Source organism: Sinohyriopsis cumingii, chromosome 9 (assembly GCF_028554795.1).
Source record: "Sinohyriopsis cumingii isolate HCF-2022 chromosome 9, ASM2855479v2, whole genome shotgun sequence".
In the NCBI taxonomy this organism is placed as follows: domain Eukaryota; kingdom Metazoa; phylum Mollusca; class Bivalvia; order Unionida; family Unionidae; genus Sinohyriopsis; species Sinohyriopsis cumingii.
The window spans coordinates 18,762,708-19,339,423 of record NC_142969.1 but is presented as its reverse complement, the minus strand read 5'-3'; the positions used below and the strand labels follow the sequence as shown (position 1 = coordinate 19,339,423).

The 576,716-nt window shown below is 36.8% G+C and overlaps 4 protein-coding genes, 2 long non-coding RNA genes and 2 pseudogenes across 14 annotated transcripts in view; 3 read left to right on the top strand and 5 right to left on the bottom strand.

Moving 5' to 3' along the window:
- LOC149791342 (uncharacterized) overlaps window positions 1-1,030 on the bottom strand; it is a 1,560-nt gene extending 530 nt beyond the window's left edge. Inside the window, exons 1-3 of the long non-coding RNA XR_016423596.1 lie at window positions 780-1,030; window positions 479-611; window positions 77-246 (exon numbers count right to left, since the gene is read on the bottom strand). This is a non-coding gene — a long non-coding RNA (uncharacterized LOC149791342). The remainder of the gene's footprint in view (window positions 1-76; window positions 247-478; window positions 612-779) is intronic.
- A 1,159-nt stretch (window positions 1,031-2,189) lies between these two features.
- LOC149791341 (KRAB domain-containing protein 2-like) lies at window positions 2,190-4,006 on the bottom strand. Its single transcript, XM_089969175.1, has 3 exons — window positions 3,945-4,006; window positions 3,235-3,625; window positions 2,190-2,818 (listed from the first exon to the last, which is right to left on the bottom strand). Exons 2-3 carry the CDS (start codon window positions 3,608-3,610, stop codon window positions 2,550-2,552), a joined length of 645 nt encoding a protein of 214 aa, XP_089825301.1. The 5' UTR covers window positions 3,611-3,625; window positions 3,945-4,006; the 3' UTR covers window positions 2,190-2,549.
- Window positions 4,007-79,897: 75,891 nt separating this feature from the next.
- On the top strand, window positions 79,898-82,068 carry LOC149791340 (uncharacterized; annotated as a pseudogene).
- Window positions 82,069-82,206: 138 nt separating this feature from the next.
- Window positions 82,207-99,978, bottom strand: LOC149791339 (single-strand selective monofunctional uracil DNA glycosylase-like). Of its 3 annotated transcripts, none has more exons than XM_089969887.1 (4): window positions 99,893-99,978; window positions 92,829-94,259; window positions 90,837-90,956; window positions 82,207-84,533 (listed from the first exon to the last, which is right to left on the bottom strand). In XM_089969887.1, the coding sequence occupies exons 2-4, from the start codon at window positions 93,747-93,749 to the stop codon at window positions 84,120-84,122; spliced, it is 1,455 nt and encodes a 484-aa protein (XP_089826013.1). In that variant the 5' UTR covers window positions 93,750-94,259; window positions 99,893-99,978; the 3' UTR covers window positions 82,207-84,119. The 3 variants fall into 3 exon arrangements, with proteins under 3 accessions (XP_089826013.1, XP_089826012.1, XP_089826011.1); XM_089969886.1 differs by lacking the exon at window positions 99,893-99,978 and adding an exon at window positions 99,602-99,774; XM_089969885.1 differs by lacking the exon at window positions 99,893-99,978 and adding an exon at window positions 99,609-99,774.
- Window positions 99,979-243,763: 143,785 nt separating this feature from the next.
- LOC149791338 (uncharacterized) lies at window positions 243,764-478,517 on the bottom strand. 7 transcript variants are annotated; one of them, XM_089969879.1, is made up of 18 exons: window positions 478,474-478,517; window positions 477,931-477,992; window positions 416,119-416,207; window positions 394,764-394,847; window positions 393,012-393,209; window positions 387,371-387,520; window positions 376,808-376,957; window positions 366,199-366,333; window positions 360,013-360,272; window positions 355,864-356,137; window positions 328,182-328,322; window positions 314,219-314,335; window positions 311,584-311,870; window positions 310,221-310,379; window positions 305,474-305,608; window positions 293,275-293,326; window positions 283,053-283,088; window positions 243,764-255,549 (listed from the first exon to the last, which is right to left on the bottom strand). In XM_089969879.1, the coding sequence occupies exons 5-18, from the start codon at window positions 393,202-393,204 to the stop codon at window positions 252,293-252,295; spliced, it is 5,346 nt and encodes a 1,781-aa protein (XP_089826005.1). In that variant the 5' UTR covers window positions 393,205-393,209; window positions 394,764-394,847; window positions 416,119-416,207; window positions 477,931-477,992; window positions 478,474-478,517; the 3' UTR covers window positions 243,764-252,292. The 7 variants fall into 7 exon arrangements, with proteins under 7 accessions (XP_089826005.1, XP_089826009.1, XP_089826003.1 ...); XM_089969883.1 differs by lacking the exon at window positions 394,764-394,847; XM_089969877.1 differs by lacking the exons at window positions 477,931-477,992; window positions 478,474-478,517 and adding an exon at window positions 469,648-469,699.
- Window positions 478,518-519,340: 40,823 nt separating this feature from the next.
- On the top strand, window positions 519,341-523,128 carry LOC149791337 (uncharacterized; annotated as a pseudogene).
- A 1,447-nt stretch (window positions 523,129-524,575) lies between these two features.
- On the top strand, window positions 524,576-525,852 carry LOC149791336 (uncharacterized). Its single transcript, XM_089969174.1, has 2 exons — window positions 524,576-525,156; window positions 525,800-525,852. The coding sequence occupies exons 1-2, from the start codon at window positions 524,591-524,593 to the stop codon at window positions 525,816-525,818; spliced, it is 585 nt and encodes a 194-aa protein (XP_089825300.1). The 5' UTR covers window positions 524,576-524,590; the 3' UTR covers window positions 525,819-525,852.
- Window positions 525,853-530,906: 5,054 nt separating this feature from the next.
- LOC149791335 (uncharacterized) lies at window positions 530,907-536,770 on the bottom strand. The gene is made up of 3 exons (XR_016423343.1): window positions 536,710-536,770; window positions 535,779-535,933; window positions 530,907-531,211 (listed from the first exon to the last, which is right to left on the bottom strand). It is a non-coding gene; the product is annotated as an uncharacterized LOC149791335 (long non-coding RNA).
- Window positions 536,771-576,716: the final 39,946 nt, after the last annotated feature.

The following is a 576,716-nucleotide window of genomic DNA, read 5'->3' as shown; positions in this document are numbered from 1 at the left end:
TTATCACAAATCTGATATATCTATGCTACAGTGAAGCATTCTTTATATCACTTTGTAAGTTTTAAACAATACGAACCCATCACCATAGATTTCCAATTTCTTAGCACGGATAATGGGAATGGGTTCCTCTGTTTGCAGGTCAGGCAGTCTCTCAACAATGTACCTTGCAGTAGAACTTAGTGCCTCCCATGATCCTGCATGTGAAATAGCACTCAAGCAGGACTGACATTCAGTTTCTTGAAAACCCTGTAATGATATTAATTCTCTTTTTTTTTTTGGTTCATAAGGCAATATTAGCAGTGGGTCAAAAGTGCATAATTCACTCAAATTTGAGAAGAAGAATGTCTGCTTTTGTGACCATCTTGCTGTATGATATAGTCAATAATTATTGTCTTAAATCCAACACAAACAACCAAAAACAAAAAACAAGAAAAGTAAATCTATATAAATTAATTGCTAAAATTTCTGAATAACTTACTGACTCAATTAATTGCTGGACAAAGACCTTGAAGGTGACTGGAATATCACACCGATGGTCTTCTGTCCTACTGTCAAGTTCTTCTGATCCCACGTTTTATAAGTCCTCTGACCTCGCATTATCATGTTCCGTTCTGAAAATTTCACATACAAGAGATAACATTATAATAAAAGCATTACATACACATACAATCTCAATACAACTGATATCCATAATTTCTATTGGCGTAGAATATGTTTTCAAACTTATCTGTATCAGATTCAAATTCGTTAAGTGAAAAAAATGTTTGATGAATACAAACCCATTTTGGCAGCATCTACCAGCATGGCAGGCAGCCTGGCACTGAATCTTGTTCCGGAAACAGATGCAACGCCTGCTCTGGCATCCTACTCTGCAATTGCAAACATTTGCAGGGCATGCAGCTTTGGAGAAGCACATGGAAGCAGTCCTTAAGGAGATGACTTTCTCATCCTTCCAGCCATCCACACTTAGTTCAGGAATAACTCCTTGGAATGGTAGAAGGGAATCGCCTCTGTATCTGCCTGCAAGCATTCCATAGATGTATCTAAGAAGAAATATAAGAAATATTTACTTTACTTTGCTATGATAGCTAGAAAAAGTCATAACTGATGGCAATCGGATATAATTTCATGTTTTTAGCACAACAAGCAATCTATACCGAATACGAAAACTTGGATCCTTCTCTCCATGTTGGTTCACTACTAGTCCAAGGATCCTTTTGCAGTCCGTCTTATGGCGATCAGACCTGGGAACTTGATGGACACCAATTCACCAACTTTGAAACGGACAACATCTGGTGCTGGGGCATTCATTCTTCTGGATGCCTCTTGAAGATATACCTGATTAGCTAATACTCTTCTAGATCGGTGTCTTTCTGTTGTAGCCAGCTCCTCTGGCTTCCATATCCTGTGTGTGGCATTCTGACATATAATAAGAACAAGCATAAATTATTGAATATCATTTATATTGAATGTTAATGTCTTGAATCTTTACAGCAATGAAAGAAGCAAGATTAAAAGTACATTAGTGTCTGTTTCTTAAGTAATCAGGAATCCTATGACTCTCTAGCTGTACCTAATTAATATCTAATATCATTCACGAAATCTGGTGTCTTTATAATAAGAAATTGGTCTCAAAAAGGAGCAGGAGAACATGTACATCAGCGTTTGTTTCTTAAAAAATCAGGAATCTTATGACTCTCTAGCTGTACCTATCATTACACCAGGGGAGATGTGAATGATATCCCCATTCCTTTCCATACACAGTTCGATAGAAAGATGTTGTAAGCAGTTTGACTTTTAATGCTTGTACCAACGATCAACCTGCATCTTACCTCAACTTGGGCTTCATGGCTGGCATTCTCATTCTCATCCTCTGGTGCACTGGCAGTCTGTCAAAAAGTACGTAAATAATTAATATCTAATATCATTCATGAAAGCTGGTGTCTTTATAATAAGAAATTGGTCTCAAAAAGGAGCAGGATAACATGTACATCAGAGTTTGTTTCTTAAATAATCAGGAATCTTATGACTCTCTAGCTGTACCTATCATTTCACCAGAGGAGATGTGAATGATATCCTCATTCCTTTCCAACACCATTAGATAGAAAGAAGCTGAAATCAGTGAATGTTAACGCTATTACTAACGATCAACAACGTGCATCTAACTTCTACTTGGGCTTCATGGCTGACATTCTCATCTTCTGCTTCTGGTCCATTTGTAGTCTGTCAAAAAAGTACACAGAGCATAAATGTCTCATTGACAACAGCAAGATGAGTTAATGGATGTCATTTTATAGTTTCCATCATCTTAAGAATATGATATACTGCTCATGGTTTTAAGTAAGTAATGAATGTTATGAATACTTTTTTTTTAAAATCTTTCTTCCCAGAAATATATGTGATGGAAGTTATATTTTTTCTGCATAGTTTGCCTAGAGTGAAAAAAAAAATCCTTGGGCCAGCCCTATTTAAAGTGAAACTTTGGTGCCAAATCATTAATGCTGTACCAAGCATTTCAAGCAAATACTTAGTAGTTGGAGAAAATGGCTTTACAAAGAAAAATGATTACTCTTTAAGTGAGGGAATAATAATAATAATAATAATAATAATAATAAAGTTTTTCTTACTCCAGTATAGCTGTGGTCAAGCAACGGGTCACATTCTTGGCTATCCTCTTGTGACTCTTCCACATCCACCTCTTCTTGGGCAATCACTCTGGCAGGCCGTCCAAGTGGTGGTGGGGATGGTGGTTTTTTCCCAAATACACACTCATATGGTGTCATCTTTATCACCCTGCTCACTATGGTGTTGAGTTGATCTGAAAGTGTTTACCGACATTTGAAAGAGAGTACCATATACTAACACTTTTCTTTGAAATGGCCTTTAAAAAAGTACAACCTGGCAACATAATGTGCAGAGAAAGGCTACGGTCTTGAACACCAGTTTTAAGTGCACATCATTGCTTCATGGTGTCTTGTTAACATTTAATTTGGTTGGTTACATCAGTGCCAGAAATGGATATGATATGTGCTTTATTCGGTATGACCATTTTACTAATTGAAGCTGTTGATGGTCAATCAACATTGTACCTATAACATGAGCTCTTTGAGAACATGTGGAGGATGTAACTAAATGAAGCATAAACTTATCAATGGATAAATACAGCACACATTAGACATTGATGTCATGCAATCAAACTGTCAACTGAATCACTTAACCTAAACAGAAACTAACATTGTATGAGAGGAAGCCACATATGCCAGGGAGCTGGGCCATCACCATAATAGGTGGCCTCCATTGCTGTAATTTTCTCCTCCAGTACCCGATTCCCTCTCTCCACCAATCCTTGAGACTGAGGATGACGGGGACGTCCATGAACAACATCACTTGACCCTGGCCACTGCTGCAGGAGTCTATCAAGAGCTCCAAACTCTGATCCATTATCTGTATGCAGAATGGCTGGTATTCCAATGATGCTAAACATATGGGACAAAGCGAGATTAACCTCTGCTTGAGTCTTCTGGACCAGTGGTGCCAGTAAGTGGAACTTACTGAAGTGATCCATCCGGTGGAGTATATACTTATAACCACCTGATGGCTTCCTCGTCATGTCGACAAGGTCAACCTGCAAATATTAATGTAAAATTATTAATGATTTTTATCAACCATGTTTTTCTGCTGTTTTCATAAATTGCCAAATAGCAAATGTATATTTCGTTTGTATTTTTTTTACAACAATATGAAATAAAAATAATGATCCATAGTGATTAGGAAGAATGTTGACAAGTATGAATTTCCTATAATTTTGGTATGGAACAGGAGATAATAGAACTATCTTTGTACGTGATATATACAGATAAAGGTATTTATCAATTAGTGATATTACTGTTACACATATATAGACTCACAAATGCAGCAAGGTTATTAACCATTGTTGAACACACCTGACAACGAGAGAACAAGCCCTGGCTGATTATAACTCTGGGTGGGGCTTGTATAACTTGTGCCTTATTCCTGCTGCATGTAGAAGAAGAAAAAAACAAAAAATGGATACCTAAGAACTTTATTACCTTTTGAACCACAGTTGGTACACTGCTTCTGGAATCCTGTCGTCTGTGCTAAAGATGAACTCCCTCATTGCACACCTCAAAACCATCAAGCTTATGTGATCAACACGGACGACAGTCATCTCCCAGGAACCCACTGGGTAGCCGTCTACTTTCCTCAAGAAGGATGTGTGGAATATTTTGATTCCTATGGACTGTCCCCTTTGGAAGACGATATCATTGACTTTATGAGAAGAAATGCTCAGACCACACGATTCAATAATGTGAAATAACAAGGCACATATTCCTTGGTGTGTGGACAGTACTGTGTGTATTTTCTACATCATTGCAGCCTGGGCTATTCTTTAGAACATTTAGTGACTCATTTTGATCCTCGTCATTCTTCTAGAAACGATGTGAAAGTACAGCGATGGTTTTGTGACCAGTATGCTTATCTTTTGTCTCTAACTAGGAAACGTAGTGTCCATCAATGGCCTAATGACTTCCAACAGTGGAAATCACAATTTCATTCACAACGTTGTCAGCCCTGTCCAAAATAATGTGTTAGTTGAAAAAAATGTTTGGTATTTGAAAACAAATGTTTGATGTTATATTGTTGGATTATTGTTAAAAATGTTAGAGTTGTTTGTTAGTATGAATAAAAAAATGTTGTGTTTTGAAGAAAAAAATGCCTTTGTGGTTTGTTTGGCTATAGGAATCTTGATTCATATTCTTTGACTTCTCTCTATCCCTCCTATAACACTATTTGAACGTTCCGGCTCGAAAACCGTGTAGTAATGTTTTCCTTCACGTCCGCGCTTGGACAATAAAAACGGGGTAGTCTCCAGTCTGCCCATCCATTGTTAACTTATCTTCCTACGAAGATGTGTTTGACCCTCTACCATCATTGTCCCTAGACAGTCCCACCATGTTCAAATCCCCTTGACGCTATACAGACTCACCATGTTCAATTTCCATATGTTAAATTCCCTTGTCCCCAGAGTGACCCAGGGTTTTTTGCCCATGTTAAATTTCCATTGCCCATGTTAAAATTCCCTTGTCGCTAATCTTACCCAGGGTTTTTTGCCCATGTTAAATTTCCATTGTCGCTAATCGTACCCAGGGTGGTTAATGTTAAATTTCCATTGTCGCTAATCTTACCCAGGGGTGTTTTTAATGCTAATTCCCATTGTCGCTAATCTCACCCCATTCACTACTTATGTTGAATATTTCTTACACTGTAAAACTCTTTAAAACATGGTTCCATCTGTGCTAAATGAACTTGAAGGCTGTGATTAATTTATTCATGAGAGCAGATTGTATATCAGACAACATATTAAAATGATTTAATTAAAAAGAATAAGATATAAATGGTACTATTATAGATAAAAATGAATTTTTAATACATCATTATGAAGATGATAAAACATTAATTTTGGATGGATCGGAAAAAGCTCTTACAAATACAATGCACGCAAAGATATCAGGCCTTAATGTAAACAGAGAGAAAACAAGACTATTATAGGAAGCATGAAAAACAGCTACATCCATTTGTGTATAGAGAATCATTTATGCTGTTTAGTTTATAGTTTCACAATATGAAGCATTATCTTCTCTACAGATTTAAGTCACATAAAAAATATTAATTATGATCGCAAATTAGATGACATCAATAGACTAATGACTCTGTGGTTGTAGATAGTTCTTATCCCCTATGGGAAAAAGATTGTGATAAAATCAATTTCTTTTTTTCAAATTAAATCAGATATTAATAAGTTTACCAATTCCTCCAGATTGGTTCATTATAAAAATTAAATAGTTTAATCTACAAGAACTTGTGGAAAGAATCAGTTGACAAGATAAAATGAAAAATAAATAAAAGTTATGAAGAAGGGGGGCTTGCAATGATTGACTTTAAAAAATGTCATTTGTTCAATCAAAATTACAGAAGACAAGACTTATGTAGAAAAGGAATTGTAAGGTAGTCGTTGGGATGGCTACCAATGTACAGGGAATATGAAATTAAAATATAAAAAAATGATTTGCATTATGACCGTGTCTTCGGTGGATGCTACAGCTACCATCAGTAGTCAATACACTATTACAATTCAACTTCTGCCACAATTTCGCTGGGTCTTTACTATTCTCTTCAACTGTGTTACAACAATAGTTAGATTTGCCGCAGAATTCCTCTGCACTTGATTTCTAACTTAAAAATGTACTTTTTAAAACGCAGCATAATTCTTACGGTATGTTCACTGCAAGCCAAATACAATGTATTTATTAGATAAATAGATTGATGTTATGTAAACATATTTATTAATATTCATTTGCGTAAATCAAAATGAATTTGTTAGGCCTATAAATGTTGATTCCAAATATAAACAAGACAACAAGTTTCAAAGTTTTAAATCATTGCTCAGCAATAGCTGTTGAGTTTAGGAAATAAGGAAACTTCATTTTAATAGTCATTAATACAGTTTATAATCTACTTGAACAAGTGAATGTCACAACCTATCTTTAAATTTAACTTTAAACCGATGAAAGCGATGGGAAAATATACTTACTTTATGCTTTATCTTCGCCAGTTTCGCTGACGAATTGTTGCAGAAACCTACAACATCTTGAACTTTCCCATCCAGAAGATTGAATACATTATTGACAAACACCTTCGTCACAGATTTATTTGTGGTCTTGTTGCTTACGTATTTTTCCGTGCAGAACGATTCAAAAATATCTCTGTCAACATCCTCCATTCTTAACACTCTAATGAAACTGATGCTCAGCCAGCAACTCGGGTCTATTTATATCGGTTAGCAAGGTCACGCAATTTCTCGAGAAAAAGCGCAACAACTCGGGATTCCGAATTGTTGCGTTATTCCAAGTTGGAGCCCAACATCCCGAAGCCATATCAACATATCAAATTTGTTCTTTCCGCTGACTCGGAACAAAACACGAATGTAGTTTTGTTTATTTACCTGTCTATAGGATTACTAGCGCAGATCCTTAAGCCTAAATTAAGAACACGCTCACGTACATACAGACACACGTGTAAGTATGTATGTATGTATGTATGTATGTATGTATGTATGTATTAACTATTTACGGCACATTAGCGCAATAATGGCTATATCATGATGTAAAACATATATCAGTGATCTAATTCTGGCATTGAATATCGAGTCACACAATCATCTGTCTATTTCTAGCTTTAATCCTTAATTGCCTAAATTTAAAAAGAATATACAAAAAATAATTTGCCTATTCCTTGCTATATTAAACAAACATATACACTCGTCTGTTAAGTACACGCTTCGCACATTTGTTCTTTCTGATTATGAATAGCTGAACCAATGTACAATACCTAATTTGAATACCGCCATTACTGTCCCATCTCCCAAATCTAATGTATATATTATGTATGTTTTAATCTAATGTGTTTATCTATTTATGAATATATATTTAAGGATAACATATTCGTGTGTCAGAAACTGTAACAAGAGTTTTTATTGTACATAAATGCTGTTTTTATTGTTTTATTTCTCTATTATTTAAGATATATATATATATATATATATATATATATATATATATATATATATATATATATATATATATATATATATATATATAGTTTAGTAATGGTTAATCTCTCTGACTCTCTCTCTCTCTCTCTCTCTCTCTCTGCTGAACTTGCAACTGTTTTAGCATCTCTTGGCCTATGACCTGAAACCGATTTGAAATTAAAGCGTATGCGGAGTGCTCTTCCCATGAAATCGCTTATTACTAGCACATAAAAATAAATCGTTCCACGATATAGCTCACACTACCTATGTCGACTGCAGAACTTAATGGTATAAGGAAAGTTTAGTTATTACTATATTAACTCAATCGTCAATTCGGTCTCACCAAAACAAGAACGAACAGCACTTTGTTCGATTTATATTGATTTTCAGTGATCATTTATATATATAGTAGATTTAGAATCGAATGTATTTATTTTTTGAGAAAATAAAATTATTAATATTATCATTTTACTTCTTCTTCTTCATCTTCTTCTTCTTATTATTATTATTATTATTATTATTATTAAATATCATCATCATTTTATGGTGTTTTTAAATTAATAATTTTTTTCTCTTACTGTGCTGGATAATTTACTAGATTTTATCATGTTTTGGCATGTCGTGCGTTTTTTATCACCATACAGTTCAAAGGAGACATTCGCAATTTGATAGTGAAACCTTCCTTCTGAATATTTTATAAAATAATAAGCAGTTTGCTTTATGGCGTATCCTCTCCAATGCTTTCTTGTTTTCTTTTTTCTTCCCTCCTTCTTTCGGCTTTACAACGAATGGTCAGACACTGGCAAGGGGCCACGGATTACCGATTGATCTAAGGTGCCGTGTTGCCAAGTGGTCTAAGGCCCCAGATTGCCGAATGATATAAGGCCCCAGATTGGCGAATGGTCTAAGGCCCCAGATTGTCAAATGGTCTAAGGTGCTCACTCTCATTCATCGCACCTCTGTCCGCTTGAGTTCAAGTCTCAGGCTCGACCAACATGCGGATGCGAGAAAGCTTGTCAGTAGAATTCCGCGGGTCGCTGGTTCTTATCGGGATCTTCTCGGGTTCTTCATCAAATAACACACTGTACTAGTCCACATGTACAGCCGTTGTGTGTTGAAAAATTGCGTTTAACCCCACAAAGTCAAACCAAACCAATCAAATACTGGCACCGTCACAAGACATGACATACTGGCTTCAGATCATCTATAGACATGCTATGTATTTAACGAACGTTTTGTACAATAAGGTATGGTAACGAGGAGGACACGAAGGAACATTTTTCAGAATGCACACCCGAAACCTTTAAAATAATTTGCCCCTAAACTGGGACAGCTTATCGAAAGTTGTCGGGAAATCTGGACCCTGTCAACCTCCGAAACAATCTGGCATCGTATTATTAGAAAGGTCTTAAGAAAAAGAGGCATATATTTTAGTAGGTAAATATACATGATGCAATTAAGAACCTAACCGGTATGAATGCAGCTACTTATCGTTTCAAACACGTGTTTCTTTACAATTCATTATTTTCAATTTAATATGAAGCATAAAAAATGTGCCGGTTAAAACCGATTGAACTTTGTCGACTTAGTACTTCAGGACGTAAAGGTCTCGCTTAAGCTTTGACTGCTCACTCATGCGTAGATTGTTGTGTATGCCAGACTGATATATATGTATGCCAGACTGATATATTGGGTGGGGGCGTTGTTTAGATTAAGAAGCAACAAGCTTTGAAAATCCAACAAAGACTCTATTTCCCTAGAATACAAAGTGAAAATGTAAAAGGAAATTACGGTGTAGCGAATTAAATCCAAAATACTCCAAGAATCACTAACACAAGTACTAATGAATAAAGTTCTGAATAATCTTTAGTGGTATTCCAGATAATTTCCATGATGTGTGTGTGTGTGTGCATCTATGTGTGTGTCTGATATGTGTGTATAAGTTATATGTGTATATAAGATATATGTGTAAATAAATTTGTATACGATATATGTGTATATATAAGATATGTGTGTATACACAATATATCTCTCTCTCTCTCTCCAAGACGCCAGGGAATGCATATAAACTATACTCATGTTATTCGTGCCTTATAGAAATTCTTGATTTTTTGTCACGATATTATTTTTAGTATGCAGGTCCATTTTGCAGACAATTTTCGTTAAATAAAAAAAAATGGCAAAATGATGTTATCTTTATAAATTTTTTATCTTGTTACCAAAATTTTGAAACTCAAGTCCATTGCTGGCAGAGCTTTCGTGAATTATACTCGTGTAAACTAGTGCATTGCTTTAGAAACATTCTCGTCCTCTAATCATAGGCAGCAAGTAACACACTGCGCACTTTTCTTCGCAGCTCACCATAAATAGTAAAGATAGCTTCATCTTCCACGATGATTGTCATACAGAGTCAAGACAACTTCATCTTCCACGACGATTGTCATACAAAGTCAAGACAACGTTATCTTCCACGACGATTGTCATACAAAGTCAAGAAAACTTTATCTTCCACGACGATTGTCATACAAAGTCAAGAAAACTTTATCTTCCACGACGATTGTCATACAGAGTCAAGACAACGTTATCTTCCACGACGATTGTCATACAAAGTCAAGACAACTTCATCTTCCACGACGATTGTCATACAAAGTCAAGACAACTTCATCTTCCACGACGATTGTCATACAGAGTCAAGACAACGTTATCTTCCACGACGATTGTCATACAAAGCCAAGACAACGTTATCTTCCACGACGATTGTCATACAAAGCCAATACAGCTTTATCTTCCACGACGATTGTCATACCAAGTCAAGACAACTTCATCTTCCACGACGATTGTCATACAAAGTCAAGACAACGTTATCTTCCACGACGATTGTCATACAAAGCCAAGACAACGTTATCTTCCACGACGATTGTCATACAAAGTCAATACAAGTTTATCTTCCACGACGATTGTCATACAAAGCCAAGACAACGTTATCTTCCACGACGATTGTCATACAAAGTCAAGACAACGTTATCTTCCACGACGATTGTCATACAAAGCCAAGACAACGTTATCTTCCACGACGATTGTCATACAAAGTCAAGACAACGTTATCTTCCACGACGATTGTCATACAAAGCCAAGACAACGTTATCTTCCACGACGATTGTCATACAAAGTCAATACAACTTTATCTTCCATGACGATTGTCATACAAAGTCAAGACAACTTTATCTTCCATGATAATTTTCAAGTAAAGTCAAAAGAGCATTAATATCCATTGAAATTGTCATACAAAGTCAAGACAACTTTATCTTCCATGATGAGCGTCCGCTTCGGATGCGGGAGGTCGTGGGTTCGATACTGAGCCGAATCATACCAAAGACTTACAAAAATTATACTAACAGCTACCTCGCTTGGCGCTCAGCATTAAGAGGTTAGTGTTAGGACTGGTTGTCCTGGTGTCAGGATAATGTGACTGGGTGAGACATCATGCTATATGTCTGCGGCATGATGCCCCAGTGCTAGACATCACTATAAACTGTCACATGCAGACATCGCAGCGATATGACTGACTAATTTTTAAAGCTACGTTACAAATCCAAAACACACACTCTTCCATGATGAGTGTCAAGTAAAGTCAAAAGAGCTTTAATTTCCATTGGGATTATCATACAAAGTCAAGACATCTTTGTCTTGCATGACAATTAGCATGAAAAGTCAGGACAGCTTTATATTCCTTTTAAATACTCAAACGTAGTTATCAAAACGCAATGCAGTCATGATTCACGTTGACTATGCATTGTATTATTTTACAATTAAAAAGCAATCAACCTAATTATGATTATTTAATTCGTTTCGTAAAAAATGTATTTATTATTCATCTTTTTCTGTTTATTATTCGAAAACTTATGTACAAATATGTTCTCTTTATCCTCCCGTAGTAATTAATATTTGTTTACAACTGGAATGAGATCGTCTTAATGAATACATTTTCCATATTTCAGTGAAAACTAACAAGATTTTATGTGATACAAACTGAATTGGTAGAATCATTCTTTTAAAATCAGCATTCCTTTGTACTTATCAAAAAAAAAAAATATGGTTGAAATAATTAATATTTACACCGACAATGGCCGTTGCACTGCTAAACATGTATTCCTTCCTACACGTTAATATGAAAGGTACTGTATACATCTTGATTTGTGCTTTGTTTGCCTTGTATTTAAAACGTCAGATGCAATATAGAGAGGGATCCTTTTATTGAATGGAGACAGAGAAAATAAAATAAAGTCCTATATCAAACTAAAGTCAGTAGAAAATGTTTCTTTTACAGTCGATGTAGGTCAGTTATTTACTTCGTGAAAATATTCAAAACGTAGAACACTAAGCACTAATGTTTTAATGTGACGGACTTATAGTTATGTCTCCCATTGTCCGATTCCAGTCCTAGGCAGTCCGTGTTGTCAAAATAAAACAGCATTTCGATGGATATTTGGACTGCAAATTACTTAGGTGAATTGCAGATTATGCATGTGTCACAAATGACAACCGCGTGCGGCGTGGGTGTTTACTAAAAATATTCGGTGATCTCTGAGAGCAGTTCTATTGTAAATGGAAAATTAATAGAAAATCATTATAGGACATAATAACTTGATTTATTTCATTCATTCTTGGTCGCTAACGAAATTGAAAGACACCTTTCATTTCAATCGTACCAGTATGCTTTAAATTTAATGCGGCACAGTTCCCATTTAGTGCTTCAAGTGATGGCATCCAATTCCAAAAAAAAACTTATAGCTTTATTGGGGTGCGGAGAAAATATTAAAAGTTGAATTTACTCGCGTTCGACGGAATGCTATTATTATGTGAATTAAAGCTTCAGTGTGAACAAGTGATCTTTGGTATACAGTAATGTGTTCATCAATCTCCTCTTGGTCACCAAATTTAACTCAAGTACACTAATGATGCGTTTTGTCAGATAATACAAACAAACTTACATAAATTAATACGTAGTTCGGAGCGCCTATTGCATGCATTTATTTAGAATTGTGAATAGTGTGTATTCAAGTCGTGAACTGCTTTTCAATTTTCAAGCATAATACTCCACAACTAACCTATTTGGCAAACACTGGATCTTCAGGCCTCGTTTTCAAATTTGAGATCATAATCAGAATTAGAATTAATTATATAAGCAATTCTTACGCAACATTTGCACTAAGAAACATAATTTTTGACTGCACTTGTTTTGCTTGATCGGAAACGTGATACATTGTGTTGCCAACGTTGTTCCGTTTGTGACAGTGAATGTTTTTGTCAGAATCCAAAGCTGACTTTCCAGTAACTGATGGTTGGAGGAGACGGAAAAAGTGAGATAGAGTGTACCGATGAACTCTTGCCAGGAATAACACCACACCGTCCCATTTAAGGCATAAACGTCAACTATTCGTATCGTCCCAATTGCCACAAATTGTGATGAAAAATCTCAAATAGCGTTTTTATGACATAATGAAGGGTAACCGGTTCTGTCTCTAAAAATGCATATCTGCAAACTTCGTGAAAATGACCATAGAGAGTTCGATTTACATTTGTTTCAATAATGCTATCATGTTCACAAGGTATATATTCGCCATCTAAAGTATAATGATTTTGTAATATAACGTTTCGATACCCGAGGAGAGTTGGCAGAAACGGGTATAACCCTGCAGGAGTGACCATTCTTTAATAACAACTTGTATAACAACTTGTTGCTGTCGTCTTTGTTGTTCATATTTTTTCTTACATTTATAATAAATAAACTATAATTCAAGAGAAAATGACAAGAGAACGTTTTATACATCTGAAGAAAAATGTAAAGGAAATAGGTGGTGATGGGATATAAGATGGGAGGTTGAAGCCAACGTACCACTGCATGGAGAGCCCATTTGACAAAATGGCGGCCGTTTTATCATTATGTGGGTCATGACCCTTTGGGGTGGATTGACTGACTGCATAACATGGCCGTTACACGAGAAAAGAACGTTATAAACTATTACAGTTCGTGTAAAAGAAATATTTTGTCCGTCAGTGAAGTCATTTGTATTTTTACACCTTTAGATGCAACACTAAGTAACATTCGGTGTGCCGTTTTTAAATATAGTTTTTCGACTGTACTTGCCTTGCCTTTTATGATAAAAGAGGACAAGAGTGACATTTATGTTATATTGTGTTTGCATGTGCATAGGTCTAACTAAACTGAATGAATTTGATGAAGCATTTTGTTTAAGTAATATAAAATGTTTTCACTCTCAAAGTGAAAACATCCCACTGCACTAATCGGAAGATGAGAACACGAATTAAATTGGTGAGGCCCAAATAAATCACGAATTTCAAACGTTTTTGATAGAATTCAATCATTTGCATTGAAGTACGTTTATCTCTCCAAAATGTTGCATAAGTAGTGATTTAGCTGTCGTTTTAATTATGCATTGTCCATTGGTTATATCCTTGTATTTGTCTTTATCTCTGGGTACAATCTCCTGATCATAACTTGAAAACGTTTGAGATCCCGGCCTTTTAACCGGACATACATAGATCGACACAGACACAGACAAACAGACACACACACACTTTCTCTAGATGGAGAGGCCGATTCATTCATACAACCGGCATCGATCCACGATTTTCCTTTTAACCACTCATGACCGAACCTATGTCATAACTTAAAATATATTGATTAATAAATAATTCTTGTTCGCATGATTGTGATTCTGTCAGTGCGATCGTACAGTCAACGTGCCCAAAACCTCCAGTGCGATTAAATATAAGGTACTGTTTTAAAAAAAAATGGCTTGATATATACTTCCAATAAAATACTCTTAATTGTAGATGGGATGAATTTATTTGAAGAAACTGATGCAAGTTTCTGGATTGACAGACAAAGGGGGTGGGAGAGAAGTTTGTTCTTGTCTAATCACATTATGGCAAACGGGGACTCTCGTACATGGACAACATAATTATTAAAACTCTATTTAGCCACAATTCTACTATGCACCAATGTGTTTTAATGTTTCTATATGTATAGTACATATTATGGGGATTGTTAATTTATTTCGCCGCAAGGAGAGTGAGATATACGTGTATATCTGACATAAGCCTTTTATTTTTACTATCATCCTATTTTGGTATCGCAATCAGCAATAAGAGGAACATGAAGGTCGCATAAACACCAGCCCTCTTTAATTAAATCGCCTAACAATGTTTAACTTGTGTCATCACAGTAAATTACATGGTGATGAGATTGATGTTCAATGACGTTTTAAATGCTAAGTATATCAACGTTGATACCATTTTCTAGTGTAAACTTTTCCTTGTTGTCAAAAAAGAAAGCAAGCCAATAGACGGTTACGGTTTCAATGTGGTGTTTTTATTTTATGGAAAACCAGCAATTCCGTGCATTATTAGCGCCACGTTGCGGAAGGTAAAGCTAGAATTTATTCCAACTCGCATTTAATAACTGCAGATAACCGCCAACAATTTTACTTATCACCTGTGTTGAGACAAAACATACACACATATATGAAAATACACATACGCCCATATACACATACACACATATATAAAAATACACATACGCAGACATTCACATACAAACATATATGAAAATACACATACACATACACACATATATGAAAATACACATACGCAGACGTTCACTTACACACATATGAAAATACACATACGCAGACATACACATACACACATTTAGTTTAATTGCATTTATTCTTTCATTTTTTGCAAACACCACTCTCTTTTGTATTATGGTTATTGGCTAATTAAAAAAATAAACAGTATGCATGACTAAAGCAACTTCCATAACGATTATCATGCAAAGTCAAGACAGCTTTATCTGCCATGACAAATATCATCTATAATCAGTACAGAGTTATCTTACATGTCGATTATCATGCAAGGTCAATACAGAGTTATCTTCCACGACGTATTTCATGTAAAATTAAGACAGTTTTAGCTTCCATGAAGATATAGTGCAAAGTCCAAACAGAGTTCGTTTCCATGAAAACGCTTCAAGTTCATTAATATAAGGATAGATTGCAGTAATTTTATACAAATAACTAATTTTTATAACTTAATTCATTTCAGAATAAGTAAGTTATTAATCTTTTTCCTGTTGTATTATTATGATGTATGAACACGTCTATTAGCATTTCACCACCTGTAATTCACAGCAGGAATAAATATTTTTTAAGTCTGAAACGAGATAACTACCTTTAACCTTTAAGTCTGTTTCCCTTTTCATCAATTTGAATAAAACTAACAATGCTTTTGTCGTATAGACCGAACGGGGAGAATCATTATTTTAAGACTATCATACCTGTAATTAGCTATAAAAAAAAATCTAAGCAAATGCGATTGCAATCAATTAACATTCTGAACTGAAAAGTTTCTCTTGGATACTAAATATACACGATATACATTGTTTATAAAACGTTAGTGCAAACCGTGATTTTTGTTTTTGTTTTATCTCTTATTTAAACCGTTGTTCAGACTACCAGTTCCTAGTACGGAGAGCGAAATCTACTTCATTCTCCACCCAAAGTAAATATTTAACGTTTGTTTTTATAATAGCTATACATCATCCTTGTGTCTTGTGAAAATACTATATACAAACGTAGAGTACTATTTACTGCTGTTTTAATGTTATATTCATCTTCTTGTATCTCCCATTTTGCCCTCCATGGTAATCAGTGTCGTCAAGATTAAAACGTATTTACTTCATTTGGGGAAGAACGTTATGTAAATGCATCGCAGATGCATTGAATACGTATATCAGATATAAAACGTCGAGCCTTAATTGAGATCGGCACTTATACTATAGATGCATAAATAGTATAAAAACAACAAGACAGATGTGATATATTTAGATTTTATGTACCATCTTGCCACAAACAGGTATCTCAAGCCCTTAATTGCAAAGCGACAGCAAATTATATTCTTTGAATATATTGCATTGCTTTTAAAACAGTGTCATCCATTTTGTATAGGCAATACATTCATATCACACACGTTTCTTCGACGATACCCATGCATAAATTAAATAAAAACTTTTGCCTCCATGGGAAGAACCATACAACGTCATGAAAGCTTTGTATTCCGTCACGATTATTATACAAAGTCAAGACAGCTTGATTTCTCATGACCATTATCATGCAAATGCAAGGCGATTTTATCTTCCATCATGATTATCATGCAAAGTCATCACAGCTTGATCTCCCATGACGATTGTCATACAAAGTCATCACAGCTTGATCTCACATAACGATTATCATGCAAAGTCATCACAGCTTGATCTCACATAACGGTTATCATGCAAAGTCATTACAGCTTGATCTCCCATAAAGATTATCATGTAAAGTCATCACAGCTTGATTTCCCATAACGATTATCATGCAAAGTCAATATAGTTGTTTCATCCCTCATAATGGTTATGAAGCAAAGTCAGAATAGCTTTATCTTCTATGAGGGTTATCATGCAAAGTAAACATAGATATATAGTCCATGAGAATTTTCATGCAAAATCAAGACAGCTTTACAATCGATGAGGACCTTCATGCAAAGTCAAGACGGCTTTTCATTCCATGAGGACTGTCATGCAATTTCAAGACGGCTTTTTCTTCCATGTGGACTTTCATGCAAAGTCAAGAAAGATTTACGTGACATGAGGACTTTCATGCAAAGTCAATACGGCTTTTTCTTTTATGAGGACTTTCATGCAAATTCAAGACAGCTTTATATTACATGAGGACTTTCATGCACAGTCAAGACGGGGTTTTCTTCCATAATGATTTCCATGCAAAGTCATCACAGCTTTATTTCCCCGAGGACTTTCATGCAAAGTCAAGACAGCTTTACATTCCATGAGGACTTCCATGCAAAGTCAAGACGAATTTTTCTTCCATTAGGACTTTCAAGCAAAGTTAATAAGGCTTTACATTCCATGAGGACTTTCGTGCAAAGTCAAGACGACTTTACATTCCTTAAGAACTTTCATGCAAAGTCAAGACGGCCTTATATTCCATGAGGACTTTCATGCAAAGGAAAGACAGCTTTACATTCCATGAGGTCTTTCATGCGAAGGCAAGACAGCTTTACATTCCATGAGGACTTTCATGCAGAGTCAAGACAGCTTTACATTCCATGAGGACTTTCATGCAAAGGCAAGACAGCTTTACATTCCATGAGGACTTTCATGCAGAGTCAAGACAGCTTTACATTCCATGAGGACTTTCATGCAAAGGCAAGACAGTTTTACATTCCATGAGGTCTTTCATGCAGAGTCAAGACAGCTTTACATTCCATGAGGACCTTCATGCAAATTCAAGAAAGCTTTAAATTCTATTAAAATGCATCGGAATAGTAGTCAACACGCATGAAGTTCAGATTCACTTTACAGTATTCATTGTGTTATTTATTAATTAAGATAAACAACCATCCTCAGTATGATTAATTATTTTATTTCGTAAAAACTAATTGTTATTCATCTTACGTCTCTTTGCTTTATTCGAGAACGTATGAACGAATGTATTCCCCTTTACGACCTGTAATTTACAGTAGGAATTGATATATGCTTACAGGGGCCCCGAGTGGCCGAGTGATCTAACGCGCTCTCCGTTACGGATCACTGCTATCTCACCTCTGTCTGCGTGGGTTCGAGTCTCAGATTCGGCCAATGTGGGTATGTGAGAAATCCTGTCAGTAGTTTCTCGCGGGGCAGTGGTTCTTTCCGGGTTTTTTCTCGGGTTCTTCCTCCACCATTAATACTGGCCGTCATGTATAGCCTATCGTGTGCTGAAAAATGGCGTTAAACCCCACAATAACAACAATATATGCTTACAACTAGAACGAGATCATTTTTAACGAATATTCCTTTTTGAATATTTCAGAGAAAAGTAGCAAGATTTTGTGTCATAAGAAACGAATTAGCAAATTAGAATTTCTTTGCGAATAGCTAAAAACCAGACGATGATTGAAATCATTTAACATTTTACACCGACAATTGCCGTTGTACTGCTAAATAAACATGTATTGCCACACGCTCCTATTACAAAAGATACTGCACACTTTGTCCTTGTTTTGTTCTTCTTGTATGTGCATCTTTGCATTCACTCTCAAATCAAAGTCAAAAGAGAATGACTGTGTTTATAGACGGTGTAGGTCAGTTATTTATATAGTGAAAGTACTAAAAAATAAACCTAGTGTACTAATTAGTAATGTTTCACTGTTATAAATGTGACTTATATCTCCCATTGAATGGTCCAAGGCAGTCCATGTTGTCAAAATAAAACAGCGTTTAGATGTTTCTGGATTGCAAATTACGTAGGTGGATTGAAGATGTATGCACTAGTCATAACTACCACGTGCGGCAGGGATATTTACAGAAAACATATGATGATCATTGAGGTGAGGGGAATGATGTTGTAAATGGAAAATTAATAGGCAAACAGCACAGGATATACAAACTTGATCTATGTAGAAAGAGACCATTCTAGGTTGCTAATGAAATTGATTGCCGACAAAAGACACCTTGCATTCCAATCACACACACACACACACACACACACACACACACATATATATATATATATATATATATATATATATATATATATATATATATATATATATATATAAAGTTGATATGGGATTTTGTTACTTCATTTATTGTTTTCTCAAAAGGTGTTTCAATTACAAAAGTTTTATCTGCAATATGGTGCGGAGAAAATATTAAACTATGTCAAAGTTACTCACTTTCGTTGAAATGCCATTATTAAATGAATTGCAGCATAATAAATTGCTTACAGTTAATCAATAATCAATATCCTTCATGTCTTCAAGTTCAACTAAAGTGCACTAATAATGATGTCTATCATTAATATCTATGTATGAAACTTACGTAAAATTGAAACATTGTTCCGAGCAATTATTGCCGATATTTAGCATTGAAAATATTGTGTATTTAAGTCAAGAACTGTTTTTTTAATCTTCAAGCGTAATACTCTACAACAAACCCATTTTAGCAAACACCATGTATTCTTGCCGCGTGTTGAGATGTGAAGTCATACTAGGAATTCAGAACTAATTATATAATCTAAGTTGGCACAAAGATCCCACTGAAAAGAAGTTTCCACTGAAAGTTTTTTGATCGATTCGAAAATTGTGAGTTACCGTAAAGGTGTTTGGATGAAAGACAAAAAGATGAGCTGTACTCTTTTTGGAGGCATTACAGCTTAAAGCATAAACTCCAACTCATATTATCCTAATTGCTACAAATTGTAATGAACTATTAATAGCGATTGTTTGAAACAAAATTCTAAATGACATTGCGAATGGTAACCGGTGCTGCTTTCAAATAGGCATTTCTACAAATGTCATGACAATGGGTATAGAGAGCTCGGTTTACACTGCTGTTTTCATCACTATTCGCCCTCAGATTTTTCATCCTTTTGTAATAAAACATTTCGGTACTCGAGAAGAGTTGCCAGAATCTGGCATAACTATAAAGTAGTGACCATTCTTTAAAAAAGACGCGGTGCTGTCATCTAATAAATGAATTCAAGAGAAAAGTATGTGTGTGCACGTATTTGGACTTTTAACGTAGCTTTAAACAATTTTGCATCATATATCTGCAGTGTGGCAGTTTATAGTGATGTGTAGCACTGGGGCATCATGCTGCAGACATGTAGCATGATGCCCCACCCAGTAACATTATCCTGACACCACGCTGACCAGTCCTAAACTCCTTATGATGAGAGCCAAGCGAGTCAACTGTTAGTACCAATGTTGTATGCGTATCTGATCTGACTCGGCCGGTGTTCGAACCCGCGACCTCACGTATCAGAGACAGACGCTCTAACCACTAGGCCACCGGAGCGGTCCAAGACAAAAGAAAAGTTTTTATAAATCTAAGGAAATATGAGCCACCTTACAGAAGAAAAGAACGTTACGACAAAATTAAAGTTCGTATAGAAAGAACTATCCTTGTCCTTTGGTGGATCATTTTCATTATTATTCATTTAGATGCAACACTTCCTACCATTCACAATTCTACTTGAAACCAATTACAGCTAATCGACTGCCCAAGCCGCCCCAAATTTCAATACATTTTGATGGAAATCAATCAATGCTCTAAGATATGTCTTTCTCTTTGAAATTTTGGATAAACAGGCATTTTACTTTATTAAATATGCATCAATTATAATGGTACAAATTGTTGTGTGTGTGTGTGTGTGTGTGTGTGTGTGTGTCCGTTCACTATGGGAACCATCTCAAGGTCAAAACGTTAAAACTGAGATATATATATATATATATATATATATATATATATATATATATATATATATATATATATACAGTTTGCTACAATGGGTTTGTTGTAGAGTATTATGCTTGAAGATTAAAAAGCAGTTCTTGACTTAAATACACAATATTTTGAATGCTAAATATCGGCAATAATTGCTCGGAACAATGTTTCAATTTTTCGTTAAGTGTCATACATTGATATTAATGATAGACATTATATATATATATATATATATATATATATATATATATATATATATATATATATATATATATATATATATATATATATATATATATATATACACTTTCTCTGGATGAAATGGCCCATTCATTTATGCACCCCGCAGTGGTACAGTATTTCCTCTTTAACAACTGGGGACTGACCCACTAAATCATATTTTAAAAGATACTGTTAAATAAATATTTATTGTTCGCATGATTGTAATTTTATGAATCGGACTGTGGACTGAATGTGTTCAAAACCACCAGTACAATAATGCAAGATCAGGTTTTAAAAAATGAATAAAATAGCTCCATTGATTTCCTTTTTCAGTACTGTACAGCGCAGATGGGGTGGTTTTATATGAAGAAATGTATAGGACTTGCTGGAGTTACAGACGAGGGAGCGAGAAGTGCAGTTTGCTTATATATATACTGTACCACTGCGGGGTGCATAAATGAATGGGCCATTTCATCCAGAGAAAGTGTATATATATATATATATATATATATATATATATATATATATATATATATATATATATATATATATATATATATGGCCAAAGTTTTTAATATCTTTCTCATCCTATGGTAATAATGCAATCCAAAAAAAAAGAGACACACAAATGAAGCATAAGCAAAAGTTCTCTTTAATGAAATCGCCTGAGAATGTTTGACTTATTCCACTCAATAACTTACACGATGAAGAAATTATGTTCAGTTACGTTTAAAGTACTAAATATATCAACGTTTATCCCATTTTCCCCATTCATCAGTGCTGAGGCAATATTTTTTATTTGAGGATTGAGAGTTTACTTTTTCTAAGTTACTGATGTATGAACAGAAAGAAAATGTGCTTTGCAAGGTCTAATCTGTACACGATATACACTGAACCCACCATCTGAAAGTGTGTTTAGTTTCAAACAGAAAGTCACTCTGAGGTTTACAAAAGATGTCCATTCGGCTTGTTATCCACACATAGAACCATAAATTTACCCTTCTAGTAACGTTAATGCAAATCAGTATGTGGAATCACTGCAGGACTGTTGTTCTCTATATGACTCACGGTACTAATTCAGCAGCCGTAGTAAACGAATCCAAACGCCATGACATCAAAAACTCAATGACTTTAATTTGCTGATTGATCATGATCAAACCTATATTTATCAGTATTGATAAGTACTTTGTGATAGTTTCTGTCTGGAGAAAACCATACGAGCGGCAGAATGTTCTGGATCTACATGTGTTTGAAATATGTGCTTTCAGTTTCGCTCCTAAGAGTCAGATACTAATTTCAGTAATGAGTGTTCCAAACTCAAGTCTGTAAAAGGACTGAAATTCCATCAATAAAACAATGTCCCTGTTTATTTTCAGTTGGAAATAGGATTTGCTCTTAAAACTTTTATTTTATTTAATTACTCTCATATATATATATATATATATATATATATATATATATATATATATATATATATATATATATATATATATATATATATATATATATATATATATATATTGTTACGTATATTTGATTTAATTTGTATTTGATTTGATTTGATTGTTTGTGATTTTGGAATCTTGTTAGTTACTTTACATGTCAATGTAATGTAATTTTGTTTACTAGGAATTTGATAATTTCCAGAAAATTTACTTTGACCTAAATCTTTCCATAAATACCAAATAATAGAAACACTGTTTCTATTTTTGACTTAGTTGCTGGCCTTGATAGAGGCTCAAGTAAACAACCTTTATTCTCGGAGTAAAATAATTGGTTATTATTAAGGATATACAGGGGTACGTGATTTTTATATGTAAACATGATCACGTGATCCTCTATTTCGCAATTAGGTATTTCAAAAATTGCGCATTACTTAGTATTATTAGTGATGTTTAGAGAGAGACCGGAGAGTTTGGGGTTTTAAACGCTTGATGTCAAGTTGTTTTCTTCTGTTGTGACCAGTTTTGCGTTTTTTAGTTGTTTTTAATTGCTTTAATTTTTGGGGTTTTTAAAGATTTATTCTTCTTTTTTGGAAATGTATGTGTGCTCATACAGAATTCTTGAACAAAGACATTTCTCAAAAATTTTATTTGGATTTCCAAAACCGGAGGATTATTTATTTTGTTTCTACAAGGAACTGTAGACAACAACATTGAACAGGATATAACATATGTCATTGTTGTCCATCGTGGATTCTTCGTTGGGACCTTAACTTGAATTCATTCGAACATTATATTATTAGGACTTCTAAAATATTATTCGTGGATTATTCTTGGATTTGATTCTTGCTACCGTAATTTCTTTTTTCTTTTTTTACAATATTTTTCCAGGGAATTAAATTATTATATTTTTCAAAGCTTGTTGTTTTCACTCTTTCTTTTGTTACTGTTTATTCGAGCCTAAACACGTAACATAAGAATTGGGTGCTCGTCCGGCATTGTTTTGAATTTTCGCAAGAAAGACACAGAACAAATGTTATAATTAAAAGAACAAATAAAGTTACACTTTGAAAAATAATAGAGAGAGAGAGAGAGGAATGAGAGAAAGAAAAACAAATGTATTTAGAACAGGAAGAAAAAGAGAAAGAAAGACAAATGCATATACAAGAAAAACAAATGCAAAAATGCAAATGCAAATACAAAGAGAGAAGGAAGATAGGGAATATCAAATATCAATTTAGAATAAAAGAAATGGAGCTGGGAAGTGAAAAGCATATTCGCACTTCAAATCCAAATTTAAGTTTTGATCTTGCAAAGAATATTAGATTAGTGCCCCTTTTAGAGATAAAGAAGTAGACAAATATTTTACTCGTTTTGAAAAAATTGCTGAAAATTTGAAATGGCCAAGGGAGCATTGGACTCAGTTATTACAATGTGTACTCACTGGTAAGGCTAGTGATATTTACAATTCACTGTCAGTTCACCAAAGTGGTAACTATGATGTGCTTAAATAGTACATCATAGGGGTTATGAATTAGTCCTTGAAGCTTATCGGCGAAAATTCAGAAACTGTAGAAAAGAAGCTGAACAAACTCATGTGAATTTGCTGAAGGAAAAGAGCAGTTCTTTGATAGATGGTGCTTGGCAAAAAAGTTGAACAAGATTATGAAAGTCTTAAACAACTTGTATTACTTAAAGAGTTCACGAACTGTGCCCATAGTGACATTAAGATTTATCTTGACAAGCATCAGATTGAAACCTTGGAAAATGCTGCTCAAGCTGCTGATGAGTATTTTTTTTAACTCTTACAGTTCCTTTTGTAAATAAGACATGAAATTATAAATTCCAAACCTGTGAAACAACACTCTTGCAGGATAAACCTCTCAAACAGGAATACTTGAAAAAAGAAATTCAATATTTACAGGAAAATGATTTTATAAAGCCCAGTAAAAGTGATCAGAGTTCACCATGCGTACTTGTTCCAAAACCAGATAAAACTTTCCGTATGTGTACTGCTGATAGGAAGGTGAATAGTGTGACACAAACAGATTCATCCCCATTATCAAGACTCGATGACTGTATTGATAAGATCGGGAATACCAAGTATGTCACCAAATTTAACTTCTGAAAGAATTTTGGCAAACTCCACAAACAAGAACAGCAAATGAAATTTCGGCACTCGTGACTCTAGATGGACATTACCAATATAAAGTAATGCTGTTTGGGATGAAATGGTCGCCAAGTACATTTCAGCGTCTAATTAATACAATTACCTCTGGTCTAGACAATTGTGATGCTTACATCGATGATGTCATCATCTACAACGACACCTGGAAAGAACATTTGGCAACGATTCGGAACGTCTTTGACAGACTCACAGATGCATGTTTGACAATTAATTTATCTGAATGTGAGTTCTGCCGTGCTAGTGTATCTTTTCTAGGACATATCGTGGCATATGGACAAGTTAAACCAATAGATGCTAAGGTCAAGGCTATCTCTGAATTCCCTGAGCCTGTAACTAAAAAGGAAATGATGCGATGTTTAGGTATGATAGGATACTATCGAAAATTTTGTTCCAAATTTTCTATAATTGCTGAACCCCTGACAAATGTATTGAGTAAGAAAACCAAGTTCCTTTGGACTGAAAAATGTCAGGAGGTTTTAACATGGTGAAAGCCATACTTAAAAGCGCGTCAGTTCTCATAGCTCCAAATTTCATCCAATCATTTAAAATGTCTGTTGATGCAAGTGATGTTGGAGTGGCAGCAGTTTTGATTCAAGTAGATGAAAACGGTATTGATCATCTAGTGTGCTATTTTTCTAAGAAATTAAATAAGCACCAAAGAAATTATTTAACAGTCGATAAGGAATGTTTGGCTTAGATATTGGCATTACAACATTTTGAAGTTTGCCATAATTCAACTCTTTCTTCGATTATTGTATTTAGTGACCACAACAACCTTAACTTCATCGGCAAGATGAAAAATAAAAATCAAAGACAGGTAAGGTGGAGTTTGTTGTTGAAGGAATATAACCTTGACATCAGGCACATCAAAGGAAAAGATAATTTAATAGCAGACGCACTATCCCGTGTATAACAATGTACAATGTCTCTAATTAAATAGTACTTTTTAAACTTGTGTATAATTAGTCTGTGGTAAAAATAAAGCTTTATCATATAAATCTTTCTTTTTCTGTATCGGGGTAAGTGTTACGCATATTTTATTTAATTTATGTTTGATTTAATTTGTGTTTTATTTGATTTGATTGTTTGTGAGTTTTGGAATCATTTTATTTTCTTTCCATGTCAACATAATGTAATTTTATTTACTAGGATTTTGATATTTTCCAAAAAGTCAGTTTGACCCGAATCTTTCCATAAATACCTAATAATAGAAAAACTGTTTCTATTTTTTTCAGTTCCTGGCCTTGGTTGACGGCTAAGTCAACAACTTTTGTTGCCGGAGTAAAATGATTGGTTCTTACCAATGACTTACGGGGGCTACGTGATTTTGATAAGTAAACATAATCATGCGATCCTTTATTTCGCAATTAGGCAATTCCAAAATTGCGCATTACATAGTATTTTTAATGATGTTTAGAGAGAGATCGGAGAGTTTGGGTTTTTAAACACTTGATGTCCAGTTGTTTTCTTTGTTTATGTTGTGACCATTTTTGAATTTTGAATGCTTTTTTAATTTTTCGGATTCTAAAAGATTAATTCTTTTCTCTGGAAATATTTTGTGCTCATACAGAATTCTTGATCAAAGACATTTCTTAAAAAGTATTATTTGCATTTCCAAAAACGGAGGATTATTTTTTGTTTATCTGTAAGGAACTGTAGACAACAACATTGAACAGGATATAGCATACGTCATCGTCTTCCATCTTGGATTCTTCATCGAGACTCGAACATTTTATTATTAGGATTTCTAAAATATTATTCGTGGATTATTCTTGGATTTGATTCTTGCTACCGTAATTTTTTTTTTAATTTTTACAATATTTTTCCAGGGAATCAAATTATTATATTTTTCAAAGCTTGTTGTTTTCTTTTCACTCTTTCTTGTGTTCCTGTTTATTCAAGCCTAAACCTGTAACATAAGAACACACACACACACACACACACACACACACACACACACACACACATATATATATATATATATATATATATATATATATATATATATATATATATATATATATATATATATATGCGTGTGTGTGTGTGATTTGGATTTTTTAACGAAGCTTTAAAAAAATTTCAGTCATATTGCTACGACGTCTGCAGTGTGGCAGTTTATAGTGATGTCTAGCACTGGGGCATCATGCCGCAGACATGTAGCATGATGTCCCACCCAGTCGCATTATCCTGACACCAGACCGACCAGTCCTAACACTAATCTCTTCATGCTGAGCGCCAAGCGAGGCATCTGTAAGTACCATTTTTGTAAGTCTTTGGTATGACTCGGCCGGGGATCGAATCCACGACCTCCAGCATCCGAGGCAGACACTCGAACCACTTGGCCACCGCAGCTTACATGTCGATTATAATGTAAAAATGGAGATCATTTTATCGTCTATAAAGATATCCTGCAATGTCAGAACAGTTTTATCTTCCAGGAAAACTCTTCAAGTGCTGGCAAGTAAAAGTCAGATAGTGGAAAGTTAGATTCGTTTTTAATTGTTGTAATTTTATATATAGGTAAATATGTATTTATGATAACTTAATTCAAGTCATACACAATAATAGTTATTAACCTTCTGTCTATTGTACTATTTCATTTTATGAACACTTTATATTTCATTTCACCACCTGTCATTAAAAACAGAAATTAATATTAGTTTACAACTAGAACGGGTGAAACAAATCTAGATATACCACTTTCAGCCGGTCAACTGTGGTCCCTGTTGTTAACATAAAATAATATTTACCTGGCAGAAAGCTAACTAGGTGCTTTGAAGATATGTGTATTTGTCATAAAATACAAAACTGCGAGTAGAGTCAATATTTACGGAAAACATGCGGTAATCTAGAATGGCACTTATATTATACATAGATCTATAGGATACAATCCACATAAGACAAACTTGGCATGCTTACAGACAGTTCATCCATTAAAGCATGCTAATGTACTTGAAAAACAATGAAATGATATATCTCAGTCGCATCAGTTTCAAAATGTGTGTCCCATTATAATGCTAGGAGTAAAAGCTTGACGACAAAGAAGCTGCTTACTTCTCAGACTAATGCTTTTGTCAGCTTAATTGTAATAAATATTGTGTTTGAAACAACTTGGACATGAACAAGTAACCTTTGACAAGAACATTACCTAAAGTACTCTGACGAATCTGATAAATATCAATTAAAGCCACACAAATTACGTAAACTGAAACATGGCGCAAAGGACTACAACCGACTTATGACTTTAAATAAGGAGAAGTAAATTCAACAACAGATTGTATGATTTGAAGCACTTAAGTCCACATCTAATTCAGTTGGCGAATTCAACGCTTTAATTCCACATCTAATTCAGTTGGCGAATTCAACGCTTTAATTCCACATCTAATTCAGTTGGCAAATTCAACGCTTTAAGACCATATCTAATTCAGTTGGCAAATTCCACGCTTTAATTCCACATCTAATTCAGTTGGTGAATTCAACGCTTTAATTCCACATCTAATTCAGTTGGCGAATTCAACGCTTTAAGTCCATATCTAATTCAACTGAAAAATTCAACACTTTGAGTCCACATCTAATTCAGTTAGCACATTCCATGCTTCAATTCAACATCTAATTTAGTTGACAAATTTTACGCTTTAAATCGACATCTGATTCATTTGACAATTTAAACGCTTTAAGTCCACATCTAATTTACTTGGCAAATTCAACTCGTTCAGTCCACATCTAATTCAGCTGGCAAATGCGATGCTTTAAGTCCACATCAAAGTCATTTGAAAAATTCAACACTTTAAGTCCACATCTAAGTCATTTGACAAATTCAACGCGCTCAGTCTACATCTAATTCAGTTGGCAAATGCAACGTTTTAAGTCGACATCTAATTCAGTTGGCAAATTTAAAGGCTTAAGACCACATCTAATTCAGTTGGCAAATGCAACGCTTTAAATCCACATCTAATTCAGTTGGCAAATGCAACGCTTCAAGTCCACATCTAATGCATTTGGCAAATTCAACTCGCTCAGTCCACATCTAATTCATTTGACAAATTCAACGCTTCAAGTCCACATCTAAATTCATTTGACAAATTCAACGCTTTAAGTCCACAACCAAGTCATTTGACAAATTCAACGCGTTCAGTCCACATCTAATTCAGTTGGCAAATGCAACGCTTTAAGTCTACATCTAATTCAGTTGACAAATTCAACGCTTTTAGTCTACATCTAATTTAGTTGACAAATTCAACGCTTCAAGTCCACATCTAATTCATTTGACAAATTCAACACTTTAAGTCCACATCCAAGTCATTTGACAAATTCAACGAGTTCAGTCCACATCTAATTCAGTTGGCAAATGCAACGCTTTAAGTCCACATCTATTTTACTTGGCAAATTCAACTCGTTCAGTCCACATCTAATTCATTTGACAAATTAAACACTTTAAGTCCACATCTAATTTACTTGGCAAATTCAACGCTTTCAGTCCACATCTAATTCAGTTGGCAAAATGCAACGTTTTAAGTCGACAACTAATTCAGTTGGCAAATTTAAAGGCTTAAGTCCACATCTAATTCATTTGGCACATTCAACATTTTCAGTCCACATCTAATTCAGTTGGCAAATTCCACGCTTAAATTCCACATCTAATTCAGTTGGCGAATTCAACGCTTTAATTCCACATCTAATTCAGTTGGCGAATTCAACGCTTTAATTCCACATCTAATTCAGTTGGCGAATTCAACGCTTAAAGTCCACATCTAATTGAACTGAAAAATTCAACGCTTTAAGTCCACATCTAATTCAGTTAGCAAATTCCATGCTTAAATTCCGCATCTAATTTAGTTGACAAATTGTACGCTTTAAGTCCACATCTAATTCATTTGACAAATTCAACGTTTCAAGTCCACATCTAATTCATTTGACAAATTCAACGCTTTAAGTCCACATCTAATTTACTTGGCAAATTCAACTCGTTCAGTCCACATCTAATTCAGTTGGCAAATGCAATGCTTTAAGTCCACATCAAAGTCATTTGAAAAATTCAACACTTTAAGTCCACATCTAAGTCATTTGCCAAATTCAACGCGTTCAGTCTACATCTAATTCAGTTGGCAAATGCAACGCTTTAAGTTCACATCTAATTCAGTTGGCAAATTCAACGTTTTAAGTCAACATCTAATTCAGTTGGCAAATTTAAAGGCTTAAGACCACATCTAATTCAGTTGGCAAATGCAACGCTTTAAGTCCACATCTAATTCAGTTGGCAAATTCAACGTTTTAAGTCGACATCTAATTCAGTTGACAAATTCAACGCTTTTAGTCCACATCTAATTCAGTTGACAAATTCAACGCTTCAAGTCCACATCTAATTCATTTGACAAATTCAACGCTTTAAGTCCACATCCAAGTCATTTGACAAATTCAACGTGTTCAGTCCACGTCTAATTCAGTTGGCAAATTCACCGCTTTTAGTCCACATCTAATTCATTTGACAAATTCAACGCTTTAAGTCCACATCCAAGTCATTTGACAAATTCAACGCGTTCTGTCCACATCTAATTCAGTTGGCAAATTCAACGCATTTAGTCCACATCTAATTCAGTTGGCAAATTCAACGTTTTAAGTCGACATCTAATTCAGTTGGCAAATATAAAGACTTAAGTCCACATCTAATTCGGTTGGCAAATGCAACGCGTCAAGTCCACATCTAATGTATTTGGCAAATTCAACTCTTTCAGTACACATCTAATTCAGTTGGCAAATTCAACGCTTTCAGTCCGCATCTAATTCATTTGACAAATTCAACGCTTTAAGTCCACAACCAAGTCATTTGACAAATTCAACGCGTTCAGTCCACATCTAATTCAGTTGGCAAATGCAACGCTTTAAGTCTACATCTAATTCAGTTGACAAATTCAACGCTTTTAGTCTACATCTAATTTAGTTGACAAATTCAACCCTTCAAGTCCACATCTAATTCATTTGACAAATTCAACACTTTAAGTCCACATCCAAGTCATTTGACAAATTCAACTCGTTCAGTCCACATCTAATTCATTTGACAAATTAAACGCTTCAAGTCCACATCTAATTTACTTGGCAAATTCAACTCGTTCAGTCCACATCTAATTCATTTGACAAATTAAACGCTTCAAGTCCACATCTAATTTACTTGGCAAATTCAACGCTTTTAGTCCACATCTAATTCAGTTGACAAATTCAACGCTTCAAGTCCACATCCAAGTCATTTGACAAATTCAACGTGTTCAGTCCACATCTAATTCAGTTGGCAAATTCAACGCTTTTAGTCCACATCTAATTCAGTTGACAAATCCAACGCTTCAAGTAAACATCTAATTCATTTGACAAATTCAACGCTTTAAGTCCACATCCAAGTCATTTGACAAATTCAACGCGTTCTGTCCACATCTAATTCAGTTGGCAAATTCAACGCATTTAGTCCACATCTAATTCAGTTGGCAAATTCAACGTTTTAAGTCGACATCTAATTCAGTTGGCAAATATAAAGACTTAAGTCCACATCTAATTCGGTTGGCAAATGCAACGCGTCAAGTCCACATCTAATGTATTTGGCAAATTCAACTCGTTCAGTTCACATCTAATTCAGTTGGCAAATTCAACGCTTTCAGTCCGCATCTAATTCATTTGACAAATTCTACGCTTTAAGTCCACAACCAAGTCGTTTGACAAAATTCAACGCGTTCAGTCCATATCTAATTCAGCTGGCAAATTCAACGTTTTAAGTCGACATCTAATTCAGTTGGTAAATTCAACGCTTTTAATCCACATCTAATTCAGTTGACAAATTCAACGCTTCAAGTCCACATCTAATTCATTTGACATATTCAACGCTTCAAGTCCACATCTAATTCATTTGACAAATTCAACGCTTTAAGTCCACAACCAAGTCATTTGACAAATTCAACGCGTTCAGTCCACATCTAATTCAGTTAGCAAATTCAACGTTTTAAGTCGACATCTAATTCAGTTGGCAAATATAAAGACTTAAGTCCACATCTAATTCGGTTGGCAAATTCAACGCTTTCAGTCCACATATAATTCAGTAGGCGAAGTCAACGCTTTAATCCCACATCTAATTCAACTGGAAAATTGAACGCTTTGAGTCCACATCTAATTCAGTTAACAAATTCCATGCTTAAATTCCACATCTAATTTAGTTGACAAATTTTACGCTTTAAGTCTACATCTAATTCAGTTGGCAAGTGCAAGGCTTTAAGTCCACATCTAATTTACTTGGCAAATTCAGCGAGTTAAGTCCACATCTAATTCATTTGACAAATTCAACGCTTTAAGTCCACATCTAAGTCATTTGACAAATTAAACGCGTTCAGTCCACATCTAATTCAGTTGGCAAATGCAAGGCTTTAAGTCCACATCTAATTCAGTTGGCAAATTCAACGTTTTAAGTCGACATCTAATTCAGTTGGCAAATTTAAAGGCTTAAGTCCACATCTAATTCAGTTGGCAAATGCAACGCTTTAAGTCCACATCTAATTAAATTGGCAAATTCAATGCTTTCAGTCCACATCTAATTCAGTTGGAAAATTCAACGTTTTAAGTCGACATCTAATTCAGTTGGCAAATTTAAAGGCTTAAGTCCACATCTAATTCAGTTGGCAAATGCAACGCTTTAAGTCCACATCTAATTAAATTGGCAAATTCAATGCTTTCAGTCCACATCTAATTCAGTTGGAAAATTCAACGTTTGAAGTCCACATCTAATTCAGTTGGCAAATGCAAGGCTTAAGTCCACATCTAATTCAGTTGGGAAATTCAACGTTTTAAGTCCACATCTAATTCAGTTGGAAAATTCAACGTTTTAAGTCCACATCTAATTCAGTTGGAAAATTCAACGTTTGAAGTCCACATCTAATTCAGTTGGCAAGTGCAATGCTTAAGTCCACATCTAATTCAGTTGACAAATTCAACGCTTTTAGTCCACATCTAATTCGTTTGGCAAATTCAACGCGTTCAATCCACATCTAATTCAGTTGGCAAATTCAACGCTTGTTGCCATATATTTGAGGTGATATCATAAACAAACCCAAAACACAGCGTTGCGAATTTTGTCTTCGATGGCAACACAATGTTGACTATAGTAACAGCCAGTTTTAAAGTTTTATAGAAAGTCAATACTGATAACCGGCTATTTGTAACTGAAAGATAGGTTGTGCGGCAGAAAAAGGATTGATACGGTCTTCAGATGAAACCTTGTCAACCCTTACATCGCTCTTTCCGGCTCATAGCTTAACTGGACATATAACTGTTTAATCAATATTGCCACAAAGTCTAAAAGAAAACGACTATAGTTCTTTACAAAACATAACTTGTGCTGTATCTAAAAATGTATTTCTGAAAGAATCATGAAAGAAAAATAGATTGCTTCTTTTACATGATCTTCATCAAGGTAATATCGTTCCTATCCCCTCTAATATGGACGCAACACATAATATTCGCCCTCGAAAGCCCAAAATTTGGCACAGTAAATTTTCGACACAAGAGAAGAGTAGCCAGAAGTTGTATAACCCTGCAGCTGCAACATTGTTACCTTGTTTCCTAAGAAATTGGACTAGATCTCAGTTTCAGGGTAAAGGTTTTGCGAATTATGCTTATTAAAATAATGTCATGCATTAGAAACATTTTCATCTGAATAGCACCAACTGTGGACTTTTCTTTGATGAATATCATGTAAAGTCAAGACAGCTTTATCCATTCAATGACAATGAGCCATTGTAATATGAAAAAATAATGTAGTCCGAATTAACATTAACTTATATGTTTTGTTTTTTATATGCACAAAAAGCAAAGTATTATAATTATGTGATAATTTAATTCGTAAACATTTTAAAATATAATTCCTCTTTTGTCAATTGTACCAGTTTAATTTTCGAACACGTGTATTTCATTTTGCCACCTGTGATTTACAACAGGAGCGAAATAATTAACTTTAAGTCTTTTTTGTGCTGATAAATGAAAAATAAAGGATTTTATTCTAAACTATCTGAATAAAGAGGATAATTATTTTCTGAATTTTTTGAATGAATGTTTAAAACAAATAATAATGAAATCAATTATAATTTTACACTGAAAATGGCATTTCTGCTATTACATGTACACGATTACCTTCAAGCTCATACACAAAGGTTTTTCACAAATTCTTTTGTTTTATTTGATCTCAGTCAAGGACCACGCTTCCCTTTGAGTGGAGGGGGTAGAAAATCTCAGGCACTCTACCACCAAAGTCAATGGAGAATGTTTGTTTTTATGATCGAGAGTGTTTGTTTTCTTTTATAATCGATGTGCATGGCTCTTTATATTGTTAAATTAACAACTATTAGGGTAGAGTAGTAAGTACTGGGTACTATGTTATACTGTTCGAGATATGACTTTCATTTTCCTGTCTATGTTAGTTGGCGTTGTCAAAATAAACCAGTATTTACATGGTTTTGGACAGCACATTATGTAGGTTAATTGCGGATGTATGTACTTGTAGACATGCCCGCTCGATTGCCGAATGTTATCAGTAAATACTGACTCCACTCACTGAAAATGAATGACGCCAGTATTTACTGAAAACAATCGGTAATCCAGCGGGCATTTCTACAAGTACATACATCCGCAATTTACCTACATAATTTGCTGTCCAAGACCACGTAAAAACTGGTTTATTTTGACAACGCCAACAAACATAGACAGGAAAATGACACGTGAAGACATCATAAAGAGTTTATTGATCAAAATAGCTTAATAATATGTGATTTACGTCAGCACTGTAGATTGCATGAGGAAGAGACAAAAATCAAGGAAGAGCTAGGTGCTACATAGTTAAATGTTTATCTCTTTCTCAAGGAAACGTTGCACTTGTTGTAAAAATTAAAGGGTATTTACCAGCTCTAGTGGTGTTAACGAATATGTATTCGATGTATAGTAATATTACGAATGAACATAGGAAGGTTGTGTCTAAGTAGGAATAAGCTGTGGGAGATAAAACAGGTACCTCTGCTCAGGGCCGTAGAGAGAGATCACGGGCCCTGGGGAAAGAAACACATGGGCCTCTCCTAGTTCTTGTTTAAACCAAATTTGTCTTTTATAAAATTAAAAGGTGTTGTTCTGCCCAGGCCCCGGGGATATATCCCCGGTTGTTGCCCCCACCCCCCCACCCCCACCCCTTGTCGGCCCTGCCTCTACTCTCCCGCGCCTCCCTTGTGTGCAGATTCCAGCTAACATTTTTACTTTTCATCAATGCGGAAACAACAGTTTTTAAAAGATTGACCTTATCATTTAATTTCAAAAGCTAACGAAGATCCAATGAAAAAATGTTCATTCTACAAGTCGCAATTTAAAGCAAACATTCCTGGACGTTTCCAGTTCTATTTTGTCAAATCTGATTCGTCCAATGTGTCCTTGGAAATTGAGATCAAGATGAGGTCCGGGGTATTCAGTGCTGCAGACTCCTAAACGACAGTAATTCTTACCATAGCAATTAGATGAAAAGGAAATATTCTGTACAAGAAAATTTTCTACAAAAAGTAAATAAATAAAATCATTTCACATGCATGCTTCAACAGAAACAGAGAAGCTTAATTACCGTATATTATTTATTTTTGTATCTACACGCACATGCAGGCACAAACTTTGACAATCTCTATTAACGAATGTGACAATTATTGCGTTTAAACTTTTATTTATTTGGCACACCACCTTTCTGTATTAGTGGCAACTAATGAATTGAAAACACATAAATATATTTTTTTTAATGTGCACAATCAAAGCAATTTAAAGATTTAAAATAAAGTGTGCTTTAATGAGGGTCTTGAATATATTTGTTCTGTTATTATTATATACTCCTGAGTTTGCTCATATAGACAGTGTGTGTTGTTGCATACACTATTGTTTAGTGTGTGGTGTCTAGTACTTATATTACCGCTACATGGTCTGTGTATCTACTCCATGGTTTCAATTTTTAACGCAGCTTTAACAATTTTAGTCATATCGTTACGATGTCTGCAGTGTGACAGTTTACAATGATGTCTAGAATAGGGGCATCATGCCGCGGACACGTAGCATCATGTCCCCCATCCAGTCATATTATCCTGACATAAGGCCGACCAGTCCAAACACTAACCTCTTAATGCTGAGGGCAAAAAGACGCAGCTGCTTGACCATTTTTTATATAAATCTTTGGTATGATTCGGCTGGGTTTTGAACCCACGACCTCCAGCGTCCGAGGCGGACACTTTAACACTAGGCCACCGAAGCTGTATATTGTGAAAGTCTTCACTTGTAGAATGAAAGTTAACTTATTGACGAACAAAATACTGTCTTCTTTAATTTCTTTGTCTCCACTCCACATGTATGTATGTATGTATGTGTGTGTGTGTGTGTGTGTGTGTGTGTGATTGTGATGAAGGCTAGAGTTATTCTCTTTCAAACAAGCGAATCTAAGGAGTCCGCTATGTATGTATGTATGTATGTATGTATGTATGGGGGGGGGGGATGAAGGCTAGAGTATTCTCTTTCAAACAAGCGAATTCAAGGAGTACGCTACTTTTCTTAGTATGGAGATTTACTTCGACGTTTAAATCATAGTACAAGGTACATGTAAGGTTACTAGACCCATAATCAAATTAAGTTTAAGTTCATATTTTTTTAAAAGGTAAAGTATGCAGTAGAACTACATATATTTTGAGTTTTTAAAAACGAGACTGTAACGTACTAAGTCAACTATGACGAACCATCCTTAAAATTAAACCCATCTTTAGTCCTGTTAATTTTTAAAATGCACACCAAAATGTCCTAAATTAAACAGTGTCTCTAAGGGAGACAAATTGGGTACATTGATCAGAATCCATAATTTCACGTAACAATGACAGAACGCTGAAAGTAACACTTCAATTTGCGAACTTATCCAAGTAAAAGTGCAGAATAAAACTAGTGATAATAATAAATATCGATATCATGCAGAAATGAAATTGATTTATTGGAATTATCACAGGATACGATGCCACCATAAAATGCAAAATAAATCAACTTCTTCAGAATTCTTATAAATTTAAAGCTGCGTACCGTTTTTGAAAATCCAGTTTTAATTAAGAAGAGTGTTTGTACAGAAGCGAAAGTTAGGCAGACGCACGGACAGAATGATGGATGGTCACATGGAGTATGGAAAAGGAAAGGATGGAATAAAAGTCTTAATTTTATTACATTTCGTTTTTCCCCCACAGAAAGCAGGAAATAAAAAGGCATGATATTGGCATTTGCAATGGAGACATCAAAGTAGCTTTTTTTTCTTCAGTTTTGTAAAAGAATATACCGCTGAATACAATGTATAGTCAAAGAAAATCAAGTTTATGTTGTATATGTTACATTTCCTTCAAGTACTTGCCTGCCAAACTTTAACATTGGTTATAATTATATTTCGCTCTTTTCGAACTTAGAATTAAACTCTGCCATTGTTTAAAAAAACACAACAACAACACACACACACACACCATAAAAATACTCCCTGAAAGGCAAAACAATACAAGTAAACAACAGCATGAAACATTTAATTTGTATTAATAAAAATACATATTAGATAACTTTCTTAGATTTCAAGGTGATTGATTCAGCTCACCCCGTGATCTCTCCAAGCTCACCCTACGATTACTTCAGATCATCCTACCATTGTTCCAGTTAACCCTACGATTACTTCAGTTCACCCTACGATCTGGCCTAACTCGCCCTACGATTGCTCCAGCTCACCGTACGATTGCTCCAGTTCACCCTACGATCTCTCCAAGCTCACCCTACGATTGCTCCAAGCTCATCCTACAATTGCTCTAGTTCACCCTACGATCTCTCCTCCTACGATTGCTCCAGCTCACCATACAATTACTTCAGTTCACCCTACGATCTCTCCAAGCTCACCTTACGATTGCTCCAGCTCGCCGTACGATATCTTCAAGTTCACCCTAAGGTTGCTCCATTTCACCCTACAATCTCTCTAAGCTCACCCTACGATTGTTCCAGCTCACCCTACGATTACTCCAGCTCATCCATTTTCAACGATTCTGTTAGTTACGCAAGTGCTGTAGTAGGTTTCTCACGAGACAAAGGCCTGTAAATACCATAAGGACAGGCAAGGTTAAAACAATAACTAAAACGCGCGCCGACGCACAATATGGCTGAAAATAGACTACTATGAAGAGTTTACTCCATAAAACAGACAGATTTTAAGGCGAATTTTTCATAATTAAATACTTGTCGGTAAGCCAATTAAGAAAGATTAGGTTGATGAAATCATCATCTGATTGTGACTGATGCTATTGTTTTGTATGCACGATGATGATTGATGCTACTGCTTTGTATGCACGATGATGATTGATGCACGATGAATACAATATTTGTGGGGGGTTTTAAATTAAAAATCAGGATTTTGTTAACCAGGCTTGTGCCATTAGTTTTGATGCGTTGCAGAGGGAGACCGACAAAACAGTATTCTAAATCCCAGATTCATTCAATGGAAAGGAGTCATTGCATACGTGTATTTAAATATATATGACTGCCTTCTGATTCCATTCACATGCAAAGTTGTCAGAAAAACAAACAACTAAGAGTCTTATGATGAAACTATCAATTCCGGATACAATTATTCTAATCAGTGAGGATGAATCATTCGGGAAACATTCGGCAGAGGAACATCTGCTGTTTCAGATATTGTAAAGAAAATAGAATTCTGCAAGAATGAATTTGAAAGCAATAGCGATGCAAACAAGCGATGTTTCAACAATGAATACAGATTTGACAAACTTGATGATTTTTTCATGCAATGGTGTGATGTGATGTGATTTGAATTTTTTACGTAGCTTTAACAATTTTTCAGTCATATAGCTACAATGTCTGCAATGTGGCAGTTTATAGTGATGTCTAGCACTTGGGCATCATGCCGCAGACATGTAGCATGATGTCCCACCCAGTCACATTATCCTGACACCGGGCCGACCAGTCCTAACACTAAACTCTTAATGCTGAGCGCCAAGCGAGGCATCTGTTAGTACCATTTTTGTAAGTCTTTGGTATGACTCGGCCGGGGATCGAACCCACGACTTCCCGCATCCGAGGCGGACGCTCTAACCACTTGGCCACCGGAGCGGGTTTCATGCAATGGTGTTACCAGGATAGAATCAAAACATACCAAAGTTGTTCTCTCAAAACATACCAAAGTTGTTCTCTCTCTCTCTCTCTCTCTCTCTCTCTCTCTCTCAAACACTTACACGCGCAAACGCTTATAAAATGACATATGGCATATTCGAATACCGGAAACCTCTCGAAACCGGATATAGTTTGGAGTCTACATTGTTTTCTGTTTTGATCGGTTTTGCTATAGATCTTCAAAAATTATTCTTTCATATATCTATGAAATTTCTACATTTAACCATAAGTACCAGTTAATTAAAAATGTGTGTCAGTTTCTTTCTAGGCATATTGTTATTAGCCAATCAAATAAATTAATCATGAATAATAAATTTTATAACGTTTATTATGAAGAGAACGAGACTGTCGTCATTATATGAATTATATCCTTTCATCAATTGATGTGTTCCTTAATGACTAAAAACTTTCAGCAAACAGGCTTTTCATCGTCATGTGTGGATATCTGTTTACGATTAGAAGATCTGTGTAGTCGATTGGACACGGTGATGATAGCAGTACCTGAATTGGCCTCCTTATGAATGGAGATTATCGCCATAATTGTATGCATGGGTTTTCTATTCTTCCTTGATTGGAAAAGTATTGCCGTCATACTTACAAGTACTACTTTCATAAATCTGTCCACCTATTGTCTATTCTTCATAGATGCTAACTGTCCATGACAGTTTGCAAGTACTACTTTCCATTTGCATTATTATGGATCGCAGCTTGAGTTGACTGAACTGTCCGTGTTATATGAGAGTCCAATATAATAGTTTCCTCACACCAATATGCCCCTATGGATCGGGTAACATTTCAAACATTTTACTTGAAACTTTCATATATGGATGAAATTAACTGCTTTTTCTTGGGGGGGGGGGGGTCTTTTTGGAAAGGTGGGTAAGACTAAGCAACTGGCGAAATGATTGGTCTCTTTCTATCTGTTCTCATAAATATGAGAAATTACTGTATTGCAACTAGTTAATTAAAATATCTCTCGGTGAAAATAACCATACCCCCCTCATCGTTTATATCACTTACTATTTCATATTTAGTTAATTTTACGATACAACAAGGAGCGTTCTAACGTGTGTTAACTAACAAAGCACCCACACCTAATTAAGAGTATGTACTCCTTATAGAAAACACACAAGAAAGCCAAACCAAAACAGTTGGATGGGGTTCTTTTCATTCCCGGCTTTTTATATCAATAAATAAAAAGCGTAAACTAGATCGATGTAATCCGAAAGATTTTAACCTTGAATACTAACTGATTTGATTAGACAAGTTTTGCCAATTAATTCTTTTTTTCTGCCGTCAGAGGTATGACATATGAATGGCATATTATGTGTTTTCCAGAGCGGTATCCTAGCAGAATTATAAATTATATATTTCCTCGCTTGAAAGGGAGACGGTTAATCTTTGTATAATACAAATAAGTGTACAGAGTGTAAAGAGTGCTCACTAGTTTTTGACTTATTTTGTCCGCTCCATTGCACAAACAGGACAATAACAGAGATTGTTCAACATTTCATCAACACTCCAACCTTGAACAAACAGGTATTCGATTACATTCTGCTTTCCGTGCAGTTATATTGTACCCTTTATCCTGGATTGTGTTAATATTATTAATAGTAGTACTAGTAGTAGTAATGGTAGTAGTAGTAGTAGCATTAGTAGTAGTAGCAGTAGTATTGCTCATATTGTTACCCGTTCAGTTATGGTTCACGTGATTATGTTGCAAAAAGTTTTTATGTTCTAATTTAGAAAAAATATGCATTTACTTCTTTATGTTGATCTACAAGAGGAAAATTAACCGTTAAGAAGTTTCGTACCCTCCTATAAATCCATTCACTTTAATCCCTCAGTCGTGTTCTTACTCTGTAATTTTCAAAGTTGCAATTAACATAATCATTCTAATCCTCATCGTCTTTTTCGTCAGTTTCCTTCGTTGTCGTACCACCACTATCCCTAGCTTTGTCTGTGAAATACTCATTTTCATCATCGTTATATTAGCATTATGAACAATACAACCACTGCCACCGTAACCACTAAAATCTGATTTTGGTAATGAAGAAGTGCCCCTCCTCCCTCCTTCTTCCCCCAGCTGTGTTTATGACTCCATTTCTTACATGAGGGCATCCTGATTGAGCTGTCTGTCTGACCACCTGTACGTCCGTCCGTCCCGATAAGCTTGTTAGAATGATTGAGTAGAAACTGCTCAGTGCAGACAAGAACATGTACATATGTATGACCTGGTTAGAGTTAGATTTATGTAATGGTAAGCATACACTATTTGAGGCTGACGCAGGAAGTTTTCATGGCATTTTTGTTTTCATATTATCACGATCCATTTACATTTTCAGGCCATTACCTATTAAACGTTAAACTGTTATGGGATCTAAGGATCGTTTGTATCTTGTTAACACAATTAACCATAAAGTACTTGAGGTAGACAAATATAATTTGATAGACATATTGTCATTTGTATGTATGTAATATGTGAAGATTTTCACGTTATTTCATCATTTTGTCAAATTTATAGCAAACATGTCTACACGTTTTGGACCTAGTTATTTTGATTTTTAAAAAATTTGTACGATTAAAGAAGAATCAACGGGGATGATCAACTTAAAACATCGTGTTATTACTGAAATATTTCTTATTTCGTTATAATTTGCTTTTGTTTTTTATTTTATTTAGAACTTAGACTTTTTGTATATGACTTCACAGATGTAAACGTGTTGTTGGGTGAGGGCGTCACACCTATTTTTGTTTATTGATGAAATCTTAAAGTATACCAAACATTCTTAAATAAAATTAACTTACACTTTTCTTCTTTTTGTTGTAGATTGAGATTGGGATTTTTAAAAGTCTTTTAAGATTATTGCATCATAATCAATCTCTATTGTCAATCGTAGGATTAAAAAGAAAAATGGTAAACGCGAAAGTTTTACTTTTTTAACGAATCGTTGCCATAGAGATAAGACTGTCTTCATGGTTTATTAAAGTTTATTTCTCACCAGAAAAGTAAGTATATCAACAATGCAATGATTGTTGTATTCCAATGAAAGGCATCTGAAAATGTTCCTGTGAATAGAAACTAGTAAGATCAGAATTATTAATTATGTTTCTCTTAAACATTATATGCCTAATAAGAAGTATAAATGCAGAAGATATATTTAATTAACTTGAAATAATGCCTATTATTCACAAAAATATACTACTACTAATAATAATAATAATAATAATAATAATGGTGGCCCAGTGGTTAGAGCGTCCGCTTCGATTGCGGGAGGTCGTGGGTTCGATCCCCGGCCGAGTCATACAAAAGACTTACAAAAATGTACTAACAGCTGCCTCGCTTGGCGCTTAGCATTAAGAAGGTAGTGTTAGGACTGGTCTGCCTGGTGTCAGGATAATGTGACTGGGTGGGACATCATGCTACATGTCTGCGGCATGATGCCCCAGTGCTATACATCACTTTAAACTGCCACACTGCAGACATCGTAGCGATATGACTGAAGCTACGTTAAAAATCACACACACACACACACACACACGCATAATAATAATAATAATAATAAACATGCCAAGGCTGGTCTTAGTCAATGCGCCAATATCCAATCATCTAATACGTAAACATCCTCATTTGTCTTTCTGTGTGTCACGGGTGCCACACAAAGAGGTCGCGGTTCGAAACTCGCGGCGACATCACACTTTTGTTTTTCCTTTTTCTTTGGGGGGGGGGCCGAGTGGCCGAGTGGTCTAAAGCGCTCTCCGTTACAGATCACTGCCATCTCACCTCTGTCTGCGTGGGTTCGAGTCTAGGATTCGGCCAATGTGGGTATGTGAGAAAGCTTGCCAGTAGCTTCTCGTGGGTCGGTGGTTCTTCCCGGGTTTTCCCGGATTCTTCCTCCACCATTAATACCGGCCGCCATACATAGCCTATCATGTGCTGAAAATGGCGTTAAACCCCACAACAACAACAACAACTTTGGGAGGGGATATTTTTATGTTCAATCTTTCTTCTTGTGTCTCTCAGGGCAAATTTATTTTAACTATTTGTAATTATAAGAATTGAATGTCATATTTTATAGGAATTGTGTAATCAGTAAGTTTTCAAATTAATTTACACACCATGGCTTGATACGGCCATTCGTGCAGCTTGTAATTGATTTCCAATTTTCGTCACTTCATAAAATCTATAAAGTACAAGCTCAGCTGCTACAACAAAATCTTACACTTCAGGGGTAGGGCCTATTAAAATAAATAAGAGGAACACAGTCTTACACTTTGGGGGTAGGGCCTATTAAAATAAATAAGACGAGACACAAGCTTACACTTCAGGGGTTCGGCCTATTAAAATAAATAAGAGGAACAGTCTTACACTTCAGGGGTAGGGCCTATTAAAATAAATAAGAGGAACACAGTCTTACATTTCAGGGGTAGGGCCTATTAAAAAAAGGTAAGAGGAAGTTCACAAAATGAATGCATTGAAACATTAAATTTTAGTGAACACTCGATAATATGGGAATATTGCCTTGCTATCCAAATTCCCATTTCCATTCAATATTTAAACTTAATTTTAATAAATACAGAGATAACGAATTCCATAGAACATAATTACCTAGTATTTTTTTTAAAAAAGGTTTTAAGTATGACTCGGCGGTTATTTACACATTACATTATTGGAATACGGAGCTTGCCAAAGAGAATTCTCATTTCCTCTCGTAAAGAAACGAATTACCTGCTGTGTAGACTAACAGGTGGGGGACTAATTGATTTTTATATTTGCCATTGCTGTTTTGACAAATGCATCCATTCATCCTTGAATAATAAGTACAAGAGGAAAAGAATAAAAAAGGCTGTCCATAAACTACAAAGTAGCAATAATGTAATACCAAATTTTTTTACGCCATATATTTGAAAAATCTACACATGTAGTTGACAAAACATACACTAATTAAAAAATTTACGGGCCCCTGAGTTTGTATTTAGTTCCTACCTGGAGGGATTTCGTTGATCACCTAAGTTAACAACGAGAAACGAAAAATATATATCGCGCAGATTAATAAACAAGAAATTGTCGTATTCCTTTTGTTTATTTATTTATTTATGTATTTATCTATTTATTTATTTTTTGGAAGGATGTACACAATTGAAATTCGTAGGTAACGGCGAAAGTTTGTTGCAAACATAATTCCAAGATTTTACAAACACCATATAATTACTATATAAACACCATACAAAAACTAGTATCAGCATTAGTCAATAAGTTTGAAGCAATTTTAATAGTGTTAACCAACGAAAGAGAAATAAATTTGCTTTAAAGTTGAATCGAACAAAAATAATGTCCATAATTCATACTCAACAAAACGAAACCATTAAGTAGGACATTCCAAACCCTCCACAGACACAATTTTAACCGTCAAACATCGAATCAGGTATGGTACATACGTTTCTTTTAATTATTTTTATTTTTATTTTCTAATTTCCTCCGAGAAAATAAAACTACTGAAATAAATTTTATCTCTTCAATTAAATGGATTGCAATTTGCAGGCAGGATTCAGTGTTTATATACATGTACTTATTTGATATACTTCTGTATTAAGACGAGATTATAAAGTATTCATATATTCTACCTAAGCCTGTATCCCCGTAAGATCCAAATCATAACAAAAACGCATGCAGTACTTTCTTTATCCTTGCTGTACTGTACAAGATTATTTATTCAAACAACGAAAATCTGAAGAAAATATTATTCTTTTTGTTGTACTTATGAAACGCTTGTATTTTGTACTGAGTATAACATCGAATGTTTACTTCTTAACAGCCATTAAACTAAAGGACTGGGAGGCGTTCGTCACTCCCTTGGATTATGTACGTGTAAACATTGTCGATAGCGATTCAATGTAAGTAGGTTTTGGTGAACGACTGTTCAAATTCAGAAACCTAACTAAAGGAATTTTTTCAAAATATTTTCAAAATCTGTAAAGTTAGTTTATTGGACAATTCAACAGGTAACTTTCTAAAAGTTGTTTTTATGTAGATCAGACGATTTACATATATCACGTATTTGTTTACGTTTATTAAATAATATAGTATGAAACAATGGATCAAAGAACATCGTTTAAGGTACAACAGATTCAACTGCAAGCATCAATGTTTATGTGAATTAGATTCATTTAATTTGAATTTGTATGTGACTCAATGGTTCAATAATATATTCCTTTTCTATAAACATAGCCTACCTAAACTGAAGTGCACGACGTATTGGATAGATAGTAGGATGGCATAGTTAACTTCTAGCGTCATTTTAATGTATGTTTTTGTCTCCTAATTACTTTGGTGCACGATTCTTAAAGACTTTGACTTCCATGGACCTTAGGATACTTTTAAATGAAAATTCCTAAGAATAATATATAATAATCGCTGAGAAAAGAAACCCATAAAAATCACTGTGAATCGTACAACATAGTCGCTAAAAAAGAGCCCATACAAATTACCAATAATTGTACAGCATAGTGCTAAAAATCATTCAAGTCACAAAGAATTGTACAGCATTGTCGCTAAAAAAAACCATAAAAATCACCAAGAATCGTAAAGCATAGTCGCTACAAATATCATTCAAATCACAAAGAATCGTACATCATAGTCGCTAAAAACATCATAGTCGCTCCAGATCTAATAAAAATCACTAAGAATGGTACATCACAGTCGCTAAAAGAAACCAATAAAAGCATGAACGACTTTTGGGGGTGGCAAGTGGGGCGACCGCCCCAGACCCCGCTCTTGAGGGGGCCCCGCACTTCAGTCCTAAGATCGTCCTTATGAGTTTGTCAAGCTATATTCTCCGGAAAATTGGAAACGCTGATACAGGCCGCACGTAATCCACGCAGAGTTTCGAAGTCAACTTATTATTCGTGCTCCAAATCGCGAAAGTTGATCTAGTCTAGACATAATCAGTGTTTGCAGTAGCATACCAATCGAGATACCGATACTCTGGCCCTGCGAGGTCATGGTCGGCCCTAGGCCCCGCGTACTCCTATCGCCGCCTCTGAACAAAAGTCACTAAAATCGTACGCCAGAGCAGCCAAAACATATACAAAATTCTACATCGTATCGCTAGAAAACCATAAAAGTTACTAAAAATCGTACACCAGAGTAGCTAAAACATAATACAGAGTCGTACACCGTTAAAAGTTACTAAATATCGTACAGCAGAGTAGCTCAAACATATACAGAATCGTGCACCATAGTCGCTAGAAACAAAAAAAAAAAAAAAAGACGCTAGAAAGAAGTTTTATCTTTTGAAGGGGTTTATGTTGTTTATTTTTATAGCTCTCTACCAAGTTATACCAATATCAACACCTGAACGTGTACACCTTCCAAGAGGATGTATATTTGATTAAAAAGACAAACACAAAAAAAAACATTCGTTACATCAGACACGAAGTGCTGAATAGCTAACGGACATGCAGTTAAGTTATACAATAAAGATATTCTACCTACTTCGAAATTAAAACCCGTCGTCATTGAAAGACCACTTGCATGGCGGCAGAACGTAGCAATCGAAAGTCCATTAGTAAATGTTTAGTCATATACGAACATTATATAAGCTTTATACTCTATTCCCATAACTCATGTAATACGATCAACATGATATTAAATACGTTATCCACAAAACGTACGAGTCTAAGCACACAACACATGTTTCAAATACTTGTTCTTTTATATATCGTATTCCTTCAATAATTTTTAATAGTCGCATAGCAATCGGCACAAGTCATGCGTGGAATATCATATGTGACATGCGATGATGTCGCTTAGCCTGAACTTTAGTAAGGGTCAGTATCATTCTAAAGACCTCATGATTGTTCAGTTTTTGACCACGACTGGTCACACACACTCATACACACACAGATACACACACGCACTTACACACGCACGATCGCGCGGACAAATATACACACTGAAATTACGAAAAAACAGTTTTGTTTCAAATACCGCCTAAAACATCTTGAAGTGCTTTTATAAATGCTCAGAGGCAACACTATATTCCTGTAACGTGTTTAGGCTCGAATAAACAGTAACACAAGAAAGAATCAAAACAACAAGCTTTGAAGCTTGGAAAAATACAGTAAAAATTATTAAAAAATAAGAACTTGCTGTTTCAAGAATCAAATCCAAAAATAATCCAAGAATAATCCCCTAATAAAATTTTAGAAGTCCTAATAATAAAATGTTCTAATGAATTCAAGTTCGAATCCCGACGTAGAATCCAAGATGGAAGGCGATGACGTAGGCTGTATTCTATTCCATTTTGTTGTCAACAAGAAATAATCCGGTGTTTGAAATCCGAATAAAAATTTTAGGAAATGTTTTTGTTCAAGAATTATGTATGACAATCAAAAATATTTCCAGAAAACGAATTAATCCTTTTGAATCCAAATAATTTGAATAAACATTAAAATGTATATCACTAAATTAAAAAACAAAAGAAACACCTTTATGTCCCAGTGTTCAGAAGCCCAACTATGATTATTTCTCTAAAACGATGGTTTAAAATTTGAATTTTACACAAAACAGATGTCCGGAAAAGGGTCCCGTGATCATGTTTATATATAAAAAGTCACGTATGTCCTTGATAAGAACCAATCATTTTACTCGGAGAATGAAAGTTGTTTACTTCACTAAAAAATATTTACAAGTCGAGGGTCACGTATCCAACACAGGCTCAATCTCAGCCTTATTATTCCCACACAAAAAATACATTTTAAAAATCTTGTTGATGTGACTGTTGCTAAATTTAAATTAAGGTTGGGAACAAGGCCAGCCTTATGTGTTTACAGAAATGAACAGTCAAGGTAAAACTATTTTCTGGAAAAGTATGAGTTCCTAGTAAACAGAACTTCATTATTTTGACATATAATGAAATTACAAAATAGAAAGATTTTAAAACTTACTAACAATTAATTCAGGTATCGATTAAATCAAATATAAATAACACTTGCACCATAAAGAAAAAGAATTATTTATATGATAAAGCTTTCTTTTTACCTCAGACTAACTATACATGAGATTAAAAAGAACTCAGGTAAATTACACACAGTGTATATGAAATAATACATTGTTTTAAACGGGAATGTGCGTCTGCTATTAAAATATGTTTTCCCTTCATGCGCCTGATGTCAAGATCCTACTCCTGTAACAAACTCAACCCTAGTAGTCTTTGAAGTTTTTTTTTCTTCATCTTGATAATGAAAGTAAGGGATTTGTGGTCACTAAGCACTATAATCGAAGAAGGAACTGAACTAAGTAAACTTCAAACTGATGTAATGCCAATATCTAAGCCAAACATTCCTTCTCGATTGGTGAATAATTTCTTTGGCGCTTATTTAATTTCTTAGAAAAAAGCACAATGGATGATCAATACCATTTTCATCTTTTTGAATCAAAACTGCTCCAAACCCAACATCACTTGCACTAGCAGACAATTTAAGTGACTGGCTGCAATTTGGAGCTGTAAGACCTGGCGCAGTTTTAAATATGGCTTTTAACTTGTCACAAGGCTCATGATATTTTTCAGTGCAAAGGAACTTGTTTTTCTTACGCAATACATTTGTCAGGGGTTCAGCTATTATAGATACAATTGGAACAAAATTTTCGATATTATCCGGCCATACCTAAAATTCGCATCAGTTGCTTTGTACTAACAGGCACGGGACATTCAGAGATAGCCTTGACCTTAGTATATATAGGTTTAACTTATCCGTGTCCCGTGATGTGTCCTAGAAAAGTTATACTAGCATGACAGAACTAACGTTTAGATAAATACATTATCAAACATGCATCTGTGAGTCTGTCAAAGAATTTCCGAATTGTTACTAAATGTTCTTTCCAGGTGTTGTTATAGATGATGGCATCATCTATGTAAGCATCACAATTATCAAGACCAGAGGTAATCATATTCATGAGACGTTGAAATGTACTTGGCGATCTTTTCATCCCAAACGGCATTACTTTATATTGGTAAAGTCCATCTAGAGTTACGAATGCCGAAATTCCCTTTGCTCTTTCTGTTAGTGGAATTTGCCAATATCTTTTCAGATGTTTAAATTTGGTGACATACTTGGCATTATCGATCTTATCAATACAGTCATCGATTCTTGGTAACGGGAATGAATCTGTTTTTGTCACACTATTCACCTTCCTATAATCAGTACATATACGGAAAGTTTTATCTGGTTTTGGAATAAATATGCATGGTGAACCCAAGTCACTTTTACTGGGCTCTATAAAATCAGTCTCCAGCAAATTCTGAATTTCTTTTATCAAGTATTCCTGTTTGGCTGGGTTCACCCTGTACATTTGTTGTTTCACAGGTTTGGAATTTACAATTTCAGCGTCATGGAAAATTGTATTCGTTCTTGTATGAACATCTGGAAAAAGTGCTCATATTCAAATAATAAATGTTTAAGTTCATTTCTTTCTTGCTCTTGCAAATATGAAAGTTTCTGGTCCAGATCTTTCATAATTTCTGAATTCCGAAGATTTGTTACTCTAATACCAGTATAATCCGATGATATTCCTTCACTTAAATCTTCACTGAGCGGGATAGGTACAACTAAATTAATTGCATATTTAACCTGGCTATATCTTTCAATATACTGGTACTCCTATAATTTTGTTAGATCCCAGGAGCACTAATACTATTTAACTCATTCATTTTCTTCTTAACTTTGTTAGGTCCGTAATATTTAATCTGAAAAACTATTTGAAGAATGAGCAAGAGAGACGGAACTCCATTATTACCAGACTTAAAAGTTCTCTCCATTATAGTTTTGTCAAACATTAATTTCACTTTTGACTTGAATTGCGGAATGCCAAATTCAAGCATAATATGCTGGCATGTTCCAGACCTACAATGTGACCCTTGACCCAATTGGTTAGATTTGGGAAGACCATATTGAGTAAACAATCTTTATCAAAGTTTTAATATTTCTCAAGAGAATTGCCTCTGGAAACCTTGTTGACGCACACATAATGGTCAACAGGTATTGGTTACTTGACTTGGTCTCAGGTAAGGGACCAACACAATCTATTATAATTCTACTAAATGGTTCGTCAAAGGCAGGAATAGGATGTGGATGAGCCTTGTGTATTTTATGATTGGGTTTTCCTACCATTTGACCGGTATGACGAGATTTGCAGTATTATCAACATCACTGTTGAGTTTTGGCCAGTAGAAGTGAGTCAAGATCTTGTGATAAGTGTTTTTAATCCCTACATGGCCAGCCAATGGACTGTTATGGGCCAGAATAAGTATTTCGTGTCTGTAAGGTTTTAGAACTACAATCTGATAGTTACTGACCACTCATCACCAGCAGGTACATCGGTAGGTTTCCATTTTCTCCTAAAAATTCCATTTTTAATGAAATAATAGACAGGAACGTCAGTAGCTTTTGTTTCACTAATGGCCCTCTGAAACTAACAGGAGATCTCATGATCTTTTTCCTGTTCGACGACAAGTGATTGTCTTTCATCACCCTGATTAAAATAAAGAAAAGGAGCCGTTAAAAGAGGATCACCGTGATCAATACCTTCTGATTGATCCAAACAAGGAGTGAAAATGACCTCATAAAATGCCTGACTAATACATGTGTCAGCTAAAGGAATACTTTCCTTATCAACATCATTCTCAATAGCTTTCTTTTCCATTGCTCTGGTAATTGCACAAGCTGGAAATAAATCAGGGAATTCTTTTTCAATTGGATCTACTTCCTGATCCAAGCAATGCTTGACAGTTACAAGTGGATTAACCACAACCTTGTCTCCAGCTAGGTCATTGCCTAGTAATAAATCATTGCCCTCAACGGATAAAATAAACACTGTGCCGACTTAACGACTCCTGAGACTAAGTCTGATGATAAATTTGCACAGTGGAGATGAACATTAACAAAGCCACACTCTACTCCCTGAATAAGAACACTCTCATAGCAAATTCGACATGAGTTTGTCCAGCTTCTTTTCTATAGTTTCTGCATATTTGCATTCCTTAACCCTGTCATAGTCACCACTTTGTCGAAATGACAGTGAATGGTAAATATAACTAGCTTTACCAGTGAGTACACATTGTAATAATTGAGTCCACAGTGAGTACACATTGTAATAATTGAGTCCACAGTGAGTACACATTGTAATAATTGAGTCCAATGCTCCCTTGGCCATTTCAAATTTTCAGCAACTTTTTCAAAATAAGGAAAATATTTGTCTACATCGATTTTCCTTAAAAAAAAAGGGGTACTAATCTAATATTCTTTGCAAGATGAAGACTTCAATTAGGATTTGAAGTGTGAATACGCTTTTCACTTGCCAGCTCCATTTCTTTTATTCTAAATTGATATTCCCTCTTTATCTCGTCCTTCTTTATCTAATTGCATTTGCATTTGTTCTTTTTGTAACTTCATTTGTCTTTCTTCCTCTCTTTCTTCCTTATCTAACTGCATTTACGTCTTTTGTTCTTTTTTTCCTCTCTCTCTCTCTCTCTCTCTCTCTCTCTCTCTCTCTCAAATTGTAACTTTTGTGTTCTTTCTGTAATAACATGTGTTCTTTTTCTTTCTCCAATTTCATTTGTTCTTTTTCTTTTTCTAATTGCAACTGCATTTACATTTGTTTTTCTTCTTTATTTTTCTGAAGTTCCAGGTTCCTCAACTCTAAATCCTTTTAATTCGATTCCTTTTAATTCGAATTCCTTCACTTTGATGTCAGAGTCTGATACAGATTTACTGATCGAAGCCAAAGCACATTTATCCAAACCATTCTTTTCTACCAAATACTGAACCAAAATATTTCTTATTTCTTGTCTCGTTAAGGAAGCATTTACCTCAGAAAGATCATATTGTCTGGCAATTTGAATCAGTTAATCTTTTTTCAAAAGATCTAATTGTTCCTGGGTAGGATTTGAAAGAAAGATTTCCACTTTTGATGCCATTTTAGAAAATCCTTGCCGATTTCACTGAAGATTTCAAAAGCTATGGGTATTCAAATTTCAAGAAAGAAAAGGTTTTCTGAAATATTCTAGCCAAAATTCAAAATCCCAGACTAGCCCCAATTCTTATATTACGTGTTTAGGCTCGAACAGTAAGACAAGAACGAGTGAAAACAACAAGCTTTGAAAAATGTAACAAATTATGTACTTCCCTGGAAAATACTGTGTGTGTTTGTGTGTGTGTGTGTGTGTGTGTGTGTGTGTGTGTGTGTGCAGGTAGGTAGGTAGGTAGGTATATATGTATGACTACATATGAATTGGCATGTCTGTGTAATTTTTATGTATGTATATCTCTGTACGTTTAGAAAATGTTTGCAATAAATAACTTCTTCTTTCCTTCTGCACTCTCTCTCTCTCTCTCTCTCTCTCTCTCTCTCTCTCTCATAGCCAATATTAAATTCTGTATTGGGTTTATCATAAGAATATAACACTATGTACTAATGTTAACCATTATTCCCTGTAAAGTAATGTGCGCTTATGCTGAATTGTGAGTTAGTCATTGGGATGGTTCCCCACTCTACTGCTACTTATATCCGAGGAAAACAAACAAACACAAACTAGTTATTTGAATTAGTTCCTACTTTGAGCACTGACATCCATATTTGATAAATATAACAAAATCATTTGTAGAAATCTGAAAGGCGTTCAAGCCACGATACTTAGGTGATGTCATTTTAAACGTTTTACTGATTTGTATTTTTTGTGTGCAACGTCGGCCTTATTTAATGACTAAACAGTATAATTAGTTTGAATGGTTTTCAGCCCAGGATGCTCTCTGTCAAGTTTGGCATATTCTTTCTCAGCGGTTTTGCAGAAGCCGTTTAAACATTTTTTCTTCTATTTTTCGCAAAGTCAGCAATATTTGATTGTGTATCTGCTTTATGTATATAAACTTGGAAGGAATTTATGCTCTGTGCCAAATCTGGTTGACCGATGCCGGACGATGCCGGACGATGTAGCATGCCATAACTACCATATTACCTTCTGGCCAATAACAAGAGGAATCGAAAGAACTTACGCTCTCCTAATCGAATAAAAATTCAGGAATTCAAGGTAAGATATTCCACTTGAACGGCTGAGTGTTGAAACCATCTCTTACATTTTGAGCACTGACAAGATTTTCACATTTACTGCTAAGACGGTCATATTGAATTCAAGATGGACCACCTCCAGCAGGTTGTACCCCAACCGATTTTAAACACAAAAATCATTAAGAAACACTATCGCCTTTTTCGCGTTTCAAACCAGTGGAACTCCACCACTAACACTGCGTCCATATTTGCGTAGGCGAGTATGTGTTATTCACATAACAAAAGTGATATAGTTCGTAGTGTTCCGTCAGCGCCAGATAATTTCCGTACCGATGAGATGTAACGGCATAGCTCTTCCCCTTTGTTTTTATTGTGGGTTTCTCTTTATGTGGAAATATTTAACATTGGTTACAACGTATATCTACCCTCACCGTATTTGTAGATTTTGAAACCACCTCTTCACCGAAAATAGCCTCTTCCAGCACTCGGAAAATGACATTGAACAGACTCTTCGTCAACTTTGAAAACTTCCGTTTGGTTTGAAACGCGAAGAAGATGACAATATTAGAAACCGTTTGGAGACAATCGAGTTGCAAATTATAAATCATTTATTCAAATGAGTAAGTTTTGAATATTCTTTTTAACCTTGATGGTTTTCTTTTCGGAAATCAGTGATGTTGGTACAGGATACAAGCAGCACATGTGATGAAGGTTGAAACTATCGACATCATTGTAAGTATCTGATGAAAATCAATGTGAATAGGACACGATTACAAAGATCTTCAAATGGATGCCATAGCGACCATGCTGGACACCATGTATCTGATGAAAATCAATGTGAATAGGACACGATTACAAAGATCTTCAAATGGATGCCATAGCGACCATGCTGGACACCATATCTGCATTTTGTTTTCTTCATACAAGACCAACTGGACATCGTAATAAGACTGTTACTGAAATTACCATGCTGATATGACCATCCTATCAGGAGGAGTAGGAATAACGCAGATCTGTAAATGGCCGTTGTAACGGACATATTGCGTATAACACTGGCATTATTATTATTTAGGATCAAATAAACATCATAAGAAATCTTCTGTTGATAACTCCAGCTTGATTACTAGCAATAACAAAATTGTTAAGATGTGCTCTATGACGGCTATATTTGATGTCTGTATGGTAAGATTTTCACTTAGGAACAAGAAAATATCATAAGAAGTCTTCTGGTAAAACCCCATGTCGACATGAATTTCAGTTCAAGAAAATTTGTAAGATTTTCAAGAAGGCTGTCATGGCGGCCATATTTGATGTCACCTCGGAAACATTTACATTTAGGACTAACTTGACATCATAAGAAGTATTTTAATGCAAACCCCAAATCGATATCGGCATTCATTCAGGTCGATTATCGATAATATGACTTGCATAATGGTCAATGTTGCGGTCATACTGGATGTTTGAGCGACAGCATTTTCATTTAGCAACAAGTAAACGAAGGCATAAACGTGGGTAAAAATTCTAAGAGAAAATAGCAACAACAATAACAACTTTCGCTAATGGCTGAACAGTTGACAGACGACGTTCTTCAGGCTTTCATATATGTTCCTTTAGTCTATAACAGGCAGAGCTAAAAATGTACAAGATGTCCATCATACGTCACCATTTGGGCACGATACACGAAGATCTATGGTAGACGCTGAGGACGGGGCTCACACTCACTAACTGTAAAACATTTATATTTGCTAATAATGCATTAGGGATACTATCACCCGTACATCTGAAAATGTGATAATGTATCGTATACGATAACGTCGGGTAATTCTGCGCCTCGGGTAATTTTACTCAACACTACGACATTCCTGTAATCATTGGATCACGTGGTTTTTTTGGTCCAATTTGTATCAAGAAGAATGAACGTCCTTTTATTAAGAAGGCGATATTCATAAAGTGTACAAAAATATCCACATTTATACCCTAATTGCATATGATCATGTGATTTCTAAAAGACTTGTCTGCAAATATTAACATTAAAGTTGTTAACGTTTAACCGAGTTTTCGGTATTGTACAAATGATATAAAGGACCTTATTAAAAACAAATATGTAGAATATAAGGATTAAGGGTAAATAATTAAACTTGTATTAGTTTGAAAAGAAACAACATTAAATGAAAGAGGATAAGTATAAAAGATAATACTGGTAAATAATTAGTAATGACTAAAATTGAAAAGGAACCAGAACCAAAAAAATATTCATTTGTACATTCCTTTCCTATTTTTCTGCTATACATGATAACTGTGCATATAAAGTGTTTTTCTGAGCAAAGCTTCGGCAACTACTTGAGAAAAGAGAGGGTGGGAGTTAGAATTAAGCTAACTGTGGTTTGGCAAACCACTTATACAAGGCTTTTAATACTTGTACTAGGTTGTTAACACTGTTTTCAAAACGAGAAAACAACAGTATTCGATCCCTACAATAACGCTGATGCTATCAAATACAGTTGTGTACAAGTCATATTATTTGTGGAAAGATTTTTTTTTTATAAAAAAAAAAACACGCATATTTAGTAATAGTATGAGATTATGAAATTTATGTATAAACTATTTTATTTTTCAAAGTGTACTTCTTTTAGTGTCTATTATTTTTAACTGACCTTGATAATAAAATGGAAAATTAGGCGCAAAATGGTAAAGGGTCATAACTCCTTCAAAATTTATTCTCATAGGGTTTTCCACTGAGAAATGTACTTCAGAGGTACACCAGTACTTCACCCATCCTTAACAATAATAAGCCCAACTAAATGAGGGTGTGGTATGGTGCTTTTGCCCAAAGTAGTGATTGGCTTCTGATATGATAAAGACGCCATTAATATATGTATATACTTGCCAAACGTCTGGACAAAGGCGGGGGGAGAGGGGGAATGCAGCCTTATAAGAAAGTAAAGTATAATCACTGTAATTTTATCGTGCTGAAATTAGATGATAAATAGTTATGTGAATGAGCATGTACAGGAGAATATCAATGTGCTATTGGAACCTGACAATGATAGATCATAGGCATACGGATATACTTGTATAGGAAAATATCAATGTGTTATTGGAACCTGACAATGATAAGTCATATGCATATTGATGTACATATATAGGAGAATATCAATGTGCTATTGGAACCTGACTGACAAATCATAGACATACGGATGTACAAGTCTAGGAGAATCAATGTGCTATTGGAACCTGACAATGATAAATCATAGGCATACGGATGTACTTGTATAGGAAAATGTCAATGTGCTATTGGAACCTGACTATGATAAGTCATAGGCATATTGATGTTCATGTATAGGAGAATGTCAATGTGCTATTGGAACCTGACTGAAAAATCATAGGCATACGGATGTACAAGTCTAGGAGAATGTCAATATGTTATTGGAACCTGACAATGATCAGTCATAAGCATATGGATGTACATGTATAGGAGAATGTCAATGTGCTATTGGAACCTGACAATGATAAATCATACGCATATGGATGTACATGTATAGGAGAATGTCAACGTGCTATTGGAACCTGACAATGATAAATCATACGCATATGGATGTATATGTATAAAAGAATGTCAATGTGCTATTGGAACCTGACAATGATAAATCATAGGCATCCGGATGTACAAGAATAGGAGAATGTCAATGTGTTATTGGAACCCGACAATTATAAGTCAGAGACATACGGCTGTACATGTATTGGAGAATGTCAATGTGCTATTGGAATCTGAGAATTATAAGTCAGAGACATACGGTTGTACATGTATAGGAAAATCTCAATATGCCATTGGAAGCTGACAATATTAAATCATAGGCATATATATGTACATGTTGGAACAAACTAGACGCGTCTCTAATTTAAGATTAAGTCATCTGGGTTACTCTCAATGATTACTGAACACCTACTAAAATGAATTCAGTGAATGAATTTTAAAGACGTATGGGACTGGATGATGGATGTTGAGTATGTTCTACAAAAGATAGAGAACAATTGGAGGTACGGTACCAAGCCGGTATAGTTTTCTTGACAAGGCATGTGGAAGCCTTAAAATTGCCAGGGAACTTGTCAAAGAGGTAATGGAAAAGAAAGAGATGAAGACGAAAGAATTGATGGCCTGTTGGACACTGTAGAGTGGGTAAATTGATGGACACCGTGGATTGGATGCAGTGGCTGAGTATTTTTTTAAAAGAGATAGAGACATGCATAGATTGGTGTTACCCACCGATAAGACACGTGAAAATGGGAACATGTGCTTTCAAGATAGACGAGAGTTTTGTGAGGAAGGTGATGGAAGATGAGGTGGTAAAGAAGATAATGTGTACATTGACAAAAGGAAACAAAAAGAAAGGAAAATAACAAGAACAAGGAAGATTTCAACAGGTTGGATAAAAATTGGATGAAGTGCAGGAATAGTTTAGAGCTATGAGTCATCCTGCCTGGATCCCTAAAAAGGAAAAAGGAAGGAACGTTACTAGACAAACTGACGAGATGGTGGAAGAACTGAATGGAAAGAGAATAAACCACACGGCCCTTTCGGGGCCACTCGTATGCCTCTAAATTATATACTCTGACTAATGCCTACCAAATATTTTCTGTGTTTGTGTTTTATATGTGTTTGTTTATGCTGACACCATACATTCTTTTCATCCTATACATACTTTTGACTTCATAAACCCTTTTGACCCTATAAACATTTAACATAGTTTACTATACTTACCTAACTTGTCCATGGACAAGGTACTCTACATCAGTGGTATGTACACTAATAACCAGCATGTGCTGCTGTACCGTAAAACACCAAAACAGATAAAGCAGTGTATCTTTTTCACCAATATACACGTTCTCTTGTGCCCTTTTTCGTCAAGAATGAGTGGTCAGATCTAATATAGTACACACCATCTCTAGATAGAACTAATAAAAACTATTGTTATATCCAGGTTGTCGTACTTTATTAAGCTGATATCTTTGGCATGATTATAACTATACGTTCCCATGATTTCGAATTATAGTTAAAGGTAGCAGCAGTGTCTATATAAGTGGTATATTAGTCATAGTATAAGAGCAGTTTAGTAGGTAGTATAAGTTTAGTATTAGTGATAGTAACAGTCAAGTATTAGTAGCTAGTATAAATGCAGTATTGGTGGTAGTACAAGTACAGTATTAGTAGGTAGTATAAGTGCAGTATAAGTGATAATATTAGTGCAGTATTAACTGTAGCATAGTGCAGTATGAATTGTAGTAGACCTGCAGTACTAACGGTATTAAAATTAAAATATTGAGTGTAGTATAAGTGCAGTATTAACTATATAATAAGTGCAGTATTAATTATATTGTAAGTGCAGTCACGAGGGTTAAAAAGAAATGCTTAGAATTATAAGGGAACAAGATTGCTTACCCACAGAATTCTATGTTCGTTCTTGTTTCATATTTGTCCTACTAGTACAAACTTCACATGATGTTACACGTTTTCATTTTATTAATACATTCCCCATTGTGAAAAATACATATATATTCAGGTGAAGTGAAGTAGTCAAGTTTAAAGTTATAAGGTCCTTCTTTGGAAAGGCGTTATTTTACTAAAATCTGAAAGTAGTCCAGCATTAAAAGTACTCCGGCGGAAATGGAAAGCACTCCTCCACACAGAGACAAGGCGAAGGCAAAACCGAGCGATCCAGGCATGGTTCTCAAAATACCATAAATAATGGCGCCAAGAATGCAGAGAAGACCTGTAAATAACTAAATAAACAAATTCATGCAAAAGTAAATTACAGTAGCCCTTCGACAGTAATTATAAATAAAAGATTTTAATTTCTGACTGCTTTTATACTTTAAACAGAAAAGCATGATTCCAGTCGGACAATATTATGAAACTGTCACGACATGGTGATATGAAGGAAGTTTCTTATATGATGGCCACAAATCGTTTGCTTGTGTTTGGTTTGGAGGATTTTTGGCGGGGTATGTTTTGTTGCTGTTGTTGATTTTCATTGCTAAATTATTTATTGTATTGGTATGCCGGAGTTATCAGATAAGTAATGCATATGAAATATTTAAAACAAATTGTCATAAAAAGCCACTTTTGAGAAAGAAAATGGTTTTCTGTTGAATTATTGGCCCACTGTCATGTTGATTCTGTGTTTATTATTAACATCTGAAAGATCATTTGCTAATAATCGGATATAAAGAGTAATTCGTAATATTTTGTATTAGATCAATGCACTCTTCCAAATGATTGGCTGGTAACAGGACGAGTCCTTGGATGAAACCATAGTCTCCAAGAATATTATAATTCTATCCTTTCACCAAATATAGAAAGTATTATTTTTCTGCACCCATCCACACCATATTTTTTATTCAATAATCAGCTTCCTTTCAGGAACAAATGCACGTCAGAAGTGGGGGGACATTCATTTTATTAAAAATTCAGTAGAACAAACATCTTTACATTTACGGTAAATTACATCGCTTTGTATGCAATCTGTAATTGACAACGGTTCACACTTAACTTTATTACATATCAAATTAATCTGACATGTTCGATCTAGTATTCAATACAGCTGTTCAATTCGTATTTCGTTATCACTTATCCAGATCTTAGCTACTTACTTGCTATTTTATTGTCCGCACCTAGATATTTTTAGATGCAGCGAGTCGAACTCATAAATTCCAGTTCGTTTTGAATTTCATTCAAAGAGAAAAGTTAAAAGTATTTGCAAGCGTAAAATAGGGGTATTTATTCAATTTTAAAAAAATCAGTCGTGTTTTGTTCCGAGCAAAAGACAAGATCTCGCTTGATTGGCGTTTGAATGCTTATCGACCTGACGGCCTCGCCATATCCCTAAGCCATATCCAAATGGTTTTGTTGTTGTTGTTGTTTTTTTTCCCGCTGGCTCAGAACAAATGAAAATGCAGCTTTATACAGTTATTGGTCTATGTAATTACTAGTGCGAAACCCAGATTACCCTTAATAGTAACTCTAAGTAGGACGAAGACGGAATAAAGGGTGGGGGATATCTTACCTGAGGCGAAGCAACAAGACAAAAGATTGTCAGCAGATTTACTGGAATTCAGCGTTGTCGGCTTTAGTTAAGTTTTCTACAGGCAGACAAGAATATATATAAAATGATAGTTATTAAAAAAGCAGCCTATATTGTTCGCACTCTGGCCTATCTCTAGTGGGTCGAATCGTACAATCCAATCTTTTTACATCAGTTCTAAACCAAGAAAATACATTATTTCAAGCGGAATCATTGAGATATAATCCTTATTTGTATTAGAGAACATCATTGTAATTCACAGCATCACGTATTTACAAGATAGTACATCATTGTCACACACATCATCACGCATTTACATTCGATTACATCCTTATAATTAACGGCATCACGCATTTACATTTGATTACATCCTTATAATTAACGGCATCACGCATTTACATTCGATTACATCCTTATAATTAACGGCATCACGCATTTACATTCGATTACATCCTTATAATTAACGGCATCACGCATTTACATTCGATTACATCTTTATAATTAACGGCATCACGCATTTACATTCGATTACATCTTTATAATTAACGGCATCACGCATTTACATTCGATTACATCTTTATAATTAACGGCATCACGCATTTACATTCGATTACATCCTTATAATTAACGGCATCACGCATTTACATTCGATTACATCTTTATAATTAACGGCATCACGCATTTACATTCGATTACATCTTTATAATTAACGGCATCACGCATTTACATTCGATTACATCCTTATAATTAACGGCATCACGCATTTACATTCGATTACATCTTTATAATTAACGGCATCACGCATTTACATTCGATTACATCTTTATAATTAACGGCATCACGCATTTACATTCGATTACATCTTTATAATTAACGGCATCACGCAGTAATTAAATTACATCAGCATAACCAAGGGCATCACACATTTACATTAGACTACATCATTATAATCAAGGGCATCACGCATTTACATTAGACTACATCCTTATAATTAACGGCATCACGCATTTACATTCGATTACATCTTTATAATTAACGGCATCACGCATTTACATTCGATTACATCCTTATAATTAACGGCATCACGCATTTACATTCGATTACATCCTTATAATTAACGGCATCACGCATTTACATTCGATTACATCCTTATAATTAACGGCATCACGCATTTACATTCGATTACATCTTTATAATTAACGGCATCACGCATTTACATTCGATTACATCCTTATAATTAACGGCATCACGCATTTACATTCGATTACATCCTTATAATTAACGGCATCACGCATTTACATTCGATTACATCCTTATAATTAACGGCATCACGCATTTACATTCGATTACATCTTTATAATTAACGGCATCACGCATTTACATTCGATTACATCTTTATAATTAACGGCATCACGCAGTAATTAAATTACATCAGCATAACCAAGGGCATCACACATTTACATTAGACTACATCATTATAATCAAGGGCATCACGCATTTACATTAGACTACATCCTTATAATTAACGGCATCACGCATTTACATTCGATTACATCTTTATAATTAACGGCATCACGCATTTACATTCGATTACATCTTTATAATTAACGGCATCACGCATTTACATTCGATTACATCTTTATAATTAACGGCATCACGCATTTACATTCGATTACATCCTTATAATTAACGGCATCACGCATTTACATTCGATTACATCCTTATAATTAACGGCATCACGCATTTACATTCGATTACATCTTTATAATTAACGGCATCACGCATTTACATTCGATTACATCCTTATAATTAACGGCATCACGCATTTACATTCGATTACATCCTTATAATTAACGGCATCACGCATTTACATTCGATTACATCCTTATAATTAACGGCATCACGCATTTACATTCGATTACATCTTTATAATTAACGGAGTCACGCATTTACATTCGATTACATCCTTATAATTAACGGCATCACGCATTTACATTCGATTACATCTTTATAATTAACGGCATCACGCATTTACATTCGATTACATCTTTATAATTAACGGCATCACGCAGTAATTAAATTACATCAGCATAACCAAGGGCATCACACATTTACATTAGACTACATCATTATAATCAAGGGCATCACGCATTTACATTAGACTACATCCTTATAATTAACGGCATCACGCATTTACATTCGATTACATCCTTATAATTAACGGCATCACGCATTTACATTCGATTACATCCTTATAATTAACGGCATCACGCATTTACATTCGATTACATCCTTATAATTAACGGCATCACGCATTTACATTCGATTACATCCTTATAATTAACGGCATCACGCATTTACATTCGATTACATCTTTATAATTAACGGCATCACGCATTTACATTCGATTACATCTTTATAATTAACGGCATCACGCATTTACATTCGATTACATCTTTATAATTAACGGCATCACGCATTTACATTCGATTACATCCTTATAATTAACGGCATCACGCATTTACATTCGATTACATCTTTATAATTAACGGCATCACGCAGTAATTAAATTACATCAGCATAACCAAGGGCATCACACATTTACATTAGACTACATCATTATAATCAAGGGCATCACGCATTTACATTCGATTACATCCTTATAATTAACGGCATCACACATTTACATTAGATTACATCTTTATAATTAACGGCATCACGCAGTTACATTAAACTACATCAGTATAACCAAGGACATCACGCATTTACATTAGACTACATCATTATAATGAAGGGCATCACACATTTACATTAGATTACATCATTATAATCAAGGGCATCACGCATTTACATTCGATTACATCTTTATAATTAACGGCATCACGCAGTAATTAAATTACATCAGCATAACCAAGGGCATCACACATTTACATTAGACTACATCATTATAATCAAGGGCATCACACATTTACATTAGACTACATCATTATAATCAAGGGCAACACACATTTACATTAGATTACATCATTATAATCAAGGGAATCACACATTTTCATTAGATTACATCATTATAATGAAGGGCATCACACATTTTCATTAGATTACATCCTTATAATTAACGGCATCACGCAGTTACATTAAATTACATCAGTATAACCAAGGGCATCACACATTTACATTAGACGACATCATTATAATCAAGGGCATCACACATTTACATTAGACTACATCATTATAATCAAGGGCATCACACATTTTCATTAGATTACATCATTATGATCAAGGGCATCACACATTTACATTAGATTACATCATTATAATGAAGGGCATCACACATTTTCATTAGATTACATCATAATAATCAATGGCATCACACATTTTCATTAGATTACATCATTATAATCAATGGCATCACACATTTACATTAGATTACATCATCACAATCAAGGGCATCACACATTTTCATTAGATTACATCATTACAATCAAGGGCATCACGCATTTACATTAGATTACATCATTATAATCAAGGGCAGCACACATTTTCATTAGATTACATCATTTTAATCAAGGGCATCACGCATTTACATTAGATTACATCATTATGATAACATTTTCTAATAAACATTTTTCGCTTTCAATCTTGCATATTCACAAATACACGTGCTTTTCTTATATCCTCATGCCACACCAATGATGAATTTAATAAAAAAATTTTTGATAAAAGTCATAGTTTCATTGTTTTTATTACATTTGTCTTAAGTATTTCCAAATTAGTCGAGGTTAAATTATTGAGCAAGTTACATAATCTCTTGTAAATTCTATTTATATCTCATTAAAAGTGTATCAACCCCCTACTACAACCAAAGCACTTATTTCAGTTGGTAATTGTGCATAATTGGATATAGGCGAACATTTGGAAGTCTGGTAGATTTTTACAGCACAGTTTCCTTGACCATAGATTTATGGAGAGAGTTACTTTTTAAAGTCGGGACAATAATGATCCTTAAGATCAAACGCATTTAAGGAAAAACCCTCGCTAAATCGTCTCCTCTATAATGATACATTCTCTACATACCACCACTGTCTTTGGTCCTAATTATTATAGTACTAATTCAACCTGTCTAAACTAACCACCCTTACAATATGAGCCATTTTTGAGGTGCAATCAGTATCTGATTTAGGAAAGATTTACTCCAGCATGGCAGATTCATGTCATCGTACGATGCTGTACCTCGTCATATTTTCAGGACAACTGTGAAAATAAAGAATCCAGTTTAAAAACGAATGAACTGATATTGTTAAATGATAAAACACGTTTTAAAGAGTGTAACGATTTCGGCAAATAGTTATGGAGCAATGCCCTAAGATGTTACAAGAAATGATATTTCTTTATCATTTTCGTCTCTTAGTTCAAGTGCCTCAAACTCTGAAAAGAAACCATTACTAGAGAGTAGTTTGTGACAATCCATTACACAATATTTTAATTAATCTATAGCGAACTAGAACGTTAGGAAATTGCCAGTCAATTAACAGTTAAGCTTCGATCACATCTTGTATGTTGAAAAATAAAACTATACGGAAAAATATGAAATAAAGAAACTAGTAAATAATGGGCGTAAGTTTATTTCATATCCGCTGCTTACACGATAGACGGATAGATAGATGGACAAATATTAAATGGCAAGTTACCACATTAAAGGTTATATCGTGCCCAAGCAATTGGAATAAAGAGTATTGACCAAACACACATAAACCACGACATAAGATTCTGTTAGATTTCGCAAGGATTACTTCACGAATCCAGTAGAAGAAAGAACCCCTGATGTTCCCTTTGCACTACTTGCGTGGTACACTTGACACAGTTACTGGCAACTGAAGTGGGAATAGGATCGGTGACTAAGGGCATATCTGAAGGCAAACACTTACCAATTTTGCCGGTATAGAAGATATGTTTTCCATTTTCAGATAACTTAATAATATGTCCTGTTTTATATTGTAATGTGCGGCAGTGATCGGATGATTCTATTCCGGATGAGAATCCCAAATGTGAAGTAGATAAGTAATGTGTGGCCTTTGTAATACCTTTTCTATTTTTGAAAGAGAATTTAAAAATTATGGAGATGATGTGGTTTTTAATCTTCTGATGAGGCAAATCTTAATCGTTGGGTAAACGTCTTCTTCCGATCATGGAAAGGAATAACTAATCTGTTGAAGATTATATCTCTTTTCTCAGCACAGACTGATACACCTCAAGCGCAAACTTATTCTCAGGCGTCCAATCTCTAGGTTCTATCTTTTTAAATTTATCCTGGACCTTCATCCGGTTAACATTCAGGCATTCAAAGTCTTGCTGTTTCTTTCTGTTATCTTCTTTTCTTTTCTTAGTCCATGTAGCCTTATATATCTGTGTGTGTGTGTGTGTCAATTTTCAGCCTAATGACGAGTATCTCTTTTATTAAAAAAAGGGCCAGGGTTTTATTTTCTCTAGTGCAGCTGGTTAACACCCGCACCTCCCAGATCGACCAGAGCACAAACACTGTCGACTCCATGTATCTCCGACTCAGGGATTGATAGAGACAGGGAGTGCAGAGGTGAGTTGTGTGGCTTCAGAGCCCCAATCCTTCGTTTGAGAGACACTGAAGGTTGTTGTGTTCCTCACTCGTCAATGATGGGTGATCAGACTGACTGACTGACTGATCTTTGATTACAGTCGTTTTCAGTCATAATGGCATGTACAACTAGTTGCTGTCCACGCCGATGTCTACTTAAATTTAGCTTTAGTCTCGTACGCGTTTATAGGTGTACCGCACACTTATTAGTTATCATACCCGACTGAGGCAAGGAGGAACAGGGAGAAAGAGAGCAGAATCGACGACACCTTAAGGTACGCTTGATCCCTGGGCATAATTTGGATCCCGTATGTTCCAAAACTTTAATTTATCCCCTTGCCTGAATTTAGAAGATATGTATCTCTGTGCTAGTGATGACATAGTTAGAAACAAAGAGATACATTAAATGGGTAAGAAAGTTTGGTAATTTCTCGACTATGGCTCTTAGTTGTGAGATGTTGAGTTTTGATTTGATTCTAGATTGTGTCACCTTGTGCACGGGGCCTGGTGGTTTTGGGCTTGTAGCCACCTTATATGTTATATAGTCATGGGGTTATTTCCGATCGTAGTGTGCATTTGGAACCATATTTGCTTAACTGGATCTAAACTGAAATTTGACTTTTTTCCGCCTTATGCGGATATGGGGAGGGGTGCTGATGGTACTGGGAATAACCACCTAATAACTAAAAAAAAAATTGGGAGCTAAATGTCCCAGGATTAATTAAGTCGAGTCACTGCCTTGTGCGGTCGGGCCTAATCGTCCTGGGTTATCTTTCTAAATTTTGGAGATTCATATAACGGCACTAAAAGTGATTTAGTTATTAATATACATCACTGCCATTTTGGATGGCAGGACATGATTGTTATAATAATCACCTTATGCGCAACTTATACCTTGGTAGGTCAAGTTGTTCTAGTTGAGTATTATGGTGTATATGTATATACTATATAGTTGAGTATAGTATATATTCTTAGCGTTATTTTTTTAATGTTTTTGCTACGTTTATCTGATTTCGTTTATATTTATTTTAATTTTATTGTTTGTTAGCTTTTTTTTTTTAAAAAAAAAATTATATTACATGATATTATACTATAATCTTGTTTAGTGATTCTAAATTTTTTTCCCAGAAAAGAGTTTGACCTTGACTGTTCATTTGTAAGCACTTAAGGCTGACCTAGTTCCTGACCTAAATCAAACTTAGTAACAGCCACGTGAACAAGTTCTTTTTTTTTTTTCGATTATCGTAGAATCGAGGCTGTACTGGTTTAGGTGGGCTCTACAGTTTCGTATTTTCCATAGGTTAGGATTTTAAAGAAAACGAATTTCCTCGGCTTTCCTCACTGGTTATACTGGCTATTTAAAAAAGACCTTGCATATCTTAGGTATAATGCAAAGAACCTTTAATTCCCTTTATGTTGGTGTATGATTGATGGGTGTAATATGGATTATAGAGTATACAGCTTGACCTTACTCCAGATGTGCACCATTCAAAAAAGTGCTAGCTCTACTTGGTCATTTTCACTTCCTGAACTTCAGAGGTAAATTGTATAAAAAAAGAGCCGATAACGTTTTTTTACATTAATATATTTGGTAATTCATTCATTGCACTTTCAGAAGCTGGTATTGTCTAGTCTGGCAAAATTCATTTTCCCTATTTTAATATTTGCTATGTATAGTGTGCTTTAGACTAATTCAGGCTGATTTTTTAACACAAGGAAGCAGTCAATTTAGTTAGCAGTGTGCTTAAATCATGTAAAATTTCCAAAAGTACAATATCCAAAAGAAATATCATCCACATTACATTAATGTAGCATAGAGGTATGCCGACGTTCTCTCCATTGTGCATGTTTTAAATGCGAACTACTTCACCTTACATACGTCACTCTTTCAAAAGTACATATTATCTGGTGAGCGCCCCCTCCCCTAACAGATGCCTAATCCCGGCATCTGTTTTGCACAGTATTCAGGTTTTATACCGATATCTATAGAGAATTTAAAATGTCTGGGCTTAAAACATTTTATGTCAAGTCGTTTTCTTCTGTTGTAGCAAGTTTTCGAGTTATATGTTATTTTTTCTTCAGATTATTTGGACTCTAAAAGATTAATTCGTCTCTCTGGAAATATTCTGAGTGCTCATACAGAATTCTTGAACAAAAATATTTCTTAAAATTTCATTCGGATTTCCAACACCGGCGTGTTATTGTTTGTGTTTCTACAAGGAACTCTATACAACATTGGCTAACGTCTGACAATGTACAAAACTTCTTGTATCCTTGTCATTTATTTTTTTCTCAGAAACAAATATGTGAATCGTATTTAATAACATGATTTAAATAAATCAATGCATGTTCGTCTTGTAAAATATATATTTAGTTGAAAATGTTGTCAACGAGAAATGGTTATCAACTTTATAACTTTGTAGGATGTTTTTTCTTTAGTAAAGGATTTTAGACATATTGTATTCTTCAAAACTTCATACAAACACTAGTTTCATCATTAGTCACTAAGTGAACCAATTTTAATAGTGTTCGCCCATGACAATAAATAAATTTTCTTTAACATTTAATTGAAAAAGTGATAGTTTTCGTCGTTACATTAACTTTTCAATATATAGCCATATGCAACATGTCGTTCAACTCGTTGTTAAGGGAAATATTTGCGATAAAAGACTGGTTTCATTGGTTAATTCGTTCGAGTGCGTGGTTGTCGATAGGCTAAATGCTAGAAATGTCATTGACCCATTCAAAGAAACGCGAATCTGTAAGGTAGGGTATACTACACCCTCTATATACACCAATTTAACCATCTAACATTTCGAAACATATACAGAATATAAGCGTCCTTTTGTTTTCTTTTTTCCTCCCAGATGAATAAAACTAACGAATTACCATCACATGTTCAGTTCGATAGACCACAATGTGTGGACATGGTTCAATTTATATACTTTTGTATTTTAAATGGGATTATATATTATTCGTATCTTCTACCCCAGCCTCGATCCTGATAAGATCTGTTTTAACTAACATAGGCCTGCTGTGTTGTTGTTTTTATCCTTACCTCATTGTACAAGATTATTTATTCGCACAGCGAAAATCTAAAGAAAAGAAAAAATCTTTTCTAGTTGGTGATAGGAAAGGTTTATTAAGTAGGAAGCATTTTTACTCCCTTGGATTGTGTACGAATAAACAGCGATTTCAGTGTAAGTAGGTTTTGGTAAATGAAGACTCAAAATCAAAAATATAGCCAAGGATTTTTTTGTCAATATTCTCAAAATTTGTAAAGATAGGAAATGAAATAATTCAATAGATAAAAAATTATAAAAACATTATTTTTAATTAGACCAGACGATTTACATATTTCATTTACTTCTTTACGTTTATTTAACAAAATAGTATGGAATAATGTGTGTGTGTGTGTGATTTGGATTTTTAACGTAGCTTTATCACTTTTTGATTCATATCGCTACGATATCTGCAGAGTGGCAATTTATAGTAATGACAAGGACTGGAACATCAAAAGAAGCATGTAGCGTGATGTCCCACCCAGCCATATTATCCTGACACCAGACGACCAGCCCTAACACTAACCTCTTAATGCTGAGCTTCAAGCGAGGCATCTTTTAGTACCATTTGTTTTATAAGTCTTTGGTATGACTCGGCCTGGGTTCGAACCAGCGAGCTTCCGCATCCGAGGCGGACGCTCTAACCAGTAGGCCACGGAGCAGTCATCTGGAATAATGGATCAAAGAAAGTCGTTTAAGGGTACAACTTCATTTAACTGCAAGCATAAAGATTTATGTGAATTAAATTCATTTATTTTCAATTTGGCTATAACTAATCAAAGGTTCAATAACGTATTTATTCTATATAGATAACGTTACTAACATCAAAGGTTCAATAACGTATTTATTCTATATAGATAACGTAACTAACATCAAAGGTTCAATAACGTATTTATTCTATATAGATAACGTTACTAACATCAAAGGTTCAATAACGTATTTATTCTATATAGATAACGTTACTAACATCAAAGGTTCAATAACGTATTTTTTCTATATAGATAACGTTACTAACATCAAAGCGCACGACACATATTAATAGCAGCAGCCTGATGAAGTTAACTTCTAGCTACATTTTCTTTGTTGTTTTTTCTAGTCACTTTGGTGTACGATTCTTAAAGACTTTGACTTTCAAGGGCCTTAGATTACAAGGTTTTCTTACCATCTAACAAATGTACAAAATCTTTTAATTGAAAAATCGCTAAGAATTTTACACTATAGTGGCTAAAATATATACAAAGTACCTTAATAATCGTACACCTAAGTCGCTAGAGAATATACAAAAGTTACAGAAAATGTACTAAAGTTGCTAGAAAGGAGTTTTATCTTTCGAAGGAGTTTATTTTGTATATTTGTTTAAGTTACTTACCATTGCCAATATCTGAACGCGTACACCTTCCGAGGGAGTGTATATTTGATTTTTAAACAAAAGAACATTTATTGCATCAGACACGAATTGCTGAATTGTTTAAAATGACATTTTTAATATCTGATTGCCAGGCAATAAAACTATACAATAAAGTTACGCTACGTGCTTTGAAATTAAATCTCATCGTCATGTGAACACGTGCATGACTGCAATGGGGAGGCAATCGTAAGTGCATTCACGAAAGGGTTAGTGATATACAAAAATTGTATATACGCTTTAAAATCCATCTGCAAGAGGCGTGCAATAAGATCATCTTGAAATTAAGTGTTTTTTCCATAAAAAATAATAGTCTACGAACATGTCATGGCTAGCATAATTATCGTTCTGTTTCTCTATCTTATTCCGTCCATAATATTTTCTTTTAATTATCGCTTGGCAATCATCACGAGCTACTGGTGGCCGATGTCGCTAGACAAAACTTTTGCAAAAGTCAAGACCCAATGATTGTTCAACTAGTGCACACACACACACACACACACACACACACACACACTGGGATATGTCAATTAAAACAAAATTGAGAAGCGATATTATTACTGGCAAATTTCTCAATACACGCTCTTTAAAAAAAATACAACCAAAATATCTAGAAGTGCGCTCACTGACGCCACACCAGAGCACCTGAAAAGGAAAGATTACCCAAGGTGTGACGTACGTACGGATGAACAAATGTAACACTTATATGCCTACAAATACAACAAGAGGCCAAAGTGACCCCGAGACAGCTCACGTGACTAACATCTGCCTAACAGCAAGATCACTTGGCCAAGAAATCTGTATCTGTATTATACGTATTGTTGAAATGTCTTCCAATGTTTTGCAAATGCATGAAAATAATTATTTCACTTTTTCAGTCTTACATCTTAATCCACATCGGACCGCACATTGTCATCGTCATTCTAATATTGAAATGCCCCTTTGCCAGGGTACTTTGTGTCGAAGTTGGTCAAATTATGCTGATATTCGTTTTCTCTTTTCATTTATTTGTGTGGCTGGGAGGCGTAAAGATTTTTCAATGTTTTTCTATTTTAAGCAATTACAGCCATATTTGATAAGGGAACAATATCATTTGTAGAAATCTGAAATGCGTTCAAACTAAGATGCTTGCATGCCGTCGTTTTAAATGTTTTACCTATTTTTTTTTATCGTAACGTTTGACATATTAGATGATAAATCGACAACATCTGAATCACTTTGAAATGTCGTCATACTAAGATGTTTTCTGTCAAGTTTGGCATATTCTTTTCAGCGGTTTTGATAAAGCGGTTTTTAAAAATTTTAAACTTTTGGTAATGTCGACCATATTGTTGGCGGAGCAGCATTATTTATATAAACCTGGAACTTCTTTATCCCAGGATGCTCTGTGCTAAAGTTGGTTGACGAACGCGGGGCGACTTTTTCCAGGATGTTCTGTGCCAAAGTTGGTTGATGAACGCGGGGCAACTTATCCCAGGATGCTCTATGCCAAAGATGGTTGACGAACGCGCTGCGACGCACGATGGACCGTACTATGATCTCATTGCCCCTTCTGTCCATGTGAGATAACAAGAGTCCCTCGAAGGAACCCTCTCTTGATCGAAAAGAATTTCCATGAATTCAAGATAATACCAATTCATTTTGATGGCCGAGTGCTGAAATCAACTGACATTTTGAGTAATAACAAGATTTTCAAATCTGCTGCATATTGAATGCAAGATTGGCATCGTGTATGCTTTTGAACAAGTACAGTTGCAACCTACACCCCCAGCAGCTTGTATCCCATTGTCACGATGGAATATTTTAGGAATTTTTATAAAGTGCAATTTTTGGGATTGTAATATAAATTTTTTATAATTTTAATAAAGATCATGATTGTTAAATTTTGTATCGTGTTATTCAAAATTGTATACTTTTAATAAAGTCTATCATTGTTAGAATCTGTGTATTGTGTGATTCTAAATTGTATGCCTTTAATAAAGTCTATCATTGTTAGAATTGTATTATATTAACCCAAATTATATATCTTTAGTAGAGATTACCGTTGTTCTTATGTTCTACAGCATTTGTACATTATATTAAAATATATTACTGTGTATCTTGTATATTCCAATTAAAAAGGTAGCAATACAGTACATACATTAAAAAAATATTTACGTCATATACGTTACAGGCATAATGAGAGAAAGTATAGTCATATCTAAGTTTTGCACTGTAGGCAATTTTTGACGGGGCAAATTATTCTTTGAAGCGGAATCCAAAGTGGTTTTTCTTAGGCACAGACAGCTCCCCGAGCTCGAAAGTTGAAGCTAAGTGTTGTTAGCCATGACCTGTTGAGGACAAAGCAAAAGTCTGTTTGTATAGGAATAAATGTGTATACACTCCGTTCTCAATTACTACGTTGCATACTTTAGGTTCTGACTTCATTTTTACAGGTAAGAGAAATGTACCTGGTCTTAGTGATTGTATTTCTTAAGTGCCTTACTTCATTGACAATTGAGAAGAAATATATTTAGGGAGTATTTCACTCACTTCAAAGCGTTTGCAATCTTTTATTATTATATAATATTAAATTTTAAATATAGTGTGTGTAATGTGTGAATTTGTAATTATGAGATTGACTATTGTTTAAATGGTTTGCTTACTGATAAGTGATTTAGAAACAAAATACCTTTTAATGACAGAAAGTAATATTTTCGTTTTTTAGAACAATCAATAAAAAAAATTGCAATTAATTTTGGTAATAGTAAAATTTAATTCTTTAACATTTTGGTTTGTTTTTAACTGATTCGGTATATAATTTCAAAATACAGAAATTACATAAATGTGTGAAGTTGGTTAGCTTTAAACAAATATGACAATTTTATTTTATATCTTAAAAGTATAATTTGATTTTTATGTATAATTTGTCTTTATTGAGTGATGTTTGATTTCAATAAAGAATTGCTGAGTTGCAGATTCAGGTTCTGACTTCCTTTTTACAGTTCGAACCCAGTACCTCTTCGCACTAGCGATGTAACACCCACATCGCAGGAGTGACACAGCCTGCAATGAAGGTCGCAATGATCTCTCTCTCTCTCTCTCTCTGAAAGTTGTCCCATCAATAAACTGGGCATGATGAAAAGAATTTTGCTCAAATATACTGACCACAACAATGTGTACAAGCCCTAATGACAATTCCTTTGGTAAAACCACTATCGATTTTAAAACTAAAAGCATCGGGGATATAAAAAAAATACATAAAACGTACTCATTTCATTCACTGATTTGCAATATCTAACTCGATTGCAACAGTCGGCTCCTAACACTATCGCTTTATTCGTGTTTCAAACATAACGGAACTTCAGCACAAACAAGGATTCCACATTTACATAGGCAAGTATGTGTTCTTCATAAAACAGGAGTGATGTAGTTCAGTGTTTCCTCAGCTCCGGATAATTCCGTAAGTGTCGTACCGTTGAGATGTAATGGCATATTTTCCCCATTGTTTTCTTTTTATGGAAATATTAAACACTGCATACACTGGACGCAGACGAGAAAATGTTTGGCCTTGAATGCACCCCTTCACCGAAAATAGACTCTTCCGGCAATCGGAAAATGACTTCGAGCAGATGCAACATTGAAAAATTCTGTTTGGCTTGAACGCGAAGATGATGACAGTATTAGAAACCTCTTGGAGACAATCGAGTTAGCAATTATAGATTATCTTTGAAATGAGTAAGTTCTGAACATTATTTTAATATCCTTCATGTTTGCGTTTATAAACTCGGTGGTGGTGCAGTAGGTGTAGGCTGAAACTATGGACACCATTAGACGTATTTATGGAAAACCCATGTGAATAAGATACGATAAAAAAGATTTTCAAAATGGATGTCATAGCGGCCATATTGGAAATCATATCGGTTTTTTGTTTCTTCGTTTAAGTCCAACCAGACATCATAAGAAGGCTCTGAGTGAAAACCCCATGCTGATATTACCATCCAGTCAGGAGGAGTAGGAGTCAAAAATATTTGTAAATGGCCGTTGTAATGGTCATATTCAATATCCAAGCGGCATTATTTTTATGTAGGATCAAAAAATTCTTTTGTTAATAATGCCAGCTTAAGGGCTAGATTTTCAAGTTTTCTACTAAGACGGCCATATTTGATGTCCGAGTGGTACAACTATACCTTAGGAGAAGCTCGACATTATAAAAAGTCTTCTGGCGATATCTCTATATAGATACGACTTTCCATTCATGAAGATTAATACGATTTTTAAGATGGCAGAGGTAGTGGCCATATTTTGATGTCACATCGCAAACATTTTTATTTAGGACTAACTTGTCATCATAGGACGTCTTTTGGTGCTAACCCTAAATCGATATGATCATTCATTCAAGAAGATTAGCGATAATAAGATTTTCAAGATGGTCACCATTGCGGCCATACTGGATATTTGAACGTCACCATTTCATTTAGCACCAACTAAACCATGGGATAAATGTGTGTGTAAATGTGTGTGTGTGTATAAAAGATTCGAAGAGAAGCTGCAGCAACATACAAAAAAAACACAACAACTTTACGAATGGAAGAACGGCTGACAGACGACAACATGCCGTCACATACGTTCTTATGGTCTATAAGAAGAAATGATAAAAGTACACAAGACTAACATCATTCTACACAATTTGAGGAAGATACGCGAAGGTAGACGTTGAGGAGGGGCTCACACTGAATAACTGAAATTCATATTTGCTAATAATGCATTACTTACAATATCACCCATACATCTTGATACAAGGTAATGCTCCGTATATGGATAACGATTATAACTATATGTGTGTGTGTGTGTGTGTGCGTGATTGGATTTTTAACGTAGCTTTTAACAATTTTTTAGTCATATCGCTACGATGTGTGCAGTGTGGCAGATGAAATCCACGACCTCCCGCATCCGAGGCGGACGCTCTAACCACTAGGCCACCGAAGCGGTCAAATTAGAACTAGGTAATTAATAACGTACCATGGATGTATTGTGTGTAGAACCAGGAAAATAACGAATGCACCAGGCCTAGAACGAAGAAAAATAATATTTAACGTTTATATATCATACTAGATTTGAGTACATAATTATGTAATGTATTATGGTTTCATCTCACTAGAGCTGTGTACATGATAGTATACCGTTGAATGTATAACATTAAAACTTGATCATGTGGGTATATTAAATAAGGTGTCATTACATATATAACACTGTAACGGGTGTATATAATAATTGATAATTTGATATATAAAACCTAGTACATTATATGAATACGAGCTCTGGTTTGTCTATTTTTGTCTTAGGTTGTGTGGTCTATTGCCTTACTGACTACCAGAAAGTCAATAAAAAGATTTTACTGCCTTTCTAAGGAAAGTATGACAAAACGTGCAATAAAATTAGTCACAATAACCCACGTGTACTTATTAAAGAATGACAAGACCGCGCAACACTTTGCTGTCATCTTGTGCCATCACTGGATTTCGGCCAAGATCATGGTTTTATTGCTTTTGGTATAGCAAGCATGCACTACGCATGCCCCTATTATTAGTTGATCTCCACCCAAACTAATTCAAAAATAAGTCAGGACTATTACTGATCTGTTAATTGTTGCCAGTATTATACAACTAGTGAACAACAAAATATTAAAATCTGAATCCCGTTAAGTCTCCAATGAACAAGAAGCCGTGGTAGCTCAAACTGGTAGAGTGTCTGACTCTTAATACATAGATCGCAGGCTCGATAACTGTGACGAGTACAGCTTAGGTTGTATAATCTGGTGTATCAGTCAAAAAAGCGCTTAGCTTACATTTCTTTGGTTTTATAAAGTCATACAAAGAGCTTAAAGTTTTGTTAAAAATGTTATCAAGTTCTTAACGAGTTCCACTTTAGGTCAGACCTATACATGCTTTTAAAAAAAATTGTGTGCAGCTAAAATATATTCATAGTATCAATTCATAATATGACTTTTGAAAGAAAGAAGTGGCTCATAAATGAATTAACTGTCCAGAGAGAGAGAGAAAGAGAGAGAGAGAGAGAGAGAGAGAGAGAGAGAGAGAGAGAAAGAGAGAGGCAGGATGGGAGCTCATACAGTGATTGTAGAATTCATTTAATCACTCTTGTCGCGCTGTTAGGCCTATTTCACTAAATTCTTTTTAAATTTTCACTTTGTATTTTAGGGAAATAAATTATTGGTTGAATTTACAAAACTTGTTGCTTTTCGCTCTTTTCTGTTAGTTTAAGACCATAGGAATAATATATTACTGCTTTCCAAGTGACCAAATTTTCAGTTTTTTGTGTGATTTGCACATTTACTGTTAACATCTCTGCTTACTGCTATAATCACATATGGACTTATCATTTATGGGGTTCTCATCAATGAGAAGCCCATACATGAAGAGAAGTCCATATGTGATGATAAGTGCTTACCAGATAATAAGTCCATACCTGATGATACATTCATACTGAATGATATATCCATACGTGATGATAAGTCCTTACCTGATGATAAGCCGATACCAGGTAAGTCCATACTTGATGATATGACCATAATTGATTTTAAGTCCATACCTTTTAACAAATCCACACTTGATAAGTCTATACTAGATGATAAGTCAATACCTGATGATATATCCCTAATGAATGATATATCCATACGTGATAAGTCCTTACCTGATGATAAGCCGATACCAGGTAAGTCCATACTTGATTTTAAGTCCATACCTTTTAATAATTCCACACTTGATAAGTCTATGCTAGATGATAAGTCAATTCCTGATGATAACATTTTGAGTGATTTGCACACTAGTATGCCCAGCCAGGGTGTCTGCATACTTAATGATAAGCCCATACTTGGTAAGTCTTGTTGTTGTTGTTGTTCTAGGGTTTAACGTCATTTTTCAGCACACGATAGGCTGGTTATACATGGCGGCCAGTATAACTGGTGGAGGAAGAACCCTGGAAAACCCAAAGAAGAACCACCGACCCATGAGAAGCTACTGGCAGGCTTTCCCATGTACCTACATAGCAAGCCGAGCCTTGGACTCGAACACACGCAGACAGAGGTGAGATGGCAGTGATCCGGAACGGTGAGCGCTTTAGACCACTCGGCCATTCGGGGCCCCTCTTGGTTAATTCTATATTTGATGTTATGTCCATACTTAATAATAAGCCCATACTTGGTAAGTCCATATTTGATGATACATCCATACTTAATGATAAGCCCATACTTGGTAAGTCCATATTTGATGTTATGTCCATACTTAATAATAAGCCCATACTTTGGAAGTCCATATTTGATGATATATCCATACTTAATTATAAGCACAAACTTGGTAAGTCCATATTGGATGATATGTCCATGTAGAAGGGACCAAAAGATTAACAAGTGTTTTAATCAAAAAATTGTATTAGATAATCTTATAATCACATATTTGTGAGAATCTTAATCAACAGACTTACATTGCACCTTAAGGGCTTAAAAACCAAGCTTCAAACACTGACCAATCAAGTAGAAAAGATATAGTATCTTATGTTAAGATATAACTATGACTTGCCAAAACAGGAAGAGCTTCTACTGATATCAAACAAGGAAATAACAATGAAATCTGTACTGGCTGACCATGGTGCACGGTGTTTTAGGCTAATAGCAGGGCAATATTAAATGTTATAATTTAAGGGTTTTTTAAAGTTTTTTTTTAAAGCTTTTGAACTTTTGTTGAGGTTCAAGACACAAAGAAGTTACAAGATTATCTCTATGGTGACCATAACATTTATTGAAAATCTGATAAAGTATGCATTATCTTTGAAGCAAACAGACTTTGAAATGTGCATTTATTGAAGTGAACACAATGCTAACATTACTGATGATCTCACAATGATATGCAGTTATGGGTCTATCATATACTAGAATAAAATGACAAAATGTATTTAATATGCACAATTTTGATACTCTCTCGAATGCTAGGCAAGTCAAACAAAAAACTTTATGCAAAAAAAGCTTTTATGGGGGATGGGGTCAGGTTAGAGCCATTCATGATTGTTTTCAAATTTTAGGGGTTTTTTTAAAATGTAGGTTTCCATCAGTTTTTTACGGTTTTTATAGGTTTCTAAGACAAAAATGAAATTTTAAGTTGTTCAAGTGTTTGAGGTCCACATTTAACCCTGTAATTAGTGTTTTTCCAAAGCCAAGAAGAATTATTAGATGTTTAATCACATGTCAAGGATGACCTGCCAATCAAAGCAATGGGCATTATCCTAAAGGTTGAAAATTATCCCCAAAAGAAGCAATTTTCATCCCTCATAAAAAAAGCTGAGACTCCTTGGCTGATCATATTGTTTTCATCCGTTTGTCCAAGGCAATTAGTTTTAGAAAATTCACTTGTTGCAAATACATTTTCACATGTCCCAAATTTTCAGTCACTTGCTATGATTCAATCATATGCATGCACTTTAATCCATAGAAATAACAAAATAAATACATGTACAACATTTATTTCCTCAAAGGACTTAATTTTTCATAAACATAGGTTGATATTACATGTATTGTTAATTTAGTCATAGCTATAGAAACTGGACTATAGAGAATGCTCTTGTACGTTTGCCACCTGGACAAGCACTAAGCCAGCAGTTCATAGCTGTCTGACCCAACATATCTTCTTGTTCATTTAACCATATGGGTTCAAGGACTGGGGTCCTCAGTGGTGTAAATAAATCACAAAGTCATACTCGATAATTGCTGTTTATATATGCATACTAATTTTTCTAGACTACAAGTTTAGCTACATGGTTTTCTAATATATATCTCTCCACTCCACCAAGTTTTTCTTGTTCCACCTCTCCCATGTCTCTCCCCCTCTTTCTTTCTTAATCTATATATACATACTACTGGTTAGAGACCAATTCTCGCCGCATATCAATTGTTGCCATAGTAATAATAACTCTTGACTGGACACAAAGTTTCGGTTCCTGTGTAGAAAATAAGAAGATGGATTTAAGCTGACAAGTCTAAGTGAAGATAAGCATTTGGTAAGTACATTAAGTAAAGAAAATAACCAAAATCCCCACTTTAGCCCCTTACACCTACATTTACTGATGTGGGGAGTCACATGGTACAATTAGCATACATAGGTCAACAAGAACTATGTCATAAAACAATGCCTTGATGTAGGCTCCGGCTTTTATAGCAGACGCTGTAAAGGAGAATTAAAACATTTCCACAATAAAGCATCCTCAATTAAGCGTTTTTCTTTTTCCACACATATGCAAAAACACAACACATAGCATGGCCACAGCATTCATATCTAATTTATTATAAGATCTTGTTAACACAATTCCACTAGCATTCATGGTGTCTTTGACTCCATATTTTACTTGCAAAGAAAGGTCATGGGGCAATAGCCAGGGATCATTGATTATTATATTTCTCCCAATATGAGGGAAACAACTCTTTTAGAAAATATTACACTGAAAAACAATTGTTACCCTTCTATAGAACTATGTGCACCATTACTATCAACACGAAAGCAACTATCAAATATTCCAGACCATATCAATTAATTTCTAAACTAGTAAAATTAAATTCTTACCATTTTGAGACAATTAAAAAATAACCAACCTCCTAATTGGAATTTAATATGTTTTATTTACCTTTCTTTTGGTTATCAAAAATCTATATGAAACAGCTATGAAAAAAACAACTAGTCAGCTGACAAATATTCTTTAGTCCACAGATTAAAGGATCTAAAAGGTGTTTTCCACTGCACATTATTTTAATGGATTTTACTCTAAGATTGATTACTTTTTTGTGCATCATTATACTTCACTGTCACAATTTTAATAATTCATGAGAAAGAGAAATGATTTTTTCCTTAAATAAATCAACACTAGCAATTTGAAAACTGTTAAGAAAAATAGCATCTTTCTGGTGAATGTTACCTACAGCAGTAAAGACAAGATATAAATTACTTAATTTTATTTTTAGCAATGCCCAATAGGTATAGAACTGAAGAACTTCAATCGGCTGTATCATCTGTAAAGCAGAAAAGGCTCACAATTTCACAAGCATCCAGGGAATTCCAAGTCCCTGGAAAAACTGTAGAAGACCATGTCAAGGGGAAGGTACAAGAAAAGGCCCCTGGAAGATGTCTAATGTTAACAACAAACGAAGATCTGTCTATGGTCAATTATATGAAGTATTTGGCACAACAAGGTTTTCTGCTGACCAGAAAAATTACCAGGCAATATGTAATTACCATCAGAAGAAAAACGGGTGCCATTCTCTTTTTAACATGAACAAAGGTCCCAGCGACAAATGGTTCCAAATTTTTTTTAAGAGACATCCTGAACTATCAAAAAAACATGCTGAGCCATAGGAGCGAGGCAGGAACAGGATGTCAAACATGCATGTGATGACTCAATACTTCACTTTTCTTGAAGACACACTACACAGATTAGGATTAGACAACAAACCAGATCAGATTTTCAACTGCGATGAAACAGGATTTAGTGGAAAAGAAAAAAGTATGTGTAGTCAGAAAGTTATTGGTAACAAAGGCCAACACAGTTACCAATAATGTCACAACATCCGGTCACACCAGTACACATTTATGTGTATCTGCAAGTGGAAAAATTCTTCCATATTTTTGATTTTTGAAAGATGTTTAACCCATTTGGCTTATAAGGAAGGTGTTCCAGGTTCATGGTTATTTGGATACTCTGCTAATGGGTATATGGATGGAACAATCTTCACTCATTGGATTAAGGAATTTTTTTACGTCATTGTGGATCAGCAAGACCAGTGCTACTTATCATGGACAACTATGACAGCCACATAAGCCTAGATGTCATCAAGCTTGCACGAGATAATCAAACTGAATTATTGGGGTTGCCACCACACACAACCTACATTCTACAACCATTGGATGTGCAAATCATTGGTCCACTAAAGCAAACTTCACATCAATTGCAGTTAACCTTGGCTACATCAACAAGAATCAAATATTAAATAAAGCCAAGTTTCCAACAGTGCTGTCCTATGCCCTTGATCAGTTTACCATTTGTCAGGTCAAAGAAGCCTTTAGAAAAACTGGTATACACCCATGGAATCCTGATGCTATTAACAAGACAGCTTGTCAATAGCCATTTGAAAATGGTGATTTGTCAGCCCGTTCCATCAGCTGAACCATCCACATCAGCAAAACCATCACTTGATCAAGAATTACAGGCATCAAAATTAGTCTGTCCAAACTGGGTAGTTACATTGGAGTAAATCCTTTGGTGGCATAAGGCCTTATACCTCATCACTTACCTAACATCTTCCCAGCAGTGCCAGTTAAACCTCAAGTTAGAAGAGCAAAACTGGTACTACATTCAAGAGTGCAAACCAGTGATGATTTTTACAAGAAGTTAGAGGAAAAGGCAACAGAGGATAAGAAAAAGCAAGAACTGAAAGAAGGATGTAAGAAGGACAGATTAGAGAAGAAAGCACAGCTGAAAGAGAATAAAGAGATGATTAAATCAAAAAAAATTTTGGAAGGAAAGAAAACGAAATCTAGCTGTGAATTTGATATATGTGGTGTGTATAAGTCTTCTGATTCACCAGTGGAAGAGTCTGATGATGAGAATGTTGAAGACAAAGCTATGGATATATTCTGGTTTCAGTGTGGCAAGTGTCCACAGTGGTATCATCAGTTCTGTGATGGAATACATGCCCATGAAGAGGGTAACCTTGGCAAAGATGACACAGAATTCATCTGCAGTCTCTGCCTGAACAATGAAGAATAGTTATATTAGTGTTAGTAAATAAATCATTAATACAAATTTGTATGCTACAATAATGACAATTTATAATAATTTCTTAAATGTTGTGCTTTTTTTTCTTTTTTTCTTCTCCTAAATAATATAAAACAAAATTCATCTGCATCCTGTGCATGAACAATTAAAAATAGTTTTATTAGTGACATCAACAGAATAAGTAATAAATTATTTATGATACAATAATGATAATTATAATAATTGTTTTACTGGTGTTTTGTTATTATACATTTTTTCCAAAATATTATGAAAATAATAAAATAATTTTATTTGACTCATGTTTTAATTGTGTATTTACTTTATGGTTTCCTTGTCAATATATTTTATTATTACACACCAGCTAATTGCACAAAACTGGTGTCAAAAATGATGCAACTACTTACCTCATTCACCATGAAATGATATCAAATGAATTCTAGGCAGAAAAAAACACTCATGTTACATATTTAATTATACGTGAAATTAAATACCTTTTATCTTTAATCGTCATTATTTTCGAGATATTTAGTAAAAGTGCTGAGAAGAAGACATTATTGTAACCTTTACATGTCACACAATGTTAAAAAAAAATCCTGTTTTTTTCAACTGGTGAATAAGTAAAATTACATGCATTCCTATCATAATTCATAACTGGTAAAGAATATTAATTTGAATTACAAAGCAACACAAATTAAAAAACTAAATTAATCAGAAATAACTATATTTTCTTTTAATGAAAGAGAAAATATAATCTAATAACGACATGTGAGTAGATCATTAATTTTCAGCATGTGGTGACAATTGGTACCAACTCTCCTCTAAAGTACAACACCAACACCGTTTTAATTAATGGTCCCCACGTAACCGTTCATGTTACTGATTTCACATTTAACAGAAGGAAAAATATTGTTAAAGACCCTGCTTTTATGTATTCTACTGCCAAGGAGCAAGTTCAAGTTGGTAGTAGATGATTAAAAAAAAATCAGGGAAAAGTGGCGAGAATTGGTCTCCAACCTGGATATCACACACAAACACCCACTTCCCTTGCATACTGAATATGATTGGCTACCTTACTATTGAAGGACAGACCATACAAACCACATAGTAACTACATGATGCTAAACCAAAGTTTAAAAGAATATGACCAGTTATACCCAGACTTGTCATTCATTTCATGACTCCGATAACTTTATATTTTCAACTTGCCTTGATGTTGATGTTTTCCAAATTCCTCCTCTCCACATGCTAAATTTAAACCTGATACTGGAAACTATAGATTCCGTTATTTCCATTCATCTTGCCTATTTCACCTTACACATTCAGGTGAAACTTCCTTCTCTGAATCTTCCATATCACATTCAATGTGAAAATCATTCTGTAAACTCATTTTATCCAAAAAGTAAGGATCACCTCAATTGACAGATACTTTTAAAGTGATCATAACGTACATTTTGTCATTTAATGTAAACAAAGACAGCAATATAATTACATGTAGTGTAATTGTTTTGTTTCAAATTGAATATCAGGAATGAGAGTTGATCCACTGTGTAATCATTAACAAATTTATAGAATCATAAATGGCTGCTCACTTTTGACCTGGTAATATAGATTACTTTTGACCTGGTAATATAGATTACTTTTGACCTGGTAATATAGAATACTTTTGGCAATGTAGATCTAAGCATTCAGTAATGGAGTGAATGAATGACCAGATCAAGGTAAATAAAGCATCAAAACTAGCATTTCTCTGACCTGTTTTTAAATATTAAAAAAAAAACAAGTACCATAGAAAATATTAAAATATTACTTGACAATGTCCAACGTAAAAAATGAATAGCTTGGAATTCTGGGCTACTGAATTTGATCAGCCCTGGACAGATCTTTTAAAAATTTGTCCCATTTTATAGTGGCATTTCTGCTTTTTTGGCAAGTGTACATGTATGATGTCAATAATTTTCTCCATTTGCAGAGATTACTACTGGTAATATAAAGGTCAAACTAAAATGTCACCATGACAACGGCATGTTGCCAGGCAACAAATGTTAAGTGTCCAGCAGATACTGCATAATTTTCATTTCATTCAATTGCTTTTCGACAATTGCCTCCCAATCTTTATTTGCTGCTGGATTGGCTGGACTGGGATGCATGATCATCTCAATACGAACGCCATCAACTCCTGCTGAAGACAGCACTTTTTGAGCTTTCTGTTCTGTAAATCTCCCAACACACACCAAAATCTTTACACGCAGCAGTTGGATAGTTTCAACAAGGACAGAACCACAGTAGTCATTCAGCAAATTTCTCTCAGTGACAGGCAATTCAGGTGGTGTGATATTTTTTCCAGACTCTGACATAAAAGTCAGTGGACAGATGTTGTGTACAAAACAGTGTTTGAAGAAATTTTCTGGAATTCCACATTTCTTCTTGAAGTATTCCCAGAATCTGGACCCACTGACCTGAAAAATATATCATTCACTCTTAAGTTCAAAGATTATACCAAAAATACATCACACTGCAACAGGCTTCTAATTTTCCAAGACAGTTAGGCGAACAGTAATTAAATTACGCAATACATACCCTGTGATACTACAGTAAGTGGTTACTGATAATTGTTGTATGTGTGTAAGTTCTACTGGGTGTGTAATAAAGATAATACATACTTCTGTGAGTGTGACAGGGGTAAGGTGAAGTTGTTTGCATTTGCAACATGCACAATGGAGGACATTTTGGCATATCTCTGAGTTACTTTCATGTACTGTTGCTGAAATTTGGATATTACACTTGTGGAGACTTTACATGATCTAAGCATATAGTCAACCAAATTATTGCTCTCATGTGCTCAAAAACTCCATCTCAATTATAAAGTAGACTATCTTCGTCAGTTATTATAAAAAGGAAAGGAAATTTAGCCACACTAGACAATACCAGTTTCTGAAAGTGCAATGTATGAATTTTTTTGGTTACAATATAGCTTTGAAATCCAGTAACCCAAATTACACCCATCAATCATCCACCAAAATAAAAGGAGTTAAAAGTCCTTTAAGCAATGCCTAAGATATACAAAATATATATAAACTATATTCTGAAGGAAAGCTGTTTTTCAGTTCTTGCAAACTGGCATGGGTTGGAAATACAACCAGTGTGTTTGTCAATGGCACTGACAAATTCAGTATTTAATCAAGCATGTCTCATGACGGTTTTGGACCTCATAAAGCATGCACAGCACAGTATATGCATGACACTAACCATCATCTGCAGAAAATCCATGAATTTGGAGTTGCCAACATTTCACTAGGAAAAGCCATTTTGAAACAAATTGGGAATTTTTTTTATCAATAAATGAAACACAGCTAAAACCTTAGCCCATTATGGGAATTTTTTTAATATGGAAATGATGTGTGCACTTCAGAAGAAAGGTCTAATTATAAGAACAGATTTAGGGCAAGAGACCTTGTCAGAGATCTCAGAAACGCTTAATTACACATATTTGGATGCCATTTTTCATCTGGGATGCAGAAAATCACTGAGGCAGGAGTCCTACGTATGCATGTAATAGGTGTGCAAAAAATTCAAAGACTTGCTAGTCCCGCTTCAGCCACCTGGTTTGTGGGAAAATGTGTTGATCAATTAGCTGTGCTGATATTTGCAATGACAGAATTCAGTGACTGAAAGACCCCTTGATACATACATGTTGCCATTTTATAAGAGTACATAAAAAGAACATGATGCAATAGCTGAGCGGCAAGTTCAAAGGCTTTGACTGGCGGCCGGGTGGGAAAATGTACTGATATATACTGTGATTCAATTCAGAGGCAGAAAGACCCAGAAATGTACATGTGGTCATTTATAAAAGTAATAATCAACTTAAGTTTTTGTTATTGTGTTCATTTCTGAATGTAGTGGAATAAGCAGTGCATGTGACCTCATAATCAAGACATGTTGAGACTTAGACAAAATCCCGTTCGTAAGTGGGTGACAAGTTGCCTAAAAATGTAAACTTCGCCTTCTTCTGTTGGGAAAGTGAAAATTACTTTGCCCTGTGATTATTAAGATACACTGACTGACCATAATATATTTTTTTTAAATGCCCCTCGTCTTAGCCCAGTTAGTTTGAGTGTTGTAGTGAAATGTATTCATCTAGGCATCAGTAGCTAGGCCTAGTTTTTCTATCAATTACATTGACATACAAACTCTTGCCCATTCACAAGCATTATGTTTTGATAGCTGATTGACCATTAACCCTTTTCCGAGTAAGGTAGCAATATCAATTTCCTGCGTGCTATCCTTTGATGATAAAACATACAAACTTGTGTTTTAAGATCATAATCGGTGATCTGAATATATATTAACTGCCTCTTATACACTATTTTGTCATAAAATTAGTTTGAAACTGTATGTGAACCAGTAGGCCTAACGGGAAATGATGGCAGACTTCGCTAAGTCTGGGATGTACCAGTTTATTAGATTGTCTGTTTTCTTAATCATCGGACAAATATATTCAGAAAAAATATACAAATCATTGAAACCAAAGCCTAGACATTATTTTATTAAAGATTTAACTTTAAAATGTCAGTTATATAGGTCAGACACGTATGGGACAATGCTATGTTGTGTAATTCACGAGATGCACTTTAAGGTCTAAGCTGTTTTCTGACTTGACACGTATTTGCAAAAATACGAGATAAAAACAGCAAATCAGATACTATTTATTTGCCTACAATTACTACAAGTACGTATACAAATACATAAACCATAAATCTGTAACCCTGTCAATGGACTGTTGTAATGAAGCTGTATTATAGTGAGCGATTACATTACGAAAACCTCTCCATCTAAAAATAGATGCACTCACATTTGTGTTGATTCTTTAGGAAAGAAGGGACTGCAACTTTTGATGGTGGGACTCTTATTTTTACCAAAATGGGAGTCCTGGACTCCTAGTATTAAAATCCTAGCAAGACCTCTGCTTGTTCTGTCAAATGATTAAGTCTTGAGAGAAAAGTTAGGGTAGGGCTCAATTCCAGCAAATTCCTTTCCATTCTTGCTGATGTATTTTATTCTTTCACTGACCAATACAATGACTGTACAGTGGCAATGACACTATCGTATCTTGTCAAGAAATACATTATGTATGTTACATGGACAGTAACAAAACTAAAACGTTAAACCCTGACATATTCTGTACATTCTTTTGCTTCAAATACTGATTAAAATACATCTCATTTAACCTAGGCAAGAGACAGAAATTTTGGGACAAGTGACATTGCAGTTGGGGTGGGATGAGTGATTTTCTCAAACCAATTGTCTTGGACCAGTACTTGAAATATACATTTTATCAGCCCTGTACATACTTATTATTACTTCTTCTAATGCTTTTCCTGGCACTAGCCACCAGTCCAAGGAGAGTATTCCCACTGCCAATTATTAATCAGATGTCTAAAATCAAAACAACACAGCATGATCACAGTCTAATCTCTTGGTTATCTTCTATCATACAAAATATTGTCCTTCATGATTTGGCCTAAGGCAAAAGACAACATCAAAGCAGGGTGGAGTAAGGAAATTGGCGTCAGCAGCAGCAAGTAAGAATTATATAATTAAAATTAGCTATATCCCCCATTTTAATAATACTAATACATTAACAGCTACTATTTGCATTGCTGAATTTGCCAGCTCTGATGGAAGCTGATGGCTCAAGATCACTTATCAAAGTGAACTTACAACTGCTGTCAGTTTGATGCTGTACAACTGATTAGAAGAAGACTAGACAACTTGTTCGGCTGACATAACTGAACAGAACAAACACTGAGACCAACAGAATGTGACTTTCTTGACATTGTTCAAATAAACATGATTAAGAAAGTCCAAAGGTGTGGAAAAAGAGCACTAACCTCAGGGGCTTTGATGCTCATGAAAGAAAGGTCACTCTAGGTGGTAAGAGATTTAAGTTACTGTAGCAGGCCAATACACCTCTAGCTGGTAGCTGCCAAAATATAAAAACAAGTCTACCACTGGGGTTTTCTACTGATGAAAAAAATGTTTTTGCTACCAACTGGTAAAGAGACAATTCTGTTTGGTCTACTTGTCCTGCTCTAGACAAACTGTCTGCATAAATTGTCCTGGTCTGAACATGCCATACAGTTTCTATTGCATGCAATGTAGTGGACTCTCAGAGGAATCTCCCCCAAGACTACCAACAAAGGATAAGAGGGGCATAAGTACCCCCTTGATGTCTGATGAACACTATAACTGATGCACTGTCCACTTTGACAGACTTCCTTCCCAGCAACTCTGATAATGATATCATATGAAAGACAGGCAGGGCAAAAGTTTTAAATTGGATCTGAATGTTCTGCCCCTGTATAAAAAATTTAGGAGAAAAAACATAAACCTTTCAGGACATGGGCATTTCTTCTTTGGTTTAGCAGAACCAGGTTCAGAAACTGATGCTGATTGAACCCTTGAATCTTTCAAGAACACTATAGAGATTATTCATCTGGACACAGTCTATGATGTCCTCCAGTAAAACTGCTGGTATCTCCACAGCAATATCCCTGTGGTGGTAGGTAGGTAAGCTCTCCTAAGATTGTGATGGACACTGGCAACACCTTTTGTTGTCTTGGCAAAAGCCTTTAAAAATCTCTATAAAGTGGCCACCACAAAAAATTGATAGGAACAGCAAACAAAGGGGGCAGGGGTATAACCTCAAGGAATTTAACATATAGATGGGTCCAAGTCCCTGCCAATAACCCCACCTGAGTCCAAATATTGGGGAGGGGGATTAAGGGGGGCACATGGACAAATGGACACTATAACCCAAGATAAAAGCAAAAATGATTGGACAGACCACCCTCTCTGCTGTCTTTCTTCTCATGGCTTCTTGCCAATGTCTGTGTTAATTCCCTAACCACTGCAGAGCAAGACAGCAACTGAAGGTCAGTTTTAGAGGGTGCGAGGGTGTGGCCCTCCATGATGAAGAGTATTCTAATACAAGATCCTGTGGGACTCAGACATAGACATGTAGGAAGGAGATGGATGCATTGTCAAAAGTCCAAACATCTTTCGTTTCTATCAACTTGCATGTAGAGTGTAAGAAAGATGAAGACCCCCAAGGAAAGTGAGAGCCTAATGCAACCCACTGCCCAGTACTCACTACCCTGGACCTGATGGCCAATGACTGACACCAGGTGACCAGTTCTAAATGAATTACCTGCTGACCAGTGCCAAGTGACCAGACAGGATGCCAAGGTCAATCAGGTGATTTAGATCTCATTGAGAAATTCCTAACCAGAGATCTTGAATATGATGAATATCTCCAAATGGTCTGTAGCCAGACCTACTGATACAGGAAGAAATCCATGTTTTCCTTGTGCCAGCAGGGCAAGACTTGCCACTGGGTGTTGGCAATTTCCTTGTGCCAGCAGGGCAAGACTTGCCACTAGGTGTTGGCAATTTCCTTCCAGCAGAATGTGTCAAGGATTCTGCTCTCATGGGAGCTGGCAACTTCCTTCTGCCAGGAAGTGCCAATGATCCAATATTAGTTCACTAGGTGATTTCTGTATTATGTGAGATGACAACTTCCTTTAGAAAGCGCATTAAACCCCTAATGGGAACAGAATGGGTCTTCCATTCATAAAGTGGTGAATATGCTGTTAACTGACTACCTTACTTTGTAATCTTTGGAGCTGAAGGCTAAATGTGAGATGTTTTATGAGGGTCTTATAAGTAATAAAAGGAAAAATGGTGGTAAAGGCTTTCTTAAAGATCAGATGACTTTTGAAAAATGTGAGACAGAAATAAGAGATTGACCAAAAACTGATTTTTTCTGAAACAATGTAGTTGGCAAATTTATATTTTGCATTATTCAATTGTTTAATTTATTGTTTTATTGTTTAATTGTTATTGTGTTGTTCAAGATGTTTAGGGGAATATTTAATGGCAGTTATTTCAATTTATGTCAAAATGCAGAAACATAAGCTTTGTCCTATTGTTTAAAAAAATAAACCCACATAAATGTGAAACTCTGGATTATATCTGATGCCCAGTTCTGAAACTAACTCCATAAGATGAACTCAGACTGAAGGAGTAATGGAAAGCAGTAAGCAACCAAACAAACCCAGCAACAAGAAAACTTAAGTTTGAGGTTTCTTGCAGGCTGAGCATGGTTGTTTTGTCCCTGTCATATTCCAATCATAAAGAGAAAACATTCTTTGTGAAATAAAGTGATTCAAGGGGAAATCTAGACCAGAAAACTATTAACGGCCTGTTTGATGTGAAAATTAATAATCACAATGAATGACATCAAAGGTCAGTGATCTCGTGAAGGAAACTAAAAGGCTTATGGCTTTAATGAAACAAAAAAACTTGTCAGTGAACTGCAAGATATACAGCTCTTCGATTTTCATTCAATTGTCATACACTGACTCAAACAATATGGCTCAAAGAAGTACATTTTTTCTGTTTCAGGCTCAGTAATGAACTGCCAGTGATAATCATCATTCAGGCTGCAAGAAATAGAAAATTAGTAACAATTCTGATGAGAACATATCTCCTGAAGTTGTAAGAAATCTTTAGCATCAGTTTTCTCCATGAATAAGGAAGCTACAATCTCAAAACAAAAACAAATGGTTCCTGAGATTTTCATTTTGAATCTTTATATTTTGGTGTCAAGGGTCAAATGACTCCAATTCTGAAATTTTTTTAAAACCCTGTCCTTACGTTAAAGTATGCAGATTACAAGCAGTGAAGCAGCAATTTACCTCACGACGTGAACAATGCAAACCCAGTATTGGTCTTTTAGGGTGTTCTTTGTAGGGTTTGTAGATGTCACCTTCAATCTTTAACCAGTCCCTCACTATTGTTGCATCTCCAAATGGAACCTGGGAATTGAAAATAATGATATCACTGGATATTGGCCAATTTATTTATTACCATATTAGAGCTAACATGTGCAATATCCACTTAGAAAATATTATCTAGATAATTTATCAAGGGTAAAGTTCATCATAAGTGTATGCCAATGATGCCACAAACAAAGTTATAGTCAAGTGTCTTTACAAACGTGCAGAGTTACCTCCCTTTGTCTATGTTGAAAGCTCTACACCATGAGAGTGCATTCTCTCTTCTAATTTGGTTGTACAAAAACAAAAACATGTAAAGTTCAGACAATTCTGTGGCTGATTTAAACCCTATAGTTGAGTAGTAATGAGACGCTATTACTGGACAGTGGTCAGTTTTAAGAAAACTACTTCAGCATCATGCAAGTATTAGAAGCCAAAGGATGCATGCATCAGGTATATTTCAAACTGAGTATTCACCACACAGTATGAGTTTGCACTTATCAAGTGCATGTACTCTGTGCTATTTATCATACTCGGGTCATTTCATTTCTGACTTTTGTAAAAAAGCATATTCAAAATTATATAATTTTCCTTCCTCAAAATACATACAACCTCTGTTGAAAAGACAACACTTCTTGCAGTAATTTTAAGTTTTAGTTGGCCTGTCATTCCTTCCTGATCCCTAAGCCCCCACCTAGTAAGACGCAAGCTAAAAAATACAATAATAACTGTCATTTAGAAAATATACACAAGAAATTAAACTCAGTGAACTCCGATTAGTTAATCATACGTACTTGCCAGTTGTCCAGTCAAGCTGCAAAATGTGCCGACTCAGATCTGCCATTACATACTGCACCAGCAGATCAGGGTCTATGCAGTTTGTTAGGAGTAATCAATAGTACAACATACACCCTGATCTATCAGTACATTTTGGAAGATCAGGATCTGTGCTGTTTGCTGTTGAACTTATTAACATGTGTATGTGGTAAGTTTCAACCCAATCATAACAGCAAATAATATATTTTTTAGTGTCAATAAAATTTTGAAAGGCCTGTATATTGTCTGCTCTAAGAGATGCGGAAGTAGTTGTTGAACAAGGTTTGCTTTGTCTTGGTTCTGTGAATTACTTTTGTTGCTAACAAAGAAGAAAATACTGAAATAATTATATATGTAATATATTTGCTCGGAACAATCATAAATACTTTACTGGATCAAGACGAAGTAACCATCATGTGACAACTGATGCACATGCTCTAAATAAAACATACTCCCTAAATTAAAATATACACATCATAGAACTATTGGGTGGTATGGATAGTTACCAACATTTGACAGCTGGTTCAGACCTCCTAAATTAATCATATCAGTAAATTAAACTGTTATATTTATATATCACAGAACTGCCAGGCAGTATGGGTGGTGCATCATAAATTTTGTTGCATTGTACTCTTGACAAGAATTTTATTTTGATAAGTTATGTTTTCTCAATAAATAATAAAATAACTTTTCTGCTCATTATAATTACCTACCCCCATTTTGTACCATTCCAAATGAATCTGTGCCATTTCCAGTGAATTACAAACCCCATTTTGTTAAGTTCCAATTGAAATACCAGTACCTATTCCATTACATGCCATAGTTCACCTACCCCATTTTATGCCATTCCAAATAAATTATCAACCCTATTATGTGCCATTTAAAATTAATTACCTATTCCATTTTGTGTATTTACAAAACGAATTACCTACCCCATTCTATGCCATTCCAAATGAATTACCTACCTCATTCTGCCATTCCAAATGAATTACCAATCCCATTTTGTACCACTGCAAATAAATTACCTACCCCATTCTGTGTCATTCCAAATGAATTACCAATCCCATTTTGTACCACTGCAAACAAATTACCTACCCCATTCTGTGCCATTCCAAATGGACCTGGATTCATTCCCAAGAACAAGACCACTTTCTCTGAGTTACAAAATCTGGACACATAGTTTAGGTGTGTATTGAATGCATACTCAAGTGGGTTGTAAACGCAATACACTTTTGAGCCAAACTGTAATGACTTCAGCTTTTCACACAGTCTCTGTTCTACTGATAAAAACTCAAATGCTAATGGAGATGTTCGTATTTCATTACATACAGGAGATAACTCCTCATTATTTCTAACTGATACAAAGTTGTGGAAGTTAAAAATTGTCCTCTGTTGTTCCAAATTTATTTCTTGCTTCACTTGTAACAAATTATCGTGGCTTGGAGTAAAACTGTCTGCACCTGAAGATGAAATGAAATCATACTTTTCTTCTTTCACTGGTGAAGATGGCCCAGAATGGGAGTTGTCTACCTTTTGCCTCTTAAATTTTAAAGACTCTGCAAATTGTAAACTTGATTCAGCAATATTTGGTAACTTTAAACCTCTCTTTTGATCTGGATTCTTTGTGATTTTCATAAAATCTGTCAATTTTCTAGTGACCAACTTGTCTCCCCTGGAGCAATATTGATAATCCACTGCATTACTGACAGCTTTTGGCATCCGAATTCCATCAAAATTTGACGACACAATCTCAGGTTGACAATGTACTCTTGGTAATTCAGGGTCACAGTGAAGAATACCTCTGTCTGCACACCACCATTTATTACCTCTAACTGTACCATCGAGATTCCAGTCCTGCTGGTCTTGGCATGATTGCATGGAGTGTAGCATGGATATTTCTGGTTCCTCTAGTTTAATATCAACACCATCTTGGGATGTTCCTGCATTCTTTTGCTTATCACTTGTACCATACCGTTGGCATGGTAACGAAGGTGACATTGACCAGCTTAGATCCATGACCCAATGACTTGATAAAGATACCGTCAGTAAAGCAATATTTTATTTCAGTACTTTGATGAACACTGCACCTAATGTGTAAAATTGTAAATTAGATTCAAAACAATTTTAAATGCAGAGATATTTTGTATGGAATCTTTTTTCAATTTTAAATATCAAATTCCCTCTGGAAGTAGATGCACAACCTATATCAATTATTTTTGACTGGACATATTCATCATAATGGTCCTGAAGAAACTGGTTAACATAAGATTGCATACGACCAAGCAGTTGGTTTATGGCATGAAATCTAAGGTCATAGAGTCTGTTCAGGTAGAAGCTGGTTCATGCACCAATCAAGTTTACTAAGTAAAGATCCTTTCTGTATGTTCAGAGCAGTGACTAATACATGAAGCTCTTGATTGCAAAATAATGGTATACTGCATTAAATTCCGACTAGTTGGATGTAAATTCTCTTCAAATGTTCTTTTATATCCAAGCATTCACTGGTTGGTAAGAGATATAAATCACCTGTAAAAAAAAAAAATTTAAAAATTCATTAGGAACAAATATATGACTAATCAAGTCATAAAAAAATATACCAAGATATTTTAAGATGTGCAGTGAGTAGATGAAGAGTACAGCAGCACTGTACAAGCCACTAACTCAACAAAGTCTGGTGTACCTCGCATGTACCGAGTCTACAAACTTCTAACCAGAATAAGAAGAAAACAATTATCAACAAAAACAAACTTGAAAATAATGACTATCATACATGGCTGACAGAATCATTCCGATCTATAATGCAATAAAGGGATTTTTTTTAATAAACTTTAAAATTTGTAATAGGGTTGGATAAAATGGATCCATGAAAAGTATCTGGTTGCAAAACTGAGAATGAACTATATTTAAACAATTAATATCACCAATATTATGCCAGTTTTGCTTAAAAGTGCAAACATTAGAAAAATACCACTTGTTGATTATTGTCATGAATATTTCCAGTATTAATTTAAGCCTGTTTTGTTAGAAAAAAAATTGTTTGCCAGTATTTTCAACATTGGTTTGTCAGTAGTACATGTATTATAACAGATTCTAGTCTCTACATCCACTTCCAATATGGAATCCTCCTTGACTTCTAATTTAAAAGATATGTGTTGTCATTCATTGGGCCATAGTAAGGGGTGGGCGATATTGGCAACTACCCAGGGCACCATTTTGGTGTGTTGTGGGGTTTTATTTCTCCAAGTGGTGGGCACCAATGGCATTCACCCAGGGCATCATATCATCCAGAACAAAACTTGCCCTGTGAGTGAGTGTGTGTGTGTGTATATATATATATATATATATATATATATATATATATATATATATATATATATGTATATATCTTAAATGAAATAAACTGACAACGAACAGTGCAAAACTAGTATCTAACTAGTCTGAGTGCTTTTGACTCTTGAATGAGTCTTTTTCAAAGGCAAATACAAAACATAGACAAGACAAATAAATAAAACAGCAAAACAGTTATGTTTGCAAAACTTTACATGGCTGTTTCTACAGGAATTAAACCTTTTAACTTTATTTTGTTTCAATTAGTTTATTTCAACTTGTTGCTGATAGTGGAAAATATTTTTATTGACATAGAAATCGATGAGCCATAATGACAACTGTTATTTTATGTAAATTTATGAAAGTGCAAATTATATCCCAGATATTTCATTGTTATAGTAGTCATTACAGGCTATTAAGCAAATATAGAGAATTATTTTTAAAAAATGTGTCGGCTGCAAAAGATAATTTTTATTGTGCAAGGCTGTCTTTTTCTAGTCTTCTTGGTTTAAACCACTTGGTTTCAATGTTCAAAGGCGGCGTATCCAGTTAGATTCCTTTTCTTTCCTGGTTTGGGAACTCCAGTGTGGAGTTGTGAGCAATTGCAGTACATGTTATATCACTGAAAGTGTGGCCAAGGTAGGAGAAGTGTTCTGCAACCAGGCTTCTGTGCAGTTTGTCATCCAATCAGATATATGAAAGTTGATCCAATTGTGAAGCTTTTCAGTTTCTCCCACATACTGAAGGCTACAGATCTTACATGTGATGAGATAAATTACATTGATTTCTCTGTTTTGCACATTTTGTTTGGACCATGTATGTTTAGTTTTTCTCTAGTCACTGTGCTAGAAAATGTCCTGGTCTCTATCATATGTTGACAGGTTTTGCACCTTTTATTGCCACAGGGGAAAGATTGACTAGGGTGGTCTATGTTAGTGATTGGCATTAGCTTCGCCCTGACTAGGATGTCTTTGATGTGTTTTGGTCTCCGGTAGACTACTAAAGGTTTGTTAGGGAGGATTAACTTTTGTGCATCCAACAATTCTACAATAGGTCAGTGTTTCCCAATGATTTTGCCTACTTTGGGGTTGTCTAGATGGTAGGTCAGCAAAAATGGTATCATATCCATTTTTTCCTTCTTTCCATATTTTGGTAGGTCACCATGGTTTATTTGTTTAGCCATTTGGGTTGCCTCTATAGTCACGTCTCTGTTGTAGCCTCGGTAAATTAAATGTTTAGATAGCTCTTCAGACCTTTTTAGGAATATTTCATCATCTGAGCAAATTCTGCCCATCCTCAGTGCCTGGCTATATGGGATGTTCCTAATGCAGTGTTTTGGATGACAGCTGCTTGGGAGGAGATACTGGTGTTTGTCAGTTGGTTTGGAGTTGATATCTGTATGGAGTTTGTTTTCTACCAGTCTTGTTGTTGTGTCCAGGAAGATGTGGTTTGAGTTGGAGACTTCTGCCATGAATTTTATTGAGGGATGAATGTTGTTAGTCCTTGATATGAAATCATCCAGACTTTCTCTTTCATGTTGCCACTTCATTTCTATATTATTGATAAAGCATACCTGCTGGTATGGTGTAAGTTCAACCGATACAAAAAGATGACCCTCCAGTTTTCCCATAAAAATATTAGCATACAAAGGGGCCATTTTTGTACCCATTGTGGTTCCACTGATTTGGAGGTAGTTTTCTTTATTAAATTCAAAGTTATTGAGTTCTAGGACAAGCTCCAGGAGTTGGACTAGGAAGTGAGTGGATTGACTGTCTGCAGTTCTTGTTTCCCATGCTTCTCTGCATGCCTGTATCCCTTCGATGTGCGGAATGTTAGTAGACAAATATGTGACGTCTAAGGAAACAAGCAATGTATCTGGCAGTAATTGTTCGTATGCTTGGTTTTTATGAGGTAATCTCTTGTGTCCTGAATATATTATAGAAATTAGTGGACACTTGGTCTCATAAAATGATCCAAATATTCTGATACCCTTTCTGTGGGATGCCTGTTACCGGAGATTATAGGTCTGCCTGGGAGAAGTGTTCTGTGACCGGACCTCTGTACAGCTTGTTTGTCATCCAATCAGATCTATGAAGGTTGATCCTTTTGTGTAACTTACTGGATATGCCACCTTAGAACATTGAAACCAAGCGCTTTAAACCAAGAAGACTAGAAAAAGACAGCCTTGCACAAATAAAATTATCTTTTGCATATATATATATATATATATATATATATATATATATATATATATATATATATATGCTAAAAGCTCTAATACTGTTAGACTACTAAATAATAAAAAAATACTGTTACAATTAGTGTTTAAAACTCTGTTAAAAATGCTGTAGACTCCACCATAAAAGCTAGAAAATAAAGATTTCAATTGTAAACAATGAGTTTATTTATTGTCAATGTTTATAAACAGACATGAAAGGAACATCAATTTGACTGTGCAATATTTAATGTACCCTTCTGATGACTTAAAGTATATATGTTTTAGTATGGACATTTCAACTTATACTGTTGACAGGATCTGCAAATTTAAGATGTCCTCATGGTCCAACACTAAAAACAAAATAACAAGAAAGAAAAAAAAAATCAATTTATTTCTGATACAATATTAGACTTCTGCTACATACATGATGTGTTAGTTTTGTCCTGTGTCACTGGGATGACTGTTTGGCCCAAACTATAGGCACTGGGGATGTAATGTTTACTTGAATCAAGTCCTTTTGTGAATTCTAATTTTGGTGTTTAATGTTGTGCATAAAATGACCAGAATATTTACATGCACTGCTGTGGAAAAACAACTGTATTTACCTTCAAGAAGAGTTTGTGTGCCAAATGTGTGCCAGAACTGTACCACTTTTGCTAGCACTCTTTTCTCTCTGGCACACAATTCCATCACAGATTTGTGTACTACCACCTTGCAAAACTCTTCATTTCGGGGGGGGGGGGGGGCATTGTCAAGGAGTATCAGTATTAAATCTATGATATATAACATGTGTTTTCTCTCCCTGCTATGACTGTATAAAGTCTGACAGAAATATCTCATTTATTTTATGGTGTACTTTTTACCCCCTGCCTGGTACCCCCAAAGGGCAAGAGCCAAGGATAAATCCACCTTATTTTGCAGATCATTACTTCAAGGGGAAAAAATAGCCACAATGTTCCATGAATATTTACCAAGTGATTTACAAAATGCTGTAACAGGCAGACACATGCATAAAATAATAGGGACCCCTAGATTGCAGTATATACAACTAGGAAACCTTAAGCATCCTGGATGTTAAGATAACTGCTTAAAGAAAGCTTAGAGTGTGTGATGGGTACAGAATGCTCATAGTGTGTGATGGGTACAAAATGCTCAGAGTGTGTGATGGGTACAGAAGGCTCAGAGTGTGTGATGAGTACAGATAGTCCTACATGAAAGACATAGCACATGTTGATTTTGTTTAGGTGTCCAAAACATAAATATCAGCACCAGGTTTTACATGTAGGACTAGGGTACAGAAGGCTCAGAGTGTGTGATGGGTACACAAGGCTCAGAGTGTGTGACGCGTATAAGAATGCTCTGAGTGTGTAATGGGTACAAAAGGCTCAGAGTGTGTGATGGGTACAGAAGGCTCTGATTGTGTAATGGGTACAAAAGGCTCTGAGTGTGTAATGGGTGCAAAGGGCTGAGAGTGTGTGATAGGTACAGAATGCTCAGAGTGTGTGATGGGTACAGAAGGCTCAGAGGGTGTGATGGGTACAGAATGCTCAGAGTGTATGATTGGTACAGAATGCTCAGAGTGTGATGGGTACAGAAGGCTCAGAGTGTGTGATGGGTACAGAAGGCTCAGAGTGTGTGATGGGTACAGAAGGCTTAGAGGTGTGACGGGTATAAGAATGCTCAGAGTGTGTGATAGTGTGAGATGGGTTCAGAAGGCTCAGAGTGTGTGATGGGTACAGAAGGCTCAGAGTGTGTGATGGGTACAGAAGGCTTAGAGGTGTGACGGGTATAAGAATGCTCAGAGTATGTGATAGTGTGAGATGGGTTCAGAAGTCTCTGTTTGTGTGATGGGTACAGAAGACTCAGAGTGTGTGACGGGAAAGAGATCTAACAACTCAACTGCAACGATGAAAATATCTTATCACAAAGAGGAAAAGGGCAAATTTATCTAAGGCAGATTGGTTCTCAAACAGATGTGAATAACTGAATGAACAACAAACTCAGTTGTGTACATCCAAAAGTAAAAAACAATGTTTGAAGTGTGCTACCTTCCGTGCATAAAAATTACAAATGGTTTCATTTATAATAAAATTTGAACAAACAACCTGAGTGATCTTTATAAGCACATTGCTTAATATAATTATCAATTTCAGTCATAAGCTTCAAAACAGGTTACACTTGAATATCTTGAACGAATGTGTCGTGCGAGTAAATACTTAGCTACGATGTCGTAGCCTCAACTTGATTTCCACGAGGTACGAGTAAGGGTACTAATATTAGTACTAGTAAATACTATGCGCAACCTGATAAAAGAAATATTTACATCAAACCTGATTCTATCATCTTTTTGCCACCCTACATCGTATGATCTCTTTGCCACAATGCATCTTCAATCAGATAACCATATAACTTAAGTGATTTAATTTTTGACAATAATGTACATGTATCGGAGGTGGGTGGGTACCATCCGAACCGGTGTCCAAGCTCAATATGCCTTGTTTGTTTTATCCAGACAGAAACGTTATTGTGGTAGCAAGCTGAAACAATATTTATCACGGTATCAGTTGTTTTTCGATAGACCTCAAAATGCTAATGTTTGGTGAAATAAACATACTTTCTATCCTACTTCAGAATGCGTGTCACACACTGACCAGAAAACAATGATTGTCAATTTGCAAAGGACGAAACCAGACCCAGAACTGCATTTAAGAGAGATAACTCTGCTGAAACTAAACAGATGTAAGAGTTATCCAGTCACAACAGATGCATTTTCAAAGGTGTGTCACATTATTAAAACTCAGAAAAGATACAAAATATGACCTAGATATGAATTGACATAACCTGACATGTTGTCAAGAGATTCAAATTTATTTTAAGCTTGTCAGAAACTACAACTCTTACATAATGCACCAGTCACAGCTAGTTTTGTTGTTTGTTTCTGAATACAATGTTCACATATTAAGTTCCGCCATTTCGACAAACAATAGTGTGCTGAGCACACAAGTTTAAGCCCCGAAATGCGTGCATGGATGGAAATTGAGGTAAAATCTCCAAGACTGATGGCTTCTGTTTCTCGAGTAGTCGACGTATATGGCCGAGTGGCCAATCACGGGTGGTGGTGGTGGTGGTGGTGGATAACATTCTTTACTTAGATATCTTACAAAATAGAAAGTCTTGCTCTGATTTGTACACAGAATGAGATAATATTATCCATTATATTAGCTGAAAAAAATTCGCAAGGTAAAACAACCAACAAAATATATTCCAGTTCAACAAGAAAATATGAGCCTTCTAACCCCCACCCCAATAAAAATAATTAGTTGGTCAGTTTATAATGAGATTAATTAGTAATGCCTCTGTATATAACAACACACAATGAATGTCAATTCTCCAATTTTAAGTTATACACATCCAAATTTGTTTGTTTGCTTTGTGTTATTTTATTTTAGTCAAGACATGTGGGCATAAGGAGGTGGTCATATTCATTCAATACATGGAATGTGTAAAGAGCCCTTAGTAGTTAAGTGGGATACTATACGTACAATGGGAATTAGCATTACGGAGACCCCTGGGACAATATACGTACAATGGAAATTTAACATGGCGAAAAATCGTGGGTCAATATACGTACAAGGGGATTTAACATGGAGAAAAATCGTGGGACAATATACGTACAATGGAAATTTAACATGGAGAAAAACGCTGGGCCACTTTACGGACAATGGGAATTTAACATAGAGTTTGGGTCTGTCTAGCGACAAGGGAAATTAACATGGGAATAGAGTTTGGGCTTGTCTAGGGACAAGGGGAATTTAACATGGGAATAAATCGTGGGACTGTCTAGCGTCAAGGGGAATTGAATATGGAGAAAAATCGTGGGACTGTCTAGCGTCAAGGGAAATTGAACATGGTGGGATTGTCTAGGGACAATGATGGTAGAGGGTCAAACACAACAGAGATAGAGACATACATATACTAGTACAAGCGTGAGATTTATATATAAAGCATTACCAAGACCTGAAATCTTGCTGGGGTGTTCAAAAATTTGCATAATTGTAATGATGCTATAAATAGCTATAATCAAGGAAATGCTCAACGACAAAATGGATGTGACTAAAAGTAACGCTAAAATGACGAAATTGTCCCAGAATTTAAAGGAAAATAAACATATCCCCGAAAATTAAGTTACAATGGTTTAGACTAAAATGGATAAAATTAGTAACTACTTACAATATCAACTTCTGTGACGATCGTGAACAAATACCTATGTATCTATAATCAGCTGAAATTCCTATGAAATCCCACTATCTATTTATAGCTCCAACTTGTGGGTTTTTTCCTTTGGAAAATCCCACTATCTTTTTATAGCCTCAGCTTGAGTGACGTTCCTGTTTATGAATTCTAGTATATATGTATAGCTACAAAATGTGGAAATCCCCAAGTCGATATTTATAGTCTCAAAATTTCCAGCGTCAGTGACGTCACTGTACTGAACACTAGGGGATAAATGTCAACAGTGTTGCAAGTGGCTGACCTGAATACACGCTACTGCAGGTAGGTAGGTAGAGTGTATCTGATAGGGATAAAGTGAGTTTTTATAGGGACAAACAGAGACCAATACACACACACACACACACACACACACACACACACACAACGTACGCGCGCAGACATACGCACACACACACACACACACACACACACAGAGGGGAGATAACACAAACCCCAAATAAACTATCAACACAAACGTACGCGAACGCATACAAACCCCAAATATACTATTCACACAACGTCGCTAACACATACAAACCCCAAATATGCTATCCACACTCGGGAGGAAGAAGAAAAAACAACCAAATATACGATCTACACAACGTACGCGAACACACACACACACACACACACACACACACACACACACACACACACACTCACACACAGAGGGAAGAGGAAAAAACAAACCCCAAATATACTATCAACACAGAAGGGAGATAATACAAACCCCAAATAAACTATCCACACAAACGTACGCGAACGCATACAAACCACAAATATACTATCAACACAGAAGGGAGATAATACAAACCCCAAATAAACTATCCACACAAACGTACGCGAACGCATACAAACCCCAAATATACTATCAACACAGAAGGGAGATAATACAAACCCCAAATAAACTATCCACACAAACGTACGCGAACGCATACAAACCCCAAATATGCTATCCACACTCGGTAGGAAGAAGAAAAAAACAACCAAATATACGATTTACACAACGTACGCGAACAAACACACACACACACACATACACACACACACAGAGGGAAGAGTCAAAAACAAACCCCAAATATACTATCAACACAGAAGGGAGATAATACAAAATTCCCCCCAAAAATTTGGGGAACTTGAAGCTATGGCGATCGCTTCAAGTTCCCCCCAAAAATTTCAGGGCTACCCCATACTCTCGAAAAGAAATAACATTCCATTGCCTATGATATGTTAGTCAGTTAGAAGAAAAAATACAGAAGTGAGTCTATCAGCACATGATTTCTTTATCTTGGTTAGAAAGTGTGACTCTAAGTTGTTCGTTTCCGTCGCTTATCAAAATTTTAAAAATAGTAATGTTCTGAAAAAGTGAGTGAGTGTTTCTTTTAGGTCTGTGCTTTTTTTTTTTTGTTTTTTTTGTTGGTGATAATATGGATAATGTAAGTTCGGGTACAACGAAATTTAAAGAATTAGGCCCAGAACTCGGTGTGGAGGGAAGAAATATACGCAACAGCAGCGGGAGCAAGAAATGCAGACCTAGCCAGTTAGCACTGAGGCATTCTGCGTTTGACAATGCCTTTGATGTCGTACACGTCGTCTTTTTTGGTGACACGACTTGATTTGAAATAAGTACGGGCTAGCGTTTTGGTGAGTACTTAACATCCATGGCTGTCTTGCTGAGCACCTTTTTCCTCCTTTACCACGCTCGGACAGAAAAATGAGTGTGTGGTGAGACAATTCCCACTCATGTTTAAAGCCTTTCAGTCAGGTTGTTAAGGACTAGTTAGTCCTACACCTGATTGGCTAAATTTAAAAGTAGTCTGTGAGTACATAAAAGCCTGGGGGGATGAGGCTCTCTTTCCTTCCCAGGAGTAATTAAAAATCACGCGGTGCGTTATTAAACCAGTGATACATGCTCCATTAGAGCGAAAATCACTTTAATTCAAGTAAGCAAGCAAGCAAGTTCGGGTACCGTCTCTAGCACTCTTGATGACACCAACTGTCTGGGTTATTTTCTTTCTTGCAAGCCCCTATGTTCCACTTCTGTTTGTGATAATAACTTGTGATACTTCACATTTTCTAAAGTGGAAATCTTTACAAGCCGTACAAAATACAAAACTTATATGACTTTGGCTTTTGACACTTGCACAGACTCTTCACTTTATAAGTGTCACGAGAAAAATGTATATCCCATTTTTACCATTTTCAAAAACACGCACACACTTGCAGCTTGACCAGAAATATGTACATCTTGTTTTGTGGATAAGTCACAGACAAGTCCAAGCATATATAGGTGGTTATGAACGTTAGGAATATCCCCTCATTTTTTCAGAAATATCAAAGCTTGTATGTGCATTTTCCCTTTTCCACTCTATATTAGTGCTTAGATTTGTTCCAAAAAAAAAAAGAAAAAAGAAACGAAACAATTTTGAAAAAAAAGAAACAACTGAATTTTGAATTCAGGTTTCCCTCTGTTTATAATTTTTTTCAAGTTGATGGTGCATGACAGAGTACATTCGCCTACCTTTCCAAAGTGAGAGGCATTTCTTCACATGTCATTGCCTTTGTTAAATTCGGTTTCATTGGTTAGTTATCGTTAATCTTTAATTTTTTTCATGCATTTCTTTTTGATAGAAGATTTAAGGCTTTCTATTGTTGTAACGGTATTTATGTTGTTTAGTCTGTTGATGAAATTATCTATAGCAAAGTGCTTAAGATTTTTCAGTTTCTTTTATTATTTCAAGCCCTACAAAAGGAGACCAAGTTTGTCTTCAAAGACGATTGAAACTCTAAATTACACGGGCGTGAAGGAAAACATCGTTGTGTTTGATCTAATCATGCTTGCCGTATCTCTTTGTGTTTTAGAGGTCATATTTCTTCTTAAGTAAATACACGCATCAATAGACAGACAGATTGGGTCATCATCCTTGAGTTTCACTGTACTTTCGGTTCTTTACTTCATACAAGCCCCAAATGTATTAGTTTGAAAACAAAAAGATAACATGCCCCTCAATACTGTAATACGTCTGTTCTGACTCCACCGATGTGAGTGTGAGTGTTTATGTCGAAATGTTTAAGTGAGATATAAAAAAAAATGGTCAGTTTGAAAACGCGAAGCAATACTGTGACGCTCAGTATTTTGATGTGGTAAGAGGAAATGGTACAACACACACAAAGAGGGCTTGTAAGTTCACATTTCAGTCTGTCTGCACTGTAATGGTAACAACGCAAGAACATAGGGATTATTATGCCACACAGTCCTAGAACAAAACAATGCATCACCCGTTGTAAGCCATTTCATTGGCTATACTTATTTTCTTACCGCGTTCGCTTCGAATTGACTTGAGTAGCTATTCAGACAGTGACGAGAATGGCCATGCTTTACTGGGTCTATCCTATAGGCGATTTATATAAAAAAAATATTTTTAAAAATTAAACTAATGCACGAACATTCGTACCATGGGCGATTCCATGGAAATTGTGTCCGTCTTATTGCAAAATACATCAACATTTAATTTAACCGTGCAGATCGCTAGAACAAACCTCTGATAATATACATTTTGAAAAGTGTTGTGTGACACGGATCGCCATTGTCGCTTGGTGTCTGCTTTCTTCTTCGAAAAGAGATCGTTTCGTCTTGACTATAAAAATTTAATTTGACTAAGTTTTACGCACTACTTGAACTCATACATTTACGTTGTAGGTGTAAGCCGTCTTTCTCAGTTTTCTGGAAGTTCCTTTTTGCGTTTCTCAGATATGATACTATTTTTTATGGACCGAACGAAATTTCTTTTGGCGTGAATCAGGACTCGTGGTTTTGTGGCATAATTGGAGAGCATTGATTAAAGCTCAGTTATGTCGTCTTCGAAATCGCTGACACGGATTCGAACTAACACTTCAGGTTTTGTGTGAGGCGATACGGTACATCATTGCTTTTTACTTCCTCAATGAAATCGTTTCATCTTATTGCAAAATTACATTTGACTAGGTTTCATACGCAGCAGGTCTCTGTATATAAGGAGAGTGTCTTAGCGTCAGAGTATTCATTCCGCTCTCAAACGATCAAGAAGATGGAAGAGTCAGCACAGATCGACCTGCTGGTCAAATATTTGCTAAAAGTCATACGAAAGCATAATTCACATGCGAAAGTGGCAACAAAACTTACTCTTTTGATCGTTGATTTGATGAGAGTCATACGAAAGTGTGTAAGTGCTAATGAAGTTTGCTATATCTGCAAAGGTAAATGGGTATTTGTCTCCAGAATACCTGCTTCGTCTAAGAAAGAGAGACAAAAGTCAAGATACCTAATATCGTTGTCAGGAGAAAGGACACTGGAATTCAGAGTGCCCTACGAGAAAAGAGAAGAAACAAAAACAAGACGAAGCAGAGAAGAGGGATTCAGAAGAAGAAGAAATTGAAGATGATGAAGAACTTGTGCCAGTAAAGACATGGAAATGGAAAAATTGACAATGTGAGCCGATGCGTTGGCCCTGATGTGAAATTTCATACTACCTTCTAAAAGAGAATAGACCAGAAAGAAAACGTAAGTGTCTTTTGGTCTTGACATTGTATAATAAGGATGGCGTGTTTTGTTTTTACTCACACTTTATGAAATTGTGCTCTTTCACCTCTCTCTATCCCTCTGGATCATGTTTCAGTTAGAATTGAAATGGAAGGATGTTTTCCTTCACGCACGCTCTTTAGGCATGCAAGTCGGTAAACAATAGTCAGTCTATTCATCCATCATTTTGTGTCTTGATGTTTCCTAAATCACACGCTGATGCCATAAAATAACGGGTTAAATGGGTTTTGTAGTGTTGGGAGTGGGGGTGGGGTGTAGGTGTTTGACAGAGTTGGTCATTGCAGGTGAGGGCTTAGGTGCTTTCAAAAAACTTTTTCTTCTTCACTCTGTGTTGATAGTATATTTGGGGTTTGTATGCGTTCGCGTACGTTTGTGTGGATAGTTTATTTGGGGTTTGTATTATCTCCCTTCTGTGTTGATAGTATATTTGGGGTTTGTTTTTGCCTCTTCCCTCTGTGTGTGTGTATGTGTGTGTGTGTGTTTGTTCGCGTACGTTGTGTAGATCGTATATTTGGTTGTTTTTTTTCTTCTTCCTCCCGAGTGTGGATAGCATATTTGGGGTTTGTATGCGTTCGCGTACGTTTGTGTGGATAGTTTATTTGGGGTTTGTATTATCTCCCTTCTGTGTTGATAGTATATTTGGGGTTTGTTTTTGACTCTTCCCTCTGTGTGTGTGTGTATGTGTGTGTGTGTGTTTGTTCGCGTACGTTGTGTAGATCGTATATTTGGTTGTTTTTTTTCTTCTTCCTCCCGAGTGTGGATAGCATATTTGGGGTTTGTATGCGTTAGCGACGTTGTGTGAATAGTATATTTGGGGTTTGTATGCGTTCGCGTACGTTTGTGTGGATAGTTTATTTGGGGTTTGTATTATCTCCCTTCTGTGTTGATAGTATATTTGGGGTTTGTTTTTGACTCTTCCCTCTGTGTGTGTGTGTATGTGTGTGTGTGTGTGTGTTTGTTCGCGTACGTTGTGTAAATCGTATATTTGGTTGTTTTTTTCTTCTTCCTCCCGAGTGTGGATAGCATATTTGGGGTTTGTATGCGTTCGCGTACGTTTGTGTGGATAGTTTATTTGGGGTTTGTATTATCTCCCTTCTGTGTTGATAGTATATTTGGGGTTTGTTTTTTCCTCTTCCCTCTGTGTGTGAGTGTGTGTGTGTGTGTGTGTGTGTGTGTGTGTGTTCGCGTACGTTGTGTAGATCGTATATTTGGTTGTTTTTTCTTCTTCCTCCCGAGTGTGGATAGCATATTTGGGGCTTGTATGCGTTAGCGACGTTGTGTGAATAGTATATTTGGGGTTTGTATGCGTTCGCGTACGTTTGTGTGGATAGTTTATTTGGGGTTTGTATTATCTCCCTTCTGTGTTGATAGTATATTTGGGGTTTGTTTTTGACTCTTCCCTCTGTGTGTGTGTGTGTATGTGTGTGTGTGTGTGTTTGTTCGCGTACGTTGTGTAGATCGTATATTTGGTTGTTTTTTTTCTTCTTCCTCCCGAGTGTGGATAGCATATTTGGGGTTTGTATTCGTTCGCGTACGTTTGTGTGGATAGTTTATTTGGGGTTTGTATTATCTCCCTTCTGTGTTGATAGTATATTTGGGGTTTGTATGCGTTCGCGTACGTTTGTGTGGATAGTTTATTTGGGGTTTGTATTATCTCCCTTCTGTGTTGATAGTATATTTGTGGTTTGTATGCGTTCGCGTACGTTTGTGTGGATAGTTTATTTGGGGTTTGTATTATCTCCCTTCTGTGTTGATAGTATATTTGGGGTTTGTATGCGTTCGCGTACGTTTGTGTGGATAGTTTATTTGGGGTTTGTATTATCTCCTTTCTGTGTTGATAGTATATTTGTGGTTTGTATGCGTTCGCGTACGTTTGTGTGGATAGTTTATTTGGGGTTTGTATTATCTCCCTTCTGTGTTGATAGTATATTTGGGGTTTGCTTTTCCTCTTCCCTCTGTGTGTGAGTGTGTGTGTGTGTGTGTGTGTGTGTGTGTGTGTGTGTGTGTGTGTGTGTGTGTGTGTGTGTTCGCGTACGTTGTGTAGATCGTATATTTGGTTGTTTTTTCTTCTTCCTCCCGAGTGTGGATAGCATATTTGGGGTTTGTATGCGTTAGCGACGTTGTGTGAATAGTATATTTGGGGTTTGTATGCGTTCGCATACGTTTGTGTTGATAGTTTATTTGGGGTTTGTATTATCTCCCTTCTGTGTTGATAGTATATTTGGGGTTTGTTTTTGACTCTTCCCTCTGTGTGTGTGTGTATGTGTGTGTGTGTTTGTTCGCGTACGTTGTGTAGATCGTATATTTGGTTGTATTTTTCTTCTTCCTCCCGAGTGTGGATAGCATATTTGGGGTTTGTATGCGTTCGCGTACGTTTGTGTGGATAGTTTATTTGGGGTTTGTATTATCTCCCTTCTGTGTTGATAGTATATTTGGGGTTTGTATGCGTTCGCGTACGTTTGTGTGGATAGTTTATTTGGGGTTTGTATTATCTCCTTTCTGTGTTGATAGTATATTTGTGGTTTGTATGCGTTCGCGTACGTTTGTGTGGATAGTTTATTTGGGGTTTGTATTATCTCCCTTCTGTGTTGATAGTATATTTGGGGTTTGTTTTTTCCTCTTCCCTCTGTGTGTGAGTGTGTGTGTGTGTGTGTGTGTGTGTGTGTTCACGTACGTTGTGTAGATCGTATATTTGGTTGTTTTTTCTTCTTCCTCCCGAGTGTGGATAGCATATTTGGGGTTTGTATGTGTTAGCGACGTTGTGTGAATAGTATATTTGGGGTTTGTATGCGTTCGCGTACGTTTGTGTTGATAGTTTATTTGGGGTTTGTGTTATCTCCCTTCTGTATTGATAGTATATTTGGGGTTTGTTTTTTCCTCTTCCCTCTGTGTGTTTGTGTGTGTGTGTGTGCGTATGTCTGCGCGCGTACGTTGTGTGTGTGTGTGTGTGTGTATTGGTCTCTGTTTGTCCCTATAAAAACTCACTTTATCCCTATCAGATACACTCTACCTACCTACCTGCAGTAGCGTGTATTCAGGTCAGCCACTTGCAACACTGTTGACATTTATCCCCTAGTGTTCAGTACAGTGACGTCACTGACGCTGGAAATTTTGAGACTATAAATATCGACTTGGGGATTTCCACATTTTGTAGCTATACATATATACTAGAATTCATAAACAGGAACGTCACTCAAGCTGAGGCTATAAAAAGATAGTGGGATTTTCCAAAGGAAAAACCCACAAGTTGGAGCTATAAATAGATAGTGGGATTTCATAGGAATTTCAGCTGATTATAGATACATAGGTATTTGTTCACGATCGTCACAGAAGTTGATATTGTAAGTAGTTACTAATTTTATCCATTTTAGTCTAAACCATTGTAACTTAATTTTCGGGGATATGTTTATTTTCCTTTAAATTCTGGGACAATTTCGTCATTTTAGCGTTACTTTTAGTCACATCCATTTTGTCGTTGAGCATTTCCTTGATTATAGCTATTTATAGCATCATTACAATTATGCAAATTTTTGAACACCCCAGCAAGATTTCAGGTCTTGGTAATGCTTTATATATAAATCTCACGCTTGTACTAGTATATGTATGTCTCTGTCTCTGTTGTGTTTGACCCTCTACCATCATTGTCCCTAGACAATCCCACCATGTTCAATTTCCCTTGACGCTAGACAGTCCCACGACTTTTCTCCATATTCAATTCCCCTTGACGCTAGACAGTCCCACGATTTATTCCCATGTTAAATTCCCTTTGTCCCTAGACAAGCCCAAACTCTATTCCCATGTTAATTTCCCTTGTCGCTAGACAGACCCAAACTCTATGTTAAATTCCCATTGTCCCTAAAGTGGCCCAGCGTTTTTCTCCATGTTAAATTTCCATTGTACGTATATTGTCCCACGATTTTTCTCCATGTTAAATCCCCTTGTACGTATATTGACCCACGATTTTTCGCCATGTTAAATTTCCATTGTACGTATATTGTCCCAGGGGTCTCCGTAATGCTAATTCCCATTGTACGTATAGTATCCCACTTAACTACTGCCCTTTAATGGTCAACTTATTTTGCTTGTTAATTAATTTAACTGTTTCATCCTCGACTCCTAATCACATCACGGTTTTTGGTTAACTGCACATGCCAAGGATCGACGTAGAACGAAGTGGACCAATGATATTTGGCGAGTGAATACGTGGGAAAGGATGATGACATTCAGGGTTGAATCGTTAGGGTGTTTAACAGCCAGCTGTCTAGGTGGTACAGTTGTTATTATAGCACATCTTTGTGTCAGTATACCAAATTTAGAACTATTCTAACTGACACCACGTCATCAAATTTAAAGAACATGACTTTTTAATATTTAGTTTATTTTAATTTTAGTTTGTTTGGGTACAAACAACTTCATTATTTGTACTAAAACCCCAACTTTTATGTATCTTTGTTATTATTATTATTATTATTATTATAAACATCAATATAACATAGAAGTACACCTGAAAAACTTAACCCTTCCCACAATTCAGTTGCTACTCAGATGATGATCTATTTTATTTTTAAACTGGATTTTACTTGGTGCAGAGTTTTAAGGTGCTCATCAACAAAACTAAATAATTTTGTCTTTATACTGGGAACATTTTATTTTCTCATTCACGGAATTTTAAGCAAAAAGTATAGAACAAACATAAACAAAAGGTTTTGTGATAAAAAGAAAAGAAAATTGGTTTGCGCCATTCATTTAACGTCTGCACTCAAAATTGAACCTAAAGGCAATTTCCTCTTATAATAAATATATGCATCTTTCCACGAATAATACAAGATGCTAAATATTAAGTTTTTGTTTGTCCTGACTATAAAATCACGTGTCATTATTTTTTCAGTGTCATTCTAAAGACAAAGTTGACTGTAGACGAAGGAAATTATGCGTGTACAAAATACAGAATAGACGAAGGAAATTATGCGTGTACAAAATACAGAATACTGTAGACGAAGGAAATTATGCGTGTACAAAATACAGAATAGACGAAGGAAATTATGCGTGTACAAAATATGGAGTAGTCTTTCTCATCAGATTGATTATGTAATAAATGATTGGTCAATACTGTTGGGCATCAAATAAATATTCCACTCAAATATAATTTATATATTTGGCAATCTCGTCATACCAATTGCCAGCTGGTGAACAAATCATATTAGAAAAAGATGTACATCTATAACTGTTGATAAACATGTTAATTATATGTTATTGGTATATAAACATGTTTTGATGCCTAAAATTAAATTTGTTCGTCATAGCAGTGTTGCTAGAGGTTTATTGACATTTTTGGAATACTTTTTTAATGTACAAAATCGTTTAGTTTGCTTTTTCTGCTCAACAGACAGACTATTCCTTGGGCTCACAATACACTGCAAACGTCACATAATTTCATCCCTACTAGCTACAACCTTAAGGAAATATATTTTCTTCTCCACCTGTTTACAAACAAGGTTTTGTACGGCATGTGGAACATCCGTCTAATTAGTGTGCACGGCCTAACGCTGTCAGAAGAGTATGCAGAGGTCTTATCGTAAAACATTAAGAGAAGGCAAATATTTGTGAACATTCGATGTAATCAATACAGGAAGACTTACTGTGACTATGAGGAAGTTAAAGAATGGCTGTGCGAAACCTGGTATGAAGAATTATGTACGATAATTATCACTAAGCGAGATTCACATGATTTTTAAAAATGGCAGGACTACATATGAAAATTTCAGATTAGAAGCATCCAAAGTTATCGTGTAATGTAACAATCGAAGAATCAAACTTGTTAAAAACTGGTCAAGTACCAGATTACCATTATAGTATCAACGATGAAATTCTTAATTAAAGCACCAACATCCTTTCATATCACAAATGCTTCTGGTCTTGTTTAACTATGGCATCGTTACATGTTGTATCGACATGCCATAATGATTTGAAGTGACAACAACGAGATCAACCAAACGATTAAACTACTTTCTAAGTCAGTTCCAAAGGTCAGTTCACGTAGACTTCTACGATTTTGCATGTTTGCTGAATATTTACGTGTCATTTTGGCACATTTACGCAGAAGTACGCAGTTGTTGCAGACGGAGAAAAAAAAAATCAGTCGGTGCAAATTACATTATAATTATTTTAAACAAAAATTGTTTTCGACTGGTTCAACCAGTACATTGATTAGTTGCCACGTTTTGATATAATGTCTTTATTCTTTCCTTGTGAGTCACTCTTATAAATTGGAGACACTGTGTGTGTGTGTGTGTGTATATATATATATATATATATATATACTACTTCATGTATTAGGTCATTAACCTATGTAGCCCTAAGCCACAAAGATGATAACTAACCTAGATTTTTAGTTTTTATGTGTTCTTTTAAGTTCTTTGCTTAAGGATTTTTCACATCGATCTTGCTCGTTTAGATATCACCGGACGAAGTCGTAATTTCGTTCTTTATTATTTTCTTACTACATTGAAACATTTACATCTGGGATTTTAACATTAATCGTGTTGGTTTCTCTTTTCAAGGTTGAATTTGCACTTTTATTAATTATTTACGTGAATAATTTAAATGCAGAATAACCTGAATAATTTATGTGCATGTATATTAATCGGAGTAATTTTAGAGCATCTATATTAGCCTGAATAAGTTAAGTACACGTGTGTTAATCTGAGTAACTAGGGAATCTGAACAATTTAAATACATGTACATTAATCTGAATAATTGATATACATGTTACGACACTGCATTCTAAACATAATTACTATGTTTATAAAGGGATGTTTGCAGTATGAAAACATTCGGGGTTATTACACCTTTGACAAATTATTAAAGAAAAAGTCTAATCAAGCGTTTTTAAATTGCAAACTATTTGTGATACTGTGGTTATAATATAATTTAACATACATACATACATACATACATACATACATAGTCAGTATCGAATAATGCAATCATAATATGCCATTATTAAATGTCCACTACCGAGTATCCATCATATTTGCACAAACTGTTAATATGCCATTATTAAATATCCACTACCGAGTATCCATCATATTTGCACAAACTGTTAATATGCCATTATTAAATATCCACTACCGAGTATCCATCATATTTGCACAAACTGTTAATATGCCATTATTAAATATCCACTAGTGAGTATCCATCATACTTACACAAACTGTTAATATGCCATTATTAAATATCTACTACTGAGTATCCATCATACTTACACAAACTGTTAATATGCCATTATTAAATATCCACTAGTGAGTATCAATCATACTTACACAAACTGTTAATATGCCATTATTAAATATCTACTACTGAGTATCCATCATACTTACACAAACTGTTAATATGCCATTATTAAATATCCACTAGTGAGTATCAATCATACTTACACAAACTGTTAATATGCCATTATTAAATATCCACTAATGAGTATCCATCATACTTACACAAACTGTTAATATGCCATTATTAAATATCTACTACTGAGTATCCATCATACTTACACAAACTGTTAATATTCCATTATTAAATATCCACTACTGAGTATCCATCATACTTACACAAACTGTTAATATGCCATAATTAAATATCCACTACTTACACAAACTGTTAATATGCCATTATTAAATATCTACTACTGAGTATCCATCATGCTTACACAAACTGTTAATATGCCATTATTAAATATCCACTAGTAAGTATCAATCATACTTACACAAACTGTTAATATGCCATTATTAAATATCTACTACTGAGTATCCATCATATTTGCACAAAATATTAATCTGACCGCTATTACGTATCGCCTTCTCTCCTGAATATTTAAAAGTCTTGAAACTTGAAAGTTTAACTGTTTAGATGACACATAAAAGGTATAGAAGTTCTGTGACAGTGTAATCAACGAATCCTCAAACGCTTTATGTAATAATCAGCTATATATATATATATATATATATATATATATATATATATATATATATATATATATATCGCGTTATGGATCTGGTTTTCATATCCCAATCTGCTCCAGACGAATAAGGATACATATAATTTCTCGCGTTTGTTTCGTCGGACAAGTAAGGATTTGTAGTTTTCACGATTTCTTCAGGAGAGTAAGACTACTTATAGCTTTCCGTGTATATTTATTCAGACAATCAAGGAAGCATTGTTTCTCGTGTATATTTTCAGGGAGCTGCTCTTTCTATGCTTGGCAACGATTGCAACATCTAAGACCAAAGCTATTTGTGGCGATCCTCGTGATCTCAATTGTGACTCCTGTTTTGCTGTATGGTTATCTACAAGGCTATTTACAAATGGATGCACGGTATATACAAGCACCGAATATATTACGTTTCCAATACCGTGAAATAGAAAAAATGAATTCCAGGATATCTCTTGATTCTGAGTTTCAGTCAAACGTTGTTAGCGTTCAAATAAATATGAAAGAAAATAATTTAAAATGGAACAACGATACGTTCCAGCGACGTAAGCTGGCCACATCAATTTACTCAGATTTTGAGAGAATATCGGGCATGATTCACGATATAATAGCGACATATCCCCAAAAAGCACCCGACGACCTTAGAATGGTAGCGGAAAGTGATGTTTCCTGCAATAACAACGATACGGAGGACATTCTCTGTGTGGTAGGTACCATTTATTGCTCTTTGCTCAATAATATCGTTCCGTTTCACGATACACTTTTTATCCGCAATTGATAACAAGCTGAAACTTATTATCGCCATCTCATATACATGTACGTCTAGAAAATGGAACCAATTACGTTGTCAAGCTGTGGTCAGAAGGACTTTATACTAAAGAGACTTCAAAGATGGTAATTTACCCAAACAATTCGAAATGGCGTCTTGAGAATAAACCATCCTTGTTTGATAATAGTAACCGTTCGAAAGTAAGTCAGCGTAGAAAAAAAAAGCTGTCTAATCATTTTAGCTACTATTTTGTATGCAAAAATAGAGTGATGACTTAGGTCCTCATGGTTTGATGCCGATTATCTGCAATAATGCCGAAGCATTCAATTAAACAATTTTTATATTAATTAAATTAACGATAAATTAACATATTCTTCGTCTATGCTAAAAAGAACCAACCTTCATATTGTGAAATCCTTTTAAGTTGTTTTAATACAAGTTACTTAACCTAGACACACATACATGATTTTCTTCTTGAAACTCTACCTATATTATTACTGATAGATATATCTCCTTATTGTATTGCTGTAAGAGACATCTACCTATATTATAACAGCGAGACACAACTACCTATGTTATTATTGTGAGATACTGTACATCTACTCTGTATTATTTCTGTGAGAAACAACTACCTATATTATAACTGTGAGATACATCTACCTTTATTATTTCTGTGAGATACAACAACCTATAATATTACTTTGAGATACAACTACCTACATTATTACTTTAAGAGACATATATCTATATTATGTCTGTGTGATACATCTACCTATATTATTACTGTAAGAGACATCTACCTATATTATTAATGTGGGATACATCTGCCTGTATTATTCTGTGAGATACAACTACCTATGTTATAACTATGAGATACAACTACCTATATTATTACCTATATTATTACTGTAAGAGACATCTACCTATATTGTTAATGTGAGATACAACTTCCTATATTATTACTGTAAGATACAACTACCTATATTATTACTTTAAGAGACATATATCTATATTATTTCTGTGAGATACATCTACCTATATTATTACTGTAAGAGACATCTACCTAAATTATTGTGAGATACAACTACCTATATTATTACTGTAAGATACATCTACCTTTAATATTACTTTAAGAGACATATATCTATATTATTTCTGTGAGATATATCTGCCTGTATTATTTCTGTGAGATACAATATCATATATTATTTCTGTGTGATACAACTACCTATATTATTATGTAAGAAACATCTACCTATATTATTACAGTGAGATACATATACCTATATCATTAATGTGGGATACATCTACCTATATTATTAATGTGAGAAACATATACCTATATTATTAATGTGAGATACAACTACCTATATTATTACAGTGAGATACATATACCTATATCATTAATGTGGGATACATCTACCTATATTATTAATCTGAGAAACATATACCTATATTATTACTGTGAGATACATATACATGTATTATTACTGTGTGACACATCTAGCTATATTATTAATGTGCGATACATCTACCTATACTATTACCGTGAGATACATCTACTTATATTATTAATGGGGGATACATCTTTAATGTAAGATACATCAACCTCGAAAGTAAGTAGTCCTCAAACATAAGCCGTAAACAAAAAGGTACATTATCCACATACACAAGTCTTGATTTTGAACAAAAGGAATCTGTGATCAAAAAAAAGCCACACACGAAAGTAAATTGTCCTCAGACACAAGTCTTGCACAAAAGTAATTTGTCCCCAAAATACACGCCTAAAACAAAAATAAGATGTCCTCAAATACACGCCTCAAACAAAAATAAGATGTCCTCAAATACACACCTCAAACAAAAATAAGATGTCCTCAAATACACACCTCAAACAAAAATAAGATGTTCTCAAATACACACTTCAAATAAAAAAAGATGTCCTCAAATACACTTCTCAAACAAAAATAATATGTCCCTCAAATACACACCTCAAACAAAAATAAGATGTCCTCAAATACACGCCTCGAACAAAAATAAGATGTCCTCAAATACACGCCTCAAACAAAAATAAGATGTCCTCGAATACACGCCTCAAACAAAAATAAGATGTCCTCAAACATACGCTTTAGATAAACGCAAGCTGTCATCAAACTTAAGCCTCAAAAACAAAATTTTTATCAAACACAAACATTAAACAACGTAAGCTGTCCACCAAAGTAGACTTCATTTAAAAGTCAACTGCCGTCAAACAAGCATCAAACAAAAGTAAGTCGTCCTTACAAAGAAAAATAAGTAATCCTCGAAAACACATGCTTCAAACAAAAAATTAAGCTGTCCTCAAATGTAAAACCTCAAGCAAAAGTATGATGGTTTGAAACATCAGCTGAAGATATCTCACCGATAATTATTATGCAATGCTGTTTAGTTTATATTTTAGGGCATGGCTGAACAAATTTTCAAATTTATATTTTTCTTGCGATGTCAAGGTAGATCATTAGAGGAAATCTTTCAAACATAAAAATGTGTATTGGATACATTTTGTCAAATAATGGTGTATAATTATTCTAATATAGCAGGCCTTGATAAAAGTTTTCATTTTTTAAATGAAATTTCTTGGAAAAGTTCTGCAAATAACAGTCAGACATTTGATTGTTTCAATTTTCATGCGATAAGTATCAACTTACTATCATTTGAACGGAGATCCCATGTTAAACATTGTGTCTCTATAATTTCTTTACATAGAAAAGAAATCTTAAAAAACTTAATAAATTAAAGTTTGAGTTTGCTATAGATTGTGAGAATTACGTGACCAGTTTTTCCTCACTTGTAACTCATTAATACAATTAAACTCTCCATAACCAATTTATTAGTAACCTAGTTCTCTATACAGACTGGCCAAATATGTTGGTCCCAATTGGACTGTTTCTAAATCAACTAGACAGTAACTTGGTTTTCTATGTAGACAGGCCAAATATATAGATCCCAGTAAGCGTGTTCTAACAGTAATAAAATATTTGTATGCTGACCACCATTACAAAACGTTCAAAACGTTTTATCCCAACCTTATCCATTTAATTGACTTTTCTTTCTTTATAACTTTTTTTTGCAGACACCTCCAAAACCTATTGAGAATGTGAAAAATCCATGTTGGTTTGACACCTTCGGGAGATTTAGGTGTCTCCCATACTTTCAACTCATCGGATTCAGCAAATGTGCATCATCTGACCTATTTGCTAGGATCTGCGCTCACCCACAAGTCCTTGCGAACAAAGGAGGAAATAGCAAGGAGACAAAATGGTGGCCAAGGTTTAGATATGGGATTTATAGTAAGATACCAAAAATTTGTGTAAATTTGCCATTATAAACCCTTTGCTAAAACCTAACTTTTTATCGTTCAGAATCTGATGAACTTCTGTTACCCAAGTAGCTATTACTGGAAAGAAAAAGTGTGCGGTTGTGCTTTACTTTAATTACACTTAGAAATATATTTTTTTTTCTTTTCTGATGCCGTGTGTTCCTTAATTAGAAACTTCCGATGCATACTATTTTAGATCTTAGAGCTTAATATTGCAAGGCTGACAGAGTAAGATTATCAGATTTAATCTAAGTAATGGTCTTTGTATTTGAACTAATTAATGCAAGTAATGGTCTTTGTATTTGACCTAATTAATGTAAGTAATGGTCTTTGTATTTGAACTAATTAATGCAAGTAATGGTCTTTGTATTTGAACTAATTAATGTAAGTAATGGTCTTTGTATTTGAACTAATTAATCTAAGTAATGGTCTTTGTATTTGAACTAATTAATATAAGCAATGGTCTTTGTATTTGAACTAATTAATATAAGTAATGGTTCCTTTATTTGGACTACTTAATCCAAGTAATGGTCAACGTATTTCTCTAATTATCTAAGCAGTGGTCGGAGTATTTGAATTACAGAATCGAAGTAATGGTTAATGTATTTAGAATATTTAATCCCTTTATTTGGACAACATAACCTAAGTAATGGTAAATATATTTGGACGACTTAATCTAAGCAATGTCTCTGTATTCGGACTACCTAATCTAAATAATGGTAAACGTTACACTTAATATAAGTAACGGTGTCTGTGATTGGACTACTTAACCAAAGTAATGGCCTCTTTGTTTGGATTATCTAATATATGTAATGTTCACTGTATTTGAACTACTTAATCTAAGTAACGATCTCTATGTTTGGACGACTTAATCTAAGCGATAGTCTCTGTGTTTGGACGACTTGATCTAAGTTATGGTCTTTCTGATTGGACTATCTAATTTAAGTAATGATCTATGTGCTTGGACTACTTAATCTAAGACGGTTTGTCAAAAACAAATAAATTTTATTTGATATCTTGATGTTTTGTCAAGTTTTAACTTGAGATTATTTTTCAGAGTATAAAGGTCAGTCAGACAGCAGAAAGCAGACTTTTGAGGACTATCTAAATTATTTTTCTGAAGCTGCCGCAAACATATCTCATAATTACAGTCTGATAACGGGTGAGTGATGATTATGTGTAGATATCTTTAAAACGTATTGTATCAAAAAGAGTTTGCTACAAATGTCTTGCTGGCACCATGTTTCATGTTAAAATAAACCCCTTAGAAAGACTATACTGAAAATCTTTCATATAGTCTTTCCATGCATAGCTTTCCAATTAAATGAAACGCATTGTTATATCATGCTGCATGGTTGATAATTATGTTTAGACTTGATCTAATGTGTTATTGTTTAGGCTTGAGCTTACTTACCTTATGTTTAGGCTTGATCCAGTGCATCTCTTTTTAGGCTTGATTCAAAGTATCATTTGTTCATACTTGATACAGTATATATTATATATAAACTTGATCCAGCGTGCCTTATTTTTAGACTTAATCCAGCGTGCCTTTTTTTAGACTTGATCCAGCGTGCCTTATTTTTAGACTTGATCCAGCATGCCTTATATTTAGGATTGATCCAGTGTAGCTTTACCTTTAACTTGCTTCGTTTATTACTTAATGTGCATGACGTTTTGAGTGGTGTCTCCTTCATATTTATTTATTTATTTATTTATTTATTTATTTATGCTTGTTTGTTATTACTAGTTAATAGCTTTACTTTTCATTTTCGCCATATAGCCAGTATCTTGCCGACTTCCTGATAAACCATACTACTACTATTACTTGAACCAATACGTCACAAAAATTGGAATGAACTACTCATATCAAAGTTAACACTTATTCTCTTTTATTTTGCACTAGTGTTGAGAATATTAGACGTTAACTTTTCTCCATGCCTTCCTTGTGTCTTTTACTTCCTGGTAATTCCTTTGTAATTTTCTTAAGGTGATGGAACTCCTTCAGACGTCTGGGACTTCGATGGCTGGCCCATGATCCCACAAAACAAAGGTCTTTCCGAACCCATTGTCTTGACGCCACATCTAGTCCGGCATATTAATCCACGAGTCAAAATGATCGTTATACTACGGGATCCAGTTGAAAGGTAATACTGACTAATAGACTGGTTTAGACGGTATTTATTTATCATCGTGAAAAGTGTATAATATTGAACTAGAAATATAGGGGATTGAGCAACAAGCATAAGCTTATTTCAAACTTTCTAGGTAATATCCCAAATCTTTTTAACCACATGTCCAGTTCAGGCCTTGTTATACTCACATAGACTGTACACCATATATATCGTATCTGCAGTTTACTATTTATGATAATACGACATGTTAACATATCACTTTATGTGATTCTGATTGGTCCAAACAAGCCCATGATTTTCTTGCGTAGTATTCTCTTTACCTTTGGTTAATTTTTTTACCCGCCTTATGGAACTTTTTCTTTTTGCTAATGCTATGAAATAAATGGCAGCCATTTTTCAAATCAATTGCCCAAAGGAAATTGAGATAAAAGGTCACGTCTTTCTGAACATGGCGAATATATCCCTTCAGGGGCTTGATACACCATGTATAGCATATCAATGGTCGCAAAAGCTATACATATTGAACGAGTTTCCTAAATTCAATATTAAATAATTACCCATTTGAGATCCTATATTTCTGATATGGACGAAAGAGTTGTTCACACATTAAGAACTATTATTATGGCTATTCAGAATGATTTCAGAACGAATGGATGGTTAAAATGTTGTCCGCCTTGGTTAGCAATATGGGTGTAAAGTACAAAATTAAGGTTTATCGATATTGTAAAGAAACTTTGAGACCATATATACCTGTTCTCCTGATTTGTAGATGTTTTTCTGAGCTTATTCATGAAGGGGGTTACCAAACCATATCTGGTCTTGATCGAAGAATTATGATAGTTCGCTGTTACATTATTGGTCTCCCCATATTGTAACCCCGCGACTGGTATACCTTTTCTCCGTGCAAACCTCAACACAGATTCTCTTTATATACTTTGGGGATTTTATCTTGAATTTGAATTTCGTGAGATACCAATACATTAGTGACCATGCATTTCCAGATACCAGTACATTAATGAGAATGCAGTGCCGTACAATATACTAGCGAGAATGTAGGCAGGGTTGCCAATACACTAGTGAGAATTACTGGGCACATACTGATACACTAGTGAGAATTACTGGGCACATACAGATACATTAGTGAGAATTACTGGGCACATACTGATACACTAGTGAGAATTACTGGGCACATACTGATACACTAGTGAGAATTACTGGGCCATATAGGACTCACGATACTAATTCAGTTCCCATAGTAAACCTATGCAAACACCATGATATTACAAATTCAATAACTTAAAATTTCTGAGTGCTCATAATCAAACCTATATTTATCAGTATAGATGAAACCTGGATGTCATCATATGTGTAGAGGAAAGGATATGAGTCGCGGCATTTTCGGGACCTGTATGTGTTTGAAACGTGTGCTATCAATTCCGCACCAAAGAGTAGTCGCGGCATTTTCGGGACCTACATGTGTTTGAAACGTGTGCTATCAATTCCGCACCAAAGTGTTAGGTGCTAATTTTAGTAATGAGTGTTTCAAACTCAAGACTGTTAAAGGACTGAAAATTCTATCAACAAAACAATGTCTCAATTTTTTTCACTTACAACTAGGATAAGCTCTCAATAGATTCTTTTTCCTAAAACACAGCTTACATTATTAACCAATCCTGGCCAGCCAAGCCCACATATACTCTATTTTATGTTCACCCATTACAGGATGGTTCCCATTTTTCCACATAATTAGTACCGTATGCCCTATACCGATACACTAGTGAGAATTACTGGGCCAATATCGAGACAGTAGTCAGAATACGGGGGCAGAGTAAGAAAACGTACCCGGGAAACCGCCAGTAATAATCCTGCAAATCAAATGGGTTAGCGCTAGTCAGGGCATATATTTATAGGATCATGTATTAAAATCAGGAAACGTTAAAAAACATTAAATTACACGATACACGTGAAGTTGATCTAATCTAAACTATTACACTTTACAAGCTTCGCATAAAACATATCAATTCTAAGTCCTGTTCCAGAAAGACCATATTTGATTTTAGTGTAATATCGAAGCAATCAAAGCATCACACTCATATATTTTCATTGGAACAAATAAAATTGAAACATTAATGGATGCATATATATATATATATATATATATATATATATATATATATATATATATATATATATATATATAATTCCTCATTTCATTTTTCCCGTAACCTAGCTGGTTGTAAAGGCGCAACTGATGACTTTGCGACAATCTCTCTCCATTCGGCACTGTTCTTCTCAGCTCTTTAGGACTTTTCAAAGTCCATGCCTGTCAACTCTTTGGTGTTATCTTCCCATCTCTTCTTCTGCCTGCCTCATTTTCTCTTTCCTCTAACTTTGCCATGTAGGATTGTCTTTGACAGGCCACATGAGCGAGAGACGTGACCATACCATCTTAGTTTGATTTTCCTTACGTTGGTGAGCAGATCTTCATATGGTCTGAATGCGCATTGGATTCTAAAGCGCACCTCCGCATTAGCAACGTGGTCTAAGTATGAGATTTTCACGATCCCTCGATAACATCTTATCTCAAGGCATTTATTGTTCTCTCTAGTTCTGCTGTTCGGGTCCATGTATCACATGCATGCAGGAATATTGACATGACGAGGGAGCGCATAAGCTTGATCTTGGATCCATGTGTGATGTTGATGTCCTTCCAAATATGTTTCAGTCTAGCCGTTCAGTTGTTGTCTGCGCATTCATGGAGAGATCCTCAGTTTTCGAACCTTCATCAGAGGTGATGGAACCTAGGTACTTTGATACTTGCCATTGTGCTCAGCTTTTGTCAACTCAGTCTTATTGCCTGTTGGATGCCATTTATTCTGTTGGTCATTAGCCTGGCTTTTCTGCACTGATCTCCATACCATACCATAGTGATGCTTGGTTGAGACGGTTTACTAAGGTTTCCAACTCTTGTTCCTCTCCTGCTAAGTAATCAATATCATCAGCAAAGAAAGGAGCGGATGAGAGGAGGCACATCTGTCTGACTGTGACTGTGGTTCTGAACCAATCTAAGTTGCCATTGACGAGAACTGTGCTTGTCTCCTAGTCATACATGTTTTCTCTGGTGCTGATTACTTTTGCGTTTATGTTGTATATCCGCATAGTAGCCCAAATGGCTGCATGCCATATCTTGTCGAAAGCCTTCTTGAAGCCAATGAAAAAATAAAAGAGTTCCTGTTTATGCTGCAGATACTTTTCAGATAGGATTCTAAGACTTAAGATATGTTCTATAGTGTTATATACGAAACCTTCTTTTCTTCAGCAATCATGTGCTCTACATGGGGTTTCAATATTTTGAGGATGGTCTTAAGCATAACCTTGCTTGCGTGACTGGTGATGCTAATTGTTTGGTAGTTTTGGCACAGCTGCAGGTTCCATTTTTATGGAGAGTAATGACCAGAAATTGGGTCCAAAGCGTGAGTCATTCTCATGTTTGTCAGATGTTGTTGACGATTATTGTGAAGCATCTATCATGGATTTTCCTTCTGCTTGAACAAGTTCTACTGGTATACTGTATACCCCAGCTGACTTCCCTTTTTTTTGCACCTTTACTGCAGCCTCTTTTTCTTCCCTGAGGATCTTGTAATCAACCTCTGTTGTGGTCAGTGGGAAGATTAGGACAGTTTGGTCTCCAGAAGTCTCGTGGCTGTTAATTTCTAAACAGTATTCCGTCCATCTGTTAAGAATCTTGATCTTCTGTGAAACTTTTATCAGTCTTGTCCTGAATCATTGTAGATCTCTCATGTTTCTCTGTTGTCAGGTCTTTCACCAACTGGTATGCCTTTTTACTGCTATTTTGGTTCAGGATTTTCTCGCCTTCCTTACATAGGTCCTCTAATATATATATATATATATATATATATATATATATATATATATATATATATATATATATATATATATATATATATATCGGTATTTTCCGGCCTGTAAGTAGCTACACTTTACAAAAGAAAATTCTGGCTTCGTCTTATACTATGAATCGACTTATGTATGGATTACGCCATTCAAATCGCTTTTTCGTATGTGATTTTTTCCCCATGCAAAATTAAATATGTTTTTGCAAAGTATGAAAATGTTGTGTAGAAAAGTAATTATCATTTCAGGGGACAAGATCGTGTGTGAAAACATACAGGACCCGACATTAAGAAGGATTTACAAATATTTATATGATCATCTTTAATAAATTCACATGCTTAAAGCAGCATGTACTAGTAATATATGTTGTTTAAATTTGATTACATAAATGTGTGTTAGAATAGACAAGTTAGAAAACAAATAATCATGACAAAGACATCGGTATTCCTTAGCATTTTTCTTCTTCCACCTATTGATCAAAATAAAATATGTCCTATATGAGAGAGAGAGAGAGAGAGAGAGAGAGAGAGAGGTTTCAGGACAGTTGTAATCTCAATTGTTCAGTTACCTGACGATTGTGCCCTTACTCATGCATAAGAAATGTACTATATTCCATTATCAATAAATACCTTTTAATAAACAACTCTTTCTAGTTTTAATTACTTTAGCCATTGTCCCAATATCCACATGGCTTTGCAATGTTATTTATATGCTAATTAAATATGCGACAGCTCTGGAGATGTCATTCCAGCTGACAGCTGTTTGAGGGCACAATTCGGCAGACCAGATCAAAATAGTGGGGCTACCAATAGGGAAATGACGTTACCTATAGTGTATTATTATGTTATTCTCAAGTAAGTAAAAATCCCAGTGAACAAGAATGTTCATTACTGTGGTGATGGTAGTTCGTATACAAACTTAGTTTTGATATTAAAATTATCCCCATCATGTTTAAATACATAGGTACTGTTGAGGCCTCGATTTCAACAAAATTCTCATAATCTCTATTTAGTTTGAGATTTTGCATTGTCAAGCTTCCGATAATTCAGAATATATCAATATTTTGTCATGGATACATATTGCTGAAAGGATTCAAATGAAATTTTAGTTTTCATATAATTTAATAAAGGGAAACTTTATTACTCTCGATAATATGAATGGGGTAATTCCTCGATATTTCAGAAAACATTTATTCCGAGACAAGTCGCGACTACTTTAAGCAAAAATCAAGATTTTAGTACTGTATTTTAAAGCCAAGCAACAAGAAGACATTTTAAAATCCCAGTTTGAGTTAGACATTATAGTGAAACTGTTGCCTGGTTTGGAACTTCTAATCGATATTTCGTTGTCAGCTACTGATTAAACAGTTATCACAAGAAGTGGAGATGTCCAAGCAGTTCTCTTTTAAAACACCCAAATGCATTTAGCTTTTCATGGGTATTCAAGTTATTCATTATAGAATAATTATCAACAAAGTCTTTCTTTGATTATATCTTGCACATCATCATTAAATTTTCTCTGTGTGTATCTTACACGTCATTAATTTTTCTCTGTGTGTATCTTACACATCATTAATTTTTCTCGACGTGTATCTTGCAAATCATTAATATATCTCTGTGTGTATCCTGCAAATCATTAATATATCTCTCTGTGCATCTTGAGGATCATAAATCTTTCCCTGTGTGTACCTAGAAGATCGATAATCTTTCTATGCGTGTATCTTGAAGATCAATAATCTATCTCTGTGTGTATCTTGAAGATAAATAATCTTTCTCTGTGTGTATCTTGAAGATCAGTAATCTTTCTCTGTGTATACCTTGAAGATCAATAATCTATCTCTGTGTGTATCTTGAAGATCAATAATCTTTCTCTGTGTGTATCTTGAAGATCAATAATCTTTCTCTGTGTGTATTTAGAAGATCAATAATCTTTCTATGCGTGTATCTTGAAGATCAATAATCTTTCTCTGTGTATATCTAGAAGATCAATAATCTTTCTCTGTGTGTATCTTGAAGATAAATAATCTTTCTCTGTGTGTATCTTGAAGATCAATAATCTTTCTCTGTGTGTATCTTGAAGATCAATAATCCTATCCTGTGTGTATCTTGAAGATCAATAATCTTTCTCTGCATGTATCTTGAAGATCATTAATCTTTCTCTGTGTGTATCTTGCAAATCTTTAATCCGTATCTGCTTGTATTTACAAAGCAAAGTTTTGATATAAGTATATGCACAACTCGAATCCTGTTTAGACACAGAGTTGAAATAAGGTTGAATTTTTTTTAACATAGAAAGCATATGGAATAAAAAATTCACCGACAATACTTCCTATATTCCGTTCTTCCGTTTCCTCCCTATTCCAGACTCTACTCTGATTTCTTCTCGCGAGGCGGAATTAGCCCCAGGGGCTTCCACCAACGAGTAGTGGACACAATTGTCAGGCTACACACCTGTGTTCGGAATGCAACTTTTCGTAGCTGTGCATTTTCCTGGGAATACAGATTAGCAGAGAAGGTGATTTTATACAAAAGGAATTAAAAACATGCTCATATTTAATGCCGTTCATGTTCATTCGGAGTCTCCTGTGAAATTATTTTTCTTTACAAATATCTGTTACAAATTTTTCATTGAAAAGATTCAGTTAATAAATAAAGATATTTTTTTTACACCTGGTACTTTGTCACGAGGAGCTTTACAGGCTGACTTACCTAAGGTGAACACAAATAATGAATCTTGGCTGATACGTAGATTTATATGTATTTTTCATATGTGACCAGGATGCACTTACTACAACCATACTTAGGGAGTAATTAGGGTGAAATGCTTTGCATATATTAGGGTGTGATTTGGTGTATACATTAGGGCGTGATTTCGTTTATACATTAGGGTGTAATTTGGTGTAATTTGACTTTGGATTTACATTTATCACTAAACATTCTGACTTGTTTTACTTATCTCTTTCCAGGTCCGGATTCATATCGGATTCTACTCCCTGTACTTGAAAGAATGGTTTCGTGTCTTCTCCAGGGAACGGTTCCTGTTTCTTACAACAGAAGAGTATTCACAGAACATGACCCAGAATATAAGAAGGATTTTCAGATTTTTAGAAATAGGTAACTCTGGTTGTGTAGAATAAGAATTCATAATTATCTTTTTTTTTTTTTTTTGGTAGGGAATATATCAATTACAGGTTTTCCAGGCTGTAAAAATATTGTGCGTGGAAAGTGAAGTAAAGTATGAGCAGTGTGTGTGAAACAAATTAATGAGATATGCAGTGTACGTGAAGTAGTGTAATGAGATATGCAGCATACGTGAAGCAGTGTAATGAGATATGCAGCGTACGTGAAGCAGTGTAATGAGATATGCAGCGTACGTGGTTGAGGAAACAAACACTGTTTGACATTTGAACTTTCCACTGCTAACTCGTTGATATATTCATTTTTTTTATTAAAGATTTTTATTTTGTTTTCAAACCTCATAGAATCGCTTATAAGACCAGTCCAACTGCAAGTGCACAAACCCAGATCTGCATTCGCATAATGCGCTGACAGATATGGGTCTGTGCAGTTTGTAAGGAGTAATCAGTAGAACAAACCACATAGATCAGGATAATTGTTGTTTCAGTCTGACTCGACTTAGCCAGAGTATATGGTAAAATTTCAAGGTGTATTTCAATAACACTGATGTGTATAAGCTGAACATTTCACTCAAATTGGGCACATTTTTTAAAATGATATAGGCGGATGAACGTGTATCTGTTGTATACTTTAAAACATGCTCAGACTGTATTGGTGTTAATTAGACGTTATTTGTGTGGACCTTTCTCCGCTCTCCACCTATGATAGAAGTGAATAACTTTGAAGGAACCCCCTTGGTCCAAAAGTTTCAAAGGATTGTATGTCTTTGTGTTTCCACCATAGTCTCTTTGTGGTGTGTTTATTGAAAAAATCAAAAGGACGTGAACAAGCTAACCGTACAGAGAGATGGTTGAATAATGGCTCGCAATTTAATTGGTTAGCATTGACAAGGAGGTATTTATAGAAAATTTTCAAAAGGTCAGATGGAAACGAATGCTGGAGGGATCTTATATTTGGCGTGTTTTGAATTTTGACCACATTAACTGATATATATATATATATATATATATATATATATATATATATATATATATATATATATATATATATATATATATATATATCGCTGAACACTGGGTTAGGAAAGCGTACAATAATGAGGTAAAATTCTACTGATAGAATAAAACACACTTAAAATAACTTCCATATTTATTTCCTCGAAGTTGTGTTCTTAGATCGCAAATGATCACACAATGCACATCCAGGAAAGTGTATTACCGTATATAATCGCTTATACATCAAGTCCAACTGCAAACTGCACAGACTCATATCTGCCGGTGCATAATGCGCCGGCAGATACTGGGACTATGCAGTTTGTCACGAGTAATCAGTAAATCGATTCTGCAGTCGACTAATATACACGTGAATAGTTATCGAGTCAGTTACACAGCGTTTATCTACGCACAGTGGACACTGCTGCGATGACACATTTATCACCAGTGCATGTCATGAAACGCGCCTCGGGTGGCCGAGTGGTCTAAAGCGCTTGTTTTTTTTTACCGATCACTGCCATCTCATATCTTTCTGTGTGGGTTCGAGTCCTCAGCTGCGCCGATGTGGTTATAGGACTCACGGTACTAATTCAGTTCCCATAGTGAATCTATGCAAACATCATGATATTACAAATTCAATAACTTAAAATTTCTGAATAATTATGATCAAACTTATATTTATCAGTATAGATGAAACATGAATGACAACTTCTGTGTAGGGAAAAGGATATGAGCCGCTTCATTTTCTGGACCTACATGTGTTTGAAACATGTGTTTTCAATTCCGCACCAAAGAGTCAAGTACTAATTTAAGTAATGAGTGTTCCAAATTCAAGACTGTTAAAGGACTGAAATATAACAATATCTCTGTAGTTTACAGTTACAACTATAAACCCTCAAAAGATTAAAATATATCTTTCATTATCTGCCAATCCTGGCTAGCAAAACCCATATATATTCTATTTTATCTTCATCCATTTCCAGACTGGCTCCCATTTTTCCATACAATTAGTACCGTGTGTCCTATATAAGAAAGCCGTCAGTAGCTTCCCGTGGGTCGGTGGTTCTTCCCATTGTTTCCCCGGTTTCTTCCTCCACTAGTTATACTGACCGCCATGTATATCATATCATGCACTGCAAAATGGTGTTAAACTAATATAACAACATCATGAAACTGTTTTTCATCACAGAACTGGTTACAAACAACTAGGTCAAATATCCTTTGGATGCATATTGTAAAATGTCAGTAGTTACAAGAAAATTGTAAATACAGGTTGAGTACTGGTTCCAATTGCATTTGAGCTTTATACATATTTTTTCCATTATTACCTCCACTAAGGCTTTTAAGCACTGTAAGCCTTGATTATTAATGATCCCAGTTAGAGACACGTTGATTATTTATCATTATTAATAATTAACATAATCACGCTGAATCAGCATTATCCGCGAAGGCATATTAGACTGACAAAGCACTGCAAGTGTGAAGCTCCATCGCGTCAAATAAATACTGACATCAAATTACCTGGCATTACCTCTAAATGTATTTTCAGATGCACTGTCGGACGCAATGCTAAACCAGATAGCAAAGAATGACAGAAGAAATGTGTCACTGAAGAAAAAGAAAGTAGACCCTATGCTTCAATCTACAAGAAAAATTCTAAGGGAACTTTACTATCCGTTTAACGTTGATCTTTCCTTACTCTTGCACGATAAGAAATACTTGTGGGACGTAGACATCGGGGTATAATGAAAATGTGTGCTTATGTTTGAGAAATAAATCTGACTGACTATCTATCTATCTATCTATCTATCTATCTCTACGTTACAGTTTCAATTTCAATAACTAAAGTCAAATGATGAGCTAAAAGTTTATATGTCTTTTTATTTGAGATGTTAGTGTTTGACTATTTGAATATTATGAAAAGACGTGTATGACATCTTTGTCACTGTAGAAACAGTTATGAATCAAAGACTCAATAACACTGGTCAACAGTGAAATCATTACTGACTTGAAAAGGCCCTAATCTGTAGTATTTTGGTGTGCCGAACACGAATATAACCGTGAAAAATTTGTATTGGCTCTCGTTTTGAAGATATTCATATACCTCATTTTCTATGTTTCACTGTGTAAATTTCTCCAGTAGGACTGCAGCAACATCCGGAATAATGATGTAACATTGCATAATACCATCATGCTCACATCATCCACAGTTGATTGCATCATTTTCTGATGCAATGCAATACTAATGCCATGCGGCTGCTGAAGTAAGTTGACGTCAGCAGTGTACTATACATGTGTAGGCCTATTATACTAATGCCAGGCGGCTGCTGAAGCTGACGTAAGCAGTGTACTATATAAAGCCCAATCAGATAGGTTCAGCATTTAAAATATTTTAGACGTTGTGCGAGACAGTTCAAGCTACTGTTACATAAAACTTATTATTTTATCCATTTACGTACAATAAAGAACAGTAATGCCTCGAAAGTGTGTTAATACCGCGGACAATTTTTGCTATATTTGTGGGGAAGTGACATTTGCCAACCAGAAGAAAAGTATCAATTCTCAAGTGAAGAAGGCATATCATCTTTACTTCGGATGCAAAGTTGGTGACCAAGACAAGCCTTGGGCTCCGCATATATGCTGTGCTACATGTACAACACAGCTTTCACAGTGGTTGAATTGCAAAAGGTCATCAATGCCGTTTGCAGTCCCAATGGTGTGGAGAGAGCCAAGCAACCACCTAAATGACTGTTACTTCTGCTTGGTTCCTCCTCTTTCCGGCGGAATAACGAAGCGAAAGAAGTCGAGAATAGTCTACCCAAACATTCCGTCTGCATTGAGACCAGTTCCACATGGTGAGGGACTTCCTATTCCAGAACCTCCAGCAGAATATTCTCTTGATTCATCTGACGAAGACAAAGGTGAGTCGACCTGTTCTTCTCCTGGTCCATCAGCATGCAGTGATCCAGATTTTCACTGTGGTGCATCATCAACCCCACACAGAATAACACAGGAAGAACTAAATGACCTGATTCGTGATTTGGACTTATCAAAGAACAAGGCAGAATTGCTAGGATCAAGACTCCAACAATGGAATCTTCTAGAAGAAGATGTCACAATTACTGCATATCGAAAGCGCCACCAGCAATTGGAGCCTTTCTTCAGAAAGGAAAGTAATCTGATATTCTGTTCCGATATTGAGGGCCTCATGAATGCTTTAAAAATCACTCATGACCCACAAGAATGGAGACTATTTGTGGACTCTTCGAAACTGAGTCTCAAGGCTGTGCTTTTACACAATGGAAACATTCTTCCATCTATTCCAGTAGCGTATGCTGTCCACATGAAAGAGACATACGATAACTTAAGGCAGCTACTGAATTCCATTGAGTATAACAAGTACAGCTGGCACCTCTGTGGTGATTTGAAGGTAGTTGCCCTTTTAATGGGACTGCAGCAAGGATATACAAAATACATGTGTTTCTTATGCGAGTGGGATAGCCGAGCAAGGGAAATGCACTACATGAGGAAGGAATGGACTCACAGGCAGAATGTAGCCATTGGAGAGAAGAATATCCAACACCCAGCTCTGGTTGAGGCTCAGAAAATCTTGCTACCACCCCTTCACATCAAACTAGGTTTGATGAAGAACTTCGTGAAAGCCATTGACCGGACTTTGCCAGCATTCTGATACCTGCATGAAAAATTCCCTCGACTCAGCGAAGCAAAGATTAAAGAGGGAGTTTTTGTGGGTCCTCAGATTCGAGAGCTTTTCAAAGATGACCGGTTCAACAACTTGCTGGAAGGTGACGCGAAACAAGCATGGAATGCTTTTCGCCTAGTTTCTACAAACTTCCTCGGAAATGTTAGGGCAGAAAACTATAAGGAACTAGTAGAAGACATGTTGATGAAGTATAAGAAACTTGGCTGCAATATGTCTCTAAAGATTCACTTCCTTCATTCCCATTTGGATTTCTTTCCTAGCAACTGTGGTATTGTTAGTGATGAACACGGCGAACGTTTTCATCAAGATATCGCAACAATGGAACAAAGATACCAGGGAAAATGGTCCACTACAATGCTGGCTGACTACTGCTGGACACTCCTCAGAGATGCTCCCGAACAGCTGTACAAGAGACAGGCGAAGAAATCTAAGATGTAGTCAATGACTTGATTTTTTATAGGTAGGCTATTACAGTTGACCTTTTACTATTGGAATGCATTTCGTTATGTAAACATTAATTTCTTGCAGATTACAAAAAAACTAGAGCCAATTTTGCAATTTGACTGTCATATTCGTGTTCAGCACATAAAAATTGATAAGAATCGACTAATTTTATTTCAGTAACAAGACTTTTGTAAAAATTTGTTGTCCAGTGTAATCTGAGTTGTTACCATCAACGTATCTTTAATTAATTTTAGAGTCTGATCTTACCATCAGCGCATCTTTATCTAATGTTTGAGATTGGTCTTCCTTCAAGATATTTTATACAATGTTAGAGTTTGGTCTGCCTAACTTGCTGTATCCAATGCAATAATCCAGTTTCCTTCTGGCCTAGTTAAGCTTCTTGACCTCTTCTTTCTATTGCGCGCTTCTTTGGTTAATTTTATTGAATAAACAGAACCTGGTCACTTTTTACTTTAAAGAATTTTAACTACTATATTAGATTTATACTGGCATAATGTGGCGGATTATTTGCTGTCGCTCAGGAGCAAATGTCACTGGTTAATTATTTCAGTGCAAACTGTTTAATCGTTATAAGATATATTTAATTTTGACAGGCCAACATCATTGTCAAAAATGAGACATAAAGATTTTTCTCTTCGAAGGATTCTGCTATGGTTATGGTCCTTGAAATGATCACGTGATATACAGTGCTTTTAGTGCAGCGTTGTGGTGAACACATTGTTTCAATGCAGATATTGATCAACGATGTGAGTGACAAATACAGCAAAATATGATGTTTAAAAAATAGCATTGTGCCTGCTGGATAACTGTATCATCATATGCAAGTAAGAGAAAACTGTATATCTACTGCGTATTGCACTGTACATATATTGTGTATTGCACTGTACATATATTGTGTGTTGTATTATACATATATTACACTGAAAAATGTCCATCTATTCTTAACTACTGGTCAAAATTCTATATAGAATATAATCCTCCAGAGTGAATATTAAATTATAGAATTCTCATTCCACTAGTAGAAAAGGCATCCCCTGTAGAAAAAAAAGTACCGATTATTACTACTACAACTGCTATCACTACTGCTACTACTATTACTGCTGCTACTACAAGTATATCTATGACAAAAGTAAAGAGGTCGGGGATAATATTTTATGCACTGATTTTATGCACTGAAACAATTTCGCCTCCAGGGGTAATCTTAGTATATATATATATATATATATATATATATATATATATATATATATATATATATATATATATATATATATATAGTATAAATGCATGAATTAATGAAGAGCACGGAAACTTCTCAATATGATCAGATTGGCAATGGGTTATTCTTTTAGTATGAATGTGCTATTATTTTAGTGTTAATCTGTTATTCTTTAAGTGCCATTGTGGTATTCTTTTCTAATTTATAAAAAATAAATAATGAGGCATAAAGGTTGCATCATATCCATACATCTTGGTTAAGTATTGCGATTCCCACGATATGAGAAAGATTACTCGATCTAAAAACAAAAACAACTATTAAGACAAAACTGTCAGTCAGTAACAATACTATAAACCGTTGATGCTATCAATAATATACACTTATTTAGATGGAACGTGACTCCTATTTACTCAGCTTATACAGAACGACTATTTTCAATAAAGATAAATCAAAACGGCCCAAATTATGAAATGTTTGAACAGAAGTCAAAGCAATGCAGTGCACAGAAATATTTTGAAACTCTCCTGATATCAACGATTAGGATAGCCATAGAAAATCTAAATAATAACAGCAAAGCTGCAAACTACGTTGGATTCGTCGCACGCCTCAACTTAGGAGGCCAAACAGCCCTCAGATGAATCACAAACATACTCAATAACATCTTTTGGGCGGAAGGGCTGTCAGACATGCTGAAAGTCGACATTGTTACTCGAGTCGCAAAGAAGGGCAAAAACCAAACCATTGCGGGAAATTAAAACGGTATTACTGTTACTCCAATTGCAAGCAATGTGCTACTACAAAGATCCTACAGGAAAACAGTGAAAGAACCTTTAGCCACACCCAATATTACAACTCGAATTCGTCAAGAATACTTCACCTAATATTGCAGGTCTCCTTGTCATAGAAGCTAAAAGCAGCGCAGGATTGCGGAGAGCCATTTTGGAAGCTGAAAAGGTGTTACATATAGTGTGGTATGATCGAGGAAGCTACATGATTCAGGTATAATCCGAACACTAAGACTTCTGATAAAAGACATGCAAAGACAATGCATATCGAAAATCTCATATAAGAAACTGATCAACTGTCCCACAACATTACCACAAGGATTAAACAAGAAGCCAAACTCTTTCCGATGGTTTTGGTATTGACCTCCTCGACACCATACATAATTACATTCCAGGAACTCAAAGAGGTATTGACCTCCTCCACACCATACAGAATTACATTCCAGGAACTGAAAGAGGTATTGGCCTCCTCCACGCCACACATAATTACATTCCAGGAACTCAAAGAGGTATTAACCTCCTCGACACCATACATAATTACATTCCAGGAATTCAAAGAGGTATTGACCTCCTCGACACCATACAGAATTACATTCCAGGAACTCAAAGAGGTATTGACCTCCTCGACACCATACAGAATTACATTCCAGGAACTCAAAGAGGTGTTGACCTCCTCCACACCATACAGAATTACATTCCAGGAACTCAAAGAGGTATTGACCTCCTCGACATCATACAGAATTACAATCCAGGAACTCAAAGAAGCTTTGACCTCATCGACATCATACGAAGTACAATCCAGACCCTCAGAGGGGCACAATTTTCATAGAAGCACTTACTGTGGCCGATGATATAGCATTTTGTGTCTTAAATCCCATGGAACTTCATATAACCCTTCATCTATTCCGCAGCTTAAACTTCAAAGACCCATCGACTACTAACAACATAGAAAAGTGAAATAATAGTTTATAATAACAACAACAACAAACAACAGTCATTAATGGGAAATAGATTCAAACAAATAACAAGAATCATCATCTGCCATTCCATTGACCTTGTCATCCATTGGAATAAGGGATAATCACAGGACAGGTCGACATCTATTGGAATTACACACCATCACAGGACGTGTTGACATCCATATGATTTATAGACTATCACAAGACGCGTTGACATCCATTAGAATAACAGATCATAAAAGGACGTGTTGACATCCATACGAATTACAGATATCACGAGACACAGGAGCTCAAATGCAGATAGGACACTAAGTATTTAATGCCATATTGGTGCATGTCTGTATGTACAAAACGGAGTCAACCCAATTGACTCCCACTAAATGTAGACCAAGGGGTGTTTATGACTTGGATCATCTGATATTAAAGAAAAATATGTTGCTGCACTTGTTACATATGGAGCAAAAGTCTCGCTTCTGATTTAGCTTAGCTTATGCCAGTTAGATACATTTTAATTCCTGTATCCACTCTAATCGGAACTATTCCAATGTTAGCACATAACGAGATGAAAAGTTTAACAGTTTTGGATAGTATTGTGCACTAGAAAGACAAAGTACAAGATTGATTACGACAATTAGCCTTAAAGAAATATATCAAGTCACTGCAGGTTAACACATGTCCTCAGCATACTTTCCATATACTTGTTCCATTCAGCATATGACCTTACGACAAATCAAACATTTAAAGACTCTTGTAACAACCGATCTCCAGCATCTTCAATGGAGTCTGGTTAGATAAACAGAAACACAGAATAAGCCAACTCTCAGGTTCCTTCAGATTCAGGAAAACCCACTTGGAAATATAAACCAACTATGGACTTCAGTGGCAAACGATCCAGAGAAGTGGCCTTGGCAGCAATAAAGGCGAGAGTCCTCACATACAAATATACCCTACAAACAAACCGCCATAAATTCAACTAACACTCTGTATCTCCCAAAGAAGCAAATGAGTGATTATTTATACACGAGAAACGTTTACAATGTCATGTTTTTGAGTGCGCTGTATAACAAAGTTCTTCATTAGTGAACATTACATCACCGCACCCTTATCAAAGTCCCCCCTTGCACCACAACACCCAGTCTGAGTTTTCAATTATTAAATGCCATCTTTTATTCACCTTTTGATATGCTGTTGACATACAATATAACTGCACCTCCAGCCACGTAGCGACTTTCAAATCGTCTATCCATCAATGAATCTTGAATAACGAGAATCAGCCAAAATTCACTGGATAATAAACCTCTCCTTAATGGGTGATGTGGCAGAGTTGGGATATTGTGGTAATTCAGGAAGTCTGTCAGGACTGCAGACTGTTGTCATGGTGCATTGACATTTAGAACATTGGTACCGAGGGTACCGGTGCGGTTTTGGATGGTTTGGGTGGTTTAGAGGCATATAAATATCCAAAGACCCTACCAGAATCAGACATATATACATGGGCGACGATGCTAGTTGCATTAATCATAAATCTCCGTTCACAGCCCGAATACTTTGTGATCTCTGCTCAGATCCAAACTTTGTTTCTTCTCTTGAGTCGGGTTCGAATAAGTAAATGCATGATTAATCACCTGTGACATCTCATTCAAATGTCTCATTATTTTCATATTTGCAAGTATGCGCTTGGCGTGTTGAACTGAAGCCTGTATTTGATCAGCCGTCAACAAATGCGGAACCAATCTTGTCCAAGTTTTCTTAGTTTCAACTGATTACCCACTGTATTAAAACAGCTGACGAAATATACCCATAAGAATCTTCCACTGTGTATCAAGCATCTTCCCGTTCACCAATTACAAACAACGGTCTTCCAGAAGGTGGGGCACGAGTGGCCAAGTGGTCTAAAGCGCTCACTTTTACGGATCACTGACCTCTGTCTGTGTGGGTCAGAGTCTCGGGCTCGGCCAGTGTGGGTACGTGAGAATGCTTACTAGTATCTTCCCGTGGGTCGGCAGTTCTTTTTGTGGTTTTCCCGGGTTCTTCCTTCACCAGTTATACCGGCCGCCATGTATATATCATATGTTTTACTGAAAATGACGTTAAAACCCATAACAAAACTAACCAACCAACCAGACCATGTATTATCTTCCATGGGTTGGAAATCATCTTTAAAATAATGGTAGGATATGACAGAGAATTACATTCGTGCAATCTATCCAAGTCTACCTTGATATCAGTCAGAGATTAAATTAACAGCATTCGGTTCTTACATTATACTCTTTGCTCAATAGCAGAAGTGCTTTCCTCCGATATTTTTAGGTCACTGTACTTAGCCAATGTTGAATCAGACACGTATATCTGCAGGTATCTGGCGTACTGCAAGTGTAACTTCAACAGCAGTAGGGATGGTGAACCGACCAAACATTCGAGACCTCATTTCGTGAAAAAAAGGATTTAAAAAAAAAATTGGCTTTGAAAGAGGAGGGGAGGCCGAAGGCGGGAGGGTGTATAGACCCCTTTGAGGAAGGTTCCATTTGTGAAACCAACGCGTCAACCAAATTGACGTATAAGGTCAGAAAGGTAAACCGAGGCCCCTAACGTGTCATTTGCCACCACTCTATCCCACCCCACCCCCGATTAATGTGTCAAATTCCCATGGACGTGAAATTTCACGACCCTAGACATTCGTGTTTTCGTTCACCCTGGTGGTAAAATAGTAGAACTGTCGCGTGACTAATTGAATCACTGATAAAACGTTAATAATGAGTGATTCTGCGCTAACTATCGAATCTCGTATAGCTAAACTAGCTCGACAATAACTAGAGGCACATTAAGTCAGTGATTCTGTCAGGCAACAACCACAAGCGCGTCAGGAGTCTCAGGTGGAATTCACAGAAGGTACAGAACAGTCATTTAAACCAATTGTCGAACCGACCAAGAAAATTGTTAAAGCAACTGAGGCAGCAAAAAAAGGTCTTTAGACATTGCCTGTTGATATTGTTGGTCGTTTTAACGCTCAAACACCACCCCGACAACCTCCTCAACCACAACCTGAAGTTCAACCACAACCTGAAAATCGGCCATCGCCGCCACCAAAAGTTTAAGTCGATATGATAGATACATTTACCATGGAAGGTACTACAGCTAACACTTAGCTGAAATTGCTGAGTTTGCGTGGGATAAAAAAGAAAAATAGGTGAAATCAGAGTACGTTAAAGATCTAAAAAAATACGTATCACATAGCTTCCGGTGGTAAGCAAATCAGAAGTGAAGATGAAGATTTTAAACTTTTTAGCCAGAGAGTAGATGAGTATAATGAGCAAGCAAGACAACAAAGGGAACGAAAGCAGGAAGAAATGAAGCGGCAACTTGAAAAGCAAAAGCAGAAAGGAAACCAACCTTAAAATCTAGATCTGAAACGAGAAAGAAAAATGCAGACGAAACAGCTGCAAGTGGTCTGGTAATCTGATCGATAACAATCGGGTCACTCGAGGAATTGGTCTTGATTAACTTTGTCTCAATAACGTCCTTGCTGATGTTGAAAGACTAGAAATTCTGATTGGTGGAAGACGAGCCGGCAATGACTCCCCAGAAATCACTAATGAAGCAGCTGACTTTTGTCAGCGATTATTCATAGGTGACATCATGGACATTAATATGTATTGGGCACTTGTCGCTGAAATTACCAATGATTAATATAGTGACTACTCTCGAAAGAGACAGTCACTTCAATGGCTAGGTATGTAATTAGATCAGTGGTAAGAAAATATTATGATCATACACAATGCTCAACGTGGACCTGAAATGGTCAGAATGATAATTCACGACTGCCAACATATAAAGCTATCGACGGAGATGGACTTGGCGATGTTGTTCAGGGTCTATTCAGAACGGTAGCCCCAAACGTAATTCCGATTGCAACGCAATTAGGAATGAAAGCCATTGATGTTGTTCGTGACAAAGCAATTGGCACCACTGGTGATGTAACTGATAAAGCATCCTCCGCAATCAAAGACTTGCACAGTTAATACGTAGACAACCAGCGGTCCCACTGCAGCCAGTAAAACTGCTCAGTACCGACGTGATAGCAGCAGGTATCAATAAAATAATAAATCAATCTGCAACTGAAAGATTGATGGAACTGGCAGGCGTGCCACTGACAAAACATCAAACTTCCGAAAGAGAAAAAGTATGCAGGAAGTTATCTGACTCAAATGCGTCGTTAATCCACCAGTGATCGTGAGGATTTCGAGACATTCTTGGTAAATCATTTTAAATTACAATAAATATAATAAGATCTTCAAGCGTGTATCTGATCACACATTTGACATTGACGCGCCAGTCCTCAAGGATGAATCGCTGAGTATTATTCTTATGATGCGCGTGTCCCTGAAGCACGTGGAAGAATCGAACTACAAGTACAGGACACAAGCAGGTATTATTTGCCCGCTGAGGCATTTATTGAGATCGAAGGTCAACTTCTGAAGGCAGACAACATAGCGTATGGACTCGCACATAGAGTTGGTTTTGTTAATAATGGTGTTATGACGTTGTTTAACAGTGTAACATACATGATTGACGGAAAGAATATTGAATCATGTCTCCAAAACGTCGACGTTGCTGTTTACTAAGGATACCAACGATCACCCCGAGAACCGTAACATACCAATGAACGCCGCTGGAACTGAAGTCGATTCGATGAATTAAAATTCAAACAAGGATTCGCAGCACGTCGATCGATGTTAAATGGCGATGCAGAAGTTTCGTGCGCAATTCCGCTATCACACATCTTTCGATTTTCCAGATATGCTAGAAAAGTTATTTTCGGTGCAAAACACATAGTTGTACTAGTTCGAAAAACCACCGACAAGGATGCAATCTGGCGTCCAGGTACTGTTGATGCTGGTAAAGTAAGACTTACAAAATGTTCGTTGTGGATGCCAATAATGACATCATCGTTGACTGAATAACAATGGCTGCTCTCTTTCATGGATAGCGGTAGAAAATCAACATTGTCATGGTTGACGATGACCACAGACAGTATTCCCATGGCAGATAGCATCACAACAGGGAGTTTTAGCACCCCGACATATATTCATAGCGTCTCACGATAACACCCAAGTTGATTCACAGGAGCGAAATCTAATAGCGTTTGACACTCTGGGGTTTAGTCAAGTTTCTCTGAGAATAAAGAACCATCTTTAGAAGGTTTACTGAATTTTGATACAATCATGTTGCACGTGCATATAATCGTTTGATGACATTCATGGCGAGTGATAAGAATGTTTACTCTGGTTTGCAGATATTTTAGCGGGATTTCACATTGTTATATCCGATCTATTATTTCTCACTAAAACACTTGGATTTGTTCAGACAATCAGTCGTTGACATACATTTTCTAGATCGTGTAGCAGAACTGCCCGTTGGTGGTTATAGAGCAATCGCTGTCATATTATAGGACAAAACAATGCAGCTAGAATGTGTTAGTGGACGAATGAGAATAGTTGATACACCTGTCGAAAATATGTAATTAAATCATTCATATTGTTGTATAAATATCATATCAACACATCAATGTTACTCTGACACCTGGTCAGATTAAAAAGCTACAGTCAGCATCAAAAAAAAACTCTGGATTGAAAATATTACTGAAATCAGCAGCGTTGCAAGGCCCAAATAAATTATTGCTGACAGAACATCAGATCAGGCACTTTAATGACCCCAATAAATCAAAGACCAGTATCATAGTTGACCTTTCTGCGGCTGCCGGTAATGATATAGCAAAGACTGGTGTATATTTCCACTTCTTGCAGCTATATCAGCATTGATTACCATTGTAGCTTCAGCCGTTGCAATAGCAGCTGCGCTTGGTGCTGTTGGAACTGCTGCCGGGATGGCACTGAAGAAAGCGACAGAACATGGTCTAAAGACCTCAAACAAAGAAAGAGTGGACGAGGTCTAAGACTAGCAAGAACTCCCCATTCGTGGCAAAGTCGGGGTCTAAGCCTACCAGGAACATTTATCTAAAGCTTGATATGTCCAATTTAGATTCACTTGAAGCTGTTCGTCGATTAAACATAAAAATCTTTAGAGTTTTCATGCGTGATCAGTTACCTCACAAACCAAATCGCATCGAAAATGGTATCATTAATATCGATCGAAATTCCGGTCCAGGTGCTCACTGGGTTGCATATGCTATTGATCCACGTAGTGTTGATTATATTGATTCGTATGGACGAGCACCACCAAAATAATTTTTATAGTATATCAGTGGATTTTTGCTAGTAGATCAATCTGGCATTTAATGTTACCAGCACAAACATTAACAGATCCACTTATATGCGGTCCAGAAGTACTTTCTATACTCATTGCTATATCAAGGTCATCATCGACACCACATAAAGTCGTACACAAATACACCAGTGGACGGTATACCCGTTCGTAAGTATACTGCCCAGGCATAACCATAAGTCGTTTCAAACATCTCTAAGTTTATAATGGTAGATATATAAGAAACTTGGTCCCGGTGGCGTTGATTTATCAAAATATTCGACACGAGATGAGCTTGCTGAACTTATGAACCTCGCTAGAATTGACAAGGATGAAGTTGTTCTTTTTCAGCATCAATATGGAAGACTAAAGACAAGTAATATTAGGTGGACTGATATTATCCGGCGAGTTTTAGGTGCTACCGTCTATAATATTCCAGTATTTACTGAATCTGGGAAAATCAGAGACTCAAGTGTATCAACCACAACGATAAGAAACGAGATCAATAAACATGTTGCTAAAACCGGTTATACAATGACCGGTGAACTCAACATGAACGGAAATAAAATTATTGTTTTGAGAGAACCAGTGTCTGACGATGACACCGTAACTAAGAAATACGTGGACGACAGAGACACTGCAGTTAATGATAAATTAACCACGTCGTGATCTCAGAATGATAACCACGTTGTAGCGTTTAAAGACTTCCGTATAACCAACTTTCGGAGCCTCAAGAAAGCCACCGAAGATTTGTTTTTGGAGATCCATTAGGCGTTAACGATAAACTCGATGAAATTCACATTCGGATCACCGAGCTGGCCTACAGTAAAACGTCAATAGCCGCGATCAACAAAACTCTTGCAGATATACCCAGTGGAATCCCTGGCATTTTAAAAAAATCAGATAGATGCGGGTGTAATTCATACAACCCCAATCATCAACACGGTGTACACAGTAAATTCTGGATCAGCAACATGGTCAAAACGAAATAACACAATCAAACGTACCGCTGAGGTCACAGACGTGTACTGGATTTCGGTGTCAGCTCTGCGAAATTTAGGATATTTACGACATGTCGATGGTGTCATTCAACCGATAGATTTTCTGGAATCGTGTCGATCGTGTTAAATCAAAATACCGAGAAAATATTCATATTGGATCCGGAAGACAAATAATTAACCTCAACGACGTTAATTACTTAGCATTCACACAATCCTATAGATATTAACAAATTTGTACGTGGTAGGCATCTTTAAAACATGTCATCAACACGCACATGGCAAAACAAACAAAACAATACCGCAGACTCATCATGAGTATCGACGTTGTTGCTGATATTCTTAACATTATCACGAAGAAGCTATCAACATGCGCGACTGAGAAATTAAAAGAACATACAACACTGTTGTCGAACGCGACACGTGCACATGCGCGGTTATCATGGATGATATCTTCGGGGCTGAATGACGGTATAATATCAGATGAAGAATTTATGGAAATGTTTAATATTTATTTTGACACATGTGCGTCATCGAGCTCTTGCATGAGGGATAAACGGTCGTTAACACGACATGTAGAATCTGTATAAAATAATAATGATAATAAGCCGGAGTTTGACGTTAGCATCCCCACTTCCATCCCAGCCAGAGAAATCGCACTGGAACAATTGCGAAAACATTACAGCTGAGCAAATATCAGAGCAAAGTCGTTTGGTGGTTTATCCGCAATAATTCACTGATGTTTGCATGGAAAACAAAGGCGGACGGAACACCAGACTGGAATGATTTTAGCATTCCAATTGGGAGTCTTCAAATCGAGGAAATCAACGATGAATTAAATCTATAACTGTACAGGAGCCAACGCTGAGTGCCGTCATTGAAATATCAATGTCAGATTATCCAGTTGATATATGTCAATCATTGATCAGAAACGTGGTAGGATAGCCACTGGTACCATCACCACCGACATCACCTGACCCTAAAGGATCTGACTTTATAAGAGTCTCATCTCAAGCATCAAAAACTTCTAGCGTGGGGACTAAAAATGGTTTTGTGGTTTATTGTTATTACCACTAGGGCCAGATGAAGAACCCTATGAAACTGGTTATTCCAACAAAAGACTCATAGATGATATAACACAACAGCATACAAATATTAACAAAAACAAAAACTACAAAATATATTTGAGCAGTATATTTGAATATCCAAATGATGATCTTGAACAACATATCATCATGATTACAAAGAATCGTAACAGTATAAAATCTGATGCAGAATTATTTCAGATATCTATTATATAAACCAGTGCAGTCCAACCTTTTTCGACACTATGGGCCACTGAAAATTGTTTTTCTTGAAACCGAGGGCCGCAGCAGAAAACTGAAAAGCATTGAATATATAGCTGCTCGAGCTCTAGCGGGCCGCAGGTTGGACAGCACTGATATAAACGGTAACTGAGTCTGCTAAGAATTATTATATGGATCATATTCTCGTAAAAGATGGAGTATATATAATGGGCACAACATACTTGAATAATTTTCTGAATCAATTTAAGTTCACCAGAGATCAATTACTGACAATTAAACTGTCCGGACTGGACATCGATAAAATGCAAATAGTTGTCAATGATATATCATCGACGAAGATTAACTCCTGGTTACCACCGAATGGGAAAAAGATAAAATCCACCGTAAACACATCAACGATTCTGAAACAAAACAATAGCTCAATCTCTAGCGATGGTAGTAGTGGTCGTCATATATCACCGATTGTTGGCAACATCACATCGACGATAACTGTGGATCTCAAATGTGACGCCGTAGATCGTAGCTATCAAGTAGATCTCGAAAAATCTAAACAGGAGCAAGAAGGATATCTTCTTTACTCATTTACTCCCGAGGTTCCCCCTGGTGATTTGGTTGTATCAGTACCTATTAATCCTGTTTATTTATGATGTCATAATCCGTTGTTGTCAATGATACATTTCAGACTTACTGACCAGAACAGATATCTACTTGATTTATATAGAGAAGAATTAACATTAAGCCTGTATGTGAGGCACTAGTGCCTCGAAACTCGCTTCTTCGGAGAGAGACCCGCGAGACGTATTCCTGGATCTAGTTCCATACGTACAGCCAAAAAATACTTTATTTGAGTGTCAACAAGCAAAAAAAGTGGCTAGAACGCTGGAACGCTAGCATTCTGCGTTCCACCAAACGATATACTTTTTTAGTGCTCAGAACGCTCCATAAATTTCCTTAGCTGTCTTACACGCGCACCCACAATCTTTTTGTTTCCTATTCTTGAGACAACTCTGATCTAATTTTGTATATTATTGTTGTGAGTAGAACGAATTGCTAAATTTATTTATCATCACTGAGCCTAGCTATTGAAATTGTCATTGACTGCTGCAGTACTTTTAAAAACCTGCATTCTGTTGGAAGTGTATATCATGCTTGGGAATTTCGTTTTTGTAATATTTCAAAATCATATGTGACTTTTTCAGGATCAAGTTAATCCGTAAGTTGTATATCATTGTCATGTAATTTTTTAATCGCAAAAAAATCGCATTAATATTTTTTGTGATTCTTTATATAATAAAAATATTTATTTAAGTAAAGCACATTCACAGTAGCAAAACTAGACAATAAGCGCGATCCCCTTCTTTTTAACAGTGCTTTACTGTACTTTCGTGGTGGGTACCCCTTCTCCTCCTCTCAAATTTGTAAATGTTCTACTGTACTTTGATGAGGTATCCCTTTCTCAAACTGTTATTTTTTCATGGTGGGTACCCTTCTCATTTTTTGAACAGTGCTACTGTTCTTTCCCAAATTCTGGTCACAAACATAGACCAAACAAACCACAAACCAGCCAACATAACTATCACACCCCCACCCCACCAACAGAAACTACTAGAAATACAAAACTACACTCCAGGGAACAATATAAATACAATGCCAATACTATCGCCAATCCTCTTCAAAGAAGCGGAAAAACCAAACACAAATGAAGATATAGACACCACTATTCCAAACCTAACAAATGAATTTGACAGTAACTTACATACCTTAAACTCCCCACAATTAGACCGCATAACCATAACCAGCACCCCAAAATTCACCCAAAATGAAATAACCAATTCTAGAAACATGCAAACAAACCAACAACAGGAAATCAAGCAAACAACAATAAATCAAAACATTAGGAAAGAAACTATACACTCAAGCCAAACTCCTGGACCATCTGGGATAATAACAGCAAGGGAACCACCAATCTATGGGAAAAAATCCAATGACTTAGACACTACAAAACTACCCAGCAGCATCGCTAATATGGGAACCCAAAGACCCCAAACAACCCAAAACACCCAAAACAAGTACCTAGGTAATGGCAAGGGCCCGCTAAAACCCCAAAACAACCACAAAAAACCACAAATAGGTTAACTCAAAACAGGAAATAAAACAACAACATAACCCTCAAAACAAAATTTACAATTATCATTCCATCGAATACCCCATATACATAAGCAGCAAGTGCAACATAATTACTAGTCTAAGTACCAATAGTATTGTAACAGCACTAGCCAAAATTCACACTGGACAATTCAAACTGATAAGACCAAGGCGAAACTACCTGATTGTCCAATGCAGCACAATTCAATAGGTGGAAAAATTCATCCAAATTGAAACTGTAGGCCCAATAAAGATCAAAGTAGAGAGACACCATAGCACTCAGAGGAAAACACGAGTCACTTCGAACTCCAAACACAGTGAAACCACAATTAATCTGGCTGAACCCACTAAAACCACTATCTTTAAAAAAGTAATAGCACTAAACGGATACAACAAGGACATAAGCAATGAACTCTTACTTCATAAACTCACAGCAAATGGAACACAGACCATCAAAGTATATCGTCTTAAAAATCACAAGGGACAAGGAACAAACAAAGCAGTTATAGAGGCTACCGAGCCAATACCCTCAATAATAAAACTAGGACAGTCAGGAGTGTGCCATAAGCTGGAAAACTACATAAATAGGCCAAGATTTTGCACCAAATGCCTGCACTGGGGACACTATGCCCTCGAATGTAGATTCAAACCAAGATGTAAGTACTTCGGAGGTCAACACAAAGGAGAATGCCACACAATTAAACAAAAATGTGCTAACTGTAAAGAAAACCATTATCCTAGATCGCAGAATGCAGATTTGCAATAAAAGAGAAACAAATAGTGGACTTAATGAACGAAAAACACCTCACCTACCATTCTGCCAGAAACATTATTTGTAAAAACGACCCCAACACACCAAATCTACATCTGAAGCAATCAATAAACACCAAAAACTCTCCACGCAGAATCAGAAGGGAAAACATTGCACGACAAAATATACCCTCGAATCAGGAAACAAAAGAACCAAAAACTACAACCCACATTGTAACAAACCATGACCACCTTGATAACACTCCAGATACAAACAAAACTGTCACCCGAAACCTAACGCACACCCCAACACAGAATTAGTACACGACGTAATGAACCTAACAACAGGAACCCTAATGCAAGATCTCAGTAGCATAATGATAACCTTCAAAACCATTTTCACCATACTAGCTGATTGGACCACAAGACTAACAGATAAGGACAGCGTCAAAAATGAATAGCAAAAAAATAATAAAATCACCATCTAGCAATGGAACTGCAGAGGAATCTTTAAAAACCTATCAGAACTGCAGAATAAACTGAATAATACGGCCGTAAAACCAGACGTAATCTGCCTACAGGAAACCCTCATACCACAAGAACACAAACGCCTGCATAATCTACAAGGCTATACCCAGAGAATCTTTAAAAACAGACCCATGGGGCAGAAACGGGGTGGACTAGCAATTTTTTTAATAGATACACTAATCTACTTTGAAGTAATAGAAGTACACCCTAACCTAAACATCAATAATAGCATCGAAATAATGTCAGTAATGATAAATATAGGAACCACAAACATTTAAATAATAAATGCATACGACCCAGGGGGAACTTCTGCCCTACCAAACTAATCTCACTAAAGGCAATCACTAATAACAACAACAATAATCTAATGATCTGTGGCGACTTCAACGCACACAGTGAATTATGGGGAGGTAAAAAGAAAGATCAAAGAGGGAAAATGGTTGAAAAATTGATAACTGAGAACAATCTGGTCATCTTAAATGACGGTTCGAACACTAGATTAAACTCTGAGGATGGCACTCTCTCAGTCATAGACCTAACGATCACGACCCCAAAATTGGCTCAAATCACAAATTGGTGGGTGAAACAGGAAGATACGTTAGGAAGTGACCATTTTTCCCATCACAATCAATATTCAAACAAAAGCTCAACACATTCCAAACGAAACCCCACCTAAACGGAGGTACCAACAGGCAGACTGGGACCAATTCCAATTCTTACTAGCTAGGGTAAATCCAGATAACTTAGAAAGCCCAAGTATTGACATGTATTATGATAACATAACAGACACAATTATAGAAGCAGCTAACCGATGCATACCAAAGACAACTAATATCCAAAATAAAAACCCTGTACCATGGTGGACTAAACAGTTATAATAATAATAATAATAAAAATAATGATAATAATAATAATAATAATAATAATAATAATAATAATAATAATAATAATAGTAATAATAATAATAATAATAATAATGAGAACTTTGTACAACACCTATAAGATAAGAAACATAATAATATTATTACAAAAACAAACAACATGAAATTAGAAAAAACATTATAAAAAAATAAAAACATGCTGAGAATATTTCAGGTAGGAAACATTATTAGGTCTTTAAGTTTGTTCTTGCTGTCGAAATAAGTGAGTTTTGAGAGCCCTCTTGAATGTGATCACTGTGTCTTTGTGTTTAAGTTCAGTGGGCAATTCATTCCACGTTGCTGGCCCTTGGTATGCAAAAGAACGCTGTCCATATGTCTTTGTTTTCATACTTGGAACAATGAGTATACGATTATCAGAAGAGGAGCGTAAGTATCTTGCTGGTGTGTACACATGAGTGAGGTCAGATAGGTATGTTGGACTAGACTCTGACAGTGAAATGTAGCACAGAGAACACATTTTGTGTTTGATTCTGGATCGAATGGATAGCCAGTGTAGAGTACAGAGCAGTGGGGAGGTGTGGTCTGATCGTGCTACTCTAAGTGTGATCCGAGCAGCTGTATTTTGAACTTTTTGAAGTTTCTGGAGTAGATATTGAGATGAACTAGACAGAATATAATTACAATAGTCCAGTCTTGAAAGTACTAATGAACACACAAGTGTTTTAGTGGCATCAAATGAAAGATATTTGCGAATTGAGCTGATGCGTCTCAGCTCAAGATATGCAGCCTTGCATATGTTCATGACATGTTGGTGCAATGTGAGAGTACTGTCCAGACTAACACCTAGGTTTCGTACTGATTGTGTGAATTTAATGTTGGCGTTGCTGATATTTATTGTTTTAGGTAAAGGATGTGAATGAGAAAGTCTTTGTGTTGTGATCAGAATGGCAACAGTTTTATCATCATTCTTCTGCAGCTTGTTACAAGTCATCATTGATTTCACATCAGAAATGCACCTCTCTACACCTTGGATGGATGCATCAATTTCATTTGGGTGGCTACTTTTGTAGATTTGCGTGTCATCAGCGTACAATTGATGAGACACTGGTTGATGATCTATGACACTGGAGAGCGACTGAGTATACAGAATGAAGAGAACAGGTCCAAGAACAGACCCCATTTGGAACAACACAACATAGATCAACTAGGTAGGAGTGTATTCCATTTACAGATACAATTTGTGTCCTGTTGACCAAGTAGGATTTGAACCACAGAAAGGCTGTATCATGAATGCCAAATACTTGCTGGAGACGGTGAAGTAATATATCATGGTCTATTGTGTCAAATGCTGCATACAAATCAAGGAGGGTGAGGACTGTAATCTTTCCGCTATCCAATGCAGAGAGAATGTCATTAACTACTTTTAAAAGAGTAGTTTCAGTACTGTGGCAAGGGCGATATGCAGATTGTACATTGCTAAAAAGACTGTTTGAATTTAGATGAGATACAAGCTGGGCTAGAACAACCTTTCTAAATTTTTAAATGAACGGGAGATTAGAAACTGGGCGGTAGTTCTTTAAATCGTTATGGTCTAGTGTTGGTTTCTTCAGCAGAAGCTTTACAATGGCGGTTTTGAAAAATGATGGGAATTCCCCAGATGAGAGAGAGGTATTAATAACATCAGTCAGAGAAGGCAATACTGGATCTAAGCACTCAAGCAGCAGTAATGTTGAAATTGGATCAATTTCACGTGACTTTCGTGCACTCTTCATCACGATTGTACGTACGAAATCCATAGAGACAGGTTCAAATGCTGCTAATGGTTGCCGCTCAAATTCTGTATCCCAACTGTATGGAGACGACGAGTCAATTGAAATTGTGGTGTCAAGCTTATCTCTAATGTTGTGTTCTTTGTCACGTAAAAAATTTGCAAACATGTCCGGAAGGTCGACTGGAGAGAAGGTAGTTGGAAGTGGTGTTGATTTGTTCCTTGACATTAGCTTGTTAATAGTCTCGAAGAGCTCTTTGCAGCTGGAACTTTCCATGATCTTAGTAGTGTAGTGGGCTGATTTCGCTGCATGGACTATATTTGTGACTTTCTTCTTTAGCGACTTCATAGATTTGCTTATGAATAGTGAGTCTGGTGGAAAGCCAGAGCCTCTCAGCTTTACGGCGGTCTCTTATTGCAGTGCGAAGCTGGTCCCTAACACTGTTATACCACGGAGAACACTTTTGAATTGATACTCTGCACTTGGTAGCTGGGGCATGTTTGTCAAGTAATGAACGCAGACAGTAATAGAGTTGTTCTGTGGTAGGACGTAAGCAAGTTGTTAGGTTAGCTTGGATGTCGTGCATTAATTTGGTTCTATTTATCATACGGAGGTTTCTCTTAGTAGCAGATAAAGGTGGAGGGTTATGGACTGATACGTCAAGATGGCATAAAATGCAGAGGTGATCTGATGCAAGGTCATGGGATACCAGGGAGGACCGTAGAATGTTATCATCAGGTCTGTGAAGAATCTAGTAAAAAATGTGACCATGTTTATGGGTGGGTTGGTTAACTGACTGTTTGATGTTGAAAACATTAATGGAATCTAAGAGTTTTGATGTATTTGAGTTTCAGGGACAGTCAAAGTGAAAGTTGAAATCTCCAAGAACAATTAGGTTGCCACCTATCGAATTTCCATAGTCCAGGAGATTCGGAAACTGCTCCAAAAAGAGTGAGTCAGCCAGCTTGTTGTTTCTACTAGGAGGAGGGCGGTATAGGCAGAACAAATGTACTGACCTTTGCTCCAGTGTGAGTGTGGTTTGGACTATTTCAAACGATGCGTGGTCGAAATTGAATGTTGTGGTGTAGTTAAGACGTTTTATCATGGAGTTCTTTGTGATGACAGCAATTCCACCTCCGCGAGAATTACGGGGGAACGACTTGATGGAGTAACCTGTGGGTGTTAGATCCGCACACTTGGGCTCATCGCCTGATGTTTTTAGCCATGTTTCTGTCAAGAATAATATGTCAACATTTTCGTCGTTGATAAAACTAACTATTTCTGTGCGTTTTTCCGGTGGTCCTACTGACTGGGCATTGAATAATGCAATGCGCAGATGTATTTCTTGGATAGTTGACACAAATGTTGACGAATGAACTGGGATTTGAATTAGGTTATCTAAATTAAAGGTCGAGTTTATTTTAAATGGTTGTGTTGAAATAAGGGAGATAACTGGAATTCTTCTTCCTGTTCTACGCCGGCCAACTTTGAAACAACGTTTCTTTTTTCGCTTCTGTTTACATTTACGTAATGATGAATGTAGTCCCAGTTCGTTTAGTCTAGAGCACAATGTAGTGTGGAGAGCCAAGGAGTGAAAATTTAAAGCAATGAATGAGGGTCCATCATAGTATAAACGGGTTAACAGGAGAGTATCACGTGATGGCGGTTTGTTCAAAAACAGTGGAGCAAGACAGCTGCGAAAAAGTCTAATTATTCTCGTTTCCAAAACAAGCAAATAAAAAAACACATACGAATTTAACAGCGAATACATAATGAAGACAATAAGATAGATGAAAACAGGCAACAAGCACAAATATCGTGAAAACGGCTCTAAAATACAGAACAGCTGCTTCAAGCTGGTTAAGCGATAGCGGCCATCTTGTTCAATCAAGGGTCTTAAATAAATATAAACGCACCAAATATTATATCTACTTCCAGCAATATAAAGATAAAGAAAAACCACTAAAACAAACTATAAAAACTACTAATATTAATATATGGCAAACCTTTTGCTCTAAACTGAGTCTAAAATCAAACTCAAAACAAATATGGGACAAGATAAAAGCCAAAAAAGGAACAGCAACTACCTCAGCCCCAAAAATTAAAAATGCCATAACAAATAAAAATAAGGCAGACCTCCTACGAAGCATTTTTCGAACATGAGTAGCAACAATAATCACATCAGAAACTTTCAAGAACACAAAAAACTACTGGAGTGAACCCAACTTCAAATGTTTCAAGACCAAGGAAGAAAAGAATCTCACCTAAATAGCGACATCACAGTACATGAATGGAAGATAGCCCTACGATCCAAAAATGAAACATCCCCTGGTAAGGATCAGTTAGGTTACATTATCTACAAAAAACTACCTATCAATATAACAATAGCCATAATCAAACTCTTTAATAGGATATGGGATAAAGGCCAACTACCCACCAAATGGAAACAGGCCATAGAAATACCAATCCCCAATCTAGGGAAAGATCCCAACAACATAAATTCGTACCGACCCATCTCCCTTGCAAACAATATTTGCAAAATAATGGAGACAATAATCGCAAATAGGTTAAAACACCACCTAGAAAATAATAACCTACTCTCCATAAATCAATGTGGCTTTCGGAACAAACGGTCCACCACTGACCAACTTCTCAGATTGGAAACAGACATCAAACTCGCTTTTAACGCACATAGGAAAACCGATCGCAACCTCATACCGGTTTTTTTAGACCTAGAAAAAGCATTCGACCTAGTATGGACCAATAAACTAATGGCCAAATTAAACCAATTTGGAATAACTGGACGCTTGTTCAACTGGATTGGCGATTTCCTCACAGGCCGGAAAATTACCACAAGAATAGGCAACACCCATTCGGAAGAATTTTCACTTGAAAATGGAACACCGCAAGGCAGTGTAATAAGTCCCTTACTATTTAACCTAATGGGAACTCAATTCAGCCTCCGCAAAAATAAACTTGTCACAATTTTCAGATGATAGTGGCATATGGAGGAATGGAAATCCTGCCAATAACACAGTAGTTAAAGAAATCCAGCAGAGCGTTGACAACAAAGGAGGTGGGTGGACAAGTGGGGTTTGAAAATATCTCATGAAAAAACTGTGGCAATCATATTCACCCCCAAACGAAATAACAACCTAGTCTATCCAAACTTCTATATACAAAATCAATTAATCAAATACGTAACAGTAGTAAAATTCCTAGGAATGTTCTTTGACAACCACCTCACATGGAAACAGCACATTGAACAATTCATCCACAATTGTAACAAAGATCTCAATTTACTCAGGAACATCACAGGGACTGACTGTGGATCCAACCAGGAAACCCTCCTCACGACATATAAAACCCTAATTAGATCAAAACTGGATTACGGTTGCCAAACATATAACTCGGCTAAGCAACCTGTACTACAAAAACTTGACACTATCCAGAGAAAGGTCTTACTATTATGGACAGGAACACTCCCCTCAACATCATTAGAAGAACTACAAACACTAACAGGAGAACTACCCTTAAAATTACATAGGCAAGAACTGCTCCGACGATACTCCATTCGATTAGATACCCACACAGACAACCATCCCACCAAAATAGCTATAAATAAGTGTAAAGTTGTCTTCAAACCCAAAATCATACCTATCACACCAAGTGACAAAGTAATCCTTGAACTAAGAGAAAAGATACCTCTACTAAAAAAACAGGTAACAAACAATACAGACCAGAACAAATCACCATGGTTACAAAAACCACCAAGGATTAACATTGAAGCTACCAAATTAGGCAATAAAGAAGGACAAGAAAACTTACTAAAACCTGTACTGGTAAACGAAATCAGCCAAAAATATCCGGACTATGTTAAGATATATACCGATGGATCAAAAACAAACAACCCATCAAGAACAGCAGCAGCAGTAGTCATCCCTGAATTCAATATACAAACGGGATCCAGATTACCTGACTATTGCTCCATTTACACCACTGAATTCTGGGCTATACTTGAATCACTACAATAGATCAAAGACAACCAAATACCTAAATCAGTCATTATAAGCGATTCCCTAAGCGTTATCAAATCGATCCAAAATCGCAACACACACTCTAGGGAACAATTCCTCGACAGAGCATGCCAATTAATCGACGATATCACCACATCACATCAATTAGTCGAGCTTATGTGGATACCGTCGCACATTGGAATCTCTGGCAACGAAGCAGCAGACAAAGTTGCAAAAACCAAACTAGGAGATCAAAACTCCATCAAGCTTAACAATAGCTTTCAGGAGCAATAAGCTTCGCACAAACATATATAGACCAAACATGGCATGATTTTTGGAACTCCTCCGCGAAAGGTAAAAAGCACCATGAAACCCCCAAAAACGTAGATAGGAACATACAGCTACCTAAGGGTACCTATTTAGAACAGAAAACAATAAACAGGATAATAACTGGAAAAACTAAACTAGCAAGCCGTTTGTAAGGTTTATAGGACCCAAACTAGCAACCATTAACTGCTTTAACTGCCACACCACCGAAGATCTACAACACGTATTCAATATATGAGCAAACTATCAACCCGCTAGGAAAATATTTATCAAAAACCAAAAAGAGATTGGATCACCACACACATACCCAGAGTTACTTATGGACTGTAATAAAAATAAACAATCAGCATATACAAATATAAATCAATTCATAGACTCAGCAGGACTTAGGAACACAATATAATTACTATCCCCACAAAACCAAAAGACCAAGTAACTGGCTAAATAAATTTAGAAGCCACCACATAAAAACCCATAACATATATTCAATTTTATAAAAGTATTAATAAATAATTCACTTACGAAGCACCTATAAAAAAACTAAGGAAACCGCAAAATCGGATGTCCTAGATGTCCTTAACGAACCGAGTAATCAGCTAGGATTCTGGTCCTAGATGTCCTTAACGAACCGTGTAATCAGCTAGGACTCTGGTCTCTTACTAAATAAAGTATAAATAACATTTAATCTCTAGAAACATTAATTAATTAATAACTTAAAGAGGTAATATCTAAAAACTTATAAATAACATAACGTAGGAAACACACCCTAAACACCTCGACTAGTAATACCATAATAACCTTGAAAATCTCTCTTCATACATGATTTCTACTAAGAACGTTTATAAACAGCATAGAACCTCCCCCTCCTTTTAGAACATTTTGAAGAAAGAAAAATAAAAAAGAAAAGAAAAAAAATCGCAAGAAACACCAGGCAAATGTAACAAGAAACCAACGATGTAAAGCAAGCAGGACCGTTTCCGAGCTCTCCTTCCCACTAATGACAACCAACCATTCAGCTGTACGGGACCTTTATGGAGCCACAGATTGAGGCCAAACTATCCGGGTTCCTTGAATCCCCAGGAATAACTAGCAGGGTGCGGTGCAGTCTGAAAAAAGTGGCACATGCACAATGAGATCGTGTTCAGGTCGAAGTATTAATCAAGAACTTTGCTGCTCTTTTTTTTAGACTGATGCAATCTGTTCCCATGCTGAGGTGATTCTATCTGTGTTACTGGTAGATGCCTCTTCTAATTCTTGTTGGGCTTGGAATCTATTTCTCACTTAATGGTGAAAGCAGTCTTCATGGTGACATCTTGTAGCTTCACAACATTGAAACATCTTTGTATGGATGCATGTCTTTCTCAACTCGAGCTTCACGTGTGCTGTCATGAGGTGGTGATCACTACTGATGTCTGCCCTTCGCCTCACTTTTATGTCTTGCAGGCAGCATCTCCATGTACCATTTACCATCAGATGGTCAATCTGATTCTTGTCATTGCCAGCTTGTGTATCTCATGGTGTGGAATGAGTATCTCCAATGACCAGATTGGTCATGTTGCAAAACTCTACAAGTCTCTCACATTGCCATTTATACTGTTTCACCCATGTCTCTTTGATGTCTATTTGGTCCTGAACCATAATGGTACTAAGTAATCTTTTAAATGTCACCAGCATGGTAGTCACTTTTGTTATTGAGTTTAACCTTCAAACTTTACATCACACCAATGACATATAAACACGAGCTTTCATTTAAAGCCTTGTGATATCGTGGTCTTGAATGCAAATGGTGCTGTTAAAAATCTTATTATCATCGCTTCTTTTGAAGCATTTGTTTTATCGACAATGGGTTTTCACTTGTGACCTCGGTGGCCAAACTTTGTACTTGGTTACATTCCTGTGGATATCGTTATAGTACTCTGATATTCATTTTAGGGTAAAAAATCTTGAATGGGTGGGTGTGGGGAGAACTTAGCAACCATGCCAAAATTGTGAGCCTAATAACACAAGCAATTATACGTGGATTTTTAAGTTTTTTATATCAGTTATGTGGATATATCAGTTGACGACCTTGAATTATTCCTGTAACACCTGAACAGGTTTGTTATTTTCCTCGAAAAAATCTGAATCATAATTTATTCATATACAGCTAAACTAGCATGTGGATATACCTCAACAATGAAACAAGTCCAATGATTTTGTATCTAAATTGGCTTCAAGATACAAATCTGTGACAAAGAATTTTGTACTTCACTAAAGGTATTTAGTGAACATACAGTAAAACTTATTTATTACCAAATTTGGTAAGTTACAGTTTCTCAAGAATCAGAGATGGTTTCAGTACACAGGAGTTGAAATAATATAAGAAGAGAAGAAACGAATTTGGATTGTAGAAGTCTTGTTGCAGTTGTTTTCACTGAATCACACATGATCTTCATATGCTGTGGCAGTTAAGATTTTCAGACCTGTTCATTGGCTAAAATTTGATGACCAGTAGATGAAAGATATAAATCAGAAAATTGCTGCACATAACTTAGAGTTTTTGAAGTGTGTGGATTTAAAGCCTGAGACCTTATTTTTTTAACCCACCATCCCACCCGTGATCACAATTTATTAATAATAATTATTTGCAATATGCTTATATATGTGAAAACTGGTGGTAATATTTTTTCTTCCATTTTTATGTTTACATTATGCAGATGACAAGTTTTATGAACTAAAATGTTGATATTTTTCATTGATGAGAAATAAAATGTCTGTTTGACCTTGTTTGTCAAACGTTGAGGGCATCAGAGGTCATTCATGTTCATCATTATTGAGCCATGTACAGTTGTATATGCTGATACATTTCCAGATGTATGTATTGAGGTATGTACGGTTTGTATTAAGACATTTACAGATGTATGTATAGAGTCATGTACAGTATGTATTGAGACATTTACAGATGTATGCTTTGAGACATTAACATATATAAGTATTGAGACATTTACAGATGTATGTATTGAGAAATGTACAGATGCCTGTATTGAGACATGTACAGATGTATGTATTGAGTCATGTACAGTACATATTGAGACATCTACAGATTATGTACATGTATTGAGACATATACAGATATATGCCTTGAGACATTTACAAATGTATGTATTGAGACATTTGCAGATGTATGCCTTGAGACATTTGCAGATGTATGTATTGAGGCATGTACACTATGTATTGAGACGTTTACAGATATATGTATTGAGGCACATACACTATGTATTGAGACGTTTACAGATGTATGTATTGAGGCATGTACACTATGTATTGAGGCATATACACTATGTATTGAGGCATTTACAGATATATGTATTGAGGCATGTACAGATATATGTATTGAGGCATGTACACTATGTATTGAGACCTTTACAGATGTATGTATTGAGGCATGTACACTATGTATTGAGGCATATACACTATGTGTTGAGGCATTTACAGATGTATGTATTGAGGCATGTACAGATATATGTATTGAGGCATATACACTATGTATTGAGGCATGTACAGATATATGTATTGAGGCATGTACAGATATATGTATTGAGGCATATACACTATGTATTGAGACGTTTACATATGTATGTATTGAGGCATGTACAGATGTATGTATTGAGGCATGTACACTATGTATTGAGACGTTTACAGATATATGTATTGAGACATGTACACTATGTATTGAGACCTTTACAGATGTATGTATTGAGGCATGTACACTATGTATTGAGGCATATACACTATGTATTGAGGCATTTACAGATATATGTATTGAGGCATGTACAGATATATGTATTGAGGCATGTACACTATGTATTGAGACCTTTACAGATGTATGAATTGAGGCATGTACACTATGTATTGAGGCATATACACTATGTGTTGAGGCATTTACAGATGTATGTATTGAGGCATGTACAGATATATGTATTGAGGTATGTACACTGTATTGAGACGTTTACAGATATACGTATTGAGGCATGTACAGATATCTGTATTGAGGCATGTACAGATATATGTATTGAGGCATGTACAGATATATGTATTGAGGTATATACACTATGCATTGAGGCATGTACAGATATATGTATTGAGGCATATACACTATGTATTGAGGCATGTACAGATATATGTATTGAGGCATGTACAGATATATGTATTGAGGTATGTACAGATATATGTATTGAGGCATATACACTATGTATTGAGACGTTTACAGATATATGTATTGAGGCATGTACAGATATATGTATTGAGGTATATACACTATGCATTGAGGCATGTACAGATATATGTATTGAGGCATATACACTATGTATTGAGGCATGTACAGATATATGTATTGAGGCATGTACAGATATATGTATTGAGGTATGTACAGATATATGTATTGAGGCATATACACTATGTATTGAGACGTTTACAGATATATGTATTGAGGCATGTACAGATATATGTATTGAAGTATATACACTATGTATTGAGACGTTTACAGATATATGTATTGAGAAATTTACAGATATATGTATTGAGAAATTAACAGATATATGTATTGACATGTACAGTATGTATTGAGATATGTACAGATGTATGCCTCGTGGAATGTACAAGTTTAAGCATTGAGGTATGGAAATTGCTTCAAGGCCAATATCAAACTTTGTTCAGCAATTGCTAGTCTTTTATTGGTGTGTGCATGTACCTTATATATATTATAGTTAAATATAAGATTTCAGCATTTTCAGAATGAACACCAATAAAGTCTAAAACATAATGTCCTTCTTTGTGTTTTTATGTACTTTTTTTTAAAATTGTTACTTTTCTGCAATGAAACTGATTTTCTGTACTTCTAAACTTATTCTTGCTTTCTTCCTCACTAATTAAATTAATTAGGATATCAATTTATGAAATTAATTAGGATATCAATTTATGAAATTAATTAGGATATCAATTTATGAAATTAATTAGGATATCAATTTATGAAATTAATTAGGATATCAATTTATGAAATTAATTAGGATACCAATTTATGAAATTAATTAGGATATCAATTTATGAAATTAATTAGGATATCAATTTATGCTTGACAACTAGCTGAAGAATCTGAAACAGCCGAAACTTGGGCATCATCACCTGTCATAGATATAAATGGATTGTCAGTAATATATGGGTGCTTGGTAATATTAGGACTCAATGGTCTTAAATTAAGTAACAGAAAAGAGTGAAAACCAGCAAGTTTTGTAAAATTCAACAAATAATTTATTTCTAGAATAAAAAGTGAAAATTAAAAAGTTCTTACAGTATTGCAAATTAAATCCCAAATAGTCCAAAAAGTTGTATCACAAGTCCTAATGAATAAAGTTATAATTAAATTCCAGTTGCATTGCAATTAAATCAAAATATTTAATGTGTTGATGTTAATGTAGTCTCGAATATGCTTTTATGTCATTAACTATAGCGTGGCAATCTGCTAACAGTTTTTTGTTGTATCACAATAATATTATTCCAAAATGTTCTTGTCTGAAATCACCATGATTCCAAATTAATGTTCCAGTCTAAGAATATTATTTGATGAACACCTTGTATTTCCAGTGAATAATAATTTAAATAAGTCAACCCAAATGAAATACTGAATATAACAATAAGACTGATTCTGCCTCAGATGTTAAATACAAGAATGAGGAATTTCTGAAGTAAACAAGATTACATATGAAAAAAAGAGCACATAAATAGAACCAGGATGAGGGTCAAAAGTTTATTTCTAGAACAATCTAAGTTGACAAGACAAAACCTGTCACTAAAATTATAATAAAGGTCATGGTAAACATCATGTACAACAAATCTGTCAATGAAGAATACCAATGTCCTAGGCTCAGATTAAGAAAACGATCTGAATATTTAACCCACACTCTTAGAAAAATATTCACTATGTATTATGTTGCTTAATAAATAAGTGAACTTGATTTTGGACAAGGGCAAGCCCAAAATGCAATTATACATAACATAATCATGGAGAAAAACGAACAAATAAATACAAATTAAATAGACATAACAGTAAGGTGTACATTTGTATACGCCCACCATTATATGTAATGATACCTGGCACCATTTTTAGTTAGGACTAACAAGACATCACAAGAAATCCTCTGATGAAAACCCCATGTTGATATGACATTAAATTTTGGAGGAGTAATGAAAACAAGACATCACAAGAAATCCTCTGATGAAAACACCATGTTGATATGACTTTCCATTATGGAGGAGTAAAGAAAATAAGACATCACAAGAAATCCTCTGATGAAAACACCATGTTGATATGACATTAAATTTTGGAGGAGTAATGAAAACAAGATAAATGGCTACCCTGGAGTCAATATCCAGCTGGCACCATATCTATTAAGAACCAACTGAGCAATATATTTGTATATATTTTTTGGTCAGAACATAATGTCGATATGACCAGCCGTCTAGGATAAGTAGTGATAACACGATTTTCAACATAGCCATTAGGCAGTCATATTAGAGGTTGGAGTGGCTCCGTTTTCATTTACGACTAACTAGACATCATTAGAAGTATTTCAGTGAAAAATCCCATCATTCATTCACAAGGACTAGAGCAAATAAGATGTTGACTGTAACAGGAATAATGAATGCCTGAGTAGCACCATTTTCATTTAGGACCAAGTAGATATCATAATAAAGCTGTTCAGTAAGAACTCCATGTTGGTATAACCATCCGTTCAGAAGGAGCAAGTGATAATATTTTTAAAATGGCCACTGTGGTGGCCATATTGGAAATAAGATCGACATCATTTTCATTTTGGACCAGCTAGGCATTATAAGAAGTCTTCTGCTGAAAACATTCAAGACTATTACTTTTCATTTAGGAGGAGTAGTGATGGCAAGATTTTCAAATTGGTCACTGTGACGGTCGTATTTGACACCTGATCAGTGCCACTTTTGTCTAGGACCAACTCCATGTTGATATGACTATTCCATTAAGGAAGGGTATCGATAACAATATTTTCAAGACAGCCACCGTAGCTGCCATAGAGGCCATCTGATCAGCACACTTTTCTTTTAGAACTAGCTAGGCATCATGAAAAGTTGTTTGGTGAAAAACCCATGTCAACAAGAATTTCATTTCAGAAGTAATGATAATAGATTTTCAACATGGTCACTGTGGTGCCATTTTTGATATCAGATCGACCCAGTTTTCATTTAAAACTAACTAGACATGATAACAAGTCTTTCTGTGAAAACCCTATGCTGATATGTCAATCCATCCGAGAGGCCTAGTGATAACAAGAATTTCAAGATGCCCAACTATGTTGGCCATTTTTGATGTCTATATGGCATGTCTTTCATCTATAATCAACTGGAGATCATTATAAGTCTTCTGACGAGAACCCTTTTCAATATGATTTTCTGTGCAGGGGGATTTCACGATGGCCACCGTGGACATTAGAGAGACCCCATTTTCATTTAGGATCAACTAGACATCACAAGAAGACTTACAGTGAAAACCCCATGTTGACATAGCAATCCATTCATATATAGCGATAAGACTTTGGAGATGGCCACTGTGACAGCTATATTGGATGTCAGAGCAGCAGCATTTTCATTTAGGACCATGCAGTCTATGGGATGAATGTGTGTGTTAAGTTTCATGTCGATCCTCCTTGTAGTTTTGAAGTAACAAAAACGAAAGTGTACTATTGGATGGCAGACCACGGACAGATGTAGGATGATGGACAACAGACCATCCCACAAGTTCTTTTGGTCTATAACCAGTAGAGCTGAAAATAATATACAATACATGAGGTACATATATATGAAAAATGTTTCAGGCAATTTAACATGGCAATACTTGCAATTGTCCAACTATACAAATTATTCTGCAAAACGAATTTTTCTCAGAGCAATGATAGCCTTGGCCTTTGACTTTATAACCCTTAAGCCAGTAAGTCTCTTCCAATTCCAAGTAATAGGCTTCCTAATTATCCATTTTGTGATTTATCTAGGAGCTTTTGTGAAGGACATTTGTTTGCAGAAAATTGTCCAACCTATTGACCACAAAATGAGTAGGCACTATAGCCGTCTTACGAAAGGTACTCATTAGATTGGGGGCAGCAACAGCTTGACAAGTTCGTACTTGGTCATGCCCAGTCATTTGACTCCCAACTTCAAAATGTATTAATTTGTGACATTCGGTATACAAAGAAGTCTTGAAGGGGCAAAACATTTCAATGTCCGGTGGTTGCAACAAAACAAAATACAAATATTATTAATATAGCAATCCTTCTCAATCAGATCTAAAGCCTCAATGCTACCGTCACGTGCAAAAAGTCGAAAATGCCAAATAACCTAAATGATACTGAATCTTAAAAGATATTGTTCCTAAACATCGTTACATGCATTTAAACATAAATAATATCGATAATTCTTCATATTAGGAGCCACGTAATTTCTGCGAACACTGCCATTTTCACATGCATACGACTTAATCCAATGTTGATCGGCGTCATCCGTGTGTCAACCGATATCAGTTCAAATCTGGAACACAATATTTGACAGGTCACTGTTGTAAACAGAAAAATCAAATACCACTCTGTTGAGACAAACCTGATACTCTGACTCTTTCAACTTTACAACACTTGGTTTGAGACAAATCTGACAATCGTACACTGATACTCTGACTCTTTCAACTTTACAACACTTGGTTTGAGACAAATCTGACAATCGTACACTGATACTCTGACTCTTTCAACTTTACAACACTTAGTTTGAGACAAATCTGACAATCGTACACTTTTCGCCTTGCTAATGTTTTATTTTATAGCAATCATAAATTACGTACCCTATTTTATTCCAAAATGTGCACGTTGGAAGAGATACGGATTTCTCATTATTCTTATCAGAAGTTTGATTCCTATTAAGTCATGCAAGATTGAAATGTTTAAGTACTGGTATGAGACTGAGATTGTTTCTTACTAAAAAACTGTCAGAGAGGAAGACTAATTGGCAAATGAAGGCTTGTGAGTCAAGAATGATCGTCAGCTGTATGAGTAGCATCTTCCAACGTTTCTAACTTTTACTAGATTTTGACCTCACCATCGATGAAATTCTTGAACTCTTCTTCGACTAATATGATGTGTCTGAGATTGTCATAATCTTTAGCAACCTTTTTAAATGCACAAGAAGCAAGACTTGCTCTTTTACTCAAGGAAACTCGACATTGGCTTGGATAATTATTGTTCTTACAATTCCTAAACCTCTGTCGATATGCCTTTGGTACCAACTCAGACCCCTTGAAGATAAATTCCTTGACCACATCATAATCAGCACTTGCTTCTATCGACAATGAAGTATAAACTACACGAACGTCGCCAGTAAGTACACTAGGTAATAGTAAATTCCTGTTCCCTCATGGTCATTTAATGTTTTCAGCTGTTTTGTTTCAAAATGATGAAAATAATGATCTACTTCTTTTCCTTTAAAAGGAGGAACTAACCTTATATTTTTGGTAACATCAAACATTGAACATTGAGGAGACTGCCTTCTGCCAGCCAGTTCATTTATTTTATTTTCAATTACATATCCATTTCTTTTTCACTTTGTATCTCTCTTCTTTTTTCATTTGCATCTCTCTTCTTTTGCATTTAGATTTTTTTTGCACTTCTTCTCTTTCACTTTCTTCTTTCTTAATTTTAATTTTTCTTTTCTTGCTTTTTTCTTAATTTGAATTTGCATTTGTCTCGCTAATTGCCAATTTCTCTCCAAATGTACATCTCCACGTGTCTTTTATTACTAAATGTTGCAATATACCCTACGTGACAGACTTTGCTGCTTAGGCTAATAGTTTACAATACTAACTCGCGTGCACAACCACTTGACTTTAACTAGCGAACCATAAATAACTCTGAACTTGTAAATATGTTTATTATTAGAAACTTGAAAACAACTGTTTATTATATCCTATGCATTCTACGTGCCAAAATTAAAACATACAAAGTAGATGCAGTCATTGCCAAAAGATACAAAAATCTGGAAAAAGTAACACTTCCCACATACGAATTCCGGCGAACTAAAAATCAGACCCAGAAGCGAGAAATAATCTCAATCAACACACGATTAAACATGTCGCTTAAAGAGTTACTAAAATAAATTGAATCATGCTGAATAATATAAACGCAATATAACAATGGGATAAGTCGACCATAAGTAAACAAATGCACAACAGCGAAAACATGCAATTAGAAACAAAGTACCCGACTTTCAAACATCCAAACGATGCAAGTGAAATAAATAGGATTAGGACAGGTAGAACCGTATTGGCAGGATGTGCAGGAAAATACATAAAGGGACTCACAAATACAAACTGCTCCCACTGCCCAACTCCAGAAACACTCGAACATGTTCTAAACACCTGCCCTCATTAAACTTACAAAGAACAGAGCTACATACCAAGCAAAATAGCACTGGGGAATGTAGCACATACCCGGCTGTACTAGAGGCCGGAAACAAATACCTAGGGAGGATATGCAATATCCTGGAATTTATAAATAACATAAGAAAACGATATATATATATATATATATATATATATATATATATATATATATATATATATATATATATATATATATATATATTCATAATAAAAATTAATAATAATGCACCCTAACCACGACAAAAAATGGTCGGAGTGGTTGAAAGATACGACCTGATCAAAGACTGGCGGGGAACAATAAACAATGCAAAGTCAAAAGCTAAAAAATTGAGTGGCCAGAAGACACAGCTGTGTTGCGAGAACTCGGAAAAGTAGCTGGGTTAATCAAGCTTAAATGCCTAAATAACCGGAAAAAACCCTTGTAATAACATCAACATTAGGTAACAATAGGTATTAAATCAGGGCCAGTGATAACTGAAAATATCACTCTTCCAGATAAGGAAAGTCCGGGGGAAAAAAATACCACACAATCTAAACATAACAAACTAGGGATATAAATAAGCACAATAGACGTCGAAAAGCATTTAATAAAATAATCAGGTAATGGGTACCATGGCAACCACGGCACACGATCAAATAACCAGCAGGGCGAGAAAGAGTGGTGATGAAGAAGATCAGGCACATATAGAATTCAAGGGCAATACAGGACAAGAAATAGTACGTAAAAAAACAAAGAGGTAATAAAGATGAAGAAAAAAGGAAACATCGCAGCAGGCAAAGGAAGATGACAAGTAGCTACAGAAACAGAAGCAGCAGCAATAAAGAATAAGAAAAAAGCAGGAAACGAGACACCACAGCTGGACAAAGGACAAGTTAGTATCAGCATATATAAAGAAGACCAGGAGCGGGAAGGCAACGGAAATGCAGTAATAAAGAACACAGAAGAGAAAGAAAACAACGAAAAGCAGTATAGAATAAGGAAAGTAGCGGACACTGTGGGGAAAGCAGATAATCAGAAAAGCAACTGTCAAACCCGAAACAATTAAAAATACCTCCCCAAAGCTCTCACATAGAAAAGAAATTGCCATCCCCAACTACAAAAAGAAAATCAACGCTAAAACCTGAATACCCATCCCTCAGACCACAACAGAACACACGCAGTCTTACACCACACTTCCAGTATTGCACACACACAGAAGAAAAAGAAGCATTAAGTTTAAGTAAACTAGTTAAAACATGACATATCAAGCTTTTATTCCTATAAAAATAGCCATGTAGAGTTTCGTAACCTCAACGATTTTTCTGTTTGTTTGTCTTATCTGTTTTGTATTTGCCTTTGAAAAAGAAGTGTTTTGAATCAAAAGTGTTCAGGCTAGTTAAAAACTAGTTTTGCACTGTTCGTTTTCAGTTTTTTGCATATCGAGAGAGAGAGAGAGTGTGTGTGTGTGTGTGTGTGTGATGTGATATGGATTTTTAACGTAGCTTTAACACTTTTTCAGTCATATCGCTACCATGTCTGCAAGAGAATTACTCTTGAGAGATAATATTTGGAGGTCAGTTGGTTTCGAACCCGGGACGCCTCATGCTAAGATATGACATCTTAATCGCCAGCCCACACGTTCCAGCGCTCATACTACCACGGCCACCTCCACATCACCAAAAAATGATGTTTTGGCAGCCATACATATAGGCTCTAGAACGGGCAGACCCTCTTAGTTAATTAGATATTTCGTCTCAAGAAACCTTGGCACTGGCATGGTTATGTATTTATTTATTTATGTGTTTATATCAGAGTAATCTGAATTACTCCGTACATATAGTCTCTTTGGCAGTTTATAGTGATGTCTAGCATGGGGGCATCATGCCGCAGACATGTTGCATGTTACTCCCAATCACATTATCCTGACACCAGGCCGACCAGTCCCAACACTAACCTCTTAATGCTGAGAGCCAAGCAAGGCAGCTGTTAGTATCATTTTTGTATGTCTCTGTTATGATTCGGCCGGGGATCGAACCCGCGACCTCCCGCATCCGAGGCGGACGCTATAACCACTAGAGAGAGAGAGGTAAAATTATAGCAGAAAATTCTCTTAAAGAACTCTGCTGAATACCATCAAACTCTGGTTCTGCAAATTTGGTACAGTTTATAATAAAAGCCAACATGGCTCTAAAATCAGTCTGAGGCTGAATATCTATCCTTTTGAGGCATTGTAATAAAGCACCTAGCCACTGACCAAACTATTGTTAGCCATGTGTCACTGTGTTCTATACTCACTGAATTTCAAATTTGTGGAGCACGAAAACGTTTGATATTTTTCCCACTTGTCTTAACATCTTTGCATCCATCTTTCATTTTGTGCATAGTTTCTGTTGTTCACAGCATAAACCAAAAGTGTGAGATTTCAGTTCTTCATGGAAGTCTTTGCACACGTTCCCAATAAAAGGTTCAAGTAATTTCTTTAAAAATAAATACATTCCCTTTATATAGTTATCAGATTCTTTTGCTGATGATCTCATGTTACTATGGTTACCGTTTGCTTTAACGTGCCCCATCTGATGTCCTACAAAGAAAGAAATACCATTTACTGATATTACAAAGATCCAACATTATGATCTTTTGAATCATGTGCAACATTGTACTTGAAGGTTTATCATTACATGGTTTTATTTATAAGATACTAGAAAAAATATTCATTTCAAGAGATTCATTTGTTCAGACCAGCTTTGTTATGCTTCCCTGTATTTGACAAATTAAAAGTACCTCTGATGAAAAAAAGAACTGTTCACACCTTAACGTTCATTTATGCTTCATCAGTTGCATTATTTGGTAACTTTTGTTGAATTAGTATACATACATATGGTTCAATGGTTTGTGGTTTTGTGGCTATGTCCATTTAAAGCCATTTTCCAGTACATGATAGGCTATCCAAGAATACCCTGCGAAGAACCAGTGACCCACTGGTAGCTATTGTCAAGTTTTTTCACATACCCAGGCTGGCTGAGCCTGAGACTCAACCCATGCAAACAGAAGGGAGAAGCCAGTGATCAGTTGTTGTTTGTTGTTATGAGTTTAATGCCATTTTCAGCACATGATAACTATACATAGCGCCCAGCATATTTGGTAAAAGGACTTGCGAAAACCCTGGAAAGAATCACCGACCCAAGGGAAGCTACTAGCCAGCTTTCTCCCATAACGATGTTGGCCGGGCCAGAGACTCCAATCCACATGGACAGAGGTGAGATAGCAGTGATATGTAAAGGCGAGTGCCTTAGACCACTTGGCCAAATGAGGCCTCTTCATACTATTTAGCTTCATATATAGAGAGGAGTAAACTGTACTCCAGCTACTCTTTACTTTGAGATCTGAACATCCATATACTACTACCTATACTTGTATATTTTTAAGTCTAAAATAGAAAAGTAGCTTGTATTCTAGAGTAGATTTGTACATTTGGCAGTGCAGTACATCTCAGAAATGTTTAATTTCTCCACCGATTGTGGTGGGGCACTTAATCTGTTCCATGCTTCCTCGGCATTGAAGGTATTTTGGTGGAGGAAGAGGTTCTCAGTAAATCACCACTGCAACTATAACGGAACATACCGTGTACCTCCATCATGGAGGTGGATGATGGATATTGTTGATTGCCACCTGAATGACCATGCAAGAATACCACACAGCGAAAGACTAAGATGTTCAATAGATTTAAAAATATACATCAACTCAAACATCAATCATCTTTAGTCAGTTATATATTTGTATTATAAAACATAACAATTTAAACTAGTCTTTTATATTTAATATATTTGTGTTTAGAAAAAGAATTGTTTTTATCAAAGAATTATATTTGCAGTTATTGCCATGTCAACAATTTATATGCAGTCCTGATTTGGTTTAAACAAAGTAGAATTACAATTTTAGATCATGATGGTGGAAGTAATAAGTCATCAATGCTTCCAGCAATTTAATGTTTTTATTTTATTCAAAACAATTTGAATCAACTTACAGACTTGACCTGAGGTTTCTTATGAATGACATAATTTTTTACCGTTCTTACAAAGGAAAAGATGAGATGTGGACTACTAAATTCCAAAATATCAATCACTGCTAATTAACATAAAGACTGGGGAGAAGAAGAAAAAGAAAACAGAAAATACCAACAACAAAAAGAAAACCAAATTGTAGAATATCCTGTCATCAACATCATGTGTTCAAGAGGTTGTGTCATACACATATTTTAGCCAATAATGAAGAAGAAACACTTCACCCTATCAATTAAAGCCTGCCAGCTTGCATTTTCTTGTTTTATTTTCTAACTCTATAGCGATTGAGATTTCCAGATTGATTGTATCCATATTTAGAATCGGGGCCCCAGGTGGCTGAGTGGCTCGTGAAATTACCTTAACAGATCACTGACATCCCACCTCTGTGTGGGTTTCAGTCTCGGCTCGGCCAATGTGGGTATACAAGAAAGCATGCCAGTAGCTTCCCATGGGTCGACGGTGCTGCCTAGGTCATGTATAATCTATCATTTGCTGAAAATTGGCATTAAACCCAGAGAAAAAAAAAACAAATCAGATTCAGTCTCTCTCTCTCTCTCTCTCTCTCTCTCTCCCTCTCTCTCTCTTTAGTGTTAATTCAAGATATATTTTATTTAGTTTATTGATATACAGGAAAGATGTACAGCTACATAGTTTAATATGCTTCGAGTTATTGTTGACATTAAAGTTTTATTTTTTTTTTCATGTTTCTGATGCATCAAAGTTGCAAAGTACATTGTGCAAGGACACGCCATGTTAGCTGATCCTGTCTGCAAACTCCAAGTGCCTCTGCACCATTAACTTTCAGCAATTTGTGGGTGGGGTTACCTAGGCCAACAGTCCAACCATGCCATAAATCCTTGTGTCACTATGCCGTAAGACCCCAAACCAAGCGTACATCAATAATAACCAGTTCATCATATTTAATATATTTTAATTAATTGTGATATTAAGAGTCATCGCTACAAGGTTTTCAGTATGGCCACCTTGTTGTAAAATTTTCATTTAGGATCAAACAGGCACCATAAGAAATTTTTTAGCGAAAATCAAAATGTCAGTCAGAGTTTTGAGATGGTTACCATGGTGGACATCTTGGATGTAAGATTGGTACCATTTACATATTTAATAAACTTGATATCATGAGTATTGTATCCAAACACCTGTGCAAATATTACCATCTTGTATCCTGACATTGTTCTAAACAAGAGTTCAAATTAACTACCATGACAAATGTTTTGGATGTCATATTAGCACTATTTTGATTTAGAACTAACTAGATATTAATACATCTTTTGGTGAAACATCTACAACTATATGGCCATCCACTCCGGAAGAGAAGTGATGACACGACTTTCAAGATGGCAGCAGGGTCTGCCCTTTGGATCTAAGACGGACACTATTTTCATTTCGAACCAATCAGATATAATGAAATTCATTCGGAACACTATAATGTTCGATTTGTGAAAGAACATAGGATCATTTGGGATTAATTTCATGATAAGTTATGTTCCTTTTTAATTTTCACTTTGTGTTCAAGGGAAAATTGTATTTGTTAAATTTTGAAATCCTTGTTGATCTTGCTTTTTTTTATTACTTAGATTCACCACAGAGTTGTAACACCCCTGCTGATAAAGTCTCCATTTTGGAAAGGAGTTGCTATAACATTTTCAAGATCTAATTTGTCATTCTTGAGAAGTAGCCATAACTAGATTTTTAATACGGCTGCTTATACGACCATAGTGGATGTCAGATTGACATCATTTTCATTAAAAATCAATTAATTATCATAAGAAGACTACTGGTGAAAACCCCATGTCAGTATAACATTCCGTTGAGGCACAGTTGTGATATCAAGATTTTCCAGATGGTTGCCATTGTAACAGAATTGTAACCGAATGGAGTTTTGGACCTAGTGTAAAGACTACAATGTAAGTAGACTCAAAACCCCACCACTACACAAGACTACCATGCTAAACATGTTATGAAAAGAAAACAGATTCACATATAAAAATATGAATATGGTTCATATAACTATACTATAGAAAAAAGCATGGTTCACAAATCCACTAATATATATATATATATATATATATATATATATATATATATATATATATATATATATATATATATATATATATATATATATATATATAAGAAATAAGCACAAGTATTAAAATTACATTATACAAATAACAAGGGAGTAAAGCATGGTTCATGCAACCACATGTCCTTGTAAACGCAGAGTAGTTTATACTGCCCTTGTTCTGAGTTCGGAACTGATATCAACATTCTTTGTCTTTTTCCGGATTCATACAACCATATGCCCTGGAGAAATAAACATCATTCATACAATCATATGCCTTATAAATGTAACATAGTGTATACTGCCCTTATTCAGAGCTCGGAATTCATATCACTTTCCGTTGTCCTTCTCCAGATTCATACAACCATATCTCCCAGAGAAATAAACATGATTCGTACAACCATATGCCCGAGAGAAATAAACATGATTCATACAACCATATGCCCGAGAGAAATAAACATGATTCACACAACCATATGTCCTTGAAAACGTGATACGGTATATACTGTCCTTATTCAGAGTTCGGAATTCATATTGTTATTTTTCCTTCTCCAGAATCCTGAATTCCCATCCTACATACCCAGTCATGTAGTAACAGATACACTGTCGGTTGAATCGGGTTCAATAGCTTCGCTGCCATACTGCAGGTCATGCTGTCACCATTCTGGTTCTTCCAGCCCATCCATCCAGCTACAAACATACCAAGCTGGTCATAATAAGTATTAAACTAAATGCAGAGAGGAAATCTATAAATACATGTTACCCTATTATTTTGCGTCAGAAAAAGTCCTCAGCAATGAATTATAACAGACCAATAAGTTTTTAGGTTTTTAAATCCGAACGACGAAAAGTAAAGACGGTATATGGATGGAAGGCATTTAAAATAAATATATACGCTTACAAATTTGACGTGTATATTATTTTTCACTTACCCCTATGGATGTAGTAAGTTGTAAGAGTATTGACATCCTTGACATGCTCTAAGCGATCATTATGTTGCATAAGGCAATATGTTTCCTATAAATAGAAAACAAAAATGTACACAACCAGGGGTAAAGTACCCGTGCTATATGGGCATCTTGCCCAGTCACTAAATAAAACATATGAACTACCCTAGGTAACGTCGTGTGCATCTAAAAAGACATCTAAGGCATTATCAAATTATTTTCTTGCCTTATTCCATGACAGTCATGTTGGCCATATTGGATACCATATTGGCAGCATTTAAATTTCGGACCAGCTAGATACCATATGTAATCATTTAGTGAAACCCCATATTGTTATGACCATCCATTCAGGAGTAGCAATACCACGATTTTAAGGATAACTGCAGTGATGACCATACTGGACATCAGATCTGCACCATTTTCATTTAGGACCAACTTGATGTCATAATAAATCTTCTGGTGAAAACGCCATGTTAATATGGCAAATCATTGAGAAAGTGTAGGGATAAGATTTGAAGATGTCTGTAGTGAGGATGATATTGGACATATGATCACTATGACTTTCACTTTAGGACCAAGTAGACTTCATAACAATTGCTTCAGCAAAAACCCCACGATGATATGATCATCCATTCTGGAAGGTTAATCATAAGATAACTTTCAAGCTTGCAACTGTTGTGGCCATATTGCGCACAAACTGGAACCATTTTAATTTGGGACCAACTAGACATCATAGAAATTCATTCTGTCAACATCCCTTGTTCACAAGACCACTGATTAAAGAGAAGTAGTGATACAATTTTCCAGATGGATGCCATGGTGGCCATATTGGAAGTCCAAACAGTAGCAAACCAACTATACATCATTAGAAGTGCTGTGGTGGAAACCCCACGTTGATAAAAAAATACATTGAGAAAGACTAGCAATAATAACATTTTGAGGATTGTAGCTGTGATGGCAATATTAACACCAAAAGATTAAACATTATGGGTTGCTAAAATGGAATAATGTGAATGATTAAGTGAAGCAAGAGTTTAAATCCTCTAAAACATTTTGATCAACTGGACTTCAAAAGAAGTCTTTAACTAAAACACCCCATGTTAATATCAGCATCGATTCTGGAAGAGTAGTGATACTATTTTCAAGATGGCAGCTATGGCGGTCACATTGGACACCATTTTTATTTAGTACCAATTAAATAGGAATCATGAAAAGTGTTTTGGTGAAAACCCCATGCTGGTATAACAATCCATTCAGGAGGAGTACTGATAACAATATTTTCAAGATGGCTGCTGTGGTACTGGATGTCTGAGCAGCAGCATTTTTATAAAGGACCAAATAGTCAACAGGATGAATGTTTCAGGACAAATCTTGAATGAAGATTTCATGAGAAGAAATGTTGGTTCGTTGCAATGTGAGACCATACTTTAATATAAATGTTCTAATTTCTCAACGTGTAGTTTCATTGCAATTTTCTAAGTAGTTTAGGAGAAGCAGTGAAAACAAACTTGTGCTAACAAATGGGCAGACAGGGAACAGACGATAGACAATCACATAAGATCTTTTGGTCTACGATTTTTACGATGATATGGTCTTAACGTAAGTAATAGAAAGTAGCAAAACCAACAAGTTATTAAAACCAACAAAAAATTTAATTCTCTAAGTTGCATAGTGAAAATTTAAGAGGAACTTATAGTTATGTGAATAAAATCCCAAATAATCATACATGTTCTATCACAAGTCCAAAGGTACAGAATACTCTGAATGAATTGCAAGTCTTGAATGTGCTGATGTATCGTAACACAGTTTAAACAATTTCACAAACTGAATTTAACGTAGGAATGCATACTTTTTGTTTACCTCATCCTTATATAAAAAACTAGGATGCAATAAAATGACCAGTATGTGTGAATAAAATTCTCTTCTAGAACATTCTAAGTTTTGTATCTCTGGCTAGAACTTGCACTCATTTATTAGTAAACAAATTATTTATTACTTACAAACAAGACATTAATTAAGCACACACAGAAACTCCTTAATCTCACAAGCATACAATACAAATTAAATATACATAACAATGACCAAAACAAAATATGAAAGACATTCACACCAGGAAGCTATATGTTTTCATTCAATTTCTACTCAGCAGTTTATGGGATGTGTTTGGGTTTTTCTTCTTCAAGTAATAGTGACGATGTTGGATGATGAACCCACCGTTTGTATTGATCAAATGTAGCCTAAAACAAAAACTAAACTTTGCTCTATCAGGTGTAATGTACTGACTTTGAATAAATGCTCAAAATAAACATGACTTTTGACACTTTTGCAATCTTCATAAATTTATTTGCAAAATAATATATAAATATTCCATCGACTAAAGCAGCTCAGTCAAATGAAATGTAAGCATGACAATATATTAGCAGAAGATATGTGAAAATGAATATAACACCAAAAGTAAGAACAGTCTTCAATCCTTCCTAATGGGTTTCTGAACGTCACATGTCCCTGCTTCTCCTTCTAGTTCAATACACATCAGCATGTTAACCATGTTCTCTTTGCATTACTCTTATTTTTCATCTGTTAATATTGGTTCATTAGTACGAACATGTTTATTTCCGCTTTTTCAGACCTGTAATACAAGTCGTACGGAGATGTATGTGTTGAAATCTAGAATACTGTTTCCAGTCTTAAACAAGTTAAAAGCAAAATACAATTATCGTAGTCATTACATTTATCAGAACCAGTATGAAATTTCATAATGATGGAATATCAACTCATGATTAAGAGGAATGAAAATAATGCTTATGTACCTATAACACACACGGTAATTATGAGAAATGTGCTAGCTGTTATAAAGTTGTACCCCTGCATTATAATATATCGTAAACAAAACTATTTACTTCGGTAGTATTAATAGTTCTCAATGTATGATATGAAAGCTGAAAAACAACATTTATAACCTGTGTAGCTTTTCAGTTGCTCCTAAACACTAAAGGCTACAGATCTTACATGTGATGAGAAAAATTACAATCCCTGATTTGCAAGTTTTGTTTGTACCATGTGTGTTCAGGTTTATGCTAGCAAGTGTGCTAGAAAATGTATTGGTCTCTATCACATGTTGCCAGATGTTGCACCTTTTATCGCCACAGGGGCCATATTTACTAAGCAACATAAATCTGATTGGATGGCAATGAAGCTGTAGAGAAGTCCAGTCGCAGAACACTTCTCCTCACGTGGCCACACTTTCAGTGATATAACACTTATTGTGATTACTCACAACCCCAAATGTAGTTCCGAAACCAGGAAAGAAATATATTACTGGATAGGCCGTCCAAGAACACTGAAGCCTAGCGGTGTGAACCAGGAAGACTGGAAAATGAAAGCCAAGCAGAAATAATATCATTTTCTTGCAGCTGGCACATTTTCCTCTTAATAATTGTCAAAAGTTTAACTTTGCGAATTAGTCACCCAAAATACTATAATTACAAATATTACAATGAAATATATGGGATATAAATTGCGCTAAACATACCATCACCTAAAATAACAGATGGTGATATGGCTCATCCAATCAAGTCAACTGGATTTTTATTCCAATAAGAATAGGCATGTTACGTTTGGTACCTTTAAAGAGTTTGCTGTTTGTTTGTTTGTCTAGTCTCTAATTTGGTTTTGCCTTTGGGAAAGACTCATTTAAATTCAAAAGTGCCGAGACTAGTTAGAAACTAGTTTTGCACAGCTGGTTGCAAAGAGAGAGAGAGAGAGAGAGAGAGAGAGAGAGAGAGAGAGAGAGAGAGGTAAAACACAGGAACTTGATTCTGTGGAAACTAATGTGTACACTCACCATATATAACACATAATAATGAAAATATTTCCAAAGGTGAAGAAGTTTTCTGTGAGAGTTAACGTGATAAAGATCAGGAGCATACATGGTATAACTATAGATTCATCAAGCGGTAAAAGTCAGCCTGTTCCATTTGAAGCGATGCATACCATGAAGCCACCAGAATGGTTTCTGCGTGACAAAGCTGAAAGTGTTTGAAAGCTTTGTTGTAGGTCAAATAAGACTTTTAATGGTAACCCAATGATGATAGAAATCAGCATCATTAATGATGGTATCTACAATTGTCTGCAGCTGGAAAATTTATAGACCTTTCTCAGTTCTACATCAGTTCAAAGCTGGTATTCAATGCAAACTCAATACATGTTTTGTTTCTTTGTCGCAAAATTATTTATGTATGTCATGGATACCATGACAAGAATACGGAACAGCCATTTACATTTTTCAAAAATAAATATGTGAAAGCGGTATGCATTGTGCAGAAGGATACTGAACCAAGAAGTGTAATCAGGCATATCAATTGCTATAAAGTAGTTCCTATAGGCAATGTTCCTCGTATATGTCAGAGGTGAATTATGTGTAAAAGCCGAAGTATTGAAAGAATGAAACAGAAACAATCGGAACATCACCAACATTTGTATCAGGATAAAGAAAATGAAAATCCGTTGCCTGAATGCAATCATATTGAAGATATAATATCAGTTTTCAGAAACATTGCACCAAATCTGACTGAAAATCGGCTTACACTCGTGTGTTCACAAATCATGGCTTCTAATCTACAAAATAGTAAAGGTATGAGATGGCCAAGGGAAGTGATCAGCATGGCAATTACTATCGTACAGGAATACATTCCGTAGTACTAGGACAAGCAACAATTTCACACAAATCAAATTCTGGTGGAATGCGTGCTGAACCTTATGCAGCTGCACGGTCAGCTAAACTTTCCAAAAAATGTTGACTCATTGCTATGATTTCTGTAATTGGATCACTGAATAAATAGTCAAATGATTTACTGAAGTGAGATTTACTGAAGCGAGACAATGATGTAGATACAGGCATGAAATACCCTAAAGTCAAAGATACCAAGGAATGCTAAAATTTAAATCCGTCATGAAAATTATTAAAAGGAACATAAGACCAAACAAAATGCTTTTTTAGAGGTCATGCAAATAATTAACAATTAGTATGTTACTTGAAAAGGGAACATTAGTCTAATTTGATTAAAAGGAAACACATGGCAGCTACTTTTCAGTTTAAAGGCCAATCATGTATGTGATACCTTGGAAACATGGAAAAATACTTTTTTCTACTACATGAGGCAACAAGTGCCTAAAAAGAATACTTTCTTATTATATTACTGCTAATACAAGCTTGGTAAAGGAAAGCTGTGTTACAGAAGTTATTACTTAGCATAGGAAAGGTTATTACAGAAACATTGTAATCGCGAGAAGTCACTATTGACAATAAGAATATTCAGGTTATATCTATAAAGATAAATAGTTTTGGTGATCTACTAACTGTTGGCTTGGAAACATGTAATATGTTTCCTACTGAATTCAACTTTGATGCTGAAGCTACTTTACTCACCTGGCAGAATATGTCCAAGTGGTGGAAAATAGTGAGGATTGATTTTGGATTGTTTCAGTCAATAATTATAACATTATAGTTATGTTATAAAAAAGAAACAAACATATAAGCCTTCATTACCTATAAAACAACCTTAATTTAATGGCATATTAATCTCCGACTTGTGTGTGCTGTTATAATATGCAATAGCGTTTTTTTTAAGTTTTAAAAGTAAATATTTTTTTCTGTTTATTTTGTTTTTCATAAAGTAAAGTAAATGTTTCAATATTCAGCCCATTCCATATTAATTTGTGATTTTTAATAATTGTTCTTTATAATATTTGATACTTATTTAGAAATTGTATAAATAATCTGGATTGTGCATTAACAGTAACATTTATTGCATACAAATATAAACATTAATACTAAAATTCACTTTATTAACTTTTGCTTGATAATTAATAGGTGTATTTTGTGGGTTCTGTATCACTATATCATCCCCAATATAATAAAAATTAAATATACCAACTTACCATAAGTGGTTGGATTCCATTTCAATGTCCTATCATCATAGCATTGGTCCATCATCACACCAATGGCTAACTCAATATAGGTAGAGTGTCCTATTGAACTCCATGTTTACAATATTTAGTTTTTCATCATACTAATGGTTTGAATACAGGTATTTTGTCATCTTAAACTTAATATTCCCAATCTGTAGTCCTCCATCATACCACTGGCTTACTGAATACAGGTAGATTGTCATCTTAAAATCTACGTTCGCAATAAGTAGTCTTTGATCACACTACTGGCTTACTGAATACAGGTAGTTTGTCATCATAAACTCTATGTTCACAATAAGTCTTTGATCACACTACTTGCTAACTTAATACAGCTAGATTTGTACCTAAACTTCACATTTGTAATTAGTAGTTCTTCAGGTTGTCATTTAAATATGCCACATACATAGGAATATATTCATAGAAAGTATATCATGTCATTGTTATTTCCTTGTTAAGGCAATGCAGGGAGTGGAAGCATTTATAACTTGTGACAGAGACAGTGACCTGTTCCACCAAGAGGAGATATTTGCCCATCTGCTTCTATTCCAAAGGTTACACCCTGTTTCTATCCCAATAGCATACAAGCTTGGTCACAAATACCATACATTTCTGGATTGTTACATTCAAAAGGTAATGTAATTGCTTTGATCACCTGTCCATGTACAGTTGATAATATTCATCAAAATTCATAGCCGACACAGGCAGGAATCACAAGAATGTCTTTACATAAAACAGTTGAATCATTATGTAACGATTAAGCATAAATGTCTTAGTAATATTTAAGATCACTAGTTAATATTTGTAAAACATCACTAGATTATATGCATTACCCAAACAATAACGAATTGAATTATATATATATATATATATATATATATATATATATATATATATATATATATATATATTCTCGCAATACAATATTGTCAAATTAAAAATAAATGTATGGGTCATACATCTCTTGCTCTGGTTAATACTGAATACAGGAGTGAGGTTCTGATGGTGGTAAGGATACCAAAAGTAACTGTCTTGGTCCAACAATATAAAATTAATCAATTAAAAAAATTGACAAGAGGCTAAATTTTTTGATACCATCCTTTTAGTTATTTACAAAGAATAAAAAAATAACGCACTGAGCTATATTCTACAAAATACTAATGTGGGAGGTTAATGTAGAATATCATTAATTTTACAAATATATTTGGCTTGGGAAAACTGATTTTAAACTTAATATTCACAATATGCAGTCATTCATCATACTACTGTCTTAATGAATACAGATAGACTGTTATCTTAAACTTCATGTTCACAAGATGTAGTTTTCATCATACTAGTAGCTACTAATTTGTCTTTTAAAAATGTAATATCCCAATAAGAAAAATTAATTGGAAAATATGTCGTTTTGTTAGTGCAGTATCTGTTTGGTACCACTTCTGTACTCTTTCTCAATCTCATTTAATCTTTGTCATATACCATGCATTTCTACATTGTTACTTTTGAAAAGAAATGTCATTCTTTTATCTTTTGTCCATGTATAATTCTTAATGTTTGTAAAAGATCACTAGAGTATTTGCATTAAACATAAACTAAAACAACTTAATATATTAATACACTTAAGTCAATTCACAATCTCATCTTGTAAAATACATGAGAAGATACTATACAGAAATGTAATAGCCAGGCAACCATACTTTATTCAATACGGAATAGAGGAGTGCGGCAATAATGGTGGTAAGGACAGCAAAATTAATTAGCATGCACAAATAATGTAGAAGGAATAAAGATACAAATTTAGGACAATATTACCAAAATCTATGGTTAGGGCAAAATAAGAAGCACAACAAATGATTTTCCTCTGACGAATTATAGCTAACACGGATTCAGCCAGTATCAATTAGGATTTTGTTATGAGGTGTTGTATTCAAATAAATTAGTGAGCTGAGAAAGGCTGAATTGTGCACTTGGAACAAAACAAATGCCATATTTGATTTGTTCATTACAGGGCTAATTTCAAAATTGGTAACAGTATACATAACAGTTAGCTTTCAAAATCCACATAGATAATACATCTATGTTTTGTCACTATACCATATATACTCGCTTAGATGTCGAGCCAAACTGCAAATAACAAAGATCCTGATCTACTGTAGCATAATATGCCTGCAGATCAGGGTCGATGTGGTTCTACTTACTATTCCTAACAAACTGCAAAGACCCAGATATGCCTGTATATTATGTGAAGGCATATCTAGGGTCAGTGAAGATAGCTTTTGGGCTCATCTTGTAAACATATATATGCAGTAATTTTCATAAATATTCCAAAACGGTTACAAACAGCTGTATAATCGTCTTAACTGATGTTATCATTGTTGATGCGAGGAAATCCTTACCATCACTGATTTAGATGCTCCTAGTGAAATCTGAATAATTAGAACATATGATGTAATAATTTAAACACAAATTTACCTATGAACTGTGTTCATTGCTGATAATGTTGTGTTATATATTGGAAACATAAATATAGAAGTAATGTGAAAACTAAATTTGCCTTATATTTTGTTCCATTATTATGCTATCATGATAAGATAACCTGGTATTATCCCGGATCAGTTTTATAGGTGTGAGATAAGAGAATCCTTACAATAGCCATTATATACTATGATGTAGGATTTTAAATCAAAAGTTGACTAATCTACAATGAATTAAAATGGGTACAAAATATAAGAAACTTAAGTAAAAAGCAATTTTTAAGGCATACAACATTGTGTCTCATTCTAAAGAAAAGAGGTCTGAATCAAGAAGGTATGACGTATAAAGAATAATATGACAATAGCCAAGCAACTTTAGAAATAGGAATGGCAAAATCCTTGTAAAATCAATCATTGTAAAGGCATTCCAAAATCATACGTAACCAATATCTTGCCACTATTGGATTTGGATGTATGTCATCCAAAAGTAGATAAAAACTGAATGAATACAGACACAATACAGTTTCATCTAAGATTTTGGACAATCTTTTCCTTTTCCAGATTCCCACTAAGTCCAGTAAATAAATGTTTTAAACATAGGAGGAATTTCAGTGAGTCCAAATTTAATTTGGGGATACTTTCCAAAAAGCTTTATTAGCAAATACTTTTAATCACTTTGATAAAAAATATTAAATGGTTATGTGCAAAAGAAGAATGAGTTGCCATCTATCTACTTGCTATATCCCATGTTCTAAGCCAAACTAATACAATTCCATTACATTACTGTATATTTTGGCAAGATCCTCAAGACTCTGAGAGGAAATCGGTGCCGTGTTGTCAAGTTCTCCAGCTTTGGTCAACCTACGATATTTTATTGGAATTGATGCCTACAATGTGTAATTGAGACCTCAGGTGTCTTCCTTTACTATCTGAGACTACAACCAAACGGGCATCATTGTTAACTGTACATCACCCTTTTTAACAATGAACTATTTTATATTCTTTTGATTTCTTAAAACACTATTCATATGTGCTTAATATACAAGTTCTTTGCAAAAGCAGATCCAGCTGTAACACATGACTGCAAGATGTCTGAAGAGTGAAAGAAATGCAATCCAAAAATAATCCATGAACAACACATACAGTAACTTGAATATTTATGATACACATACTGAACATGTAAAATAATAAAAATGATTTAGGGTGATGCAAACTAAAGACAGAACATTTTAGTTAAATGGGAAAAAACTAATGATAACACCATCACTTACTCAGACTTAACGTGTCAACGGAGAGCGGAGTATCAAATTGTCATTCGTTTTCCCATTTTACAGATACAAACAAGTGCATGTGAGTTAAGTGTATGTAACCAAAGTCCAAAAGTACAATGACAAAATATGACAATATTGCCATATTTATATATGTGAAGTCTTATGTAGAATTAACTCTTTCTCTAAGAGCATTTGGTACAGAACCATTTTTCATTTTCTCTGCTACTCAACGTCTCTTCATCTATGTCCTGACAAAACCAATCAAACCATTCATCACACTGGATCCACAACTCACCCTCTGCATAATGACGTTTGCATACATAGCAGATTGAATTATCAGTGTTACTTTTGTCGTATTTATCCATTTTCTTCTTTCCTTTACCCTTCCCTTTCCCACTATAGTTCTTTTTCTAGTACATGGCTGACTTTTGCTACAGCTGGAAGTCTTGATTACTGCTAGCTTTCGAAGAACTGGCAACATTATTATTCTTTACTAAACATATGGCACTGGCATTTCGTTCGAAGTATGTATTACTGTACATAGTTTATTAATTAGGCCACTCTTCTGTACATTTCCTGCTTATACGCCATAGGCTTTACATAGCAAAATCAGATCCGATTTCAATAAGCTAGTAAATACTTCAGCCTTCAGATCATATTACATTGGAAGACCTTGCGTCCTCTTTTCCGGTTATACGGCCGGTATCGTGTGTCTCCTGTCCATGGTCAATCTACATATCACTAATACTGGCAATAGGCCAAGGCGGGTCGGCATTGATGAAAGAAGCCCTCTCAGCAACGGCCAGGGCTGTTTGTAGCATCATCCGGATCTCATATAATTACAGGGCACATTATTGAGAGCCAGATAGATCTAACAGAGTCTTTGTGTGTTGTCGTCATTCTTTGTGTAACTATTGGTGAGTCCACATGGGTCTCAAACCAATGTTATGTGAGCGGCCAGTGGTTGTCTTTGTTTGTCTACGCTTGATGTTAGGGGGAAACTGCCTAAACTTAGCTGAGCAAGCGTCACTAAGCTCTTAGTCACAGGCAAGTTTTCCCCCTAGCGTTATGTGACTGTGGTCCGACCCGACATATCGGCCAGACCGATGACCCCTTCGAGCATGTCTGTTTGTTCTTGATCATCTGGAGTGTCTGGTACCTGATCGAATTGGCTTAGACCTGCAAAGGCTCTCATTGTTTTAATGGAGTGGCGGAGTACCCCCTCGCATAGCTCAGCCATGAAAGAGCTACTACTGAGCGACAATGAATCAAGGAACTTCACGGTCTGCGGACAACACCAAACACCAAGGATAACACCAAAGGCTCCTTCACAATGGATGTCCGTCTGTTCTTCGATCAGGGGTATCAAACAGTCATATTTTTGGGAGTTCTCCCTCATTGCCTGTTCGGTCATGTCTACCATTGAGTTATCCTCCCAGATGATCGTGGGGTCAACGATCCAGGAGCGACCTCCCTTCGTTATTACCAAGTCTGACTTGAGGAAAGCACCGTTGACACGATAATGTGGTTCCTCAAAGACGGTATGGCCGTTGTTCCTCAACTTTATTGTTATACGTTCAACAACTTTGTAGTGTCTACGGATGCGCAGTTGTAATGTCCATGGGCAGTTGTAATGTCCATGGGCAGATAAACATTACATGGCATACGGTCTCCCCCGGTGCTTTGCCGTGGCGGCATTTGACATCCGATGTTCGCCTGCGAATGCCCTTATTCGCGGTTACTCTCGTTGGAAAGGTATTTGTCCGTATCCTAATTGCATCGGAATACTCCCGTTCCGTTAGGATACCAGGCCGGTTTAACGATCTGTTTGGTGTCGGTACCTTTCTCACATTGCCAATTGCCTTGTACTCTTTGACTCCACTGCCTTGCGTTTCCTGGTTTGACCATGTACTCTGTTCCTCCCCATGCCACCTTGGTACAGTGAGACCGAAATCGTTGATGCGTTTGTTCATCAACTCGTCCTGTCCCGCTGAGATCGCAATATTCCTTATACTATTTTCCGAACTCGGGATCTTAACGCCAGCTTTTGGTCACCATCCTAGGGACAATTTCCTCTAGCTTTGGTAGATTTAGCCCACCGTCACAGGTCGCTGTATAGAAGAAGTGGTTATTTGTTGACTCCGGGAGGTGGAGCCATTTCTTAACCCCCATTCTTGCCACCATATCCAGCTTCATCAGTGAGCCTTTGGCCGGGCTGCTCAAACTAAGTTCATAAAGTAGCTTAGGGATCAGATTTTCCGATAGGATCTTGGTTTTCTCTCTAGGCTTTAAGGCCGCCTTGCAAACTTTCTTACATCAGCCCTCTAAAATTGCTACTGGTGAAGATTTATGTAGACCTGTCCATGGGTCTATTCTACCACCCAAGTATATGGTGTTTTTCCCTGGTTGTATCCATGGGATAGGTATACCATCACATTTAAACAGTGCTACAGTATTTGTGGTATATGTTTTCTTTCCTCTCGGACTAATGGAAAATGCACTTGATTTCTTGGAGTTTATTCTCAGACCCGTGTCTTTGCTAAAGTTTGTGAACAAGTCCAGATTGTTCTGTAATTCTTTGGTGCCTTCGTTCAGCAGAGTCGAGTCGTCTGCATAGGCCATCGAGCCTATGCTAACTCCTCCTGCGTATGTAAAGCCATTTTGTTGTTCTGCGATTAAATAGATAATCGGATCCAGAGCAATGTTGAACAGGAGGGGCGATAGCGGATCTCCCTGTTCCACTCCTCTAGTGATGACAATTCAGTTTTAAGTGAGAATACAGTTTATTTTCTGACTGATCTTCCAAAATATATTTCATGTCCAATGCTAATGCATCTCTACTGTGTTTGTGCTTTGATTTCACGACCACCCTTTTCTCAAACTGTCTGATTTCAATTTTCCAAGACTGGAAATGGTGTATTTTCTGAATTGTATGTCACATATTCTACTGTAACGACCTATCAAATCTTCATATATCTCTAATACATGAAGCAATGACGGTGTCGTCCACTTGTGTGTGACTTATACTGGGATCAAACTTTATGTACAGCAACTTCCAATTTTCAAACAGTGTCTCATCCTTAAGTATTGTAGTCTTACAATACTGTAAACTCCCTGCACCATGCCAATGTAATGATCTACATGTTGATACTGCCTCCTTTTATCGTCAACTTGCAAGAAAAAGTCAAATAGAGTCCTTGATATTAGTAAGACCATTGTTTATATACTGTCTTCTTTGTGTCTCGTGCAAGATCTGTTTTTACTTGCTATTGTTTTCCAAATCAACAGCTGAAGTTGTAAGGTGGTCTAATATTTTTGCTTGTAAGAAACATTGACCAAGTTAATTTCGTCCTTTGTGTGCAGGCTGTTCTTTCTTTACTTCATATACTGGTACCTACTCTTTGCAATACATCTGCCTGCTATCTCTTGCCCTCTTGGCATCCGTCCGTCTACGAGAGACGATGACATAGCTCCAAAGTACGCTTTTGCTTATCCTTCTTTTTAGCTCTCTTTTCAGCTTGCTTTATTCTTCTCTTTTCCTCTGCGTTTTGAACTCCCTGCCTGACAGCTAGACGCCAGCTGGAACGGTTGTTTGCACAGCTCTCCCAGTCGTTGACATTGATGTTTGCTGTCTTCATATCCTTCTTGCAAACATCTTTGTAGCGCAGATGTGGTCGTCCAGTTGGTCGTGCACCTTCTGCTAACTCCCCATATAACAGGTCCTTGGGAATGTGACCTGGGTCCATTCTCTTGACATGGCCGAGCCAGCGAAGGCGCCTCTCGCTGAGTATGGAGAACATACTGTTCATGTTGGCGCGTTCTAGAACCTCTGTGTTGGGTACTTTGTCCTGCCACTGGATGTGCAGAATGCGCCGCAGACATCTCAGGTGGAAGCTGTTGAGTTTCCTCTCATGTCTTGCATAGGTGGTCCATGTTTTGCTGCTGTAGAGAAGTGAGCTGAGCACGCACGCTTGGTAGACACGCAGTTTGGTCTTCTCTGTGAGGTTGGGGTTGTTCCAGACCCTCTGGTTAAGTCTGGCCATCACTGCTGCTGCCTTGGCAATCCTGCCGCCCACCTCAGAATCAATGGAGAGTGAGCTGGAGATGTTAGACCCGAGGTATGTGAAGTTCTCGACAACTTCCAAATTGTACCCATCGATGGAGACAGAGGGAGGGGAGTCTGTGTCCTGTGCCATGACATTTGTTTTCTTCAAACTGATGGTCAGTCCAAATTCCTTACATGCATGGGAGAGGCAGCATACCAGCTGCTGAAGTCCATCTTCCGTGTGTGATGTCAAGGCTGCATCGTCGGCAAAGAGCAATTCACGGATGAGTACCTCTGTGACTTTAGTCTTAGCACGGAGACGGGCGATGTTGAACAGCTTGCCGTCAGCCCTGGTATGGATGTACACTCCCTCGCTGCAGTCCTTGAATGCGTACTGGAGAAGCATGGAGAAGAAGATGGCAAAGAGCGTCGGTGCAAGGACACAGCCTTGTTTAACTCCGCTAATGACTGGGAATGCTTCAGATGTTGCGCCATTGAAGCACACTGTGCTGTGCATGTTCTCATGGAACGACATGATGACAGCAAGCAGACGTGGGGGGCAGCCGATCTTCTGCAGGAGTCTGAAGAGTCCACTCCGACTAACCATGTCAAACGCCTTCGTCAGGTCTATGAAGGCAATGTAGAGGGGCATCCGCTGCTCGCGACACTTCTCCTGCAGCTGACGTAGTGAGAAGATCATGTCTACAGTTGACCTGCCGGCTCGAAATCCACAGTGGGATTCTGGGTAGACGCGTGAGGCCAGGATCTGCAAGCGTGCCAAGGCAACACGGGCGAAGGCCTTTCCGACGATGCTGAGGAGAGAGATGCCCCGATAGTTGTTGCAGTCGCTACGGTCTCCTTTGTTTTTGTACAAAGTGACGATGTTGGCGTCACGCATGTCCTGTGGGATGTATCCCTGTTCCCAGCAAAGGCAGAGGAGTGTGTGTAGGGGCTGGAGCAGTGCTGGTTTTCCGCTCTTGAGGACTTCAGGCGGAATGCCGTCGCTTCCAGGAGCCTTCCCACAGGCAAGGCAATCGATGGCTTTTCCGAGCTCTTCCAGGGTGGGCTGTGTGTCTAGCTCCTCCATGACAGGCAGGTCTGGAATGGCGTCCAGGGCAGTTCCAGTGACATTGTTTTGGGTTGCATATAGCTCGAGATAGTGCTCAACCCATCGCTGCAGTTGTTTCCCCTGGTCTGTGATGACTTCGCCCGTCTTGGACTTGAGGGGGGCGGTCTTGTAGCTGGGGGTGCCTGTTGCCTTTTTGATACCCTCATACATTCCTCTTGTATCCCCGGTGTTAGCAGCTGTCTGTATACTGTTGCAAAGGTTCAGGCAGTAGGTGTTGGCACAGCGGCGGGCGGTCTTCTGGGCGTTATTCCTTGCAATCCTGAGGGCTTGTAGTGTTCTGGGCCTAGGTGCAGCCTTGTATGCCAGGATGGCTTTCCTCTTTGCCTCAGTCACGGGCTCCATCTCCTCCCAGTTTGCCTCTTACCAGTCGACATTCTTTCGCTCCCTCTTCCCGTTAGCTGTGATGGCTGAATTGTACACAGAGTCACGGATATGGGACCACTTGGAATCAATGGTGTCCTCAGGTGTCACTTTGGTGAGGGCTTCCTTCAGTTTGCTGATGAACTGCTGTGTTTTCTCTGGGTTGCTTGCACAGCAGGTGTTGATACGTGGGTGACCCTTCTTCTTGGCGTGGTGCAGCTTCTTGGGTAATATTAGAACCTTGCTGGCCACGAGGGAATGGTCCGTGTCACAATCGGCACTGTGGTAGCTGCGGGTAAGGAGGACACTGGCCAGTTCTGCACGCCTGGTGATGACGAGGTCTAGCTGGTGCCAGTGGCGTGAACGTGGGTGTCTCCACGACACCTGGTGGATCTCCTTGCATTTGAAGAAAGTGTTTGTCACACATAGGCTGTGGGAGCAGCACATCTGCAGCAGTCGCTGACCATTCTCGTTGATCTTGCCCCTTCCGTAAAAGCCGAGACAGGTGGACCAGGCCTCATGGTCAGCTCCCACTCTAGCATTGAAGTCTCCTAGTAAGTAAAGGCTTTCATTGTTGGGGATACTGGATATTGCCTGATCCAGAGCCTCATAAAACTTGTCTTTCTCCTCGTAGGTGGAGTAGAGGGTTGGGGCGTACACACTGAAGATGTTGACCGGGCCGAACGATGTTGACAGCCGGAGGGCAAGGATTCTCTCAGTACCTGATGATGGAAGTTCAATGAAGGCGATTAGCGTGTTCTTGACGGCAAAGCCTACACCATGCTGCCTAGGTTCATCCAAGAGCTTCCCTGCCAAAAGAATGTGTAATTGGCTTCCCTGATGGTGCCGCTGTCAGCCAGTCGGGTCTCCTGGAGGCAGGCAATGTCGATGTTCAGTCGGGAGAGTTCTCTGTCAATGACGGCAGTCTTCCGTGCATCGTCGATCTGCTGTAGGTCAGTGGTCAATCCAGGACACATGGTCCTGATGTTCCAGGTTGCAAAACGAAGAGTTGGAGTCTTTTTATTTCTTCTTTTAGTCTTTCCTGGTGCAGAGTTTTGTGGCCCAGTTGTTGAGATGGTTCTCTAAGCTCCACGCACCCAATGAAGCAGGCAGGCCATAGCGGGCAGCACCTTACTGACTGGGGGCTGCCCAGCTTGAGGCGGGAGGTAGTTGTCCAGTGAGACCTGATGATCTCTCCCACCGTCAGAAGTAACCCCTGGCGCCAAGCTCTACGCCAATCGAGCTTTGACTTAGAACCGGTAAACTGCTACTTCTCGTGTTGTGCCGACGCCGTACGACGACGCTGGAGTGTCCTCTCCAGTGGAGCTATGAAGCCTGGGAAGGGTGGTATGGAGAATCAGCTGTTGCCCATGCAGCAGATCCCCCCTCTCCACGCAGCTGCCTGCTATATACCTTAATTTTCCTTGTCCTGGCTCTGATACAAGTATAGAAGGTGCACGTGTAACTTGTGTGGTACTGAAAATGTCAGTAGTATTTTTGTCCAAAACAATTTCACAAATTCGGTCAAAAATCTTTCCAAGTGCATAAAAAGTATCATTTGGCACAGAATTCAAGAAATTCTCAAGAATTTGGATGCATTCTTGAGACACTGAAAACTGGTAAACTTCAGAATAATATTCAGTCCATGTCTTTGAATCTGGTTTTCTGACCTCTATATTACCACATACTTTATTAAAGATGCTTTGAATTTTTTGGTACAATATCCCCAAAAAAATGTATTCAACTCTTCCAGTGGCTTTTTGAAGATTTCTTGTAGTGTTACTTTTAATCTCCGTTGCTCTGGTGTTATTGCATTATCTGGGATAAGGTGTTTCATTTTTTGTATGGTCAACATGATGCTCAAAAATGTCAGAGTCAACTGTGGTTAACCTACATTCTTGTTCACTAGATGTCTTCCCCAGTGGACAACATTTCATCAAGTTCTAAAATTTCACCATCAGAAAAGTCAGAGTTATCAGAATCAGAACCTGTTTCATAATCAAAGTCAACACTGAGGTTCTCTAATAAATAAACAGAATGTCTACAGCATTCTAAACTTGAATCAAACTGTACAAAACTTGTTTTGTAAAATTCATATATGCAAGAGTTGGAATTGAAAATGATAACGCTTAGTCCTTTTTATTTCTGGTTCTCCCCATTGCCACACCTAACTGACCTGGTACAAAAAATATTTGAGGCATCAGCTTCACCTCTATCTAAAGTCAATCCTTGTGCCTTGTGAATGGTAATGCTGAAAGACAGAATGAGTGGAATTTGATGCCTTGCTACAGTCTTTATATCAATGGTACTGTAAACAGTAAAATGTTCTCTTCCCAACTGAACTAAATTATTTTCAAAATCGACTGTCTCAGAGTCTTCTTTCATTGCCACAACATTTTCCTGTAAACCATTTACTAGGGCTGAGTTTCAGTTTTTGACCAGCATAACTGGACAGCCAATTTTCAAGTGTAACACTTTTGGAACACGCATCTTATTGCACCGATTATTGTCACCCTCATCTATTGACTGATAACACTTTGATACACCATCCATTTCTATAAGTTTGTATGCATTTTATATTTCACAATCACAGTTCCGTCCTCAAAGTCTTATTGGGTCATCTGGGGGGGGGGGGGGGAGAGGTCTCTGCAGCCTCAAGATCAAGTTTTCGGTATCTTCAGGGATTTCTCCCTTTGAAACATCATTGATAGACTTTATGAAATCTTAATTCATCTTGTCTTATGACCTCATCAAGGACAATTTTATGCCCAAATATCACTGTTAAAATGGTAGATCTGAAGCAATATTCACCCGAATCAGACGACAATGGGTCAGGTGCAGGCGGAAGCTGAAAAAGGTCCCCACTTGCAATAACCTGCATACCTACAAAATATAAATCTGTATGTTTAATCATTCTACATACATATTCAATTTGTTCAAAAAGTTTCAGTGGACGCATAAAAATTTCACCAATTATCAGACAGTCTGCTTTCAAAATATTTTGTATATAGGAATCAAAATGTTCATCAGTGAGAAGTTTTCTACATAGTTCATCACTGTCATATCTATCATCACCAATCCCAGACCAGGAATGTACTGTGTGTGCATCCTTTCACATTCAGTGCTGCAATGCCTGTTACACTGACACTTTTACCTGCTGCTAACAATTTCTTTTGTATTTCCTTAACCATAAAACTTTTGCCTGTCCCACCTAACAAAATGATAATGTGGCCCTCAACAACGTTTTCAACAGCAGCTAATTGTGCTTTATTCATTTTACATTCAAAACACACATCCAGTGCTTAAAAAAGTGTAGTTTACCAAAATAAAATATCTTTCATTTACAAAGAGTAAATTGTTACAGCACAGATCCATAATAAAAGTTTGATGAGGACACTCAAAATCCATTTTCTGTACCTATGAAAATCCAGAGAAGTGAAACTCAACATTCATTGTCTGTACCTTTGAAAATCCAGAGACGTGAAACTCAACTTTAATTGTCTGTACATTTGATAAACCAGAGAAGTGACTGTCACATGGTACTCTATATGATCATGCGATGTTACATAAGATTATCTAATTTGGTTGGCTCTTTGGATTCTACTGCCAATGCCAACCAACAAGAATAGTTCTGCTATTGCCCCCCCCCCCCAATCCTCCAACAAGCCCCATGAAGACACCAAGTAAGAGGCTAATAACAGTCTCTTGCATAATTCCCTGTCTGCCTCTCAATTCCAGGGTACACATATACAACAATCCCATCCAAGTGTTAGCCACTGACTAAGCCTTATAATTTCGCATTATATCGTCTTACCACACCAGGACTTCCTCCCTCAATGGTCATTAACAGACAAACCCCACTGGAACACTGGCAATGTGCATCTACAATAACTCAAGATCATCAAGTTTTGCATAAACTAAAATTTAATAAATTAGCATTTAATACACAACAAAACAAATTCTGAATTGTACGAGAAATGATTTAATACATGCATGCATAACCAAATCCAATCAACTACCTCACAAGGTTAAGTGCTGTTAGCTCTACGGGTGGTAACATGTATACATTTTGAATAAAATTTCGTGTATGGATATGTAAACTAGCGACGTATAATTACACAAGAATTAACCAAGTTAATCCACAGACACTTGATTCTGGGGAAACTAATGAGTACACTCACCATATAACATGGTGAGTGTACACATTAGTTTCCCCAAAATCAAGTGCCTGTGAGATAATTCTTTTTTTTCTGTCTTGACAATGTAAATCCTATATGAGATTCAATTTTGTGTTTGGGTATGCAAATTAGTGACAAATAACTACACAAGAACTAACCAAGTTACTCCATGTCAGTTGAAATTCGGGTAATTACTTAACTATTCACTAAATAAGTCTACAATTATATATATTAAAAAAAATCTTTCTTCACGCACAACCAGGGATCACCTATATAGCTATTCAGAAATCGCTTAGAAACTATTCAAAATGTCAAGAAATGTTAAATATTTTTCCGGAAAATGTCACATAGTCTTGAGCACATGTAACGATCGGAACAGTGAAACGACTTAACAGAAAATACCGTGGATATTCCGATTACATATTTGCCGGGTTAAGCCAAGATGTAGCGATTGAAAGCGATGTTTGAAAAGACTCGTTCAATGAAAGAACCAATCACTGAAGCAATCACGATCAAATCGCATTCACTCCGAAGTAGACAGGAAGTTGAGCCACGGAAGTAAAATCTGTGTGTGGAATACACGAAGCAACGGTAAAACTTTTCGCAAAATTGGCCCTTCAAAATCAGTAAGGTTGCTTAAATAGTAATGGGTGAAAGGTGTGGATTGTCTTCTTTACAGTGGTGTACGTTATGAGTGACTGAATGCGTAGATAGTATCGGAAAATTAGATCGAGGATTCTGACCGGCGAGAGTTAGGTACCTTGTGTTATATGGTGAGGGTACACATTAGTTTCCACAGAACCAAGTGCCTGTGAGGTAAAAGTATGACAGAAAATACCTTAAAATCACTCTCTTGAATACCACGCAACTCCGGTTCTGCAAATTTGGTTTAGTTTATTATAAAAGCTGTGTGTGCAAAACAATGGAACGAATGATCAATTCTCGGCTTGTCTGGTATTTGGAAACTAACAATTTAATATCTCCTTTCCAAAGTGGCTTTCGATATGCCCGGAGCACCAATGATCATCTGGTTAGACTAGAAACATTCATTCGCGATGCATTTATTAAGAAAGAACATTTAGTAGCGGTTTTCTTTGATTTAGAAAAGGCCCATGACACAATATGGAAGTACGGGATACTAAATGACCTGAACGATCTAGGTCTAAAAGGCCGTCTGCCCTCTTTCATATCCAACTTTCTCTCCGACAGAGAATTCAAAGTACGAGTGGGCTCTACTCTCTCAGATCTGCACGAGCAAGAGATGAGTGTGCCCCAGGGCAGTATTTTATCTGTGACGCTCTTTAACATCAAAATGAATAGCATCACCAAGTGTTTGACTCCTGGTGTGGATTGTTCGTTATACGTTGAGGATTTTCTAATATGTTATCGGTCAAAGCACATGCATACAATTGAAAGACAACTGCAGCAAAATATAAACAAAATTCAAAATTGGGCCAATGCAAACGGTTTCAAATTCTCGAAATCAAAAACGGTATGCATGCATTTCTGTCAGTTACGAAAACATCACGATGAACCGAACCTCACACTGGATGGAACACCTATTCCAGTTGTTGAGGAAACCAAATTTTTAGGTATAATCTTTGACAGAAAACTGACCTTTATTCCACACCTAAAGAACTTAAAAGCTAAATGCTTAAAAGCACTTAACCTACTTAAAGTAGTAGCGCACACTGACTGGGGTGCTGATAGAAAAGTCATCCTAAATTTATACAGAACGTTTATTCGCTCCAAACTAGACTATGGTTGCGTTGTGTATGGTTCAGCCAGAAAATCGTATCTTAAAATGCTTGATCCAATTCATCATCAGGGAGTAAGACTGGCTCTGGGAGCATTTAAAACATCCCCGTGTGAAAGCCTTCTAGCTGAGGCGAATGAACCACCGTTATCGCATCGTAGAGAAATGCTTTCCGCACAGTATTGCTCTCAAATTAAAATCAAACCCTCTGAATCCTGCTTTTTCGGCTGTTTTTCAACCCAAATACAAAACTTTATACGAAAATAAACCAAAAGCCATACCTTCCTTTGGCATTAGAATATCATCCAGCCTTGACACTACAAATATAGATCTTTCAAAAATTCAGAAAACATCCATCTCGGAAACACTACCCTGGCTAATTAAACAACCAAAAGTACGTTTTACGCTACACGATGGAAAAAAATCCGAAACAAACCCTTCTATCTTCCACAACTCTTACCATGAACTCCTCACCGAATTTAAAAACTACACCAGAATTTACACTGATGGATCAAAGGATGAGGAAAAGGCTGCTGCAGCCTTTGTTTGTGGAAATCACACAACGCAAGTTCGCTTACCAAATGGAGCATCAATTTTTACAGCCGAAATCAGAGCAATAGACCTTGCTCTGCAACATATAGAAAAGAACCGTATTTCAAACTGTATCATCTTCTCCGACTCGCTATCAGTACTCCAGTCACTACACAATAGAAAACTGGAGAACCCATTATTGAAAAACATACTTGTAAAAAATACCGAGCTGAGTGTCTCCCACAATATAATATACTGTTGGTTACCTAGCCACATTGGTATTAAAGGTAACGAAAAAGCAGATCGCGCTGCTAAAATGGCCCTTTCTCAAGAACCATCTGATTTTAAAATACCATATACTGATTTTAAACCTTGTATCAGAAAGTTCTTTCGTCAGAAGTGGCAGGCATCATGGAATGATGCTGTAAATAACAAACTTCATGCAATCAAACCAACTCTAGGAGAATGGACTCCTTCCTACAGAACCATTCGTAGGGAGGAGGTAGTCGTTGCAAGAATCCGAATTGGTCATACTTGTATCACCCACACCCACATACTAAAAGGTGAAGACCCACCAGAGTGCGTTTCTTGCAATGAACCATTCACTGTCAAGCACTTTATGATAGAGTGCTTTGACCTACAACCTACGCGCGATCGTTATTACATTGTGCATGACATGAAAGAACTTTTTGATAATATAAACATCACTCGTATTATAGAGTTCTTGAAAGCCGTAAATATTTACTCTAAACTCTGACTTTTATGCTATCACCTTGTGCAGTTTTATGCAATATATATACCGTCCCATTTTAATACCTATTCATCATTTTTACATCTCCCGTTGATCGGGAAGCTTTATTTTGCACCGTTATCATCTTACCGTTTTTTAATTTCAACCATTTGTTCTTTTATATCGCTGGTCGATATAGGACCTTTTATAAGTTTTAAAAGATTATAGAAATAACACTTTGTTTGGAGCTATATAGCCTAACAGTGCCGATGCGCCGTTAAAAATAAATCAATCAGTCAATCAGTTCTTCCTGGAAGTCTTTACACACATTTTTAATTTTCTATATTCTATTGAATTTCAAATTTTGCAGTACAAAAACTTTGATTTTTTTCCTATTGGTTTTCAGTTGTGAGTTCTCTAATTCATCCGCCCTTCAATTTGTGCATGCTTCCTGTTGTTCCCAGCATAAATCACAAATTTGACATTTCAGTTCTTCATGGAATTCTTTACACACGTTCCCAACAGAAGGTTTAAATAATTTATTAGATTAAAAACGATAGCAATGCAATTATATAGTTATTACATTCACGTGCTGATTATCTCATGTTATTATTATTATTAGCTTTTGTTCTCACCTGCATAGACATGAAAAAAATACTCTCCTGAATACCATCTAATTCTGGTTCTGCGTACTCGGTTTATTATAAAAGCCAGTATGGCACTAAGATCAGATTCTGAGACTGAATATCAATGATTTTTGGATATTGTAGTAAAACGTCGCCAGTGACCAAAGCTGTTATTCCTGTGTTACTTTTTGTATACTCCATTGAATTTCAAATTTTACAGTACAAAAGCTTTCGATTTTTCTCCATTTGGGTTCCGAGTTCTTTTTGTGCATTATCTTTACTTTTGTCTATAGTTTATGTTGTCACCAGCATTATCACAAGCTTTAGATTTCAGTTCATCATGGATGTCTTTACACACTTTCTCAACTGAAGGTTCAAGTAATTTCCTTGATTTAAAATGGAAAGAATTGCCTTTCTAAAGCTATTAGATTCAGTTGCTAATGATTTCCTGTTACTATGGTTACCCATTGCTTTCACTTGCACACACAAGTAAAAGTGTGACAGAAAATACTTCCAAAGCACTCTCCTGAATACCACCTAACTCTGGTTCTGCAAATTTGGTAGTTTATTATAAAAGCCAATATGCCAATAAGATAAGATTATGAGGCTGAGTGTCTTCCTTTTGGGATACTGAAATAAAGCACGTCGCCACTGACCAAAATCGTGTTAGCCATTTGTTATTATTTTGCAAGCTAGATTGAACTTCAAAATTTGCAGTACAAAAACATTCGATTTTTTTTATTTGTCTTCACTTGTGAGTTATCTATTTCATCCGCCTTTCATTTTTTGCATACGTTCCCAGCATAAATCACGATGACCTTCACAGCAAAGTCCACAATGCAATCTCTCTTAAGAACACCAAGGTTACAGGTGACGAAGCAATTCCACAATGGTATTTAAAGAAGGCCGACAGGGCCAAATTTGAAACATTTTGCACAGCAAGGCTTACCAGGGATACCTTTTTAAGCGACAATAACCCTTTTCAAAATTTTACTTCTGTTTTAATCGAGACTGCAGAAGAATCCATTCCCAAGTCCTCACCAGACTGTAAAAGAACCCAAAAGACGTGGTTCACTAGTAAAGAGGGCATTAGACAACGCCGAGAAGCACTGAAAAAATTTCTTAATCGCCCAACGCCCGAAACTTTAACTAAGTACAGTATTGTTCGGGCCAAAGCCCACCGCACGATTAAAGAAAGTAAAAGAGCATCATGGAAAAAATATGTTTCGACTTGAAATTCTCGTTTCTCTGTACAGAAAGTTTGGGACACGATTCGCAAAATAAATGGAAACGGAAAACACAATTCTTTCCGATATCTGAAACTAAGCAACAAGAGTTTTAATTTCAAACATGACAAAGTTAATATACTTGCTGATAATTTCTCTAAAAATTCTTCATCGTCTAATTATTCAGATGCCTTCCGAAGATTAATCCCCCTACGGATCCGGGGTTGTAGAATTGGCCCGACGTGCCTCGCTACGTGTCGTAAAAGGCGACTAAGTAGAGGCAACCTGTTTGCCGTGGGTTGCGTCCCGTGTCGGGGGAGGAAAGGATCCTGGTAGTTGAGCAGTGGCTTTCCCTGCAATACACTACTTTGGCCTCTACTTCTCTTAGACGTGTGGTCGGGATGGGCCCGGTTCCGACAAAACGGCTGGTCACGCCGAGCCCTAGGAGGTCTTTATTAACTTTCTCACCTTCTTTCTCTCTCTCCTTGTATCTCTCTTGATACCACCGTTGCCCCTATATTCTTTTCCCTTATATTTCCCTTTTCCAAGTCTTAGAAGGCTTCCTAGAAGGCGGTGGCTTAACGGGTCAATCGGGGGGTAATTTTACCGACCTTAGAAACTGGCGACTTCAAGGTCAATCAAAGGTAATTTTATCAACTGAGTATGGCATTTGTGTATCCCTGGCACTTGAAAAGTGTCCCCTTGTTGGGCTCCTTGGTGGGTGGGGAGCACGGGTGCTGAATTTTTAATCTAGCCATCATGGATAATTCCAAAAAAAATCAAAATAAAAGATCGAAACCCTTATCAGAGTCTGACGATGAACCATGTAGTGTGGAGTCATTTCCACGCTTCATGGTCATACAGTCAAAAGATGCCACGAAACCGCTTGCCGCACTATCTCCATTTGTCATCGAAAAGACTATCACAGGATCGATTGGCACACCCAAAAGTGTTAAAAAGTTGAAATCGGGTTGTCTTCTTATTGAGTGTGAGCGACGAGATCAATCAGACAATATCAGGAAAACGAAAACGTTCTTTGATATCCCAGTAACCTCATTCGCTCACACCACACTGAATACGTCCAAAGGCGTGATTCGCTGCCGTGACTTGGCTGGAGTCACCGACGCTGACATCATCGAAGGAATGAAAGATGAAGGTGTCACTGCAGTCCGACGAATACGTATTAAACGTAAAAGCAATCTGCAGGACACCAACACCATTGTACTCACCTTCAACAGGCCAACTATACCCAAAGTGGTAAAAGTTGGCTTTTTGCAAGTAAAGGTAGAGATTTACATTCCCAACCCCCCTTCGGTGTTATAAGTGTCAAAAATACGGCCATCACGAAGACCGCTGCTCCAAGAGCCAAATATGTGGCCGATGCGGAGACAATACTCATCAGGAATCTGATTGTAGAGCAACTCCGCATTGTGTCAACTGCGGAAAAGAGCACCACGCAAATTCCAAGGATTGCGATACCTGGAAACAGGAGAAGGAAATTCAGAGGGTAAAATACACAAATAATATTCCCTATCCAGAAGCCAGAAAAATTGTACAGGCAAAAACAGCCCATCCTGGCCCATCCTTCTCCACTGTATTGAAGAGCAATCCTAAAACAACGAAGGACGCTCAAACACAAACAGAAGCACCCGATTCAACACCAAATTCAACCACCCCCCATTACCAAGCACAGAAAAACACGGCATCTACTCAGACTACATTTAATAATACACAACAACCTAAATCACCAAAGAGTAAAAAATCTCACGGAAACAGGCAACAAAAGGGGTCAGATGACCCCATCAAACTTTATAACAGGTTTGGAGACATCGAGAGCATGGATGCAGAAGAATCTGCTCCATGCGCCCAAGGGAACTCCAGAGCTACAAACAAAAAATTCACCCCCGTACTTCCTCCAGAGAAATAACCAAACAAATTCCCTCTGCGAAAGGTCTAACCTAGCTCCACAATCTTTTATTTAAATTTATAATGAAAAACACTATCATACAATGGAATTGTCGAGGACTTAAAGCAAATTACAATGATATTCTCCTGCTTTTAAACGAACATGATCCTGCGGTACTATGCCTTCAAGAAACATTCTTGAAAGATACAGACAATATCACATTTAAAAACTACTCCCTGTTTAACACCTGCTCTCCAAATGTTGATAGGGCATCAGGGGGAGTTTCTGTTATTGTAAACAACAGAGCTCCTCATAGCTTCATTCATTTAAACACCAATTTACAAGCCATTGCTGTAAGCGTCACTCTACATCGAGTGATTACATTTTGCTCTATTTATTTACCACCAAACACTAACCTAGTACCAAACGAACTCGACAGTCTTGTTCAACAGCTTCCCGCACCCTTTGTTTTACTCGGGGATTTTAATGCCCATAACATTTTATGGGGATCAAATCATATAAGTGACAGAGGTCGCAAAGTTGAAGACTTTATTTCTAGACACGATCTGTGTCTATATAATACCAAAACACCTACATATTTACACCCAGGCACGGGTACATACACAAGCATCGATTTGACAATTTGTTCTCCATCTCTGCTTTTGGACAATGAATGGAAGGTCGCTGATGACCTTCACAGCAGCGATCACTTCCCAATCTTTCTTGTAAATCTTAACTCTACAGTCGATGAAGTAATTCCACAATGGAATTTAAAGAAGGCCGACTGGGCCAAGTTTGAAACACTCTGTAAAACTAGGCTGAATGAGGATACAGTTTTCAATGTTGACGACACCATTCAGCATTTTACATCTATTTTAATAGAGATTGCAGAAGAATCCGTTCCCAAGTCCTCGCCATATTGTAAAAGAACCCTAAAACCTTGAGTCACTAAGGAATGTAAGGAAGCCATTAAACTACGCCGAGAAGCTTTAAGGAAATTTAATAATCAACCGACGCCCGAAAACTTAAATATATATCGCATTGCCCGGGCCAAAGCTCGCCGCATAATCAAAGAAAGTAAAAGAGCATCATGGAAGAAGTATGTTTCTTCTTTAAACTCTCGTTCCTCTGTTTAAAAAGTTTGGGACACTATACGCAAAATAAACGTAAAGACAAAGCAAAACCCTTTCCGACATCTGACACTGAACAATAACAACTTTAGTTCAAAACGTGACATTGCAAATATTCTTGCTGACAGTTTCTCGAAAAATTCCTCATCATCTAATTATTCAGAAGCCTTCCAAAAACTTAAAACTCAAAAAGAAAAGTCACGTTTAAAATTCACATCCAACAACTCGGAAAGTTATAATCAATTGTTCTCACTATCGGAGCTTAGGGAGGCTTTAGATAAGGCCCATGATACATCCGCTGGGCCTGACGAGATACATTACCAGTTTCTGAAACACCTTCCAGAATCATCATTAACATCTCTTTTGAAACTCTTCAATGATTTATGGATTACTGGTGGCGTACCAAAAATCTGGAAAGAAGCAACTGTAATGCCAGTCCCCAAACCCGGTAAAGACAGCGAAGACCCCAACAGCTATCGACCAATTACACTCACAAGCTGTGTGTGCAAAACAATGGAACGAATGATCAATTCTCGGCTTGTATGGTATTTGGAAACTAATAATTTAATATCTCCTTTCCAAAGTGGCTTTCGATATGGCCGGAGCACCAATGATCATCTGGTTAGACTAGAAACATTCATTCGCGATGCATTTATTAAGAAAGAACATTTGGTGGCGGTTTTCTTTGATTTAGAAAAGGCCTATGACACGACATGGAAGTACGGGATACTAAATGACCTGCACGATCTAGGTCTAAAAGGCCGTCTGCCCTCTTTCATATCCAACTTTCTCTCCGACAGAGAATTCAAAGTACGAGTGGGCTCTACCCTCTCAGATCTGCACGAGCAAGAGATGGGTGTGCCCCAGGGCAGTATTTTATCTGTGACGCTCTTTAACATCAAAATGAATAGCATCACCAAGTGTTTGACTCCTGGTGTGGATTGTTCGTTATACGTTGAGGATTTTCTAATATGTTATCGGTCAAAGCACATGCATACAATTGAAAGACAACTGCAGCAAAATATAAACAAAATTCAAAATTGGGCCAATGCAAACGGTTTCAAATTCTCGAAATCAAAAACGGTATGCATGCATTTCTGTCAGTTACGAAAACATCACGATGAACCGAACCTCACACTGGATGGAACACCTCTTCCAGTTGTTGAGGAAACCAAATTTTTAGGTATAATCTTTGACAGAAAACTGACCTTTATTCCACACCTAAAGAACTTAAAAGCTAAATGCTTAAAAGCACTTAACCTACTTAAAGTAGTAGCGCACACTGACTGGGGTGCTGATAGAAAAGTCATCCTAAATTTATACAGAACGTTTATTCGCTCCAAACTAGACTATGGTTGCGTTGTGTATGGTTCAGCCAGAAAATCGTATCTTAAAATGCTTGATCCAATTCATCATCAGGGAATAAGACTGGCTCTGGGAGCATTTAAAACATCCCCGTGTGAAAGCCTTCTAGCTGAGGCGAATGAACCACCGTTATCGCATCGTAGAGAAATGCTTTCCGCACAGTATGTTCTCAAATTAAAATCAAACCCTCTGAATCCTGCTTTTTCGGCTGTTTTTCAACCCAAATACAAAACTTTATACGAAAATAAACCAAAAGCCATACCTTCCTTTGGCATTAGAATATCATCCAGCCTTGACACTACAAATATAGATCTTTCAAAAATTCAGAAAACATCCATCTCCGAAACACCACCCTGGCTAATTAAACAACCAAAAGTACGTTTTACGCTACACGATGGCAAAAAATCCGAAACAAACCCTTCTATCTTCCACAACTCTTACCATGAACTCCTCACCGAATTTAAAAACTATACCAGAATTTACACTGATGGATCAAAGGATGAGGAAAAGGCTGCTGCAGCCTTTGTTTGTGGAAATCACACAACGCAAGTTCGCTTACCAAATGGAGCATCAATTTTTACAGCCGAAATCAAAACAATAGACCTTGCTGTGCAACATATAGAAAAGAACCGTATTTTAAACAGTATCATCTTCTCCGACTCGCTATCAGTACTCCAGTCGCTACACAATAGAAAACTGGAGAACCTATTATTGAAAAACATACTCGTAAAAAATACCGAGCTGAGTGTCTCCCACAATATAATATACTGTTGGTTACCTAGCCACATTGGTATTAAAGGTAACGAAAAAGCAGATCGCGCTGCTAAAATGGCCCTTTCTCAAGAACCATCTGATTTTAAAATACCATATACTGATTTTAAACCTTGTATCAGAAAGTTCTTTCGTCAGAAGTGGCAGGCATCATGGAATGATGCTGTAATTAACAAACTTCATGCAATCAAACCAACTCTAGGAGAATGGACTCCTTCCTACAGAACCATTCGTAGGGAGGAGGTAGTCGTTGCAAGAATCCGAATTGGTCATACTTGTATCACCCACACCCACATACTAAAAGGTGAAGACCCACCAGAGTGCGTTTCTTGCAATGAACCATTCACTGTCAAGCACTTTATGATAGAGTGCTTTGACCTACAACCTACGCGCGATCGTTATTACATTGTGCATGACATGAAAGAACTTTTTGATAATATAAACATCACTCGTATTATAGAGTTCTTGAAAGCCGTAAATATTTACTCTAAACTCTGACTTTTATGCTATCACCTTGTGCAGTTTTATGCAATATATATACCGTCCCATTTTAATACCTATTCATCTTTTTTACATCTCCCGTTGATCGGGAAGCTTTATTTTGCACCGTTACCATCTTACCGTTTTTAATTTCAACCATTTGTTCTTTTATATCGCTGGTCGATATAGGACCTTTTATAAGTTTTAAAAGATTATACAAATAACACTTTGTTTGGCGCTAAATAGCCTAAAAGTGCTGATGCGCCGTTAAAAAACAAACAATCAATCAATCAATCAATCCGAACATTAAAAGCTCAAAAAGAAAAGACTCGGTTGAAATTCACATCGAAACCCTTCGAAAGTTATAATCAACCGTTTTCACTGTTTGAGCTGGTGGAATCTTTGAATAAGGCCCATGATACCTCCTCTGATCCTGAAGAAATACATTGCCAGTTTTTGAAACACCTCCCACAACCATCATTAACAGTTCTTCTGGAAATCTTCAATGATTTAAGCATTACTGGTAACGTGCCAAACATTTGGAAAGAAGCAAAAGTAATACCAGTTCCCAAACCAGGTAAAGATAAAGCAGATCCTAACAGCTATCGACCCATTGCTCTGAGGAGCTGTGTGTGCAAAACAATGGAACGACTGATCAATTCTCAGCTTGTATGGTACTTGGAAACTAACAATTTAATATCTCCTTTCAAAGTGGCTTTCGATATGGCCGGAGCACGAGTGATCATCTGGTTAAACTGGAAACATTGTTTCGAGACGCATTTAACAAGAGGGAACATTTAGTAGCAGTTTTCCTTGATTTAGAAATGCATATGACACGACATGGAAATACGGGATACTAAATTCCCTGCGTGATATGGGTCTAAAAGGCCGTCTGCCTTCTTTCATATCCAACTTTCTCTCAGACAGAGAATTCAAGGTACGAGTGGGCTCTACACTTTCAGATCTCCACGAGCAAGAGATGGATGTGCCGCAGGGCAGTATTTTATCTGTGACGCTTTTCAACATCAAAATTAATAGCATCACCAAGGGTTTGACTCCTAGTGTGGCTTGCTCGTTATACGTCGATGATTTTCTAATATGTTATGGATCAAGGCACATGCATACAATCGAAAGACAACTACAGCAAAATATAAACAAGATTCAAAATTGGGCCAGTACTAACAGATTCAAATTCTCGAAATGAAAAACGGTATGTATGCATTTCTGTCAGTTACAAAGACATCAACATGAACCTAAATTCACGCTGGACGGAACACCTATTCCACTTGTTGAGGAAACAAAGTTTTTAGGCATTTTCGACAGAAAACTAACTTTTATTCCACACTTGAAAGCTAAATCCTTAAAATCTCTAAATCTACTTAAAGCAGTAGCGCATGCTGACTGGGGTGCTGATAGAAAAGTCATCCTGAATTTATACAGAACGTTTATTCGCTCCGAACTGGTCTAGGGTTGCTTTGTTTATGGTTAAGCCAGAAAGTCAGATTTTAAAATGCTTGATCCAATTCATCACAGGAAATAAGACTCCCTCTGGGAGCATTTAAAACATCCCCGTGTCAAAGCCTTCTAGCTGAAGCGAACGAACCACCGTTATCACATCGTGGAGAAACGCTTTCCGCACAGTATGCTCTCAAATTAAAATCAAACCCTCTGAATCCTGCTTTTTAGGCTGTTTTTCAACCCAAATACAAAACTTTATACGAAAATAAACCAAACGCCATACCTTCCTTTGGCATTAGAATATCATTCAGCCTCGACAGTATAAAAATTGACCTTTCGAAAATTCAGAAAACGTCCATCTCCGAAATACCGCCCTGGCTACTTAAACAACCAGAAGTACTTTTTACGCTACACGATGGGAAAAAATCAAAGACAAACCGTTCCATCTTCCACAGTTCTTATCATGAACTCCTCACCGAATTTAAAATCTACACAAGAAACTATATCGATGGATCAAAGGATGAGGAAAAGGCTGCTGCGGCCTTCGTTTGTAGAAATCAGACAATGCAAGTTCGCTTACCAAATGGAACATCAATTTTTTCAGCCGAAATCAAAGCAATAGACCTTGCTGTGCAACGTATAGAAATCAAACGTATTTTAAAAAGCATCTTCTCCGACTCACTATCAGTACTTCAGTCACTACACAATAGAAAATTGGAGAATCCATTTTTGAAAAACATACTCGTCAAAAATACCGAACTGAGTGTCTCTCACAATATAATATACTGTTGGTTACCTAGCCATATTGGTATTAAAGGTAACGAAAAAGCAGATCGCGCTGCTAAAATGGCCCTTACTCAAGAACCATCTGATTTTAAAATACCGTATACTGATTTTAAACCTAGTATCAGAAAGTCCTTACGTCAGAAGTGGCAGGCATCATGGAATGATGCAGTGAATAACAAACTTCATGCAATCAAGCCAACTCTAGGAGAATGGACTCCTTCCTACAAAACCATGCGTAGGGAGGAGGTAGTAATTGCAAGAATCCGAATTGGTCATACTTATATTACCCACTCCCACGTACTAAACGGTGAAGACCCAGCAGAGTGCGTTTCTTGCAATGAACCATTCACTGTTAAGCACTTTATAATAGTGTTTTGACCTGCAACCTACGCGCAATCAGTATTACAATGTGCATGACATGAAGGAACTTTTTTGATACTATAAACATCACCTGTATTATAGAGTTCCTGAAAGCAGTGAATATTTACTCTAAACTCTGACTTTTATGCTATCACCTTGTGCAGTTTTATGCAATATATATACCGTCCCTTTTTTTAATCTTTTCATCATTCTTCATTAACATAGACCATCTACATCCCCTGTTGATCGGGAAGCTTTATGTTTTACCGTTACCATCTTACCGTTTTAATTTCAACTATTTGTTTTTTATATCGCTGGTCCATATGAGACTTTTTCAGAAAGTCTCCTGAAGATTTCTCCAAATGTCGGACAAGAGATAGCATTTTTTAAAATATTAAATTTGAAAATTTCTTCACTGTAAAATATTGTATTGTATTCTTGTGCGACATTGTCAGTGATGAAGACAACAAAGGATTGCACGGAGGACGATAAAAAGCTTACATAAAAGTCGTGGCAGACCAGATAAAGTTTTTAAATATAATTTGAGCAATTTGAAGCAAATAAAATTACATCTTGAACAACCTGCTCAAAAGTTCACGAACTTTGATTTGTGTTTCGTTTTTACTATTGAATGTGTAAACTGGTCAATATTATAAATTTCCTCACACAATAAGTAAGAGCAAATTACGAATATTTATCTTCTGTTGATTGTTGCTTTCTATCACTATCGCTAGATCCGGAAAATATAAAATCCTGACTAATTTTCCAGACCCCAAAAGATAAAATACATTCAATTATAAATACAGTAAATATACCTGTATTGCAACCATAGTGGGTGCGACACCATTATTCAAATAATTTCATGAATTCATGACATTTGTTAGCAATATAATTTGGGCAAATTATGTTCTTATAAATAAGATGTTTTAATTTCTAGAGAAGAAAATAAATTTGTTCCAAAATTAGAGTGTAAAATGAACTCGTTTGCTGATGAGAATTTTTAATTCCAATTCTTGGTTCAAAATTATGCATCAAAATTTCATACATGAATTTTCCTGTTTAAAAGTTTGTATCTTACATTTCTCATTTATCTGAGTCAATCAATCGATCTTTCAAAACGTTATTCTACAGTTCAATCTTTACCAGTCCCTGCGTCAACTGCGGCAAGGAACACCATGCAAATTCAAAAGATTGCGATATATGGAAACAGGAGAAGGAAATCAAAAGGATCAAATACACATCCAACATTCCGTATCCAGAGGCCAGGAAGCTTGTACAAAATAGAACATCACTCCCCGGCCCATCCTTCTCAACCATAGTAAAGAGCAATCAAAAAGCAACGAAAGACGCCCAAACCCAAACAGACCCACCTGAATCCCCTTCCGTCTCGAACATATCGCATTACAAACCCCCAAAAAACTCAACATCGACGCAAACAACGTTCAACAATCCTCCACCATCAAAATCACCAAACAGTAAGAAAAAGTCGACAGCAAATAGGCAGCAAAAAGGGTCTGATGACCCAATAAAACTGCACAATAGGTTTGGAGACTTTGAGGATATGGATGCAGAAGAATCTGCTCCATGTCCTCAAGGTGGCTCCAGATCTAACAACAAAAAATTCACCCCCGTACTTCCTCCAGATAAATAACCAAAGACATTGCCTCCGCGAAAGGTCTAACCTAGCTCCAGAATCTTCAATATAAACTTGTAATGAAGAACACCATCATACAATGGAACTGTAGAGGACTTAAAGCCAACTACAATGATATTCTTTTGCTCTTAAACGAACGTGATCCTGCAGCACTATGTCTTCAGGAAACATTTTTGAAAGATATAGATAACATCACACTTAAAAACTACTCCCTGTTTAACAACTACTCTCATAATGTTGACAGAGCCTCAGGAGGAGTCTCTGTTAATGTGAACAACAGAGCCCCTCATAGCGTCATCCCTCTAAACACAAATTGACAAGCCACTGCTGTGAGCGTCACTCTGCATCGGGTGATTACCTTTTGTTCTATCTACATACCACCAAACACCAATTTAGTAACAAATGAATTAGACGACCTTGTTCAACAACTCCCCGCACCCTTTATTCTACTCGGTGATTTTAATGCCCATAACATTTTATGGGGTTCAAATCACATAAGTGACAGAGGTCACAAAATAGAAGACTTCATTTCCAGACACGATTTGTGTCTATATAATACCAAATCACCGACATATTTACACCCAGGAACTGGTACATACACGTGTATTGATTTGACAATTTGTACCCCATCGCTGCTTTTGGACTATGAATGGAAGGTCGCTGATGACCTTCACAGCAGTGATCACTTTCCAATCTCTCTTAACAATACCAACGTTGCAATTGACGAAGCAGTTCCACATTGGAATTTAAAGAAGGCCGACTGGGCCAAATTTGAAACACTTTGTACAACTAGACTTAATAGAGATACTGTCTTAAACGACAATAACCCTTTTCAATATTTTACTTCTGTTTTAATCGACAATGCAGAAGAATCCATTCCCAAGTCCTCACCAAACGGTAAAAAACTCTCAAAACCATGGTTCACAAAAGAATGTAAAGAGGCCAGTAGACAACGCCGAGAAGCACTGAAAAATTTTAATAATCGTCCAACACCCGAAAATTTAACTAAGTACCGTATTGTTCGGGCCAATGCTCGCCGCACGATTAAACAAAGTAAAAGAACATCATGGAAAAAATATGTTTCAACTCTAAACTCTCGTTCCTCTATAAAGAAAGTTTGGGACACGATCCGCAAAATCAATGGAAATAGGAAATACAATTCCTTTCGACATCTCAAAGTAAACAACAAGAATATCAATTCCAAACATGACATTGTTAACATACTTGCTGATAGCTTCTCAAAACATTCCTCATTCTCTAATTACTCAGAAGCATTCAGAAGATTAAAAACTCACAAAGAAAAGACACGGTTGAAATTCACATCGAATAACTCAGAAAGTTATAATCAACCGTTTACAATATATGAGCTGAAGGAATCTCTGAATAAGGCCCACGATACATCCACTGGGCCTGACGATATACATTACCAGTTTTTGAAACACCTCCCAGAACCTTCATTAACAGCCCTTCTAGAAATTTTCAACAATTTATGGATTACTGGTAATGTACCTAAAATCTGGAAAGAGGCAACAGTAAAACCAGTTCCCAAACCCTGTAAAGATAGCGCAGATCCTAACAGCTATCGACCAATTGCACTCACAAGCTGTGTGTGCAAAACAATGGAACGAATGATCAATTCTCGGCTTGTCTGGTACTTGGAAACTAATAATTTAATATCTCCTTTCCAAAGTGGCTTTCGATATGGCCGGAGCACCAACGATCATCTGGTTAGACTAGAAACATTTATTCGAGATGCATTTATCAAGAAAGAACACAAAGTAGCGGTTTTCTTTGATTTAGAAAAGGCCTATGACACGACATGGAAGTACGGGATACTAAATGACCTGAACGATCTAGGTCTAAAAGGCCGTCTGCCCTCTTTCATATCCAACTTTCTCTCCGACAGAGAATTCAAAGTACGAGTGGGCTCTACCCTCTCAGATCTGCACGAGCAAGAGATGGGTGTGCCCCAGGGCAGTATTTTATCTGTGACGCTCTTTAACATCAAAATGAATAGCATCACCAAGTGTTTGACTCCTCGTGTGGATTGTTCGTTATACGTTGATGATTTTCTAATATGTTATCGGTCAAAGCACATGCATACAATTGAAAGACAACTGCAGCAAAATATAAACAAAATTCAAAATTGGGCCAATGCAAACGGTTTCAAATTCTCGAAATCAAAAACGGTATGCATGCATTTCTGTCAGTTACGAAAACATCACGATGAACCGAATCTCACGCTGGATGGAACACCTATTCCAGTTGTTGAGGAAACAACATTTTTGGGTATTATCTTTGACAGAAAACTGACTTTTATTCCACACCTAAAACACTTGAAAGCCAAATGCTTAAAAGCACTTGACCTACTTAAAGTAGTAGCGCACACTGACTGGGGTGCTGATAGAAAAGTCATCCTGAATTTATATAGAACGTTTATTCGCTCCAAACTAGGCTATGGTTGCGTTGTGTATGGTTCAGCCCGAAAGTCATATCTTAAAATGCTTGATCCAATTCATCATCAGGGAATAAGACTGGCTCTGGGAGCATTTAAAACATCCCCGTGTGAAAGCCTTCTAGCTGAGGCGAATGAACCACCGTTATCGCATCGCAGACAAATGCTTTCCGCACAGTATGCTCTGAAATTAAAATCAAACCCTCTGAATCCTGCTTTTTCGGCTGTTTTTCAACCCAAATACAAAACTTTATACGGAAATAAACCAAAAGCCATACCTTCCTTTGGCATTAGAATATCATCCAGCCTTGACACTACAAATATAGATCTTTCTAAAATTCAGAAAACGTCCATCTCCGAAACACCACCCTGGCTAATTAAACAAACAAAAGTTCTTTTCACGCTACACGATGGCAAAAAATCCGAAACAAACCCTTCTGTCTTCCACAACTCTTACCATGAACTCCTCACCGAATTTAAAAACTACACCAGAATTTATACGGATGAATCAAAGGATGAGGAAAAGGCTGCTGCAGCCTTTGTTTGTGGAAATCACACAACGCAAGTTCGTTTACCAAACGGAGCATCAATTTTTACAGCCGAAATCAGAGCAATAGACCTTGCTCTGCAACATATAGAAAAGAAACACATTTTAAACAGTATCATCTTCTCCGACTCGCTATCAGTACTCCAGTCACTACACAATAGAAAACTGGAGAACCCATTATTAAAAAACATACTCGTCAAAAATACTGAGCTGAGTGTCTCCCACAATATAATATACTGTTGGTTACCTAGCCACATTGGCATTAAAGGTAACGAAAAAGCAGATCGCGCTGCTAAAATGGCCCTTTCTCAAGAACCATCTGATTTTAAAATACCATATACTGACTTTAAACCTTGTATCAGAAAGTTCTTACGTCAGAAGTGGCAGGCATCATGGAATGATGCTGTAAATAACAAACTTCATGCCATCAAGCCAACTCTAGGAGAATGGACTCCTTCCTACAGAACCATTCGTAGGGAGGAGGTAGTCATTGCAAGAATCCGAATTGGTCATACTTATATCACCCACACCCACATACTAAAAGGTCAAGACCCACCAGAGTGCGTTTCTTGCAATGAACCATTCACTGTCAAGCACTTTATGATAGAGTGCTTTGACCTACAACCAACGCGCGATCGTTATTACATTGTGCATGACATGAAAGAACTTTTTGACACTATAAACATCACTCGTATTATAGAGTTCCTGAAAGCCGTAAATATTTACCCTAAACTCTGACTTTTATGCTATCACCTTGTGCAGTTTTATGCAATATATATATATATATATATATATATATATATATATATATATATATATATACCGTCCCATTTTAATAACTATTCATCATTTTTACATCTCCCGTTGATCGGGAAGCTTTATTTTGCACCGTTATCATCTTACCGTTTTTTAATTTCTACCATTTGTTCTTTTATATCGCTGGTCGATATAGGACCTTTTATACGTTTTAAAAGATTATAGAAATAACACTTTGTTTGGCGCTAAATAGCCTAACAGTGTCGATGCGCCGTTAAAAATAAATCAATCAATCAGTTTACCAGTCCCTTTCTACCTTTTCTCTTTCGTTTTACTGTCTGACCCCACTCACCCGTTTGAGCAACGCGCTGTCTATATAGAAGTTTGGCACGTGTGAGCATTCCAGTAAACAAAACATGGATTGGTGGGTAGTGCAATCACTTGACCAATCAAAATTGACCTTGCTGATGGAACGTGACCTTAGGACTGTGATAAAGAGAGAACTCTGTGCTTCAGTTCTTCTGACTTTACATAATATAAGAAGATATGGTCAGTCACGACAAAAAAACCTACCCAAATATATGATTGTTATCTTCGAATGTTTGCGCAGGTAATTTAATTTAACAATCTTGTATTGTTGTATAAAATACGCGAACGGTTAACAAACATTTCGATGTACGAGATTCTTGAAAGATACGGACAACATCACATTTAAAAACTACTCCCTGTTTAACACCTGCTCTCCAAATGTTGATAGGACATCAGGAGGAGTTTCTGTTATAGTGAACAACAGAGCTCCTCATAGCTTCATTCATTTAAACACCAATTTGCAAGCCATTGCTGTAAGCGTCACTCTACATCGAGTGATTACATTTTGCTCTATTTATTTACCACCAAACACTAACCTAGTACCAAACGAACTCGATAATCTTGTTCAACAGCTTCCCGCACCCTTTGTTTTACTCGGGGATTTTAATGTCCATAACATTTTATGGGGATCAAATCATATAAATGACAGAGATCACAAAGTTGAAGACTTTATTTCTAGACACGATCTGTGTCTATATAATACCAAAACACCTACATATTTACACCCAGGCACGGGTACGTACACATACATCGATTTGACAATTTGTTCTCCTTCGCTGCTTTTGGACTATGAATGGAAGGTCGCTGATGACCTTCACAGCAGCGATCACTTCCCAATCTCCCTTGTAAATCATAACTCTACAATTGATGAAGTAATTCCACAATGGAATTTGAAGAAGGCCGACTGGGCCAAGTTCGAAACACTCTGTACAACTACGCTCAATGAGGATACAGTTTTCAATCTTGACGACCCCATTCAGCATTTTACATCTATTTTAACCGACATTGCAGAAGAATCTATCCCCAAGTCCTCAACAAACTGTAAAAGAACCCAAAAACCTTGGCTCGCTAACGAATGTAAGGAAGCCATACGGCAACGCCGAGAAGCCTTGAAAAAATTTAACAGTCATCCGACACCAGAGAATATAAGTAAATATCGTATTCTCCGGGCCAAAGCTCGCCGCACAATCAAAGAAAGTAAACGAGCATCATGGATGAAATATGTTTCCTCTTTAAACTCTCGTTCCTCAATTAAGAAAGTTTGGGACACGATCCGCAAAATAAACGGAAAGAGAAAACACAATTCTTTCCGACATCTGAAAGTGAACAATAACAATTTTAGCTCAAAACGTGACATAGCAAATGTTCTTGCTGATACATTCTCTAAAAATTCCTCATCTAATTATTCCGAAGCCTTCCAAAAATTGAAAACTCAAAAAGAAAAGTCACGTTTAAAATTCACATCCAACAACTCGGAAAGCTACAACCAACTGTTTTCACTATCAGAACTTATGGAGGCTTTAGACAAGGCCCATGATACTTCCGCTGGGCCTGACACAATACATTGCCAGTTTTTAAAACATCTTCCAGAATCATCTTTAACATCTCTTTTGAAACTCTTCAATGATTTATGGATTACTGGTAACCTTCCTAAAACATGGAAAGAAGCAACAGTAATACCAGTTCCCAAACCCGGTAAAGATAGCGAAGATCCTACCAACTATCGACCTATTGCACTGACAAGCTGCATGTGCAAAACAATGGAACGAATGATCAATTCTCGGCTTGTCTGGTACTTGGAAACTAACAATTTAATATCTCCTTTCCAAAGTGGCTTTCGTTATGGACGGAGCACCAACGATCATCTGGTTAGACTAGAAACATTCATTCGCGATGCATTTGTCAAGAAAGAACATTTAGTAGCGGTTTTCTTTGATTTAGAAAAGGCCTATGACACAACATGGAAGTACGGGATACTAAAAGACCTGCACGATCTAGGTCTAAAAGGCCGTCTGCCCTCTTTCATATCCAACTTTCTCTCCGACAGAGAATTCAAGGTACGAGTGGGCTCTACTCTCTCAGATTTGCACGAGCAACAGATGGGTGTGCCCCAGGCAGTATTTTATCTGTGACACTTTTCAATATCAAAATGAATAACATCACCAAGTGTTTGACTCCTGGTGTGGATTGTTCACTATATGTTGATAATTTTCTCATATGTTATCGGTCAAAGCACATGCATACAATTGAAAGACAACTACAGCAAAATATCAACAAAATTCAAAATTGGGCTAGTACGAACGGCTTCAAATTCTCGAAATCAAAAACGGTATGCATGCATTTCTGTCAATTACGACGACACCACGAAGAACCAAAACTCACGCTGGACGGAACACCTCTTCCAGTTGTTGAGGAAACAAAATTTTTAGGTATAATCTTTGACAGAAAACTGACCTTTATTCCACACCTAAAGAACTTAAAAGCTAAATGCTTAAAAGCACTTGACCTACTTAAAGTAGTAGCGCACACTGACTGGGGTGCTGATAGAAAAGTCATCCTAAATTTATACAGAACGTTTATTCGCTCCAAACTGGACTATGGTTGCGTTGTGTATGGTTCAGCCAGAAAATCGTATCTTAAAATGCTTGATCCAATTCATCATCAGGGAATAAGACTCGCACTGGGAGCATTTAAAACATCCCCGTGTGAAAGCCTTCTAGCTGAGGCGAATGAACCACCGTTATCGCATCGTAGAGAAATGCTTTCCGCACAGTATGCTCTCAAATTAAAATCAAACCCTTTGAATCCTGCTTTTTCGGCTGTTTTTCAACCCAAATGCAAAACTTTATACGAAAATAAACCAAACGCCATACCTTCCTTTGGCATTAGAATATCATCCAACCTTGACACTACAAATATAGATCTTTCTAAAATTCAGAAAACATCCATCTCCGAAACACCACCCTGGCTAATTAAACAACCAAAAGTACGTTTTACGCTACACGATGGAAAAAAATCCGAAACAAACCCTTCTATCTTCCACAACTCTTACCATGATATCCTCACCGAATTTAAACACTACACCAGAATTTACACTGATGGATCAAAGGATGAGGAAAAGGCTGCTGCAGCCTTTGTTTATGGAAATCACACAACGCAAGTTCGCTTACCAAATGGAGCATCAATTTTTACAGCCGAAATCAAAACAATAGACCTTGCTGTGCAACATATAGAAAAGAACCGTATTTTAAACAGTATCATCTTCTCCGACTCGCTATCAGTACTCCAGTCTCCACACAATAGAAAACTGGAGAATCTATTATTGAAAAACATACTCGTAAAAAATACCGAGCTGAGTGTCTCCCACAATATAATATACTGTTGGTTACCTAGCCACATTGGTATTAAAGGTAACGAAAAAGCAGATCGCGCTGCTAAAATGACCCTTACTCAAGAACCATCTGATTTTAAAGTACCATATACTGATTTTAAACCTTGTATCAGAAAGTTCTTTCGTCAGAGGTGGCAAGCATCATGGAATGATGCCGTGATTAACAAACTTCATGCCATCAAGCCAACTCTAGGAGAATGGACTCCTTCCTACAGAACCATGCGTAGGGAGGAGGTAGTCATTGCAAGAATCCGAATTGGTCATACTTACATCACCCACTCCAATCTACTAAAAGGTGAAGACCCAGCAGAGTGCGTTTCTTGCAATGAACCATTCACTGTCAAGCACTTTATGATAGAGTGTTTTGACCTGCAACCTACGCGCGATCGTTATTACATTGTGCATGACATGAAAGAACTTTTTGATACTATAAACATCACTCGTATTATAGAGTACCTGAAAGCCGTAAATATTTACTCTAAACTCTGACTTTTATGCTATCACCTTGTGCAGTTTTATGCAATATATATACCGTCCCATTTTAATATCTTTTCATCTTTTTTCATTAACATAGAACATTTACTTCCCCCGTTGATCGGGAAGCTTTATTTTACACCGTTACCATTTTACCTTTTTTAATTTCAGCCATTTGTTCTTTTATATCGCTGGTCGATATATGACCTTTTAAAATTTTTTAAAAGATTATAGAAATAACATTTTGTTTGACGCTAAATAGCCTAACAGTGCTGATGCGCCGTTAAAAATAAAATCAATCAATCAATCAATCGATGTACGAGTTGATATCTCAAAATGGTTTTAAAAATGGCTACGATTATTTTGATCAGAATTTTAGAATAAATAATAATGGAATGTTTTCTGCATAATTCTAAAATTGTTGAACCTAAAAGTGAACTCCTATTTATGATATATGTTCAGATAAAATCACAGGAAGCATTCAAATACGTGCATCGTCCACCCTTTTTTTTTGGTTTTGGTCACTCCTTGCAAAATCTTGATCTCGTGTTATTTCAAGATGACATTTGCATATTTATTACATGTGGCTGTATATAAATGTTGGGCGAACATTCAGCTATAAGAATAAATAAATAGACTTTCTATGTTCCAGGTACTTCAGGAGCCTTTTTGTGCCTTTTTATTAAGTGTCCCCCTGTTTGTATGAAATTCTATATTCTAGAGTCATACACAAGTAGTGAATAGGGGCGATTCAGGGACTAGGGCAAGTACCATTAAAAAGTGAAAATGGCATATAGGGACTATGTAAATTAACATTGGGCAAATAACATTAGTTTTCCATAGTCCCTGATAATTTTTCCTATACAGCATAGGCCTTATAGGGACAAGGGGAATTTAACATGGGAAAAGAACATTAGTTTTTCCATTGTCCCTATAACTGGACAAACAGGACAAACATCATAGGCATTATAGGGACAAGGGAAAAATGGAACAGGGTAGGGACCCTATTTTAATACGGTCCCAACTTTATGGGTCTATGGAAATTGAACATGGGAAATGTAAACAGAGAGGGGTCTCTATTTTTTTTAAAGGGGTAGGCAATGAAAGTCAAGGTCTTTTCGAGGCATATGAAGGGGCCCTGAAAAGGGCCTTTGGGTTTATGTTAACATACCAAAGTGTTAACATAAAGGGCATCTTTCAGATGGTCTTCTTTTCCTCAAACTACGTCTGATTTCAGGACCGTAAATGAGAACCCTCTTTAGGCATCCTTGCCTCTCCACGTAAATCCTTCGTATCCATAGGCTGGTTTCTGTCCTATGGACAATAGCCCACTTGCATCGGACATACATCGGTATGTCCGTCCGGAACATCATGGAAGAAACAAGAGTTGATGATTCGACTGTGGCCCACATGTTGGGGGTGCCGAGAACAGGTGAAGGAATGCAGTGAACTGCGCTTATTTATAGGGAGAGGAAGGATTGAAACGGATTGAGTTGGTTAACCAATCCAAACACGCGTTACAAAATTCAGTCAAACCACGTCCAATCCGAAGAGAGCAGTATGTGACGTCACATGTCCTATATATATTCGCTAGCGCCTGTGCGCAGTCAATCCATGCGACAGTTTTTCAACATGACGGAAACTCAGAAAACGATAAATTGGGGTGCACCAGCCGTGGAGACTACCCAAGGGAACCCGGACTTACTTTCAGAAGAGGTGAATTGGGATTTTGTGGATTTTCTTACCTCGCAAGAATTTGTTCCGGAAAGTCGCCAGCTTCTCCTTCATTACCGCACGTGGAGAATTTCAAACAGAGACAGAAAGAAGAATTGGAGAAATTTATACAACAGCAAAAGGAAGCGGAACAAGCTTTTCTCCTACAGCAACAGCAGCAACAAGAAGAGGTAAGAAAAAAACAAGAAGAAGAAGAAGCGGCAGCAAAGAAACAAGGGTGTGAAAGTCAAACGGTCACGGTACTGTTAGACATTTTAGCAGAGTTAAGAAGTCTGAAACAAATGTATCAGACTTCTTTATTACGACCGAAGAGAATACGACCTTCCCGAGCTAAACACTCCAACCCTGTGACTAAGCCTACCGTACCACCCTGAGTGATTTCAACCAAATCATCATCATCATCATCATCAACATTACGCAGTCCAGAAGTAGGCCTTAGCCGTGGCAAAGGCTTAAGGCAGTTAAAGTTGATTGTTTAAACTCACCCATACACCAAAAAGGCCCTTTTCAGAGCCACCCATGTCTCTCGAAAACAGATAGTCTTTCAATTGCCAACATCCATTCAAACTAAAAAAAAACCCATTTTACCCCTATAGCACGTGTCTGTATATGAGTGCATGAGTGTAGATTCTTATTTTAAAATCAAAACCCAAAGACACTTACCTTTTATACCTAATTTATTCTTTTATAAATATTTACAATCCAATTCACAATTCACAACAGAGCACTTTAAAAAGTTCATAGACTTCTTCTGTCTCTTTGTTTACTCTGTTTTTTGAATTTCTTCACAGTCACAGTCTTTTCCTCCTCTTCATCCTCACTGTCTTCCCTTCTTCTTTTCTTCTCCTGTTTCTTTTTCTTCACCTGTCTACTTTTCTTCCTCTTCTTCTTCTCCCCCTGCGGGTCCGGGGTTGTAGAATTGGCCCGACGTGCCTCGCTACGTGTCGTAAAAGGCGACTAAGTAGAGGCAACCTGCTTGCTGTGGGTTGCGTCCCGTGTCGGAGGAGGAAAGGATCCTGGTAGTTGAGCAGAGGCTTTCCATGCAATACACTACTTTGGCCTCTACTTCTCTTAGACGGGTGGTCGGGATGGGCCCGGTTCCGACAAATCGGCTGGTCACGCCGAGCCCTAGGAAGTCTTTATTTACTCTTTCACCTTCTTTATCTGTCTCCTTGTATCTCTCTTGATACCACCGTTGCCCCTATATTCTATTCCTTTATCTTTCCCTTCTCCAAGTCTTAGAAGACTTCCTAGAAGGCGGTGGCTTAACGGGTCAATCTTGGGGTAATTTTACCGACCTTAGAAATTGGCGACTTCAGGGTCAATCAAAGGCAATTTTGTCAACTGAGTATGGCATCTGTGTATCCCTGGCACTTGAAAAGTGTCCCCTCGTTGGGCTCCTTGGTGAGTGGGGAGCACGGGTGCTGAATTTTTATTCAAGCCATCATGGATAATTTAAAAAAGAAGCCATAAACGTACCAAAACTGGATCAGAGTCGGATGATGAGCCATGTAGTGTGGAATCCTTTCCTCGCTTCATGGTCATCCAATCGAAAGACGAGGCTAAACAACTTGCTGCACTATCGCCATTTATAGTCGAAAAGACTATACTTGGATTAGTCGGCAAGCCGAAAAGTGTCAAAAAACTAAAATCAGGCGGCCTACTTGTAGAGTGTGAGCGAAAAGCACATACTGAAAATATCTTAAAAATTAAATCCTTTCACGATATTCCAGTAACCTGTTTCGCCCACTCTACACTTAATACACCAAAAGGCGTCATTCGTTGCCGTGACCTAGCTGGTGTCAGCGACAAAGAAATCGTCGAGGGTATGAAAAATGAAGGAGTCACTGCAGTCCGCAGAATTCGTATCAAACGAAACAACAATCTGCAGGACACCAACACTATTATACTCACCTTCAATAAGCCAACAGTACCTAAAGTGGTCAAAGTTGGCTTCCTACAAGTTAAGGTTGAGATATACATACCCAATCCCCTCCGATGCTACAGATGTCAAAAATACGGTCATCATGAAGACCGATGCTCCAGAAGCCAAATATGTGACCGATGTGGAGACCCCTCTCACCGGGAATCCGAGTGTAAAGCCAGTTCACATTGCGTAAAGTGCGGGAAGGAACACCATGCTAATTCAAACGAAACAGGAGAAGGAAATCCAAAGGATTAAATACACATCCAACATTCCTTATCCAGAGGCCAGGAAGCTTGTTCAAGCTAGATCACTCCGCAGGCCATCCTTCTCAAATGTAGTGAAGAGCAGCCAAAAAGCAACGAAAGACGCACAAACTCAAACAAACCCACCTGAATCCCATTCCGACTCGAACATCCCGCACTACAAACCCCAGAAAAACTCAACATCGACACAAACAACATTCAACAATACTGCACCACCAAGATCACCAAACAGTAAGAAAAAGTTGCAAACAAATAGGCAGCAAAAGGGGTATGATGTCCCCATAAAGCTGCACAATAGGTTTGGAGACTTGGAGGACATGGATGCAGAAGAATCTGCTCAATGTCCTCAAGGTGGCTTCAGACCTAACAACAAAAAATACACCCCCGTACTTCCTCCAGATAAATAACCAAACAGATTGCCTCCGCGAAAGGTCTAACCTAGCTCCAGAATCTTTAATATAAAGTTGTGATGAAGAACACCATCTTACAATGGAACTGTAGAGGACTTAAAGCCAACTACCATGATATTATTCTGCTTTTAAACGAACATGGTCCTGCTGTACTATGTCTTCAGGAAACATTTTTGAAAAATAGGGATAACATCACACTTAAAAACTACTCCCTGTTTAACAACTACTCTCAAAATGTTGACATGGCCTCAGGAGGAGTCTCTATTATTGTAAACAACAGAGCCCCTCATAGCATCATACCTTTAAACACAAATTTACAAGCCATTGCTGTAAGCGTTACTCCACATCGAGTGATTACATTTTGCTCTATTTACTTACCACCAAACAGTAACCTAGTACCAAACGAATTAGACGACCTTGTTCAACAGCTTACCGCGCCATTTGTTTTACTCGGGGATTTTAATGCCCATAACATTTTATGGGGATCGAATCATATAAGTGACAGAGGTCACAAAGTTGAAGACCTTATTTCTAGACACGATCTGTGTCTATATAATACCAAAACACCTACATATTTACACCCAGGCACGGGTACATACACATGCATCGATTTGACAATTTGTTCTCCTTCGCTGCTTTTGGACTATGAATGGAAGGTCGCTGATGACCTTCACAGCAGCGATCACTTCCCAATCTCCCTTGTAAATCATAACTCTACAATTGATGAAGTAATTCCACAATGAAATTTAAAGAAGGCCGACTGGGCCAAGTTCGAAACACTCTGTAAAACTAGGCTGAATGAGGATACATTTTTCAATGTTAACGATATCATTCAGCATTTTACATCTATTTTAACAGGCATTGCAGAAGAATCTATCCCCAAGTCCTCAACAAACTGTAAAAGAACCCTAAAACCTTGGCTCACTAAGGAATGTAAGGAAGCCATACGGCAACGCCGAGAAGCAGTAAAAAAATTTAATAATCACCCGACGCCCGAAAACTTAAATATATATCGCATTGTCTGGGCCAAAGCTCGCCGCATAATCAAAGAAAGTAAAAGAGCATCATGGAAGAAATGTTTCTTCTTTAAACTCTCGTTCCTCTGTTAAGAAAGTTTGGGACACTATACGCAAAATAAACGGAAAGAGAAAACAAAACTCTCCGACATCTGACACTGAACAATAACAACTTTAGTTCAAAACGTGACATTGCAAATATTCTTGCTGTCAGTTTCTCAAAAAATTCCTCATCATCTAATTATTCAGAAGCCTTCCGAAAACTTAAAACTCAAAAAGAAAAGTCACGTTTAAAATTCACATCCAACAACTCGGAAAGTTATAATCAATTGTTCTCACTATCGGAGCTTAGGGAGGCTTTAGATAAGGCCCATGATACATCCGCTGGGCCTGACGAGATACATTACCAGTTTCTGAAACACCTTCCAGAATCATCATTAACATCTCTTTTGAAACTCTTCAATGATTTATGGATTACTGGTAATGTACCAAAAATCTGGAAAGAAGCAACTGTAATACCAGTCCCCAAACCCGGCAAAGATAGCCAAGACCCCAACAGCTATCGACCAATTGCACTCACAAGCTGTGTGTGCAAAACAATGGAACGAATGATCAATTCTCGGCTTGTCTGGTATTTGGAAACTAACAATTTAATATCTCCTTTCCAAAGTGGCTTTCGATATGGCCGGAGCACCAATGATCATCTGGTTAGACTGGAAACATTTATTCGCGATGCATTTATTAAGAAAGAACATTTAGTAGCGGTTTTCTTTCATTTAGGAAAGGCCTATGGCACGACATGGAAGTACGGGATACTAAATGACCTGAACGATCTAGGTCTAAAAGGCCGTCTGCCCTATTTCATATCCAACTTTGTCTCCGACAGAGGATTCAAAGTACGAGTGGGCTCTACCCTCTCACATCTGCACGAACAAGAGATGGGTGTGCCCCAGGGCAGTATTTTATCTGTGACGCTCTTTAACATCAAAATTAATAGCATCACCAAGTGTTTGACTCCTGATGTGGATTGCTCGTTATACGTTGATGATTTTCTAATATGTTATCGGTCAAAGCACATGCATACAATTGAAAGACAACTGCAGCAAAATATAAACAAAATTCAAAATTGGGCCAATGCAAACGGTTTCAAATTCTCGAAATCAAAAACGGTATGCATGCATTTCTGTCAGTTACGAAAACATCACGATGAACCGAACCTCACACTGGATGGAACACCTATTCCAGTTGTTGAGGAAACAAAATTTTTAGGTATAATCTTTGACAGAAAACCGACCTTTATTCCACACCTAAAGAACTTGAAAGCTACATGCTTAAAAGCACTTAACCTACTTAAAGTAGCAGCACACACTGACTGGGGTGCTGATAGAAAAGTCATCCTAAATTTATACAGAACGTTTATTCGCTCCAAACTTGACTATGGTTGCGTTGTGTATGGTTCAGCCAGAAAATCGTATCTTAAAATGCTTGATCCAATTCATCATAATGGAATAAGACTCGCACTGGGAGCATTTAAAACATCCCCGTGTGAAAGCCTTCTAGCTGAGGCGAATGAACCACCGTTATCGCATCGTAGAGAAATGCTTTCCGCACAGTATGCTCTCAAATTAAAATCAAACCCTCTGAATCCTGCTTTTTCGGCTGTTTTTCAACCCAAATACAAAACTTTATACGAAAATAAACCAAACGCCATACCTTCCTTTGGCATTAGAATATCATCCAACATTGACACTACAAATATAAATCTTTCTAAAATTCAGAAAACGTCCATCTCCGAAACACCACCCTGGCAAATTAAACAACCAAAAGTACGTTTTACGCTACACGATGAAAACAAATCCGAAACAATCCCTTCCGTCTTCCACAACTCTTACCATGAACTCCTCACCGAATTTAAAAACTACACCAGAATTTACACTGATGGATCAAAGGATGAGGAAAAGGCTGCTGCAGCCTTTGTTTGTGGAAATCACACAACGCAAGTTCGCTTACCAAATGGAGCATCAATTTTTACAGCCGAAATCAGAGCAATAGACCTTGCTCTGCAGCATATAGAAAAGAACCGTATTTTAAACAGTATCATCTTCTCCGACTCGCTATCAGTACTCCAGTCTTCACACAATGGAAAACTGGAGAACCCATTATTAAAAAACATACTCGTAAAAGATACCGAGCTGAGTGTCTCCCACAACATAATATACTGTTGGTTACCTAGCCACATTGGTATTAAAGGTAACGAAAAAGCGGATCGCGCTGCTAAAATGGCCCTTACTCAAGAACCATCTGATTTTAAAATACCATATACTGATTTTAAACCTTGTATCAGAAAGTTCTTTCGTCAGAAGTGGCAGGCATCATGGAATGATGCCATGAATAACAAACTTCATGCCATCAAGCCAACTCTAGGAGAATGGACTCCTTTCTAGAGAACCATGCGTCGGGAGGAGGTAGTCATTGCAAGAATCCGAATTGGTCATACTTATATCACCCACACCCACATACTAAAAGGTGAAGACCCAGCAGAGTGCGTTTCTTGCAATGAACCATTCACTGTCAAGCACTTTATGATAGAGTGCTTTGACCTACAACCTACGCGCGATCGTTATTACATTGTGCATGACATGAAAGAACTTTTTGATAATATAAACATCACTCGTATTATAGAGTTCTTGAAAGCTGTGAATATTTACTCTAAACTCTGACTTTCATGCTATCACCTTGTGCAGTTTTATGCAATATATATACCGTCCCATTTTAATACCTATTCATCTTTTTTACATCTCCCGTTGATCGGGAAGCTTTATTTTGCACCGTTACCATCTTACCGTTTTTAATTTCAACCATTTGTTCTTTTATATCGCTGATCGAGTTAGGACCTTTTATAATTTTTAAAGATTATACAAATAACACTTTTTGTTTGGAGCTAAATAGCCTAAAAGTGCTGATGCGCCGTTAAAAAACAAACAATCAATCAATCTTCTTCCTCTCCAGAATCCCTCTCTTCTTCTTGCTCCTCTTGCTTCTTACGACAATCTGGAAACCAATGTCCTTTTTCTTGACAATAGTAACAGGTATCTTGACTTTTGTCTCTTCTAGACCCTGTTTTCCTTTTTTGACTGTCTGGACACTCTGAAGACCAATGCCCTTTCTTCTGACAGATGTAGCAAGTATCTTGACTTTTATCTCGAAAAGAAGGAGAGTAGTCCGACGGCTGGTCTGAAGAAAATTTTCTAATGACCCCTCGCAAAGTTCTGATGAAACGTTCGATCTGGGTAGTCTCTTCCATCGTTCTACTCGGTTTGAGAGTGAAATGAATAGTGAAAGGACAAGACACATACCTTTTATATACGCTGGTCTACCATGACTTTAAATTAGTCCATGGTGTTTAAACTTTAGTTACCCCCTGCGGGTCCGGGGTTGTAGAATTGGCCCGACGTGCCTCGCTACGTGTCGTAAAAGGCGACTAAGTAGAGGCAACCTGTTTGCCGTGGGTTGCGTCCCGTGTCGGGGGAGGAAAGGATCCTGGTAGTTGAGCAGAGGCTTTCCATGCAATACACTACTTTGGCCTCTACTTCTCTTAGACGGGTGGTCGGGATGGGCCCGGTTCCGACAAATCGGCTGGTCACGCCGAGCCCTAGGAGGTCTTTATTAACTTTCTCACCTTCTATCTCTTTCTCCGTGTATCTCTCTTGATACCACCATTGCCCCTATATTCTATTCCTTTATATTTCCCTTTTCCAAGTCTTAGCAGGCTTCCTAGAAGGCGGTGGCTTCACGGGTCAATCTTGGGGTAATTTTACCGACCTTAGAAACTGGCGACTTCAAGGTCAATCAAAGGTAATTTTATCAACTGAGTATGGCATTTGTGTATCCCTGGCACTTGAAAAGTGTCCCCTTGTTGGGCTCCTTGGTGGGTGGGGAGCACGGGTGCTGAATTTTTAATCTAGCCATCATGGATAATTCCAAAAAAAATCAAAATAAAAGATCGAAACCCTTATCAGAGTCTGACGATGAACCATGTAGTGTGGAGTCATTTCCACGCTTCATGGTCATACAGTCAAAAGGTGCCACGAAACCGCTTGCCGCACTATCTCCATTTGTCATCGAAAAGACTATCACAGGATCGATTGGCACACCCAAAAGTGTTAAAAAGTTGAAATCGGGTTGTCTTCTTATTGAGTGTGAGCGACGAGGTCAATCAGACAACATCAGGAAAATGAAAACGTTCTTTGATATCCCAGTAACCTCATTCGCTCACACCACACTGAATACGTCCAAAGGCGTGATTCGCTGCCGTGACTTGGCTGGAGTCACCGATGCTGACATCATCGAAGGAATGAAAGGTGAAGGTGTCACTGCAGTCCGACGAATACGTATTAAACGTAAAAGCAATCTGCAGGACACCAACACCATTGTACTCACCTTCAACAGGCCAACTGTACCCAAAGTGGTAAAAGTTGGCTTTTTGCAAGTAAAGGTAGACATTTACATCAGCAGTGATCACTTTCCAATCTCTCTTAACAATACCAACGTTGCAATTGACGAAGCAGTTCCACATTGGAATTTAAAGAAGGCCGACTGGGCCAAATTTGAAACACTTTGTACAACTAGACTTAATAGGGATACTGTCTTAAACGACAATAACCCTTTTCAATATTTTACTTCTGTTTTAATCGACAATGCAGAAGAATCCATTCCCAAGTCCTCACCAAACGGTAAAAAACTCTCAAAACCATGGTTCACAAAAGAATGTAAAGAGGCCATTAGACAACGCCGAGAAGCACTGAAAAATTTTAATAATCGTCCAACACCCGAAAATTTAACTAAGTACCGTATTGTTCGGGCCAATGCTCGCCGCACGATTAAACAAAGTAAAAGAACATCATGGAAAAAATATGTTTCAACTCTAAACTCTCGTTCCTCTATAAAGAAAGTTTGGGACACGATCCGCAAAATCAGTGGAAATAGGAAATACAATTCCTTTCGACATCTCAAAGTAAACAACAAGAATATCAATTCCAAACATGACATTGTTAACATACTTGCTGATAGCTTCTCCAAAAATTCCTCATCCTCTAATTACTCAGAAGCATTCAGAAGATTAAAAACTCACAAAGAAAAGACACGGTTGAAATTCACATCGAATAACTCAGAAAGTTATAATCAACCGTTTACAATGTATGAGCTGAAGGAATCTCTGAATAAGGCCCACGATACATCCACTGGGCCTGACGAAATACATTACCAGTTTTTGGAACACCTCCCAGAACCTTCATTAACAGCCCTTCCAGAAATTTTCAACAATTTATGGATTACTGGTAATGTACCTAAAATCTGGAAAGAGGCAACAGTAATACCAGTTCCCAAACCCGGTAAAGATAGCGCAGATCCTAAAAGCTATCGACCAATTCCACTGACAAGCTGTGTGTGCAAAAAATGGAACGAATGATCAATTCTCGACTTGTCTGGTACTTGGAAACTAATAATTTAATATCTCTTTTCCAAAGTGGCTTTCGATATGGCCGGAGCATCAATAATCATCTGGTTAGACTAGAAACATTCATTCGCGATGCATTTATTAAGAAAGAACATTTAGTAGCGGTTTTCTTTGATTTAGAAAAGGCCTATGACACGACATGGAAGTACGGGATACTAAATGACCTGAACGATCTAGGTCTAAAAGGCCGTCTGCCCTCTTTCATATCCAACTTTCTCTCCGACAGAGAATTCAAAGTACGAGTGGGATCTACCCTCTCAGATCTGCACGAGCAAGAGATGGGTGTGCCCCAGGGCAGTATTTTATCTGTGACGCTCTTTAACATCAAAATTAATAGCATCACCAAGTGTTTGACTCCTGGTGTGGATTGCTCGTTATACGTTGATGATTTTCTAATATGTTATCGGTCAAAGCACATGCATACAATTGAAAGACAACTGCAGCAAAATATAAACAAAATTCAAAATTGGGCCAATGCAAACGGTTTCAAATTCTCGAAATCAAAAACGGTATGCATGCATTTCTGTCAGTTACGAAAACATCATGATGAACCGAACCTCACGCTGGATGGAACACCTATTCCAGTTGTTGAGGAAACCAAATTTTTAGGTATAATCTTTGACAGAAAACTGACCTTTATTACACACCTAAAGAACTTAAAAGCTAAATGCTTAAAAGCACTTAACCTACTTAAAGTAGTAGCGCACACTGACTGGGGTGCTGATAAAAAAGTCATCCTAAATTTATACAGAAATTTTATTCGCTCCAAACTAGACTATGGTTGCGTTGTGTATGGTTCAGCCCGAAAGTCATATCTTAAAATGCTTGATCCAATTCATCATCAGGGAATAAGACTGGCTCTGGGAGCATTTAAAACATCCCCGTGTGAAAGCCTTCTAGCTGAGGCGAATGAACCACCGTTATCACATCGTAGAGAAATGCTTTCCGCACAGTATGCTCTCAAATTAAAATCAAACCCTCTGAATCCTGCTTTTTCGGCTGTTTTTCAACCCAAAAGCAAAACTTTATACGAAAATAAACCAAACGCCATACCTTCCTTTGGCATTAGAATATCATCCAACCTTGACACTACAAATATAGATCTTTCAAAAATTCAGAAAACATCCATCTCCGAAACACCACCCTGGCTAATTAAACAACCAAAAGTACGTTTTACGCTACACGATGGGAAAAAGTCCGAAACAAACCCTTCTATCTTCCACAACTCTTACCATGAACTCCTCACCGAATTTAAAAACTACACCAGAATTTACACTGATGGATCAAAGGATGAGGAAAAGGCTGCTGCAGCCTTTGTTTATGGAAATCACACAAAGCAAGTTCGCTTACCAAATGGAGCATCAATTTTTACAGCCGAAATCAGAGCAATAGACCTTGCTCTGCAACATATAGAAAAGAACCGTATTTTAAACAGTATCATCTTCTCCGACTCGCTATCAGTACTCCAGTGTCCACACAATAGAAAACTGGAGAACCCATTATTGAAAAACATACTCGTAAAAAATACCGAGCTGAGTGTCTCCCACAATATAATATACTGTTGGTTACCTAGCCACATTGGTATTAAAGGCAACGAAAAAGCAGATCGCGCTGCTAAAATGGCCCTTTCTCAAGAACCATCTGATTTTAAAATACCATATACTGATTTTAAACCTTGTATGAGAAAGTTCTTACGTCAGAAGTGGCAGGCATCATGGAATGATGCTGTAAATAACAAACTTCATGCAATCAAGCCAACTCTAGGAGAATGGACTCCTTCCTACAGAACCATTCGTAGGGAGGAGGTAGTCATTGCAAGAATCCGAATTGGTCATACTTATATCACCCACACCCACATACTAAAAGGTGAAGACCCACCAGAGTGCGTTTCTTGCAATGAACCATTCACTGTCAAGCACTTTATGATAGAGTGCTTTGACCTACAACCTACGCGCGATCGTTATTACGTTGTGCATGACATGAAAGAACTTTTTGATAATATAAACATCACTCGTATTATCGAGTTCTTGAAAGCCGTAAATATTTACTCTAAACTCTGACTTTTATGCTATCACCTTGTGCAGTTTTATGCAATATATATACCGTCCCATTTTAATACCTATTCATCTTTTTTACATCTCCCGTTGATCGGGAAGCTTTATTTTGCATCGTTACCATCTTACCGTTTTTAATTTCAACCATTTGTTCTTTTATATCGCTGGTCGATATAGGACCTTTTTTAATTTTTAAAGATTATACAAATAACACTTTGTTTGGCGCTAAATAGCCTAAAAGTGCTGATGCGCCGTTAAAAAATAAACAATCAATCAATCAATCAATCAATCTCTCTTGATGCCACCGTTGCCCCTATATTCTATTTCCCTATCTTTCCCTTTTCCAAGTCTTAGAAGAGTTCCTAGAAGGCGGTGGCTTAACGGGTCAATCGGGGGGGGGGGGGGGAATTTTACCGACCTTAGAAATTGGCGACTTCAAGGTCAATCAAAGGTAATTTTATCAACTGAGTATGGCATCTGTGTATCCCTGGCACTTGAAAAGTGTCCCCTTGTTGGGCTCCTTGGTGGGTGGGGAGCACGGGTGCTGAAATTTGATTCAAGCCATCATGGATAATTCCAAAAAAAGCCAACACAAACGTACCAAAACTCGTTACCATCTTACCGTTTTTAATTTCAACCATTTGTTCTTTTATATCGCTGGTCGATATAGGACCTTTTATAAGTTTTAAAAGATTATAGAAATAACACTTTGTTTGGCGCTAAATAGCCTAAAAGTGCTGATGCGTCGTTAAAAAACAATCAATCAATCAATCAATCGTACCAAAACTGGATCAGAGTCGGATGATGAGCCATGTAGTGTGGAATCCTTTCCTCGCTTCATGGTCATCCAATCGAAAGACGAGGCTAAACCACTTGCTGCACTATCGCCATTTATAGTCGAAAAGACTATACTTGGATTAGTTGGCAAGCCGAAAAGTGTAAACAAACTAAAATCAGGAGGCCTACTTGTAGAGTTTGAGCGCAAAGCACACATTGAAAATATCCTAAAAATTAAGACCTTTCACGATATTTCAGTAAGCTTTTTCGCCCACTCTACACTTAACACATCAAAAGGCGTCATTCGTTGCCGTGACCTAGCAGGAGTCACCGACAAAGAAATCGTCGAGGGTATGAAAAATGAAGGTGTCACTACAGTCCGCAGAATTCCTATCAAACGAAACAACAATCTGCAGGACACCAACACTATTATACTCACCTTTAATAAGCCAACAGTACCTAAGGTGGTCAAGGTTGGATTCCTACAAGTTAAGGTTGAGGTATACATACCAAATCCCCTCCGATGTTACAAATGTCAAATATACGGTCATCATGAAGACAGATGCTCTAGAAGTCAAATATGCGGCCGATGCGGCGATCCCTCCCATCGGGAATCAGAGTGCAAAGCCACTCCGCATTGCGTCAACTGCGGCAAAGAACACCATGCTAGTTCAAAGGACTGCGACACATGGAAACAGGAGAAGGAAATCCAGAGGGTTAAATACACGTCCAACATCCCCTATCCAGAGGCCAGGAAGCTTGTTCAAGCTAGATCACTCCCCGGCCCATCCTTCTCAACTGTAGTGAAGAGCAGCCAAAAAGCAATGAAAGACGCACAAACTCAAACAAACCCACCTGAATCCCATTCCGACTCGAACATCCCGCACTACAAACCCCAGAAAAACTCAACATCGACACAAACGACATTCAACAATACTCCACCACCAAGATCACCAAATAGCAAGAAAAAGTCACAAACAAATAGGCAGCAAAAGGGGTATGATGACCCCATAAAGCTGCACAATAGGTTTGGAGACTTGGAGGACATGGATGCAGAAGAATCTGCTCCATGTACTCAAGGTAGCTCCAGACCTAACAACAAAAAATACACCCCCGTACTTCCTCCAGATAAATAACCAAACAGATTGTCTCCGCGAAAGGTCTAACCTAGCTCCAGAATCCTCAATATAAAGTTGTAATGAAGAACACCATTTTACAATGGAACTGTAGAGGACTTAAAACCAACTACCATGATCTTCTCCTGCTTTTAAACGAACATGGTCCTGCGGTACTATGCCTTCAAGAAACATTCTTGAAAGATGCGGACAATATCACATTTAAAAACTACTCCCTGTTTAACACCCGCTCTCCAAATGTTGATAGGGCATCAGGAGGAGTTTCTGTTATTGTAAACAACAGAGCTCCTCATAGCTTCATTCATTTAAACACCAATTTACAAGCCATTGCTGTAAGCGTCACTCTACATCGAGTGATTACATTTTGCTCTATTTATTTACCACCAAACACTAACCTAGTACCAAACGAACTCGACAATCTTGTTCAACAGCTTCCCGCACCCTTTGTTTTACTCGGGGATTTTAATGCCCATAACATTTTATGGGGATCAAATCATATAAGTGACAGAGGTCACAAAGTTGCAGACTTTATTTCTAGACACGATCTGTGTCTATATAATACCAAAACACCTACATATTTACACCCAGGCACGGGTACATACACAAGCATCGATTTGACAATTTGTTCTCCTTCTCTGCTTTTGGACTATGAATGGAAGGTCGCTGATGACCTTCACAGCAGCGATCACTTCCCAATCTTTCTTGTAAATCTTAACTCTACAGTCGATGAAGTAATTCCACAATGGAATTTAAAGAAGGCCGACTGGGCCAAGTTCGAAACACTCTGTAAAACTAGGCTGAATGAGGATACAGTTTTCAATGTTGACGACACCATTCAGCATTTTACATCTATTTTAATAGAGATTGCAGAAGAATACGTTCCCAAGTCCTCGCCATATTGTAAAAGAACCCAAAAACCTTGGGTCACTAAGGAATGTAAGGAAGCCATTAAACTACGCCGAGAAGCATTAAGGAAATGTAATAATCAACCGACGCCCGAAAACTTAAATACATATCGCATTGCCCGGGCCAAAGCTCGCCGCATAATCAAAGAAAGTAAAAGAGCATCATGGAAGAAGTATGTTTCTTCTTTAAACTCTCGTTCCTCTGTTAAAAAAGTTTGGGACACTATACGCAAAATGAACGTAAAGAGAAAGCAAAACCCTCTCCGACATCTGACACTGAACAATAACAACTTTAGTTCAAAACGTGACATTGCAAATATTCTTGCTGACAGTTTCTCGAAAAATTCCTCATCATCTAATTATTCAGAAGCCTTCCAAAAACTTAAAACTCAAAAAGAAAAGTCACGTTTAAAATTCACATCCAACAACTCGGAAAGTTATAATCAATTGTTCTCACTATCGGAGCTTAGGGAGGCTTTAGATAAGGCCCATGATACATCCGCTGGGCCTGACGAGATACATTACCAGTTTCTGAAACACCTTCCAGAATCATCATTAACATCTCTTTTGAAACTCTTCAATGATTTATGGATTACTGGTGGCGTACCAAAAATCTGGAAAGAAGCAACTGTAATACCAGTCCCCAAACCCGGTAAAGATAGCGAAGACCCCAACAGCTATCGACCAATTGCACTGACAAGCTGTGTGTGCAAAACAATGGAACGAATGATCAATTCTCGGCTTGTCTGGTATTTGGAAACTAACAATTTAATATCTCCTTTCCAAAGTGGCTTTCGATATGGCCGGAGCACCAATGATCATCTGGTTAGACTAGAAACATTCATTCGCGATGCATTTATTAAGAAAGAACATTTAGTAGCGGTTTTCTTTGATTTAGAAAAGGCCTATGACACGACATGGAAGTACGGGATACTAAATGACCTGCACGATCTAGGTCTAAAAGGCCGTCTGCCCTCTTTCATATCCAACTTTCTCTCCGACAGAGAATTCAAAGTACGAGTGGGATCTACCCTCTCAGATCTGCACGGGCAAGAGATGGGTGTGCCCCAGGGCAGTATTTTATCTGTGACGCTCTTTAACATCAAAATTAATAGCATCACCAAGTGTTTGACTCCTGTTGTGGATTGCTCGTTATATGTTGATGATTTTCTAATATGTTATCGGTCAAAGCACATGCATAGAATTGAAAGACAACTGCAGCAAAATATAAACAAAATTCAAAATTGGGCCAATGCAAACGGTTTCAAATTCTCGAAATCAAAAACGGTATGCATGCATTTCTGTCAGTTACGAAAACATCACGATGAACCGAACCTCACACTGGATGGAACACCTATTCCAGTTGTTGAGGAAACAAAATTTTTAGGTATAATCTTTGACAGAAAACTGACCTTTATTCCACACCTAAAGAACTTAAAAGCACTTAACCTACTTAAAGTAGTAGCGCACACTGACTGGGGTGCTGATAAAAAAGTCATCCTAAATTTATACAGAACGTTTATTCGCTCCAAACTAGACTATGGTTGCGTTGTGTATGGTTCTGCCAGAAAATCGTATCTTAAAATGCTTGATCCAGTTCATCATCAGGGAATCAGACTGGCTCTGGGAGCATTTAAAACATCCCCGTGTGAAAGCCTTCTAGCTGAGGCGAATGAACCACCGTTATCGCATCGTAGAGAAATGCTTTCCGCACAGTATGCTCTCAAATTAAAATCAAACCCTCTGAATCCTGCTTTTTCGGCTGTTTTTCAACCCAAATACAAAACTTTATACGAAAATAAACCAAACGCCATACCTTCCTTTGGCATTAGAATATCATCCAGCCTTGAGACTACAAATATGGATCTTTCAAAAATTCAGAAAACACCCATCTCCGAAACACCAGCCTGGCTAATTAAACAACCAAAAGTACGTTTTACGCTACACGATGAGAAAAAGTCCGAAACAAACCCTTCTATCTTCCACAACTCTTACCATGAACTCCTCACCGAATTTAAAAACTACACCAGAATTTACACTGATGGATCAAAGGATGAGGAAAAGGCTGCTGCAGCCTTTGTTTGTGGAAGTCACACAACGCAAGTTCGCTTACCAAATGGAGCATCAATTTTTACAGCCGAAATCAGAGCAATAGACCTTGCTCTGCAACATATAGAAAAGAACCGTATTTTAAACAGTATCATCTTCTCCGACTCGCTGCCAGTACTCCAGTCGCTACACAATAGAAAACTGGAGAACCCATTATTGAAAAACATACTCGTAAAAAATACCGAGCTGAGTGTCTCCCACAATATAATATACTGTTGGTTACCTAGCCACATTGGTATTAAAGGTAACGAAAAAGCAGATCGCGCTGCTAAAATGGCCCTTTCTCAAGAACCATCTGATTTTAAAATACCATATACTGATTTTAAACCTTGTATCAGAAAGTTCTTACGTCAGAAGTGGCAGGCATCATGGAATGATGCTGTAAATAACAAACTTCATGCAATCAAGCCAACTCTAGGAGAATGGACTCCTTCCTACAGAACCATTCGTAGAGAGGAGGTAGTCGTTGCAAGAATCCGAATTGGTCATACTTATATCACCCACACCCACATACTAAAAGGTGAAGACCCACCAGAGTGCGTTTCTTGCAATGAACCATTCACTGTCAAGCACTTTATGATAGAGTGCTTTGACCTACAACCTACGCGCGATCGTTATTACGTTGTGCATGACATGAAAGAACTCTTTGATAATATAAACATCACTCGTATTATCGAGTTCTTGAAAGCCGTAAATATTTACTCTAAACTCTGACTTTTATGCTATCACCTTGTGCAGTTTTATGCAATATATATACCGTCCCATTTTAATACCTATTCATCTTTTTTGCATCTCCCGTTGATCGGGAAGCTTTATTTTGCACCGTTACCATCTTACCGTTTTTAATTTCAACCATTTGTTCTTTTATATCGCTGGTCGATATAGGACCTTTTATAAGTTTTAAAAGATTATACAAATAACACTTTGTTTGTCGCTAAATAGCCTAAAAGTTCTGATGCGCCGTTAAAAAACAAACAATCAATCAATCAATTAAACTTTAGTCATTTGACTTTTTGCTGTCAAGATGAAACGATCTAATTCATTTGAGAAGAAAGAAGAAGAAAGTAAGAGGCAGAAACGGAATCTAGCGCCTCGCACAAGAGCTGAAGTCTTGGCACAAATTCATGCTAGTGATTTTGAAGAGGACATGAGTGAACCAGAATCCAAACCCACAGAGTCTGCACCTAGTCCAAGTTCACCAGTCAATCCAGAAAAATACTATTCCATTCGAGAGACGGAAAAGCGTCCCTCTAGAAAATTTAGAACCACGGCTTACAAATACACAGTGAAGTTTAAAGATTTCAAGTCCGAAGTACCGTTAGAGAAAGCAGAAGGGTTCATCAGCGAGATGTGGGATTCTTTGCTCACCACACTCAAGCGACAATGTCAACCCAAAGAAGACGATCGCTTGAGACTTTCCATACAACACGACGGCTTGAAATCCCCTGTTTGGATCGAGTTCATCAGCCCTGCAGAATTGACCGCTTCCAAAGTCATGGACAAGATTCAACACGTGCAACAATCCAATGACCAGTTTGACATCACCGATCGAAAAGCCACACTGGACATGACCCACGTCTCTCCCCCTCAATGGACCGGACAACGCAGAAAAACTTAATTGGTAAACAACCTTCGCATTACCAAGAAGAGCCTCGTTCAAATTAACAATTTTCATGACCACATGTGTTTAGCCAGGGCTATCGTGGTGGGACGAAGCTATGCCAACAAGAACAACACGGTAGAATGGAAAAGAGACTGGGAGAACATTCAAAACTCGAATCGAGCCAAACAACGAAATGAAGCAGAACTTCTGTTACAACAAGCAGGCCTGTCCAAAGTCACACCCTGTGGCATTTCTGAGATGTAAACATTGCAAAATATCCTAGCGCCAGGCTACACCTTGAAAGTGTACCCTCAAGAAGTGCGTGGGCCTCTGTTGTTTCGAGGCCGAGATTTTAAAGATGGAAAATACGTTCACATTTATTATCACGATGAACATTTGGATACCATTACCAGTATCACCTCATTCCTGGGATACAGCTATTACTGTGAGAAATGTGACTATGGTTATAACAATAGAGAACAACACAAACATTGTGGATCGAAATGCTCAGGATGTTTGGCCTCTCAACCCTGTCGGGACGAACGACAAGAACGAGTGCATTATCCAGCTTGTCAGCGCACGTTTGTCAGTCCTACCTGTTACCAACAACATTTGAAAACACAAGGTTCACAGAACAAATGCGCTTGTCAACTATCTTGAGGAGTTTTCATTCAGAGAAATAAAATGAACTAACCTCTTCGAGGGAATCCTCAACGTGGTTATTTTGATTTGGGTCATTTTACGTCATTTTAATCTTTTTTTGTAGGAAGGTTTATTTCGGAATTTGGAACCTTTTTTGCTTGGTCTGTTCGCCCTCTCTGCTGCTACACTGAAATCATGTATCACTATACTATAATAAAAAAACCAAGCCAAACATGTTGAATCAAGTGTACTTTTGAATTATGCATACAAATTGTTTTTTATATTCTTCGTTATTATATGTACATTTAATCCCAAGTTTTTAAAGACTTAAATGTGTCATGTAGTATTCCATCGTCAGCAATTCTGCACATGGATTTAGACTACATTTAATAATACCCAACAACCTAAATCACCAAAGAGTAAAAAATCTCACGGAAACAGGCAACAAAAGGGGTCAGATGACCCCATCAAACTTTATAACAGGTTTGGAGACATCGAGAGCATGGATGCAGAAGAATCTGCTCCATGCGCCCAAGGGAACTCCAGACCTACAAACAAAAAATTCACCCCCGTACTTCCTCCAGAGAAATAACCAAACAAATTCCCTCTGCGAAAGGTCTAACCTAGCTCCACAATCTTTCATTTAAATTTATAATGAAAAACACTATCATAAAATGGAATTGTCGAGGACTTAAAGCAAATTACAATGATATTCTCCTGCTTTTAAACGAACATGATCCTGCGGTACTATGCCTTCAAGAAACATTCTTGAAAGGTACGGACAATATCACATTTATAAACTACTCCCTGTTTAACACCTGCTCTCCAAATGTAGATAGGGCATCAGGAGGAGTTTCTGTTATTGTAAACAACAGAGCTCATCATAGCTTCATTCATTTAAACACCAATTTACAAGCCATTGCTGTAAGCGTCACTCTACATCGAGTGATTACATTTTGCTCTATATATTTACCACCAAACACTAACCTAGTACCAAACGAACTCGACAATCTTGTTCAACAGCTTCCCGCACCCTTTGTTTTACTCGGGGATTTTAATGCCCATAACATTTTATGGGGATCAAATCATATAAATGACAGAGGTCACAAAGTTGCAGACTTTATTTCTAGACACGATCTGTGTCTATATAATACCAAAACACCTACATATTTACACCCAGGCACGGGTACATACACAAGCATCGATTTGACAATTTGTTCTCCTTCTCTGCTTTTGGACTATGAATGGAAGGTCGCTGATGACCTTCACAGCAGCGATCACTTCCCAATCTTTCTTGTAAATCTTAACTCTACAGTCGATGAAGTAATTCCACAATGGAATTTAAAGAAGGCCGACTGGGCCAAGTTTGAAACACTCTGTAAAACTAGGCTGAATGAGGATACAGTTTTCAATGTTGACGTTACACATTCAGCATTTTACATCTATTTTAATAGAGATTGCAGAAGAATACGTTCCCAAGTCCTCGCCATATTGTAAAAGAACCCAAAAACCTTGGGTCACTAAGGAATGTAAGGAAGCCATTAAACTACGCCGAGAAGCATTAAGGAAATTTAATAATCAACCGACGCCCGAAAACTTAAATATATATCGCATTGCCCGGGCCAAAGCTCGCCGCATAATCAAAGAAAGCAAAAGAGCATCATGGAAGAAATGTTTCTTCTTTAAACTCTCGTTCCTCTGTTAAAAAAGTTTGGGACACTATACGCAAAATAAACGGAAAGAGAAAGCAAAACCCTCTCCGACATCTGACACTGAACAATAACAACTTTAGTTCAAAACGTGACATTGCAAATATTCTTGCTGACAGTTTCTCGAAAAATTCCTCATCATCTAATTATTCAGAAGCCTTCCGAAAACTTAAAACTCAAAAAGAAAAGTCACGTTTAAAATTCACATCCAACAACTCGGAAAGTTATAATCAATTGTTCTCACTATCGGAGCTTAGGGAGGCTTTAGATAAGGCCCATGATACATCCGCTGGGCCTGACGAGATACATTACCAGTTTCTGAAACACCTTCCAGAATCATCATTAACATCTCTTTTGAAACTCTTCAATGATTTATGGATTACTGGTAATGTACCAAAAATCTGGAAAGAAGCAACTGTAATACCAGTCCCCAAACCCGGTAAAGATAGCGAAGACCCCAACAACTATCGACCAATTGCACTCACGAGCTGTGTGTGCAAAACAATGGAACGAATGATCAATTCTCGGCTTGTCTGGCATTTGGAAACTAACAATTTAATATCTCCTTTCCAAAGTGGCTTTCGATATGGCCGGAGCACCAATGATCATCTGGTTAGACTAGAAACATTCATTCGCGATGCATTTATTAAGAAAGAACATTTAGTAGCGGTTTTCTTTGATTTAGAAAAGGCCTATGACACGACATGGAAGTACGGGATACTAAATGACCTGCACGATCTAGGTCTAAAAGGCCGTCTGCCCTCTTTCATATCCAACTTTCTCTCCGACAGAGAATTCAAAGTACGAGTGGGCTCTACCCTCTCAGATCTGCACGAGCAAGAGATGGGTGTGCCCCAGGGCAGTATTTTATCTGTGACGCTCTTTAACATCAAAATTAATAGCATCACCAAGTGTTTGACTCCTGTTGTGGATTGCTCGTTATATGTTGATGATTTTCTAATATGTTATCGGTCAAAGCACATGCATAGAATTGAAAGACAACTGCAGCAAAATATAAACAAAATTCAAAATTGGGCCAATGCAAACGGTTTCAAATTCTCGAAATCAAAAACGGTATGCATGCATTTCTGTCAGTTACGAAAACATCACGATGAACCGAACCTCACACTGGATGGAACACCTATTCCAGTTGTTGAGGAAACAAAATTTTTAGGTATAATCTTTGACAGAAAACTGACCTTTATTCCACACCTAAAGAACTTAAAAGCACTTAACCTACTTAAAGTAGTAGCGCACACTGACTGGGGTGCTGATAAAAAAGTCATCCTAAATTTATACAGAACGTTTATTCGCTCCAAACTAGACTATGGTTGCGTTGTGTATGGTTCTGCCAGAAAATCGTATCTTAAAATGCTTGATCCAGTTCATCATCAGGGAATCAGACTGGCTCTGGGAGCATTTAAAACATCCCCGTGTGAAAGCCTTCTAGCTGAGGCGAATGAACCACCGTTATCGCATCGTAGAGAAATGCTTTCCGCACAGTATGCTCTCAAATTAAAATCAAACCCTCTGAATCCTGCTTTTTCGGCTGTTTTTCAACCCAAATACAAAGCTTTATACGAAAATAAACCAAACGCCATACCTTCCTTTGGCATTAGAATATCATCCAGCCTTGAGACTACAAATATGGATCTTTCAAAAATTCAGAAAACACCCATCTCCGAAACACCACCCTGGCTAATTAAACAACCAAAAGTACGTTTTACGCTACACGATGAGAAAAAGTCCGAAACAAACCCTTCTATCTTCCACAACTCTTACCATGAACTCCTCACCGAATTTAAAAACTACACCAGAATTTACACTGATGGATCAAAGGATGAGGAAAAGGCTGCTGCAGCCTTTGTTTGTGGAAATCACACAACGCAAGTTCGCTTACCAAATGGAGCATCAATTTTTACAGCCGAAATCAGAGCAATAGACCTTGCTCTGCAACATATAGAAAAGAACCGTATTTTAAACAGTATCATCTTCTCCGACTCGCTATCAGTACTCCAGTCGCTACACAATAGAAAACTGGAGAACCCATTATTGAAAAACATACTCGTAAAAAATACCGAGCTGAGTGTCTCCCACAATATAATATACTGTTGGTTACCTAGCCACATTGGTATTAAAGGTAACGAAAAAGCAGATCGCGCTGCTAAAATGGCCCTTTCTCAAAAACCATCTGATTTTAAAATACCATATACTGACTTTAAACCTTGTATCAGAAAGTTCTTACGTCAGAAGTGGCAGGCATCATGGAATGATGCTGTAAATAACAAACTTCACGCAATCAAACCAACTCTAGGAGTAAATAGAGCGAAATGTAATCACTCAATGAAGAGTGACGCTTACAGCAATGGCTTGTAAGTTCGTTTTTAAAGGGATGACGCTATGAGGGGCTCTGTTGTTCACAATAACAGAGACTCGTCCTGAGGCCCTGTCAGCATTTTGAGAGTAGTTGTTAAACAGGGAGTAGTTTTTAAGTGTGATGTTTTCTGTATTTTTCAAAAATGTTTCCTGAAGACATAGTACTGCAGGATCATATTCATTTAAAAGCAGAAGAATATCATGGTAGTTAGCTTTAAATCCTCTACATTGTATGATGGTGTTCTTCATTATAAGTTTATACTGAAGATTCTGGAGCTAGGTTAGACTTTTCGCGGAGGCAATCTGGTTATTTCTCTGGAGGATGTACGGGGGTGAATTTTTCGTTGTTAGGTCTGGAGCTACCTTGAGCGCATGGAGCAGATTCTTCTGCATCCATGTCCTCTAAGTCTCCAAACCTGTTATAGAGTTTGATGGGGTCATCTGACCCCTTTTGTTGTCTGTTTCCGTGAGACTTTTTTGACTTTTCGGTGGTTGGGTATTGAATGTAGTTTGTGTAGATGCCGTGTTTTTATGTGCTTGGTAATGAGGGATGTTTGAACTTGGTGTTGAATCGGGTGTTTCTGTTTGTGTTTGAGCGTCCTTCGTTGTTTTAGGATTGTTTTTCACTACGGTGGAGAAGGATGGGCCAGGATGGGCTATTTTGGCCTGAACGATTTTTCTGGCTTCTGGATAGGGTATGTTGGATGTATATTTTACCCTCTGTATTTCCTTCTCCATTTTCCAGGTATCACAATCCTTGGAACTGGCGTGGTGCTCTTTTCCACAGTTGACACAATGCGGGGTTGCTTTACAATCAGATTCCTGATGAGAATTGTCCCCGCATCGGCCACATATTTGACTTTTTGAGCATCGATCTTCGTGAAGGCCGTATTTTTTACATTTATAGCATCGAAGGGGGTTTGGAATGTATATCTCAACCTTCACTTGCAAGAACCACTCCCACATACTAAAAGGTGAAGGCCCACCAGAGTGCTTTTCTTGCAATGAACCATTCACTGTCAAGCACTTTATGACAGAGTGTTTTGACCTGCAACCTACGCGTGATCGTTATTACATTGTGCATGACATGAAAGAACTTTTTGATACTATAAACATCACTCATATTATAGAGTTCCTGAAAGCAGTAAATATTTACTCAAAACTCTGACTTTTATGCTATCACCTTGTGCAGTTTTATGCAATATATGTGCCGTCCCATTTTAATACCTTTTCATCCTTTTTCATTAACATAGAACATTTACATCCCCCGCTGATCGGAAAGCTTTATTTTTCACCGTTACCATCTTACCGTTTTTAATTTCAACCAATTCTTCTTTTATATCGCTGGTCGATATAGGACCTTTATAATTTTTTAAAATGTATACAAATAACATTTTGTTTGGCGCTAAATGGCCTAACAGTGCTGATGCGCCGTTAAAAAATCAATCAATCAATCAATCAATCAAAAGCTTACCCAATTTATGGAAATCTGATTTGAGGAATAAAGCAAGGGGAATCTTTTCATTTTAATTGCTTAGCCGCTGAGAGTAAAATTCTAATTTATAATCCACAATAACTGTGCATGAAAGAAAATCCTTAAGATCCCCGCCCATGGATGATCAGGTTCAAGATACAACTTCATTAGTGGATTTATTATGTCCATTTGTAAAGAAGCTACCACTAAGGAGAACAGTGTAGAGTTCTTCTTGTGATGGGTAGACTGCTGTCCCCTTCAATCTTCATGAGAACTTCTGTCAATTAGAGTTCAAGCCTAACCAACTCCCCAGACAGGTACAGTGGCAGGACAAATGTTCCAATCATGGATAAACAGAAGCATGCTGGGCAGAGCATTTCAAGGAAATTCTGAACATACCACCACCTGAAGAAGTAGACATCCAGGAAGCCGGGAAAGACCTTGACATTAACACTGCTCCACCAGAAAAAGAAGTAATCGTTGATGCTATTAGATCTCTAATAATAACACCGTTCGAGTATATGATAATCTGAATACTGAAATGTTCAAAGCAGATTCAGATCTTGCAGCCTCCATTCTCCGGCCACTGTTTACAGAAATTTGGGAATAACACAAAGTACCCAAGGGCTGGACCAAAGGAGTTATTGTCAAGATTATCAAGAAAGGAGCACTCAGCGACTGTAACAACTGGCATGGCATTACCTTACTACCCGAAACCAGTAAAACCCTTGCTCAGTTATCAATCCTTGGCATATTCTTAGGACTTACTGAATTCCATTACAAATGGTCCAGCTCATCAAGAGTTTTTACACCAACTTCACAAGCAGCGTAAGACTCGATGTCTTGTGGTTTGAAGTAAAAACGGGGGTCAAACGTGGATGAAAAATATCTACACAACTCTTCGACTTAGTAAATGACTGGACCATGCAGAGAACAGAAGATGTGTCAAGGGGCATCAGACGAACACCATTTTCCATATTGGAAGACCTGGACTTTGCGATGATCCTGCATTGCTTTTCGGGGTCTAAAGCGCTCTCCGTCACGGATCACTGCCATCTCACCGCTGTCTGCGTAAGTTCGAGTCTCGGGCTCGGCCAATGTGGATATGTGAGAAAGCTTGCCGGTAGCTTCTCGTGGGTCGGTGGTTCTTTCCGGGGGTTTCCCGGGTTCTTCCTCCACCATTAATACTGGCCGCCATGTATAGCCTGTCTTGTGCTGAAAAATGGCGTTAAACCCTAAAACAACAACAACAGCATTGCTTTCCCACAACCACCAACAAATGTTAGATAAGACACAACCAGGTAGGACTGAGAATAAACCAGAAGAAGACAGAGGTCATGTATCTCAATATATACACTAACCAACACCAATATATACACTAACCAACACCAATATATACACTAACCAACACCAATCGGGCTAGCTGATGTAGACTTACCCAGCACTAACAGCTTTACATACCTGGGCAGCAGCATCCAACAAGAATGACATCCAGAGCAGAATAATCAGTGACAGAAAGTACGTTGTTGTTGTTGTTGTTGTTGTTGTAGGGTTTAACACCATTTTTCAGCACAAGATAGGATATACATAGCGGCCAGTATTAATGGTGGAGAAAGAGCCAGAGAAAACACCGGAAACATCCACGACTTACGAGAAGCTACTAGAAAGCTTTCTCACAAACTCACATTGTCCGAACCCAAGACTCAAACCCACGCAGACAGAGGTGAGATGGCAACGATCTGTAACGGTGAGCGCTTTAGACCACTCGGCCATTTGGGGCCCCCCAGAAAATATGAAATGTGTATGGAGACCAACACAGTATGGTACTCACCCCAGGTTTAAGCCATATCAAAACTGCATCCTGTCAACACTACTATGTGGCTTTGAGTGCTGACTTATGACAGAGTACGATCTTGCCAAGCTCGTATTCTTCCACACCACTAGTCTTTGCAGGATGCTATATATCTTTTGGCTCAGGACAATTCCAAGCCATGACCTGCTTGTGCGATGCCACCAAGAGAACATGGCCACTATCATCATAAGAAGACTCAGGATATTAATTGGGCATGTGATGAGAAAGGAGGCAGAAGCAGTTTTAAGGACAGCTCTGCACTGGACACCCGAGGGACAATGGAAATTTGTGAGGCCTAAGACAACATGGTAGTGTACTGTTGAGACTGACATGAAGACCCTTCAAGGTTGGGACACACTAGAGGAAATGCCCAATGACAGACAGAATTGGAAAAGCTTTGTTGCTGCCCTACAAGCAAATGAGGCTTAATAGGCAGCAAATTAAGACATCAAAGAAAGTATTTTAATGAAATGCCACGTCGATATGACCATCTGAACCATGGGGTTAATAGCCAATAGTGGACAGTATATTGCCAGATAGTAGATACGCTGATTTAGCAGAGATGGTGCTGACTGGAGAGTCATGCTACGAATCTATGGGTCTTAAGCTTGACCCTGACCTTGTGTTAGTCTGACCATACACTCTGGAGAAACAGCAATAACATGAATTTAAAGATGGCAGCCATTTTGGATGTAACAGGGGCAATAATTTCATTCAGGATTAACCAGATATAACAATTCTTTTCTCTTTTTCTTACAAATTCCATGTGAATATGACCATACATTTAAGAATGGTTGCAATGAGATGATTTTCCACATGGTAATGATGGTGGCTATATTTGATGTCAGATTGGCACCAGTATCAATTAAGACCAACTATGCATCATAAGAAGTCTCTTATTGAAAACACTGTTTCCGAGAGGAGTAGAAAAAACAAGATTTTCAAGATGGCCTATGTGGTTGCATTACAGGAATCAGATTGAAATCAATTTCCTTTAGGACCAACTAGTCATTATACAAATTCTGAGTGAAAATACCATATGCATATGGCCGCATTTTCAGAAGAAGTGGTGATAACATAAATTTTGAATATGGCCAAATAGGTGTCAGATCACCAAAATTTTCATTTGGGTCCAACCCAATGACAGAACCATTTTCATTCAGGACCAAATAAAAATCATAAGAAGTCATCAAGTGAAAAGATCTTATTAGTCCATTTGGTTGCAAATAAAATCTAAATGGCCACTATGGTACCATTTTGAAAATATTGTTATCACTATTATTCCTTAATGGGGGGCCCCGAGTGGCCGAGTGGTCTAATGCGCTCACCGTTCCGGATCACTGCCATCTCACCTCTGTCTGCGTGGGTACGTGGGAAAGCCTGCCAGTAGCTTCTCGTGGGTCGGTGGTTCTTCCCTGGGTTTTCCAGGGTTCTTCCTCCACCAGTTATACTGGCCGCCATGTATAGCCCATCTTGTGCTGAAAAATGGCGTTAAACCCTAGAACAACAACAACAATTCCTTAATGGATGGTCATATTGATGTCATCTGATGGTTCTAAAAGAGTGGCATCAAACATTTTTGAAGATTGGCACTTTTGGCGACCATATCAGATATCAGATCATCCCGTTTTCATTTAGAACCACAAAGATGACACATGAACCCTTTTTGTGAAAATATCCAGTAATAGTGATAGCAAGATTTTAAAGAGGGCAATACTGGATGTCCAAGAAGCACCATTTTCATTTAGCACCAAACGGATCTTGGGATTAATGTTTGTGTAAAGTTTCAGGTCAATCCTTTCAGTAGTTTGAGAGTAGTGATTACACACTTGTGACGCAAATGACAACAGGCCATCACATACACCCTTCTGGTCTATACCAGTAGGACTAAGAAAGCAAGTGAAACAAAGGACATACCCAGTAGAGCTAATAAAGCATGTGTGGCAAAGGATATATAAAACACCAAAATTATTATGTTTTTGAATTTATCAAGTAAAGATTTAGATTTAGATTTGAATTACAACATGTACCATCAAATAAATAGTCAAGTGGCAAGTCTATGTAAGTAGAATAAAATCAAGACCACCTGACTGGATACAGACATTTAAATAACTAATCAAGATTGTCAACTATCAACTAAACTGAATTTAATATCATAAGACAAAATAGGCCTGTATCATTCAAGCTTTTCTTTGCCAAATTTGAATTCAAGGAGTACACACTCACACACACACACACACACACACATATGCAAAATTTCTTGCACAAATGAAACCAAATGTAATTATAGTTTATCGCTTAGTCAGATTTAATACCCTTTCTACTCTGGTCTTCAATAAATGATACTGGTTTGGGTTTTTTTATCATTGTATTTTAGATAAAGAAGTATAGCTCGTGGTCACTAGAATATTAACAAATCATATACAACACTAAATGTAGATGTGTGTAATTAACCATTTACTAGTCAGAAAACTAGGTACCAATCTCTCCAATGAACTATAATGATAGTGTTAATCATTATGCCAACTAACCATAATGATGTAGTGTTAATCATTATGCCAATGCATGTTGGAGCCATGGTAGCTCAGCAGTTAAGGTGTTAGAGTCACAATCAGATGGGTGTAGCCCGAGTTTCCACTAAAGAACTGGCTACCATTGTGTGTCCTTTGGCAAGGCACTTATCTCTACTTGCCTCATACCATAAAACCTTCAAAGTGTACTTTGCCTTAATCCTCCCATCAACAAATGAAAAATCAAACAGACCGATGTCAAATCAGATGTGCAAAATCCCTAATCTTGCTCCAAAATTTAATTCTAGTCAGATGCCCATTCTGAAACGATAAACCCAAATTCCTAATTAATTCCTATTAATGTACTGATAATATGAAGTAATATCCTACTGTGTACCTAAAATACACATTTTTTTTAAAAATTTCCCAGAAATTTATCCAGGTGGGTAGAATGTTCTTCAATACAAATACTGAAAAGGAAACCTTTCAACATCCCCTCAAGAAATTCCCTATTGATTGCCTATAGAAAGTAAATCATGGTACTGCTACTTTCATTCCTGATACCCTAATAGTTACATGTACTTGGACGAGGGCTACTTACCTTTTCCAATTTTGATGAGAAGTGATCAAGTTTACATCCCCAAGAAGTGGGGACTAAATGCCTTTCTCAAAAACACACCAACGCAGCCAACTATGTCTGACATACGCAGTATTGAGTCTGCAACACTTGAATTAAGAACCAAATGTTCTACCAACTGAAATGCCATGATTCCACACACACACACAAAAAACTCCAAAAGAACAAACAATTCAGATAGGAATAAAATAGTTAAGCAGACTACATAATATTTAAAGTGAACATAAAAGCAAATAATCTAAATTTCAACATAAAAATTTATTTTGCCTTATTCAATGTACTTAAATCTGGAATATGGACCTGAATTTGTTACAATTCAATATAGGTTCAAAAAATTATAACACAATAGCATAAGTGATTTTAATATTAAGAATAACAGTATCATAATCACTTATCACATAACTACATAATGTTATGTCTCTGATTGTATTATTAAATACAAATGTTCTATCCACATTCCCATCACATACATGATATGGCACACACAGACTGGGATAATCTGTGGTTATTTAAACTATGCTTAAATATGTTAAACCATTTTGTAAAACAACTGGGATAGTAGAGTAATTTCAACAGAATGCATGCACATGTACAAAACGAAGCAGTGATACATATTAACCCTCTTTTGCAAAAATTATATGGCCACTACATAATTGTGCTCACTTGGTTTTGCAAAAATATCTTAGTCCAGAATTAAACAAATCTTATGAACAATCTTTTAAAAAAATAAGTAAACATTAAAATAGCTTGAAATGTCTCAACTCTTTTACATATGTAGAAATATATGTACTAAATCCCATTTTCTTTGGTCAATAGGTTTCAGCAAAATATTGCAAACCTTAAATAAAATAGGTCTGTAAAAAATGTATTTCAAATAAAATTCATTTGAATAATATGAAAATCTAACAAGGTCATTTACACAATGTGAAACATGCATACTGAATCACCTAACGAGTATGTCAAATGGGTTTTGCACAGTTGGTCTAATATTTTCCATGTGATTAATGTATGCATGTACAGAGAGCTGGACAAAAATGTATCTCGTTTTTGTGTAATTACTAAATCAACAGAAGTAATTCAAGCATACATAACTGATTCAAGCCATCTTGCTAATATATACCATGTAATAAATATACCTTTGAATGGGACCAAGGAAGATGTTTATTCTTTAACAATCCATTTCCTTTCGATTGTAAATTATAAACAAATAGAAAAAAAATATATAAAACTTGATATGTGATTGCAAAACACACATGCCTTAAATACAAAACTAAATCCAAAATGTTAATACATTTATCTATTTTTCTTTCAAAGGGACTGGTGCTCCACTTTACAAAAAGAATTGCCATGAATTCAAGATAAGATCAGAAACCATCTCTAATACTCTTCAGCAATAAGAAGGTTTGCAAATAAGCTGCTGTGATGGGTGTACAGAAGGTATGATTGGCACTACTTTCATTTTGGATGAACAGGGTATCAGGACAAGTCTATTTGTAAAACAAAAACCATGTTGATATAACCATCTATTTGTGAAGCGAGGAGATACAAATATTTTCAAAATGACCACTGTGGTGGCCATATGGAGTGTCAATTTGCATTATTTTCATTTAGAACCAACTATAGCCCCATGTTAATATGAACATCCATTCAGGCATAGCAGTGATAACAATATTCTCAAGGTGGCAACAGTGGCAGACATATTGGATGTGCAAGTGGCACCATTTTCATTCAAGACCAACTTGAAATCATAAGAAATCTTCTGCTGAAAACCCAATAAGATTTGGTTCAGAGGCAGTGATAACAAGATCTCAAGTCATCAGAATATCATCATCTTCATTTAGGACCAACCAGATATAATAAAAATTCTTTTAGTGAAACCACTGTGCTCATATGAACTTCCATTCAGCAAGAGTAGAGATACAATTTTAAAGCTGGCCAGATTTTCTAGATAGATGTCAAGGTGACCATACTGGACAGCAAATCAACACAGTTTTCATTTACCATGAATAGTGAATACAATCATGTGCTAATGGACAGATAGACATATGATGTAAACAAAAAATCCCATAACCTAATAGGGCTAATTATGAATCACTTTATGTTCTTGTGATGTAATTTCAATTTTTCCAGACCTGTGCACCCTCCGTATTTTTCCGTATTTAGTACTGGAAAAAATATAAAATATGGAAATATGACTTCAAGAGCTAAATCCGATTTCGTGCGAGGTAAAATATGGAAAATTTGTATTTGGGAAGTACCAAAAACAAGAAAGAAAATAAGAATGAAAGTAAAGCAATAGCAACCTGCCATAGTTTAACTATACATCCCCGTTTGTTTGTACTCCCCTACAGATTTCAATCATGGAAACCTTTAATGTTTTAAAAAAAAGTGCAAGAAACTTAGTCAATTCATTCATTGATTTACAATTTCTAACCTGACTGTGAGTGTCGAAAACATCATCATCATCTGCGCGTTTTACACTTAACAGAAGTTATAATAGAGGGACATGCTTGAGATCCATTTCCAGTACCTGGACAAGTCCATTTTCAGCAAAGGGGTATGTGCACAACTACAGATGTACATACAAATGTCATCTGCATCAATCAAGCAAAGGAAAAGAATGACAGCAACAAATTTGCCTTTCATGAAGATATAACAAATGGTTTAATTTCCATGTTTATGTGTGCAAAGGGGTATAATTTATGAATTCAAACCCTCAATGTTATGGTAATTTACGGAATTATCCGGAAGTTAAAGAATATGATGAACACCATCATTATGTTGTCTGATAGAAATAATCTAGCTCATAGTGTACCCAATATGGCATCGTGTTAGTATGGAAAGTCCATTAAGCGTGAAAGGTGCAGGGGATGTCTGTCTTAGTGCCATTCTGGTCACAGGTTAGAAATTATAAATCAATCATTCAACTGACTTAGTTTTGTGCAGTTTTTATCACATTAAACGTTTTTGTTACTGAAATCAGTAAGGTGATACAAACAAACAAACGAGGATGTATAGTCATGGCTCTCAGCCTCTGTATTAAATACAAGGGTCATGTGCAAAATGCTCTGCAACGGTGCATGTGTAGAGTAAACAGCATCTGGCATCATGGCAGAGTTGGGTTCGGAAAATGTATTTGAAATGGTATCTATGAGGAAGAGAGTGACTGAAGAAGAATTAATTTCAATCAAAGACATGAAGCGATGAGTACAGCAGTTTCTCACATCATACAGCAAGACCTGGCTGTTCATTTCTGCCAGCAGAAAGGGCAATAGTTAAGCCTTCTACAAACTGTGTGAAACTACATGTATATCAATTAGGAGTGGTGGCAGGAATGACATTTCTCGCCACATAAAATCAGAGAAGCATAAAGTGATTGACTATTAACTATTCCCCACAGTGCATAAGAACAGAACAGAGGTCATCAATGGGAAACGACCTCTAGAAGCAATGTTGTTTATTAAATCAAAACCTCCTGGTCATAACTAATACATAAGTTGAAAAGTGCCTGCTATGAAATGAATAAGACAAGTCAATGATCCTCATTCCAGCATACATGTAGCACTGCTTTGCTGTAACCTTCAGCATCAAGGCTCAACACTGATGATCATTTCATAATAAATTATTTTTAACTGTTATGTTTCAAATATTGTAAATATGAAATATTTTGCAGTATGGATCATTGTTTGGTTACAAGATGTAATAAAGATGTGTCAGTAATCTTGTGCATTACTATTGGTGTGCACTTGTGAATAATACTGAAAAGCATTATAATGGGGTGCACAGCTCTTCTGGTCTATGACCTCATAGGGCTAAACATGAATCACTTTGATTATATTCTTGTCATGTAATTTCTGTTTTTATATTACAACGATGATTTTGACATTCATGACAAAGAATGATCAAGAAAAATGTACAAAAATACATTTGAGGCATAATAATATAATTCAAGGTAATCTTGTTTTCAATTTATTTACTTATTTCTGGACATGATCAATACTAAATACATAAACATTATAATTACAATATACTGTTCTTTATGCATCATAAAAGAGATATTGAAATACTATGTACAAGATAAGGATTTAAAAGTCCATCCAGTCCAAGCATATATATATATATAATACTGTATTGTCTCAAAACTGAACCATTTTTGAAAACAAAACATACCGGAAATACTTGCTTATAAGCCGAATAATAAGCAGTGACGTAATACAGATTTTTTTCGTACACGTGATGGTTGTTCAAACCAGTTGGAATGATCTTTTATATGTTGGATATTTTAAGGAAATAAAATGTTATTTAAGCAGAGTAATGAATAACTTCATTAGAAAATGCACATTATTAAAAATTATTATCGACGTGATTGTAAAATGAGGATTCAGTCATTAAACAGCCCAGTTCCCTAACGCTGCCCCCCCCCAAGGTTTTCTCGATGTCAAAGCAATTTTTTAAAAAATTTTGAAGGTCCCTCGGTAACTCGCGCCTCGCTTATAGTGCGGTCTATGTTTGTGGACCCCGCTGTGTTTAGTATGAGACTGAATAAAAAAATAGAGATTGGGACCTAAAATCTGGAGTTTTTTTGTGACATTTTTAAGGCCTTGTTTTTACTAAATATTGACAGATCCAATATGCACGAAATTTGCAAAAAGACTTCCCATTTCTCCCTGTGATGTGCCCTATTTTCATATTCTGGTCAGCTGTGGTCAAACTGCACAACAGCTAAAGATTAGTCTTAAATATACAAGCAAGAAAGCCAGCATGACTAAAAAAAAAGTTAATCTGCAACTATTTTGTGAAAACGACTGGCTCTCCGTCATAATTCAAAGAAACCACGCTATACACTATTATGTCTTATGCAAGCACCAGCAATTGATTGGAAAATAAAAAATTCCCAATTTTGTTTAACTAATGGTACCAAAATAGCCAACTTCACAGTACCATATGTGTGGCAGCTATTTTTCCCTCTTTGTATATCTGACCAAATTCCCAACTTGTAAAGCATTTAGCATTGTTTACTATAAAACATGTATTCTGAATTAGTTTTTTGAGGACACATTTGCTGCATGGTATGTGTTTCATTCCTTCTTTTAATTTAGCAATGGTAATTAACATTGGCATAGACAGTATTAAAAAAATGCAAGGTGTTCATTCATGTAAGTTTCTTTCATGGGAATGGTGGTATATCATATGGAGTTACAGCATTCGCAGCGATCATTATTGGGAATGAAATTATATGTGGTTTATTTTTTTGTTCTGGTTTATTTATTTTTGTATTATTGTAGAGGTAACAAAAATCATTAATTGACATGAATAATGTTTAAACTTAACATTCTATTTAGTGAAGAAGCAAATTCTTTATAGTTAAGTAATTATTTCATCACAATAATAATTCACTGGTGTTAAACAGAACATGTAGGACTTTCCTTGTTTAGACGAAATGAAAATCGAAGACATAATTGTAATAATCAGGAGTTCTCTGCAAAAATCGGAAGATATGAAATTGGGAGGTTGGCATGGAGCGACCCCGAAAATTGGGAGTTTTTTTTTTCTCTCGGCGTGAAAGTTGACAGGTATGGTGTAAAGGTCGCTTATTTCAATATGTACAGTAGCCTATTGCGAGCATTGAATCAAACCATATTCTTTGTTCATTGTGTTGTCATACTGGGACTACATTTTAATGAGTTAGGTATTTACAATTTCAAAGCAAAGTAAAAACATAATTACCAGTGCACTTATAAAATGTAATAATTGAGACAAAAAGGAGAAGTAGTGCTACAGCAACTCGCAATTGCTAAATTCTTGTCATTGTTCGATCAAATTATACACTAATCTAAATTAGGCAGAAACAATAAGGAAACAGGAAATTAAATAAATTACTTTATACCATTTCTTTTTAATAATCATGCACACCAACATCAAGATAAGTATACATGTATTTTTTTAAATATGAGTTTGCTTAAATAAATGCAATTAGAACTTACCTCATGTCTCAGAGTTGTAGGTTGGCTTATGCACTTTTTAGTGTTTATACCTGTTCAGGTTGGGGGTCGGCTTATAAGCAAGTATCTACGGTATTTACATTTTATTGTTTGTACAATGAGGCTGAGTTTAATAGACATAAATGAAATAGCCTAGGTGGACCCAATATTGCTCAATAAGCAAAAATTTGTTAATAGATTCCATTATAACCAGCAAATTAGGTCACAAGCACACTTCCTTTGTTAACATGGAGCAATTTGTTTTAACAGCCAAGAAGACAAGAGATTTACCATAATATCTACAATTTGGATGGAAAGTGTTATGGCTAACAATGAAGGAAGAATTACTTTAAAAAGATGCAAAATGTTGTCAGATATTCTCTGTTTAAAAAAAAAATGAACGCAATTTGGCCAAATAATTAGACTCTAAATCAATTTGTCCCAGGATGGTTTTGTTGGGATATTTTGACCCATTATACAGATAACAAGTGCATAGTAATATTGAGAAAGAACGTTTGTGTACAAAAAATAAAATTATTTGCACAAGTTTTGTCTTGGGTTTCAAAGCATTACAACCTTGTTTTAGTGAATAATGTTATATCAGAGGGAAGCTGTAGTGAGAAAACTAAATGTCAATCCATATTCATGAACAACATGAAACTGTGTCAACTTTTCGTCACTGTTAGGGGGATGCCAGATAGCCAAGTGCTCTAAGACACTCACCTTTACTGATCACTGACATGTCACCTCTGTCCTCGTGAGTTTGAGTCTTAGACAGGCCAATGTGGGTATGTGAGTTTGAGTCTTAGACAGGCCAATGTGGATATGTGAGAAAGCTCATCAGTAGCTTCATGTGAGTTAGTGGCTCTTCCCAGGGTTTTCCCAAGATCTTCCTCCAACAGATGCAGTGGCCACCATCTATTGCCTCTTATGTGATAAAAAATGGCATGAAACAACAAAACAAACTAAACTGTATGAGTTGTACAAAAACAACTTTGCTTTGCAAGTACAACAGAACAGAACCTTAAGAATACTGATAACAAAATTCTCCAGACAGCAATAACAGATATCAGACTGGCACCATTTTCTTTTAGGTGCAATAAGATATCATGCAAGTCTCTTAGTGAATGTGTAGCAATAAGAAACATGAGATAACGGACAGACAAAAGACAACAGATGATAGACCAGTGGGAAAACTAATAAGCTCATCTCAGTGGTCTAACAATTTGTGTAGCAGACATTTATCTCCCTTATTAAAATATCATAAAGTTAATATTTTCATAAGGTTTAAAACTTCTATGTAATTTGGCTCAAGCATTTAATGAAATCACTGTTTTAAGTGATTCTCTGAAATGTTGTAATAGTTGTTTCATTCCATAAAGTCAAGAAACATTTCCTTTGTTTCTTTATACAATTCATTATTAATAACCTCTTCGTCAGTATGTGGAAATGGTTCATCAACATAATCATGGTATTTATCATATTCGCTGCCCCCATGGTAATTCACAACATATTTGACCATATCCAATCCTTCTATGACAGTTAAACAACTTCTAATTTCAGGATCATTCTGGATCTGAGTTGCACACTGAGAGGAAATAGTTATATTTGTCATGAATAATAACTTAAATCTTGTGAATGTGTCCATCTCCAGTAATGTATTAGTAAGATCTAGACAGTCAAGTTTTAATCTCTCCAGATGACTACAGTGAGACATGTTCTCAAAAAGTGCCATCCCATCACCAGCCATTGTCACTTCAACAAGTTCAAGATATTTTAGACAAGTACACTTGGACAAGTCCAGTGTACTACCCAGATTGACGAGACTGAAACATGTCAATGACTTCAATCTTTCCAACATGTCATTCTCTAGTGGTGTCTTATAAAGCTTGAGTTTGCAAACTGTTAATGATTCCAGTTGTTTACAGCTAGAGAGACTCTCAAAAAGATGTCTCATCCCATCACTGGTTATTGTCAAATCAATAAGTGTAAGATCTGTCAGATAGGTACACACAGACAAATCCAGTCTAGCATCACCCATATTGACATGCTGGATTGTAATGGTTTTAAGATTCACAAATTCCAAGAGGTTTTGGGTCCAATTTACAGACATCTTTACATTGCTGATAGAGCAAGAAGACAAATGTATAGTACCTGGATCCTGAAGAACAATGTCCTTCAGATGTACACTTTTCAGCTCTAAAAGTCTCCACTTTGTACATCTAGACATTATCATCTTAACTGGACCAGTTATGTTTGAAAGGATCAGCTCAGTCAAACTAGAAGACTCTGTCAGGTCCAACAAAAAGTTCGTCAGACTCAGGTTATTCAGTTTTAGATGTGTAAGTTGTTGGCACCCTGACAGCATCAGCTGACCATCACTGTTCAATGTCACATTAGACAGCAAGACTTTGGTCAGACTTGTAGACCCTGACAGATCCAGTACTGATATGTCTATACTTATATTACATGCCAATATGGTCTTCAGCTTTGTAAGCTCTGGAAGAATCAGTTTACTCCCATTGGTCAACGTCACATAAGCAAGGATAAGCTCAGTCAAACAGTTGGATTCCACAATCCAATTTTCCAAGCTTACATTATACAATACCAGCTTTCCAAGATGTGGTAACTTTGGCATTACCAGCTTACTTTCAGCAGACACAATAAAGTCAATTAGAATGAGTTCAGTGAGAGAAGTAGACTCTAATAAGTCAAGTGTACATGTACTAATATTCCCCACATACAGTTCTTCCAGATTTCTGCACTCTGAGAGCACTATCTCACTCTCATTTGTCCCCTTTACATATCGAAGGAAGACCCTCTTGAGCTGATCACATTTTGACAGTATTAACTTACTCTTCCCCCTCAGTGTTGCCTCATGGAGAATTAATTTAGTGAGACAAGTTGAACCATAGAAATCAAGTGTAGCATCATTCACCGTAACATTGGTCAGGTGAATTTCTGATAGATGAGGGTACATATGAGGGTACAGCTGAGAAATATCCATTGTTTTTTGTAACCTAAGCGATCCTAATTCAATCTTCCTGACATCTTCAACACTCCTCAAAACAGATACCAGTACATTCAATTCCTCTACACTGATTGCAGACAGGTACTGCATACTGAGCCAATTCTTCGTAACAGGAGCTTCTCTCGCACAGTTTATATATAGCCTGCATATAGAATAGGCAATACTGAACAGTGTATTAGGATCAACTATTTTGCATATCTTCTCAGAAATCTTTGTACAATGACTTCTTGAAATGCCAGCAGTGAACATTATAACAGTCTCATTTTTTAAGACATCATCAACTGTTTTCAATGTACTGAGGAAAGTGTCAAACCTGTCCTGGCTACAACAAATTCTGATGGCTGCTAGAAATTCTTGTACAGTTTTATGAAGAAAGCTTACATTTGTTTTTATAGTCAAACCACTAGGTGATTCTGATTTGGAGAGGACACCAAGCTTTAATGCTGTCTGCAACTTTGATTCCCCATCTGTTCCAAGCAATTCAACAAGCTCGTCTTCTTGAAACACATGAGAGTTTACTTTCTTATCTTTCAAGAGAAAGTGATAAGCAACATCACACAGACCATTCAGAAAATCTTCACCAAACTGTTTAACAAGTAACATATCTTTGATCTTTGGCAGTGATGAGAAAGCTGCATTTTCGAAAGGCTGACTTTTCTGTTTCTTCTCATCAGGACCCTCCTTGTTTTGTAATTTTATCTTGTGCTTCATGCCCCTTTTTACCAGCATGTCAAACATTTCAAGGTAAAGTTCATGAATGGTCTTTGGAAAAGTCATTTTATTGTCCTCACACCACAAACAAACTAAAAACAGCAGGAGAAGTGGAATGTGGATAAGACTTTTTATCACATCATTTTTATTGACCTCTTTAAAAAAAGAACCTATATCAAAGTTTTCTTGACCACTGCAGTAGCTGGCTAAGATTTTTTGAGCAAACTTCTGACTATTCTCAAAACTGAATCCTTTGAGATCCAGCAACAAGTCTATATGGGCAGGTTGGTTCAGTTGCATCTGTTCAATCTTCCAAGGGCGGGTTAGGGCAAGAACTGTCATGGATGGATACAGTTCCCGTCGCATTATCTGTTCAATAAAAGTAATGGAAGTTGTCATATCATCTAAACCATCCAAAATCAGTAAAACTTTGTTGTCCTCTGCTTGTGTAATCAAAGATACAAAGTACTGTTTATAAGGATGATCCTCTTGTTTAGTTCGCTCTATAAGTGGAAACTGGTTGAAAAATGCATCTAACAAATTGCTTTCTGAGGAAACTTTCTCCACATCAAGATACAGTAGCAAATCAAACCTTAGCATCCTATCAGCACAACACAAATCACTCAAAAGTTTTCTACCAGAAGTAGATTTACCAAAGCCTGCAGCACCCTGAATAACAACACGGGTAACTTTATCACCTTTTCTAAACATTTCTGACAAACTCATGTTTTGTGACTTCATTTTATTTTTTTTCTCAACCACTGTCATGTCTATATCAGTGTATAAATCTTGAAGGTCGATACCAGTATCCAGCAGTGGGCTGATTGGAATGGTCTCTTTACTTTTGTAGGCCTTGATCAGCAACAGTCTACAATTTTCCTGCTCTGTAAAAAAATACAAAACATACTATAAATGTCAACAAGAGTACAGTGAATCATACACTATAAGCAACCCTGCATTCAACAGTCCTCTATGTAAGCACTACTACAGCCTGGGGGACTGAAGATTATTGACCAAACGGTCTCAATGACCTGGATTATAGGTCAAGGTATGCAGTCTTGAATCAACAAAATTTGGTCAAGGAACTTACTCTAGAGCAAACATTATTCTGCAAACCCCATTTTTCTTTCAGACAAAATAACCCTGACCATTAACCTTTTGAAACCGAAATCAAAAGACCTATTTTATACCATACATGCATGTCATCCACAAATTTTGGTCAGTCAAGGCATGTGATCTAGAACCAATGCTGTTGCACCAAATCTGTTTTCTTCCTTCAGTCATAGTGACTTTGGCCTTTGATCACTTGTATCCAAAATGATTATGCTCCATTCTTACCCAATGTGTAAATGGTCCATAACTTCAGTGAAAGTACATGGTCAAGTAGCAAAATTTATGGGCAGAAACAACCTTCAACTGTCAGTCAGTGACCTTGAAATTTACCTTTTGACCCCAAAATCAGTAGGCATTTTCTCACCCCAAGAACAAGCATTCTGCAAATTATGATCAAAGTCTGCAATGTAGAACCAATCTTTTTGTGGAGAAATCATTTTTTATCTTTGAGTTCTTGTTGAAACCAGAATCACCTTAGCCAAGTGTAAGCCATCAATACAGTTTGGTTTTAAATTATGTAGGAGGTTTCCACTGTAATTATACTCATGTATTTTAATTCTATGCATTTATTTTCTATTATTACATGCTGATTATTATATGCTATATATTCTATCCTGCATTATATATTCTATTTGTTCCATGCTGTACATAATATTTTGTATCATTCTATTTTGCAGTATGATGCACATTCTGGATTGCGTTTGTTACATGGATGTCGTGTTTGCTAAGCCCTAGCTATAATGTACAAGCTATAATCTGTCTGGGGAATATTACCGCAGCCATGTTTTTGACGCCTAAAGATTCCCGCAGTGTTAGTGCTGAACTCTTACGCAAGATTACCATGACCAGCCAAAGACCAGAAACTTGAGTCGGCAAAGGCGATCGATTGCACCATTTAACATAGACTTGCCGTTATCACACTTCTATGTTATTAGTTAGTTCCAGGATCAAAAGGAAATCCACAAGGTGAACAGGACTTATTCTTATCCATCCCCATGTTGACAGACAGTGAGAGGGACATTGTCCGTCAAGTTTGACTGGATTAGTTCACAGCGATTTCCAACAGGAATTGAGATACTTTCCAAATTTAGTATTAGCCTGGAAGGATTGCAGATCAATAAGGTTTACTCCACGAGAAGAAGCCACTTGTAATTTGGTGGCAAAACTTAAAGGTAGATTCTAAGGAAAGACAAAGCTTCGAAAAAGTCAGTAAGTTATTTGCTCAATTTTTGCAGAATATTATGGCATCATAATTGTAATTATTTGTAGCATGTATACTTAATTACTAGGATTGTTTAGTATGTAGATTGTTAGCTTGTGGTCAGAATTAATTTTGAAATTCACTATTAGGTTACTTTGTAGTAAACAAGTACATTTATTAATGCATTATGTTAGAATTTACACATGCTTGAATTGTGAATTTGGAAACATGGTTGAAGTATGTAAGGTTAGTTACTATAGACGTATGCATATATCAGAGCATGGATATTTGAATATTTGTTTACTTTGGATGAGTTGTAAGGTAAAGAAATGCATCTGATTATTGTGATATTGTTTAGTATAACGGGATTAGGAATACGTACTGATGTGACGGAATTTATTGATGTATGTATAAAAAGTAACAGACACCATACTGTACTGTGATGTTTGTTTTACCATACAAGAACGTATGGGTATCTCAATGTCAATGAATGCATGAAAAAAGGAATTTAATAGCTATTATCTGATGAAAGGCTGTATGTAGTGTGAGATGAGAGAGCTATGGAAAAGATTGTACCATCCTTGTGTTTTCACAGGAAGCTTTTCAGGGGACAGAGAACTTCTGGTTCCAAGTCTTTAAGAGCTGGAGATGGAACTGAGACTGTAGCCGAGACAGTTGAAGTCGACAGAAGGGTAGTCATGGGAGAGAAAGTGGAGGAGGAGGAGGAGTCTAGAGAAAGTGAAGGAGGAGAAGAATTGGGAGAAATAGGAGAGAAAGGATACACAAGATGAGTAGAAATACAAGGACAGGTGGAAATTAATCTCACACTGCTAATCAAGTGATGCAATAGGCTTATTAAAGGATCGAGTGGAAGGAGTGCAATTGGAAATTTGAGTCATTTCATTATCGAATTGTTATTAACACATTAACCCCTAGCGATGAGTTAACATGGCGGGAGGCAGTAGCCTACTACCGAGCTCTGTAGCGTCATGGTCATGCAGGATACACTAAAGTGGGTGATATTATAGAAAGGTAGACAGATGTAGCTCTACAATGATACCAAATAATCTGGAATATCTAGTTGCACTACAAAATACTGAGGGAAAGACCTCATATTCTGGACCCGATTTTTTCTATCCAAAATTCGCCTATGGTCGGAATCTGATTTTGTGTCAGATTTTAGACTTTGTGGTCTCAGATCTAAGGCAAACCGGTATGAACTGCAAACAGACAGATGAACCTTTGCAAAAAGTAGGATAAGATGGGCATTTTGGAATAAAGAGTGGTCTCGATACAAAAATAATGGCTCCATTTAGCAACATAAAAAAAGAACTCCAACTTTTACCTTTCTGCTCATGCGCAAGCAAAATAGCCAATGAAAAACGATGTTTCTAATACAACTAGGCAGTATGTTATTGAAAGATCACCTGGGATTTGATGTTTTTGGATCTATTCAGAAATAGATTTCAAAATGTGTTTCCTACTCTAATTTCTGGCAAAAATGACAAAAACCTCCAGGGATTAATGTGTTAATTGTTATTCGTTGAATTTCAACCTCTTTTGTATATTTAACCATCTAACCGTTGGCATTGCTGACTGGGGGCTCGGAGCTTTACATCTATCTTTCACTAAATTTAACTTCCAACAAAACAGAGCCTGGACGAGACTTCTATAACAGTTAAATAAAAATATTAGAAGCACCCCACCCCAACCATATACTTTGTCACACTCTGCCATTATTTATGACTGAGTTTGTCAGGTATTATATTACAATACTGCAACTTCTTGTTTTCAGATTCCATACGAGTTATTTTATGTGCATTTTTAATACTACACATTAACACTCTTAATGGTCTTAACAACTCTAAATTTTGTCTTTGCAATTGACAGATTTCATTTTATAACACCCAGTTACGTATTACACAGATAAAACGTTCATATACTGAAAGTTACACTGTATCACAATGAAGGGTTGCAAGTTGACTTTTAACATGAAGCAAGATTCAACAGATTAATGTTTCATTAAGACAATAGCAAGCATTGTAATAACTGAATAAAAACATTGATGCAAATCAGGTATAATGTAGATTCTAATCATGGAGGACTAAACTACAGACCGGACCTTCTGTGTATCAACAGCAACATAGTATTTGTTTAATAATAATATGAATGCTTTCTTTCAGATTTAAAAAAAATGAATATTTCTTCTACAGGTGAAGAATTGAGAGCAAACCACTTTTCACCTTCACAGTTCAAAACTAGTTCCAGCATAATCCAGTTTTAAAAGTTCAATGTTCTGCTCAATCCCCCAATTGATAAATCTCTCTCTCATGTTTACATGTTGGGGAGTGCAACTGGCTGGGTGGCCTAGTGGTCAAAAGTACTCGTGTTTACAGATTACTGACATCTCATCTCTGCATACATGCCAACCCCCACCCACCCAAGAGGCATAAGTGTAATTACTGCTATTATAAGTAGCAAAAAAAACAAGATACAATGGCAGGCATGTACAGCATATAATGTGCTGAAAAACTGCATTAAGCACAAGAACAACATAACATGGCCTTCCAATAGGCATGTGTATGAAATCAGCAGGTACCTCAGGTACTTGTAAGGACCCCATTTTTAACAAAATAACAAACAGGTACTTCTTTGGCTTCAGTTTCACTAATGGCCCTCTGAAACAAACTGGAGATCTCAGGATCTTTTTCCTGTTTGATGACAAGTGATTGTCATTTATCACCCTGATCAGAATCAAGAGAATGAATAGTTAAAAGAGAATCACTGTAATCAACACCCTCTGACTGATCCAAATGAGGAGTAAAAGTGACTTCATCAAAAGCCGCTCAAAACATGCATCAGCTAAAGGAATACTTTCCTGATCAACATCATTCTCAAGAACTTACTTTGCCATTGCTCTAGTAACTCGCAAGCTGGGTATAAATCAGGGATTTCTTTTTCAAAAGGAAAGACTTTCTGATTCAAACAAGGCTTGTCAGTTACAAGTGAATTAATGACAGCCTTATCTCAGCTAGATCACTGCCTAATAATAAATGAATACCCTTGATGGGTAAAGATGACACTGTTCTGACTGACACAGGTCCTGAGACTAAGTCTGATGACAAATTTACACAATGGAGAGGAACAGTAACAAAATTGCACTCTACTCTACTCCCTGAATAAAAACATTCTCATTAGAAGAAGACTTCTCAGAAAAAGGCAAAGTACCTGATTATAAAAGACTCTGAGAAGCTCATGTGTCCTGAAACTTTTAATTGGGATAGGATTGGCAGAATCAATAATAGTCATATAGAACCTTTCAACATGAAGCTTCATAATTCTTCATAATAAAATCAGAATGGCATTTATTTGACCCAACAAATGTATTGCTTTGAATACATGACCATGACCTGACCTCGCAGAAATAGCTTTATTAACTGCACAAGCTGGGTATTAATTTGGGATTTCTTTCTCAATAGGATAGACTCTCCAATTCAAACAAGGCTTGTCAGTTACAAGTGGATTAATGACAACTTTATCTCATCTACATCACTGCCTAAAAATAAATGAATATCCTTCATGGGTAAAGATGACACTATTCCAACTATTTAAAGATGACACTATTCCAACTGACACAGGTCCTGAGACTAAGTCTGATGACAAATTTACACAATGGAGAAGAATATTAACAAAACTGCAGTCTACTCCCGAAATAAAAACAAACTCATTAGAAGAAGACTTCTCAGAAAAAGGCAAAGTACCTGATAATAAAAGACTCTGAGAAGCTCACGTGTCCCTGAAACTCTGAATTGGGATAGGATTGGCAGAATCAATGATAGTCATATAGAACCTTTCGACATGAGGCTTCATAATTCTCCATAACAAAATCAGAATGGATTTTATTTGACCCAACAAATGTTTGAATACATCATGACCTTGACCTCACAAAAATAAGAGTATCTGGAATAGGTCTACCATGATTCTGATGCTCACTTTTCAGTTTGTAGCAACCAGAAAAAACATACTTTCTTCTTGCAATAGGTACACGTAGAAGACAACAAGGACCTCTGATCAATTTTAACAGAAATTTGATTCCTAAAAGTTGTGCCAGTTTGAGGTTTGGAAGTGCTCATATTAGGCTGAAATAGCTTTTTTACCAAAAGACTGATGAATGGAAGGCTTGGTGACAAAAGAAACTCCTTAGCAGCATGAGCAGCATTTTCTCAAGTTGTGGCCTTATGCTCATAAAGTTAAGTCTTAACATCACCATGGATGCAATTCTTGAACTCTTCAATTAATATGAGTTGTCTGAGATTTTCGTAATCTTGACCAATTTTCTTGGCAAAGCACCACCTATCAAATAACTGTTCTTTTTCTCTTGCAAATTTGACAGGAGTTTGTCTAGTTTCTTTTTTATAGTTCCTAAACTTTTGTTGATAAGTCTCAGGTACCAACTCATAACCCTTCAAGATGCACTCCTTAACCAGACGATAATCAGCACTTTGCTGTAAAGACAGGAGAGTGTAGATGTCATGAGCTTTGCCAGAAAGTGCACATTGTAATAACAGAGTCCAATGCTCCCTTGGCCATTTCAAATTTTTAGCAATTAGAAGAAAATATTTATTTTTCTTTAAAAGGGGGTACTAACCTAATATTTTTAGTAACATCAAAACCTGATTTTGTGTGTAAAGTGGAGGATTGTTTTTCATTTGCCAGGTTTAATTATTCTAAATTGAAATTCCCTCTCTTCCTTTTCTCTTTCTCTCTGTATCTGCAACTGCATTTGCTTAATCTCTTTCCTCTTTATCTAACTGCATTTGACTTTCTTGAAGCTCAAGCTTTCTTAACTCCATTTTTTTCTTGCATTTTAATTTTAATTCCGTACCTTGTAAGTTAGAGTCAAATGGAGACTGACTAATCTAAACCAAAGCACTTTTATCCAAAAAATACTTTTCCACCAAATACTGGACCAAAATATTTTATATTTCTTGCTTTGTTATAGAAGCCTTTACCTCAGAAAGATCATATTTTCTGGCAAGCTGGAGCAATTTATCCTTTTTCAAGAAGTCTAACTGTTTCTGGTGAGGGTTTAAAATAAAGTTCTCCACTTTTGATGACATTGTAAAAGCTTGTTAGTTTCAATAAAGATTTCTAAAATGTGAAATAATACCTGAGACTTAGAAAACTCCAGAACACGATGATATTAAATTTCAAAAACAAAGTATTCTGAAAAGTTTTAGAGAAATTTGTATCCCAAGAACACCCAATTTTCTGCTACAAGTCTATGCTCTTAAAAACAGTAACAGAAAGGTGAAAAGTAACAAGCTTTGTAAAATTCAACAAATAATTTATTTCCCTTGAACACAGAGTGAAAATGAAAAACAAATTAAACATACAGTATTGTTAATTAAATCCCAAAATAATCCTGCAATTACAGACACAAGCCCTAATAATAAAAGTTCTGAATAAACTTTAGTACATATCCAAATTAAAACCAACATTGAAAGTGTAGACAAGTCTGTGATAACTCACAAGAAGTTGATGTGCCAACAGTCTTTTGATGAAATACAGCAATATAATCTGAGAATACATCATTCAGTGTGTATTTCACTATAAATACAAGACTCTCTCTCCAAGAATATTAATTTAGAGCACTTTATATTTCCAGGGAAGAATAATTTGAATTAATGTCACCCAAATAAAAATACTGCAAGACAATGATACAACTTGATTCTGCCAGATGTTAAGGCAAGAATCCTTTTAGTAACAAAATTGTACAGTCCTCTACTTGACCTCAGATCACAATTAGCATTTTCTAACAATAAATAAAAACCCATTATCTGAAGGAAAATAACCTAGAAATTTCTCTATGTCTACAAAATGAAATGTTAGTTATAATTCAAAACCTATTACTAAAATTACAGCACAAAATGTGTAGCAAACAACAGGTAGACCTGGTAATTCATCGGGGATTTCCAATTCATAGGGGATTTCCAATTCATAGGGGATTTCCAAAGTTCTAGATTCAGATTGAGATAAACATATTTACTACAAAACCAAAATCTATAATTCAGGTCAAGCAGACAACGAACTTGGCTTTGGACAAGGTCAAGTCCAACATACAATATTTCATTATCAGTACCATACAATGAAATAAAAAACAATAAAAAAATTAAACTAACAAACATTGCAAATTAAATATACATAACAACTGTAGAACAATTTCATCAATATCTGTGTTTGATAATGAATATTTCCAAATAAAATGCAATTGTAGAGGTTTTTCAGTACATTATAGACTGTACATATCAGCCAGGAAATCTAGTGGAGCAAATCCCCATGAAAAGCCCAAAGAACCAGTAACCTATGGAAAGCTACTGGCAAGCATTCTCACATAACCACATTAGCAAAACCCCATTAGCCCATAACATGAATCCATGCAGAGGTAATCAGCCAAAATGTGAAATAAGACCACTTGGCCACCCAGGGACCCGCAAATAAACTGTTACTGGGATTTAAACAATTTTCATAATTTATGTAAAAATGGCAAATATTACATCATAGAAAGATAGAAACAAGAAATATAATCACTTTCTTTAGAGTCAACCCAATGTCAGTCTGCACAGACCAGGTCTTAGTAGTTTGTTAGGAGTAGTCAATAAAATATGCAAAACAAACCCTGATCTGCCAGCACATTATATGATACAACCATCTGTCCAAGAATAGTAACCATAACATGATGGACATCTTGGAATTTTGACTGACATTTAGGACCAGCAAGGTAATGGGATAAGTCTGCAGTATAAATCATTGCCATTAGAACCATCTGTTCAGGAGAAGCAGGGATAACATGGTTTTCAAAATGGCCACCATGGTTGCAAGGTCAAAAGTCTGATCAACACTTTTGTTTAACAAACTACCATATTTGTTTGTTTATAATGGTACTGCTATGGACTGGACACATGAGCCATCTGTTATCATTAAAACAAGAAAAGATGTCATATTATAAGAAAAACAGCAAGTCATGTAACAAATAAAGCAAGTCGTATTATAAGCAAAAAAAGCAAGTCATATCATAAGAAGAAAAAAAAGAAGAAGTCATATTATAAGAAGAAAAGTGTACTAGATGTAGTGGTAGCAATGCCACATATCGGGTTGGATGCTTATATACCTATTAGTCTTAATCAGCCCTCTTTTATGGATCTACTTTAGATAATTTAATGGACTGGATTACAAACATATCTGAACTGATATGTATTAATATCAAATAAAATATTAAGTAGCAACCATGTTTATTCACTGACCAGGCAGAATTCTGTCATTTTCAGTGTTTTTGACTTTAAGAGTGAAGCAACACTAACTAAAGCTACAACACAGGACTGTTTCAAACCTGTCAAGTTATCATTGCTTTAAGTTGAAATTTGATAGCTTCTGTTTCAACTAATTCTAAATTTAAAATCTTCAACATTTATAATTTCCATATTTAATGTTCTGTAACAGAGTTTTCCTAGCCTTTGCGGTAACTGACGAAAGTTTGCAAAACACTATCATCAATGATGTATAAGATCACCACAATTACTAAACTAAGCAAAGGGTTTTTTTAGCAAGTACATTTTTTTTTAAAAAGGTGGGCAAACATAGTATCAATTTCAAAACAATGTGTGTTATTTCTTTACTGGCATGATGTATGGATTACAGGGGAAAGAGCCTTTAGAAAGCATATCATATACACAATTCCAGCATGTGACTTCTGTAGACAATTTACAGATTCCAAATACCACATTATTTTAAAATGCACAAAAACTGCCATGGTTATATACCAAATAACCAACAAAATAAGCAAAAATATGCCAAAGAAATGTACTCCACACAATTGAGATTACAGACCAGAATATATACAATGACTTTACTCCACACAGTTGAGATTACAGACCAAGATATACAATGACCTAACCAATTTTATAATACCAATCATGAAATCAAAACAACACACTGGTGCACTTTTTTGTTTTTCTTCTCCTATAAAGGATGGGGAAGCCCTCCAATCTTAAATATAGAAGATAACATACTAACATGCAACCTCATAGTCAATAACATAACTCTAACAAAAGTAGGTCCAAAAAGCAATCACATGTGGGACATGGAATTTGGCCCAACTAAGTAAGGAGCAAATGATGGTGTGATAGCTATGCTACATGGCTCACGCAAGGTAGTACAGATCACACATGATCTTCCCAAATGGATGGCCAATATACAAGAACATTACATAAACACAAATGTGGGGAAACAAACATATTCCTAACTATGAGGCAAAATCATACAAAGTACATGCATTCATACAACATAAAGACTCTACTTCCATTTGTTTTTGTTTTTATTTTATTGGGGAAACATGGAATGAGAAAGAAGGGACTGGCCTCTGTAGTGGAAGCAGATGGACAGGGTAGCCACCTGCCACCATCACATGCAGGTCCCGGACGCTCTAGCTGTATTAGTTATTGTTGTTGTTGTTGTGGGGTTTAACGCCATTTTTCAGCACACGATAGGCTATACATGGCGGCCAGTATTAATGGTGGAGGAAGAACCGGGGAAAACCCCGGAAAGAACCACCGACCCTCGAGAAGCTACTGGCAAGCTTTCTCACATACCCACATTGGCTGAATCTTAGACTCGAACCCACGCAGACAGAGGTGAGATGGCAGTGATCCATAACGAAGAGCGCTTTAGACCACTCGGCCACTCGAGGCCCCCTGTATTAGTGAAGTTTTCAAATAAATAAAGGTAACTTCCTAGCTTGATTTGACCTTCACAAGTCTGTCCAAACACAAATACATGGGATATTGTTCATTACATTATAGCACCATACATACAGTATACATTGGACATAGATCCTTGGCAAGGATTACTAGTTAAAAGTGAAAGGCCTGGGGAGTACAAGCCTTATGAGGCACATTAGGGTTAGGTGCAGACAGAAAATTATATAAACTTTCTATCAAAATATATTTTATATTTTTTTTTGAACACACAACAAAAGACTATTGGGGAAAACACAAAAACATAAAATCCTTTAAACCTTTCAGAACAAGAGGTTCCTCTCAAAGCTAGCCTGGTGAAAGGCTGCGAAGACTCCACACCAATAAAGGAAAAAAATAAGCTGATTACATACAATGTGTACATGTACGTGTGATCTATTGACAATTTCAAAGGAGGCATTTGCAAGTCTGACATGATAAGGAGTTGTTTTACAGATTGAGGGCAATTGTGGAGATCATATTCGATTATCCAAGATATTTAATAGATGGAATTGATCCTCATAGAAAATACTGGGCTTCATTTGATCCATCACTGAATGAAACCTTCAGAGGTCACTGACATCGCTGTTTATATCTCACTGAAAATGCACAGGATAGGTCTAATATGTTACACCCATATGGAGGGCGATGTGAGTTACCAAACTGCGGGTCAGCTATGGATTTTGGATAATTTTCACTAAAGTATTTTCCCTAGATGATAATTTCTAAAAATATATCTTTTAATGGGAAATAATAATTATTTTTGCATAGATTTCTTGCCTCAAGATGAGTTGGGTTTTTCATACAATTTTTCCAAGTTCTCCAACATCGAACACTTTGCCTAGTCTTCCAATTTTCAAAAGTTTTCCAGCAAAATTCTAACTATACAGTATTTTGGTCTCACTGGAAAGTTTTTTTTTGAAGAATTTTCATCCGACGATGACCTACTGCAGAAAACTGAGAATAATTTTACATTAACGATACAAATAAAAACTAACAAATGATCTTTGCAGAAAAAATGCTTGTGAGATTTTGACTGAGGTATTCAGGTTAATTACTTGTACAAATGGTGGCATTTATATTAAACTGACACTGCCACCAACCCCTCTTTTCTACAATCATTTTTGACAACAAAGTGCTATTTTTAATATTGTCCTGTGACAAGACTGGTAAAAGAATCAGTGTCTTATGCATGATTAAAGTTAACAAGGCACTATAACAAATTAGCATACCTTTCATCACAACCATTTTGATTTTTAGATATTTACCTCTGTAGCCGACATTTGTAAATACATAAGCTGTTTATTTGCAGTCCAAGTTACGCATCTGATCTCCAATGCAAGTCTAAGAACAAACTTAAAGACCTAATAATGTTTCCTACCTTAAATATTCTCAGAATGCTTTTCATGTTTTTTAATTTCATGGTGTTTGCTTTTGTAATCATATCATTATATATGTTTTTTATCTTATAGGTGTTGTCTAATGTTGTAAAGCACTTAGAGCTTCTAAAGATTAGGTGCTATAGAAAGTCCTCATTATTATTATTATTATTATGCAATATATGGATGTCTACTGTAATTTTAGATTTTAGTTAACTTCTATAATTTACTTAGTATTTATTTTGGAATTATTTTTATCACATTAACAATTTTGTAAGTTAAAGAATGTAAGACACATACAGCTAAAACTTTAATTTCAGTTTTTAAAGTAGAATTTAATTTATTATTCTGAAATAATAATTTCTTCTCCTCTAATATTTCATCAAGGATTCATTTTCATGAGTTTGAGATATTGATATATTTGACATTTAGTTCATGTTCTTTGAGAAGAATTGCTTGCAAATCCCAGCTGTATAAATGTAAAAGAGTTTGCCTTGACATCAGGATATGTTGCAGTTACAAATCTTCATTTTGGTGATCACTGGTGACATTTTCTCACATATTGCCCCTTTCTTATTAATTGTGTGTGGTCACTGAATGAGTCCAATTTCTCTTCATATACCACAATTTTACTAATATTAATTGTGTGTGGTCATTGAATGAGCCCATTTTCTCTTCACATACCACACTTCTACTAGTAAAGATTGTGTGATCATTGGATGACAATAATTATCTCCTCATATCATACCTATTCCATTCTAAAAATGGATGTGTGATCATTGTATATATTTATCATAAAAAATCCCACTTAGAATGAAACTCTCAATGTGATGTGACGAACGTATATGCATTTGCCAGGCTAACATAATTTTCCTCCAGATACCAGACCAAAGTTCAAGTAGTACAAGGGACACAACTCTTTTCTGTATTGGAAACAGTAATGGGACAAGTTGTCTCCCTTGACCTATTACAGTCCTACTAATTCTGGTTAACATTACCTACAAGAATTCTAAAGTCGTTTTCTGACCAAGATTGCATATTATATGAATAAAGAGTTATCTTTTCAATAGTACCCTCTCCCTTTCTTCCACAGTCATTAAGCAATAATAAACCGAGTACAAGTCAAGTCACAGATACAGAAAATTGGCGTTGTGACTGCAAGCAAGCATAAAAATTAAGTAAACAGAAAATCACCAGAATATCACATGTTACATCAAAGTTCACATCTCCATCAGTGTGACATATTTCTGTGAGTCAAGTGATTGCTGTATAATCAGTTCACCGCTGTATAATTTATTTGAATCTTGCACCTTGAATAAATGTGTATACATAGTGTGCATACAGATACTGTGCCATATTTTGGATTCATTTCACTGATTAACGCATCTTTAACAAATAAAACGTCGGTAGTGTGTGGGGTTGTTTGAAAGGGAAATAAAGTACCTAACAGTCAAAAACATTTGTCATCCCCCTCTTGAAAGGCCACCCTCATTATAAGGCCACTTCCCTGCTGCATTAGGGGTGGCCTTATAAGAGGGGGACTGCTGTAGTGTGCATACAGATACTGTGCCATATTTTGGATTCATTTCACTGATTAACGCATCTTTAACAAATAAAACGTCGGTAGTGTGTGGGGTTGTTTGAAAGGGAAATAAAGTACCTAACAGTCAAAAACAGTTTCAATTATTATAAAATTCCACAGCATCATTTACAAATAATTCTGTTTCAAACTATACCTCTCACAGAAGTTGGTACTGGTTTTACATGTCCCTGATATGTAAACAGAATGTCCCTGATATGTATACAGAATGTCCCTGATATGTTTACAGAAAAAATAGATGACCAACATTGAGATCATCATGTTGGAATTTGTGATAATTTATGAAGAACATTAAGCGACTTGTGTACAAACTTAAATATCTATGAATTTATGACAGATAAAGTAGTGTTCAGATTTTCTAATTTGTTGAGAATTTTAAGACAAGGCAAGAGTTTTCAGTTGGTGTGATTCATTACATTTATGAGAAGTTGTGTGAAACACATTTTTTCAATTACATCCACAGGACAAAGATCCTAGGCAACCGATTCTGGGTTTTGTGTCTTGTTATTTGTGACAACTGTTACTATTATACTATTGCAAGATGATTACTTATTGCTATAACAGTGTCAAGATGATTACGTATTGCTATTACAGTGTCAAAATGATTACATATTGCTATAACAGTGTCAAGATGATTACATATTGCTATAACAGTGTCAAGATGATTACATATTGCTATAACAGTGTCAAGATGATTACATATTGCTATAAGTGTCAAGATGATTACATATTGCTATAAGTGTCAAGATGATTACATATTGCTATAAGTGTCAAGATGATCACATATTGCTATAAGTGTCAAGATGATTACATATTGCTATAAGTGTCAAGATGATCACATATTGCTATAAGTGTCAAGATGATCACATATTGCTATAAGTGTCAAGATGATTACATATTGCTATAAGTGTCAAGATGATTACATATTGCTATAACAGTGTTTCAGTAAAACACAATGTTAATATGACCAGCCATTCAGAAGTAGACACAAAAAAGATTTTCAAAATGGCACTTTGTGAAGTTTAGATGAGGCTAGTTGTAGCTTTAGGACAATTCATCAAAAGCTGCAGGACTATATTTTCATACAAGAGTTGTCATACATTTAAACATCAAAAGATGCGTAATGCTAAACAATGCATCAAAGGATGATACCAGCATGGTATGAGTTTCTGGAGCATAACTCTGGAAGGAAGACTCAGAGAAATGGTGGAGTATTAACATCATGTCAGTACATTCCAACGAAGTAGGGTATCTGCTTACCTTCCCATTTATTTGCACCATCCTAGCTGATTTTAAAAATGGTAAGGGACAAGGTTCCAAACCGTAATGAATAAGTTTGTGCATTTTTAATATCCCTGATGCTTTTTGTGTTCAAAATCATTAGTGTGGTACAAACAAATGGGAGGATAAGTGAATACTGCAGGTACAAAACGATTTTCACAATGGTTGCTGTGATGGCCATTTAGGGGTTATTGGCACAATTTTTCTTTACCACACAAGACATGCTGCAAGTGAAAATGCTTGATCAAAATTTTCAAGAGGCTGTAGCAACTATTCATATTGTCACATCAGCACCACTTTCTAAAATCTAGATATGAAATGTTGTGGAAACTCCCATGTCAAAACAAACATCTGTTCAAAGTAAGAAACAATAATAAGAAATTTCAAGATGGCAATAACACAATTTTTAAGCTGGCCACCATGCTGGTTTTAAATGTCTGATGAGCCCAGTTTTAATTTCGGAGCAACTAGACCTCAGCATAAAACCATGTGCCAAGTTTCATGACTTTCATCCAAGTAGTTTGAGACGTGTGATAAAGCTAATGGAATATAGATGAATGGATAATGGACAGAAGACCATTCCATAAGCTTGTCTTTCACCAGTAGAGTTAATTAACCACCATTTTTGAAAGAAGATTATTATTATTATTATTATTATTATTATTATATACATTAGTTCTTGTTGAGGGGCCCCGAGTGGCCGAGTGGTCTAAAGCGCTCTTCGTTACAGATCACTGCCATCTCACCTCTGTCTGCGGCGGTTCGAGTCTAAGATTCAGCCAATGTGGGTATGTGAGAAAGCTTGCCAGTAGCTTCTCGTGGGTTGGTGGTTCTTTCCGGGGTTTTCTCTGGTTCTTCCTCCACCATTAATACTGGCCGCCATGTATAGCCTATCATGTGTTGCAAAATGGCATTAAACCCTACAACAACAACAACAACAAGTTCTTGTTGATGCTGTTGCTATAAAATAACAGAATTGGGAGACAGAATTCACCAATGTTTACTCACTAGGCTAAACTCTGCCCAGTAAAACAATGCAAATCTTGCAGTTTGCAAAGAAATCATGGTCAGCAGGATGCCTTCACTAGAAATTACTTTCAATGATATTGAAAGTTGCAGAAATTAAAAAATTTGGAGAATTAAATTGTTTTCGTGTTTTAGTGTTTTGTTTCTTCTATTTTTAGCAATGGCAGCCATGATGGCATACTGTCATCACTTGTATAAATTTGCAAAGTCTCCAAGGTAGGACGCTTCTGTTAAATTTGGTCCAATTTATGGGTGTTTGCGCTACTGTTCAACAGTTTTCCTACTTTTACTAACAGGTGCCGTATGTGATGGTGGAGCAGCATACAACCTTTATGCCAGGATACAGATATACTTTCTATCAAAACAGGTCAAATTCCTTTGATTGGTTCTTAAGGAGTCATGTAAACGTTTGTTTCTGTCTTTAGTTGTTGTTGCTGTTGTAGGGTTTAACGCCATTTTTCAGCACAAGATAGGCTATACATGGCAGCCAGTATAAATGGTGGAGGTAAAATCCGGGAAAACACAGGAAAGAACCACCGACTCACAAGAAGCTACTGGCAAGCTGTCTGACATACCCACATTGACTGAACCCAAGAGTAGAACCCACACAGACAGAGGTGAGATGGCAGTGATCCGTAACGGTGAGCGCTTAGACCACTCAGTTAATAGGGGCTCCTTCTGCCTTTAGTAACAATGGCCACAGCTGGATGCAAATTGGAATAATTTGTATAAATTTAAAGCTCTTCAGGAAGATGCCTTTTGCCAAATTTGGTCAATTAAAAATTTTTAGAAGTCATTTGATGGTAAATTGTTATCATTTGTTAAAGCCTTAAAACAGATCATGACTGGATGCATTCAATACAATTTAGGCAACATCTGTTTTTGCAGTCTTCCTTATAAAAAAATAAGCCATTTCAATTTTTTTAAATTTTGTTCACTGCAGTCATACTTGATCATGGATAGGCATTATTTACAAAAGAGTGGAAAGCTGTTTAACCCAGAATGACTTCTGTCCAATTTGGTCAAATTCAGCCTTTTTTCAAGAAAATAAGTATATTTTCAAGAAAGGCAATTATATTTCATGATGAATTGGCCTTGTGTTTACAAAGTTTGAAAGCCCCTCATGTCAGGATGCTTTGTGTAAATGTTTTTTGTGTGGTTTTAAAGAAGTAAGTTAATTATTTTTCTATATTTGTAATGGCAGTCATATTGGATGGCAAATACTTGTGCAAAATTGAAAGACTTTTATGATACGATGTTTTATCTCAAATTCTTTTGTGCAATTCTTGAGATGCCACTTAGAAGTTTTCCTATATTTAGGAATGGTGACCATATTTGACAACAAATCCGCATCATTTGTACGAAGAACTATAATGAATATTGGCTGTTTTCTGCCAATCAAAATATGAAAATTTAAATTTTGATAAATTTCAAGAATTTGTTTTAATATGTTAATAAATAAACAAATCAGGCAGCTTCACAGTAATTTTGTTCACAGAATTCTTTTTCATGCAAAAAAGGGCTGGTGGAGTGGAAATTACAGAAAATATTCTCAGTTCTGCAATTGCAAACTCTAAATTAGATATGAGTGCAGTGTTGTTCCAAGAAGACATATTGGTAAGCTTGGTATCTATTACAGACTAAAATATCATGGAGCAAGGTTTTGCTGCTTTCTAAAGACTAAAATATTTACAACTTTTACTATTGTGCATTGCTTTGGCATTTTGTTACTGTTGAATTATATCCACTGTGAAAAATCAATACACGTAACGAAATTAAAATAGCAGTATTCTACTTTAAAACTGCAAAGAAAGTAGATAAATTCACTGTTTGAAACAATTCTTATTTTTCTTTTGTTTTCTTTCCTTAGTTTTACCTTTTGTGCACAGGTAATTGAAAGGGATAAAACTTTCTTTAATGTCACATTTTGTTGTTCCACAAAACTTTAATATTGTTATATTAATACAGAATTATGTAACTATATGAAGACACAATACACATAATAAATGTGTTGAAAATGCTGTTAAATATGGTCAACCAACCATATCTGATGCCACACTGGCATCATTTGTAAAAATCGGAAAGGACTTCCTGCCAGAATGATTTGTGTAAAAAATCTTATCAAATTATGTTTCAGTAGAAATTGTTTAAATGTTTTTCCATTTTTAATGATGACAGTGGCATCTCCTTTATGAATTCTGTTAGAAAAACCAATACACTTCTCAAAAACATCTATTTTGAATAAACAGACCATGGGATGAATGTGTTATGTTTCATGACAATTGTCCAAGTAGTTTAGGAAGAGCAGTGATAACAAACTTGTGATGGATAGACAATGAATGAAAATCTATCCAATAAGGTGTGTGTATGATTTGGATTTTTAATGTAGCTTTAACAATTTTTTTGTCATATCGCTGTGTAATCTGCAGTGTGACAGTTTACAGTGATGTCTAGCACTGGGGCATCATGTCGCAGACATGTAGCATTATGTCCCACCCAGTCACATTATCCTGACACCAGGCCGACCAGTCCTAACACTGACCTCTTAATGCTGAATGCCAAGTGAGGCAGCTGTTTGTACCATTCTTGTAAGTCTTTGGTATGACTCGGCCGGAGATCAAACCCACTACCTCCTGCATTCGAGGTGGACGCTCTAACCACTAGGCCACTAGAGCAATTATCCAATAAGGTTTTATGATCTATGACCAGTCGAGCTAAAAATTGATCAAGTTAAGGAGAACACTAGTCTATACTCAGATAGCACATTGTATGTTAGAGTCCTCTGTTAACCCTTTACCTCATACGTCATAGTTACAAAGTGCAGCGCACCATAAATAGAACACCTGTTACCTATTCGACTCCATATGCATAGGCCTGCCTGTTAACTGTTAAGCAATGTAGTGTATGTTACGTTTAACAGCAATTTTAACCATTTTACATTTTTGGTACACATCTATTATATGTTGAAAAATTTAAGAGTAAAGTCAGATTGTTATAGCTTTGTAATTATTTTTAATGTAAGAATTTTTTATGTGCTTTAAAATCTTGTGAGAACTTGTTCACCGTCACGTCAGTGAGGCCGCGTGACTAACCATAGATTCCATTTCTCATACTTGAAATTTACGTTTTTCGTCTGCGTCTACATCACTAAGTCATCTGAATTTGATAATTTATAAAAACTAATTGCTGCCTACATCAATATCAGAGCCTTTACCTAAGTTATTGAATCTTTCATAGCTGTGATTCTAATCGTGAAAACTTCATAAGTACTGAATGAAATCCACGACCGCCATTTTGGAGAGTGGAGATTACGACCCAGTTACTTTAAATAGCAAATATTGACCAGTGCATAAACAGTGACCACGTGAGTCTGATGTAATTGTCATTCACAGAAATGAATGTAGTATCTAGGAGGGGCATTTTCCATGAAGGTGGTGCTACAAAAACCAGCTCAAAATAGCTGATGTTTACAGAAGGCGTCAAAAAGTGCTTCCATGCGAATGGAGTAGAGGTGTCCAAAGATGCTTGCATGAGGTAAAGGGTTAAGACAGGTAGCAGTTAGAGATGCCAACATTTTTGAAAACTTCTACTGGGTAACTGCTTATCCTAACAATCAGTTACCCAGGTACCCGATCAAAGGGAAATTGTATTAAATGTGAACCTGAATTGCTTTGTTGTAGGTACAGACATGCCAACCCCCAAGATAGGTATAAGCATAATTAGTACTAATATAAGTGGCAAAAAAGCAAAATCTGGGCATAAAAAGAGCAATCTATATATCACATGCCATAATCAAAGAAAACTGTATGAAAAACGACATTTACTTTGCTAATTATCTGGATCTGCAGTTAAAATTTCTGTCACAGATTGGCTAAATTTATGTGGATCAGTGGTTAGTACAAGAATATAGACACAAAAGAAATTGACAAATTATTTATGCACAACACTCACTCGAACTAGTCCACATGCCTACAGTAATTTTCACGAATAGTTGTCAAGTCCACAAATTAAGACTGTTATATTACATCACTTCAAAATTTTTAAAGTGCTATTGATTTGTCCTTTTCCGGATGCAACATATTTTCAAGTTTAATAAACTCCCTCTCCTCTAACATTTTTCACTCGTATAATATCCATCACACATCAATAAAGCCGTTTATTACAATATATGGCGCCTCTTAATTTCAATTCAGACTGGTCCGCTATGTATGTGGTATCAAATTAGAATGAATCTGTGACACGTATGTGTGTGTGTGATTTGGATTTATAATGTAGCTTTAACAATTTTTCAGTCATATCACAATGATGTCTGCTGTGTGGCAGTTTATAGTGATGTCTAGCACTGAGGCATCATGCCACAGACATGTAGCATGATGTCCCACCCAGTCACATTATCCTGACAACAGGCCGACCAGTCCTAACACTAACCTCTTAACGCTAAGCTCCAAGTGAGGCAGCTGTTAGTACCATTTTTCTAAGTCTTTGGTATAACTCGGCCAGGGCTCGAACCCACAACCTCCCGCATCTGAGGCGAACGCTCTAACCACAAGGTCACTGGAGTGGTCCTGTGACACGTGGTTTCACATTCAACTGTTACATGTACATACTATAAATAGAAAATAAGGAAATTAAACAGAGGTCTAACGAGGAACACAGGGGTTCATATTGTTGTGTCCAATTTAACGATCAGTCACATACGTACTATATAATACAATAAAAATAAGTTGTGAATAGGTGCAGGATGTCAATTTCTTTTGGACAGTGAGAGGCCAGTATTCCATTCAAGGAGTTTCACTTGCATATTATACGGGCACGATCATGGCAATGTTGAGTGGTAGAGTAGGAAAATGGTCTGGCATTCCTTAAAGGTATAATAATAAGCCAAATGTTGGACAGGCATACAAAGTCAAATGCTTGAGCTAAGCATCAGTACCAAATTTATTATGCAATGTGAAATGTGAAATCTAGCTTGAAATATCAGACGTTGATTTTTAAATAGATTGCACTAGAAAGGAGTGAAGTATCCTTCCTTGTATTATATTATACAGTACATGTATGACAAGTAAATTGTTAGCAATGATACGAGCCCCTGTGAAGAAGAATAAATGTGCACACAACACAAACCACAAACTGTAATCATTATTCTATGTTTCCATCTGAACTTGGAAACTTTTGTTGCAAAGGGGTACCCGGTTGTCCATTATATCACCCAGGTTACCCACATATCTGGAAACCCATTGGTATCTTTTGTAGTAGTACATTCCATGTTTATGCCCTCTGTTAAAACAGGCATTTGTACACCGTAGGTTTGAAGCCCTCTGTTAAGGCAGATAGTAGTAGTAGTACATTCTGTGTTGAGTGTGTGTGATTTGGATTTTTAACATTGCTTTAACAATTTTTCAGTCATATCGCTACAATGTCTGCTGTGTGGCAGTTATGAGATTTCTAACACTGAGGCATGTCCAACCCAGTCACATTATCCTGAAACCAGGCCAACCAGTCCTAACACTAACCTCTTAATGCTGAGTGCCTAGCGAGGCAGCTGTTAGTACCATTTTTATAAGTCTTTGGTATGACTCAGCTGGGGTTTGAACCCACGACCTCCCACATCCGAGGCGGATGCTCTAACCACTAGGTCACTGGAGTGGACTACATTCTGTGTTGAAGCCCTGTTGTGATAGATAGTACAAGCAGTACATTCTGTGTTTACGCCCTCTGTTAAGACATATAGTACAAGTAGTACATTCTGTGTTTAAGCCCTCTGTTAAGGCCAATAGTACAAGTAGTACATTCTATGTTGAAGCCCTCTGTTAAGGCAGATAGTACAAGCAGGACATTCTGTGTTCAAGCTCTATGTTAAGGCAGATAGTACAAGTAGTACATTCTGTGATGAAGCCCTCTGTTAATGCAGATAGTACAAGTAGTACATTATGTGTTGAAGCCTTCTGTTAAGGCCAATAGTACAAGTAGTACATTCTATGTTGAAGCCCTCTGTTAAGGTCAATAGTACAAGTAGTACATTCTATGCTGAAACCCTCTGTTAAGGCAGATAGTACAAGCAGGACATTCTGTGTTTAAGCTCTGTTAAGGCAGATAGTACAAGCAGGACATTCTGTGTTTAAGCCTTCTGTTAAGACAGATAGTACAAGTAGTACATTCTGTGTTTAAGCCCTCTGTTAAGGCAAATAGTACAAGAAGTACATTCCGTGTTTAAGGCCTCTGTTAAGCAGATAGTACAGGTAGTACATTCTGTGTTTAAGCCCTCTGTTAAGGCAAATAGTACAAGAAGTACATTCCGTGTTTAAGGCCTCTGTTAAGCAGATAGTACAAGTAGTACATTCTGCATTGAAGACCTCGGTTGAGACAGATAGTAGTAGCAGCAGTACATTCTGTGTTTAAGCCCTCCATTAAGCCCGATAGTACAAGTAGTATATTCTGTGTTTAAGCCCTCTTGTTAAGGCAGATAGTACAAGTAGTATATTCTGTGTTGAAGCCCTCTGTTAAGACAGATAGTAGTAGCAGTACATTCTGTGTCTAAGCTCTCTGTTAAAGCATTCAGTAGTACACTGTAGGTTTGTTGTTGTTGTTGTTGTTGTTGTTGTTGTAGGGTTTAACGCCATTTTTCAGCACAAGATAGGCTATACATGGCGGCCAGTATTAATGGTGGAGGAAGAACCCAGGAAATCCTTGGAAAGAACCACCGACCCTCGAGAAGCTGCTGGCAAGCTTTCTCACATACCCACATTGGCCAAATCCGAGACTCGAACCTACGCAGACAGAGGTGAGATGGCAGTGATCCGTAACGGAGAGCGCTTTAGACCACTCTGCCACCACTGTAGGTTTGAAGCCCTGTGTTAAGACAGGTAGCACATTATTTAAGTCACTATGTTAATGATATCAAATTGGTCCCCATTGATGAATTAAAACAATAGTACATTCTATGTTGTTCTATTCTAATATCAAAATTTCCAACTGATCACAGAGACACCAAAAAAGTAATCTAACATACTATACTGAACATCAGTATCATCAGTATATGAAAACTGTAACATTCAATTACTTCACTAAAGATCATGAAACACATCAGAGAGCCAATTAATGATATTCAAATGTAATTAACATTGTTTCTGTGGGCATGTGGTCAAATAACTGAAAAGTATAATGGCAAAACAAAGCGTGTCCTTATATTCAATGGTGGTTAAGGGCAGTCAAAATATGTTTGTTTTTTGGACAAGATTTGGTTGATCTCAATGCAACATGCCAACTGCTTTCCCAACAACTCAGAAGGTAACACCCCAAAGTGACTTATTCACCACAGTTGCCCCCTAGTTAGTCTCTGATATCTGATGAAAATATCCAGACTTTGTAATATTTTAGTGTTTTAATACATTTAATTTGTCCACAGTAGCAATTATGTCATTGTAGAATTATTCACTGCACATTTTTATATTAATTGGCCTGTTCTTGCCTTTATGTGACATCAGCCACACGCATATATTAAAACATTGATTATGTTGCAAGAATAACAGTGATACACTGTTGGCTCTCTGCAAGCATTTGCTACAGCACTTGGGAAAGACTTGGGCCTTGTCTTCATCCCAAATTCTTCATGTGTTATATCAAACAAATGCAGAAAGCAAACCTTATATGTAAATATCACTTTAATGATAAAAGAATGGGGAAAAAATGAATGCAAAGATTTAAGATCATTCACTCTCATTAGACATTAAGACTATTCTGCACTTATATTTGAATTTTTGTAAAAAGCAAAATTAAACACACACCTATGTGTAGAAAAAGATCAAAGTTTAAACATGCAATTTGATTTTCTGACAATTATTCCATCCTTATTATGTGATTAGTACAACTAATTATATATTTATAGTACCTACTCCTGTTATAGCCTTTCCTACTCTGCCTTTGTAGCATGCTAAAATATAGGGTCAATAAGCTCTGATAATGAAATGAAATTTAAACAAAAATGCTCTCCCCATTAACATGCTTTGCTATAATGTGATTCCGGATATAATGCAGAAGTGCTGTGGACCCCAAAATCAAAATATAAAAATTTTAATTACAACTTTTGTTTACAAACATCTATCAGCTGAAGCCATTACATACAAAAACTACTGTACTTGACTTGGGCATTTACCAGGATGTGTTTTTACAAAGTTTCATTTGCCACTGTTGTATTCAGGTAAGGTACGATATTGTATTCCTAACAGACTATTGAGCACCCAAAAAATACCCATGTCTCTAATAAACCATGATTGTCTTTAGTCTGTGCACATGACTGCAGAATTTCCTTTACTTCTGTAAACACAGCAGAAAACAAGCTTATGACTGACTATTGTTCACTGACACATGTACGGCAACAGATCACAAAAATTATTAGTGGCGGCATATCTTTCGAACTTACAACTTCCTTCTGTAATTTGTTGCAGTGCAGCCCAGAAGAGATTGATGTCCATTTGCATAATGCAGCTACAGCACAAATAAGGCCCATCAAGTGTTACTTTCCAGTAAAATTAGATTTGAATGCGAGTTTGGTCTTTTCAGTATTTACGTGTGAATTAAAATATTTAATCATACAATGGGGATGGCTTATTTTGAGAACAGGATTGTCATTTTAAGGGGTTCATGGAGAAGGATGTTAATGAGGCTAAAGCTGTTCTATGAGGACATTTTAAATCATTTGATGTTCAGCACTGAAAGAAAATTGATGAGGACTGCCCCACTACTGAACTTAAGACTAATGCTGTTATTGTTCTTCCTAGATGCTAAAAGAAAATTTAGATCCTGACAACAGGAAGTAGGATCTACTATTGACAGTGACCATGAGGACCTGCTGGAAAAATGCCCCATGCTGTTTTAGAAGCCATATTTGCATTCAAGAAAGGAATGCAGCTAGAAAGCCAGGACATTGAGCCTTTGAAAATTATGCAGCCAAGAAATATCACAGATGTTGCTAAAAAAAATCAACAAAACAACCCACAAGAACGATCTGGTCTCAAACAACCTAAAATTGTGAAATACTTCCAGGAGGAAATGCTCATCGTGTGAGCAAACAGTGCTTATTCTATTTGGTTTAACACTTTTTCTCAACAAATATGTTTGTTTCAAACATCACTGGATTTTAAATGGATTACGTACATGTATATAAATTTATCTTTTTTTCTGTCATTCCATGTTCTGGAATTGCTAAAAGCATGCTGAAATAATGTGATGCCACTCAGTCACAAATCATGATATGTAACTTAAATTATGAGATGAAAATGACATAGTTTATTGGAAAACAAAAATTACTTGTCATTACTCAGTGAGCTTGTTACAGACTGAAGCTCATTTACTTCATTGCAAAATGGATGTAGAAGTGGTAAATATATTATTCTGAGCTCCTAATTAAAAAAGAATCAAGCTTTACTGTCAAGCTGCACTGGCCTCAAGAGCAACCTAAATTTAATATTTTTGCAAAGGACTATAACATTTTTAACCACTGCAAACTTGATGCAAATGTAGACAGAAATTATAACCAGCGAGTATATTTATTACAATGATGTGTTATCTATATCTGATTTAATATATATTAATTTTAATTTAATTGTTTGTCAGGTATTTTTTAAAAATTATTTTTCATTACATGCTATTGTAATGTAAATTTATTCACTGAAGATGATACTTTTCCCAGAAAATTATTTGACCTTTACTGTTCATTTTATAAACACCAGGGTGTTGATCTAGATCCTGACCTTGATTCAAAATTAGTAGCAACCACGTAAATAAGTTCTATTTTTTTATTTTAAAATGATTGGTTGTTGTTGTCGAGGTCACAATGGGACTATGTGTATAAGATGTAAACAATTTTTTATTTTTTTATTTCTTTGAGTAAAATGATTGGATTTTCGTCAGGGCCACACTGGATGTACGTGTATTTTAACAAGTACCTAACTTCTACAAGCTTCTAGAACATGATCAACTGACCTCCTTTTTATGTTTTAGAAGACAATATAACCTTTGTTTTGGAGTTATTCTCAGTTAGAAACTGGGCTTTTTCTTACACTGGAAGTTGTATGTTGTGCTGTTTGGAGTTATATCAAATTACCTTCGATTGGAGTTGTTTCAAATTACTTGGATTCAAAAGGATCAATTCTTTTTCCTGGAAAATATGTGTGAGCATGTGAATTTGTTGAACAAGGACAGTTCTTATAAAAGAATTATTTAGCTTTTCAAAATGGGAGTGATAATTCTTGTTTCTACAAGGAACTGTAGACTTCAACACTACAGGTTACAGCATACATCATTGTCTTCCATCTTCGAGTCTTTGTCGGGATTCGAACTTGAAAAAGAACATTTTGTTACTAGAACTTAAAAAATGTTATTTTTGGATTATTTTTGGATTTGATTCTATAAAACCATAAGTTCATATTTTTTCATTTTTACAGAATTTTTCCAGAACTTATTGTTTTTACTCTTTCTTGCGTTACTGTTTATTCGAGCCTAAACATGTGACATAAGAGAGGTATTTATATCACTGTTTTTTTACATTATTAGTGATCTATCATATGTACAATAATATGGGTTGAAAGAAAGCAATCTAAAGCTTGGTATAATTTTATTTACTTTTTAAAATATTATTGGACATAAATAAATGTGCAAATACCATGCAGTAAAGAAACAAACAATTTACATAAACTAACAGTATTACTATACATTTGACTATCATTTTGTTTTTTAAAAAAAAACCATAAAGTAGACAAATTTTTTTTCTTATTTTGCTATAATGCTGTTTGGTACATAATGCAGTCAGGTGTTATGGACCCTGACTACTGCGTCATAATGGGGGAGAGCTTTAAATACTTACTCATTTTGCTTAAAATCAGGTGCAAATTAAAAGTAAGCACACATAAGTTTCACTAATTTAAACAAGAGTACAGTGAATGACATTATACACCCACTCCACTTTTTAATACTCTTCTACATAGATAAAAAAGTTTTTGTGTAGAAACAACTTCTCTTCCAGTTAGAGTGGCTTGACCTTTAACCTTTCTTCACAAAATAAATAGACATATGTCAGTCATCCAGAGTTTCATCCAGGTCTGTTATGTACAATTAATGATATTGAGCAGAAACCATTTTTCATCTTCCAGTCAGTCACCCTGGTCCTTGTCATTTAATCAACAGGCTTCTTCCATACATACTGCACTAATGTTGAAAACAGTTTTCTTCTTTGTGTCACTGTGACCTTGCCCTTAATTGTTTGACTTCAAAATCTATTGGGCATTTCCTTAACCAAAGTGCAAACATCCACATAGTTTGGTAACCACATATTATTGATTTTGTGTGGAAATCTGTTCTTCTTTCAATCACAGTAACCTTGAACTCAGACCTTTTGACACAAAATTGAAAGAGTTCTTCCTTACCCCAAGTACAAGAGATCCACTAAGTCAGGTAACTGATGATGCTGGAGAACAGAGTTACTTTGTGAAAAAAAATTAAGACAAAACAATATGCTCTGCCATATGCCAGGCATAACAAAATATTCCTTATATGCTGGAGTACAAAAATAAACATGTATGCTTATCATCCAGATTTGACAGCATTTAAATAAAGATGTAACAAGAAAAACTACAGTGGTCCAGTTAAATTTCAATAAATTTATCAATAACATTTAAATAAAACTGTTTCATTTTTTTCTCTTTATATCTGACAAAATGTAACATATGCCACTTCAAATTCCAATATGTTTAAAATTTCACAAAGATTAAGGACAGTGCCCTATTTTGTAACAAACCAATTGGCTGACAATAAGAATGACCCATCATGACCACTATACTTACACCTGTTTTTAAACTTGGACATTATGGACAGCACTACTCAACAAACTTTGTCATGGAGGGGAAAGGGAACGTTGTTGGTAAGAAAGCAAGAGAGGCATCATAACTCATCATCAGGTTGTAAAGAATTTTTTAAAAATTGAAATAAAATTGGATATTACCTTCCTCTGTAAGATTTACTGCCACATGGTCCTTGCCTGCAAGTAAAGTATTAAAAAAATTTAAATAAAATTTCCTCTTGTTTTAATGAAATGTTTATGAAAATAAAAAAAAACACTATCCTTACTGAACGCAGTCAAGATTTCTTTGTATTGATAATCATTAGAGTTTTATAAATGTACTGTACATTTTGTACAATATAAAAACAATAAATTTGATGGGCCTCTTTGTACTCTTAATAGCAATTTCTCTGTAAAATTTGGTGAAGACACATTCAAGTTATTGGCTGAAAATACCTATCTTGGCAAGTTTTAACAGCAGTTTTCACCTGTGGCCTATGTACCTGTCACAGAATTAGGCAGAAAAATAACTTGGTTTTGCCTCAGAATTATTTGACTATTTTTCGTTGTACATGCGTACAACGTTAGCTAGGGTGAAGTGTTTTTCCAGGTAAGCAACTCTACTAACATGTACCTAATATGTACCTCGCAGGAAATTGCTTGTGACGAGGGACATTAAAAACATGATATGCACGGGTATTTTACCCTGACTATTACTCCAATGGATTTAAGGAAGATCAATTTCTAACCGACACACTGGTCGTTTTGGATCTCGTCAAGGAGTGTACGCTCTCCAATATGTTCTCCAGCCATAGGGGTAAGTGTTAAATTTATATTTCATTTGATATGCGAAGCTTATTCAGTTTGCAATGTCATATCATGTAATGATGTATTTATTACAACGCAGATTTGAAACGGTGTGAACTTTGAATTAAAAGTTGCTATTAGAGTTTAATGTATTAGCATATATCTAGAGCATTTTCAGAACCCATTATTATGACCCGTTTGGTTTTATTATAGCTGACTAGAGCTGTCTGAAGCTGTCTAAAGCTGTTCAGAGCTGTCTGGAGTTTCCAGAGTATTTAGAACTACGTGCTGTTGACATGTACGTATGTCTGTACATGTGGTGGAGCCACGTAAGTAGATGTAGCTAATTCAAAGGTGCTATATGCTGTCTGTATGTGTGTATACGTATGACTGTACATGTGGTGGATCCTTGAAGGGTGTGAGTCCCTGATAAAAGTGTGGGCCAACCCAAGGACTCGGTGAAACTGTGCAGTTCATCAGGTTATGAATCGTACGACTGTACAAGGGTCAAGAAGCATATGCGTGTACCAATTGTTGTTTCAATTGGATACATTTTTATTTACAAAAGATTATCTGAATCTTATTAGTTGTATTCCAGGAGATTATGTGAATCTCACTTACAGTACATTTTTATTTACTTGAGATTATTTGAATCCTTTTCGTAGTACCTTACGTGAGATTATGTGAATCTCTCTTATAGTGCATAATATTATTTAAAACGTATCTGCAGTCCATGAGGTTTCTTGAATATGTATTTCATACTGAATTCATATTTTTGGTTTATTTTCAATGTGTGAATGTTTGTGAAGAGTGATTAGATCAATCTTATGTTGAGAGCGTGAGAGAATCATTGTATTTGTAAACCATATATTTCTCTTTATTAATTCATTTCATAAATTTCCATCTTTCACACACTGTGTTTGAATTATTCATTTGGTCCAAAACCCACTTGGTTTCTATTCTGCGACAATACCTATAAATTAATAGGCATTTTTATATTATCTCTTAGTTCAACTAGCCAGTGACACTGACCCTCTACTAAAATTTTTAGACTCTCAAATTGACAGGCCTTACGCATTATCACCTGAAAGGTTGGATAAAAGTATGTGAAGTTATACATACGTTATTGCATAAAAAAATAAATTATTATCTGACTGATAGACATACTGACACACCCATAACATAGCATGCTGTCTTACTGTACGGTGGGGAGATAAAACAAGGCCTGGGCCTGTATGTCTAGCTTACAACCAAAGTATTGCCCTAAAATACATGAACTTGAGCTCATTGTCAAAGGCTGAGCTCTGTCCCAAGAAGGAACAAAATCCATCATGAGGCTTAAGAAATATAAACAAATGAAAAAATTTTAATCAAAATCTTAACACAAATGTTCTATGACTGTATCATTGACTCTATGGTACATGTATAAGAGGTAAACAAGGTGTGCTGAAGAATGAATTTTATTAGCCTAATAATGATTAATCCAAAAGTATAAACAAAATCCATCATGAGGTTTAGGAAATATTAGCAAATGTAAAACTTTTCTCGAAACCTTAATGCAAATTTTTGGGTGACTATGGTCTCCACCCAAAGATCAAAGGGGTGATTAATCGTGTCACAGAATTAATTGTCCTAGCTTCATAAAAATTAATCCCAAGAATGAATATAATTCATCAAGAGGTTTAGAAAATGTAAGTAAATGAAACAACTTTAACAAAAACCTAAACTGAAATGTTCTGTGACTGTAACCTTGATCCCAAGGTCATAAAGGTAAGCAAGTATGTTGATGAATGAACAGTTTTATCCTCATAATGGTTCTAAATAAGCATGAAGAAAATCTATCAAGAGATTTTGGAAATACAGTGGAACTGCTCTTGAAAGCCCTCCTCTTCTGCCAAAAACTCATGGTCTTTCAAAACAAGTGGTCTGTTATCTCAACCAGTGTATCCCCTAGGGGTGTAAAATTGAGGGTGAAACAAAAACCTTGGTGTCAGAACTGGGGGTCAAATAAAAAATGTGGGGGTTAAAAATGTACTGACAAATTTTCATCTGACTCGTACTTTTTCAGCTTGAAATAGGATATTACAACTTGCTCAACATACTCCCCCTCTCTCTCTCTCTAAATATATAAATAAACCAACATGCACAGTTAACAAACAAATGCATTGTCCATTCAAAGAATAATTTTATTAGTTCATTTTTCTTTTAAAGTCGTACTTTTAACAGTCTCCTTATAATCAATATGAAGCATTATTATAGCCCAACACATTACATACAAGCCAATACAAAAAGCCTAATAAATCTTTTTAACCAAAATGGCAGTTAATTTACTGCATGTCATAAAATGCGTACTATCATCGGTTTCACTGTACTTCGTCCTGGAATACATTTATCCAAAAATCAAGGAGGCTAATGATTCATCTTCTTTCTAATAAGTTATACTTGAACTTTAAGATCTTTCTTTTATTGCAGAAAGTTAAAAACTAACAAAATCTGCAATGACCCCCTGACTTTGTAATCCAAATAACGCATTTGCCTCGGCAAGTTTACCAATCTCTCTGTTGTTAAAGAATGTCTTGGGTTACAATGTGTTCTCCAGATATCTTGTGCGAACGAGGGCAGATTTTTTAAAATTCTTAAACCCTATCACGAAAGAATTATTCACTTTTGCAGTCTTTGCAATCATGTGATTAGAAGTCACACCAGTAATCCTAATAGATATGCCATGTTCCAGTCAATGGAATTATTTTCTCCATTTTTCATTAAAGTTAGACCCACAGTTACTCTTTTGTGTTCTGCTTCTTTCACTTTCTTTGCTAATAATTCTTAGTGCATGACACTGTAATCTGGAGATCATTTTCTAGAGCAACAAGCCTTGAGGTTAAACATCTTGATGACATCTTGCTGAGCTCGATGGAAATCACAAAAGCTCGCGAGATCAGGGGAAGCTACTCTTTCATAACATAGCCTATGCTAGTCTGGTTCCTTATTTCGTATGTTCCCTGCGTTGCACTCTGCTAAATGCATAGAGGAGTGCAACGCAGGGAGCAAACAAAGCAGGGAATCAGTCAATGCCTATGCGCAAAATATATATGATGCCATCCCTCGTTCAATGCATTGGATATTAAATAAATCCTGATCGCATATTGCAAATCCTTTGCATCAAAAAATGCACAGCAACAAAATGTGTGCATCAATTTTCTCCAGTATGTGTCCCTGACGCACAAATCGTAAAGGGAAACACTTGTCAAGAGAGGCACTTTTTCACAGCAGTTTTGCAGTTGAACTGTATATGAAAAGGAAAAATTGAGCAACCCCATAACGAATTTTAGATGATGTTGACAATGCTGTTGTTATAGGCAATGGAAACGTGACTACTGTATCTTTCTTTCCACCAACATGGTCCTGATAAATAAAAAGTGTTTACTTATAAACACAAATTTAAAAAACAGATCACATATGAATATCTTACAACATAGACTGGTACAGAGGATTGATACAGAAAGCCTAGCAAAGAGGTGCAACAGAACAGTCTACCCAGTCAGGTCTTCAAATGATTCAATCCTATTGACCACTGGTTGTGAGTGTAATCTACTGACCACTGGTCACAATGCGGAAGAGGGAAATGCTGCAGCAATATAATATTCATTCAAGTATATCAACACAAAAAATTTCATCAGTGTAGGGTCAATTTCGATGCAATATGATACAAGATACAGAGGATCAAAAAGCAAAAATGTAAACATCACTCAAGTGTGGAAATTAGATTACTATGACTAAGTTTAAGCATGGATGAGTCCTCTGCTTGAAATGCATCCAAGTCCCTGTTTTCACAAGGTGAAAATTGCATCCAATATCTCCAAGGTGTAACAAACAGATGTGATAATACCATGGTTGTTTATGCATTAAATTAGAAACAATGACCTATTATCAATTTAGTATAGCTGACTGTGATGATATGCATCAAGAATCCAATTTTCAAGAGTGTAGATGAAATAGGATTAAAGCTACTGAGGGCATAATAAAAGAACAGAAAACATGTCTAACATAGCCCCAAAAAGTTAGGTCACATTAACCTAGTTTGGTATGTTCAAGCTGTAATATTTCTCTGACATGGAGTCACCTTAAATTTTAGGAGTGTAGGTAATGTAGGGTCCCACAAATTGAACATACAACAAAAAAACAGAACACCCACCATTCTATTGTTCAAAAAAATCTTTTGCTGAGCTTAGAATTGTTTTTCTTTTGTAAGTCACTAATAAGCTTGTCTTATATCTCATTACTACCCAGTTTTATTGGTTTATATTCACTATGATACCTGGTAAATTAATATTGATAAATGTCAGCTTACCACACTACAAACAATGTGATATTGCCTAAATTTCATTTGGTTTTTACTTATATTTTTACTAATGTATTCTGAGATGATGACTGCTGCTGTACCTGCCTGATGCAACACAGTTTAACAGAAAGTGTACTTCTGTCATGTTGTGTAATATCAACTGAGCAAATGGATGAGCAAATTTGAAATCCCAAGTTGCAATCTGTCTAGGTTTAAAGAGAAATTTGGTCTTATTAACAATGACACACTGCTTAGTGGGTAATTACTTACAGTACCAAGTGAAAACTATCACAGCAATGTAAATTCAACTTAAGTCATTATGATTAAGTCACTAAGTCATTATGATAGATCTGTATTTTGCTGGTGAATGTCAAACTTGTAGCAAGATACTTGCATGCTTATCAAGAGATATAATTATTTGTTTATCAACAAGACCTATTATATTCCAGAGTAAGATTGATTATTACTGAGTTTCTAATTATATAAAGTCACCTTCATTCTGATCTACTGTATGGCAATATAATATTTGGGATAAAACAGTGCCGTTTTTATGAAAGTCATGTAAATATTTACAATTTAAAACTATACTAGCCCTCATTTATGATATCTGCGACTAACACCATCCCTAATAATATCAAAATTAGATGCTGACGGTGACGGCATGCATGCCAACCCTGAGAGGTATAAGCATAATTATTACTAACGACAAAACGCATTACCAGAACACAATGATCGAGAAATCTAAAAATTCTGCAATGAGCATGATATTTGTGCTCAATCTAAGTGTTGTATCACAACACTCTTTTCAAATTTGTAAGGCGGTGATGATTTGTTCTTTTCCTGATCTGAATGACATATTTTGACGATCCATCTCCTCAAATATTTTTTCAGTCATATAATATAAACAAGTCACACTGTTAAAGCATCTTTTGCTTCACATCTGGCACCATTTTCATTACATGCAGACTGTTCCACAACCTAACTATATTATCATGAATCTGACTCAAAGTTTCAAATTTAAAAAACCTGTCTGTTCTTGGCAATGTGTCATATACAGTTCCTATAAAAAGAAAACAAGGAAAACACATATATGTCAAGGATGGATAAATTTACTTTTATGCAATTCTTATGCAACAGTGTTCTTTTTTCGAATATTCTTAAATTTATATGATGAGTGGGATTAAAGAGAAGAAACAATAAAGACAACCATAACTTTCATTGCTTTTTTAAAAATTATTCCAGAAAAATGTAATCTATATACAGGTGAGCATTAAGACATAATTAGTGAAAAAATTAAGCCAAAAGCATAGTGTTCAGCATAGCATGGATGTGATGAGGTTTAGCATCATGAAACTGACCCAAAATAATTACCGTTTAAGCACAGAGTGAAGATATTACATCCAATATGGTTCATATCCTGATGTGATGGTTACCAAGAGAATTTTAAACATTAAGTACACAGGGTTGGCACTGGCTTTAAAAATGTTGTTCCCAAACAAATCGCCAACCACAGTATTTTGTTGCTAATTTTCAAAAACTGTCGCTATTCTCACAGAACAGTACTATCCGTTTATCTGAACACCCTCAGTTCCAAGGTAGTATTGTCGAGATAAGTGGATGTTAAAGGGGAGGGGGGCTGAAAATAATTGAAATTTCACATACAAGAGAAATTGTTTAGGTGACCTGTCATCAGTGACTAGAATTTACACAGAGAAAAAAAAACAAACAAGCAATGGAAATTCTAAATGAATATAACTTGCCTGAAATACACTTGTATATTGACAACTTACATTTGTGTAGTACAAACCACAAAGTGTTAAATAATGCACACGTATATGAAAAATCCATGAATTCGAGTATTTGATCACATGTTAGAAAATTAATTTATCAGTCAAATCCTGTTAGAAAATACAACACACATGTATGTAAAAAAAATGGTAGTCTTCATTTGATCTATATCCCATTGTCAACAAACATGTTTCAGGAAACAATTCACACTGATATTCATTATCCTAGTAGCACGTGGTTGTATAGTTGCTTATATGCTACATGTACATGCACTTAAATTGGCCTATATTTTGATCAGCCAGAGACAACTACATGATGGCAAGGCTACCAAGCATATGAGGCTACTCACAGGAAAATGAAAACGTGTACAAATTAAAAAGTTTAGCAACCATTCCAGCTAGATGTCCCACCTTCATTTAATTTGACGGCCAGATATCTATTATTTCAAAATATTGGAACAAAAATTTGGATTTTACACCAGCATTGGTTGTGATCGTAAGCATATCTTTTTTGTTGCAAACAGGAAACTTTCATGGTACAATAAATATGAAAAATGATCAAATTATGTTTTAAGCTTGTTGCAGACTTCCTCTGATCAAAGGTCTTTGGCTTGCTTTGATGAAGGTACTTGTGTTGAATGCGCCAATGAAGGCCCTCTGTGAAGGACCAAACAAATGCCCATTTTGTTATTGATGCGGCAACATCAAATAATTGCAGAATGTTGAGATAGATTTTTTTTCATTGGCTTAGCATACATACAGAATGATCTGTGATTCAAAATTAATGGAGTTTTTTTTAAGTTACAGCAAAACTATTTTGTTTAGTACATTTTTCAAAAGAAAATAAATACTGCCATATCTTGTCGATTGTATAGTTGTTCCTATTCATGCCTTCAGAGGTGGTCAACTGTAGCTAGTCAGGTAACACAAAAACTGGTTACCATATATTATGGCACACAGTACTAAGACCAGACATCAACATAAGTAGATTATGATATAACAACGCATTAATAGGGTGGTTTGTCAATATGAACGATTGATTTGTTTATGTAACAATAGAGTCTACTGCAATTTTATATCCAAGTTTGCAGCTTCCTGTCATGGTGCCTTTGAATTTCTCCACTGCAAGCTCAAGACTGTATCTACAATTTTTAACAGCTAAGAATGTTGTCACCAAAAAACAAATTGCCAGATAGTATATTTTGTCACCAATAAGGGAAAAAATCGCAATTTGCAACATTGGCAAAGCCCAGCACAATCACTGGCACAGATCTACTATAAGTTGAATAGATTTTATGCAGTCACTAGCATGGAGTGGCCATGTCTGGACAGCATGACTCACAGGTTAAATTATTATGACCTGGAAATTGGATTCATTTAGGTTACAGTAACCTTGATCTTTAAATGGTCTAGCCCAACATGTGCAGCTTTTTCCTCCTGCATCAGCAAGCTATCCATAAAGTTGTGTGTAATTTAAGTTATTGTACAGTAATTGTTCATTCCATTTAAGATGCAGTCATCTTTCACTGTTACTCACAAAACATAAGAGTTCTTTGAGCATGTAATCCAGAAAATTAGATCAAGATATCAGGCCTAAAACCAAACTTACTGTGCTGAAACAATTTTATTCTTTTCACTCCATCAAAAATTTGACTTATAATATTGCAACCCCCAAATTAATAGTGATTTTTCTAACCTTGATGTAAACTGACCTCAGGTTTTGACCATCTGACACAACAATCAATACTCTTACCTAAGGTGTAAGTGACCCTGAAACTTTGGTTAAGGTACATTCTGACCCCAAAATCACTGGTGTCTTCCTTTCCTCAAGAGCCAGCCATATAAAGAATTGGACAAGGGTATGTAATGTAGACCTTTTGATATTGTATGTTAACCATTTTTCTTGTTTTAGATACAATGACCATGACGTCTGACATTTTGATCTTACAATTAATAGATGTATTCCTTGCATCAAGTGCAAGACATCTAAAAGGTCGCATCAAGATTTACTGTTTAGAACTTGTGTTATTGTTCTGAAACCTGAATTGGATAGATGCATGGAAAAATGGACATCATATGTATCGATAGATTGGCTGAAAACTGGATCTCATCATATTCTGCCTTCCTTGACCTTTTGACCCTTAAATTAATGATTCTTCCTTAACCTACATGCAAACTATCTGCAAAGTTTGGTATCTGTAGATGGAAGAGAACATGAATTATTGTGTGGCAACCAGTTGATGAACTTCAGTATATAGTGACTTTACTTTCATTTTTTACAACTGGATTTAATCTTTTCAATAACAAGACTCATGAAGGTGAATTCAATGATAAATTCTCCCATTAACAATTTATACTATAAAGAAACCCATAACATAACTTGTAACAGAATTCTTATCAAATACTGGAGCTCAAAATTGTCATGGTCTATTTTCCACAAGATAACTGGTGCCACATTTCTACAGTATCAGATAATATAATTAACAAAAGACCATTGAAGGGATTAACACTCAAATGACGGAAAAGAACATCCATGAATTCAAGATAAAACCATTTCTTACTTTTAACTCCTGAATGTTGAACCCATTTCTGAGGAAAATTTCAAAATTAGCCATATTGGCTGTAAAATCAGTAACGTTTTCATTTAAGACCAACTAGACATCATACAAAGTCTTTATGTGAAACCCCTAAGTCAATATGACTTTCCATTCAGGATTAACAAAAACAAGATTTTCAAGCTGGCTGCCATGGCAGCCTACTGGATATCTGATTGGCACCATTTTCATTTAGGTCCGACTAAACGTAAGAAGTATTTCAGTGAATACCCAATGTTGATATGACTATCTAGTCTGGAGCAGTAAAAACACAGACTTTCAAGATGTTTTGATTGGATTCCCAAGCAGCAGCATTTTCATTTAACTAGTCAATGGGATAAATGTGTGCATACAATTTCATGGCAATCCTCCAAAACAGTTGAGAAGGAGTAACAGTACAAACCTGTGCTAACAGATTAAGAACGTTGGATGATGGATGAGGGACAACATCCCACAGCTCATCTGGTACATGACCTATTGAGCTAACAATAAATTAAATTTGTTCCTATCGGAATATTTTTGTCAATTTTGTTGCACTGTATTTATGCTGATGTGCAATTTGTTTCTTTCTTTCTCTCAACTCAGATGTTCATCTCAAAATTTACTATCCAGATATATTTATCAAATAATGATATGAAAAACAGATGCTCAGTGCTGGTCTGAAAGTTTCATGTGACTTGTACAGGACTAAATGACATAGGTCACTGAAGATCAAATATGGGGATTTGACTTGTGTATAATATGTACAAGTATATATATGGTAAGTCCTTAAAAAAAACTATCACATGCCTTTAGTATGGAGAAAATTAAATGGTCTGAGCTAAGATGCAGATTACGATATCATATAAACTTACCTTGCTGAAGCTCATCAAGCTTCCCAATCAATTCATCAATCTGGCCCTGCATCTGGTAAAAAGAATATAGAATTCAATTACATATAGATAAACATAATAGTAAACTACAACTTTAACGGCAATCCCTATGAGATTCAAATCTAGCAAACCAAAAATTGTACCGATGTTATTTCTCACTGGCTGTGCTGAGGCATATTCCAAATATTTGTTAAAGTCACAGCAGTAAGAAAGCAGGTCACTTTGACCTTCTTTTACATGTGAAAAAGAAAATGCAGACAAAAAAGGAAATACAGATGATAATAATTGTGTGCAGCCTTCAAAACTTAATACTGATAATAAGATAGGTGTGAGACCTCCAAAGAGCATTCAAAGGACAATATTTAGTTACCAGAATTAAAGTACCATCATCTAAACAAAAATACTGATAGTGAGTGGTGTGAGACCTTCAGTTAGCATCTGTGAGATGAATATCTTAACAGGGTTCAATGTAGCAGAACATAAAAATTACAAAAGTTGGAATTTATAGTAATTTGGATACAAAACTTTTTGGGTGAAAGGGGAAAGAAAATTTACCCACCCACCCCAAAAATCAAGAAAACTGCAAAAAAGTTTCTACAGATATCAGAGGTATGTAGTTTTATTATAATGTGAGAAAAACATGGCAAATCTTGAAATTCTACCAAGTAATAATACTTACTTACCCTATCACTGGACTGGTGGGGATGGCAGTGATAAAGTATGCCACTAGATTAAAACGGCCAAGAGATGTACCTCCAACTAACAAGAGAGTTTATTAGGGACACTAAAAATAACGTACTGAGGACATAGAAATGAGATTAAGGAAAAAACAACGTATTGAATGCCCAAAAGTGTCTATGAACATGAGCGAAAGCAATTTTTTTCCTGAGCCAGAATTACATGTCTTAATAAAACATGTCCAAGAAAAGAGGATGAATGCTATTGAACATAGACCTATGTTGTGGAGTCAGCTTTGTCCAAGTTCTATCAGTTCTAGATGTTCTATTAATTGCCACCTAATGAGAGGATGGAACTTACATGCGTGAATGAGAGTTTCTTTGTCTTGGGAAAGGTCAGCAAAGCAATAGTGACAGAAAATGTATTTTTATTGCTATTAAAATAGCCCACATTTGGTTAGTTGAAAATATTTCAACAATCAAAATGCTGCTGGTACCGAAAAAAAAACAAATTTTGAGCCCTGATAAAATGCCTTGAAACAAAACATAAAAACAACAAATGTTTCAGGTACTTCAATAATGCAATATTAGCAACCATCAAACACTTCACCAAACACATCAAACTTGCAACAAAATATTCAAGAATTTTAAATATGGTTAGCAATAATTTTCTAGACATGCATTCTCTAAAAACATAGAGACATGGTTGTTATAAGATTCATTCAAAAATCAAAATCTTTTTCTTGTGTAGAATACTACGTGAAGAAAAATGTATGTACTAAGATATATTTACTGGTATGCATCAGGAATTCTCTAAGTTGTTCAATATAGAGGCTAAAATAAATATTTAGTCAATTCTAATACAGCTTTTATCATTTTGTTTACACAACAGACATGCTGCAGCATGTTCTCTAATGAATGAAGACTTCCCCCTTGTCACCTAAATAAGGGGAGGGCAGTAGGGAAAAGGGGGGTGGGATGGGGTGAAACTGCCATATTTCAATATTTACCTAAGATATAAATATCGATCTCTTTTTTTTTCTTCCCACTCCACTCTGTTAGAGCTCTACTGTAATCAAAATCCTCAAAACAAGTTTCCTCTAGTTGTATAAGAATTTTCACTTTCTTAAATCAGTGCTTTGCTGCCTACTATGCCAATATCGTATCCGTTCCAAAATCTATATTAAGGTTTTATTTCCATCAATGGCATAGTGTGCTTGTTCAGACATTGGTACTTTGATCAAATAAATATCCTTACTATTTAATTCATTTTTCCAATTCTTATTTATTCAACTTTTAAAGTCCTATATGGTTTTGTAGCACAAGATCTCTCAGGGATGAATTGTTCTAAGAAAGAGATGAAAATTGCACTCTACATTGTATTTGTCTGTATTTTAATTATGCTGGGTATTCTACCTTTTCAACATTTAACTTCACAATGCCACTTAATACGGAGTTGACTGGAATGCATCAGTTTCTGTTCATCCAGTATGTACATCAACTCATATTTAACATCATTTTGGGGTCAAAATCTGTCACTGGTATTTTCTGTAACATTTTCCGAAGTCCAATAGCCTCATACATTTAAAAATCATTCTTATCGTTGCTATTATCTGCCAGTATTTGCTGAATGAAATCGTCATCTGAAGATGAACAATAATGGGTGTCAGCCATTTTGGGTTTTCTAGGTAGTCAGTATGTTAAACAAAATATATGTAAAACTTCCTTGATGAATGCAAAGTTCAAATTTGACAGAATACTTGTTCCAGGGCCCATTTTGTCCAATTAAATTTAGTTCAACAACCATTCATGTCAAGCCAATGAACTTGGATTTGTAAACAAACAGTTACTACCTAGAAAAAGACTGATGTCCAGACGAGTGCTACCAGACCTCCACTCCTGTTGCAACAAGCACTTTACAGGTTAACAGTTAAATAAAGAATGTATACTGTGCAGAGTACATGTTTACATGTACCACTTTAAACTAACTTGTGGGAGATATCATGCATCACTGCTTTCAAAGAGCACAAAGTCATACTGATTTTGCACATGCCCTGGCAGAATGTCTCAAATGTTTGGTGTGCATCAGAGACACACACTTCAAGTTTAGTTTGGTTAAGTCCATTTTAATGTGCTTTGAAATACGTTTTTAGTTAAGAACAATGATCCCTCAAAGATACTGATGACCAAAAGAATTTCCTGGAATCCAGGATATGACCATTTCATTTTTTTTAGCTGCTGAGTGTTGAAACCATCCCTAATATCCTTGAGCTGTAACATATATTTCAAGATGGTCACTGGATATTGGATGTAAGGTTGGCACTTTTTCATTTACGATCAACATAATGTGAAACTCTTGGGTGAAAACACATCTTGTATTAATATGACCATCCAGTTTGGAGAAGCACCAATAAGTAGATTTTAAAAATGACCATCCAGTTTGGAGAAGCACCAATAAGTAGATTTTAAAAATGACCATCATCATGGCCATCTTCCATATATGATCAGGACCAATAAAACATATGATGCCTCTTGGTGAAAATGCCAATATTACTTTCCATTCAAGAGGAGTATTGATAAGATTTTTAAGATGGTTGTTGTAGTGCCCATACTGGATGTTTGATTGGTGCTATCTTAATTTAGGACCAATCAGATATAATAAGAAGTCTTTTATTGAAAACCTCATGCTGATATGTTCATCCATTTGGGAGATGTAGCAATAGCAAGATTTTCAAGAAACCCATCATGACATCATAGCTCATGCGACTTTTCATAACCCCATACAACATGGTGGAATTTAATCCCCTCCACTTTCAATCTGCAGTGGAGGAATAAATACAAAATCATCTCCACACCTCAGGAGGCACACTAATGGCAACTCCACCAGTGAGGGGCTAGTTCTACATTACTGATGCCTATGGAACAACCAATGCCAAGAGTGATTTACAACCAGATATCATTTGAAGAATCAGTCATCTTTATATCAATTATATATTTGGAAAATAAAAAAAATAATTTCAAAAGTGTCATATAATCAGTACATGTATATTTAGAAAAAGTTGATCAACTTCTTTTGCAACATTTTTATGCTTTCGTTTTAGAAATTTGAACAAACATGACAGGCACACCTTGTGCTTCTGTTGAACAGCATAAATTTACCCTACTGTTACAAAGGAAAAGTAATCCTCTGAGAAGTGGAGAATTCAAGTCCAAACTCAAAACCTCTTCTGTTTAAAATATCCAATGAAACAAACAGAAAACACTTAAATGTGAACCATGTGCTTACTCCTTGAACAGTAATTGGCAGTCATGAAGCTGAACATACACAACTTTGAACTGGTTCAAATTTGACTATATGTGTACTGTAAGGGACTGACTATTTTAATGTATGGGGATTGAGTGTTCTTTCAGACCACGATATTTTTTCTTCCTCATATACTAAATTTGTTGCAAGAAAAATAATGAAAGGAATAATGTTTTTTTCATAACATAAATTAGAACAAATCAATTGATTTTTAAAACAATAGTCTCCCCTTTAGAAAATTAAATGATCTCTTCCCCACAAAAAAAGACTTATTTCAGAGAAATGTTAACAGAAATCAATAAAATGATCATTGTTAAAACTTACAAAGGTTTGACGTGGATTAGCATCAAATGATAATCTCTATTTCAGCTTGGTAAAGGCGTGTTTTTATTGCACAAAGTCATCTGACTTGACAAATTGTAGCAGCCCCAATCATGGGTCCTGACATTAAAAACGTAAGTTGTTTGTAATTACATGAACTCAACTTATTGCTGAAACGTCCAGATCTTAGTTTCTGTACATGTAGATTTAAAATCTGTCCCTTTTTAATATTTTAACTAAGATTCCCTGAAATGTTGACATGTCAGGAATCAAAAAAGTAAATCTGGTTAATATTAATAAGCATTTTAACGTTATTTTTGACACTCGTAGTGGTGACTGTGTGTGTGTGATTTGGGTTTTTAACGTAGCTTTAACAATTTTTCCAAGAGTGGTGATAAATTTAAAACAAAAAGAACTGCAAGAATCTTTCATACCAGGAACATCTTTTTTGACTTGGTGGTGTATACAATGAGACCGCTAACGGAAGAAAACTTGACAATGCAGAATTCTTAAACTGTTACCAATGCATTACAAAAAAGTTTCTACTGTTAAATGCAACTAATTGCAATAACTTGCACAGTAGTGTTTTAGATTCCATATTTTGTCAGTGAGAGAGAGAGAGGAACTTTACTAAAAAGTTAATGCTCCAGAAATGTCTTGGAAGAGGTTCATCTACCTTTTCTGTGTTATGCATAGCTTTCAATAGGAAAACAAACAGAAAAAGAAAAAACTAAAACATTTATTTCATCTAATGCTCAAGTTTTCTCGGTGACATAAATATACAGGTATATAATTAAGGTACACTATTCACATAAAAAATGGGTGTATACTTATCTCAGTTCAACTGAGTCTTGAGATTTTGAATAGATGAGTTATTTATAATTTCTGTTGCTAAACAAGGTAGTTCTACAGAAAGGGAGCTAGATGGTCCAGTACTGTAGATCTCATGGTTAAATTACATTTTTATAAGTAATTCTTAGCCAGACCATGGATGCCAACTACCCCTCACCCAGGCATAAGTGTGATATTGCTATTATACATGGCCCAAAAAAGTGTAATCTGAGTGTAAAAAGTTTAATCTATATATTACATGCCAGTATTATAGCATGTATGAATAAGATACATTTATTTTTGTTACTAATCTGGTTCAACAGCTGGTCAAAATTCTTGTCAAAAAGGCAAAATTCATAAGGATTAGAACCAGATTACAAACACAAAATATACTAAAAAATTATTCACTCACTTTAACGAGTCTAGATATGTAACTTTCCCTGAATGATCATGATTTATAATTCTGCAAGGAATATGATAATGTGCTCAGCATGCTGGATTACTCTCACATTCTTCTTCTAGCATTTGTAAAGCAGTGTTGATTTGTCCTTTTTCTTATTTGACATGTTTTTAGGTTTTTGAAAACATCCATCTGCACTAACATTTTCCATCATATAACATCTACAACTCACAACATAAAACATTTCACTTAACCCTTTACCTCACAGAGCAAAGTGCAGCGCGCTATAACAGAACACCTGTTACCTATTCGACTCCATATGCATAGGCCTGCCTGTTAACTGTTAAGCAATGTAGTATATGTTATATTTAACAGCAGTTTTAACCATTTTACATTTTTGGTACACATCTATTATGTGTGGAAAACTTTAAGAGTAAAGTCTGATTGTTATAGCTGTGTAATTATTTTTCACGGAAGAATTTTTTACGTGCTTTAAAATCTTGAGAGAACTCATTCACCATCAAGTCAGTCAGACCGCGTGACCAACCGTAGCTGCCATTTCTCATACTCGAAATTTACAAGTTTTTTGTCCACATCTACGTCACTAAGTCATCTCAATTTGATAATTTATAAAAACTGCTGCCTACATCAATATCAGAGCCTTTACCTAAGTTACTGAATCTTTCATAGTTGCGATTCTAATCATGAAAACTTCGTAAGTACTGAATGAAATCTGCGACCTCCACTTTAGAGAGTGGAGATTATGAACCAGTTACTTTAAATAGCAGATATCAACCAGAACATAAACAGTGACCACGTAATCTGACGTAACTGTCATTCACAGAAATGAATGTAGTATTTAATAGGGGGTTTTCCCTGAAGGTGGCACTATGAAAACCAGCTACAAATGGCTGATGTTTACAGCAGATGTCAAAAGGCGCTTCCATGCGAATGGAGTAGAGATGTCAAAAGGCGCTTCCATGTGAATGGAGTACAGGTGTCCAAAGGCGCTTGCATGAGGTAAAGGTTTAACATGTGGCACTATTTTCTTATAAAAATACAGACTGGTCCACTAACTAGCTTATCAGTATATGAATATGTGAAGCAAAAAATTCAATTTTGAAGAAACCTGTTTTCTTGGAAATGGGTCATATAGAGTTGCTATAATTAGTAAGTAAGGAATGTACTCTTGTGTGCTTCTTATGCAGCAGTAATATTTTTAAGAATATTGGAATCAAAGAGATCAAAAGAAAAATAACAAAAACAACTTGTTATTGCTTTGTTTATATTCTTTTATTGTATCAAAAAAGCGTAATTGATATATAGGCAAGCATAAATTGTAACTGGGTAAAATAAAGTGTAATGATTACGCCAAAAGTGTGTGTGTGTGTGATTTAGATTTTTAATATAGCTTTAACAATGTTCCAGTCATATCGCTATGATGTCTGCAGTGTGGCAGTTTAAAGTGATGTCTAGCACTGGGGCATCATGCCGCAGACATGTAGCATGATGTCCCACCTAGTCACATTATCCTGACACCAGACCGACCAGTCCTAACACTAACCTCTTAATGCTGAGCGCCTAGCAAGGCAGCTGTTAGTACAATTTGTATAAGTTTTTGGGATGACTCGGCCGGGGTTCGAACCCACGACCTCCCGCATCCGGGATGGATGCTCTAACTACTAGGCCACCGGAGCAGTCCCGCTAAAAGTGTAATGGTTGGCATGTATGCATGACCTTTGCCCATTTTAAACAAATAATCTGACTGGCACAAGGAATGGAAGACAATAAGCAGATCAATGCTAATTATTTCACAATCTTTTCTTTTACGAGAATCAAATAATGGAATAGCCTTTGGATATACAGTCTGATACACTTATCCCTGAATAAAATGTTTATTGTGAGCAAAAAGACAAAGAAACTAAACCTGCAGAATAGTTGCTGTTGTGCTTTTAGGTTATCAGTTCACATATGAAATTATTGTGTCAGTAGCAATCAAAACAAATCATGATGATGGCTTCTATTGTGCAAGGTCAGTGTGGTCCAATATCAACATCATGGGCCACATGGACCAGAAATGTAAAGTTCATGGGCCATACATGTATATATTATAGTAATTATACTATAATTATAGAATTAACTTAAATTTAACGAGTGCAGGCCACAAAAATAACCTGTAGTCCTGTAGTTGGACCACTCTGTGCTTGGTTATTATTTGGCACAAAAAGTTTAAATGTCAACCTACAAGTATCAAATAACTTTTTGTGACCATTTATTAAAGAGGAAAAAAAAATACTTTTTCATAATTAATACAAAATAGTATAGTTTAAATTAAAATAAAGATACAAAATCTTAATAATGCTTTTTAAGCAGTCATTTTTGCTTTTGCATGTTGATTTGACAACAAAAGAAAGTCTTTTAGTGAAAACCATCATGCTAATATGACCATCCATTCAATTTGAGTAGCAACAAAAAGAGTTTCAAGGTGGTCTCTTTGGCAGCTAAAATCGATGTCTGACTGGCACCGTTTTCATTTAAAATCATATTATGAAATCTTTTAAAGAAAACCACAAGTCGAAATGACCATCCATTAAGACGGAATGCTGATAACAAAATTTTCAACATTACCATGGCAACAAAGGATGCCAAAGGGGCACCATGATCATTCAGGACCAACAATACATTGGAATGATTGTGCGTGTAACATTTTTTGGCAGTCCTCCCAGAAGTTCTCCTGTAGTGAACAAGCTTGAAAATATGCAATCATGTTGCTCAAAACAATGCAGTCTAGTCTTGCTCAAATAAGTTTACATCACTGTCCCATGTACATGTACAAAAAATGATTTCGCTGATTTTGAAAAGACACGAGATTGATCACCAGAGCAGTTGAAAATAATTAGCTATATGAATTTTGATAGATGATGCAACATTTTTTTTAAAAAAGGACTGCCAGAAGAAAAACACGTATGTGAAAAGTGCAGGACTGTTCAAATCATTTTTCACCACCTGTACATGACAAATTACTATTGAAAAGTGACTTATCTTCACAACTTTTATAAGAATAAACTACTTCAAATATGAAGATTTCTCATGTGCTTGAATCACAATATTTTCAACAAATTTTCACTTTTTTAACTTGTGATCAAGCACACGTTATCCTCCTTTGATGCTATTCAAATTTTACACTCATTCACAGACAGCTAATCACAAGTCACACTGATAGGATTGATCTCCTATGAAAACATACTGCACCCAACTTTTGACATTTTAATCATCAACTGTGTAAAATTTGCCACAGGACAAATGTTAACCCAGGCAATCAAGTAAACCTGAAAACATGACACAGTCAAGTGGTCAAATCCAACACAAGATTACCCACGTTTTTACTGACTTTCTAAATCATACCAGAAAACATGTATGCTAAGAAGCAAACACCAGGTAACCAGTCCATATTATTATCACCAACGCCATCAGAAAAGTGCTCAGTCACCCATACCACTAATGTTGGTTCAACAAATAAACATACACAGAGAACAACTGGAAACTGAGAATTCTTATAAATCTGGTTGTACCATATTTACCACATATGTTGGGACACAATAAAATAATTTTTTTTTTCCTGTCCCAGAACTTATGGTGAAACATTTTTTCACTTTGGTCATATGTCCCAAGACTTAAGAAATGAAATAAAATTGTATTGCATTTGTGCTTCCCCCCACCCCACTGCACATTGCAATATAACAGATAAATAAAACGTTGAATTGATAATAAAAAGAAAGAAACTAACCTTGTGTTGTTATCATTTATTCCTTTTTTCAACACGAGCATTTAAGAATAAAATATTTCCATGAAATCCGTAAGCGTAGATTCCATACTGTAGCGTGTATCTATTATGTCTGATACCACACACCACGTTGTTCACATGAACATTGAGAAGCAATTGTGTGTGGTTGTGCTCCAAAGTTTGAACATGTTATCCGACTGAAAACTGGAGCCAACAAAATCGCAAACAAGAGGGAAATAGTCAACCGATATCTTGAAGACGCCATTCACGCATGAAACGGTGTTGGGTGCAAAATAATCAAGATTGAATTATATCCCGGTCTACTGTATGATAGTATGTCGCAAATAAAAACGATCATTTGAAAACACATTCACTTAAGTGTAATTGACAATCTTTTCACCAGCTTGGGTTACAAAATTATCCTTACTATTTACCCGCAGATGTCAATGATACTTTGCATTAATTGTAACCACAGATGCCAAACACACTGAACATAGAAGCCCTGGTGGTGAATAAACACAACTGGCAGCAATCCGTTAACTCCTTCTTTGAACCTACCGACAGGACATAAAAGACAAAAGGTGATTTTTATTACAAAGCAAGCTGATCTCAGAAGCCGACTTTGGTTACTTTTTTTTTTTGGTAAAGGATATCAATACAAAGGTAATTTTATTGCAAAGCAAGCCGACATCGAAATTTGTGAAGTGAGACAATTTTTTAAATATTTTTTTTTTGTTTAATATACAAAGACGGCCGAGATAAGGAAGCAAACTTGGGTTCCTTTTCAATTATGTTCACGTGAATTTTGAAAATAAATTGAAACAATGGAACAAATATTGACGCATTATAATGCTTTGTGCACAGATGTCAATGAATTCGCAAACGAGGGGGAAATAATCAACCGATATATTGAAGACAACTGCCATTCACGCATGGCACGGTGTTAGGTTCAAAATAGCCAAGAATAATTTTTATCCAGGTCTACTGTATGTCAGTATCTCGCAAAAAAAATCATTATTTAAAAACACATTCACCTGAGTGCAAGTGAAAATCTTTTCGCCGGCGCGGGTTACAAAAGTATCTTTACTATTTATCTGCAGACATCAGTGCACCTTTGTAATAATTACTACAAAAAATGCCAAGCACATAGAAGCCCTGGTGGTAAATAAACACAGCTGGCAGCCAACAGTAGACTTCTTTGAACTTACCAACAGGACATCAAAGACAAAGGTCATATTTATCACAAAGCAAGCTGACGTCGGAAGCCGACTTTGGACTCGGAATCCGAATTTTTTTTAAAGGATATATTATTTTATTGCAAAGCAAGCTGACCTCAGAAGCCGACTTGGATTCTTTTACATGTGCCGATTTTTTATATTTTAGCTTCGAAATAAAAGAAGACGGCCGAGATATGGAAGCTAACTTGGGTTTCTTTTCACCAGTATTCACATTCTTTACAATAAAGTGAACCAATGGAACAGTTTTTAAAGTTTACAATATAATGCTTCGTGCGCGAACATCGATGACCCAGCATCATCCAGAAGATTTGGAGCAAAATAAAATCACGTGATGAATAGATCATTTCGCCGACAATATGATCATTAACATGGATAAAACTCTAGTGTACTTTGATCGCATTCCTGGATGGACTGACTATGAGATGGGCGTCAAAAGTATGAGAATTAGCAAGACTAGTGCAGATTTGAAAACATCTGACTTTTGTCCTTGCAGTTTCCGCTTCAGGTGGTGTGTTGTCTCTAACATTTTTTCACGGTATGAGAAAGCTAAAAATATATTCATGTACCAAAAGAATAGATCGCACGTGTGCAGGAGAAGGGTTGTGTTGATGAGATGCTGCTACAGTGGATTGAAGAGTTTTATGTCAAGTATACAGTTTTATATTTTTTAAAATAAAATTTCAGTTGGAGTGCAATTTCCAACATGTAATTTTCGAATGATTTAAATGGTGTCCCACAACTTACGACTCGAAAAAAATGATGTGTCCCAGAACATACAGTGCACAAAAAAATTACTTTTAAAATTAATTTATGGTGTCCCAACAAATACGGTGTCCCAACATATATGGTAAATACAGTAAATATGAATTCATTTCTGTAGAATTTACTCTACAGAACAAAGAATTAAGTTATGATATATGGCAAAGGACAACCTTTACGAGTTGTGTATGATGCTTCAAGAAATATTCAAAGGAAATAATTTCTTATTTTTTGTTTACAAATGACCTTAAATTAAACGATATAGTAAAAATGATCCATAAAGATCAAAATTTGTGCAAAAGAATAGTAAGCCCTCAAAAAACTGTCTCAAGTTACAAGTTATCATATTAACATAAAATCAAAATTATTCATGAAGGATCTCTGCGAGTCCAGAATATCCATGAAATTGAATCCCTCATACAATTTATTTTATTGGGATGGGGTACAGAGGTATTTACAATGCCCCTATAACATTACAACCTTGAAATTATCCTATGAATATTTCTAATTATATAAACAGTAAATCATAACTTGAAATATGTTTCTTTAATGACAGGTGGTTTTCCAAAATGGTGGTCCAGTAAGTTTTAATGCAATTTTTGGAAAGCCAGTCCTCACTTTTGGATGTGGTTATTGATAAATATAAAGCTGCTTGGTTGTATCATATTAGTTATAAAAATTACAATAAAAGAATGAACTAACCAGTATGTCTCTCATTCTGTGAAGAGTGATGCAAACAACAAAATGAAAATAGTGTGATGCTGTACAAGAAATATTTACATTATAAAATTGTAAGAGATTGAATTTTAGTGATTTAAATTTGTCAATGACAACATAAGCAACATAAGCGTTTCTCTTGGAATTTACCTCATCCATTTGTTTCTTCAAATCAGACTCGTCTGTTGTCTGCTTCTCAAGCACTTTAACCATCTGTGCTTCAAGTGTTGAGATCTTGGCCCTAAGATCATCTTCCAGAGATATTACGTAATTAACTTGACAAACCTGGCGAATAAAGAACAATGTCACAAACTCAAATATATATATATTCACACACACATATACTTACACACACACACATACATACACAGAGTACCAAATTTTTTGTACAAAACCTTCTTTTATTACAAGTACTACTGGTACATCAGTACAACAAAAAAAGACATTAACTTTCAAGTTTCCTTTTCATTATTTTATTTCTTAACAACAAAATAACTAAATATATAAACTAAAGGTACCCGATATCTGGAGATACAAGATGCTCACACGGGCTTGTAATTGACGATTTCCACCCAGTGCTATAGTCTAAAGTAAATGAAGTGCTATTTTCTACGTAAATACTATGGTCATATAGTTGAAATGGCTTTTGGCACACCCTTGTGAATTTCAAGTGAACCTGTGGTATGACTGAATATCCAGGACACAACTGTGGTCATGTCTCATCTTTCCACATTTGATATTTTGATCTTGTCTAAAAATACACCTGTTACTAATTTATTGACAGCATTCTACTATCAAGACCTTTCAAGCTTGTAAAAAAATCATGCCCATTCACCATCAAATATTGCTCCCACTTCCAAATTTAGAAAACCAGCAAAGAGTTTTGAAAAACCACTCAACAGAATCTGACTAAATGTGCCAGGCAGCCTTTGAGCATTAACATGTCCGAGGTACAAAGACTGCATGTTTCACTATTCAATACAACCATTAACAACAGGTCATGAAATCTATACAAAACAAGAAATGAAGCTTTTAAAAGGACAACAAAGCTTGCCTGCATATATTCATTTATTCTGAAGGAGTCTTGACATGTATTAGTCGCTATTCCAAATGATCACTGATTGATGAAGGCAAACCATGTGGTTAGTGTAGGTCACTGTTAATTTTGATTTTGACATGGTGATGATGTTCATCTCAGGATTTTTATATCCTGCTTAATGACTGTAAAAGCACCAAGATTTTAAAATAAGGCAATCTCAACATCCAAGTTGTACATAATCAATAAGAAATGTAGAAGTATAGTACAGCTCACACAATTTTTCACTTCTCCACACAATATCGTGGGGCATTCGATCCAACCATGCTCCATGGTGGAGGGATAAATACCTACAAATTAGCACCATGATTCAGCAAGCACATATCATTCATCTCCAATGTGGCTGGAGGTTGGTCAACACTACTGACTGACATTTGAATAACTGATGTATCAAGAAAACTAGCCAAGGAGAAACAGAGTCATCCAAGTGATTTACAATTGGATACCATTTGAACAATCAATTGTCTTCATGTCGGTTATATGTTTAGAATTTTTTTTAAAAATCATTCCTAAAGAGTCTTGTATCAAAATACACATGTTAAAGAAAGACTGATTGAATTCTATTTGCAGCTTTTGCCAAGTATCAAGACTTTATGTGCATTACAAATTCAGTGAAAACACTTTCACTTCCTTGAATAACATCAATTTATCCTACTGATACAACTGAAAAGTAATGCTCTGAGACACTGACACTTAAATTCCAAACAACAACCACTGCTATTTAAAATAAAGAAAAGAATAGAAAACATGAACTTTCTGCAATGAAATGTGAACTATGTGCCTAGTCTGTAAGTAGCAAAAGCAGCAAACATTATCAACAACTGCACGTGTCCATGAGGTTTAATATAGACACAACTATAAATCAGCTTCATTCTGCCACAACAGAGCCTTTTGAGTTTGTAGTTGTAACTAGAAATTTCTTTTTCTTTCATGACAAGTTCTTTCCGACTCAAATGTGTTGAGCAAGGCCATATTTTACCATAAATCAGAGTAATACAATTACTTTCAAGCTTTTCAAAAGAATAATAATCCCACCCCCACCACTTAAAAAATGAATTGGTCTGTACCCAAGAGAGACTTAACAGATGTTCTACAGATATCAAAACAGTAACAGTCATTAACACCTACAAAATGTTTTTCAGAAGTAATTCACAGGTTTCCTATTTGAGTATTAGCACCTTATTTGACAAAGGACAAGTATCGTTTGTACCACATATTTTGACAAGTCCTTTATGCTAGGAAGCCTTGTATCAAATTTTGACAAAATCTGTTAGGCTGTATTTAAAAAAAACTCATTTCAATAGCAGTCATACCTGATGAAAGACTAGCATCACTTGTACAAAGATGAAGGCCAGGATGTTTTTGGTTATATTGGTCATATTTTTTCAAAAGCAATTTCTAATAAATGTCTTTCAAAGCTGCTTTTTTAGCAACATTGGTCATATTTGATGGTGGATTAGCATAATTTATAAAACCTAACTTAATCATTTATGTACAGACAAATTTTAAAAATTTTATCAAATTCTGCTGAGTACTTGTGAAAGGACAATAGATGACATGCCACAGATAACATACCATGCAATAAGATCACTTTGCTTTACAGCCTGGTTAGCAAAAAATATAAAAATCAATAAGGCTCTCAACTTGACACGAGGTCAAAACACTGTTCTTTCTGAATCAATCAGACACCAAGTTGAAGGATGTAAAATGTTGCTATCTATTAAATGTATCCCCAATTAAATCTGAACAAGAGACCTACATGACCTGAGATACCTCAACTGGCTGCACTTCCCGTAATTGCTTACTAATTGGTCATATGTGATGATGCTTGGACGTGTCTAAATTGAATGGCTTTGATAGCAGAAAGTTTTCTGCGAAGTATGTTCAAATTCTGTCACACTGTTTTAGAGAAGATACTGTTGACATATTTTTGCATCATCCTATTTTATATAAATGATTCCCATCTACCCTCAGATATGGCTATATTTTTTTTAAACTGAAAAACACGAAACAAGTTTCATTTAAGTTAAACCAATATGCTGTCTTTGATATTTGATCAAATTCTGTTTATCAGATTCTGCGAAAAAGGTTTTATATTTCTTTGTAATTGCTGCCAAGTGTGCTAGATTTATATCAAATATATAAGTTTCAAGGGCTTGTGCAAGGATGATTCATACAATGGTCTCCCTGTATGGCTGTCTTTCAGAAAATGTCTAAATAAAGACAGACACAAACTTAAAATGTTCTTATGTCAAAATGTTAATTCCTTTATTTTGCAAAATTTATTGCAATTGATCCAGTGGTCTTTAGAAATTAAAGCAAGGCCTGACATCGCTAAACTGTCCAAAATCTATATAACCTAATGCAAGAGGCCTGATATCGCTAAACTGTCCAAATTCTATATAACCTAATGCAAGAGGCCTGATATTGCTAAACTGTCCAAATTCTATATAACCTAATGTAAGAGGAGTTGTCAAAGAAATCTGGGTCAGAAGGATGCTTTCTGTAGTAATTTCTTTAAAAGCTGTTAACCGCATACGTTACAGAAATAATTATTTCGAGGTTTTAATACATTTTGCACCTTTGTCCATATTTGTCCAATATTAAATGATTTTAAGCCTGATTACTTTGTTAAAGTTTGAAAATTCTGTATGCAGCAGTCGTTTAAGGGTTATTCTACTTTCAGTAACAGTGGCTTATTTGATACCTTCAATGTGTCATAGAAAATATCCTGTAAAAACAAAACATGCTGTTCTGCCCATTCATGCAGGAAAGTAGCAATGATAAGACTTTCAAGATGGCCACCATGGTGGACATGTTAGAGTGGCAACATTTTCATTTACAGATGATAAGACATCAGATAATGAAAGTGTCAATATGATTATCCATTCAAGAATTGCAATAACAAAATTTCCACATTGGATTTTATATCTTTACCATTATCATTTAGGACCATCTTGACATAAAAAGTCTCCAGCTAATGTGGGTATGTGTGAAAGCTTGCCAGTAGCTTCTCGTGGGTTGGTGGTTCTTCCGGGGTTTTCCCGGGTTTTTCTTCCACCATTAATACTGGCCGCCATGTATAGCCTATCGTGTGCTGAAAAGTGGCCATAAACCCCACGGCAACAACAACAACAACATAAAAAGTCTTTCAAGTGCAAACCACATGCTGTTATGATTATCCATTCAGGAGGAGTAGCAATAGCAAGATTTTCAACATGCTATAATCAATTAGGATGTCCAAGTGACTCTATTTTCATTAGCGACAAACGAGACATGTTTCAAGTTTCATGGCAATCCTCCAAGTAGTTTAGGAGTAGCGACAACAAACTTGTGCTAATGGATGGATTTCTGACTGACAACAGAGCAGCCCAGAAACACCTTTGGACTATGACTAGTAGAGCTAAAAATCTTTCTTTAATAATCTCTGTCAATAAGCATTCTTTCAGAAGTAATAGTGACAACAGTGTTTGAAGACAGCAAGCATGGCTGCCATAGTGGATGACCATGAAAAGTACTATCATTTCAAACATGCAAGGAATGTCTGGAACTTGCCCAGATTATATTGTTTGTATTGCTAGAATACAGACCAGTTCATCCCTAACTCAAGCAGGTGAAATGCATTAACAATGTTGGACTAAATGCTTAAGATGAAACTGTTCTGCATATACATTATACACATTTTAAAATTTGTATACATTTCTGATTAATTCATTACAAGGAAATGTAAATATTATAATCTATTAGAAGACATCTGAAAATGAATGTGATACAAAATGAAAGAAAGAACAGACTTCAAACCTGCTCAATAAAATTACGGGCCTCATCTGCTTTCCCTGTTGCTAGCTTCTTATTCTTCAGCAACTCCACCATATTTCTTTTGTAATTATTTAATATCTTGGTTGGTAGAATTGGTTCACTTTTATAATTGTGAACAAAGTCATTTCTGTCCCTACGAACCTGCAATGTAAGTTGGACCAAGATGAAATTCAGAATACTGTTTACAGTGTTAAGAACAACAGTTAAATTACAGTAATTACTCATTTATTTTAAGACTCTAGAAGAAATTTAACAATTATAATGACCAAGTTGTGATTTAAGGGCTAGAAGAACAAAATGCTGCCAAAATGCACATGCACATATAAAACACTTATCAGTATTTTGCTGGAAGCTTTAAATACAAGATCCCATGCATCTTTTTATTATCACATACTGGGTCGCAAGTGAAAAATGATCTCGTTTAAGTCTGTCAGGGTCTGGAATTATGTACTACAGTGTAGTTTTGAACATTTCTCAATTAGTGTTGTCTAAAACACAAATTGAATAATACAGTCAAACCCACTTTTCTCGACCTCGGTTAACTCGCCAACCCAATTAAGTCGACATTTTTGAAGTGGAACTGCCAAATTCTCTCTTTGTCTTAGCATTTTCTCATCGGTTATGTCGATTCTTTTATGTCGCCGAACCGTAATATCTCGAGCACAAAAGAGGGCCAAATTTGCCACTTAACGTCGGTTATCTCGATCCCCACGACCAATCGCCGGCTTTTGAAAATGTTAGTTATCGATGCCACTTCACCATCTCACTACCATATTTTCGCGTATATAAGACGCGTCTTATATAAAGTTTTACGTACCCCTCACCCAGGGTGCGTCTTATATTAGTGGGCATCTTATCTAAGTGTTTGCAATGTTGGAGAATATAATAAAGGTTTGTATCGAGAATCGACGGTGGTTTGTATTTTATACTGGTAAATCTCTGCTGTTAGTTGGTGCACATATGCCTTTTGTTGTTAGCAAACATGTATGTACATTTTTATAGCATGCCGATCGCTTCATCAAACAAATCGCGGCAACGCTGTTGTGTAAAAAAGACTCCAAAAACATGTGCATCTACATTCTCATTTATTAATGCACATCATGTACATAAAGAAATTTCAAGCACATGTTAATATATTGCCGCCATATTGGTTTTCGTTTATCTCGATCATCGGTTATCTCGACGCTTTTTGGCAAACCCCTAGGCCGGCGACATAACCGGGTTCAACTGTAATGTTAATTTGCAATCCAATAAAATGTTTTCTTACAACAAAAGCTTTTCAAATAAAGAGTCTATATTTTTTAGTATCCCTCCCTCCCTCTATCCATCCATCCATCTAAATTACCTGATCAGCACTTTTCCTAAGACCACCAAATTCTTGTGATGCAAATTTTGTATGGTTTAATAAGAAATCTAATATAGCAGAAATATCTCTAGTAGAGGCTGGATGTCTGTTCTGCTTTAAGAAGTCTTTCTCAACAAAAATTGAAAGTGTCTCTGTAACTTTATAAAAGCACATTTCTGCCTTTTGCCTGTTCTTGTATTCATCGTTCTGGAAGTAACTCTCTAACACCTGTTGGGTTGCTGATGCAATATCTTGTCTAGATTTTTCTTTCTGCTCCGCCTGACATCCTTCAATGAAAGAATTAAAAATTATATTATACATGTATGTCAAGAAGATATTCCGTTACAGTCTTTTCATTCGTGCATTATCATTTTTCTAGAATGGTTTACCACTATTATTTATATTTTTTCACTTGTAAGATACCAGGTAAAATATTTAACTGGTTTCATTTATGCCTAATTTGCCATTTTAAAAGTATCTCATCGTGAAAAATGTTCCTAGATCATAGTTTCTGTATGCTTCTTGCAGCTTCACTATTTGGAGATGATGTTGCTGCATTGGTATAGATGCACATGATTCAACATCAAACATGGGATAGCATATACTGTACCCAATTACACTGGGTGGAGTACACTGAACTCAACTACAAGGTGCAGAATATACTGTACTCAGTTACAAGATGGAGAGTAAACTGTACTCAGTTACAAGGTGCAGATTACACTGTACTCAGTTACAAGGTGCAGATTACACTATACTCAGTTATTCTTTACTCATGAAAACTGAAATCCAAGTACTACAACTCATACACTTATTCTTATTTGTAAGGAGTCAGTGTACTTGTAATTGTACTCACCCTCTGAAATGAAATTTTTTTTAATCAGAGTACACTTTGAAGTATACTACAGATGACAGGATTTTTCTCCACTCCACCCTGCATTCAAATCATGTATCACTATACCATAAAAACCAAAACAAACCAAGGCGAACACGTTGAATCACACATACTTTTGAATTATGCAAACAAAAAAAATTGATATCCTTTGTTATTATATGTACTTTTTATCCCAAGTTTTAGTAGACTTGAATGCATAATGTAGTCTTCCATTTTCCCTGCATGGATTTCCCTCTCTCAAAAGAATATGAGAATTCAGTAAATGGTATTTTCATCTGACGTTTAACTGATAATAAAACTGATAGTTTTTAGGATTCTATTTTCATACTGTTGAGACTGTATGCATCCATTTGATTAGCCTAACTTAAACACTTTTCTTCTACTATTTGTTCTCTCCTCTCTAATTTTACATTTTCCCAACCATGGACAATTTAACACAGATGTAACTTGGTATCCTACAGCCCATATTTTGTGACCTCTTGCAACCTACTCTCTCCCTTTCCCCTCCCCCCCTCTCTCTCTCTCTCTGTTGTAAACTGAGTCTATGATGTTTTTCTTGAAAGAAGATATCCATGTATAATGTACCTAGGATGGTCTTCATACAAATTAATGTATCTCCTTCAGACAGACATGTTTGTGAAGAAAGCCATGTTTAACCAATTTTACTCTAAAATTCGTATATGAAACTTCCTCATCCAATCCAATACAGAGCCTTGTTTATATACTTTGGGGACAGGACGTGTGAAATGCATTTATCATGAAAATACGAGTATAGTAAAAACTGCTATGAGTGACCTCTGCTATGTTAAATGCATGTATCATGAAAATATGAGTATTGATTTACATGTCTTCAGCAGTGGTGAGCAGTCTTACATTGCTGCTATCTCTATTACAAATAATTTCATGGTTTGATGTTGTGTTTTCCTTTGACCTTTATCTGATAATGAAATTATTAGTTCAGGATATTATATTTTTTGTGCTGTCAGGAGTCACCATAACAGGATTTTCAAGATGGCCACAACTGCAGCAGTATGGCACCACTGTCATTTAGGACTAAATAGGCATCATAAAATGTCATGTGTAGGGTCAGCTAAATATTTAACAAATTAAAAGCACAAAATTTTAAAACTTATTACACTGCTGCTCGGGGCCCCGAGTGGCCGAGTGGTCTAAAGTGCTCGCCGTTACAGATCACTGCCATCTCACCTCTGTCTGCGTGAGTTCGAGTCTCAGCCTCGGCTAACGTTGGTATGTGAGAAAGCCTGCCAGTAGCTACTCATGGGTCGGTGGTTCTTCCCGGGGTTTTCCAGGGTTCTTCCTCCACCATTTATACTGGCCGCCATGTATAGCCTATCTTGTGCTGAAAAATGGCGTTAAACCCTACAACAACAACAACAACACTGCTGCTCACATACATGTACAACCTGTGTCTTGCTCATGTTTGATAGTTCTCTATGAGAAACTAACGAGGCATGGTTGATGGGAGATTGTTGACTATAGGGTCCAGTAACCTGGAACTTTGGTCAAGGTATGCTGATCTCAATTAATGCACAGACAAGATATTGTGGAAAGATAAAGCTTAACAACAGTGACATGTAAAGTATTCCTGATATTAAACCATATAACAATACAATCATCTATTCTGGAGAAATAGCAAAAACAAACTTTGTAATATTGTTCAAAGGTTTGTCTATTTTTGTAATGACTATTCTTTGGTTGAGAACCATGAGAATGCATTGCTACCTTTTGATTCTTCAATTTTAACTTCTTCTGGCTTCCTCTTTGCTATAGGTGTTTGATTTGATGTGTTTTTTCCTGCAGAGGCTCCTGCTACTGATGCATAGGATACAGCTGGATGATCTGAAAGACACAGCAAAAAGAATTAAGATTTTCAACAAGTGTTCAATGAATATTAAAGTTTTGACAAAGAACAGACAATGGACAGTTCCGATTTTGAATGATAAGCTCCACCCACTTAGTTACTGTTACTGTGGCTCACAAGCTATCTCGAAAATGGCGGATCCAGTAGCATCAACAGCAGATTCATTTGATAAATCATTCTCAACAATATTTCTGAAAAATTCTTACCTGATTGCAAGATTCTTTCAAATCGTGCATTAAAGAAAAGCTTAAATTACTGTGCAAAATAATATATTCATGAAATTAGTATTTTCAATGGCAAAAATCAGGTCAAAGTTACAGCATACAACTGGCCATCTATGTGGAGGAATGAACATCCTGACAAACTGGAAGATAACATTTTTCTGTTCTTGCAAAATAATGCATACTTATTAATTATCAGATTTTCTAATATGGCATCTGTACTTTAAATAAAAATTAAACTAAAGCTTTCGTTATGTACCTGTTACATTTATATCATGTATAACTGTCACATAAGACTAAAACAAGTATTTCTATTTCTACAATTAATAATTTCATTATGTTTAGGAAAACAAATATAAAAGTTAAATAAATAAATAAACACATTACCTGAGTGATTGAATGAAATGTTTTACATATGTCCACAGTTGGACAGATGAATCATATCATAAGGGTATCATTGAGAAACCAGTAAATTTGAATTAAATCAGATCCTTGTAAAACGATCGTATATCATGATCTCTTAAAAAAGAAGGAAATAATAATGGCACATCGAAATAAACAACAACGTGCATGTTGATGGGATATATTTGCATCCGCTTTGACCTTTGTTCACTAATTAGTGTGACTCATTTTATTTTACTATATTGATGTTATAAGATTTTGGAGGTGTTTTAAAATCAGTAATTTGATAGAGATTAGTTTTCCTTCAAGTCAAAAGGACAAAACTATATATCAATGGCACGATATAGTTGATTTATAGTCTCAAGCCTAATAAAGACAAAATAAATATTTTATTTCACCTCTTCACCAATATCTTCACACCAGTTATTTATTTTTACCAAATCTTTCTTTAATTTAGTGCCAATCCCATGGCCTGTTGATCCAATATTATGTAATGTCATATCATCTGTGAACATGGTGGTGGTGGATAGCTCAATGTGATTATGGTAAATCAATGATGTACAGCAGAAAGAGTAATGGTCCAAGAACTGATCCTTGTGGAACACCTGCCTTTATCAGTTTCTTATCTGAAAGTTTATTTAAAAAAGAAACTTGTTGCTGTCTGCCTTCATGATAGGTTCAAAACAAATTTAAGCTTTCATGGTTAACTTGATATATCCTGAATTTTTCCAGCAGGATTTTGTGATTTACAAGGTCAAAAGCCTTTCTAAGGTCAGGAAACACTGTGCCTACAAGGCTACCTTGATCTGTTGATGTTAACCAATCAGCCAAGTTTGTCATGAATGTCCTTCCCAGAAGCCTACTTGTCATGAATGTAGTAACTTAAAATATTGCCAGGTGCTTTCTAAATTCATTACAAACATGGCTTTCTAATATCTTTGAAAGTGACAACAAAACTGATACAGGTCTATAGTTATTCATATCAGAAAGATCTCTCTTCTTATGTAGTGGAGTTACTTTTTCCAGTTTTAGACTGTTTGGAAAAATACCTGTGGAAATACTTAAATTGAAGATATAAATAAGTGAAGGTGCAATCAACTGAGAAGTGAGTCTAAGGAATTTAGCACTTATATTATCTATACCTGTAGCTGTTCTGACATCAAGTTGGTCCAATTCATTCAAAATGAATTCAAGACTTAGTGAAGGTATTTTAAGCAGTCTTCTTTGTTAAGTTTTGAACAAATTTGCTCATGTAATTCATCACTGCAGAATTTTTATAAGCGGTGAGATCCACATTTTTTTTATTTATGTCCTCAAGTAATCATTGAGTGCATTTGCAATTTCAAGATGTTTTTGCTCAATATCACCATTTTCATCACTAATACATGTAAATGGCAGGTAATTGACAAATTTGCCTCTCAAGTCATTGAAGGTTTTCCAGAGTTTTTAAGGATTCTTTTTTTGTAATACTATAAGATATTTCAACGGAATAATAAGTTTTCTTAGCATTTTGAATCATTGACTTCACTCCGTTTCTCCATAATCTATACTGACCAATGGATATCTTTCAGTTCTTAAAGGAATATCTGTGAATGCAATCTTTCCATTATTCGATACTTGATATATCTGTGACGACATATTTGACTTTTTTTTACTTAATTTTTGTGTACAGCATATTGGATAATGCTAGCTTATGGAATATTGGGGAACTGCAACTTCTATAATATTGTCAGCATTGTTAGTGTAGATGTGATCAATTAGTGTTTCAGATATCTCTGTTATCCAGGTGGATACATGAACTAGCTGTTGATAATTCTGGGAATTCATGATATTAATCCAGCTTTGATTGATATCATGAAGCAAACTGTAATTGAAATCACCCAAATAAACAGACCTCTTTGTTTTCTATATACAGAGTTTCAAGCTTATTTTGAAATGTAGTATACCAAGTATGTCAGTGTTCAATGGTCTATATACACAGCCTAATACAAATGGTTTTTGGATATCATGTTTAATTTCTAGCCAAATTATTTCCATACCAATTTCCTCAGATGATACAGACATTTGAAAGAAATGCCATTCTTAATGTAAACAAGAAGACCTCCACACTTTTGCAAGAGTCGGTCATTTCTTGGAAAACTGTAGTTGGGAATTTTAAGTTCATCATCATGAAGAAGTTCATGTAAGAAGGTTTCATTGAACACACAAAGATCAGACAAATAAAATTCACTCACTTCTGGTAAATCACTACATATTCACTGATGACACTGACATTGCAAATGTTTTTAATGATTTTTTCACCAACATTACCACAGCCTGTACTTAGGCACTTGATCTTTGCTCATGCTAGATGTTACTTTAATGTCAGTTCCATTGGCAAGTTCAAAAGATGTCACTGGCTGAGAAAGTCATATGAGTAAACACCTGGCAATCATTTCATTATATGGTATGGTATTAATAATAACCATGGGTAGCCTCATTTCCCTACTGTAGGCTCACTAATCTGATCCGGTCTGCCAAATCATGACCTCAAACAGGTGTTAACTTGGAATGACTGAATACAGCTGTAGCATATAATTAGCATGTAAATACCACCATGAAGTCATGTGATTCTTGTATAATGCACTTGTACATGACTAAGATCAGTCATCAGGTATGTGAACAATACAGATTTACAATCGAGAAGACATATATCTTTGTCTGTTTGTCTGTCTCTCTCTCAATCGGGCATTTATATGATCATTAGGTGCAAGAAGAAAATTGTGATGGAATATGTCTTTGTCATGGTAATTCATCTTCTAACTTCTAATGCAAATATATGTAATCAAATTTAAACAACGTATATTACAAACAATGTACATTACTGGTGCATCCTGCTTTAGCACAATTACATGTGATGTATGTTTTTTAATACTGACAATCATGTAATTGTTTAAAATACTTCATGTGGGATCCTATACTTTTTCATACGCAATCTCTTCCCGAAAATGAAATATTTTTTACACATTATTTTTTCGAACTTTTGGATTATTATTTACATATGAAAAATACAATAAAGCGCTTTGGATGACATAATCCATATACAAGTCGATTCGGAGTATAAGACAAAGCTAAGATTTTCTGGTAAAAAAAAGTATCGTCTTGTAGGCAGGCAAATCAGTAGAATCGACTTGTATATGGATTATGTCATCCAAAGCGCTTTATTGTATTTTTCATATGTAAATAATAATCCAAAAGTTCGAAAAAATAATGTGTAAAAAATATTTCATTTTCGGGAAGAGATTGCGTATGAAAAAGTATAGGATCCCACATGAAGTATTTTAAGTAGAACTTAGGACGTTTTTAAGATTCTGGAAAAATGTGATTGTTACACTTATGGCCCCATCTTCATTGCCATTTTCCTAATACTGCATATCTGAGTGGAACATTTCAGTGTTTTGCCTTAAGCCCATATTGTACACAGTCATGACACTGTATTTTGCTTGTGTGTCTGCATGATTGCACATTATCCCATTGTTCAAAACAGTAGAAACATCTTGATTTCTCATGTCAGTTAGAACAGTTTGTATGGTCCCAATTATGTTTGTGATCTACGTTCCAATGCCTTTTCGAGGCATCATGGCTGTCCTTTAGTATTGGGAAAATCTCCTTTACTGCCTTGAGAATGTGGGATAAACCCTTTTTATTTACATGGATTTTGTCTTTCGCCATTAAGCATTCCAGAACTAATCCAGACTTGGTCACGAATCCATGTTCAATGTCTATCATTCTTGATTCCACTCCTGACATAGATGTTCAATTAAAGCATTCAACTCACGAATGTCCATGTCAATTCTTAGGCAGGTGCTGCATAAAGACTGAGCAGTTAGGATTTTCAAGATATATATTGTTTATGATGTTAATCAAACTACCTTAAAAAACTAATGAGCTACAGTCCAAGTATGAAAAGTGAGTAAACTTCCCACATCTTTGAGCTTGCTGATAGGACAGAGTCTCCAAACCATGGTCCACGGCTTTGAGCTTGCTGATAGGACAGAGTCTCCAAACCATGGCCCATGGCTTTGATTTGTCCAGCCCAGCCCCCCTCAAACAACATTGCCTAAGAAAAAAAATTCAATAAAGATTTTTAAAAAATTAACAAATGAACACTGGACTAACCTATATAAAAGAATATAGTTTTCAGTGTTCCAGCAAGAATTTCAAATGATGGGTGCTGACCAGGGCACTTTGAGTGTGGCTGGACAATGTCTCAAGTTCAGGGCACTTCATGTGTGAATGGATCTTATATAGTAACCAATACAAAAGAGAAAAAATAAATATTGACCTGACAACTTAGACCTGGCATCACAGATAAATAGATGAAAATGTCAAGTTACACTATCAAATCGTGGTGTACAGCTATATAAAGCTTTATGTCTATTACTTTATTCAAAAGTTTGCAAGTTACAGCTCCAAACAAATATGATAAAGTCCACCTCTGACCATCAAATGAAAACAATGAAAGTGTCAAATTTTACACCCTTCTCTTACATACATGTAAAACTTTACCAATGTTAATACCACTACTTCTATCAAATTCAGTTACAAACAGCACACTAAATTAACCTTAATCTGTGACCATAACATTTAACAAAGCACTCTCATAACCTTCAAGAACATACTCTTAAGTTCCCATGTATATATTTATAAAACATCATCCAGCCAATGGGTTAGTTTCAGTAAACCTTCAAAGCAGAATAATTTAGGAAGATTTTGTACAAAATTACACAAGCATCCATGTACTCTGATTCAACATTTTCTGCAAGCTTGTGGACAGTCTCTTGTACACTTTACAAACTGGATGCTTGCTTGAATGACCATCAATTTCAGTGTAATCCAAAATGAGGTAGAGGAAAATACATGGAATTAGGTCAATGACATGGCATATGATAATAGCACCATGCTTCCAATCTAGATGGCTCATGGTATAGCCTGATCCAGGGACAAATTTTCTAATACTGTAAATGTGAATAACTTCTATTATATCCAGTCAGTATATATATGGTTATATGGTGGGAATCTTGACAGTTTCCAAGTTAAGAGCCAAGGGCAAGTCCCCTACTCCAGGGCATGACCCAGGGTATGTGTTGGCTGTTCAAGTGCATTCCCTTGTGCCCATATAGCAAGTCACCTTCTACAGCAGGGGTCTTGAGCACAAACCACCCTGAGGGCCACATGACAGCATATTTGATGGCCCAAGGACCACACCACTTTTGTTATCTCTCATGACACCCTGTGATGCCAAACATTGTGCATGCCACAGGATATGGCTTGGCAGGCTGCATGTTTGAGACTCTTGTTCTACAAGGTTTGTACCAGAATGTGTATAATTTCTTCTCATGTCCTTCAAACAGTGTAGGGTCAAAAGGTTGGGATCTCAACTGCTTCCAATCTAGTTCTCCTGGGTATACCAGCATGTCTGTTTTGATCTCATGTCCTTCAAACCTGTATATGATTACTGGGTGCAAATCTCATCAGTGTTCAAGTTGTGACCCAGAGAAAATTTACCCACAAAGACCATCCCTGGGACAAGACTGCAGAGTTTTTAACCCAAAAGTCCAATGCATATGTCATAGCACTAGCCATGAAGATAACACAAAACAACTTTTAGATTTCTACCTACAAGACTTTAAATTTTAGACATTTTTGGAAAAACTAATCATCACCAGAAACAGGTCAAATCCCAAGAGTCATAATTACAATTTTAAAACCAATATGTGTATCTGAAGACTACATCAAATCATTTCACAAAGTGTCAGGTCTGGGTCTTTAAAGATGAGGAGATACACTGCATTACTAATGGAGGGACAGACAGACAAGAATACATAATCCATACCATTTTAAAAGACATTCTATGAAACAGCTGTTCATGAGATTGTTGTTGTTATTGTTGTTGTTGTAGGGTTTAATGCCATTTTTCAGCACACAATAAGCTATACATGGCAGCCAGTATTAGTGGTGAAGGAAGAACCCGAAAAAAACCTGGAAAGAACCACCGACCCACAAGAAGGTACTAGCAAGTTTTCTCACATACCCACATTGGCTGAATCCGAGACTCGAACCCACGCAAACAGAGGTGAGATGGCAGTGATCCGTAACTGAAAGCACTTTAGACCACTCGGGGGCCCTCTATTCATGAGATGAGCAGCACAAAACAAATTTACATATCTCTGAATTTAATAATATAACTAATAACCACATACATTAACTTTGCTGACAAGACTATTTAAATTCTCAATTATACTTTGATTTAAACTATAAAAAGCAAACTATAGCTGAAGCATTTTCCATCTAAACTGATAAAATGATATTCCATTTGTCTTCTAATGTACCATCAAATATAAATGTTCCATTCAGCTGTAATAACTGTAGTGGGAATGGCTGTGAGGTAAATACACACTGCAAACGGGAAAATGAAAACTGCAAATAACAACCTATGCACATAGCAGGTTATTATTATTAGGTGATGTAATGGTATTGTTGACAACAGAAAACCTCCGATTACTAGGTATTTAACGTCTACTAATGTGTTTTCCTTCCGGATGATAATTTTAAAAGACACTGAAATTATTATCTATCTTATGATACTGGACAGTGACACTGTCTTACATACATTAATACAGGCCATCATTTTCCTCCTTTCAAGAACAGAAATTTAAGTGTATTTTACAAATTGAAAATCAACTTGAAAATCGAAATTGAAAATTCATTGGATGAAGTAGGATGCTCAGAGTGCGGAATGCATCTGCAGAATATGAAATGCACAATGAAAGAAAATTAATCCAAGTTTCCTCTGACCCTTCCCACCCCACTTTTGATAATTCAACTATTTATGTTTAATAATGTCCAAATATTAGAAATGGGATGGAAGTCCTATATCCCAACATAAATATCCAAATATCAAAAAAGGAGGTGGGAAGGGTCACAGGAAACTCGGACTACAAGAAATGTTGAGTAAAAAAAAACTGACTTGGAGTTTAGCAGTTACAATTTTCTAAACTGAACAATATTAATGATGCTATAAACAGTACACACTGCAGTCAAAGGTCAAAAGAAGGAGTATATAGTTACATTTTTTCTGTCCATGTTAAGTCCCAGTAACAATAGCTCTAGTCGTTATATTGAATGCATGTCCATTCCTCCATCAAGGCAAGCATTGATTGGAAATCATTACATAAACTAGATCATAAATAATCAAGAGTTTGTAGTTAACTGCCTTGAGAAGCCCCTCTTTCTAAAGTAACAACTTATTTCAAGACATTTTCAAAAAGGTTGGACTAGTCTTTCAAGTCATTTTCAAAAAGGTTGGACTAGTCTTTCAAGTCATTTTCAAAAAAGTTGGACTAGTCTAGCTCCATTGCATATCTTACACTTTCTACTGTTTCTTCTTTCTCTGTCTCCAAGATGAAACTAATCCCATCTGATAAGATAATTTTTCCACAAAAAAACATTTCTTGTTCTAGGATGTGGGTCTCCCTCAACAACAAAACAACATATTTTCCCAGTCCAAATCAAAAGATTACAAAATAATAATAATAATAATAATAATAATAATAATGAGGACTTTGTATAGCACCTAATCTTTAGAAGCTCTAAGCACTTTACAATATCAGACAACACCTATAACATAAAAAATAAATATAATGATATCATTACAAAAACAAACACTATGAAATTAGAAACCACGAAAAAAACATGCTGAAAATATTTAAGGTAGGAAACATTATTAGGTCTTTAAGTTTGTTCTTGCAGTCGAAATAAGTGAGTTTTAAGAGATCTCTTGAATGGGATCACTGTGTCTTTGTGTCTATATTCAGTGGGCAATTCATTCTACGTTGCTGTGCCCTGGTATGCAAAAGAACGCTGTCCATATGACTTTGTTTTCATAGTGAGAATAATGAGTATATGATTGTCAGAAGAGGAGCATAAGTATCTTGCTGGTTGTGTACACATGGGTGAGGTCGGATAGGTATGTTGGACTGGATTATATCAGTGAAACGTAGCACAGAGAACAAATTTTGTATTTGATTCTGGATTGAATGGATAGCCAATGTAGGGTACAGAGCAGCGGGGAAGTGTGCTCTGATCGTGGTACTCTAAGTATGATCCGAGCAGCTGCATTTTGAACTTTTTGAAGTTTCTGGAGTAGATATTGTGATGAACCAGATAGAATTGAGTTACAATAGTCCAGTCTTGAAAGTACTAATGAACAAACAAGTGTTTTAGTGGCATCAACTGAAAGATATTTGCGAATGGAGCTAATGAATCTCAGCTCAAGATATGCAGCCTTGCATATGTTCATGACATGTTGGTGCAATGTGAGAGTACTGTCCATAGTAACACCTAGGTTTCGTACTGATTGTCTAAATTTATTGTTGGTGTTGTTGATATTTATTGTTTGAGGTAAAGGATGTGAATGAGAAAGTCTCTGTGTTGTGATCAGAATGGCCTCAGTTTTATCATCATTCATCTGCAGCTTGTTACATGTCATCCGTGATTTCACATCAGAAATGCACCTCTCTAGACCTTGGCTGGTAGCATCAACTTCAGTTGGGTGGCTAGATTTGAATATCTGGGTGTCATCAGCATACAATTGGTGAGGCACTGGATGATGATCTATGACACTTGAGAGTGGCAGAGTGTATATAATGAAGAGAACAGGTCCAATAACAGACCCCTGTGGAACACCACAACATAGATTAACTGCGCTGGACTGTATTCCATTTGGAGATACACTTTGTGTCCTGTTGACCAAGTAGGACTTAAACCACAGCAAGGCTGTATCATGAATACCAAATACATGCTGGAGACAGTTAAGTAATATATCATGGTCTATTGTGTCAAATGCTGCAGACAAATCAAGGAGGGTGAGGACTGTAATCTTTCCGCTATCCAAAGCAGAGAGAATGTCATTAACTACTTTTAGAAGAGTAGTTTCAGTACTGTGTCAAGGGCGATATGCAGATTGTACATTGCTAAAAAGACTGTTTGAATTTAGATGAGTTACAAGCTGGGATAGAACAACCTTTTCTAAGATTTTTTATATGAATGGGAGATTAGAAACTGGGCAGTAGTTCTTTAGATCGTTTATGGTCTAGTGTTGGTTTCTTCAGCAGAGGCTTTACAATGGCAGTTTTGAAAAATGATGGAAATTCCCCGGATGAGAGTGAGAGCTATTAATAACATCAGTTAGTGAAGGCAATACTGGATCTAAGCACTCCAGCAGCAGTGATGTTGGAATTGGATTAAGTTCACGTGACTTTGGTGCACTCTTCATCAGGATTGTACATACAAAATCCATAGAGACAGGTTCAAATGCTGCTAATGATTGCTGCTCAAATTCTGTATCCCAAATGTATGGTGACGACAAGTCAATTGAAATTGTGGTGTTAAGCTTATCTCTAATGGTTTGTACTTTGTCACGGAAGAAATTTGCAAACATATCCGGAAGGTCAACTGAAGAGAAGGTAGTTGGAAGTGGTGTACATCTGTTCCTTGACATCAGCTTGTTAGTAATCTCAAAGAGCTCTTTGCAGCTGGAATTTTCCATGATCTTAGTAATGTAGTGTGCTGATTTCGCTGTATGGACTATATCTGTGACAATCTTCTTAGTGGCTTCATAGATCTGCTTATAAATAGTGAGTCTGGTGGAAAGCCAAAGCCTCTCAGCTTTACGGCGGTCTCTTTTAGCAGTGTGAAGCTGGTCCCTAACACTGCTGTACCATGGAGAACAATTCTGAATTGATACTCTGCACTTGGTAGCTGGGACATGTTTGTTGAGCAATGAGCACAGGCAGTTATTGAGTTGTTCTGCTGTAGGAGGTAAGCAAGTTGTTAGGTTTGCTTGGATGTCGTGCATTAGTTTCGTTCTATTTATCATACGGAGGTTTCTCTTAGTAGCAGATAAAGGTGGAGGGTTAGAGACTGATACATCAAGATGGCATATAATGCAGAGGTGATCTGATGCAAGTTCATGGGATACAAGGGAGGACAGTAGAATGTTATCATCAGGTCTACGAAGAATCCAGTCTAAAATGTGACCATGTTTATAGGTGGGTTGGTTAACTGACTATTTTAGGTTTAAAACATTAATGGAATCTAGGCATTTTGATGTGTTTGGGTTTTCAGTACAGTCAAAGTGAAAGTTGAAATCTCCAAGAATAATCAGGTTGCCACCTATCGAATTTCCATACTCCAGGAGATTTGGAAACTGCTCCAAAAAGAGAGATTCAGTCAGCTTCATTTTTCTACTAGGAGGAGGGCGGTATAGGCAGAAAAAATGGACTGACCTTTGCTCCAGTGTGAGTGTGGTTTGGACTGGCAACATCAAGAGCAAGCAAGACACAGAATAATGAGAACAGATCGAAGCTTGTGACATGTGACATTTATCCATCTTAGACTTCCATCTACTAATCTTATATTTAAACGTGTGTTACCATTTGGCTATATTATATGTTGAAAATTTTCCTTATTTTCTACTCATAGTAACTGTACATGACATGTTTCCAAGACAACAGATGGGTTTCTTGAATTTAAAACCATTTCTCACAGATTCATTATAGTTTGATACACACTCAAGTAGCAGACCAGTCTAAATTGAAGAGAAAAAAACATGGCCCTAAATAGTAAGCATGTGACTCATGGATGTTATATGACAAAAACCTGTTAGAGAGGGATTTTGTTGAACTGCAAAACATGATACATAAGGAAAAGAACAAATCAATAGCACTTTACAAATATTTTAAGTGGAATTCGACAGTGATGTAATACAGCATTCAGAATTTGTGGACTTGACTTTACGACCTTTCAGTTAAAGTTAAATATGTTGTAGAATAGTTACAGTGAATGTTGTGTATAAATAATTTATCATTTTGTTTTGTGTCTGTATTCTCATACTAATCCATATGGATTTAGTGATCTGTGACAAGAATTTTAACTAACTGCTCATCCTCGTATGCTGCAAAAATAAATGTATATTATTTGAACAAAACCCAGGTGATTGTGGCCTCTGCAATGTCACATTTTAGATGCCCTCTAAAGTATGCTTTGAACTTATGCATAGGTGTATTTATTCAATATTTCTATCTAAAAAACACAAGATAATAAAGAACAAAGTACAAATTATCAATGCAGCATGTTATTACCTCACTAATACCATCTTCATTACTAACAAATTAAGCAAAAATAGTCAAAGTCTTCTAACTTGTTATGACAACATAAGGTCAATGATAGCATCTTGCAACATGGTCTTAAATACAAAAGTAAATAAAAGTGACAAAATCACTTTCATCTGGAAGAAATTGTAAAAATAATGTATACAACATGCAGCAGAATGATCATTCCCCACAATAAATCCAAAAGGAACATTGGATGGTCCAATCTGAACACAAAAATGGCTTGGATTGTCGGCAGTAAACTGTACAATGTTATTAGTACAGCAGCGTAGCTAAACACTTTCTACATCTGGAAGTGGCAAGGCAAGACAATGAGCAAGAGTTATTGCCCTTTGTCTACAAGACAGATAGAAAAGACATTTTTCATCTTCTTGCAGGGATGGATTCGGGAGGTAGCAGGCTAATATTCCTAACATAATGTGATTGGTGAATGTATTTGAAGGAGCAATACATGTGGTGCGAATGTCCCCTCAAGGTTTCTTTTACCCATACTTACCCACACTTTAGTCATCCGCAAAGAAATTTGTTACACAAGAAATTTTTGGGATGACCAAAACAACAGATGCATAATAACAACAAAGGTTACATCACCTCTTTTTCCTTACTACTTATTTTTCATAATGAAAAAATGTCAGTTTATTCATATTTCACTAAAAGAATTACAAGCAAAGGAACATCATGTAAGAATTATATTAATCTTAACACCATTAATTAAACAATTAAGGAATGTACAATCCCTACCCAGTATCATTAGGAGATAAACTGCTCTTAATGACCCTCACTGCACTGAAAACAATGAGATTAACAAACGAATCCCTGTCCAACATGTAAACACTCAAGTCTAAACAATGAATGGATAATTCTGATGACACATTAAAATTTATCCATACTACTACAAGTAATTCCCAAACCAACAAGAAGGAAGGGTCGGTGACTCCTGCAAAATGCGCTAAATAAATTATCACCTATTAAACAATACTCTTGAACTGAGGAACAACATTTCACTAAAACAGAAATATGAATATCAAGTACTGATACAGTATAACCATCGCTTTAGGTATTTGTTCTTCAAGAGATTATTGTTTCCATTACATACACATGTTATTCTGTGGCAATCAGGTCAAGATTTTGATATCCTCGTCCTTTTCAAGCATAAACATAATTTTTTAAACGAAAACTGATGTCATGGGTAATCAACTGTACTAAAGTAAATATATACACCATTAATTTTAGATAACATTTCAAAACAAAAAGTACACATTTCTACGTACTGTAACTGACTATTAGGCATACTGTCTGCAAATGCAAATTTTATATGTAAATTTTTTCGAATGTCAACATCATAGGGACATGTTAGCCATAATGTCTATAATCCATGAAAACTGGTTCCACAACAGAGAAAAAACCATTTTGTTTGTTTTAAAAGTTAATGTTCTTAAAGAACATGGTCTTGGATAAGAACTGAATACATATTTTGAGAAGAGAGAGGGACCTCTTTTATCTATACTAGCATCATTGGAATCTGATTGGGGGCCATAATCAGGCCTTATCGAGCATTGTCTTATGGGTAAATGTTGTAAACTCAGGAGTGGTGAGCTAAATATTTAACAAACTAAAAGCACAAAATTTTTAAACTTATTACTCTGCTGCTCACAGAATATGTACAAACTATGTCTTGCTCATGTTTGATAGTTCTCTATGTAGAAACTAATGAGGCATGGTTGACGGGAGATTGTTGACTATAGGGTTCAGTAACCTGGAACTTTGGTCAAGGTATGGTGTCCTCAATTAATGCACAGACAAGATTTTGTGGGAAGATAAAGCTTAATGACAGTGACATGTAAGGTATTCCTGATATTAAACCATATAACGATACAATCATCTATTCTGGAGAAATAGCAAAAACAAACTTTGTAATATTGTTCAAAGGTTTGTCTATTTTTGTAATGACTATTCTTTGGTTGAGAACCATGAGAATGCATTGCTACCTGTCGATACTTCAATTTTAACTTCATCTGGCTTCCTCTTTACTATAGGTGCTTGATTTGGTCTGTTTTTTCCTGCAGAGGAGGTTGCTAATGATGCAGAGGTTACATGTGACATTTCTCCATACTTCTCACCTGGATCATCTGAAAGACACAGTAACAAGAATCAAGATTTTCAGCATGAAAGATTCATCAAAGTGTTGACAAAGAACAGACAATGGACAGTTCTGACTTTGAACGATAAGCTCCGCCCACTTAGTTACTGTTGCTGTGGCTAACAAGCTATCTCGAAAATGGCAGATCCAGAAGCATCAACAGCAGATTCATTGGAAAATATTTTCAACAACATTTCTGAAAAATTCTTACCTGATTGCAAAGTTACAGCATATTGCTGGCCATCTATGTGGAGGAACAAACATCCTGACAAACTAGAAGATAACATCTTTCTGTTCTTGCAAAATAATGCATTCTTATTAATTATCAGATTTTCTAGTATGGCATCTGTACTTTAAAAAAAAAGGAAAATAAAGCGTTCGTTATGTACCTGTTACATTTATATCATGTATAATTGTCACATAAGAATAAAACAAGTATTTCTATTTCTACAATTAATAATTTCATTATGTTTAGGAAAACAAATATTAAAGTTAAATAAATAAACATCTTACCTGAATGACTGAATGAAATGTTTTACACGTCTCCGCAAGTGGACAGATGAATCATTTCATAAGGGTATCATTGAGAAACCAGTAAATTTGAATTATCTCAGATCCTTGTAAAATGATCATTTATCATAATCTCTTAAAAAAGAAGGAAATAATAATGGCACATCGAAATAAACAACAACATGCATGTTGATGGGATATATTTGCATCCGCTTTGACCTTTGTTCACTAATTAGTGTGACTCATTTTATTTTACTATATTGACGTTATAAGATTTTGGAGGTGTTTTAAAATCAGTAATTTGATAGAGATTAGTTTTCCTTCAAGTCAAAAGGACAAAACTATATATCAATGGCACGATATAGTTGATTTATAGTCTCAAGCCTAATAAAGACAAAATAAATATTTTATTTCACCTCTTCATCAATATCTTCACACCAGTTATTTATTTTTACCAAATCTTTCTTTAATTTAGTGCCAATCTCATGGCCTGTTGATCCAATATTATATAATGTCATATCATCTGTGGACATGTTGGTGGTGGATAGCTCAATGTAATAATGGTAAATCATTGATGTACAGCAGAAAGAGTAATGGTACAGTACAAGAATTGATCCTTGTGGAACACATGACTTTATCAGTTTCTTATCTGAAAGTTTATTTAAAATAGAAACTTGTTGCTGTCTGCCTTCAAGATAGGTTCAAAACAAATTTAAGCTTTCATGGTTAACTTGATATATCCTTAATTTTTCCAGCAGGATTTTGTGACTTACAAGGTCAAAAGCCTTTGTAAGGTCAGGAAACACTGTGCCTACAAGGCTACCTTGATCTGTTGATGTTAACCAATCAGCCAAGTTTGTCATGAATGTCCTTTCCAGAAGCCTACTTGTCATGAATGTAGTAACTTAAAATATTGCCAGGTACTTTCTAAATTCATTACAAACATGGCTTTCTAATATCTTTGAAAGTGACAATAAAACTGATATGTCTAGAGTTATTCATATCAGAAAGATCTCTCTTCTTATGTAGTGGAGTTACTTTTTCCAGTTTTAGACTGTTAGGAAAAATACCTGTGGAAATACTTAGACTGAAGATATAAATAAGTGAAGGTGCAATCAACTGAGAAGTGAGTCTTAGGAATTTAGCACTTATATTATCCATACCTGTAGCTGTTCTGACATCAAGTTGGTCCAATTCATTCAAAATGAATTCAAGACTTACTGAAGGTATTTTGAAGCAGTCTACTTTGTTAAGTTTTGAAAAATATCCTCATGTAATTCATCACTGCAGAATTTTTATGAGCGGTGAGATCCACAAGCTTTTTTATTTATATCCACAAAGTAATCATTGAGTGCGTTTGCAATTTCAAGAGGTTTTTGCTCAATATCACCATTTTCATCACTAATACATGTAAATGGCAGGTTATTAACAAATCTGCCTCTCAAGTCATTAAAGGTTTTCCAGAGTTTTCTAGGATTCTTTTTGTAATACTATCTGATATTTCAATGGAATAATAAGTTTTCCTTGTCTGTTGAATCAATGACTTGACTGTTTCTCCATAACCTGTAATTGTCAGTATCTTTTAATTTAGGAAATCTATCCCTTGTCTAATAGCAATCAGTATATCACATGTTACCCAATTTGGTCGATTTTGTTGCTTGACTCTCTTGAAATTAAAAAGGAGCATGAGAGAACAGGATGTCAGTAAACATCTATCCAGATGTCAAGAGTATCTGATGGGTCATCAAACGATTCAATTATTGACCAATGGATATCTTTCAGTTCTTTAAGGAATATCTGTGAATGCAATCTTTCCATTATTCGATACTTGATATATCTGTGATGACATGTTTGACTTTTTTTTACTTAATTTTTGTGTACAGCATATTGGATAATGCTAGCTTATGGAATATTGGGGAACTGCAACTTCTATAATATTGTCAGCATTGTTAGTGTAGATGTGATCAATTAGTGTTTCAGATATCTCTGTTATCCAGGTGGATGCATGAACTAGCTGTTGATAATTCTGGGAATTCATGATATTAATCCAGCTTTGATTGATATCATGAAGCAAACTGTAATTGAAGTCACCCAATAAACAGACCTCTTTGTTTTCTATATACAGAGTTTCAAGCTTATTTTGAAATGTAGTATACCAAGTATGTCAGTGTTCAATGGTCTATATACACAGCCTAATACAAATGGTTTTTGGATATTATGTATAATTTCTTGCCAAATTATTTCCATACCAATTTCCTCAGATGATACAGACATTTGAAAGAAATGCCATCCTTAATGTAAACAAGAAGTCCTCCACACTTTGGGAAGAGTCGGTCATTTCTTGGACAACTGTAGTTGGGAATTTTAAGTTCATCATCATGAAGAAGTTCGTGTAGGAAGGTTTCATTGAACACACAAAGATCAGACAAATAAAACTGATGATACTGACATTGCAAATGTTTTCAATGTTTCAATCACCAACATTACCACAAAGTTAAAAGAACCAGTGATAGAAAACAACTTTAATGAACTGAAAAAGTTCTGCAGAAGCAAAATCTCTAAGGAGGTACGTTTCTCTATCCCACCAGTATCAAAAAAACTTGGTTAAAAAATGTCTCAGTGAACTTGATACCAAGAAAGCTACAGGACTTGATCAGATTGGTCCATGACTCATTAAATCTTCTGCCTCTGCTATTGTAGATAGCATAACATTTATAATCAATTTAAGTATTGCAACCTCATCTGTCCCCAAAATATGGAAAACTGCAAAAATAACTCCTCTTCACAAATCTGGTTCTAAGGATGATGCTGATAACTACTGACCAATCTCAATACTACCAAATTTGTCAAAATTGATTGAAAAACATTTCCATGACTCATTCATGTTATATTTAACCAAGCACTTGCTGTTACACCCTACTCAATCAGGCTTTAGACAGAAGCATTTATGTGAGACTGCCTTGATCTCCCCAACTGATAAATGGCTTCAAGCACATGACCAAGGTAGAATAATAGGATCTGTATTTGTAGATTTCAGAAAGCTTTTGACATGGTGGATCATAAAATCCTTTCGAAGAAACTGAAAATTTACCAATGTGATGAAAGCACAGTTAGATGGTTTACTTCATACTTAAGTGAAAGAACACAACATGTTTATATAAATAATGTTCTGTCTGAACCTGAAACAATTAGATATTGAGTACCACAAGGCTCAACTCTAGGTCCATTACTATTTGTTTTATTTATTAATGACCTACAACTTTTACTAAGGGACTCAATATCATCTACAGATCTATATGCAGATGACACATTGTCATACAGCCAAAACACAGAGCATGAACTTGAAATTTCTATACAGGATGCCATAAATAAACTGGACAACTGGTGCACATGCAATGGCATGGTAGTAAATACTGGTAAAACCAAAATATTACTTATCTCAACATGGCAAAAAAGGACAAATCTTGATAGTGATGAACTACGTCTGACATGGAACGATAAAAATTTGCAAATGGTCTGTTATGATAGACTACTTGGTGTTTTGGTAGATAATAATCTATCATGGACTGAACATATCAAACATATCAGTAAAAGAGTCAATTCAAGTTTGTGGCTTCTCAGTAGGATAAGACATTTAATCCCTGAAAGGCAAAGAAAACTATTTTATAACAGTTACATACAACCCTATTTAGACTACTTTCATACAGCATGGGGTAATTCAAATGATATAAACATAGCAAAGCTGGTACATCTTCAAAAGAGAGCATTAGGGCTAATATCAATCCAGAAAGAAAGCAAGGAAAATATATCTGGTTAGTTAAAAATATTGTGTGTGTGTGATTTGGATTTTTAACGTAGCTTTAACAATTTTTCAGTCATATCGCTACGATGTCTGCAGTGTGGCAGTTTTTAGTGATATGTCTAGCACTGGGGCATCATGCTGCAGACATGTGACATGATGTCCCACCCAGTCACATTATCCGGACACCGGGCCGACCTGTCCTAACACTAACCTCTTAATGCTGAGTGCCAAGCGAGGCAGCTGTTAGTACCATTTTTGTAAGTCTTTGGTATGACTCGACCGGGGATCGAACCCACGACCTCCCGCATCCAAGGCGGACGCTCTAACCACTAGGCCACCGGAGTGGTCGTTAAAAATATTACCTATTAAAGACTGAATCCATTTGAGAAAAACCAAATTAATGTACAGAATATCCAATAATAGTGTTCCTGACTATTTACAATCACTAATCCAGTATAGGCTAAATGGCAATACTCCCCACCTGCGATCGATGTCTACCAAACATTATAAAATTCCCCAAACCAAATAAGGAATTAGTTTAAAAAACTTTCCAGTACTCTGGAACTTTGCTCTGGAATAGTATTCCAGTTGAGATTAGAAATGCCCACTTCCGAACCCAATATAATCCAGTGGCTTCAGAAATGCAGCTAAAATAAATAAATGGCATTGTATGAGGGCCTCAAGGTAGATTAGTTCTTAGCTAATTGTGTTACCCTCTTTAAATAAAGTCATTATTAGTAGTAGTAGTATGCAAAATTATCAATTACAGAATTATTTTCTGAAAGAAGTAGTTTGATTTCATCTAGTTTTAGAAAAAGATAATGGATATTTAGGTGGGAAATTTTAAGACTTTTTTGCTGAAGCCACTGATTTTGAGACAATTCTGGTTTTGAGATGAATGATATGGAACATCTGAATGAATCTTTTCAGTATCAATGTATGAACCATGATATTCCCCTAAATATCTGAATTAATCGTTTCAGTATCAATGTATGAACCATGATATTCCCCTAAATATCTGAATTAATCTTTTCAGTATCAATGTATGAACCATGATATTCCCCTAAATATCTCAATTAATCTTTTCAGTATCAATGTATGAACCATGATATTCCCCTAAATATCTCAATTAATCTTTTCAGTATCAATGTATGAACCATGATATTCCCCTAAATATCTGAATTAATCTTTTCAGTATCAATGTATGAACCATGATATTCCCCTAAATATCTCAATTAATCTTTTCAGTATCAATGTATGAACCATGATATTCCCCTAAATATCTCAATTAATCTTTTCAGTATCAATGTATGAACCATGATATTCCCCTAAATATCTGAATTAATCTTTTCAGTATCAATGTATGAACCATGATATTCCCCTAAATATCTCAATTAATCTTTTCAGTATCAATGTATGAACCATGATATTCCCCTAAATATCTCAATTAATCTTTTCAGTATCAATGTATGAACCATGATATTCCCCTAAATATCTGAATTAATCTTTTCAGTATCAATGTATGAACCATGATATTCCCCTAAATATCTGAATTAATCTTTTCAGTATCAAAATATGAACCCATGATATTCCTCTAAATTTTCTTTTATAAAGTGTCCTAAATCATGACTATCAACTGTTTTTTTCAGAAGATTTTTCAATCAGTCTAGAAACATTAACAAATTTAAGTTATCTCAGTAGCAGTTAACAGATTCAGGTCACTTTAAGTGATGGATGCATTTAATGGGAATGCGCCATGGGTACTACCATGGACATCGATGCTTTCTGTCAAATTTAGTCAAATTCTGAAAAGCTGTTTTGAGAACATGTTCAAGGACTCTTCTATTTTTGTAATGACTATTCCCTGGTTAAGAAACATCAGAACACCTTTCTATCTATCAATGCTTCATTTTTAACTTCTCCCCTTTCCCTTTAATATACGTGTTTGAATACCTGGACTGGATGTTTTATTTCCTGGATTGAATGTTTTATTTCTTGGATTGGATGTTTTATTTCCAACAGCGGACGCTACAACAGATGCAGAGGATATAGGTGGCTCAGTAAAGCTGTACTGATGTCACTTTTTGACGATTGTGCCAATACAGCGTATAGCCGATTATTAAAATTGCTGATACCAATTATGAGACCGATTATTTCAAGAAACCACCTGTTCTACAGCTAGTGAAAGCACTATCATTTGATTGACAAGTAAACTATGCCCTATTTTTGTTATAACTAAAAATGCCTAAAATGGGTGCGGATTTATGTTAACAGTTCAAATGTAGTCTCAAGCTACCATACACGTGATAACTATTTCCCACATTTTATATCCCACCTTATTTCTTATTGTTAACTCATATATGCAAATGAAACTCTCTACTAAATAACAAATTTATTCTGAATTAGTTGTTTTTGGGCACATATGCCCTGTGATACGTTTCTTCATTCTTTCTTTTAATTTAATGATCATAATCTACGGAATAGTAATGCCAGGTCAAGCTGACTCGTGTAAGTTTCAATTGTAGGAATGGAGATCATATTGTGCTTGTCGAGGAAAATCTACAGCATTCAATTATCATTCCTGGGATTTAGGAAGCAATTCACTAACAAGCAAAGCATGTGAAGTGCTGCAAAAATAAATTTCTGAACTCCTGGATTACGGAGATGTACTTTGTGAAGTTAGCCATAAAAAAGGGGTGGGGGGCATTTAATTCCTGAATGCGTGAAATCGACGGTCGCATTATACGTCACTTATCTTACATTGCAAAGTACGATCATAAGATTTTAGTATTAAAATGTCATTATCTAAATAAAGTTTCTTACAAAACTATTATTTGGAAAATAATATACATAATATAGATTTGCTTAATACTTGATGTTTCTATTAAAAAAAGAGAGACTGTAGGAAAGTAGATATTTTAGATTTGATAATGCATTTATTTCAAGTGACAACAGCTAGACCTAATATGCACTAATGGTGATGCGCAATGCAAAGACCATGGAAGTAGTGCAAAAGAGTCAAGTAATTATTTATTTTGTAATATTATGGCTGTATTGCTTGTTGTTAATAAAGTAATAACTATCCCATCTTTTTCAATTTTCATTGCCTATAGTCTTGAAAAAAATACTCACTACTTATTCTGGCAACATTTTTTGAAAATTGGCACAAAATATTGAGACTGGTGATTCTTTTTGGGTGACAACTTTTTAAAAAGCCAAGACCATCCCTGTAATGTGTATACTGGAAGTTCAACAGCCACACAAGGCCTCATTGGCTGGTTGGCTGCTGTGATTAGGATGAGTGCATGTATGGTATTGATAATTTGTTGTGAGCAGACAATCAGCGGTAGTTTACAGCAAGCATGTTAAAAAGTATTTACTTTTAAGAATATACTGTCTTTCAATTAACCCCCAAATTAAATGTTTATTCCTTAATTCCCACTATTTAATTCTGATTTAAAATTAAAGCCATGTCAAGATGAATGTTATGATTAAATTTATATTATGGAAATTTGTTTACATCGGCACCATTTATTTCTGCCAATACCGATTATACTGATTGTTCCAATAATCGGCCTGATTATGAGTATGACCGACTAATTGGTACAGCTTTATGGTTCAGGCATTTGAAAGTATGAAAAATGTATAAAAAGTTTATGCAGGGACTGCACTGGGCTTCGATAATTTCACAAATTACAATTTTTTTCTCTTATTGGCGAGAAAATATACCATCTGACGATTGTTCCTTTTTTTCTACATTAGTGGCTGTTTAAGCCTGTATACACAATTATGGGTTTAGAGAGGAGCAATTCAGAGGCGCCATGAAAGGAAGCTGCAAACATGATCCAAAATAACTGGAATCTACCTGTTGCTATGTAAACAACTTTTCTGTTCAAATTGACAAACCATCTTAACAGTGCACTGTTATATCATAATCCTCTTATGCTGACATCTGGCCCAAGTACTTTATACCATGAGATCTCCACCTTTTGTTTTGTTTAGGTATTTTTACATTTCTGGTGGTGGCCCTGAGTGGCCGAGTGGTCTAAAGTACTCTCTGTTATGGATCACTGCCATCTCACCTCTGTCTGCATGGGTTCGAGTCTCGGATTCGGCTTTTGTGGGTATGTGAGAAAGCTTGCCAGTAGCTTCTCGTGGGTTGGTGGTTCTTTCCATGGTTTTCCTGGGTTCTTCCTCCACCATTAATACTGGCCGCCATGTATAGCCTATCATGTGCTGAAAAATGGCGTTAAACCCTACAACAACAACAACAACATTTCTGGTAGCGAAGATCAACCAGATGAGGCACGATTTTATTTTATTTTATAATGGATCATTCAGAGAAAATAGTGTTGGACCATTCGCCGCTTGTAATTAAGTAGTTAACATATTTATTTAAATGACCTTTGTATGCAGATGGTATTAGTAAAATCCCTCTTCTTTTCACTCATATAATTAAATCCTTCAGAACAATAGCATTCTCTGTAGTAACCCTTGTCAGAACCAAACACCTGTATATCCACTGTCTGTTGATCTTTTTTTCAAATTTCTGATGCATGCATGGAAGGCCAAAAATAATAGATCAACATGTTGATCTGTCCAATAGTCATGCTACCGGAACTAGCTACAATCAACCAAACTTTGAAGGCAGGAACAGTAGCTGCAATAATCAATTACCAAACGATGGCTAATTCATTTTTTTTTTCACGTACAGAAGAAAAAAAATCATTTCAAGGTGAGGAACATCAAATTTAATGCATAAGCACAGTTACATGTTTGAAATTTAATGAATAAAGCACATACTACTAATCATTAGATTTTGCCAAATGCTGTTTTAATGAAAACTTGTGACTCATCTTGATGAATTGGTTATGTTCACTGAAGCCAAACTACATGTAAAGGTCAGTTTACACATGAATAATGTAGTAAGCATTTATTTTATGCTTGCATTTTTATGGGGAAAACTGAAGGTCATAGACCTCAGAAAAAATGTTATTTTCAAACCGTGATCATTTGTCCAATAATGAAAGGAATCTATGCCAGAATGCTTTATGTCAATGTTGATAAAAAATCCTATTCAGCAGTTTTTCAGAAAACTCTGCTTCTGTTTTTTCTGTTTTAAGCAAGAGTGGCCATATCTGATGGCCAATTAACATCATTTGCATAACACTGATAACACCCAGTGCCAGTTGCATTCTGTCAAATTTGGTCAAATTATTTTTACCACTTTTTGTGAGGGGAAAACAAGGGTTGTCCAGTTTTTATTAATTGGCCATATTTGGTGTTGGAACAGTGTAAAAGCCCCATATGCCTGCATGCTTACCTTGATATTTGATCAAATTCAGTTCTGCTGTGTTTGAGAAGAAGCCATTGCTATATTTGTCTATTTTTAGTAACAGTAGCCATATTTGATTGCAGATCAACATCATTTCAATAAATGTGAAAGGTCTCCACACCAGCATACTTTCTACTAAGTTTCATCAAGATCTATTCAGCAATCTTGGATAAGTCATAAAAAAATGTTCTCTGTGTTTAGTAATGGCAGCAATAATGGCAGCAACATTGTAGAAAAACTAGTATCAAATAACAGTACATGTTTTGTAGTTGAGCAATGTAAAACCAAACAATTTAGAAATTCTTTCTTAGTAAAAACAATTGTGAACTGGAATCATCTGAGCGACAGTGTTGTGTGGGCGGAATCAGTGGAGAGCTTCAAGACAGCTCTTAAACAATACTACTAACATTCTAGTTGGCTCTCTCTTTCGGTGCAAATTTACGCCGTATACATTCACATTCAGAATATCAGATGGTGGTTGGTTTGTAAAAAGTCTTCACCCCAAAATGCTTTTTGTCTAAATTAGTCAAATTCTATTAACTGCTTTGGAGAAGTTTGTGGTTTGAAAAAAAAAACATCAATTATACTTGATGGCAAATGAAAAACATTTGCATTTGTATAAACTTGAGAGGTCTTCATGCCAAGATGCTTTCTGGCAAGTTCCCTCAAATTCTATTCAGTGGTTTTGGAGATGCAGTTTCAAGTTTTTTTCAGGTGACCATTTTAGAACTGACACTGGCATCAAATGAATAAACTTAAGCTCTTCATCACAAGTTACGCAAGTTACGGTATGCACATTATAATAGCTATCACTTAGCCTATTGTTGGCAGGTGAGAAGATTGATTTTGATATTGTTTTGATAAAATTGCAATGTTTCGTTTACTGTACACCATGTACACATTAAGAAAGGACAAAGTCCAAAAAGGGCTGATTTAGGTCCCCAAATAGAGATAAATTAAAATGTTTGTAAGAGTATTTGTTCTGGTTATTTTAAGTCCGCTACATATCAACTGCAACACATGTACACATGATAAAATGAAACTGTAAAATTAACAGTTAATTTTATTCCTAAATAGGCCTGTGTTCAATCGAAATCTCAAATTTTGACAGACTTCCAGCTCTTTGAACACCTCAAAAACTAACAGTGCTTTTGAGAACATGTTTGATTTATTTGACATAAGATACTTTTTGTAACCATCTAACGTGCAAATTTCATACATGCTTTTATTTGTGCACATCACAAATGAGCAGAAAAATTAAGGCAAAATATGAAACTTTGACAATTTGCCATTCTGGTCCCCATGCAATTAGGTGTCCATTCGGAGTAACATAAAATGCCATTTTATGTTTCTTTAAACAAAACTGATATTCAGTGTCCATTACTATTTGAATAGGTGACTGTATTTTTCTGTGTTTCTGGTTGCAGTTTGAGGCATTCTTTAGCACAAATCATAATCAAAATATCTGGACAAAAGCAACTAAATAAACAGGAGGTACATTGAGGAATGATGTTCATAGCAACAACAAAAAAAGCAGTTGATGATGCCATTTTAAAATGTTATGTTAATATGGAATGACTGTAAAAAATAAAATCTCATATTAAGTTACATTTATTTTTATTGTTTTATGATTTCAAATATACTGGCACACAGGCTAACTGGATCATAATAGAATATTAATGTGAATTACACCCATTCATTAAAGTTCTGAAATCTGCACTGAATCCAGTAAACAAAAACGCAATATTCATTAGCATCATTATTCATTTACTTCAGTTTTCATGAACTGTTTTAGTAAAAAATGTTTAAATTATCATCCATAGATAGGATTTACTCTCAAAGAAATATTTATTGAAGACTGTGACTATTATACAATTTATTTAACTTTAGTACAATGATGTGTATAAAATTTGTTGGTTTGTTCTTAATCAAAAAAGAAAAGAAAAAACATGACCAAACCTTTTTAGTACAATGTATCAAACAGTAACTGTTAAAGCCCAGTCCTAGCCATTTTTAATTTATTAATTTTGTTTTTCTTGAATTTTTCTTCAAAATATAAATAAGAATCTATTTTTCCTTCTGTACTTCATTTGCATTCTGTTCACATGATTTCTTTATTTCTTTCCATTTGTTACAAATTTCTGATGAATAACATGAGCTGTTATATCTGTCCAAAGGTCTGAAAGTAATTCAAAGTATTATTCTTAAAAAACTGCAATTTCAACTGGTTTCTGGAGTGAGGGGGTTGGGTTTTAACACCATTTTATGGACACTGATGGCTTTATCATGCACAGGAAGTGGAAGCTAAGTGCCTTTCCCAACTACACACACAGACAGCCGGCGTGGGTTGTGGTTTGGCAAGGTATTGCACTGCTGACTCTTAGATTACAAATACAACCTTCTACTAACTGAGCAACCATGTTCCCCTCCTTGCCCATACAAATGGTATTGTGAGTCATAGGGGTTGAAAAGTGTCTCATGTATACTGAATTTAAAAAGATTTTTGTTATTTTTCATCAGGTCTCCTCTCAACTGCAAAAAATACATGTCTATAGAGACATTAATGGGAAAAGGCAATAGTCGCAGAAGACGTGTGCATCAAATTTAAGTCATAATGCTTTATCTGATGTAGCCGTTATGTATGCTTCTCTTGGAGAGATATGGCTATATATGAATTCACGTACCATCCATGGCGAGAGAGAGAATCTATGTGAATGACCCTAGCTGTAAAATTGTGGCAGTGATGTTCCTATCTTTAGTATGTTGCAAGTGTTTAGCTGCTGTATTCTGAATCTCTTATTCATATTTTTGTTTCAATATTCAACTTGATTTGTACAAGTGTTGTGTATGCTCACTTGTGAGTGTGTGCCTATGCAAACTGAAATCTTGTCAGTACTGTGCAACACTAATTTCAATTTAAATGATAAAATATTAAGACTAACTGCCTGGCCAAAATCGGGTATAAATTATATCTACCCTTGAGTATGCTGCTCCTTTTTAAAACAAGATAAGATGCTCAATAGCTCAAAGTTATGTCTGTGAGTGTTTGACCATGCATGCATGAGTGTTTATGAATTCTTCTTTTGAATGGATTCCCAATCAATGGATAAGAAAATTATTTTTTACATTTATCAGACCTGAAAGGTTGCTTGTTTCCTTGTTTTATGATTAAACTGAATATAAAACAATAGGTTTACTTCGATTCAAGGCTTGGTTTCATACTTAATTTTTTGGGTGGTGGTGGTGGAATAATGGGATTCTCTTACTAGTCTGTACACTTTTTCTTTCTTTTAGACCCCCAAAAATATGTTTTCAGTCAGCCAACTGTCCCTATGTTTTTTTTGCTCACTCTAGCAATTTTTTACCCTGCAGGGCAAAAAAAGTAAAAACAAATCCCAAAATTAATTTGTGCATCTTGTTTAGCTATGTGCTTGATGCACTTATACAATATCTATATTAATCATTATCATATATATAATGTTATAAAAACTATAAAAAAAATCCCTATCCACCTACCCAAATTTTAAAACCAGTGCAATAGGAAACATGCATACTTTTTTTTTGTGGGGGGGCTTACCTCAATTCTTTTTTCAACTAATACAATGTATACTTTACATCACAGCAAAAAAAAATTTTAAAGTATTAACATGGTCACATTTTAGACTGGATTCTTCATAGACCTGATGATAACATTCTACGGTCCTCCCTGGTATCCAATGAACTTGCATCAGATCACCTCTGCATTATATGCCATCTTGACGTATCAGTCCCTAACCCTCCACATTTATCTGCTACTAAGAGAAACCTCCGTATGATAAATAGAACCAAACTAATGCACGACATCCAAGCTAACCTAACAACTTGCTAACCTCCTACTGCAGAACAACTTGATAACTGTCTGCGTTCACTGCTTGACAAACATGCCCCAGCTACCAAGCGCACAGTATCAATTCAAAAGTGTTCTCCATACTATAGCAGTGTTAGGGACCAGCTTCGCACTCCTAAAAGAGACCACCATAAAGCAGAGAGACTCTGGCTTTCCACCAGACTTACCATTCATAAACAAATCTATGAAGTCACTAAGAAGAATGTCACAAATATAGTCCATGCAACAAAATCAGCCCACTACACTACTAAGATCATGGAAAGTTCCAGCTGCAAAGAGCTCTTCAAAATTACTAACAAGCTAATGTCAAGGAACAAATTAACTCCACTTCGAACTACCTTCTCTCCAGTCGACCTTCTGGACATGTTTGCAAATTTCTTCCCTGACAAAGTACAAACCATCAGAGATAAGCTTGACACCACAATTTCAACTGACTCGTCATCACCATACACTTGGGATACAGAATTTGTGTGGCAACCATTAGCAACATTTGAATTTGTCTCTATGGATTTCGTAAGTACAATCCTGACGAAGAATGCACCAAAGTCATGTGAACTTGATCCAATTCCAACATCGCTGCTGCTTAAGTGCTCAGATCCAGTTTTGCCTTCACTAACTGATGTCATTAATACCTCTCTCTCTCTCATCCGGGGAATTCCCATCATTTTTCAAAACTGCCATTGTAAAGCTTCTGCTGAAGAAACCATCACTAGACCATAACAATTTGAAGAACTACTGCCCAGTTTCTAATCTCCCATTCATATCAAAACTCTTAGAAAAGGTTGTTCTATCCCAGCTTGTATCTCATCTAAATTCAAACAGTCTTTTTACCAATGTACAATCTGCATATCACCCTTGCCACAGCACTGAAACTACTCTTCTAAAAGTAGTTAATGACATTCTCTCTGCGTTGGATAGTGGAAAGATTACAGTCCTCACCCTCCTTGATTTGTCTGCAGCATTTGACACAATAGACCATGATATATTACTTCACCATCTCCAGCATGTATTTGGAATTCATGATATAGCCTTACTGTGGTTCAAGTCCTACTTGGTCAACAGGACACAAATTGTATCTGCAAATAGAATACACTCCACCCCAGTTGATCTATGTTGTGGTGTTCCACAGGGGTCTGTTATTGGACCTGTTGTCTTCATTCTGTACACTCAGTCGCTCTCAAGTATCATAGATCATCATCTAGTATCTCACCAACTGTACGCTGATTACACCCAAATATACAAATCTAGCCATGCAACTGAAGTTGATGCTGCCATCCAAGGTGTAGAAAGGTGCATTTCTGATGTGAAATCATGGATGACATGTAACAAGCTGCAGATGAATGATGATAAAACTGAGACCATTCTGATCACAACACAAAGACTTTCTCATTCACATCCTTTACCTCAAACAATAAATATCAGCAACGTTAACATTAAATTCACATTCAGTACGAAACCTAGGTGTTACTCTGGACAGTACTCTCACATTGCACCAACATGTCATGAACATATGCAAGGCTGCATATCTTGAGCTGAGACGCATCAGCTCCATTCGCAAATATCTTTCAGCTGATGCCACTAAAACACTTGTATGTTCATTAGTATTTGAAAGACTGGACTATTGTAACTCAATTCTGTCTGGTTCATCTCAATATCTACTCCAGAAACTTCAAAAATTTCAAAACACAGCTGCTCAGATCATACTTAGAGTACCATGATCAGAGCACACCTCCCCGCTGCTCTGTACCCTACACTGGCTATCCATTCGATCCAGAATCAAACACAAAATTTGTTCTCTGTGCTATGTTTCACTGTCGGACTCTAGTCCAACATACCTATCCGATCTCACTCATGTATACACACCAGCAAGATACTTACGCTCCTCTTCTGACAATCGTATACTCATTATTCCCACTATGAAAACAAAGTCATATGGACAGCATTCTTTTGCATACCAGGGCCCAGCAACATAGAATGAATTGCCCACTGAACTTAGACACAAAGACACAGTGACCACATTCAAGAGGGCTCTCAAAACTCACTTATTTCGACTGCAAGAACAAACTTAAAGACCTAATAAAGTTTCCTACCTGAAATATTCTCAGCATGTTTTTTATTTTTTAATGTTTTTCTAATCTCATGGTATTTGTTTTATAAAATATTATTATGTTTTTTATCTGATAGGTGTTGTCTAATGTTGTAAAGTGCTTAGAGCTTTTAAATTGGCGCTATACAAAGTCCTCATTATTATTATTATTATCTGAGAACCACATGTTTACTGACTTCTAACTGGTTAAGTGTCAGTAATGACATTGATGAAATAATTGGGGGTGGGGTTTACACACTTGAACAAATACATTTGTAATAATCCCTCTATTGTTTATTTGTATTTTCATTTCCTTCACTATGAAAGCCCATATCATATTTAATAAGAAACAGGTGCCTGTCCATTCATTATCTTCACAATGAGTATACCAAAATTGATACCCTCCACCCGTAACAAACTGTACCATATAGAAAAGACATGTGTCGTGTGCTGTATGCCTTACAGCTAATGTACCCCTTCTCTCTCTTTCATAAAAACAGTTTTAAAAAAGTATCTAATTTTGTGATCACTGATTAATAAAAGGAAGAATGTTATGAATTGGTAATAAAATAAAGTATAATATAAGTTTTCCCTACCAATGCACACACAAAACTACTTCGATTACTGATGTTCTGAACATGAATTCATCGATTATACACTATAGCAACATACGGCTATTGCTACTACATAAAAGAACTGTGCGGCTTTTGGGTGTTTACAGTAAATACACGTTATTCTGTGGCAATCAAGTCAAGATTTTGATATGCTTCTTCATTTTCAAGCATAAACATAAATCTTTAAATGAAAATGGGTGTCATACAACTGTACTTAACGCAAATATATACATCATTAATTTTAGACAATGTTTCAAAACAAAAAGACATATTTCTACATACTATAACTGACTATTAGGCATACTGTGTGCAAATGCAGATTTATAGATGTACACCACTCCCTCGATAACTCGCGCACATCGGGGTCCAGAAACATCGACCGCACTATAAGCGAGGGGCGAGTTATCGAGGGACCTATAAAATAAGCCCAAAACCAATAAAGTGATTGACGACATAACGGAAAAATAAGCGGGGGGTAGGCAGATTATACTGTTGAATACTCACTTTATAATCGTTCTGAGATTAACTGTTAATAAATATCTCTTCATAACGGTGTACTTTATTATTTTCTCATAGGACAACATTAAAAATTTCAGGATAAATTACAGTATATTGAGGCGATCATCGAAAACATTATTCCACGTGGTTTCCGTTCGCTGAACATGTGTACCACTTCACACATTGTGTACTACGTCACTAAGTTTTATGCTGAATTGTATACATTCTAGTTTTATTGTTTGAGCCAAATTAGAAGTTTTTTATACACAAAAGATCGACTCTTTTCGAGAAACAGTGTCGATCGAACGATAGATAGATAGATTTGAATGCGATAGAAGTAAAATGGAAAAAAAAAAGAAACAAGAGTTAATCAGTACTGACATATTTAATTGGTCTACAAATTTAAAACAACGTAAATTAGAACAAGTTAATACTTGCCGTTTGTGCCACGCTTGACAAATATCAATTCACTTTTTGAAAAAATCAGTTAATTTTTTGTGTGTGTGTTACTCCTTGGTTTCTCTGCCGCCGAGCAAAATCCCTCAGATTTCTCAACTGCATGAGCTTTACGTAGTCAACATTTTGGGTCTCCAGCCACCTTATGGCAATATCAAAATATTTGCTTCCTGTACAGAGGGGTGGGGGTGCAACATCTGTGTCTGCATCACTTACAACACTTGTGTTACTCCAGTTAGAATCGTCTTCTGCTGCAAATTTGTTCGCTATAGAAATAATTATAGTTTCATCTGACATGTATTCGGCTGTAGGGCAATCATTGTCAGCACAAATCCACTCCTCCATCAAAAGAAATGCCCATCTCAGGACCATGAGTCTGTACTAATTTCTCCCAAACAGCCTCGGCATTAATGACATCAGTTTCACTGAAACATTCGAAGTCACTATCGTCGTCGTTGTCTCTGTTACTGTTTTGCTTTACGTCAAAGGCAGCTCCAAGACCCATAATCCTGCACCCGAGGTCTCTTGTAATCGATTTAGTTTTTTTAATGCAACAAACACTTCCCCAAGTTGTTGATCAAAACAAAGCCGGCATGTACATGTAATTAGGTTCTCAAGAAGTACTCACGGGTTTCGATGTGACGGTCGATTGACTCTTTTCATGTTTTCAATGAACAGACTATGTTGTGATTATAATGTTTACACTGAAACGGAATTAAAGGATTAGAACGTGACTTTCACACAGGAAGTCGTTTAATTGGTGTTTATTTCATTCTCTGTTGCCACCTGTTAACATTTACCAGAAGTTTTCACTGATCGCTATTTCACCAGACTGTTTATTTACAGTATAATGACAACTATTTATCCTAAAAACTTACATAATATATGATATCTTTAAACAGAGGTCTCGCTAGGATTTTAAAACTGGGTCTTTCTGCCTCTGAATTCAATCACTAAATATCAGTATATTTTCTCACTCGGCCGCCAAGTCAAAGCCTTTGAACTAGCCGCCTAGCTGTTACATCATGTTCTTTTTTTTTTAATGTACTCTTATGAAATAGCAACAGTACATCAAAGAGTCTTTCAGTCACTGAATTCTGTCATTGTAAATATCAGCACAGCAAACTGATCAACACATTTTCCCACAAAGCAGGTGGCTGAAACAGGACCGGCAAATCTTTGAATTTTCCCGCGCACCTATTACATGCGTACGGAGGACTCCCGCTTCAGTGATTTTCTGCGTCCCAGATCAAAAATTGGCGTCCAAATACGCGTAATTAAGCGTTTTCGAGATCTCTGAAATTAATCCTTCTCTAGAACTTGCAAATTGCAAAATATGGATTATATTTTTACTGGCATTAATCACCATTTTCGATGATAAAACGAGCAATGTATCAAGGTTTAATTTATCAATTCTTATCGTAATCTTTTTCATGTTCAGCATATTTTAAAGATATTTTAAATACATTTTGTCTGGAAAAAATCGGAAGCCAAGACGGACACCGCGTTATAAGCGGGATCGCGAGTTATCCGGGCGCGTGTTATCGAGGGAGCGGTGTATCTCTTTTTGGCAGTCAGCTTCAAAGGGCCCGCTAGCCATGAAAACAAATTCCACAACAGATGAGAAAAAAAATGCATTATACACTCATACATAACTATAGCTACTCCAGGTGGACCTTATTATCATAATATATCGCAAACTTGTTACTTCATTCCAAACAAACATCATTTGAAAAAAATAACTCTGTAAAGCTTTCAACACTACTTGAAGAATTTCTTTTGCTTTCTTTTTTGCCACCAATGACGTATTTTGCCCAGTGTTCAATCTTTTCTTTTTTCTCAACAAAGACATTTTTCTCTTCAAGCACCTCCTTGTATTGGCTGTAATTAGTGTTTCCGATATTAAATTTCTCTGTATGAAGTTCTTTTTGGAGGTGCTGGCTGCTGCTCCAAACTCTGACAACCACAATTAGCATAATTCAAATCTTTCTTGCAAAGATCACAAATTGCCAATCCTCTGGCATTCAGTTTTTTTATGAACTGACCAACTATATTTTGATCAACTTTCTGCTTTAGCCATTGCCATTTTCACACATTTTTTCAACCATTTATCCAAACTGTTTGTGTTCTTTTCTCTATTGAAAACTTGAGAAACCATATTTTGCAAGAATGCTTGTTTCTTTCCATTTCCATCAGTCTCTGTAACATGGAGATTCGTTTGACCAATCAGAATACTCTTTACTACAATCATGTGTTAACTAATATATGAAATAAATACTTTACAAGAAGCATTGTGCAATGAGACTGGACAGACCATTTTTAACAAACCAGATCAGAGATTACATAAAGAAAATGGACTACATGTCATAATCAGATTTTCTGATTGATTGATTGATCGATTGATTGATTTTTAACGGCGCATCAGCACTGTTAGGCTATTTAGTGACAAACAAAGTGTTATTTGTATAATCTTTAAAAACTTATAAAAGGTCCTTTATCGACCAGCGATATAAAAGAACAAATGGTTGAAATTAAAAACGGTAAGATGGTAACGGTGCAAAATAAAGCTTCCCGATCAACGGGAGATGTAAAAAAGATGAATAGGTATTAAAATGGGACGGTATATATATTGCATAAAACTGCACAAGGTGATAGCATAAAAGTCAGAGTTTAGAGTAAATATTTACGGCTTTCAAGAACTCTGTAATACGAATGATGTTTATGTTATCAAAAAGTTCTTTCATATCATGCACAATGTAATAACGATCGCACGTTGGTTGTAGGTCAAAGCACTCTATCATAAAGTGCTTGACAGTGAATGGTTCATTGCAAGAAACGCACTCTGGTGGATCTTCACCTTTTAGTATGTGGGAGTGGGTGATGTAAGTATGACCAATTAGGATTCTTGCAATGACTATCTCCTCCCTACGAATGGTTCTGTAGGATGGAGTCCATTCTCCTCGAGTTGGCTTGATGGCATGAAGTTTGTTATTCACGGCATCATTCCATGATGCCTGCCACTTCTGACAAAAGAACTTTCTGATACAAGGTTTAAAATCAGTATATGGTATTTTAAAATCAGATGGTTCTTGAGTAAGTGCAATTTTAGCAGCGCGATCTGCTTTTTCGTTACCTTTAATGCCAATGTGGCTAGGTAACCAACAGTATATTACTTTGTGGGAGACACTCAGCTCGGTATTTTTGAAAAGTATGTTTTTTAATAATGGGTTCTACAGTTTTCTATTGTGTAGTGACTGGAGTACTGATAGAGAGTCGGAGAAGATGATACTGTTTAAAATGTGCTTCTTTTCTATATGTTGCAGAGCAAGGTCTATTGCTCTAATTTCGGCTGTAAAAATTGATGCTCCATTTGGTAAGCGAACTTGCGTTGTGTGATTTCCACAAACAAAGGCTGCAGCAGCCTTTTCCTCATCCTTTGATCCATCAGTATAAATTCTGGTGTAGTTTTTAAATTCGGTGAGGAGTTCATGGTAAGAGTTGTGAAAGACAGAAGGGTTTGTTTCGGATTTTTTTCCATCGTGTAGCGTAAAAAGAACTTTTGGTTGTTTGATTAGCCAGGGTGGTGTTTCGGAGATGGACGTTTTCTGAATTTTAGAAAGATCTATATTTGTAGTCTCAAGGCTGGATGATATTCTAATGCCAAAGGAAGGTATGGCATTTGGTTTATTTTCATATAAAGTGTTGTATTTGGGTTGAAAAACAGCCGAAAAAGCAGGATTCAGAGGGTTTGATTTTAATTTCAGAGCATACTGTGCGGAAAGCATTTCTCTACGATGCGATAACGGTGGTTCATTCGCCTCAGCTAGAAGGCTTTCACACGGGGATGTTTTAAATGCTCCGAGTGCCAGTCTTATTCCCTGATGATGAATTGGATCAAGCATTTTAAGATACGATTTTCTGGCTGAACCATATACAACGCGACCATAGCCCAGTTTGGAGCGAATAAACGTTCTGTATAAATTTAGGATGACTTTTCTATCAGCACCCCAGTCAGTGCGCGCTACTACTTTAAGTAGGTTAAGTGCTTTTAAGCATTTAGCTTTTAAGTTCTTTAGGTGTGGAATAAAAGTCAGTTTTCTGTCAAAGATTATACCTAAAAATTTTGTTTCCTCAACAACTGGAATAGGTGTTCCATCCAGCGTGAGGTTCGGTTCATCGTGATGTTTTCGTAACTGACAGAAATGCATGCATACCGTTTTCGATTTTGAGAATTTGAAACCGTGTGCATTGGCCCAATTTTGAATTTTGTTTATATTTTGCTGCAGTTGTCTTTCAATTGTATGCATGTGCTTTGACCGATAACATATTAGAAAATCATCAACGTATAACAAGCAATCCATACCAGGAGTCAAACACTTGGTGATGCTATTAATTTTGATGTTAAAGAGTGTCACAGATAAAATACTGCCCTGGGGCACACCCATCTCTTGTTCGTGCAGATCTGAGAGGGTAGAGCCCACTCGTACTTTGAATTCTCTGTCGGCGAGAAAGTTGGATATGAAAGAGGGCAGACGGCCTTTTAGACCTAGATCGTTCAGGTCATTTAGTATCCCGTACTTCCATGTCGTGTCATATGCCTTTTCTAAATCAAAGAAAACCGCTACTAAATGTTCTTTCTTAATAAATGCATCGCGAATGAATGTTTCTAGTCTAACCAGATGATCATTGGTGCTCCGGCCATATCGAAAGCCACTTTGGAAAGGAGATATTAAATTGTTAGTTTCCAAATACCAGACAAGCCGAGAATTGATCATTCGTTCCATTGTTTTGCACGCACAGCTTGTGAGTGCAATTGGTCGATATCTGTTGGGGTCTTCGCTATCTTTACCGGGTTTGGGGACTGGTATTACAGTTGCTTCTTTCCAGATTTTTGGTACATTACCAGTAATCCATAAATCATTGAAGAGTTTCAAAAGAGATGTTAAAGATGATTCTGGAAGGTGTTTTAAAAACTGGTAATGTATTTCGTCAGGCCCAGCGGATGTATCATGGGCCTTATCTAAAGCCTCCCTAAGCTCTGATAGTGAGAACAATTGATTATAACTTTCCGAGTTGTTGGATGCGAATTTTAAACGTGACTTTTCTTTTTGAGTTTTAAGTTTTTGGAAGGCTTCTGAATAATTAGATGATGAGGAATTTTTTGAGAAACTGTCAGCAAGAATATTTGCAATGTCACGTTTTGAACTAAAGTTGTTATTGTTGAGTGTCAGATGTCGGAGAGGGTTTTGTTTTCTCTTTCCGCTTATTTTGCGTATAGTGTCCCAAACTTTCTTAGCAGAGGAACGAAGTTTAAAGAGGAAACATATTTCTTCCATGATGCTCGTTTACTCTCTTTGATTGTGCGGCGAGCTTTCGCCCGGAAGATACGATATTTACTTAAATTCTCGGGTGTCGGATGATTGTTAAATTTTTTCAAGCCTTCTCGATGTTGCCGTATGGCTTCCTTACATTCCTTAGTGAGCCAAGGTTTTAGGGTTCTTTTACAGTTTGTTGAGGACTTGGGGATAGATTCTTCTGCAATGTCGGTTAAAATAGATGTAAAATGCTGAATGGAATCGTTAACATTGAAAACTGTATCCTCATTCAGCCTAGTTTTACAGAGTGTTTCGAACTTGGCCCAGTCAGCCTTCTTTAAATTCCATTGTGGAATTACTTCATCAATTGTAGAGTTATGATTTACAAGGAAGATTGGGAAGTGATTGCTGCTGTGAAGGTCATCAGCGACCTTCCATTCATAGTCCAAAATCAGCGAAGGAGAACAAATTGTCAAATCGATGCATGTGTATGTACCCGTGCCTGGGTGTAAATATGTAGGTGTTTTGGTATTATATAGACACAGATCGTGTCTAGAAATAAAGTCTTCAACTTTGTGACCTCTGTCACTTATATGATTCGATCCCCATAAAATGTTATGGGCATTAAAATCCCTGAGTAAAATAAATGGTGCGGGAAGCTGTTGAACAAGGTCGTCTAATTCGTTTAGTACTAGGTTAGTGTTTGGTGGTAAGTAAATAAAGCAAAATGTAATCACTCGATGTAGAGTGACGCTTACAGCAATGGCTTGTAAATTTGTGTTTAAAGGTATGACACTATGAGGGGCTCTGTTGTTCACAATAACAGAGACTCCTCCTGAGGCCCTGTCAACATTTTGAGAGTAGTTGTTAAACAGGGAGTAGTTTTTAAGCGTGATGTTATCTGTATTTTTCAAAAATGTTTCCTGAAGACATAATACTGCAGAATCATGTTCATTTAAAAGCAGAAGAATATCATGGTAGTTGGTTTTAAGTCCTCTACAGTTCCATTGTAAAATGGTGTTCTTCATTATAACTTTATATTGAAGATTCTGGAGCTAGGTTAGACCTTTCGCAGAGGCAATCTGTTTGGTTATTTATCTGGAGGAAGTACGGGGGTGTATTTTTTGTTGTTAGGTCTGGAACTACCTTGAGTACATAGAGCAGATTCTTCTGCATCCATGTCCTCCAAGTCTCCAAACCTATTGTGCAGCTTTATGGGGTCATCAGACCCCTTTTGCTGCCTATTTGTTTGTGAGTTTTTCTTGCTATTTGGTGATCTTGGTGGTGGAGTATTGTTGAGTGTCGTTTGTGTCGATGTTGAGTTTTTCTGGGGTTTGTAGTGCGGGATGTTCGAGTCAGAATGGGATTCAGGTGGGTTTGTTTGAGTCTGAGCGTCTTTCATTGCTTTTTGGCTGCTCTTCACTACAGTTGAGAAGGAAGGGCCGGGGAGTGATCTAGCTTGAACAAGCTTCCTGGCCTCTGGATAGGGGATGTTGGACGTGTATTTAACCCTCTGGATTTCTTTCTCCTATTTAAATGTGTCGCAGTCGTTTGAACTATCATGGTGTTCTTTGCCGCAGTTGACGCAATGCGGAGTGGCTTTGCACTCTGATTCCCGATGGGAGGGGTCGCCGCATCGGCCGCATATTTGACTTCTAGAGCATCTGTCTCCATGATGACCGTATTTTTGACATTTGTAACATCGGAGGGGATTTGGTATGTATACCTCAACCTTAACTTGCAGGAATCCAACCTTGACCACTTTAGGTACTGTTGGCTTATTAAAGGTGAGTATAATAGTGTTGGTGTCCTGCAGATTGTTGTTTCGTTTGATACGAATTCTGCGGACTGCAGTGACACCTTCATTTTTCATACCCTCAACGATTTCTTTGTTGGTGACTCCTGCTAGGTCACGGCAACGAATGACGCCTTTTGATGTGTTAAGTGTAGAGTGGGCGAAACAGCTTACTGAAATATCGTGAAAGGTCTTAATTTTTATGATATTTTCAGTGTGTGCTTTGCGCTCACACTCTACAAGTAGGCCGCTTGATTTTAGTTTTTTACACTTTTCGGCTTGCCGACTAATCCAAGTATAGTCTTTTCGACTATAAATGGCGATAGTGCAGCAAGTGGTTTAGCCTCATCTTTCGATTGGATGACCATGAAGCGAGGAAAGGATTCCACACTACTTGGCTCATCATCAGACTCTGATCCAGTTTTGGTACGTTTGTGTTGGTTTTTTTTGGAATTATCCATGATGGCTTGAATAAAATTTCAGCACCCGTGCTCCCCACCCACCAAGGAGCCCAACAAGGGGACACTTTTCAAGTGCCAGGGATACACAGATGCCATACCCAGTTGATAAAATTACCTTTGATTGACCTTGAAGTCGCCAATTTCTAAGGTCGGTAAAATTACCCCCCGATTGACCCGTTAAGCCACCGCCTTCTAGGAAGTCTTCTAAGACTTGGAAAAGGGAAAGATAGGGGAATAGAATATAGGGGCAACGGTGGTATCAAGAGAGATACAAGGAGAAAGATAAAAAGGTGAGAAAGTTAATAAAGACCTCCAAGGGCTCGGCGTGACCAGCCGATTTGTCGGAACTGGGCCCATCCCGACCACCCAAGAGAAGTAGAGGCCAAAGTAGTGTATTGCAGGGAAAGCCTCTGCTCAACTACCAGGATCCTTTCCTCCCCCGACACGGGACGCAACCCACGGCAAACAGGTTGCCTCTACTTAGTCGCCTTTTACGACACGTAGCGAGGCACGTCGGGCCAATTCTACAACCCCGGATCCGCAGGGGGATAATCAGATTTTCTCTTCAGGAGAAAAGCAGAATTCAGCTTTAAAATGGAGAAAAATTGTGACTCAGGTCAAATAAAGCTGTTGATCAGGGATGACTGGTCCTTTCCACACCTAAAATGGTAGCTTTTTCTGCTGTCTGAATGGTTGTTTTAATTGGCTGTCCGTAAGATGAAACCCATTCACACTGGGCTCATGTCTTTCCACCATTCTCAAGCTAGTCATTGGTGTTCATTGCCGAGAAGAGCTCACTGATGTCTTTTCGTCAATGGGAACAGATTCCCCAAAGTTCCTCTGTTATGTACATTTGATTTAATTCATATTTGATTGTTTGTAAGTTTTAAAATCTTTTTATTTTTAATTTCATTTCATGTCAAAATGATATAGTTTTGTTTACTATGATTTTGATATTTTCCAGAAATTAGTTTGACTTTAGAGTTTGATCGTAAACACCAAACACTGTTCACATGTTGACCTAGTTCCCAACCTTAAATTCAGAAAATCATTGAGAGAAGTAAACAACTTTTTTAAAAATCTTATTGTTAGAGGAAAATGATTGGTTTTTGTCAAGGTAATACTGGGACTATGTGCTTTTAGGTGTGAATGCTTCTGGAGGATTCTAGAAAGTTGACCCTCATCCAGGAATCTGTTCTGGGTTTCATTAGTTACTGGATAATCTTTGTTTATAGAGATATTTCATCAGTTTGGGCTTTTCCTTTACATTGGAAAGTGTGTGTGTTCATGACCAGTTTTGAGAATTACATGTTAATTTTTCTTCAGATTATTTGGATTCTAAAAGATTAATTTGTTTCTCTGGAAATATTTTAGTGCTCATACAGAATTCTTGAAAAGACACTTCTTAAAATTTTTATTTGGATTTCCAACACCGGAGTGTTATTTCTTGTGTTTCTACAAGGAATTGTACACAACAGCACTGTAAAAGATACAGCATACGTCATTGCCTTCCATCTTGGAATCTTCGTCAAGACTTGAACTTGAATTCATTAGAACATTTCATTATTAGGACTTCTAAAATTTTATTCGTGGATTATTCTTGGATTATTTTTGGATTTGATTCTTAAAACCGTAAGTTCTTATTTTTTTATATTTTTACAGTGTTTTTTCCAGGGAAATAAATTATTAGTTAAATTTGTCAAAGCATGGTGTTTTCCCTCTTTCTTTTGTTACTGTTTAGTCGAGCCTAAACACGTAACATATGACCTCAACAAAGTTTTCAGCATCCTTTGTGTGAGGATTATGCTACTCTTTCAAAATGACAGTGTCCAGGTCCTTTATTCAGCAAGATCTTGATGTCTATTGAACAGGTGTCAGCCGTCGACACTGGACAGAGCAAGTGTCTCATATGATAACCTGTCAATGTACCGATAGAATCTTCTACTGCTGCTGAGTGCAGAGCTGGCATCTCCTTCTCCAACCTATGGACTCATCCACCGATTAATCTGGCTTTTCACATGGTGCCACACAAGTTTGCTTCTCTAGAGAAACTTTACACAAACTCTTTCACAATGTCTTCAGAATTTGGTCATCGATTATGTTTATCTGACTGAACTCTTGTAGATATCTGATGTCATTTATATGCGGCATCTTTGTAGCTATAGATTTTGTCGGACAAATCTCTAACTGGGCAGTTGGACCTTTTACGAATCACAACAGCAAACTGTCTCGTGACACTCTTCTCTATCTGAACAAGCTAACTGAGCTCTCTACCAATAGGGCAGCATACAAACCTCAGAGTGAATGCCCTTTCTGCAAAAACGGTTTGGATAAGGTAGAACGCTCTCTCTGAAGATGGCTGAAGCAAGTCATAAGTCAAGATTTTTCACATCATTCTCTCCAACACTCATTCATGCTCTTTATCTTTATTTAGGAATACACCTTGTCAAGAGTATTTTAACCTTGTCAAGAGTATTTTAACCTTGTCAAGAGCATTTTAACGTTGCAGTCATTGTTAAGTCAATTTTTCTTATAATACAAAAGACCCTGGATGAGCAATGGACTGTATCCAATGACTGTCTGTATTTTTGGGGCTCAATATTTTGTGTATTTCTGTGTGAAAGGGGGCTGGAAGCAAAAGAAACATATTGGTTGGTTCAGAAGAAAACTCAGCATTAAGCTGTCAAAAGGTCTATCAGCCTTCACCGCTTGTAAGTTTATAGCATATAAAAATTGTGTATAATTCCAAAGCCTCTACAGCAATATACTCACCATCTGATACTAGGCTTACATAATGGCTTTCGTAGACATGTCCCAAACGGAGAGGCTCGTCTTTAGAGTTGGGTGCTCCATATATCGTAAACGAACAGTTCTCTCTAGTCACGTTTGGTGAGCTTGTCACAATCATTATGTTTTTTTCTAACATATGAGCCATGGCAACAACTGCAGACTCGTCCACCCATTGTTTATCCTTCCCCATGTCACTGCAATATGTGGGCCAGTCTTTCGCAACCCTTTCCTTTAGGTCTATTTCACCATCTGGCCCCTGAAAAATACGTAGATACATTATTTATCTACATTATTTCAAACTCACATTAAGTCCAATCTTCACTTTTAAATGGGGGGCCCCGAGTGGCCGAGTGGTCTAAAGCGCTCTCCGTTACGGATCACTGCCATCTCACCTCTGTCTGTGTAGGTTCGAGTCTCGGATTCAGCCAATATGGGCATGTGAGAAAGCTTGCCAGTAGCTTCTCGAGGGTCGGTGGTTCTTTCCCGGGATTTCCCGGGTTCTTCCTCCACCTTTAATACTGGCCGCCATGTATAGCCTATCTTGTGCTGAAAAATGGCGTTAAACCCTACAACAACAACAACAACAACAACACTTTTAAATGTGATTCATTGTTTTCATCAATGAATTTCTTACCTGAATTTAAATTTTCAAAAATTAGGCTCATAAAAAACATAATATACTTTATGTCTAAATAGACAATCTGTTTCTGAACACAAATAAGTACAAAGTAAAACACATTTTTAAATTAACAGAATTTTTTTTTTAAATATGACAAACTGATGTCTGGGTATTTTTGCTCAATTCACCAAGGCAAGGAATTACAGACAAAAATTCATATGCAAATTTAGGTTTTCTTTCTGACAGTTAATTTTGATACAGTAGCTAGATTAATGAGCAACCAAACACCAAATTAATCCCCCATTTTTACTTCAGTGTTAAACAATGACCTATTTTATGCTAAATAGTAATGCATGTAGCTACAAGCAGGGCATGCTGGGCTCTTGCCAGCATTGACTGATATATCACAGTGTTCCTGAAAGCAGGGCATGCTGGGCTCTTGCCAGCAGTGATTGATATATCACAGTGTTCCTATAAGCAGGGCATGCTGGGCTCTTGCCAGCACTGACTGATATATCGCAGTGTTCCTGCAAGCAGGGCATGCTGGGCTCATGCCAGCATTGACTGATATATTGCAGTGTTCCTACAAGCAGGGCATGCTGGGCTCTTTCCAGCAGTGATTGATATATCACAGTGTTCCTACAAGCAGGGCATGCTGGGCTCTTGCCAGCACTGATATATCGCAGTGTTCCTGCAAGCAGGGCATGCTGGGCTTTTGCCAGCATTGACTGATATATCACAGTGTTCCTGCAAGCAGGACAGGCTGGGCTCTTGCCAGCAATTACTCATATAGCACAGTGTTCCTGACTTTAAATTTTTATTTAAATGCAATAGACTCCTTTCTTGTCCCAAGAGCAAACAATTCATTACAATTTAAAAAATGGTGCTATAAAACAAATTACAGTGAAGAAGACATTTTATTTTCTTTAAGTAACTTTTATCATAACCTCTGAGCAATTAACCCCAACACCTGTAAGAATACTTCTGGACATAACAGCAATCTGCAGATTATCCAAAACATTTACTGCTGGTGCTTGCAATTAAAGTTATTTATCACAAACAGTTTCTACTGTGTCACAGTGACACTGACCTTATGATTTGCAGACTCCATTAATAGGCTACTGTATTTACATTATATGTTGGGACACCGTATTTGTTGGGACACCATAATTTTAAAAGTATTTTTTTTTTGCACTGTCTGTTCTGGGACACATCGTTTTTTCCAGTCGTAAGTTGTGGGACACCTTTTAAATCATTCAAAAATTACATGTATGAAAATGCACTCCAACTGAAATTTTATTGTAAAAAATATAAACTGTATACTTGAGATAAAACTCTTTAATCCACTGCAACATCATCTCATCAACACAACCATTCTCCTGCACATGTACGATCCATTCTTTCGGTGCATGAACATTTTTTTATAGCTTTCTCATAGCATGAATTTCTTTTACAGGAAACACATCATCTGAAGTGGAAACTGCAAGGACTAAAGTTAGATTTTTTCAAATTTGCACCACTAGTGCTAATTCTCACTTTTCACCCCCATCTTATCATCAGTCCATCCAGGAATGTGACCAAAGTACACTAGAATTTCATCCATGTCAATGACCATATTGTTGACAAAATCATCTGCTTGTCTTCTGGCCTTCACAAAATCATCACACAATTTTATTTTCTCCAAATACTCTGGGCGATGCTGGGTCATCGATGTCCATGCACGAAGCACTATATTGTGTCACTTAAAAATTGTTCCAATGATACATTTTCAAAATTCCCATGAATACAGGTGAAAAGGAACCAAAGTTAGCTTCCACAGTCAAAAAACAAAATTAAACAAAATTGGCACACTTAAAAGAATCCAAAGTCAGCTTTCTAGGTCAGCCTGCTTTGCAATAAAATAACCCTTGTAATGATACCCTTTAAAATAAAAGAAAAACCCGCTTCAAAGTATCCAAAGTCGGCTTCCGAGGGGGCTTGCTTTGTAATAAAAATAACCTTTGTCTTTGATGTCCTGTCGGTAAGTTCAAAGAAGGAGTTTACTGCTCGGTGCTAGCTGTGTTTATTCACCTCCCACACCTCTATGTGCATGGCATATGTAATAGTAATTAATAAAAAGAAGCATTGATGTCTGCAGGTAAACAATATACACAGCAGTAGCTTGCTTTATTGATACTTTTGTACCCCATGCTGCAAAAAAATTGTCACTTGCACTCAAGTTAATGTGTTTTCAAATAATGATTTTTATTTGCAAGATACTGTCATACAGTAGACCTGGATATAGTTCAATCTTGGTTATTTTGTACCTAACAATGTGTCATGCATGAATGACAGTTGTCTTCAAGATACTGATTGATTATTTCCCTCTCATTCGCAATTTTGTTGGATCCACTTTTCAGTTGGATGACATATTCAAACCTCTGAGCACAACCAAACATGATCTGTTTCTCAATGTTCATGTCAATGAACAATGTATCTTGTGTTATCGGACATAAGCGATACATGCTACAGTATTGAAGCCTATGATACATATACGGATTTCATGGATATATTTTATTCTTTAATGCTCATGTTGAAAAAAGGAATAAATGACAACAATACAATGTTAGTTTCTTTCTTTTTATTACCCAATAAGCGTTTTGTTTATCTATTTTATTGCAACATGCAGTACAAATTTATTTCATTTCTTAAGTCTTGGGACATATGACCTGGTGAAAAAAAGTTTCACCATAAGTTCTGAGACTGGAAATTTTTTTATTATTTTATCATGTCCCAGTATGGTAAATAAGGTACTTGTTTGTTTGCTCCAGAATCCAAGAAGTATGGTAAGTGCAGCTGTGAAATAGAGTTGTCATTTGTAAACTCCTTGATTAATGTCACTCTGACCTTCAATGCGCAAAATCAAAATGTTTCAATTCATTTTACCCCAAAGTTCAAAAAAGTCACAAAGTTTGAGGGCCACCTAGTGGCTAAGTGCTCACCTTTACTAATTACTGACATCTCACCTGATTCTGTATGGGTTCAGGCTCAGCCAATATGGGTATGAGAGAAAACTTGTCAGTAGTTTCCCATGGGTAATAGGTTCTTCCCAAGGTTTTCCCAAGGTTCTTCTTCCACCAGATATACTGGCTGACAGACAAATGCCAATCAAGGGCTGAAACATGCAGCTAAATCCACAAAACAATGAACACCACAAAGTTTGATTAAGTTGATGTGATAGGAGTAACTGATGAATTTTGTTTACTGACTGTAACACACATGCCAGAAGATTATATGCTCTGCCTTGTGACAGATGTATAAAGCAATCAATAAAAATGACAGAAAAAGTACACAGAATGTATGCCAACAGCCAAGAATTCTATCATAAATAAAACTTTTAATGAAATACATTTTATTAATGAAGAATAACTATATAATTTAATGGCAAAACCATATTTCCTGAACACATCCCTGTCAGAATTAAGATGTTCTTCAAAATTTAAATTCAAGCAGATAACTTCCCTTGCAATTACCTGTAATGTTTGATGGGTATGTAGAAAATTTACAAGTTTTTGACGTAGATCAGTTGCACTCTTATTGGGATGGCCCATCAGTGACAGCTGGTCTGCTACTGCATGGAAAAAGCAATTCCCATCTGCTGGAGTTGAGCCATGGAACTTCAACTTCAATAACTTGCAAAAGGCAAGAAGGCGAGGTTCATTTTCATTCCTCAATTCTGGTCTTAACTGTCCCAAAAAATTTAACAAGTCATCAGGGACTTTACTTCTGATAGCTGAAATGTATTAAAAGTTTGCTACTAATATAATATTATTCAAGAATCCTGTTTGAAAATGGTAAAATTTCTACTTCTAAATAATATCACCATGATGATATCCATGCATTCTGAAATGTCTTATAGAATGAACAGTCAAAATCTGTGTTAAATACAAATTCTTTTAGGCTGTGATAAAATCAGACTAGTAGTTTATAATTCCATAGTTGGGCTAATAAATGGGAGGGGGGTTATTGTCCAAATTTTAATCAACCTTTTTGTAATTAAGTCTTTAAAAGAGAGTGGGTTTTTAACTGAATCATCTCAAGGAGTTTAGTCTGTTTGAAAATATTAATTTATGGTTTTATTTAGCACAGTTTAAAGAATTTCTTCTGCATAATTTTTAAAAAATTCTTTGATTTCATTTTCTCTAATTTGAAATGTCAAATTTTTGTTTAACTAGGCTCGTACTCAATCTAACAAGGTTGAAAATTGCAGTTAGACTCTGTCAAACTGCAATGTACATAGGGCTTTCTTCACCTAAAAATAGAGCTTGAAAATGAAATAATCATGTAACAAATCAAAATAGTACTCTAAAGCATAATTGGCATGAGAGTGGATGTTGATGATTTCAGATTAATCTACGTGACTATGTTCTGCTCTCGAGACTGCTCAGGTGCCCAAAGTGGTTTGAGTGTCCACCTTAGATGTAGGAGATCATGGGTTCATGTGACTAGGTGGGACATCATGATAATAAAAGATTATGTACTGTTCTCAAGACCGCTCTGGTGCCCAAAGTGGTAACAGTGTCCACCTTGGATGCAGGAGGTTGTGGGTTCAAATTCCTGGCTGAGTCACACCAAAGACTTATAAAAAAAGGTACTAGCAGCTACCTCGCTTGGCATTCAGCATTAAGAGGTTAGTGTTAGGAGTGGTCGGCCTAGTGCCTTTTACAAGTAAAGCTCACAAGGCTTAGATTAAAATAACAGTATAAAACTAGTAATCTGCTGGTTAAATCTAGTTCAGGGATATTTCTCCTGGTTGCGTTAAGCTCAAGGACTGTCCATTTAACTTTCAAATAAGTTTATATCTGGTTGATGTAAAATGTGCTTGTTTGGTACAAAAATGACATTATAAAACGTGTCACATTGAACATTTCTTGAAAGATTGACAACATTAAATAAAGGACATTTTCAAGATGGTGTCAAAATTATGGGGACCAAGATACATTCATTTGTAGATTATGATCTAATAAATATTTCCTCCAATACTTTGACCAAAAATTGTTACCAGTATATCTGAGGGGGGAATATGAAAACGTATTTTCCGCCTGGTTACCATGGAGTTTTAATGGCTGCTATGAAGTTTTAATCATTGCCATGGAAGATGTCAAATATAGAACTTGCCTAAAAATACTCTTTTCATGTTTAACCAAATATATTTATAATGTAAAAATGTAGTTTTTATGTGATTGTTTTGAGAGAAAAAAATTTGTCCCTTCAGAGGGCCATGCAAGACATATGACAAATGAATGATGAATGATACTGTGTGTCATGCCCCACTCTCTATGAATTTCCAACAGCTGGAACACTCATATTCTAAGTCTATAACACAAATATGTACATGTGAAGAGTTCTGTGGTACCAACATCTGTCATTGAAATTAATGCAAAGTTAATTTAAGAAAAAGTCTTCACAAAAAGCAGCATATCTGCATGATATTCCCTATATTGCTATAGTTCCATGCAAGGAAAAATAACAGAGATGCCGTGACAAGGGCAGATAGGTTGCACATACTCAAAGCACCCACTATTTCACATTTGTGTCATATTGACTGATATAAAAAACTTCTCAAAGTTGACATCTTTGATCCTGAAGATGGAACCAAAAGAATGAGATGTGACATAACCTCAAGGCGTTAAGCAACAAGAGTACTGCTTAGCTCATGTCATGCCATTTTACCTACCAATGACCTAGATCTTAGAGCTACCAGCCTGCAAGCTGCATCATGAAGTGTGGAATTAAATTTCATTAAAATACATTAAGTTGTAAAAATGCGACAGCCTAGATAAGGAACCAGACCAAATTGTTTTTAACTTTAACTTTTAGGGCAGAGGATATGACTATGAATATATAAGACACTATGAAGTCTAGATATACAGCTGGCTAAAAGTGCAGGAAAATACCTTCTTTGTTTTAAATATTATACCTGTACAAGAGTAATGGTTGCTGATGCATGTTTTCCCTAGCTGTGACCTAAAGCTTGAGACTGTAGTCATGACTATGATATCACTATTTATTATATATAACTGGTTCTTATTTTATTAAAATATCTTCAGTAGTTTAAATGTTATCATCCAGAAAATGCAAAAAATCACATAATTACAATTTCACCTGCCTTCCTGCGAACTTGACCTAGCGGCAGAGGCCCTGTATATGGCATGACACACCATCAAGTTATGATATACACATGGGCAGTTTCATGAAATCTATCCAGCTGTCACAAATGTTACTGGATAGCCAAGGAAAGTTTAACATAAAGATGGAATGACGAGGTGTTAACGTAACATGCCTAATTTAAGACGGTTGTAAAGAATAAATGAATCAATAGTCACATCATAATTTTACAAAAATAGTGTTCTGAGCTTGACCTTGACCTTGAGAAATGACAGAAATTGGAATGCAACACATTCTCAATATATAACATATACATACATTCTTAATATGCTAAATGGCTTCAGGGCTACAGCTTGGACACAAACCCTGAATGCGATACCATTTAAGATAGAACCATGAAAAAGAGGTGATACACTGACCGATTATCAAAGATGTAAGCATATTTTGTTTCATCTCTCTAAATATGGTTTTTAGTTCCAGAGTTGGCAAGAAATATATGATATTGGCATGTCACCATAACATGGCTAAGATTATAAAAATAGCACAAATATGTAAAACTGTAATGTTGAAAAACACTACTCTTAATGGCTTTAAGTTACAGCCACGACATCACAAGAAAGTAACATTGAGATGATGTATGAATACAATGCTTCTGTTTATCTCACTATCCTTGATAATTTGTCAGCTACAGGCATGACACAAAATAGATAACGTTGATCTTTGGTCCAAACCTTGATGAAAATAACATGAATATAAACAATTCATTCAAAAGTTAGACTGAAACATACCATGAGTTTAATTAAACCTTCAATGACTATACTGCTACAATCCAAATATAAAAAGTGAGTAAACTTCACACGTCTTTGATCTTGCTGATAGGACTGGGATCTCAAAACTACAACCAGAGGCTTCAATTTGTCTGCGCACCCCCCAACCAACACTGTCTCATATAAAAAAAAAATTAAATAAAAATTAACACTTGCTAACTGATGTAACAGTATATAGTTTTTATATAGATATGTAGTTTCACATTTAGTATGTTTAGCAATATATTGTTTATATTTTCATTAATATTTTCAATTAAACTTCATGAAGTCACTGCATTCGTGCCTAGTTCGCAGAGCTGATGAGTGCATAGTTGGTAGGTTACTAGCAGCAGAATATGGCCCTGACACCTCATAAAGTTTGGAAACCCCTGTGCTATTGATTCACATGACAGGTACATGATACACACTCAAGCGATAGGGGAAAACATTTCATTCCATGATCTTGAACACATGCTTCAGAGTGACAGATTGAACCCACAAAATATGATATTGACCTGACAACTTAGACCTGGCATCACAGACAAATCCATGAAAATGTCAAGTTACACTATCAAATCATGGTGTACAGCTATATAAAGCTTTATGTCTATTACTTTATATAAAAGTTTGCAAGTTACACACCAAACAAATATGATAATGTCCACCTCCGACCATCAAATGAGAACAAGGAAAGTGTCAAATTTTATACCCTTGTCTTACATACATGTAAAATGTTACCAATGTTAATACCACTATTTCTATCAAATTCAGTTACAAACAGGTGACAAAATTAACCTTAGCCTGTGACCATAACAGTTAACAAGACACACTCTTAACCTTCAAGAACACTCTCTTGTTCCAATGTATATATTTATAAAACGTGATCAGCCAATAGGTTAGTTTCAGTAAACCTTTGAAGCAGAATAATTTAGGAAGATTTTGTACAAAATTACACAAGTATTCATGCACTCTGATTCCTCATTTTCTTCAAGAAGCATGGGGACAGTGTCACACATACAGTTTTAACATTGGACATTTATTTGAATAACCATCAATTTCAGTGTAATCCAAATGAAACAGAGGAAAATACATGGAATTAGGTCAATGACATGGCATATGATAATAGCACCATGCTTCCAATCTATATGGCTCATGGTATAGCCTGATCCAGGGACAAATTTTCTAATACTGTAAATGTTGTATTACTCCTCTCATATCCAGTCAGTATATATATATGGTTTTATGGTGAAAATCTTGACAGTTTCCAGGTTAAGAGCCAAGAGCGAGTCCACTATTCCAAGGCACGACCCAGGGTATGTGTTGGCTGTTCAAGTGCATTCCATTGTGCCCATATAGCAAGTCACCTTCTACAGCAGGGGTCTCGAGCTCAAACCACACTGAGGGCCACATGAGGGCATTTTTGATGGCTCAAGGGCCACACCACTTTTGTTATCTCTCATGACACCCTGTGACGCCAATCATTGTGCATGCCACAGGATATGGCTTGGCAGGCCACATGTTTGAGACCCCTGTTCTACAAGGCTTGTACCAGGATGTGTATAATTTCTTCTTATATCCTTCAAACAATGTATGGTCAAAAGGTTGGGATCTCAACTGCTTCAAAACTAGTTCTTCTGGGTATACCAGCATGTCTGATTCGATCTCATGTCCTTCAAATCTGTACATGATTACTGGGTGGGAATCTCATCAGTGTTCAAGTTGTGACCCAGGGAAAATTTACCCACAAGGACCAACCCTGGGACAAGACCAAAGACTTTTTAACCCAAAAATCCAATGCATATGTCATAGAACTAGTCATGAAGATGACACAAAACAACTTTTAGATTTCTACCTACAAGACTTTAAATTTTAAAGTTTTTTGAAAGAAGTAATCATCCCTAGAGAAAGGTCAAGTCCCAAGAGTCATAATTAAAATTTTAAAACTTCTATGTGTATCTAAAGACTACATCAAATCGTTTCACAAGGAGTCAGGTCTGCATCTTTAAAGATGTAAGATATACCCTGTGTTACTAATGGAGGGACAGAAAAACAAGAAGACATAATCAACACCTTTTTAAAAAACACATTCTATGAAACAGCTGTTCATGAGATGAGAAGCACAAAACAAATTTACATATCTCTGAACTTAATAATGTAACTAATAACCACACACATTAACTTTACTGACAAGACTAGTTTAATTCTCAATTATACTTTGATTTTAACTATAAAAAACAAATTCTAGCTGAAGCATTTTCCATCTAAGCTGATAATATGATATTCCAATTGTCTTCTAAGCTATCATAATATATAAATTTTCCATTCAGCTGTAATGACTCTAGAAGGAATGGCTGTGAGGTACATACACATCGTATACGGGAAAATGAAAACTGCAAATAACAAACTATGCACATAGCAGGTTATGATAACTATTATTAAAATAAAGCTATTACAGTTTGTGGTTTTTACGAGAAACTGTAGGTGATGTCATAATAGTATTAGTGACAGTAGAAAACGTCAGATTACTAGGTATTTTAAGTCTACTAATATGTTTTCCTTCCAGATGACAATTTTAAAAGACACTGAAATTATTATCTATCTTATGATACTGGACAGTGATATTGACTCGCATCTTGATGACATTGTGCTAAAATGTATGCACTGATGAACAGCATGAAACTAATACAGCCATGCTGATCTCACAGTTGGAGCATAAATAACTTTGACAACAAACTGCTTATCTACCTTCAACCAAACTTGTTTCATTAACTTGTGGCACCGCATTTGCTGAATCTCCAATGTCTGTCTCCACACTTCTACTGATGGGCTCAATAGTTCCAACATCATCTGTTTTGGTCTGGGGCTTATTTTGCTTTAAATCTAAAAACAAGAGGGTCAGACTGAGATTGCTAACTGTAACAGGATGATCCAGGTTGGGGTCTGTATATAGTGAAGACACTAAGGGTAATTACACAAAGATGTTTATTAATAGTAACAGAAGATAGTCTTGTGCATAAATTCCAACAATAAATTAAATACAATGATGTGCACAGAGTTTAACACCGCTGTATGGAAAAATAATATTGTTCCTAACAGGAAAGAAATATTACATGTAACCTAAAACGAATGAATGAATAGAAATTAAACAATATGATTGATGGACCTATCACCACAGATGATCAACGACTAGCAATTAAACAGAAATTAAACACAAAAATAAATGACTGATCACTCAAACAATGATATAAGTTTTCACTCATATATGATTGATGATTTCAATCAACTAATCATTGATGATATTCACTCAAATAGTGATAATGACAATTTTTACTCATCTAGTGATAATGATTTTTACTCAACTTGAGATACCGATGATTTTTCATCACTAGTGTGTTATGTATATTTAATTTATATCTGATTTTATTTAATTGTTTATAAGTTTTAAAATCTTTTTATTTCTAATTTCCTTACATGTCAAAATAAAGTAGCTTTGTTTACTAGGAACTCGATATTTTTTCTGAAAATAGTCTGACATTGACTCTTCAGTTGTAAACATGTAAAGCTGACCTAGTTCTTGACCTTGATTTAAAAATCAGTGAGAGAAGTAAACTTTATTTTTTTTATTCTCGGAGTAGAATGATTGGTTTTTATCAAGGTCATACTGTGGCTACATGATTTTTTTAATATGTAAACATGATCATGTGATCCTCTATTTTGCAATTCAGGCATTTCCAAAATTGGGCATTAATTAGTTTTAATAGTGATGCTTAGAGAGAGAGAGAGAGAGAGAGAGAGAGAGAGAGATCTCAGTCCGGGCTTAAAACACTTGATGTCAAGTCATGTTCTTCTGCTGTAGCCAGTTTTTGAGTTATATGTTAATTTTTATTCAGATTATCTGGATTCTAAAAGATTAATTCGTTTCTCTGGAAATATCTGAGTGCTCAAACAGAATTCTTGAACAAAGACATTTCTTAAAATTTTATTTGGATTTCCAACACCGGAGTGTTATTTCTCATGTTTCTGCAAGAAATTGTAAACAACAGCACTCTATAGGATACAGCATATGTCATCTCCTTCCATCTGGATTCTTCATCAGGACTCGGAACTTGAATTCATTAGAACATTTCATTATCATTATTATTTTATTTGTGTATTATTCTTGGATTATTTTAGGATTTGATTCTTAAAACCATAAGTTCTTTTTTTCTTCTTCATTTTTATAGTGTTTTTCCAGGAAAATAAATTATTTCTTAAATTTTTAAAAGCTTGTTGTTTTGACTCCTTTTTTTTTTGTTACTGTTTATTTGAGCCTATACATGTTAACATAAGAAGTGATAATGATTATTTTTCATCAACTAGTGATAATGATATTTTTCATCAAATAGTGATAATGATGATTTTTACTCAACTTGTGATAACAACAATTTTCATCAAAAAATGATAATGTTGATTTTCACCCCAAAAAACCCATAATGTTGATTTTGGCTCAAATAGTAACAGATGTTTTTCACTCCAATAGTGACTGATAATTTAGTAAATTGCAACATATAACTTGTGGGTCTATCAGAAAAGGCACCTCCCAGTCTACCTAAGGGTCCCTAAAGCCCCTTTGTTCCTTCAAGACCTGTTGGTCCCAAAGCTTTGGTCCCTCAACACTAGATAACCATGATCTTCCTCCTAACCAACATAACCACCACCAACAACACTGCACTAGGTATACACCAACACATCAAATACCACTACTCTGTATCCAAATTAGCACCACAGCTGAGACAACACCTCCAACACACAGTGCAAACTCAGAACAAATGATTCAACCAGAACAATTCCCTCTGATCAGTTACAACAGTAAAATAGCCCGTCAGGGATTAGAGTGACTAGACCATGCAAGCTGATGGGAGGAAACAGAGCCACATCCATTCAGTTATCATCTTCCTTAAGTTTATAATCTACTGGAAGTGAAGGCAACTCTCTGTGGAAAACCAATCGGATAGATCCAAAACCACTGAGAACTTGATGTGTCTATATGAGAGAGCATCAGCACTCCTGTCCAGCTCTTCTACGCATACAGTTGTTAGAAGAAATGAGATCATGAACAAAAAGAGAAAGCTGGTTAAAGCATGCCCAGAAGAAAAGCATCTGCCACTACCTTCACATTCAACCCAGAGACGGCACTGGGTTTCACCAAAGTCACAAATTGTGATTTAAACTTATTGGCAACAAAATATACCATCTGGCAATTCTTTCTACCACAACACTTTCTGGCTGTTTAAACTGCTGAGAGCCTGATGAGTGTATATGATGTGTGATTTTGATTTTTAACATAGCTTTAAAAAAAAAATTCAGTCATGTCACTACAATGTCTGCAATGTGGCAGTTTTAACGACTCTTACAAATGGTGAAATTTGTATCCAAAATGGCGGAGTTCGAAGAAAGATCAGATGAGAGTGAAGTGTCAGATTTAGAATTATCAGAAAATTTCGACCTAATAAAGTTGGATGAAAATGAGACAAGGCAGCTGGAGAGGCAATGGAATGCGCTTGTGGGTGACAGTGATGACGATGAAGAGGACTTTGAAGGTTTTGAACCGGCAGAAGTGTACGCTCCAAGTGGTTTTGTTTGGTCGAAAATCAAAAAGATTTGCTTCAGTTTTCTGAGAGAGTTGAACCCACCAGAGTGTTAGATGGCTCCAGGAAAGTTTGGAATATTTTCAAATATTCTATTCAGATGAAGTTTTTGGAAACATTGTCCGTCTGACGAATATGAATGCGACGATCAAACATGCCAGAGGCGATACAGGTGTGTGGACCGATCTCACCTTGGATGAAATCAAGGCATTTTATGGAATTTTAATTTCTACCTGTCATATACCTGAAATAAAGACTGTGTTGCTACTGGAATTATTCATGAGTACTTCTAGGGTCAATTGAACAAGTTTTGGGAACTTTATAAGTTTTCTAAGAAGTAAATAGATAATTACTTGTAGTTTACCTGTTTTGTTACCTGTTTGCACCTGTATTTTAATAGTTGTAATAGATATGCATATTTTAGTCAATTAGTCATAAAATTTGATTTTTAACCTTGATTTTGACACCTAATCCAGCCAGATATCTTTAAAATTGGCAAAGTTATGTTATTTCAAAATCCACAAGTCATTTTGCTTTACAACTCCAAAGTTACTTAGTGTTGAGGAATCCATGCTCCCAAAGTTAAGCGATGAAAGGGTTAAAATCTTGAGAGAACTTGTTCACCGTAAGTCAGTGAAGCCGCGTGACCTACTGTAGCTGCCATTTCTCATACTCGAAATTTACAAGTTCTTTGTCTGCATCTATATCACTAAGTCATCTGAATTTGATAATTTATAAAAACTAATTGCTACCTACAACAATACCAAAGCCTTTACCTAAGTTATTGAACTTTCATAGTTGTGATTCTAATCATGAAAAGTAGTGAACGAAATCCGCAACCTCCATTTTGGAGAGTGGAGAATATGACCCAGTTACTTTAAATAGCATATTTCGACCAGAGCATAAATAGTGACCACGTGATCTGATGTAAGGAACATTCACAGTAATGAATGAGATATCTAATAAGGGGTTTTCCCTGATGGTCGCGCTTTGAAAACCCGCTAAAAGTGGCAGATGTTTACAGCAGGCATCAAAAGGCACTTCCATGCGAATGGAGTAGAGGCGTTCAAAGGCGCTTGCATGAGATAAAGGGTTAAATACAAATTCTTCTAGGCTGTGATAAAATCAGACTAGTAGTTTATAATTCCATAGTGGGGCTAATAGACGGGGGATTTTACTGTATTAATTTTAATCAATCTTTCTGTAATTAAGTCTTAAAAAGAGAGTGGGTTTTTAACTGAATCATCTCAAGAAGTTTAGTTTATTTGAAAATATTAATTTATGGTTTTATTTAGCACAGATTAAAGGACCTCTTCTGCATAATTTTTAAAAAATACATTTCATTTTCTCTAATCTGAAATGTCAAAAAAAATTAAACTAAGCTCGTATTCAATCAAATAAGGTTGAAAAACGCACTTAGATACTGTCAAACTGCAATGTAAATAGGGCTTTCCTCACCCAAAAATAGAGCTTGAATATGAAATAATCCTGTAACAAATCAAAATAGTACTCTAAAGCATAATTGGCATGAGAGTGGATGTTGATGATTTCAAATTAATTTAAGTGATAATAAAAGATTGTGTTCTGCCCTTGAGACCGCTCAGGTGCCCAAAGTGGTGTTTTTTTTAGTTCCCATCTTGGATGCCAGAGTTCATGGGTTCAAGCCTTGGCCGCGTCGCACCAAAGACTTATAAACAAACAAAGGTACTAACAGCTACCTCGCTTGGCACTCAGCATTAGGAGGTTAGTGTTAGGACTGGTCGGCCTAGTGTCAGGATAATGTGACTAGATGGGACATCGTGATAATAAAAGACTATGTTCTGCTCTCAAGACCGCTCTGGTGCCCAAAGTAGTTAGAATGTCCTCCTCGGATGCAGGAGGCTGTGGGTTCAAACCCTGGCTGAGTCACACAAAGACTTATAAAAAAAAGTACTAGCAGCTACCTCGCTTGGCACTCAGCATTAAGAGGTTAGTGTAAGGAGTGGTCGGCCTTGTGTCTGGATAATGTGACTGGATGGGACATTATGCTACATGTCTGCGGCATGATGCCCCAGTGCTAGACATTAATATAAACTACCACACTGCAGACACTGTAGCAATATGACTACAAAATTGTTAAAGCTATGTTAAAAGTCCAAATCACATACACATATACTGCTCTCGACAAATCCAGGAAATAGTTTTGATGCATAGCAATGTACTCTCCTTGAAGTAAAGCAGTTTCTACAGGATGAAGGAAGTAATTTGCTGTGTAATGCAAATAATGGGGGTCATCACAAAGTGTTACTGGCTGAAAGTTTACATTATCACATCTCTCTCTCTCTTGTAGAATAAAAGGATGAGGCCCTCTATTAATATTTTTATATGGTACGCACACATACGCATCCCAAATTTGCACAAAGTACGAGTTAATGTTAATAAGGGAAGCTGTATAGGAGTTCTAGCATGAACAATTTAGACAGATGGAGCCACATACGTAGATGGACAAAGTAAATTAACACTTGCTAACTGATATAACAGTATAAATTTTTTGTATGTTTAGCAACATATTGTTTATATTTTCATTAATATTTTCAATTAAACTTCATGAAGTCACTGCATTCCTGCCTGGGTCGCAGAGCTGTTCAGTGCATAGTTGGTAGGTTACTAGCAGCAGAATATCGATATAAAGTCTCGAGATACATATGTGTTTGATTCACATGACAGGTACATGATACACCCTCAAGCGATAGGGGAAAACATTTCATTCCATGATCTTAAACACATGCTTCAGAGTGACAGATTGAACCCACAACATATGATATTGACCTGACAACTTAGACCTGGCATCACTGATAAATCCATGAAAATGTCAAGTTACACTATCAAATCATGGTGTACAGCTATATAAAGCTTTATGTCTATTACTTTATTTAAAAGTTTTCAAGTTACAGCTCCAAACAAATATGATAATGTCCACCTCCGACCATCAAATGAGAACAAGGAAAGTGTCAAATTTTACACCCTTGTCTTACATACATGTAAAACTTTACCACTTTTCATACCACTATTTCTATCAAATTCAGTTACAAACAGCACACTAAATTAACCTTACTCTGTGACCATAACATTTAACAAAGCACTCTCATAACCTTCAAGAACATACTCTCAAGCTCCAATGTATATATTTATAAAACATTATCCAGCCAATAGGTTAGTTTCAGTAAAACTATCAAGCAGAAAAATTTAGGAAGATTTTGTACAAAATTACACAAGTATCCATGTACTACGAATCGACATTTTCTACAAGCTTATGGACAGTGTCTCCTGTACACTTTACAGACTGGATACTTGCTTGAATCACCATCAATTTCAGTGTAACCCAAATGAAACAGAGGAAAATACATGGAATTAGGTCAATGACATGGCATATGATAATAGCACAATGCTTCCAATTTATATGGCTTGGGATATAGCCTTATCCAGGGACAAATTTTTTAATATTGTAAATGTTGTATTGCTCCTCTCATATCCAGTCAGTGTATATATGGTTTTATGGTGAGAATCTTGACAGTTTCCAGGTTAAGAGCCAAGAGCAAGTCTCCTACTCCAGGGCATGACCCAGGGTATGTGTTGGCTGTTCAAGTGCATTCCCTTGTGCCCATTTAACAAGTCACCTTCTACAGCAGAAGTCTCGAGCTCAAACCACCCTGAGAACCACATGAGGGCATTTTTGATGGCTCAAGGGCCACACCACTTTTGTTATCTCTCATGACACCCTGTGACGCCAATCACTGTGCATGCTGCAGGATATGGCTTGGCAGGCCGCATGTTTGAGACCCCTGTTCTAGGATGTGTATAATTTCTTTTCATGTCCTTCAAACAATGTATGGTCAAAAGGTTGGGATCTCAACTGCTTCAAAACTAGTTCTTCTGGGTATACCAGCATGTCTGATTCGATCTCATGTCCTTCAAATCTGTATATGATTATTGGGTGGGAATCTCATCAGTGTTCAAGTTGTGACCCAGGGAATTTTACCCACAAGGACCATCCCTGGGACAAGACCACAGAGTTTTTAACCCAAAAGTCCAATGCATATGTCATAGCAATAGCCATGAAGATGACACAAAACAACTTTTAAATTTCTAATTACAAGACTTTAAATTTTAAACATTTTTGGAAGAAGTAATCATCCCCAGAAAGAGGTGAAGTCCCAAGAGTTATAATTAAAATTTTAAAACTTCTATTTGTATCTAAAGACTACAACAAATCATTTCAGAAAGTGTCAGGTCTGCATCTTTAAAGATGTAAGATATACACTGCATTACTAATGGAGGGACACACAAACGAGATGACATAAACAACACCTTTTTAAAAAATACATTCTATGAAACAGCTGTTCATGAGATGAGAAGCACAAAACAAATTTACATATCTCTGAACTTAATAATATAACTAATAACCACACACATTAACTTTACTGACAAGACTAGATGAATTCTCAATTATACGTTGATTTTAACTTTAAAAAAACAAACTCTAGCTGAAGCATTTTCCATCTAAACTGATAAAATGATATTCCAATTGTCTTCTAAGTTATCATAATACATAAATTTTCCATTCAGTTGTAATAACTATTGGGAATGGCTGTGAGGTACATACACATTGTAAACGGGAAAATGAAAACTGCAAATAACAACCTATGCACATAGCAGGTTATTATTATTATTACTAAAATCAAGCTATTACAGTTTGTGGTTTTTACGAGAAAATGTAGGTGATGTCATAGAATTAGTCACAACAGAAAACCTCAGATTACTAGGCATTTAAAGTCTACTAATGTGTTTTCCTTCCGGATGATAATTTTAAAAGACACTGAAATTATGATACTGAACAGTGACACTGTCTTACATACAAACATTAAAACAGGCCATCATTTTCCTCCTTTCAAGAAGAGAAATTTAAGTGTATTTTACAAATTCAAAATCAACCCATTCACTGGATGAAGTATGATGCTCTGCAGAATGCATCTGCAGAATATGAAATGCACAATGAAAGAAAATTAATCCAAGTTTCCTCTGACCCTTCGAACCCCACTTTTGCTAATTTGATTATTTATGTTTAATAATGTCCAAATATTAGAAATGGGATGGAAGTCCTATACCCCAACATAAATATCCAAATATCAAAAAAGGAGGTGGGAAGGGTCAGAGAAAACTTGGACTACGAACAAATGTTGAGTAAAATAACTGACTTGGAGTTTAGCAATTACTGTTTTCTGAACTGAACAATGTTAATAATTCTATAAACATTTTCTGTTTATGTAGATAGTACGCACTGCAGTCAAAGGTCAAAAGAACAAGTATATAGTTACATTTTTTCTGTCCATGTTAAGTCCCAGTAATAGCTTTTGTCGTTATATTGAATGCATGTCCATTCCTCCATCAAGGCAAGCATCGATTGGAAATCATGATATAAACTAGATCATAAATAATCAAGAGTTTGTAGTTAACTGTCATGAGAAGCCCCTCTTTCTATAGTAACAACTTATTTCAAGTCATTTTTAAGAGGTTGGACTAGTCAGCTCCATTGTATATGTTACACTTTCTACTGTTTCTTCTTTCTCTGTCTCCATGATGAAACTAATCCCATCTGATCAGAGGATTTTTCCATAAAACACATTTCTTGTTCTTGGATGTGGGTCTCCCTCAACAACAAAACCTGTTTTCCCAGTCCAAATCAAAAGATTATATCTGGCAACATCAAGAGCAAGCGAGATACAGAATAATGAGAACAGATCAAAGATTGTGTCGTGTGACATTTATCCTTCATAGACTTCCATCGACTAATCTTATATTTCAACGTGTGAGACCATTTGGCTATGTATGTTGAAAATTTTCTTTATTTTCTATTCATACTAACTGTACATGACACATTTCCAAGAAAAGAGATGGGTTTCTTGAATTTAAAAACATTTTTCACAGATTCATTAGTTTGATACACGCTCAAGTAGCAGACCAGTCTAAGCTGTAGAAGAAAAAACACGGCCCGAAATATTAAGCAAAAAGGCTTTATTTAATGATGTGACTCATGGATGTTATATGACAAGAACCTGTTAGAGTTGTTGTTGTACGGTTTAACATATTAAGCCCTGGAGCTTTTTGTCATTTAAGCCTGAAAATCAAGTAGGAAACACATTTTGAAAGCTATTTCTGAATAGACTCGAAAACACCAAACCCCCGGTCATCTTTCAAAAACATACTGCCTAGTTGTGTTAGAAAAATCATTTTTCATTGGCTATTTGACTCGCGCATGAGCAAATGGGTAAAAGTTGGATTATTATTTTTATATTTTTTTGTGCTAAACGGAGCAATTATTTTTGTATGGAGACCACTCTTTATTCCAAATGCCCATCTTATCCTACTTTTTACAAAGGCTCATCTGTCTGTTTGCAGTTCATACCAGTTTGCCTTACATCTGAGACCAAAAAGTCTAAAATCCGGACACAAAGTCAGATTCCGACCACAAGCGAATTATGGGTAGAAAAAAGACGGGTCCAAAAAATGAGGTTTTTTAATCTGTATTTTGTAGTGCAACTAGATACTCCAGATTATTTGGTATCATTGTAGAGCTACATCTGTCTACCTTTCTATAATACCACCCACTTTAGTGTATCATGCATGACCATGACGCTACTACCTCTTGCCCCGTTAAGTTGTTGCTAGGGGTTAATGTGTTAACGCCATTTTTCAGCACACAATAGGCTATACATGGCAGCCAGTATTAATGGTGAAGGAAGAACCCGGGAAAACCCCGGAAAGAACCACCGAACCACAAGAAGCTACTGGCAAGCTTTCTCACATACCCACATCAGTCGAATCTGAGACTCAAACCCATGCAGAGGTGAGATGGCAGTGATCCGTAACAGAGAGCGCTTTAGACCACTCGGCCACTCGGGCCCCGAACCTGTTAGAGAGGGATTTTGTTCAACTGCAGAACATGAGAACAAATCAATAGCGCCTGACAAATTTTTAAAGTGGAATTCAACAGTGATGTAATACAGTATTCAGAATTTGTGGACTTGACCTTATGACCTTTCAGTTAAAGTTAATTATATGTTGTAGACTAGTTACAGTGAATGTTGTGTATAAATAATTTGTCATCTAGTTTTGTGTCTGTATTCTCATACTAATCCACATGAATTTGACCAATTTGTCAACAAGAATGTCAACTAACTGCTGATCGATGGGTACCTGGTTAACTTTTCCTAAAATTCTGACATCTTTCTCCACGAGGCACCATTTCTATTTAGGACCTGTTCGACCAAGGGATGAATGTGTTTTTCCAGATTCATGACATTCCTCAATGCAGTTTAAGAGAATAACAAACTTGTGCTAATGGATGGACGGATGACAGATGATGGATGCCAGACCATCCCATAAGCTCTTCTGGTCCATGACCCAAAAGTATAGCTAAAGTGTGTAAAACAAAATGTATTTCTAATAACATGGATTGAATGGCCTGAGCCCTAAGTTATATGCATATGAATACCAAATTTAAATGGTCCACTTCAAGTAGTGTTTGCTTATCTACTTTTGACTACGAAAAAGTACACACAATTTGATGACTCGCATCTTGACGACATTGTGCTAAAATGTATGCACTGATGAACAGCATGAAACCAATATAGCCATGCTGATCTCACAGTTGGAGCATAAATAACTTAGACAACAACCTGCCTACCTACCTTCAACCACACTTGCTTCATTAATCTGTGGCACCACATTCGCCGAATCTCTAGTGTCTGTCTCCACACTTCTACTGATGGGCTCAATAGTTCCAACATCATCTGTCTTATGTTCATCTGATTTGGTCTGGGACTTATTTTGCTTTAAATCTAAAAACAAGAGGGTCAGACTGAGATTGCCAACTGTAACAGGATGATCTGGGTTGGGGTCTGATCATAGTGAAGACGCTAAGGGTAATTACATGAAGATGTTTATTAATAGTAACAGAAGATAGTCTTGTGCATAAATTCCAACAATAAATTAAATACAATGATGCGCACAGAGTTTAACACCGCTGTATGGAAAAATGTTGTTGTTCCTAACAAAAAAGAAATATTACATGTAACTTAAAATGAAAGAATGAACAGAAATTAAACAATATGATTGATGGACCTATCACCACAGATGATCAACGACTAGCAATTAAACAGAAATTAAACACAAAAATAAATGACTGATCACTCAAATAATGATATAAGTTTTCACTCATATATGATTGATGATTTCAATCAACTAATCATTGATGATATTCACTCAAATAGTGACAATGATGATTTTTCATCAACTTGTGATAATGATGACTTTTTATCAACTAGTGTGTTATGTATATTTGATTTAATTTATATTTGATTTTGTTTAATTGTTTGCAAGTTTTAAAATCTTTTTATTTTTAATTTCCTTACATGTCAAAATAATGTAGCTTTGTTTACTAGGAACTCGATATTTTTTCTGAAAATAGTCTGACATTGACTCTTCAGTTGTAAACACCTAAAGCTGACCTAGTTCTTGACCTTGATTTAAAAATCAGTGAGAGAAGTAAACTTTTTAATTTTTTTATTCTTGGAGTAGAATGATTGGCTTGTATCAAGGTGATACTGGGGCTATGTGATTTTTTATATGTAAACACGATCATGTGACCCTCTATTTTACAATTCAGGCATTTCCGAAATTGAGCATTAGTTAGTTTTAATAGTGATTCTTAGAGAGAGAGAGAGAGAGATCTCAGTCCGGGCTTAAAACACTTGATGTCAAGTCATGTTCTTCTGTTCTAGCCAGGTTTTGAGTTGCATGTTAATTTTTCTTCAGATTATTTGGATTCTAAAAGATTAATTCGTTTTTCTGGAAATATCTGAGTGCTCATATTGAATTCTTGAACAAAGACATTTCTTAAAATTTTCATTTGGATTTCCAACACTGGAGTGTTATTTCTCGTGTTTCTACAAGAAACTGTAAACAACAGCACTCTATAGGATACAGCATATGTCATCTCCTTCCATCTTGGATTCTTCTTCAGGACTCGGAACTTGAATTCATTAGAACATTTCATTATCATTATTATTTTACTTGTGGATTATTCTTGGATTATTTTAGGATTTGATTCTTAAAACCGTAAGTTCTTTTTTTTTCTTCATTTTTATAGTGTTTTTCCAGGGAAATAAATTATTTTTTAAATTTTTAAAAGCTTGTTGTTTTGACTCCTTTTGTTACTGTTTATTTGAGCCTATACATCTTAACATAAGAAGTGATAATGATTATTTTTCATCAAACAGTGATAATGATGATTTTTACTCAACTAGTGATAACGACAATTTTCATCAAAAAATGATAATGTTGAATTTCACCCCCAAAAAACCATAATGTTGATTTTGGCTCAAATAGTAACAGATGATTTTCACTCCAATAGTGACTGATAATTTAGTAAATTGGGACATGTAACATGTGGGTCTATCAGAAAAGGCACCTCCCAGTCTACCTAAGGGTCCCTAAAGCCCCTTTGTTCCTTCAAGACCTGTTGGTCCCAAAGCTTTGGTCCCTCAACACTAGATAACCATGATCTTCCTCCTAACCAACATAACCACCACCAACAACACTGCACTAGGTATACACCAACACATCAAATACCACTACTCTGTATCCAAATTAGCACCACAGCTAAGACAACACCTCCAACACACAGTGCAAACTCAGAACAAATGATTCAATTAGAACAATTCCCTCTGATCAGTTACAACAGTAAAATAGCCCATCAGGGATTAGAGTGACTAGACCATGCAAGCAGATGGGAGGAAACAGATCCACATCCATTCAGTCATCATATTCCTTAAGTTTATAATCTACTGGAAGTGAAGGCAACTCTCTGTGGAAAACCAATCGGATAGATCCCAAAACCGCTGAGAGCTTGATGTGTCTATATGAGAGAGCATCAGCACTCCTGTCCAGCTCTTCTACACATACAGTTGTTAGAAGAAATGAGATCATGAACAAAAAGAGAAAGCTGCTTAAAGCATGCCCAGAAGAAAAGCATCTGCCACTACCTTCACATTCAACCCAGAGATGGCACTGGGTTTCACCAAAGTCACAAATTGTGATTTAAACTTACTGGCAACAAAATATACCATCTGGCAATTCTTTCTACCACAACACTTTCTGGCTGTTTAAACTGCTGAGAGCCTGATGAGTGTATATGATGTGTGATTTTGATTTTTAACATAGCTTTAAAAAACAATTCAGTCATATCACTACAATGTCTGCAATGTGGCAGTTTTAACGACTCTTACAAATGGTGAAATTTGTATCCAAAATGGCGGAGTTCGAAGAAAGATCAGATGAGAGTGAAGATTTAGAATTATCAGAAAATTTCGACCTAGTAAAGTTGGATGAAAATGAGACAAGGCGGCTGGAGAGGCAATGGAATGCGCTTGTGGGTGACAGTGATGATGATGAAGAGGACTTTGAAGGTTTTGAACCGGCGGAAGTGTACGCTCCAAGTGGTTTTGTTTGGTCAAAAATCAAAAAGATTTGTTTCAGTTTTCTGAGAGAGTTGAACCCACCAGAGTGTTAGATGGCTCCAGGAAAGTTTGGAATATTTTCAAATATTCTATTCAGATGAAGTTTTTGGAAACATTGTCCATCTGACGAATATGAATGCGACGATCAAACATGCCAGAGGCGATACAGGTGTGTGGACAGATCTCACCTTGGATGAAATCAAGGGATTTTATGGAATTTTAATTTCTACCTGTCATATACCTGAAATAAAGACTGTGTTGCTACTGGAATTATTCATGAGTACTTCTAGGGTCAATTGAACAAGTTTTGGGAACTTTATAAGTTTTCTAAGAAGTAAATAGATAATTACTTGTAGTTTACCTGTTTTGTTACCTGTTTGCACCTTATTTTAATAGTTGTAATAGATATGCATATTTTAGTCAATTAGTCATAAAATTTGATTTTTAACCTTGATTTTGACACCTAATCCAGCTAGATATCTTTAAAATTGGCAAAGTTATGTTATTTCAAAATCCACAAGTCATTTTGCTTTACAACTCCAAAGTTACTTAGTGTTGAGGACTCCATGCTCCCAAAGTTACCTAGTGATGAAAGGGTTAAAATCTTGAGAGAACTTGTTCACCGTAAGTCAGTGAAGCCGCATGACCTACCATTGCTGCCATTTCTCATACTCGAAATTTACAAGTTCTTTGTCTGCATCTACATCACTAAGTCATCTGAATTTGATAATTTATAAAACTAATTGCTACCTACAACAATACCAAAGCCTTTACCTAAGTTATTGAACTTTCATAGTTGTGATTCTAATCATGAAAAGTAGTGAACGAAATCTGCAACCTCCATTTTGGAGAGTGAAGAATATGACCCAGTTACTTTAAATAGCATATTTTGACCAGAGCATAAATAGTGACCACATGATCTGACGTAAGGAACATTCACAGTAATGAATGAGATATCTAATAAGGGGTTTTCCCTGATGGTCACGCTTTGAAAACCCGCTAAAAGTGGCAGATGTTTACAGCAGGCATCAAAAGGCACTTCCATGCGAATGGAGTAGAGGCGTTCAAAGGCGCTTGCATGAGATAAAGGGTTAAATACAAATTCTTCTAGGCTGTGATAAAATCAGACTAGTAGTTTATAATTCCATAGTGGGGCTAATAGACGGGGGATTTTACTGTATTAATTTTAATCAATCTTTCTGTAATTAAGTCTTAAAAAGAGAGTGGGTTTTTAACTGAATCATCTCAAGAAGTTTAGTTTATTTGAAAATAATAATTTATGGTTTTATTTAGCACAGATTAAAGGACCTCTTCTGCATAATTTTTAAAAAATACATTTCATTTTCTCTAATCTGAAATGTCAAAAAAAATTAAACTAAGCTCGTATTCAATCAAATAAGGTTGAAAAACGCACTTAGATACTGTCAAACTGCAATGTAAATAGGGCTTTCCTCACCCAAAAATAGAGCTTGAATATGAAATAATCCTGTAACAAATCAAAATAGTACTCTAAAGCATAATTGGCATGAGAGTGGATGTTGATGATTTCAAATTAATTTAAGTGATAATAAAAGATTGTGTTCTGCCCTTGAGACCGCTCAGGTGCCCAAAGTGGTGTTTTTTTTAGTTCCCATCTTGGATGCCAGAGTTCATGGGTTCAAGCCTTGGCCGCGTCACACCAAAGACTTATAAACAAACAAAGGTACTAGCAGCTACCTCGCTTGGCACTCAGCATTAGGAGGTTAGTGTTAGGACTGGTCGGCCTAGTGTCAGGATAATGTGACTAGATGGGACATCGTGATAATAAAAGACTATGTTCTGCTCTCAAGACCGCTCTGGTGCCCAAAGTAGTTAGAATGTCCTCCTCGGATGCAGGAGGCTGTGGGTTCAAACCCTGGCTGAGTCACACAAAGACTTATAAAAAAAAGTACTAGCAGCTACCTCGCTTGGCACTCAGCATTAAGAGGTTAGTGTAAGGAGTGGTCGGCCTTGTGTCTGGATAATGTGACTGGATGGGACATTATGCTACATGTCTGCGGCATGATGCCCCAGTGCTAGACATTAATATAAACTACCACACTGCAGACACTGTAGCAATATGACTACAAAATTGTTAAAGCTATGTTAAAAGTCCAAATCACATACACATATACTGCTCTCGACAATGCCAGGAAATAGTTTTGATGCATAGCAATGTACTCTCCTTGAAGTAAAGCAGTTTCTACAGGATGAAGGAAGTAATTTGCTGTGTAATGCAAATAATGGGGGTCATCACAAAGTGTTACTGGCTGAAAGTTTACATTATCACATCTCTCTCTCTTGTAGAATAAAAGGATGAGGCCCTCTAGTAGTATTTTTATATGGTACGCAGATATACTCATCCCAAATTTGCACAAAGTACGAGTTAATGTTAATAAGGGAAGCTGTATAGGAGTTTTAGCATCAACAATTTAGACAGATGGAGCCACATACGTAGATGGACAAAGTAAATTAACACTTGCTAACTGATATAACAGTATAAATTTTTAGTATGTTTAGCAACATATTGTTTATATTTTCATTAATATTTTCATTTAAACTTCATGAAGTCACTGCATTCCTGCCTGGGTCGCAGAGCTGTTTAGTGCATAGTTGGTAGGTTACTAGCAGCAGAATATCGATATAAAGTCTCGAGATCCATATGTGTTTGATTCACATGACAGGTACATGATACACCCTCAAGCGATAGGGGAAAACATTTCATTCCATGATCTTAAACACATGCTTCAGAGTGACAGATTGAACCCACAACATATGATATTGACCTGACAACTTAGACCTGGCATCACAGATAAATCCATGAAAAAGTTACACAATCCAGTCACGGTGTACAGCTATATAAAGCTTTATGTCTATTACTTTATTTAAAAGTTTTCAAGTTACAGCTCCAAACAAATATGATAATGTCCACCTCCGACCATCAAATGAGAACAAGGAAAGTGTCAAATTTTACACCCTTGTCTTACATACATGTAAAATTTTACCACTTTTCATACCACTATTTCTATCAAATTCAGTTACAAACAGCACACTAAATTAACCTTACTCTGTGACCATAACATTTAACAAAGCACTCTCATAACCTTCAAGAACATACTCTCAAGCTCCAATGTATATATTTATAAAACATTATCCAGCCAATAGGTTAGTTTCAGTAAACCTATCAAGCAGAAAAATTTAGGAAGATTTTGTACAAAATTACACAAGTATCCATGTACTACGAATCGACATTTTCTACAAGCTTACGGACAGTGTCTCCTGTACACTTTACAGACTGGATACTTGCTTGAATCACCATCAATTTCAGTGTAACCCAAATGAAACAGAGGAAAATACATGGAATTAGGTCAATGACATAGCATATGATAATAGCACAATGCTTCCAATTTATATGGCTTGGGATATAGCCTTATCCAGGGACAAATTTTTTAATATTGTAAATGTTGTATTACTCCTCTCATATCCAGTCAGTGCATATATGGTTTTATGGTGAGAATCTTGACAGTTTCCAGGTTAAGAGCCAAGAGCAAGTCCCCTACTCCAGGGCATGACCCAGGGTATGTGTTGGCTGTTCAAGTGCATTCCCTTGTGCCCATTTAACAAGTCACCTTCTACAGCAGGAGTCTCGAGCTCAAACCACCCTGAGAACCACATGAGGGCATTTTTGATGGCTCAAGGGCCACACCACTTTTGTTATCTCTCATGACACCCTGTGACGCCAATCATTGTGCATGCTGCAGGATATGGCTTGGCAGGCCGCATGTTTGAGACCCCTGTTCTAGGATGTGTATAATTTCTTTTCATGTCCTTCAAACAATGTATGGTCAAAAGGTTGGGATCTCAACTGCTTCAAAACTAGTTCTTCTGGGTATACCAGCATGTCTGATTCGATCTCATGTCCTTCAAATCTGTATATGATTACTGGGTGGGAATCTCATCAGTGTTCAAGTTGTGACCCAGGGAATTTTACCCACAAGGACCATCCCTGGGACAAGACCACAGAGTTTTTAACCCAAAAGTTAAATGCATATGTCATAGCAATATCCATGAAGATGACACAAAACAACTTTTAAATTTCTAATTACAAGACTTTAAATTTTAAACATTTTTGGAAGAAGTAATCATCCCCAGAAAGAGGTGAAGTCCCAAGAGTTATAATTAAAATTTTAAAACTTCTATTTGTATCTAAAGACTACAACAAATCATTTCAGAAAGTGTCAGGTCTGCATCTTTAAAGATGTAAGATATACACTGCATTACTAATGGAGGGACACACAAACGAGATGACATAAACAACACCTTTTTAAAAAATACATTCTATGAAACAGCTGTTCATGATATGAGAAGCACAAAACAAATTTACATATCTCTGAACTTAATAATATAACTAATAACCACACACATTAACTTTACTGACAAGACTAGATGAATTCTCAATTATACTTTGATTTTAACTTTAAAAAAACAAACTCCAGCTGAAGCATTTTCCATCTAAACTGATAAAATGATATTCCAATTGTCTTCTAAGTTATCATAATATATAAATTTTTCCATTCAGTTGTAATAACTGTATTGGGAATGGCTGTGAGGTACATACACATTGTAAACGGGAAAATGAGAACTGCAAATAACAACCTATGCACATAGCAGGTTATTATTATTATTACTAAAATAAAGCTATTACAGTTTGTGGTTTTTACGAGAAACTGTAGGTGATGTCATAGAATTAGTGACAACAGAAAACCTCAGATTACTAGGTATTTAAAGTCTACTAATGTGTTTTCCTTCCGGATGATAATTTTAAAAGACACTGAAATTATTATCTATCTTATGATACTGAACAGTGACACTGTCTTACATACAAACATTAAAACAGGCCATCATTTTCCTCCTTTCAAGAAGAGAAATTTAAGTGTATTTTACAAATTCAAAATCAACCCATTCACTGGATGAAGTATGATGCTCTGCAGAATGCATCTGCAGAATATGAAATGCACAATGAAAGAAAATTAATCCAAGTTTCCTCTGACCCTTCGAACCCCACTTTTGCTAATTCGATTATTTATGTTTAATAATGTCCAAATATCATGAAATGGGATGGAAGTCCTATACCCCAACATAAACATCCAAATATCAAAAAAGGAAGTGGGAAGGGTCAGAGAAAACTTGGACTACGAACAAATGTTGAGTAAAATAACCGACTGGGAGTTTAGCAGTTACTGTTTTCTGAACTGAACAATGTTAATAATTCTATAAACATTTTCTGTTTATGTAGATAGTACGCACTGCAGTCAAAGGTCAAAAGAACAAGTATATAGTTACATTTTTTCTGTCCATGTTAAGTCCCAGTAATAGCTTTTGTCGTTATATTGAATGCATGTCCATTCCTCCATCAAGGCAAGCATCGATTGGAAATCATGATATAAACTAGATCATAAATAATCAAGAGTTTGTAGTTAACTGTCATGAGAAGCCCCTCTTTCTATAGTAACAACTTATTTCAAGTCATTTTTAAGAGGTTGGACTAGTCAGCTCCATTGTATATGTTACACTTTCTACTGTTTCTTCTTTCTCTGTCTCCATGATGAAACTAATCCCATCTGATCAGAGGATTTTTCCATAAAACACATTTCTTGTTCTTGGATGTGGGTCTCCCTCAACAACAAAACCTGTTTTCCCAGTCCAAATCAAAAGATTATATCTGGCAACATCAAGAGCAAGTGAGATACAGAATAATGAGAACAGATTAAAGATTGTGTCGTGTGACATTTATCCTTCATAGACTTCCATCGACTAATCTTATATTTCAACGTGTGAGACCATTTGGCTATGTATGTTGAAAATTTTCTTTATTTTCTATTCATACTAACTGTACATGACACATTTCCAAGAAAAGAGATGGGTTTCTTGAATTTAAAAACATTTTTCACAGATTCATTAGTTTGATACACGCTCAAGTAGCAGACCAGTCTAAGCTGTAGAAGAAAAAACACGGCCCGAAATATTAAGCAAAAAGGCTTTATTTAATGATGTGACTCATGGATGTTATATGACAAGAACCTGTTAGAGTTGTTGTTGTACGGTTTAACATATTAAGCCCTGGAGCTTTTTGTCATTTAAGCCTGAAAATCAAGTAGGAAACACATTTTGAAAGCTATTTCTGAATAGACTCGAAAACACCAAACCCCCGGTCATCTTTCAATAACATACTGCCTAGTTGTGTTAGAAAAATCATTTTTCATTGGCTATTTGACTCGCGCATGAGCAAATGGGTAAAAGTTGGATTATTATTTTTATATTTTTTTGTGCTAAACGGAGCAATTATTTTTGTATGGAGACCACTCTTTATTCCAAATGCCCATCTTATCCTACTTTTTACAAAGGCTCATCTGTCTGTTTGCAGTTCATACCAGTTTGCCTTACATCTGAGACCAAAAAGTCTAAAATCCAGACACAAAGTCAGATTCTGACCACAAGCGAATTATGGGTAGAAAAAAGACAGGTCCAAAAAATGAGGTTTTTTAATCTGTATTTTGTAGTGCAACTAGATACTCCAGATTATTTGGTATCATTGTAGAGCTACATCTATCTACCTTTCTATAATACCACCCACTTTAGTGTATCATGCATGACCATGACGCTACTACCTCTTGCCCCGTTAAGTTGTTGCTAGGGGTTAATGTGTTAACGCCATTTTTCAGCACACAATAGGCTATACATGGCGGCCAGTATTAATGGTGAAGGAAGAACCCGGGAAAACCCCGGAAAGAACCACCGAACCACAAGAAGCTACTGGCAAGCTTTCTCACATACCCACATCAGTCGAATCTGAGACTCAAACCCATGCAGAGGTGAGATGGCAGTGATCCATAACAGAGAGCGCTTTAGACCACTCGGCCACTCGGGCCCCGAACCTGTTAGAGAGGGATTTTGTTCAACTGCAGAACATGAGAACAAATCAATAGCGCCTGACAAATTTTTAAAGTGGAATTCGACAGTGATGTAATACAGTATTCAGAATTTGTGGACTTGAATTTATGACCTTTCAGTTAAAGTTAATTATATGTTGTAGACTAGTTACAGTGAATGTTGCGTATAAATAATTTGTCATCTAGTTTTGTGTCTGTATTCTCATACTAATCCACATGAATTTGACCAATTTATCGACAAGAATGTCAACTAACTGCTGATCGATGGGTACCTGGTTAACTTTTCCTAAAATTCTGACATCTTTCTCCACGAGGCACCATTTCTATTTAGGACCTGTTCGACCAAGGGATGACTGTGTTTTTCCAGATTCATGACATTCCTCAATGCAGTTTAAGAGAATAACAATCTTGTGCTAATGGATGGACGGATGACAGATGATGGATGCCAGACCATCCCATAAGCTCTTCTGGTCCATGACCCAAAAGTATAGCTAAAGTGTGTAAAACAAAATGTATTTCTAATAACATGGATTGAATGGCCTGAGCCCTAAGTTATATGCATATGAATACCAAATTTAAATGGTCCACTTCAAGTAGTGTTTGCTTATCTACTTTTGACTACGAAAAAGTACACACAATTTGATGACTCGCATCTTGACGACATTGTGCTAAAATGTATGCACTGATGAACAGCATGAAACCAATACAGCCATGCTGATCTCACAGTTGGAGCATAAATAACTTAGACAACAAACTGCCTACCTACCTTCAACCACACTTGCTTCATTAATCTGTGGCACCACATTCGCCGAATCTCTAGTGTCTGTCTCCACACTTCTACTGATGGGCTCAATAGTTCCAACATCATCTGTCTTATGTTCATCTGATTTGGTCTGGGACTTATTTTGCTTTAAATCTAAAAACAAGAGGGTCAGACTGAGATTGCCAACTGTAACAGGATGATCTGGGTTGGGGTCTGATCATAGTGAAGACGCTAAGGGTAATTACATGAAGATGTTTATTAATAGTAACAGAAGATAGTCTTGTGCATAAATTCCAACAATAAATTAAATACAATGATGCACACAGAGTTTAACACCGCTGTATGGAAAAATGTTGTTGTTCCTAACAGAAAAGAAATATTACATGTAACTTAAAATGAAAGAATGAACAGAAATTAAACAATATGATTGATGGACCTATCACCACAGATGATCAACGACTAGCAATTAAACAGAAATTAAACACAAAAATAAATGACTGATCACTCAAATAATGATATAAGTTTTCACTCATATATGATTGATGATTTCAATCAACTAATCATTGATGATATTCACTCAAATAGTGACAATGATGATTTTTCATCAACTTGTGATAATGATGACTTTTTATCAACTAGTGTGTTATGTATATTTGATTTAATTTATATTTGATTTTGTTTAATTGTTTGTAAGTTTTAAAATCTTTTTATTTTTAATTTCCTTACATGTCAAAATAATGTAGCTTTGTTTACTAGGAACTCGATATTTTTTCTGAAAATAGTCTGACATTGACTCTTCAGTTGTAAACACCTAAAGCTGACCTAGTTCTTGACCTTGATTTAAAAATCAGTGAGAGAAGTAAACTTTTTAATTTTTTTATTCTTGGAGTAGAATGATTGGCTTGTATCAAGGTGATACTGGGGCTATGTGATTTTTTATATGTAAACACGATGATGTGACCCTCTATTTTACAATTCAGGCATTTCCGAAATTGAGCATTAGTTAGTTTTAATAGTGATTCTTAGAGAGAGAGAGAGAGAGAGAGAGAGATCAGTCCGGGCTTAAAACACTTGATGTCAAATCATGTTCTTCTGTTGTAGCCAGGTTTTGAGTTGCATGTTAATTTTTCTTCAGATTATTTGGATTCTAAAAGATTAATTCGTTTTTCTGGAAATATCTGAGTGCTCATATTGAATTCTTGAACAAAGACATTTCTTAAAATTTTCATTCGGATTTCCAACACTGGAGTGTTATTTCTCGTGTTTCTACAAGGAACTGTAAACAACAGCACTCTATAGGATACAGCATATGTCATCTCCTTCCATCTTGGATTCTTCTTCAGGACTCGGAACTTGAATTCATTAGAACATTTCATTATCATTATTATTTTACTTGTGGATTATTCTTGGATTATTTTAGGATTTGATTCTTAAAACCGTAAGTTCTTTTTTTTCTTCATTTTTATAGTGTTTTTCCAGGGAAATAAATTATTTTTTAAATTTTTAAAAGCTTGTTGTTTTGACTCCTTTTGTTACTGTTTATTTGAGCCTATACATCTTAACATAAGAAGTGATAATGATTATTTTTCATCAAACAGTGATAATGATGATTTTTACTCAACTAGTGATAACGACAATTTTCATCAAAAAATGATAATGTTGGAATTTCACCCCCAAAAAACCATAATGTTGATTTTGGCTCAAATAGTAACAGATGATTTTCACTCCAATAGTGACTGATAATTTAGTAAATTGGGACATATAACATGTGGGTCTATCAGAAAAGGCACCTCCCAGTCTACCTAAGGGTCCCTAAAGCCCCTTTGTTCCTTCAAGACCTGTTGGTCCCAAAGTTTTGGTCCCTCAACACTAGATAACCATGATCTTCCTCCTAACCAACATAACCACCACCAACAACACTGCACTAGGTATACACCAACACATCAAATACCACTACTCTGTATCCAAATTAGCACCACAGCTGAGACAACACCTCCAACACACAGTGCAAACTCAGAACAAATGATTCAACCAGAACAATTCCCTCTGATCAGTTACAACAGTAAAATAGCCCGTCAGAGATCAGAGTGACTAGACCATGCAAGCTGATGGGAGGAAACAGAGCCACATCCATTCAGTTATCATCTTCCTTAAGTTTATAATCTACTGGAAGTGAAGGCAACCCTCTGTGGAAAACCAATCGGATAGATCCAAAACCACTGAGAGCTTGATGTGTCTATATGAGAGAGCATCAGCACTCCTGTCCAGCTCTTCTACACATACAGTTGTTAGAAGAAATGAAATCACGAACAAAAAGAGAAAGCTGGTTACAGCATAACCAGAAGCAAAGCATCTGCCACAACCTTTCCATTCAATCCAGGGATGGCACTGGGTTTCTCCAAATTGTGATTTTAACTTATTGGCAACAAAATATACCATCTGGCAATTCTTTCTGTGACAAGACTTTTTGGCTGTTTAAACTGCTGAGAGCCTGATGAGTGTATATGATGTGTGATTTTGATTTTTAACGTAGCTTTAACAATTTTTCAGTCATATCACTACAATGTCTGCAATGCAATGTGGCAGTTTATAGTGATGTCTAGCACTGGGGCATCATGCCGCAGACATGTATCGTGATGTCCCACCCAGTCAGATTATCCTGACACCAGGCTGACCAGTCCTAACACTAACCTCTTAATGCTGAGCGCCAAGCGAGGGAGCTGTTAGTACCATTTTTGTAAGTCTTTGGTATGACTTGGCTGGGATCGAACCAATGTCCTCCCGCATCTGAGGTGGACACTCTAACCAATAGGCCACCGGAGCAGTCAACTCTATATGAGAGAGCATTAGCGCTCCTGTCCAGCTCTTCTACACAAACAGTTGTTAGAAGAAATGAGACCACAAAGAAAAAGAGAAAGCTGGTTACAGCATAACCAGAAGCAAAGCATCTGCCACAACCTTTCCATTCAATCCAGGGATGGTACTGGGTGTCTCCAAATTGTGATTTTAACTTATTGGCAACAAATATACCATCTGGCAATTCTTTCTGCGACAACACTTTTTGGCTGTTTAAATTTTGTATATACAATCTTGGGTTCAGACAGCTGTTCTGCTACTGCATGGAAAAAACAATTCCCATCTGCTGAAGGTGAGCCATGGAACTTCAACTTCAATAACTTGCTATTGGCAAGAAGGTGATTGATGTTCATTTCCATTCCTCAATTTTAGTTCATTTCCATTCTTCAATTCTGGTCTTAACTGTCCAAAAAAAATTTAACAAGTCATTGGGGTCTTTACTTCTGATAGCTGAAATGTATTAAAGGTTTGCTACTAAGATAGTATTATTCAAGAATTCTGTTTGAAAATGACAAAAAATTTTACATCTAAATTATATCACTATGATGATATCCATGCATTCTGAAATGTCTTATGGAATGTATAGTCAAAATCTGTGTTAATCCTTTACCTCATAGAGTATATGGCTTTTTAGCCATCTGATACACATGAAGCAAAGTTACACAGTGCAGTGTGCTATAAATAAAACACCTGTTACCTATTCAACTCCACACAAATAGGCCTACCTGTTAACTGTTATGAAGTGTAGTGTATGTTACGTTTAACAGTAATTTTAACCATTTTACATTTTTGGTACACATCTATTATGTATGGAAAAATTTAAGAGGAAAGTTCGATCGTTATAGCTGTGTAATTATTTTACAGGTAAGAATTTTTTTATGTACTTTAACCCTTTCAACACTATGGACCAGTTTACCAGTCCAGGGTAAGTAAGTCCCCAAACACTACAGACAGCTTTACTGGTCTGGGGCAGTGTTCTTCTCTAATGTTATAGAACCAGTCTATACTAATTTTGGGGTGCCTCTAATAAATTCCTACTTGTAATGTAGATATTATATTTGGATTATCTCGTGAGTTTAGCTTGTATACAAATAGAAATATCAAACAAAGTAGGCACTTTTAACGACTCTTCCGAATGGTAAAATTTGTATCCAAAATGGCGGAGTTTGAAGAAAGATCAGATGAGAGTGAAGTGTCAGATTTAGAATTATCAGAAGATTTCGACCTAGTAAAGTTGGATGAAAATGAGACAAGGCAGCTGGAGAGGCAATGGAATGTGCTTGTGGGTGACAGTGATGACGATGAAGAGGACTTTGAAGGTTTTGAACCGGCAGAAGTGTACGCTCCAAGTGGTTTTGTTTGGTCAAACACCAGAAAGATTTGTTTCAGTTTTCTGAGAGAGTTGGACCCATCAGAGTCTTAGATGACTCCAGGAAAGCTTTGGAATATTTTCAAATATTCTATCTGGATGAAGTTTTTGGAAACATTGTTCCGTCTGACAAATATGAATGCGACGATCAAACATGCCAGAGGCAATACAGCTGTGTGGACAGATCTCACCTTGGATGAAATCAAGGCATTTTATGGAATTTTAATTTCTACCTGTCAAATGCCTGAAATAAAGACTTGTGTTGCTACTGGAATTATTCATGAGTACTTCTGGGGTCAATTGAACAAGTTTTGGGAACTTTATAAGTTTTCTAAGAAGTAAATAGATAATTACTTGTATTTTACCTGTTTTGTTACCTGTTTGCACCTGTATTTTAACAGTTGTAATAGATATGCACATTTTAGTCAATTAGTCATAACATTTTATTTCTAACCTTGATTTTGACACCTAATCCAGCCAGATATCTTTAAAATTGGCAAAGTTATGTTATTTCAAAATCCACAAGTCATTTTGCTTTACAACTCCAAAGTTACTTAGTGTTGAGGACTCCATGCTCCCAAAGTTACCTAGTGATGAAAGGGTTAAAATCTTGAGAGAACTTGTTCATCGTCAAGTCAGTGAAGCCTCGTGACCAACCGTAGCTGCCATTTCTCATACTCAAAATTTACAAGTTCTTTGTCTGCATCTACATTATCATCCAGAAAATGCAAAAAATCACATAATTACAGTTTCACCTGCCTTCCTGCAAACTTGCCCAAGTGGCAGGGGCCCTGTATATAGCATAACACACCATCAAGTCATGATATACACATGGGCAGTTTCATGAAATCTATCCAGCTGTCACAAATGTTATTGGACAGCCAAGGAAAGTTTAACATAAAGATGGAATGACAAGGTGTTAACATGACATGCCTAATTTACGACGGTTGTAAAGAATAAATAAATCAATAGTCACATCATAATTTAAAATAAATAGTGTTCTGGGCTTGACCTTGACCCTGAGAAATGACACAGAAATTGGAATGCAACACATTCTCTATATATAACATATACATACATTCTTAATATGCTAAATGGCTTCAGGGCTACAGCCTGGACAAAAACACCGATTACGATACCATTTAAGATAGAACCATGAAAAAGAGGTGTAACACTGTCAGATTATCATCAATGTAAGCAATATATTGTTTATATTTTCATTAATAATTTCATTTAAACTTCATGAAGTCACTGCATTCCTGCCTGGGTTGCAGAGCTAATGAGTGCATAGTGAACTTTTTGTGCTATCATGTTTAAATGGATTCAAGACAGATTTGTAGATGGACACCATTAAATCAATATAACCTCTTATGCTATTACAACTGTCGCATAAAAGAACTTTGAAACTTGCTTATTTACCTTCAGCCCTGCTTGCTGTTTCATTCACTTGCAGTGCCCCATCGCCATTGTCTCCAACAGCTTTGTACTCCTCAACTGTACTGATGGTTTTCTCGTCATCTGTTTTCTTCTGAGGCTTTTTCTTCTGTCTTTGTCTTGCAATATTTGCAGCTTTCTTCTTCTCTGCTTCCCTTTGTTTTGAATCTGATGGCATCTTGACTAAATCAATAAAAAAAAGGATTGTCTACTTGACATTTGCTTAACAGTCAAATGCCAGAACAGCTGGCCAATAAATATGTAGAGAATGATTTCTGTTTAAATTACTTCCAATGATGTTGATTACATGTGAAAACAATTTTTCAAAGGTTTGTCTACTTTTGTATCTTCATCCATAGTTGATTACAAATCAGCAAGGAATGATAATAATGTTTATGAGTGGCAGGTCCAGGAACTGTTACCCTTCCAAGTTAACCAGATTCAACATACATATTAACAGTTTTGTGTTGAACTGTCTTTTTGTTACAAATATCAAATTCATGACAAAATCTGTAGCTACAAAAGCACACATGTATGAAGAATTCTGATAACCTTGATTTTATTAACTGTTGTCTTATGCATGTCAAATGTTTTTTGCTTCTTGCATGAGCATAAACTGAGTCAACCTTTATATTGGATGTACATCAGGGTGCCATACTTATCAGCTAAATCAGGGAACATTAAACTTGTAGGACAAAAATGTTTTCATGTCTCCTCAAAATATCTGACCCAGAGCCAATTTGTTCCTGTTGTTTTTTAAATATGCAAAAAGGTATTTATTAGTGGTTATGTCCGTTGCAGCAGAACCATGTGTACATGGCAGTCTGTGTTTGAATATTGTAGTAAGTGGTTAATTTAGTCCCATGTTTTGAGTACCAGTCAAACAATATACACAAACACATCTTGTAACCAGCCACTGTATTAGACATCTCAAGTCTTGCTGAAAAAGACTTCTGGTGAACGACTTTAAAAGTTTCGGTTTCCATGAACAAGACATGAGTAGTGCATAAGAAGACTTTTTAAACACCATTTTTAGCAGATCATTTACATAAATTTAAAAGCCCTTTATGCAAGAATGATCTGTGATTAAATTGGTCAAAATGTGTCTATTTGTATTTGATAATATAATGGTCAAAATGTGTCTATTTGTATTTGATAATATAATGGTCAAAATGTGTCTATTTGTGTTTGATAAGAAATTGGTCAAAATGGGTCTATTTCTGTTTGATAAGAAATTGGTTAAAATGGGTCTATTTCTGTTTGATAAGAAATTGGTTAAAATGGGTCTATTTGTGTTTAATAATAAATTTAGAATGGCTATTGTTGATGGGCACAAAAGAGGCAATGGTCGTATGATAAACTAAAAAAGGGAGACAATTCTGAAATCAATTTCCACAGTTCTAAAATTTTGAAATAACTCACATAAAATGTACTTTATTTGATAAATAACTACAATTTACAGCTTTAAAAAAAACAAAAGGGTTAACCAACTGATATCAATTAAATATTTACTGTAAGGCTCAAAACTCTCTTTGTTACTTGTTTTATTCTGAGCCAACATTGCTTTCTTATTAAAAAGAATGTTTTAGATAATTTAATATAGAACCTAATAATGGACAGATGGAAGTGGATGGCATACAGTGGTAGTAAAAACAGTTTCACAGCAAAAAGTAGACCTGAATCTTCTACAATAAAATGACTGGTCTCTCAAGATACAATAGTACATGAATGTTCTACCTGCTCTGATTATTTCAAACTAAAAACTTTAGTGCAAGACTGGATGCGGACAAGTGGTGGAGTACACTATAGTGTGCTTGAGTCCTGAAAATCAAAGTAGTCGTACTATGATTATTTTCATGCCCAAAAATGGAAAAGTGACATGTATTTAAGAGTAAAATATCAAGTTTATCAGCAATTTAAGGATTTAACTAAAAGTTCTCCAAACAATTTAAATTAAAAAATGAATTTGCTAATTGGACTGGAAAAACAATCAATATGCTTAAATTGAAATGTAAAATTTAAACATTATATCATTCTCAGAGATAAGTTTATTTTCTTTTCAATTTTAATGACCCTTAATGACCTTTACTTGTAAGCCTGAAAAGGATTACTGTATTTCTCCTATGAGAAGTCCATAAGGCAAACCCAATACAATTGGTAGAATGTCTAACAGACCCGACTGGTCTAAAGCAATTGCCTTTACCAATCACTGCCATATCATCTCTGTCCATGTGGGATTGAGTCTCGGGCTTGGCCAATGGGGTATGTGAAAAAGCATGTCAAAAGCTTCACATGGGTCAGTGGTTCTTTCTGAAGTTTTCGTGGCTTCTTCCTCCACCAGTTATAATGGCTGTATAGTATGTATCATGTGCTGAAAAATGGCATTAAACAACAAGAAGCTTTCTTTTGGTACAAATTGCCTCTGACCACAATATTTTCCCCTCTTAATGTACAAGTTTTCAACAGTATGACACTTTTATAACTTGTAGGGCTCTAGCAGCAGAGAGGGCGAACAGACCATATAATTCTGACAAACAAATAAAACAAACAAAAAATAAAATCTCGTAGAAAGGTCCAGATTTTCACAAATAAACGTTTCCTTGAGATGATTTTATTTTTTGTTGAAACCAACCCCATCAATAAAACCCTAGCTTGAAAAGGTAGCTGAAAAATAAAGTACTCTACGTGTTTATTTATTTTTTTGTTTAATTACTGGATGACCAACATTGGTAGGCGCCCTCTCTGCTGCTATATTAATTAAAAAATTGTTATGTTAAAAATAATGGTACATCCAGAATCTCATACTGCAAGAATAGCACGAGAACGATTAGAAGCAATTAAAAAATTTCTTCCCATGCAAGATTCATTTAGAAAAAATCTACAAGCGCAGCAAGAAGCACAAGTTGAGTACGAAGAGGACACTAAAAAACTGTTTAAGTCCATCACTGCAGCTACTGAGAAAGTTACAACAGTCATCAAAGAGGATCTTCTTCCGGTATCAAAACAAACAGCAGAACAAACCGCAAAAATAGCAAGAAGAACTAAACAAACAAAGAAGATTTTACGAGATCTTCCACCTGGCATAGCGAGGGAAATAGCTGCGGCTCAATCTCCACCTGTCGGCGAAGAAGTACTTGAAAGTATCAGAAAACTTTATACTGAAGTCACCGGCGCAAAGGAAGAACATACACCTGAACCTTGGCCAATAAAGGAAAATATAAAATTAATTACAAATTTTAAGGAAGGGTTTGTCGAAGATATTAGAAATACTAAAAGAGAAAAATTACCCGAAAAAATATTAGATTATATATCTAACAAATCTGCTGTTTTAAACCCCCCTTATGAAAAAACAAAAAATGATAATTTTATTAGATGGATATATCGCATACATGCAAATAAAGGACAAGCTAGAGAGGATGATTCGAAATATAAAGCTCTTTATAAAGAAGTAAACACACTTTATAGAGAGAGAGAGAGAGAAACAAGAAGAACTCTCCCAGTATCAACTTCCTCCACCTCTGCAGCAAACAGAACAAAAACAACATATTTTACCACTATCGAAAATTAAAGAAATGTTTATAACGACACCATCTAAGAAATCAGATGAAGGAGCTACTGGCAGTGGTCTGGGAAATAATTTTATTTGTCCTGATAATATCATTAATGATGTGTCACGGTTAGAGGTTCTCATAGGAAAACGTGCTGGAAATAATTCGCCAGAAATAATTAATGAAGCATCTGATATTTGTCGGCGATTATTTCAAGGTGGCATCATGGATATCGGAGTTTACCGAGAACTTATCGATGAACTTGCTGATGACTAGTTGTTAGATAAATGGTAAATAAAAATAAGATGATCATACATAATAATCATCGCAAACCTGTACAGGTCAGAGCGGTAAACTCACGATTACCAATCTACAGAGCTACTTACGGAGATGGACTTGGTGATGTTGTACGGGGATTATTTACAAGGATAGCTCCAAAAGCAGTACCTATTGTAAAACAATTATCGATGAAAGCTATCAATATTGTTCGTGATAAAGCTCCTGGAGCAATTGTCAATGTTGCTGGTAAGGCATTCTCGGCAATCAAAGAAAGACTAGCACGATTATTGTGACGAAAACAACAACCACCGGTGAAACTGGCAAGTACTGAGGTGATGCCCGCAGACGTAAGTAAAATAGTAAATCAGGCTGCAAATCAAAAACTAGCGGCGATATCTGAAGAAGCAGAAAAAAATATAACAGCAAATTTAATAGCAGGAAGCGGTCTTCGTCGACGATGATCATCATTTGAAAAATGGTAATTATAATAAAAATGTTCAAGCGCGAATCAGACCCAGCATTTGATATGGAGGCACCTATCCTTAAGTATGAATCTATACGTGATTATCAGTTTTATTCTTATGACGCAAGACAACCAAATCAGCGGGGGAGAATCGAATTACAGGTTCAGGATCCAAGTAGATATTTCTTGCCTGCTGAGGCGTTTATTGAAGTAGAAGGTGAACTTGTAAAGGGGGATAATACAACATATGGTGCCAATCTGCGTGTTGGTTTTGTCAACAACGGGATCATGGCGTTGTTTGATAGTGCCACATATATGATTGATGGAAAAAATATTGAATCAATTCAGAAGGATGTTGATGTTGCTACAACAATAATTGGTCTGGCGAGATATTCTGACGACTTTACAAGATCAGCCGGTCCAACAATGACGTTTGCCAAGGATATTACTAACCACGCTGATCATATCAGGTATGCTAAAATACAAACAGCAGTAGGTACTGCAGTTTTTCCACAGCCAGTTGATGAGGGTCCTGAATATGCAGCCAGACCAGCTGCTGCTTTTGATATTGTAAAAAGTGATAGCGCGAGATACAACTTAGGGTTTGCAACACGCCAAGCAGCGTTGTCAGGAAATAATAGAAATTTTTCATGTGCAATTCCACTGTCTCACATCTTTGGATTTTGCAGAAATGTTAGAAAGGTCATCTTTGGAGCTAAACACACAGTTGTGCTTGTAAGAAAAGGTGATGATAATGATGCAATCTGGCGAGGTTTTGGTGTTGATGATGCTGGTAAAGTAAATATATCAAAGCTTTCATTGTGGATGCCAGTAATGACTCCATCTATTACTGAAGAACAAAAATTACTCTCTTTTATGGATCAAGGCGGTAAATCATTGCTATCATGGTTAACAGTAACCACAGATGCTACTCAAAGTTCTGTTGTTGGTTTATTTACATGGCATATAGCATCACAGCAAGGTGTTTCTGCACCATGACATATTTTTATTGCGCTGCAAGATAATGCTAGAATAAATAATCAAGAACGTTCACATATGATATTTGACAAACTTGAAGTTAATGAAGTTCTCTTACGGATAAATGGACATCAAGAACCAGCTGAAGATATATTGTTAAATTTTGGTCAAAATAACGTAGCGCGTGCATATCATCGTTTAATGTCATTCATGGGACGTGATCAAAACGTCGATACTGGTTTGCAAATATCACAACTAGATTTTACAACATTATATCCGATTTATTATTTTTCGCTAAAACATCTTGATTTATAAAAACAGTCTGTCGGTGATATACACTTTCGAGCTCGTGTTAATGCCCTGCCACAAATCGCGACTGGTCCACCAGTTGTTCATGGTCCTTACAGAGCAATCGCGGTCATATTTAGCGATAAAGCCATGTTACTTGAAGGTGGTAGTGGTCGAATGAGGGTCGTTGATGCACCAGTGGAAAATATTTAATCGTGTTATTTAGAAAAATATATTTTATATAAAAATGTCGTATGGTCATGTTAATGTTACTCTGACTCCTGGTCAGGTAAAAAAGCTTCAATCAAAAACCACCAACAAATGCGGAACTAAAATATCACTAAAACGAGATCAGATTAGTGGTGGTCCAAACAAATTATCGTTGACAAATAATCAGATTAAACATTTCAATAAAGCCCTGGAATCAAAAACTGGAGTTCAATTTCATCTTTCCGCGAGCGCCATCAAAGACATGTTTAAAACCGGTGGTATATTTCCACTTCTTGCGGCTATTCCAGTGTTAATAGCTGCTGCTGCTGCTCCAGCAAAAGCAGCCGCGTTAGGTGCTGTTGGAACAGCTGCTGGAATGGCTCTAAAGAAAGCAACTGGAAATGGATACAAAAAAAAGGGACGCAGTCTAAGATTACCCGGATCTCGTTGGGGAAGAGGTCTGAGGCTTCCACGTTAGATACTCCAACATCAATAAACTCGAAACGGGTATTATTAATCTAGACTCGAATTCAGGACCCGGTACATGTACTCATCGGGTATCATACGCGGTTGATCCACGTGGAATCGTTTATTTTGATTCGTACGGGTTAGCTCCACCCGTTGAATTTATAAAGTATGTCGCACCACTCCACGCAAGAACCAGAGGTTCCAAAGTTTGGTATTCAACGCTACCCACACAAACAATGACAGATCCGCCAATATGTGGCCGTGAAGTAATTAATGTACTCGACGCTATTTCAAAATCATCCAAACCACCACATAAAGTCGTGCATGATTATACAAGTAACCGATTCGTTTCGCGTAAAGCGTTTTAAACAACAGGTCTTATTATAATGGTTGATATTTACGGAAGAAGATTCTCACGTGTTAAGAGAACATCCGGCGATGTTGATCTGTCGAAGTATGCGACTAAAGATGAACTCGCTGATATCATGAACCTGGCTGGAGTTGATCCAGATGAGGTTGTTATTTTTCAAGATCGATATGGTAAACTAAAAACGAGCAATATCAGATGGAATGATATAGTTCGACGAGTACTCGGTGCAGTTACAGATAATATTCCTGTGTTTACTGACGGTGGTAGAATCAAAGATTCAAGTATATCATTTAAAACTATCAGAGATGAAATTGCAAGAAGCGTTGCTAATCGCGTGAAAAACACCGGCGACACAATGACGGGTGAACTCAGCATGAACGGAAATAAAATAGTAGTTTTAAGAGATCCAACATCCGGTGAAGATGCTGCAACGAAAAAGTATGTTGACATTAGATATGGTACCGTAGATAATAAATTATCCACGTTACGGGCTGAGTATGATGTTCACGTGGGCGCTTTTGCAAGATTTCGCAGAAACCAACAAAAAAACGCTGAAGATTTTTTTGGTTCTCCGCATTCCGTTGACATAAAACTCGTTGATATCAAAACCAACATTGACACGATCAAACAAACACAGCAAGATATCAAGACCAACATTGACATGATGAAACGAACACAGCAAGACATCGTAGCGGGGATTCCTGAGATTGTTAACAAAACCGGTCTGATCAAAATTCCAACCGGAATAACTCCCGGACATATCACAAATATCGTATACACAGTATCATCGGGATTTGCAACATGGTCGCAGCAAAATAATACTATCAAATATACCGCAACAGTCACTGGCGTGTACAGGTTGTCCGTGTTCAGTGCTGCGCGATTTGAGATATTTACAACGTTTCCATGGCGTCATTCCACCGACAGGTTTTCCGGGGTTGTATCTGTTATATTAAATAGCGGAACTGAAGAAATATTTATTCTGGAAGCAGCTGATAAGAAATTAACCGCAACATCTTACTGGTGGTGTTTGGAATTTGTAGCTGAAACACCTCAATTGGGTACTGCATAAAAATATATGGATGGTGCACAATACAGGTACAATCAAGCGCGTGAATGGCAGGCGGCGTTGAAAGATCAAGTCAAACAATATACAGTAAAAGTAAAAAAATATCGACGACGATTAGTTATCGTCGACGTCATTGTTTATTCAGTATCCGCTGTTGTTGCTGGAACGGGTGTTATATTATCAGCGGTGACAATGATGGCACCAGTAGTTGTAACTATTTGTATTTTAGCGGCAACAACGATTGCAGGTGTGCTTAATATCATCGCAAAAGAAATATGTACTTGCACGAACGAAAAATTATCCGATTACATAATAAAATTACACACAGCGACGGTAGCATACTCGAAATTATCCTCGTTGTTATCAGCGAGTCTCAGTGATGGAATTATATCCGATTTCGAGTTTTCAATGATGACTAAAATATACGACGAAGGTATCGGTATTAAAGATACAAGTATTAATAATGACAGAATTACTCCAGCAGATCGTGACTAACACAACTCCGCCAAAGATAACGATGATCTCGGTAAGTTCATCTGATCCTGAATTTAGTATTAACTTTCCTACTGCAATTCGGGGCCCCGAGTGGCCGAGTGGTCTAAAGCGCTCTCCGTTACGGATCACTGCCATCTCACCTCTGTCTGCGTAGGTTCGAGTCTCGGATTCGGCCAATGTGGGTATGTGAGAAAGCTTGCCAGTAGCTTCTTGTGGGTCGGTGGTTCTTTCCGGGGATTTCCTGGGTTCTTCCTCCACCATTAATACTGGCCGCCATGTATAGCCTATCTTGTGCTGCAAAATGGCGTTAAACCCTACAACAACAACAACAACAACCTACTGCAATTCCAGTAAAAGAAATAGAGTTAGCTCAATTACGGGTATATTACAGCTGGCCAAATATCAGATCAAAATCATTTAATGGTACACCAGCAAATAATTTGCTTGTATTTGCTAACAAGAACAAGCCAGATGGTACTCCTGACTGGATAGATGTTGGAATACCCACTGATAGTTATGAGATTGAAGATATCAATGAGGAATTTCAACGTAGAATAAAATCAATAACCGGAAAAGAAGCAAAAATATCAATTAACGTTCATGAACCGACGCTATCTTCGACGGTTGAGATACATTCTCCTGATTACGTCGTTGATATTTATCGAGAATATTTGTCTGATTTGACATCTACGCGTGAAGAAATTATTAAACGAGTAGAAATTTTAAATAATATAGCTGATACTATTGAATATTTTCATAATAGAATCATAAACCTGGTTTTTGAATCATCGGGCGATCATAGAAGATTTTTCGCAACCAAATACAAAATACCCAAAGCTGACATTGTAACGTTTAAGTTTCCTAATTATAATCCAGATAAATTAAGAAAATCTGTCAATGATGTCATTGATGAGTTTTATCCTAAAATACTCGACGCATGGAGAAAACTAGCACCACTAGCAACTGTTCTCAGACATAATAATGATCCACATGGCGGCGGCACACACGTTTCTCCGGGAATCGTTAATATAACCAGCACGATCGTGGTCAATCTGGTTTGTGACGTAGCCGATGGCAGCTATCAAATAGATCTCGGAAGATCAAATCAGGCTCAACAAGGATATATTTTATATACATTTACACCACAAATTTCCCCCAGAAGTTTAATCGTGCAAGAACCAACTAATCCTGTTAATCTGCGGTGTCACAATAATATGTTAACACGAATAAATTTTAAGCTCACAGACCACCTTAATCGCTTAACTGACGTACGTGGAGAAGAACTTGTGATAAATCTGTATGTGAAATCTTAATTAATCAAGTAAATATTATATAATGTACCAGCACGTGAGGGTTTTTATACACGACAAAGAAGTGCTTGAACTCGCAGATTGCCAGTAAATCAGTAAAAAATTACATATTTTTGAGCTAGTTTTACTGATATTTGAGCTAATTTTACCGATATTTGAGCTAATTTTACTGATATTTGAGCTAATTTTACTGATTTTTTCTAATTTTTGTTGGCTTTGGTATTTTATTCAATTAAAATCAATTAGAGAATCAGGCAACTTTACCCGACGATCTAATGGATAATTCAGAAAATAAAATAAAATAATAAATCTGAGTACCAACTAACCCATCAGAGTTATAAATTTGATCGGTTTGTATGATTCTGAGTACCAACTAACCCATCAATTTCAGAATAAATAATAATTCAGAAAAAATAATAATAATTCAGAATAAATAAAATAATTCAGAATAAATAATAATAATTCAGAAAAAAATATAATAATTCAGAAACAATATAATAATTCAGAATAAATCTGAGTACCAACTAACCCATCAAAATTATGAATTTGATCATTTCACATAATTCTGAGTATCAACTAACCCATCAAATTCAGAATAAATAAATAATAATTCAGAATAAATATAATCTCAGAATAAATAATAATTCAGAATAATTCTGAATATCAACTAACCCATCAATTTCAGCATAAATAAATAATAATTCAGAATAAATAAAATAATTCTGAAAAAATAAAATAAATAATAATTCTGAGTACCAACTAGCCCATCAAAATTACGAAATTTATCATTTCACATAATTCTGACTACCAACTAACCCATCAAAATTACGAAATTGATCATTTCACATAATTCTGACTACCAACTAACCCATCAAAATTATGAATTTGATCATTTCACATAATTCTGAGTATCAACCAGCCCATCAATTTCAGAATAAATAAATAATAATTCAGAATAAATAAAATATTTCAGAATAAATAAATAATAATTCAGAATAAATAAAATATTTCAGAATAAATATAATATTTCAGAATAAATATAATCCCAGAATAAATAAAATAATTCAGAATAAATAAAATATTTCAGAATAAATAAATAATAATTCAGAATAAATAAAATATTTCAGAATAAATAAATAATAATTCAGAATAAATATAATCTCAGAATAAATAAATAATAATTCTGACAGGGTAACTTTGGTCGTTACCTGCTGACATCATTTTTCTTAAGTATCTTATGCGGGTACTGATTGTTTTATTCGTTTCGTACTTGTGGGATAACAGTGATCTAATTCTTTCTACTGCGACAGAAAGAGGAACAAATTCATTTACTTGATCATCACTCACCATAGCCAGTGACTGAAACATAGCTGCCTGAATCCGCTTTATGAACTTATATTCAGATGATAGAACGTACTTATTTTCATTCTTAAGCTCTTCTAACGTTTCAAAATCAGATATTATTTTTTCAGCATTTAGTTCATCAGATATATTAATTTTGTTTTCTTCTAGTTTTTTGATAGCAGAAATAATGTCTTTGATATTTTCATGGTTCATTATATAATATGTAAATCTTTAAAATAAAAAAAAAATTATCCCTACAGAACCCCTATCGAGTCTTTAGCGAGTTCGTCGGGATGTTTCAAGGACAGTACAGCCAAGAACTCGCAGATTGCCATCGCATTCTACCAAGTTCACCAAGAACATTTAATGAATGAAGAGCCCCTATCGAGTCTTTAGCGAGCTCAGATTATGCAATGAATGATGGCACAAACATATATTATGAAATGGAACTTCTATTCGAGTCTTTTAGCAGGTTTAAGTATGCAATGAATGAATTAAGGACGGCACAAATATATATTATGAATGAACCTCTATTCGAGTCTTTTAGCAGGTTCAGTAAATATGCAATGAGATGTAATGAAATGAAATATATATAATGAAATGAAATATATGTAATGAGATGTAATGAATGAATGAATGAATGAATGAATGAAATGAGATGTAATGAATGAAATGATGCCATTTTCTCCACTCAACAGAACACCCACCCACCAAATAATCAACCCGTGGGAAATACAAAAACATGTATCTACCACGTTTGACATGGTAGGATGGTGTTCTGAGAGGGGAGAGGGGCTGGCGGAGCCCCAATTAATTAAAAAAATCGCAATTATGCGTACACCACCGACAAGTTGTCAGCCATGTGGATTCGATCCTGGACCGCGAGCGTCACAGTCCAATACGATACTGATTGAGCCATCGAATCTTGTTAGAAACATATGTTTCGGAAGTTAACATATAACTAAGGAACTAATTTCAAATATATTTGCTCAAAAGACAATTCTGAATTCAAGAAATACGTTTATACAATATATTCTCACCAAACAAGTTAGAGTTATAAAGCTGGATTAAGGAATTTCCTATTTACTATACCACGCCATCTATGATAGAACATCCGGTCCAGATCATCTAATTGCTAGATTTTTCCATCCACTTAATAACTGTTCAATGAAGAAATATATATTACGAGATTTTCCATTCGTAGTCAAAGGGAGTATTACTCGATAAATAAATAATCACACATACGTACACAATCTCGCATTATATTTCTGCACTGAACAAGAAAAATGCAACTAATTTTTAATTCCAAACACTATTATGCACGTATTTCTGTAATCGAGTCAGTATATGCAGGATCCATGTGCTGTACATTAGATCTAAAATTAACCCGCCACGATCGATACAGACTAGACGCTGGATTCTGCACTCAGTAAGCTGGAATATACATGTCATACTGCTCTCGGTTTTCTGTAGGTTAGATAAAATATACATGTATTCTATGAGCTTTCTATGTGTTGCGCTGTTCTAAATGTTTCACGAAAAGAACAGAAAAATACACGAACTGTATATTTTTGTAAGTTAGAAATCATAAACGGGTATGCTCCACCAGGCATCACAGACCTTGGATGTTGTATATGATTATGACCATATACCGAGGATCATAAAATTACCTCCCTTTCATGAGTCAAAAAATGAGTAGTATAATAATGATAATTTCTGACCCCAAAAAAATAAATTTTATTCGATTTTTGTTGTTGTTGTTGTGGGGTTTAACGCCATTTTTCAGCACGATAGGCTATACATGGCGGCCAGTATTAATGGTGGAGGAAGAACCCGGAAAACCCCGGAAAGAACCACCGACCCACGAGAAGCTACTGGCAGGCTTTCTCACATGCCCACATTGGCTGAATCTTAGACTCGAACCGCCGCAGACAGAGGTGAAATGGCAGTGATCCGTAACGAAGAGCGCTTTAGACCACTCGGCCACTCGGGGCCCCAATTTTATTCGAGGTGATGATGATAGTTAACAATACTGAAAGGTGATTTTCTGCTTATATTTCTTTGAGAAAGCGGTTTTATATATATTTTCTGCTACTTTTTGTACTGAATGCGGGTGAATATCAAAATATTTCGCAGCAGAACATATCGAACGAAATATAATTACTTTGCCAGTTTCTGTGTTTGTGGAATTTACCGCCCTCTTTCCGATTGTTTTACATCTTCCAGTATTACCACATGCAGAGTTCACGCTTTGCGTGACAACACGAAGGTTAGATAAACTATTATTTTGAGGATCTCCGTCAACATGATCAATAACAAGATCGTCTTTGATCACTCCGAAGAAACACTCGTACGTAAATCGATGACAGAGATACATTTTCTTCCCAACAGTGAATCTAAGATAGCCAGTATTAGAAACAGTACCAACCGGTCTCTTCAACATGCAATTTCTAATCATGCCATTACGATCTGATTCGTAATTTGTTATTGTGGGATGTGGGACAAATATATTTTGCTCCATTATAATAATATTATTTGTTTAAATCATTGTTTGTCTGAAATCTTGATATATAATCCTCCACGGATTTTATAGCGTTTTCACTATTATTATTTTTTTTGTCATAATATCTTTTAAGCTCTCTGAACCGTTTTCCCCCGCACTTTCCACATAATTCTGTTTTTCCTCGCACTCCAATACCACACCGCAGACATGGTATTGGTCCTAGACTTCCTTGCCGTATGCCCTGTAAGTGCATCCAACAAAATTCACCTCTACAGGATTTATTGCATCGATTTACTGAACCTATCATCAACCATCTGCATTGAGACATTGTATATATAATATTTTTTATTTAAATATTTGTTTTAATTATATGAACGAGTTTGAGAAATTATCCCAAGCTAGGCCTGTTAAGTATAAATTCAACCTCGACAGATTATCTTCTGACTTACCAGTACGAGATCTGGTTGATCCGAAAAATAAAAGTCTGATCTTGAAAATTCACGACGCCAAGAAAAAATTTTACACAGATGGTGCATCTCACACATGGTCAACGTTCAAGATTATTAGCAATACTGTCAAGGACGCCACAATGAATGACAAGCGAGCGGCAACTATCATTAACTACATCACTGAATACGAGGGCAATCAAAAATATTTCTTCAAAGTAAAATTTATTGTATTAACAGAAACAGGTAGTTGGATTATCCGTGACAAATATGATCCTGTCCTTGGTAATAATAAAACTGTTATATTAAGTAAAAATTCCAGACCGGGTCTATTGACGGGTATTGACAAACCGTATTATGAGCGAGCGTATCCTGTAACAGCGGTTATTTATGGAATTTATGAGATAAATAAAAAACCCAACGTTGATAAACTGGCACCCATGAAATTTTCAAGGTTAAATTGTGTAGCCGAACGAGTAATAGAACACTTTACAAACGCGATGCGTGGAAACGGATTAACTGATTTAAGACGTAAAAAAATAAACTCGTGGGCTGATTCAGTTAAGGATACCGGTGCTACAATAAAAGATGTTGCTGAACTAGGAAAAATATTAAAATTTCCAATAGCAGTATCAACAATAACGGGAGAAGTACTGTACGAATCGAAATATAAATCGAAAGGAGCTTCAATAAATATTATTGATCATAACGCGCACGCATGGACCAGCGCAGTAACAATATTTCCACGTGATCGAACTGTTAGATTTTACCCCTCAGATATGTTTGATTTTATCAACGAAATAAGTAAAAACGATCCTGTATCGGTATGGTTATTTAAAAGTGATGAGGAAGGTGAATTTGATCAGTTTGTTAGACCAAATGGTGAAATATATCGAACAGAATTCCTCCATGACGAGATGAAAAATCTCGCTGATAAGTTTTTAGAGTGCAAACACGCGGAAAATACTGACAAATTACTAACTAATTGTTTTACCGTTCCATCTGTTGCGGCTCATTTCGCTAGAGAACGAAATTCATGGAAACCAACACGATTTGATTTACTCGAGGACGTACGCACAAGTTGCGTCGAATACGGACATGACGGATTGTGGAATACCAAATATAATTACAATGATGTTATTTCGGTTGATATGGTTGCATGTCATCCAGGAAGTTTTCTAGGATACGGAGATTGTTCTGTATACTATAAAAGATTCGGTCACCCTACAAACGAGATGACGCGAGTGGCAATTAATGGACCATTACCTGATTTTGATCTGACTAGATTTGCTTGTATTGAATCATTCGAGTTTAACGAAAATCTTCACAAGATTTGTTATGTTTGGTTTGGCAGACATTTTTGTGAAAAACGTTGGGCACCTATAGTTTTATTACAATATATGCCAGATTGTGCGATACTGACATCGTTGGTGGTCAGTGAGGCAATTATATCATATCATGCACAGACCGAAGTTTGGTTGCCCATGCCAGATTCTATCAGTGCCGATGAAGTTATTAGCGAGTTTAAGGAAAAATGTCCTGATGTTTCCGAAGATGATATCATCAAAGAAGCTCCTAAAATTCTCGAGATTAAACTCAAAACCGCAAAAGATCTCGGTAGAAAAATTATAGGTAAATTTACTCAAGGTGGTGCATATGATCATAAAAGACATCACGCACGATTAATTTTAGATGATGCCGAGTAGGATTTTATAATCGCTGATACAACAGCGAGAAATATATTTGTAAATCGAGAAAGTGTTTATTTATCCGACGGAACAAAATTGGGTACGATCGTTAGTTACATAAATGACGTCTCCCCACAGTATACTCATCTAAGATCTTCCATGTTGGCTTATGTTTCTATAAATTTATTATCGATGATTAATAGATTTCCCAAGACCGCAGTCAGAGTCGCAACAGATTCGTTTTATATTTCGAGTAAATATTTAGAATCTATTATGAAGTTCACAAGTAATGATGAACGATGGGGTTCGTGGAGAATAAAAAAAGAAATATTACACAATTACACAGAATCAGCAGATGTTCCAATGAGAGATTTTTATCGTGAGGGTAATAAAATATCAGAAATGTCGAAAGCGCCGCCGGTGAGTGATCCAATAACTAGATATAAGACAGTATATCTCAATGGACCTGGTGGATGCGGCAAAACGACTCGAGCAATTAATGTTTTTAGAAATTCAGATATGATCGTGCTGACACCCACACATAGACTTGCACGCGAGATGAAACAACGGCAAGTACAATCGTGCACGTATCATAGTTTCTTTCGGTGGCGCGGGGATGCATGGACTCCTGAACGAATGGGAGAAAAATATATACCTAAAATAATTATTTGGGATGAGATATGCACGGTGTCATTAGATACATTAAAAACGTTTCTTGATTGGTTGTTGACGAAAAATACCGCTATAATAATGTGTGGCGATCATGGTCAACCACCGCCTTTTGTTGGACCATCTCCACATGATTGGTTAAAAAATTTCGTTGATTATTACGAAGAAATAGATGATGATCATAGAGCTCTCGATGCAAATTTGAAGGAGTTTAAAAAATTAATCAGATTACAATCAAACAAAATTCAGTGTGAAATAATACGCGGAGTAATCTCAGAGACCTCAGTGGGTGATTTTTTAAATTTATGGAGACCCAACGATTTGATAGTAGCAAGCAGAAAAATAATCAGAGACGATTTACAACAGCAGTTATTTCAACTATATAAAGAAAAATATTCAGAATTACCCGTACCGTTGTGTTATAGACCATCAGATACACGAAAACAAAATATTAATGTTGATATTCCAGGGCAGACTGAAAAACAGAATCTCGTATTAAATGATATTGTCGCCGTTGATATCAGTGTGGTCGAAGATGCATTACGCGCTGACAAATCTCCATGGGTGTTGGGATACGCTATGACGATCCACTCGTCTCAGGGATTAACTATTTCTGACATACGAGTCTGGATTGTGGACGATCGTATCGAGTGGTCAAATTTAGTCTATTTAGCGGTATCGAGGGTCAGAAAAATATCTCAATTACGTAGAATTATAATTCCTGAAATCGTTGATAAATTTAACATCATCGATGATGATATAATAAGAAAAAAATTAATCGGATATAAACAATCTGATAAAAAAAATAAACGCGACTTTGATCTTGATGTTGAATTTATTATTGAGTTAAAACAGCAGCAGAATAATCATTGCACAAGTTGCAATTGTATAATGTTATGGCGGTATTCGAGTAATGATTCAAGACAATTTACCGTAGATAGAAAAGATAATAGTCGCGGTCATACACGAGAAAATACCATGTTGACCTGTCTTGAGTGTAATCGACGTAGAGGCGCTAGTGCTAGTTAAGTGATCGCGGTGGTAGTTGTGTATCCGTGGGGATTATTTGTAGTTGTTTACGTGTAAATCCACGTTGAGGAGCAGCCGAATCTAATCTGTAGATTGCAGGTCTACCTGAGGATCTTGTCACGGTGGATATTTTGTGTGTGGTAACACTCCAAATAGGATCAGTCGCTCTCGCTTTACCACCTTCAAGTTCACCAGGCTCATATAAATATCTAACTGTAACATCACCCAATATTTTTAATTTTTTTTTCAACATCTTTTCGTTGTGTTGGTATATTTTTTTTTGTGACTGCGCTAATGGGTTTCATGTTGGTTGTTCGTGTAATCTCATTATTTAATGCAGTTATCACGCTTGGTAATCTTGCAACCCATTCGCAAGATCTTTTATCTTGAACAAATTCCCTCGCGTATTGATATCCAAATAACCGCTCAGCGAGTGTTCGATTAAATCGCTCAACAATTGCCTGATCACGATGAATTGCAGTATGACCTCGTCGTATTTTGGTATTATGCTGTTTCATCAACGATGATACTGGACCAAGAAATTCCTTACCAGGATCAACCTGTAATAATTGTGGCCATCGCAGACCACCTCGTTGATAAATTCGTTCAAACGCATCGGCTACTTCAGATGATGTTTTCGTCGATAACGGTTCTGCTTCTTTATATCTACTTGCAACATCAACTACGGTTAACGCGTACTTGTACGTTTTTCCACGCACAGTATCATGCGGTAAAAACAGAATATCAGCTTGATGAACTTCATTAGGAACACTGACATCGAAATAAGCGTACTGAATTCGTTTCGATGGTGGTAGGTAAATTTGCCATATTGCTTGTTTGGATAACCACGTTTTAGCAGTAGAATGTTTAACCGCTGCTGCATCAGCAAGTTTACCACTTGCTGCTTTGCCTCTCCAGTATCCTCTTGGTGAATAATAAATCGATTCCATTTATATATTACCAGCCCCAAACGCTAATTTACTTTTCATCGCGGATCTTACTAACCAATTAGCTAATTTTTCTTTGATATTTTTATTTTTTATAGAATCTAGCGCGTGAATTAATTTCACATCCACAATATGTCTATCTTGTAGATTTTTACTTTTATACGCAACATCATGAGCGTGACAAGCTCGATCAATAGCGTTTATTGGTTCCTCGCCTGGTTTTGGTTGATCTTGATTATCGAGCCTGATATCAAGTCTGGTACCAGGACCGCAATAATTATATCCTGGTAGATGTTTTTCTCCGCTGTATTTAGCCCATGGAGTACCTGGAAACTTTGACATCAAATTAGCAATATCACCACCGCGCTTGTTAGGTAAAAACGAAAATTTCTTCCTACCGCATACAGAACATTTTCCACCATATGCTATTTTTTTATTTTTTGTTGTAACCGTAGCTAAATAAACAGTTGGAGTTTTAACTCTACAGCGTAAACAATATAAATTCATGATATAATATATATGGATATAATTGATTTCTCAGCAACAAGAAAACGAGAACCTGTTAAGCATCATCCTGCGCTACCGAATTCCATCAGAATGATTATCATAGGACCATCTGGATCGGGTAAGACGCAGTTATTACTTAATTTGATAATGAGATGGTTGAAATGGGATAAATTATATTTAGTAGCACCATCCGCTGATGATCAACGATGTTATGATGTACTTAAAGATTTCAGTGAAAACGCGCGATTACTGGATGAAGGTAATGATGTTATAGAGTTTATAACCGATATTGATGAAGCACCATCCGTAGATGTTTTAGACGGATTTATCAATAATTTAGTTGTATACGACGATGTGATGCTAGATAAACAATCAACTCCAGCTAGAATATTTTCCCGAGGTAGACACAAAAATACAGATGTGATCTATGTTACTCAACGATATACACAAATTCCGAAGGTGATCAGGGACAGCTGCAACATTTTAGTTGTGTTTAATGGTGTAGACACACACACGCTGCGAAATATTCATCAAACTTGGTGTGGTGGTGACATGGATATAATTAAATTCAGAAATTTCTTCTCACGAGCGCAAGCTACTCCGCATGTATTTATAACAATAAATTTACATGATCCAAGAACAAGATATCGTGCGGGTCTTGATAAAATTTTTTAATTAATATAGCAGCAGAGAGGGCGCCTACCAACGTTGGTCATCCAGTAATTAAACAAAAAAATAAATAAACACGTAGAGTACTTTATTTTTCAGCTACCTTTTCAAGCTAGGGTTTTATTGATGGGGTTGGTTTCAACAAAAAATAAAATCATCTCAAGGAAACGTTTATTTGTGAAAATCTGGACCTTTCTACGAGATTTTATTTTTTGTTTGTTTTATTTGTTTGTTGGAATTATATGGTCTGTTCGCCCTCTCTGCTGCTGCTCTAATGTTTTTTTGCTGAATATTAACTCACTTTAGCTCAATAAATTCAGAAAGTTCCATCACAGGTTGACTGGTTACGTTTTGTGTATTACAAAATAAAATTACAACATAAAGGAAATAACCAAAACCAAACAATGCACATGAGGTATGAAGGCACATTTTTTAAAATTTCTCCCTTATTTTCATCAAACTCAAGGGAAGAAGGGGGAGGGGGATTTTGTGGTCTGAGGTCTGTCAGTTTAGACGTTTTGCAGCAAATAGCAAATCCCAGTCAAAGTAATATATCTTCAGACTCAGTAAAGGCATATTTTAAACATTACAAATACAATACAGTCTGTTGCAGAGCAAAGAAATTTGTAACTGAAATCATCTACTGTGTTCTTCATGAATCAATTTTGGGACCTAGGTGTGCCTACAAGTAAGAAATACTATTTCCAATAACTTTTTTCTTTATTGGAATTTTTCCATGCAGTAAATTTTAATTTGGAAAATTCTATTAGGAAATTAAATATAATTTGAATTTTACAAAATTTAAAACTTGGTAGAAATAAGTAACTTCACAAAATAAGTCAATACCAATCTGACTTTGGAAATATGGCACCGTACATCCCCCCCCCCGTATAAGCGTAATTATTGACATTTTAAGTGGCCAAAAAACATACTTTGGGCATAAAAAGTGAAATCTATATATTACATGCCAGAATTACAGCCCATATGTAAAAGATACATTTTTACTACTAACCTGGTTCTGTAGGTGGTAAAAATTCTTGTCACAAAGAGCAAAATTAGAACCAGACTACAAACAGAAAATATACTGAATAATTACTTAATATTCAGCACTCACTTCAACAAGTCTATATGTGTAACTTTCACTGAATGATCATGAATTGGAATGCTGCAATGATCATGGCCATCTGTTCTGAGTGCTCATTTACATTACTCTCATATTCTTCTTTTAAAGTTTGTAAAGCGGTGTTGATTTGTCCCTTTTTCTGATCTGACATGTTTTGAAGATTGAAAAGATCCATCTGCTCTAATATTCTTTATCATATAACATCCACAACTCATGCCATAAAGCATTTCACTTTTAACATCTGGTGCCATTTTCTTGAAAAATATAGGCTGGTTCACTAACTAACTAGCATATCAATAAAATGAATCTGTTTGCCAAAGAAGAAACCTGTCTGTTTTCTTGGAAAGGGGTCATAAACAGTTGCTATAAATAACAAATAAGGAAAATGATTTCATGCTATTCTCAAATTTATACGAGTGAAATTAAAGAGATGATGATAAGCATTACGAAAACAACTTTTTATTGCTTTATTTTTTAATGTAGAAAAAAGTTTAATCTATAAACCGTTTAGTAGAAAACGTAATTTGGTGGGAAAAAAGCGTCATAATTATGCCATAAGCGTAATGGTTGACATGTATGTGGCTCTACTTTTCCTGTTTTTCAGACATCTTCCTAATTTGGTGAATCAGGATGGGAAGGGGGATAGAATTGTGGCCTGAGGTCATATGTCCTTGAACACATACAACAAAACTTTGCATCCTTTGTCCTCAAATTTATTTAACCATACATTCACATGTAGTAAGGTATTTAATAAATTTTAACTTTTAAACATTTATCCAACTGCATGTGGTGAGGCTGTACAATCTGTTATGTATATTTAATTTATATTGGTCAGTAATTGTGGGTAAAGTCCTACCTCACTACTCACATGGTATTGCTTTTCTTGCTGTAAACAACATGTTACAATATATTACATAGCTAATACTTGTCTATAGTTTATATTATTAAGATATTAAGATTATTATTACTGGAAGTACCGGTAAACATGTTTACAGATATTTAGTTCTAGGTCTAGCTTTAGTTAACCCTTTACGTCATGCAAGCACCGTTGGACATCTCTACTCCATTCGCATGGAAGTGCCTTTTGATGTCTCTACTCCATTCACATGAAACGCCTTTTCATGTCTGCTGTAAACATCAGCCATTTTAAGCCGGTTTTCATAGCACCACCTTCAAGGAAAACCCCCTATTAAATACTACATTCATTTCTGTGAATGACAATTATGTCAGATCACCTGGTCAGTGTTTATGCTCTGGTCGATATCTGCTATTTAAAGTAACTGGTTCGTAATCTCCACTCTTCAAAATGGAGGTTGCAGATTTAATTCAGTATTTACAAAGTTTTCATGATCAGAATCACAACTACGAAAGATTCAACAACTAAGGTAAAAGTTCTGATATTGATGTAGGCAGCAATTAGTTTTTATAAATTATCAAATTCAGATGTCTTAGTGATGTAGACGCTGACAAAAAACTTGTAAATTTCGAGCATGAGAAATGGCAGCTACGGTTGGTCATGCGGTCTCACTGACTTGACGGTGAACGAGTTCTCTCAAGATTTTAAAGCACATAAAAAATTCTTCTGTGAAAAATAATTACACAGCTATAATAATTGGACTTTACTCTAAAATTTTTCCACACATAATAGATGTGTATCAAAAATGTAACATGGTTAAAATTGCTGTTAAACGAAACATACACTACATTGCTTAACAGTTAACAGGCAGGCATATGCGTATGGAGTCGAATAGGTAACAGGTGTTCTATTTATAGCACGCTGCACTTGGTAACTATGCTCTATGAGGTAAAGGGTTAAAAATAAGGAATATTCTAGAAGCAGTTGTTTAAAAATTTGATGGGAAAATTACCATCATCCTGGCTTTTTATATAAATGTTGTTTACTTCATTTTTACTTATTCCTAACCTTAACATCAGTCATTAGAGGAATCAATTGTAGTTGTGTTCAGTTCAAAAGTTTTAATTTATTTAAATTATTGAATTTACAAAGTGCTCTTTGACTCTTAGGATTAAATTACTATTTTTTAAATTATTGTGAATTCTTTCAACGATATTTTGGATTATATCATTGTGATATGTCAAGACTTTAATATCAGCACAGCATTTACTTGATCAAAGGATAAAAACAGCAGCTAAACAAATGTAATCAACTAATCAAAGTTTCAACTATTTTGATTTGCTCCTTTAAAAACTCCTGTATCTAATTACATGTACATCTAAAAAGCTTCAAAGAAACCGAATGTCTTGCATGCTTCCCCTGCATGATGCAGACATATTTCCACTTTTAAACCACCTGGACCTTCATTGTCGGACAGTCAGTGGGAGAGAGGTATGCATGAATCATAAAAGGGCAGAGTTTTCTAATTCTAGTCCAAGTATAATGGCATGCATAAAGGGCTCCACTGGTACCATGTATCCTTAGTGGAAAAGGCTTTCTCGTTTTTTTTTAATCCCCCAGTGTTTTATTATTTACTATGAGTACTTCAAATGAACTTAACAATTTCAACTTTATAATTCTATCTATCAATCCCAATGTTTGGGGTCTGTGACCATGCAAAAACATATAAGCATCAGGCATTAGAGTTTTGCCTTTTATTCTTCAAACAATCTTTACAGATAAGCAACAAGGAAAAAAGACAAAAGGTAAAGAGGATCAACTATGTTTACTCACCTGGTGGACATTTGTGGTCTTCCTTATCTTGTAAATAGGCAGGCCCTGTGGCACTGGAATTTCACAGAACTGAAGGCATCCCCACCTTACTGAAAAAGTAAAGAAATATTTTATTTGTGTGGGTTTTACATCATTTTTCAGCACAGAATGAGCTACATTAATGTGGCCAGGAAAAAATCCCCGAAGAAGCACTGACACAAGGACACTAGTGGCAAGCTTTCTTACATACCCACATTGGCCAAGCTGACTAGAACCGATGCTGACAGGGATGAGATGTCAGGGATCTGTAAAAGCTAGTGCCTTAGACGTACTGGCCACCCAGGGCCCTAAAGAAGAAGAAAATATGAGAATGCTAAGGTTTCATTTAAATTTGTGACAATAAATTTTCATGGTTTTGAAAAAATACAGTTTTGTCAGTACTTCAATTCAAGGATTTGCCCCTGTCAAGTATGCATTCTAATAGATATTTTGTTGATAACCAAAACATTGTTGTGGCTTCAATGGCTAAAACAATCCTACCACCAAAATGTGTCATTTGGATTTTTAACATAACTTTAACAATTTTTCAGTCATATTACTACAATATCTGCAGTGTGGCAGTTTATAGTAATATAGTGGTCCTGGAGATCAGAACAGGCCTCTTCTTGCACCATACCATGTGTCAAAGTGATAACGTCTTGCATGGAATTATTGGTTTTTATGTTAAGTAAATAAGTTTTCATTTTTAACATTTTAGCAAATTCCCGTTTGTTGAGGAAAACACTGATGATCTCCTAAAGTAATGAGTGCCACTATCTTACTATTTTGTACAGAGAGGGTGCCCCTCTTTACGGGGCTCCCATTCTCTTAATTTTCATCGGATAATTTCATGAATAACGGGAAAATTGTACAAGATAACCTGCACAAAGGAAACCACTTGGCTTTTCTTTTAAACTATACGTTATTGGTGTGACTTTAATATGTCTCAAAGAATATTTTCATGAAAAATCCACAAAAGGTGTGGATCATGGCGGGTTTCACACAGGAGAGGTTTTATTTATGTATCTAAATGTAGAATGTGCCAATAATACTGTGGTACTTATCTTCATTTCGTGGGAATAGGGTTGTATTATAACATACCCTCTGTCTCATGGAATTACGTCACAATTAATACTTTCAGTTCAGTACCCACGAATGTAGTTCTAGTCTATTTTTAGAAAAAAAATTCCTCTCTCATTTTGGTGGTGATAGAAGAGTTTTATTTATACATTTTTGGTAGAGATTTAAAGGTAACTGTTTATTCTTGATAATATGAGCTCAGGGTGTTGTTGTCTGTGTGTATTTCGGCTACAGTGCACAGTGAGTAATAAGGCCTTGGTGATGATCCAGAAGTGAAATCTGTGTTCTGTTTACATGCTGCTATGTTGACAGTCCAGCATCTAAAAAAAAAGCAGGTCAACCCCTTGACGAGAACTTCACCGTGAAGTCATCTTTTTGAAGGTATTTTAGATTAACATATGATTTGTATTGATTGTCACACAGTGGAAAGGTCAGTACTGAGAAACAAATGTAGAGAACATATAGTAAAATTCATTGTGTCCTATGTCCTCATCTTTAACCGGAAATGTGTTAGTTCTCTCCCTTTAGCACCTGGTAGAGGTATCAACCACAGAGTCTGATATTTTATCAATAAAGTACAATGAAATCTGTGACAACACAAAATCACCTTATCAGTATAATAAATACACATATATTTATAGTACATTCAGGTGATTTATTGTAAGGTACTTTACTGACAAAACATCAGATTCCTTTGGTAACAACTATATACTCAATCAATATAAATATTGCTGCTACCGCCACCTGTAACCAGCTGTTTGTTTTTATTATTACTGCTACAAAATAGTATAAAACCTGTGTGATACCTTTGGATATGAAATTAATCTAGCAGTAAAAAAAAGATTAATACAAATTTATACTTGTATCTTCACAGATGAAATATGATTGTTTTCTGTTTGAAGAATAAGACACACACACACCCCAAGTAATAAATTAAAAGAAAGAAACTTTAAGATTTTTAAGGTTACTCACAGTTTAGGCTGTTACAGCATCCATGTCCCCTGCATAAACATCTTCATTTGTCTGTGATTTTATCGCTATTTTACAGTGTTTAAAAATAAGTTAATATTATTATGACCAAAAAAATGCCAGCACAATCCATCTATGCAATAAAGCAATTGCAAAATAAATAAATAAATAAATAAAAATAAAAAGTATATATGGTACTGTATTTAATTTTCGACAGGAAATATTAGAGAAAAATAAATATTTTATGTAAGCTTACAGTCATAAAAACAATATTTTTAGACGAATTAGTCTAAACAAATTCTAATACAGGTAGACATTTAACAGGAATAAATAACTGGGTTTCTTGTTACATTGTCCTTATAGATTTCTTTTGAAAAGTAAGAAGGAGGCAGATGTTACCAATCCCTTTTGTTTTTCACTTTCACACGAATAAAAACAAGCTTTACACAAAATAAGGCTTTTGGATTGGACATACACTCATAATTGTAAATTCTGAGTAATTAAAGCTGCAAATTCTGGAATGACCGAGGCACTTTTCCCCAAAACTTCCCTTTATATACCACATACATTTGTAAATTATGCCTCAAGAACAATCTGGTTATATTCTATAGTGACTGCTTCATTAATTAATCCCTAAAACCTTCCCATTACTGGATTTGTTTTCAATATATATACGGTACAAAAATAAACATGCTCAATTTTTGGAGAATTGTTGTGGGGTTTTTTTTTTTGCAGGCAATAAAAAAAGTTGTTTGCACTTGCTTTGAGCAAAAACCATGAAAAGGAGTAAACTTTATTTGTTATTTCTGCTGCTTTGACCTTCTAAAAAATACCATATTTATTAACCTGAAATGAAATTTTAAATTTGGCCTCTTATCCCTACCTAAAGCACAGGGGCTCGTATCGTTGCTTAAGATTGACCTGTCATACATGTACTATATAATAACTACATGGGATGACACTTCTCTCCTTTCTCGCGCGACCCATTTCAGAATAAATGCTGTTATTTCAAGCCACATTTCGCGTAGCGTAATAAATTTGGTACCGATGTTTTTATAGTACATGTATGACATGTCAATTTTAAGCAACAATACGAGCCCCTGTGACCTCAAGTCGAAAGTCTTGATGGCCGGTTATTTTTAGATTTCAATTTTTGAACAGCTCCTGGTGTAATAACTTAGGCTTTATGTGAGGAAAACTATGTAATAATGAGACCATGCTAAATCCAAAGAAGCTGGCAAACGCGTTTTTCAAAATACCTTGCGCATAGCTCTCAGAGAAGATGACATCTTGCCTCCATGTTGTCATCGAAGTTGGGGACACTATAGTCTGATAATACAAAGCAGTTTATTTGTACCCCCCTACCGATTTAAGTAATGGAAATCTTTAATGTGATCAAAAGTGCAAGGAACTTAGTCAATTCATTAATTGATTTAAAGTTTCTAACTTGACTCTGAATAGAGTGGCCCTAACACCGTCATTTTATGCGCGTTTCATGCTTAACGGAAGTTTTCAGTGCAATAGACGGACATGCTCGGATCCATTTCCAGTTTCTGGACAAGTCCATTTTCAGCAAAGGAGTGTATCATGACTACAGATGTACATTCATAAGTCGTCTGCTTCCGATATTTACAATGTCGAATCAAGCAAAGGAAAATGACAACTACGCTTTTCATGTGGATTTAACAAGAGGTTTAATTTCTATGTTCATGTATGCAGAGGGATATAATTCCAAACTCTCAATGTTATGTAATTTACGCAATTATTCAGCAGTTGCCGAACAGGATGAACTACGTCATTATGTTGTCTGATGGAAATAAACTAGCCTATAGTGTACTACGCAATATGGCGCCGTGTTAGTCAGGAAAGTCCGTTAAGCATGAAATGGTACATGGGATGCCATCATTAGTGCCATTGTGGTCAGTCAGGTTAGAAAGTATAGATCAATGATTCAATTGACTTAGTTCTGTGCACTTTTTATCACATTAAACTTTATCGTTTTTTAAATCATTAGGGGGTACAAACAAACGGGGATGTAGAGTCAGACTATGTGTTTCCATTAAACGGCGTCGTTGGGTTAACCTGTACACTTTTATAAAATCCACTTAACGTGTCTGCCTGTGTCACTGAGAAAAGAATTCCGTCAAAACCGTGTTAAATTCAAATAACTGATATTAATGCGATTCTTATGCAGCTTGAAGTTGGCCTAGCTAAAGTGAAATGTACTATGGTTTCCAACTTATAAGAAAGAGGCTTGGCGCATGTAATAATGCATGTAATAATTATGCAATATCTGAAAATAACTACATGGGCAATTCAAATTTAGAACAAAAGCAACAACAAAACATGGAAAACTCTTAAGCATTGTTACCAGAATCTACTAATGGCTAGAACATATTTGTTGTTTGCTTAAACATATTTTATTGCCATGATAGGTTACAATAGGTTGAGCATAAGTTTTAACAACTTAAATTAGCCATCTTCCCAAGTGATCAAGTATTACACGATATTCAACATGACAACAAAACAATGAATAATGGAGAGAGAGAGAGAGGCACAATGACAGTAATCACGATTTGGATTATTGAAATCGTCCAGTAGCGGCTATATATTTGCATACATGATTGTTATAAGTGCCTGTATCATATTCTAGCAGATTCTAATTGTTAGTAGTGACACCAGAACATTAATCCCAACATTCTGGATATTTGATACCAGAGACAGTCAACATGTTCAGTGCTGTTGTTTATCTTCCCATGCCTATCTGAGCCTGGATAAGGCATAAATGTTAATTTAATTAGAATCCCTTGTCTCTAATCCTTACTAAAACAAGAGCAGAGTGATAGAGCAGGCAGTTTTTAGCTGGGCTTGCTACTGTAATGAACACTGGTTTTTCTAGTTTATTTTTAAGATTTTAGCTTTATTTTACATAAAGTTGTAGGACCCTTACTTGGTGTTTGTGTGTCCTTTGAACCCGAATGTAACAATGATACATACATTGCTATGACATGTAAATATCTGGGCAGGGGGTCCAGAGCAAACTGGGGATGAGCAGGTTATGCAATCGTACAAGACGTTGACTTCGATTATTCACTCTGTGATGAACTCTATCTATGAGTAAACAGATCAGCTATTTTATTTACATCTATTTGTGTTTCTTTGTAATTCAATGAAAGTTTTATTTCTAAAAGCTGAGTACATTCCTGATGTAATTAATTTTCACAGTTGGTTTTTGTAATTGATTAAATTGTTTGTTTACATGTACGGGGGCTCGTGTTGGTTTGTTATATATATCTGCTCAGATCTATATCTATTTCGCCTATAAGTTTCACCACTTATTTTTATATTTACTCGAACCGGGCAATAACATCAAGAGCGGTCAACCTCTAGATAACGAAAACCAAATTAAGCCGCACACCCACCAGAAAACAACCCCTTACATACAGATTGTTCCTAAAGGTACTCATCTGTAACCTAACTCAGTCTTGTGCAGCTTTCTCCAAGGAGCGAACCTGATAGAAATTAGTAAATGTACCTGTCTGATGTAACTGTAACTGAATAAAACCAGGGCACGGGCCTAAGGTTGCACATACCTGACTAGAGGGCATTCTTATACATGATCCAAGCCTAAGGGTTCGTTGATGTAATGGTCCTCCCAGACTTGTGGCTTGTGTGTGGTATTGTAGTATCCATATGCCTGCTTCGTAATACCGTCTATCGCAATCCATCATTTTGCTTTCCAACCAACCATAGCGTATCTTGTTCATGAGGTACTCTCTCATTTTAAGGTAGTCGCTGCACATGACGATCATGGAGTGTCGACTATCTATCTCAGAAGCACACAAGGTAGAAGTTATGTATATGTCTGATTGTAGTAGAGTTTGTACGTAAGGTGTTCGCTCAGATCAAGCCCGTTCCTGATGACGTGTGCGTAGGCGTGAGGGAATATGGTTCGTGTGTGCAGGCAAGGCGATGGGTGCCGTTCACTCGCGGACCTGGTTCGAATCTCCGTAGAGTAAGAATTAAAAATTCTCTTACCTGTATGATAGTATTATATATTTTTAATACAAATAATACTAAGGAGAGTCTGACTGTAGTAGAGGTTGTACGTAAGGTGTTCGCTCAGATCAAGAATTGCCTGCTCCAGATAGTCAGGGCCTTTAGGCTTCAGGCTGACGTTTGTGGAATGCCACAAATGAAATGCTGATCGGCAGTGAGCCGGCACAACTTGTCTGAGTCACCATGAGGCCTCACAGAGACCCCCCCCCCCCCCCCGCCGCATCTGCTTTGTTATGTTTTCATATTCTTCTAAATCCTTTCTCGAACTCTGAATTCGCCTAGGTTTGAGAGTCTTTACTGAGCTGTGTGCATGGGGACATCGACGCGCGTCGTTCAGGCTTTGGACCTTGGTGACGCGCAACCAATAAAATATCCACACTCTTGATATAATAACATATAATTAAAAGAAATAATAAATACAAGGTATTATGAATACTAAAGTTATTTTCCCCACAAATCGACACCTTAAAAAGGTGCAAAGAGTTCCACAAAGCAGCAAAAACCTCCACCAAAGAAATGGATATTGTACAATCTCGAGATTGATTCACAGTGAGAAACTATTTTAGAAAGGATAGCTGAATTTCCTAAATTAAACGTATATATATATATATATATATATATATATATATATATATATATATATATATATATATATATATATATTCAGTCTTATCGAATGTACTCTGACACAAAAGACAGTGTTCTCATTCTACATAAACTGTGAAAGTATTGCAGGACTTGACACACATTTAGTCTTAAGATGCTACATGTAACTATATACATCCGACGTCTTGTATTGAATTATATTCCACATTGACCTGACACTATCACGATCATCTTGGCGGATCGATCAGATAGTTCGGTGCTTCGGGTCTGTGAATTTCTTTGGATGCAGCGACATGACATCCAATGAAACTCAAGTTGTTCAGATTTGGAACACTGTTCCTTTTGATCGAGACATGGGGAGCACCAAACATGATTAGACTCATAAATAAGCGATTTCCACCCTCTGGTACATAGTCATACTTTCGATATTAAAATTACAAAATATCCTTTTGAGGTCAATTCCATCCACCATTTTCGGCCGATGTACAATGCACAGCTGTTATACGCTACTATTAAGTTGGCATTACATGCTAAGCGAGACAACTCATGAAAAGATGTCGGTATGACAAAGTACTGAAATACCTGAATGATCCGCCAAGGTGTAAATATGCTGAGATATGAGAATCTCGGCTTGAAAAGACGCATTATGACAAAGTGATCTGCAATTTATCTGCAGAACCAATGACTTCCGTTTCTAAGGTTGGATATATTCTTTGATCACTATTATCGCGTGGTGTGTAAAACAAGATAATGAGTCAATATAGTTTTCATTTATAAGTCACAATCACCGATTCACAATATACATATACGTTATTAAAATGTTTTGATGAAAAAAAATTAAAGAATACGTAAGCAATATCTCGGAAAACTGACGGGTATATTCGAATTTATTAAATGTATTGTTACAAGCCACTGGTATTTGCTTGACCGAGTGGTGTCAAACCCTGGCGTGATTCCCGCTTGAAATCACAAGTTTATCTCAGATTTCCAAAGACTTCTATAAAACTTCAGTTGTAAATTAGAAAGCCCAACATGTCCATTCTATATATAAATTAAATTTTACTCTAATCAATGTAAATCCAGTAATTTCACAACTTGCCAAATATATATCAACCGCACATCTGCATGATTTATTTTCATCAATTTTCCGTACCGTCTGCAGTTCACGTCGTAGAAACTACAATTATCCCCAGCACAGGGAACTATTTTAACTACTCCACCTTTAACTACGGTACTTAAGGTCAGTCAATTCATGGTTTTTATGACACATTTTGTCAGTCAAACTGCATACATTTGCCACCATGGCAACATAATTGGTATCCTCCGAGTCCCCTCTTATTGATTACATTGTGCAATTTACCACTTTCCTACTGTAAATACTGCCACTGCAGTCACATCACCAGTATACATAAGTAGTGAATAGGGATACCGTAGCCTCAATGGGAATTAACATTACCGACCCCCCCCCCTCCCCAGGAACATATAGCCTCAATGGAAATTTAACATGGAGAAAACTCGTGGGAACATATAGCCTCAAGGGAAATTAACATGGAGAAAAATCGTGGGACTGTTGAGCTTCAAGAGGAATTGAACATGGGAATAGGGGACTGTATAGTGACAAAGGAATTTAAACAGGGTGGGACTGTATAGCGTCAAGGGAAATTGAACATGGGATTTTTTTTTTTTTTAAATTTTTTAATAAAAAAAAGGGGTAGGCAATCGAAAGTCATTCTCTTTTCGAGACCTATGAGTGGCCCTGAAAAGGGCCTTTGGGTTTATGTTAATATTAACACAGATGGCATCTGTCACATCTTCTTCTTCTTCTTAAACTCCTTCTAACTGCAGGTCCATACACAAGTACCCTCTTGAGACATCCTTGTCTTTCTATGTAAACTCTTCTCATCCATAGACTAGTATCTGTCCTATCAACAACAGTCCACTTGGACCGGACATACATGAGCATGTCCGTCTTAAACATCATTGAAGACACAAGGGTGGATGATTCAAATGTGGTCCACATCCTGAGGCGACGAGAACAGGTGAATCAATGCAGTGAACTGCGCTTATTTATAGGTAGAGGAAGGATTGAAACGGATTGAGTTCATTCACCAATCCGAACACGCGTTACAGAATTCAGTCAGCCCGCATCCAATCCGAAGAGAGCAGTCTGTGACGTCACGTGGTCTATATAGATTCGCTAGCGCCTGTGTGCAGTCAATTTATGCGACAGTGATTCAACATGACGGAAACTCAGAAAACGATTCATTGGGGTGCACCAGCAGTGGAGACCGCCCAAGGGAACCCGGACTTACTTTCAGAAGAGGTGAATTGGGATTTTGTGGATTTTCTCACCTCGCAAGAATTTGTTCCGGAACCTTCGTTACCTTCTTCATTACCGCAAGTGGAGAATTTTAGACAGAGACAGAAAGAAGAATTGGAGAAATTTATACAACGACAAAAGGAAGCGGAACAAGCTTTTCTCCTGCAGCAACAAGAAGAAGAGGTAAGAAAAAAACAAGAAGAAGAAGTAGCAGCAGCAAAGAAACAAGAGGGTGAAAATCAAACGGTTACGTTACTGTTGGACATTTTAGCGGAGTTAAGAAGTCTGAAACAAATGTATCAGACTTCTTTATTACGACCGAAGAGAATACGACCTTCCCGAGCTAAACACCTGAACCCTGTGACTATGCCTACCGTACCACCCTTAGTGATTTCAACCCAATCATCATCAACAGTACGCAGTCCAGAAGTAGGCCTTGGCCGTGGCAAAGTCTTAAGGTAGTTAAAGTTGATTGCTTAAACTCACCCCTACACCAAAAAAGGCCCTTTTCAGGGCCACCCAAGTTTCTCGAAAAGAGATAGCCTTTCAATTTGCCAATAACTCAAAAAAAAAAAATTACCCCTATACCACGTGTATGTGTATGAGTGCGTGAGTGTACGTTCTTATTTTAAAATCAAAACTCAAAGACACTTACCTTTTAATACTTAATTTATTCTTTTATCCATAGTTACAATCCAATTCACAATTCACAACAGAGCACTTTAAAAAGTTCATAGACTTCTTCTGTCTCCTTGTTTAGTCTCTCTGTTTTTTAAATTTCTGCACCGTCACAGGCTTTTCCTCTTCTTCCTCCTCACTTTCTTCCCTTCTTCTTTTCTTCTCCTGTTTCTTTTTCTTCACCTGTCTGCTTTCTTCCTCTGAAGAATCCCTCCCTTCTTCTGAAGAATCCCTCTTTTCTTCTGACTCCACTTGTTTCTTTTTTGGGCAATCTGGAGACCAATGTCCTTTTTCTTGACAATAATAACAGGTATCTTGACTTTTGTCTTTTCTAGCCCCTTTTTTTCTTTTTTGACGGTCTGGACACTCTGAAGACCAATGCCCTTTCTTCTGACAGATATAGCAAGTATCTTGACTTTTATCTCGAAAGGAAGGAGAGTAGTCCGTCGGCTGGTCTGAAGAGAATTTTCTAATGACCCCTCACAAAGCTCTGATGAAACGTTCCATCCGGGTAGTCTCTTCCATCGTTGTGCTCGGTTTGAGAGTGAAATGAATAGTGAAAGGACAAGACACACATCCTTTTATATACGCTGGTCTGTCATGACTATAAATTAGTCTATGGTGTTTAAACTTGAGTCATTTGACGTTTTGCACTCAAGATGAAACGATCCTATTCATTCGAGAAGAAAGAAGAAGAAAGTAAGAGGCAGAAACGTGATCTATCGCCTCGTACCAGAGCTGAAGTCTTGGCACAAATTCATGCCAGTGATTTTGAAGAGGACATGAGTGAACCAGAATCCGAATCCTCTAAACCAAGTTCGCCACCCTTAGTCAACCCTGAAAAATACTATTCCATTCGAGAGACGGAAAAGCGCTCCTCTAGAAAATTTAGAACCACGGCTTACAAATACACGGTGAAGTTTAAAGATTTCAAGGCTGAAGTACCGTTAGAGAAAGCAGAAGGTTCATCACCGGAGTGTGGGATTCTTTGCTCACCACACTCAAGCGACATTGTCAACCCAAAGAAGACGATCGCTTGAGACTTTCCATACAACACGACGGTTTGAAATCCCCTGTTTGGATCGAGTTTAGCACCCCGGCAGAATTGACCACTTCCAAAGTCATGGACAAAATTCAACATGTACAACAATCTAATGATCAGTTTGACATCACCGATGGAAAAGCCACACTGGACATGACCCACGTCTCTCCTCCTCAAGGGACTGGACGCAAAAAGATGTTACTGGTGAACGAGCTTCGCAGCAATAAGCGTAGTCTCGTCCAAATTCACATCTCAAGACCAGATGTGTTTAGCCCAAGCCATCGTGGTGGGACGAACCTATGCCAACAAGAACGACACGACAGAATGGAAAAGAGCCTGGAAAACTATTCGACAATCGGACCGAGCCAAACAACGAAACGAAGCAGAACTCCTGTTGTAACAAGCCGACTTGCCCAAAGACAAACCCTGTGGCATTCCTGAGATGCAAAAATTGCAAGATGTCCTAGCTCCACGAAACACCTTGAAAGTGTACCCTCAAGAAATGCGTGGGCCTGTGTTGTTTCGAGGCCAAGATTTTAAGGACGGAAAATACATTCATGTCTATTATCACGATGACCATTTCGATACCATTACCAGTATCACTGCATTCCTGGGATACGCTTATTATTGTGAGAAATGTGACCATGGTTATAATAATCGAGAGCAACACAAGCATTGTGGATTGAAATGCTCAGGATGTTTGGCCTCTCAACCCTGTCTGAGCGAAGGACCAGTGCCTTGTTCAACTTGTCTGCGCACGTTTGTCAGCCCTGCCTGTTACCAACAACATCTGAAGACGCAAGGTTCACAGCAGAAATGTGCTTGTCAACTCCTGAGATTGTGCCCTACGTGTGGACAAGGCATATGTACCAATACTGCCAAGGCACACGTATGTCGAGGAAAGAAAAAATGTCACATTTGTCACCACATCGTGGGCTTGGAACACCAAAGCTACGTGCAAAAATAACAACCTCCACCAGAGAAAGAGGACGGTCACAAGAAGAAAGGCAATTTCATCTTTTTTTATTTCGAATGCATGCAAGAGACCGGTATTCACATTCCTGATTTCTGCGTGGCTCATCGAGCGTGCGAGAAGTGCATTCAGGAACCTATCTTCAGTCATTGCCCTCACTGCAGCAAGATTCCCGGAGGGCGTGAAAAAATCTTTCGAGGACCGAACACGTTAGCCGATTTTGCCCAATGGGTTTTAGACCCCATCCACTAGACGTGGAGCCAAGAGGACATCGAACGTTACGGAGATTGTCATCGTCATGCCACGGTGATGGCTCACAATTTCTCCGGATACGATGGACAGTTTCTTTTGAGATACTATACGGAACAAGGCACCGAGCGTCCTAAAGTGACTTTGAACGGAGCCAAAATCATTTTCATGCAAGTGGGACAAGTACAGTTTAAAGATTCGATGAGCTATTTGGCCATGCCTTTGAGCCGAATGCCTAAAACGTTTGGAATGACAGAAATGGCTAAAGGGTACTTTCCACACTTTTTCAATACGGAAGCCAATCAACACACCGTTCTACCCCATTTACCTGAGGCTCACTATTACGACCCCGACAACATGCGTACCGAACAACGAGAAGCTTTCTACGCTTGGTACCAGGCTCACGCCTCGGACCCTTTCGACTTTCAGGAAGAAATGCTAAAGTATTGTCGTTCCGACGTGGACATTTTACGGCGTTGCTGTGGAAAATTTCGAGAACTGTTCATGGAACACGGAGGGGTCGATCCTTTGAAAGAAGCTTGCACCATTGCCAAAGCGTGTTCCTTAGTGTACAGACAACGATTCATGCCTGAAAACACCGTAGCTGTCATCAGTCCTCAAACGACCCACTATGTCAAACGTCAATACTCGGTCAAAGCCCTACGTTGGTTACATTACTTGTGCGACAAGGAAGACAAATGGATTCAGCATGCCTGCAACGGAGGGGGTGAAAAGACCATCGGAACGTATTCGGTCGATGGCTGGGACTTAGAAAACCCCAAGATCGTGTACGAGTTTAACGGTTGCTTATTTCACGGATGTCCCGTCTGTTACCCTGATCGTAGCACAAAAAATCAGTTTTTACAACGGACCATGGAAGACTTGTACCAGGACACTTGCCAGCGACGCCTAAAGTTAGAACAGCAAGGATACCAAGTGGTGGAAATGTGGGAACACGAGTACGATCACCGTATGAAAACCGATCCCGAGTTTAGACGCCTCGTGGAAAGTTACCAGTTCATGGACCCGCTGAATCCGAGGGATAGTTTGTACGGAGGAAGGACCAATGCCACCTGTTTGCTGTACCAAGCCGACGAAGAGAAAGGAGAAGAAATCAAATACTTGGACGTGTGTTCGCTGTATCCCTACGTGTGCAAATATTGTCGCTTTCCTGTAGGGCACCCGCAATTGTTAACGGAACACATCGACCTGAAAAACATTTGACAATACGAAGGTCTGATCAAGTGTAAAGTTTTGCCGCCCACGGACTTGTACCATCCCGTGTTACCTCACCATTGCCAAGGCAAACTGATGTTTCCTTTGTGCCGTACTTGTGCCGAAACGTGCAACCAAGACCAGCCTTGCCAGCACACCCAGGAAGAACGGGCCTTGACGGGAACCTGGGTCAGCGTAGAATTGTTCAAAGCTCTGGACATGGGATACCAACTGTTAGAAGTGTACGAAATTTCCCACTTTCCCAAGACACAACAATACCACAAGGGTGACCCCAGTCAGAAAGGCATTTTCGCCGACTACGTGGATGCCTTTTTGAAACTGAAGCAAGAAGCCAGCGGCTACCCGTCCTGGTGTCACACTCCCGAACACCAAATACAATTCAAAGAGAAATACTATGAACAAGAAGGCATCTCTTTAGATCACATCGAGAAAAACGAAGGCAGGCGATCGTTTGCCAAAGTGATGTTAAATTGCTTGTGGGGTAAAATGGCACAACGACCGTGTTTACCCAAGACGGAATATTTGACAGAACCTTCCCGCTACTTCCAGATGATTCACGACAAAACCAAATACACGAAACACGTGGACGTCGTTCGAGAGGATTTGATCTTGGTCAATTACGAAGAAGATCTGGACTTTGTACAAGACGACCCTTTTGGAAATGTCATCATTACGGCTTACGTGACAGCTCATGCTCGCTTAAAATTGTACGAAGCTTTAGAACTGTTAGGGGAACGCGTCCTGTACTTTGACACGGACAGTTGCATTTACATCCATCACCCGAGTCAACAGCACCCTGACATCGAAGGAGACCGTTTAGGAGCCTGGACAGACGAGGATCCCGACGACAAGATTCTAAGTTTCGTCAGTGACGGTCCCAAAAATTACGGCTACGAATACCGGGACAAACAAGAAGTGCACACGACGTGCAAAGTGAAAGGACTGACTCTGAATTATCGTACCAGTCGTGTGGTCAACTTTGGGGTATTGAAAGAAGCCTTGCAATCGGGAGAGGATGCAAACTTTAAAGTGACCACCTATCAACCGAACAAGATTGTACGTTTATCCACTCACCACATCGTCAGTCGACCCTTGGAAAAAGTCTATCAAATCGTGTACCAGAAGCGAGTTCGACTTCCCAATCATTTCACCTTACCGTATGGACACGTCGGTATTGGTCTATATATAAAAAGGAACCCAAGGCAAGATCGATAGTTCATTGTGACTACCAAGACCGAGCGAACAAGATGAATACTTTCAGGGAAACACAAAACAAGTTGCTTAGAAAGGAACAATGCAAGTGTGGGGCTTCGGAAGCGGAATGCGATTGTGAGCCTTGCGATGGGTACGATGCTGTACGTTGTGACCTTAGCGATGCCGTAAAGCATCATGGGAACTTTAGTGTCACTACCCCTATTATGGAAAGTGATGCTGTGCGTGTCAAACCTGAGGGATGCGAAAGCGATGCCGCTCGTCCTCTTGGACACTTTACTGGGTTTCGTTTTAAAGGGGGATGTTCACCTTCACGTCTACCCCCCTACGGATGTCATCCAGCCCTGAGCAAACTCCTGCCCATGTCACTCAACGCTCATCGAAACGAACCTGTGAAAGACGAATATTCGTTTCCTGTGCGTTTGTCGGAATACTGCGACTTTGAAAATCGTCTTCAATCGTTCAAAGGAAAATGGCCTAAGTATCTGGGAGGACCGACCCCCGAAGAATTAGCCAGAGCCGGATTTTTCTACTTGGGGGAAGGAGATAAAGTCAAGTGCTTCAGTTGCAGTGTGTCACTTCACCACTGGGAACCGCAAGATTCGGCCTACGTAGAACATGCTCGATGGTCTCCGAATTGTCATTACTTACCCTTAGTGGGACCGAGACATTGAAGTAACTTACCATAATCTGTTCATGGATACTTTACACGAGAACATTCGTGCGTTGCCTGTGGAGTTGAGAGAACGCATTTACCGAGAGCTGGTCAAAATACAAGTGAAACGTAAAGAACAATTGCATCCGTTACGTCACCGGTGTTTGAACCACTGGTACCTGAATGCTATACAAGGACTGATTCATTTGAAAGTGTTCCATTGGACAGACATTGATCAACGATCCCCCAGTTTTAAAAAGGATTGGTTTGCTCTGGATGATTCTATCTACTACATTGTATGGACGATTGTAGTTACATCATTGTAAACGTACTGCATCGAATTCCAGAGGAAGAGTTAACGAATTACCAACATCTTGTTCACAATGTCAACTTAGTGAAAGAGGAAACTTCTGAACGAATTGTAATGTGTAAATTAGTAACTAAACGATTTAAATTCGACACTGAAGTAAAACCATGTCTGTGCAAACGGTACATTTCTTGTGTCAGACAAAAGAGGATTTAGTATGACCTATTCATGGATACTTTGCTAGAGAACATTCGTGCTTTGCCTGTGGAGTTGAGAGAACGCATTTACCGAGAACTGATCAAAATACAAGTGAAACGCAAACGCAAAGTTATTCAACCGTTTTTAAAGTATGCTCTGTTCCAAAGTATAAGAAGACTGATTATGAGTGGATATTACATTAGACACAAAGGTAAACGAGGCTATTGGTCACCACCCAAGGATTCCAAAAACAGTGTATATACTTATGGATACTTTACAAGAGAACATTTTGGGCTTGCCTGTGGAGTTGAGAGAAAGGATTTACCGAGAGCTGGTCAAAATACAAGTCAAACGTAAAGAACAATTGCATCCGTTACGTCACCAGATCTTTAACCACTGGTACCTGAATGGTATAAGAGGACTGATTCGTCAGAACTTTTTTCAGTGGTCAGACCTTGTTGAACACTTTCAGTTTGTGAATGATGAACTAGACGTTCGTAATTTTGGTTACTTCGAGATTCACCTACTGCAACGTATTGAGGAAGACGAGTTAAAGGATTACCAACATTTGTTACATGGAATCTGCTTAGCGGAAGACGAAACATCTAGACAAACTCTGACGTTTCGGTTACAGTATGTAACATTTAAATTCCCTACTGGAGAACGAACATGTCTAGTTAGAAATTACCTTTATTGCTTCCGAAACAAAGAGACTATAAAATCAGGCTGCCATGCCACGGATTATGTCACATATTATTGAACAGATTCCGTGGAAGGAACTCAATGACCATATTCAAACCGTGGATCATTACCATCGATTATTACAAGAACTGTATCCATTCAATTTGGGTCGACAAGTGGTGTGTGTCTTAGTGACTTATTTTCTGGGATTTCGTTTACCAGCCGATTCTTTGTGGACTCTTTACGATCAGTACTTACCACCTCAATGGCCTTAAATGGTAACGAAAAACTCCTTTTGCTCAAAGCCTTGCGGTTTCATCTGGATACTTCTCAACCAATACGGGAAAAAAAGATTCGTCAACTTTTAGCTACCCAAGACGTGTATGACGATATGTGTGTAGCTTGTGACTTACACCCCCATTGGACAGATGTCCGTGCCTGGAAAGAATGGGATTTTGAGGCTTGGACCCAAGAAGTGGCCCAGTATGCACGAGAGTTGTTCAGGGAAAAAAGTTACTTTTCAACCCGTGTTAGTGACGGTGCCAGAAGAACCCGTCACCCAGGACGGGACTGTCGTGGACAGACCTGAAAGACCCTTTCGGGAGGACACTTGTGTGGCCTTACCCCCTACTATAGAACTGATCAGAACATTACCCAAAACATGTTGTACAGACACTTGTGTTTATTCCACGTTAATGGTTATCATGTGCCTTTTATCCTTGTACTTAAGCCTTTGGCTTTTATGTATTTTTGTCTTTCGTATTCATGTTTAAAACATTCAATAAACGTGTTCTGAAAAAAGTATATAAACTCTCGTCTTGTCTGTTTTCGTGTCACAAGTGACATTCCTCACACTATGGCTACCTCTGCTGTCTCTGCTCCCTCATCCTCTACTGTCAAAGTCATCGACGAACACTTAGATCGTGCCAGTTGGGAGGCTTTGTATCTTCGCCATCCCTTTAACATGCTCATTGCTGGACCTAGCGGTTCAGGCAAAACCGAATTCGTCAAACGTTTGATCGAACATAAACATCATTTGATCGATCGGCCACCTCAGCGGATCGTGTGGTGTTACAAAGAGTGGCAATCGGCGTACAGCCTCTTGCGAGAAAGTCAAGGCGATTCCATCGTGTTTGTGGAAGGCATTCCTAAAGAAGACGACGGCATCGTCTCTGACTCCCGTCAAACCCATTTGGTCATTTTCGACGACATGTTAGGAGAAGACGAAGAAGAAATTAAACTGTGGTTCACGCGCAAAGGGCATCACCGTAATGCCAGTGTCGTTTACATCACCCAAACTTTGTTTCAACAAAGTAAAGCCCATCGTACCATCAGTCTCAATGCGCATTACGTGGTCTTGTTCAAAAGCCCTCGAGATAAATCGCAAGTGCAAGTCTTAGCCAAACAGTTAGGAACGCCTTGGCTGACTCAGGCGTACGACGATGCCACTCAAACGCCACACGCCTATTTACTCGTCGATTTGAAACCTACGACCCCCGATGATTTGCGATTTCGTACCCACTTGTTTCACCACTGGTGCCAAGACGGAGGGCCTGTCCTGTACACGTCTCCGTCCTCGACTTCATTTCACTCCACATAAAAAAATCTATAAAAACCTCAGACCCTTTTAGTATGTCTCACACAACGTCAACATGACGTCCCTTCAGTCGCATCTTCCCGTCAAATTGATTCGTGCCTTGTATGGCAGCAGTCGAGAAAAAAATCCACAAATACGAGCTCGTGTCATAGAAGCTAGTCTCAAAGAAGTCTCACGATGGTTCACGGTGACGGCACGTCAAATACTCCAAGGAATCATTCAGATTCCTCATCAAACCAAACGCTTTTTCGATCGAAACAAAGTTGCTTTGACCCAACTGCCCGATCCCCGCATCGACACTCAAACCAAAAAACAAATCATTTTGAAACCTGGAGGGAGCGGTACTCTAGGAGGGGTCATCATTCGCTCTCTCTTAAGATGGGATCCTAATGCCCCCAATCTTCTCCCCAAGAAAAAAGTCAAACAAAGCTCCAAGAAGAAGAAAAAGACCTGGTCCCCAAGAAGAAGAAGAACTTCTCCAGTGGCGGGACCCTCCTCTTACCAGACACCACCCCTGAAAAAGAAAAGAAGCCCCCAGAAAAAGAAACAGAGAAAAAGTCCCCAGAAAAAGAAAAGTCCAGAGAAGAAAACTAGTCGCAAGAGAGGCACTTCGGCCAGGACGTAACTTTACACTCGCAAACCACGACCTGCCACGGCGGTGACCGCGTCTCCGGCAGCCTCACGTTCATCCACTTCTCCGTTGATGACAAAGTACCTTCTCCCAAAATCAAAGTCCAAGAAAGATCGGGCATGTTACAAAGTTTACTGGATTTGTCCAAGCAAGAACTGGCTCGATTTAGTCCGTTGCGTACCCCTGCACGACGTGTCATGCCTGTCCTCAAACTGATACGACGTAAAGACAATCAGTGGCGACGCGTTCCAGTATAAAAAAGGCCTGTGACCAAGTCCGGGGTATCAGTGTATTTTGGTGCTCAAAATGTCACCCTCCAGAAAACCCCAAGGAAAGAAAAGGAAAGGACTACCTCCACGTTTAGTCAAACATGGGGACATGTTATCTGTCCTGTCCAAAGCTTCTCCACCTCTACGAAAAAAACTCATTCAATCGGCCTCCAAAGAGGTCATCGATACCGTGTGCGAATGTTGTTTGAACGTCTTGAAAGGCATGATCCCTTTGTCCAAACACCAGAAACAATGCTTAAGCAAACATCGTCACGTTCTTCGCCAAATAGTTCAAAAGAAAATTCCCATTCGTCAAAAGAAGAAGATGCTGGTCCAATGTGGAGGCATTTTACCCCTCTTGTTAGGCCCCTTACTGAAAGGAGTCTTGGGAACCATGTTGGGAGGACTGGTAGGAGCAAGATAAAAAGGCCTTCGGAAGTCCCAAGATCTCAGAATCGACCCCTGACAACCCCATGGAAGGACGAAAACTAGCTTTAGTGCCTTACAAACGATGGATGGAATACCATCGTTGGCAAGAACAACGCACCCCGCATTTACCTCCCAATCCCCATTTGAGCGAGATGTCCCAGTTACAACACGAATTGCAGTCCTTGATGGATCGCCAAGATTTGTCCGAAACAGAAAAATCGCAAAAGTAGGGTCAACTCTTGCAACGACTGCAACTCTTTCACGAGAAAGCTTTAGACGAAACAGCTCTACCCACTCTGAAAGATTTTAAGACCTTGATGAAAAGTCCAGCACCATCATCACTACCACCACCACCACAACCACTACTACCATCCCCAGGGGTCACCAGACATGCTACCCCACGAAGACCTGAGGAAGAAGAGATGCGAGAAGTGTTTCAAACACCGTCAGCAGCTCCCATTTCGTGTAAGATTGCAGCATCCTTGTTGACCCCGTCCCCCACACCCCAACAAGAAGAAATGAAAGCTTGGGTTAAAAAGATGATGTCCACTCCTCCTTCGACAGAAGTGAAAAAGAAAGAAGGGAAACCAGAAGTGAAAAAAGAAAAGAAGACCAAAGCCATTCCATTACCACCTCCACCACCACTACTTTCGACTTCTACTCCCGTAGCCCATCGGACACGTAAATCCGTTTCTAAACCACCCTTTCGACCCACCCAAAGTAGCATCACTGAAGAGTGGGTGACTTATTAACACGCAAACACAAAAAAATGGAAAAAGTCTTAGCCAGCATTTACTACGATCCCTCTCATCCTGCAGGTTACGCAGGAGTTCAAAAATTGTATCGTGCTGCCAAAACTCGACTGAAAAGTCTCCGTTTACCTCAAGTGCAACGATGGTTACAAGAACAAGCTACCTACACTTTACACAAACCCATTCGACGCAAGTTTGCCAGAAGTCGCACCCGAGTGGAAGGCATCGATCATCAATAGCAAGCCGACTTAGCCGATGTCTCTCATTTGGCCAGCTACAATCGTGGCTACAAATATTTGTTTTGTCATCGACGTCTTTTCCAAATTTGCCTGGGTCGTGCCCTTGACTTCCAAATCCAGCAGCGAGTTAGTGCGAGCCCTGCAACGGGTGTTGAAACAAAGTGGTCGTCACCCTCTTCGATGGCAAACAGACAAAGGCACCGAATTTCTGAACCAAGCTTTCCAAAAAGAATTAAAGAAACGTAACATTCATTTTTTTACCACCGAGAATCCCGAAACCAAAGCTAGCATCGTGAACGTTTTCAGCGCACTTTGAAAGAACGCATGTGGAAATATTTTACGCATCACCACACTCTGAAGTACATCGACATCTTACCGCACCTGGTGCCAGCGTACAACCAATCTTACCATCGAAGCATCGGACGTGCCCCGCAAGACGTGACTCCCGACAACGAAGTGCTGGTGTTTGAGCGTCTGTTTGGTACGTCCCCGACGAGGGCTGTCCCCAAGAAAAGTGGAAAGTTGGCCGTAGGAGATTGGGTGCGCATTGGCAAAACCAAACGCACTTTCGACAAAGGTTACTTACCTAACTGGACGACCGAATTGTTTCGCGTCACTGGACGAGTGCATGGACGTCATCCTACCGTCTATAAATTGGAAGACATGAACGGAGAAGTGCTCAAAGGAACGTTTTATCTGCCCGAGTTACAACGTGTCACCAAAAAGAAGACGACGTGTACGACATCGAAAGCATTCTCGAACGCAGAACCCGTAAAGTGGGCAAACGACGTGTCAAAGAAGTCAAAGTACGTGGAAAGGATATCCACCCAGTTTTGATTCTTGGATCGACGCTTCGCAAGTCATCGACTATAAAAATAAGTGACCATCATGCCCTTTCACACAGACGCAGCTACGTCGACCACTCCTTCACCTAGTTCTTCTGTGCAAGATTTACAAAAACAACCCTTGTGGGTGTGGTGTGGAGAACGTGTGCCTAAAACGCAAATCGTCTTTTTCTGCCAAATCTTCGTGGTGTATTGTGTTATCGGGGCAGCCATTGCCAATTTGAGTTTGCAACAAGGAGACAAACAATTGTGGACCATTTTATTGAGCAGTTGCATCGGTTACCTGCTTCCTAATCCCTCCCTGAAATTCTCCTCGAACGGGAACCACGGGAACCTTGTGTCCAGTGCCAGTGCCAGTCACCACTCCAACCACAACCACAACCAGAACCCCATTTTGGGCGGAGACACGCCTCTGACGTCCAGTAACCCCTCGGACAGCCACAGAACTCTGGAATTATGAGTCACCAAAACCAATTTTACTTAACCTTACCCAGTGAGAGTTCCATGGAGGTGTTTCCCCACAACACGTTGTGCTGTTACACGGCCAAATTACCTCAGGCCATCCCTTAGATCACGAAGCCCATTGGGAAGTGGCTTTAGTGGAAATCATTCACCCGACCCAAGTCCTCAATGTCCTTCCCAATCAAAATTTTTTTGATGTGGAAGTTTATGACGAGCAAGTGCAACAGTACTTGGATACCCATGTCAAATATGACAAGAAAACCCGTTTACAAAATCAAAAGTACACCACCTATCACTTGTTCATTCCTCCAGGCTATTATTTTAGTGGTCAACATTTGGTCAGCACCATAGCCTCCAGGTTTAATGTCGTGTTTCTGAAAGCTTTGGAAAGTGTCAAAAAAAAGTGTCACCATGGAATACCACAAAACAGCGCGTCGCTGCCTGATGAAATTTCCTGAGCGGGGTAAAATCCTGTCTTTCTTATTTTGTCCTGAATTGTTTGACATGTTGGGCGGAGACATGGACATGAGAATGGCCATAATCAGGAAAAACGAATTACCAATCATTTACGGCAACGAGTCTTTTAGCAAGTTATTTCATGCCCCGGTAGAACTGAGCCAAGGACTGAATTTGATGTTCGTGTATTCCGATGTGGTGGAGTACAACGTGGTGGGACACACCTCTGTGCCGTTACTGCGTGTCATTCCTTTCAAAGTGGATTCTGCCACGAACGCTGACGAGGAAGGTGGAAACACTTATCACGTTCACCGCGAATTTATACATCCTCACTATTTGCCTGTCAGCAAGTCGTATTTGGACACGGTCAACATTGCTATAAAATGAGTTTGGGACAAAATATTCCATTCACCAAAGGAAAAGTCACGGTGAAACTCCATTTTCGAAAACGGTTCTCTCAGGATTCGTAAGTCATGTATCCAGTGTACCGAGGGGTTGCTCGACAGCGAGGACACGGTTTAGGAGATATTTTAAAATCGGCCTTTCGTTCGGTGGCCCCCGTGTTCAAACCGATGGTGACACGCGGATTGCACGCCTTGAAAGATGCGGAACTGACACAAGGCAAAGAATTTCTCCAAAATGGCATCATCAACAAACAAAACCCTAAAGAAGCTTTCATGAGGGCTGGCAAAAATGTCTTGCTGCAAACGGGCAAAGACATTTTGGGTCGACGAGACACACCTATAAATGCTCTGCACGCTACCGAGTCAGGCATTCAGCAAGGATAAGGCAGAAAGAGACGACAAAGAAAACACCCTTTCACCAGACTTCACACGTCTAAAGCGAGAAAGACCAAGAAAAGAAGAACCGTTCGAGACTTAGACGTTTTCGATTATTGAGACACAGCAGCAAAAAAAAAAAATGATGCACCGAGAGTCTTGCGCCTTTTCCAAGTCGGAACTGGATCTGTTTGCCATGCCCCCCACCATGATGACCATGCAAGAATCCCAGTGGGTGGAATTTCATCCCGTCTTCTCTTTGACAGCCTCAGCTCCCATCGAGTTTGAAATCAATGGACAGCCCGAAGATTACATCGATCTGAATAGCAGTTACTTGTACCTGAAAGTCAAAGTTGTCGATGAGGACAATTCGCCCCTAGATGGCGATGATGTAATAGCTCCCGTCAACAATTTCATGCATTCCTTGTTTAGTGGAGTGGACTTGTACTTGAATAACAAACTAGTCACTAGCAGCATGGATAGTTACCCTTATCGTGCCTACCTGGAAAATCTCTTGACGTACGGAATAGATGGCAAGAACACTCATCTCAATGCCTGTGTGGTATGGGAAGCTGACGATGCGGGCAAATTTGAAACATTCGGAACTGATACAAAGGATAAAACTAAAACAAAAAATGATGGATTTCTAGAACGAAGAGACAGAATCATGGGAACCAACACAAGTTTAGAACTGATGGATCGTTTGCATTTGGACATGTGGTTGCAAGAGAAATATTTGCTGAACGGGGTGGATGTCCGCCTGAGACTGAATCGTAGCAGTGCCGCTTTCCATTTGATAGGTACTACTGCTTGCAAAACTGTCATCGAGGAAGCCAGGATCTACGTACGACGCGTGGAAGTGTTACCTAAAGTGGGAAACGACATCAGTCAGACGTTGAGCAGAACGACCGCCAAGTATCCCATACGACGCGTGGAAGTGAAAACCTTCACCATTCCCAAGGGACAGCGATCCATGATCGAAGATCATCTGTTCCAAGGACAGTTACCCAAACGTTTGATCGCTGGTATCGTCAAGAATTCAGCCTTCAACGGAGTCTTCGCTGAAAATCCTTTCAACTTCAACGTGTCCAAGATTGAAGTCAGTCGCGATGGCAAGACCTTGTGTACCCGACCTTTCGAACCTAACTTTGAGAAGAAGAATTACTTGAGATCGTACTTGTCCCTGTACGAAGCTACCGGACAGTTAGGAACCAACACCAGTCACGGCATTACGTACGACGATTACGCAGGAGGCTACGCTTTGTGGGCTTTTGATTTCACTCCAGACCAAGGCAGCGACGAGGGACATTTCCACCCTATAAAATCAGGCCAGATCCTTGTAGAAATTCAGTTTGGAAATTGAGACTCTGATGATGATGTAACGGTGAACGTCATCCTGTATGACGAATTCGATAATACCATAGAAATCAACAGTTTGAGAGAAGTCATTCTAGACTATTAGAAGCCATGGAAGACTGTTATCCCTCTTTACCTAGTGGAGAAACTTTGGAGATGGAATGTGAGGAGACCGTGGAAAAAGAAGAAGTGATCATGATGAAGTCAAGATGGCCAGAACAAGAAGCCCATTTAGTCTCCTGTTTTGCCAAACACTTGGTCGACAAAATGACGGAATTGATCAAGAAAGATTGCTATGGATGTCAAAACGATCATCCCAGTCAAATTCAACATGATAAATGCCTGATGCTGAGTCAAGAAGAAAAATTGGACGAGTAGCTGGACGATGCTTGAAGTCTCATCTCGGACGAAGTCGTGTTGCATCAGTGGTATAAAGACTTGCGTGAACATTCTTGTCCACCATTAACCACTCAAGAGATCGATCGTATCGAAGCTCTCCTGAATCAAAGTGAGGAGACGAAACCAAGAAACGGTTATTCGTCAGACATTTTCAAGCAAAAAGTCAGGATCGAATTGATGACTTATTATTACCTGTTAAGAAGAAAACACACAAAACAATGGATACCTGGGAACTTTATTACCTTTTGAACCACAGTTCGTATACGGCTTCTTGGAATCCTGTCGTCTGTGCTAAAGATGAACTCCCTCATCGCAAACCTCAAGACCATCTAGCTTATGTGATCAACACGGACGACAGTCATCTCCCAGGAACCCACTGGGTAGCCGTTTACTTTCCTCAAGAAGGATGTGTGGAATATTTCGATTCGTACGGATTGCCCCCTTTGGAAGACGATATCATTGACTTTATGAGAAGAAATGCTCAGACCACCCGATTTAATAATGTGAAATTACAAGGCACAGATTCCTTGGTGTGTGGACAATATTGTGTGTATTTTCTGCATCATCGCAGCCTGGGCTATTCCTTAGAACATTTAGTGACTCATTTTGATCCTCGTTCTTCTTCTAGAAATGATGTGAAAGTAGATCAATGGTTTTGTGACCATTATGCTTATCTTTTCTCTCAAGCTAGGAAACGTAGTGTCTATCAATGGCCTAATGACTTCCAACAGTGGAAATCACAATTTCATTCACAACGTTGTCAGCCCTGTTTAAAGTAGAGTGTGAATAGAAAAAATGTTTGTGATTTGAAAAAAAAAAAGGTTTGATGTTATATGGTTGGATTAATGTTAAAAAATGTTAGAGCTGTTGTTTAGTGTTGTGATTTTTGAATAAAAAAATGTGTTTTGAAAAAAAATGCCTTTGTCTTTTGTTTGGCTATAAGAATGTTTGATTCATGCTCTTTCACTTCTCTCTATCTCTCTCATGACACTCATTGAACGTTGCGGCTCGAAAACCGTAGAGGGATGTTTTCCTTCACGTCCGCGCTTTGACTTTAAGAACCGGGGCAGTTTCCAGTCTAACCATCCATTGTCGACTCATCCTCCTACGAAGATGTGCTCCAAACTAGCTAAGCTAAACGAAGCCTACGTGAATTTGCATAGGGTCAGACACAGTCTGATACCGAAGCCAGAAGAGATAGAGAATGTGAGAATGTTAAAAGTCACTGAAGACCTGATAGAAGTGTTCTTCAGAAAAGAAGTGAACAGGGAGAAAGAAGAATGGACAGAGAAGTACAGACTTCAGAGACAGCAGCAACAGCAACAACAACAGCAGCAGCAGCAGCAGCAACCTGAACCTGACAGAGGCTTTGTCGATTGTCGTATCGACACCAAAGAGTTCTTCTTCTCTTTCGGAAGAAGCAGACCTATCGCCAGAAAGTCTATCCTCAGAGGACATCGCATTCTTAGAAACTAAAGGATTGCCATAGCATACAAAAAAACAAACAAAAAAAACAGCCCTTTTCAGGGCTAACCCAGTACTCTAGAAAAGAAATAACAATCGATTTGCCAATGTGTGTAGGTAGAGTAGTGTGAATATAAACACTAACTCTTTTTTTTATAGTGTGAGGGTATGTGTTTGTGTATAAGATTGTGTGTTTGTAAGTGCTCACATACGTTGATGTGGATAGTAGATTAAGATCATGTTTTTTTGGGTGTTTGAGGTGTGGGGAGAGTAGATTTGGGGTTTGATTGCTTTGCGTATGTGAATAGTATATTGAAGTGAAGAATGAAAAAAAAAATTTAGAATAGGAATGGGTAGCATAAAAAAGTGAGTGTTTCTTTTAGGTCCGCGCGTTTGTTTGGTTATGATCTAGGTAAGATCAATTTTATGTTTTTTAGGGGATGTTTTCCTTCACGTCCGCGCTTTCACTATAAATTAAAACTCGCTGGGCAGTCTAGCTACCCTGTTCATTCGTTGACAAAACAATGAATACCAGAACTGTGAAACTGCTAGAACTCCAGATGCACCTGAAATATGCCAGGCGCATACTAAATGAACTGGCCGCGGAGGCCATTGTCGAAGAGGCAAGGATGAAAGAGGAGGAGGAGGAAAGAAGAAAAAAAGAAGAGGAGGAGAGAAGAAACAAAGAAGAGGAGAGAGGAAATTTCAGAATCCCAGAGACAGAAAATTGGGATTCTGAAGCCACATATCCCGCCTCTGCACTCCCAAGAAGAAAGGTGAAAGGAGACTGGGGAAGAAGATGCGTGTGTGGCGCCAGGCCAGGAAGGTGCCAGCATTAGATAGGTGCATCTGGAGTTCAAAAAAAAAAAAACAGCCCTTTTCAGGGCTACCCAATACTCTAGAAAAGAAATAACAATCAATTTGCCAGTGCGTGTAGGTAGAGTAGTGTGAATATAAACACTGGCTCTTTTTTGTGTGAGGGTATGTGTTTGTGTTTGTAAGAGTTCACGTATGTTTGTGTGAATAGTAGATTATGGGTTTGTTTATTGTTTCTTAGCGTATGTGGAGAGTATAGTTTGGGTTTTGTAACCGCTCACGTACGATTGTGTGGATAGTAGATTATGGATTTCGTTTTAATGATTTGCGTGTGTAAATAGTAGATTTGGGGTTTGTTTATTGATGGTTCACGTATGTGATAGTAGATCATATGAAATGAGAAAAGTAGGGGGGATGTTTTCCTTCACGTCCGCGCGTTGTTTGGTCATGATCTAGGTAAGATCAATTTTATGTCTTAGGGGGATGTTTTCCATCACGTCCGCGCTTTTCGTATAAGAACCCACAGTATTCGTCGTTCAAACCATTCTACAGAGAAGATGGCTTCAAACCACCTGGATAAAATGCAAACATTGCAAGACGCCCTGGAAAATTTGGGCATGATGGAACAAATGCTAGTGAGACTAAATGAAGACCACTATTCTTATAGTCCCTATCGAGTAAAGATGGAGATTAATAACTTAAGAAAAGTAAAGGACATGATAAGTGGTGTGATGAAAGAAATAAAGGAGGAGAAGGAGGATGAAGAGGAAAGGATAAGGATAAAAGCATGGAATGAAAAAAATTGAAAAAGAAGAAGAAAATGAGAAGAGGAAGAAAGAAGAGGAGGAGAAGAAGAAGAAAGAAGAGGAGGAGGAAAAAAAGAAAGAAAAGAACAGAAAGAGTGTAGGAGAGAAAATAAGAAGTTGGTGGAGAAAAAGAAGAAATTAGAAGCAGAAGAAACCCAAAGGCCCTTTTCAGGGCCACTCATAGGTCTCGAAAAGAGAATGACTTTCGATTGCCTACCCCTTTTTTTTAAAAAAAATTTAAAAAAAAAAAAAATCCCATGTTCAATTTCCCTTGACGCTATACAGTCCCACCCTGTTTAAATTCCTTTGTCGCTATACAGTCCCCTATTCCCATGTTCAATTCCTCTTGAGGCTCATCAGTCCCACGATTTTTCTCCATGTTAATTTCCCTTGAGGCTATATGTTCCCACGATTTTTCTCCATGTTAAATTTCCATTGAGGCTATATGTTCCCGGGGGGGGGGGGGGGGTCCGTAATGTTAATTCCCATTGAGGCTACGGTATCCCTATTCACTATTTACATAACTAGATTCTAATAGGGACTATAGTATTTCAGGGACAATCATTCGCTTTTGACCTGAATTCACTACTAATGAACTTTGGCATCATGGAAACTCACTAATACTTCACTCCGTGACGTTTGCTCCTAGTAATTGGCTAATTATTTCGGGCTAAGGAATATTTCAATTGCACAGAGATCTATTAATCAAACAAGTGAACATCAAATCTAAGAATTCCTTAAAAAGGAGCGTTATAACCAAATGCACATACTCCAAATTTAGTACAGTATTTTCCAATACACTACCTGACTGAATTTTTTCTCTTTATGGCTAATGTTCTCAACTTCAATCCTAATGTGTTGTACATAATTACATATACACATATTTCCCGATGTATTTGATTTCGGTCCGAAACCCTTTTTACCTTTATTGCTGGAAACCATCACGTAAACACAAGATACATGTTCCGAAATCCTCGGTATTGTGTTTGCATGACTTAGAGGTAAATTCGTAGATCGAATTTCACATCTTCTCCTCGCCCGAGGTAAAACGATGCAACATCTTGGTGAATGAGATGGATCCAAGTAAATCTGAATTATTTCGTCCAAAAGAGCAATCTACTTGATCTACTTTATACCAGAGCCGAGTATTAAATTTTGGACGATATCCGAATATCTGCAAAAGATTTTAAATTTATTTGATTCATTTTAAGCATCAAACACGTCTTTTTTAAAATCTATCAACTAATTTGAATTGCTTTTACCAAATTCATACTGATAGAGAAGTAAATCGATGCATAAATAATGAGAATTTTTAATGACTTTACAGACTTTTAAAGAAATGTGTAGGATATAAAATATATGTACTCAATTTATTATAATTCATTATATTATCGAAACAAAGTAGTTTCTTGTGTCATCTACTAGAATACTGATTCTCTAATCAATATAGTTCCATAATGGGACAATATTCATATTACAGTCTGTAAATCTGTTTGTAGTCTGTAAATCTGCCGAAAAATCCTCATCTTAGAATTCGGATGACACAAAACTCATACACCAGACAAAATAAGAATAAATCATTGAAAGCAGGCGTCGAAGCGCGGTGACCAATCCGTTAAACTGATTTACTAGTGATCAGTTGTCGCTTCAGAATGTAACATTATATTTAAACGGTCATCATGATTTTACAAAGAAATTATTTCACCAAAGTATTTTTAGAAACGTTAGATTTTCTTGAAAAGTGTGTCTTTAAGCAATTTTTTTTAAATTCCAAATAATTAAAATTCGTAACTTGATCAGTGGAAGTGCTTTAAACAAATACCAGCAAAGAACCCACACATTCCGCTATAAGGTTAAATACATTTTTCTAGGAAGATTTCTTGAAAACTAATATTAATTTTGAGAGGTATAGGCAGCTCAGCCTATGAATTCAAAACACGATGCAGAGTTGTCTGCGCGTCTTATAATTTTACATACAAAATAACATATTTTGAACTGTCATCCAACACAACCATTAATCAACATATTGTGTATTAATATGTGAATGTAATGTATGTATGTATGTCTCTCTCTCTCTCTCTCTCTCTCTCTCTCTCTCTCTCTCTCACACACACACACACTCATTCACTCTCTCTCCATATCCATTAAGAAACATACATAGTTATCAAATAAATCAAATACATTTAACGACGGCTCTGGTAGCTTCGTGGTTAGAGTGTCCGCCTCGGATGCGGGAGGTCACGGGTTTGAACCCCGGCCAAGTCATACCAAAATCTTATATAAACGGTACAAACAGCTGCCTCGCTAGGCGCTCAGCATAAAGAGGTTAGTGATAGGACTGGTCGCGCACGCGCATACACACAACTACATTTAACAATATTACTAACTGGTACATTTTATCTTAGTTGAATGGATTCTTATACGCTTCCCAATGTCTATTTTACTATTTACGGCTAACTTTAAAATTTTAAATCCTAATATACTTTACTTAAAGGCATACCTACTACATGGCGCAGTTATTTTCAGTTTACATTCTTCTCGATCTTTCATGCAAGAAAACATTAGCAGCAGAGAGGGCGAACAACCTCTAACTGGTTCGCCTGTATTTCGTCAAAATACACCTTCCTACGAGATCATAAAAATCGTTAAAAAAATGCGATATCTCGCATAAGACAACTCAGTCGATGACAAATTGGCTTACCTGTTATCGCCGATGTTTTTTTTTTCTTTCTTTGCGATACCCCGAAGGAAATATGCGATGGTGTCGGTGACAATTTGGAGGCGCGCCCTCCCTGCTGCTATTATCCAAAAAATTTATTTAATCCGATTCGATACCGTGTGCTAGGATCGTGTAAATTTATTGTTATAAATCCGTGTGGGGTTGATTGAGCAAGACTAAATAAATGTTTTAATTTAATTATGTCCATATCGCCGCTACACCAAGTTTGGTGAATATTTCTTAGTGTGTGTGTATCAACTCCGTTGAACAAGGCAAGGATATTACAATTATCTCTGATCACTTTATGAATCTGGGTGTATCTTTGGGTTACATAAATAACGTCAGTGTTTTTGTGTCTACCTCTGGAAAATATCCTAGCTGGATTTGATTGTTTATCCAACATCACATCATCGTAAACAACTAAATTGTTAATAAATCCATCAATATCATCAATACTTTGTGCTTCATCAATGTCAGTGATAAATTCAACAACATCATCTCCGCTCTCATTTAACGATTTTGCACTTTCATTAAAATCTTTTAACACTTCGTAGCATTGTTGATCATCAACTGAAGGTGCAACCAAATACAACTTGTCCCACTTCATCCACTTCATTATTAAATTCAACAGTAATTGTGTTTTACCACTCCCAGATGGTCCAATTATAATCATACGAACAGAATTTGGTAGCGCTGCGCGATGCTTAACTGGTTCTCGTCGTTTTGTAGCAGAAAAGTCAGTGATTTCCATTAAAGTAATATAAAAATAATATGGATCTATATTGTGTGAAATGCAGGGCGCGTACCTCAACAGGTGATCTAACAACTATTACAACAAAAAGTAACAGATCAGCACTTACAGGCAAGTGTGAGCGATGCGGTACAAAGAAATTTAAATTTATTCCCACATCAGGTGATAAACCAAAGCCAAGTTAAAAAAAAAAAAAAAAACGAGGAGGTGATATTGCAGCAAAATTAGGAAAATTACCGGGAGCTCCGTGGGCTAAATATCTAGGAGAAAAACATCTTCCAGGATATAGTTACTGCGGTCCTGGAACCAGACTTGATATCAGACTTGATGACCAAGATCAACCAAAACCAGCTGAGTATCCGATAAACACTATTGATAAAGCGTGTCATGCGCATGATGTAGCTTATAAAAGTAAAAATCTACAAGATAGGCATCTCGCGGATGTGAAATTAATTCCCGCGTTAAATTCCATCACTGATAAATCTTTCAAGGAGAGGTTAGCTAGTTGATTAATAAAATCCGCAATGAAAGGTAAATTAGCACTAGGTGCTGGTAATTAATTATAAATTTAAGTCGATTTATTATCCCCAAGAGGATACTGATGGGGTAGGGCAGCAATTAGTAAACTCGCTGAAGCAGCAAAAGTTACGTGCGTTACTGCTAAAAAGTGGTTATCCAAACAGGCAACATGGCAAATTTACCAACCACCGCCTAAACAAATTCACTTTGCACATTTTGATGTTAGTGTTCCTAATGAAATTCATCAAGCTGATATATTATTTCTGCCACATGATACTATTAAAATCCGAAGACGTCAAATTACATACAAGTACGCGCTAACTGTAGTTGATGTTGCAAGTAGATACAAAGATGCAGAACCGTTAACGACTAAAACAGCATCTGAGGTTGCTTCTGCTTTTGAACAAATTTATCAACGAGGTAGTCTACGATAGCCACAGTTGTTACAAGTTGATCCTAGCAAAGAATTTCAGGGCGCAGTATCATCGCTAATGAAACAACATAACGTCACCATCAGACGAGGACATACTGAAATTAACCGTGATCAGGCAATTGTTGAGCGATTTAATCGAACACTTGCTGAGCGGTTATTTGGATATCAGTACGCGAAGGAGTTCATTCAGGACAAGAGATCACGCGAATGGGTTGCAAGATTACCAGGTGTGATAACTGCATTAAATAATGAAATAACTCGAACAACCAATATGAAACCTATTAACGCAATTACCAAAAAAAATATACCCGTACAGCGACGTGATTTTTCAACACAACCAATACTGGGCAATGTCACTGTGAGATATTTATATGAACCATGTGAAATTGAAGGTGGTAAAAAAAAAGAGCGACTGATCCTATCTGGAGCATCACAACACACAAGATATCTGGTATAACTAGATCTACTGGTAGACCAGCAATCTACAGACTGGATTCAACTGCTCCTCAACATGGATTCACACGTGAACAACTACAAGTAATTCCCGAGGACACATAATTACCGCCCAGATAACTTAACTAGCACCCCGACGTCGATTACACTCAAGACAGCTCAGCATCACATTTTCTCGTGTATGACCGCGACTGTTATCTTTTCTATCTATGGTGAATTGTCTTGGATTATTACTCAAATACTGACACAACATTATACAATTACAGCTCGCACAGTGATTATTCTGCTGTTGCTTCAGTGTCATGATAAATTCAACATCAAGGTCAAATTCTCGATTCTTTTTTTGTCACTCTGTTTGTAACCAGTTAATTTTTTTCTTATTATATCGACTTGACATTTATTGTTGTCATCATCGATCACTGACTCATTCAAAACAATTCTCCGCAGGTGAGATATTCTTCTGACTCTGGACCCAGCCAAGTAAACTAAGTTTGACCACTCGATACGATCATCAATGATCCAAACAACTTTATCAGAGATAATCAGTCCTTGTGATGAATGTATCGTCATTGCGTATCCTAGCGTCCACGGGGACTTATCAGCGCGCAGTGCATCTCAAACAACATTGACATCAACTGCAACAACATCATTTAATACGAGATTTTGTTTCCTCCTTGACTCTGTCAAGGGTCCTGGTATATCAACGTCAATACTCTGTAACCGCGTATCAGCTGGTCTATAACACAGTGGCACTGGCAATGTTGGAAATATTTTCTTGTGCAATTGAAATAACTGCTGTTGAAGTGTGTCTCTGACTATCTTTCTACTTGCCACTATCAAATCGTTTGGTCTCCACGTTTTCCAAAAGTCGCTCATTGTTTCTGAAATCACCTTGCGCATAATTTCACATTGAATTTTATTCGGTTGTAGTCTGATTAATGTTTTAAATTCCTTTAATTCTGCATCATGAGATCTGTGATCATCACCCACTACTTCGTAATAATCAACAAAATTCTTTAACCAATCGTGTGGAGATGGTCCAACGAACGGAAGTGGCTGACCGTGATCGCAGCACATAACTACTGCAGTATTTTTTGTTAATAACCAATCAAGAAATGTTTTTAATGTTTCTAACGGCACTGTGCACACTTCATCCCAAATAAGTTTTTGGAATATATTTCTCTCCCACTTGATCTGGAGTCCACACACCACCGCTGTATTTGAAAAAGCTGTGATAAGTACAAGAATTGACTCCTCGCTGTTTCATCTCCCTGGCAAGTCTGTGTGTTGGTGTTAGCTCAATCATATCTCAATTCTGTCGAAATAATTCGATTACTCGAGTTGTCTTACCAGAACATCCCGGCCCGTTCAAATAAACGGTTTTGTGTCTGGATACTGGATCATACACAGACGGCGCCAACGACAATTCTGATAATTCTGATTTGCAATAACTATCTTTAACCACAACATCAGCGGATTCACAATAGCAATGTAACATTTCCTTATTTATTCTCCACGAACTCCATGATTTATCATTGTGTGTGAAACGAGCCAGCAATTCTGAATATCTTGTATTGATATAAATGAATCAGTTGCAACTCTAACTGCAGTGTCAGGAAATCTATTTATCATCGATAGCAAATTTATAGAAGCCCGCATCTTAAATGTGTGTACTGAGGTGATTCTCCATCAATGTAACTAACAATTGTGCCCAACCGTGTTTCGTCAGACAAGTAAGCGTCTTCCCGATTCCAAAATATATTTCTCGCAGTGGCATCAGCAATTATAAAATCTAATTCAACAGCATCCATAATCAATCGTGAGTGATGCCGTTTATCATCATATGCACCACCTTGAGTAAATTTACCAATTATTCTTCTACCAAGATCTTTTGCTGATTTTTCACTGTTGTTGAGTTTAATCTTAAGAATGTTAGGAACATCATTAACGATGACATCAACAGAAACATTTGGATATTCTCTCGCATATTCTTCAATGACTTCATCGAGACTGATACGCTCCGATGTTGGTAACCAAACCGAAGTCTCCGGCCGATATGATATAATTGCTTTAATGACAACCAACGATATCGATCTTTTAATATTAAGCATATATCGTAATAACACTATTGGCGCCCAACGTTTCTCCGAGAAGTGTCTGCCAAACCAAACAGAACAAATAGCATGAAGATTTTCAGCGAATTCAAACGACGTTACACGAGCAAATTCTGTCAGATCAAAATCGGGTAATGGACCATTAATTGATACTCTTACCATCTCATGACAAGGATGACCAAATCTTTTAAAATATCCAGTACACTCGCCCATCCTGCTAAAACTTCCCGGATAACATGCAACCATGTCCACAGAAATGACATCCTTGTGGTTATATTCAGTATTCCACAAACCGCCATGTCCGTACTCGATAAAACTATCCTGAACATCTTCAAGGAACTCAGCGCATGTTGGTCTCCATGAATTTTTCTCTCTCTCACGGCGTGGGCAGCAACTGACGGAACTGTAAAACAAGTAGTTAATAACTGCTCAGTGTTTTCTGAATATCTCTGTACGAGTTTTCTCATTTCTTCGTGGAGAGATTCTTTACAATATAATTCGCCGTTAGGTCTTCCAAATTGATCATACAGGGTCGTTTTTGCTTATCCGGCTGATAGCATCGAACATTCCACTAGGCGAGTAATATCTAACACCACAATTTTGTGGAAATATTGTTACTGCGTTAGTCCAAGCATGAGCGTTATGGTCAATAATTTCGATTGGTGTTCCTTTTCCTTTATTCGCTGATTCATATAAGACCTCTCCCGTTAATGTTTTTACTATCACTGGAAATTTTAATTTACTTGATAACTCAGCAACATCGTTTATTGACGCTCCTGTATCCTTAACCGATTCAGCCCATTTGTTTAATTTTTCACGTCGCAGATCAGTTAAACCGTTTCTTTGCATTTGTAAAATGTTCCATCACTCGCTCGGCTACACAATTCAGCCTAGACAAAGTCAAGGATGAAAATCTCATTAAAGCAAGTTTATTAATATTGTTTTGTTTTTCTTTTATCAGATAAATTCCATAAATAACCGCTGTTACAGGATACGCTCGAACATAACAAGGTCTGTCAATTCCAGTTAATATTCCTGGCCTGGTATCTTTGCTTAACACAACGGTTTTTCCACTTTCATCAAGGACAGGGTCGCGTTTGTCATGGAAAATCCACCTGTCATCATCCGAACGCAAAATAAACTTCATTCTAAAATGATATTTCTGATTGCCTTGATTAATGTCATGGTAATCGATACTTGTTTTCGCTCGTGCATCGCTCATTGTAGCATCCTTGACATCATCCTTGACATCGTCGTCGTGTATAATTTTGAATGTAAACCACACATGAGATGCCCCATCATCACGAAATTCTTTTTTTGGCATCTCTGATAATATCAATCAAATCAGTCAGGGCACGCCTCCGCGAGTTAGGGTTAGTCTGTCAAAATCGAATCTAGAAGCTTTCCAGGCCTTGATGCAGATAATCTCTCAAACTCCTCCATATTATATTTAAGACAAACATTTCAATAAGAAATAGCATATATATATATATATATATATATATATATATATATATATATATATATATATATATATATATATAATGCCTCAAACCAATCAGCGCAAGTGGCTTAAAGTGGGATCTGTAACTGCGTGTAATAAATCCTGCAGAAAAGAATTCTGCGGGGTATATTTGCAAAGCATTCGAAAAGGGGGTTTAGGACCAATACCGTGTCTGCGATGTGGTATTGGATTCAGGGGTAAAACACAGTTATACGCAAGTTGCGGCTAAAAAAGATATCGTGAACTTAAGCGATATTATGATTTTAAAAAATAATGATGCGCTGAAATGTGAGCGCGACTATATAACTAAGTTTTCAGACAAATTATAAATTAGACAAATACATTATTATATAAAATGAATCAAGAATTTGCCCACATTATATCATCAAGAATTACGAAGCGTCTCATGATGGAATAGTTAGGCACTGTAGGCTGAATAAACCAGTCGGTGTAGTTAATAATGCTGGTTATCTTAGATTTACTGCTGGGGGTAAAGCCTATTATAATCATCGCTTTGTGTACGAGTGTTTCTTTGGGAAGATTAAAGACGGTTTTGTGATCGATCATATAGATAAAAATAAACTTAATAATAAATTATCTAATCTACAGGATATCACGCCGAGCGAGAATTCTGCACGAGGAGATACCGGTAAATTTAAGAGCGTTACAAGGAGAGCTGTCATACCCTTCAACAGAAGTACCCGTGAAGAGAAAGTATTTCAGTCAATGGGCGTGGCTGGCAAGCACTTCGGTATTCACCTGATGTCAGTCCAACGTGTTGCAGATGAAATAATCAATTCATCTTTTTCATACAAGTTTAACAGATGGATTTTATTTCGTTATATAGATGGAGATAACTCCGCAATGATTATGTAAAAGTCAATTATGGATTTCTCTCCCTGCACAACAGGTAAACAATTCTCCGTGTTATCTGTACGACACAACAGGGAAGTAAAACATCTCCAAGTACTTCCCCTTGACAAAGTCAAGGATTTTATCCAAGACTGTCAACACGGGCGGGCGTAATTGTTTATTTACTCTAAATAATATTTTTTTTCACAGACAACATACTTGTTTTATTGAATTCGTTTGGTTTTCTGGTTCATCTGTATTTTTTCTGCGATTATATTTAAGAAAAGAAATACAAAAAACAGCAAAACCAGCCATGCACATTGCGTGAGCTATTTTTGAATTTCCAAGTATCAGTCAGTTTATATATTATAGCGTCCGTATCATATACGGGGTTTTCCAAACTCAATAAAGTTGCACACCTTCCACGTTATCACCACGGCGCGGTGACATTTTACACCTCGCGGGATTGATTTGGGGAGGGTGTGCAAATCTGTTGAGCATAGAATATAAACCCCGTATCTCTCTCTGCTGTCCTCAGTATAAGTTATAGTTAAAACATACATGTTGTACTGTCCTTAGCATAAGTTATAGTTAAAAAATACATGTTGTGCTGTCCTTAGTATAAGTTATAGTTAAAAAATACATGTTGTGCTGTCCTTAGTATAAGTTATAGTTTAAAAAAAATACACGTTGTACTGTCCTTATATGTATTCCTCTGAACCCGCTAGCATATCATTTGGTAAGCTAGAGGTTCACATGGGGAATCTTTCGTCTTTCGCAAACACGCCTTCTGAACCTTCTAGACTGTTGTTTGACAGGTTAGGGGCTCACATGGGGGTTGTGTTTTCGTGCTTCTGAGTCTGGCAGGATGTCATAAAACACCCTAGAGACTCATATGGAGATGTGTCGTCGCTAGTGTTAAAAAAAACCCCACACCATTCTGGACTTGCTAGACAACCTAGAAATTCACATACTGGTCTAAAATATTTTTCTTTTAAATATATAATATTTGGTATATACAATATACTAAATAATGAATTACGAAAATATCAATGATATAATGGTTGCTATTAAAAAAATTAGAATATGACGGCATAAATATATCTGATGAACTAAATCCTGAAAAAATTATTTCAGACTTTGAAACACTGCAGGAGGCTAAACAACAGGGGCGATATATTTTGCCTGCTCAGTACAGATTAATAAAGAAAATTCAGACGGCGTCGTATCAGTCACTAGCCACAGTAGAAGAAACACAAATAACGGATTTTGTTTCGTTGTCTCGTGCAATTGAAAACATTAGGTCGGAATTATCTCTTGAATATGAACCAAAAAAGATAATTCTCGTGTGAGAAAATTAAGAAAATTTATATCAGATTGTGAAAAGATTGAGAGTTAGGTGATAAAATCAAGGATTTCATCAACGTGATTTCATCAAGGATACTTGGAAATGAAGTCAAGTACGTGGAAATGAAATCGAAAGTAAAAAAATATATATTTTGTTACATGCATCAATCTGATACAGATAATATTTCCCTTAGTCGATCAGATTTAATGCAAGAATGCGCGTAATTTAGAATCTGATCTTTATCACATGTGATCACAGAAATACGTTCTCGCTGCTATTGTGTTAATAAAAAATCCTCATTACCGTACACATCAATAACCAGGTCAACTGGGCCGACTAGAAACTGTGTAAATATTTTTTTGATGTAGTTTTCAAGTACTTGCTTGTCGTGTATAAAAACCTTCACATGCTGGTACATTATATAATACTCGCTTGATTAATTAGAAATCAGGGGTTGTCAGTAAAAAATAAATTCAAGAAAACAGTAAAAAAAAATATCCACCTTGACTGTCAGGAATTTTTTTTTACTGTTTTCTTGAATGAGATCCTTGAAAATCGTAGATTTTTAGGATCTAACAAGTAAATTAATATTAACTATTTCATTCCTCAAATCCAGAAGGTGATCTGATTGCTTAGTTTGAAATTTATTCTTGATAACAGTGGATTATAACACTGCAGATAAACCGGATTGATCGGCTCTTGCACAATCAGATATCCGGGTGGTTCTTTCGGGGTGAATGAATAAAGAACAAATCCTTGCTGGGCTTGATTTGATACTGTCGTGTCTGTGCTGTAGCTACCGTCAATGACATCACACACGAGACTGACTGCGACCACCTCGGTTCTATTTACGATTCCCGAAGACACATGTCGGCCTTCTCCTTGTGGGCTATTGTTGTGCCGGTGAATCGTTGGCTCCGGTAGCGTTTTTCTCTACTCGGCAAGTATATCAGGAAAGAACTCATCAATGATACCATTAACAGATTTTCTTAGCTCAGCTGCATTATACCAAGGAAGTTTAAAATACGGTAGATTCGCCCCTGGTATTCTAAAGAAGTTTAAAAATTGTTGCTTTTATTTATTTTTATCGCTGTCAACATGATCGATTATTGCCTGAATTGCTCACTGGTTAAAATATTCCATTCATATGCGAGCTGATTTAATATCTCAATTTGTTTACTAATTTCGCTGCATAAAGTTATATCAAAAAGATGTTCTTGGAAATGTTGCCGTAGTTGCTGTAGTTGTCTTCTATGCTCTTGATCAATGAATATGAAGTAATCATTGATCTCATCTAGGCGTATATCAAAGTATTTAGCTGTTCCTCATTGGAGATTTCGTTCATAAGTAAAAAACCATATGATATTATCCTTACTGTGAAATTCAAATATACTACCCAATGTTGCGTTTTTTAGCTGAATTAAATTTTCCTTGTACAATGGTAAAACTCCGTGCTATGATTTATGGTCCGTGACATAATCAGACTTTTTTGGTTCAAGTGGTATCGGTGGTGCTTCAGGTGGTATTTCAGGCCATCCTAACACTGTTCTGGTCGAACTCTGATATATATCCACGGCGTAGTGAGGAGAGTTTATTTCGATTGCAGAAGACAGCATTGGTTAATGAGATGTTATTGTTATCTTGGATTCCTTCCCGGTAATATTTTTTATTCGACGTTGCAATTCCTCATTGATTTCATCAATTTGATAAGACCCAGTTGGTATTCCAATGACGTTCCAGTCGGGAGTGCCATCTTGTTTATTTTTATTTGCAAACACAAGCGAATTATTTGCTGGCAATTTTCCAAATGATTTTGATCTGATATTGGGCCAACTGTGATATACTCGTAATTGTGCTAATGAGATCTCATTCACGGGAACTGCAGTTGGAAAATTAATACTAAATTCTGGTTTAGTCGAGCCTACTGTTATCATCGAAGTTTTCTTCGGGGCTGTATTTTCGACTATGTCGAGCAGAGCTTGTAATTCTGACATTATTTATCTTTGTTGTTTTTAAATGGCGGGTGCAGTCTTCGTATATCTTAACCATTAGAGCGAATTGGGAATCTGATATTGTTTCGTCGTTTATGCTTGATGATATCAGCGACGATAATTTTGAGTATGCGATTGTTGATGTGTTTAGTTGTATGATATAATCTTGCAATTTGGTGCAAGTGCATGAAGATATTTTTTTCGCGATTATATTAAAAACACCTGCGATGGCGGTTGATGATGAAACGCATATTGTTACTGCGATTGCAGCTGTTGTTGGTGTTAACGCTGATAATACTGCTCCGGTGGATGCAACTAACGCGGATACCGAGTATACTAACGCATCTAACACAATTACACGGCGCTTGTATTTTTTTACTTTCAGCGTATACTCGTTGATGGTATTTTTTAACTCTGCCATTCGCGCACTTGATCGTATCTATATTGTTGCGTATTTAATGTTGTCGTTGATGCTGTCAATGCCATTTATTATTTTACGCAGTAACTAATTGAGGTGTTTCAGCTACAAATTCCAAACACCACCAGTAAAATGGTGCGTTTAATTTCTTATCAGCTGCTTCCAGTATAAATGTTTCTTCGGTCCCGCTATTTAATATGATAGTCACAACCCTGCAAAACTTATCGGTGGAATGTCGCCAGGGATACGTTGTGAATATCTCAAATCGCGCAGCACTGAACACAGACAGTCTATACACTCCAGTGACTGCTGTGGTATATTTGATAGTATTATTTTGTTTAGACCATGTTGCGAATCCAGATGATACCGTGTATACGATATTGGTATTATGCCCTGGAGTAACTCCAGCGGGGATTTTAATCAAACTGGTTTTGTTAACGATATCAGGAATCCCACTTACGATATCCTGCTGTGTTTGTTTGATCGTGTCAATGTTGGTTTTGATATCAGAAAGTTTCATATCAGCGGTGGGCGGAGTACCAAAGAATTCCTCTGTGGTTTCATTAATTTTTCTAAAGTTTCTACGGAGATTTGTAAACGCGTTTACGTGAACTTCATACTCGGCCCGCAACGTCGATAATTTACCGTCAACGGCTCTGTGGTTAACGTCAACATACTTTTTCGTCGCGGCATCTTTGTCAGATGTTGGATCCGCTAAAACCACTATTTTGTTTCCGTTCAGATTGAGTTCACCTGTCATTGTATCGCCGGTCTTTTTTACGCGTTCCCCTGCAGCTCTTTGCGTATCATCTCTTAACACCGCGATTGATATCAGCGAATCTTTGATTTGTCCGCTGTCAGTGAACACAGGGATGTTACCCGGAGTAGCTCCAATAACCTAAGAATTATTTCATGCCATTTGATATCGCTGGTTTTTAGTTTTCCGTGTCGGTCATGAAAAATAACAACCTCATCTGGGTCTATCCCGGATAACGTTAAAAGATTGTCGATTTCATCTTTGGTCGCATATTTGATAATCTACGTCGTCGCGTTTTTTTTTTTTTTTTTTGTCTTTGTTTCGATGAGAGATCTTCTGTAAATATCAACCATTATTCTTTAGGGATTGTTTAAATCGACCCGCGGTATACTCGTGCACGACTTTGTGAGGCGGTTTGGTTGATTTTGATATCATGTCAAGAAAATTAATTACTTCACGGCCACATACCGTAGGATCAGTTAGTGTTTGTGTTGGTAGCATTGAGTACCAAACTGTGGATGGAGTATTTTGTACGTATTTTAGAAATTCAACTGGCGGTGCTAACCCATAAGAATCGAAATAGATAATTCCACGTGGATGTATCGCGTAAGCAACCCAGTGAGTTCCTGAACCATCGCTGTTATCGAGATTAATAATTCCAGTTTCTGGATTATTCGGTTGTCTCGGTAACTGATCTCGCATAAAGACGCCTCTGAATTTTTTTAAATATTTAATTGTCTAGCAACATCGAGTAAACCAAATTTGACATCGGTGTTAAAACACTGTGTTTTCAATAACGGCGTTTGGGATACCATGAGGGCGGAGTTCCTGGAAGTCTTAGACCCTGTCCTTTATTTTTTGCATCCAGGTCCGCGGGATCCACCAGTTGCTTTCTTTAATGCCATTCCAGCAGCGGTTCCATCAGCTCCTAACGCGGCTGCTTTTGCGACAGATGGGGAAGCAGCAGCTATCAGTGCTGGTATTGCTGCGAAAAGAGGAAATATACCACCAGTTTGAACCATATCCTTGATGGCTTTTGGAGCGAAATCAAGTTGAGTTCCAGTTTTTGCTTGCGTCGCTTTATTGAAATGTTTTAATTGGGTTTTAGTCAGCGATAACTTGTTTGGGCCACCATCAGCAATTTGATCTTGTTTTAGTGTTATCGTTGCCCCAAATACACCCGCGTTTTTTTTATTGCATTTTTTTCGCCTGACCAGGAGTCAGAGTGCCATTAACATGACTATATGACACTTTTATAATAAACGCGATTGATCTAATTGTCTACATGTTTTCCACTGGTGCATCAACGACTCTCATTCGACCACCAACACCCTCAAGGAACATTGTCTTATCGCTGAGTATAACAGCAATTGCTCTGTACTCGGCGATAGCACCTTTATTCACATTAGCTCGAAAGTGCATATCAACGACATAATGTTTAGTTAAATCAAGATGCTCTAGTGAAAAGTAATAGATTGGATAATGTGCCATAAAATCCAATTGTGATATTTGTAAACCAGTATCGATATTTATATCACGCGCTAGATATTTCGCCAAAGGATGATATACGTGCAACACGATAATTATCAAAATTTAATTGTATATTCTCAGATGGTTCCTGATGCCCGTTTATTTTTTAAGAAACGTCAGTAACACCGAGTTTGTCAAATATCATATGACTCTGTATTTGTGTTCTTCGTGCAACATCTTGAAGAGCAATGAAAATATGTCGCGGTGCAGAAACTCCCTGTTGTGATGCTACATGCCATGTAAATAAACCATTATTATCACTTTGAATGCTATCTGTGGTTACTGTAAGCCATGATAACAACAATTTACCACCTTGATCCATGAAGGAAAGTAGACGCTGCTCTTCAGCAATTGCCGGAGTCGTTACCGGCATCCACAACGAAAGTTTTTTCAGCGTTACTTTACCAGCGTCGCCTATAGGTCGCCATAAAGCATCACTGTCATCACCTTTTCTAAAAAGCACAATCTATGTTTTACTCCGAAAATTACCTTTCTGAAATCTCTGCAAAATCCAAAGATATGCGATAGTGGAATCACACATGAAAAATTTCTACGACCAGCGCTTAACATTTGTCTGCGTGTAGCGAAACCTAAATTAAATTCTGGATTAGCATTAATGATCTTGTCTTCAACGTCGATATCAGCAGGATTAGGTGCGGCGCGGTTTTTCGGTCGTCCTATAATGAACTGATCACTATTAGGAAAATTTGAAGTGTCCTTGGCAAACATCATTGACGGGCATGTTGATTTTGTATAATCATCAGAGTATCTTGCTAAACCTATTATTGTTGTAGCCATGTCAACATCGTTCTCAATTGACTCAATTTTTTTCCGTCAATGAGATACGCAGCGCTTTCAAACAAGGCCATAATTCCGTTATTGACAAAACCAATTTTAACCGCATCCCCGTATACTGTATCATCTGTTTTTATAATTTCACCTGCTATTTCAATAAACGCTTCAGCGGGCAAGAAATATCTACTTGTATTTTGAACCTGTAATTCAATTCGTCCTCGTTGATTTGGTTCTCGTGCGTCATAGGAATAATACTGAAAATCACGCACTGATTCATTTTTAAGAACCGGTTCATCTATGTCAAACACCGTGTCAGATTGATGTTTAAACATTTTATTATAATTTGTTATCGTCTAAAACGAAGATCGCTTCCCGCCGCCAGACTTGTATTTATTCCTTGATTTATCAGCGCCGATAGTTTTTGATTTTCAGCTTGATTTATTACCTTGCTAACATCGGTGGGCATTACTTCGGTACTCGGTAATTTCATCGGTGGTGGCGGTCTGCGTATTAATCGTGCTAGTCTGTCCTTGATTGCCAAGAATGCTTTACTGGCAGCGCTACCAACAGCACCAGTAGCTTTATCACGAACAACGTCAATAGCTTTCATTGTTAATTGTTTTGCGATCGGTATTGCTTTAGAAGCCATCCTCACAAATAAACCCCGAACAACATCACAGAGTCCATTTCCATAAAACATTCTGTATACAGGCAATCGTGAATTTTACAACCCTGACCATGACTGGTCTACGATGAGAATTGTGTACGATCATTTTTATAAGTTATTCATTTATCTAACAACTAGTCGCTGTGGTAGTCATCAACGAGCTCATCAATAATTTCTCGGTATATACTAGCATCCATGATACCACCTTGAAATAATCGCTGACAGATGTCAGCTGCTTCATTAATTATTTCCGGTGAATTATTTCCAGCTCGCTTTCCTCCTATAAGAACTTCTAAACGTTGCACGTCATTGACGATATTGTTAGGACAGGGGATAAGACCACTTCCCAAACCACTGCCAGTAGCTCCTTCTTCTGTTGTCTCCGTGCTTTTCTTAAAGTCTTAAGGGCGGTCTTTCTACCTTTGGTTTTTTAAGAGCTCCTCAGGCAATTTAATTTCCGACATCAACTTTTACTGCGGTAAAGAAGACTGTTGTTGTTCTATCTGTTGCAGAGGTGGAGGAAGTTGATATGAAGGTTCCTGCTGGGAGAGTTGTTTCAGTGTTTCTTTATAAAGTCTCTTTATTTCTTCATCAAGACTTCTGTATTCTAAATCTTCATCTCTGGCTTGTTTTTTGTTTTTATATATGCGATATATCCATTTAATAAGATTATCATCAGTTACTTTTTCAAAAGCGGGTTTTAAGATACTAGATTTATTAAATATATCAATTAATATTTTTTTAGGCAATTTTTCTATTTTAGTATTTTTAATATCTTCCAAAAAATCCTCATGAAATTTTGCAATCAGTCCAATATTTTCTTTTATTGGTTTAGACGCAAGTTCTTTCTTCACGTCGGCAGCTTCACTACGTCAGCCGGAACGTCTAGTAAAATCTTTTTTATTTTAGTTCTCGCTACTATTTTTTCAGTCTGCTCAGCGGTCTGCTTTAATATTGGAAGAATACCTTTTTATCTTTCTTCGTCCTTGATATCTTCCAATAAAGCTCTTTCAGTGACCGCCGCAGCTTTTTCAGTGGCTGTTGTAACGGGTTTAAATAATTGTTCTGTGCCTGTAGCATATTCTGCTTGTGCTTGTTGCCGCGCTTGTAATTTTTGTCTTACAGAATCTCTCACGGGAAGAAATTTTTTGATTGCTTCTAGTCGCTCTCGAGCTAATCTAGCGGAATGTGCTTCTCCGATGTTTGCCATTACTGATATAATGATGATTTAATTCATAGCAGCAGGGAGGGTGCGCCTCCAAATTGTCACCGACACCATCGCGTATTTCCTTCGGGGTATCGCAAAGAAAGAAAAACATCGGCGATAACAGGTAAGCCAATTTGTCATCGACTGAGTTGTCTTACGCTAGATATCGCATTTTTTTAACGATTTTTGTGATCTCGTAGGAAGGCTTATTTTGACGAAATATAGGTGAACCAATTAGAGGTTGTTCGCCCTCTCTGCTGCTACATTACATATTTATAGCATACGTATCCTGAAAATCCCCTGCTTTGTTTTTCTACAGCTTAGAGCTAAAATATGGGATATAATATATCATTACAATTCTCCTCCCCGATCAAGGTATCACCTACAACATAAAATCACCATCTGGCAATGGAACTGCAGAGGAATCTTCAAAAACCTATCAGACCTGCAGAACAAACTGAATAATACGGCCGTAAAGGCAGACGTAATCTACCTACAGGAAACCCTTATAACACAAGAACACAAACGCCTGCCGAAACTACAAGGCTATACCCTGGGAATCTTTAAAAACAGACCCAAGGGGCAGAAAAGGGGTGGACTAGCAATTTTTTTGATAGATACACTAATCTACTATGAAAAAATAGAAGTCCCCCTAACAAAAATATCAATAATAGCATCGAAATAATGTCAGTAATGATAAATATAGGAACCACAAACATTCAAATAATAAATGCATACGACCCAGGGGGTACCTTCTGCCCTACCATCCTAATCTCACTAAGGGCAATCACTAATAACAACAACAATCTAATTATCTGTGGCGACTTCAACGCACACAGTGAATTATGGGGAGGTAAAAAGAAAGATCAAAGAGGGAAAATGGTTGAAAAATGGATAACTGAGAACAAACTGGTCATCTTAAATGACGGGTCGAACACTAGATTAAACCCTGAGGATGGTACTCTCTCAGCCATAGACCTAACCATCACTACCCCAAAACTGGCTCAAATCACAAATTGGTGGGTGGATCAAGAAGATACGTTAGGAAGTGACCATTTCCCCATCACAATCAATATTCAAACAAAAACTCAACACATTCCAAACGAAACCCCACCTAAATGGAGGTACCAACAGGCAGACTGGGACCAATTCCAATTATTACTAGCTAGAGTAAATCCAGATAACTTAGAAAGCCCAAATATTGACATGTATTATGATAACATAACAGACACAATTATAGAGGCAGCTAATCAATGCATCCCAAAGACAACTAATATCCAAAATAAAAACCCTGTACCATGATGGACTGAACAGTGCACTATAGCACATAAAGACAAAAAAGGGCCTTAAATAAATATAAACGCATCAAAAATTATATCTACTTCCAGTAATATACAAATAAAGAAAGTGCACTAAAACAAACAATAAAAACTGCTAAAATTAATATATGGCAAACCTTTTGCTCTAAACTGAGTCTAAAATCAAACTCAAAACAAATATGGGACAAGATAAAAGCCATAAAAGGGAAAGCAACTACCTCAGCCACAAAAATTCAAAATGCCATAACAAATAAAGATAAGGCAGACCTCCTAGCAAAGCATTTTTCGAACATGAGTAGCAACAATAACGACACCAGACACTTTCAAGAACACAAAAAAACTAATGGAGGAAACCCAACCTCAAATGTTTCAAGACCAAGGAACAAAAGAATCTCACCTAAATAGCGACATCACACTATATGAATGGGAGATAGCCCTACGATCCAAAAACGAAACATCCCCTGGTAAGGATCAGTTAGTTTACATTATCCATATAAAAAACTACCTATCAATATAACAATAGCCATAATCAAACTCTTTAATAGGATATGGGATAAAGGCCAACTACCCACCAAAAGGAAACAGGCCATAGTAATACCAATACCCAAGCAAAGTAAAGATTCCAACAACATAAATTCGTACCGACCCATCTGCCATACAAACAATATTTGCAAAATAAAGGAGACAATAATCGCAAATAGGTTAAAACACCACCTAGAAACCAAAACCCTACTCTCCATAAATCAATGTGGCTTTCGGAACAAACGGTGCACCACTGACCAACTTCTCAGATTGGAAACAGACATCAAACTCGCTTTTAACGCACATAGGAAAACCGATCGCAACCCCATACTGGTTTTTTTAGACCTAGAAAAAGCGTTCAACCTAGTATGGACCAATGGACTAATGGCCAAATTAAACCTATTTGGAATAACGACGCTTGTTCAACTGGATTGGATATTTCCTCACAGGCCGGAAAATTACCACAAGAATAGGCAACACCCATTTGGAAGAATTTTCACTTGAATATGGAACACCGCAAGGCAGTGTAATAAGTCCCCTACTATTTAACCTAATGGTAAACGACCTTGATCTCAATGCAGCCTCCACAAAAATAAACTTGTCACAATTTGCAGATGATAGTGGCATATGGAAGAATGGAAATCCTGCCAATAAAACAGCAGTTAAAGAAATCCAGCAGAGCCTAGATAACATAGGGAGATGGGCGGACAAATGGGGTTTCAAAATATCTCATGAAAAAACTGTGGCAATCATATTCACCCCCAAAAGAAATAATAACCTAGTCTATCCAAACTTCGTAACAGTAGTAAAATTCCTAGGACTATTCTTTGACAACCACCTCACATGCAAACGGCACATTAAACAACTCACCCAGAATTGTAACAGAGATCGCAATTTACTCAGGAACATCACAGGGACTGACTGGGGATCCAACCAGGAAACCCTCCTCACGATATATAAAACCCTAATTAGATCAAAACTGGATTACGGTTACCAAGCATATAACTCGGCTAAGCAACCTGTACTACAAAAACTTGACACTATCCAGAGAAAAGCCTTACTATTATGCACAGAAACACTTCCCTCAACATCATTAGAAGAACTACAAACAATAACAGGAGAACTACCCTTAAAATTACGTAGGCAAGAACTGCTCCTCCGATACTCCATTCGATTAGATACCCACCCAGACAACCATCCCACCAAAATAGCTATAGACAAGTGTAAAGTTGCCTTCAAACCCAAAATCACACCCACCACACCAAGTGGCAAAGTAATCCTTGAACTAAGAGAAAAGATACCTTTACTTTATAAAAAAAACAGGTAACAAACAATACAGACCAGAACAAATCACCATGGTTACAAAACCACCAAGGATTAACAATGAAGCTACCAAATTAGGCAATAAAGAAGGACAAGAAAACTTACTAAAACCTGTACTGGTAAACGAAATCAACCAAAAATATCCGGGCTATGTTAAAATATATACCGATGGATAAAAAAAAAAAAAACACCAAGAACAGCAGCAGCAATGGTCATCCCTGAATTCAATATAGAAACGGGAACCAGATTACCTGACTATTGCTCCATTTACACCACTGAACTCTGGGCTATACTTAAATCACTACAATGGATCAAGGACAACTAAATACCTAAAACAGTCATTATAAGCGATTCCCTAAGCGTTATCAAAATCGATCCAAAATCGCAATACACACTGTAGGGAACGATTCCTCGACAGAGCATGCCAATTAATCGACGGTATCACCACAGCACATCAATTAGTCGAGCTCGTGTGGATACCGTCGCACATTGGAATCTCTGTCAACGAAACGGCAGACAAAGTTGCACAAACCAAACTAGGAGATCACAACTCTATCAAGCTTAACTATAGCTCTACAGAAGCACTAAACTTCGCACAAACATATATAGACCAAAAATGGCAAGATTTTTGGAACCCCTCCACAAAAGGTAAAAAGCACCATGAAACCCAAAAACCGTAGATAAGAACGTACAGCTACCTAAGGGTACCTATTTAGAACAGAAAACCATAAACATGATAATAACTGGAAAAGCTAAACTAGCAAGCAGTTTTGGAAGGTATATAGGACCAAAACCAGGAACCATTAACTGCTTTAACTGCCACAACACCGAAGATCTACACCACGTATTCAATATATGCCCAAAATATCAAAATATTTATCAAACACCAAAAAGAGATTGGATCACTACACACATACCCAGAGTTGCTTATGGACTCTAATAAAAATAAACAATCGGCATATAAAAATATAAATAAATTCATAGACTCAGCAGGACTTAGGAACAAAATATAATTACTATCCCCACAAAACCAAAATACCCAGTAACTAGCTAAATAAATTTAGAATCCCACACATAAAACCCCAAAACATATCATTCAATTTTATAAAAATAATAAATAATTCACTTACGAAGCACCTATCAAAAACTAAAGAAACCGCAAAATCCGATGTCCTAGATGTCCTTAACGAACCGAGTAATCAGCTAGGACTCCGGTCCTAGACGTTCTTAACGAACCGTGTAATCGGCTAGGACTCCGGTCTCTTGCTAAATAAAGTATAAATAACATTCAATCTCTAAAAACATTGATAAATAAATAATTTAAAGAGGCAATATCTAAAAACTTATAAATAACATAACGTAGGAAGCACACCCAAAACACCTCGACTAGTAATACCATAATAACCTTGAAAATCTCTCTTCATACATGATTTCTATTAACAACTTCTATAAACAGTAAAGAACACCCTCCCACCTTTTTAGAACATTTTTGAAAAAAGAAAAGAAAAAAAACCAAGAAACACCAGGCAAATGTAACAAGAAACCAGCGATGTGAAGCAACCAGGACCGTTCCCGAGCTCTCCTTCCTACTAATGACAGCCAACCATTCAACTGTAAGGGACCTTTATGGACCCACAGATTGAGGCCAAACTATCAGGGTTCCTTGAACCCATAAAAGCCTGGGGAAGGTGGCACCATTCCCTTCCCCAGGAACAACTAGCAGGCTGCGGTGCAGTCAGAAAAAAGTGGCACATGCACAATTGTGCGCACGCCACTATAATTAAACTCAACAAACAACAACCTACAACATGGCGGTGAACTGGATGCATCGAAAATAATCTGATTTAATTATTGCGAAAGAGCAACCACTCGAGTTCCTTCACACCAGTGCAGTGTGTTTAAATTTGTAAGACATCCAAAATATTCACGATATAAATTTAAATGCAATAAATACATTTAAACGGCCAAAGACATACTTTGTAAAAAGTATAAAAAACAATCTTAATGTCTTTCTCTTGTTCATAAGGCTAGAGTAAGAAATCTAGACATAAATAATGGTAAATATTAATGATTCAAAATATTTATGAAAATATTAGGTTGATTATATTTTATAGAAGCTAAAAAAATGAAGAAAAAATTTCATTCAGTGCATTCTAAGAATAGGCACTCTATCTTGTTTAAAATAAAACTCTGCTCTTTCTCTAAATGTAAATATAGGTATTTACGCGTCTATAAATGATTTAAACGTGATTTGATTGTCTACCAAAAAGTCTTCATCTCAAATGTTGATGACTAATGTTACTAATGTTACGAACACTTTGATGAAATATGAGTGGTAAATTAACATAGCATACTTTTTGCCCAATTGTGTATGCGCCGCTGAAAGTTTATGTTCATATGTAATTAATACACAGTTGCTCGACGCGAGCTTGATGTTGATAAAAAAAAATCTGAAGGACAAAAATCATACAAAGTGACCAAAATACCTTAGATTACCCCCATGACCCGTTCTGACACAGGACCCTCTCTATCATAATATATAAGAGAGAAGGTACGTAACTTCCAAATGCGTCGTTCCACTCATGACCCTCGATTTCCTTCTGCTAGTTCTGTCTTTAAAAACACACGACCATACTGTATGGCTTGTGTTACTCCTGAGATATTTTTCTATTCATCAAGCCAGATTGATTTTTCTGCGTTGTACCAAACTTAAGTTACGGGTTCCGAAACGTGCGCTTTTTGCGAATTTTTACTGCTGAGTTAAGTCCGAGTTCAGGTGATAATAAGTATAACATTTTGAGCCAATCATATTTCAGCACTGACATGTGTACCGCATAGTTTACCTATCTTGGAAATAGAGTCGCATGTATACGTTGTATGTGCAGTGAAGAAGACAATATCTAATTCTTGCATGGAACAGGATTCCTAAAGTTGAATCGAGTTAACAGTAAGTAAAACTTAACTTTTGCATCTACCACTGTTCTGTAATTCAAGAAGGAATGCATCGTAGAGTCGCAAACATGGTACATGTAGCTCTTTTCACCGGTTTTCACATGTGCACGCACTTGTCCCAAGAGACAAAATTCGCGAAAATCGCACGTTTCGGAGCCTTATTACTCACACTGTTGTATTGTCTGAGTACAGAAACAGTGGCACGCGTTGAGGCCTTACGATGTTCAGTGTATTGTTGTGTGATTAAGGGGTTTAGGTCTTATCACTCAGACTGTTGTATTGTCTAAGTACAGAAACATTTACCCTCGCGTAGGCCTTATAACGTTGGGTGTAGTATTGTCTGAGTACAAAGACATAGACCATCGTTAAGGTCACAGTGTAGTATTTTTTTATTAAGAAACTGTTATCTTGTATTAATTCTATGACAGCTCCCATGTAAATCGCAAATCCAATAGTGTCACAATGACCGTACAATCTCCTTTTACATCACCTTGGAAACCATAGTTAAAAAGGAATAATTAACTGAGAAATGTATTTTCTACATAGATTTCCATACCTTTCCAGCATAAAACTTAACTCTTTAGAAGGACGCATAGGTGCCAAAATTTAAACTTAAAAATCGAAACTTCTCAAACAATCAGTACAAAAAACCCTATGTTACTCCTCATACCAGAATGTATACAATGGTCATAGAACGAAAAGAAAAAAAACAACAACTAAATGAATGGAAAATAAGATGTGTGTTGATAATTTAGAATAGCCATCCTTATATATTTAGACAAAAATACATGTGTTTCATATACTCTTTCAAAAGGAACCATCATACTTAATGGAGAAGAATAAACTAGGCGTGCAATATATATATATATATATATATATATATATATATATATATATATATATATATATATATATATATATATATTTGAGTTTCCACGGAAGAAGAATTACCAGTGTGGCAGCACATCTTTTGATCCAATTCAATTTTAAATGTTGAAAATGTCAGAACAAACGTCTGGAAACCTTTCATCACCATTTGCAAAATTATTCGTTAGTAAATATCGTTTCACCTGTACTTTTTCCACTCCACGCATAGTCTGAACTCAAATAAGTCAACATGTTTTGTAGCTTTCTTTTTTTACTGTGATGAAGGATGACATATATGTAAATTTTGTAAATCACCATCATCGTTATTATCACCACTGTCACCACCACCACCATCATCATCATCAGTTTTATTTCTTTCCGTAGACGATTACCTGGCATAATAATTAAGTACAATAAATTAGTTAATTGCAAGCAAAACACTTGCATTACCCCCCACACACAAATACAATCGAGCACTAGTATATACAAACAATGACAGAGCCTCATGTGGAAGCGACAGCAATGATTTTGTTTTCTTCGTTTAATTATTTCATATACTTACAAACCTGAGAGTATATAGATGAGTAATTGATTTGCTGTATGCAAGTAAGCTTTGGAACGATGAAGTTACATAATGTGTAAAAATCTTTATAACACACATTCAACCCACCCCTAAGCTGAATGATAAGGATTACAAAGACCTAAAACACATTGTAAAATTAACATCAGTGCGTTACAATGGGGTGGTGGTGGAAGTGAGGGTGAATGGATTCAACCAATATATATCAAAGGCCATTATACAATAATTGAGAAATTATTACTATAAATTCTTTTAAGACATACTCGTATGCACCTTAAGAAGACAAAATGAACACTGCAAATTAATCCTTTGTATTGCGACTTACCTGTGCAACAACGCTCTACCTTTTAGCGGTGCATCAACAGCGGGCCAGATACAAGCGCAGGAAGTTAAAAAAAGACTGATCTAAAACTGATGATTTGATTGGTTAAAAAGCTACTGTTGGTCGAAGCGTGGCATGCGACCTAAATAATAATAATAGGATTTGAAAAATGTTGTATCTATGGAGTGTAAGTATTTAGATCTGTGATGTATGTAGTAATGAAGTACAAAAGGTCCACCTCTATTTTCTAGCTAACGAATCTGGCAGAAGAAACTATGAAATATATATTGAGTGGTTAAAGTGGATAATAAATGTTACCCCTCCTCTCCTAAATGTCATATTGTCAATAGGCGTATGTAACAGGACCGTCTTACTTGCACCAATGCAAATATTCCAACATAGATGCCTGTTATACTCAGCATTTTGTATCACTTAATATTCCTAAGGCAACCAGCACGCCAACATCCCTTCTTTTGTGACCAGTCCGTACATGTCCCACATGATCATACATAGTTTATGTTACTGTTTACTCATGTCACCTAAATACATGCCTCATCGATTATTCATTCTTGAGACTTACATAGGTTAAGAAACTTATCTCTGGTAGTAGAGATATTCTGAGCTCCTCAGGCGACCAGAATCGGCTCATTTTTTTATTTTTTTTTACATCATTCATTCTCTCCTAATGCACGCTACGTAGGGGTGCATTCAACCACGAAACAGCCGAGTTCCATGATCCAAATTCGACTTTCTGGATCAAGCCGATCCAGTGGGTTTAAATCTTTCATCTTCAAAGCCGGGACAAATTATTAATATCATAATAACACGTCATTTGGAATCTTCAACTTCTTACTGTTTGCACTTTAAAGACTTTATGGAACAATATCAATATTTAATTTTGAGATAATCAATGATAAAAATAATCTAATATGGCCACCAATGCCATAATGTTCATAAAATGTATTTATTATCTTGTTGAAGATGAGGGTAAGTCATGGTAAATAACACGCCAGTTTACCTAGGTATATAACATATAACATTACAGATCATCGCACATAACATTCCTCAGAGCTGACTCATCGCTGAGTATGTTCGTAAACAGGTGTCATACATTACGGACGTAAAATGGGTTTGTTTGTTATGCTTTGTAGGTTTAAACAGTATGTTTAGCACACTATTGGTTATATCATGCTGTGGAAATGAAATATAAGTGCCTTTCCCAAGTACAACAAAGCAGACGACCTGGTCTGGTATTAAACCCGCAACCCTTGGTTTACTAGTCCGATGCTCTATCAACAGGGCTACGTTTATTTACGTTGAGATGTGGAAGTTTGCTATATGTAAAGGTATCGTGGACTACCTTAGGTTGGGGTGGGGTGCTCCCAGCATTATCTTTAATTTTTACATTAGACCCACCCTGGCTCATTTTTGTTAGAAATTGAAGTAGTGATAGAGATGCAAAGCTCCCAGTCCCCAGTCAGCGATGCCGACAGTTGAATTACTGAATACACAAAAGGTGAAATTCAAATAAACAACAAATTTAATGCTATTCAATAACAGACAGTCCTTCATCAAATGAAATTCAATATTCAAAACCCTATCACTCGTCTTTCACACGATCAAGTGACGGCCTATTTCATCATCTGACTTAGTGGGATAGATTTTCCTCCTGTCATGTGTTTCTACTCATCTGTAGTATTTCTTGACTGTTACCCAGTACCCCTTCAGTCCAACAACCACATCCTTCACCCTTCCACTTCCTCCACTTCCCTTCTCTCCTTTTCTTGTCTCCCAGAGACTCTAAACCAACTGTACCAGGGTATTTCCCTTCTCCGTCTCCTACAGCTCCTTCGGTCCCTAAAAGCTTTCTGTCCGAAGCTCCTTTGTAATTCCCAGAATAACAATGTTTCCCGCCAATTTCGAATGACGTCGGAGTAGCTTATAACTTCCTTATGTAATTCCCGCAAGATGGTTTAGCGACTCCTGACGTTTAGTTTCAAGACACTAGATTTAAACTTGCGATTCCAATGGTGGCCACGCCTTGCTCAATTCCGAGTGGATGTCGATTCACCCATGGTCTACATAATTAGCAGACATTGCCCCCTCCCCGACAGTCTGTCAAGGGTGGATTTACGACCCCCACTTGATGTTCCTTTGAACCCAACACCGGCAATTCATGCCACTTACCTGTGAATCGCACCCAGCCAAATAAGGCGCCAGTAACAAGTTCATATGGCCTTGTTATATACAACTGGCTTCCCATCTGTCCTTTTGATGTCGACTTACACTATCGTAACATAAGCCGGCCGGCCAGCTGTGTACACATCGCTTTGACACACACTGTTCGCAAGGCTGACACTCGCAACATTTATGAAGCGAATAATTAGCCTCAGGGTCTAGCATATACATGTTGCAATCTGGCTATTGTTCCTTACTTATAACGTGACACTGTACATAAATTTACATTTACGATATTATTTGGTTCGAACTCAGTAGGAACTACTAGTACAAATGGCTTGCTTATTCGACGAGATGAATTGCTATGTTTGCTTTTATATATATCATGCTATGGTTCTTTAACTACAATTTTCATCGAAGTATTAATGGTTGTGAAAAATAGAACATTAGCAGTTATTCAATAGATTTTCAATGACTTTTAAATATTCTGAAACTTGAGACTCAAAGGAAAGATGCACGTATAGAAGTTAAGAAAACCGAATCTATTTCACCTACCGGAAACCGGGCAATAATACGTATCTTATAATTATGTGTATACCCAGTAAGGGCATATCATCAAATGTGGCAAAAATCGTAAAGCCACAGTAAGTAACTTACTTTCTTGGACAGGATGATCATCTGACATGCTGTTGGTGTATGGGCCATACTAAACATCAAATGGCTATATTAATGAAAGTTGTTCACGTATCTTACTTTTCTGGGAAATCTGTTCCAACAAGTTACACAATTAAAGAGAAAAGAATAAAAACTATAAGCACTTATAGTCTACTTCAGAAAATCAGTCATATTCTTGTTACTTCAAATATTTTGATCAATTGTCAATTCTTTTATTGTCTGATTACTGTTATGAGTTCTAATATTAAAGTTGCAGCCAAATCATAGTTAATGTTAAACTTAAACATACTTAAACTTAATTATCGAAACCTCCACATATGCTGCTTTTCTTTGACCCTTTAACGTGGAAGCAAGTCTAATTTGGCTACTTTTTCTTTCATTATGTGGAAATATCGGTAATACTTTCACAATTTCTTTCACTGTTTTGTTGTACAGAGACGATACTAGCCAGTAAAACTGTCTAATTTATAATTTTTTATTTCAGGCACATGGACTCCAACCACAAGCTTATTTCTAGGCATTTTGTAATTAATGGCTGCATTGATGTAGCAAGCAGATGCATTATTTACCTAAAGTGTTTAGCACATAATTTGGCTCAAACTGTATTTGGCTATTTTCAAGAGGGTGTAAGGACATTCGGCATGCCAACAGGAGTTTGAGCACACAAAAGAGTTGAAAATATTGATGTAGCTCATTTTGTCATAACATGAGAGGTATTGGCAGAAGAAGTTTCATAGCAGGACTGAGTGTCCACAATCAGCGCATTGAGCACCTTAGGGCAGAGACAAAATAGAGTATTGTCTAGTTACTACAAAAGACTCTTCACATTTATGGAAGTCTTGGGACTTCTTTCCAGCTTGGATGAAGTAGATCTCTTTGTGCTATCAACGTGGAGACATTTGGTGTAGACCATAACGGACCAGTTGGAGAAATTGAAACTGAAAATAATGTCCAGGTGCCATTCATTAATGCATTTCTACCCCCAAATGCATTAAACCACCTGCAGATCCTGTGTGATCCTTTGTCTGATGATGGTAATCATGCCATAAACCATTTTTTAAATGTAAAATATATAGTTACACAATTATTGGCTTTATCATAAACACATTCTAACAAGATGCTATCATTTCCTCTGAAAATAAACTTCTCATAATAGCAGTCTAGTATTTTTTTCTTTACATATTTAGATCATGATCACTGTTGAAGCAGTGCTTGAATAAATGCACTGTTATAGGTTACTTGCATCCATATGAAATACCCCAACCAAAATGATGCTATCAAAGGGCAACATTCAGCAACACAAGTCTAAACATGATCGATATCTCCATTAAAATTAGATTTTAAATGTTGACAATCGAGTTTTAAATAGCTGTAATACAAAGATTGTACCAAATTTGGTTCCAATCCATGAAATCTTTCATAACTGTTAAAATCAATCAGATTCAAGACTGGTACTAATTACGAGTTTTGGGGACATGACTGATAGGTATTGACAACTGTAACAGAGTACAAAAACCACAAAAATGTTTTTAGACAAGCGATGAATAACTACATGCCTGCTTCCATCCACTAATGAGGCAAGATTTCACAAATGAATTTTGTTTCACAAGGACTTATCTGTTTACAGCAGTTTACAATCAAGGTCAGGTACAAATAACCCATTAAGCGACTGTTAGGTACTACATGAAAACCTTAGCAAAGCAAAAGAAATTTGTAAGAAATATACACAATGTAATTTACCCCGTTTTATAATTGTTGTTGCTGTTGTTGTAGGAGAGCACTTTAGACCACTAGGCCACTCGGGGCCCCGGAGTTTATTAAGCGTAAGTTCTTAAGTGCAAATTTGGTTTCAATTCATGGAGTACTTCAGAAATTGATTGGCTAATATAAATTTGGGATGGAAGAACATAATGGGAGAGACACTGTCAGACAAGTTAAATACTATATTCCATCTAAAAATGTATAGGTGGGGATTGGGGGTGGTGTTAATACAAGAAAACTTAACATTTGGCACTTGTATTATGTAATATATAACAATAGCTTTCATCACAAATTATGAAACTACAAGACATAGGATGATGACATAATTGACTGTTATGACCTGGTTGTATTGAGGCTGTTTCAAACAAATTTAAATAGGAATGAATGAAGCCGTCAGTTGATAGCAAAGCTAATGTACAAATAAAGTAGCTTGCATGTCATTGTGCCATTTTCTTGGATACATTCATAAAGTGAGCCAAACTTCAGACATGTTCACTGAACACAAATACCCGGCTACCAAGTCAATGCACGACTATAAAAACTGACTTAAAGCTAACATAAATGCAAAATGAAAATGAAGTCAATGGAACATAAATCTTGCTGGATCTGTTAAATATGTTACACATGACAACATGCATCTAAAGATCATGTAGGATGCATATGATAAATAATCCTTGGCAAACTGAACTAAACAAGAGAAAAATGGGGCATGCATTTTGAGCACACAGCAATTGGTACAAACTATGATCTTGACTTGAAGGTCAAATGGTTAAGGTAGCTTGATGCAGAATTGTCTTCAGATGATAATGATTCATCCAACTTTAAATATTTAACACAAATTTTCTATACAACTGTGACCCAAATATCAAAGAAGTGACAGTCAATATCTCAGAATGGTATTAAGTTTATAATGATTCACCCAAGTATAAAGACAAATCAAGAGGTTAGGAAATTAAAGCATATATTAGATTCTTATTTATTAAATTTATCTGAACCCTTATATTTAGCTATGCTCAAGGTATTTTAAATGTGTATTTTTAAGGAGAACTATTAACTATTTTGGATTTATTGGAGTCTCATTATTACATATTTATTGGGTATTTTTTCACTTATAAATCCTAAAACAGTATGCCAAGTGCTGATTAAAAATTTGAATGTAAAATTAACATGAAGTCAAAATTTCTTGACTTTGTAGATCAGCAGTTTTCTCATCAAAAGGGAATCTGCAAACATGTCTAAAGTGTAAGCACGTTTTATAGTACCTTAAACTAAATAAATGTTGTAGTATATCTACATTTCTTCAAGTAAATTAAAAAGGCAGTAAAAACATGGATCCCCAAGTTTTTCTTCTCTAGGATAATTTGTTGGTAAATTGACATTGAGTATAAATTAGATTTCACCTGGAATTGATTTACTCTAAAATAAAAACATAATCCAGGCCATCCAAAAGAATATAAATTCATGTTATTATTTAGTTTCATTTGCAAGCATTCATGTACCTGAAAACCATGTAATAATTTAAAATTCAGGACAATATTTAACAAAATATACTAACTAAAAACATCGACAATTTATCATAAAATAAGGTGTCCTTTTGCCTGAGACTTACAACTTTAAAGTTCCCTTTCTGGAGGAAAATCACCATGCTCTAATAAGATGAAGGGGGAAATATTTTAGAGATTTTTTCTAGCTAGAACAATCTGACAAAGTATGCATGTCTGCCACAAGTATGCCAGAAAATTATAACCAATATAGAGTCAGATAAGCCTTAAATTTTAGTGTAATATAAATACAATTTATTGAATATTTGTTACAATAAATTGGTTCTGGAATTTTGGAGACAAATATGAACTCTGCAAAAGACCTACAAGATGAATCCTAAATAAAATATGGCATTTTGAAAGTGTAAACACTGTGGAAATAAATGGAATACATCTTCTTTGCTTAAACACTCAAGGAAGAGGCAATCAATAAGTAAGTGTGCTTATATCTTTTAACATTTACTTGTCAGGTCTCAGGAAACATTCTTCCACCCACTCGTGTTTGGGACAAGTTAACTGTAACAATTACTGAACCTTATCCTCATTTAACTCGACACAGTGCACTTTTTGTCTATGCAACGTAAAACAAAAAAAAACAAGGCTTGATAAAAAAAAATAACCAAAGTAACAAAGACAGCTGGTTCCAAGTGGATCTAATGCATAAAAATAGATATAAGATAATCAAACACATAACAAGAGATGAAGTTAAATAAGGTTACAAGCTTTGTAAATCTGGAATAGTTGTTCCATATCTAGCCCTCATTCTTAACAGTATTCACATTTATAGCTCCATCTTCCAATAATCTAGGTCTCATTTATGTGTAATGGTGAACAACAACAAACTTTAGCAAATCAACATGACTAGAACACCTGAGTTAGACATGTCAGATGTTAAAAGAGAGAGAATGTAAAAAATATGAGAGGTTTCATCTGGTCAGTCTGTTAAACTTGCCTGAGTCACCTGTATTTTTAAGACATACAGCTTTGTTAATATACTGTCATGCTAAAAGCAAAATACACAGTATATATTTCCATAGGTATGTACGCATAATTAGTTTTCACGAGAAAAAAGTTGGTAACTTGCATATGAAAAATAAATACCAACTACCTCTGCAGTTTCCACCAAACTTGCTCCTAAACAATCAGTTTGAATAAAATGGTCAATTAGAGACAGTGCTATTCTAAGGTACATAGGAGAGGGAAGACAGATGATTGGTCAAAAGGAATGAACATTTCTGTCATGACCCCCCCCCAAGAAATTCTGACCAATCAGCAGTTGACATTTTGTCTTTTTTAAATATATTACTATGGCATACATTTATGTGAATGCTCTCTGTGTGTGTAGGATTTGGATTTTTAGCACAGCTTTTTAAAAAAAATTCAGTCACCATAGTGTCTGCAGTGTGGCAGTTTATAGTGATGTTTTGCACTGGGACATCATGTCCCACCCAGTTACAATAGCCTGACACCAGGCCGACCAGTACTAACACTAACTTTTAATGCTGAGTGCCAAGTGAGGCAGCTGTTTTAGTACCATTTTTGTAAGTCTTTAGTATGACTTGACCAGGATTTGAACCCATGACCTCTCATATTCGAGATGGAAACTCTTACCACTTAGGCCACTGGAGTGGTGTGAAAGCTAATGTAAATCAGAAGAGATATTGAAAATACTTGTTTCTGATAGCAACAGAGTTGTTGTGAAAATGGAAGTAAGACATATTTGGTATGACAATGCATCAATAAGATTTCAGTCTTGAAAATATTGATGACCTGGCACAAGTTTAACACAGCCGGAGTATTAAGAAAAAAAAATCAGCAGATTAAAATGATGCTTAGATTACTGAAAAGTGTCAATTAAATGAGAATACCATCATGAAATTTGTGTGAAACTTCCAAATATATTCATGGTTTTTACCAATTTTAGTATCACGTTTGCATTTGGTACTTGTTTAAAAAAAGAAAATGAAGGCATCTTCCACAGGGACATTTTACGCTAAAGAACAAAAAAAGTTTAATAGGTATAAGTAATCGATAATTAATACATGCTGGACATTAAGAGATGTTTTGCCACAATAGATCTGAAGTTATCTACTCTGCTTTCCTTATCGAATAATAAATTATGTTTACTTACCTCTGTGAAGTATCCAATACGTCATGACTAACACTTCGCAGAATCTCAAATCATACAAGGATCTGAAAATATACAGTAAAAAGTTCATTATTTGAAAATTGGAGTGCAAAGGGATATTTTTTCTACCTAATAAGTAGCTGAAATGTAATTCTTTCAAATCAGTCATGTTACCTTTCATAAACTATAACTGAACAACCATGCATTTATAATACCACAAATATTTTAATCTTTTTCATGATTTGTTCCCCACTAAATTAAAAGTTTAATCAGCTTAAAAGTAAAAAAAGCAAAAACAATCTAAATAAAAGCAGATTTAAATAATTTTTATTAACCAAGCTATAAAATGATGTGCTTTAGATGTTGATTCCCTGTAACACTCATTCTTACAATTTACTCATTCTTTTTAAAAACTTGCCTAATCTATGTATAAAATAGAATGATTTCATAATTTATATTCATTTCTTTTAACTGTATAAATTTAATATGTGACATTTAAATTCTGTCACGATGTGACAATAAATAATCATCAGAAATCATAGTTACCACTATCCATGCTAATCAGGTATTTTATACCAGAAGCAAGGACTGAAATGGAAGGATTTTTATTATTATTATTACTATTGTTATTATCACCTGACAGTAAACTGTAGAGTCAAATGACATGTTGGGTCTTTTTCTTTTTAAAGAGAATATGTGGGTCTGTTTATATCTGATATGAAAGCAGTATATATGTATATATGTATGTATCTAAGTGTGTGTATGTATGTGTGTGTGTATGCATATATGTAATCATGTATTTAAGCATGTAAGCATGTATTTAATCATGTTATGCATGTATGCATGCATGTATGGATGTATGTGTGTATGTATGTATGTATGTGTGAGTATGTATGTATGTATGTATGTTATTTAACAGCAAAAGAGGTATACAGTATCAAGAAAGTTAAGTTCCATAAGTGTAAAAGCCAAAAAAACTAAGACGATAAACTCACCAATACATATGCATCACACACCCAATGAGAGAGAGAAAGAGAGAAAAATGTACCTCATTTCCATTTGATAGAAGGCCAACAGATGTTCTTACATACAGCGGCTTACTTTGCATATCTTCGTGATAAAATATCCGGTCATCTCCTGGCCAGCCTCCAGAGATGGTGGTAGAAGTCTTTGATGGACAGAATGCAGAAGCTCTAAGAAAAAAACAAATATTCTTTAATAAATACTATTTGACTGTTGATAGCAAAGCTAATGTACAAATAAAGTAGCTTGCATGTCATTGTGCCATTTTCCAATTTCATTCACACAATTAGTCTTAAATCTATTCCAATATTTAAAAGTCACTAAAGGATCACAACACTGTAAATCATGATTCCAATAAAGCAATTAAGAAAAATGTACTATTTTCAATCAAACATTATAAGCATTTAATATGCCCTATTATTCCTAACAAGTTTAGAAATTGTTTTGGATACTGATAACTCCCATCCCGTATAGTCATCCATTAGTACATGTTTAGAATACTGGTAACTCCCATCCTGTATAGCCATCCATTAGTACATGTTTAGAATAGCTGCATGGGAATTAAGCAAACTCTAATCATTAGTTTTTCAAAAAAAGGCATCAGTTATTACTTATCCTATGAGGTTACTGAAACAAACAAATCTGGGACATTTCTCTTTCCTTTTTTCAAAACTTGGTACATGCAGTCAGTCATACCTGGGAGACACATCATGTATATAAGGGGTTAATAATTCTTATCCTTGGATCATGGTGTTTTGGGGTGATGCAGATATGGACTATGGTAGGAGAGAGGAATGTCTGTGAGCATCCATCAGAGAGCAAGCAAAGTTAATCTAGTGCTCTGAATTGTATTGGGAATATACCATGTCAACATTAAAAAAGTACTTATAACAACAACAAAAATCATGGTTGTGGAATACAGTCATATTTATCATTAAGTAAAAAAAGAAATCCAAACTTGCTATTTCAGATAACAGATTAATTTTAAAGCTAAACAGACATTCTGGCACGTATACTCTAAATCTTCTACTACTATTCTCTGTACAATTACTGTAGGAAGTTATACATATTCAACAGACAAACTGAACAGCAACTTCTGTTAAGAAAAGTTTAACTGACTTCAAACATCAATACTTACTAAAACTATATGATAAAAGATATTCGTATTATTCATGTAGATGATGACCAGTACAAGGTCAGATCTCTGAAGAGAGATTAGATGGACATTCAAGGTACAAATTCAGGCTTTGACCATAATATTAAGTTAAACATAATGTACTAGAGTATAGATAGGCCATGCAAAGAAGCAAGTTCATAACTGAAGGTTATTAGTCCACAACTTCTGTTCATTATTCAATATGTGGTGATCACCCTCAAGCTTTATTGTATTACTAACAAGGATGCTATACACTCATACACTTTATATACTGCATTTACGGCAATAAACAGACAATTTGAACTTGATCAGTAATATCTATGTAATATATAGATGATACAGCTTTCTCTTAAAGGGAGTGAATTTGTAGAATTGCAACCATCATTATTAAACAGTGGCATATATAACTTCCGTGAAAATATTGCTGGAGACATGCACTAATGTAAATTAAGAAAGTAGGGCTTGAAAGCATAAGCAATTATCTACTTACTAGGTGGCGTAATAAATCAAACCATAGAGCATCCACATGCAGATATTGCCCTAAAAGCAACATTGCTAAGAGCTTGGGGACTGTCCATTTAGTATGTACGCATGGAGGGGGAGGGGGGTTAACCCAAATGCATACACTTGCATATGGGGGAGTCTACTGATAATGTATGTATGCATAGGAAACAGGGGTTGGGGATGGGGGGGAACCTTGATAATAATTTGTCTAATACGTAAACTGTTCGACTGGGTTCAGTCAGCGTTTGAATTTTATCAGACACTAGACAAAGTGTTTAAAGTTACGCAGTTTATTTCTTTGATGCTGCCAGATGTTTAACGCCGGTGGACTATCTGTTTTATTAAACACATTAATATTAAAAATTCCTTTATGGTTTCTGCATAGATTAAATACAGGCCATTCTATAGATTTGGAAGGGGGCATAAGCATACGTATGCAGGTGGGGTGTGTAAAAAGTATGCATATAAACAGGGAGGGGAGAGGGATCAAGCTTTGCCAGATTTTTGTGTACACACTAAATGGACGACCCCATAAAGCTTGTAATGCAGGTCAGTGACATATTTTCCATGTGATGATAGCTGGGTATGGTATTATTCTATCAAACCAACTGGAATATTATTACATGTATTATTATTATTATATTATCATTATTATTATTATTATTATTATTATTATTATTATTTATATATTTTGCAAATAAAACTGGGTCATGTACAATACTGACAAATGTTGATAAAATTGCCAAATTCTGTAAAAGGTGTCTGGTGGCCTCATCATCAAGAACATGCTTATCAGTGCATAATGATGATCCTCACTGTATTGATCAATGGAAAAACAAAAAACATGATTTGCACAACCAATTGATTTTAACAAAATACTGACTTGATTTCTGGCACAAAATAAAGCATATTGCTGCTTGATGAAATATGTAGCTCATACTGAAAATTTGGCATTTCCATTGGTATTAAAACTTTAATAGCGACAAAAGAGCAGATGCATGGGCCTTGGATTAAATTTAAGTCATTATGAATAGCCTCTTCTGGCTGCCTCAGTGATGTGATGATTTTGCCCTGTTGCCTATTTTTAATACTGTTTATTTCATCTTTACAACTATCCAACACTGAAAATATTTTTAAGCAAAAGCCACTTCAAAAAAGAAAGATGTACAGTAACAAATCCAGCAAAATTGTATGCTAAACTATTGTCGCAGTGAACAAAATTATTGCAATGACGTCTTAACATGACAGCAAATTATTTGACAGAAAAACCCGTTTAAAGAGACCACCTGGCTTGAGACATGATACTATATGCACAAACTAATCAAGCTCTTATATAGAGAAATTACCTCCAATGATGAAACGTGTGTCTTGACAGACTGTGTTTTATTAGCACAAAGGGTTGTCTCCCAAAATATAAATCATGTATTCATAAAATTCTTGAATGACAAAATCATATTATTTAGAAAACATTTTCTTTTCTACAGTTACCTGCAGGAATCTGTCAATTTATCATGAAAGACATCGCACATTTTCTGAAGGATATGGTCATAATACCATTCCTTCAAAAAATGGACACCTTGCTTATAAAAACAATCCTGGATCAGCTTGACCTTGACACCCTGCCTTGGCACCAGCTCTATCCTAAGATCTGGGATCAATACCAAATCCTTAACAAAGGGTCCACATCCACATTGTAACTGAATCTGCTGCCTATAAATATAAAGGTTCCAAAAAATATTGTATTTGTAAAAGATGTATGCCCCTAATACAGATTTGTAGACCAAAATAAGCAACAAAAGAGAACCTCATTACTACATGTATATTATAATAATATGGAATTCTTATTATCTACCTTGATTTTTGCATATGATGGATATCAATTACCAAAGATGATTTTGTCTTTGTTTAGGATATAGTGAAATAGTGATAAACATATCCAAGCACAAAAACTTGTTTATGCAAGTATGTGAACATTTTTGATGTTTGGAGAAGAAGAAAAAATCATCAATAGTTACTTCTTATTCTGTATAGATGCTCCAAAGAACATTATTCCACACAAGTTTCACTGACCATAATCTGGCATTTATAGTGAACTGACACTAATCTGAATTAACCATTCTGCATAGTGATTTTACTAAGATGCTGTTGGAACTTGCTGAGGGGAGTATTTACATAATTTACAATCATAACAATTCCCCGAAAATGTGTGATGTTTCCAGACAAAAATAAAACTAAAGTTACATTTCATTATGTGTACTGATATTATGGCTTGACATATAAATGAAAGACCATCACTATTACAACAAACTGTGTACCTTCAGTTGGGAGGATATTATAACTGGAATACTGTTTAGAGAATACATAAAAGCTCTATCTAAATAATATATCCAGACTTGAACAGAACTCTCTGTGCCTGTGAACAGTATCACTGTCTAAATAACATATCCAGACTTGAACAGAACTCTCTGTGCCTGTGAATAGTATCTAGTATCACTGTCTAAATAACATATCCAGACTTTAACTGAACCCTCTGTGCATGTGAATAGTATCACTGTCTAAATAATATATCCATACTGGAACAGAACTCTCTGTTAATGTGAATAGTATCAATCTATGAAACTTTCCTTGTTCAAAATTACTATAATAGGCATGGAAACCTAGGTAAATATTGCCATTATAGAGGTGTAAATCTGAACTTAGTCTATGATATGCATAGCAATAATAGATTCATCAAAATTTAATGGAGATACATTAAGTACAGCTAAAATTATCATCAGGCAAGGAATTTTCTTTAGAAATAAAGAGTTTTGACAATATTAAGAGAAGTGCTTATTAATAGTTTTCATCTTCACCATTGATGTCTGTCATTGTGCCGCCCATAAGCGAAAGTTAGTACTGCAAATGTTGGTGCTTGACCGCTTTGCTGTTGAGGCTGGTTTTGAAGCCTTGACTAAGGTGTTCTTAGTCTGGTTAAATAAAAAATGGTGTAAAATAATAAAATAATTAAGAACAGTTTCTCTATAACGATCTTGTGCATTTCCATCCCAATCAACTCATTTCAATTAATTGTTATGAAGTTTTTACACTTTTTTGATACAGAAACTAAACAAATTTTGTCAAAAGTTATTCATCTTTATTTGTTAACAGCACTGATATTTCTATGATTAACAATTTCTTAGTACTTAAGAGTTCCAGTCTTACATGAAATAAAATGTCAGCCATGTTTGGATCATGTGACCACCTCATTACAATTTACAGAAATGATAATAATAACATGAATCAAATGGGATTTCAAACATTCAGCATACCTATATTACCAGTGTTGCATATCCAGCATACATTAACATTGTGGCGCATAAGATTCCAAGACCAGAGGATACTGTATCTCCCAGTCAATATTTTTTTTTGGGGTGGGGGAGGAATGAATGGAGCACACAACATTATAAAGAAACACAGGAAAATAATGCCCTAGTGGTGCTAAATTAATGAGATAATCTTAACTGCTTGGAAAGTTTTAATACCTTAACATTGTCACTGTACTGTAATATTTTCCTTGGACACTTTTACATTATTGTAATTAGAGTTTTAACATTTCATCAAATAACTCCAAAACATTAAAATGTTTCAATATCTGCTTAACTTGAAATGAGCTGCACCAGATCTTGCTTCCCATTTAACTTTAGTGTTTACTCATTACCTACCAGCCTGTATTATAGTAAATACCCGTTTTCTTAACAATACTGCTTTTCAAATACATAAATCGTTAATTAAATGACAACTTGTGCAATTGCATACATTTATCATTAATTTCAACCTTAAAATAAATTAAATATTCCTTGCAGTAGGTGTGACTTAGGCCTCGAAAATATGATACATAAGTGGCCATCAGAGACTTTACAATGCAATTGTGCTAACTACCACAAACTTTGAATGTTTTAATTGCGAGGTACATTGTTTATTATAATAAGTGCGCGCTACAATGCTAAGTTAGGCAAATACTGCGATCATATAGAGTTGTTCCCTTGCGGTATGTTAATTTGGGTCAGCCACCATATGCTGTTTTCTTTACATTTACGTGCTTCGATTGATAAACATTTTTTAATGGAATAGAAAGTGGGAAAGTCATAGAAACTTTACAAATTACAAGTATGCAGGAATTGCTAAACGGTTTTGGTCGCAGATTTACCGATGAAGAAGGCCGTATTAGTGTTGTTCATATCCATCTTGTCAATTTTAAATACATGCACACATACTGCACCAAATTTACATAATAATAATAATAACCTGAGTGTTACTCTCGTGCATGATTCCAACCATGATTGCAATTAACCTTGCATGGTCCTCAAACCTCCGTTCCAGGAAAGATATTCAGATCATCCTCAGCACAATTTTGTAACAGTTGTAGATAACGATATTTACTTAAAATGTAGTTGTGCAGCTCACTGGTTACAGTTTCTTCAATAAAGAGCAGTAAGATAACTAATATAAGTAGATATTTCATTGTATTGTCGTTCATCAAAATCAATCAACGGGATCTTCCATATTTAAAAATAACGCGGTTGTTAAGGTCAGAGCGACCTCTAGCGAAGAAGTTCTTAGTAATTCTCAAACCACGAAGGATAAGTTTCAAGCTATAAATGCATGAACTGAATACACAAATGATACATCTTAACACTCTATATAAAATAAAACTTTCATCGCAAACAGTTGCATACAACGTGTGAATTAGGGAATATCGTCATATGATATTGAAATACCAACCACCGCTATGTAATTCAAAATATACACTGTAAAACGTCGACATAGGAAATATAACTTTAAACAACCACTGTATAATTTTCAGCATATAAAATCTAAAATCTCAGCCTAGAAAATGGGACCTTAATGTTAAAAAGGGGTATATCCACTCTGGATACAATGGAAATTTAACATGGGAGCACAAGATATCCACTTTGGGGACAATGGAAATTGAACATGGTGGGACTGTCTAGTGACAATGGAAATTGAACATGGAAGATTGATACAACACAGACAATATACAACAGACATAACACTGATAAAACATTTTTAAAAAATAAAAATTTGAGGCAAGAAAGTCAATTTCTTTTGAATGGCCCTGAAAAGGGCCTTTGGATTTATGTTAACCTTATTCCATGTTAACATAGAGGGCATCGCTTAGGTCTTCTTCTATTCCTCAAACTCTGTCTCACTTCTGGGCCGTAAATTAAAACCCTCTTTAGGTGGCAGGGTCCAGTTTCGTAATTTGGCCCCTGGCAAATTTCTTAACTTAAGGCTATGGTGTGACTTTTTCAGCTACTATTGTTTACTATTTATAGATATGGATATATTTGTGAACTAGGTGTTTTGGGCTTGTGTTGTTCTTGAAATTGATGTCAGTCATGTACACCTTCCATAGTTGCTCTGCAGTATGTTGATAGTGAAATACCAATAGTTGGCTAGGAAGAAGAGCTAGCCTCCCATAGCAGTAGACACGTGGGTTCAAGGCAAGCCGAGTATCTCAAAAACGGCTTGGATGACAACTATTCTGAATTGCATCAAACTATTTAGTAGACAATGTTTTTCAAAAGTTTCATCCAGGGAAAGGGCTTGCGTTTGCATTGTGAGTACTACATGCTGTCAAAAATGGCATTTGGATGTGAAAAATGCAGGTATAAAATAGGGGTTGGGGTGCATAAACCTCTTCTGCTATGAACTGCCATTGACTTCTCTGGTCAAGTGAATACTATTCTTATGCTCTGTTTTAATATAGGTATCTAAAAATATGGACCTTTTTGACCTCACTTGTGTATTTGATTTTTTATGATTTTTTATACTAGGTCACTGATTGCGGCATTAAATTTGTACATAAAAACTGGACCCTGCCCCCTTGCCTCTCCACGTAGATTCTTTTCTTCCAAACGCTTGTATACAGGGCCGGTGTAGTGTTAAATTTTGACCCTCGTTGAATTCTGACCCGCCGGGTCATTTTTCAACGACCGTGATCAAAATTTCACGTTAAAATCTGACCCTTTTTTAAATGTCCTGTTAAATAACGACCCAGATGTAGTATCACATTTTGACCCTCGTTGAATTCTGACTCGGTCGGTAATTTTTCAACGTGATCAAAATTTCACGTTAAAAACTGACCCTTTTTTAATGTCCTGTTAAATAACGACCCGTTCAGGTGAAATTATGACCTTAGGGTAAAATGTTCTGTTATCAAAAGTCAACGTTTTTTTTGAACCACTTCTTAAGTGAAATCAACTTGTTACTCACTGAGCTGTGTCTTTCTTAATTTTATTTTTCTTTTAAGGAAACAATTGTGCGCAATAGAAAGTTGTTAATCTGTCACTATCGTAATTCTCTCCGTTACACTTTTTTTTAAATGTCCCAAAATGCGGAACATTTTCAAAATAGCTGAACTTTGCTTTGGACAAATTAGACAAACTGATAAATGAATGACTATGTTTCACTTCGATAAAGTCGCAAGGTTCAACAGGGCAGGTAAACAACTGAACAGTATATTAGCGATGATCAGGAGCGTAGCTGCCTACAAGGCAGCTGCCTACACAGAATTTTGACGATTTTTGTCAATGGTTTAAGTTACACTCATCAAACCGATATGAAATCTATATTTATATAATACAATACATACGGAAAAGAGGATTCATTAGAAGCAAAAACACGAACAAGATAGTAGCAAACTTGATTTTATTGAGTCTGTTCATAAGAATTTGATGTTTTCTTTTTATTTTTACAGCATTAAAACAGTACCAAGGTTCAGAAAGTCTCAACAAGATGCATGAAATGCTATCTCAGACCCTCCAGATTGTAACAATGTTGCCCCGTTCCCACACACACCCCACTCCTCTAGCAGTTCGAGGCTTCGCCGTTCAACATGCCTAATCATCAATCATATACTAGATACGTCCCTGAGGATAATTATAACAGTAAATAAGAACCCGTAAATAATGAATAAACCTTCTACAGTAGGTTTAAAGATGCATGCTAATGAACGACTTTGTCTATTTGTTACTGTAGGTATATCGGGTAAAATTAGGATTTTATTAAATGAAAATGCAGGTGTTATATATATATATATATATATATATATATATATATATATATATATATATATATATATATATATATATGTTTAGTATGTGTATAAGCGTTCGAATCCCAGCGAGGGCACTCTTTTATTAATTTATTTCAAATTGAATTTTGAAGTATTGATATGCAATTTGTTCTAACGTTTTCTAGTTTATAATGTATTTTTGAAATTATTTTTGGGAAATGCATATTATTTTATTTTCATAAACATTCTGCATTTTAAATTACAAAATAATATTCAAGCGATACGACAAAAAAGGCGTGGCGATGGAACTCTTGTTAGACCTAATATGCCGTGTATGTTTCTGAAGTGACCGCGCCTTCGCTTGCGGTTTATATATACGTGCATTTAAGACATTTTGATACGATCTTAAAATTGCACACCGGTACTCTTAAAATCGATAATGCTAACTGTTTTGTCATGATATTACATCAAATAAAAATCTCAGATATGCATCGGCATGTATTATGCATTATATATTTTTTTTTAAATCATATCGATTGGGAATAGAACCAATGACCCTTTCTTGATAGACAAGATTTTTAAAAGCTTACAATGGCATGCATTTTAATGCGAATCATTTCAACTGTTATCAATATACATGGATATAACTTATCTCCCTATAAATACACCAATGTTTATAACGGTTATCATGTAACTATCGGCCGACAATACAGAGAAGCAGAGATCAATTGACAATGTTTACGTTTAGACCAAATGTAAACAATATATATATTTAAATTTTAAAAATACCTTCTTTAATTTTATTACAAGAAAAACGTAAAACCCGCTGCCGTACAATATCGCTAATTTAGCACGATTTACCTGTATTAAAAGATTTCCAAAAATGGCTTCCTTCACTTGGAATTAAATTATATTGTGCTTGGGTAGCGAACATTAATCTTTTAAATTCTGACGAATACAATTGAATAGTTGGGAGTAATAGAGTTTCCAAAAAGCAAGCAAAATCTCTTAAGTTTTTGCTACATTTAAACTAGTATTATGTGTTATTTGTTCAAAATCCCTCAACATGTAAGGGTGATATGGAGCGGAAACCAAATATATAGTCTATTGGACCTTTGATCACAAAATATCACATTTAACATGAACCGACAAGACTGGAATCGGCTCTCTGAGCATAATCTCAACCACAGCCACAGACTCTTCCACCAGTAGTACAATTACCTGTGGTTCGCCCAACTGAAAGCTGGGAAGAAGAAATAAGGAGGCCACAACATCCTAGACTGCGACATAGAAGAAGAGAGAGGGAAGTTTTTAACCAAAAACTCTAGAAAAGAAACACTATTCAATTTGCCAATGTGAGAATGTAGAGTAGTGTTTATATAAACACTCCCTCCTTTCCTGGTGTAATTGTGTGTGTGTGTGTGTGTGTGTGTGTGTGTGTGTGTGTGTGTGTTTATGTGTTTGTAAGCGCTCACGTACGTTTGTGTGGATGATAGATTATTGGGTTTTGTAAGCGCTGAAGTACGTTTGTGTAGATAGTAGAGTGTGTGGTTGTTTAACTTTTCTTTTGTGTTAATAGTATAATTGGGTGTTGTTTTTGCTTCCCGGTGTGTGTGTGTGTGAATAGTATAGTTAGGGTTTAATTTGGCTTCTTCCCGTGTGTGGATAGTATGGTTTGGCTTTGATCTGACTTCTCCGCATGTGTGGATAGTAGATTTTGTGTTTAATTTGGCATCTCTGTGTGTGTGGATAGTAAATGGTGTGTTTGTTTCTGCTTCTTGACGTGTGTGAATGGTAAATTTTGGGTTTGATTTGGCTTCTCAGCGTGTGTGGACAATATATTATGGTTATGTTTCTGCTTCTCGGCGTGTGTGGATAGTAAATTGTGGTTATGTTGTTAGCTTCTCCCGTGTGGAGATGGTAAATTTTGGGGTTTGATTTGGCATCTCTGCGTGTGTGGATAGTAAATGGTGGGTTTGTTTCTGCTTCTTGGCGTATGTGGATGGTAGATTTTGGGGTTTGATTTGGCATCTCTGCGTGTGTGGATAGTATATAATGTGGTTAATTTTTTGTCTCATTACCTTTGTGTGAATATTAGATAATACGAGAAGACAAAAGTAGGGGATGTTTTCCTTCACGTCCGTGCTTTAGATATAAATGTAAAAAGGGCCCGTCATTCGCGCCATTCTACGGAATAAGCGAAAAGAAGATGGTAGCAGTATCTGACTTGTTTAACTAGTTGAAGGAGAGTTGGTATTGGATGATAAATCCGGAGTATGTAGTGGAAAGACTTGAAAGAGAATGGAAGTTCCCAGGCATCTTGGACTTTGCAAACAATCTGAAAATAGCCAGAGAGAACATTGAAGGGATGATAGAAGAAGAGGTAAAGAAGTTGAGAGGTTTCATCTCGCCTGAATATGTAAGAGTCGGAACAGTGAAGCAGTCTCTTGAAATTGTTATCAAAGTCAGGTGTTGTTTTGATGATATCTTCAATTTGACAGAGTGGGCTTTTGTCAAAAGGGGACGGGACCAAGTCCATAAAGCAGAAGAAATTATGAAAAGGGTCTTGGAAGAAGAAGTCAAGAACGTTAAAGACACATGGGCAAAAGATAGGAAAGAACAAGAGAACAGAAAGAAAGCATTTGAGAGAATGAACAAAAACTGGATGAATGTCCAGAAGAAATGTAGAGCGATAGGTCATCCAGACTGGATTCCTGAGTTGGAACACAATAAGAAAGGAATAGTGGGAAAATTTAGGAGATGAATAAAGAAATGGAGAAAGTAGAAGAAGAAAAAGCAGAAGAACCAAATGACTTTCATGCCTAACCCTCCAAAAAAAATTATTTTTTAAATGTGGTATCAGTGTTAATCCATGATATATTCCCATGTTTATTTCCCCTTGACGCTAGGCAGGCCCATGATATATTCCTATGTTAATTTTCCCTTGACGCTATACAGGCCCAGGTTGTACTTCAAAGTACTTGTCGCTATATCGTCCCACGGGACCTTGTAATGGTAATTCCCATTGTCGCTATAACTCTTGTCGCCATATCGTCCCAGGGTGGTTTGTAATACTAATTCCCATTGTCGCTATAAATCTTGTCGCCATATCGTCCCAGGGTGGTTTGTAATACTAATTCCCATTATCGCCCTATCGTCCCACTATACTATTCCGATGTCTTTCTTTAAATGTTGGTCTACATCTGAAAGTGTTCTACAGGCGTAGGCAATAATCTTTCCATTATTAGTTAATAATGTACCTAGACCGACAGGAATTGCATGTACAAGTAATTGCGTTTCCTTATTAGGATCGAATTACGCTATTATTGCTTTATTATATTAAATTCTGTTTGAGTTTTTCAAACGCTTTATCGTTTTTCACTCCATTCCCATGGCTGATTTTGTTTGGTTAAGGCTCGAAGAGGGTCATTGATTGTTTGATGGAACGCAGCAGGCGAAGTACAAACAAAATTACATTATAGCCATTTCAAATATGGAAGATAACTATATTCATAATTGGCGGGTCAGAATTCAACGAGGGTCAAAATTTAACACTACACCGGCCCTGCTTGTATATGTCATCCTGACAATAGTCTACGATGATCCGACATACATCGGTAAATCCGACCGGAACAGCATTGAAGAGACTAGAGTAGAGGATTCCACGTCGGTCCACATCTTGGTGACGAGAACAGGTGAAGGAATGCAGTGAACTGCGGTTATTTATAAGGGAAGGGGGGATCGAAACGATCGAGTTCATTGACCAATCCAAACACACGTTATAAAATTCAGTCACCACACGTCCAATCCGAAGAGAGCAGTCTGTGACGTCACCTTCCTTATATAGAAGCGCTAGCGTCTGTGCGCAGTCAGTCCATGCGACACAGTTTTCAAACATCACGGAAATTCAGAAGACGATGAATTGGGGTGCACCGGCCGTGGCAACGAAAAGCGATGGAATAGCATCGACTACCCAAGTGAACCCGGACTTACTTTCAGAAGAGGTGAATTTAAATCGGGATTTTGTGGATTTTCTTACCTCGCAAGAATTTGTTCCGGAACCAGTACCTTCGCCACCTTCTCCTTCTTTACCACACGTGGAGAATTTTAAACAGAGACAGAAAGAAGAATTGGAGAAATTTATACAGCAGCAAAAGGAAGCAGAACAAGCTTTTCTCATACAGCAACAGCAGCAAGAAGAAGAGGTAAGAAAGAAACAACAAGTAGAAGCAACAAAGAAACAAGGGTGTGAAAGTCAAACGGTCACGGTACTGTTAGACATTTTAACGGAGTTAAGAAGTCCGAAACAAATGTATCAGACTTCTTTATTACGACCGAAGAGAAAAAGACCTTCCCGAGCTAAACAACCCAACCCTGTGTACTTTGACACGGACAGTTGCATTTACATTGAGTGTCCGGGTCAACATCACCCTGGCATCGAAGGAGACCGTTTAGGAGCCTGGACTGACGAACACCCCGTCGAGAAAATTTTAAGTTTCGCTTGTGGCGGTCCTAAAATTTACGGCTACGAATACCGGGACAAACAAAGAGAAGTGCACACCGAGTGTACAGTGAAAGGATTGACTCTGAATTATCGTACCAGTCGAGTGGTCAACTTTGGGGTATTGAAAGAAGTCTTGCAATCTGGAGAGGACGAAAACTTTAAAGTGACTACCCGTGAACCGCATAAGATTGTACGTTTACCAAATCGTCAGTCGACCCTTGGAAAAAGTCTATCAAATCGTGTACCAGAAGCGAGTGCGTCTTTCCAATCACTTTACTTTGCCGTATGGACATGTTGGTATAAAACATTGGTTGTAAGAGGATAGCCACTCACCAGAAGAATGACTTCGCCACAGCAAGATTTGAGTGAGAGACCCGATGAGAACTCCAAGTTCAAACCCTACCATTTTCCGGTCTTCTTGCTTGACTATTGTGAGTGCGCCCGTCGATTGGAAACGTTTCAAAAATGGCCCACAGATGGAGAAGGATTACCTACTTTGAATGTTTAGCTACAACAGGATTTGTCTACTTGGGACCTGAGACTGGATTGGGATACGAAGTACAGTGTTTCAATTGTGGCCTGAAGTTACGAATGGACCTATGTATCTATAAAGAGTCAGCTATTATGGAACATACTTGATGGTCTCCGTACTGTCCTTACCTTTCTATGGCCTTTCCACCCATTACACTACGGTAAAATTATGACGGTACCTTAGAGAAGTTAGTACCGTTGTCCAAGAAGAAAAACGGAAGGCTTCCAAAACTAGGCATAAAAAGGGAACGATGTACAAGGTTGAGACTTCATTGCGACTAGTATAAAAATGGACAATATGCAAGATCGATAGTTCATTGTGACTACCAAGACCAAGCGAACAAGATGAATACTTTCAGAGAAAAACAAAACAAGTTCAGACAGACACAATTCAAGTTTGGGGCCTCTGAAGTGGAAAGCGAAGCTGAGCCTTGCGATGTGAGCGATGATGTACGCTGTGACCTCAGTGATGCAGTAAAGCATCATGGGAACTTTAGTGTCACTACCCTTATCATGGAAAGTGATGCTGTGCGTGTCAAACCTGATGGATGCGAAAGCGATGCTGCTCCTTATCGTGGACACTTTACTGGCTTTCATCTTAAATGTGGATGTCAACCTTCACGTCTATCACCTTACGACTGTCATACAGCCCTGAGCAAACTCCTGTCGATGTCACCTTACCCTCATCGAAACGAACCTGTGAAAGACGAATATTCGTTACCTGTGCGTTTGTCTGAATACTGTTACTTTGAAAATCGTTTTCAATCGTTCAAAGGAAAATGGCCTAAGTATCTGGGAGGACCAACCCCCGAAGAATTAGCCAGAGCCGGATTTTTCTACTTGGGCGAAGGGGATAAAGTCAAGTGCTTCAGTTGCGGTGTGTCACTTCACCACTGGGAACCACAAGATTCGGCCTACCTGGAACATGCTCGATGGTCTCCCAGTTGTCACTATTTACCTTTAGTAGGACGATATCAGTAATCCCAGAATGGATACTTTACAAGAGAACATTCGCGGTTTGCCTGTGGAGTAGAGAGAACGTATTTACCGAGAACTGGTCAAAATACAAGTGAAACGGAAAGAACAATTGCATCCGTTACGTCACCGGTGTTTGGAGCACTGGTACCTGAATGCTATAAGAGGACTGATTCATGAGAAAGTGTTTCATTGGACAGACCTTCATCAACTACCTTTTGGTTCAAAGGATTGGTTTGTTATTGATGATTCTATTTGCTGCCAGGTAGACTTACTGCAACAAATTTCAGAGGAAGAAGAGTTAAAGGAATACCAACATCTTTTACAGAATGTCACCTTAGTGGAAGAGGAAACTTCTGAACGAACTGTAAAGTGTAAGTTAGTGACTAAACGATTTAGATTTGCTACTGGAGTAAAACCATCTCTGACCTGGCAGTACAATTATTGCCTACGACAAAAAAGTTTTAGTATGACCTATTCATGGATACTTTACAAGAGAACATTCGTGGTTTGCCTGTGGAATTGAGAGAACGCATTTACCGAGATCTGGTAAAAATACAAGTGAAACGTAAAGAACAGTTGCATCCGTTACGTCACTGGTGTTTGAACCATTGGTACCTGAATGCTATAAGAGAACTGATACGTAGGAAATTGTTCCAGTGGTCAGACATTGTTCAATACTTTGAGGTCGCAAATGATCGACATGTTCATAATTTTGGTTACTTCGAGATTCACCTAGTGCAACGAATTGAGGAGAAGAGTTAAAGGATTACCAACAACTTTTACATGGAATCTGCATAGTGGAAGAGGAAACTTCTAAACGAACTCTGGACTGTAGGTTACAGTATGCAAGATTTAGATTTCCTACTGGAGAACGTAGATCTCTGGCTAGAAAGTAAATTTATTGCATCCGAAAAACAGAGAGTATAAAAACAGGCTGCCATGCCACGGCTTGTATCACAAGTGATTAACAGATTCCATGGAAGGAATTCAATGACTGTATTCAAACCGTGGATGATTGCCATCAATTATTACAAGAACTGTTTCCGTTGAATTTGGGTCGACAAGTGGTGTGTGTCTTAGTGACTTGTTTTCTGGGATTTCGTTTACCAGCCGATTCCTTGTGGACTCTTTACGAACAGTACTTACCAACCCAAATGGCTTTAAATGGTCACGAGAGACTCATTTTGCTCAAAGCCTTGCGTTTTCATCTGGATACTTCTCGACCTCTACGGAAAAAAAAGATTCGTTAACTTTTAACTACCGAAGACGTGTATGACGATGTGTGTGTAGCTTGTGACTTACACCCCCATAGGACAGATGTACGTGACGGGAAAAAATGGGGTTTTAAGGCTTGGACCTAAAGAAGTGGCCCAGTATGCTCGAGAATTGTGATCCTTTCTTTCAAGGTCCATGGAAAAAAGTCACTTTTCAACCTGTGTTGGTGACAGTACCAGAAGAGCCCATCACTCAGGACAGGACTGTTGTGGACATTCTTCAAAGACCCTTTCGGGAGGACACTTGTGTGACATCACCCCCTGTTGAAGTTGTCAGAACATTGCCCAAAACATGTTGTACAGAAACTTGTTTCTATTCCACTTTGATCGTTTTCATGTGCATTTTATCGTTGTACTTAAGCCTTTGGCTTTGATCTATTTTTGTCTTTCGTGTTCATTTTTAAAACATCAATAAACGTGTCCTGAAAAAAGTATAAAGACTCTTGTTTTGTCTATTTTCGTGTCACAAGTGACATTCCTGACACTATGGCTACCTCTGCTGTCTCTACTCCCTCTTCCTCCACTTTCAAAGTCATCGACGAACACTTAGATCGTGCCAATTGGGAGGCTTTGTATCTTCGCCATCCCTTTAACATGCTCATTGCTGGACCTAGCGGTTCAGGCAAAACCGAATTTGTCAAACGTTTGATCGAACATAAACATCATTTGATCGATCGTCCACCTCAACTCATCGTGTGGTGTTACAAAGAGTGGCAATCGGCGTACAGCCTCTTGCGAGAAAGTCAAGGCCATTCCATCGTGTTTCTGGAAGGTATTCCTAAAGAAGATGACGGAATCGTGTCTGACTCCCGTCAAAGTCATTTGGTCATTTTCGACGACATGTTAGGAGAAGACGAAGAAGAAATTAAACTGGTTTACGCGCAAAGGACATCAATCGTAATGCCAGTGTCATTTACATCACTCAAAATTTGTTTCAACAAAGTAAAACCCATCGCACCATCAGTCTCAATGCTCATTATGTGGTCTTGTTTAAAAGCTCTCGAGATAAATCGCAAGTGCAAGTCTTAGCCAAACAGTTAGGAACGCCTTGGCTAACTCAGGCGTACGACGATACCACTCAAACTCCACACGCATGTTTACTCGTCGATTTGAAACCCACTACCCGCGATTATTTGAGATTTCGTACCCATTTATTTCACCACTGGTGTCAAGACGGAGGGCCTGTCCTGTACACGTCTCCGTCCTCGATTTAACCCAAAAAAATCTGTAAAAACCTTAGACACTTTTCGTCTGTCTCACACAGTCTTAACATGACGTCCCTTCAGTCTCATCTTCCCGTCAAATTGATTCGTGCCTTGTATGCCATAAGTCACGAAAAAAATCCACAAATGCGTGCTCGTGTCTTAGAAGCTAGTCTGAAAGAAGTCTTACGATGGTTCACGGTGACAGCACGTCAATTACTCCAAGGCATCATTCAGATTCCTCATCAAACCAAACACTTTTTTAATAGAAATAAAGTAGCTTTGACCCCACTCGCCGATCTCCGCATCGACACTCAAACAAAAAGCAAATCATTTTGAAACCTGGAGGAAGCGGTACTCTAGAAGGTGTCATCATTCGCTCCCTCTAAAGATGGGATCCTAATGCTCCCAAAGTTCTCCCCAATAAAAAAGTCAAACGAAGCCCCAAGAAGAAAAAGAGCAACGGTGTCAAGACCAGGTCACAACCCCGGAAAAAGAAAAGTCCTCAGAAAAAGAAACAGAGAAAACCTTCGAAAAAGAAAAGCCCACAGAAAACTAGTCGCAAGAGAGGCACTTCGGCCAGGACGCAACCTTACATTCGCAAACCACGACCTGCAACGACGGTGACTGCGTCTCCGGTAGCCTCAGGTTCATCCACTTCTCCGTTGATGACACCATGGAAGCCTGTGTCTCCAAGAACTTCTCCAGTGGCGGGACCCTCCTCTTTAGTGGCAGTGGCAGCTACTCACAAAGTACTTGCTCCCAAAATCAAAGTCCAAGAGAGATTGGGCATGTGACAGAGTTTACTGGATTTGTCCAAGTAAGGACTGACTTGATTTAGTCCGTTGCCTACACATGCACGAACTGTGTTGCCTGTGCTCAAGTTGATACGGCGTAAAGACAATCAGTGGCAACGCATTCCAGTATAAAAAAGGCCCGAGACAAAGCGTGGGCATAAGTGCTTTTGTGCTCCTGAAGAACCAAAGATGTCATCCTCAGAAAAACATTCCTCTTCTAAACCCAAAGGAAAGAAAAGGAAAGGACTGCCTCCTCGTTTAATCAAACATGGAGACATGTTATCTGTCTTGTCCAAAGCTTCTCCACCTATGTGAAACAACTCATTCAAACGGCCTCTAAAGAGGTCATCGATATCGTGTGCGAATGTTGTTTTTGAACGTTTTGAAAGGTACGATCCCTTTGTCCAAACACCAGAAACAATGCTTAGGCAAACATCGTCCCCTTCTTTGCCAAATGGTTCAAAAGAAAATCCCCATTCGTCAATAGAAGAAGATGTTGGTCCAACGTGCAGGAATTTTGCCACTCTTGTTAGGACCTTTGCTGAAAGGAGTCTTGGGAACCATGTGGGGAGGCCTCGTGGGAGCAAGATAAAAAGACCCTCTGAAGTCCCAAGATCTCAGATGTGACCCTTGACATTCAATGGAAGGACGAAAACTTTAGTGCCTCACAAACGATGGATGGAATACCATCGTTGGCAAGAACGAACCCCGCATTTGCCTCCCAATCCCAATTTGACCGAGATGTCCCAGTTGCAACACGAACTGCAGTCATTGATGGATCGCCACGATTTGTCCGAAACAGAAAAATCGCAAAAGTACGTTCAACTCTTGCAACGACTGCAAATCCTTCACCTAAAAGCTTTTGACAAAACAGCTCATCCCACTCTGAAAGATTTTAAAACCTTGATGAAAAGTCCATCCCCCATACCACCACCACTACTACCATCCCGAGGGGTCACGAGAGACGCTACCCTACGAAGGCCCGAGGAAAAAGAGAAACGAGAAGTTTTTCAATCACCGTCAGCAACTCCCATTTCTAGAAAGATTTAAGCATCCTTTTTGACCCCGTCCCCCACACCCCAAAGAGAATAAATGAAAGCTTGGGTTGAAAAGATGATGTCCACTCCTCCTTTGACAGAAGTGAAAAAGAAAGGGAAACCAGAAGTGAAAAAAGAAAAGAAGACCAAAGCCATTCCATTACCATCTCCACCACTAGCTTCGACTTCTACTCCAGTGGCCCATCGGACACGTAAATCCGTTTCCAAGCCATCCTTTCGCCCCATTCCAAGTAGCACCAGCGAAGAGTGGGTCACTTATTAACAAACAAACAAAACGGAAAAGGTGTTACCCAGCATTTACTACGATCCATCCCATCCTGAAGGTTACGCAGGAGTTCAAAAATTGTATCGTGCTGCCAAAACTCGACTGAAAAGTCTCCGTTTACCTCAAGTACAACGATGGTGACAATAACAAGTTACCTACACTTTACACAGACCCATTTGACGAAAGTTTTCCAGAAGTCGCACCCAAGTAAAAGGCATCGATCATCAATGGCAAGCCGATTTAGCCGAATGTCTCTCATTTGGCCAGCTACAATCGCGGCTACAATTATTTGTTTTGTGTCATCGACGTCTTTTCCAAATTTGCCTGGGTCGTGCCATTGACTTCCAAATCTAGCAACGAGTTAGTGCGAGCCCTCCAACGGGTGTTGAAACTAATTGGTAGTCACCCTCTTCGATGGTAAACGGAAAAAGGTACCGAATTTTGAACCAAGCTTTCCAAAAAGAATTAAAGAAACGTGACATTCATTTTTTTACCACCGAGAATCCTGAAACCAAAGCTAGCATCGTGGAACGTTTTCAACGCACTTTGAAAGAACGCATGTGGAAATATTTTACGCATCACCACACTCTGAAGTACATCGACATCTTACCACACCTGGTGCAAGCGTACAACCAATCTTACCATCGAAGCATTGGACGTGCCCCGCAAGCGGTGACTCTCGACAACGAAGTGCTGGTTTGTGATCGAGTACTTCCCCGACGGTGGCTGTCCCCAAGAAAAGTGGAGTGTTGACCGTAGGAGATTGAGTGCGCATTGGCAAAACCAAACGCACTTTCGACAAATATTACTTACCTAACTGGACAACGGAATTGTTTCTTGTCACTGGACGAGTGCATGGTCGTCATCCTGCCGTCTATAAATTGGAAAACATGAACGGAGAAGTGTTAAAAGGAACGTTTTATTTGCCCGAGTTACAACGTGTCACCAAAAAAGAAGACGTGTACGACATCGAAAGCATTCTCGAACGCAGAACCCGTAAAGTAGGCAAACGAAGTGTCAAAGAAGTCAAAGTACGTTGGAAAGGATATCCACCCAGTTTTGATTCTTGGATCGACGCTTCGCAAGTCATCGACTATAAAAATAAGTGACCATCATGCCCTTTCACACAGCTTCAGCTACTGCTACCACTTCAGCCACCACTTCTTCACCCAGTTCTTCTCTGCAAGATTTACAGAAACAACCCTTGTGGGTGTGGTGCGGAGAACGTGTGCCTAAAACGCAAATCGTCTTTTTCTGCCAAATCTTTGTGGTGTATTGTGTCATCGGTGCAGCCATCGCCAATTTGACTTTGCAACAAGGAGACAAACAATTGTGGACCATTTTATTGAGCAGTTGCATCGGTTACCTTCTTCCCAATCCCTGCCTGAAATTCACCTCGAACGGGAACAACGGGAATCTTATGTCCTGTGCCAGTACCAGTCACCACTCCAACAACATTAACCCCATTTTGGGTGGAAACACACCTCTGACTTCCAGTAACCCTTTGGATAGCCACAGGACTCTGGAATTATTAGCCACCATAACCAATTTTAGTTACTCTTACCCAGTGACAATTCCATGGAGGTGTTTCCCAACAACACTTTGTGCTGTTACACGGCCAAATTACCTCAGGCCATTCAATTAGATCACGAAGCCCATTAGGAAGTGGCTTTAGCAGAAATCATTCACCCGACCCAAGTCCTCAATGTCCTTCCCAATCAATTTTTTTTTCAGTGGAAGTTCATGACGAGCAAATGCAACAGTACTTGGATACGAATGTAAAATATGATAAGAAAACCCCTAGGACAAAAATCAAAATTCGACCACCAATAACTTGTTGATTCCTCCAGGCTATTATTTTAGCGGACAACATTTGGTGAGTACCATTGCTTCCAGGTTTAATGTCGTGTCTCTTAAAGCATTGGAGAGTGTCAGAAAAAGAAAAAGTGTCACCCTTGAGTACCATAAAGTAGCTCGTCGCTTCCTGATGAAATTTCCTGAGGGGGGCAAAGTCATGTCCATTTCATTTTGTCCTGAATTGTTTGACATGTTGGGCGGGGACATGGAGATGAGGATGGCCATGAACAAGAAAAAAGAATGACCAGTCATTTCCGACAACGATTATTTTATTTCGTTCCCCGGTAGAACTGAACCAAGGACTGAATTTGATCTTTGTGAACTCCGATGTGGTGGAGTGTAACGTGGTGGGACACACCTCCGTACCGTTACTGCTTGTCATTCCTTTCAAAGTGGATTCTGCCACGAACGCAGACGAGGAAGGTGGAAACACTTATAACGTACACCGCGAATTTGTACATCCTCACTATTTGCCTGTCAGCAAGTCTTATTTGGACTCTGTCAACATTGCTATAAAAGGAGATCTGGGACAAAATATTCCATTCACGAAAGGGAAAGTCACGGTGAAACTCCATTTTCGAAAACGGTTCTCTAACGACTCGTAAATCATGTATCCAGTGTACCGAGGTGTTGCTCGACAGCGAGGACACGGTTTAAGATATATGCTAAAATCAGCCTTTAGGGGCCCCGAGTGGCCGAGTGGTCGAAAGCGCTGTCCGTTACGGATCACAGCCATCTCCCCTCTGTCTGCGTGGGTTCGAGTCTCGGATTCGGCCAATGTGGGTATGTGAGAAAGCTTGCCAAGAGCTTCTCGTGGGTCGGTGGTTCATTCCGGGGTTTTCCCAGGTTCTTCCTCCACCATTAATACTAGCCGCCATGTATAGCCTATCGTGTGCTGAAAAATGGCGTTAAACCCTGCAACAACAACAACAACAAAATCAGCCTTTCGATCGGTGGCTCCAGTGTTGAAATCGATGATGACACGCGGATTGCACGCCTTGAAAGATGCCGCACTGACGCAAGGCAAAGAATTTCTCCAAAATGTCATCATCAACAAACAAAACCCAAAAGAAGCCTTCTTGAGGGCAGGCAAAAATGTCTTGTTGCCAACGGGCAAATATATTTTGGGCCGACGAGAAACGCCTATAAATGCCCTGAACGCTGCCGAGTCAGGCATTCCCGTTTCCTTTAATCCACAGCATGGACAAGTCAGAAAGAGACGACGAAGAAAGCACCCCTTCACAAGACTTTACACTTCTAAAGCTAGAAAGACTAAGAAAAGACGAACCGTCAGAGACTTAGACGTTTTCGATTATTAAATTATTGAGAAACAGGAAAAATGATGCACCGAGAGTCTTGCTTCTGTTCCAAGTCGGAATTGAATCTGTTTGCCATGCCCCCCACCATGATGACGATGCAAGAATCCCAATGGGTCGAATTTTATCCAGTTTCCTCTTTGACGGATTCCGCTCCCATCGAGTTTGAAATCAAAGGACAGTCCGAAGATTACATCGATCTGAATAGCAGTAACTTGTACTTGAAAGTCAAAGTAACCGAAGCGGACGGTGACCCTCTAACTGATACGTCCAGAGTAGCTCCTGTCAACAATTTCATGCATTCCTTGTTCAGTGGAGTGGACTTATATTTGAATAACAAACCGGTCAGCAGCAGCATGGATACTTACCCTTACCGAGCGTACCTGGAAAATCTCTTGACGTTGGGAAAAGAGGCCAAGGACACCCATCTGGATGCTTGCGTGGTATGGAAACCTGACGCATTAGGTGCAAAGTTTGACAGCACTACGATTGATGGGGATACTCAAAATTTATCGGGATTTATAGAAAGAAGAAAGAAGATTGTACTAAGTCGTAGTTTAGACCTGATGGATCGTTTGCATTTAGACATGTGGTTGCAAGAGAAGTATTTGCTGAACGGAGTGGATGTCCGCCTGAGATTGAATCGTAGCAGTACCACTTCCCATCTGTTGTCTAATCTCAACGACTACAAAACTGTCATCCAAGAAGCCAAAATTTAAGTGCGGCGCGTGGATGTGTTACCTAAAGTGGGAAACGACATCAGTCACACTTTGAGCAGACCGACCATCAAGTATCCAATACGTCGCGTGGAAGTGAAAACCTTCACCATTCCCAGAGGGCAGCGATCCATGATCGAAGATCATCTGTTCCAAGGACAGTTACCCAAACGTTTAATCCTTGGTATCGTCGAGAATACAGCTTTCAACGGAGCTGTCGATAAAAATCCTTTCAACTTACGACACTTGGTCGTGTCCAAGATCGAAGTCAGTCAGTCGCGATGGCAAGACCTTGTGTACCCGACCCTTTGAGCCTAACTTTGCCCAGAAGAATTATTTGAGATCGTACTTGTCCCTGTACGAAGCCACCGGACAGTTAGGAACCAACACCAGTCACGTCATTACGTACGAGGATTATGTAGGAGGTTATGCTTTGTCGGCTTTTGATTTCACTCCAGACCAAGGCAGCGAAGAGGGACATTTCCACCCTATAAAATCCGGCCAGATTTGTGTGGAACGTCAGTTTGCAAACCGAGACCCTGATGTAATGGTGAACATCATCCTGTATGCCAAATTTGACAATACCATAGAAATCAACAGTTTGGGAGAAGTCATTCTAGACTATTAGAAGCCATGGAAGACTGTTATCCCTCTTTACCTAGTGGAGAAATTTTGGACATGGAACGTGAGGAGCCCATGAAAGAAGAACCCCAAGACAAAGACGAAGAAGTCATCATGATGAAGTCCCATTGGCCAGAACAAGAAGCACATTTAGTCTCCTGTTTTGCTACAGTCCTGGGAGATAAAATTAAGGAATTGATCAAGAAAGATTGCTATGGATGCCAAAACGATCATCCCAGTCAAATTCAACACGATAAATATCTGATGCTGAGTCAAGAAGAAAAATTGGACGAGTATCTGGAAAAAGCTTGGAGTCTCATTTCGGAAGAATTCATGTTTCATCAGTGGTATAAAGGCTTGCGTACATATTCTTGTCTTCCATTAAAGCCTCTGGAGATCCGTCGCTTCGAAACTCCCTTGGACCAGGGTGCAAAGTCGGAGCTAATACCCATTTACTTCGAACTGATCACTTATAGCCCATTTCATGCAGACTTCGTTGAACTTCGTAATTTGCTCGGAATTTTGATCACGTGGCGGGTGGTCAGCTGACCTAATAGGTGGTGGGCAAAATATGGCTAACGTTTGAGCATCAGCATCAAGTTCGGTAACTACTTCAACACCGTTTATCGAGTTGAAAAATGCATATTCAACAGCAATGCTGCCGCAGATATTGAAGAAATGTAATATTGGAACCATCCTGTCTTATTTTCTGGAAACTAGGGCGGATTTTAAACCCATACGAGAGAGTAGCTTTGAGCTGTTTACATCTGGACATGTACATGTAAGTTAGGAAACGGTGTCGAAGTAAATTTAATCCTAACAATCAAAGAGCAAGTTGTTCAAACTATTTCTATGCATCCGAAACGTCACTATGATAAAATGTATTTCATATGAGTTTATCAGATTTGTTTTTGAAAGTCTGTAGATAATTTACATATAAATTTCAATCATTTAATTAATTTTATTTCTGAAATATTTCTAAACAACAATGGACGTCATTTTGTTATAAACATGTGCCCACCAGCGTTTGATTGGCTGGAGTATAAAGTAACTCGGGAGGTTATTCGGATAATTTCGAAGCAACTTGGTTAAATTCGGTATGAAATGGGATATTATCACCTGTGAAGAAAAGAAAAAAGCACAAAAAAACGGATACTTGGGAACTTTATTACCTTTTGAACCACACAGTTCGTATACTGCTTCTTGGAATCCTGTCGTATGTGCTGAAGTTGAACTCCCTCATCGCAAACCTCAAGACCATCAAGCTTATGTGATCAACACGGACGACAGTCATCTCCCAACAACCCACTGGGTAGCCGTCTACTTTCCTCAAGAAGGATGTGTGGAATATTTCGATTCGTATGGATTGCCTCCTTTGGAAGACGATATCATTGACTTTATGAGAAGAAATGCTCAGACCACACGATTGAATAATATGAAATTACAAGGCACAGATTCCTTGGTGTGTGGACAATATTGTGTGTATTTTCTGCATCATCGCAGTCTGTGATATTCTTTAGAACATTTAGTGACTTATTTTGATCGTCATTCTTCTAGAAACAATGAGAAAGTAGATAGATGGTTTTATAACCATTATGCTTATCTTTTGTCTCTAGCTAGGAAACGTAGTGTACATCAATGGCCCAATGACTTCCAACAGTGAAAATCACAATTTCATTCACAAAGTTGTCAGCCATGTGCAATATAGAGTGTTATTTGAAAAAATGTTTGTTAGTCAAATTGAATGGTTAATGTTGAAAAAAAATATTTGAATAAAAATGTTGTGTTTTGAAAAAAATTCCTTTGTCGTTTGTTTTGTTATAGGTATCATGATTGATGCTCTTTGACTTCTCTCTATCCCTCACATCACACTAATTTAGCGTTCCGACTCGAAAACCGTGTAGAGATGTTTTCCTTTACGTCCGCGCTTTGACCATAAAAAAAACGGGGTAATCTCCAGTCTGACCATCGGTTCTCATTTTGGCTAGAGAACCAATTTGATAATATCTATTTCATAAATTACCTAATTTGATCTATTTTGGTACCGCCGTCTAAATTCTGATATTCAATTTTAAACCATGCGTGATTCAAACTGATATAAGTCGTTTTAGACTTTACTGATTGGTTCCTATTTAATAATTCATGTACACTTTGTACACTAAATTCAAATTTGTCCGTACAAATTTATTCAAAATTGACAACTCATTTTATTTGATTAATTGCAGAGGTGGCTTACACATTATTGGTATTTTTATTGTCCATTAGTACAACTGGACTCAATTTGAAATAAGTACGGGCTAGCGTTTCAGGAAGTACACAACATCCATGGCTGGCTTACCGAGTGCCTTTTCCTCCTTCACCACGCTCGGATATCGTACACGTGGCAAGATGTGGAACGATTTCCACTTGCCACACGACCAGGTGTCCTAATATGACGTCATCGCTGCCGACCAATCGCAGCGAACGTTACATACTGCTTGGGTTGACACCTGGGGCAGTTTAAATGCAAACCAAAACTTTACTAACATGAGTGCGTGCTTTCACTGTTCCCACTCATGGCAGAGCCTTACATTTAGGTTGTTAAGAACATAAAGTTTCTACAATCTAACGGCTACAATCAAGAAGTACTCTGTGAGCACATAAAAGCCTGGGGGATGTGGCAACATTCCTTCCCCCAGGAGTAATCAAGACGGTGCCATTGGCACTATAAACAAGACGTACATGTCTATTGCAGACGAACACCTCTATAATTCAACGCATCAACAGTCTGACCATCCATTGTCGACTCATCCTCCTACGAAGATGTGCTCAAGACTAGCTAAGCTAAACGAAGCCTACGTGAATTTGCATAGGGTCAGATACAGTCCGATACCGAAGCCTGAAGAGACAGAGAATGTTAGAATGTTAGAAGTCACTGAAGACCTCATCGAAGAACCCTTCAGAGAAGAAATTAACAGGGAGAAAGAAGAATAGACGGAGAAGTACAGACTTCAGAAACAGCAGAGAGAACAGAGAGAGAGCAGCAACAGAAGCAGCAGCAGCAGCAACCTGAACCTGACAGGCTTTGTCGACTGTCGTGTCGACACCAAAGAGTTCTTCTCTTTCCGAAGAAGCAGACTTTATCTTGTGAGAAAGCCTGTCGTCAGAGGAGGCCGCAATCTTCGAACCTAAAAGATTGCCATAGCTCCTCGTTCACACAAAAGCAGCCCTTTTCAGGGTTACCCCATACTCTAGAAAAGAAATAACAATTCATTGCCTATGGTATGTTAGAAAAAAAATAGAAGTGAGTCTATAAGCACATGAATTCTTTATCTTGGTTAGAAAGTGAGTGTATAAGCATTTTATTTAAGTGGCTTGTCAATTTTTTAAAATAGTGATGGGTATTAAAAAAGTAAGGGAGTGTTCCTTTTAGGTCCGCGCGTTTTTCGGTAATGATCTAGGTAATATAAGTTGTGGGTGTTAGGGGATGTTTTCCTTTACGTCCGTGCTTTTCATAAAAACACTCGGCAGTCTGGCTACCCCTGTTGATTCCTTAACAGCTTAAAAAATGAGCAGCAGACTAGCAAAACTGTTAGTAGAACTCCAGATGCACCTGGAATATGCCAGGCTTCTACTGAATGAGCCGGCAGCGGAGGCCATTATCGAAGAAGGGAGAATGAAAGAGGAGGAGGAACAGAGAAGGAAGAAAGAAGAGGAAGAAAAAAAGAGGGTTCAGGTCTCACATAATGATGAGACCTGTATTCGAGGTGACACCTGAGGCAAGGACGCCTCGACAGGCAATAGCAGCACCACAGCCTGTAGCTGCACCACAGCCACAACAGGAGGCAAGGATGCCAATTCATCCTCGAGTTAGGAATAGGAGAAGAGAAAGGGAAGTCTTCACTATCCCAGAGACAGAAGATTGGAACAATGAAGCCACTCAACCCGCCTCTGCGCTCCCAGTGACAAGGGTGAATTAGCAAGGAGACTGGAGTAGGAGATGCGCGTGTGGTGCCAGACCTGGAAGGTGCCAGCATTAGATCGGTGCATCTGGAGTTACATAAAAACAGCCCTTTTCAGGGCTAACCAAAACTCTAGAAAAGAGATACTATTCATTTTTCCATTATTATAATGTGGAGTAGTGTGAATATAAACACTCACTCCTTTTCTGGTATGATTGTGCGTGTTGTGTGTCCCAGGATGAAGCCGGGTTGGGACTGGATTAGGGAAGACACCAAAAGCAACTGCGTATACAAGATGTTTATTTATAAACGCAATTTAAATATTAACAAATCTGACACCATTATAAACAAAAAGATAAGGAAAACATAAAGTTCCTAACATGGAACTATCAACAACAATTAACTCAACGAGAAAAAACATGAATTTAACAAATGGAATTTCAAAACAAACGTGAATTCCTTTCACCGATCAACAAAATAAAAGTGATCTACACCCCAATATAAAGAAAGTCTTGAATCTATCGTTCAAATAACGATTTAGAAAAGAATGTAATTATGAATGTATCGTTCATAAAACGATATTGAAAAGCATTGTAAATTACGAACCTATCGATCGTTCACATAACGATATAGTAATAGGAATGAATGAAATTACGAACCTATCGATCGTTCACATAACAATATAGCAATAGGAATGAATGAAATTACGAACCTATCAATTGTTCACATAACTATAGGAATGAATGAAATTATGAACCCATTGATCGTTCACATAACGATATTGCAATAGGAATGAATGAAATTATGAACCTATCGATCGTTCACATAACGATATAGTAATAGGAATGAATGAAATTATGAAATGCAATAGTGGAAATAACATGAAACACTATATATAACTATCGTGCGCCCATTTGACGTCCAAGATGTAACTCCGGTTCCACGCGCTCTAGTCAATGGCCAGAGAAGTACCCATGCATGGTCCGCTCCTCTCAGTCTGTTGAAGGATCCATTGAGAGCCCTCACATCACAGACCCGATGGTCGCGAAGCCCTGGTCCCTCGCATCGAGAAAACCAGTCCACTCTTCCGATCCAACGTCACCATAACACAGTGTATAGGTCACACGAAACCCCACAGAGTTCTGTGACTCCACATCAAATGATGTATAAGGCATGGCAGGCATGTATAAAGCAGCTCTACAGCTGGTGACTCCACATCAAAACCACATACAAGGCATGGCATAAGGCAGAAAAAATTATAACAACTAATCCGTGTAGTACATATGACACGGTTAAGTACTTATGCATTGATATATGTTGCGCATGCGCGCACATGAATTCGTTACCCATTACATTAATCGTTAATGCATGCAGCGTATAATTAAATATCAGTTTGTCTTTCAGTTACAACAAATAGCTAACTCGAACCAGACTAAAGTATTTTTAATATGGCGTTGTATAACCTAGGTATTGACTCTGAGGAATTTAGAATAAATATGTTTCCTGCTCGTTAGCTACTGCATTCAATGAATATGTTTGTAGATATACGTCTTTTTGAAACATTAATTAAGGTTCTAAAATATCTAAAGTATGAAAACAATTCTGTCATATAAACGACTAGTAATAAAGAAAATTTCATTACCTCTACAGCTGGAGATTTGCTTCCGTAAAGGGGTAAGCTTCCTGACAAGACTCAGCGTAATGTAATTTGGTTATAGAGAATTTGCTCTATATGTAGACTAGCTGTGACAGATATGCACAGCTAGGTTATTAGGTTTCCCCGCTGCAGGCATTTTGCACGTGCAGGTCTGAGTTTCGCTCAGGATTTCGAAATAACTACAGCCGAAAAAATATACCACCCGAGTAAATTTTTGACAACATATACATATTGATATAACTCATACACAATTCCGTGACAGGGTGTGTGTGTGTGTGTGTGTGTGTGTGTGTGTGTGTGTGTGTGTGTGTGTGTAAGCAATCAAGTAAGTATGTGTGGATAGTAGATTATTGGGGTTTGTAGTTGTAAAGTATGTATGTGTGAATAGTAGAGTGTGTGGTTATTAAAAATTCCCTTCTGTGTGAATGGTATGTTTGGGTTGGGTTTTCGCTTATTTGCTGCTTAGCGTGTGTGTGTGGATAGTAGATTATGGTTATGTTTTTGCTGCTTTGCGTGTGTGGATAGTAGATTATGGTTATGTTTTTACTGCTTCGGGGTATTTGGATAGCATATTTTGGGTTTGAATTTGCTGCTGCCCGTGTGTGGATATTATATTTTGGTTATGTTTATGCTGCTTCCGTGTGTGAATAGTATATTATGGTTATGTTATTTGTCTAGTCATTATTGTGTGGATAGTAGATAATATGAGAAGAGAAAAGTAGGGGATGTTTTCCTTCACGTCCGTGCTTTACATATAAGTTGTCATAGCGTTCGTCGTTTGCGCCATTCTACGGAATAACGAGAACGAAGATGGTGGCTGTGACAGAATTGTTTAACAACTTCAGACATAGCTATTTTTGGATAGTAGATGGAATATACGTGGTGGAGAGACTAGAGAAAGAATGGAAATATCCAGTTACAAAGGATTTTGTGACCAGACAAGCGACAAGTGTGAAATTGGCTATGGATCTGCTTGAGGGTATGTTAGAAGAAGAAAAGAAAAAAAAGAGGATTCATTGACCTTCACTATGTGAGAGTAGGTAGTTTAAAGGAAGCTCTGGATAATGTAACGATAGTGAGATGTTTCCTACAAGATATATTGGTGTGGAGTGAGTGGTCATATGTGAAGTGGGGTTTAGACCAACTTATAAAAGCCGAGGAACTGATGAGACGAGTGCTAATCCAAGAGGTAAAGAACATAAAAGAAAAGTGGTCAAAGGAAATGAAAGACAAAGATAATAGAAAGGCAAAATAAAACTTTGACAAACTCAACAAGAACTGGATCAAGATCCAACAGAAATTCAGAGCGATGGGTCATCCTGAATGGATGCCAGAGTCTGAAAAGAAGGACAAGAAGAAAAGAGTATTAGGAAAAGTCAGGAACTGGTGGAAAAATGGAGAATGTAGAAGAAGAAGAAGCAGAAGAAGAAACCAAAGGCCCTTTTCAGGGCCATGCATAGGTCTCGAAAAGAAATTGACTTTCTTGCCTCAAATATTTTTTGTTAAATGCTGTATCAGTGTTATGTCTGTTGTATATTAACTGTGTTATGTTAATCTCCCATGTTAAATTTCATTTGTCCCTAGACAGACTCACCATGTTCAATTCCCATTGTCCCTAGACAGTCCAACCATGTTCAATTTCCATTGTCCCCAGAGTGGATATCCTGTGCTCCCATGTTAAATTTCCATTGTCCCCAGAGTGGATATCATGTGCTCCCATGTTAAATTTACATAGTCCCCAGAGTAGATATACCCCTTTTTAACATTAAAGTCCCGCTGTCCCTAGGGTGGCCCACTACACTACTGACATGCAATCTGACCCAACACGTAATATTGGTTTTCTCGACATACGGCATCGAAATTTCAACTGCAATTTTCTCACTGGACCAACTTTTGTCTGCTACGCGCCTCATACTGCGCGGTAGTTCTTTAAATCGTTATGGTCTAGTGGTTGTTTCTTCAGCTAAGACTTTATAATGGCAGTTTTGAAACATGATGGGAATTCACCGGATGATAGAGAGGTATTAATAACATCAGTTAGTGAAGGCAATACTGGATCTAAGCACTCAAGCAGCAGTGATGTTGGAATTGGATCAAGTTCACATGACTTTAGTGCACTCTTCATCAGGATTGTACGTACTAAATCCATAGAGACAGGTTCAAATGCTGCTAATGGTTGCCGCTCAAATCCCGTATCCCAACTGTATGGTGACGAGTCAATTGAAATTGTGATATTAAGCTTATCTCTAATGGTTTGTACTTTGTCACGGAAGAAATTTGCAACCATGTCATGAAGGTCGACTGGACAGGAAGTAGTTGGAAGTGGTGTACATTTGTTCCTTGACATTAGCTTGTTAGTAATCTCAAAGAGTTCTTTGCAGCTGAAACTTTCCATGAGCTTAGTAGTGTAGTGGGCTGACTTCGCTGCATGGACTATATTTATGACATTCTTCTTAGCAGATTCATAGATTTGCTTATGAATAGTGAGTGGTGGAAAGCCAAAGCCTCTCAGCTTTACGACGGTCTCCTTTAGCAGTGCGAAGCTGGTCCCTAACACTGATATACCATGGTGGAGAACACTTTTCAATTGATACTCTGCACTTGGTAGCTGGAGCATGTTTTTCGAGCAATGAACGCAGGCAGTTATCGAGTTGTTCTGCTGCAGGAGGTAAGCAAGTTGTTATGTTTGCTTGGATGTCATGCATTAGTTTGGTTCTATTTATCACACGGAGATTTCTCTTTGTAGCAGATAAAGGTGGAGTGTTAGGGACTGATACGTCAAGATGACATATAATGCAGAGGTGATCTGATGCAAGGTCATGGGATACCAGGGAGGACCGTAGAATGTTATCATGAGGTCTATGAAGAATCCAGTCTAAAATGTGACCATGTTTATGGGTGGGTTGGTTAACTGACTGTTTGAGGTTGAAAACATTAATGGGATCTAGAATTTTGTATGTGTTTGGGTTTCCGGGACAGACAAAGTAAAAGTTGAAATCTCCAAGAATAATCAGGTTGCCACCTATCGAATTTCCATACTCCAGGAGATTCGGAAACTGCTCCAAAAAGAGAGATTCAGTCAGCTTTTTTTTCTACTAGGAGGAGGGAGGTATAGGCAGAAAAAAAATGAACTGGCCTTTGTTTCAGTGTGATTGTGGTTTGGACTAGTTCAAACGATGTGTGGTCGAAATTGAATGTTGTGGTGTGGTTAAGACGTTTGATCATGGAGTTCTTTGTGATAACAGCAATTCCACCTCCGCGAGAGTTACGGTGGAACGACTTGATGGAGTAACCAGTGGGTGTTAGATCTGCACACTTGGGCTCATCGCCTGATGTTTTAGCCATGTTTCTGTCAAGAAAAAGACGTCAATATTCTAGTCGTTTATAAAATTAACTATTTCTGTGCGCTTTTCCGGTGGTCCTACTGATTGGGCATTGAATGATGCAATATGCAGAGGTATCTCTTGGATAGTTGACACAAAGGTTCACGAATTAATAGGGATTTGAATTAAGTTATCTAAATTAACGGTCGAATTTTTAAATTGTTGAGCCGCAAAGGGCATAAGGGAGATAACTGGAATTCTTCTTCCTGTTCTACACCTGCCAGCTTTGAAACAACGTTTCTTTTTTCGCTTCTGTTTACATTTAGGTAATCATGAATGTTCGTTTAGTCTAGAGCACAATGTACTGTGGAGAGCCAAGGAGTGATCATTTAAAGCAATTTAATGATGGTCCATCATAGCGTAAACGGGTTGACTGGCGAGTATCACGTCATGGCGGTTTGTTCAAAAACAGTGGAGCAAGACAACTGAGAAAAAGTCTAATTGTTCTCGTTTCCAAAACAAGGGGATGAAGAAACACATACGAATTGAATATTCAATACATAATGAATACAATAACGAAAACGGCACAAAAAATGGAAAAGCTGTTTCAAGCCGGTTAAGTGATAGCGGCCATCTTGTATTCTTTATAATACATAGATTTTGCTGAGTGATTTATCTTTTCATACCTATCTATATACGTACAATATTTTACTGCCAGAAAAAAATATTAACGCATGAAAAGATTTAAATCGCACACATGGATTCCTTCGGAATCAAATTCAAATTCGTTTTTAACAGTTTCTCCACGGAAAATGTGACCGCTCCGGTGGCCCAGTGGTGGGAGCTTCCGCCTCGGATCCGGTAGGTCGCGGGTTCCCGGCGAGTCATACTAGAGACTTACAAAAATGGTTCTAACAGCTACCTCGCTAGGAGCTCAGCATTAAGAGGTTAGTATTAGGATTGGTCGGCCTGTTGTCAAGGAAATGTGACTGGGTGGGACATCATGCAACATGTCTGCGGTATGATGCCCCGCTGCAAGACATCACTATAAACTACTACACTGCAGACATGGTAGTGATATGACTGAAAAATTGTTTAAGCTCTGTTAAAGGCACAATAGTGCAGAGTGGCTGTAATTTTGTGAATGTTACAGATCATGTAACTAGTGAAATGTGTCGACTTCTAAGCTGAAATAATTATATTAAAAAAACACAGTTTGAGAAGATTAAATTGGGCAATTGATAAATAAACGAGAGCAAATGAATTTTTGTGGGGGCCCACTTTAATTGAAACTTGTAGGTCACGAACTGTTACGGAAGCCTCACGTGACCACAAAAATGTATACGTCATCTTCGTCCAGTGGGCGGGTTATGAGTCACGTGGTTATAATTTAAATATCTACTATAAACAAAAATGGCGAACACACGTGAGAGTGAAAAACGTAAATACTCATACGACAGGCCCCAAAAATTTGGATAGTTTCTATCCAAGGTAATATGACACCCCAGCTGAATAGCCCTCTGCTATTAACATCCCAAGCCCATGTCTGTGTGAGCCTGATGAGTTCTTCCAGGCTGGTGTAAAGTAAACTACTGTATGAACCCGGTTATTAGTTCACAGAGCCTCCAAATATTGCAATTGAAGCAAGTGTTTGGACAATATAATGAGTGTCGTTTTATATGCATTTCATTACTGTACTATAAAGGCTTATTACTTCATATGATTTTTTTCTTCCTTAGCCACATAGAAACATTCTATGTGGTTTTATGAATAGTCCATATAAATGTTGTTACATCCCACATTGTAATTTGTCGGTCTGAAAGAATAATGCACCTGCTTTTTTAATTTCAATGAATGTGCATTTTTTTAAAAAAAATCACATAATACTTTTAGAATTTCTAAGATGGTAAACACATGAACTTATGAAAAAATCATTTGCTATGCCCCATTTTTACATATGACTCTTCTACTGTAACACTTTTGTACAAAATATGTTTAACATCTATTGCAGACTGCACTGTAAATTAATAAAGTCCAATGAACGAATCTGATATTTATTTTCCAAATGATGATATGTAAATTAAAAGTATTGTCAAAGTTTACATAAACATTTCGTACATCCGAACCAGAACACATCAGAGGTAACATCTATGGTACGATATCAACTATGCGTCTATCCATGCTTATTACAAGATCCTAGAATTATTTGAGCATAGTATTTACAACTGTTCCAAATGCTGCCCTATGGGGTACACTGTCCACATTGTGCGTTATTTCCATTTCAAATGAATTCCTTTTTAAGGTATGAGTCGCTATCATATCTGAATTGCATTGGACTTTAATGGCCATTCAATATTTTCATCATTCCTTTCTAAGTCCTGTAGTACATTATTGCTTGTGTTTTACAACGTCTGGTTGCTGATCGCTAGGAAAACTTTATCTTTCTGGAAAAGAACACAAATTCATCCAAGTACACTGCTGTGTGGTAAACAATGAAACTTAGATTCAAAAATAGATCTTGATGGAATGCGATTTATGGGTTCCTCAAAACTGTATACATAGATGCACCACGGTAACGTATACAAATCAGTTTAATACGGATAATTAACACATAGATGCATGCAAAGTTTTTGTCCCAAGAAGAATGTATCTAATGAGGAAAATAAGTACTGATGTTGATAAAATGTAAATTGATCTACAATTGGCCATTTGATATGTGACGTTTGACCAAAACAGTCCAGTACAAATTTTTCCCATATTTAGCGGCTAAGTTAACAGTTTTTCTTTCAAATATGTTGCCAGGAAAAATGAGAAGCAGAAATCTATGAGAAGTAGCTATACATTTAAAATGGTCTAAAAATAATTTTGTTTATTTTATGAATAGCTATCTGATAAACCTTACTGAAGCATTTTATGATCAAATAGAATAATTTAAACTATGTATGACGGCAATGTACATTTATGCATGTGTGGTGTGCTTAATTACAATTCAAATTCAACTGCACAGCTTGTTCATAGAGAACCCAAAAAGAAAGAGAAAGAGAGAAAAAAGAAATTTGTTGAGTTAAAAATGTTTGTATGCTTACCTTGGAGTTGACATTAGAGGCTGTCGTTTTCTCGGATTCTGTTTGCATGGTGTATCATGCAAGGCACGTTTCTTTGATGTTCGTACTCTAGTTTGTTTCGCACAATTAATTTTCTCCTGGAGTAGCTCCTCTGGTATTGATAATAATTGTTCTTTGTCAGATACATGAACATCATCTCCAAAACTGTAATAAACTTCACCGTCTGGACACATGGAAATACAACAGTATCGAAGAAGATCTGGCAAAGCGGCCTCGTGACACCATATAGTCAATAAATAATCTATCTGAACTTGAATAAGGCCTCCTAAATTCCTCAGGGCACTTTCCGGGGGCATCCATGTTTGTGGATGTCGGAATTCTTTCCCAGGCATTTTGATTGTCATTTGCCTTACTTCTTCAAAGGACAATGCAGCTGCATTGTAGATCTTTGGACAGTACAAATCCTTTAAAAGGAAATGTATGCATCAATATTTAGCATCATGGATGAAACTGACTCATCTGTCTCATGGATTTCCATGTGAAAGAGTTTGAAAAGCTCAAGACCTTGATTGTCAATGGCTTTCATTAAAATCTTTTCGTGTGAAATTCCATAATGTCGTAGCAAAAAGTCACTTCCTCCCATGCACAAAATGATGGCAATCAGAACAGCCGAATACTTCTTATTGAAGTATCTTTCAATACTTTCTATGATTTTGGAAATGTTGTACAGCTCAGGCTTTTGTTTCTGTAGCCCAACATAAACAGGGCGTGTAAAGCTTCCAGTTTGGTTTCTTTTCCAGTGGAGACTGATACCAAATAGGTGAATTAGGACTGTGTCGATATCAGCTGATGATACAAAGTTGACAACAGAATCTCCATCAGACAACTCAGCATCAAGCTCCTTCATCCAATCAAGTTGAGCCATTTCTGCTTCTCCCTTTCTCTGCCTGATGTTAGACAGCTTCTCCGTACCAACAATTCTGATTCGGAAGTAAATCGAACTCTCAGTGGTGTTGTGAAAGGATAACATGTGCAGGGGACCTCTTGGCAATGACATGCTGTCAGCAGAGTTATATCCAGTATAATATTTTGCTTAAGAAGAAGCTGATCAATGTGATTGCCTAAATAGGAACTTACAAGTTTCTTGCCGGTAGCTGTTCCCACGACAGAGGGCTTGTGAAATTTATCTTCACTGATCACCTCTTTTTCTTCCTTCAAATGTAAGATAGATATTTTTCCTTTAGAATCCCGCATTTTTCTTGTATGTGCTTTTAGTGTGTCTGGTGTGAAGGAATATTTTTCCTCACAGATAACAATGTGACGTAAATTTGGAAGGTGTCCTATCAGCTTGTGAAGAATTGCCTTTGATACGTACTCTAATTACTGGTCTCCAGTCGAAGATGATGTCTTGAACTTCACACCGGCAAATTCTACAACTGAAGCTTTCGTTTGTTCCTTTATGGTTGGTGGAACAGCTTTGAAATCTGTTAGGATGAACTCATCCAAGTCTGGCAAATCTTCCTTTTGCTCACTTGTAGCTCGAGTATCAGGTATTTTCTTTATCAACTCGAGAAGAGCTCTTTTCACACCAGCTGATTTATTAGTGGATGATTTTGTCCCATCTGGCTTAAAGATTGACTGACAAGTATTCATGGAAGAGCTTAGACAGTCCACAATCGTTGTCATCTTCTTTCCTGTCCTTTTTCTTTTCTCCTTGCTTTTTTCTTTCTTGCTCTTACATGATGTATTTTTGGTACGCCTTTAGTCCTCTTGATTGTTGACCCTTTTGATATTTTTATTCTGTTAATGAGATGTTTGGGTCCGGTTATCAATTCAATGTTAGGACAATCACTAAGTGTCATACCCAATAGACACTCTCTTGCTGCATATCTGTGAACCATGAATGTTCCTATCTCTTCTGTTGTTGAATCTAACATCTCTTGCTGAACCTCTGGATTCTCCTTGTGATATACATTTCTTAGAATGGGATCAAAACTTGATGACATTCCCTTTCTTCGATGTATCAGACCAACTGTTCTTACAATATGGCCCAAGTCATTATCACTGGCTTTTCTTCCCATGTACCTTACTGAAATTTTGGATGCTATCTCTTCATCTTTTTTCTCATCTTGCTTAACCTTTGAAGCATCCTCTCCTGAGAGGACAGACTGGATTACTTTATGGACTTGTCTCTGCTCGTCTACTGTGGACATCCTTATCATTACATTGCTTAGTGTGGCCCCTGGTCGAATACATTTCTTTGCATCTCTGGTCATTCTCTCGAGCAGTGTCTAATCCAAACCTGACAATACTGCCATTGTGAGAGGTACTGAATAGAGCATGTTTCATTTGTCTGTGAAAGTGACTTGATTTGTAATGTTCTATCAAAAGCCGTGTGCAAAATCCAGCATAACTGGAAGCTCCATTTAAGAATGAGAACGGAAGTGAAGACTTCACACCGGCCAGTAGTAAGTTGTATCCATCTTTTCCTCCTAGTCTTTCAGCAACGGCGATGGCTACAATTTCGTCACAATGCTTCATTATATCAATATGCAGGGAAAACGTTTTATTCTCAGTGGATGTTTTCTTAATGAATTCTTTCAACATTTGTCCCCATCTCAATTCAAGCTGGCTGACGGATAACTCCTGATCACACAAATTTTTTTCCAGCTCCTCTGCATGTGAATGTGGTAGCGAGTTGATACACGTGATGATAACCGAGATATGCAAAGCTGCTGACAATCGCCAAACATTTCGCGTGGCTGTCTCGATGTTCTCGATACTTACCAATTTACTGCAGCCTTTTTCAATATCATCATCTCTCATATATTTCAGTATATGAATGAGGCCTGATGTTTCATAAGCTGATATTAAATTCATGATTTTAGACTTTCTCAAGTGCAGTACTGAAATTCTGGAAGAAATGTTGCATACTTTTTGTTCCCATCTATAAGCTTAAAAAGATTTCTGGCAATCTTGTAGTCAGGTGCAAACAGAACCTTATCATTTGTTTCACTCTGTTCAGCCTTCTCCAAAAAATCATCCAGAACCACTTTCAATGTGGTTATGTCGTCATCTCTACCAATGGAGGGTGGAGGATGGCGGCATAATAGTGGCTGTGATGGTGTGTTGTTTAGATCCTGATACTCTAGTATGCTACTATCAGTACTGCAGACAACAGTTTCATCTTTCTTTATCATAAATGGTATCTGTATTTCTTCAAGGAGGGCTTGAACATCTTGGAGAATATCTTTATTAGCACCAACTTTTATCCTAATATTTGAATATTCTTCCTCCTCCTCTTCGTCTTTTTTTCCTCTTTTTTATTCATTTTATCTTTTTACATTGGATGTACATCCTCCTCATCTATATCACTGACATCAATATATGGTAACAAATCACAAGATACATTTGGATCATCCTGGATGTTTTTCATATCCTCGATTGTATCCCCATTACTGTCAACTGATCTAATGGAGGTAATGGCTCCATTAATGCTCTCTATATCTTCACTGGAGATGTTTGGTGGGAAGGTTTCAGTTCTATCATTATTACTAACTTTATCCATTTTCTCCAAATCATGAATGGCCAAGGATGTAAAGCTTTCATCTAGATCCATGTCTTCTTCCTGAAATTCTGAATTTTCCATCGAAGCCGCTTTGTCTAGAATGTTTGTGAAGGGCTGTAATGATGTAAGTCTTGTCCATATGTATTTCAGGCCCCATTTGGCTTGCTGCTGAAAACGTTCAAAAGCACACTCTTCATCAGAGGTCATCTTTAGTAGAACCCATTCTAGATCTTCTTTTTTCAGCGGTGGTGCTTCCTTGCATGCGCAATCTTCTTTTTCTTCACACAGTGGAAGATGCCATGTTAATACATCGTTTGAATCTTTGGAATGCGTTTGATTGTAATGGGCAGGGTGCATAGTTGACTTATTCTCCTTTCACCAGGTTGTGGGTCAGTTTTCATGGTGAGCTGGACCAGATTGTCCATGAAACATATAAGATGACAGTCTTTGAGACAAACCAAATGTTCAGAAAATGAGACATCACTTGGTTTTATATAGCAAAGTGGATATGGTTTCAGATACGTTTTAAAGTGACAAAGGTCTGGATCTGCAGCTTTCTTAAGACGTCTGTCTCCATTTCGTAGACTTTGACTCATATTGGTAGCTGATGTGATGGAAAAAACAGATGTGATGTTATAGTAGTTAATGAACAACTCATCTGTGACAATATCTTGTATGAGACCACTGTAATTTCTGTTAAGTATGTTCAGTGATGAATCGAAATGGCAATATAAAGAGGATATTTTTGATGTGTAGAAATCATCTGATGATCGACGCCTGAGGCTGTCTTTGTTCAGTAGTGTTTGTTCTAATAAACACTGGAGTGGTAAAGGAACGTGCAAACGCCATTCTCTCATTATTTGAAAGTGGTTCATATCTAAGGGATCAGCAAGCCAATGTTTCTCCTCTTTAAAACATTGAAAGCAAAAGGAGTCAAGAATTCTATATTCCTCTGGGAGATCTTGGTCATCCAGACAAGATGAAAGTGACACATAATGAGGTTGGAGTTTTCCAGATTTTAGATGACTTCTTGTAAGAAAACGCTCACCAGGCGGAAGGCAGCCTTTGGGAAAGAAGAGTATGACAGGCACATAAACATTGTGACTTTTCTTCAGAGAGGCACGAACTATCAGAGACATATCATCATACATTTCAACATGATGTTGCAATTCCTGCAATTCGATACCAATGTGTACTCCTGCTTTATGTGCACACACATTTGTGCACTGAAAACAAATAATATTTTGAAACTGAGGAGCAGGTATGTCTCTAAGAGCATCTTCTGTGTCGGTTTCTATTTTATCAGGTCGATGGATACTTTCAAGATAGATAGTAATTCCATTTATTGCATCAGCAGCAAACTTTCGAGCAACATTCCGCTGACATACCTTCAAGCACAACAGGTTTCCATCTGTATACCATCACTCGAGTCTCTACCTTTCAATAAAATCGAAGATGGAACTTTCATAGCCATAGATGATCTTGTAAAGTTCCTTAAATCTAACCATTCGAATCGTGACAAGAAAAAAATTGTGAAGAAAGAAAATATTGTACAAGAATTACAGAGACATGATACTGGGATAATCCAGAGAGAAGAAAAGAATTTGGTTTCTTTGTCGTCTTTCTTTCGATATATGTTCCATCACAATGATGACTTCCAGGTTTGCAAAGTGGTATGTGATGAACTCTTAGAAAAACAAACACAGTCTATATCTTCAAACAAATGGAATAAATCAACATGGAACCTTTATCAACAACTAGCGTCTGTTGAAATTTTAAGTTTGGGTCTGTATGAAGAAACAATTAATAAGCTACAACTTGAAGGGCTGAAGATTCCATCTTTAATTATTGATTATGAAACACAGTTCACCGACAGCGAATGGAATAAAATTCAATTGCTTTAATGGCATTATATTTCCTTTTGTAAGAAAGAAGTGTCAGACTATGAAAATGAGCAGGAAAGTAAATGGGAATTCTTTATATTATGTAAAGAGTTGGCAGAAAAAGTACAAGAACTCAATCAGTTGTGCTTGAAGGTATGTCAACGGAAGTTTGCTCGAAAGTTTGCTGCTGATGCAATAAATGGAATTACTATCTATCTTGAAAGTATCCGTCAACCTGAGAAAATAGAAACCGACACAGAAAATGCTCTTAGAGACATACCTGCTCCTCCGTTTCAAAATATCATTTGTTTTCAGTGCACAAATGTGGGTGCACATAAAGCAGGAGTACACATTGGTATCGAATTGCAGGAATTGCAACATAATGTTGAAATGTATGATGATATGTCTCTGATAGTTCGTGCCTCTCTGAAGAAAAGTCACAATGTTCATGTGCCTGTCATACTCTTCTTTCCCAAAGGCTGCCTTCCGCCTGGTGAGCGTTTTCTTGCAAGAAGTCATCTAAACTCTGGAAAATTCCAACCCCATTATGTGTCACTTTCATCTTGTCTGGATGACCAAGATCTCCCAGAGGAATATAGAATTCTTGACTCCTTTTGCTTTCAGTGTTTTAAAGAGAAGAAACATTGGCTTGCTGATCCCTTAGATATGAACCACTTTCAAATAACGAGAGAATGGCGTTTGCACGTTCCTTTACCATTCCAGTGTTTATTAGAACAAACACCACTGAACAAAGACAGCCTCAGGCGTCGATCATCAGATGATTTCTACACATCAAAAATATCCTCTTTATATTGCCATTTCGATTCATCACTGAACATACTTAACAGAAATTACAGTGGTCTCATACAAGATATTGTCACAGATGAGTTGTTCATCAACTACTATAACATCACATCTGTTTTTTCCATCACATCAGCTACCAATATGAGTCAAAGTCTGCAAAATGGAGACAGACGTCTTAAGAAAGCTGCAGATCCAGAACTTTGTCACTTTAAAACGTATCTGAAACCATATCCACTTTGCTATATAAAACCAAGTGATGTCTCATCTTCTGAACATTTGGTTTGTCTCAGAGACTGCCATCTTATATTTTTCATGGACAATCTGGTCCAGCTCACCATGAAAACTGACCCACAACCTGGTGAAAGGAGAATAAATCAACTATGCACCCTGCCCATTACAATCAAAGGCATTCCAAAGGATTCAAAGGATGTATTAACATGGCATCTTCCACTGTGTGAAGAAAAAGAAGATTGTGCATGCAAAGAAGCACCACCGCTGAAAAAAGAAGATCTAGAATGGGTTCTACTAAAGATGACCTCTGATGAAGAGTGTGCTTTTGAACGTTTTCAGCAGCAAGCCAAATGGGGCCTGAAATACATATGGACAAGACTTACATCATTACAGCCCTTCACAAACATTCTAGGCAAATAGGCTTCGATGGAAAATTCAGAATTTCAAGAAGAAAACATGGATCTAGATGAAAGCTTTTCATCCTTGGCCATTCATGATTTGGAGAAAATGGATAAAAGTAGTAATGATGATAGAAATAAAAACTTCCCACCAAACATCTCCAGTGAAGATATAGAGAGCATTAATGGAGCCATTACCTCCATTAGGTCAGTTGACAGTAATGGGGATACAATCGAGGATATGAAAAACATCCAGGATGATCCAAATGTATCTTGTGATTTGTTACCATATATTGATGTCAGTGATATAGATGAAGAGGATGTACATCTTATGTATAAAGATAAAATGAATGAAAAAAGAGGAAAAGAAGAGGAAGAGGAGGAGGAAGAATATTCAAATATTAGGATAAAAGTTGGTGCTAATAAAGATAATCTCCAAGATGTTCAAGCCCTCCTTGAAGACATACAGATACCATTTATGACAAACAAAGATGAAACTGTTGTCTGCAGTACTGATAGTAGCATACTAGAGTATCAGGATCTAAACAACACACCATCACAGCCACTATTATGCCGCCATCCTCCACCCTCCATTGGTAGAGATGACGACATAACCACATTGAAAGTGGTTCTGGATGATTTTTTGGAGAGGCTGAACTGAGTGAAACAAATGATAAGGTTCTGTTTGCACCTGACTACAAGATTGCCAGAAATCTTTTTAAGCTTGTAGATGGGAACAAAAAGTATGCAACATTTCTTCCAGAATTTCAGTACTGCACTTGAGAAAGTCTAAAATCATGAATTTAATATCAGCTTATGAAACATCAGGCCTCATTCATATACTGAAATATATGAGAGATGATGATATTGAAAAAGGCTGCAGTAAATTGGTAAGTATCGAGAACATCGAGACAGCCACGCGAAATGTTTGGCGATTGTCAGCAGCTTTGCATATCTCGGTTATCATCACGTTTATCAACTCGCTACCACATTCACATGCAGAGGAGCTGGAAAAAAAATTGTATGATCAGGAGTTATCCGTCAGCCAGCTTGAATTGAGATGGGGACAAATGTTGAAAGAATTCATTAAGAAAACATCCACTGAGAATAAAACGTTTTCCCTGCATATTGATATAATGAGGCATTGTGACGAAATTGTAGCCATCGCCGTTGCTGAAAGACTAGGAGGAAAAGATGGATACAACTTACTACTGGCCGGTGTGAAGTCTTCACTTCCATTCTCATTCTTAAATGGAGCTTCCAGTTATGCTGGATTTTGCACACGGCTTTTGATAGAACATTACAAATCAAGTCACTTTCACAGACAAATGAAACATGCTCTATTTAGTACCTCTCACAATGGCAGTATTGTCAGGTTTGGATTAAACACTGCTCGAGAGACTGACCACAGAGATGTAAAGAAATGTATTCGACCAGGGGCCATATTGTAAGAACAGTTGGTCTGATACATCGAAGAAAAGGAATGTCATCAAGTTTTGATCCCATTCTAAGAAATGTATATCACAAGGAGAATCCAGAGGTTCAGCAAGAGATGTTAGATTCAACAACAGAAGAGATAGGAACATTCTTGATTCACAGATATGCAGCAAGAGAGTGTCTATTGGGTATGACACTTAGTGATTGTCCTAATATTGAATTGATAAACGGACCCAAACATCTCATTAACAGAATAAAAAGATCAATAAAAAGATCAGAAGGGTCAACAATCAAGAGGACTAAAGGCATACCAAAAAATACATCATGTAAGAGCAAGAAAGAAAAAAGCAAGGAGAAAAGAAAAAGGACAGTAAAGAAGATGACAACGATTGTGGACTGTCTAAGCTCTTCCATGAATACTTGTCAGTCAATCTTTAAGCCAGATGGGACAAAATCATCCACTAATAAATCAGCTGGTGTGAAAAGAGCTCTTCTCGAGTTGATAAAGAAAATACCTGATACTCGAGCTACAAGTGAGCAAAAGGAAGATTTGCCAGACTTGGATGAGTTCATCCTAACAGATTTCAAAGCTGTTCCACCAACCATAAAGGAACAAACGAAAGCTTCAGTTGTAGAATTTGCCGGTGTGAAGTTCAAGACATCATCTTCGACTGGAGACCAGTAATTAGAGTACGTATCAAAGGCAATTCTTCACAAGCTGATAGGACACCTTCCAAATTTACGTCACATTGTTATCTGTGAGGAAAAATATTCCTTCACACCAGACACACTAAAAGCACATACAAGAAAAATGCGGGATTCTAAAGGAAAAATATCTATCTTACATTTGAAGGAAGAAAAAGAGGTGATCAGTGAAGATAAATTTCACAAGCCCTCTGTCGTGGGAACAGCTACCGGCAAGAAACTTGTAAGTTCCTATTTAGGCAATCACATTGATCAGCTTCTTCTTAAGCAAAATATTATACTGGATATAACTCTGCTGACAGCATGTCATTGCCAAGAGGTCCCCTGCACATGTTGTCCTTTCACAACACCACTGAGAGTTCGATTTACTTCCGAATCAGAATTGTTGGTACGGAGAAGCTGTCTAACATCAGGCAGAGAAAGGGAGAAGCAGAAATGGCTCAACTTGATTGGATGAAGGAGCTTGATGCTGAGTTGTCTGATGGAGATTCTGTTGTCAACTTTGTATCATCAGCTGATATCGACACAGTCCTAATTCACCTATTTGGTATCAGTCTCCACTGGAAAAGAAACCAAACTGGAACCTTTACACGCCCTGTTTATGTTTGGTTACAGAAACAAAAGCCCGAGCTGTACAACATTTCCAAAATCATATAATGTATTGAAAGATACTTCAGTAAGAAGTATTCGGCGGCTCTGATTGCCATCATTTTGTGCATGGGAGGAAATGACTTTTTGCCACATTATGGAATTTCACACGAAAAGATTTTAATGAAAGCCATTGACAATCAAGGTCTTGAGCTTTTCAAACTCTTTCACATGGAAATCCATGAGACAGATGAGTCAGTTTCATCCATAATGCTAAATATTGATGCATACATTTCCTTTTTAAAGGATTTGTACTGTCCAAAGATCTACAATGCAGCTGCATTGTCCTTTGAAGAAGTAAGGCAAATGACAATCAAAATACCTGGGAAAGAATTCCGACATCCACAAACATGGATGCCCCCGGAAAGTGCCCTGAGGAATTTAGGAAGCCTTATTCAAGTTCAGATAGATTATTTATTGACTATGTGGTGCCACGAGGCCGCTTTGCCAGATCGTCTTCGATACTGTTGTATTTCCATGTGTCCAAACGGTGAAGTTTATTACAGTTTTGGAGATGATGTTCATGTATCTGACAAAAAACAATTATTATCAATACCAGAGGAGCTACTCCAGGAGAAAATTAATTGTGCGAAACAAACTAGAGTACGAACATCAAAGAAACGTGCCTTGCATGATACACCATGCAAACAGAATCCGAGAAAACGACAGCCTCTAATGTCAACTCCAAGGTAAGCATACAAACATTTTTAACTCAACAAATTTCATTTTTTTTCTCTCTCTCTTTCTTTTTGGGTTCTCAATGAACAAGCTGTGCAGTTGAATTCGAATTGTAATTAAGCATACCACACATGCATACATGTACATTGCCGTTATACACAGTTAAAATTATTCTATTTGATCAAAAAATGCTTCAGTAAGGTTTATCAGATAGCTATTCATAAAATAAACAAAATTATTTTAAACCATTTTAAATGTATAGCTACTTCTCATAGATTTCTGCTTCTCATTTTTCCTGGCAACATCTTTGAAAAAAAAAACTGTTAACTTAGCCGCTAAATATGGGAAAAATTTGTACTGGACTGTTTTGGTCAAACGTCACATATCAAATGGCCAATTGTAGATCAATTTACATTTTGTCAACATCAGTACTTATTTTCCTCATTAGATACATTCTTCTTGGGACAAAAAATTTGCATGCATCTATGTGTTAATTATCTGTATTAAACTGATTTACATACCTTACCGTGGTGCATCTATGTATACAGTTTTGAGGAACCCATAAATCGCATTCCATCAAGATCTATTTTTGAATCTAAGTTTCATTGTTTACCATACAGCAGTGTACTTGGATAAATTTGTGTTCTTTTCCAGAAAGATGAAGTTTTCCTAGTGACCAGACATTGTAAAACACAACCAATAATGTACTACAGGACTTAGAAAGGAATGATGAAAATATTGAATGGCCATTAAAGTCCAATGCAATTCAGATATGATAGCGACTTGTACCTTAAAAAGGAATTCATTTGAAATGGAAATAACACACAATGTGGACAGTGTACCCCATAGGGCAGCATTTGGAACAGTTGTAAATACTATGCTCAAATAATTCTAGGATCTTGTAATAAGCATGGATAGACGCATAGTTGATATCGTACCATAGATGTTACCTCTGATGTGTTCTGGTTCGGATGTACGAAATGTTTATGTAAACTTTGACAATACTTTTAATTTACATATCATCATTTGGAAAATAAATATCAAGTTTGTTCACTGGACTTTATAAATTTACAGTGCAGTCTGCAATACATGTTTAACATATTTTGTACAAAAGTGTTACAGTAGAAGAGTCATATGTAAAAATGGGGCGTAGCAAATAATTTTTTCATAAGTTCATGTGTTTAACATCTTAGAATTTCTAAAAGTATTATGTGATATTTTTTTGTTCTTAAAATGCACATTCATTGAAATTAAAAAAGCAGGTGCATTATTCTTTGAGACCGACAAATTACAATGTGGGATGTAACAACATTTATATGGACTATTCATAAAACCATATAGAATGTTTCTATGTGGCTGGAAGAAAAAAACATATGAAGTAATAAGCCTTCATAGTAATGAAATGCATATAAAACGACACTCATTATATTGTCCAAATACTTGCTTCAATTGCAATATTTGGAGGTTCTGTGAACTGATAACCGTGTGCATACAGTAGTTTACACCAGCCTGGAAGAACTCATCAGGCTCACACAGGCATGGGCTTGGGATGTTAATAGCAGAGGGCCATTCAGCTGGGGTGTCATATTACCTTGGATAGAAACTATCCAAATTTTTGGGGGCCTGTCCTATGAGTAATTAGTTTCCCCAGAATCAAGTGCCTGTGATGTCCATGTATAAGTGTTCTCCATTTTTCAATATCTTGTTCCTACTGTATGTTTGAAAGCACACTGTTTTATTAATACAATGTTTGCACAAGGACTTGCTTTGCAATATTCCCAAAATAGATGTGATCGGCTGATCAATAATTCACTCGGTGACTGCATTGTGTAATGTATATTGGGGTGGAATATATTTTTTATTTTTTATAACAGCGTGCTCATAAAGGTCATTTTGTACACCTGTCAATTATCTTCGTGAGACAGGTTTTTTTTTAAATTTGGCGAGGGAACTTACATACATTTACAAGCGTTATCATTATTTATATCACCTCTATCCCTCTCTCTCTCTCTCTCTCTCTCACACACACACACACACCTTAGGTTAATGTGACATGCACATTACTTGCATAAAAGTTTAATAACCTTATCATGTAAACATGATGGAACAAATAATAAGATTTTATTGTACATCTTTCAACTATTAGTAAATCTATTATAAAGCACTCTATTGACTAGAATTACAAAAGGATCTCTAGTCATGATAGAAAAGGATGTTATAGTGCTACCAGAATATATGGCTGGCAGATTGTTATCAGTTAAAATTTTGAGTTGCAGTCAAGTTAGTTTTATTTATGTGATTTTTTTTATAGATCTATTATGTATTCTTGCTTAAATGAAGTATTTCAGTTCTAAGTGTTTAACACAGTGCACAAAGAAACAGATTTAAAACATAAATTATAATACAAATGAATATTTAATTCATATTTTTAGTTACAAAGTTACAAAGAATATAGCAAAAGATGAACCCAAGCATACAGAACCGATGGCCAGTACATTTACATGCTTCACATCAACACCTGGCAAAGTGCTTTTGCAACATACTGAGAGAATGAAGACACCTTCAGTATCTGAAGTATTTTCTATTGAATCAGGAAGGTAAAACTGACAAATTTCTTGTAGATTTTGTGTGTGTGTGTGGGGGGGGAGGTTGTCTTACAATTGTCATTCTGCTGAAAACAATGATGTAACAAATGCAATTCTGATAAAGGACATTATTATAACTACCAGCAGGTTGAGTTCCCACTTCATGCTTTTCTTAGTTTGAGTTTGAAAAAAAAAAAGAACTTGAATTTTGCTTTCTCAGAAGTGGGGTTGGGTATTTCAACTGTGCCACTTGATGCACAGAAAAAGGCATAATTTGAACTGTCATTGTTTTGGTTATGCAAAAAAGTTCCAGTATACTGTGCTGGCTAACCCAATAATCACAGCCATTTTTTTTCCCCACTCAATACTTAGAGGACCAGTGATTGTATATTGAAATTGTGTCTACATGACTCATATGCTTTCTTTATGCCATTTCTCATTTATACATGTATCTATGTCTCACATGCAGTTCTTGCTAACACCCTCTTCCCATCTATCCACTTAACTCATGATGAATGCACATAAGACATATTTAATTTATAAACAAAATACTGAGATAACAGTTGAAGTTTGTTTTTGGAAACCACTGGCAGTTCATTAGAACTTTATTCATTAGGACTGGTGATATAACTTATTTGGGATTTAATTTACAATACTGTAAGTTCTTTTTAAATTTCATTTTTTATTCTTGGGAATTAAATGACTTGTTGGTTTTCACTCTTTACTGTTATAAAACTTTTGAAATTGAAAAGCTGTTTCTGTTTTGATGATTGCTTTTCATGCATTTTTAACTTTATTTTATCTACCTACTTTTCAAGGTTGTCAAACAAATGGATAATATGGCTTTATTACAATGGTCCCAAGACATGAACCAGTTTTGATTTTCATGCAAGACTGCTAGCAGCTATGGACAATTTTTTGTGAGTTTTCAGTCCTTTTATTTGAAACATATATGTAAACATTTGTTATTATATACTTCTGTATGAAATCAAAATTACAGTGCATAATCCGTATCTTCTGATTTTTTTAATATATATTTTATCCATATATATTCATCACCAAATCTTCTAGATATGTAGTTTATTAAAAGTAATTTTGTTGAAATGTCAGAGTAATGTGGAATATTGAAGGAACAATGATCTGAGCAAAATTTAAATCCTGCTACGTTAACTATTAGCCAGTTCTACAATGTAGCTTTCGCTTTATGATCACCATGACAAAAGAGACCAGCTTTAGGTGCTAAAGGTATTGATTGTGGCATTCTTTCAGAGTATCTTGAGGAGTGTCCTACATCACATCACCAATACACATGAGTAGATCCTCTCACATGGCCAAGGCATTAATATATGTCTTCATGAACCTTACATAGAGAATGAAGAGTGGACAAAGCCTTGGATTGATGAAGTTGATCCCAAAAAGGAAGCCAAAGTGCTGAAAACCTTGGCACAGGTGCTCTTGGACCAAAGGTTCCTAAACAGAGTGGAGTATTACTTAAATTTCAGGTATGCTATTTCAGGATTGCAACAATTGCATGGTATTTAAAAGAAAAATGTGAAGACCACTTTAAATGTTTTTATTCTCAACTAAATAATAAATTACTGTATGTATTATTTACCATCTGAAGATCTGAATAAGTTAGAATTCATAAGATGTGTGCACATGATACATGTATAGTGACTCTCCTTCTCAAGTCTTTGGTAATTTCAGGTATAATACATGCACATCAGGTATAAATAATTCCATGACACTCTATCAATAAACACTTCAGTAAAGATTTTATGTATGCAAAAATTACCAACAGTAATGATTATTTAATAATTGTATTAATCTGTTAGCAGATTACAAATAACACATGTTACAAGATACATGTTTTTGATAATTGCAGAAGCACTGCTGAGCTTGAAGTTTTTCATCAGCAGATCATGATGTACAGTGCCAAGAAATTTTCATACATCCCTCCTGTGTACAGGATTAGGAATGAGCTAGCTGCTTTGGATCACAATATCCACAGTGGCTGAGGTGTAATGAGAAACAAAGAAGGGGAGATAGTGTAAGCTTGTTTCACTACAGGAAATTAGAAATAATTTTATATATTGATTGTACATTATGATCCCTGCCTTGAGATCAGACGAATGGAATATTATTCACATGTACAAGTCATGAAAACTTTGTATTAGATACAAGTCATTTTGCAACAATCGGCACACATTTATATTTGTGGTAAGGAATCTTAATATTTTCATGCATACAGATGTTGTAATTAGTATTGTTATCATTCTAGTGGATATTTATTTTGATTTGAGCAATGCAAGTCTTATAATTAGATCCAGTGATATGTATAGCACTTTCCCAGGGGCCTGACACACTTTATTAAGGATATATGGGGTTTATCGAATATCCTCAGGATGTTTGGGGTAGATGCTGTCATCATGATGATTACTAGCTAATGCCTGTTCATGAAAACATGTTGCTTTCTGAAGAAATGGGCAAAAATGCATCCTGTCTCACACAGTATTTTGTGGTTAGAACAAATAAGAGCAAAAACAACCCCTCAACAACTCCTTCTTGGGAACTGATCATGAGGCTCTAATATTGGGTAAAAAGTTAATATGGATTATCATGGGGATGCTTGTCACATGTTAAGAAAATAAAATTTTCTTTAAAACAGGCATCGATGTTACAACAAAAAAAAGTGGCAGATGGTCTGTCTACCCTTGTAAGGAAAAGAAAACATCCCCACATCAGGGAGCTTATATAGAAAGCCCTCATCTGTCAACTTGAGGGAAAGCAGGTATGCAGAGGAGAAGAGAACTAAAGAATGATGATCCCAGGAGAATTTGTAGAAACCTGGCACCTCAAGAACCACCATCAACTCTAGTTTTGGTGTGGTGAAGGAGATCTCTCGATTTTAGTTATGTAAAATATGAAACAGTGTCTGATACTTGGAGGTGTCTGCTAAGGCAGGTTACACTTTATATAATATCCTGAAATATCAGTAGTTGAAAATAAAATAATGTATAATATTGTATCTGCAGTTGCAGAAAACTTTTTATATTGATTATTTATGATCTTCGTGCCCATATTGTTTATAGGCAGAAATAGACAGTGTTTAAAAAAAAATCTGAAAGCATTATTGTTTGATGCAATATTATGTGCATTTATAAGAAAACAATGAATAAAATCAATTGTATTCATTTATATACAAACTCATACATGCAAGAAAGTGTTTAAGTTCATGCAAGCCTAGAGGGGATGAAGCCAGTGTATTGTCCATCTGGATATTTGTCATGTATCTGCCAGAAACAGCAAGAGGGAATTACATGTCTCTGTCCAGACCCGAGCCTTCCATGTTGCCGTAGTATGAACTTCCTATAGGTAGCATGACTGTTGGCACTCATCAAGTCAACTTTATCACTGAGGACAAGATCATTCCGTCTGTACATCCTGGACAAGGCAAGTACAGCCTCATCAAGGATTAGATCTTGAAAAATATGAAAAATTATTCCAATTGTAATATGCTATTTCTAAAATGTAAACAAATATATTTTAAGAAATAATAGGAACATGCACTTATTCAAATGTTATTCATCTTCGATCAGCAAATTCCACTGTGAAATACATATGGATCAAAACTGCACAAGGTTTTTATTTTGACATGAACACTGAGAGTTCCATCGCAACTAGAACTGATAGTTTATGTTAAGATGGACAGCTCAAAGTTTTTGGGGAGCATTTCTAGAAGTCAGAGACTCCTGCATTGGGATCAAATAGGAATGGCTGATTGCAGCTTAGATTTGTTTAGTATAGTGAGGTACCCACATTGAAATCAGGTAATGAAAAGAATCTACTTGATGAGTATCAACTGTAAATTAAAACAAAGTCCTTATCATTTGCATATGTATGCATGTCTGTTTTTGGACGGATTACAATTTTAAAATTCTTTCACAGTGGTTGCAAAGAAATAACATTTAAAACAATCATGTATGTACATCAATTATCAATCTTTGAGAGTCCACCTTGGAAATGGAATTCATTGTAAATGTTGTATTGTAAGAGTAACTATACCAAAGTTTCAATTGTACATTCATAGGCATGTGCTACACATATCCTGTATACAGAAAGAGGTTTTCTTTAATGTAGCCAACATGCCTGTCAAGTTATTCATAAATTCTGTGATATACATTTTGTACGTAAAAATTTTAAGCTTTGGCAATAACACGCTCAAGGAATATATAAAAGTTATTGAAAGAATTAAAGAAGTTTCAAAATTGCCATTGAATCGAGTAAATTTGTTATACAGAAATCATTTGCAGTAATCACCAGTTCAAAGGTGGAAACATTGAATGCCAAGCAGACTGGGCAATTAAAATTCTTACCCAAAAATGTTAGATCAGATATGAAGAAAAAACAAGTTTCTTGCAAGCCTTCATGTCAGTCTAAATTCTGGATAAATAAAACAATTTAGGAATATTAAGTCCTGATGTTTATCATGATAGTGCATATACAGTATTATCTTAACATATTTTGGGGCTTTAGAAATACACATTAAGGCATGCATTATATTTAAAACAGAAGAATAAAAGTGTAGTATTTATTTCACAAGACTTAAATGGCTATATGAATTCTATACATGTCTACTGTTTTAATAAAACTGCAATCTAGTCAGGTCTAATTGCTGAACTCCAAAGTAAGATTGCATAGACTTTTTGTTACCATTTTGTATTTAAAAAAAATAAAACTAATAAATGTATTACTTAAGTTGGTTTATTAATTAAATTGAAAAAAGAGCAAGTTGACCTTAATAGTATTGAATGTTTGTATTCCACTAGCATAATCACTAATACCTATATATGAAATGATTTTAGCTAATCTATCTTATGGCCCTCATACAAAGGAATTTATTTATTTTAATGTTTGAAGCCGCTGTATATATTGGTTTGGACAAAGGAAACAGAGTTGGCATTTCTAATGTCAACTGGAATACTATTCCAGAGCAAAGTTTCAGAGTACTGGAAACATTTTTTGAATAATTCCTTATTTGATTTGGGAATTTTATACTATTTGGTAGACATGGATCACAGGTGTGGAGTATTACCAGGTAGCCTATACTGGAATAGTGATTGTAAATATTCAGGAGCACTATTATTGGATATCATGTACATTAATTTGGCTTTTCTCAACCGGATTCAGTCTTTAATAGGTAATAATTTTAACTTATCAGCTAAAATTTTCCTTGCTTTCTTTCTGGATTGATATAGCCTGAATGCACTTGTTTTAAGATGTGCCAGCTTTACTATGATTTTATCATTTGAATTACTCCACACTGTGTTAAACTGGGTTGTATGTAACTGTTATAAAATAGTTTTCTTCACCTTATGCTACTGAAAAGCCATAAACTTGAATTAACTTTTTTACTGACATGTTCAGTCCATGATAGGTTATTATCTACCAAAACACCAAGTAGTCTATCATGACAAACCATTTGCAAATTTGTATCCTTCCATGTCAGACATAGTTCATCACTACCAAGATTTGTTCTTTCATGCCATGTTGAGATAAGTAATATTTTAGTTCTTCGAGTATTTACCACTATGCCACTGCATGTGCAACAGTTGTCCAGTTTGTTTAGGGCATCCTGTAAAGAAATTTCTAGTTTGTGCTTTGTGTTTTGGATGTCTGACAATGTTGTGTCATCTACATAGAGATCTGTAGATGAAATTGAGTCCCTTAGTAACAAGTGGTAGGCCACTAATAAATAGTATCAATAGTAATGGACCTAAATTGAACCTTGTGGTACTCCATATCTAATTGTACCAGGTTCCGACAGAACATTATTTATATAAACATGTTGTGTTCTCTCACTTAAGTATGAAGCAAACCATCTAATTGTTCCTTCATCACACTGGTTGATTTTCTGTTTCTTCAAAAGAATTTCATGTACAGCAACCCATAAACGTTCCTGAAATCTACAAATAGAGATCCTATTATTCAACTTTGATCGAGTGGTTGAAGCCATTTATCAGAGAGATCAAGTCAGTCTCACATGAATGTTTCTAAAGCCTGATTGAATAGGGTGTAACAGCAACTGTTTTGTTAAATATGACATGAACGAGTCATGGACATGTTTTTCAATCAGTTTTGACAAGTTTTGGTTGTATTGAAATTGGCTGGTAGTTATCGGCATCATTCAAAGAACCAGATTTGTGCATAGGCATTACTTTTGCAGTTTTCCATATTTTGGATACAGATGAGGTTGCAATATTTAAATTGATTATGAATGTTATGCTATCTGAAATAGCTGTGGCAGAAGTTTTAATGAGTGGTGGACCAATCTAATCAAGTCCTGAGGCTTTCTTGATATTATGTTTACTGGGACATTTTTTAGCAGTTTTTTTTATACCTGTGGGATCGAGAAACATACCTCCTGAGGGATTTTTTCAGTTCATTATAGTTGTTTTCTATCACTTGTTCTTTTAACTTAGTGGTAACATTAGTGAAACAAATCACTCAAAACATTTGCAATGTCAGTGTCATCAGTGGCTTTTGTGTCATTTACCAGAAGTGAGTGAATTTTATTTGTCTGATCTTTGTGTGTTACCCCAATGAGTTCACTGAAGACTTTCCAGATGGAGTTTGTGTTGCTCTTTATGTAATCAAGCCTTGATTGATAAAAAGTTTTTATTAGCCTTTTCAATCATACTTGTTATTTCCCCATACTTGATATTGTGCATGGTTCCCCATAGCCTTCAACTGGTCTCGTGTCTTCATAGTATCTAGGATTTCAGTAGTAAATCAGTTAGGTTGGATTTCATACTTTACTCAATGTACTTTTAGTGGTGCAATGCTTAGAGACTACATCCATAAACCAGTCCACACCCTTAGAGCTTCACATGTCATCAAAATTTTGGATAATATTCTATGGAACTTTATACAGGTCATCTTGAAATTGTTATTTACTTCAATTTTGGAAAGATCGGTAAGTGATAGTTTTGTGTGTATTTTTCCTATTTCTGTTGCATTTAACCTTTGTTGTCAAAAAAGTAGGATAGTGGTCACTAAGACCAACATTTGGTACATTAACATAAGCCACATTGTTTGGTAGGTTGGTATAAATGTGATCAATAAGAGTGCTTGATATTTCTGTTACACTTGTGGGCTCATTTACCAGCTGGACTAGGCCTAATGATTCAATAAATTCCATCCAGTTACTCCTTATTTGAGTATTGAGTAGGTCCTTATTTACACTGCTGAGTATATATGTTTCTTTCTCCTGTGCAAGAACATTTTCCATTTGTTTCAAAAAGTTATCATTCCAAATTGCTTTGGAGGAAGGTGGCCTATAAATGAAACCAACTAGGAATGATTCTGCATTATTTTGAGAAATTTCCACCCAAATACTCTCAATTTCATGTGACCCCAAGTGGGGTTGCCTTTCTGCATTTACATCTTGTAATGTATACAATACACACACACACCCCGTGTCTCTGTCCCTGCGTAATGGTTTATTGTAGCCTTGACAGTGAAATAGATTATCATTTGTGGTTAGCATTTAATTTGGTTTCAGTGAGTCCTAAAACATGCATATTATTTTCCTTGAAAGACAACATTAACTTAATCTGTTCTATTTTTTCCACTATACCTTGTACATTTAAGTGACCCATGTTAAAACATTTTGTATTTAGTTTCATATCAGTTATATGTATTTCATCATGCAATGGGGTACTCTATGAGATTGTCTCCATACTACTTTTATCATTTTATAAGGTGGCTACATAAATGAGGTGGCCTCTGTATTTTCTATGGTACCTGTGCATGGTCTTCTTTTCTCAAATCATATTGGGGTGGGGTGTTGAGTAGCAACAAAAAGTAAAGCAGTTTAAACATACATTGTTTGGTAAAATAACTAATCCTTTAATACAAGTATGCATTTTCTAAGTTGTGCAAAACACTACAGACATAGATATTAGAGTCTTTGCCAAGTTACTTAGTACCAAACATTTTTCAATATCTATCAATACTTGTTTTGCAGGATATAAATAAACAATTACTCTCATTCTTGTCTGCCTTGTCTGAACTATGTGTACAGCTTGGTCAGCTCAACTTTTAGGCTGCACAGCATGTCATCCTCCTCTCCCCCATTTGGTTTTTCAACTTCTTGCTCCATACCTCATCCTTCCTCTCCCTCTTCCTCTTAAAGGTCGCTCTAGAAATGAGCTTGAAAGTGAGCTGATTTAAGTCTATGTAATGAATTTTAATATGTAAAAGTATTTCATAATTTGACAATTAATATATTCATGATTACTTATCAAACTTACAGGAATATAGTGCTAACTTTGGATTAGAAATTAATACATGAGAGGTTGTGATTTGATGGAAGTTTTTTGGGCTGGATCAGGTCAAGTGTTGGGTGGGGTGGGGATCCAAAATTTAAAAAGGGCACCTACTTTCCTCGAATGGGCACCAAAGCAAAGTTAATGTGTCTATTTACTCAGTGTGCACAATACCCAATAAACATGTGCAAGAATAAGGCTGTGGTCAAACTTCAACTGACAAGTGACTGTACGTTTGTGTGTGTGTACTTTTTTATGATATGGCCCCGAGTTTTGAACCTGGATTCCATATCTTAGTCGCAGATTTAAGGGTGCACTGGTGACAATCTGGTTAGAATTTATAAATTGATTAATGAAATTGCTCAATTTTGAGCATTTTTAAATATCCCTGATGCTTTTCGTTTATAAAATTGAGTGGTGGGGACGTGAGGGAGTACGAATTCTTCTGGGCAAGAAATAGAGTGAGTACCTGTGGGTTTTTGCAATACTGTACAGAACACGTCGATTTAAATTATTCTCGTACCACAAAACTTTGAAATATAACTATAAAAGTAGTTCTACATACATTTCATTGTTTCCTCTCAAAATTAAAATTAGAAAGGAAAAGGATAAGAAGAAAAGAACGAGATCAGAAGAAGATCGTACTCACCGTTGTTGACATTTTGGGCGGTCTCGTAGCGTGGTTGTGTTTTACGTCATCATCTTCAGTGTTTACAATGTGGCCTATAATTATGCAAATTTCGGTCACCGGAATTTTCATTCGGGATCTACCGATCACTGCCGAGCGGGATTTCAACATGGAGACGATAGATTCGTTACTCTACGTACGAAGATTTCAGAGAGCTCGTATTTCATAACGCGAACCCCTACCTACTTGATATTACCACAGAATTGCCTTTTAAATAGTACTTAATCAGTTGATATACATAAATGTCCCAACATTTTTGCAAGAAAATTCACCCTCAGCTGCACTACTGTGCCTTTAAAAATCCAAAACTACACACGCACACACACACGCACGCACCACGAAAATGGATCTAACGATTTTTTCATCAAAATGATTATTAATGGCACTATAATCTAATTTAGGGTGGTCCAGCATCTTCAACACCGTGGGCTACATTACTTAAAATGTAAACTTCGTTATATATATATATATATATATATATATATATATATATATATATATATATATATATATATATATATATATTATCAGCACGGACCTGTACTACTTAGTGGACCACCCTGATCTAACTCATCGGACGAACAAACAGAGGTAGGAATGCATATAAGCTGCTACGTAACAGAACATAAGTAAGAATGAATGAATAAGCAAAGGAACAATGCAAGAAATTATCAACAAATAGGAAAGTTAGGAACTATATGAACTTACGCACGTATGACAATAAATAAGAAGATAATAAAGAATCAAAACCCAAAACATAGGGAAGAAAAAGTTCAGAGTGTAAATTTAACACAGTGAACGGAGTTTATTTCTGAATTGGCTTTTATTATTTTATTTCGTGCTTTAATTGGACTGACCAATAAAACAATTATTTTCTCAGACAATTATCTTCTAATCGCCTAATTATAAGTGTCAAAGAAGACATACATATTTCATCTGGACTGATTTCATAATTGGGAAATACAGCAAAAACAGTTTTATTCAATATTTAACTTACATCCGCATTGGTACGTTTCTAAACTAATTATTTGATTCTTATTGTCATAGTGATTCGATCACGTAATTCGGTTACACAGAAATAGTAGCGACCCGTCATGGTCCGGATTTTCTAAAGCTGACAACGATACGTAATCGAGGAATGAAGATCGAATTACTATCATAATTATATTTTTGTTATATACGTACCCTTTTTCAGATACCTAAAAAGGAACTTTACGTAAATTCATCTTAAATCATGAGTCGAATCATGGGCGTCCACACATAGGGGCAAGCCCCCCCCCCCTTCCCGATTTCACCTCTAAGCATGTTGTAGCCTACATCTGTAAAACTTAATAGCTGACTGCTACATGACTGCTCACCCTGACTCCCCGAAAAATTTTCTGCGGGCGCCCTTGAGTCGAATAGGGTCAACTTACAAATTGCTATAAATAGATATGATGTCATTTTTCCACACCACTTGAGTGCACTGTCATATCGTTTTCGAACAAACAGAACATTATAGGACTCACTGTACTAACTGAAACTCTGGTAGCGAGCCTGTGCCAACACAATCATGCTACAAATTAAATGCCCTTAGAATTATAAAAGCCCATGACAAATCTGATTTCATAAATGGGAAATACAGTAAAAAATAAACATTTAATGCAATATATATATATATATATATATATATATATATATATATATATATATATATATATATATATATATATATATATATATACTTTGTGTGTTAATTTTTATGATGATAGATTTTACGTATCATATGGACAGCGTTCTTTTGCATACCAGGGCCCTGCAACGTGGAATGAATTGCCCACTGTACTTTGACACAAAGACACAGTGATCCCATTCAAGAGTGCTCTCAAAACTCACGTATTTCGACTGCAAGAACAAACTTAAAGACCTAATAATGTTTCCTACCTTAAATATTTTCAGCATGTTTCTTATGTTTTCGAATTTCATGGTGTTTGTTTCTGTAGTCATATCATGATATGTTAGTAGTTAAGTGGGATACCCTAGCCTCAATGGGAATTAGCATTACAGAGACCCCTGGGACACTCTAGCCTCAATGGAAATATAACATGGAGAAAAATTGTGGGACACTCTAGCCTCAAGGGGAATTTAACATGGGAAAAAGTCTTGGGTCACTCTAGCCTCAAGGGGAATTGAACATGGGATTTTTTTTTTTTAAAAAAAAAGTTTTTTAAATTTAAATTTAAATTTAAATTTAAAAAAGGGGTAGGCAATTGAAAGGCTATCTCTTTTCGAGAAATATGGGGGCCCTGAAAAGGGCCTTTGGGTTTTTTCTTCTTCTTTTAACTTCTTAACTTTTTCCACCATCCCCTTATTTTGTCCATCATTCCTTTCTTCTTTTTCTTTTCTGTTTCTGGTATCCAGTCCGGGTGACCCATGGCTCGGAACTTGGCCTGTATTTTCATCCAGTTGTTATTCAGTTGGTCGAATTCTAATTTCTGCTTCTTATTCTGTTCTTCCTTTCTTTCTTTAGTCCACCTTTCCTTTATGTTCTCTACTTCTTGGGTCAGCACTCGTTTCATAAGTACCTCGGCTTTTATAAGTTGGTCAACACCCCATTTCACAAAAGACCACTCACTCCAAACTAAGATATCTTGTAGGAAGCATCTTACTAATGTTGTATTATCCAGAGCTTCCTTCAAGCTACCTACTCTTACATAGGGAGGGTTAATGAATCCTCTTATTTTCTTCACTTCTTCTTCTAACATACCGTCAAGGAGATCCATAGCTAGTTTCAGACTCCTCACTTGTCTGGTCACAGAATCCCTTGTAACTGGATATTTCCATTCCTTTTCTACTCTTTCTACAACATATCCTCCATCTACTATCCAAAAATAACAGTGTCTCAAGTTGTTGAACAGGTCAGATACAGCTGCCATTTTCTTTCCGTAGAATCGTGCAAACGACGAACACTGTGGGTTCTTATAGTGAAAGCGCGGACGTGATGGAAAACATCCCCCTAAAACATAAAATTGATCTTACCTAGATCATGACCGAACAACGCGCGGACGTGAAGGAAAACATCCCCCACTTTTCTCATTTCATATAATAAAACCCCAAACTATACTCTCCACATACGCAAAGAAACAATAAAAAACCCATAATCTACTATTCACACAAACTTACGCAAGCCCTTACAAACACAAACACACAAACACATACACTCACACTATTAATAAAGAGTTAGTGTTTATATTCACACTACTCTACCTACACACATTGGCAAATTAATAGTTATTTCTTTTCTAGAGTATTGGGTAGCCCTGAAAAGGGCTGTTGGTTTTTTTTTTAACTCCAGATGCACCTATCTAATGATGGCACCTTCCTGGCCTGGCGCCACACACGCATCTTCTACTCCAGTCTTTCCAGTTGACTCGTTTGGCTGGGAGCGCAGAGGAAGGATGATTAGCTTCATCACCCCAATCCTCTGTCTCTGGTATCTTGTAACCATCCTCTCTCCTATTTTCTTTTTCTCCTCTTCCATCTGTCTTCTCTCCTCCTCTTCCTTCTTTATTATCTCCTCTTCTACTATAGCCTCCGCAGCCAGTTCATTTACCAGGCGCCTGACATATTCCAGATGTATCTGGAGTTCAAGAAGTTTGCTTATTCTGGTATTGATTCAGGTGTTGATCAATCAACAAGGGTAGCTAGACTGCCCAGCGAGTTTCAATTTATAGTGAAAGCGCGGACGTGAAGGAAAACATCCCCCTAAAAACATAAAATTGATCTTACCTAGATCATGACCAAAAAAACAACAACGTGCGGACCTAAAAGAAACACTCACTCACTTTTTATGCTACCCATCACTATTTTAAAATTTTTTCATAAATCACTTCAATAGACTATCCACATACGCAAAGCAATCCAATCTAACTCAAAATATACACCTCAAACACCAAAAAAAGACATCATTTTAATCTACTATCCATACCAACTTACTTAAGCACTTACAAACACAAACACACAAACACATGCCCTCACATTTTTTAAAAAAAGAGTTAGTGTTTATTTTCACACTACTCTACCTACACACATTGGCAAATCGATCGTTATTTCTTTTCTAGAGTATTGGGGTAGCCCTGAAAAGGGCTGTTTTTTTTGTTTGCTATGGCATTCTTTTTTAGTTTCAAAGAATGCGATGTCCTCTGAGGATAGACTTTCTGGCGATAGGTCTGCTTCTTCGGAAAGAGAAGAAGAACTCTTTGGTGTCGATACGACAATCGACAAAGCCTCTGTCAGCTTCAGGTTGCTGCTGTTGTTGTTGTTGCTGCTGTCTCTGAAGTCTGTACTTCTCTGTCCATTCTTCTTTTTCCCTGTTCATTTCTTCTCTGAAGAGCTCTTCTATCAGGTCTTCAGTGATTTTTAACATTCTCACATTCTCTATTTCTTCTGGCTTCGGTATCAGACTGTGTCTGACCCTATGCAAATTCACGTAGGCTTCGTTGAGCTTAGCTAGTTTGGAGCACATCTTCGTAGGAGGATGAGTCGACAATGGATGGTTAGACTGGAAACAACCCCGGTTCTTAAAGTCAAAGCGCGGACGTGAAGGAAAACATCCCCCACACAGTTTTCGAGCCGCAACGTTCAGTGAGTGTCATGAGAGGGATAGTAAGAAATGAAAGAGCATCAATCCAACATTCTTATAGCTAAACAAACCACAAAGGCATTTTTTTTCAAAACGCAACATTTTTTATTCAAAAATCACTTAACACTAAACAACAACTCTAACATTTTTAACAATAATCCAACACTATAACATCAAACAATCTTTTCAAATCACAAACATTTTTTTCTCAATTGACAATCTACTTTAAACAGGGCTGACAACGTTGTGAATGAAATTGTGATTTCCACTTTTGGAAATCATTAGGCCATTGATGGACACTACGTTTCCTAGCTTGAGACAAAAGATAAGCATAATGGTCACAAAGCCATCGATCTACTTTCACATCGTTTCTAGAAGAAGAACGAGGATCAAAATGAGTCACTAAATGTTCTAAGGAATAACCCAGGCTGCGATGATGCAGAAAATACACACAATATTGTCCACACACCAAGGAATCTGTGCCTTGTAATTTCACGTTATTGAATCGGGTAGTCTGAGCATTTCTTCTCATAAAGTCGATGATATCGTCTTCCAAAGGGGGCAATCCGTACGAATCGAAATATTCCACACATCCTTCTTGAGGAAAGTAAACGGCTACCCAGTGGGTTCCTGGGAGATGACTGTCGTCCGTGTTGATCACGTAAGCTTGATGGTCTTGAGGTTTGCGATGAGGAAGTTCATCTTTAGCACAGACGACAGGATTCAAAGAAGCCGTATACGAACTGTGGTTCAAAAGGTAATAAAGTTCCCAGGTATCCATGTTTTTTTTCTTCTTCACAGGTAATAATAAGTCGTCAATTCGATCCTGACTTTTAGCTTGAAAATGTCTGACGAATAAACGGTTATTCGTTCTGTTTCCTCACTCTGATTCAGGAGAGCTTCGATACGATGGATCTCTTGAGTGGTTAATGGTGGACAAGAATGTTTACGCAAGTCTTTATACCACTGATGCAACACGTCTTTGTCCGAGATGAGACTCCAAGCCTCGTCCAGATATTCGTCTAATTTTTCTTCTTGACTTAACATCAGGCATTTATCGTGTTGAATTTGACTGGGATGAGCGTTTTGACATCCATAACAATTTTTCTTGATCAATTCCGTCATTTTGTCGACCAAGTGTTTGGCAAAACAGGAGACTAAATGGGCTTCTTGTTCTGGCCATCTTGATTTCATCACGATCACTTCTTCTTCTTTTTCCACAGTCTCCTCACATTCCATCTTTAAAGTTTCTCCACTAGGTAAAGAGGGATAACAGTCTTCCATGGTTTCTAGTAATCTAGGATGACTTCTCTCAAACTGTTGATTTCTATGGTATTATCGAATTCTGCATACAGGATGACGTTCACCGTTTCATCAGGGTCTCGGTCTTTAAACTGAATTTCCACACGAATCTGGCCGGATTTTATAGGGTGGAAATGTCCCTCGTCGCTGCCTTGGTCTGGAGTGAAATCAAAAGCCCACAAAGCGTAGCTTCCTGCATAATCCTCGTACGTAATACCGTGACTGGTATTGGTTCCTAACTGTCCGGTGGCTTCGTACAGGGACAAGTACGATCTCAAGTAATTCTTCTTGGTAAAGTCAGGTTCGAAAGGTCGGGTACACAAGGTCTTGCCATCGCGACTGACTTCGATTTTGGACACGCCAAAGTGTTGAAAGTAGAAAGGATTTTTTTCGGCAGCTCCGTTGAAGGCTGTATTCTCGACGATACCAACGATCAAACGTTTGGGTAACTGTCCTTGGAACAGATGATCTTCGATCATGGATCGCTGTCCCTTGGGAATGGTGAAGGTTTTCACTTCCACGCGTCGTATGGGATACTTGGCGGTCGTTCTGCTCAACGTCTGACTGATGTCGTTTCCCACTTTAGGTAACACTTCCACACGGTGTACGTAGAGTCTGGCTTCTTGGATTTTGGTTTTGCAACCGTCACTATCAGCCAGTAAATGGAAAGCGGTACTGCTACGATTCAGTCTCAGGCGGACATCCACCCCGTTCAGCAAATACTTTTCTTGCAACCACATGTCCAAATGCAAACGACCCATCAGTTCTAAACTTGTGTCGACTCCCGTGATTCTCTTTCTTCGTTCTAGAAATCCATCATTGTTGTCTTTCTTTTCATCAGTTTCCAATATTTCAAACTTGGTAGGTTCGTCAGCTTCCCATACCACACAGGCATTGAGATGAGTGTTCTTGGCATCTATTCCGTACGTCAAGAGATTTTCCAGGTAGGCACGATAAGGGTAAGTATCCATGCTGCTACTGACCAGTTTGTTATTCAAGTACAAGTCCACTCCACTGAACAAGGAATGCATGAAATTGTTGACGGGAGCTACTGCTTCATCGTCTATAGCACCTCCAGTCTTATCTAGAATTTTGACTTTCAGGTACAAGTAACTGCTATTCAGATCGATGTAATCTTCGGGCTGTCCTTTGATTTCAAACTCGATGGGAGCGGAATCCGTCAGTGAGGAGACGGGGTGAAATTCCACCCACTGGGATTCTTGCATGGTCATCATGGTAGGGGGCATGGCAAACAGATCCAGTTCCGACTTGGAACAAGCGCAAGACTCTCGGTGCATCATTTTTTTGTTCTTTCTCAATGATCGAAAACTTCTAAGTCTCGAACGGTTCTTCTTTTCTTGGCCTTTCTAGCTTGAAGTCTGGTGAAAGGGTGTTTTCTTCGTCGTCTCTTTCTGCCTTGTCCTTGCTGAATGCCTGACTCGGTAGCGTGCAGGGCATTTATAGGTGTGTCTCGTCGGCCTAAAATGTCTTTGCCCGTTTGCAGCAAGACATTTTTGCCTGCCCTCATGAAGGCTTCTTTAGGGTTTTGTTTGTCGATGATGACATTTTGGAGAAATTCTTTGCCTTGCGTCAGTGCCGCATCTTTCAAGGCGTGCAATCCGCGTGTCACCATGGGTTTCAACACCGGGGCCACCGAACGAAAGGCCGATTTTAACATGTCTCCTAAACCGTGTCCTCGCTGTCGAGCAAGCCCTCGGTACACTGGATACATGACTTACTTACGAGTCGTGAGAGAACCGTTTTCGAAAATGGAGTTTCACCGTGACTTTTCCTTTGGTGAATTGAATATTTTGTCCCAAATCTCCTTTTATAGCAATGTTGACCGTGTCCAAATACGACTTGCTGACCGGCAAATAGTGAGGATGGACAAATTCGCGGTGGACGTGGTAAGTGTTTCCACCTTCCTCGTCAGTGTTCGTGGCAGAATCCACTTTGAAAGGAATGACACGCAGTAACGGTACGGAGGTGTGTCCCACCACGTTGTACTCCACCACATCGGAATACACAAACATCAAATTCAGTCCTTGGTTCAGTTCTACCGGGGCACGAAATAACTTGCTAAAAGACTCGTTGTCGTAAACGATGGGTAATTCGTTTTTCTTGATCATGGCCTTTCTCATGTCCATGTCTCCGCCCAACATGTCAAACAATTCAGGACAAAATAAAATGGACAGGATTTTACTCCGTTCAAATTTCATCAAGAAGCGACGAGCTGTTTTGTGGTACTCCATGGTGACATTTTTGTTGACATGCTCCAAAGCTTTCAGAAACACGACATTAAACCTAGAGGCTATGGTGCTGACCAAATGTTGACCACTAAAATAATAGCCTGGGGGAATGAACAAGTGATAGGTGGTGTACTTTTGATTTTGTGTACGGGTTTTCTTGTCATATTTGACATTGCTATCCATCCACTGTTGCATTTGCTCGTCATGAACTTCCATATCAAAAAAATTTTGATTGGGAAGGACATTGAGGACTTGGGTCGGGTGAATCATTTCTACTAAAGCCACTTCCCAATGGGCTTCGTGATCTAAGGGGATGGCTTGAGGTAATTTGGCCGTGTAACAGCACAACGTGTTCTTGGGAAACACCTCCATGGAACTGTCACTGGGTAAGGTTAAGTAAAATTGGTTTTGGTGACTCATAATTCCAGAGTTCTGTGGCTGTCCGAGGGGTTAGTGGACGTCAGAGGCGTGTCTCCGCCCAAAATGGGGTTCTGGTTGTGGTTGGAGTGGTGACTGGCACTGGCACTGGACACAAGGTTCCCGTGGTTCCCGTTCGAGGTGAATTTCAGGGAGGGATTAGGAAGCAGGTAACCGATGCAACTGCTCAATAAAATGGTCCACAATTGTTTGTCTCCTTGTTGCAAACTCAAATTGGCGATAGCTGCCCCGATGACACAATACACCACGAAGATTTGGCAGAAAAAGACGATTTGCGTTTTAGGCACACGTTCTCCACACCACACCCACAAGGGTTGTTTTTGTAAATCTTGCACAGAAGAACTGGGTGAAGGAGGAGTGGTCGACGTAGCTGCGTCTGATGTGTGAAAGGGCATGATGGTCACTTCTTTTTATAGTCGATGACTTGCGAAGCGTCGATCCAAGAATCGAAACTGGGCGGATATCCTTTCCAACGTACTTTGACTTCTTTGACACGTCGTTTGCCCACTTTACGGGTTCTGCGTTCGAGAATGCTTTCGATGTCGTACACGTCGTCTTCTTTTTTGGTGACAGTTGTAACTCGGGCAAATAAAACGTTCCTTTGAGCACTTCTCCGTTCATGTCTTCCAATTTATAGACGGCAGGATGACGGCCATGCACCCGTCCAGTGACGCGAAACAGTTCGGTCGTCCAGTTAGGTAAGTAACCTTTGTCAAAAGTGCGTTTGGTTTTGCCAATGCGCACCCAATCTCCTACGGCCAACTCTCCACTTTTCTTGGGGACGGCCCTCGTCGGGGACGTACCAAACAGACGCTCGAACACCAGCACTTCGTTCTCGGGAGTCACGTCTTGCGGGGCACGTCCGATGCTTCGATGGTAAGATTGGTTGTACGCTTGCACCAGGTGCGGTAAGATGTCGATGTACTTCAGAGTGTGGTGATGCGTAAAATATTTCCACAAGCGTTCTTTCAAAGTGCGTTGAAAACGTTCCACGATGCTGGCTTTGGTTTCAGGATTCTCGGTGGTAAAAAAATGAATGTCACGTTTCTTTAATTCTTTTTGGAAAGCTTGGTTCAGAAATTCGGTGCCTTTGTCCGTTTGCCATCGAAGAGGGTGACGACCGCTTTGTTTCAACACTCGTTGCAGGGCTCGGACTAACTCGCACTAACTCGCTGCTGGATTTGGAAGTCAAGGGCACGACCCAGGCAAATTTGGAAAAGACGTCGATGACACAAAACAAATATTTGTAGCTGGCCAAATGAGAGACATCGGCTAAATCGGCTTGCCGTTGATGATCGATGCCTTCCACTCGGGTGCGACTTCTGGCAAACTTGCGTCGAATGGGTTTGTGTAAAGTGTAGGTAGCTTGTTCTTGTAACCATCGTTGCACTTGAGGTAAACGGAGACTTTTCAGTCGCGTTTTGGCAGCACGATACAATTTATGAACTCCTACGTAACCTGCAGGATGCGAGGGATCGTAGTAAATGCTGGCTAAGACTTTTTCCATTTTTTTTTTTGTGTTGATTGGTGTGTTAATAAGGCACCCACTCTTGGAAGAGGCTACTCTTTTTCTCTTGGGGTATTTTTTTGGATTACAATGGTTTGCGTGTGCGACCGGCAATAGGTGTTGAAGAGGAGGATGTCTGAGCGGGGGATATCGGTTCTTGTTTCACTTCTGTCTTCACTTCTGTCTTCACTTTCTTTTTCTCTTGTGATGAAGAAGGGGTGGCCATCATCTTTTTAATCCATCCAATTCTGGAGGTAGGTGGTGTTGTTAACTTGCGTACTTTTTCGGGTGGAGTTTGAAACCCTTCTTCTTCTTCTTTTTCTGTCTTGGTCACGGGTACTGGTGGTACTGGTACTGGTGATGGTGCTGGACTTTTCATCAAGCTCTTAAAATCTTTCAGAGTGGGTAGAGCTGTTTCGTCTAAAGCTTTCTGGTGAAAGAGTTGCAGTCGTTGCAAGAGTTGACCGTTCTTTTGCGATTTTTCTGTTTCGGACAAATCTTGGCGATCCATTAAGGACTGCAATTCGTGTTGCAACTGGGGCATCTCGCTCAAATGGGGATTGGGAGGTAAATGCGGGGTGCGTTGTTCTTGCCACCGATGGTATTCCATCCATCGTTTGTAAGGCACTAAAGCTAGTTTTCGTCCTTCCATGGGGTTGTCAGGGGTCGATTCTGAGATCTTGGGACTTTCGAAGGCCTTTTTATCTTGCTCCCACCAGTCCTCCCAACATGGTTCCCAAGACTCCTTTCAGTAAGGGGCCTAACAAGAGAGGCAAAATGCCTCCACGTTGGACCAACATCTTCTTCTTTTGACGAATGGGAATTTTCTTTTTTGAACCATTTGGCGAAGAACGTGACGATGTTTGCCTAAGCATTGTTTCTGGTGTTTGGACAAAGGGATCGTGCCTTTCAAAACGTTCAAACAACATTCGCACACGGTATCGATGACCTCTTTGGAGGCCGTTTGAATGAGTTTTTTTCGTAGGGGTGGAGAAGCTTTGGACAGGACAGATAACATGTCCCCATGTTTGACTAAACGAGGAGGCAGTCCTTTCCTTTTCTTTCCTTGGGGTTTTCTGGCGGGTGACATCTTCAGGAGCACCAAAACACTGATACCCCGACTTGGTCACAGGCCTTTTTTATACTGGAACGCGTCGCCACTGATTGTCTTTACGTCGTATCAATTTCATGACAGGCATGACAGGCATGACACGTCGTGCACGCAACGGACTAAATCGAGCCAGTTCTTGCTTGGACAAATCCAGTAAACTTTGTAACATGCCCGATCTTTCTTGGACTTTGATTTTGTGAGAAGGTACTTTGTGAGCAGCAGCCACTGCCACTAAATTGGAGGGTCCTGCCACTGGGGAAGTTCTTTTGGGGGTCATCAACGGAGATGTTCTTGGTGTAATCAACGTCTCCAAGTACTCTTCAGTTCTGGGTGTCATTAACGGAGAAGTGGATGAACGTGAGGATGCCGGAGACGCAGTCACTGCCGTGGAAGATCGTGGTTTGCGAGTGTAAGGTTGCGTCCTGGCCGAAGTGCCTCTCTTGCGACTAGTTTTCTTCTGTGGACTTTTCTTTTTCTGGGGACTTTTTCTCTGTTTCTTTTTCTGCGGGCTTCTTTTCTTTTTCCGGGGTGGTGGTGTCTGGTCAGAGGAGGGTCCTGCCACTGGAGAAGTTCTTCTCTTTGGGGACCTGGTCTTTTTTTTCTTCTTGGGACTTCGTTGGACTTTTTTCTTGGGGATAACTTTGGGGGCATTAGGATCCCATCTTAAAAGTGAGCGAATGATGACCCCTCCTAGAGTACCGCTCCCTCCAGGTTTCAAAATGATTTGTTTTTTGGTTTGAGTGTCGATGCGGGGATCGGCCAGTTGGACCAAAGCGACTTTGTTTCGATCGAAAAAGCGTTTGGTTTGATGAGGAATCTGAATGATTTCTTGGAGTAATTGACGTGCCGTCACCGTGAACCATCGTAAGACTTCTTTGAGACTAGCTTCTAAGACACGAGCTCGTGTTTGTGGATTTTTTTCTCGACTGATGCCATACAATTTGACGGGAAGATGCGACTGAAGGGACGTTATGTTCACACTGTGTGAGACAGACGAAAAAGGGTCTGAGGTTTTTATAGATTTTTTTATGGAGAGTGAAATGAAGTCGAGGACGGAGACGTGTACAGGACAGGCCCTCCGTCTTGGCACCAGTGGTGAAACAAGTGGGTACGAAATCACAAATCATCGGGGGTAGTAGGTTTCAAATCGACGAGTAAATAGGCGTGTGGCGTTTGAGTGGCATCGTCGTACGCCTGAGTCAGCCAAGGCGTTCCTAACTGTTTGGCTAAGACTTGCACTTGCGATTTATCTCGAGGGCTTTTAAACAAGACCACGTAATGCGCATTGAGACTGATGGTGCGATGGGCTTTACTTTGCTGAAACAAATTTTGGGTGATGTAAACGACACTGGCATTACGGTGATGCCCTTTGCGCGTGAACCACAGTTTAATTTCTTCTTCGTCTTCTCCTAACATGTCGTCGAAAATGACCAAATGGGTTTGACGGGAGTCAGAGACGATGCCGTCGTCTTCTTTAGGAATGCCTTCCACAAACACGATGGAATAGCCTTGACTTTCTCGCAAGAGGCTGTACGCCGATTGCCACTCTTTGTAACACCACACGATCCGTTGAGGTGGCCGATCGATCAAATGATGTTTATGTTCGATCAAACGTTTGACGAATTCGGTTTTGCCTGAACCGCTAGGTCCAGCAATGAGCATCTTAAAGGGATGGCGAAGATACAAAGCCTCCCACGATCTAAGTGTTCGTCGATGACTTTGACAGTAGAGGAAGAGGGAGCAGAGACAGCAGAGGTAGCCATTGTGTGAGAAATGTCACTTGTGACACGAAAAACAAAGAAGACAAGAGTTTATATACTTTTTCAGAACACGTTTATTGAATGTTTTTTTTTTCAAACATGAATACGAAAGACAAAAATACATAAAAGCCAAAGGCTTAAGTACAAGAATAAAAGGCACATGATAACCATGAACGTGGAATAAACACAAGTGTCTGTACAACATGTTTTGGGTAAAGTTCTAACCAGTTCTATAGTAGGGGGTAAGGTCACACAAGTGTCCTCCCGAAAGGGTCTTTCAGGCCTGTCCACGACAGTCCCGTCCTGGGTGACGGGTTCTTCTGGCACCGTCACTAACACGGGTTGAAAAGTAACTTTTTTCCTTGAATAACTCTCGTGCATACTGGGCCACCTCTTGGGTCCAAGCCAAACCAATCTGGTTTCTTCTTCGTCAACGACATGGTAAGTTACTTCAATGAACAATGAACTATCGATCTTGCCTAGGGTTCCTTTTTATATACAGACCAATACCGAAGTGACCGTACGGTAACGTAAAGTGATTGGGAAGTCTCACTCGCTTCTGGTATACAATTTGATAGACTTTTTCCAAGGGTCGACTGACAATGTGGTGAGTGGGTAAACGTACAATCTTGTTCGGTTGATAGGTGGTCACTTTAAAGTTTCCATCCTCTCCCGATTGCAAGGCTTCTTTCAATACCCCAAAGTTGACCACTCGACTGGTACGATGATTCAGAGTCAGTCCTTTCACTTTGCACGTCGTGTGCACTTCTCCTTGTTTGTCCCGGTATTCGTAGCCGTAATTTTTGGGGCCGCCACTGACGAAACTTAGAATCTTGTCGTCGGGATGCTCGTCTGTCCAGGCTCCTAAACGGTCTCCTTCGATGTCAGGATGATGTTGAATCGGGTGATTGATGTAAATGCAACTGTCCGTGTCAAAGTACAGGACGCGTTCCCCTAACAGTTCTAAGGCTTCGTACAATTTTAAGCGAGCATGAGCTGTCACGTAAGCCGCAATGATGACATTTCCAAAAGGGTCGTCTTGTACAAAAAATCCAGATCTTCTTCGTAATTGACCAAGATCAAATCCTCTCGAACGACGTCCACGTGTTTCATGTATTTGGTTTTGTCGTGAATCATCTGGAAGTAGCGGGAAGGTTCTGTCAAATATTCCGTCTTGGGTAAACACGGTCGTTGTGCCATTTTACCCCACAAGCAATTTAACATCACTTTGGCAAACGATCGCCTGCCTTCGTTTTTCTCGATGTGGTCTAAAGAGATGCCTTCTTGTGCATAGTATTTCTCTTTGAATTGTATTTGGTCTTCGGGAGTGTGACACCAGGAAGGATAGCCGCTGGCTTCTTGCTTCAGTTTCAAAAAGGCATCCACGTAGTCAGCGAAAATGCCTTTCTGAGTAGGGTCACCCTTGTGGTACTGTTGTGTCTTGGGAAAGTGGCAAATTTCGTACACTTCTAACAGTTGGTATCCCATGTCCAGAGCTTTGAACAATTCTACGCTGACCCAGGTTCCCGTCAAGGCCCGTTCTTCCTGGGTGTGCTGACAAGGCTGATCTTGGTTGCACGTTTCGGCACAAGTACGGCACAAGGGAAACATCAGTTTGCCTTGACAATGGTGAGGTAAGACGGGATGGTATAGGTTCGTGGGAGGCAAAACTTTGCACTTGATCAAGCCTTCATATTGTCGAATGTTTTTCAGGTCGATGTGTTCCGTCAGCAATTGCGGGTGCCCTACAGGAAAGCGACAATATTTGCACACGTAGGGATACAGCGAACACACGTCCAAGTATTTGATTTCTTCTCCTTTCTCTTCGTCGGCTTGGTACAGCAAACAGGTGGCATTGGTCCTTCCTCCGTACAAACTATCCCTCGGGTTCAGCGGGTCCATGAACTGGTAACTTTCCACGAGGCGTTTAAACTCGGGATCGGTTTTCATACGGTGATCGTATTCGTGTTCCCACATTTCCACCACTTGGTATCCTTGCTGTTCTAACTTTAGGCGCCGCTGACAAGTGTCCTGGTACAAGTCTTCCATGGTCCGTTGTAAAAACTGATTTTTAGTGTCACGGTCAGGGTAGCAGACGGGACATCCGTGAAATAAGCAACCGTTAAACTCGTACACGATCTTGGGGTTTTCTAAGTCCCAGCCATCGACCGAATACGTTCCGATGGTCTTTTCGCCTCCTCCGTTGCGGACATGCTGAATCCACTTGTCTTCCTTGTCGCACAAGTAATGTAACCAACGTAGGGCTTTGACCGAGTATTGACGCTTGACATAGTGGGTCGTTTGAGGACTGATGACAGCCACGGTGTTTTCAGGCATAAATCGTTGGCGGTACACTAAGGAACACGCTTTGGCAATGGTGCAAGCTTCTTTCAAAGGATCGACCCCTCCGTGTTCCATGAACAGTTCTCGAAATTTTCCACAGCAACGTCGTAAAATGTCCACGTCGGAACGACAATACTTTAACATTTCTTCCTGAAAGTCGAAGGGGTCAGAGGCATGAGCCTGGTACCAAGCGTAGAAAGCTTCTCGTTGTTCGGTACGCATGTTGTCGGGGTCGTAATAGTGAGCCTCAGGCAAATGGGGTAGAACGGCGTGTTGATTGGCTTCTGTATTGAAAAAGTGTGGAAAGTACCCTTTAGCCATTTCTGTCATTCCAAACGTTTTAGGCATTCGACTCAAAGGCATGGCCAAGTAACTCATCGAATCTTTAAATTTCACTTGTCCCACTTGCATGAAAATGATTTTGGCTCCGTTCAAAATCACTTTAGGACGTTCGGTGCCATGTTCCGTATAGTACCTCAAAAGAAACTGTCCATCGTATCCGGAGAAATTGTGAGCCATCACCGTGGCATGACGATGACAATCTCCGTAACGTTCGATGTCCTCTTGGCTCCACGTCTTGTCGATGGGGTCTAAGACCCATTGGGCAAAATCGGCTAACGTGTTTGGTCCCCGAAAGATTTTTTCACGCCCTCCGGGAATCTTGCTGCAGTGAGGACAATGACTGAAGATAGGTTCTTGAATGCACTTCTCGCACGCTCGATGAGCCACGCTGATTTTAGGAATGTGAATGCCGGTCTCTTGCATGCATTCGAAATCGAAAAAGATGAAATTGCCTTTCTTCTTGTGACCGTCCTCTTTCTCTGGTGGGGGTTGGTATTTTTGCACGTAGCATTGGTGTTCCAAGTCCACGATGCGGTGACAAATGTGACATTTTTTCTTTCCCCGACATACGTGTGCCTTGGCTTTATTGGTAAGTATACCTTGTCCACAGGTAGGGCACAATCTCAGGAGTTGACAAGCACATTTCTTCTGTGAACCTTGCGTCTTCAAATGTTGTTGGTAACAGGTAGGGCTGACAAACGTGCGCAAACAAGTTGAACAAGGCACTGGTTCTTCGCTCAGACAGGGTTGAGAGGCCAAACATCCTGGGCATTTCCATCCACAATGCTTGTGTTGCTCTCGATTGTTATAACCATAATCACATTTCTCACAATAATAACCGTATCGCAGGAATGCAGTGATACTGGTAATGGTATCGAAATGGTCATCGTGATGATAAAGGTGAATGTATTTTCCGTCCTTAAAATCTTGGCCTCGAAACAACAGAGACCCACGCATTTCTTGAGGGTGCACTTTCAAGGTGTAGCGTGGAGCTAGGGCATCTTGCAATTTCTGCATCTCAGGAATGCCGCAGGGTGTGTCTTTGGACAGACCAGCTTGTTGCAACAGGAGTTCTGCTTCGTTTCGTTGTTTGGCTCGGTCCGATTGTCGAATAGTTTCCAGGCTCTTTTCCATTCTGTCGTGTCGTTCTTGTTGGCATAGGTTCGTCCCACCACGATAGCTCGGTCTAAACACATCTGGTCATGAGGGTTGTTAATTCGGACGAGACTTGTTTTGGTGTTGCGAAGGTCGTCCACCAATAACATCTTTTTGCGTCCAGTCCCTTGAGGAAGAGAGACGTGAGCCATTTTCAGTGTGGCTTTACCATCGGTGATGTCAAACTGGTCATTAGATTGTTGTACTTGTTGAATCTTGTCCATGACTTTGGAAGGGGTTAGTTCTGCGGGTCTGCTAAACTCGATCCAAACAGGGGATTTCAAACCGTCGTGATCTATGGATAGTGTCAAGCGATCGTCTTCTTTGGGTTGACATTGTCGCTTGAGTGCGGTGAGCAAAGAATCCCACACCCCAGTGATGAACCCTTCTGCTTTCTCCAATGGTACGTCGGCCTTGAAATCTTTAAACTTCACCGTGTAGGTGTAAGCCGTGGTTCTAAATTTTCTAGAGGAGCGCTTTTCCGTCTCTCGAATGGAATAGTATTTTTCAGGGTTGACTAAGGGTGACGAACTTGGTTTAGAGGTTTTAAATTCTGGTTCACTCATGTCCTCTTCAAAATCACTGGCATGAATTTGTGCCAAGATTTCAGCTCTGGTACGAGGCGATAGATCACGTTTCTGCCTCTTACTTTCTTCTTCTTTCTTCTCGAATGAATGGGATCGTTTCATCTTGAGTGCAAAACGTCAAATGACTCAAGTGTAAACACCATAGACTAATTTATAATCATGGCAGACCAGCGTATATAAAAGGGTGTGTGTCTGTCTTGTTCTTTCACTATTCATTTCACTCTCAAGCCGAGCACAACGATGGAAGAGACTACCCAGATGGAACGTTTCGTCAGAGCTTTGCGAGGGGTCATTAGAAAATTCTCTTCAGACCAGCCGACGGACTACTCTCCTTCCTTTCGAGATAAAAGTCAAGATACTTGCTATATCTGTCAGAAGAAAGGGCATTGGTCTTCAGAGTGTCCAGACCGTCAAAAAAGAAAAAAACAGGGGCTATAAAAGACAAAAGTCAAGATACCTGTTATTATTGTAAAGAAAAAGGACATTGGTCTCCAGATTGCCCAAAAAAGAAACAAGAGGAGTCAGAAGAAAAGAAAGATTCTTTAGAAGAAGAGAGGGATTCTTCGAAAGAAGAGAGGGATTCTTCAGAGGAAGAAGAGGAAGAAAGAAGGCAATTCTATTTAAAAGAAGCAAAGAAACAGGAGAAGAAAAGAAGAAGGGAAGAAAATGAGGAAAAAACGGTGAAGAAATTCAAAAAACAGAGAGACTAAACAAGGAGAAAGAAGAAGTCAATGAACTTTTAATTAAAGTGTTCTGTGGTGAATTGTGAATTGGATTGTAAAAAATGGATAAAAGAATACATTTTTGATATAAGGTAAGTGTCTTTGACTTTTGATTTTAAAATAAGAAGCTACACTCACGCACTCATACACAGACATGTACTATAAGGGTAAAATGGTTTGTTTTTTTTGTTGATTTTTGAGTTATTGGCAAATTGAAAGGCTATCTCTTTTCGAGAGAAGTGGGTGGCCCTGAAAAGGGCCTTTTATTTTGGTGTAGGGGTGAGTTTAACCAATCAACTTTAACTGCCTTAAGCCTTTGCCACGGCCGAGGCCTACTTCTGATGATTGGGTTGAAATCACTAAGGGTGGTACGATAGGCTTAGTCACAGGGTTGGCGTGTTTAGCTCGGGAAGGTCGTATTCTCTTCGGTCGTGATAAAGAAGTCTGATACATTTGTTTCAGACTTCTTAACTCCGCTAAAATGTCCAACAGTACCGTAGCCGTTTGATTTTCACCCTCTCGTTTCTTTGCTGCTACTTCTTCTTGTTGTTGTTTTTTTCTTATCTCTTCTTGTTGCTGTTGCTGTTGCTGTAGGAGAAAAGCTTGTTCCGCTTCCTTTTGTCGTTGCATAAATTTCTCCAATTCTTCTTTCTGTCTCTGTCTAAAATTCTCCACTTGCGGTATGGAAGAAGGTAACGAAGGTTCCGGAACAAATTCTTGCGAGGTAAGAAAATCCACAAAATCCCAATGTACCTCTTCTGAAAGTAAGTCCGGGTTCCCTTGGGCAGTCTCCCCTGCTGGTGCACCCCAATGGATCGTTTTCTGAGTTTCCGTCATGTTGAATCACCGTCGCATAGATTGACTGCACACAAGCGCTAACGAATCTATATAGACCACGTGACGTCACAGACTGCTCTCTTTGGATTGGATGCGAGCTGACTGAATTTTGTAACGCGTGTTCGGATTGGTGAATGAATTCAATCCGTTTCAATCCTTCCTGTACCTATAAATAAGCGCAGTTCACTGCATTGATTCACCTATTCTCGTCGCTTCAAGATGTGGACCACAGTTGAGTCATCCACCCTTGCGTCTTCCATGATGTTTAGGACGGACATGCTCATGTATGTCCGGTCCAAGTGGACTGTTGTTGATAGGACAGATACTAGTCAATGGATGAGGAGAGTTTACATATAAAGACAAGGATGTCTCAAGAGGGTACTTGTGTATGGACCTGCAGTTAGAAGGAGTTTAAGAAGAAGAAGAAGAAGATGTGACAGATGCCATCTATGTTAATATTAATATTAACATAAACCCAAAGGCCCTTTTCAGGGCCAGCCATATTTCTCGAAAAGAGATAGCCTTTCAATTGCCTACCCCTTTTATAAAAAAATTTAAAAAAAAAAAAATCCCATGTTCAATTCCCCTTGAGGCTAGAGTGACCCAAGACTTTTTCCCATGTTAAATTCCCCTTGAGGCTAGAGTGTCCCACGATTTTTCTCCATGTTAAATTTCCATTGAGGCTAGAGTGTCCCAGGGGTCTCTGTAATGCTAATTCCCATTGAGGCTAGGGTATCCCACTTAACTACTTATGTTTTTTTTTTGTTATCTTATTGGTGTTGTCTAATGTTGTAAAGCGCTTAGAGCTTCTAAAGATTAGGCGCTATACAAAGTCCTCATTATTATTATTATTATTATTTAGTCAGGCCCGGCCCTAGGATGTGTTGGGCCCAAGGCAGCATGCGGGGCCCAATGCAGCAAGCGATGAGCGCTGGGCCCCAAGCAAAACAATTGCATTGTGGAGAAGCGCGGGGCCCAAGGCGGTTGCCTCTTTCGCCTTGCCCTAGAGCCGGGCCTGCATTTAGTAACTAACATTAAATAGCGAATTTTCTTCGTTATCGTTGGTTTGTACTGTACGATAAAGTGCTTTTGTTGAGTAAAAGTGTTTTTTGCTCTTTTATCCTTGGACGGCGTAGAGATGTGTATTAAGACACTGTGGTCTTAAAATAAGTAATAGAAAAGAGTGAGAAGCTTTGTAAATTTCAACAAATAATATATTTCCATAGAATACAGAGATAAATGGAAAAGAAAGAAAAAAGAACTTAACCGTATTGCGAATTAAATCCCAAAATAATCATAGAATTACAGACATGTCCTGATAATAAAAGTCCTGAATAAACTTTAGTGCAAATCCAAATTAAATCAAACGCTGAAAGTGCATACGTGTCTGTGGTGACTTGTATCGTGGTGTTGTACCAACAGTTTTTTGTTGACTTTCAATAATATAATTCCAGGTTTTAATTCACTATAAATCCCAGTGAATGTCTTTGTCTAAGAATACTATTATTATGAGAATTCTGTATTTCCAGAGAAAAATCACTTGAACTGAGTCATTTAAAGAAATAAATTCCAGCCCCAATTCCAGCCCAAATGAATTTCTGCTTGAACTCAGGTCACAAATAACATTTTCCTTTTAAAAAAATTACCTAATGGAAAATAACCTTCTAGAAACGTCTTACTGTGTACAAAATAAAATGTTATTTATGATTAGAAATGTAATACTAACATTACAACACAAAATCTCTAGTAAACAACTGGCAGACCTGGTAATTCGTCGGGGATTTCCAATTCATAAGGGATTTCCAATTCATAGGGAATTTCCAAAGTTCTAGATTCAGACTGCGATAAACATATTTACTACAAAACACAAATCTATGATTCAGGTCAAGCACACAATGAACTTGGCTTTGGACAATTCCAAGTCCAACATACAATGTCACATTATCAATGGCATATAATGAACTGTAAAAATTCATTCATACTCAGTTATTTAAACATTTTGCATAAACTGACATTCGAAATCATGGGAACATGTAGTTATAATCATGCCAAAGATATCAGCTTAATAAAGTACGACAACCTGGACATAAAAGAGATATAACAAAAACCTATTTGACTACTCATTCTTGATGAACAAGGGCACAAGAGTCAACATACACTGCTTTATTTGTTTTTGGTGTTTTACAGTACAGCATCACATACTGGTTATTAGTTTATAGACTATTGACGTAAAGTACCTTGTCAATGGACAAAGTAGGTAAGTATCGGAAACTATGTTAAATGTTTATAGGGTCAAAAGGGTTTATAGGGTCCAAAGAATGTATGGTGTCAACAATAAAAACACATATAAACCACAAAGTCAGAAAATATGTGGTAGGCAATAGTCAGAGTATATAATTTCGAGGCAAATGAGTGGCCCTTAAAAGGGCCGTGTGGTTTATTCTCTTTCCATTCAGTTCTTCCACCATCTCGTCAGTCGGTCTTATAACTTTCCTTCCTTTTTCCTTTATAGGGATCCAGGCAGGATGACTCTGCTCTAAACTATTCGTGCACTTCATCCAATTTTTATTCAACCTGTAGAAATCTTCCTTGTTCTTCTTATTTTTCTTTTCTTTAATTTCCTTTGTCAATGTACACCTTATCTTTACCACCTCCACTTCCATCACTTTCCTCACAAAACTCTCGTCTATCTTGAAAGCACATGTTCCCATTTTCACGCTTGTTATCGGTGGGTAACACCAATCTATGCATGTCTCTATCTCTTTAAAAAAAAAAAAAAAAAAAAAAAAAAACAAACCTCAACCACTGCATCCAATCCACGGTGTCCATCAATTTACCCACTCTACAGTGTCCAACAGGCCATCAGTCCCTTCATCTTCACCTCTTCCTCCTCAGTTACCTTCTGACAAGTTCCCTGGCATTTTTAGGGCTGCCACTTACCGTTTCTCACCCATGCGACAGGAAAATCTAGCTGTTTTGCTAACCTTACTTTTCTTATCTGATTGTAGTCATCTAGATCATTCGTCTCAGTCAAGGTGTCAATGCGCTCAGAACTACTTTTAAAAAACAGAAACCCTTGTTGTCTTCTGATGTGCCTGACGTAGTTGTTCTAAAATCAAACAACAACAACAAAAATATAACAAGAACATAGTAACTTAAGGTCAATCCATCTTTGAGAACACACCATACAAAAACATTTCGAGAGATACAAAGACACACACGCGTACGATGTCGAGCTTTTTATATTATGCTAATTTGTTCCACACAGCATAGTAAATTGTATCCTATAAGAAGGCATAGCTCAGTACATTTTCAGGTCAGCGTCATTTAAATGTAGCTAAAGCTACCTAACTACTTTTAAAACCTTAGTGTGAAACAATATAATGTTTGCTACATTTAATGATGCTGACCTGAAAATTGACTGTGCTACAGATAGGATAAAATTTTCAGTGCTGTGCGAAATGAACTATCACAGAAAATACTGATCTCTGCACACAGACTATAGACCTACACACTTCATAGCCTCCCAACTGTCTTAACAACTATAGAAAACTTAGTAACAGCCAGAAATGTGTTATGTCTAACATGCTTTATTCTAATTTTGTTAAGCATGTCCATTGTGCCCTAGTTGAATCAAAAATATACTTTCAATATTTAATGACAAATAATGCACCTACCAGCCAGAAGGAATCATTTATCCGTTGATACATTAATCTATAAGCAAATTTCACTGTAGCACTTGCCATATTTCCAAGACATAAAACTAAATTTTCAAAGAATCCGTGAATTTGAAAGTTTTGCACATGGTTATCCGCTAGGGTCCATATTTGGAGGGTCTTTTATTGCACGGAGGTAATTTTACAATCAATATTAAGGACAACACAAGTATGTCACAAACAGTTTCACCTCCTCCAAAGAAAAGAAGAGTTATATACGATAGTGACACAGATCACTAATTACCCGTGAATAACCCAAACATGGACACTCATGCTACATGTAACTTTAAGTTATAATAATAACCTATACTACTACAACAGAGATGTGGGCCCAGTATCGTTCCATTATTTACAATATAATTTTCTAAACTGGAATTGATGAAAATGGAAATTTTCTTGTAATAAATATTAGCTATGTATTGTTAATTTCATATAACATCCATATATTAAATGTGATAATACCTCAATACTATACAACGTTTTATGTTGTTATTTATTTGGCTCACGCATAAAAACTGTGTACTTCGGATGACACGGTCACGCCACAGTCCTCATAAACTATATTACAAAAGTGAGAAGTTCATTTTTACTTTAAAGGAAATTATTGGGTGAAAAAAATAATCTAAGTTGGGTTTTAAACAGAGACAAGGAAATCCCAGTCGCGGGGATACATTATATGTCTCCCCCCTCGAATACCCTCGTGGGGAGACAAATATTCTAACCCCATTGACTGAATATTCATATGCCTATGACTTATCATTGTCAGGGTCCAATAGCACAATGACATACTCCTCCTGTACATATAAATCCATATGCCTATGATTTACCATTGTCAGATTCCAATAACACATTGACATTTTCCTATACATGTACATCCTTATGCATATGACTTATCATTGTGAGGTTCCAATAGCACAATGACATTCTCCTATACATGTACATCAATATGCTTATGACTTATCATTGTCAGGAACCAATAGCACAATGACATTCTCCTATACATGTACATCCATATGCTTATGATTTATCATTGTCAGGTTCCAATAGCACATTGACATTTTCATATACACGCTCATTCATATAACTATTTGTAGTCATCTAATTATAAACACAATAAACTAACAATGATTGTAATTTACTTGCTTATAAGGCTGCCTCTCCCTCCACCTCCCCTGTTTGAACAGCAGTTTGGCAAGTATCTACATATATTAAGGGCATCTTTGTCAGATAGAAGCCAATCACTACTTTGGGCAAAAGTACCACACCTCTCCCTCATTTAGTTGGGCTTATTACTATAATGGGTGGGTGAATTACTGTTGTACCTGTGAAGTGCATTTCTCTGTGGATAACCCTGATGAGACTGTACATTTTGAAGAGTTACGACTCTTTAACATTGTGCGCCTAAGTTTCCATTCTATTATCAAGGTCAATTAAAAATAATCAACATTGAAAGAAGTACACTTTGAAAAATAAGATAGTTTATACATAAATTTCATAATCTCATACTACCAAAATTTTATAATTTCATACAACTAAATATGCGTGTTTTTTTTTTTTTTTTTTTTTTTTTTTTTACTTTTCTTTCCACAAATAATATGACTTGTACACAATTGTATTTGACATCAACAGTTATTGTTGGGATCGAGTACTGTGGTTTTCTCATTTTACCCGCGTGAGAGAAAACAATGTTAACAGCCTTGTATAAGTGGTTTGCCAAACCACAATTAGCTTAATCCTAATTCCCACCCTCTCTCTTCCCGAGTAGTTACTTTGCTCAGAAAAATACTTGACACAAATACTTGACATGTACGATTATCATGTCTAGCAGAAAACAGAAAAGGACTGTACAACTGAATATTTTGTTTTGTTTATGGCTCCTTTACAATTTTAGTCATTACTAATTATTTACCAGCATTATATTTTATACTTATCCTCTTTCATTTAATTTTTTCCTTTTCAAAATAATACAAGTTTAATTATTTCCCCTTAATCCTTATATTCTACATATTTGTTTTTAATAAGGTCCCTTACATCATTTGTACAATACCGAAAACTAGGTTACACGTTAACAACTTTAAGTTAATATTTGCAGACAAGTCTTTACTTGTCTCGTTGTCGGATATAGTTACGCAGTTTTTGATGCTTTATCATCAGACTTGGTAAATGTTATGGTCATGATGTCAGGATGCGCATATCGACAAATTACATTACTCTGCATTTTTTGTAAAGAGTTGTTGCCCTTTTTTCTTCTGGCAGTGTACGACACAATCTCGTTAGCGCAACTATTGATGGACTTGCAATGCTATCGGGCATTTCTGCGCACCTAAGGTTTCCGTCACCAATACTGAAGCAAAACGCACACCGAATTAGACCGATTGACGAAAATAAAATACTGCATTCCTTACCATTTGAAAACAAGCAATTGTCACCAGAATATTCTGTTCAAAATAATATTAATTTTGGCACAGAGCATAAATACCTTCCAAGTTTATATAAATAAAGCTGGTCCGCCATAAAATATTGCCGATGTTACGAAAAATAGAAGAAAAAAAACTTTAAACAGCTCCAAAACCTCTGGGAAAGAATATGCCAAACTTGACAGAAAGCATCCTGTGCTGAAAACCATTCAAAGTGATTATACTGTTTAGTCATCAAATAAGGCCGACGTTGTACACACAAAAAAAAATACAAACCAGTAAAACATTTAAAATGACATCACCTAAGTATCCTGGCTTCAACGACTTTCAGATTTCTACAAATGATGTTGTTCATTTATCAAATGTGGCTGCCAGTGCTCAAAGGAGGAAACAATTGAAATAAATATTTATTGTTTGTTTATTTCCCTCGTATATAAGTAGCAGTAGGGTGGGGAACCATCCCAATGACTAACTCACAATTCAGCATAAGCGCACACTACTTTACAGGGAATAATGGTTAACTTTAGTACATAGTATTATATTCTAATGATAAACCCAATACAGAATTTGATATTGGCTACGAGAGAGAGAGAGAGAGAGAGAGAGAGAGAGCACAGAAGGAAAAAAGAAAGTATATGTTGTAAACATTTTCTACATGTACAGATATACACACATAACAAATATAAAAGGCATGCCAATTCATATGTAGCCACACATACCTACCTACCTACCTACCTACCTACATACATACATACATACATACATACATACATACATACATACATACATACATACATACATACATACATACAGTATTTTCCAGGGAAATAAAATAATTTGTTACATTTTTCAAAGCTTGTTGTTTTCACTCTTTCTTGATTTACTGTTTATTCGAGCCTAAACACGTAACATAAGAATTGGGGGCTAGTCCGGGATTTTGAATTTTGGCTAGAATATTTCAGAAAACTTTTTTTTTTTTAAATTTGAATTCCCATAGGTTTTTAAATCTTCAATGAAAACGGCAAGTGGAAGTCTTTCTTTCAAATCCTACCTAGGAACAATTAGATCTTTTGAAAAAAGGGGAATTGGTTCTGCTTGCCAGAAAATACGATCTTTCTTAGGTAAAAGCTTCCTTAACGAAACAAGAAATAAGAAATATTTTGGTTCAATATTTGGTAGAAAAGAATGTTTTGGATAAATGGGCTTAGGTTTCGATCAGTAAATCTGTAACAGACTCTGAAATAAAAGTGAAGGAATTAGAATTAAAATACAAGATGGAATTAGAGTTGAGGAACCTGGAACTTCAGAAAGTTAAAGATGAAAAACAAATGCAAATGCAGTTGCAATTTGAAAAATAAAAAGAACAAATGAAATTGGAGAAAGAAAAAGAAAAACTGTTATTGCAAAAATAACAAATGAAGTTACAATTTGAAAAAGAGGAGAGAGAGAGAGATAGGAAAGAAAGAAAGAAAAACAGACGCAAATGCAGTTCGATAATGAAGAAAGAGAGAAAGAAAGACAAATGCAGTTAAAAAAAGAACAAATGTGTTTGAATTTTAGCGGACACCAGACAAACTGTTTCAGGTTAAGCAGCTTATTCTTTTGATGCAGCCAGGCATTCAACCTCAGTGGACTATCTATTTTATTAAAAACATTAATATTATTAATCCTTTATGGTTTCTGCGTGGATACAATATAGGCCGTTCTATAGAATTTGGGGGGAGGAGCGTCAGCATACGTACGCAGGTGGGAGTGTGTACAAAAGTAAGCATGTGTACAGGGGGGGTGGGGTGTAAAGCTTCGCCAGATTTTTGTGTACGTACAAAATGGATGGCCCCAAACCCGATGTTGGTACAGCCATCCATTCTGAATGAGTAAGGATAATATTGGAAACAAGACATACCATTTTCATTTTGGACCAACTATACATCATAAGAAGTGTTCTGGTAAAAATTCCATGACAGAATTACTTTCTTTTCTTAAGGATCAACAGTGAGAAGATTTTCAAGATGGCTACTATACTGGCCATATCGGACACCAGATTTTCACTTAGGACAAACTAAGCTTCATAAGAAGACTTCAGTGAAATCACCGCAGAAATATTACTTTTCTTTCAGGAGGAGTATAGATGACAAGATTTTTAAAATAGGCACTGTGGTGTGTTTATTGGACATCCAACCTGTACCATTTTCATTTAGCACCAACTTGACGTCGCAAGAAGTATTTTGTGATAACCCCATGTTGATATGACCATTCCATTCTGGAGCAATAGCAACATTTCCAAGATAGCACTGTGTCAATCGATGGATGATGGACAACAGACCAATATCCCATAAGCTCTTCTGGTTAGTAAACAGATAATGCACAATACATGAGGTACATCTAAATGAAAAATGTTAACATGGCAATACTTAAAAGTATCAAAATATAAACTATAAAAGTTATTTTGTGAAACCCAGTTTTCTTTGAGTAACTGTGATCATGACTTTTGAACATTTAATCCCAAATAAATAGAACTGTTCCATACTTATTAAAGTTCAAGCACTCTACAAACATTAGGCAAAGTATGCGATATGGTCCTGAGATCAAGTTTTGATGCAAAATTATGGGGAGGGGTAAGTAAAACTCATTTTAATTATGTAATACTTAGTGGTCACTATTATTAAGTTTTTATTTTTGGGATGTGTGGCTAATGAATGACATCAGTGCAGGGTAGTAGCGGGGCATCCAGTAGTGATGGGTAAGTATCACAAATTTAAAGAAGTCAATTACAATCATTCTCAGCACTGATGCGACTCAGACTGGTGCTTTCAATCAGAGATGGAAATACATATGGAAGATGGTTTTTTGGCAAGGGAATCAGATTGACATAACAGGGAAATAATGTCATACTTCCCATTGAAGTGTAAACATCCTTCTTTAATTGACAAAGCAAGTAGTTTGCTTCTTCTCTGAGCTAATGCAACGGCCGGAAGAAAAATGGTTTTAAGTGCAAAATTTTCTAAAGGAGCCTTACTCAAAGGTATATAAGATGTTTTTGTCAGTGCCCACAAAAGACATGAAAGGTTCTATTTTTGTGTCAGTGAGTCACCAGTTTCTGTAGCTCAAAATGTTTGATAAGATCTGATCAGTGAGTATCTCAACCAACTGACTGACCTCTGAAAAATTTAAGAGTGTTTGAAAGGGCATCCCAATAACCTTCGATCATAGAGGCTGGACACGATGTATCCTCAGAAGGGAAATTCGCTATGGCAGCAAGAGAGGGTTGGCAAGGATTGACACAGTTCATAGAACATCAATCACAGAAGATTTCCACTTTGCATCATAGACCTTGGCTGTAGAACAATGCCAGGCCTGTACAATGCAGCAGTCAACTTTACTCAAAAACTTTGCCTGGTTAATGGAACGTTTGAGATGAACTAAGCATGAAGGTGGAGGATCTGGAAATTGGTGTGAACTACAGTACCTCTGTGTTGTGAGAGAAGATTGTACCAAGGAGGTAATACCCTTGGTGTGTAGATCATCATGTTGAGTAAGTCATTGAACCACGACTATTGAGGCCACAGATTTGCAATAAGGATGATCCATGTGGTGGACACACTGATCTTGTGCAATACGTGTGGAATCAACTGGAAGGGTGGAAATGTGTAAGTAAAGCTGATCCCAATTGAGACTGAAGACGTCCACAGGCGAGGCTGCCTGGTCTGGGACTAAGAAGAAATATAATGGAAGCTTCTTGAGTTTTGTCACAAACGAGTCCATGTGAGGCAGTTCTCATATACTGACCAGATACTCTGCATCGGTTTGATAAAGAGACCATTCTGTTAGAACTCCTTTGTCTGTTCTAGACGGACTGTCTGCCAGAAAGTTTTTCTTCCCTGGAATATGGCGAACTGGAATTGTAATCCCTTGTAATAAAGAAGGTTTCCGACTTCCACGCAAATAACAGGGGTACCTCCTTGTCATCTGAGGCACGCAACCACTAATGTTTTCTACTTACCCTTTATGGGCCAAAAACACAGATTTCATTTCTAAATTGTTTATTTGGAGAAGGCTGTCTTCGTATGACCAAAGGTCATGGAAAAGTATTCCTTCTGGTTCTAAATGAGCCCCTCAACCTAAATCCGATGGGTCAGTGTACCTATAGGAATGGGTTCTGGGGCATGCAGGTGAAATCCTCTCGAAAACCATATCTTGATTGTACACTATTTTCAGTGGTACTGAATATTTAACGCTAGAGGAATTTTAACTGAGTGACGATCCCTGTGAGCTTTCCAAACTGGCAACAGCAGAAACTGAAGAGAAGATAAATGAAGCCTCCGTAGGGATACCAGGTCTGTCGCGGAATTCAAGGTTCCCAGAAGAGAAAGATACAAACGAGTCAACAACGAAGTCTTAGTCTGTAACGTACTTAAAGGTTCCATGATTCTGCGTATCCTCTCTGGGGGAACACAAACTCGATTCAGAGAGATAAGGAAATTTATTCTTTTGTACACGAAATCTTGAGAGGGGACTAGTTCCGATTTCTTTAGGTTAGGAATCAGTCCCAATTGTGTCACCAAAGACCAACAGCTGTTCACATGGCTGCATAGGGACTGTTTGTTTATATTGTGTAGCAGCCAGTGATCGAAATCGATTAGTGGAAACCTCAAGTATCTCAAGCGCACCGCTATTACTCCCGTGAATCTGGTAAAGATCCTGAAATACTTCTGTCCGATCAACAACTGGACATTTCTGTGCGGAGGAAATATCGGAATGTGGAAGTACGCATCCTGAAACTCGATGGAAACTGCCCAGTCGGTCAGTTTGATAACATTCCGAGCTAAAAATGCATTTTCAACCATGAAAAATTCAACGTGCAGAAATTGTTGGGGGAGGGGAGGTTTTCAGTCCTTTTTGGGGACCAGAAATGTCAGGGATTAGAAAGATGGTCACTGGATGTTTTGAACTTCTCCTTTGCACCCTTCTGAAGAAGGATGTGCACTTCATCCTTTAATTTGACAACGATTGATTGATGGTTGAAGTTATGTGTCCTTGAGAGAGGAGGGAGTTCTATGAAACGTAGACGTAAAACTTTCTTCACAATAGAAATGACCCACTGATGTTCCGTGATGTTTAACCAGACCTCAAAAACGATGGCCAATTTGAGCACCTGCCTGTATTAAAGAAATGCATTGCAGGGGAGGTCAGGTGTTCCTATGGTCCACCTCTCTTTTGCCTATTTCTGGAAAAATAGACTGCTTTCCGCTACCCTTGTTTTTCCACTTGTTGTTCCGCGTCTGAAGAGCGGACTTATAAGAGGATTGGAGGACTTTGCTGCTGTGGTTGCGTACTACGTTTTGGTACAAATTGTTACTGACCCTAGGATCGATCAGGATGTGTGCGGAAACTGGCTCATTTTGACGCGCCAGCAACCGATGCAAGGGACCTATGTTGTTGGTACCTAAAACCCTAAGAGGTGATAGTGGGAATGAGGCCGCCAAGTAAGATCTCTGTATCAAAGTGTGCAGCCGTCTATAGATTTGTATATCGTTAACTGCTCTGAACAACACTCACTGGAATTAAACCAATATCATTTAACACAAAATTTTATTTATTACCGCAACCTGGAATTTCAACGTCGATATTTTGCCGTCGTGTATCTGCTGGGAGATAACACAATGGTACGGGTAGATTTGAGTTTTTTTTTACATCAAGCATATATCGTAATAAAAGTATTGGAGCCCAATCGCGTTCTTTAAAATGTTTTCCAAAACAAACGGCCACAGTCGGATGAAGGGTTTTCGGTTCTTATTCGAATACTCAGTGGATGCAAATCCAGTCAGGTCAAAACCTGTTAAGGGTCCGTTTATCGCTTCTCTGGTCATCTCGTGTGTTGGATGTCCAAATCTCTTAAAATATGTAGAACACTCTCCCATTCCAAGAAAACTTCCCGGATAACATGCAACCATATCAACCGAGACAACATCCGTGTTGGTTTCCATGAATTTTTAGAGGTATATTTGGACGCAAAAATTTTCATTTCTTCGTGGAGAGATTCTGTACGATAAATATATCCATTAGGCCGTACAAACTGATAATAGTTTCCATCATCGGAACTTTGAAACAGTCACACGGATACAGGGTCGCTTTTACTAATATTTCTGATAAAATCAAACATATCACCATCATTGAACTTAAAATTTTAATTTCGTGGAAATATTGTTATAGTCGAAGCCCATGCATGTGCATTTTGATCAATAATCTCAATCAGAGCTCCTTTCGATTTATATCTCGGTTCGTACAAACTCTCTCTGGTTATTGTTTTTACCATTGTTGGAAATTTTAGTTTATTTCCTAGTTCAGCGACGTCTTTGATAGACGCTCCGGTATCTTTAACTGTTTCTGCCCACTCATATATTTTTTTACGTCTTAGATCCTTTAAACCATTTCCACGTATAGCGTTTATGAAGTGTTCTGTAACTCGCTCGGCTACACAATTCAGCGTCGAAAATTCATCGATTTGCGATAATCAACGCCAGGTTTATCATTCAGCGGATATGTTGCATAAATAACTGCAGTCACAGGATACGCTAGTTCATAATACGGTTTGTCAATACCAGTCAACATTCCTGGTTTGGAATATTTATTTAACGTAACAATACTTCCAACAGCGTTTTCAACGCCGTGGTGCAATCGAACAAATCACATTTGTCACGGATAATCCAAGTATCAAATACTTCGGTGGTATCTACCACTACAACAAACTTGATTCTAAAAAAAAGTATCTTTGTTTGTCCAGATAATTAAAAATCATCACCGCTCCTTGTTCACTCTATGCAGCATCGACAACACCTTCGGTGTCGCGCATGATTCTGAATGTTGACCACACATGAGCTGCACCATCGCCGCGAAATTCTTCCCTGGCACAACGAATACATTTAATCAGAATTTTCGTCGGATCAACCAGAGCTCGCCTCTGCAAGTGCGGGGTTCTTCTGTCAAGATCAAATCAGCTTTAGAAGGCTTAATGACAGCTAATCTCTAAAACTCCTCCATATTATAATTAAGGGAGAATATATTCTTCACTTCCTTGTAACAAAGCTTGCGTAAACGAATTATATGGACCACACGTGCAAAGCGTGTAAAGAGGGAGGCTAGGACCAAAACCGTGTTTGAAGTGTGGTGTTGGGGTTAGAGGAAAAATACAGTTGTATGTGTAATATGGTGGTAAAAATATAGAGAACTTGAACGACATTATGAATTTATAAAATACCGCCGATAAATCTCCCATAACAAACGCTGAAGATTATTTCGCCAGATGTTCAATTATTTACACAGATAATAGTATTATATAAAATGAATCAAAATGAATTTGCGAAACATCCTATCATCAAATATTTTGAAGCATCTCGAGATGGTGTAATCAGAAACTGTTAACTAAAAAAAACAGTCGGTTTTGTTAAAAAATTTGGTTATCTCGTGTTCAATATCAAGGGGAATAAACATTATTTCTCATGAATTTACTTATGAGTGTTTTCATGAACTAATCGAAAAGGGTTTTGTGATTGGTCATATCAACGGCATAAAACTCGATAACTTTTTAGTAGTTTATGAGTTATTACACAGAATCAGAATTGCAAATTTGGTGGTACTGGTGAATACCAAAAAATTGAAAAAGTTATTAAACTGTAAATACAGAGACTGACGAAGAAATAACATTACAATCAATGAATGTAGCTGGAAAATATTTTGATATTGTTACACCTTCAGTAAAACGCGTCTCAAGTAATATAACCAAATTAGCATTTTCAAAGAAATATAAAGAAAAAATATATTTTCATTATCTCCCGATTGCGTTAGAAGCAAACACACTCTCTCTCTCTCTCTCTCTCTCTCTCTCTCTCTCTCTCTCTCTCTCTCTCTCTCTCTCTCTGGTAGAGTAATTAAGTAGTTACGCTGCTCGTTACTGCGTAATAATTTATGACGTTTGCGATTATTTATTTTCGTGTCATCGTAATTGTTATATTCAGTAATTTAACTGCATATGTGGCAATTAACTGTCAGTGGAGTAGCGTAATTTGTAACAGTGCAAATTAGTAGAAGGATATTAACATCTTTTGACTTCGTCCCTGACAAATTCAGAACAACCGTAAGTCACGCCCGCTTATGTAATACAGCTAAGTTAGTTTTAGATCTCTAGGTAAGACAGCTCTTTGCAGACACATGTATTTTAACCCGGCATAAATATATATGCGATTATTTTATACTGCGTGCTTTGGAAATCGAAATAAATCTAGGCTGCAGTTTACATAGATTATAATTTATTCAGTATAATGATCATTTGAAGGAATCCACCATAGGTAACTTCATAATAATTTCTGAAACATATATCAGCAAGGATGGTCGGTGGTGCAGTGATAACCCCATGACTGACAAATTTGTCGACCTTAAGGTGTTAATCGCAATTTCTAATTAATGGATGGGGAGCTCCGCCCCATGTTCGAATTTTAACAAACTAGAACACTTATCCACCACGTGGTACGTGGTGGATGCTCTTTTGCAATCTCTCGGGGCTGATTATGGGGGAAAGTGTGCGGTTTTTTGAACGTTGAGAAGACTACCCGTATATGTATTGCATCGTCCATAGAATTAAATTGGTGTTGTGTCGCCCATAGAATTAAGTTAGTATAGTGCCGTCTATAGAATTAAGTTATAGAATAAGCTGGTGTTGTGTCGTCCATAGAATTAAGTTAGTGTTGTGCCTTCCATAGAATTCAGTTAGATAAACTTATATGTTGTGCTCTCCATAGAATGTAGTTAGATAAGATTGTATGTTGTGTTTTCCATAGAATTAAGATTATATATGTACCCACTGGACCTACTAGAATATCGTTTGGCAATCTAGGACTTCACATGGGGTTTGTGCCGTCCTTAGATCTAAGATTATATGCGTATCGGCGTCTGGACCTGCTAGAATATTGTTTTATAATCTTGGGGTTCACATGGAGGTTGTGCCGTCCTAAGATCTGAGATTATATATACTATAAATGTGTGTGTGTGTGTGGGGGGGGTGACTTGGATTTTTAACGTGGCTTTAATTATTTCCAGTCATATCGCTACGCTGTCGTTGTTGTTGTTGTTGTTTTAGGGTTTAACGCCATTTTTCAGCACAAGATAGTCTATACATTGCGGCCAGTATAACTGGTGGAGGAAGAACCCTGGAAAACCCAGGGAAGAACCAACGACCCACGAGAAGCTACTAGCAGGCTTTCCCACGTACCCGAGCCTAGAACTCGAACCCACGCTACGATGTCTGCAATGTGGCAGTTTATAGTGCAGTCTAGCACTGGGACATCATGCCGCAGACATGTAGCATAATGTCCCATCCAGCCACATTATCCTGACACCAGGCCGACCAATCTTAACACTAACCTCTTGATGCTGAGCGCCAAGCGAGGTAACTGTTAGTACCAATTTTGTAAGTCTTTGATACGATTCGAAGGGGGTCAAGCCCACGATCTCCTGCATCCGAGGCGGACGCTCTAACGTTTAGGCCACCGGAGCGATCTATTGTAAATATGTGTTTTGTAAATATTGTTTTCAAAATATGTATGTATTCATTACATAATACATTTCGAAAATAGTAATGCCATTATTTCTATAATTCAAAAATGACATCATAACGGTATAAAAATGTCTGATAACTTAATTCTGAAAATATTATTTGTGATTTTGAATCATTACACCAAAAAGAATTCGAAAATAGATGTACACTACTAGCAGAATATCGATTCATTGAGCTGATTAAACAATCTATTTTACAATTCTGGGCGACAGTCAACGATACAGAAGTTGAAGAATTCGTTTCTCTCTCACGCGCGATTGAAAAAATTAGATTAGAATTATCTCACGAATACGAAACAAAATCATTGTGAATATGCGTGTAAGGCATTTGAGAAAGATTATGTCCGATCGTCAAAGGATACTTTGTAAAAGTGAAAATGAAAACAATGACAAGTCACTATTGATTGTCAAAGTGAGTGTTTTACACCGAATAATAATAACACGTACAATACTTATTCTGATTCAGATTATTTATTTTTTCCTTGACAATGTCAAGGGGGAAATGATAATTATGTACTTGTGTTTTCGATTAGATTATTATTACTTTGAGTAACTTTTACCCATCAAATTTGTTATATTCTATATCTAATAGGAATTCATTGTACTTTTAGCGAAAATAGAATTGTTTTACAGGAGGTTTTGTACCATCAGACGCAGTAAAAGTAGATTCCAGAAGATTCCTTGGTTGTTTTTTTCTATAGTCTGGAAGTTTCAGAAATATGTTCTTGTCCGTAGAAAACTCAGTTCGTTTAGGTTCTGGTGGTCCTTGATAAACAAGTGCTGTCTCTGGCCATCCTAATACAGTTCTGATCGATGACCGATATATATCTACGGTGTATTCTAGCGAATTTGTTTCTATTGCGGCTGATAATGTCGGTTCGTGAACAGTGATAGCTATTTTAGATATTTTGTTCTACCTATCATAGATTTAATTCTGTGCTGGAATTTCTGTGCTGGAATTTTATCGTTGATTTGTTCGATCGGATAGCTGCCCGTAGGTATGCTCACAACACTGCAATCGGGAGTTCCATCTGGTTTATTTTTATACGATAATACCAAAGAATTATTTGCTTGCAACCCATCAGATGAATTTGATCTAAAATTAGGCCAGTTGTGATATACTCGTAATTGTGTTAGTGCTATCTCGGTTGCTGTAATTGCAGTTGGAAAGTTGGCGCTTAATTCAGAGCTTGCTGAGCTTGCTGACATAATAGTGGTTTTTGATTAAGTTCTATTAGCGACGATATGTTGCAGTAATTCTTGCGATGACAACATTATTTATTACCCCTGATTTTAAATCGGGATTTTAAATACCGATCTTTTAAATCGGACATAGATTCTGACACAGCCATTGCCTGGTTGCAAATCTTTCTCATTTCTGTGAACTCAATATTTGATCTTATTCCATCGTTAAGGCCTAATGATATCAACGAAGATATTTTGGAGTATGCTGGCGTCTCTGTAATCAACTTTATTGTATCCTCATGCAATTTTGTATTTGTACATGTATATATTTTTATACGATGATATTAAGAATACCAGCAACTGTTTATCCATCTGAATCACAAATTAGTTGTTACAACTACTGGCGATGTTGTTGTTATTGTTGATAGCAATACGCCGGTTCCAGCGAAAACAGCAGACGTCGAATACACAATTATGTCAACGACAACTGCACGTCTGCGATATTTTTTTTAACTTTTACTACATACTCGTCAACGATATTTTTTAGTTCGGTTTGTCACTCACAAACTTGATTGTATCTGTAATATTGAACGTCGATTGGAGAGTTCATTATAGTTTATGTAGGTGGTAGTTTAGCGACTAATTTAAGACACAAATAGTAAATCAAGCCGAGTATTTTATTTTCTTCGGGTTCCATCTTTGGGTTCCTCGTCGTTTTGATCCATCATCACTAACACACATCCAGTAAATTCGTTAACTGGATAACGCCGTGGAATTTAATTGGATATTGTAAATGTTATAACGCTGAGTACTGAGAACCTGTATATACCGGTGACCTCAGTGCGATGTTTAATGGATTTATTGAGTGGTGTCCATAATGTTGATCCAGACGCTGCTGTATATACTAGACGGTTGGGAATTTTTACTTCAGAGAGTTTAATATCAACGACTGTTGGATTCTCAAAAAATTTATGAATTGCTCTATTTGTGTTTCAAAGAAAATGTGTAAACGCTTGTACATGATTAGACTATTCAGATCTAAACATATTCATTCCATCATTGATTGTCATTAACGAGTTCATCATCGGAATGTTGCTATCATCGACGTATTTGTTCGTTGCACGTAATCGCTTGATTCTGGTTCTCCAAGACGAGTAATCTTATTATTAGTTATGTTGAGAGAACCAGTCATTGTATCACCGGCGGTTAGTAAACGATCATTGGTCGCAGTTCTGATCGCGTTGTTGTCTACGTATCTTTTTATTACCACATGCTCGTCTGATTTTGGTTCTCTCACATTAATAATTGTATATTTACTCATATTGAGATCCCCATACATAATATCTCCAACTCTTCTGATGCGTCCAGTAATCTCACCTATGAGTGTTAAAATCGATTCCTCAGAGTTTTTAATTTTACCGTGTTTAGTAAACACCACTGAATTATCTTCAGTCGCATCTGGAACCCGCAGAATAATATCTGTCAAGGGGATATTTCTCGTCTTTAATTATCCTTGTTTATCCTGAAAAACAATGACTTCATTTTGGTCGACATTTGCTAGACTCAAAAAAGTAGCGAGTTCATCTTGACCTCGTCATGGGTTGAATATTTAGATAAGTCGCCTTGAGGTTTTCCCTGAGTCTTACTCAGGGTAGATCTTCCATAAATATCAAACATTATACTTTACGATCTGTTTAAAACGACGGTTGAGGGCTATACCGTCTAATTGTATACATATGCACGACTCTATGAGGTGTTGTTGTTGATGAAGATACAGCGTCGAGTACAGCGAGTACTTCACCGCCAAATATTGGCGGATCAGTCATTATGTTGATAATGTTGAATACCAGTTGGAGTGTTTTGAAGTCCGCCGACATATTTTAAAAATTCTTTTGGTGATGGCAGTCCATACGAATCGAAATAAACAGTCCACGTGGATCAATCGCGTATGCAATCCAATGAGTACCTGGACCAGAACTTGCAGCGATAATAATGATACCGGTTTCAACACGGTTTGGTTGTTTTAGCAATTGGTCACGCATAAAATTACTCTTAAGTTTTATGTTTAATTTTTTAGCAGCATCAATTAAATCAAGACTGGACATAGGAAGGAGACGCTTTAAATCTTACGAACGTCCCGTGAAGTCTCAGACCTTAACCGTACAACGAGATGAGGGGTTCCTGGCAGTCTTAGACCCTTTCCCTTTTTTGGAAGTCTTTTTTCTTGACCTGTTGCTTTCTTTAATGCCATCCCAGCAGCAGTTCCAACAGCACCAAATGCAGCTGCTTTTGCAACAGATTGGGCTTCAGCGGCTATATCAACGCTGATATAGTTGCAAGAAGTGGAAAACTTACGACCTATCTTGACTGCGTCTTTAATGGCACCCACAGAAAGTTAAGTCTAACGCCAGTCTCTGTTTGGAGTAATTGAAGTGCACGAGTTGACTTTCTGTTAGTGATAGTTTGTTTGGACCACCTGTGCTCTGTTCTTGTTTTAGTGTTATTTTTGTTCCTCATTTCTTTGCTAATTTCGATTGTAGCTTTTTTATCTGACCAGGAGTCGAGTAACATTAACGTGATGATATGACATTATAATATCATGAGTGATTTAATTACATGTTTAATACTGGGGCATCAATGAATCTCATTCGTCCACCAACACCTTCAAGTAACATTGTTTTATGTGAGAGTATTACAGCGATTGCTCTGTAATCATCAGCGGACAGTCGGGCTCGGAAGTGTATACCAACGATTGATTGCTTGAATAAATTCAAATGTTCCAGTGAAAAGTAATAGATCGGATACAGCGTTGTAAAATCCCGCTGAGATATCTGCAAACCAGAATCAACATTTTGATCACGTCTCATAAATGTCATCAAACGATGATAATCACGTGCAACATAATTATTATCAAAGTTAGTAGGACTTCTTCTGAAGGTTCTTTATGTCCATTTATCCTCAGCATTACTTTGAATACTGACTGTGGTCATTATCAACCGTGATAATGTTGATTTATCGCCCTGACTCATAAAAGAAATTAGCCATTGTTCTTCTTCGATCGATGGATTCATTACTGGCATCCACAACGAAAGTTTTGTTAATCTTATTTGACCTACATCAAACCCAGCAGCACGCCAGATTGCTTCATTGTCTTTGGCTTTTCTGACGGTGTGTTTAGCGCCAAATATAACTTGTATAATATTTCTACAGAATCCAAAGATGTGGGATAGTGGAATTGCACATGAAAATTCTTCATCGCCGTTCAACATTGATCAACGTGATACGAATCCCAAGTTGAAATTTTCATTCATTGATAGTACTGCGCTGATAGTTGCAGCTCTTACAGCATCTCTTATATCACGTTCTCTTACATTTTTGTGCTCGGGCTGATCAGTGGTATCTTTAGCAAACATAATTGACGGACCAGCTGGCCTCGAGTAATCATCGGAATATCGTGCCAGACCCAGTATTTTCGTAACAATATCAACATTTTCAAGACACATTTCAATATATTTTATGTCAATCATGTATGTGGCACTGTTAAATAATGCCATAACACCATTGTTAACAAAACCAACTCGATCACCAATTCCTTATGGTGTATCATCTGCTCTCAAAAGTCTACCTTCGATCTCGATAAATGCCCCAGCGGGTAAAAAAATATCTACTTGTATCCTGAATCTGTAATTCGATTTTTCCACGTGCGTTAGGTACACGTGCGTCATAAGAATAATATTGATAATCACACACAGACTCATCTTTGAGAATCGGTGCGTCCATGTCAAATGCGGGATCAGATGCACGTTTGAACATTTTATTATATTTATTATCGTCTAACACGAAGACCACTTCCAGACTAGCAGTTATATTTTTTTCTTTTTTCTGGTAGTGGTGCACAAACCAACTCTGCTAATTTTTGACTTGCAGCTTGATTTATTATTTTACAAACACTTGCAGCGTCACTTCAGTGCTTGGTAATTTTACTGGTTGCGGTTTTCGTCGTATTAATCGCGCTAGTCTATCATTGATTGCTGAGAATGCTTTGCTAGCAACATCACCAACAGTAAGAA

Bases quoted from the DNA above. Each gene is read 5' to 3' on its own strand.
- LOC149791341 (XM_089969175.1), bottom strand. From the start codon at position 3,610: ATGACGAGGAAGCCATCAGGTGGTTATAAGTATATACTCCACCGGATG. The intron at 2,819-3,234 runs GTTAGTTTCTGT...AAACACTTTCAG, and splicing joins GTGGCTTCCTCTCATACAAT to ATCAACTCAACACCATAGTG.
- LOC149791339 (XM_089969887.1), bottom strand. From the start codon at position 93,749: ATGGATCTAAGCTGGTCAATGTCACCTTCGTTACCATGCCAACGGTAT. The intron at 90,957-92,828 runs GTAGGTAATTTG...TTCAATTCCCAG, and splicing joins TTGGAATGGCACAGAATGGG to GTTCCATTTGGAGATGCAAC. The intron at 84,534-90,836 runs GTAAATTGCTGC...TATATTTTTCAG, and splicing joins TGCATTGTTCACGTCGTGAG to GTCAGTGGGTCCAGATTCTG.
- LOC149791338 (XM_089969879.1), bottom strand. From the start codon at position 393,204: ATGCCATCAGATTCAAAACAAAGGGAAGCAGAGAAGAAGAAAGCTGCA. The intron at 310,380-311,583 runs GTAATTTAGATG...CTTACATTGCAG, and splicing joins TTAGGAAAAGTGCTGATCAG to GTTCGTAGGGACAGAAATGA. The intron at 293,327-305,473 runs GTAAATTCCAAG...TCTTTTTACCAG, and splicing joins TGAAGAAACAAATGGATGAG to ATGCAGGGCCAGATTGATGA.
- LOC149791336 (XM_089969174.1), top strand. From the start codon at position 524,591: ATGAAAGCCATTGACAATCAAGGTCTTGAGCTTTTCAAACTCTTTCAC.